Below are 576716 nucleotides of genomic sequence, written 5' to 3' on the forward strand. Positions count from 1 at the left end.
TAAAAGGCTCCTATAATAAAACATAGGAGCTGTAAAGATATAATTTTTAAAAGGTTCCTGTACTAACCATGAGTGTGATAGTTTTAGTGATAATCCAAAGGCAGTAGAATAAGACAAGCACTTTGTGCTTGGAAATAACTCACAAATTAATTGTTAACTACAATTCTGCTCAAGTTATATTTGGCAAATATTATAATGTCTATATAAATCTTACAACTTTTCTCAGTTTAATAAAAAAATAGCTTTTCTCTTGCCTTTAAAAACTACCATATATTTCAGTAAATTATCAAATGGGTTGAGACTAATGCATACAATACATAAACACAAACTTCAATATATATAATACAAAAGATCCATGAAGGATTTAATCTATTCTTCAGCCTCAGTGTTGAAACGTAAGCTGACTTCAGTTTTAAAAAATGAGGTCAAGGGGTTTTAGACAAAGAATGAACCATGCTACTTGTTTGAAAAGTCAGTGAAGTACATAAAGAGGCTAAAATCTTTGCTTCAGGAATGGAAAATCAAACAGAAAGGAGACATGTTCCTTCCTGTATGTATTCTCCATGAAACAAGCTACTAGAAAGGTAAAGCCCATGTACTTTAGCAAATATTCCAGGAAAGAGTATTTGTGTTTTGTGGTAGAGGAGAGCACGAACATAGAAGAGGGCTTTTGACGTTCTTTGAAGGTCACAAAAGGGGCAGAGCAACAAGGAGTTTTAAAGAACAATATCCTGTCACATCAAAATCAAGTATCAAAACAAGTTAGAAAATACAGAGATTAAAGCATTCACACCAAGTTTGCCAGTCGTTTCTCTATGGACCCAAAAATTTCCATATAAATGGAGAATTATCTAAACAACCATATCAGGCCTACTGTGAAAGCCATTCGGTATGAATGAAAATACTAACCCATATCTGTACAAAACTCCTCTGATGATGTTAAAGCTGCTTTCCTTTTGATGTGGTTTACAGAATAAGAAAATACGTGAAGAAGGAAAACAGTCCTTACCTCTGTGAAAATCAAAATTTAATGTACTCAGGAGCAGTAAAATTGCACTTTTATTTCTCACTCTGTCTGGACCTACATGCAGGTAGAAATTAGGGAAATGAAAATTTTAGTGGAAAAATTGAATGGACAGTTATCAGAGTTTCCTATTCTCACTAAGATTCATTGAATGAGTAGAAACACTAATAATCCCATAAAACTTCTGTAGAATATGAATTTTAAGAAATTGAATGGGGTCGGAAGTGTTGGCTCTTTCCCTGTGTTTGCTGTCTTTTCTCCACGGATTTGGCAGTGAAGTTCATTAAGTTCACAATAGAAATTTCTGCTACTTCACAACACATCTCATTATGAAAAGGATTTATAAAACCCATGCTGATTGTAGCAATGGGGGCTGTCTTACGGAAAAAGCAGTAGCAGGACAGGTAAGATTCCTAGAATTTCAGGCAGACTGTAAATGAGAGCAGAATGGGAAAAGACTCGTTAATTTCTCCATAGAAAGCCCCCTTTAGGCACTTTGACCTGTCACTGCTTGAAAAATCACATCAAAGATTATTTCAGGCGGCTTTCTACAATTTTAGCCTCAAAAGAGGTGTTAAAGCTTTCTGAGGCAAGGCACTAGAGTTTATCTGAACTACAAAACACCAGTGAAAGCTGCTTATTCAAGAAAAGAAACTATAATCAAATTTCATTGCTATTAAAACACATGTTTTGGCTACATGGAATCCAAATGAAATCCCATGTGAATTAATGTGTAAAACCAGCCAAGTTTAACAAGTGCAAATGAAATCCCATGTGAATTAATGTGCAAAACCAGCCAAGTTTAACAAGTGATTATGACTTCATTTCTGAAGCAAATGTCATAAAAAAGACATTATCATTGCTTTGATTTCTGTTCCACACAGAAAAATTCCTTAGGATTTTGCAGATTAAGTATGAGAAAAGACATGGAATTTTAGACAGAAATTTAAAATGAAGTGTGCACCTCATTGTATCATAGATATGAATTCTACTTTGAAGAAACATCTTATTAATTTATAAGGAGGAGGGTGTGGATAAAATGCAATCACTTGGCCAAACATCCCAATAACCCACCTTGAAAGAGATGTTAATTTCAAAGACAAGCTAGAATAAGTCAGCACAAAAGGAACAACAGAGAAGAAAATGACACAGAAGAGAGACAGGAAAGAGCTGAAAGTCCTTAAATTAAATACTAAATTCTTCTCTCAGAAAATTGGTTGTTGATTTTACAATATCAAAAATAAAAAAAAAAACTCACATAAAAAATTTAATGTCTCTATTCTGAAAATTGTACTGTTTCTTGAGAACATGTGTATATGTATTGGGAATTCGGGAAGAAGAGGCACAGACTTTTTAAGCAGGAAGAAGGAAGGCTGTGTAAATATTACTTCCCTGACCACTATCTGAAAAGCTCCACTCTGAGCCTTAAATTTTTCCAGAGCTTATGAGGTTAGGTTTCCTGCAAACAGTTCTTTATTCAGTTGTATATAAAGCTATTTGGAAGAAAAGATGAGTTTACTTGCACATTATAAATTAATGTAATAGCCTTTATATTTTTTTAAGTCCCAATTGACTGTCCACCATGCAGTGTTACACAGATGTCTACTGTCTACTGACTTTTAAAGAGATACCTGTTACATAGGTTGGACAGGTAATCTTATAAAATACAGTTTATAGGGAAATATCAAACTGACCACAAGCATTTCAGGAGTCACAGGAATTTTCCAGCCCACGAATCAAAATGAAAAGGAAAAAAGCAGTGGGCTTAAGAGGCTGTTGCCTTGTGGCATTTTACATTGTTTGAATAATTGAATCTTTCACCTCTAAAAATTCTTAGGAGCGCTTATTCTTCCCATCACTCAAAAGAGATGTCTTCCCCAGGATTTTCTGCTAACCTAAAGCTAGCAGAAAGCTGGTTCATGGGGCTCTAATGGGCTGCATCAAAAGACACGTGGCCAGCATGACAAGACAGATGATTCTTTCTGCTTTGGTCCTCTCTTATGAGACCCCAGCACAGGAAAGACATGGACTCACTAGAGCAAGCCCAGAGGAGGGCAACAAAGATGATCAGAGGGCTTAAACCCCTCTCCTGTGGAGACAGACTGAGAGGATCAGAGTTGTTCAGCCTGGAGAAGGCTCTGGGGAGACATTATTGCAGCCTTCCAGCGTGTAAAGGACACCCATAAGAAAGATGGGGACAGACATTTCAGCTGGCCTGCTGAGATAGGACAAGGAGCAGCGGTTTTAAACTAAGAGAGGGTACATTTAGACTAGATAAAAGGAAAACATTTTTTACAAAGAGGGTGGTAACACACTGGAACATGATGCCTGAGGAGGTGGTAGATGCCCCATTGCTGGAACCATTCCAGGTCAGGTTGGATGGGGTTCTGAGCAAGACTACCCATTGAAGATTACCCATTGCTGGAGTGTTGGGCTAGATGACCTTTAAAGGTCCCTTCCAACCCAAAGTATTTTATGATTCTGTATGTTTCTATTGCTTTTGCATATGTCACTAAGCATAGAAATTCCCATCTTCCTTTTAGACATGGGTTTACCCTGGCATTCTATGTATGTTCTTCATAGATACTCAGATACATGATTATGGAGAAAATACAAACAGCAACATGTTTTTTTTTTTAAAGTCACAAGTGCAGAAATGTTAGCGTAAATTTAAAAAATGGAGACTATTGGGTTAGTAAAGATGAAATTAGTATACACAAAATTTGATAAGCAAAGGTACAAATTGTATTAGCAAATGTGATTGCATAAATCAAGGAATTGTATAAAATAAAATATATTCTATTCACTATTTTTTTTTATTCTTGCAGATATACTTCATTCTGATACACATGCAAGACACAAGGCAACCCAAAAAAGTCTCTACTCTACCATATCACTCCATAGTAGTACTACATAGTGGGATCTTATTTCTCTGTCCTGCTACAAATTTTCACCATACTTGAAATAAATTTGATAATCTTAAGGCTTCTACACCTATTGGAAACCTTTAAATTTATCAATGAGTGTAAATGCTCCTTGGAGAAATACAAGAAAAGGGACTTGTGCTTTGGCACAAGAGCTTTGAGTTCTCTTTTTTAAGCAAAGAAATTATCTATTAAAAACACATTATGAAAGTATTATGTGTGTGTAGAATCAAGCACTCAACAATAAGAAACTGCTTGAATTTTCATTGTTTTTGACTGCATACAGCCTTTAACTACATAGCTTTTTCTTCACGCTCATTCTCGTCCCATATCAGACTTCTGAACTTCTGTGCAATGCTAACAAATAAATTAAACTGAGCATTTCACAGGCTGCCATCTAGCATGTTCTAGAGTGAAGGCTTATTACTTTATTGGAAGTCATGTCTAAACATAGGAAATATTTACTGTTGAGTTCAGTGAAGAAATCATACCATGACTCAGTTCATAGAATTCAGTCTTGACTTCCTTTTGCTGGCAAAACTGGCAGCCAGGGTCTGAAGATTGATTGACTTACACCATGAATTGTTATTTTGAACTGAGAACTAAAGCACATGCAGTGCTTTAAATCTGTCTCCCTTTGCTAAACAAGGTAATAATCATTCCTTTTGCAGAGTTGTGGTGAAAACAAGTAATATCTGTACACTTCTGAGATAGTATTGAAAGACGGAATAAAAAGGTGGATGAGGGAATTAATCACTTTCTCTGAAAAGCAGAGTTTTAATATTGCAAAATATGTGTGGTGCTGGACTGTTTTATTCTCAGTTAATGAGAATGATTGTAGATTTTTATCAAGGCCTTTAACAAAATGGGCACTGTTTTACACCATGCTTCACAAGAAGTATTCTGTAAAAACTCTCTTAAAAACCACCTTTGCAATTTACTAAAATGTAAATTACTGTAGTAAATAAACCTTTAGTCATCACTCATTAACACACTTATTCATTTAACAGAATTTAGGATTTGCTTTCTTTCTGATATTACTAAAGTGGAGCTTTAAACTTGTTTCGGAGACTGAAGTCATGGAATGGTGGTTCTGTGAGCATCTGCAAACTTGACTTTGACATAATGGCTATGAACCAATGGCATCTATTAATAGCTCATACCCTTTACACCTTATTTCTATATTACCAAGGTTGACCTGGAAATCCTCAATACGGGAAAAAAAATGAAGCCTGACACCCAGATCTTCTAACATTTAAATTGTCCTATAGATCCTCAAGAACTGTACTTGAAGCAATTGGAAAAACAAGTCTGCTCATATGATAAAGACATGGTAAGAGAAGAAAAAATTATAAATTAAGATTTTTAAATTTCTCTACATTACATAGAATATATAAATTCATTTAACAAGAGAAATGAGAGATATTTGTATATAGACTTTTGCACCAGCTGAGTTCATAAAACATTTCAAAGATTTCAAAAATATAATATGAAAGATGCCAAGCACAAAATCCTAACCTAGTATTGAATAATAACACTGAAAGACCTGTCATTTATTTCACTGTGAACAGTTCTTTATTTCAGCTCCCAGCAGGGCTTTGATGAACAAAACTACTAATTTGCTCTGAGTTTATCCCACAAGTACCTGAAAAGGAGGAAGCATTGGGAAGAATCTTGCATGACTGTAGGTTTCTTTCTCTAAAGAAACTGGAACATTTTCACTATAAGCAGCAGCAGCTAGTTTTGCTTTCAAAGACCTGGAGAGAAAACACCACCTTCTTAAAAACTGCTCTCTTGCATGTAAGTCAATTCATGATTTATTACAATGAAACTATTTACAACCTTAATAAGAATATTTACAAGCTTTGACTCAGAGATCTGCCTCCTCTGTTACACACTAGTGTGTCCTCCCTTCCTGCTGGAGCTGTGGTGATTCCACACAGGAAGGAATATAAAACTCAGAGCATGAGAGGGAGCAGAGGTATGTAACAGAGAGTTCTGGGCCTGAAACACCAGCAAGTGGCTGCATAAATCACATAGTGACACCTGCTTTTTGAGCTTTCCAAACTGCTCTTGCCAATTTGCTGTGATGTAATTTTAAAAAATATATCCGTTCCCCTTTTACTTACAGTTTTATGCTTTATACTTCATGCTTCATTATCTGTAGTGTCTCCTCTACACCAAAAAAGGCAGTGTAGGCATTTCTTTTTATCACTATTAATGATTAGTAATTCAGTGAAAACTGTTACGTACATTCACCTTGATCTTTTAAAATGCTTCATTTATATTCTTAGTTTTTGAGGACTTCCAGGCTTTCTTAGACTGGTTTTCTAATTTCAAGGTACACCAAGAATTGAATATATTAACTGTCATGCTCTTAGCTACCTACTTTTAAAAAGTTCCCTTGTGTAATAGCTGACCCAGGTCTCCAGGCAGCTCTTACATATAGAAATAATTTTGTCTTGATAAAGCAAAGCCAAAAATGCCACTGCTTCATAGACATCAGATGTTTGAATTCCAAGATTAGGTGGAATAGTTTTCTACAGTTTTCTCAGTAGAAGAGATGGTCCATGCAGACTGACACTTTTTCCAGTAACAATGAGAACAGTGACTACTCTGGCTTTCCAAAGTCTGGGATGTGTCTTAAAAGCTTGTTTCCATTCTAACACAGTCTCAGTAACTAAGACATTCACTGCAACTGATGCTGCCACAAAATGGGAGAAGGAACCTGTGAAAGACTTTGTCAGGTTGGATGACTTTATAGATCTTTTTTTTCATATGTCTTACTTCTGCATGTCTTTCTCTATGTCTCTGTCTTTCCATATATTGCATACAACCACACTTTGGGTCCTCGTAAAAAACAATTCCCTAGCACACTAAAAGTAACACCAGAATTTTCTCCTTAAAGACAGATTATTTCCAACATTCAACTTTACAAATTAATAACAAGAACAACCATGCAAACATAAAATAGTCCAAGTTGAAAGGTGGCTGTTGAGATGATCTGATCTAAACTGAGAGCAGGGATCTGGATTAGGTTTCCCAGGGCTCAGTCAAGCCAAGCTCTTAGTAATTCTGTGAGGAAAATTCCACCATTTCTCTGAGCAACTTATACCACAGTTGAGTTGTTCTCATGGTGAAGAAAATCTTTCCTGCATCCAGAGGGATTTTCTTCTGAAGAACTTGTTCCTATTGCCTCTCATCCTGTCCTTGTGCATGCTTGAGATGCATGCACATCCCTCCCTCTCCACTACAGCACTTTCAAGTACTGGAAGACTGAAACTCCATGACCCCAAGCCTTCTTCTCTCCAGGCTGAACAAACTTCATTCCTCTGATTTTCTTCTCAGGGACTTCTTCACATGCTGCTCCACTATCCCACTCTCTTACTTGGAAATCTGACCTACAGGAATATATTGAACAACATTGCTTCTGAATGTGTGCATTTAGAAAGTAAAGGAGAATCACTTCAAAGCCTTCAAAAACAAAACCATGTTATTCTAACACACTTAACTCCCTAAAGCAACTTTAAATTATTCATTTATTTAATCACCCTCTTTGCAGAAAAAAAAAGAATCAAGTTTTCAAAGTAAACTGCTTTGAGTTTTGTCAAATCACAAATGGGTCAGACATGAGCTGCTTAATACACACATGCACAGGAGAGAAGGGAAGAATGAAAGTCTGGACTCAAAGGGAGCTGGCTTCTGGATTATTTTTAAAGATTTACGGTCCATGAAGACACCATGTGGAGTGAGGCAGAATAACAGGCTCAGAGCTAAAGTACAATCAAAACTAGAGTTATAGCAGGCTCTTTTTGACATGTCTGAGGTCACTTGGACCCAGAAATAAACTCTCTATACTCTGAAGGAAGTGACAAACAACTAAAGAGTACAGGTACAGGAGAAGAGAGAGTTATGAGATTGTTTGGGTATGGTACTGCAGTATTGCAGTTAAAATAACATATCCTTGCCTTGTCCTTTCTTTACATGCCTGGGTACACATGTGTAGCCTAATAGCTGCACACTATTTTGGTCACTGTTAGATGTGGACTTTCTCAACCACAGCATTTTAAGTTGTATTTCATATTTTAATTCCACTTCAGTTTTAAAACATCTTATGTAATCTATTTCAATCTGATTTTGAGAATAGCTGTTTTACTTAAGTTATGAAAAATTTTCTCCAAGGAAGTCCAGAGCATCAGGTAGATAACCCTGAAGGGAAACATGCCCCACCTCTTTAACAAAGATTGACAGAAATTATCTGCTTTGAATCTTTGTTTTCAAATGAACCAGAAAAATCAGAAATCGTTTTAGAAGTCTCCACAAAGATTTTTTTTCAATCAGTAGGCACAGCATTTTGTTCAAAAGTATGAAAACTGCAAAATATGATTACAAATATGAACTGAGCTATCATCTGAGATCCCATAACATGACAATCCATTAATTCTGTTGTAATTAAGCCCACTTTAAAATACAATATTAAAATGTGAATGAGGAGCAGGCAACTCTTCCTGTTAAGTGCAGAAAGTTGAGAAGAATTTCACAGCAACAGGCCAAAATAAATAAATGCTCCAAGATGCAGACAATGTCTGGAGGTTCCCACATAGCCCCTTAGAAGCTCAGCAGCTCTCCCACTCCTATTTGCAGGGAGAATCAGGATGACGGATGCATGAAATCAGGTACAAACATTTTAAAAAATGTAATAAAATTTAAAAATACAATAAAAGAGACAGGAAGAAAAATATTTTTTACACATCTTCCAAATCTATATCTCATGGAATTGAAGCATATAAAGATATGTAGCCTATATGTACATATATGTAGCCTATAATGCGAAAGTACTAAATCAGATTCCTGAAAGACTGATTTCTCTTAAAGAAAAAATCTCAGCCTACAAGTTGTATCTATAACTTTTTTAAACTCAGAATGGAAAAACTGTAGCCAAAAAGGAAAATACTGAAATGCAGAAGAATAAACAGACACAGAAAGGATAAAAACAGATCCAGATTTTAAATTATAAAAATAGAACCTATTACCTCCTTACCATTAAGTAAAGTGGCAAAATGCTCATGTCATAGCCTAAACTTGCAGGAAAAAGTAAAGGTTTAAAATTCAGCAAATCCAAACACCCTCAAGAATTACCTGTGGTTCTGGGGGTGTATTTTTTGTCTTGACAGGCTTCCACAAAGATAATAACAAGATGGTATCTAACCAAGATGAAAGAGCTGTGAAGACAGGGCAAGATTAATCTATGAAGATCATGCAAGATTAAGCTGCAGAGTAGACACAGATGATTCTGCACGTTAAGGTAGCTTACATTTAGTGAAAAGAGGAAAATATCACAGAACTTGTTTGCTTAAGGCATTACTCCTCATTAACATCAAGAAGCAAGTCTGAAATGAAGAAACCATGCTGACGCTTTGTTGCTCTAATAATGGTAGACTACTGGTGCTCATTGTACATACTGACTTTATGCTTATTACTAAAAGGCTTCAGGGATTCAATATCGATCATCGTGAACAAGTATGGCTGGTCCTTAAATTGATTTATTTCACTTACAGCTTTTCTTCACAGCTGCAATAATTTCATGCAAACGACAGCAAGCTCAAAGATATTGCAGTCACCATAAATTCTCTTAGAGTCAATCAATGCAGTGTCCAGGCTATTTTCAGCAAATATACAGCATTGTCATCAGCAGTGACAAATGCTAAAGGAAAGAGGAAAATAAGGGATCTGGCAGCAGTATTAAGATGGTATCATTTTTGTCACATTCTTACCAATTAAAATATTTCCCCTTAAATTTTAAGTATTTGCAACATTTTTACTTTCTCTTTTAACCTTCTAACTGTTCTCTTTTACCTTATATCACATCATGCTGTGCTATTTGTCTCAGTAACATCTGCAGAGGTGAACTCAACTGCACAGTTAATCTGAGCTAATACAGACATTTGTTTGTATCATGCACAAAAACGGTGCGTGTCCCAAAATTTTTTCAACAGTGAAAAATTGGTTAAAAAAAACTTCCTTATTATCTCTACCTACACATTTTGACATAGCAGCTGCATTTTAAGTGCTGCTTTATAGTGTCTTTAATCATTTAATTGTACTGAGGGATACAAGAAATGTGTGCTGGGTACTGTGTCTTTCCCAGTGCTCCTCATTAAGGAGTAGTAAGCTTTTGCCATGAGATAGTTCTGCTCTCATTCACTCCACAAATTGTACCATACAAGTCTTTTCAATGTCTCTTCTCCAGAAATTAATTTTCTCTCACATCCTATATCTTACCACATTTGTTCCCCTTCTTGTACCTACAGTTATGTCCTTTTTGGTGTGGGATAGGTAAGTGATTTTAGGAGTCTAGTTATTCTAAATTTTTAAAAATTGTTTTATGAACCAATTTTATTTCCAATAGCTTAGTCTCGGTTACTCAATCTCAGAAGAAAATATTCTCCCAAGAAATCATATTGAGAAAACAGTTCCAGGCACTCTGTTGCTTCCAGCTGAGATTAGTGTGCCTTATAAGAATTCATATTTTCTTAGGCAGAACTTCTTTCAAAGACATGCTGGAAAAAGTGATGCCATAAATGTGCAAGTCTCTGGTGCCTAAAAGTCATCCCAGCACATTTTGATAAATATTTCCATGGTTTGTTTAGGCAGTTTAAAGTAATGTGTGTGTATTAAAAAAAGTCACTCAATGTACTTCTGGTAAATATGCCATGTGTTAACTGTACCTAAAAGGCACAGAGGTGAGGGCCAGAGGCTGTGGTTCAAACATTGGTTAGAAAATTTTGCTCACAGGTCATAAAAACAGTAACAAGGAGAGCCTCCCTCTATTTGAGCTTGCAGGATTCAAGCTATCAACGTACATCCCTTTATAAGCATGTGTACCCCCAACAATGGCTTTGAAACAGCTGAACACAGAATAAAATTGCACATTTCATGATTCCTCTGTTTATCATTATCTCCAGAGAAATGTATCTTTCATACTACATGACATTCAGAACAGTTTAGAACTTTTTGCTAACACATGTGCTTAATGTTGAAAACAGGATTGTGGGGCTTTTTGAGCTAGAATCATAACAATGAATAATAATTTAAAATACATACAAAATGCACAGATACATGTCCATAGTTCCTTTACTCCTTCAGGCTAATTTGTTTCTATTACTCACACTCCAGGTATGTGTTTTCCTGTATTTTCACATGCTTAATTTGGTACTCTCCTTGTCTTGATACCACTCTGGTAACTTTTTGGTCTCTTTCTGCTTTTCTATTCCTTTCTCCACTGCATTTTGGACCTCACTAAAACCCAGTCTCTTATGAAATTATAATTTGCTTTCACCATTGTCAGCAGGGCATTTTCTTTCAGTACTGTAGGTCACTAAAATTTGCAGACTTTTCCTAAATTTTCTACCATGCCTTTCTATCCTTTTCCCTTTAATAATATTATAACATTTTATTTCTTCATTTTCTTTTTAAATATCATTCCTATTAACAAAATCACTTGTTAATTTAGTCAGAGCCTGGTCCACTCACTCCTCTTTTGAAAGTTAAAATAAATAAAGTAAGTAAGGGTATGACTAATTATTTACAAAATGCCTTCCAGGAAAAGTTACAAATACCATAAACAAGCATCCTCATCATAATATTCATAATCTTCTAAGAGAAATTAATATAATGTGTTTATTAAATGTTTAGAAAAATATTCAGGCAAATCAACATAGTGTCATCAAGTGCTGTCATTCTTAGATGCCTGAATTAAACTGGTTATACACCTTACACAGTATGCAAAAAAATCACTTTGAAAAGACACGAAAAATTTGGAAATAGTTACTTGAAATCAAAATTATCAAAATCTAGGCTTTACTGGGATTAACTATTTGGGATTACACTAAAATCAACTATAAATTCTGACTAAAAGAAGCAATTGTTCTAAGAGTGGAAGGCAGCCACGACTATTTTTACAATGCTCATAGTAATATTATGACACTGAGCCCTGCTATAAACGGGAGCCATGGGGCATGAAATTTTCCATGAGTATCCTAGGAAAGAAAATGCAGCAGTAAACATCATTAGTCAAGCAAGACCTACACGTCACAAGAAATAGGCAAGAGTCCAGGAAGGCCACAAGGTTAAAATGCTTTGTTTGAGTAATTATGGGATTTGAAGGATTAGGCTGAACCAAAGGATTTAAGGACATGGAGGGATTAAAGGAAGAAATAAATAAATTAAATTAAAGAGAATGAAGATATAGACAGCAAAAGATATAGACCGAAGACATAGACAGATATAGATAGCAAAAAAAGGTGATATTGCAGTCACTAATTTTTGAAACAAGAAATGCTAAATAAAATAGATGTAATTGAATGCAACATGATTTTGCTTTGTATTTGTTTTCTAGTCATTAACTGAGTTGCAGAGACAAAGATTCTTTCCAAAATAGCTGTATGTTTCTGAGATTTAAGACCTAACAGCAAAAGCACATATTTGAGGTGAGATGTCTCAGCCAACTTCTTTGTATCCCAGAACGTATTCCGTGACTTCTCTGAAAGTGAAATCCCGGAGTACAAACCACAGGTGAGATCACAGCTACTACAGCCTGCTACTGAAGTACAAAAATTCTTCCCAGACACACGCAGAAAGAATTCCAATCTTTATCTTATGCTACCCTGAGTTACAACATTTTACAAAGCCAAGCTTGTTTATTTTAAAAGCCTACTGCCCTTTGCAAGCTGTTAACAGTGAGAATTAATTCAGGGTCTGTTTCTTGAATATTGTGGATGAGAAAAATTATTCAGGGGTTACGACGCCCGAGCCAATCCACAGCTCCTGATGAACAGGATGACAAGAGAAGCACAGCAGCGAACACAAAAAGGCTGGCGTGTTTTATGAGTCGGTCACTCACAGACGCGAGGCAATGGCCGGGCAGCACAGCCGGGCACGGAGAGCGCCCCTTCCACAGCAATCCCGGCCGGCCCGGGCTCGCCCCGCCACGGACGCGGACAGCGCTCCGCGCCCGGCACTACGGGAACCGTCAGCGACACTCCGGGCTTCAAACAACATCAAACAGTGAGAACAACCCACGAAATCAGGCGCTAAGCTCTTCGTGCGTCTCCTTAAACCTCTTTAGCAAGGCCTAGGTGTTGAGTTTCTTTCAAAGCAGTCACACTAGAAGCATAGTTTTGCTTCGGGAACATTAGACAAAGCGCTGAACTGGCTAGCATTGGTTTATTATTTCCATATTTAAATAAGATATCATAGCAACAAATAACAACTTTCAATATAAACACTGTTTTTAATATTAGAGTATGAGGGCTTTTATTCTCTCCTGAGTACTATTTAACTTGTGTTTCTTGATTCAGACAGAATATTGCTTCAGAAAACTATAGAAATTCAGACAGGGGCCCAATTCACAGATCCTATAATTACACCTGACCTTATTTCTAAAATAGGAAATGGACGTAGAGTCTAGAACTGTTATGTTACAAATAATTCCAATGTGGCACACTGATTCATACTTCTTTATTCATTAAATCTTGCTATCTCAGATTGCAAAAACTTTACACATTTGAATAGAGCATCCTTTTCATCCTATTTCAGTATTGACATCATATGCCAACAAGAAATATTATTAGTGGATATTTGCCTTTGAAGTTCAGCTTTTCTGCATCTCAGAAAAAACTCATGTTACTTTTCTTACAAGATGTTGTTATTTTCAGCCAAGAATCATCAGTTTCTTGCTGTCTAAAAAACTAGCTTTATCTAAAGTGACTACTCCCAGTGAAACAGAATCCCTTGACAGCTCATGCTGGCAAATTTTCCCACACTCCCTTCAGTGTGCTGAATCCTGATCATCAAGTTTCTAGAGAGATTTTTAGTCCTCGTGCTCATTTGGAGCTGTTTGTGGTGCAATCATTCTCACGCAGTATGTGTTGGGGTGTGAGGGGGGGTTAATTGTAAAGCTGTTCACCAGTAGCAGGGATGGCTACTGATTTCCCTCATATGGGTCACTGACCAGACACCAGATGGTGGAAATATCCTGTCCTACTAATCTGGCCCAGAGTTGGCAATTCAGAGGTGAAAAGCTTTATCCCATTAGCAATTGCCTGAGCAGTTCTGTCTCCAACCTGCAGGCTAAAGATTAAACAGTTAATAGTCTTGGAGTAACTACTGCCCCTTCAAATATCCCATCCGCTGCACATCCCAGGTGTCTCCTGGGCAGATCTGGGAGAAGATCCATAAATGTCAGTACGTTTTACTGACTTTAAATTCTACCTAAGGAGGAATGAAAAAGAAGCCAGACTGGTAAAATTACACCATCAATTCGGATAGTACTACTTATGCAATGTCCGAAAGGAAAATTTTATTGCAGAAAAAATATCATGAAAAGTAAAAAATCCAAGTAGGCTGTTTGTGAGAAATGTAATCTGGAAATAAATGGAGTAGACATCATAAGAAGAAAATATCATTATGCAATTCCCTTTCGCAGGTTTCAGGAAAAGAATCACATTATTGCTATTAACACTTCACAGAACACCTTAATCAGCTCAGAAGAGAAGAACCAATTTTAGCGAATTTACTCATCCTATCATCCCCGTTTTCTTTGCCCTCTGCACAAGTACTTTGCTCTGCTGCACATTCAAGCTTTTAATTTGTACACAATAGATTTCTGTATTGCGTCCACAGTTGCCATCAAAATTTCTGTTTTACACTATAAATTGCCAGAGAAGCTACTGAAGATGACATAAAACATATAATTTGGTGTTCAAGATAACTGCAAAGGAAACAACTTACAGAATTTCTGAGCTTCTCTATATCCAGATGTAATCACTGGAATTCCTTAAAAATGCAAATGAGTTAAGTACCAGTATAAATTCTGAAAATATGAGAACACAAAGAGGAAGGAGCTAGAAGGTTATTTTTAAATGTAAATATGTGTATGTTTCTGTGTTAGATCTGGATATATTTGGATCTATATTCTTTCACTCCTGCAGAAAAACATGATTCATTTTACATGTCATGATCTTATAAAATCCTATCCCACTATAATAACCATAATTACCAGGACATCTAGTTAGACTCCTTCACCCATCTGGAAACTGGACTGTTCAAATCTGTCAAGCCATGCACAAAGAACTCATTTACAGGGGAGCCATGGAAGTAAATGCAAAATAGCTGCCCTTGAGAGAGGGGAAAGGGTAAGCATAGCTCCTTGCTGCTATCTTAGTGTTCATTCCTCCCTTCAGGTTTTGTACAGCTTCACTTAGGGCACCTGCAGAAATGCGCGCCGTGTGTATATATAAAAGTTCTTGGTCATCTTTACTCATGATAATCTGCTTAATCCATTTATAATCATGATGTTTCTAATGGATAAAATTACTTCTAATGGATAAAATTAATCTTTTGTCTATAGCTGGCCTACTACATCACACTTAGTGCCACAGTAAGTAGTAAAAAGCATTTTTGTAAGGTAGACTACACAAACTGGAATCTCTCATGTGTAATTATTTTCCTTAAAAATATATAATTAGCCAAAAAATTTAAATATTAAAATATTCCTTAACTTTTTAATTGAAAAACAAAACAAAACAAACAAAAAAAACCAAACAAAATAAAACAAAAAAAAACATATGAAAAACATAAAAATTAACATGGAATTGTGTGGAGGCCCATGGGCAGCCACCATAATTTTTTAACAAAAGTTTCAAAAAAGAGTATTTTCAGTACCTTGCACTTAATACAAGAAACTGATTTTTTTTGCTTTAATTTGGAAAAGAGAGGAGAAAAAAGTAAGTCAAAGGTAAAATAGGTTAAGGAATATATTCAAAAAGGGTATAAGAATGTTAAGCTAAAGGAACTGTTTTTCAAGGCCCACATAGTAATTTACAACAACTGAAAGTATGAATACCAAAAACTGAATAAAATGAAAATATGTAAAAGAATTGGGAATTTTAAATGGAAATTACTATAGCTGACCCCTAGGATAACCATAATGAACCTGTCATTATTAGTAGCTAGGTGGTCCATTGTCATTGCTGAGTAGCCAGAGTACAGCTTGTGTGCTTCTGAAAACAGTACTGAGCCCTTGACAGAAATTACATTTTTATTACAAATTTTGACCCCTCTATGGACTTGCAGAACAGCTTATTTTCAGAAGAGGTCTTTAATAATGGGTCCCAGAAATAAAAATATTATTATGCTTGGCACCTTGTCTGCACAAACCAGTTGTGCTGCCCTTTAAAGCTAAACATAAGATCACATCACACAAGGAGCACTGCTGCCATTTCTGTCACTGTCTGGCATCCACATGGAACTCAACTGTATTTAGCTGGCAATAATCTTAAAACCATTTGGTATGTAATTACATGGTCCTGATAGACTTCACCAGGAAGGCCTGTTCTGAAAAGCCAAATATTTCTTTAGTGTGCATTATCTGCCAATTGTCCTGTTCTTTAAAACAGCATCATCTGTTTCCTTTAACAAGTTTCCATCAGCAGGCACAGCTCACAAAAAATATTCTTCAATAAACCCTTAGTGAGCATATGTACCTGGATATCCAAAGCTGCTCAGATGAGTAAAACCATGCATATATTAAACACTATGCACACAGGGTAGAAATTGCAACATCTGCAAAAACATAGGTGAAAGTGACTTTAGGATGATTGAGCAAACAAAACAGCTATCTATCCTGCAATGAGAGACCAAGACTCTTAGGTGAGTGAAATGAAATCGTTGAAAGGATCAAATTACTTTCTTAAGGTATTCTCTTACAGCAAACAGACATCATAAGTAGGTGTTGTTTAAACTATAGGCTGATAATGGTAGTAGAAGAATAAGCAGGATGTGAATAAATTGAAAGTGGAAATAAAAATGCATTACTAGTCAGCAGGGTGTTTTGGATAAAAAGGGGAATGATGATAGTAAAATACTGTTCATAACCTCCACTTGTCAGCCTTTCATCTGCAGGTGAAACTGGGGCTACATGCTTTCCTTCCTGTGGAAAAGTAGCGTCATTCCCTTTCAGGAGCCAATCAATGAAATAAGGATACCACCTCCAGCAAAGAATCTCTCCTATGTTCACTTCCACACAACAGGAGGCAGGACAGAAAGGCCTTACTGGTTATAATTAGCAACGTTTTCAATATTTCCCCTCATAGTATCTTTTTGGATAAAATGTCCAGCACACAGCTAGATAAACACATCATGTGATGGGCGAGCAACTCATGGGTCAGGTGCAAAGGGGGTGACATCAGACTGGTGACCTGCCACTAGTGGGGCTCTGCAAGGCTCCATCCTCATCCCTGTGCCTGTCAACATCTTTGTTAATGAGCTAGGCACAGACTGGAAGGGATAGTAAACAAACTTGCAGACAGTACAGAACTGGGAGGAGCTGTTGACTCCCTCAAAGGCAGGGAGGCCCTGCAGAGACACCATCACATATTAGGGGGCTAGGCAATCACCAGCCATATGAAGTTCATCAAGGGAAAGTGCTGGATTCTGCACGTGAGATGGGGAAACCCTGGATGTGTGGACAGACTGGGGAATGAGAGATTGGAGAGCCGTGCCACAGAAAGGGACCTGGGGGTCCTGGTCTGTGGCAAGTTGAACATGAGCCAGCAGTGCCCTGACAGCCAGGAGGGCCAAGGGTGTGCTGGGGTTCATCAGGAACAGCATCACAGCCGGGCAAGGGAGGGGATTGTCCTGCTCTGCTCTGAGCTGGGGCAGCCTCACCTCCAGTGCTGGGGACAGGTTGGGGTGACAAAGTAGGACAATGAAAATGGTGAAGGGTCGAGGGAGGAAGCCATATGAGGAGTGTCTGATGTCGATGTTCAGCCTATAGAACACTGACTATTGCAGTAACAACTTCCTTGTGAGAATTGGAGGGGTCACTGATCTCTGTTGTGACCAGCGACAGGACCTGAGATAGTAAGTCAGGGAAGACTTAGGTTGGGTATTAGCAACAGGTTTTTCATCTAGAAAAGTGCTTAAGCACTGGAACAGTACCAGCCCACCAGAGCGCAGCGCTCTCGGGCACACGCTGTGACTACTAGGGATGGCGCTATGCAGAAGATGGACTTGGACATCCCTGTGGGGCCTTTCCAACTCAGCTTATTCTGCGGTTCTGTGATAATGCAGCACAGCGTGCAGCTTCCAAGGATTTCTCAGCCAGTTCGAGCGTCGCACACTGGCGGCCGGCAGGCCGGCGGAGATCGCAGGCCCGAGCTCAGGGCCAGGGCAGCTCCCGCCATTCCCAGCCTCCCTCCCGGCCGCGCCGCTCCGCCCCCGAGGCCGCGCGGGCGCGCAGTGACGCAGGCGGCACGCGGCGGGGCGGGGCGGGGCGGGGCGGGGCGCGAGGCCACGGCCTGCAGAGGGCGCCGCGATGCCGCGCGGCGCGCGCGGCGGGGCGTGGTGCGGCGCGCGCGGCCCGGCGTGCACCGCGGCGGCGTTTGAATGGCGCAGGCTCCGGGCGCCGGGCCCCGGCAGTAGCGCTCCCGCCGCTCCGCCCGGCCGGCCCGGCCCGGCCCCGAACATGAGCAGCGGGTGAGTGCCGCGGGGGTGTCCGGAGCCCGGGGCCGCCGCCGGGGGGAGCGCAGCGGCGTCGCGCTCGCTCCGCGGCGTCGCGCCGGGCGTGCGGGCCGGCGGCGGGGGCCGCGGGCAGCGCGGGGGCGCGGATCGCGGATCGCTCCGTCCCGCTCCCCGGCGGCCTCGCCCCGCGCCCCGGCACAGCTGCGTGCGGTGCCTGCCGCCTCCGGAGAGCGGGTTCTGGAGCTTGGGTCCTTTTCTAAAATGGTGCCGGCAGCCTCAGCTCGAAGCAAGCGTGTGCCGTGGCGGATACGTGCCAGGAGAGCAGGGGAGGCTCTGGTGCTGCCGAAAGGGAAGACGAAAAGCTGGGTGTGAGGCCTGCTGACGGATTTAATTTCTTGGGTGTGACAGATTCCAGGGGGAAGGAAGGGGGGGGGAGAACCTTAAGTGCTTGGAGATCAGATCCTGTATTTATTACTTCGTTCAAAAGCCTTCAAAGTATTTTTTCAGTCTTGTGCTGATGATTTGGCATGCAGATTTAAAATAAAGACATTTTGAATAGGGAGATCTTTTAAGCGGAGAGGTTAGGTGATGATCTTGGAAATCTTTTGTTTCTGGTTTTGTAACATGCTCTGCTTTGGAGAAAGGTTAAGCCCGTTTGCTTAAAAGCAGCTTTCATCCATCTCTTCTTGGAACATCATTTTTATTTCCCTGTTCCCCTGTTTTTTTTCTTATTATTACTCTTTGATCGTAGTCAGGGAAATAATTAAAAATATGTATTTCCCTGTGTTTAGTAGAATTAAAAGCGTAACAGAAAGCAAGTTTGTGCCTCTTTAGCCTTGCTGCTTGGAAAGAACTTGCTGTCTAAAGATGTCACCTTAATTTCTTATTAACAGTCCACATAGTTTTGCTTTAAATTTCTCTAATGTCATTTCATGGAACTCAAATTACCATTGATTTGAATTCCTAAACTTTAAACCTCAGGATTTAATTATGATATATTAAAAGTAATATTAAGGTATTTTATATATGTATATTAAAACCCATATGTCAGTATGCTAATGTACATGTAATCTTATAGCTGTGTGCATATATATACACTTGCCCACTTTCAAAATTGCTTTTTAAAACTTATTTTCATGTTTTATGATATTGTTATAGATGATTGTGTGAGATATATATATATATTTCATATATTTTTATCTCATAACTTAAATCAGTTACTTTTAAAAAAGTAACTGTATGTTGGTCCTAGGATGAGAAGCTTGATTATAAATTAAGGTTTTTTAAATATAAACAGACTACAATCAATAATAGAAGCGTATCTGAGCATAAAAAGCCATGTGAAAGTTGTGTGACATGTAATCACAGACTGTTCAGCCTGTTGGGCATGCAGTGAGTACTTCTTTACCCTCCACCAAGTTTGGAGCTTGAGGGGTTTGCCAGTATATTTGTCTCTGGGTTTTAACTCAAAATTCTTGTTGCAGTTTTTTTAAACTCGTTGGATTGAGCAACAAATGGCAAAAGAAATCACTGTCTTTAATTTCATGGGTAGTTTCTAAAAGAGTTGTGTAAAATATTTATGTGGAAGCTCCACAGTGTTGGGGAAATTTATTTATTTTGTAACACTTCTCTGTTCTAAAACTTATCCAAACTTACTCTTCATAAGTGGAAATCAACAGGTAGAAGTATCTTTTTATTAGTGAAAGATGACTTCAGAAAGGACTTAACCACTGACATCTGCTATGACTTTAGGGCAGCTTAACATGTCTGTGAATGGTACCTCCAGATGCAGAAAACTGAGTTCTTGTTTTGTAGAAAATGTAAATAAGGTTCATTTATTAGAATCCTGGGCTGTCTCCACAAGGAGAGCTAATGGACACCTGGGTTCATCCTCACTAAACTTGGATGGACTGTGACTTGTGCTTATTTTTGGAGGTTCATTATGATTGACAGTGGGGCCACATACAAATTCTGTATGTAAGAGGAAAATGATCTTAAATGTTAGGGATAAGCTAGTTTACCTTAACTATTTGTTCAAATACTATTTTTATTTACTGCAAATTTAGTGAACTTCCTGTAGTTTTTATCAGCATAGGAAACTTCAAACTGGAACAAATGGCCTGACAGGTGTATCACATTAAAAAACTCTGTTCTGCCAGCATGTAACACTCTTTATAATGTTGCAGAAAAATTTTGCATTAACATACTCCTTAGAATCTTGAACTCCACTTCCTTTTTAAAGAAAATACACTATTTTACAGCTGGTGAACTGTCAGTACATCAATTACAAAACAAGGAATTTGAAAAAACCAAACTGTTTCATATGCAAAGGATGTGGAAGCCTTCTAAAACAAAGACAGATGGATTTTGTAACATTTATCGGCGCTAAAGTGAAGTTATGCCATGCTTACAAAATCACTTCTACATCATAAGATAGTGGTAATTTATGTTTTTAAGCAGATTACCCTTTTGGAAGTAATTTGAAATAACCATTCTTGGAAGTGTCTTGTGACCACTGTAGATCTAATAATGGCCAGTAAACTGAGCTGACCATTACTTCCTCCCTGATGCATACCTATTTGGAATGCTTTCAGAGCATGTGCTTCCCTCCTTGGGAGTAACAGTTAATTAGCTCTTTCATCTGAATTTAATATTGTCATCCTTGAACTTGCACTTGGGTTACTGTGGGTTGGAGGAGAATCACAAGAACATTTGCCATGGCTGGGGCACATGGAATGCTGCAGAAAAAAGCTGCTGTTAAGAATTTGGACAAGGAATGGAAGAATGTGTTTTAAAAGGTATTGCTGATGGCTTAAGTTCTCTATTTTACATTTTCCTTGCTGCCATGCAAAGTAGTCCAGGCTGTGTTTTGTAAGAAAATAATATTATGTTAATACTCCTGTAGATTACATAACGTGCCAAGAAGGGTTTGTCCCTCTTTGGAGGCTGTGCCCAGAACTTAGGACATGGGAGGGAGTGGCAGAGTTGTTAATACTTGCTTTTGATAGATATGCACTTGAAAGCCTGTTAGTGCTGACTTTCTTTGCCTAATTCTGGTATGACCTAAAGAGTTTTACTGCATCTGGGAGAGATCAGAGATAGAAGATACCAGTGGAGCCATCAAGAAAACTTTGCACAGGTACTTGCTCTTGATTGTGAGGACAAACCAGCTTCTTCTCAGGAGACATGGCTGCTATTAATTTATTCCTTCTGCGTACTGAAGAGAATAAAAGGGGGAGAAGGGAACATTGTCCTCTGCTGTGAGAAATCACCTGTAGTATAGGGGAAATTGGTAGAATTTGATTCTGTCCTCCTACTGAAATCATACATCTCTCTTCAGATTTGCAGTCAACCTTGTTTGGTTGTAAAACAGTTTAGGATTGTACGATGGACCAAGGCAGAGCTGAAGGGATGTGCATTCTATCCTTAGTTTAATATTAAAAGCTTTATAAAGTTAGGGAAATGCATTGGCCTCAATGAGATGGTATAGCAGATTGTCATGATCAAATACAGCTAGCTGTGCTCCCACAAGGGAAAAGTCAGAAATTAAGGTATGGATTGTTTGACTCTACAAATTAGTATCTAATGCCAGTTTAAGAATCCTCTGTATTTATCCCAAAATTACAGGGGTTGTAGTGTCTAATTAGCTGTCCCTAGATAATATCTGACTGCAAATAGGAAATCAAAGTCGTAAAGAGCTGTGTAAAGTGCCTTTCATCCTGTAGCATTCATCTTTTTAATTGCTGGCCAGAAAGCATTTTCCTAGGTGTTACTAAGCCTTTCGAAGCTGGTTTCTTAAGATATTGACTGAGTTTGTTATAGCACTGTTAGGTTTGTATGTACCAGATTCTTCTGCTTGTGTTCTGCTCTGTCTGGACTGTGGTGGGTGTATCTGAATTGAATCACTTTCAGTCAATTTCTCTTTTTTTAATGTATTTGCACAGTCTGTCCTAGAACCCATATGAAACATTTGGGTCCACAACACCCTGTGGCAAGTTCAGGTTGATTATAACTTGCCCTTGTTAGTTTTGATCCAATCTTCAGCTATTGTCTTTTGACCTTTCATTTCTGTATTGGGCAAGAGAGGACACAATCTGTATGCAGCTTCTCCAAGCTGTTCATTTTGTTGGCCTTTGTCTTACTTCCACTGTTGGCTATAAAGTAGCCCCTTCTCCAGCCTGAAGAGGCTGGTCTAATCAGTTGATGGTTATATGAAAGGTATTCCATGTATTTTTAACTTGCCTTTGTCTGAGCTGTTTTCTATTTTACTTAGAATTTTTTTTTTTTACTTTTTGGGTTTGGTTTGTTTTTTTAAAGAAAGTTAACTAACTCTGCTCTCAGTATTTGAAATACAGGCACAAATTAGTTCTGTACACTGTCATAATAGCGTTCTCTTTAGTTTTCTAACTATTTATTGATCCCTATGGAGCACTGAACAGTCCAACTGATCTAAAGTAAACTGTTCTATATCCAGATATTGTTGGTGTCAGTTACTACCTCAGAGACTGTGATTCCTGTAGGAACCCAGAATTTTTTCCTACCTGCAGATGGACTTTGCTTTATATTGATCTATAAGCATTGCTTTTGCTTATTGTACATCACAGTCCTTCTCCAATTTTTCAGTTGGCTCTTATCTTCACTGGTATGACTTCATGTTGAGAACAGTCTTCATCCCCTTCTGTGAGGTAATTTATGATTATTTTGAACAGCATAAACCAATGCAGGTTTTCCCCAGGGATCTGGAGGTGATTTTCTGCAGTGTAGAAACAGCTTATGTTTATGTCTGTTCCTGAGATACTTGTACAAACAAGAGCTTTCCCTTTTGCTTGGTTGCTTAGTTTCTTCAAGATTTAATGAGGGACTTGGAAACTCAGAGTCTATCATTTAGTTGCCCTTTATCCATGTTGTACTACCCCATACTCTTAATAAATTCCACTAATTTTGCAGAGCAGAACTAAAATCATAGAATATTTTGGGTTAGAATGGACCTTAAAGATCTTCTAGTTCCTATTTGCCTGCCATAGGAAGAAAGACACACCTTCTGCTAGACCAGACTGCTCAAAGTCCCATCTCATTTGGCCTTGAGCATTTCCAGGGACAAGGCATCAACCACTTCTCTAGGAAATGTGTTCCAGTGCCTTACTACCCTCTCAGTAAAGAATTTTGCGCTAATATCCGATCTAAACCTAGCTTCTATCAGACTAGAGCTATTACCCTTTGGTGTATGACAAATGCCCTGGTACAAAGTCCCTCTCCAGCTCTCCTGTAGCCCCTTTAGGTACTGGAGGGCCACAGTGAGGTCACCCTGGAGCCTTCTCTTTTCCAGGCTGTGTTACCTTAGTGACAGCCAGGCTGAATCTTTGCCATTATATTATTTGTTTGTGTCCACTAAGTCTATTCTTAATTACATTGTTTACTAATTAATGCAACAGAAATGTCAGTCCGGGTCTTCCTTTAGGCTCTTTAAATATTGACTTGTGTTTTCTTTAGGTACTTTGTCAACTCCAAAGGAGACATTCTACACCTTGGCTAAAAACACAGTTGTTTCATTACTGCTTAAATGTTCACTGCTACTTCTGCATAATCTGAGACCCTCAGCAGGTTAAACTATGGAAACCTCTCTAAACTGTTGGACAGTGAAGTCATACAGAAGGATTTGAATTTGATTCAACAGATGTTCCTTTATATCTGGTCATCTTTTGACCTTTTGAATTTATTTTGCCAGTCTTAAAGGAAAGAATTGATAGTTTGGCTGGGGAACAATATATTCTTATGTCAGATTTCTCAGAGTGTAAAATTCTCTTAATTTTTCTCCTGGACACATGCAACTTTTTGTAAGGAACTTCCATCCAGAGTCCTCTCTCTCCAGCTCAGATAACTCCAGTTCAGGTATTTTGAGATGTTAGAGGCTCTTCAGAGCCCAATATTAAAAACTGATATGCTAACTGAATTTCCTTGGTAAGACATTTCTTTCTAGCCTTCTAATATTTTACACTTACTTTAAGCAAAAAGTATTCTAGTTACATAGTGCTGTCATTTATTTTGGTGATCAGATTCTTGTGTGCTGCTTAATGTGAAGGATGAGGGTAGATTGAGATCATTTATTAAACAAGGAAAAATGAGGAACAATCACTGTTAGGCAGGAAGGATTGTAAGCTGATAGTGTGTTATGGAGCAGTCACAAAAATTATTCTTCAGAAACAGAGATTAGGGATTTTCTTAGCATCTGATGTGGTGACTGTGGATTTTAGATCTGGTAGATGTAGATTGTCCCCCCAATATTTTATTTATTGCTTTCCCATCAGTGTTCTTAAACAGTGGATAGAAGGAAAAAAAAAATAATACTTTTTCCAAGTCTTCTTCATCACTGACCTGAATAAAAGGATTGTGTTATTTGGATTTTAGTATTGTTGGGTTCTTCTTCAAAAGTCCAGTTGTTCAGCATATGCCTTTGTGTTGTGCTCCAACTTCAAATGTTTATATACAGCCCATTTTGGTTCCAAATAATGGTTTTAACCAGACTGATAAGCAGAGGAAAAGGTGTCCGGGTTTGTGAAGTTTGTTCTAAACTTCAGGGGAAAGTTTATTTACAAGCCTGTGTGGAAGAACTAGGAAGTGTGGAGAGCTAGAAAAGTGATAACTTTCCATCACTGTCTCATAGTGTGTGTGTGTTAATGAACCAGTCTTAAGCCAGACTTACATCTGGAAAAATGCTGGCCACCAGCTGTTAAAAATATTGCTAAATATTGATGTCTCTATTGCTGTCTAAATAATGCTGCCATTTGCAGTTGTTGCTGTAGTCTGAGGGCTCCATGTTCCCATCTTACAGGGTAAAAGATTCTGTCAGTAAACTCCACTTTTTGGAGAGGCATCTCAAGTGAAGTTTTTTAGTAGTGTTCCAATTCTAAAGAATGCCAGAACATTTGAAAAAAAATTTTTCTTCCACTGTACCCTACAACACTAATTTTAATGTGCCCGAATACAGCATCTGTCTTGTTTTAGGCCTGTCAGCTGCTTGTTTTATTTGATGGCCTTTAGCTGCTGCATGGATCTTCATGGCTAATAAGCTATTTCCCATCTGGCTTATTCAGTGCTTAGTGTCTTAGTCTTTTAAATGCTGAAGTTCTTAATGTAGGGTAAATCTGTTACAAGAGTAAAAGGGCTGCTGCTAAAGATGGAGGGGAGAGATTGGAGCACTCATGTTGAGACTATAGAGTTTTACCTTTTTAAGGGGAAAAACAATAATATTGGAACAAGTGGTTGTCTTTTAAAAGTAGCATAGGGTGTCTTGCTAAAACACTTCAAGAATAGTGCCTCTATGATAATGTAGTAGTTGAACCTAGTCTCAAGCAATGGATCTTCTGATCAGTTACAAAAGATGCAAAATCATATGTACAACTGTCTCAATCTTGGTGTTGATTTGTATAGAAATACTTGCATACTTCAAGACAAAGGACTTTAGACACAAAATAAAGTTGAGGGTTTTAGTATGAGGAATATCCAAAGTACTGCTTTGACAAAAATGGGGGGAGGGGGGATGTTTAATTTGCCAATAAACTCAGGAGAAGATCATTCACTCCCCCCGCTTCCCTCCCCTTCTTATTTTGATGATGTTTGCTTTCTTCCTGGAAAAAAAGAATCATTTTTTTAGCTGCCTTTTGTATTTGGAAACAGGAAACAATTATTTTTCTCTAGGTGGCAGATGAAATTCATAATGCGAGGGAAGAGTCTCATGAATTGCTCTATTCTTTACTTGAATTCTTGTCTCAGTGCAGGTGTAGAAACTAGAGTGAAAATAAAAATCTCAGCCTCTGTTTCTTGGAGTGATTTTGTTTTTTTTTCCTCTTTTTTTGAAAGCTAAATAGAGATTATGAAATGCTCAATATGTTAATAATAAGGCCTCGAGCCTAATATTTGCAAAAGGATGATGTCTTGGGTTATTTATAGGATGGAAGATCTTGCAAATAGTTGAAGTCTAGTATTGCTAGCTGCATTTGAAGAAAGCTGATGGAATGTTTTAGAAAATACAATTAAATGTCTTTCCCTTGAGAACAGGGATTTGAGAGATTATGGCATCTGAAGCTCACAATGTTAAAAAACAGAAAGTATTGCTTATTGAAGGTCATCCCATTGATCTCCCCAGAAAAAGAATCTCTTCTTCCACTAAAAAGATCATGAAGGAGGTAAGCTGTTTGTGTTGTTTGTTGAGTTGTTTTATGTCCTCTGAGAAAAGTGAAATAAAGATTTAAACAAGTTCATAGTTCTGAGCAGTCTAAATCTAGAAGCACAGCACTACTAAACATTTGATGTTTGGATGTACAATAGAACTTTTAAGTTGAACAGCAGTTCTATGATGAAAACTGTGTTATAATATATACAGACAGCAGCTGCACAGATCAGTGCATCATATGGTCCCTATGAGCAGCAGATACTGCTGCAGTCTTACCCATGGCTGCTTTTCTGCAGTCTAGCCAGACATGTTTCAATGTTTCATTCTGTCATGAAAATGTTTTTTTTCTCACCAAGAGAGCTACATGACACAAGTGAGAGGTGGAGTAGGTGAAATACTTTTATTGAAATTGATCTGTTGTATAATCTTACAGCTTTATCTACCATGTTGGTAACGTGTAGATTTTCACTGGATTCTTGCTACTACCAAAAAGTAGTAAAAAAAAACCTACCAAAAGTAGTTTTTTTAACCTCATACCTGTGTTACTGGCTGAAGAGTATGACAGTGGAGTACACTGGAAGCACTAGAGAGACAAACTTACTGTAAGACCTCTTCAGACAGAGGTGAAGATGTGAATATCCTCTGTTTATTGAAATTTCATATTAAAACTAGCATTTTATGACCAGTGTTAACAAAAAAAAAAATTAACATTTTCTTGCTGATGCACACAATGTAAATGTTACCATTAATGCTAAATAGCATAGGCAGGAGTGTTTGACCCATTTTAGTAATACTGCTTTTTTTTCTCTATTTCCTTTCTCCCAGGGTAAGAAATCTCCAAAACAGCTGGCTTCATACACAAACAGGTAGGAGAGCTGTGCTGTGTGATATCCAAGTTTAAAGTGTGACAGAGGTAGGGAGGAGGGCACAGTTGAAATTGATTACAACATCAGAGCAAACACAAATGGATGAATGGATGATAGGTCTTGATTTTAATGACAGTTATTGGTTCTTGTGTTTTCATCCATGATAATGAGTTTCTGCATTAATGAAAATAGAGATGAATATTGTCGGCTTTACTTCTGATAACCCAAGTGTCATTAAGATATATATATATTGGGGGGAAAATGTTTTCAATAACCTGAAAGCTAACTACTGAATTCATAATTATATCTATCTATCTGTATAATATCTATAAACATAATAATGTAATTGATTTGGTTTTGATCAGCCTTCACTAAAATAGTGCTTTATTATTGCAGAGTAACAGTTGGAAAAACGGTGACCAGTCCCCTCTCTCTTTTCAAAGTGGTATATTGTAAAAGGAAAGTTCATTGTTATACTCCAAAGCCTTGTTACAGAAAGAAACTGTGCCCTAAATCTAGGGGCCGTGACATGGCAAATAAAGAAAATGAACTGGCTTGTGCAGGGAATCTGCCAGCAAAACTTCACAACAGTCGTACACACTTGCTCAATTCTAGTGACTCTGGCTCATCTCAAACAGAAGGCCCCTCATCCAAATACAGCGCGTTTTTTTCAGAGGTGGGTAGAATTTGAAGAAACTTCAGGTTTTTTTAAAAAAGTGTTCCTAGTAATTAGCTGTGAAAGTTTTCTTCAGATTAATTTCCTTCTGCACATATCAGGTCTTGTGATTTACAGTCTGTCTGTTTTATGATGATACAGTTGTCAACAGTAGTAGTCCTGCCACTTTTCTTCATATTTGTGTCAGGTCAGAAGCTCAGATCTGCCAGACTTGACTGGGTTAAAATTGTGCCAGCACCAAAGGAGAACATGGTTTTGACCTGCTTAGGTTTCATGAACTGGCAGGACACATGTCCATATGTGTGTTTACAGAAATGTAAAAATTATAGTGTATCAATGAGAATAAACTGGTGAGGTAGATTAGGGCAATTTTCAGTAGCAGTATCAACTTAGTGTGTGCAAAACTACCTGAAGTGTTTGTATGAGCTTTATTTCTTGTTAGGATTTGTTGAGGAATCGTAGTGGATGCTTGTAGGGCCTCTGAAACTGGCGAAGAGGTCAGATGCTTAAATGAAATGGATTTTGTGACAATGAAGGCAATTTAAGGCCTTTAATGTTGAAGTTTGCCTTTCTGTCACAATAGATTTTTGTTACTTATTGAGCATGTGTTTAACATGAGGCATAGCAGAGACTCTCACCATGCTGTCTTGTCAGGATGCTGTAAATGTGGGCTGTCATGAGGAGAGAGCCCTGAGAGGCCGGTGGGCTGAAGGTGCAAGTCTGCAGCACTTCTGCACTATTTAATTTGATGTTTTCAATAAAAGAGCAGAATAGCTACAATAAAGAGGTTGTAGAAAGATGGGTAAAGAAATGAAGATGGGAAGATTCATTTTCTGAGAAGCTAAAGACCAGATCACTGGCCTCTGGCCACAAATATCTGTTTAACTGGTTTGAGAGATGTGTGGCTCTGCAATGTTCATTCCATTCCAAGGTCTAATTAATTAAAATGCCTGAACTTCATTCAGAGCACAAGCTGTTTCAGAAATGAACCTTTTCTGTCAGTGGTCGGAATAATATATGTAATTACTTGTGTATAAATTGTCTCAAAATTAATAATCATCTAAGTAAAAAGTTCTCAGAGTTGGTGCCAATTATAGGTTGATGCTCGTGAATACTCATTTTTAGATACCTGTCTTAGGTGGTAAAGAGGTACAAACTTTATTGTAGCTTTTTTGTAAAGTAGGTCTAATATTTTTGTGCCCCCTTCTAATGGAAATTTATGGGTTTAGACATATTCTTAAATACATTTCTAAAACAGACTCATCAGCATACAGGTAGAAAAGTATATTATTGTATACCAGGTTGTAAAGTAGCTTATTGTTTTATTGCTGGCTACTTAACTTGCAACAACTTTTTATATTTTTAAAAACATGCAGGTTTCTCAGGACCATGAAACTATGGCTCAAGTTCTTTTCAGCAGGAATCTGAGACTGAACGTAGCTTTAACCTTTTGGAGAAGGAGAAGTATAAGTGAACTGGTAGCCTACTTAGTAAGGTAAAATAAGTCCCTTCTTTTATGACCTTAAAATGATAGCAATCTCAAATATGCCACAGTATTTTAGCAGTTCCATAAAAGTTGTGACTTAGTTACACTTCTCAAATCATTGTGGAAGCATATACTACTAGTAGGAATAGGATCTACTAGTAACATTTCTGATTTTATTCTCAATGTTTCTAGGATACAGGATCTTGGAGTAGTAGTAGACTGCCTTCCTGTGCTTACAAACAGGTACAAACAGAAAAAAGTGGGGGATTAGTATCTGTTTATATTTACATTGAAGTTCAAGCACTTCTGAAACATCTTGTTTTTTAAGTTTACAGGAAGAAAAACCATATGTTTCAGTTGGCTGCTGTGTAGATCTTTTGCCTTTAGTGAAATCCCTGCTTAAAAGCAAATACGAAGAGTAAGTATCAGCTTGGGTTTTAAAAACATTACTTCTGGGCTATGCAGAGCCATGGAAATTAATGGTTTTTAATCCTCTGCCTCTTGTTCCCTCTGCCCCTTCTCCCAACTCTGCCTTTCTCAGGAAATGAGAAAGCTCCACAATGGAAGCGTTCCTCTGAACCCTTATGCTTTAACAAAACAGTGGTGCAGAAATTATTTTCTGCAATGTTGGGGACTTGGAGGGGACTGACTTTGCCCTTATACAGATTTATTTATCCTAAACAGTAAAAGAGGATAGCACTGAGGTTTCAGTATGCTTTATAACATGAAATAAAGGCAGAGTTTTCTTCTACTTTTTCAACAAGAACTTCAGTTTACTACTTAGAAATTGCAACTATAAGCAAGTATTTAAATTTAGCAATTTGCCTAGATTTTTCTTATTACAGAATAGAAAATGTATTGCTTTCTAAATTGCTTACAAAGGAATCTCAATGCACTATCTGGCCTGTAGATAATTTGCAGGGAGGGGGAAATGCATAATGTGTAAAATGTGTTGTTACAGATATGTGATAGTTGGTCTAAACTGGCTTCAGGCTGTCATTAAAAGATGGTGGTCAGATCTATCTGCACATACAGAAAAGGTAGAAGATGGGTGAGTATAGCCTTGGGAAATACTTAAATGTGTTTTTGTAGCCTGTTTCATCTCAATGTTTTGATCAGTAGGAGCACAACTTGCCTACAAAAGGCAAAACTATAATTTTAAAGTTAAAGCTTAAAAGTACTTTAAGGATAGTCAAGTTACTGGTTTTGGTTTTTTTTGCTACTGTTTTAATACATGTAAAACAGTCATATCAGGGATTATACAAATGCTGTAGAAGTTGAATCAAAACTTTTTTGATCTTGTGGCAATATGTATTGTATAGGCTAAGTCCGTATGCAGTATTAGTAATTCATTTTAGTAAAACAGACTATTGAAATACACTACCTGTGTTATAAAGTGATGTTCATTCTCTTTCAGAAACATTCATATTTTAAAACAACAGCTAAGTGTTTTGTGGGAACAGGAGAATCATCTTACTCTGGTTCCAGGATATACTGGTAATATAGCTAAGGTAATCCAGTTCTGGTTCAGTAATAAACATGGTTGTATCACTTACAGTATTCCTCTTGTTTTACTTATGCTAAGCTGTGGTTGGACAGAAATACTTTTACTTTAGTTTCTGCTAATGCTCAAGTGTATTGCATGATTTTTACAGAAATCTGGAGTTGATTCCCTATGATAGTTATGTAATTTAGAATAATATTTTTTTCTTACTTTACAGCGGCAGCATCTCCTTAATATCAAAGTAGCTAATAGTAATAAGCCTTAAAATTTATGTGAAAAAGGGCTCAGTTGAGTAGGTAGACTGTGGAAGGGACAGATGTTTTCTCTTAGATCTGTTGTACCCATTGTTGTAACTGTAATGCAGAATGGAGAATCTTAGCCCAGGAATCATCATTGGCATTTGTACATCAGGTGATGGGGGCAAGTGACAATATACTGAATTCTAAAACCTATTGCTGATCTAATGCTTAGAAAATGAGTTTGTGGAGAGCAGAAGAGCCTGTATATCTGAGATGAATCCCTGCTTGCATTTAGCAGTAGGTTGTGGTATTAGTAACATAAGGAGGGTGTCTGGTAGATGTATGTTTTGCTGTTTGTGCTCATCTCTGTACACGTGACTTTCTGAAATTGGGCACAAAAAGTTACACTAGATAAGAAATCTCTCCGGGTAGAGGGATGTGATGAAGGTAGACAGTGAGAAAGGAGTTACAGCAGATACTTGGTTGTGTGCAGAATTTGACTGAACTTGAAGAGAACTTTAAAATTGCATCTTTTACTTCTTAAGGAGTTTTGAGGAATCTCTTAATTCCATGCCTACAGAACTGATCACTTTGATGCATCAAACAAGTAAATTTTTTTTTTCTGGGACTGCTGTGCACTTGCAACTTGAATTTTGATGTCCTTAGAAGGATAATTGCAAAATTCTTGCAGAGTTTCAGTCAGCAGAGATGCAGAAGAACTGAGTTCTGACTTGAAGCTTGGTAGATGTAGACTGCCTAGTTCTTTTGCTAGATCAGAATAGCAGCTACCCTGTTTCTTCAGGGTTCAGGTTCCCTTTATGTTCATTTGCTGGCTTCTTAATCTATATCAGGATAGATTGTGACCAAACTCACCTGAGCAACTCAGAGCAAAAGTAGTACAAGAATGTTGGAGTGGTTGGCTGAAGGAATATCATACATAACATGTTTTAACTATATATAATCATATGATGATGATTGTTCCTGCTCATGCAGGGAGCAGAGGAATAACAGACTAAATTGATGGCTTTGAAAACTAATCCTACTCTTCTTGCAGGCTTTTTAGTACATAAAGGGATGTCATTGAAAGCATTAATTGAAACTAATAATGAAGTCTTGTTCTGAAATTTGGGCAAATATAATTATTCTTGTGTTTTAGTTCTGATTGGTTGCCCTGCTTCAGACATAGAGTTGATGCTAGAGTTATTGGTAATGTGACAAAACCCTTTCTCTTTTTCCTTCTAGGATGTAAATGCTTATTTATTGCAGCTACACTGACATGATGATGAAACAGTGTGCTTATTTGGTGAACCAGTCCCCTAAAGTATCCCTGAAATATGTGCTGAAAGCCTTTTGAGAAATACTGGCAGAAGAGAACTGAACTGTCAAGCTGTTTAATGAAACCACTAACAAAACCCTAACAATCTACTTCACATTGAAGTGGAAAAATGTCTAGTAGGAGCAGCTTTTACTTCAGTGAGGTGAAAGTGCACTATGAAAACTGTATGCCTTTGCTGCATTTGGGATTTGCTCAGTTACTAGGTATTCCTTTAAATGCTACTGTATTTTACAACATCATTGCGTACAAGAAGATGAACTGTACTGTCATGAAGACAAGGCAGCAGAACCAATTATAAGGAACCAACAAAAACAATCAGCATTAAGAGCTTTTAAGTGTCCCTTTCACAAGAGAACTCTAAAATGCACAACTATCTTCCAATTACATTAAAAATACAAAAGACTTTGGGATATTCAGTTACTTCGATGTTTTAATCAAATTATTAAAGTTTATGTTTGCACTATTGAGAAACTATACAGCAAAGATGCCTTAATTACTAGGGTTTCAAAAAACCAATGTGTGAAGATGCAAATAGCTATTATGTTGAGATCGTGATGAAAAACTACAAAAATCAGGGTTTCACATTGTGTAGTTAGTGAAAAATTGCACATATACAAAGATTCATGTATGAAAAATATTATAAATTCCTGAAGTTAAGCTTGTATAAACAGTTATTGAAAATGTCAGCAGAATGGTGAATTTATGTCTTAACAAATGTTTTTATATTGTATGTGGATTTCTAACACAGTAATCTTGTTCTGTATCATTCAAACTACATGCAAATAAGTAAATATATTAAATATATCTACTGTTTTTTCTTTTCAAGTTCAAAAAACAATTTATGGAATAATCTCTTCCACATTACTTTTTATCATAGATATTTATGTCTCTTGTTTGAAATGTTTACAGCCACCTGAGGCCATGTTACTCAAATCACACCTTTTTTATACTACCTCCTTTAAGAAACTGACAAAGAGCTTTTGCAAAATTGATCAAGTTCTAAACTGATCAATGATGGCAAATTCATACCAACAACAGCATTGAGAATACAGTCATATTGATATGCTGTTCTATTTTAATTTAAGAGCTATATCTTAATAGCTGTGAGGGAGTCTTAATCTTAGGCTTGCTGTTGCCTTTTTAAATTTTGTGATTAGGAAGCATGCTTTTTCAGTGAAAACAAAGTGCCAGGTCTTCACTTAAAAGTATACATGCACAGCATGTATGACCAAATAACTACTTCCTTAAAAATAAGTACTTTCAAGGGTTGTTTTCATACCTAGCATTAAGCATGTGCACTTTTATTGACATGCTGGAGAAAAGTCTTTTGATAGCCACAAGTGGTTTTTGCTTTACAGATTAAATATATGAATTTTAAACTCCTGTAGTGGTCAGTAACTCCAGGTCTCCTATTGCTTAGTTTTGTATTTAGTTTACATATCCTTTTTGCTGACTTCTGCAGGCCAACTAGAAATTTGTCATCAGAACTTGGTGTTATCTGTTATTAACTTTAGTTATTTGACTGTTCTGCAAACCACCAAAGGTTTTGCATTTCCTGGGGCAGACAGTTGCAAAGAGTTTCTGGAGCATCCCAAAACAGCAAACTTCATGGGACAATTTGGAGACATGCACATAGCCAGTCTTTTTGCTAGAGTTGTCATGTATCATTAGAGATACTTCATTCTCAAAAAGTTTTAAGATAGGACTTTTCAAATGGTCTTACTATCAATTAAAAATCTAAAGGAACTATGGTATGACAACATTCTTGTATTACTTACTGTTCTGTTGAACATGTAAAACTAAGAAAGTCTACTATCGTTTGGGTGGCAGTTGCTGAAACTCTTAGATTATTCCCCAAGGAGAATGTCCTTTATGGAAACTCAGATCTTTCTTCTTTTTGTAATGGACAAAATAAAGTAACTTGTGGCCCTTTATTTCTGAAAAAATAAGCAAGCATAGTTGTAATTGATTAAAGGGATACTCTAGTATTTAAAAATCTAGCTTGAATGTAGATTTAGATACATGGGCTTATAATGAATTCTGTATGTGGCCATGGAGTTCCCAAATCCTAACTGTGGACAGTGCTTTTGTTTTAGAGGCAAGGTAAGATTGATGTGAGAATCATTACTGAGGAATATCTAATAAAGTAATGCATTCTTTTTAACTGCCAAAAGTTGTATCTTGACAGCATCAATAAGATAGTGTTAAACATTGTCATTAGTATCTGTGCCTTATTTTAAATGAATTTTTTACTGTTTTCAGGCAGCTACTAGACTGTAAGAACAGGATTCAGGTGTCTGTATTATGAAATTATTTTTTTCCATCATGTTCTTAATTCATTTAAACTATTCGCTCTAATATTTCGGCTCAGCTTCTTGAATTCTCTTTAGTTCTCAAATGGCTAGGAATCAGTGTTATTGTTACAGAATGTACATGTATAGTATCTGGTCAAAGTTGGCATGAGTTAAATGTTGTAACAGCTGTGTAACTCCACTAAATTCATATTGTCGTCTCTTTGAATCTAAGAATTAAGTTTATGAGCTATCCCATGCATAAACACTAATCTTTGTGATACTTTTTAAAAATGCTGGTTTTAGGATGTGTCAGAAGATCCAGGCAGAATTAATCCTTTATCTGTATGCTCTTGAGATGCAGAAGCACGTATGTACTTGAGGATGTCTCCACAAAGCTGTTCTTCACGTTATGCCACTTGATATGAAACTGATGTCTGAAAAACAGTATGTCTTTTGTTTCAGTGTTCCCTGAAAGTACTTGAGGCTCTTCTGCTGAAGGAGTACTTTTAAGTGTAACCCAGGATTTGCCCATCCCCTAAACTAATTAAAGAATCCTTCTAGCAAACTGTCTTTTTCTGCAGGGCTGGGAAAAAAAAAAAAGTACCATATTATGTAAATGGCCAAGTTGAGGTATTGCTGATAGTTTGCTGAAGAGTGGAAGTGGTAAAAGCTATGCCATTAATTAGCTGGGTATGAAGAAGTTAGCATGTCCTAATGATTATGTGTCTGTTTTGAAGGAGCTATGCCTATTTCTCAGGAAAGAGTCTTCTACTCTTTTATCATACAGGTACTGCAGTTGCACACTCCTTAATAGTGCTTACAGATTGTTGCTGGCATTAAATATATATATACCATGAGCCCTTCAAGAGCTTACTCTCTGCAGTGAGATATAAATAAAATGGGTTTTTTTTCCCTCCCGTAGGTTGCTTTATTGGAGGCTGCAGTTTTAACATTTGTGGTGCAGGAGGCATGGGAGAGTAGGAAAGGACAAAGTATGCATGCCCCAATGCTGAGTGACATCAGCCCCACTGCATTATAAAGCAGGCTGTATTTTCATTTTCTGGCATCTGAAAGTAGGCAAGTTCGGAGTTAAATGTCTATGCATTTTGTATTGAAGAGGTAAAGGTTTTGAAGATGGATGCTACAGTGTTAATAAGTGATTTTTGGGGTTTTTTTCTTGGAAGAGTGGACATTCTTGTGTGTGGAAAAGTATCTTGCGTGACGCTTACGTTTTAGACTAGCAAGTGGTTGCTTTTGCCAGTTCATCCTGCCAGATCTTCCAGTTCTACAGAATGTCTTAGTGTGGAGATTGGCAGCTATTTTTTATGCCTACTTTTCTGGTGCAAAGTGAAGCTGGTGGTTCATAGTCAACTATTTCAGAATACAGAGCCATGCAAATTATGGTAGTGGTGTGAAGTTATTCCAGCTTTGCACAATGCAAATGCTAAAGTTTATGAAAGCAGTTGATTCCTTTGAGAGGAACTTTATATTGAGCTGATGTTGTGTTAGTGAAGGTTAAAAAAAAGAAGCAGTTTTTAATAGCCTTGGTAAAAGCCAGGCAGTGTAGTCTAATTTTTGCCTTCAGTCTACTATCCTACACACAGTAATCATTGTAGGCTGCAGGTAACGATTCACAGAGAGAACATTGAGCATGTTTGTGTTATTAATGCTTATGTTATCCTTCTTTAAACAATTTACATTTATTCCAGGAGTTAAATAGCTTGTTTTATGTCTCGTAATGAGACTACATGCAACTATTTTTCTCCCCCTTTCCACATGTATTCTTCAGCACTTGCTCATCTACTTTAAATATACTAAGTGTGTCTTGTTGGAAGTGATGAGGGGAAGATGAGAATTCTAGACAAAACACGGGGCTAGCTATTTAACATGATTCAATTTGAAGCAACTGTGAAAAATTTCCATCTTTGAAACTTTTCACGCAAATTTTGTTAGTACCTACGAATTGAAGTGTGCACTCACAACTCTATGTTTGACTTTGAACTTGGTTGGAAAAAATAAAGTGCTTTCATTCTAAATAACTGTAGCTGCAGTATTGTTTCTATTCTTGTTTTTTGCATTGAGTACTAAGCTGGACTTGGATATTAACCTGCCGTAACGGAGGCAGAAGATGTGGTACGGTCCCTTAAAGGGATGAAATGGAAAATCCACATAAGTCTTCAACTATTGCATGCCTAGAATATTTTTATTTCTGTACTGACCGGAGTAGTGTAGTGTATCTCTATATAGATTGTGGCTGCTGATCATTTCTGTAAAATGAGATCTGCTGCTTTCAGCTTGAATGTGTTCCATAGTGGTTGTGATTCATACGGATCACTGCTTCAGTTCAGGCAGTCATTATTTCTCTGAGTGCTGTAGTGTAGATGAGCAACTAAGTGTTGGTATCTCAAACATCTATTTTTCACTGTAACAAAACACAACACTACATTTATCTTTCCCACCTTTTTATTCTTCCATTTTTCTTTCATTTAAGTGCTTTGAACCATTTGAATCCCCTTTGGAAAGCGATGGATGCCAAAATGTGATAAAATGCTTTTACAAATATGCTTCTGACTTCTTTTAATACAGTTCTGTGAATAACAGTTTCCTGTGGAGGCTATTTTCTGTATGGATAGGCTTGAAATAAACAGAACTAGTGGACTTCACTGATACTGTAATTGTATTCTTGATACTTCCTTTTTTACATGAGCACTATGTATATTGTGAAACAATTAATCCAAATCTAAATATCAAGATAATGTTACATTCCAGAACTGCCTGCTCTTACAGGTGTAAGTGTTCAAATACTTAACGCACCCTAGTATCATACTTTAAAGTGACCTGTAAACAGTTTAAAATAGCTCTTGTAATTTATGATGCCTCTTGGTCAAATTCAATCTATTGAACTTCACTTTCAAAAAGCCCAAATTGTGTTTGGATCTTGCAGTTGCCACTTCTACTCATTTCAGATATTCTGTGGATTTAAGGACTTAGTGCAGTAAGTATTCCATGTTCAGAAAAATATCTGATCTTTTTGTCTTTTGTGATACCAGGGTTTCATTATATCTCTTCTGCATGAGACAAACTTTTCTGCAAGAGCTAAGTAATTTTTAGGAGGGTTTCAGAGGAGGGTTGCAACATACAATCAATCTATGGCGTGTTTGGTTCTAAATGGGGATATTGCACAAATACAGGCAGCTATTAGGACAGTGCACGTTTCATTACTATTGAATTGTCTTTTCTTGTGTAAATCAGTGGTCCTTATGTACTTAGTCTAGATAAAAAAAGGAATGATGGATTGTTGGGGAGTTGAAGTCTTAACACCTCTTGGCTGTAAAAATCTAAAACTGTTCTTTCTATTCTGACAAAATTGCTACAATGAATGCAGAAAGGAGCTTTTTGTTGTGTGTTTGGTTTGGAGAGCAGAAATCTCTTTAATACTCTCTATGTCTTCTAATAGTACTTTGTCTTGAAGCATAAAGGCATAAGCATTTATGTGTGTTTGCTTAAAATTTTAGTTATTAAAATACCAAGTTTCTGACTGAACAGGAAAAAAAGCCAACCTTGCTGTATTAGTTAATTTCTGAATTACTCTGCCACCTTGTATTCCAGCTGCAGTAAACAGTAAATTACAAAAATACAATTAACCATCATGGTACAAGTAGTGATAAAACTTGATTTTCAACATTGTAAGGTTTAGGCTATTACTAGTGAAGCAGTAAAGCAAAGCAGGACTAAAGAAATAGCAGGCAAGTTTTGTTCTCAACATTGTGTTTTGGTAAGTCTTAAAAGCTTGACATTTTAATCAGCCAAAATGAGGATGGGAGTGTTAATTCTGGAGTGATTCTGTGCCAGCAGGTAGCATTGGCATAAGAATAAGCAGAGTAGCTGTTTGTGAGGTTGTGAAGTGAACCCTGCCCACTAGGGCAACTGTCTTTTCACTGTCTTTTCTTAGAGCCTTTTGAGCCTTTCTCTCCCTATTTTTTTTTTTTTTAGGATGTTACAGTTAAAGTGTTTTTGGATAAAGACAGTAAAGACAGCAGACAAGGGAGCTTTTTAAATCTGTTAATTGGATGATGGGGTAGTGCTGCAAGAGGTACCTCTAAAAATACTATCTTCTGAATGGTGGCATCAGTAGTGGTTCTGGGGGTTGAGGGCTTGGAACACAGGCACATTCTAATCAGGACTGTGGCCAATGTGTGCTGTCCTGGATGTCAGTGTAGGGAATTGCATAAAACTGCGGAAGGAGGAGTGTTTATGACATAGGACAAAAATTCCCAATACCTGGAAAGGGTGCCTGTGATTGTTGGGAGATTGGGGTATGATAACTGAAAGTCTTTCCAGTCCTGTGTGCCTAATCCACAGCAGTGAGGCATTTCACAAAGGAAGGCTGGAGACTTGATGCTCACAGAGCAGTCATCTTTCCTCACAGCTGCTGCTTTTCCAAGCCTCTGACATGTTGGGGCACATCTTGTTCTAGCTCTACATCCTTGTCACTTATCCAAGTGAGAATAAAGTGCTTTTGTATTTGGCACACCTAGTTTCCCAAGTGATGTCTTGTCCCTCAGGTCTTCCAGGTTCTCACTATAAAACAATTTAGTGCCATTGAGCTGTGAAAAGTCAGAGGCTTAGGATTATGCCCAACACAGAGAAACTGTGGAGGCCACTATGATATTTAAGATGAAGCTGTTGTAGTAAGAGGGTTTGTATGTGTATTAATGTTTTTTAAACATGAATGCCCTACTAATATTCTACTGGCTATTAATTAAAAATACCCACAGTTCTGAACCTTTGCAAATGGCAGGCTGGTGACTAGTTAGGGAGAAATCCTGTTGCTTAGGGGCGAGTGGTTTGTTTGTCTGGGTTGGGTATTTTTTTTCTATTCACGTATCTTGCCTCTCCCTCTGAGTGCAGTTCTTTAAATTTGTTGGTGCCAATATGAATTTTCATTTTTACATGCTTATGTCTTTCATGGTTTTCTGGCTACACAGAATAATTGGGATGTTGGGTAGAGTGAGGATGTGTTATGTTCACAAAATGCTGTATAAGCACATTTGCATTCATTTCTGTGCAGAAGTATCCTTTTTGCCCTTTCCTCTGCACTCCAATACATTTATGTTTCTAATGGTGGCATGTCCCTTAACATCTCTAAAGGGGTTCTTTCCACCTCACAGTTCTTGATTCAAAAAGCAGATTAGTTGCATTCCAGATGAACTGAGAAGGTTGCTACTAAAGCTAAAAATCAGAAAGGGAGGGAGGACAGAAGGGGATGAGATAGATACAACATGACCCAACAAAAACCACCAAATCACAAACAGCAATTCAAAACTCAACCCAAACCAAAAAACTAGAATTTACTTGTCTCTAGCATAAAGTAGTGCTGCAGCCAAATTACAAGAAATGCTGCTCTCCATTTTTCACTTAAAGGAGCTTGTAAGAATGCCTTTCTGAGCAAGAAATTTCTGAGATTACAATTTGTTTGGGATTTTTTTAGCGTTAGTGCACTGTGATTTAGTTTAAGTGAATATTTGGTTTGTGACCTCAGCCACCTTACTCTGAAGGGCTGTAAATAAGAGGAGAACGCCCTTGGAGCTTTTTTTCTCAACTGGCAGCTTGCTAACTTCAGCTTTTACCTTAGGGACTAGCAAGGCATATTTCAGCATTTCTGTTTGCAGGATTTGGCATACACACTTCTCATGCTGCTTTCTTACTTGATAGTTCTCTCTGAGCTCTGGAAAATGAGTATTTAGCCTCTGGTGGTTCCTTTAAGTTTAGTTTGGTTGAAACAGTTCTGATGTCAAGGATTCTGCTTATGTGAAAGGAACTGTAGGACCTCTCTTCCTTTGTAAACTGACTAAATCTAAATCTTGATTGTAATAGGCTTCTGTATTGAAAAATCACTGATCTACAGATCTTAGTATCTTCATTCATACTTCTTTTCTGACAAAATTGATTTGTCTGTGGTTCCTTTGTGGTATTTACTCACCTTATGATATTTTTCCTACCTTATAGAGCAGTTTCTATCCATTACCCATTATCCATTAGGTAGGTCTCCAAGATATTGCTGTCCATGTGTTTCAGGTTTAGCATAATTGTCTCATTTTTCAGGCATTTATATGAGGTTGTCTTTTGGCCAGGAAATGCATTCACAACTTGAACTGATGTTAATAGTCCAAAATAATATCTTCACTGGTGTTTAGGAGCAGTACAGTTTTTGATGAAAATATCATTTGTGCTGGCTTTGTAGTAATATAATTGAATTTTTTTACCTCAACAATGAGAGACTCAAGTGAGAGGAAGATCTAATTTGAGGCAGATGACTCCAGCAAGGAGAATCTTCTAATTTTAAATGCACAAGCTCAGATTTTCATCTCCTTATGTTTTGTCTGCCACAGAGACTGTCCAGCCAGATACTGGGCTATGTAAAAGCATGTGGTGGGACTTGCTGGTGGTCCACCTGAGTGAGCTCAAGCTCTCTGTGGCCTGGCTGAAGAATGCTCCTCTTCCAGGAGCATTCTTCACTGCAGTCTTTAAGAGGTCCAGTTGCTTTTTCATTGAGCATCACACTATTTTATGGACAAAGGGATAGCGCATAAAATAACATTATCACTTTGAGAGATGAGCAGAGTGGTGGATTTGATTTAGGTTGTTTCTTTTCTAGACAGGTATTACCTGGGACCTCAGTGCAATGTATGTTTTTATTAAGAGTTTATGTACTGTCTCTTCTCCTCTCTGTCCCGCCCACCTGTCCCAACAACTACTGCATGAAAACAAAGCAGTCCTGACAATTATTTGATTTTGTTTCCTCCTCCTAATATTTTGACATGTCAATATCTAAAAACATACCTTCACACTTGCAAGAAGTAATTCTAAATTAGACAACAGAGTCTCTGTCACCTGGAATGAACACCAGCTTTAAGATGCTTTGCTGAATTCTTCAGGCTTGCAGGAGACAGTAAAAGTTGAAAATTAAAACCTGCAACACTCTTTCAATAGATTATAGTTACTTTTATTTGCCTAAAATAAGAATCTAAAAGCAAAGCACAAAGTTGAATTCAGGACTTCTGCTATCTGTAGCAAAGCTACTATTTCCAGTGAGCCCTCAGTTTTACCAGCCATTATACAGAGTTTCCCAGAGGAGTCTCCTGTTAAATATATTTACAGTGCATTTACAAATATATAAAAGCAAGAGGGAAGAAAAGGCATTGCAAGGTCACTATTATTATTATATTTGTATGCTATTATTTTCTTCCAAAAATGTATGACAAATAGAAAAATGAGCCATTCTTATTTAGCTCAAAAAATGGAGGAGAAAATAGTCTTCCAAACCCATGAATCATATGGCAAGTACAAAACCTCATGCTGCAATTGGAAAGACTTTATATGACAATCCTAGTATTATAAATCTCATTTTTTTTTTCATTTAACCCCACAATGCTCATTTGACAATTGGCAAATCCTGCATCAGGCTAAATTATTAAAGTTTTAAAAATAGGTATTAATATAAAGTAGATGGAATGACTGTATGTACTCCCATAGGACTGTTACTTACCTCTAGTCTAAGGCTGACACAGATGTATTTGAGTCAAACAGGAAGTACTACTTATTGCAAAGCTGTTAATCATGTTGCTTTAATGAAACTGTTTAGCACACTGAATAGCAATGTAACAACGCATAGAAAATTAACTTGTTTGCCATTGATTAATGATAGATAATGTGTGCAGTTCCCCACAGTGGGACATTTGAGCAGTTCTCTGTCATGTACAAACTCAGGCTCATTAAGGCATGTCTTCACCTGCACAGTCTGATTCAGCATAAAAACCCACACAAATAGGAATGCACATTATAGATAAAAACAAGATTCATATTTAGCTTACTTAAAGTGTAATGGACGTGTAATGCACCTCCAAATTATTTCATTCAGATAAACAAGACAAAGATTGAAGGACAGAAGAACAAAAGTTGCTTATTTCAACAACAGCTTGAAAAGAGTTACAGGAGAATTGCAGGTCAATACATTGAAAGAGGACAGTAGGAAAAAAGTTACGGAAGTTATTCTTCTAGGTGTTGAATTTCAAAGAAGTAGCAACTTGGTAAACTTGTTTAGGTGTTCTGTGTGTGTAGGGTTATGTATCTCAAATGCCAGCCTTGTACAAGTAAGGCGTGTACAGATCAACTTAAAACCAAGGAGCGTTACAGTTCTCAGCTTCTCAAAAATGGACAGATTGTTTCTAAAAGAAAAAGGTTTCTACAGCTACTGCTGAAGATTCACTTCCATTCAGAGCCACTGTAATTTTCTCTGTAAATTAGAAAAGGAATTTAAGACCCAGCTTTGTTCCTTTTGCTTTGTCAATTATTGCAAGCTGACAGGTTTTACTACTTTTCCTATTTAGTTTGAATCTAGATTGGCTAATAGTACACACTGTAATAGCTTTTGTAACTTTTTTTCATACACCAAAGAAAATGTTTATCATCTAGAAATTGCTACTCTAATTCCACTTGCATTGTTGTACTTTTAAGTTTTGTTATAAATTGTATAAAATAAAGCTCCCCCGCCCTCCCGAGGAAGAAAAAAAAGGGGGGGGGGGGGGGGGGAGGAACAGTAAGCTTTGAAATAGTGTAAATCAATCTGTAGTGGGTTTTAATCATTCACCTCCTTGAAAACCAGCATCAACTTTCTGATAGGCCAGAAATGGTTTAACTTCCAGCCAGAAAGAGGATCTCTGCTACTTTTGGCCTTTCTTTCTTCAGGTCCTCCTAGCATAGACGTAACTGTAGCATAATTTAAACAACTGCTTAATGCTGTCTGAATTATTGCAGCCCTGGTTGCAGGATTTCCCAGACTCTCTGCAGGGCAGACAACTTACAGACCTGCTCTGTGAGCATGTCACACGCTTGGCTCCTGAACAAGCTTCTAGCTGGTAGAACATCCTACAAAAGTGCTTGCAGCTGCTTTGTGTTACTCCGACCTCCTGTCAGATGTGAACTAACTCTACACAGCACGTAAGCCTCTTGAACCTGAAATGCAAAGAAAATAATGCCATTTTGTGGTGCTCTATTGCTAACACTGTAGTAAAGCAAAAGCATGCTTTCATATGTCATTCTGTGAAGGATGTGATGATAATGCTGTATTCTGTGGAGGCCACCTTGTGGCATGGAAGCAAAATCCTGATGTAAAGAAACAATAGCATTTAGCCTGCAAACCAAGAAATAAGGATTCTAAACTGCTTATAGTTTTAGAACCCAAACATCAAACTGATGTGTCATTCTAGCCTCAAGTGAATGATTACAGGTGCTGTCCTTACAAGTAACAACACAGGAATCTGAGCACGTGTGTAGCACCATTCTTTGGGTCATAGCTTCTTACCTAGTCAGCTCAATGAATGCTGCAATTATTAAACTTACTGCTTGAATAGTTAATGCACAGTTTCTGCTTAACAGATATGTAGGGGCAAATTTTTACAGAGAACAGGAGCAGATGAGGAGTGCAGTCAAAGTACTGTAAAACTGACTTCCAAATTACCATCATGTTACATATTTGTTCTGCTTGCATGAGGGAGTCTGAAAATTTTTACAGCAGGAAAATTATGCTCCTTTTCCCTGCACTTGAACTATTTATTAAATTTCCTCCACTGAAGAATAAATTTGAATTTAGTAAAGATGCGTTCAGTTGCAACCAGACAGAACTGGCTGTCATCTTGCAATCTCATTGTCAGTATTTGCTATCTCCTAGGATAAGTGTGCCGAAGTAGAGTATCCTGTTTTGGATATATACTATATGAAGATGAAAACAATTTATTCCCAAAAAGAAAGGAAAGACCTGAAGGAGTTTGTCCGGTCAATTTGAGGTGAAAGCAAACAATGGAGTAGGGTAATGTTATCTCTCTGAGACAGGAAAGTCCTCAATTGTACATGCTGAGTCTATGCTGTGAGGGTGGACGTGTTAGAGATGTAGGAATTATTCTGAACAACTGCAGAGTTTGCAGGGGATTAAGAGATTTTCTGCCCCAACATAGAATCATTTAGATTGCCAAAGACATCTTCGGTCATCGAGTCCAACTAGTAACCTGACACTGCCAAGTCCACCACTAAACTGTATCCCTAAGCATCACATCTCCATGTCATTTAAATATATCCAGTAATGGGGATTTCAGCACTACCCTGAGCAGCCTGTTCCCATGCTTGACAATTCTTGATGAAGAATTTTTTTTTTCCTAATGTCCTATCTAAACCTCCCGTGGTGCAATTTGAGGCCATTTCTTCCTGTCACTTGTTACTTGGTTGAAGAGTTTGATCATCACATTGCTGCAACTTCTTTTCAAACAGTTTTAGAAAACAATAAGGTCCCCCTGAACCTCTGCTTCTCCAGGCTAAAAACCCCCAGCTCCTGAGCTCAGCTGCTTATGAGACCTATGCTCCAGAACTTTCATCAACTTCATTGTTGTTCTTGGAATGGCAATTTGTTTGAAGCAGACTGGGATTCTGGAGCAACTGAAGAAGGCCTGTGCACTTTATGCCCCAAGTTAGAGACCCTCTCAGGGCATTTTATATTCAAAAGAACAAGAAGACTGTTGGTGAACTCGGGCTGCAATCCTGTTCTGTTACCATTTCTAGTGTAGCGCAGTAAATTGCCAGTAGATGGCACACTACAATAATTTATTTTTTAAATGGTCCTGGAAAAACTATGCCGCGCAATTTTTGTTAATTTTGATTTTAATCATAGTAAAGCTCCTCGGGTAGGAGACAGCTCAGTCAATGAGTTACCTGGCTGTGGCCTTTCACAGTACCTTTATGCTGAACTCTTCCATCTATCCTCAGTTTGTGTATTCTCATAAATCTGCTTGCTTGGCTGGGCATTTTGATTTCTTCTCACCTTTAATTATTTTATCAAAAACCAAACAGGATGTAGCTATGAGTATTCTGATACACATGTAGTTCTTATTTATTCTTTGTGTCAGCAAGGATTGTATCTTTGCTTCCACCGAACATTTGTGAACCAGCATTACTCATCTGGTTTGTTGAGTGCTGTTGTCTGTGTACCTAAATCGGGGAACTGACTCAAAGATTATGGTAAGATTAGAGGCAGATGGCTGAAGGTGCTCCCTGCTTGTCTGGTCAAAGTCAACACCTCTGCATATCCAGCCTGAGTCATGCACAACACAGATTTTGGACTGCTGCTGTTTGAGGTTCAGCATCTGTCTGCTGTATTATGGCAAACCAGTATCAATGACAAATCATCTTCATTTTCCAAAGCAAATATTGAAATACTAGCCAAGGTACTATTAGCTTTATGGAAATAGAAGTTTTCAGAGCAATTACACTGAAATTTTCAAAGGTAAATGAAATGGTTTACTAATGGTGACCTGTAAGCAAATGACATGTAGTAAGTTTTGCTGGCATTCTGACTGTGAAAAGGATTCATAAAAATAAGTTCTGCTACATATTTTGCAAACTCCTGTTATCCTCGGGAGATTAAAACTTTTCCCAGTACTTAAGAGTATCCATCAGTACTCCAAACCATTTAATTCTTTGTAAACAGCTGTAATGATTTTGGATTCTGATGTTTCGTTCAGAGGGATTTAAGAGGTTCCTCTCCTTTTTCAGTTTGTATGTGAAACCAAAGGTGACAAGAATTTGGAGACAGAGATTTCAGTGTTACCAGTGTGATGGCATTACATTAATCTAGGCCTTCTCTTTGTTCAACCCACTAGGGACTCTCAGCTCTCATTCATCCAGCTGACAGTTCTGTAGCATTAGCAATAGCAGGTTGAAGGAACTCAGACAAAACTAACAATTTGCCTGTGAGCAGGGTAGAACTTTTAAGAAACTTGCAATTTTTTATGTAGCTGCTACTCAAGGAGTGAATCCATCAATGAAGAGACAACTGCAAATCATGGAGGTCATTCTTGACTGCATTTTCAAGTTCATAGAATTGTTTGGTTGTTTTGATTGAACTAAAACTGTTTCTTGGCAGTTTTATCTGTCTTTTGATGGGAGATTCACTTGAAATCACGCTGCAGAAACAACTTTGCTATTAATAAAATTCCTTCCAGAATAAAAACAGGTACCATCTCCCAGCTGATGTACTAATTATTTTGATAAATATATACCTGGATGTTTTTATGTCTTTGTTTCCATTTGTACTACTGTTGTTCTGGGATTTGTTCTTTTTACCTAGAAGACAAACATCTGTAGCACGATATCAAAACTCTCAAAATATCACTTTGTAATCCACTCAAGCTGCCTTTGTAGCTAGTCTTAACCAGAAAAAGGCAGTCATCAACCAAATTAATATTTTTCTCAGTTGTGTACACTTAAAAATACTGTAACTGATATATCTGTATAAAAGAGAACTTTTAATATGTGAAGAAGTTACACGGTGAGAGGACAAGGGACTGCTAACACTGAAAAGAGTGCATGCCAGTGCAACTATTGGATAAGGCAAGATGCTGTTTAATTAACTTCTCAGTTTGTTAACAGGATGATACATATAGAGAGAAGCTCCTTGGATTAGATTATGAAAGAACAAATAGGGGGGTCTTTTTCTTTGGGCTCTCCAAGGATTTAAACCAAGAAACTTGTTATAAAAAAAACCTATTAGGATGAGGAGATCTTCAAAACTGGAGGGCATGATCATTCATACTGTGGTCTGACAGTATCCTAATACAGTTCCTTGAGGATATTTTTTTTAAAAGAGCATTTTTACACTAGCTGTCACTATGTCACTATGAAGATGATGTCTGTTTGTGGTGTTGTACTGGAAAGAGTATTGTCAGTAGCTTTAACATAAATGCTTCTGCTTAGTGGTTCTATTGGTAAGTACTTTTAATGCTATTCTGTTCTGTGATTCTTAGTTTTCCACCCCCAAAACTGATGGAGTTTTAGGTGTTTGCGAGTTTATATGACAGAAGAACCTCATAACTCATTTGTCCTCCCGATTTTCTCCAAAGTAGAGACAGCTCAAAGCTACTAATAGACAAATAATTCACAACGTCCCACTGACACAGGATGACATATGCTTTGAAAATCAGTTTGTATAAGGCAGTATTTTTATTATCAGCTGATGACCAGGTTCATCTTGTTTAATGAGTGTTTTCCACAGGTTCAGTAATTAACTCTGACATAAATAAGAGAGGTAAAAGGAAGCAAGTGTAGTCACAACGTGACAATGAATACATCTGACATAACAAGACGTGCTTTGTAGAGGGAAAGCAGGGGGTAGGGAAGGTATTACAGCCCTCGCGGTTTCTCCCGTAAGTCTGTGCCTGCCTACTCAGTAACACATTTTCATTCTATTGTAACTAATCAAACAAACTGCTGTGCTATAAATAATTTTAAAAGATGACGCCTTAGGCCAACTGTAATATTTTGTGAGGTTTTTTGGATTTTTTTCCCCCCTAGAAAATGCTTATTAGCCTTTTCATGACAACTATTAAGATTTCAAGCACATCCATTGCCAAGGAAGATACACGTATTTCTCACACATCTACTTTCTTCAGGTTCACATTTCTTTCATCGCACATTTTAAGCGGCAAACCGAAGCAGAGGAGCGATCCCCGCGCCGGGAGCAGCCGCAGGACTTGGGGCACGGCCACGGGCTGGGGGGCGTGGTCTACGGGGGCGGGGCATCGAGGGGCGGGGCCCGCCCCGCGCGCGCGGCGGCGCAGGCGCGGTGCGGGCGGCGATGGCGGCGCGGGCCGGGGGCCTGTGGCTGGCCGTGCTCTGGCTCTCGGCGGCGCCGCTGCCTCGCGGTGCCCGCGGATCGGAGCCCGTCGGGCCGGCGGAGCCGTCGGGCGGCGCGGGCCCCGGGGAGCGGTTTAAGATCGAGGGCCGGGCCGTGGTGCCCGGGGTGAAGCCGCAGGACTGGATCGCGGGGGCCCGGGTGCTGGTGGACGGGGAGGAGCACGTCGGCTTCCTGAAGTGAGCGGCGGGCGGGGCGGGGCGGGGGCTCGGGCCCCGCGGGGCGGAGGGCGGCCCTGCCCGGCGGGGGCCCGGCGTCTGCCGGGGCCGTGGGGCCCGCTCGCAGGCCCGGCCCGGCCCGGCCCGGCCCGAGATGGCGGGGGCGGCTCCTACGCGGAGGGTCCGGCCGTGTCCCGGTGAGCCGCGCACGGCTGCGGGATCGTGGAGTCACAGAATCCCGAGCTGAGCTGCTGGCGGTACTGTGAAAACTGGGCCCTGCCTTGTAATGGGCTGGGCACGGCCAGCCGCGCAGTGCCGTAGGTTTTGGCCTCAGCCTCCAGCAGACGTGACCAAACTGATGACTCAGGTTGCTGGCCAAAAACTTAGGAACAGAGTTTTAATTTTAAAAAAAGAAAAAACAGCCAAAACAAAAACCCCAACCGCGTTTCCCCTGTCTTGGAGGACCGTGTTTCTTCTCAGCTTCTGCTGTAAATTCGTCTGTAGATTCTGCCATTTCTTATTTAAGAACCTCCCCCTGGCTAAGAATTTACCCGCTGTGGAGTTTTGTTTGTTCGTGGCAGAAGTTACAGTTGTAGTTCTCTGTTAAGTGTACTCGTGAATAAGTTTAATCGTACTGATGGAAGCTGATTTAAGGGATATGGCTGTGTTCCTTCACACAACATCGCGTAAAGGTAGCTGGAAGCTGTAAAGAAACATTATCTAATTCAGACTCTGGTGGTACTGGATATATTCAGATAAGCACAATATCTAGAGAATCTAAGACATGGAAAATATCCTCAGAATTAAGAACTGAAATAATGTCATAATTTCAAGAGTAGAAGTAAGTTCTAAATTCTTTGTCATGATTTTCAATACAGTATAAGAAATTGCTTTTAAAATATGTATAAAAATGAGATTACATGGAAGTAAAATATACCCTCATAAATGTTCATAATTTTTAATTAATCCCTCTGCAGTAGGAGTTAACTTTGACTTTGGGTTTTGTCAGTGGATTAGCACAACAGATTCTTCTCTGCGGATCTTGTGGAATCTTGACCAGTGTAGCACCTGCTTAGCCACTGCAAACAAGTTATGACAGCCTGATGTCGTATTTGGGAGCTGATTTAATAATGACTATCAGGTTGGAAAATTTCTAATTGCTTAATTGAAACTCTAAATTTCTCCAATACTCTAAAGAATGAAAAATTCAAAGGAAATCCTCAGGGAAACATTGTTACAGCAGTTGCAATACAAGACAGTGTAAGCATTCGTAGGGATTCAGATCATCACATAAATGTGGATAGGTCCTTAAGTGTTGTACATCTTAGAAAGAGATGTGGTGTGAAGGACATAATAACAAATTGAGAATTCCCTTTTAAGAGGGCTGATTTTTTATTCTGGTGCATATTACTAATTTGTTAAGGTTTATTACATTTTTTGCCCTTTGAACAAATTTTTGTCTTAACTTTGAATCTTTTCTTTAGAAAAGAAATCTTTGATGTTGCTTTTAATAGGGTAGAGAACACTAGGTTTTTCTTACTGGTGGCTTCTGGAAACACATAGGAGGAAAACTTATGTACCTTTAAGGTAACTAGTGCTGAGGCTCACAAGTAACCTTTTACTAATATTTTCATCGAATATTCAAGTTTCATTTTTTAAAATAAAAGCCACCTGTGTAAAAATCCCTTCTGTGTGTATGTTCAGAGCTCTTAGTTTCCTTATTGCTGTGATTGAGCTTTCCAGCGTGGGCTGGTCCTAAAGGGAGCAGTTAGAAGTAAAAACCACTATTTTGCAACAAAGGCACAAATTGCTATTTTTTTGCATTGCAAATCATCCCTTATACCCAACCACACTATGTAGAATGTCAGTCTGGGGGGGTTGCTTTCAGCAGAAGCACTGAAGCAAAGTAAACTTCATTGTATGTATTTCAGAAGGAGGAAGGAAGGTGTAAATTACTTCTGTCATCACTAGAATACATTAAATAAAACTTATTATTTGGGCTGTTAAATTACTCCTCCAGCAAGACAATACCTTGAAGGCACAGCAAAATCTTTAACCTAACAGGGTTAAAGGTTTCTGCTCCTATGGGCATACATTGATGAACTTAAGGGGCTTGATATTTTGAGTGTGACTGATTCAGTTTTTTCCTTTTAGTCATTGTGGTTATATTAAGATTTGTAATATAGAATGATACAGCTTTAAAAGAAAAATACCAACAGAGCACCCTGTCTTATATTCTGGAACATACTGAAATGTTATGGAACTCACTGTTTTTTTTCAGGACAGATGGAAGTTTTGTGGTTCATGATGTACCTTCAGGATCTTACGTAGTTGAAGTTATATCCCCTGCTCATAAATTTGAGCCCGTGCGAGTTGACATAACTTCAAAAGGCAAAATGAGGTGAGCCTTTCCTGATATGCCTCTGTGCTGATGAATTACTTGTGCCTGACAGCACAGTGTAAGAACTCATGGAAGCACTGCTGTAGGTCTGATGTTCCACCTCAGACTCTATATGTCAGCTTCTTTTAACATCACTTCTAGAAGCACGTTTCTCAAATTCCAGAGTCTGATATCTTTCTTCCTTTCATATTTATGGCCTGAAATAAGAGAAAAGAGGCTTTAGAAGTTCATCTGTTTGTTTCCTTTTATTTTTCTATGCAGCTATCTTGAAATAGCATCTAGGCACAAACTAGTTAACTGCTTCATTGTGTCAACGCATTTTTTTCCTTCTTCCCTTTCCCATTTCTTTAATAAATGTACTCTCAGGACTAGGCACAATGAAATTTTTAAATATTTCTGTTGCATCCCCATAGGACACTTGCTACAGTTACTGGTTAATAGTAGCAGTTGCGAGTTTGAATTATTTCTGTAGGATTGTTGGCTTGTTTTTATGTTGTGGCCAAACCACTCTTGACTGAAACTGCAGACTATTCAGTAATACAGGAAAATCTATCTGTTACGGTGATTTTCATTTAGATGAAAGTGCTCGTAGTTAATTTTTCTTCATTCAAGCATGCACATAGCATCTTCTAGGAATACAAACATCAGTGTAAATACTCCTGCAGTATATTTAGGGGAGGTTAAAAATTGAAATCTCGCTGAACCCTAAACAGCATAGGTTTTCTTGCTCGTTTACAAGGTGACAAAAAAATGCTTTTGCTTTTGATTCCATAAAATACGCTGCTGAGAGAAATCAGCTGTTCAAAAGTGAAGCTTTGCTGAGACTGCATAGCAGATGACTTGTTTGGGTTTTAAAAATCTTTATTATTTGCTAAAGATTCTATGTTTATATTTTCAATTATTTAAATTTTGCCTAATAGAGCAAGGTATGTGAATTACATCAAACCCTCTGAAGTTGTCAGGCTGCCATACCCACTCCAGATGAAATCTTCTGGACCACCTTCATACTTTATAAAGAGAGAATCTTGGGGATGGACAGATTTCCTCATGAACCCTATGGTATGTACAGGCAACACATAAATATTGCAAGTATGCTAAGGATAATATAATTGAGAAAAAAATGTGCATTTTTCCTTTGCTCTTCTGAGAGGAATGTTTTCTTGGTTTTACTTGCTTACAAATGGAAAGTTTTTCTGTGACATCTCCTCCCCTATACCGCTGTTAAAGTACGTCCTCTGAAAATAGCCCGTAGTCTCTTCCTTTGACAATGTGATGCTGTTCTAGTAGTGCAGAGATCAGCATGTTGCAAAATTGTAATTACAGCAGGTGTAAGAGGGAACAGCCATTTGCGCTATTGGTCCAACTTTGAAAACTGTTGTTTAAAGCACAGTACTCCCTTATCAGCTTTCATTCCTGACAAGTGTTACTGGCTTACTGATTCAGAGTGCAGTAGTTCTAGAGTTTGGCTGTTCAGTAAAGCTTCATTTTACTTTAGTAGGACTAAAAGTGTTTAGAGCAACAATTAACCTGAAGAGGTATTTCCTTTTTTCTCTGTAGGTGATGATGATGGTTCTTCCATTACTGATATTTGTGCTTTTGCCTAAAGTTGTCAACACCAGTGATCCTGATATGAGGAGGGTAAGTACATTCAGTTGATGCATATGGAGAGACCAAAGATAATGAGATTTCAGGGCTCAGAGATTACAGAAAAGTAAAAAAAACAAAACTGTACTTTAAAGAAAGGCTTAATGGGCATCATTTATTGAGCTAATACTGTATTGCTGTTTCAACAATGAGTCATTTAATAAGTGCCAAGTGTGTTGAGAAGAGTGTGATGAGGGATTCTCTTGCGCTTCAGCCAAAACCACAGTTTACTACACTGTTAAATCCAGATATCACACTAGTGTATATGGTATGGAGTCTTAATGTAACTTAAATCATTAAGTTATCTGATTTATTGTCATTTCATCATGCAAAATGCCAAATAGCAGAAGGTTAGGATAAAATGGAGATTCAAGGTGTTTGCTAAGTCTTTTATTTTTACAAGCATTATTTGTCTGTCATGGGTGGCTGCTTTTTGAAGGCTTGGTTAACTAAACACTCATTTTTCTGTAAGCAGCCACTGTCTTCAGTAGTACTTCATAGTTGTCTGAGTATTTTTTTATTTTTAATAAGTAATACCTTTAAAAAGCATATCAGAGCTGTATAATGCTTTTTTGGCTATAATTTTGATTTGAAAACAGATACAAAGATATGCTAGGTATTCATGGTATGTTCTTCAAACCAAAGTGAACTCTGGAAGTTGAATTTTTAAAAAAGTTAATCACATATTCCTCACTTTTTTCACTGATCTGACACTGCTTATGGACAGGCTGTTCTGATAGTAAATCCATCAAAATTTAGGATGATTTAGTTCTTACCAGATAACTGATACAACTTCTTAAGGAGAAATTTTTATTTTGGAAGAATTTTGCTTATAATTTAACTTATCTTAAAAGAGTAGGAAAAAGTTGTTTTTAAGAACTATATTGTAATGTCATTCTCTAGATGACCATGTATTAAATTGTTAAGTGTGAACTTGTGGAGTATATGGAGGTTGTGATATTTTTCAGATCAGCTTGTTTTTTCTTTCTGGAATCAGCACAGTACTAGTTTGTGTAGAAAGTTTGATTATTTAGTAACTGTGCTGGTAGAGGTATAGTGTAGATGCAATAGTAACAAAGGCCACTAAAATGCCTTGAAAGCATTAAAGATCTATCATTCCTGCATTTTAATATGGAGAAAAGCAGTGCTGAAAATAAATAATTTTTATCTTTTAGATGTTTTTTATCAGATGGTTGCCTTGTAAGACTGTTTAAGACATGATTACCATTTTCCATATGCCTCTGATTACCATTTTCCATATGCCTCTGCTTTTAGTTTTGGGTAGCTGGGTGTTTGGCTGTGGTTGCATAAAACTGTGTAGCAATGTGTGTGGTGGAGGACTACAAAAAGTAAAACAGTATTGGGAAAATTTAGTATCTTTCTCTCACAGTCTTTCAGCTGATGCCTTAGATACAGCCAGATTTGTTACAAGCTATTAAGATTATCTGTTCTTTGCGTGCAGGAAATGGAGCAGTCGATGAACATGCTGAATTCCAACCATGAGCTGCCAGATGTGTCTGAATTCATGACAAGACTTTTCTCTTCAAAATCTTCCAGCAAGTCTGGTGGTAGCAGCAGTAAAGCAGGGAAAAGTAGTTCTGGAAAAAGGAGGTAGTTAGGTGTTCCTCCTAAGTCTGAGTTTGCACAGCTGTTTGCTACTGTGTGTCATGTTTATTTGTCTTGAAAGATCAAAAAGCCATTGCTGTAAACTTGAACCAGGCACAACATATGTTATACTACAAGTGTGGTTTGTAGCTTTTTTTTTAGATTGTGTGAGCTGTTTTGTACTTGACAGTAAGCAAAAGATGACATGGCTTCACTACTGTATATGTATAAAGTTACTAATGATACTGAATTAACTATATTGTTCTGTAGAGAATGAAAATAAATTATACATTGTGCTTCACAGTAATAAATGTCTTAAGACAGTGTATAAAAAATTTGAAGATAATAGAAGTGGAATTCAGTTTTAATATATCTTTAATGTTTTACACTTGTTGAGTTCTGAAATGAAGAAATCATCCTTTCAAAATGGAGTTGTGAGTTTACTGGGTAAGTAATTAGCTGTATCAGCTTGTCACATTACATATAGAATAATTCTTTTTTATGCTGTTTTCTGCCTGTACAATTTACAGAATCACAGAGTGGGTAAGGTTGGAAGGGACCACAGTGTCTCCTCTGGTCTGATCTCTCAATCAGGATCATCCCAGAGCACCTGGCACAGGACTGCATCCAGATGTTTCTTGGATATCTTCAGTGAGGGAGGCTCCACAGCCTCTGCACAGTCTTTAGTTCAAAGATTTTCCACTATGTATTACCCAGTTCTACACTGATCTACTTTCTGCTAAAAACTCTTTGGGAGGAAAGAAAGCAAGGTATCTTGTGTGAGGCAGTCATCAAGATCTTGAGTCTTTTTTTTCTAAATTACGTGTATCAGTTCTGTGATACTGAGGCTTCTTAATGTTTTCATGCATGCTGTGCTTTCCACATACCAGTGGAATGATTTGAGGCCAAATACAGGTTTTTTAATACAAATTTTAAATGAAGTTCAAATTAACTAATTTTAAAATGAAAGAAAAAACTCAAGGTGTAGTAGGAAGCTAAATTCTGCTCATCTTATAAATTTTGTTCCAAAGTATATGGCTCTCAAGGAATGCTGAGTCACTGGCAGAACTTTTTCTTGAGCATGCCTGTGTATCTTTCACGCAGTATCTTTTCAAACTACCCAGAGAAAAGTTGAACTGATTGTGTTTCACTAGTTAAATATTTGCAAATTAAAATGACAGCAATACTTGCCAAACCCTATTAGCAACAGTCCATAATTATTTTTTTCATCATAATCATTGTTTTCATCTTTACAGTTGGTAACTTCTTAGGTGACAGTGTCCATGCAGTGTAGGTAATGTGTATGTGCTTCCAGAAATTATATTTAACATCCACTTACAGTACATCTGAAGCAGTATCAATTATAATGCATGTATTTGTTCTGCCATACCCAGAACAGGCCTATAATTTTATTAGAATACATATTTAGAAGTTGTGCTGGGAAACATAAAAGTTGCAAGAGACTAAATACTCATTCATAAGATTAAATCAATTTTTAAGGTGTTGGAGAAAAAATAACCCAGTGTTTTCTGTGGACAATGAAAGATTTCACTCTGCAAAGTAAGCTGCATATTTTTGCTCTTTTGTTTTGCTCAAATGGTCTTTTTGTTTCACATATTAAGTAAAATATTTTTAGTGGAGACAAGAAGGTACTTGAATATTCTTGCTGGAAGGATCTACTGAAATAAGTGCCAAGTTGCATTGGTAAAAAAAAAAAACCTGTAAAAAAGAAAACCAAACCTCTTTCAGCAGTATCTTGTGAAAAAATATATGAAAAAGAGACAGTAGTACTTTGAAAATTGAGCAATTAATATTGTTGCTGTGCTATCCTGGAAAGTACAAGCCATGAGTTACTTTTGTTTAACAGTAACCAAAAAAACAATTGAATTGCATTAACTTATAGTTAGTCATACTGATGCATTTTTCCATGTTAGGAACATGGAAGAATTCCAAAGGTAGGAACTAATTACTTCTGCCTTCTTTCATGGTATCTGTTCACATTCCTGATTCATCTTCAAGGGAGAATGGAGAATTCTGGCCATGAAAAGGTGAAAGTCTTTGTTAAGAGTTCAGAGTGATAAAGTTTTCAGGAATTGTAAAGATCATAGTAAAATGACCTTTGGAAGGAGCATATGGAATATTCAACATTTCTCTTTTTCTTAGGATTTTGTATATGAAGGTCAAAGCAGTTCCTGTGTGCATCAGGAACATGCAGTATCCTGGTCTCAAACCTGTTAACAGAAAAATCCAAGCCCAAAAATCATGTACATTATTCACCTCATTTTCAGACACCTTTGTGCTAAAGCAATTTGTAGAAGTGTGTTAGTCTGCAGCTGAACTACCACAAGTTACAATTTCTTTTCATTTTAGAGCTGGAATCTGTGTGTCAAGTGAGCAAAGAGGTTTTAACCAGAGTGCACTGGTCACTTACACTCAGCCCCACACAGCTGCTTGCTCACTTCTCCGGGTAGGATGGGGAAGAGGCAGTTTAATAGGGAAACCAAATCTGCACACACAAAGCAAAACCAAGAATTCACAGCTTCCCATGGGCAGGCAGGTGTTCAGTCATCCCCAGGACAACAGGGCTCCAGCGCATTTAATGCATACCTGGGAAGACAAAGCCATCACTCCAAATATCCCACCCTTTGTACCCCTACTCTGTGCAGACCATGATGCCATGTGGTCTGGAATATCCTTTTGGTCATTTTAGGTCAGTTGTCCTGGCTGTGTCACCTCTGAACTCCTTGTGCACCCCCTAGGCCCCTTGCTTGGTGGGGCGGGGTGAGAAACAGAAAAGCCTTGGCACTGGGCGAGCACTGTGTGTCAGTAATGAAAATGTCTCTGGGTTATCAACACTGCTTCCAGCACAAGTCCTAGGCATGGCCCCACACCAGCCACTGTGAAAGTTACTCTACACAGTCAAAATCAGCACAGTCAATTAAAGTTGTAATGTGGCATTTGGCTATCATAAATGCCACTAGGCAAAACTTACTGGATCCTGTAGCAGTTATAATGCAGGGTTGAATTTCTGCAGAAAGTAAATGTTTGCTGTAGTTCAGTTTTATTTTCTTATTTACAGATTTTTAGGAGTCAGTCTTCTGTGTTAGGTCTGGCATTTCCATTTTCTAAAAACACCCAACATATCTGCCTTTCAGCGAGGCTTCTTGAGATAACACAAGGCAGACTGTAAACTGAAGCAACTGATACTTCAGAACAGAAGTTAAAGGTTTACTTGGACTATAGACAAGCTGATTTCCTTATTGCCTGAAGGAGGAAGACTTGCTCCCTCAGCTTGGACTGGACAACCCTGCTGCCTTCTGATTACAAAGTTCTGGTACTTCGCGGGCTTTGTCATGCATTGATTTAACAAGTGAAATTGGTTCATCAGTCTGCTGAAATTCTCTCAACGTTTTAGAAAGTTAAACCAGCTCACAGAAAGATCAAAGAAATCCCAGAGCTGGCAGAAAATAAGCACCAGAAACATTCAGCGGCAGGAATTCTCAGTTCCTGGCAGTGAGTGTGAGTAATACAATGAGCTCGCTGCATCTTGAGGATTTGTAGCTGAAGAGCTCGTTTAACCACGTTCTGAATGAGTGGGCAACTGAGTTTATAACAAACCGTGTAGAAGGGAGAGGAGACATACTTTGCTGAAATATGTTTTAGCTATTAGTCATTTAAGATGGTCTGGAAGGTGTCTGAAAGAGTTTGAAATAATTTTACCAACTGCATCATCAGAGGTGCTCACATTCTACACATATCAGGAAGAAATCTAATATATGGCTACCTCCCCTTTGTTTTAAGCAAAAAAATATTTGTTGGTGCTCTTTATCTTTTTGATGCAGTGGAGGTGATAATGGCTCCATAAATGGGGTGTGTATTGCTTCAGAGAGACAGGCTGGCTTGTGATTAAGACTTGTATTTGTAAGAGAACTTTAGTATCAAGTGCTGTGAGTTCAGATGTAACTCTCAGACTTTACAAAATGTCTTTTGTTTCTGTTTCAAATTCTTGTGTATGAGTTATGAGAAGCTCATCTCATAAAAGTAATTGTGAAGATAAATTTATTAGTGAATATTGGGTACTCAGAAAAAATCCAGTATGTAATCTTGTTAAAGAATAACTTTGTTAAGCATTATTGTGTAGATCTTTATATGTATCAATTAAAGCAATCCTTTTTAAGTAACTGCATGCCATGATTTCAAAAACAATCTGGGCAATTTATGTGCATACCATTTTCCAACAGTGTAAAGTGTATTAAATCACTAAGATCATTTAAACATCTCCACTTGAGTGTTAATGTACCCTTAATTGCATAAAGGTCATGTGTGATCAGTAACTCAAAGAGGGCAAAGTTTCTTTTACAGTTTGATAAAAGGACCCTAGGCTAACAGCGATAGCAGCACTCTACAAGGATTTAATTTTCATGTTGAAGACATCTCTGACCTTAGTCTTGTTGCTATTGGTAGTTAGTAGGTAGTGAATTTGTATTCTTACAATTTTATGTTTCATTTGAAACTTATTTATTTTAGAAAAATAACCAATACAAAATAAATAGTAACAAACCCTTAGTGGTTTTCATTCTGATGTGTCAGAATAAAATATGGATATATATGGCTATATATTGTGCTAATTAAAAAAAGTGAAGGAAAATGGAATTGTTTAAATCCACTGTTGATGGGCTAAGGAATACAGAAAGAACTTAAAATTTTAAACTTCAAATCCGTAAAAAAGCAGATTTACTGAACGATGTTAAAAGGTTGAAAAGATTACATATGTACATTTTGCACATTCTTAGGCAGGAGAAGCACAAGCACCTGTGGTGCATGGGGCATTTGGAAGGTCCCACTTAACAGGCTTAATCATGGTCTATATCTCCAAAGGCTTGTTCCCAAACAGGAAGTGGCACAGAGGCCAGCTTGGTAGGAAGAGCACCTGTGCATGCTGTGCTGTCTAAAACAGAGCTTGGAGACACCGTGGCTCAGGAGTCATTTATTGCCCATGCTAACTTTGCTACCATATCCAGGAATTACTGGGAGGAGAGGGACAGTGTTGTTATTAGGCATAATCCAAGTACTGACAGCTATTGCACAAGCTGGATAATGTGAATCAGCAGATTCCTGTGTCCAGGGAAGTTCTCTGGCAGTGTTCCATTCAGTAAGATACCTGAAGGTGTAATTAATTGTAAGAAGAAAAATTTGAAGAAAACCCCCAAAGGTAAAAGAAAATTTAAATATTGCTGTCATGGCATATTTAACTCGAGTGTTAAGGTTTGCAAAAATATTTAGCTGGAAAATGTTGCCTTGATGTTCTACAGACATTGTTTTCTAGGTAATTTTGTGTTGGCAAGTTACAAGTGAGCGAGGCTGTAGTCACAGCCTTTAGGAGAGCACTGACTTCTTTGCCTATTTATTATTTTCCTATGCCCCATGTGAGTAAAGAAAAAGCAGTTATCCCATATTTCTTTCCATCTGGGAAAGATTGCTATACCATTCAAGAGATTAAGACCATCAGTCTTTCCTTCCATCGCTACATAAAACTGGGCACCCATTTAAGGCTCTTCCCTAAGTGGTACAATCTAGCCTGTTCACTCCCACTCAGTGCAGGGTTCATTCTGTGTAATAGTCTTCAAATAAATGTATTACTTACACTCTGAGTTTCAAAAAGAAATCAGTATCTATAGTGAAAAAAATAGAATTTTAAAGTCTCTTATATCTTTCATAATTTTAGTGGCTTTAAAGACAGGACCTTCGATCTTAATGACTATTTTGAACATTATACTGTGTGTATAATCTGGTGATTCAGGTGGTATATTAGTACAACATTCAGGGAGCTTTTAGTCAGAAATTTGTCTGTAGGAATACTATTGAGTTTTAGTCTATTTTCACATTGAGCGAGTGAAAGCTTCTTCAGCTTTCACTGCCTTTTTGAGGCATTTTAATTTATTTTGTTTCTGTGTTTCAAAAGCCATAAAGGATTATTCATCCTCTTCCATAATAAATATTGATTTTTCAGGACAACCATTTCACTTTTGAAATGACAAGGTTATTCCTTCTAATATGCTGTCAGTAACCTTTATGTAACACCTTGTTTCTAACAAGGCTATAAAGATTTAATGACAGAACATTTTTCTGCAGAAAAACAAGTACAACTTTAGCTAGTTAGCTCATTTATTGATGATGCACAAAAACATCATAGTTAGGATCATTTGTATTATGTTTTTGGTTCTGATGGCTGGCAGGAATAAAATTAATTACAGACTGATTCAGTCAGGAGCAAAAAGTAGTGAATGTGCAACGGAAAGAAATCTTTTTATGGCAGTTTTCAAACAGAACTGAATTTTTGACTGATTCTTTTAATTTGAATGCAAACACTTAAAAAGTAATATAACAGGTGGTGAAACTAATTTACAAACACAGCAAGTAAAAAAGGAAAAAGGTTTTTTAAAGGAACATTTTTTTCTGTATGAAATATTAGAATGTTCTCCTCAGAAGTCTCTGGATTCTTTAAGGGTCGTCTTGCTGTCTGGTACACACGGGTGTGAGTTCTCCATTGTGTTTCAAAATGGAGAATAGGACACACAAGGTCATAGTCTGGTGTGCAGGGCACAGGACTGCTATTTACCATGCAGCTGCATGAAGAATACAGTTAAATACTCGGGAGTAATATTTTCCATTCCTGGGAACAGAACAGAATAAGACTTGACACAAATTTCTGGCAAGAGGGAGTCATCTTTCTTTTCCTACCAGTTTGTTTGTCCAATCATCCATGGATGTGGTTCAGAATGCTTTAGCTTAGCAGGTGAGAAATGCATGAGTTGTATTAGTAGAGCGTCCAAAGAAATTTGAGGTCAAACCTCCTAATGAGCCTGTATTTTTGCTGTGCTAAACACTCTCTCTTAGAAAGAGGAGGAGCTCACATGAGAGGTGGAACAGTTACTAAAAGTTACTGAAAGACAGGCTTATCATGGAGTAAGTACAGTGTCCATCATCGTATTTACCAAAAGTGATGAGAATTGAACTACGGTGTTATTACCAGGTTTGTGATTAAATGTTTGCTCCATAAAAATAATACCCCTACCCACATAAGACATGAGCATCTACAGACAATCAGTAGAGATTTCTAGAGGAACCTTTTCCTGAAATCCTCTCATATTTGGTTTTGAGTTGTAGTGTTGATACTCCCTTTTTTCTTTTGATTTGTTTCTCTGCTACTTCTATTGAGATGGTATTTGCACAGAATTTTTAAACTTCTTTTTGCCCTTTGTTATTATGAAGACTACAAGAGTCTTGTTGAAATTGCAGTAGCAAGCTCTATTGAGCTGGTGCTGGCAGAAATAATTGCATACCTCACTTGTTCTTTCAAGTGTTTCACTGGTAGAAACCAATTATTTCTATCACCAGGTAGCTGACTAATGGTGGAGAGGTCATTTGTCCTGGAAAGATCTGATCAAACTGCTGTGCTTTTTTTGTAATATGTTTTAAAAACTTATTTTATTGTTATGTGGTTTTTTATTTTCCAAAACGTATAAATGTACACTGAGGAGAGTATTAGAAGGATTTTATAGAATCTGACACAGTTCACTGCAAATACAAGAGTTTAACATAATGCATTGTTTACAGATATTTCATTTTGAAAATAAGATGGTTGAATAAAATGTCCAAAGGGTCTGGATAGCTCTTCATAAAAAAAGTCATCTTAAATCCCATTAGCTAACTCCAAAAGTCACCTGCTGCTTTCAACTTCATCAGTACCACATAGTACAGAAACACATTTGTAGTATTCTGCCTCTCAAATCTGTTGATTACAAAAAATCTGCAAGCTCTTGTTCATTACATTGTACTTCTTTATGTGTCTTTTTAATGACAGAATACACCTGCCCTCTGACGCTCATTAAGTGCTGTTACAGCTTTGCATTCCCTCATTAGCCTTTTTTAATCTTGAACATTGTTCAAATTTGATAGCTTTTTTTTAACTAAATAAACTCCCACTTTCTAAATCTGCTTCTTTGAAAAACATGATTACATCTAAAAAGATTTAAATTTCTAACCTGATTTAAGCACTGTTTTTTGGTTTGGGTTTTTTTAATGGTGTTTTATTGTCTATTCTTTCCTAATGTACTTTTAATACTTGATATATACAGTTTATGTCTACATGTTTTTACATCCTTACAATTTCTTTACATTCTGAGTTAAGAGTTTGAATAAGAAAGTGTTTCTTCAATAAGAATATGATGTGGTTTATCAACAGAAGTCTGAACCAGGAATTAGGCTCTACTGTGTTTATTATTGTTAGCAGTCCTTACTGGCTTCAGTTAGGTCCTTTATGAACAAAATACAGACTCAAGTTACCAGTGCAGACAGGTTCCATCCATACCTGTGGAAAAAAAACATGCACACCTCTGAGATCTCACTCTGCAATACAGCATTCCTTTTGAAGGGGACTTCAGTATTCCTTCTCCAGCCAGTGCAGGGGGTGCTGCTCTCAGCAGTGGAGCACAGACAGCATGACTGCAGATACAGATGATGAAAAACTCCCAGCCTACACTGTAGGAATGGACTTTTAGCCTGTGTATGGCCTTGTGCTGCTGTAGCACTTCCGGACACTGTTATCTGAGTGACCATCATCTGCTTCCCAAGTGTGCCATAACCATGAAATACTCCAGTAGCCAGGAAAGGCCATTTAGCCAACCAGACTGAAGCACGGGTTAATAAGAATTTAAACCATAACCCTGAGATCTGTGCATGAACTTCCCTTAATTTCTAATTCTATAGTTTGTTTTTTTTCCAGAACCAATGTGTTAAAGAGGTATTGCAGGTTTTCTAGTCTGTACAAATTCTTAGACTAGAGGTTCATAACACCACAGTTCCTTAAAATCTTTCAGTATTCATTGAGCAATCTGACTAATTCTTATTATATGATCTCAACCTCTCTCCTAGGAGAGCTGTGGGCAGTAAAATGTGTTGTTTTGACAGAAATTTTTTGCTCCCACCCTATCCACCCCCTATGTGTTATTCATGTTGCTATCAATTTTCCTTAAACAGTAGGATCAAGAAAGTAAGTCACGTACTTTGTGTGAGACAGTGAAATCTGTGATAAACATAATTTCTGGGAGAGATTGACTCTACAGTCATTTGCAAAGACACATGTTAGAGTGGTGGGATATATGTGTTTTGTTTTGGTTTGGTTTTTTGATTTGGTTTTCCTTGGGATCATAATCAGACTGAGAATTTACTTTGTTTACTTAAAGCCTGCCTTATGTTTTGAAGCATGCTTTTCATGATTTTTCCAAGCCCCCCTCCCTTTTTTTTTTTTTTTTTTTTTTTAGCCATGCTACTGAGCTGTGAGGTTGCTAAAAAGCAACAGAAGTCACAAAATCTCTCTTTGGAAATGAGATGGTTGCCATAGTAATGCCTCCAGCTGCTTCTTGTCCCAGTTGAGAAAATAATTTTTAGACTCCTATATTACAAGGTTAAGCTATAATGTTTAAAACTCAATTATATATCTAACTGGTTTAAAATTAAGATAAACACACTGCTTTTTAAATATCTTTGGGCTGATAATCATCTGAAATTCTTAACTCAAATATTTGTGCAGGTACTTCTCCAATATTTTTTTCTATTTGTTCAAGTACTTGAGGTTAAACTGGTGCATTCAGATGGAAAACCTACTGATTTTACTAGATGTGTTTACCTAGATAGGTATTTACTCTATGACTCAGAGTTTGACTCATACTTTGCAATATGCCAAATCTGGACCAGATCTGAAATGCTAGTTACTTTTAAAGTTTATTTTCTCTGAAGTCCAGAGGGTTGATGAAGTGTTGGTTGTTTTGGTGGTCTCTAGTCAACCTGACTGAGCAGGATTATCACCAACATCAGTTCAGTCATATTGTGTCTAGCCAGTATTAAAATTCTCCAAGTACAGAAGTTCTACAACCCATGTGGGAAACCTTTTCCCCTGATCCGCTGCTCCTGGTGAACAAGCTTTCCCTGTGTCCAGTCTGTATCTCCAAGTCCCAGGTTTTGGCCATTGGACTGTGTTGTTGCTAGACTATGGGATGAATCATGCTAAAAGCCTGCTGAGACCTGGGTGAATAGTGACATGCAGAGGAGCCCTAGTTAGCATAATCAGTGAAAACGGGAAGGCACAGACCTCCCTGCTCCTAAGGTTATCAAAGGAAAACGATTAGACCGTTGTCCCTACTGTGAGACCCACCCTACATAAAAACTCCCAGAGCTCCTGGCACAGTGAAGTACTGCCTACAGGAGATTTGCTATGGGATGCAGGGAAAGGACACTTTGAAATTGTTCAAAGGTTGTTATGGGATACTTTTAATGGGACTCTGGGAGCATGTAGAACTTTCTATGAAATATTTAGTGAAAGGACCAAAGGTCAGAAAAGGAGGGATCCACGTAGCAAGGAAGAACAAACCTAGTTTGATTTCTTTCTTGATCAGTCTTTGCTGTCTGCTTTTTACCACCTTATCATCCCTTTGTTTTTTTTTTTTTTTTTAGTTCTCCTATTTTCTGTGTTTTGAAAGGTATCTTACCCTTCTTTATTTTGCTTAGCTTTTTCCCCTTTTTAAAAGATAGGCCAAATGAAATCCTCTGGGACCTCCATTACTTTGAAAATGTAATTATAAATGATTAAGAGAGGACTTTTGCTAGATCGTAAGGTACATACAGAATTTTATCTGTCCTTACCACTTTGAAAATTCTTAACTACTTCAGTTTTTTTGAGATGTTTTTCACTTAATCTGGCCTCCAGTCCTACTCTTCCATTAAAATTAATTTCATTAAGTATCTGGTCACTGCTTCTGAAGTCCACAAAAACAAAAGAACAAAAAAATCTGTGCCATTTGCCCTTCTCCCTCATCAAATAATGGGGTTTTATTTAACTTCTTTTTATGTTCAAACCATTTACAGAATATTTGTTGGGTTTTTATGTTCCTTGACAGCAGTAACCTTTTTAATTTTAACCTCTAATTTTATCATGAGCGGCTTTTGTTTTATCCCTGTTAGGATTTGTCTTTTGATTTCACTTGCTTACACAACTTCATTCTGACTTTCAAATTTTTAAAGAGCTTTTTAGCCAGACCTTTTTTACTCTTAGTAAGGTTGCTGTCTTTCTTCATTTGAAATAGTTTGTCATGTCATCTTCACTATAGTACCTTTTATTAATTGCCAGCCTGCTCAAAGAGCCTGTCTCTCTCAGATTCTTAGCAAGAGAGGATAGAAGATGGTTGCCTAAATTTATTGGTCTGCGTTTTAATTTTTTTTTAATATATTGTCTTTACAGTGTTGCACATTTACTCAGAATCATTAATTCTACTATCTTAAGATAGGTGTCACCTAATTGGCATTCCATGCAAGTATTCTTCAACATTTTTCACCATCAGCGTTCGTATCTGGCAATTTTTGTCACCTTTAGAATAAAAAAATTCAATTACTAGATGTTTCCTATCATACTGTTTTTCAAAGCTACCTGAGTAACTTAAGTTCTTCATTATCACCACTCTAACTGTCAGCTAACCAAGTGGTTGTTTTCCAGCATCTTCCCTGATGATGGTTTTGACAGTATTTTTCAAGTTAGGTCAGTGTTTTTGTTGAAAGCAAACCCTCTTCAATACTGTTAAGTTTCTATGCCCTTAGAATTTAGTTTTGGGTTCAGCAGAAAGATACGAAGAATATGTCTTTAGTATTTACTTCAATTCTTAAAATATTTTTATAAGAAATATCAATAAATTTGCTGAACATTTGAAAAGTCAAATGTTTCTAAGGGTATAGCATTTGTTCTGTTTTACATTCAGTCAAAAAAATATACTTTGGTTCATTCCCCAAATAATGGTTCATCTCACAAATACTGAATGTGTAAAAAGAGATTTAAAATTTCCATTGAAAATAGCCTTATGTGCAATGTGTTTCAGCAGTTAATAATTGCTTTCTGTATTGTCAGACAAAGCACACACTTCATATGCCAATGCCAGCTCATAAGTTCAAGAACAAGTGAAAGCTGTTATGAACATTTTTTTTGTTACTGATCTTATGCAAAGATACCAAAGTGCATTTAGTCAAGGCTGCAAAGCAATTCAAAATCACTCAAAGCTGCAGAAGTATATCTATGGCCTGATTTTGTTATTTGGTGGGGCTTTGTTGATTTGTTTTCCCAAAGGAATCACTTGTGCTGTGTGCCCATAAAACTTCTTGCAGGAAAGATACTCAGTGATTCCTTTGTTATGTGTTTTATGTGTTTTGTCATGTCAGAACTTTATCTCTTGTGTTCCTCAATATACTGAACAACTTTTTCACATGTAAGTCGGCATTTTGCATGCTTCTGGCAACCATATAAATCCATAAATCACCCATGTCAAGCCTTTTGCAGATCCTGGGTATGCAAGTTTCCAGCCTGTGTCAAAGCCTTTCCCATAATGACAGAGTATGTCTTGGGCGCAGTGATCGTGAGATGATGGATTTTTAAGTTCCTAGAGAAGTAAGGAGGGGGGGGGGGGGCAGCAGAACTGCCTTGGACTTCCAGAGTTTGGCCCCCATTCTCCAAGAGGGAAAACTTAGATGCAAGAGCAAGCTGTCCCATGTGCCAAAAGGTGGTGAGGAAGAGTGGCTTGGCTGAGCAGAGAACTTCGACATGAACTCAGAAAAGATTTTATGACCTTTGGAAGAAGAAGGGGCAGGAAACTCAGAAAAACTACAAAGATAATGTGAGCTAATGGGGAATACAATCAGAAGGGTCAAAACACAACCAGAATTTAATCTGACCACTGCCCTTAAAGACAGTAAAAATGTTTCTATAAATGCAATACTAGCAAAAGGAGGGCTAAGGATAATCTCCATTGTTTGTTGGATGGAGGAGTAAATAGTGACAAAGGATGAGGAAAAGGCTGAGTGCTTAAAGTGATTAACAGCAAGGCCAGTTGTTCTCAAGATGCTCAGCCCTTTGAGTTGGAAAACAGGAATGGGGCATGGAATGAAGTCACCATAATCCAAGAAGAAATGCTCAGAGACCTGCTATGCCACTTAGACACACTCAGGTCTACGGGGCCAGGTGGGAGCTGGCAGAACAGCTCACTGAGCCACTTTCCATTTATCAGCAGTCCTGGCTAACCAGGAAGGTCAGGGGAGATGCAACACCCGTCTACAAGATGGGAAGGAGGATCTGGGAACTACAGGCCTGTCATCCTGGCCCAGAGAGTGGGGGTGAGTGGTGCTACATCCAGCTGGTGACTGGTCACCTGTGGGGTTCCCCAGGGCTCAGTTTTGGAGCCAGTCCTGTTTAATGTCTTTATCAACGATTTGGATAAGGGGATCAAACACACCATCAGTCAGTTTGCAGACAAGCTGGGTGGAAGTGTTGATCTGCTGGAGGGTAGAAAGGCTCCACAAAGGGATTTGAACAGGCTGGATCGATGTGCCACGTGGACGTAAAGAATGAATAAAAAGTATTTCCACACTGGAGAGCCTGAATTGGAAAAATTCAGATGAATGCTTTTCAGTTAAAGCTCAGCAGAATCAGAAGGATAATTTAAACTTTACCATACTGTAGAGAAGGAATATGTGGTCATTGGGCTAGGAAATTAAGTATCTTAATTAACATGGCTAGCAACAAGTCATTGTAGCGATTTTTTGTTTTGAAATCTGTATATTAAAAAACCATACCTATATAAAGTACTCTGACCTTAAGATCATGCTATTTCTGAAAAATTATTCCCAGAATCAAGAGCAGAGAGGGAGATGCAAAGATTTTAATTGCTTTTCAAAGTTTTCATTTAAAAAAATAGATTATTTTCTGAGCATAAGTGAATGAATGTTGATGCCCTTCTCTCTTCCAATTAAACACTTCCCACTTCATTTCTGCTCTGCCAGCTCAGATGAAAGTTTGGAAATCAACAAAGAAGCAAACAGCAAGAAAGTAAAGAAAAATGGGAAGACAGGAGAGGAGATAAACTGTGATGAAATAAATATACAGGAATCAAAGGCACCAAAGATGCACCCCAATTTATATCAGGGTCAATGAATATCAGGTCATCAATAAATACCACTATGGTCAATGGTGTTTTTCAGAGTATACCTATATGGACAAAGTGGAAAGGTGCCTTCCTCTACCTTTTCTCAGCAAGATCAGGATATGTTCAAAGCAATTTTATATTTCATAAGCTACCATACAGTATTTTCTTGCCTTAGACAAGGCTTGTAATACTTTGTACCAGCCATAAATTAGATATTGTTAAACACAAAAATATCAGAAATTCCCTGACCTTCATAATGCTAAAAGCTGAGAATATGTATTCTTAAATTTTTTCCTGTAGCTCTACTACTGATCAGTGTCATGGAGAAGATAGTGTTCTGACTCCCTGTGGACATCCTCCTGTGTAATAGATTGCTTGTATTTTAATAAGGAAGAGAAAGATCACTGAGTTTTAAATGTTACAAGCAAATATTTCCTAAAACATTTGCTGTGGGTATTGATTTAATGTTACATGAAATAAAAAATCCTCACTGAAGATGAATTATTGAAGAACAGAAATTATGACTTGATATGAATCCTGAAGAAGAGCTTGCACATATCTTAAATGTTCCATCAATTTTAATTTTGATTTGTTTCCAGGATGGAGTCTGATCGAAGTTGGTTGTAAGGTGGATCAGGGAGCTCAAAAGCTTAAGTGTTGTCTAATCTTTGAAAGGGTAAACATGGATTAGACATCATCTAAAGGCTGTGCAGACAGACAATAGAACTTACACAAATATAGCTGCATAGCAATAATTAATTTATTTAGTCCATGACAGTTTTGATCTAGGTTAATGTTAACTGACTCTTGTTAATCCACATAAATTAAAATAGAAACCTGTTGACTAGGCTGTTCTGCTTTTGTTTGCTGTATTTGTAGAGCTCTCAGATATTGTTTCTGATTCATTCACATTAAAACGTGAAGTAACAACACGGTTTTATAGTTGGATTGTTCCTAATACTTAAAAATAAGTCATCTCTGTGCAATTTAAATGTGACTATATTTCAGTAGAGCTTTGAGTTAATTCATCTATGCAAAATGGCATAGTACATTTTAGCATTTGCCTGTGTCTATTTAAGCAACATGAATAATTTACTGGACTAAAATTTCTTCATGGTTCTCCACCACTACTGGTTAATAAAGGAAATATAATTTAATTACTATGTCATTTTAATCATTATGGAAGAATTTTGTATTTTATGATTCATCCATACTTAATTGCAAGTACAGTATGACAGAGCAAAGTCCATCAGATTGAGCACAGTGTGGAATAAGAAATTGCAAAGTGCAATTTTGCTGCATTTGAGATAGCACATTGGATCTGATTTATTCCCCTGGACTTCAGTAGCAGGCAAAGTACAACTGTAGAGAGGGAGCTCATTCGTGTTCTTTGCCAGTCTTCACTTGAAAGAGGTAAGGTGCCTGCCCAGTCCTGTGTTCCTTGGGTCCTTTCTTACTAGTTTTCAATACCTATTTCTATTCTGGAATTAAATTGATCTTTAAATCAATTTTCAATGCTTATACATAAATATAAGTGAAGAAAAAAGGTTTACTCCTTAAAAAATACTAAAAGAAAAGTAAAAAGATTCAAAAAAATAACTCCAGATCCAAGTTCAAATTTCATGAAAATCAGGTTTTGGGCTTGTGGACTACAGTTTGATTTAAAGTAATTTATAATTTAGTACTTCATAATAGCAACAGTAATCAAAGCTTTCAGGAAAAATCATACACGACAGTAGAAAATACAAGTACAGCAGAATTTAAATGCTTAAAGGGAAGCACTATGCCAAATTTTCCCTGAAGATTTATTATGATCCCAATGTCAGATGACCAACTTTACATAAAGGGTAACTTATATTTTAATAGTAAATAATAGTTATTACTGAATAGTTTCAGGTAGAATAGAAAATTCTGTTTTGCTGGCTTTGTATATGGTAGGTACAAAAATTAACTCTCAAACCTTAACATTATTACAATGATTTATCTTAGACTTTTAAAAAAAAAAAAATGTGCTGAATTTTTTCACTCTGGAAAACTTTTTGCTGAATCTACTGCTAAGTCATTAGATTTAAAAGGAATGTGGCTTTGTTGCAACATAAGCCACTGTGGAGAAGGGTACTGGCCTCTGCAGACTTTGTGCTGATGCTGGCAGGAAATAAGCCCTGACCGAAGAGCTTTTTTGCTAGATCTATTTTCTGCCTTCAGCAAAGCCACTGTGGGGAACCCAGTCCTTAAAGAAAAAAAACAACCAAAACAAAACAAAAAACTCAAACCAAACCAAACCAAACCAAACCAAACAAAAAACCAAAAAAACCCCAAACCAAAACAAACAATCCAAAAAACACAACAAAAAACCCCCACAAAAATAAGAACAACAACAAGAAACCAAACCAAACCAAACCAAAAACAACCAAAAAAAAAAAAGAAAAAGTTCCAAAAAACCAAAAAACAAGCATCCAAAGAGTTTGGTTAGAGTCTAAGTAAATGTATACTTTGAGAGTATTGGAAACATTTGTTTACCTGATTCAATCTGAGTTGTTGACAGAAACTCCTCTTCAGAGAATTGGGGATTTGCCTAAGTGAGGAGCACAGAATTTAGTCCAGTAATAGCTTAAGCCTTCTTCTCTACTGAATGAAGTACTAATAGACATGTATCCCAAAAGGTGGATAAAAGGATGCTCAAAGCTGTTTCAATTCAGTATATTGAACCCTTGTGTGTTTTGAAGAGTTGTTCTTTGCTTTGTTTACTGAACTTTTTTATTTTTACAATCTGATTGAAACCTGTGACCTGTTATCACCTGTTATTTCAATTTGTAGGTAGAAATTCCCAAAAAAGCATAGTTCAGGTTGAGTTCTCAAGTGCATGGAAACCTTTCCAGCACTAGGAAAGCCACGTCTCTGAGTACTGATTGAGCTACAGACAGTCAGCAGAGTTAATGTTACTGTTTCTGTCCCGTCGACAATTGGTGTCTCTATTTCACTGCAGTTTGGATTCAGGGAATAAGAAAAATTCAACTCTGATAATTAAGAATTGTGCTTTTACTCTTGTCATTACATTAGTCTTGATGGTTTTTTGCCACACTCAAAATTACATTGTGTTTCATTGCCCAGCCTGGCACAAGGTGACAGGTGACAGATTCTAAGTGTCTCAGCACAGCGCTCTGTGACAGAGAAATGAGTGACTTGTCAGAAACCAGGTCTGAGACAGCAGGAAAGGAGAGGTCCTTCAAAGAAGAGAGAAGCCAACTTTGACAGAGGCTTACTGTATTGAAGCTCGGTATTTCTAAACATTTCTCCTTCAGGACTTTTGTACTAGAAGTCACAAATATTGCCATTTTCACTTCCAGTCTGTGTTACAGTTCTGTATTGCTTCAGGACGACTGAGGCAGAAGGAAGATGCTATTGAGGATCTCAGCAGGGTTCATACTGTTCTTGCTCTCTCAATGCACTGTGACCCTGGGCACCAAAGAGGCAGTGGTCCTGGCTAATGCTCACCTTCTTCCCCAAAGGGACTATGAGAAACTGGGAAACGCCAATGAAAAAGGTACTCATGAAGACAGCGAGTGATTTGGAAGTGTTCTGTGTTTTACTTTATTGCTTTGCTATAACATTTTCAACAAACATATTTGAAAACTAGCCCTGGAAGAATCATTTGCAATATGAACAAGTCCTGCCACGAAGTCCTGTCTGTAGAAGTTGTTCTATAATGTTCACTGAGAAGGGCAACTGTGAGGGGTCACTGTGTATATTGCTGGTTTGGACACCACTATATAAATTACTTAAATAATCCTTCTATAAAATCATGGCATTACATTTGGTGTCAACTGGGCTGTGTCTATCAGGCAAATGTAATTTTTACTGAATTTTTCTCACAGAGATAATAAATTTTTCAAGTTTTTATTAAATACAAATTACAAATATTCCACAGTTTAATGACATAAGGACATGCTTTTCACCTCTATGGAGAAGTGAGTGATTTCAATTCATAAACATATGTCTGAGTAACGGAACAATGAATACATTTCTTCTGTACAAAAGGAATTCTGTCTCTATAACTTCATACATAGGTAAATGTATATTTAAATAAATTATTTTCTGGCTCTTAAGAAACTTCAGAATCAATTGTAAAATTCAGAGCATTGTGCCAAAGTCTCAGAGATGCTTGATATTATACTATAGCAAGAAGTTACTTTATAAGCACGTTACATTTTAAAAAACCCAAAAAATATTTTAGCCCAATAGTGAGTGTCAACCCAAGCCTTATATGCATTTATTATTACTCTCTGAGTCTACTGGATAAGCAATTAAATGGAAAAGTACTCTCACCTATTTTCCTAATATTAGTGTTCAGCACTGAACAAAACTGTAGTTCTACTTGCAAATCCATGAAAAAATTTAGCTTTGAGTTTGAGTGAAAAGAACTCATCCTAAGAAAATCCTCAGATGTTTATAAGATTTATATTAACAATAAAAATGCTTTAATATCTTCCTTCTATTAATGAACACTTGGCATACATTTCAGAATTTAATACAAAGATGTTAGAGATGCCTGAAGTATAAATTGATTCAAGAGAAATTAATTTTTTCATTGAGGAAAAGACTAGATCTAGTTATTAAACACAAGTGTCCTACGCATTTCCCTGTTCCTGCACAGGGAACTGCAAACTTGCTGAGTACTTACACTGGAAGAACACTGGTGGAAAAGGAATGACCTGTACATAGCTTTTGACTTTTCAACCATATCTCTGTCACAAATGCAAAATCATACTTCTGTTGTAAGACAGAGTAACAAATCATTTTTTGAATTTCTGAATATTTCTTGCATGTTCCTGCCAGAAATCTTCCCCCTTTTGCTGAATAAATGCCCATCAGCTGCAATGAAGTCATCCAGCATCCAGTCTGAAGAGAATCATTCAGTCACTCTAAAGGACAGAGTCCGATTTCTGAAATTTATTATTTGAACAGAATTTATTTTAATTTTTTGGGGTTTTTTTGTTTTGTTTTGTTTTTCTCAGACTATCCAAGGGATTGTTTTGAGATTTTACAGCGCTCCAAAGGAAATTCCAGAGATGGCCTTTACGTCATCCAACCAAAAGAGGAACCAGTTGTTGTCTTTTGTAACATGCAGGATGGTGGCTGGACAGTAATCCAGCACATTACAGCCAACAGTACTGTTGACTTTGACAGGACCTGGCAGGACTACAAATATGGATTTGGCTCTGTTCATGAGAACCACTGGTTAGGAAATGAATACATGCACCAGTTAACTGGCGGCTCAGTGCAATATATACTTGGAATTAAACTTGTAAATCTAAATGCTGAAGTCAGATGGGGACAGTATGAGCCATTCCTAATTGAGGCAGAAGAGTCTCAGTACCGAATCAGGGTTGGTCTTTACAAAGGCAACGCCACTGATGCGCTGACCCTGGACACAGAAGCTTATCTCCATGACAACCAGAAGTTCACCACCAAGGACAGAGACAATGACAATTACTTTATGAATTGTGCCAAACTGGAACTGAATGGGATTCCTGGGGGAGGCTGGTGGTACGACGCGTGTGCTGGAGCAAATCTGAACCGCAGGAACATGATATACTGGCAAAAAGACTGCAACAAGCAACGCCCGTGCAAGTTTGCATGGATGATGATCAAACCCATTGAGCACCACCAGTCATACCCTACCAAGGCCTGCCCCTGTCAGAAAATTGAACTGTAGACAAGCCATGCATATTTGACAGGAACATGGATTTTTTTCTCAAGTGACTGAAGTGAACTCACTGACTGAGTAATAACTCTAAGTAACCATGACTGAAAATTTAAACTGGGCCTCTGCAAGGGCTTTATGATGACAAAATGTCCAGGACTGGCACATGTCATAGAAATTTGCCAATCACACAAGTGAGAAACTGTCAGAAACTGAGGCCTTTACCACAAGATTTAAGTAAATGGAAGACTCAAATAATTCATTTTATACTATTTTATCCATAAGACAAGTCCAGTATGAAGTCCAGGATATGAAATCTTGTACAATACATACATGAATAAAGATGCGTTTCAGAAGGTTTTGCTCTGGTGTCAATGCTCAAGACTGACTACACATTTATAACTGCACATCTTCATATATCATGCAAGGAGGATATTTCCAGTCATAAACCTACATTTACAAAATGCATATTGAAGAGTATTGTGTACCATAAGGCTTCAACAGGCCCTTTCTTTCTAACTTTAGTGGATGATATTTTAATATTTAAAATTGGAATTAACCTCATCTCCCATGGTTTCTTTCCCCCTTAATAGACTCTTCTTTTATCTCTACTTTTTAATCATCCTATATACAGTGAGGTATTCAGCACAGGCTTTTCTTTTCTGCCTTCATTTTAGAACACTCAGCACTAATGTGATTGTCAGCTTTCCCATTTAAAGCCACCGATCTGAGGTTTACAACCCCTCTGAATTTTTCCCCCAATAAACTCATTGAATACATTTTTAAAAGAGCAAATTGACATTGCAATTGTTTATTTATCCCTCCATTTCCCCCATGAAGATTATTCCCCTTTATTTACCATTATTTGACTGTTACTTCTCCCTGTTCCATGCTGTTCTTCATCTTTTTCTTTATGTAATACCACTTTGAGAAAAGAAGAGAATGTTTCTTTATTTCACATTTAAAAATTGTTTCAGTACTCAACCTTGACATCAATTAAACAGTGCCTTTTCTCTAATTATAAAATAAAATAAAATTTAATTATAAATTATTCTGTTGTAAAACAATAAACAAAAATATTTCAATTTTTATAACCTTGAAGGGCTTGTTTACTTTTACCACTGTTTGAGTTGCTTCACATAGTTCTATATAATTGGAATAGCTGAATGACAACTGAAGATTTTTTTAATTGTTGCATTTAGAAAATGTCAGAATAATAATTAGATAATCATGTCTGTTTTCTTAAATACTTCAGTTAAAGAAACTCCACCAACAGATACTGTCAAATTCATGCATTTTAATTTAAAATACTATTTTAATACTATTTTATTATAATTTTCATGAAAATTGCTTTAGAAAATAAATTCTATTGTGTTTTGAGAGAACCAAAACTACCATGATTGCTTAAGGTGAGAGACTATTTTGGAAGCCAAAAAGCCAAGAAAGCAACTTTTATTATTCTTGATGTATTACAGTATTTTCAGAAAGAGATACAGCTACATTATGCAGGTGAAGCCAACATAGTACACATGCCAATTTTGCAGTATCTGATTTTTTTCCCCCTGATTTTGTGTTCAAAGACAGAAGTGTGATAGGGGAAGAAATGATTAGTACCAGAACGGAGTTTATATCATTGAGTCAATTTATGTGGGTTCTGCATAATTCTATCAGGTTGCCCCCCAAGCTGTGATGAGGATACAGAAAAATCACCTGAGGGCAGCCAGTCTCATATAGCTTTTGTTAGAATTCCTGGCCATATGGCCAGAAGCTCACACACCTTCCAAAAATGTGTTCTTAATAACCTCGACACGGAAGTGTGGAAGGGAGAGTCCACAGGCTGCATCTGAACAAAAGAGGTAGGTAACCTGCTCTGCAGCACATCTTTAGCTTGTTTTAGAGGATTTTGGAGGTAAGGACTCTGCAAATGAACTTTATTAATAACTTGGGCACCAGCAGACCAAACCCAGCTTCCCAGGTCTGGAGGGACTCTAGTATTAACTGGCGCCTTACAAACCTGTGTACTGAATTCCAGCACAAAAAATAGATTTTAATTATAATAAAAACTCAAAACAAGAACTCTACCAGCAAAAACCTGAGACGTTTAATCGAACTCAGGGACTGAGCTATATTCCACACTTCTAAACTAAGTTTAGATGGAAATGCCTATTTGGGCTGGGTTAGGGATGGAGTGCTGGATGAAAAAAAGTAAGAATATTCTAGAACACACACCAGCATGGAGGCTTTACCTCTGCTACTTTGCATTTCACCTTATACTGTCAACTGCAGGAAATGTAAACACACTCTCACATATAATACCACATGAATCAACTTAGAATTTACTATTTGTCTTTAAAAATAATTAAATTTTCATATGAGAAAGTGCTTGCTTTTCTTTCTGATTTCCCAGACTTCCAGGTGTGTTAATCATAGTTTTAAAAGTATGACAAAATGGTTTTAGGGGCTAGCTGTCTAATGTTGTTAATTTATTGATGCAATACACTGCATCAAAAAATTAACATCTTTAGCTGCATGGCCTCATTTTCTCTTACTAGAATTAACAAACAGTCCTTCAGGCACTCTCATTTCTTTTGCATTTCAGAAGACATCAGGCCACAGTCAGAGTGGGGGGCTACAGAGCTGAATCCAGCTGTGTTCCACAGCTGGAATCTTCCACTGTACCTTCTCTCCACTCTTCCTCCTACAGCTACCTGATGAATTGCCCACTAAAGGAGGCCTTATGGGCAGCACACACCAAAACCAACTATCTGACCTCCTCTACATCTAGGTTGCTGCTGTATGTAAGGATTAAAATATATTTCATCTTCTATCTTGGCATTGTGATCCAGGAATTCAGTAACCCCCCCAATCCCCCAGTGTAAGAGAGCTACAGAAACAGAAGACATCAGCAACCAGGGCCTGGAGGAGAGCCTGTTGAGAAGAAAACTTCTGAAGGATTTGAAATGTTTGGTTTATTTGAGGAGGACTGACTTTGGTACATCAGCAGATACATGACGAAACTAGTGACCAATGGCAAAAATATTGAGTAAAATGCAGTGCTTTTAGTGAGTGTAACAAAAAATGAAGTTCCTTAATCATGAAATAATACATTTACCAAGATGGTAAAAATTTAACACCATTCCTTTCTGAAATCACTGTTAGTCATAGATTATCTCCTGTTTTACAAAATGATGTCATCAATTTTTAATTGTTTTAGCTACTTATGGGGTAACTATTAATAAAATCACAAACAGGAAGCTTATTAAATCTCAAGGTTTTGTGAGACTCACCTATCAAATGTATGTGGAAGAACATTTCTTAGGGAATTCAAAAGGCAGCAATGGAGCTGTCCTTTGCAGAACTCTTCACTCTAAGTAGTCACAGAAAATGCACAGCGGTATCCAGGTGCTCTACATCTGTTTAAAAATTCTGTGAACTTTTCCAAGTATTTATCTACAAACATAAATTATATTTGCAAAAAATTAATGTTAGTTAATAAATTATGGCAATTTGGAATATGTAGAAATGTCAGCATATGTGAAAAGGGAGAGACAAAAGACCTACCCCCAGTTGTGGGAAAATTCAATACTTGAAAATATAAAAGGTGCTGGGTCTCTGAAAAGCTTAGTTAGAAATGTGTATTTATGCATCTATATTGATAATACATACATATCTATATATATGTATGTGTATGAAACTATGCACAATCAAAATGTAGTTTTACAAAAAACTTTTCATTAGTCCATGACAATAATCAATTACAGAATCAGTAAAAAGGACAGATAACAAGATAACAAGATTGTCCTACACTGCAAAAATTCCACAACACTTTTTAAAAGTACAAAATACAATCACGTATTAACTGATACTCTGATGAGGAACACATTTGTCTTTTTGTGGTTTTGATTTTTTTTAAGAATAAGCATCCTACATAACAATAAAGTAACATACAACTCTTTATATAATTCTTGATATTTACAATGTACTCATGTGTGGCCATGTAATCTCTCACATGGTTAGGCAATAGCAGCATTATTTAAGCACATATTTTACAATTACATTGTACCAACATTGTTGCATCCATTACTGTGTATTCTAATACATTTACTGAGCAGAGAGTCCATAAACATTTACAGAACATTCTTGATCAACAGAAGTTAAAAACAACAAAAAATACCCCCTTTAATTTCAATGGGAGCCAATGCTTCATTTCAGAAATAATAGAGCTTCTAGCAGGAACTCTTACTACCTCATAAATTTTGCCTTTAACTACAGCTTTTCGGAGAGACACATTCATCTGCTAAAAATCACAGTTTACTGAACGACTGGTCTGATTTGACTGGTCTGATTTAAAATGAAATAAACTCACTCTAATAACCAATTTGAACACTTACTGTACACAGGAAAAGCTCTGAATAGTGACAGAACCAAGCTGATGAAAGTTTTATAAAGACCTCTGCTTTCCTTTCATAAGTAGTCATATGCTAATGCACAAAAACAATAGGCCCAGTAAGTGCATTACAAAACAATCACATGAAGTTAGAGAACATATTTTTGCATTAGTACACTGCTAATCTTTCACTGACAAAATTTTCCCCTGTGGACACTGGGGCTAAAAAAATATTAATTACTTGTACTGTGATTGTTGACATAGAGGATTTATCTATCTATAGGAAAACATTCTGATGGTATGATAATATGTTATACAAACAATTGCACAGAGAGCAATGGTACAGTCATGACGACTAATACAATCCCTGAAATGTGCAACTGGGTAATGTCACCACTGCAATGTCCCACTAAAGTATATTAGATATAGTATGAAGATTGTCTCAAACTATTATTCCAAAGTATCTCACTCAGAATTTTGATAGAAAGACTAGAAGTGAATTGGAACTCTGTGCACATGAAGATCTTTCTCATTTCTTCATAAACGTTTCTCTTTAGGACTTCCACACCTCATGACTCCTGTTGCCACTAACTTTGTTTTCTCAGGATGTTTTCTGAAGCTTTGTTTGCTCCCACCAAAAGGAGCCAGGTCACCAGCTCCATTCCAAAGGCCTCCTGCTGAAGGTAGCCCCTTGCTTGCCTACTCACTTGGTCAGTGCTGCAGGGCTCCTGCCAATCTAACACAGACATCAGGCAGTCACAGGCAGCTCAGCTCTGGCACCAAAAGACCTCTCAAATCACAGCTAGTGGTCAGTCTCAGCTTGTAACTAGGCCAGTACAACCCAGTCCCAGAAGCAATCAGAGGGGTTGACTCCAGCCACATCTGTAGCAGATGTGGTTTTGCTGGACCAAAGGAGAGTGCCTGAAGATAACTCATGTTTCCAAGCACCTGATGTTGACTAGTACTTGTAAAGCTATTTAAAGACAAAGAATACAAAGTGTTTTAAATAGTTTTGCATAAACATCAAAAAGTTGCTTAAAAAAATCTTTCCTCTTTAAAGGATGCCAGTTCTCTCACTGTTTATATATAGGTAAATGTTATAGAAACTTTTGGAGCAAGGTGTAGCGCAACAAAGGAGATTGCAAAAAATGTGTTGTAGATAGACTACATCCATTATGCTTTACAGCCAGTTCTGATTTGTACCATTGTCACTGTTGAATAAAATTTTAAAATTTCCTTCAGAGGTACTGGGAACTGGAGAAATTCAAAGGTGTCTTCTAACTATCACCATTTTTACAAATGACAGTGACTTGCATGATTGAACAGATATTGGGGCTGGCTTTATCATGTACAAAATACATTATCTATTTCCTCCACTATAAGCCTTTCCACCTCAAGCTCTTCCTAAGTCTCCACAAGTGTCAGCCTTAAAGTGGAAATTTTCTCAGTATCATATTCTCCTATAACGTGTGTGTTCATTTGGAGTATTATGAATCTCTGTAGCCATTTAGTATTGGGGATGACAGCATTTACCCTTTAGAGAGTCCTTGTTTCATCTCAACAGCTGATGGTAAAGCCTCAAAACAGAAGTAGCACAGGCTGCATTGCTTGGTACATTGAAAACTAAATAAACAATAAACTAGCAAAGAACTATAGGAAAAAACAATTCTGCTCTTCAGGGAGACAGACTGAAATGATCTAACCTGATGACTGGGTGATCATCTCAGTGTAATTTCTAGTAGTTTATAGTTTACTCCACCTATTCTCAGGCTGAAAGAAAGGACATAAGACACTAAACACAGTAATTGTAATGCAATTCTACTGCATAGTCAAAAACAACCTGTGTTGCTCACAGCAGCCACTGACTTTTTTTATCTCAAGCACACTTTCATGCAAAACCTAACTTTTCAGCAGATTTTTGTAACCACTAGACACAACAGCAATGGCTTTGAAAAGACAGAATTTGCTAGGTTACATCAATATCTATATTTCCCCTTCTTGTATAAGATACAAGAACAATTATGGCAATCTGGTATTGCCCTGCCAGTATAGTTTCTCTTCCACTTTTTTCTTTCTCCACTGGCAGAAAAGCAGCATCTTAAAAGTTTTCCTGAAAGTTTTATTACAGAGGGCATAACACATGGGGTTAACAGTGCTGTTCACATAGCATAGCCAATATCCAAGGTGCCACAGTGTCAGGGGAATGCAGTCAGAGCAAAATGTGGAGATCAAAACCATGATATTATAGGGTGTCCATGTGATGATAAAAGCCAAAAGGATGGCACTTAAAGTCTGTGCCGCTTTGCGTTCCTTTATAAGAACCATCCGTTTCCTTTTGGTGATTTGGTTATTAATATTTGGATCCATGCTTTTGATGGAAGGGTCCTTTGACAGAGCAGAAGAGCAAGGAGTTATTTTTACTTTTCGGCAACCATTGTTGGCTTCCTGGGTGCCATCAGCCTTAACCACCAAACGAAATTTATAGGCCACACATTTTTTACTTTTTTGTACATGTTCTTTGGTAGGTGACAAAAAGTATTTCTGGTTCTCAAAATCACTTTCTTCAGGTTGGTCTTTGACAACAACATCTGTAGTCTCATTATACTCTTCTGCCTTACTTTTAGATGGGCTTTTGTAAGTTACTTGGAAAACTGAGTCAGTGGCAAGTTTATCCTCATCTTCTGATGATGCATAGCTGCTGCAGGTGGTTAACTGGTCAGCCTTAGCCCAGTCCATACAAGTACTCGCTGCCTGGGAGGCCTTCACTGTAGCTGACGTACTTCGACTAGATGAAGACCAAGAAGCCTGACACCTTTCTCTTTTTACTAAGTTTTGTTGCTTGCAACTGAAGCAAGACTTCAGGAGAGTTTTCTGAGGCTTTACTGTCTCAAACTCTGCCACAGACTCTGAGCCCTGCAGCTCAGCGAGGTCCTTGGTGCGTTTCTCAGTCTCTTTATAAATGCGGCAGTACAGAATGGTCATCACAGACACTGGAATGTAAAAAGCAGCAATTGCAGTGCCAAAGGTAACAATGGGTTCATACAGAAACTGTATCTGGCACTCTTCAGGTGGTACAGTTCGCTCACCCACAAAATACTGCCAGCACAATATTACGGGTGCCCACAACATGAAGGAAATTAGCCAAGCCATACCTATCATGATGCCAGCTCTTTTGGGTGTGCGTTTGGCCCTGTAAGTTAAAGGCCTTGTGATGGAAAAATATCTGTCAAAACTGATGACTAGGAGGTTCATCACTGAGGCATTGCTAGCTACATAGTCCAGTGCTAGCCACAGGTCACAGGCAAGACTTCCAAGAGTCCAATGGCCTATGAGTATATAGGATGTATAAAGGTTCATAGAAAATATCCCAATGATGAGATCTGCACAGGCAAGGCTGAGCAAGTAGTAATTGTTGACAGTTTTGAGCTGACTGTTAACTTTAAAGGATATCATTACAAGAATATTTCCCACTATGGTTATTAGGCTTACAATTGCAGTTACTGTGGCAATAGTAATGACTTCCCAGAGACTATGCCCTTCTAACTGCTTATGGTTGATGGATGAAGTGTTTACAACAGTAGAATTGCTGAATAAATTGACTTCCATACTTGTCCTTGGTGTATTGTCATCAGGATCTTATCACTGTTGCATACTGCTTTCTGTACTCAGAAGTATCCTTTTGGAGATAGCTATAAAGATGAAAGGAAAAAAAAATCAGAAAATTTAGGTAGCTCATTAAATAGCACAGATTTCCATTAGTTACCATGAAAACACTTGTGAAAAAGCCTATCACGCTCTTTTTGCATTTTGATTGTTATTTCTACAATTGTGAACATAACTAAAACACTCAAATGTACATCCTAGGACAACGTGCTCTGGCATTTTATGACATTTCAAAATGCAATATAACTATAATTTCCTAAGACAGTCAACCACCCCAGCTCTTACATTTTGAATACCTTAAGAACCCTCTACAAATTATCAAATACAGACATTTAAAGTTTTGCAGTGCAATAAGACTGTGAGTCACTGTGTTGTTTCCTACAGTATTTAAAATGCATGCCAAGGTTTCAGAAATTATCTTTGAAAAATCTGTAAAAGTTGCCAACAAGAGAAAGAGAGTAAGTGAATACTGGGGATGCATGGAAGTTAGGAACCACACTGGCATGGTGACAACAAGAAACGAATAGGTGTGAGAAGTGCTTGAGGCAATGGAGGGCAATCTTTGAGCAAATGAAGCAGGTAAGGCCAAGAAGATGTTTGTGGAAAAAACTCCACCAAGAGATCTTAGGACAGAGGAGACTGATAAGGTTAAGCACAGAAGTACAATCTGGGTAGTTTGGATGAGTGAACGGTAGGACTGAAGATACAGAAGATAAAACTGAAGATGAAGAAGCAGAAGATAACCACAGTGGCAAAACCCACAAATTTAATAACTAATTTCAAATACCAATTTAATATTTGCATAAGCAGCAAAAGGTGAAAACAGGACTATTTTATTAAGGCATACATGCCACTAACATCCATTGCTTTCTACATTCCTCACTGCTGTTCCTTGTGCCTGTGAACCTGTATTAGGCAAAGTTTCTTTCAAAGATACCTGCTGGGTTTTGAGTAATTCCATCACACCAGATTATGCTAATCACTTATTCAATGCTTAGTCTCACTAAACTGTGTAATTTTGAAACAGTCAAATAGTATTCAGTTTTGAAAGTCAGAAATGCAAGATAAATTATTAACAGACTTTTCTACTGGGCTTTTAGTCTGTGTAAAACTGGTGTGATTTCTTTTTTCAAAGCAGACATAGGTTCAGCTAAAATTATCACATGAATCACCTATTAAAATCCATTTCTAAGTCTTTAAGATTCTCTCTACATCAGATCTCTATTATATGGTCCTCCCTATCCATCCACACCACCTCTCTGTGTTTTTGTCTTTCATCCTAACTCTCAGAAAACTTTTTTCTTTGGTCTTGGCAAGTGTCTTTTATTAACGGCAAGCTTTTACAGCCTATCTCTTTCCCACATCTGTCTTTTATACCAAGTAGTTGTGTCCTGTCTCTCACCAGCTGAATAGAATTTTTTTATAGCCACTACTTGAACTTTCAGAAAAGTATGTAATTTTCTTTCATTGTCCTCTTTGTCCAGGGACGTCACCAACCTTGGAGGTCTGGATCTGGCACTGGTTTAGTGGGTTTAGGGGTTCTGGACATGATTTTACTGGTCTCTTCCAACCTTGATGTTTCCAAACTATAATTCTGTGATTCTTATTTGCTATTACTGTTTCCTTCACTTTTTTTCCCAAGTGTCCTAAATATTCACAGAAGTGTATCATGTTTCTACTTCAAACTCTGCTTAAATGGTGAACTCTTGTTATGATGAAACTGGATAATGGTAAGCTTCCTGATGTACTGAGCCTTTTGCTTATCATACTTCTCAAAATGGTTCTTCTCCATCTGTGTGTGTCTGCCATATCCCATTTTATATTTAAATGTTTGTGCATCTGTATTCTGCTTATATGCTGAGCCTAATTCAACAGGATTCTAGTTCATGCATAGACCTCGTAGACTAGCAACAATCATACATTCATGTTGACCATCTGTACACTTGGCTCTCTCTCTCCAGCTCCAGAGCCAGTCTGGTAGACAGAAATAGCTGAAGTGCCACAGCAGTTCTAATTAGTCATATGCAAAGAAAGACATTTCATCCTGGTTCTGCATTCTGCAAAGACTTCCCACAGGTCAGAGCTGTCTTGATGGCTGGTGCACTGGCTTCACAAATCTTTACAAAAACTTGAAGGGTAGGAATTCATTTAATGTGAAACAAAGTTGTGTGGAGCATGGCTGTGGTAGGTAACTGAACTGTGAGAGAGGAATCGGTGTTTCTACTACCTCATGTGGCTTATGCTTCTTTTTCTGTGGACAGTCAGCAATGTTCTTCTGTGCATTAAAAGTTCCATGTGACTCAATTTTCAAGCATGGCAATGTGGTAGTAGGTTTAGTGTGGCAATGTCAGGAGACAATGAGGGCTGTTCACTCTGGGACAGAAGGTGAGGACAATGCCAAGGCAGGTGGGAGCTGAGGCTTGACCAAGAAGTAGCAGGATATGGAGAAGCATGTTTGGTTCACGAGAAGGCCAGAGACAGTGATAGCCCAGTGCTTGCTCTGATGCCATGAGAGGTCACCTAGAACAGAGGCTAGACAGTGTTAAAGGAACAAAGTAGGTATTTATTAAAAGGCCTTTAAGGGATACATCTTGGGCAGCACAAGAGCCTGGCCATGGCTACACCCAAGATGGACCCAAGATGGACCCAGGATGGACCCAAGATGGATGCCTGGTCCTGAGTTCTCACATTTTTATAAGTTTTGGTCCATTTACATATAGGGCTTAATTGTCCAATTACAGTTTTGGGTTATGCAGTCTCATCTGCTCTGATTGCTCTCCTCAATTTGCCATTGTTTACACTTTTTGGGCCCCAAGCTGCAATGGTGTCCTCGGTTCTCAGGCAGGAAAAGGATTATTTTGTCTAACTAAACTGTGAAGAGAACTTGCTAACACTTTATATGAATAGAAGAGTTACATACTAATACAGTACAGAATCTGAAAAATGTGAGAACTAAAATTTAAGGCATAAGCACAGCAAGTCTGTAGTGATGAGGCAGGTCCCAGACCAATCCAGGAAGCCCAGCCAGCAGGTCTGAGTCAGGATCTGAGCCAGGATTGAGGAGGTAGAAGGCCAGGTGTAGATGTAGCTGCTGCCTGGCTGCAATGTAGCACAGGCAAGGGCCAACGATACAACCTCAGCTTAAAAGCAGTTCCCAAGGAAAAGCAGAGGGAGGCTCTCATTTCTAGCTTTCTTCAAGAGGTCTTACCAGCAGAGCAGCTGGCCTTGGGCTTTTGCAAGATATCAGCTAAGGCTAGAGATGAGGCACAGCTATGAATACATATCAGGCACATGAATAAATCTTTACAAACTACACTTGCCTAACACCTGGGTTTGAGCGGCCACATAGAACAATTACAGATTGTTGCAACTTTCTGCCTTTTTTTGCCAGAAGATGGCACTCCCCTCAGAAGAGGGAAGACTGGAAATTGTATAGATGCTGTGGCCTGTAATGCTTTGTCTTTGCCATAGATAACAAATGTCCCCTCCTCTCAGGTAACTTACATTTGCTAACATTAGTAATTAGGAAGAAAGACTGCTCAAACTACGCCATGTGGATTGCAGACTTCAGAGCAACAGGAGAAGCAGAAATTGTTGTTGTTGTTGTTGTTGTTGTGACACAGATGTCCTTGGTCTAAACCGACATGGGTTGGAGAAATACTGATAATATGTTATGAAAATGCATAATTTCTTAATGAATTTCTTAATAATTTCTTAATAAAAAGCACTGGTTTTTATCACTATGCAAAGCCTTCCCTCCCTAATGGGCTATTTTACTGTCATGTCTACAGAGCAGACAACAGCTGACTTCCTAGTATGCAGAGATCTCTTCTTGGCATGTTGATGATTCTCATCATCTCTATCCTCTTTTGTTTCCTAGGTCTGTGCTAACACTTTGTGGCATTACCTTTCTGTCATCTATTTGTATCTATTTGTGTACCACTCAGGATAAAAGAGCCTATGAGTGGGACTTCTGTGTGCTATGGTAACATAATTTATGTTAATTGTCTGTCATAAGAGATGATAATAATAGGGACATCAAAACTGAATTATAAAATCAAAATGCATATGTACAGTATCATGACTTTCCTATGTCTCATAATTATTAATACATGAATATTAATGCATGCTTGTGAGTTGTAATGGTATTCATTATGTGCTGCCAAGTAGTAATGATATTTTTTTCAATCTATCTATAAGTATTAATTAATGTGAGTTGTTAAATTTGTACATAAATCAGCTTACAGTTATCTGCAGGCAGATTGTTCATGTCACAGATTAATTGCACTACAGATGCAGGCACAGCTTGGGTTCACCAGGTTTTATTAGTTCTATTTCATTCTGGGTCTGTCAGACCTGTGGTGGCTGCATGAGTATTGCTTGGATGTCTTTGCAATGTACTTGCCAATGCTGCTCCTTGTTACTTTATTTATTTGCTTGTGTGCTAAACTAATTTATGGATTAGCTGCCCATTGTGCCCCGGAACTCAGCGGCCCACAACACAGTTGTGCAGCTACAGTACAGCCAGTGATTTCACAAAATGGGAGTTTTGGTCACATTTTGCTGGAATGACTCCTGGGTTTAAAAACCCTTCAAAACCAGACTGATGTTTTAATGTGTTGTCAAATTGCCCTCTTGGGTTCAAGAGAGATCGGGCTAGCTGGTGTCAGGAAACTGGTGAACTTCCCCGAAAACTGCATGAATGGCTGCTCAGTGCAAGAAGAGCAGGACAAACCAGCCTAGCACCATGGCACAAAGCTGGTCCTGTGTCTGCTCTGTGTCCCGAGAGGAGGATGCTCCTCAAGAGGCTGCAGAGTCAACTCATGGGGTTCATGCAGCACAGGCGTCTGTGTAACACCCTGTCAGCCTGGGATCAGTTGCTTTTCCCCTCATTTGCTACAGAAAGCAAAGGTCCTGCACCTGGGTCACAACAATTGCACGCAGCTCTACAGGATGGGGCAAGAGTAGCTGGAAAGCTGCCTAGCGGAAAAGGTGCTGGAACTGCTGGTTGACAGCAGCTGAACATGAACGAGCATGTGCCCAGGTGGCAAAAAGGCCAATGGCACCCTGGCCTGGGTCAGCAATGGCGCGGCAGCGATGATTGCCTGCCCTGTACTCGCCCCGGTGAGGCCACACCTGGAGCGCTGTGTCCAGCCCTGCGCCCCTCCCTGCAGGGACACCGAGGAGCTGGAGCGTGTCCAGAGAAGGGCCATGGAGCTGGGGAAGGGTCTGGAGCACAAGTCCTGTGAGGAGCAGCTGAGGGAGATGCGTTTGGCTATGTGGAGAAAAGGCAGCTCAGGGGAGACCTCATGGCTCCCTACAATAGCCTCAAAGGAAGCCCGAGTGAGGTGAGGATTGTTCCCTTCCCTGGTGGTAAGTGACGAGATGAAACACTGGAGGAAGTTTACACTGGCTGTTAGGTAAATTTCTTCTCCAAGAGGCTGGTTAGGCATTGGAACAGGCTGCCCAGGGAAGCGACAGAATCACCTTTCCTTGAGGTATTTAAAAGATGTGTAGAAGTGGGGCATATGAACACGGTTTAGTGGTGGAAGTGGCAGTGCAGCATTAACAGTTGGACTGAGTTATATCCAAGGTCTTTTCTAACCTAAGCAATTCCATAATTTATCCGGCTGTAGCTAAGAGCTCTATTTTCTGAACACTAGACACATGTTTGTCTGTGTTTATTCATCAGCGTGGATGCGAACCTCGCCCTCCTTGGTACCGGTAGGAGGTTCGCGCCCGGCCCGGCCCTGCCCGCCCGCAGGGGGCGCTGCCGAGGCCGCGCCGCCGCCATTTCCCCGGGCCCGGGCGAGCGGCCCTTTCCGGCAGTGGGCGGGACGGGCGCGGCCCCGGCGCCCCGCGGCAGGCGAGCCCGGCCATGCAGGCGGAGCGGGGCGGCAGCCGGCCCCGCAGGGAAGGGGCCCGGCACGGCCGGCGGCGGCCGGGCGGCGCGCCCGAAGCGGCGACGGAAGGAGGCGGCGGGGACGGCCACGGGCGCGGAGGAGGCGGGGGCCGGGGAAGAGGCGGCGCTTACGGGCCCCGCGGAGGCGGGGGCCGCGGCAGGCGAGAGCCGCGAGGTCGCGGGGCAGCGCCTCGGCCCAGCGCCCTGCAGCAGCGGCGGGTAAGCGGCAGCAGAGCCCGCCCTCCGCGGCAGCCGGGGCAGGCGGTGCCGAGCGTGCGGGGCCCCGGGGCGGCCCTCGGGCTGCGGGCACAACGCTCCCCTCCCCTTCCCCTATCGAGCTCCTCCCTTGCCTTCCCTAGCTCCTCCTCTCCCCGCCCCTGCTCCTCTCCTTCCCGCGGCGCAGCCCGGCTGGCTGCTGTGCCCCCAGCTGTGGGGTGGGCTGGGAATGCCGGCGGTACCGCCCGGGACAGCTCGGCGGCTGCAGGCTCCCAGTGCTCTCTTCCTGCGCTGGGACAGCTCAGGCTGCGCATTCTGGTGCAGCAAGCACAGGGTTTTCTTGCCGAAATACGTGTATAATCTTGCGCTGAAAATATAAAAGTTTTGTCTGAAAGATTAATCTGAAAAAATACATCCTCAATTTGCAAGCAGAGATGAAGAATTGTTGAGCGTTTTTGGCACAGTTGTTTCAATGGTTGGATTTGGACGATTTTTTTTTTTTCCAACCTTAACGATTCTATGATCAGAAGTTGAAATGAGCATATGTTTTGTCCAGCCTGTTCTACTCACAGTGAAGATGTGGTAACAGAGCACACCTTACGTAATGGATATCTGTGATTCACTGTATTTGTCATTAATAGAGGTTGATCTTTATGCCTCGTCCCATTAAAAAGTGTTTTAGCAATTTAAAAGTAGCACAGACATACCATTGTGTACCACGACTATATAGGCAATTTCCTGTGGAGGTATGAAAATGTATTTTCGAACTCACCATAGTATGAGATCAACACTGTGCCTTTAAAAAGAGTTCCCATTAAAAATGCTTTGACTGCTTCATTCAGATTGTTTTGCTTCTGTTAGCATTGTTGCAACATAGAAATCATAGTTGTCCCTGGACTGGCAAAGAGATTACAATGATGACCTAATGCTAATTGGTGTTGGCAGCACTGGGAGTCCTAGTGCAGATGGACCAGCTGCTACCCCAATTCCAGCATCATGTTGATTAGATTCACTTTGACTTTTATGATGCTGTGGCTTTAATTGAACCCAGCCAGTGTTTTATCTGTGTTAGAACTCCCCTGCTTGGTGATGGATTTAAAAAATACAAAATGTTAATTTCATTATTGTATTTCAATACATAGCACTCATGTTTTGGGAGATGAAAGTTACAGCTCATTGGTACAGTTACCTAGAATGCTGGTTAGTGGTTTCACATGTAAGCAGTATATATTGCTGAATTCACACTGTTTGTGGACAGGTTTGGATCCTGGATGTCAAACAACAGTGTTCCCTCATAAACTGCAGAAGCATGTAGGGGAAATTCAGCACCTCTATGTATTAGCTGGGGGAAATTCCTATTCTGGACTGATTTTTTACCAAGTCATTCAACCCTGCAATTAAAAAACTTTCTTTTGGGACACATTACAATATATTTTACCACTGCTCACTTTGTTACTGACTTGGATATGCTCTTCATCTTAGCCTAGCAAGTGACTTTATTTTTGGCCAAGGCTATTATGGTTTGGGACTTTATAAGTGAAGCAATAGCTAAGACTTTCAGAGAACTCTGCTGAAGACTGTTCAAATGTAATGCTCTTCCTGGAGGGTTTTAAGCACACCTGCCACAAATTCCGTGTTTAGCAGCTTGGATGGGACTGGCTTCCAGCAATCCACCCACAGCTTCACCAGCTGCAACAGCCTGCAGCTGCTGAATTTTAGTGCTGCCGCTGAGCCAATCTCATAATTCACCACTTCTGGAGCAGGGAGGGCCTCCTCCTTCCATCCGTGTAGCCAATGTTTATCTGACAGAGAGTTGCCCCCTTTTAATCTCAGCTCCTTAGTGTTCTCTGTGTTCAGCAGAGTGACTTGTATGACAGAAGTGCACCATCTCAATGATAGGGTGCTTGGCCCAGAGTAAGTGTTTTGTGTGAGACAAGACCCTACTGTGTTTCAGCGACAGGGGACAAATCTTCTGAAGTGATGATGTGTGAATTGCAAAACTAGGAAGTCAGGTAATAAGGCAGGGAGTGTGATGGTCTTACCACATTCCCTTTCCTTACTGTGTGCTGAGATGCTGGGGTCTTCTCAGAAGAATATTTCTTTTCTTTTTTGCAGTGAAGTAAAAATTTGCATTAAATCACATCATATTTTGGCAGCGATATTTCTTAGTCAATTGCATTCACGTAAAAGCAGTGTTAGTCTTAAAATGTTGTGTTTTGGTTGTTTTAATTTAATGGCTCCTAAGCTTGCCTTTGAAGCTACAGGAGGACATTATTTCTTGACTTGTACAAGAGGGAGAAAAAAGTATTGTGGTGGCACATTCAGTTTGCAGTTTTGTGGGGGACGTGAAGACTGGACACTGTGCTTTACGCTGCTGCAGGGATCCTGTGTTTCTTTGGTTTTAGTCATGGATGATCAGCTGTGTTGTTTGGAAAGCCTGGGAAGACCCAGAAATTGCTAAGTAAGTTCTGTCCTCCTCAGCAGCCTGCTAAGTGAGAGGGAGATTAGGTGCTGTGTTTGTATTTATGCACTGCATGGTAGATCCAGCTGTGAATCAGAATCTCAGAGAAGAAAGCTGTATGATTTCTGTCAGCTCTTGAGAAAGGGCTCTCTGAGTAAATTCCCAGTTCCACTTTTGAAACAGGGTGCTGCCTCTCTCCAACATGAAATTGATTTAGAAACCATGAGAAAAAGTGTTCTTATTCCTTGTGAAGAGAGAAAAGGTTCTTCCACTTGTTATGTCTTTTTCTAACTAGTGTGCATGTTGATTTAACTGGCTTGATTACTGAAGATTTTGTGTCCTCCCTTCAAAAATGAATGTCTAATTACCAGCTGGTTTACCAAATGGCAGATTTCTTTGTAGATCTGTCATCTTGAATAATTTTCCATTGTTTCAGTCTGCTTTAGCTCATCTATGCTATGTTAAATAAATAAAACACATTTTAAATTACTAATTTTTAGTAAAATGTGGCATCATAATGCTAAAGTAAAAGGTCCAATATTATCTCCCACTCTTAGTCTAACTCAGGATTCATATTTTATGTACTGTCAGAATTTTAAAATTGCTTTCTGTAAGAGATATAGTACATTAAAATAGAAACAGCTTTCTGAAATTGTGGGTATGATGCTGGCTTTTATTTTGGTGGTCCTTGACCAGATTTTTTGGGGATTGGGTGTGGGTTAAGGAGATTTTCTTTGGTCCTTTAGGTTCTTTACATTTGCAATTTATGAAGTATTTTTTTAAAACTTTCTATTCAATGATAGACCGAGTGTGCATGTGATGCATGCTACCCCTTCAGTGCAGTTGGAATTGGCGGGTCTGTTTTAAATGTTCGTTTCCTGGTTTTGGGCAGTGTTGCAGTAACCATTTTATTGTTATTAAATGGAGTTTATCAGATGGATTTTAGTGTAGTCTTTCTCATGTATGGTTAGTTTCAAGATGGCATCACATTTATTTAACATTTATTATATCTTCATTCTTGTGGTCTGTGCACATATAGAAGTGATCTAAGAGAATGTCTAATAATGTCAGCATCAGATAAATTTTCCTAATTATTATGAGCTAACCTTTTGCAATCTAAGCAACTGCAAAAAGTAGTTGAGAGACACAGTAACAAAAGTAACAAATATAGATATATTCGATTTCCTTTAGAATGCTGTAACAGAACTTGTGCAGATAGAATAGATTTCTGGATCTTGGAGACAATAAATATTTTGACATTTTGTGTTAATGTTCTCAAAAGCAACTAGAAAAAGCTTATTTCAATTAATGTACATCAATTTGTAAGCTGTACTTAATTACTAATGAGGTGTGAAGAGCTTCCCTTCTCATGAGTTTCTCTACTGTGATGGTTCAGTGTCAAACTGGTGTTTGTTAAATGGGATTCTGCAAGGCTTCATTCTATATCTGCTCATGTTCAGTTTTCTATTAATAATTCCAGGGAAGGATTAAAATATACACTGTTAAAAATTGCCAGTGCTAAACTGGCAGGAGGGTGGAGTGCAGAACACAGCCTCAACAAACGGAAGAAACAGCCTGCATTTGGGTGTGATTCAAGGTCAAATATAATACAAGCACATCTACATAGGAAAAATCTGTAGCAGTGTGTGACTGATTAAGGTGTAATTTTATAGAAGAGGACTGTCAGCTTGATGGATGAGAAGGTATCAATTAGTGATGCCATTACATTGAAGAACTAGTTCTCTTTTTTGCAAGATTGGGACTAGCTGGGGAAAGTTCAGAGGGAACGAATGAAGAAGGATGTAAAGAGGAAATGACCAAGAAGGAAAGGCTGAGGAACCTGCTTCTTTCCCTTTTTATTTTATTTATGTAATTATTTCAATTTCTTTTTTTTTTTTAATCTGGGGAAGAAGACACTTTGGATAGGCCTGGTTAGCAATGTTCCATAAAGTAGAAAGGCTGCTGCAAAGAGATCCATTTTTTGGCAGGACAAGAAGAAAAACATTATTAAGAAAGAAGAGGTATAACTGGGGCCTCGAGAATAAAATTAATGACTGGAAGATTAGATAGCTTGTATAGGAAGTACATAGGAATCAGGACAGAAAAATATGTATGGTGAAGGTTACTGAGCCTATTCAGTAGACTACTTGTTACAGCCCTATTTATTTTTCTTTTATTTTGTCAAGGCTGTTAGTGCAATGGAGAAGCATAAATGCTTTTTATAGATACCAAGTTAATTTATTCTTTTTGGTTTCTTGACAATAGAGGAACCTGTTTTTTACAGTGCTGTGGACTCCAGAGTTTCTTAATAGGCCCAAATTGTTTAGTGTGGAATGGTTTAGTGATATTTATTGTTACTCATTGAGCATATTTTGCCAACTTTCCTGCTGATATAACTTGAGAGATCTGTATTGAAAGTGTCCCTTTACACAGTGGATATCATTGCTGCAGAGCAACTTCATGTCTGAGTCTTTTTCTGTAACTTCCTTGGAAAGAGCTTGAGGGTTTTTTTTATATTTTAGACGGCTGTGCATTTCTGTCCTCACCTACTTTTTTTCCTTCTTTTTTACTCTCAAGACTCTGGGGTAGTAATTTGGTAGGTTTTTGGTAACAGGTTGTCTCAAATATTTTCTAGCTTTAAGAAGTAACTTTACTGGCTGCGTATTTGGTTAATTGTATGAAGCACAGCTTTCTGTCATAATCTTATTTAGATATTGTTGTCTGGTAAAGTGGTGTGGATTTTATTCAGAGGAAATATAGAATGGTAATTATTTGAATATTGGAAAACTTCCCGTCATGTTTAACGGAAGATTTTGGAATTTCAGGAAGAACTAAAACTCCTCAGGTTAAGAATGCATGCATCCACCCCTCCGGGGCGATGAGCCAGTGCTGTAAGGTACCAGTAGGTGGTGCAGGCAGCCCACCCCTTGGCACTGGCAGCTTCTGTGCTGGGCTGGAATTACTTGGTGAGGAGTCAGGATGTGTGCACATCATGCGGTTGGAATGTTCTCATCTCAGGGTGATGTTTTCTGAACGTACAGCACAGCGTGTCAAAGTCACATGTACATGTGAGTTAGTAGGACTTGCCCCTGGGTCTTTGAAACCCAGCTGTGAAGAAAAGTTATTTGTGGGAAGGGTACACTTTGTAATTCTGAGCTAAAAATCTTGCTGTGCTACTGAAATGAGTGATCCCAGATAGCACAGTACAGGAGTTTGTTTGGGTACATCAAGTGAGAGACAGTAAGTATATCTGCTGAAAAATCAGTAAATTTATAGAAGTGATGAATTTGTTAAAAAAAAATATGTCATGCAGTGCTGCTGCTGTTTTTCCTCACAAAAGTAACTGGGTAGTTTCAGGAGCCCTGTTTTGAGTTTCCAGCCAGTCTAATAGTGCTGCACAGTCTTTTTGTAGCAGTCAGAAGGTTTCACTGTATTAAAAAAAAATAAAAACCAAACAAATGCTGATGATGATTCAGTGGTGATTTACAGATTTTAAAATATGGAGGAATATTTTTACAGGTTTTCACAATCGCAGGATTGAGCCTGTGTGATTCAGTATTCTATGGTAAGGCAAAGAGGAGGGGTCATTTATTTCCCACTGTTCTTTCACGTATGCAGTTCCTCTGTATTGTATGTATGTAGGGGGCCTGGGGGGAGGGTTGGGTTTTTCTCTGTTTGTTTTACTTTTTGAAAATAAGACTTTAGCTCTTCTGCAGGTAGACACTGTAATACAGTGCTGTAAAACCATAAATCTGCTGGAGTGTGTAAGAACCTTGCCTTAAGGTCCAGTTTCTATTCCTGTTTCTCTTTCCCCAGAGGATAATTCTACATTAGAAACTGTACAGTCTCTCTCCTTAACCCTGAAATAACCAGGGGCATTGTCTCGTAGGAACAGTGGGCTACAGTTCTTCCTAGGCTCTTTCACTGACCTGTTGTGAGGCCTTGAGTTTTTTGTGATTGCTTGACAAACTAGGCAACTAGGTTTTGGTGGCTTGGTTGTTTTTTATATTTGTTTTAGTTGTTGGTTTGTTTTTTGTTTTTGTTTTGTTTTCCTTTTTTTTTTTTCTTCAGTGTCATGTTTCAGACTGCATTACCCACATTATGCTGCTTTGCTGATTTCACTGGTGTATTATATTCCTGTTAATTTGTAACAAAAGGTGGCATGCCCATGGAAGCCACAGAAGTGCACAGGATCCCATACTCAGTATATCTTTTTCTTCTACTTCAACCACATTGTTAGCAAGGGTGTTAAAGGATTATTGTCTCAGAGTTTTTGTACAGACAAAATTTAAAAATATAATTGTGCTATTGAAAAAAAAAGTAGTTCCTTCAGTGTTGTTGGTATGGTTCTTAGTTCAAATTGCTGTCAAGGATGAGGTTTTGATGCAAATTTGCCTTGCGGGTTACACTTGCATGTGGTATTAGTGGACTCAGTGTGGTTTCACTCCTGATGGAGTCACAATTGAAGCTGTTCACCAGCTGTCCAGACAGCTGAACATTGTAGTTCACCACTGCAAACTGGATGCAAAGTTCTCCTGCAGTTACTGCTTTGTGTGCACCTAATTTGGCTCACCAGTGCAAATTGTAGCATGTAAGGATATGATGGGCACGTAAAATCATGGCATTGTAGTGCATCCCAGCAGGTAGAGCCCAGTCCTTGTTGGTAATTTAAATATGTTTGCACTCTCAGGAAGTTCTAAATGACTTTTAAAGCTTCTTCACAGCAGAGTTAACTTTGGGAGCATCATTGTGTGGTAACTCTTATTTTTCAGAATTATACTTCAGAGCAATGGCAAAATAAAATTAGATTTTAACATCTTGGGGTTTTAAGTGTGGCAGTGCAGCATTGAGGACCTTGGACAATGATTTCTTCACTACCTTATCTCAAGCTGCGTGTTGGATTTAGGGAAGCATATTCTTTAAGGCTATTTAGAAAAATATCTTTCACAGGATTTCTCCATCCACCCTCTTCCCAAAAAGGTTGGAGGTGAATAAGGAAGGGATGTCAGAGGTTTGAGTGATGGTTTCTAAAATGTCTGCAGTAAGTTGCATTCAAATTTGATATAAAAATAACTAAGAGTGTTTTTAAAGTGAATGCAGAGACAGATATTTGAAAATTATACCACTCTGGTATAGTTATGAAACAGTTTCATAATGATGGTTCAAGTATGAAACAACATTGCAACACTGAGCATCTCAAGAGGCTGATAGTGACAGAATAAACATGGAAATGCAATACATGGAAGTGGAGTTTTCCACACTTGCTATGTTTGGTTATGTTTGTGTAGAATTGTTTGATCCTTGTTTAATGTTAGTCATTTTACAGATGTTATGTCTAGATATGAGTGATGCTCTTTTCTTCAGCTGTAAATAGGTTTGAACATAAGAACTTTTCAGGATCTAGACTTTCTTCTTCTGATGTTTCATATTGGTATTCTGCAACTTCAGAGAGGAACCTTTGTTTATACTCTTTATCTACAATTTACATATTGTAGAGGGTGATGGCTCATACCAGGTCACAGTCACATGACTAATCTGTTTGAATTACCCGTAAGAGATATTATAAATCAAGGAGACAGGAATATTTTTTGCTATTGAAGTTATTTAGACAGTTTCCAGAACTACACTTTGTGACTGTTGAAGCAGTAACAATTTCACGTAGAAACTTCAAGAACAAGTCTCCTCTTGTGTACTTGGTGAGATGTTTTTACCTTTAACTGGAGCAGCATTTCTGTTAGGCAAAACATTGGTTTTGGAATAGGATGTCTCTCTCTTAGCTAATTCTATCTTTAGCTAACTCAGAGTTCTGAGTTCCAGTATCCAGCATTTATGAACCAGTCTTAGTATTTCAACCCTATTTCAAAAATTCTCATCCCGTACAATAAAGACTAGAAGCTTTTTTCTTCATGCTACCTGTTCTCTCAGCTGCCCTTTCTGCTAATTAAGCTTCTCTTCAGCTTTGGTAGATCTCTCTAAAGGTCACCAATAGAGCAAACTAGTGAAGAGGATTACTCTTTGTAGGAATATTTTTTTCTTTTCATGAAAGAACCTTTGAGTCAAGGCTCTTCCTTCCTTAGTCTAAAGGTAGAAAAAAAAAAAGAAGCCTTAGCTTTTTCCTTTTTTGCCTCAAGTTGAAAAAAACGTTTAGAAATTTGAACCTATACTGGAAGAATTCTGATACCTAGGTGAACAATAAGGAAGTAAATAGTTTCTGAGAGGCAACACTGAAATCTCACCGAAGGCTCATTACAGTTTCATCATAGGTCACTGTGTCAATATGAAAAGACTGTGAGCATACAAACATACGTGTCACCTCATCTTCTTTAATAGTTTTGTAGAAATAGTTCTTAGCTTACTCTGTTGTGTGTCACTGTAATGATGGAATTAGGTTGAATGTTTAACAGTACAGTTTAATCTTATTAATACTTCTGACAAATCAAAAAGTGCAATACACAAAATATTAAATGTCAATATTTTTGCTTTGTCTTTACATTTCATTAGGTATAGTCTGGAAAACATAGAGCATAAAAACAAAAGGATTTGAAAATATCTATACTGACTTGTTTAAGCGGGCTGCCAAGAAATGCAATTAAGTGACTGTTACAAATGCTTGTTTTCTGTTGAATAATTGAAAAGGGAAAAAATCTTATTTAAATTATGTGAAACCCTGAAGGAGGAAGTATAATGAAAAGTGGTTTAATTATTTTCAGTGAGACAGCAAAACAGACTCATGACCTTATCAGTATTTGTTTATTTTCTTGCCTTATTGTATTCTTCGTTAGCCCCACAAAATACTGGTTATGATACAGAAAAAAAATCTCTCTTATCAAGGTAATATATTACTTTCAGCTCTCTCAAAATATATAGCAAAATCATCCTTATGTATGACAGTTTACCTTAGAAGCAGCTTGTGGGTAATGTTACAGAGCCATTATCACTGATGTTCTCTGGTAAAAAGGCAGGCAGGGGATATAAAGCCTGTGTTAGATAGTGAGAGTACACGATCAAAAAGTTTCAGTCTGCAATGACTACTGAGGCGAAGGATTTGAGGACGGGGAAGAAAGTTCAAGCTGCAATCTGTTTTCTTCCAAGTTTCCAATACAAAGTGCATTGAAGCTTTTTTTACTTCTTAAATAAGCAACCTGCCAATGAACTTGAAATAATTTTTTATCTGAATTTCCCTCAATTCCTTTTTTCAGTCCCTTTGTACTTTATATACAAACATGGTATGGTGAAAAGAGTAGGAATGAAAGACTGACATTGTGTTACATTATTTTTTAATTTTTTTTTGTGGGGGGTTGTGGTGTGATGATTGTGTATCTGTAGGACACATAGGCTGGCAGCTTCTCGAGTTCTCATGCTGGAGGTGTCCAGGTACTGTACAAAGTACAGAATAGATGGAGCTGAGAAAAGAGGTTAGATCTCCCACTCCAGAGTGTGTAACACCACAGTATTCTCATGGGAAGTGGGAGATGCAACTTAGAATGCATTTGTGCAGAAAAGGGAATTGAATTTATTTTCACTTTCTTGATAAAATGCTGTTGTTGTGCAATAGCTGAAGAAACATGTATTGTATTTATTTAGACATCTCTTTGAGGTACTTTGTTTTGGCACTCCCCTCTCTTTTGCTGCAGTCCCCATCTATTCTCAGTTCATTGCAGGACAAGCAGAACTATTTTTGCTGAAGAAAATGTTGTTTCTGTCTATAACGCACTGTTGTGAAGCCAAGTGCATGCCACATGTTGCTGATAAAAAATTCTGTTTCTGACTTACCTGGGTCAAGACAGCATAATGTTTCTACACCTTTTATCATTGTGATGTATAGATAGAGTTCCCAAACACATTCATCATTAATTCTTAGATTGTAGTATAGGAGTTGGAGAACATGCTCTGGGATACTACTGCCTTTGCCATCTTTGAGCTATCCTACTGGAAGAGCTTGAAAATGGGGTGTAGTGTGTGTAGCTGCCTTTTATTTTGGGGGAGCATTGTAGAGACACATTGTGTATAATACAGCTGTATTTTAAATTACAGTGCGTGTGGATTCAATTCAAGTCTTATCACTTTCAAAGGCAAACCCACCACAAATCAGACATTTGGCTGTAATTCAATGCATTGTGGGATAGCACCTTGCACAGTGCCTGAGAGGACTCCAGATGATTAGTTCTTTTTCAGCTGAGTTTGTTCTAGGAAAGGTGCTACTGATTTGTGTGAAGTAAGTTAAAAACGGAGGGTGTAAATTACTTTTTTTTCACCACTTGGGCATTTTGTCAGGGAGATCCTGCTTTGACTGTGAGGCAGGGGTTACAATCTCTTAAATTGTTATCCTTGATGAATTACTATTTCAACTCATTTCTCATTTCCTTGTATCATTGAGTTGGCTGGTTTGCAGATACCTAAGAAAATGGATGGGCCTATACATTTCTCATGTAATTTAAAACACAAGTAAGAAGAAAGGTTTTGGTGCCTGTCAAGTGGGTAGGTAGTACTCTCTGTCTTTTCTGGTTTTCCACTGTATAAAGAGAAATTAATTGTAGTATGGGTCTCAGAAATGCTATTTAAAACTCTGTGAGTTGAGGATAGCATCTTTTCCGTGTAACATTGCTGTAATACATGGTTATATTTTTTTAGTATGATTCAGTTCTTTTTATCATCAGTGTAATTCAACACATCTATAGTCTACTTGCTTGTTTCTTGATATGGGATTTTGCATTCTGGGTTATAGTTATGTATTTTGCTTGCACGTCAGACAAACTGCTTTTTATCCTTAGTCTCTCTTTAATAACTTACTGTTCATTGATTTACTGTGTGACTCTCTATTGGTCCTAAAAAGTATCCCTTCTTTACTCCCCTTACTGAAATATTGTCAAATCAGGCTATTTGTACCTCAAGTTTTAGTGCTTTAGCATGCCATGCCGTAAATGTAATAATGCAATTCAGTTTACAAAATGCATAATGGCTGGGTCTGCTAGTTTGTTCATAGAGGGGCAATAGAGATGTGAGGTTTTTTGGTAGCATGTGAAATTATGTTTATGAAATGACAATACATTAGTAACGAAAGATGAAAAATGTAGCAGCTGTGCTACTGACAACATTGCAGATATAGTGAAAGGGGTGAAGAAAACAAAATGCTCTCATCTGGAATGTCTTATACAGGACCTTTATAGGGTTTCAAGTTGGTAGAGTGTCTCCTTTTGCAACTTGAATTTTCATTATGTGAATATTTATGTATTTGGAATATGCTATTATTGTGTGATGGTTATTCTGAAAAAGTGGCAGATGTTGGCAGTTTTAATTTAAAGTCAGGATAGAATTTCCCACTGTGAACCAAATACCAGTACTTGTGTATATAACCTCTAAAATGATGCCTTACACATTTGAATTGCTACTTTAAAACCTTAACTGAAAAAAGGGTCTAAAATCAGTCACAAATGGCAAATGTTCTAAAGTTTATATTAAAAATTTTATCAATCAACATAAATATTTTTAGCTAAGTATTTTTAAAAAGCTATATGACTTTGTCAAAGGACACCTCTGTGTCCACATATATTATGTGGGAAGGACTAGTAGTGGAGAATCTTTAAGTCTTTAATGGAAAGAGAAAACAAAATTTGCTTTAGAAAAAAGAGTTTAACATTGCAGGAAATTAAAACCAAGGGTATGGTTTGCAAGTACACTTAGCCTATCCAGCAGATATCTGCTGCCAGGTATGAAGGAAGGACCTGCTTCCCCAGTTCCTATGTTTCATGGGATGCTTCCAGCCTATCTAACCATTATTTGTGCTTGTCTGATTCTGCTGTGAATTGACAAAGGAACTGGAGCTGGCAGAAGGTTAAAAGTAGAAAAGCGAAAAAACCCTATTGATTAAGTTTCCATCAGTGTAGGGATACCATTTCAAACAATCCTGTTCTGTTTGGCGTCTTTCCACATTTTTTCTTTTTTAATGATGTGACTATTGAAAATAGAACAGTGTGGGTGTATATCACTAAGCTATTTCCATGTTTTGAAATATATAGAAAAAGAATGTCTTACTCCTTTGTGCTTTCTTTTTTACGAACTAGGTGTATTTTTAAAACCCCTAAGCATTTAACTTGTTACTATATCTTATCAAATGTTTTTGAATTTGAAGGTAGGTGATAGTTTTGTTGTTGTTGAAATGTGAACTTTGGAGGTTTCCTTTCATGTGTAATATAGCAGAGACTTTGGAGGTTTCCTTTCATGTGTAATATAGCAGAGACTTTGGAGGTTTCCTTTCATGTGTAATATAGCAGGGTGCAAATATTTTGAGAAGTTTTTTTTTTGGGGGGGGTTGTTAGTTTATTTTTTTCTATTTTTTTTGTGCCAAAACATAGATCTGTTGAGAAACTATTGTATACTCCTTGCATGAGAAAGCCTGAAGCTTCTTCTTGTTTTTGATCTTAGTACAGTTGCTTGATTTTTGTTCTAAAGCTGTGTGCATGTAGGGGTTGTTGGATAAACATTACTTGTCAATGTAACTGAAGTCTCTCTCAACCTTGCCCTTTTGAGCAGACTTTGTTCTGAGTTTATGAAATAAACTCTGTGAGTTAGAAGCAGATTTTTCTTTGTTCTGCAGATGGATGCTTTGACTGAACTTATTACGTAATTTTTTTACTTTTACTTCATCATTGATATGGTTGCAGAAGAAGCAAACTTTTCAGTATGTTGAAGCTTTATAACAGATACTTTTATTGAGAAAGTCTGTTTTACCCATTGTCTCATGAAGACTAATAAAATAGCAATATCCTTTAAAACATCTCTTATTTATGTGTTGATGTGAATATTTTCCCTCAATAAATTTTGCTTTCTTTGATGTTACACAACTCCTCATGTATGTTCTTTACAAGTTACTGTTAAAGCTGTTAAAACTTAACTGCTTTTGCAATTTTAGAGGTGCTGGAATAAAACAGCAAAATGAAATACTAAGGATTAAGTGGACTATTGGAGCTTTTCAAGCCTTGAGTAGACAAAGCCCCAACCTACACGGTCTGATTTCAGTTTTGACCTTCTTTTGAGTAGGCAGTTGGACAAGATGACCTCTTGCAGTTCATTTCAGTTTGGATTACTCTGTAATACTGTGACATTAACACATAAGAATTGAAGCTGTTTCAGGATATTGTCAGTCTCTAATGCACCTTAGAAAACTTCTTTTGGAGAAAGATAATTGTTTTTACCAAATCTGCTGTTTCTAAAAAGATTTCCTTAACTGATACATAATACTAAGTGTAACTTGGTTTTGGAATAAGACATGCGGCATTCACATATGCGGATCCATATGTATGCAATATATAAACCTTCTGGTTTTTGCCAAGTACAGCCTATACATAGGAATAATCATCTTACTGAAAATCTTCCTGTAACCTTTGTGGCAATATACTTTGTAAGGTTTTCTTGAAACCTGTTATTTCTGTCAAGAGAGAGGCTCCTATTTTATGTTTGTACTCATATTTTTGACTGATGTTTGTAAGATAAAAAAGCAGCTTTTTAAAGTTACTGACAATTTGAAGGTAGAAGAGCTGCCAGGCTCTGTGCAGGTCCATGTGACAATTTTGTGTAAGTTGCTTGATAAGTTTACATAGCTGCCAGTAACTTTCATAAAATCATTTCCACTGAATTAAAGAAAAAAATACAGTTGATTTTTCTGTTGGTGGAAATGCATTAGCTTGGCAAGTTTAGAAAATCAGAAATCTCGTTATCTACAGAGAGCAGCTGAACAAACTTCCTACAGACTCTGTTTGCAGCTTGGGACAGCCTTGGGGAAGAGAGGCAAAGGGCTATTTCTGCAGTTAATGCAACTTGTTGATACTCTACCATATTTTCCAGTTAGTGCAGAATGAGTACTGAATTTGTAATGACACTGTTGTCACAACAACCCCATCAAGCAAGCATGCATTAGTTTGGAGTTTTAATCTAAATCAGTAGAGTGAAATTTTAGCTAGTGGCTTTGTAGTTTGGAAAATCCTGTATATAATGAGCAGTATTTTCAAATATGCATTTTCTGAAATAAATAATCACTTGGCAGGCTTTACCAAGAACAAAGTCTTGCTAACCTACAGTGCATGGTTATTAAGTTTAATTCATCTACAAGTCAACAGTTTTCAAACTGAAAACTGCAGTGCAAAACTTGAGCAGTGTGTACTAGATTGGTTAATTTTGACCCTGGAAAGCTTTCATTTGGAGGGCCATGCAGCTAATCATGTACTAGCAGGTCACGGAGGTATTTCTGAGAGGGCAGTGAAGAGTGAACATCAGGATTTGTGGATTCTTTTCTACCTCCTTAAAAGAGAAGGTGGCCTGCCATTTAAATCAGTAGTGGCAAAAAATGTAACCATGCTGTTTGCCTGTACCACGTTGTGGGTTTTTTTTGTTTGGTTTTTTTTTGTTTGTTTGTTTTTTTTTTTTTTCCTTCCTGTCTTAGTAAAACTAAGGGAGGAATTTAGCTCCTAATAGAAGTTCTCATTTCAATTTTGTGAGGCATAAGATTTATGCAGAATATGTCTATAGCTTGTGGAAATGTTTGTTAATATTGATTTGTTAGAAAGATGCATTGCAGTAGACCTTGTAGCCCTAGTGCTTGATTGTGTTAAAATTTAAAGAATTGAAGGAATATTTTAGGAGGTGGGATTTTTGTCCAGTTGAACAGCAAGTTCTGCTTCCATTTGCCATAGTTCTTAATGAAGTCTGGTTTTCTTTAATATACCATACAGCTCATTATTTAGAGAGTCCAATAAATTTCCACTACAATAAACCAAATGATGAATTCATTTGCCCAGTAATTGCTTACAAGAAGAGGGATGGATATATATATATATATATATATATATATATATTTATTTATTTATTTGGGTTGTAATTAGTTAAATGTGTAAAATAGAAAACTTTTGAAGATTTTTATGCTATGTATAACTATCGTGAGGTATTAGCCTATCAATCATAGTAATACATAAATTAAGCTATTAGGGAGTTCTCCTCTACCTTTTTGGATTTAAATTTAAATAAACTGCATTTAATGAGCAATGTTGCTAAAAAAAGGAATTCTTTTTGAGATTGTGTTGTATCTGTAATGTACTAAGATAACTCCTGGTGTGGTCTCATTGGTTCTGTTTGGTTACACTACCAATAACTTTGAACCATGAAATTAGAAGGAAGTATGTCTTTCCAAGAGCAATTTAAGTCATTAAAGAGTGTCTAACATTAAAGAGTAACAATCTTTAACATTTCCACTTACGTCTGCCCAGAGGAACCACTACGAAGTCAGTATCAGCCAAGCTGCCTTACTAATTTAGATACGTACAAGCCTCCATATGCATATTCTGTGAAACAATTTAAGGTGTAGAGATTGTGAATGGCTTTGTTGCTTAATTATATATGGGGTTTTGACCCTTTGACTTAGAAGTTCCTTCTGTGAAAATTTGGCCTTAACAGATGCTGCCAAAGTAAGAATGAGGAGCAAAAGATACATTTTCTCTGCACATACATCTTAGTATTTTAAATACAAATGAGAAAAAAGATATGTGCTCATTCATGATGCAGTTGATAGTCTGAATTAGATTCAACCCAGAGAATATTTTCATTTTGTCTTGCTAGCCACTTACCCTGATGAGAAGAGAAAATGGGAATGAGACATCTAGATAAGCTTGACTGTCCTTGCACTTCACCACAGCTGCACAGCAGTTTCCACAGAGGAAGGAGGGAATCAAGACAGAAATTTATTCAAGGAATTAGTGTGTGCTGTTGCTTGTTGTGAGAGCAGCAAATGTAGGGAGTAGACGGTGGCTGTGAGTGTCCATGAACGTGCAGGACTCCCCATGGCAGTGACTTTTACTTGGAGTGGATACATATGATGTCTGTGGTAATGTAGGTGAGTGTCCCTAATAAAGAATGGAAAAGATTAAGGGAATGTGAATATGTTGTATCTGCAATACTCAAAACAGTAATACAGAGATTAAGTATCAAAGGGGAAAAGTAGCACTTGATCTATATAATTTTGAAAAGTTTCTAAAGATAATTTGGGAAGGAAGTGAGAAAATAAATAGCTCTGCTCTTCTTTTTCTAAGAGATTAACAAAAAAGCTCAAATTATGTTTACATACTGTAAAGTGACATACTGGGAAGAGAATTAGGAGGAATGCTACAAAATAAAAAAGAACAGAAGTCTAATAATGCAGGACACCTGTACGATAGGGAACAGCAGTTGGCCCAAAAAAAGGTAAGCTGAACATCTGATGTTTCTGTTACTGTAGGATATTCTAAGTACTGACAAAGATAGAGTCATGAACTTTTTCTACAGTATTACCAGAGTTGAACAAGAAGAAAGCTATAAGCTCTGTAAGTGGAGTTTTAGACAGTTTTAATGGAAGCTGTGACTTTTAATGCACTTTGAGGATTGTTTTGTTAAAGGGCTGTGAGCTCAACAGTTCTTGTTGAGTGCTTGGCCACGTGTGCTTAACATGCTAGGACTGATTGCACTTACAGTGAAGAGTGGTTGAATAATTGAAGTGGAATGCAAGAGGTCACTGTTTCACTTTCTCCATTGTGTACTCCAGCCTGGGTTTGGTCCAACTCAGGTCCATCCCTGAGTTCCAGGGAAGTGCAGAAGGATGATCCCAGGGGAAATTACTTGTTCAGAACAATGTTTACTTCATTTAAACAGTTTAATTCCTGAACCACGTGCATCAATATGTTCTCATCTGTAAGAAAAGTCAATCAAACAGCCCACTTCCCTGTATTTTCTCAGTACCATACTGTCTGCAACCCTGTATGTAAAATTAGTGTACTAAAGTATTTCTTTGCTCTGTTAGACTGCAGATTGTGGTCATTTGTGCTATGCACTTTGCTTTCCTTTATGAGAGTCACAGTCTCTCATAAAAGATAAAAATGTATTGCTTGGCAGAAGACCACAATTTGTGCAAGTTCATCTGCAGGGGACCTTGGCCCTTTGACTGTTGTTTGAGTGCTTTAGTGTTTATGCAGAATATTGCACACTTTTTTTTTTTTTGTTCTTCTGATATGCAAAATAGTCTGAAGGTTTCCTCATTTTTTTTCAGCTGGGGTTTTGCATACTTTCCACACTTTGAAAATTTCAATGAAATGTGCAAATGGCGGTGCATTACTATCTGGAACTGAGGCAGAGCAGATAGATGCTATACCTCCTGTGGTATCATGTTGTGTTAGAACCCTGAGCAATAACATGTAGATACTTTAGTACTATTTAAAGGCCTGAGTTCTTACATGAGATATACTTTTTTAAAGGTCATATCTGACTTGACTTCTATAATTTGTTTCAGCTTTTATATTTTGTTATTTGACAGTGTGGCAAGAGGGTAGTTACTTTATTTCATTACACATAGGACAGATGTTTGCTCTGTACTGAAGACCACTCATTTTCCAGAAGGTGGGGGTGACAATGTTAGTAGCGTATGGTGTAGCTGAATAGGCAGCTTAGAGAAGGGTGGTTAAGGTGTATGTTTCCGAGTTTCTGGGGTTGTTACTTCGTAGCTGTTTCTTGTGAGATGGTAGAAGCAAGCTATTTTCTGAAGTTCCACTGATCAGTTTTTTAATGTATTTGAAAATTTTAACACATGTTTAATTTGATTGAATGTTGAGTATTCAATTGTGGTTATTTGTAGTTTGGTTTTGTCGCTTGGTGGTGCATCGTGTAAGATTTTCCATTAAATATTTATTGGAAACAGAAGCAGGTTTTTATTTGAAGTTTACTTCTTTTAACAGTAAGCCTCAGGACAGTACTTGGGGAATCAGTTTGTACAGCTGCTGTTAATGCTCCTGAGAATTTGTGGTTTATTTCTTGAAGTTAGTTATTTCCGTTCTAAGAAGTGAAATTTCCTTGAGATGCACCATATAGCATAGCTAATAACAGAATGTGAAAAAGAATTTAGTCTGGTTTAAGAGAAAAACATTTATGTCCGTACTAGTTTACTGGAAGCTTGTGGAACTATGGAAGTGGTAGTCCTGGATTTTTTATGTTTACAGCTGAAAAGAGTGAATTCTTCAAACAGGTCTATAATAAATAAATACCTATAATGTCATAGTTGCTTAAGATAATTTTGATACTTTTTAAAAATAAAGTACAAAACTGATGTATTTCTCTGGCACCTTTCTTTGGCTTGTGAATCATATCAGCTTCAGTTATTTTGGGCACTGAATTTCACTAGGTTTATTGGATTATAGTAAATCATTCATTTCATAGGAGAAGAATAGAGAAGTAAGCTTATTTTTGTTTTGGTGTAAGTGGATTTGGCCTTTGTTGTGTGGAAATTATAGTTCTGCCTCAGTTTCCAGTAATGTAATTGTCACTTCATCCAGTTGCTCACATAACTGCTTACTGACAACAACCATTTTAGTGTATTTATCTGATGAATACAAAGAAAAGAGAATTCACCTAAAAATTGCACAGAACCAGTGAGAATGCACAGAATATTTTCTTTTTTGTCATTTGTTTGACACCTGGGAGTGCATTTGTGTAACTGTGACAGATTTAATCTCTTGCCTGTTGAGTGCTCCTCCCTCCAGGAAGAAAGTCTTTCTTTTTGTGAAGCAACAATCATTTCAGCTAAACCCCAAGCTCTGAGAGAGCTGCATTTATAGAGAATCCAAGACAAGGGATAGTTTTCCACAGCTGTTGTGTACTTATGGCAAATGCCTATTTTGCTTGTATCTTAAGCTGACTCTGCAGTGAATTCTCCCTTTGACCATAGCACTTTTTAAGAGGTTAAGATTAGTAGATCTGCTGCTAGCAGTGTATTTATTTATTTATGTCTATTTCCATAAAATGGCTTTCATGAAGGAAATGAAACTTGATTAATTATTCTATATTACTTGATTTAAGACTCTATAGTTGGTTATAATAGAAATTCTTACAGAAATCAACATTTTTGAAGTGTTTTTCTGCAGAATGTATCTTTTCCTATTCCACGCTACAAATGTTGTTTTTTCCAGTTATCATCTGTATCACTGCAATACTTGGGCAGAAACACTTGGTTTCAATTCTTAGTTTCACTCCCTATCTATTGCTCTCAGTTTTAGGAAGAATACTATTCATTATGAATTTTCAGAATAGGAGGGAAAGTAGTAGGACTTGTATGAGTGTCTCTGCTTGATCCCCTGTAAGAGCTGTAGCTTTACTGGGCGCTTTTAGTTACACACTTGATGAATAACATACAGTTCACAAAGATAGTACCACCTAAATGTACATGGGGAATCCAGATGGATTTATCTTTCTGGGGTTTATTTCTGTACCTGCAATTGTTTGTATGAATGATTGTTTAAATACAGAATAGAATGCTATAAAGTTGCAGTGGCTTAACTGTCCATTTAAATGTCACAGGTGGAGGAGGATGATGATGCCGAATCACGACATGAAGAAGAGAAGGAAGAAGTGAAATGCTATTCAAGAAGAAAGGTATTTTCTAACTGGAGCCGCTATGAGGATACAGAAAAAGAGGGACAGAGTGAAGCCGGGGAGTCACAGAGAGGAACAGACTTCAGTGTTTTGCTTAGCTCAGCAGGTAAGCATTTCCCAGTCTGTAGGGTTTTTTAGGTATTTAGTCATGTCTTGAAGCATGACTACTTTTCTGGCTGTTGTCCTTGATGATGAAACTCCAGCCTAGAATACCATTCCTATCTGCCTCAGTAGCAGATTCATTTCTTTGTGCAAGAATCAATTTCTGAAGTTCTGTTTCACATGAACATTGTGAAGTTGGGCCTAAGTTGTCAGGTTTTAATCACAATATCATGAAATGTGTATTGATTGACTTCTCTGAATCTTGTGTTGCATGGCAAACAATGCTGGAGTCAAGGCCCATAGTACGGACCTCTGAAATGAGTATATAACAGAGTCCGGGGAGCAAGTAGATACAGTAATTCAAAACTTTTAAAATCAGGAGACCTGTCCTGAGCTGCCTGTCTCCATGGTTCAGCTTTTTAATAACTTCAATAACTCTGCAGCTCAAAATGTCTTTAAAATTTTCTGAAGCATCGTACCTTTGAACTGAGGATATAACAAAACACTATTTAGCTCTGCTGATTTTTATTTTTCATGAGTTATATTTCAACACGTTTATTACCTTCCCATTTATTTTACTCTTTGAATTCTCTTAATGCCTCAAATGATAATATTGGAAGGTAGCAGTCATATATTAATCCTATTTATTAATTCCAAATCTTTGATTTAGAGCGTGTTTTATTTTAAGATCTCTACAGTGAAATAAATTGATAAGAAACTGCAGTGGAATAAAGTACTTACTTTTCAAGGGAGAAAGAAGTACCTTCTAAACAATAATGTAGATTTCTTGGAGTCACATAAAAAAAGCAGTTTGTGTCAGCAGTGTTCTTTGTTCTTTAGTTTCTTTGGCTGATGTGTGAAAACTGAGAATACAGCCATATTTATTTGTAGTGGTCTGAGAAGAAGCTCACACATCTGCTTTATTTGATAATTGCTGTTGTTAGTATATTGCTGTTCACCATTCTGAAGATGCAAAATGAGTCCAATTTAATTGCAACAAGCAGTTAGGGAGTACAGGAGAGGGAATGGAGTTAAATTTACAATTTTTCATTAGTACAAAACCTTAAAAAATACTTAATCTTGTGATTTGCTATTAATGCACAGCTATGTAATTAATACAGTCAGTTAAGAATTCTTTGGCAAAAGCTCAGATTAAAAACCTGATATCCTATGTAATGGTTAGATTCCATAATATTGAATGCAGGTTCTTAAAGAGAGTGTCATCCTTCAAGATAAAACTTGGCTTATCCCAGAAAATATGCTTTTAATTAAATGAGACAGCATAGAAAAAAATCATTTGGGTTAATGTAATAAAGAGGGGAATTAATGATAGTGACAGAGATAAATGGAGGAAGTGCTGATGTCCAAGGAATTAAAAGTCCTCAGTACTTATTTGTTTAATATAATGTAAAAGTGCATCTATGCATAATTCTTTACTTAAAATCAGCCTAAAAATAGCAAAATGAGATGTTATGTGATATGGGTGTCATGTTGATAATTAGGATTAGAGCTTTTAAATCTAATACATAAATATTACTGTTGCTTGAATTAAGAAAGGAACAGAGTTATGCATTATTACACTAAGTTTTGATCGTTAGCAGAAGAGGGTGAAAAATGGAAGTCTGAGGAGGTGAAAGGAGTTTGCAGATACTTGCAGATAATGTTAAGTCTTTGGGGTATTTCATGTTATGCCTTTCAATAGCTTCTGAAGTCAAACACTGGGATTTTAGGTTTTTGCTTACAGTTCCAGCTTTTTCTGCCTCATGCCAATCCCTAGTGCAGCACTGATTCTGTCTTTTGAATCCAGTATTTAGGCCTGACTAGCCCCAGACCATCCCTTGGCTGCATGTTGTTTCTCTGCTGTCAACCCTTGCCTGTCTACTAATTCTTTTCACTCTTCCTTCCTTCTGCTGTTTTTTTTCTTCTTGTCTGTGTTTCTGATTCCTGTTGGTGGATCTTTTTTCAGTCTTTTGTTGTTATTCAGCTCCCTTCCCTATATATTTACTAAAATCTGATTATTTCAAATTCTTCTGCCAGAGGCAGAATATTTGTCCCTCATTCATTCCAGTCCTGGTGATCCCCAAGTCTTAATTGTTCTGCTTGGCATTGGTCATTTGGTTTAATTCACTACCACATCTTGTTATGTTCCTCTTATTTTCTTTCCTTGTCTAGTCAATCCCAATTTATTCTTTCAAGCTTCCAGTTCTGATCTCCATTATAAACTGTTTTTTCCATCTTCTCTCCACATTCTGTGTCAGTATACCCTAAATCCTACTTAAGTTACCCAACAGTATAAAGTGACAGATGGTTATTTTCAACTGTGTTAGGGATATCACTGTAGGTTAGGCTGCAGAAATACACAAGGTGACACTTTATGCTCAGTATTCTACCTAAAGCCTGTTAAACACTTACTTCTCATACAGAGGAAAATCTGACTCTCACTCAAAACTGAAAGCTAGAGAAAAGTTAATTCAATGGCCTTGCACATTGGAATGACGTGCAGAAGACCACTGAGGAGGTAGATGCTGTGATTGGTTTTTAAGCTTCAGAAGATCTTGTAAAAATTAGGTACAAACTCCGATTTCTAGAAGTTTGTAGCTTGGCTAAGTCAGGTCAGACTTTTCACGAAATGCGCAGAGCATACATCTTTCATATAAAATCATTGTGCAGTCTGACTTCAAGTTACTGATTGGGGCAGGAAAAGGGTTACAGTTTCTCAAGAACTGTTCACACAGAGAAATGTTCAAGTCATTTTCTGTGTTCCTTTACAAGGTGGTGGTAAGGAGAGGATAAGGAAAAGCCACCTGAAGCAGGTAATAGACCATGAAAATTTCATACCGAATAGTTAAAAAGGCAGCTGAAAATAGTCTTAAGAACTGCCAGGTGGCTTTGATAACAGCTGATGTCACTGACCTGACAGATCTTCTTTGTTAGGGCATATTGTATTTCTGTGTAAAATAGGTGTCCTTGGTTCAGCTTGAGTTTCAATATGTTTCTTTTTTCTAGCATTTTATAATTTATTTATTTTTCATTATCTTGAATATAACAATTAACAATTACACATAATATATTAATATATATTACACATAATATATTAATATATATTACATATTAATACATAATTACGTTAGATATAGTTATATAATATATATTATAATTACATAATATAATTATTAACTTAAGAATGGAATATAAACTTTTCATGTTGCTTTTGTCTAGCTGGTATAAAATACAAGTGCATTGTGAAGCCTTCAGGGAACAGGTCTTGAATCAATTTAGTAAAAATGCTGTTGAAGCATAAAGAGCAAGAGAAGTGGAAGTGATAGGATAACCTTACTTTGCAAGCAGAATCTTGCCATGTTTGAAGAGCTGCCCTCATTTTTTGACAGATGAAGGTTAAGTGACCTACAGTAGACTGAAGTTGTTCATTGCCTTTTTGATGTGAGTAGATTATTTAAAAATATATTTCTAAAGTATCATTATAGAGCTGATCAAAATGTATCCAGGCACTTAATTACTTTTCTTTAAATGTGGTAGGCATTAGCAGTATACCAGCCAAAAATTGCCAGCGTACATACCTCAATAACAATACTGGGATTGCAAGATGATGATTATCAAGATGAAAAATATCATTTGGTCATGAATTTTTCCCATTTGGTTTTTTAGGCCATGGCTGAATAATTCTGGTGCATTAAAGGTTAAGATGGAAAAATGCTGTGCAGCGTTTTTATGTATATGTATATATAAATATATATATACATACATGCATATATATGTGTGTATATATATGTATGCATATCTTACATATACATATATGTAAGAATACATATAATTTATAATAATAATAATGCATATAATTTCTGTAGGTACCTAGCAGTTGAATACAATTAAAAATGTAGCATAAAAATCAGAAGAACAGTCACTGGAGCATAATAGTAGTGAACAGTAGGTATAAGAATTATGAGGTAACAATTACAGTCCCTTTCCTAAACACCTGATCTGGTTTTTTAACCTCTTTCTTTTGGGTCTCTGTTTAATTTTGATGTGTCTATTGTGATACATTGCTGCATTTTTGTCATTTGCATGGTCAGTACATGCTTGAGAATTAGAAGTACACAAAAGATCTTTGGCCATCTTGGAAAATCTGAACAGATAAACTTGTGGAGCAAGGTTTGCATTAAAATTAGCTTTTCCTTCAACTTTTCTATCTCAAGTAGAGGCTTTTCCAAGTTTTTTGAGGAAAAAAAGTTGAGTCAAGAGTAAATCAGTTTTCATTGTTTAGGTAATTTTGCTCAAGCAAAAAAGAATGGCAATAGCAGGGCGTAGTTCAAGTACTATAAAAGAATCCTTTAAATTTTAAAATTAAAGAATTGCTGAAAATCAGTTTTCTTTCCAGAAATGCCTAACTCATTGTTGATTTGGATTACTGTATATATCGGGGTCCCATTTTCAGTGGTACTTGCTTGACAACTCAGCTACTTCTTGGCCAGAAATTGGCCAAAAAATTCAGCTGATGCAAAATGTCCGTATTCGTGCTGTTCCCCAGGTGACATGACCTCTGTGTGGAGCATAGCAGCATTGGTTACTTCTTATCAGCTTTAAGATACAGGTGCCAGGTTACTGATCTTGAAAGGTGATTACACTGGTGCACAAAGCAGTAACTGGTCACTTAAATATTGCTAGTTTGTGCACTCCTGACATACCTAGGTATGGGCATGTGCTTTACTTGCATCTTTCTTCATGTTCTCTGTTTTTCACTACCTCATTTCCCTAAACGTTCTCTGGGTTTCTGTGGCATGCTCTCCTATCCTGCTTCTCCTTCTAGCCCCATTTCAGCACATCAGAACTTCCATTTCTTTTTTGATCGTCCTCTGGTAGATAACATTTCCAGTCTGTGGAGGCTTCATATCCAAGTGGTCTCATTTCCACTTGCACATGTTGTATTTGCAACAGGGCAGTCTGCAACTTTGGACTTGTTACCAGACCCAAGAGATACTTCTCGCTCATGTACCTGTAGGTATCTAAATCAACAAAAAACACAGTCTCTCCTGTACTCCTTTTCTTCTCCCAAACAAATAGAAAAAAAACACTTCCACAATAAAGATTTGCATTGAAATCACAGGACTTGGCATCAGTAGAAGCTGGCTCTCCATCTGCTCAGTGCTTCTTCCTGAACTGTTCCTAACATTACAGAAATTAATCTTTTTTTTTCCTTCTAATCAAACAAGCCAAGCTGTCTTTTTTCATTTTTTTTTGTCTGAACTAAAAATAAAACATACCAGATTGTAAGTATTAATTACATTTTCTTGATAAATGTGTTTTCCTGTAATAGGTAGTTTGTGTTCATTATATATGCTTACATATCTGTGCCTTTTTTCTCTACTAAATTTTGTCTAATATATAACCTACACCATGATTGAAGTGTGGAAGTATAAAGTGGCTTCATGATTTGAATATAAATGTAGGATAATATGTCTTCATTTTAACATTCTGATGTCTTAGAACTATGTGGCTTTAAGTATCAGTGGTAGTACTGTATAGTTACTGGTAAGTAATTAAAAAATCTGAAAGGTTTCAGTATTTCAGAGAAATCTGTATGCCTTATGATTTGTAATTGAATAGAGTGAGATTCACAGACTAAATAGGTTAAATTTTATTCCTATTAAAATCAGTCTGATAAGCTTTTCCCCATTATTTTTCCACATCTTGAGTGGAGTCATTTATTTGTGAAGTTCCAGATTTTTGGATTTAAAAGATTTTCTGACCAATATCCTTCTCTTACTGTGCCCTTAATCTTTTTCTGCTACGTTATATTCATGGTAATTCTGCTGAATTATGTTGAAGTATGTTTTGGTTGTGAAATCACAAATCAGTAAGTTTAAATGTGGAGCAATTTGTCTGTATTCCTGTCATGCTGTTGTCATGTCCACTACTTGAATTTGTAGGCTTGAGATCTGGATAAAAATGTCTATTCATCTCATTCAGTGTTTCTCTAGTTTAATAATGTCCTTTGTTTTCATAAGGCCCCTAAAACTGTTCTGCCTGACTAGGCCTCATCTTGGTCATCTGTGTTTCTGCCACATCATCTCTGACATTTCTACCACTGAAATCCCCTAACCAAAACTGAATTACTCTGACTCTTATACTCAGATGGTGCATTTCTTATTCCAGTATTCATTTTCAAAGTTCAGTGGTTTATTGCCATGACACTCTTGTTCTCTTTCTCCTACTTTTTCTGCTTTTTATTTTTGTTCCATTTCCTACTTTGAACCTTTTAAAACTTTTGATTTTCATTATTGCTGCATATTACTTTCGATTGATTTTATTTTTTTCCTTTTGGTTTCCTTTTTACACTTTTGATTCTGTTAAATTCTGACCACTGTTGAATCACCTGAATTAAACTGTAAACTTTTTAGAGCAGAGACATTCTTTGGCTTATTGATAAAATACTGGTTCTTTTCCAAAAAAAACATTAATAGGTATCACTTCTATGGTAATACTAAAAGATGTTGATTGATTTGGAGGAGCTGTATTTGTTTTAATTGTAGTATTTTTGTTCAGTCTCTCAGCAGCTTATACTAGAGAAAGAAACAAAATAGAAACACAAATTGTACAAAGTTTTGTAAAACTAGAAGTTTTTGTTTATTAAACATAAGACTATCAGATGTAGCAGATTGGTTTAATTGTAGAAATGAGACAATATTTGCTGTTCTGTTTCTTGTAAGTGTGCATTTATTCCTAATATCTGGTAACAAACAAAATAACTGTGATAGGAATATTTCCTTGTTCATTGATACATGTTCCAAAGAATGTTGTGATCAGCCTGTTTGTGAACTACCTTCAGAAGAGACAGCAAAAGCTATTCTAGCAATAGTCTCAGAAATTCATTGGCAAGGAACAGTGCTGTTTCTAAGCATCAGTTTTGGAGTGAAAGAAGGGCTGTGAAGTAGACAGTGCTCTAAAGGATATGGAGTGCCTGTTTGTTCCTTAATCTCATTTACAGCTCCTCCTTCCTTCTTATTCCATCTGTGATCCTAAAATTTTTCCTCAAATCTGGTCTTGATGGCTTGGGCTTTCCTTGTCCTGCTCTTTTTAAATGCTTTTGGTTTTACTGTGCTTTAGCCACATCTATTAATTTTGAGGTTGTTTCCTTTTGCTCAAGAATTCCTGGTTCCTACATCCAACTCCTAGTCTAGGCTTTCTCTTCCCTGCCTCATATTTTTGTCCAAATCACTTGTTGGTTCCCCATCTATTCTATGTTCTCTTGCCTATTGTTCATTCTCAGCTCCTCAGAGAAGTTGCATCTTTGGCATTTCTGGGTGTTGTATACGAAGATGACTCTTTTGAGCAGTTAATTTTTTTTTTCTGAAGCAGCTAATTTTTTGTCTAGATTTGAGTAATTTTCCTGAAGGATGTCAAAGGCATGTTGAGCCATGTCAAGCTTGTTGTGAAACTTGTATTAACTGTCTGTTCTTTGTATCCCATTGTTGTCCTTTCTTGCAAACCAAGCCCTTGCATGTGTAAAATTGTGAACTCAAAACTCTTTTAATAAAAGTCATGCTTGAGGGTGAGAATAGGGTGCAAGTGGGGAAGAATTACATTTTCTTTGATTCTGACTAATTTTCAACCTTTACTGAAGTGTGAATCAGATGACCTTCCTTTGACAGTACACACTCATTGTCTGAGGTTATAAAGCATGGTATTTCTGAATATGCTGCAGATAGTTTGGATTGTGAATGTGGTCATACTCTCTCTACTTCTTTTTATACTGTTGACTGGAAGCAGCCTGTGATAATATGTGTTTCGTTGAGTATATGCATGTGCTTCAATATAGAGAAAATGTGTCACTGAAAATTGTGTATCACCTTTCTACAAAATAAAAGGGGACAAGGTGGAAGAGCTATTTCAAGATGGGAATGATTTAAAATCATGATATAGTTCTATTGTTTTTTGTGGCATGAAGGCTAGAGGCCATATTTTTAGGTATTTATAGCAGTGACATTTTCATTCAAGACATTTGATTAACCTTCTGCTGGGAAAATGCTGGCAGAATGGAAGTTTTGGAAAGCCAAGTGTTATAAATTGACAGTTCACTGGTAATAGGAGGTAATCTGAGTTAATTTTTTTAAATAAATAAAGTGCTAGGGGTGTAAGAGTAACAGTACCAAACAGCAAGTCTATACAATTTGTATTATTTAGGAAAAGATACTCTCTTTGCAGTGTTCACTGTAACCTTTCCAATGCCCAAGAAAATATACCAAAATGGTTCTAACAGAAAACAGCACTTTTCCCCTGACTTTCTTACACTGGAACCTTGCTAGTGGTGGTTGCTATGTTTCTTTCTAGGTGTGCTTAATGTTTCAAAAGTCATTTGAAGATAGAATTTGGCATGACAGATTTTGAAATTGCTTTATATTTTGCTTCTGCCCTCAATAATAAACTAAGGTCACCCCTTCTCTTCTGAAGAAAAAAGTTTGAAAGACACTTCACTGATATTATGGATTTGGCCCATCACCAGATATGGATCTCATTGCCTGATTTGACTGCATGAATGGTGCAAAAGAGTTGGCAGGAACATGAAATGGAACAGCTGGTGAGAAGGGAAAGATCTTGCAGAATCAGTAAAATACTAGAATTGCTGTTGATAATAGTAAGGGTGGTAACATGCATGTGTATTGGGTAAAGTAGGATTAAATCCATATGCCTAATTCTGATTCATCTTAATGTACATTTGCAGTTAGAATATAGTCAACAAGTAAATTTTCTAATGCAAATAAGAGTCTACAGCCTCTGTTGCTTTAAATTTTCTTTCGTGTTACTCTACATGGTTCTGTCTGCCCCTTCTTTTACGTTTCTTCTGTTATTCATTTAATAATGCCTTGTTAATTGTTCCCTTACTCTTGCTTTTATATATCCTCTTTCTGTCCCAGAGACAGCTTTATTTCTCTGAATTGTATTTGATTATGAAAAAAGGAGGAGGAGGAGGAAGAGGAAGAGTAAGAAGGAGGAATAGAAATCTCCAGGAAGAATAATCTAGCCTCTTAGAGGAAAATTGCCTACAAATATGAGATGACTAAATTAACTTGAAGAAATGTGATCTGAAAGCATCAGATATCATACCTTTACCTTACAATCGCAGTTTAGCTTGTCAAAGAAAATTGGTCTTTATAAATATCTCTGTGTAAAGTAACATTTAACTGAGACAAAGCATTTTAGTGTCTACAGTGGTTGATTTGGTCATGTTACCTTTTTGTTTAAAAAAACCAGCTCAACAAAAAAAACCCCTTAGTGATTATTTGTATTTGCTGCCTGTACTTCAGAATAGTTTATCTGTATCAGTGCACGTGAACCTTCTTTTGTCTGTTCATTTATTAATAGAAGAGTCTTTTGTTCTTTTGGGGGTTTCTATTTGCAATTTTTTCCACTTTAAAGTGTTTTAACACACTATATTTTCTACTGCTACAGTGACTATACGAACCTGAGGAAGTGAACCATAGAAGCCCTTTGGGAAGCAGAATTGGGAGTATGGATTAAAGACCTGTTTTTACGAACTTTTTCAGTAGTGGGAAAGAATATTTATGGTCGAAATTTTAGCATGAATTAAAAATGAATTTCGTTCTGACTGCTGGGCACAGCTAAACTTAGAAATTATTCCATTTCCTCCTCTCCTTGCAAGATGTTTCTAAAACATATATAATGTAATTGTTAATTAAATTGTAATTTCATTATTTGCTTTTAGATGTTAGAGGTAAAATGCTACCAAGAAACATCAAGTATAGTTCCTTCATTTTTTAACTTGCAAAACGTGAAATAGCAATAGCAAGCATAATAAAAAAAATCAGTTTCAGTAAAGTTTGGGACAAATTTGAGGAAGAGAAACTTGCTCTTTTTTCTTTCCCTAGCTAAATTCCCTATTGACTTGAAAGATAAGGGACAAGGCTCCCTTTAGTCATACGTGAAAGGCTAACCCCAGCATAGCCAGTAAAATTAATAGATTACATAGCTAAGGATACCCTTTGTGATTGGGTGAACTTTTCTGAATAACATGAGCAGTCATCACAGCAGGTTGTGAACTAGTGAGTGTTTGACTTAAGGCACATTTCTTGGTACAGCTACTGTCAAAAGCTCTTGTCAGTCTTGATTTAAACATATCTGCTTTGACTTCAACATGGCTTTTGACATGTGAACTATAGCATCCTCAGAAGTTAAGCTCAGGAAATGAGCTGGATGAGTTAATGGAGAAGTGGATTGAGAACTGGCAGGATGGCAGAGCTTGGAGGGTTGTAATCAGTGCCACAGGGTCTAGTCAGAGGGCTGTAGCTGGCATTGCATCTCAGGGCTCAGTACTGGGTCTTCTTGAACTTACTGATCAATGACCTGCGTGGAGGGACAGAGTACCAAACTGTGAGGTGTGGCCAATATCCCAGAGTGCTGTGCTGCCATCCAGCATCCCTAGACAGGTTTGAGAGTTGGGCAGAGAGGAACCTAATGAAATTCAACAAAGGCAAGTGTAAGACCCTGCAGCAGGGGAAGAATAACCCCGTGGACCAGCACAGCCTGGGGCTGACCTGCTGGGAAGAAGCTCTGTGGAGAAGGACCTGGGGGTGCTGGTGGACAACAAACTGTCCATGAGCCAGCAGTGTGTCCCTGTGGGCAAGAAGGACAATGGGATCCTGGGCTGCATTAGGAGGAGCATGGCCAGCAGGGCAAGGAAGGTGATCCTGCCACACATCTGGAGTGCTGTGTTCAGTTCTGGGCTCTTCAGGACAAGAGGGAGATAGAGCTACTGGAGCAGGTCCAGAGAAGGGTAGCAGGACAGCATCTCTTATGAGAAAAGGCTGAGGGAGTTGGGCCTTTTTAAACTGCAAAAGAGATGATTGAGAAGGGACCTAATCAGTGCATACGAATGTCTGAAGGGCAGGTGACAAGAGAATGGGGCCAGACTCTTTTCAAGTGGTGTCCAGTGTCAAGGGGCTACAGGCATAAACTGAAACATGGGAAGTTTCATCTGAGTATGAGAAAAAAGTATTTCAAGGGTGCCAGAACATTAGAACAGTTGCCTAGAGAGAGACTCCTAGTGGAGTCTGCTTCTCTGGAGATAGTCAAAACATGTCTGGACCAGTTCCTGTGCAACCCATTTTAGGTGAATCTTGTTTAGCAAGGAGGTTGCACTCCTAGTGGTTGCACTAGGTGATCTCCAGAGATCCAGAGTGGATTTCCAACCCCAACCATTCTGTGATTCTATGAATTTCAGTGGTGGAGCTCTAGGTGATTAGAGCTCTTGGATTGATCTGATGTGTTGTTGCCTTCACTTTTAAAAGTGTGTATCTTATTTCTCCTCTAATTCCATATAGCCTGATGATTGCAGAGAGTTGCAGAAAACAACCCACAAAAATGACAGATTAAATTCTCTGCAGATGAAGATTAAGTGGAGTACATGTGTATGTGTGTGTGTGTGCATGTATACAGTCCCTATTCATTTAAAGTCATCTGAGATGATTGTTATTTCTCCCCAGTTGAAAGCAAGTGAACTACAGAAACTGGGAAAAGAATAGAGAAGAAAATAGAAAATGCATCATGGTGTCACCATATAAATCAGTGACACAGGCACATTGTGTAGCTTTTTGCACTTTGGATCCCAGAAGCTCCACAAGGAAACAGTACTGAAAAGATATAGCAAAGTCCAGCAGGACAAGCAACAGTATAGAAGAATTTACATATAAGGTATGGTTAAGGGTGGTATGAACAGAGTAAAATAGAGGTCTTCAACTGCAAAGACACATAAGAACAGTTTGCCATAGCCCTGTGTGAAATCACAGGAGAATTAATATGATAAATAAGAAATTATTATTGTCTCTGCTAGTGGAAGAAGTAGGGAGTATTGAATGATACTATCGGGCAGCAAATTCAAAGCAAAAATACTTTTTGATGATGAGTTATAATCAAATATGGAAATTTGTCGCAGGATGTTGTGGTTCAAAAACAACTGGAAAAACACTTCGAGGGTAATCTTATAAATATAAGACATTATCTCAGGCTCAAAAAAATCCCTGAACTGCAAATAGCTAGAGGCAGACAGAATGCTTCTGAGGAAGTATCCCTATGTGTGTACCATGATTTCAGTCATTCTTAGACTCCTGCTCTTGGTTATTATTGTGCAGAATTTGGGGCTGTATGGAACTTCTAATGGATATGGTGTGACCTTTCCCAAGTGATGTGCTGCTTTTTTCCCTGTTTGTAAGCTGTAGAATCACTAAATTAATATTTAAAGTTTGAGAAGCTGACAGTTCAAAACTGTTGGAAGGTACTGAGGTCCTGTAAAGAATTGAATTTCCTGTAATTTTAAGATTTTTAGCATGCTGGCTGACTTCACCGCTGGTTGATACATAAGTATATAGCAAGTTGAGTTCCTTGTCAAGCATTGGTACTGCTCATTGAGGAAGACTATACAAATGGGTATTTATAATGTCTCATAATTTCAGGAATATTGAAGAAGACTAGGGAATGTCTTTCTAGAAGTGAAAAAAATCCTATCAAATGTAACTGTTTAGGTAACTGTAGATCCATGAATTTGATATCAGTTCTGGGAAAAAAAAATGGAAAAGCTGAGACAGGATTTGGCTGACTGAGATTTAGTGTGGAGGTAGCCCTTGCAGGACTTAAAAGTTAGTCAAGGACCAGGTATCACAAACAAAGAGAGGAATGAGCTGATCAGCTATATGTTCAGGCTGTTAAGTAAGTTCAGGCAAGTTTTGAGTTGCCAGGAACACACAGATGCATCTGCTGTAACAAAGCTTCCTTCTATGCAGATGCTGCTTTGCCATGTCAGACCCTTCCCAAAGCATCTGCCATAAATGTATGCAAGCTCTTGTGCTTGTGTTTTAAGTCAGAGATTGTACTGATAGAGACCTGAATGTCTGCCCTGTGCATTATCACCTGTAGCCATATACTGGTTTTGTGTGAACTGCTTCTGCCTGTTTATTAAAAAAAAAACCACAAACAAAAAACAAAATCAGAACACCTCCCCCAGTAGAAACAAATAAAAAAAAGCTCCAAAAACAACTATAAAATATAAAAAAACTCCAACACAAACACCAACTCTCTATATATTAATATATATTAAAAATATCTATATTAATACAGATTAAAAATGTATATGTATGAATATAAGCATTATCTGTTGGTTGGACTTTTTAAAAGACAGCTCTTTCCACCTGGTTGGCAGTACTGTGTAATATTACCCTCATGCATTTATAGTGCAAATGGTTTGAAGTGTTTTAGTGCCTTTTTTCTCATTACGGTAATTTTTGGAGGCAGGGGATTATTTAATGAAGGGCTTGAGAGAGATGTAAATGGCCATGGTGAATTTTGTGTTCATTTCTAACTCAAGGTGAAGTAGACTTGCTGCATCAGTGATTTAACTGTAGGAGCATAAGTTCTGGATTTCGTTCCTTACTTTTTATTAGCTTATATAAGTTCTTGTAATAAAAGGATGGAAGTGTAAAAGTATTTTATGTTTTACCTGTAACATAGGAGTCATGAATGCAGAAGCAAGGCCAACAGCTCAGCAATACATGGACCCCCAAGTCTGTGTTCCTATTTGTGGATTTCTTTTAGCTGATAACTGCCCAGAATGGGCAGTTGGCACTTTCGGTTTGTGTCTAATCCTCATAATTTTTAAGAGATTTATTAAACCATATCTTACTCCTTTAATATTTGTTACTTGCTGAATTAGTTAGGAAGGGTATCTTGTATGTGTGGACCACATAGCTGTTTTGCTAAGCAGATGCGCTCTCTATGGGCAATTGCCTGTTGTTATTTTGTGATGTGATTTATTCATTTCACATATGCAAACATCTCAATACAGAGTGGAAATGAAAGATATCTTTGTCAGATGCTCAGTGATCCTTAAACAACTGATTATGATAAAGGTAACAAAATAAATATTGACTTACTGCTTTCAGGTGATACGATTTTTTGTAATTGCACATTTTGGAAAACACTTGATGACTCTTGGGCACCTGGTGTGATTCTTGGGGATGGTCCTGTCCAGGGCAAGTTGGACTCGGTGATCCCTGTGGGTTCCTTCCAACTCAGCATATTCTGTGATTCTTTGATATTTATTTCTGATTGCATGGAAGATTAGGTTTTGGAACTAAAAATAAACTGTTCATTTAGTTAGTACATTTGAATTCTTTGAGGATAAATGAGAGAAATAATGCACTTAAAATAAAAATAGCATTTAACTTGATGACTTAAAGTTATTAATGAATACATCTGAAAAAAATGCACATTTTAAAAATATTGTATATTGAATAAAATGTTAGTTGTATCCAGTGTTTCTTCCTACAAGTAAGTTTTCCTTTTGTTCTTAGTCTTCTCATATTTTCAACTGAGCTTAAAAATAGCCTCAACTGCAGTTCTCAGTTCAGAAGTTTCTAAAACACAGGATTTTGAGCAAGTCTTTTGAGATCTTTGAATAATCACCTGATTTTTCTTAAATAAGGATGTTTGTTAGCTGGCATGTTTAGAGTTTTGCGTGGTGGGGGGTTTTTTGGGGAGGGTGTTTATTTTATTTTGTTTTTAAGCCATGATAAGCATATCTTGTACAAAAGAGAAGGCAAAAACTCAGAAAACATTCAAGTTAATGAAACTTCTATTGAGAGAACAGTACTTGGAGAAGCAAAGGTTGAATTCCAATTCTTGTTTTTCTTTTTTAATATCCAGCTCTGAACCACATCTAGCAGATATAAAGCTGTCTTCTGAAATCAGCTGACAAAAGCTATATTGCTTTTGATGCTTGTTGCAAATATTATTGTGTTGTAGTAGGCTTTGATGGTTCAAGTTATGGAAATTGTGAGCTATTGAAACAGACAGCCATTTTAGTTTATATTGTACAGAACATACTTCCTCACTTATGGTTTTTTCCTGGTGTATTGAATGTGAGACAAGGTATCAGTGCTTGTTGTATAGGAGCTGTGAGGAGGCAGGAAGAATTCTTACTGGAGCACAGTGGTATGTCAAGTAAAACATGGGAAAAAATGATTGAGAAAGAAAAGGACAGAAACTGGGGAAATACAGAGAGTGCTGGAACCTGTCAACAACAACAAAATGGCTGAGTTATGGGTGCACTAGCAAAAATTCTATCAAGTTCTCATTAAATACAGAAAATGGGAAAATGGAAAAGGGTTGGAATAATAGAAACGTCTTTGCCTGTATTAAGCAGAAGACTTAAGCGTGTTTAAAGAAATGGGTTTACCCCTGGCCTTGGCAGTGGAAAGTGTGACTAGCAGAACAAGTTGCAGATATATAAAGTATGCCACAGTAATATGCATGAGATGACTCCTTCCTTGCAGAAGTTGTTTCACATATCCTGCCATTATTTTGGGAGTAGGTTGTTGACTCCTTATACTACAATGACTCTTGTCTCATGCCAACTTGAGTTTTTTAGTCTCATACTATTCTACCAGTCTCTGGCAAGTAAGTTTAGTTTTCTAGCACTTGCTAGATATCTTAAGTGTTTTGTGCATAAGTGAAAAGTTCATAACAGGTATTTGTGAATGGCAAATTAGTCTGTCTTTAGCAAGTGTCAGGCAAGAGAGATACTGTTTTAGTAAGTTACCAAAACATAAAAAGAAAAAAACAGAAAGAACTGAAGGTTATATTAAATATGAATATCATATAATCAGATGTCCTAAATAGAAGCAAGGGAAGTGATACAGAGAGAAGTAGAGGAGATACTTAAAACAATGCTAGAAGAAGAAATATTGCATCTTAATAAATAGAAAAAAAATGTGTGAAAACAGTAAGAGACAGTAGCAAAAAAGTAGTTTTCAGAGCTGCTATTGATTACAAAATTTACCAGTGTGAAAATATAAATGGTATGTTAAATGATATAAAATTCTTAATGCTATTTTAATTTCAAGGGTTGTGGGAGGTTTTTGTATCTGAGAAAATGTATCTTTCTCTATGACTTCTAAGTGTAATTTTTTGATTAAAATGTATAATGTTTATTTTTCAAGCCCTAATAGATGCTAGAATCTCCTTCTGAAATGTTTTGCATCCTATTTTCAGTTAGAATTCATGTCTGTGTGACTCATGTGAATGCTGTAAATGAGTGAAACAAATCAGATAACCTGTATCTTCTTTTTTATAGTTTAACTGGTGGACGGATGTCTAGTCTTCTTATTGACACTGTACACAATACCTTGGGGTACATTAACATGGTGCTTTTTCCTTACTGTGCTGTAGTTTACCTTTCATAAATAACTGATCAACACTTCTAGCTTTAATATTCTTTTATACAAACAGAGATTTATTATTCTGTAATAAAAGATAAAAAATAATATCCTCTTACATCTGCTGCTGTGGTGCAAAATGTTGTTTGCTTTGCCGATTAAGTAGATAATGAAGTGCAGCAAATGTTTTGGGGTACTATTAACAGAAGCATGGCTTTTAAGAAATTTTTTCTTAAACAGCCATGCATGGAAATATGTATTAAAATATTTTGAAGGATTAAAATCTTAGGAAATATTTCACTCTGGTATAAGTCAAGAGATAATTTATGAGTTTTTCCATTGAATAACCTTAATATCAAAAGAGAGAAGTTATTTTTACAGTATAGGAGATCTAAGAACATCAAACATCTGTCATTGAAGATTTTAAACTTCACTTTTAGTATAAAGAATTTTAAATTAATTGAGTTATTTTTAAACATTAACATATATGATGTGATAAACAATCAAAGCAGTATATGAAATAAGATCTTACCTAGGAGATACTTGACTGAAGCTTTGTCTGTGCTCTGTCAGAATATACTGAGACTCACTCAGCAGATAGGAAGCTTTTTTTCTATTTGAAATGCATTATGCACTCTCGTCTTGTGATTTCTTTTCCACAGCGTCTACTTGTTCACTGCTGCTTTGCTTTCGTGGTACTGGTTGTTTCCAGTTTATTTCCAGGTATCTTCAGTATCTGAGTTCTTCCACATTCAAGATTTTTGTTAATTCTGCCCTGATCAGGTAACAGAAAGGACCTGTGAACTTTGCATCTTTCCCTCCCCACCAAAAAAAAAAGTATATAAAAAAGGCAAATGCACCGACCCCAGTTAACTCAAACATTCAGCACCCATTTTAAAAAATCATTTGAATATTTGATATCCAGTAAATTCCATCTGTTTTCTGGTGCTATTCCAAAACTGAAAAGTTATTTCCCTACACGTTTTGGTAGCCTCCACATTTTAGATTTTTGCAGGAAATATACAGGATCAGTAGGCATCAGGTCTTAACTTTTAATCCGTGCAACATTATTCTGTGAAGGATGATGAAGGTCTGCCTCTCTCAGCTCCTCATGCTTCTGTCAGACACAGATGTGAAATGCTGCTTTAGAGAGATGGGGGAAAAAAAATCCTAAAGGGTGTAGTGTTTTGTCATCTCTCAGGACAGTGAGCACGCATGGCATCAATGAGTGGCAGATATGAGCTATTCAAACCAGTCACTGAACTGACAGGATGACGCTTTCATACATAATAGAACCATTAATTATTTCTTCTGATGGACAGCAGTGTGTACTAGAAGAAAAAAGCAGCAGATGATAATACTAGGTTTGATAGGTTCCCTGTGTTTTATCAGCTTGTCATTAAGAAACAAACCAGGAAAAAACCTGCTGTTTTGGAATATGATCAGGTAAAACAGATCAGAGTTGTTTTGACAGGGTGGGTGTCATTTATAGGGTCAAAAATTCCAGTCAGGTTCAGGTCTATTCAAAGCTAGCTTTTTATAAAAAGGATGTTCTAAAGGATCTGCTTTAAAAATCATGGTTTGTGTTTTGCTTCATGTAGCCTTTTATTTGGGGAACCTGTTTGTTGTCTTGTAGGTTTTCATTCATAACTTAATTTATAGATTAATCCCAAACATTTCTTTTTTTTCTCCTGCAAAACAAACCTTAATATGTAAAAAAAAATGTTTTTCAGAGGACTCTGTATGAAGATTATGTTCAAATTCATTACACACTTTGTATCATCGACACAAATCCATTTCTAATTAATTTAGAAATTTAAATTGTCTGATTTAATGTTGAGGAACTGCTCTCTTGAGGTTAATATGGAGAAGATAATATATTTTGAAGAACTCACTTTAATGTATCATAAGCCTTCATAAATATCAAATATGATGGATAAAATCTTAATTCACAGTATCAATATTGTTAAGGGCAATGTACGATTATTGTGGGGAAAATAATGTGATGTTTAAAATAGAGTGTTGTTTTTTTATCCTCTCAGAATCTTCTTTAGTGTAACTTTGCTTTTTAAATTTATTGACAAGAAAATGTTTATAATCAATTTCTTTCTTTTTTTTTTTTTTTTTTTTTTTTTTTGTTTTTGTTTTGCCATCTGTATGTTGAAGGTGAATAAGAGATAAGATAATGACTACTTTAAAACCAGGGTGAAACCAAAAGGTGATGGGAGGAAGGGCTACTTCTGCTGGTTTGTACTTGTTTACTCTAAGTATAAGGAACCTCTCTCATCACTGAAGAGGAAAACTTCTCTTCATCTTCCTTGTTATGAAATGATGGAGAACATCTACATAAAGCTTTTTCCAGTTTACCCAGTCAAAAATCATGAGCACTGTTATGCCCTTATATCACATCAAACAACTTTTGGAATATTGTTGTTCTCTAGCTTGCATTCTATCTTGCTCCAGACCAAATCCAAGCCTAGAAGTATATGATGGCTGTAACTTTAAATCTAAGTTGTCAATTCTGTCTCTTTTGATAACAAGTCGAGTTGCCAAGGATACAATGGGTACATGATATAAAGTCCATACTGAAAGTGCTGGAATGAGACATACTTTCTGAAATAATATTAACACTTTCCCTCTCATGATTTCTGTCTTCACATATACAATCCATGCCTGGATTATATATATATATATATATATATATATATATATATATATATCTCCCACTTTTTTCCTCACTTCAGGACAAGGTAAACTGAATATTGTGTGTGTTAGTATCAAAAGTATTCTGCTGTCTCAGACCTAGAGATGAGGATAACTCAGATAAAGCAGCATGTTAAAATCTACAGGATGACAAGAATTCTGTAATCTTGATGTGCAACTTTAGTCTGGGATAAGACATGATTAAGAATTCAAACACTGAAGATGAAGGTGGTTAAAATTTTCAACCTTGAATACAGCACAAAGAATTGTATTTTTAGCATGGTGTTCTGAAAATCTTTTTTGTTTGGTCAATCTGCAACAGGAATAAGTTATATATAAGCTGCATGATTGAAGTGGGTATATAACATCAGTGGTGGAGAATGTAGCTGGTATGACTGAAGTAGCAAAAGCTTCAGGCACGCACCACTGAGCACTCCAAAGGGCCTTGCAGTCCATCTTGTGATATCTGCTGGATATCTGTGTGCACTTGGGGATTGCTTCCTTGCAGAGTTTGGTTACTTGGACTCACAAGGTGGCCTGATGCAGGATTCCATGTCAGTAAATAACATCAATTGACATGAAGTTCTCACACCTCTGAGCCAGCAGTAAGGAATCAGAGGGGACTGGCTACATCTCTTTACTTCTTTCATTTGGATGGCAGGCATGTTGTCTTCTGCATAACTTTGTGACAGCATAAAAGTTAACTTTGTAGTGAGGTAAAAGTCCTGTACTTGGACAGATTTCTGTTTCAGTTCCTACTTTTTTGAGTGGTCTTACGCACAAAAAACTACTATGTAGCTTTGGTTAACAATGGGTTGAAACTCTGCATGTGAAAATTTGACCTGGGGTGAATAATGTTCACCTGCTTTAAGAAGAGTGGATTTAAAAACTGATTAAGAAGTGAGAAGAATGCCTTCTTAAAAGCATTTTAAGTGTGTGAGCATTTGATTTGAAAGCTCGCTGAAATTTCATTGCAATCTCACAGTGATATTTAATATTTACAGTATCCAAGCTGGTAGCTTTGCAAATAATATTAAGCCATGTATTGCCTGTGTTAGTCCATTCATGATTAATAATTATGGATTCTTCAAGTCTTAAAGGCCAAGTATTACCCCCACTGTATGAAAGTAATTTGTCAAATATATTGGAAAAAACATTTTTCTAATAAGAATGAGCAATCAGTAAAGCTGTATCTCAATGAACCATTTCTACAAGTTATAAAATGTGTGACAATCACTAACGTTAGCATTGCAAATGAATTTGGAAAAACCTTAAAAGAAGACATAGTGTTAGAGAACACTTCTAAGCATTTTCCTTTTTGAGAATTTTATGAAGTGTTTACAATTTATCTAATAAATATCTATGCACATGGAAATTCTATTTTTACCTTTTTTCTGAATATTGTCATTCAGCTTTTAGAGCTGTAAGATTCCCTGTTTCAAGTAAGTTGATAACTAGTGATTGCTTTTCAGAGAAAAGCGGTGTATTTATCAGAATTTCTAAATTGCTGAAGAACTAATGTTCTAAAGAAAATGTCATCATTATTTCTGCTTTTGTTGCCAAGAAGTATTTCTTGCCTTTGTGAACAAAATACTGTTTTTTCCTTTTTTTATCCCTTTTTTATGGGAGGGTGTTTTTGTGTATTTGTTGTGATCTCATATCAATAATTATTGATTATTGTAGATTAAATAATTCCCTTTTGTCAGTGGAATATTTTATTATCTTCCAGTTAAATTAATCTGCAAAACTGTTATTTTCAGGGTTTAATATAGAATACATTGGGTCTGAAAATAAAAGCAGTCTTCAGAGTTTTAAAATTTTGAAATCAATTAGATAATTAACACTGAATAATTCTTGACTTAAGAGCATGTCAGCCTGAATCTTAAAATTATTTTGAATTTAATAGCAATATTTGCTAGCTCTCACTGAAAGTAGATACTTAGGCATTTCTTAAAATTGGTTCTCTTCTCATTAAATGGATATTTCCCATAATCTGGAAAATGGTATAGATCCACAAGCTCAAAAGAGAAATGGAATGAGATAGCTTAGAAGAAAAGGTGTTTTTGTTACCTAGGAAATTGCTGAGTAGAAGTACTTAGCACAACTCCTATCATGTCAGACATCTGAGGGCTTTTGTGTTTCCTAGATTTTAGTTATGGCAGTAAAGCTAGACTTGAGACCAAGTAGCTTTAATCTTAAAATCTTTGAAAAGACAGACAAATAGTTTGTTTTCTCGTTTTCTTGTCCAAGTGTTGCTAGTAGATGAATTTGGACAGAATGATGTAATAAAAATGTATACCTACCATTACTCCTGATAATGGTAAGTTAACATTATTTCTAGTGCTGTTGGTTGCTACTAACATTTTGTTGGAAATTCTATGTAGTGAAATTTTGCAAGAATGACACTTGCAATTAAACTTCTTTTTTTGTTGTTGTTTTTTTTGTTTGTTTTGAGAAAGGTAGCTAGTGTGCTGAAACAGATTCCAATGAATTTGTTTTAGAAATCATGCTTTGAGCATTTTTGTGTATTAAAGTTTGACTGCCTTGGTATGTTTTTTCCCCATTATTTCAATATTAGAAACAGCCAAAGATTTCTGCTTTTTTTTAAATACAGTATTAGGGAGGGTAAGGAACGATTGTCTCACAAATATATGAACTTCAGTTATATTTTTCATCACATTTTAATTAATGGATCAGTATTTGTGAATGTGACATCTGTTTGATTCAGGCAAATTACAGCAGGTTGCTGTTACTAAACTATTCAGATTGGTAACAAATTATGGAACTGTTTTGAAGACTGAACAATTTTGCATAATTGTCGTTTGTTAACTTGTGATATTTCATGAATATGTGCTTACCAGATGCTGGCCAGATATCTTTTGCTTGACTCTTATTTTTTAGATGGTTCATGAATAAAATGCATTATGACCTTGTATTGGTTTTGGATTTTGCGCTATGTTGGCAGCCCTACCCCTCACCTGTGTTAAAGGCAAGTTTTATGGGTTTTTGGTGGGGGTTTTTTTTGTTTGCTTGTTTTTGGTTTCTTTTGGTAAAGATAAGGAACAGTAACACTGTGACCACAAATTCTGGAAGAGTTTGTGGAGGGTGGTGTCAAAGATTTTTAAGTTTTCCTTATGCACATTTTTCCTTTCTCTCTCAATTTGATCTCTCTAGTTGCCATAACAACTTCATAATTGCAGCACATTTACTGCTGTAGTTAACGTTGTGTCAGCACTTCCATTATAAACTACTGTTTTCAGGAATTTCTAATATATTCACAGGCTTAAAAATGGCATACAGTAAGTCTATGTAATTGGTTTTAATGTATGTACCAACTATTTGAAAGCTGTTGTTGTCTGAGCTCTGATGGCATGTATAAAATAGCATATTGTTCCAAGTGGCTTTTTTTCTTTTCCTTTTTTTACTGAGAAGCAGCAAAACATTTTTAGTCTAAAATTATTTTTGACTGGTTCCCATCTGCCAGAGGTATGAGAATCAACATGTTCTTTTGCTCTCCCACAATGCCCCATCACGCCTGTATCCAGTTAGACCCATCTGTTCCTGTTAGTTAAAAGGTTAGTGTGAGCATGGCGCTTTTCTGGGAAGCAGGAAAAATATAACCTTTTTAATAACAGAGTTTCATATCTCATTAAGAAATAAGTGTTTGACATCTTCAGTACTTTTATAATTCTTTTTATGTTGAATAAAGACTAGCAATGTTAAGTGGTGGATGATATTTGAAAGGCAAGAAGTAGAGGGCGAGTCTGTTTCTAGTATTGAGAAAAGTCAGTTATTCATTGCAGATGCAGTTCCTCTTATAGAGTTTTAGCAAGGAATTGTGCATAACTATAATACAACTTTCTGATATCTGGAAAGTGTTTAACCTGGGAAACGTGTCAAAGCAGTTACATAATTTGCTGAAGGTGTTCTGTAACTCCTTGAGTGATTCCACTAAGCCTGTGATAAAAGGATTGCTTAAAGACTTTAGTTTGCCCAAATAGATTTTGGGGGTTTTATTTAAACACATTTATTTCAGGCAAATTTACAAGGCAAAGCACAAACTTGCTTCCCTGAATAATTATTAATTATATACTTGTGAAGATTCATGGGGATTTTATTTCCTTTTTTTTTCACCTATCTGATTGCCAGATGTATTGCAAGACGCTTGTCCCTAAAACAAAACTATGTGGTTTTGCTGTAGGAGACAGTATAACAGTAAAAAAAAAAAAAAAAAAGCCCCAAAACTTTCATATTCTTTTTAATCCCAAATTGTTTTTATTTTACTTTGAAGTCTTCACTTACATAAAATTACTTATATTTGAAGTATGTTCTTTTTCACTTTAATTAATCTATGGTACTGCTTCACTGTAATAAAATACAGTGGCAGCTATTTAGACACTTGTCACCTTGGTTGATCTTTATAGAACTTCAACAACAACGTGTAACTTTAAAAGAAAGAGTAATTTGATTTGAATGGTCTGCAGTGATCACAGCTGTTCATTTCAAAGGCAAATTTCTTTGATTTTTACTTTTAAAGGAAAATATATCTAGTTTAATCTTCCTAGTTAGAAAGTATTTGTTTACGTATATCTTGCTCTGAAGGAAGATTGTAGGTGTTTCTCTAATGAGAAATATAAATAGTTTTTTAAAAGCTCACTGATGCCTTCAGTACAGACTCCCTGTTTGATTCTAGACGGGTGAAATAGTCAGCCTGGATATCCTATTCCTGAACACTTCATTGCCCTTAGTGTGTTTTCCACTTTCCTGCCAGAATTGGTTTAATTGTTAATTGTTTTCTGTGGCATGGTTTTGAAATCATATTCAGAAAATTGCTCTGGAGAGTTTTTTTCCCAACTGAGTATAAGACTTAACAGCCAAAACCCTGTAATTGTTGCAAGAAAACCCACTTAAGTGTTTAATAAAGAAATTACTTTGAAAGTTCTACATTATTATGGTATTTGCAAATGGCGTTTACTTTTCTAGGTTTTATAGAAGTCTGCATTTGTACTTCTATCATCTTTTGTTAGTTTCTCCTTGTGCTTCCTCCCCATTCCTTGAATTCATGGAGCTTTGACTTTCTGAGGGTTCTTAGACCTGGAGGATTAATTTTAAATTTAAGCATGAAGGGTTAGTTACTTTCTAGGTTCTGTGTCCTGTTGTAATTCTGCTTGTAAAAGATTTTGTTCTGTCTGTGGTAAGTAAGAATTAATGGAAAACTTTGCATCTTTTTGCATCCTTCATAGCTGTTAGAAGTTACTCCCTCTCATCTCTGCAACTGTCTGCATAGGAGAAAATATCTGAACAGTATCCTAGCTTGGTGCTCTTCTTCAATAGTAAACTTCAGATGAGAGGGATCATGGAAAGGAGTTGTTTAATGTTTCAGACTTTGGGTAAACTTTAGTCTGTCTGCATTTACTTTGAAATCTGTAGGGCAGTTCTCTGGAGCTGTTGAACTTAGTTAAAAGGTTTTGCTTGAAATCCTGTGAAAGATCTCCCTCTTTATCAGTGATGATTGGGGTAAAAGATAAGGTTTGATGTCAGTTGCATCTCAGAAGAGCAGTATAAGACTAACAGTTTTAATATAGTCTGGGTTGTTGGGATAAGTTGTTGCAAAAGCTTTTCTTTTTTCCAAGACACATGCTATGTCAATCTTCAGTGTCTTAGAGATTAGGTAGGGGAATTACATATTTATGAAGGGAAGATTTAAATAGAAGCACAGATCAGAGTTTGCATTTTTTGTAAAGCCCATGGTTTGCAAATTGTATAAGCTATTATCGATAAATGCCTAGGTACAGCTTGTTTCCAGAAAGCAATCAGCAGTAGGTCCCCTTTCTTCTTCCTTCATGTCTTCTATAATTTTGAAAACAGTTCCCTTAAAAATATTACAGGGTTGCAAAATTACTGAAATTGAAAAATCTTTTTGGACATTCACAAATATAAAATTTTGTGTCCTTTCTTTCTAATAGATAGACATTAATTTCACTGAAATTCTATTGTTCATCGTTCAGTTGAGCTAAGGTTCAAATTTTTAAGTTTCAGACTTATCTGAAAGGTTATTAGTTTCCCATAGGTTTTTTCCTAGGTTAACTAATGTTGTTTGTGAGCCATGTGTGTAGATGTCACCCAGCAGATAGTCTTGTGTCTGAAGAACACATGCCCGGAATTCGGGTGGTTTCATAGTGATGTTGTGTGGTTCATTCTCTGTCCTGTGCTGTGACAAATGAGCTTGATGTTTGTATTCTTCAGAAGGGCAGAGCCATCCCACAAGAGACACAAAACTTGCTAGTTTCCCATCCCAGTAAGTGAGGAATCATCTCTGAAGTCTTCCAGAAGAGGTAGAAAAACAGGTCTTGTTCAAAAACCTCAAAAATCTTCCTGCTGTACCTCTGCTTTCATACATATGTTATTCAATAAAAGAAAGTCCTTTCTTCTTGCTTTGAGATTGTATGCAGTTTTTTTCTAAGGACTAATTTTATAAGCCTGGCAATTTGGAAGTGAAATCTGTACACAAAAAATATAATTAGAACTTGCCTAATAATTAGGACACAATTAATGACCACTGCAGGGGTACAGTTTAAAATCTAGCCCAGTAAGAAATTCAAAATATTAAAGATACTTGAATTTTAGTTTAGTCTTCCAAATTCTGTATTTTACTCTCCAGTCTATTAAGTAACCTTTTGGTTTATGCATTTTAATCCTGTAATTTTACCAGTTTAAAAACATCTACTGGAGCCTTTACCAGAACTAAGAATCAATGAAGTAATGAATTCACTTTCATAATCTTCCTAAAAGCCAGTTCTAACAATAGATAAGGAAGTCTGAAGAAGAAAGGAATGCAGCTCTCATTTGGAAGGGAGATATCAATGAATGAGGTGCCACTGAGAGTGCACACTGGAAGGCCAAAAAATCAGGAAAGATGAGAAACTTACAAATAAATGTCTCTGCATCATGAGTGCATTATCTTTCTCTTTTTTGTAGATGTAGGGGCATTCTTTGTTGAGATTCATTCTTTTGCATTTTAGTCAGCACTTCACTATTCAATTAAAAAATCCTGGGAGCTGAAGTTTATCTCTGCCCACTTGTGGAGCAGAGACTGGGATTGTGTTTTATTTTGGTGTTTGGTTGAGGGTTTTTTTCCCTCCTGAGGATTTACTGCTGCAGCATTAGGAACTAGAGAAAAAAACTCAGTAGAGCACCTTTATAATTATTTGTGACAGATTCCACTTAACTGTCTTTCATTTCAAAATTATTTTATAATTTTGAGAAAGACTGTATTTTGATAACTCATTGTTTTTTACAATTTCAAGGATGCTATATTTGCAGGATAAACTAATCTAAATGTAATGCAATACTTACCTGTTTGCATGCTGAGTGTTTTAAATATGCTCAGTTACAATTTCTTAAATTGCATTTTTAAAGGTTTGTCAAGTACAGATGTCCTAGGAGAGAATTAGCCTCTTGCTGAATAGTGCTGGAGTAATGCAGATAGTATCTTGAAACACCTGTTTGGGCATGCAATTCTGGTTTTGTCACTGAAACTACAGATCAAAAAGTGTACTCTTACACGTTAGTGTCCAGTGCTTCCAGATGTGTTTTTACATCTGGAGTAGGAATGTACAGTAGGAAAGACCCAATAACTTTTAATAATGATCTAGTTATTTAAATAGTATTTTAATGCAATTATTTTCCATTTCCATTCAGCTGGGGATTATGAGAATATATACTTTGTTTTTTTCATTATGTACTTTTTGAGTGACTCAATGTATGAATGCATTTGTCAGCTAGATTATGAGTATCGTGCTTTATGCCTTATTTCAGCCTTATTTTTAAGGAATCTCTGTCTTTTCTTCCAATCACACAGACGTCAAGTCTCAGAGGGGAGCACAACAACACTCATGCTTCTGTGATTCATCACATGGTCTCCTGCCACACTGCAGGCTTCCTGCATAATAGCAGCAAGAGACTCCTATCTCAGTACCTGTCTGTCAGCCCACATGTGCAATGTGCTTGGGTGAGGAAAGATGTGCAGACCAAAGAGGTCTGGCCATCAAGAGCTGGGTGAGAGGCGACAGAAGCACAGAGGAAACCTCAGGCCTGTCTTGTAATTGTGAAACCTGCAGGACAGGGACATGTGTCTCACATGAGCAGATACAGATACACATCTGCATTATCAGTGAGCAGGATTTCCCATTCCCATTGTTGTGCTTAATGCATACAGCTTATACATCTGAATCTTGTATACTTCAGAGATCTGCTTTTTGGGAAAGCCTGTCTTGTTGATTGCCACTTTAAAATAGAGACGAACATGAAAATTTAATGCTTGCAAAAGAGTGCATCTATGCAGTTAAAATATCTCTTACAGAGACATGACTGCTTGTGTGATGGGAAGAAACAGGAAGTTAAGCTGTGGTTCTGTTCATCCATAGACTTTGGGTATCTTCAGAAATGTCAGGCTTTGCTTCCTGCTGGGTATTTGAATGGAGCAGTGTTCCATGAAATCTGCCCTCAGATGGAATAGGCTGTGTATGCAGAGGGAAGTTTTGTTGTTCTGTCCTTTGTCTTTCTAGGAGAATTGTTTGACCTGCCTCTTGAGGAACAGCGTATCTTCCCAGTCACTTGTTTTCCACAATTTGAATTCATTTTTTTGGGTAGCCATCAAGGACCATTTTTTTTTTCCCTTACACCTGCAGGGAGTGGGGAGTGGGAAGGGTATTGTCTGCAAAAATCTATGTGCAGCAAGCGAATAATCAATTATCAAAAATTTTTACTATTTGTACATTTTAGCAAACTAAGGAATTAGTGTTCTTTGGCTACAAGTTGCATAGTTCTCTTATTTATCAGTATTCTATCTTCCATTGGTTAATGATTCTCTCATTTCCCATGCTGATTACTCCACATGCTCAAGCTTTCTCTTCTTTTGAGTTGGTTTCTTGTTCCAGTGTTTGCAATCCCCCCCTGCTGGAATTACCTTTGAGGCAGTTGGAGCTGATTGCAGCACAGTTGCTGAGTGGGGTTTATTGATTTCTTCCTTGTCTTGGGAGTTCTGCCAGGTGGTCTATAAATTCTGCATTCTTTGTGTCCACTTTCAGTGGGCATCCTACTTCTCAAGCCTTGTTAACCTCCCCCTAGGTCTGGGATTGCTGAAACATATCCAGCTCTGTACCATAACAAGGCAATTCTACCAACAAGTAATTTGTGTTTCTAACTCATGGACATCACTTGGAGCTTGCCTGTTAGCAGCTCTCTGTTTCACAGTTTAAATCTCCCCTCTTGTTGATTAAGCTTGAAAGCCTAATACAAAGATCAAATATCAAAGAACATCCTTTTTTAAAAAGATTTTTTCATAGTCCACATTTTACAACAATGTTGCTCTATCATATTTAACAGAAAGACAAAAATAAGAAATTAAATCTTAGAATATAGAAGTTAACTGTTAATCTGTGTGCTTCAGCTCTTATTTGACTGGTCCAGGATATGTAAAAAATCAGCTTCTAGAAGCAAATGGCATCTGTGAAACAGCTGCATGCTTTTCAGTAGCTTTAGGAACAATGAGCAAGGAGAGCAATTTCATGCACTTTATCAATCAGTGAGATTCTAGAAATATTTGAGAGTATTTTGTGTATTAGTTGGGACAGTTAACAGACGGCTCAGTGCCCTTTTTTTTTTTAATATCATTCATTGGGTGTATGGATAGATATTCATGCTTCAGAGACTTAATTTTTCATCATCCACTTTCCTGTTATCTCAGTAAAAACTCTTGCAAAAAATGCTTTAAATGTAAAAAATACCTTGAAAATATTACGACTGACAGCATTTTCTGCCTAGGAGAAAAGAAGTGCTGTTTGTGTAATGAATTAAAGATGACATTTACCTCCAACAGCCAAAGAGATACTGCTATCTGTAGAGACACCTTGGTTAACAATCTTGGCTTTGAAACTGGTCCAAATGTGGATGGCTGAGTACAAAATGTACCCTCTATTATAAAACATGGTTTCTTTTGATCAGGTCATCTACTTCTGAAAGTAAAAGAGATGATGAATGTTCTGTTGGTAAAACAGAAAGTAGTGTAATTCTAATGAGGCTCATTATAAAAGTATGTTGAGCATGTTGATTTAGACATTTTGTTTCTTCTGTGTGTGTTCCAAATCACTCTAATCTTCTATGCAGACCAGGCTAGTAGCACAACTTCAAAAATTTTTTGGGCATTTTGAGGTAATCCACAGGGTATGCATTCAAAAATGTTAAATTGTATCTCAGTTAAAGAGTGGAAGCTATATATGCCCATTTGGAAGTCCTTTATTTGATGTTCTTGTAGTAAGCAAGCACCTTCTTTGGTGAGACCACTGTTCAGAAAAATGTCATTGGAGTAATCAAACACAGAAGGTTAGTCTCAGGTAAGCCTTAATTTTGTATTACTTATAGTGACTTTAAGATAATATTTCATGCAAATTTTATAGTTTCTGCTTTTATAATACTATAACCTTGTAGTGGATGTGAGGGCTGCTCCTCTCGTGAATAATGATGAATGATGATATTTATTGATAGTAATGGATATGATTATAATGAATGGTATGTTATGAAAATAATGGAATATAAAAAAGTAATATATTGAAAGTTGAAAGTAAATGTAGAATGAAGAATTTAGAATTTAGTCCTTGTCTTGAAGCTGCTGGATTTATCTATTTTTTAAACAGGTCAAGATTTTAATTAACCTTTGTTTTGTGGCATTCAGTTAGAAAAACTTTAGCAGCAGAGTTTCAGGTGGCTTGCTGCTGGGAATTTTTTGAATGAGATGTTGCCTAGATAGTGATTTATTTATATGTTGATAATGTTCTTAAATAGAAGCAGTGATGCCACTAGTGGAATCTACTAAAGAAACCAGATTTTAAAAAATTGGTTGATTTATACAATTTTTTAATAAAAATAAGAATTAAATTAAAGGAAACTGTAATATTTCTTCTGTAAGTATTTAAGACACAATTATTTTCTGATGTAACTGATTGCATTTTAACAGCAGTAATGCCCATCTGCTTCTCAGGGTTTCTTGGCAACTTCAGTGCACTAGAAATTATAAAGGCTTTAAATGATACTGCAAGTTGTATAATTTTGTTTTACTGAACCCCTTATTGGAACACACTGTTCTAACAAGTGTGACTAGCTATAATATGTATTTATAGTTTTTTTGGTGAGTTTGGCGTGGAATTTTTTCAACATTTATGATTAAATAAATCTCTTAGAAGCTCTGGCATGCAACACAGATAAGTGAGCTGTCATAGAATGCATGTATTAGATTGTAAAATACTGTTTCATTGGGGTTATGTCATTAAATTTTGGATGGATTAATTTCTTTTCCAGGTAGACACTTATTGTAATTCTTTTTATCCTGATGAAAAATCAGATGACAGAGGGTTTTTATTCTGATCTTCCCATTTTTGTTTTACTGGTCCATAACTGTCGTTTTGGCAGAAAACATGGGAAAATAATCTGAGGGAGTTGAGACTGGAAAAAAATAGGAAAAGAAAATGGACATTTCAAACTAAAAAAAAAAAAAAAAAAACCAAAACAAAACCAAACTACAGAAAATCTGAATTTGGCCTGGGAAAGGGATTACCCAGCAATTCGTTAACACTGTATGTTTGTGTTTGATACTTCTGATAGTGGTTGAAGAAATTAAATGATTCTGGTGTCATGCAGGAGCAGAATAAGAGTGTATTGTGGTAATAAAAAAAAAGAAGAGTGGAAGCACGCAAAAGATCTATTATAAGAGTAATTGAAGGTAACATTATTTTCTAATTATCTCTACTATTAGCTTTGTTGTAGGTTTTTGAATAAAAATGAGAAAAGGAATTGCCCAACTGCTGAGCAGAGAGGAAAGTTGCTAACAGGTGAAAGCAGGAAAATGAAAACTTTGAATATCTTCTGTTTTACATAAATTCACACTAACTAGAACCTCTCAGACTGGATAGCTAACATTTTAAACAGCATTTGGAAGTGGGCTCTATTAGAGAATTCTGGAAATGTTACCAGTTTCAAATTTCAGCTTAGTTGAAATAATATTAGGGAGGAAAGAGTATCCTTCCTCTGTTGTTTCGCTTTGCCTTAAGTAACTGCTTGTCACAAGTCATGGAGGTGAGATACTGTGTGATCCACCATCAGTCTGAACAGGGTTGTTAAGCATTGGAGCAGTCTGCCCAGAGGGGTGGTGTTCAGTAAATGACTGGACATGGCACTTAGTGCTGTGGTCTAGTTGATGAGGTGGTGATCAGTCAAAAGTTGGTCTTGATAATCTTGGAGGTCTTTTCCAACCTAAATGATTCTGTGATTCTGTGAAGCTGTATGGATGTTACAGGTTCACACCATAATTCAGGTTGTCAGAGCATTCAGAAGCTGTCTAGTCCAGCCTCTTGAGCAAAGCAAGGTCAGTGGTGGTCAGACAGTGTTGTGCAGGGCTTTATCCCATAGGAGTCTCCGAGGCTGGCATTGACATAATCTGTTCCACTGCCTGACCCATGGTGAAAATGTTTTTCCGTATATCCAGTCTGAACCACTCGTTTCACTTTATTTCAGTTGTTTGTTGTCCTTCTCACCATGCTCACTGGGTACCCTGGCTCAATCATTTTGATAACCTCCCCACAGGTACTGGCAGGCTGCTGTTGTCTCCCTCAAAGCCATCTCCTGTGCTGGATGAAGTCTCATTCCCTCAGCCTTTTCTCACTGGCAAGTGCTCCAGCCCACAGCCATCTCAGTGGCTCTGCTGAACTTGCTGCCATTTACTGGTGTCTGTTCTGGGGACCCCAACCCAGTGCAGGATTCCAGATGTGATCTGAGCAGCTCTGAGGGAGGAGCACTGCTGGCTCCCAAGCCTGGCAAGGCCCCTGCTTGCAGCCTTGGATACGTCTTCATGGTGTCGATGAACAGTGACATAGCGTGTATATTGCAGTGAGATAGGGTTTAGATTAAACATGGAAAAAATAATGCTTATGTGAGAACAGCTAAATATTATGAGTAAACTCACTAAAGACACTGGAGAGTCTCTGTCACTGAAAGTCTTCTACAACAAGCTAGCAAAACAGGAATGATGTAGAAGTAGGTGAGCTTGTTTGTAAAGGAAGAAGGTCTAGATGTTCATGTGAGGTCTGTTCAAGTTCTGTGATTTCACAAGAGTCTGAACAGGAACAAAAGATCCCAACATTTTCCTTCTAAATATTATTAACTGTTTGAATTAACATTGCATGAAATAATTATGTTTATATGAATGAACACAGCCCTACATAGCATAAGATATAGAAGTGGAAACAGAGGAAAGTATTTGAGCATATGTCACTATTTCTGTTCTGTATTCCATTTCAATCTGAATTATTGAAGTTCAGCACTCAAGCAAGGCTCACGTAGAGATAACCATTTATATTTCTCACAGTTAGTGATACTGTTTCCATATTTGACTTTTGTTACATTGTTCTCAAAATAGCATTCTTTACTTGTAGCATATAAAGTGTTACTGTGTCACTGAACGTTGAAACAAGAAATGTCTGAGGCAACTTGCAATCCTAGAAATGACCACTTGTATTTCTTCATTGTTTCTCTTCATGGTCTACTTTTTAGTCTTCTTTCACACTCAGATTGGTTATATATTGTCATTTTATTAAATTTCTTTGAGTTAATAACCTGTAATGCAGCGAGCACGATTTAAAGTACTCCTGATTGTAATAAAGACTGCAAGTATCATGGTGATCAAATAAAATCAAAATATATACTGGGCTTCTAGATGACTCTACGATTACCATATTTTATCTTTTATTACAAATCTATAAATATAATCTATTGAAATTTTAATTAGAAATTAGGAGCAATACCTCTTGTCATTTGTATCCATTTAAATGATTGACTTTGAATTTAGCGCCAATATTTGTATCAAAAATAGAATGTATTCTATGTAAGAATGAAAATTCATGGAGTTTGCCTCTGAAGAAGCAGAAATCCACTCTGGAAAGATTTATTTTCCTCCTCACGACTCCAACCAAAACTCAAATCAAAAGACTTGTGTGTTCTGATGCATTTGGCAGCTATCTTTTAGGTGTAGTGAGGACCAGGGTTGCTACTACTTCCACAGCTTACTTGAAATACATGCATTAATGGTTGTATTTCAATAAATGCTAATATAAGACTAAAAATATATTTAATGCTTCATTATTTACTGTACTCCCTTGAGTTTTTAGAATGCTTTAGTTTGAAAAAACATTGATAGACATTGTTTCTGCTATACTTATGTTCCCAGAGATACTTAAATATGACTATGTATGACATTCCTACTTGACATTTGTATGTTTAAAAGGGACAAATGAATTGACAAAAAATGGAATTTCGCCATTGAGGATTTAATAAATTTCTGCACTTTGGTCTAAGGCTTAAGAACTTCAAGGTTAACGAAAAAACTCTCTAAGCAGGTGTGTGTATGTGAAAAACTGTCTGCATGAATAATCATGCTGAACATATAAATACAAAATATATTTAGCTTGTCTAATAATATATATATTTTCTTTTTTCTGAGTGTTCTGCTGATCATACAGAAAAAGTGAATAATTTACATTAAGTACTAATACAGAATCCTATTAAAATACAAACCCAAAGAAGAAGCAAGTAAGTTCAGGCTCCATTCTCTATTTCTGCATCTATCCATGCAGACTTTAAGCAAGTTGCTTATTGTGGTATGAATTAAGAGAATTAAGGCAGATATTATGATGTGAGATTAATCTGATTAAAACCCAGGCAATGTCTGTAGTAGAGCAAAATGGAAAAATAAAAAAGGTGCAGTGACTGCTTTGTGCAGTCTGATCCTCTGCTCTTGTAACTGGTACCTATAATTGTGTATAAACGAGAGACTGTTAGGACTGTAAATATGCTTTTCCTTTCTAATATGTTTCCTGCCTGTTGCTTGGTTACCAGTACTTTGCCACACATACGTGCAAGGTATTAGCTCATTCTTCTGTCTTCACTCTTTGGGCTTTAGTGAGGAGATATGTGATTAAAATTCATTATTTTTTTCCTCTAGCTGTTAAGGGTTAAATGACTTATCATCCTACAAGATTTAGAAGTAGTTATGCATAATTTATTAATTTCATATGGAAGAATAGGCTGTTCCACTATATATGCATGAGTCTTTCAGGGCAGTTTTGATTTTTATTTTAGATTTTTTTTCTCTCCCTTTTTTAGAAAATAAAGTTCTTTACTTGTTGCTGTGAAACGGCTGAATGACTTATCATAAACTGTCATCATGACCTTGCCCAATGATGGTAGTCTTTGCCATTTCCCCTCTAACTTATCCACGGTATTATGTTAGTGTCAGGATTACTACAGAATGGCACAGCAGTGTTTTAAGTATTTCTGTTGTGTCTGTCACTGTGGTACTTGGTAGCTTTCAACAAAGTGGAAAGAAGAGGTAAAGATTGCAGGTTAGTATATGTTACGTTTGTTTAACTCCCTGATTTCAAAATTTCCACGTGAATGGTCATGGAATTAGGAAACTGAATTAAGATATTGTCATTGTATAGATGAACACAAGAGTAGTCATATTCCCTCTATCTTGTCTCTTTCCCTTCTCCTCCCCAAAAAGAAGGGATTGATACTTGCTTTGTAAATTGCATATGTGAGTCAAACAGGCAAAAGTGGAAACAAGTTGAGAAAATTCTTTAATGTCAGTTGAAGGTATGTTAATAAAATGATTGTAGCTTGAGCAGTTCAGAGTTTCTCAGTGCACTGCATCGGGTTTTCTTAAAATATTTTTTTGTGTACATCTTAATATTGGTAGCCATTTTATAATTTCAACAATGTTAACTGATACTTGTTACAAATGTGCCATTTTACAGTAATTTCCAAAGCAAGTATGTCTTGGGGTATCAGGTGTTGGAAGTGTAATGCCATAGTGGCATTTTCTCAAGCGTGTTCATTAATGGAAAATGTTTTCAGGTAAGACTGCATATTTAACTTTTTAGAGTACAAAAAAAAGATAATGTCATCATGATGTTAGCACTGAAAGCTCTAGTGTAGATTATTGTGTACATTAAAATGCTTCTTTGTGAGGTAGTTGCTTTAATAAAGTTCCTTCTCTTCCTTTCTGGAAGATTATGTGTGTAATACATGTACTGTGTCTGAATCTGATAACTTCTTTAAGAGCTATCTACCATCATTTCTGATTTTTGGCATATCACAAGTGACTGTCTTACTAAAGAGAAAAAACCTCTTACACTTGAATTGCGCAAATATCAATCTTTACTTTTTACATGAAATCCAGTTATCTCTCTGCTTCAGTAAATCTGGTTTAAACTGTACATTTTTAAGGTGACACCAGTAGTCACCTTCCCTGGTGGGCTTCCACTGCTTTTCATCCCCATGGGAGAAGAAGCAAAGGGAATGGAAAGGAATCTCCTTCCCCAGGAGCATGGACTACTTAAAAAATGTGCCTAAAAACCTATGTAACTTTTTATCCCAAAATTTGATTAATCTTTTATTATTCTTTTTGGATCCTTTTCATTCATAAAGTAGTTTGGTATAAAAAGTCAAATAGTGTAAACTTTGTACAAAAAAATGCAAGTATTTCCTCTTGTATCACTTTAACTAGCCATTAGGGAATGAGAGTGTTCTTCATTAATGGAACTGGAAGCAAGTATTGATTTGAGGCTTTATGGCTATCTATGCAAGTATTGACATCTGCTGTTCTTTAATTGCTGTTTATTCAATTACAAAAACAAAAAAATGCCTACTACTAATCCTAAATCAATATACTGTTATCATATTAAATTTTGAGGGGGATTTGCTTAGGAAAATGGTGCATATTTTCTAAAAAAAATAAAATTAACCCTATTTAATAAAGGCAGTAAGATAAAAACCCCTCAGAAATGGTAGCTTGAGATGAAACAAAAGCAAAAAGATAAAAAATCCTCTCAGAATTAGTAGCTTGAGATGAATTTAGCTTTTATTTAGTTCCTTACTGTGTGGTTCTTAGAGATCTCATAATACTGTCTCCAGTGGTTTTCAACAGCAAAAGGCAGAATGTGACTTTAAAAAGTGCCAAGTCAGCAGAGTGAAGAGCAGTTGGCCTGAAGGCAGGGGAGAGGCTGATGTGAATATAAAGGTGTCTTTCTTTCCTTCCAGTTCCTCAGGTTAGTTTCAGTATTCTCATTTGTGTTCAGGTAAACACTTGACTGAAATTTTCATCTTAATGGAATTGGAGAAATAGGAAGTTCATGTTGTAGTTTTGATATTAATTTTTAATGCTAGCTTTATCTTGAGATTTTTGAACACATTTGCATGGCTGATGATATTTATGAGTGACTGTATCCTTAAGACAAAGATAGAACACGCCTTGTCTGTGCTAATACGTTATTTTAAAAATGTTTCCTGGTGAATTTTTATTACCCAAATGTGGTATTTTGTATGTGTCTGAGTATCAGTGCAATTCCCTGATAACTATAGATTTAATTTTTAACTGCTAATGTGGTCTATATATCAGAGGCTCATTTTAAAGACTAAGGTAGAAAGATTTAGGCTTAAACACTCTCTTCTCCAGCCATTAACTTGAATATGAATGATGGTAATAATGGAAAGAATCAGTGCTATTTCCTCCATCCCTTTTACAATCTGAAGAAAAAACCCATGTCACTAATTTGTTTATGTAATACATTTTACAAACTAGTTTACTTGATTCAGTAGTACAAATAATCCTTTATGTATCATTATAGACTAAGGGATAGATTCTGCCACCTTCATTCATATTAAGTTATGCCCTGTTTTGCAAGAATTTATTTGGTTTTTGTAGGAGTAAAATTCCACTGAAGTACAGCCTGTTTATTTCCCTTGATTGACTTGTGTAGTTTTAAATTCATTGTACTGTTTTCTGCTCTCTCATCTAACTACTTGTGTATAATTAATGGAAGCGTGAATTTTTCTGAGGTTGCCTTTCATTTTGTTTCCATTCTCTGTCTTTTTCCCTGATACTCTGTTTCTTCATTTAGATGCGGAGGAATAGATTATGTAGGTCAAAAAGGCTTGGTAGTGAAAGTATCTGAAACAGGTAAAAGAGGGTTATTAACAAGTCAGGTATGAACTGCAAGTCAGTCAGGTAGGGAAATAATAGCAAATTTCTAGCTTGCCTCACTGTATTTTATTCATTATTTGTCTTATAAAAACATCTATATTCTTCACAGTAGTAATTCATTGGAAGGTAAATTCATTTTTCTGAAGACCTTACAAACCAGGCATTCAGAAATGTAATATGCTAAATTTCCTACCAACCTCAGCTCGTAACTAGAAAACACAGTGTATAAAAACTGAAGTAGAAAGTAAATGGGAATTAATGTGTTGTTTCCCTGTGATTTAAATTGAAATTTGGTGAAGGCTATATAGCCTTCTGTCTCTCATATCTTAATGATTTCAATTTGGAAAATTGTTAATGTGAATCACAGATTTTTTTAATAATTACAATAATATTTTTAAAAATAATTCTCTGACATAATACCCTGAAAACAAGCAAAACTTTTCTGAAAGTTATTTTAAAAAATAGATTTTCCTGTGGGCAAGGAAACTACTAAGTTTATTTTCTTTACAGCTTGTTTGTATGTACCCTTCTGTGTTCCTAGCATTTTTTTATCTGGACAGTTGTCACTCTATGTTATTACTGGTTTATACTTACAGATTTGCTAGCTGTTCTGCTGGTTGCTACAATTTTTTTGAGTGAATAAGAAGATGAGTTTTAATTGTCATTCCTTTAATAAATATGTTCAAGGGCCCATCTTTACCTAGTGAGTTTTGGTCACAAAATGTAGACCTTTGTATGTTCAAGAGCTTCACCTGCTGTCATGTTAAATTAGAATTTGTTACATAAATCAAAAATATGGGTAGATAGGCAAATGGTAATCTCATAAACCATATTTCATTAAGAATTAGTCTTGTAGGTCAATAAATGTGTCTCAAATTGTTTTTAAAATGCATTTTCTGCTAGGTTTATTGTTATATTTTTGTGTGATCAGTTATAATTTGTTAACTATCCTTCTGGTTTAGTCATTACATTATTCAGGAAAACAGAAGCACTTAGTTCCTTTTAGTGGTTGTCCAGCTCAAGTTCTGATTATTAGTACAAGAAATATCAAGGCTTTTTCATTTGGATATAGGTAACTGTGGATTTTTTTATTTTAATGTTGATTTATTTTTACATATATTGATGCATGGAGTCTAGGTGTGTGTAAATTACATTTCTTTGGGAGGGGAATGCACCAATGTCAGCGCAGAGGAAACAACAGAATTATTTCTGTGTTTGAAACTGAAGAGTTATTCCAGGAAGAGTACAGTCTTGATAATTTGTGTTTGAAAATGCAGTTAGTAGAACAGGAAGCATCAAGGGAATTACTCAAAAAATTAATGTTGCTGTAGCAAAAGTGAAATGTGTAGGATTTATGAAAGAAGAAAAAACTGAAAAGCTGAAATACAAGGTTTACTTAGAAGTGGGCAGCACATTTTCACTCTTCTTTAGTAATGAAACAAGTTTGTAGTATCTATCCCTTATTGAAGGAAATAAGCCTTGCATCTTTGTTTTGCGTTTTTTTTTTTGACAAATTTGACCTCAGAGATGATTGCTTACCTTTACCCTTTGTTTTGTATGAATTAGAATTTAAAATTAAACTAAACTAGAAATTAAAATTAAACGTGCTGTGTAGCAAGTTGTGATTCATTCCTTTGAAGAGAGAGACTCAATCTCTCTGGAGATTTTGTTTTGGATGTCAGTCAGTGAACACCTGTTCAGCTATTGAAGTGATGTCCTTGAAGTCCTCATTGTGGTCAGTGAGGCCAGTGGACCTTTAGATATGAAACACACTAAAAAGGGATATAATACAGAAAAACAGCTGTCCTTAGCAAGTATTTTATAAAGTGTCTGGCATTTGAAGGGTTAGTAGGCCTTTTAACATGGACTTTGTTAAGGAGGCTTTTTAAGTGTTAGGGCAAGACTGCTGTGTAACAGCACAAGCACTTAACAGGACTTTTGGGTTATAAATAACTTTATCCATGCATAGCCATGTCACTTCTGCAGGAACATGGATGCTATTATGCAATTTCACTTGGCTACTAAAAGGCATAGTATTTTAATAAGGATTTTCCAGATATGGAATGTTTGTACTATGGAAGTGGAATACTTCAGGGTGAAGTGTTTTGAGAATATGTTATCATTTTAGAATAAGTGTTTGTGCCAGCCTAGATATATAGTTAGAGCTGTTTAGTAATTGCTGTCTTCCATGAGCCTCCTTGGCACTAAAAAACCAGTGTGGTTAACCCTCATTAAAATGAATAGATTAATTTCTTATTAAAATGAAAGACCTTTTTTAAATCATTTAGCTTCATGCTATTTAGAAAAATGTTCAATTATTAAAAGGCTGCTGTAATTTAATGGACTAGGAAGACACTGTACTTCACTAAATTACATGAAGTGCCATGGTTTCTCTTGATACAAAAATTATTCACCTTGTATTTCTCAAAGTATCTAAGCTTTCATCATATTTCTGGATATCAGTTTAAATCTTAAATTTAATCCATAAGATTTGAAAATAGAAATACTTTTTCTGTAGAGTGTTCATAAAAATAATGGTGAGTACTTTTATGAGTCTGTCTTGAAACTTCACAAGCAATGCTTCTTGTGAAATACTAGTGCACTGTATTCCCTTATTTATAAAAAGTAGGAAACATAAACTGTAGAGATCTTAATAAAGCAAAAAGAACTAAAGGCAGGTGTTAGAGATGGCTACACCTGGGCATGTGGTGTTGCACGCAGGCATATTCCAAGAGATCCAAGTATGAGCCAGGTGCACTCCATAAGCCATGTGAGCAAATAAAATATGTGGAGACCCTCGTTGAGTCTGTGCTGTTACTGCTTTGTTGTTATCTTTTTGTCAGTGCACTGCTTCACCTTAATTTTGGCTATAGATATTGAAGCTTGGTTGTTTATTTTAATCTAAAGTTTAAGTCAATTGGCTTTAACAAAAGCCAAATTAGATGATAGTTTGGTCATTAATTTTACTTATGTGGTTTCAGTTTACAGGATAAACCTGCTTTTTCATTCTGTGGACAGGGTTTGTGTGATCACACAATGCTTACTGCAGATATGTATAGATAAAGGTCTCTGGGCTGTCTGATTTTCATGCTCTGGATGCATCTTTGCTGGTGTTTTAGTTTGGGTAAAGAAATTAAGTATTGAAGAGACCCTCACAGTCATTCCAAATTACTGTGATCTGGTTCATACTATATTTGCTTAATGCAGACTTTGTTTTAGAAATATTCCCCTATTCATAGAAAGCTCTTCACATAAAACTTGTGATAAAAACTTAGTTGTTTTAAGAGGTACTAAGCTTTTCTTGCCAGCGTGTTTAGTTTAACAGATATAAAGTATGTGTGAGAAAAGGTAGTGTAGGCATGCAGTTCATAAAATTGATGTATTTCATTTTAGGTTTCAGGATGTACTGATTTCAACAGGTTTGATGTGTTTACATATCTCAGGAAATTCGTGCTGTGTTTTAATTTTGTAGGCATGCAACTTCTGTATCTGTAGGCATGCAACTTCTGTTAGTTATTCAACTGTTGTCTTACACAGAGACAGGAAGTTTAGCTTCTTCAGATGCATAATTTTAAAAATAATTTCTGTGCAAGTTTCAGTCATTTTAATATGACCTCTACTGTATTTTGAAGTCAAAAGCTAGGAATGCTGCAACAATGTTGATTTTCGATAGGAGGGTAATATTAATTTTTAGTGTGTTCTAGGCTGTTTCAAAAAAAGAATGGGAGAGGATTTTTTTTAATTAATTGATTTGGTTGGGCCATAGAGCTTCTCAAGTTAGCTGTGGGGCAAGAAAGCTGTTGAGAAACAAGTTTAATTGAAAAGGGAGAAACAGTTTTTGCAGAATGGAGAATTAACAAACAAAACAAATTACAGACATTAGCTTGATTTCTGTATCACGTGTATATGCTGAAAACAAAAGTTTTCTGTGCCTTTGTCTGAAGCTTTCCAGAAAAGCACTTACATGCAAACAACTTTCTCATGGATGAAAAAGATACTTTCTTTAAATTGAAGATTAGCATTGGGAAAACCTAAGAGAGAGGTTTGGGCAATTTATCTTTTAACAGAATAGATCTCTCTAGTACTAGACTGATACCACAGCTCTGTATCTATGGCTTTCTAGGAACCATGACTATGCAATCCCAGTTTGCAAGGAAATTCAATGTCTCTACCCAGGAGGACATTTCCCAAGAGTTCTGTTGGTAAAGACATGCTACATTTTCCTTCTAAAAATCATGAGTGTCCTTTAAACAAAACATATGTCTTCTGCAGAATTCATATCACAACATTTCTGTAACTAGAGCCAGATGAGTTGTTTTGGTTAAAATTACTGGGCTGGAATTTTTTTTAAATTGTATTTAATATGTTTAAAATTAATATGGTCACCCGTCTGATATTTTTGTTCAGATTACATAAGAAAAAAACCACATTATTTATAGTTTGAATGTAGAAAAATGCTTTGCATAATGCTTTGCTAATGGAAATGTTACGTTTCCTTTAAGACTAGTAGCTATCATTGTTAAAGCTTTTTGTAACAGCGCTCTCCTTGCAATGTTTTTCATTCCTTTTTCCTCCCCTTCATCCTTGAACATAGATCAACATTTTCGAATTCCAGTGCATGGCTACTCTGACTCAATTTTGTCAGAAAAATATATTCTGAGATACTTATGTCTATCTCACTGTTGATTAATGAGTTAATGCTTTTCTCTCATGCTGAGGAAAAAGTTTTAGAGAGAATTGATTTCCAGTAGTTCTGCTGTTGTGTTGTGCTGTGCTGACCTCATCACATGCAGGAGACATGCTAGCCGATTTTTCGCTTGTGCTTTGATGTTACAGCTTCAGATTTGTAAATATTCTGCATTCTTTCATAGGAAAAAAATTGCCATCTGAATAATATTCTTCATTTCAAAGAAAGTGGGTTCTTAAATATTAGCAATTAATACTCTTTTCAGACATTCATTTCCCAAGTAATTTAGCTTGTTGCAATTTTGTGTTTTCAGTTTTAGACGCTCAGTTGTAGGACCTCATGTAAGAGTCTGCTCTTGAATAGAGCAAGTGTTCTGCTTTATCCTAGTTTGTCATTTTCTTCTTTGCTTCCAACAGCATTTATTCATTTTTTTTCCTGCTGTGCCAGCTCTCATGCTTCATGGAATCTGCTTGCTAAAATAACAGAAAGCTTAATTGACAAACAAAAAAGCAATGCATTTCTGATGGTTTAACAAAGTGAGTCAGCTCAGTAAGGATTCAGCATGAAGGAGGATTTGCAGCTAAAATCTGGGACCAGAGAAAGAGGAGGCGTGAGTGGGGGAGCCCCCAGAGGCATCCCGAGGAAGGAGGTGGATGGTAACTGAGCTGTGGTGTGAAGAGTGGGACATGACTGAGCTGTAGGTTCTGTGCCAGAAGCTTGGTGCTTGCAAGCACTACCTGTATGCTGGGCACTGCCGTTTAGACACTTATGCTAGGTATTAAGGATGACAGCACAGATTAATGTAAAAAGCCTTTTGCCATAAACTCCACACAGTAAATATTAATTATATGGAAAGTTAACCGGTGGTTTTTAGAAAAGAAGTGTAGGATCACAGCAATAACCATGTACTTGCTAAAATGAAATAGTCTAGTTTTTTGCCAGTAGCCAGAAGTAAAAATTGCCTGAATATTTTGTATTGTCTGATTGCTTCCTTCCTATTTTGCTGAACAAAATGTTTTTTTCCTTTTTTATCTGCCTAAGAATGCTATCTAAAGATAATGGAGCTGAGGGATAGAGATTGGTCCGAGAACAAATGTTTGGGAATTTCTTTAGTTCATGAAATGAAACTTCTGGACTGATTGAACAATGTTTTAGTTGAAATAGAACCTTGTACACTTTTGTGCACTTCCAAATGCAGCTGTCTTGGAGAAACATCTTACTTCTTTTAAAATAAGATTTTCAAATAATGTTTTGATACTGTTTCTTATTGCAATTTCTTAAACCTCTCTGTTTTCACTTTAAACTAGTGCATTTATTCAGAATGTTTTCAGAATTTCTTCTGTGTTTCCGTTTTATGTATGTTAGGCTGTCATGTATTAGTTGGTTTTTAACCTTTATTGAAACTTCCATTATACTACTGCAGCTAAGTAGATGTTCCAAAAGAGACCAAAAAATTATTAATAACAGTTTTCATTTTTATATGAACTTGAATCAAGTATTGCAAAATACACGCTTGCAAAAATAGATGGAACAAGTTACAGAGTTTTAATAAATAATTGGTAGTTTTACTCCTGTCCTTAATTTGTGACTTTCTGCTTTGTCAATACTTCACAGATTTTGGTATTAGCTGTATATTAACTTTTGGTTTTTAATAATATCTTCCAATGAGCATGGTAGGTTACAGCAGAAAATGCACAGAAGAAACATGTTGCCAAGTAGAGTAATGAACCTTTATTGATGGTAGATTTATGTACGAAGTATTTTAAAATAAAAAAACAGTTATAACAGTATTTTTTGTTCTTCAAGCTTGAAAAAGTTTGTATTTACTACTTGTCTTAGATGATTTTCAATATCTTTTAAGAAACAACTAGAATATCGTGTAAAGTTTTTCATAGATAGAAAAGACCTTAATAGCTGCTTAGAGGGTCTGACCTTAGGAACTAAGCTATAATGGCCCACAGGGAGAAGAAATCAAGTGTCATCAACAAGGTTGGCTGTCATAGTCTCAGACTGTGAAGTTCAGATTTCTGTTCTCAAAATTAATTTCTCTTTGACTGTCACTTCAGTGATAAAAGTATGTGAACTAAATTCTCTGATCCCTCATCCATTTTTTATGTTCCTCTCCAAGGACATAGTACCCTGAGATCAAAACTCCCATTTTAACAGATATACTAGTTCTCTATGTTATGCCTAGATTTTAAATGAAAATTATAGCTTATACTTAGTTGTCATATGCTTCATGAATAGAAATAGATGTTGTTAAAACTTTAGATTTCAATGGGTTCTATTTAACAAAGAGAAGTATTTTTTTCAGTAAAAGTCACTACTATTGCTTTTCTCAGTAAAACACTGGGCACTAATACTGCATTCACTGACTGACAGAATGATAAATACATTGAGAGTTTTTACACAACCCACTGTTCTCTCTATTGCTGGGAATGTAAAACATCTATACATGTAGCAGTCTTATTGAGGCTGTACTAGAACAAAGCATTAGCTACTTTTTTAAAGTTTTAATTATTGATTTTGTTGCACAAAACAGTGGTATTTCTTGCTCTCCTGTAACTACAAAGTGTAAAAGTACTTGTCCAGAGAAGCAATTCTAAAATTTATCAGTATACAATTATCTAATGAACCTTTACTACAGGGATATTCATTATCAGATTTTTTGGGCTGCATTCTCTGTGTTTAAAACCTACAAAGAGTTGTAGGAACGTCAGCTGACACCGTGTTCCTCAAGAAGCACATTTTTGGACTGTAGGTTTGATCTTGCCTGTAGCTGCTGTTCATAATCCTTTACTCATGAGAAAAGTGGCTTCTATTACTCATAGAGAACCCCAGTGAAAATCAAAGGAGTAAACAAGCCACAAAATGTACACACTATTTCCAGCTGTTCTTTCACTAATCGCATGAATGTGTCTCATTGAAAAGGTATTCAAAGAGAGAATAAGCCATTATCATTGCAGCAGGCATGGGATTTGTATCTTCTTATCTCAGATGAGGAGACTGCTACTTCCTGCTTTCAAAGAAAGTAGGTGAATTCAACTGAGGGAATTGAATTGTTTCATCTGCTGTGTTGTATTCACATTGGTCACTGTTTTATTTCCATTATCAGATTAAAAGCAATAGCAGAGGTACCTACTTTTGTAAGTACTCATCCAGCCAACAAAAAGCTTTTGAGATCCTCACTTGGACTGTGTTACGATACATTAAGCAGCTGTGCAGGGTGCTGCTTTGACCTTTCAGTAGCAGTGAGAACATTCAGGAAAACTCTGTAGTGGCCCTTGTGTGTTCTGCCAGGCTGTGCAGTTGTTCATATATGAAGATGTTTGGCTTATGAAAGACGCTTCTTACGAGCAAATTCACAGACAGTGATTGCAGTCATTAGTCTGGTATAAGAATCCTGAAGGTAGCAAAGGAAGCCTGAAAATACTATATAGATAAAGAGGACTTATTTTTTTTTTCCTCTGGGTAGCCTCTTACATAGACCTTTCGACTATGTCTGCCCTGTTAAATTTATGGCCATGGTCTGGGCTCACAGAAGCATGAAAAAATGCTCTGTTAATGGATGCCAGACTGCACTGTGAAATCAAGTTGGCAGTTTCCAGTATGAACTTGGCCACCTTTAAGGGCGTGTGACCTCTTACAAACATGTAGCACCTCATGCAATAGCTTTTTCCGTTATTTATTTATAGACATGGAAGAAGCAAAATGAATCTAGAGTCCAGATAAGTGCATTATAGAGAAACTGCATAGAGGGCTTTTTTGAAAGAACAACACTTCACAGAATTTTGGAAGATAAGTTTAGTATGGAGTCATGTTTTTGTGATGAAGTCAGGTGATATGTACTTTTCTACCTTGTGGTATTACTGTCAAGTAAACTAAAATTACTTATAACTTAAAGTTGCCCTAGCAATTTTGTCTTTCCTAGTTATTTGAAACATGTACAATCTATATACTTGATTCTCAGGACATACCTGATGACAGAAGCTTGAGAAAGCAATTTGATATCCTGTAACCAATAAAATCTTACTCAATCTGAATGAGAAACATTTTATTACACCTATTAAATTCAACTTCTCTAATTGTAGAAATACCGTACAAGGAGATGATCATGGTCACATTTCTCTTTTTAATATTATCAAATGCATTGGATTGTTTCCTCTAGGTATTTAGTGAACTAGCATGCATGTATGGTTCTCTCCAGCTGACATTCACATTTTCATGTTCATGTTCATTTACAGCAGTGTTATACAAAGGATATTAACATCTCTTATTACACCAAAGTGATGACAGTGAAGTCATGAAGCTGGCTCTTTCCTCAAGACATCTCATTCATCTGGTGACCATATTCACTTCTACATCGTTTCATCAGAGATACTTCCCTTATATCATTGAAGCAAAAAAGTCTTTCTTAAATACACAATTGCTGAACTTTGTGTTACTGAATTCAATTACTGGTGCTAATTGACCTGTTGAACTGTAATTTTGTTTTCTTCCATACATTCTGTGACAATTAAAAATAGATTTGCCTTTTTATTCAAAACAAAAAATTTGGAGCAAGATCCTTGATTACTTGTTTTGGGTTTTTCTAAGCAACCACCACAGTGAAAAGCTCCTGGGGATTCCTTCTGCTCAGCCCAGAGACCCTGGGGTCTCTCCAGTGCATGTGGCTGTCGCTTTCTCATTTGTAGGTTCAACCAATAATGAGGCTATGTCTGGCTTTACAATATCCTGCTGATCTCTGTCTTATTTTATTTTCCTTCTTAGGAAGTCTCACAGTGAAATGCAGACATGATAGACACAAAGAGTGCTCATGAATTCAGTGGGTGGCATTTTCCAAAGTTTCCTAGTGTGCATTTTGATAGTCATAGAAAGAGAGCTTGTTTTGCAGATGATCAATTGCCTAATGTTTTTTATTCTTCTGAACTTAATAAATTCAAGTGAGGATGATAATATTTTTCAAAAGTATATTTTAAATGAGAGTAAGTTTCAGTCTGTATTGTCTTCATTTTTATAGAACCAGAGAGATACATGGCTTTTCAATATTTAAGGCTGTTTTTTGCTTTTCTTTCCTTTTTTTTTTTTAGGTGCAGTACTGATAAATTACTAAATGTGTCTGTTGTGCTACTATAAAGTGTAATAAGAATATTTCTAAAAGCACAACAATCTATTGATTACTAAGTACAATAGTATGACAATCTATTGTACTGTATTTTCTCCTGACATTAGTCCAGAATATTTCCCCACCACGCCCTTTGAGGGCATAGGAAGAGTTAAGTTTTGGTTTCAAATGTGTCTGGAAATATGTGACCTTTCCAAATTCTTTTTTGTCTTTTTCCTCCAATGGTTGCTAATTCTTAGTTCTGAGTCATCCATCAAAACCAACCTTGCAGTATGTCTAGTTTCTTCAGTGACTCATCATGGATTCGATGTAAGGTAAGGAAGCCACAGCCAGCAGGTTAGAGAAGCTCACCTCTCAAAACCAAAGATGAATAAAATGCAAGTGAACTTTGGCAATTCAAGTATATTTTTAATTGGATTTTCAGAAAACCCTTGATACCCCATACGTAATATAAAATTTATTATTAATTACTGCAGTAGTTAAGCTGACCTGAATGAATTTTAGTTTTTATACCTGCAGATTTTTAGTTCATTTTTTTCCCCCCATTGTGATGTGGAATCTAGTGGTGACACTATCACAGTCTCATGTTGCTTTCATCACCTTCTTCAGGGTCCCACAGAGAGAGTCCATAGGACCCATGGCTGAAAATCTTGGAGGTCTCTGAGTAAAGAAATTAGAAATCCATAAAACTGTTCGGTTAAATTGAAACTCGGCCTTGAAATTTCATTTTTGTTTTCTTAAAACTTAAGTCTCACTTTTTACATGTATAGTTTGATTGATATATTATTCTAGTCTTTGTATTGTTACTTTCTGTTAATGAATTGAACTTCTGCTCTATTATGAATATTTTCAATTCAGTGTGACAAAGTACTCTCCCCTGAGAGGGCTCAGATACTTTTCTGAAGTTTCCTGTTGTATTCTCAAACTGAAGAACCTATAGAAGTTTTTATAGGATATACTTCTTTAGCTGTCAGTTCTGTGTCTTTGAAAACGCATACAAAAATGTATTGTGCAAGGAAAATAGACATCAGGGAACTGGTTTTCTTATAAATCTCTTCATGGTATTACTGGACAGTTATTTGAATAATTTTAATCCTGTCCCTTGAAAATTGAAAGGGACTCAATGAGAATGCAGTACTTCAGAAGACAGTGGTTTGAAGGTATTTGAAGGTATGATGATCAATTTCTTTACTCACTTCTGAAAGAATTAGAAGTCTAGGTTTGCTGTTAAAACTCAATTTTGAAAAATTTAGAACCATTAGTAAAACACCTGCATTTTGTATTTGCACTTAGCAAAGGCAAGATGTGCGATGTGTAAAAGGCAAGCAAAAATTAGTTCCTCCCTTTGAGAACTGTGGATTGTTGCAAAGCAGAGCTGTTTTAAAGTTGAGCTTCATTGGTCAATTTTTTAGACTCTGGTTAATTAACTAGACTATCATTCATTCAAACCTTTTATCTTTCTTTCCTTCTGCAGTAGCCAAAATCTTTAAGTGATTGTGAAATGATAACTGACGTACGCGTTCTTGGTGGTAGCGGGACTGGCAACAAATACAGAGGCTGTACTTGACAAATATGAGAAGTGGCACTGTAGTACCATATATAGTTTTCTTGGTTACAATGGAGAGATGTTTTTTTCCCTTCCATCCTGTCCCAGTGAATTCCTTCACAGTAAAGAAGATTGTTCCCAGTTTTGGGCTGACTTTCAGAAGTACAAACTGGAGCCTGTGGAAAAACTTCCTCTGAACTATAAAGATAGTTGAAGGCTGTATGTGTTAGGCTACAAGTAGACGCCTAAGTGACCTTGATGTCATCCAAAAAATTTGGTTGATTCTGATTCTTTTCTAGGCTCTGAAGCTCAAATGCAAAATGAACAAAGATATTTTACAAATGTTAATTTTAAAAGTGCTGACCAAAAGCAGAAGAGGTATTAAAATCCTGACTGTATGCTTAGAGAAAAGGTCATTTTTTTTCATCTTGGGAAAATACGTGGGTAGGAGCAGTATCTTGGTGGATGCTTTTTCTTATTCTATGAACACGATTATTTTTCCTTTTTACATATGTTTTAATAAGATTTGTAGCTGCTGAATATCTTCTACCTATTCTAAAATGTTTCCATTGTCTGCTAATCCTTGCTCTCAGATTGCTAATGAGCAAAATTAATGTGCCCAATAAGGCAAGGCTGACTGAAAACATTAAAAAAGAAGGGAGAGAAAGGGGGGGGGGAGGCAAAAGAAAACAAAAGGAAGAAGGGAAGCATCTTGAAACTCCTGTAAACAAAAGGAAAAAGGGAAGCATTTTGAAACTCCTATAAACAAAAGAAAAATGCTGTAACCTTTTGTTTTGAAATACATATTCAGAATTAAATCAAACACTGAGAATAATGTGTGATAAATGTCATGCATATTTCTGTGCACAGTGAAAGAGCAATGCAATTTGAAAAGGCAGAGCAGAGAATAAAGACTACTTTCTGCATGATTCACAGATCAATTCCTGCTAAAGTAAAAAATTCATTGATTAGCACCTGCTTATTATGTTTCAAGTAGACTGGAGGGACTTAATATACCACAATCATGATCAGAAATCTGGAAGAATAGATTTAAACAAGGTTAAAAGATAAAAGAAACCCCATAAGCAGGGCTAGAACAGAACAGAGAGTGGTGGATGAATGAATAGGTGGGGGAGGCCTTAGCATGACATTAAAATAAATCATGATGCAATGTCCTTGGGGGCCAAAGTTGTACATGCAATTTTTTTTAAACTCTGTAGAACTAGATCATAGAAAAAACACTAGAAATAAAAACAACAGAAAGGCAATATGTCTAGGGAATAACTGGCATACAGATGATTTTTCAGTTTAGCCAATATTACCAGATATGTCAGTCTTCAGTATCTTAAAACTTGAATTTTGATACTGCTATGATGCTGTTTAATAGTATGTCGGTAGTGTGATGGACAATAGAATCTTCAAATTAATATTTCAAGGTCAGCATTAAAATGCACATTTAAATTTTCTGCTCTTTGCATACAAAAGATCATTAAATAAAAATCAATACTTTTGCATTTTTCAGAGTGGTGAAACACTGTGTGTCAGTGGTAAATACATAGCCCAGATGGTATTTGTCATCCAGAAACCTGTAATTCTCCATTCTGCACCAACAATTCCTGTTTCTTAATTTGTGGGAGAGCTGAAGGTCTTGTCACTTCCATACAAGGAGAACTTGCATAAGAAGGCTACAGGATTTGTTGCTAAGGGGCATTGTAAGCTATAGAATGTAGAATGTTCAAGGCAAAGGCACAAGAGCAGAGGTTACCATGAGAAGTAGTGGTGTTTTCAGTAGAGCTAACCCAGTCTTTATTTACTTATGATAAATTTGTTAGAAAATCCCTTAAGCTACAAAAGACGAGCAGAAGCTTGTATGTGGCTACAATTTTCTTTTAACATGGAACGAAGAATTGTAGATAGTAAGTAATTATTTTTCTTCTTTTCACTTTGAGAAGAACTCTTAATTTCTTTTAATACAGGTTTTGAAACTTTGCATTGACCATTTCTCTGTGGCAATGGGAAACCTCCATTGTAGGTAATCATAACTTCTTAAGAATCACACTTTTGTAAATTTGGGCCAAGAATGTAGTGGCTTTCTAAGCCCTTGATAAGGCAAATCCTTTGGTCCAAATCCAAACAGTATGCTGTTTTGTTTGCTGGTATTTTTCACCACAAGTGAGTATTTATCTGCCGTTAGTTTTCATTTGATGTTCAGAATTCTCTGGTAAGTCAATCCACTGCTATCTTTGAAGGGGTATGAGTAACTTGAGCACACAAAGAAATGCTTTCCAGGCTCTTGCATGCTTATAGAACTGGAGCTTTACGAGATTTACTATTTCCTAACTGTAGTCCTTGTAATTTTATTAACATTTCAGGAGAAAATCCTCCTGTCTTGTTTTCTGAAGCTAGTTTTCTTGTTTAATTATAAAAAAATTTTTGCAAATCTTGCAAGCTATGGTGTCTCATATCTTGCAGAACCCTCATAAGTACAAGGAAGCCAATCCTCATACTCACTGTATCAAACTGCTTGAATATTTTTAGGCCTGCACATTTGTGTATAATTTATGAATACTTTTGAAAGATAGTCCCATAGACAGAGCATAATGTACCACCTACATGAATAGTGAATTGTGCTTTAGGGAAGGATAGTACTAATTTGGATGTGACGATAGTAAAAATAGAACAGTATCATAAAGAATATTTAACAAAGTTATATTCTTTATTGTAAATGTTCTTTCAAAGAATAAGGAATCAAAATGTAGCACTAAGAAAAATCTAGATTTTTTTTTCTGTTTGGAAATTCAAATAATGTAAGGAATGTGAAATAACCTGTGTACTTACGATTCAAAATTAAGGTTGGCCTTAAATGCTTCAAATGGAAGTTTGAATGTTCAACTGTCAAATGCATTGTAAACTTCTATGATTTGTCTTCTATAAAATTGGAGGGAAGAGGGATAGAGAAAGAGAGGTTTTCCTATGTTTGTGTGGCATGTAAGAACTGCAGATATGAGATTTTTTCCTCTGATTGTGTCAATTAGTGGTTATGATTACATTTAAAAACTAGCAGGCTGGTTAAAATAAAGTATTTATTGTTTGCTCTAAGATGGCTGTTGTGGGAGTTTGGGCATTCTTTTTCTAAAAATAAATTTTTGTGGGTGGAGGTATAATGTGGAATAAAGGGGACTTATTTTATATATTCCTGCATTTTCTGGACAAGTAAGATGCGTAACGAATTTTGTGTTTTCAGACCAAATATTCTGACAGCGTACTTACAGAAAACAGTAGTAATCCTATTGTAAATTTGTGCAATGCAACTAATCTTAGCTACCTAAGAGCAGTTTATATCTAACTGTGTGACAGTTAAATATGACATTCTATTAGATGGAAAAGTGCAAGAATTGGTTCTGGTTCAATGATGTTCTCAGCTCCTAGATACAATGCAGCAATACGTTTTTGTGCACTGTTCATGCAGGAGGTATAATGAGCAATGATTCTAATAAAGAATAATTGGGAGGAACTTTTCTTAAATAGGACAAGGTAAAGAACCTAGACCAATGAGTGCCATTCTACAACTCGGCAAAAGCTATTAACATGCATTTTCTGTTCTTTCTTGTAGCTAGCATGACATGTGATATCTAAACAACAGTAGTAGTTTTATTGTGGTTTTGAAACATATTTTACTTAAACTTTGGATTTGGAAACACTGAAAATTGGTCCTCTTTTGTACTTAATAAAAAATTAAAACCTCACTAATGAATGGCAGAAGTTTTGCTATCCATTTTGGGATATATTTTTTAGCTACTCAAAATATCAAACCTTAGCAGGATAGGATGATGAATTATTTGCAAGCTGTACAGTTTAACGTATCTATGAAGGGTGCTGTTTCACTTTTAACCTCACTTCAGTAGAAAACTAAACTGTTCATCCAAGCTGTCATTTTGCTTTTAAAGCGGTCCTGTGAGTTTAGAGGTACCGTCTGCCCCAAGGTCTCAAGGCAGTAATTCTGCTTACTAGAATGCTCAGGAGTGCATCCCTCTCTGCTCTTCCTCATCCTTCACTGCCCATTCTCTGTGGCTGCCACACGGTGGTTCCTGTAAATAGGCAGGGCAAACTGGGGATCTTTTGGGATGACTGTCTTTCATTGTGATTGAATATTGTTCTTGGATTCTTTTCTTTTCATGATGTCTCTCCTCACAAGAGTTGGAATATAAGAGCACCTTGTGCCAGCAAATGCAAATGGATTCCTCTTCTGAGTTCTGCAGTTTGATGTTATGCAAATCTTTCTTTCTGGGTGGGAACCTTGCCATTTCTTCTTTTTTTCCAGTGTTGAATTTCAGCTTTGCTTCCTGATCTGGACATGTGCTGGACTGATGTTAGTTGCTTATATGGTTTTGGAAAAAAAAACAGTGTCTTCACAAAGGGCCAGATCATTAGTTCCCTTAAACTGTCACTCTGTGTGGATCACAAACTCTTCTGTAAAGCTACCTTTTCTTCTGTTGGATCTAGTCTTACAAAAATATATGAGTTCCCTCCCTTTTACCCAAAAGAATTTCTGTTGCTACCCCAGGAAGAATCACAAATTTCATTGGTCTTGTGTATTTATGTAATTAAGCTTCATTTTCATTATTAAGTTATGCAGCAATCTTTTTCCTTTTTTTTTCCCAGCCTACTGCTCAAAAAACAGTATGCTCTGTGGATTTATATACTTTGTCTAATATTGCAAGCTGGCTGAGGTGACATTTAAAAATCACTAAGTATGTTATAAATTAGTGGCCTGAAAAAAATGACACTAGAAAATGTCATAAAGCATCAGGAAAAATGTAAATATTTAAGGTGGCTAGCTTATACTTAATGAAAAGTTTAGGCTTACCTATGGGGAAATCAGTAACTTCAACCTTAAATATGATTTTATTGTGTATCCGTTAAAAAAGTGAATACTGGAGAAGATGGGATTGGTGCTTATGAATAACCACGCTACTGTAGTTGAGAGAAATTTTGAATATACCTTTTTGTCCAATGCATGTTGCATATTTTGCATTTTTGTAGCATTCCAAAAGCTATAGTAATGAAGTAATTAATAAAAAAATTACATATTAAAAAATAGTGATAAATTTAAGAAAATGTGGAAAAAAAACAGAAAACACAAATGTCCATAGGCTTGAAAGAACACAGCTACAGACTAGAAACAAATTTGCAAATTGCCTACTTTTCCTCCTTATTTTTCTTGTAGAAGGATAGCCAATTAAAAGAAGAGTAGAACTCAAAGGTGATAAAACCCTTGCTATTTGATTTAGTTTAGGATTGGTTCTACTGAAGCAGACCCACGGTCCATCTGGAGACAGCTGAGCTAAGGTATCTGAATGTACTATATCATAAGCTACTTTCCCACATTCTTTCATGACCTGCAATAGTTTATGTCTGAGGAACTTCCTGAGCCAGATGTGCAGCCCTTGTGTTGAGAAATAATTATCCTATATCCCTCCTTGCATGTTGTGGTGTCTGCACCATCTGGTGGCATGGAGTCCCACAACTCAGCTTCAAGTTATAAAGATCTGCCACATTTAATCTGTTTTGGGTCTGGTACCTGCTGGGTTCATTTGCTGCCTCTTGTTGAGAAAAGACAATGAGTGGTTAGTCCCCATTTGCCCTTTTTATGCCTTTCCTTTTTAGATCTCTTTTATGTTCCCTTGGTTCCACTCCTTTGGCTTAAGGCACTAAATTGCTTCTGATCCAGAATCTGTTCTATGCCTTTTCTAATGTTACATTTTTTGAGACTGGGCTTGGGAAACCAAGACTGCACAGTATTCAAGGTGGTGCTGGTGATAGCAGTGTAATGATGTTCTGTGTGTTGTTCCCTCCTGCCTTTTTAATAATTCCACGGAGTTTGCTGCTTTGCAAACTTTGTAGCACTGATTTTGATTTGGAATGCTGTTGGTTAGCTCTCAACTTTCTTTGAGAATTGCTGCATTTTGCAGTTTAGGTATTGAGCTTCATTTACCATTTTAAGATCTACTTTCTCAATCTTATGGAGCTCTTTTATGTCATTCTTCACAGCCTACCTTCATCTGCACTAACGCATGGTATCATCAGCAAATTTTGTTACTTCATCTTGTCCTCTTGTTTTTCTCTTCTGTTTTAATGGAGGGAAGAGATTAAATAGCTAGAACTCCAGGTAATTGCACAGGTTTTTTCTTTTAATGTGAAAATTGACAATTCAGTCTTTTCTTCCTACTTTAAGGTAATTATTTATTCATACAAAGCCTCCTTTTTGGTGCTCTGAAGTCTTGGGTGGGAAAGAGAGTGGGATGTCAGTGAGAGCTTTTGGAAGTGCATGTAAATTATATGAACTAGATCCTGCTTATGAGCATGATATTTTGCTTCTTTCAAGAAGTTGTCTTAGATCATGCAGGAGAACTTCACATGACATCTTGACTCTCCCCCAAAATACTGTATTTATCTGCATAGCCATTAAATTTCTGATAGTTTCTACTTTTTCCATCAAACACATTGAGCTGATATTGCACTGTCTTCCCCAGTCTCCCTTTCACTGTTTCCAGTATCCTTGAGCTGGCATTTGGCTCTTTTAAGCTTTTAAGGCTTAAAGGCATTCCTGTTCCTTCTGTCTTAATTCTTAGTCACCTGGTATTCATAAAGAAGAAAGTGTACTACTGTTTGTTTTTCTGAACCTCTTTCAGTATAATTTTGTTTGTTTTTCCTGACTCTTGTTAGCCTCTGTTTTAGTTTATAGTAAGATTTGTTTTGTGGGGGATTTTTTTTTTGTACGTGTTTTTTTTTGTTGTTGTTGTTTGTTTGTTTGTGGGGTTTTTTTGTTTTTTTATTTTGTGTGTGTGTGTGTGTTTGTTTTTTTCTTTTTTTAACCATTGTGTATTTTGGCATTTGTTGGCTTCTCATGTGGAAAAAAATGGTACCTGTCTTTGATTTCAACAGGCTGCCGTTCCTTTATGTGTTGAATTAGTTCTGTTCTTCCTGAACAGACACTCTTTATTCCAGAACCAGCCCTGGTTTCCAAAGATCCTTCCTTCTCCCTTCTTTCTCTGTGATGATGCATTTTAAATTTTGAAGACATCGTTTAGCCTTGGTGAGATAATCCTACTGTTTGGTCGGATGTTTTTATTTTAAAATGTGACTAGTAGTGCTGCGTAGTTGTGTCAGGGAAATAATTTAGAATATTGCTGTTTTTTGAATCTGGTTACAAATATCCTTTTATAGTTTCCACTGCAGACTACAAATATCCTTGCTATCAGTATCCTATGGAGATAAGCTGAAAGAATTGGGGATTTTAGCCTGAGGAAGGGAAGACTCTGGGGAAACCTTATAGTACCTTTCAGTACCCAAAGGGGGCTAAAAGAGAGATTATGATTAAAAAGTGGGTTTAGAGTATTATATTTGCACTTTCAGCACTTCTTTACAGCCATGGCAATCTTAGAAGGATCATGTTAATTCCTTGCTATTCTCGTCCTCCAATTTCATGTCTAAGAATACAGAGTATTTTTCCTCTGTTTTCAGTATTATGTGATTGAGAGAGTTTTAAATTAGCAAAATCATTCCACTGATACATTTTTTTCTGCTGAAAGCTGGATTTCTTCATTTTTTTTCTACTTTTAGACTTTAAATTTAACAAATGAGAAAATATTTATTATAGCTTACAGGTGGGTTGTGTTTTGATTCTGTTATTCGATGAATACTTGTAGAAAAAGATAACTGGGATAATAAAAAATTAAAGATACCTTTTATTTAAATGAATCGATTTAGCTTATGATCTATTTGAGTGGTAGTAAAGTAGGGTTGTGTACTTCTGCCATTTTCATAATAATTTCACATTTTAAACAATAAACAATATTGTTTAAAATCGGCCTATCATGACTGTTACCAAAGACCATGTGTAAGGTTTACTTGAATGCCTTATTTTCAGCTACTCTGTATTTGAAGGCCAAATGGTACTTGTAGGTAACATAAAAATTATTGTAAAGAAGGAAATTTTTTTTTTTTATGTTGAAAGGAACTCAAGAGTTATAGCAAGGGGTTTCATTACTATTCATGGCATAAAAGGAGGTTATTTTCAGGGTAAAGGAACTTGTGAAAGGATAATTGGTTAGACTAACATCCTCATTGACCTAATTTGCATTAAATATGCTACTGTGAATTGTAGTTATGCTTTTCCATTTGAAAGGCATGCTTTGTTAACTTACTTAAAGAGCCTAATTAAACTGCAATTTAAGTCATACTCTTTAATTCAGCGGTACAATATCAAACTGAGGTTCTGTGATTACCAACTTCGTGAGTGTGGACGCTCGTAAACCAGTGGATTGATCCCAGTGGATTTTCTGGATGAAGTAGGTTGATTTAGCTAGTTTACATCTGATCATTCTCAGATACTGAAAGCATTTAATTAATCTTTTAGTTTAATTTTACTCTTTTATAAGAGCATAATCTTCTTGATGCGGCATGAGCAATAACTAGAGCAGTCTTGGAATATTGGAAGAAAGTACCTATGCCTTTGTTCTAGTTGTAGGAAGACTAAGGACCATTTACTTGGTAGGACTGCTTTGCAAATGTAACTAAATAGTCTTTTATATATGAGCTGTTAAAAAACTAATTTCCAGATTTTCATACCCATTTTAAAATCAGGAGACTAATATTTTTATTTCTTTGGTTTTCAGAATTAGTTATGTATTACCAGTACTCTAGATATTTTGAAACAAAGGCATTTATTTCCTCTTGTGCAATGAAGGGGGAGGTGACTGTCAGTAGTGAGACAACTGTGAGTGCTGAAATGTTTGCATCTGCAGATAGATGCATAAAGATATAGGGTCTTATATATCCACAGTGCTGAGCATCCCTAGAAAAAGCATGGAACCTGGTGTTTATATTTATGAATTGAACATTTGTAAAATAAGCCACCTTATTAGATAGCTAATCTAAAGTGCTTCTTTTTAATTATTGGCACTTGTACTATTTGATAATGGCTGTTTTCAAAATAAATATTTCTGAAGACACTGAATGTAAACCAAAACATGTCTGATCAGGCAAGGTTATATATCAGCACAACACTGCTGAGCTGTGTTGGATAAAGCAATTGAAAAAAGAGAAATGCATATTCAGGCTGGACATGGTAATGGGCTTAAATATCTATACAGATACCCAGCTGAGAGGGTCACTTTCTTGCTGTAATAGTTCTGAAAATGGCAATGGTGGATTTGCCAGATACTCAGTGTTACTAGTATATGACTATATTTGCATGTGCAATAACCATACATGAAATGCAATGAATTAGAAATGGACTTTAGATAGTAAAAAATTTTAAAATTCTTGGCCAATAAATTTTAAGTTCCACCTGAAGGATGATTAGATCTCTCGTTTCTCATTATTTGGCAAAGAAATATGCCAATTGTTATGCCATTTTGCTGCTTATTCATTTTGTTTGCAAAACAGAAGCCAGTTGATGCTTGCACTATTGAGTAAAACTGCTGAAAGGTTGCACTGTCCTACATTTTGAGACAGGCAGAAAATGTAAAAGAAGCCATTTTGGGGAAGGCAAATTATACGTTCAGATTTTGTCTGCGGGATTAAGGGCATGATTCAGGAATCATCAAAGGTATGAATGGCAGTTAGGATGTTGAGAGCCAAATGAAAGCTAGATGGTAAGTTGTTAGTAAAGCCACTGAAAACTCCTTTAGGGCATTCATTCTCTTTTAGAGAGAGCTTTTGCTTCTCAACCAACTGCTGAAATAAATCACAGTGACTTACAGGTGACCACAGAATGGTCAGGTTGGAAGGGATCACAGTGGTCATCTGGCCTAACCTCCCTGCTCACGCAGTCATCCCAGAGCACATGGCACAGGATTGTGTCCAGATGGTTCTTGAATATCTCCAGTGAGGGAGACTCCACAGCCTCCCTCGAAAACCCGTTCCAGTGCTCAGAGGAAAGTTTTTCCTCATGTTCAGGTGGAACTTCCCATGCATCAGTTTCTGCCTATTGCCTCTTGACCTATTGCTTGGCCTCACCAAGGAGAGTCTCTTGACCCGCTCCCTTCAGAGACCTACAGACAGTGATGAGGTCCCCTTTCTGTCATCTCTTCTTGAGACTGAACAGGCTCAGCTCGCTCAGCCTTTTGTCAAAAGAGAGACTCTAGACCCTTGACCAACTTAGTAGCTCTCTAATTCTCAGGATCAGATTTCATCTTTTTCAAGTAATAATTGCACATGGCTTTTTCTAATACAACTCCTGAAATAGTTATTGATCCTTAAATTACAGTCTAGTCTAGTCTTAGATTTCTCTTACTCTGTACCTTTGGCCATCATCTTGCAACCCTAATCTTTCATGTTTGTTCTGTCACAGACTTTACTGGGGTTTTTTTGAGTTACTGGAGTTGTTATATTTTTTTTCAGTAACTAAATTTGTAGGTCTGTCTTCTGTAACACATCACGGTGCTGCAGTAAAAATATTGCATTTCAAGCAAAACGATAATCCAGTATCCCTTACAGTAAGAAAAGGTTTCTACTGTCTTGAAGGAATATGATAGGTTAGAATATCCTGTTTAACTTATTTACTCCTACTTAAGGGTTTCTTTTAATTCAGTCCTTTTTGCATATGAATCGGAATTTGGGATTCAGTGCCTTTTTTGATGATGTGCAGGAGGAGGGAGTAGTTCAAAGAAGGGAGAGAATATAGCTACCGGACAACAGGAAGTTTTGGCTTGTACAAAGTGCTAAAAAAATATTTATTATCCAAATTGGACTTCTGAATGAAAATTCTGCATGTTGGCATGGCACCTAACACCACATCATTCAGTTTTGCATATGTTGCCCCTTTTTAGTACTGTTTTGCAGTAAACAATTAAAAGTCCTATAGAAGTTCGGCATAAATAAGTTTAATATTGTGAATACAAGCAGCATTAATATTAACAGAAAATTTTTGAAGAGGTGAGATTTATTTCTTGAATTTACTTTTTTAGGGTTGGGAACTTCAGGGAAAACTTTTTATTCTTTTTGAAAATAATTATATTTTTAATTTCTCTTCCTCAGGAGATTCCTTTACACAGTTTCGATTTGCTGATGAGAAAGAATGGGATAAAGAAAGTGTATGCCATAAGCAGGTAACAGAATTATCATTCTAATGATTTTATATAGATAATCACCTGGGACAGAATATCTAGGCAGTTGTGTCTTCAGCAACAAATTGTTAATACAATAATAGGACTCTTTATTCTGTATATTTTTACCTATTTCTCTTTAGTGCTGCAGGTTCTTGTCCTTGGGCCTTGTCCTTTATTTTTTTTTTCTACTGAAGGCTAATCAAAGCTGCAGGCTTGGTTTTTAAGTAATGCTGGGAGGAAATAACAAGAAAGGCCTCCAGTGAAGAGAAAATAAGGGACTGTCTCTTTGCTTTACTGACATAGGAATTCAGCATTCCTTTTTCAGTTGTATTCAAGAGAAAAGTGTTTAATAGAATGATTATAACAATACCTGTAGGAGTATATTCATATATTGGACTGTGAAGCATTCTGGTTCCTTCAAATTAACAGTTCGTATCCACTGGTTGAAACTTCATGCCTTAAATAATTAGGACACCAACTATATTTTTTGTATATGAATTCTTTATGTTTGAATATAAAGGAGTGCAGCAATAGAATTCTTCTGTTTTCTCCATCAGGATACTTTAAAGTGTTTCAATCTCTGTCTTCCTTGTCCAGGTCATGTAAATTTTTGCAAGATATATGCTTTTGTCTTCCAGACTTTTCATAGAATTGCTGTGAAAATTTGCTAGAGTGTTTCTTGTAATATCCACATGTATTCAAATTTATTTTCTAAGATACTACAATTCTTATTCCTTGGGAAGTGGTATTTAAAGGCACTTTAGAGTTGCAATGTCATTAAAGTGAGGAACTAAATCCAAATACAGCATTTGTCTAAACCACCACCTGTTTCTTCACTGGAACATGGGCTTTCAGTGACTATTTTTTCTTACTAGTTCTTCTGTTCCTAGTGTGCAGGATGGTGTCAGTATCCCAAATATTAATTTAACGTAATACATTAAAATTATGAGGGTTTTTGCTGATGGATGTTTTTGTGTTTGGTTGGTTGTTTTGGTTTTTTTTTCACAAGTGTACTATGTGTTGAATTGTGTTGCAGTTCTCTGTACTTTCTGTTGACTGCCAGTCTTTGGTCCAGGCCCTTCAGGAATTGCCTCTACATCTGAGGCTGAATGTAGCTGCTGAACTTGTGCAGGTAATGCTGTGAAATTTCACAAGAAAATGCAAATATTTTATGAGAGATAATGTATACAAGAATGATTAGTCTTCAAACAGAAGTAGAGTGTATTATATAAGTAAATACATTCATTTAGACTGGTGTGTTAAGTGGCATGTAATGCAGGATACCCTCTATTGACACATTTTGTGTGTTTATTTCGCCTTAAACAAAATGTCTGGATGTGCAGCATATTAGATTTGAAATCAGGTGTCAGAGTGTTTGACATGGGATGATTGCACTATTTTTGTGTTTGCTTCTCTCGTTAGCAGCTGTTAAAAGCTTGCACAAAATTTTCTAAGTGCTTTTACATTCTTCCTGCTAATTATATTAATTGTGATTTAATCTTCTATATAGTTAATATCAACATGCATATTTTCTTTATCCATTAAATAATTCTTATAGGTAAAACTTTCAATTGTACAGGTAAAGAAGATGTCATTTATTCTCCACTGGTGTGATGCAACAGTATTAATAAAGTGTTCAAATGGAGAAAAAGAAAATACTAATATAAGGGAAAAAGAGCCAGTGAGACTTAAATATAAAACCAAAATTTTTTTAAAGGATCCATATGTCCAAGCAAGAAGTATGGCACTTACAGGATTAAGAGTAGCCCTAGGGAGAAGGACTTCAGGGGTGTTTGTGAATGAAACGATCAGCATGACTCAGCAATGCGTGGCATGTTTCAAAGGAAACCTCAGCATCAGGTTGAGGGAGGTGGTTCTCACTGTCTGCTCTGCCCTTGTGAGATCCCCCCTGGAGAGCTGCATCCAGCTCTGGGGTCCTCAGCACAAGAAGGACATGGACCTGTTGGAGTGAGTGCAGAGGAAGGCCACAAAGTTGATCAGAGAGCTGAAGCACCTCTCCTGTGAAGACAGGCTGAGAGTTGGGGTTCTTCAGGCTGGAGACCAGAAGGTGCCAGGGAGACCTTACAGCACCTTTCAGTACCTTAAGCAGGCCTGCAGAGCAGAGCTGGAGAGGGACTTTTCACATGGACATGTATAAATAGGACAAAGGAAATAGCTTTAAGCTAAAGGAAGGTTGGTTCAGATTAGATTTCAAGAAGTTCTTGGCTGTAAGAATGTTGAGGCACTGGAACAGCTTTCCTAGAGAAGCTATGGATCCCTATCCCTAAGCTCCCTATCCCTGGAAGTGTTCAGTGCCAGGCTGGATGAGGCTTTGAGCAGTCTGGATTAGTGGAAAGTTCCCTGCCCATGGCAGGCAGCTTAGAACAGGTAATCTTGAAGGTCCCTTCCAAACCAAACCATTCTATGATTCTGTCAGTATCAATGTTAGCATACAATCTCATATTCTGTACTAAGGGATAAAAGGAGTTTATATTTGCATTTGCTTTTGCAAAGGTATCAAGATAACTTTAGTTTACTTTTATTTCTGAATTTAATTATGCTCAAATTTCCTGTCCCTTCTTAAGAGATCAAATATAGCAAGTATGAATTATAATCCAAATTTGACAGAATAGTAATAATATATAATCATTGTAAGAACTAAAATCCTTTGTTGTACTCCTAGGCATCAACACCTCTAGAGATCCCACAGATGAAATCTAAAATTTTTGATGATGAGAAGAAGAGAGAGCAGCTGTTTCCACAGTCTCTGGCTCAAAGTGAAGCTGGGTTGGTCTGCCGTCCTGTTGGTAATTCTGTTGCTCTATCAGAAGCTGGGAGTAAAAAGGTCTCTAGGGCAAATGCAAGAGATTCATTTCAAAGAGTCAATCCACTAGCAAACCAAGACACTGACCATTTGGATGAAGAACTAGATCTTCTCTTGAATCTAGAGGCTCCCATTAATGCAGAAAATAGACATGCATCAGGTATATTATCCTGCAGCATATCAACTGAGAAAGATTTGAAAATTGATTGTAAGGAAAATGGTAAGTTTTCTCCCCAGCATGACCTTATTTAATTTTCATTGCTCTCTGTTTTGGTGATGTTTTTGAATGTTTGATTAGCCAGTCAACCGTACTGCTGACATCATCTGTGTCACAATGCATTTCATTTATCTGGGGCTGTGTTCTGGCTCATTTGTTCATTTTCAGTTTTAACTCCTCACTAACCTCCTCAAGTGTCCAACTAACCATTTTTAGTTCACTTTAAACATCAAGTGAAATTATTCTGTAAAACAGCATTGAGCTTATGATTTAGCAAAAAATTAGATTTAAAAAAAGTATACTGCTAGGGAATATTGTTGCAGTGAAGATAAAGTATTTTAGTAACTTCATCAGTCTTTAGTTCATTGTGCTAACAGTGTACAGAAGATATGACTATTTCTGATGGCTTCTCCTAGATGTCACTTTGAAACTTTACTAACATTGATTTTACAAAATGAAGTTTAACATGGAAACTATTTTTGGAATATGACTTGCTGTTCTTCAAGAAGGAGAGATTGTGCTTAAATACAGTGAGTTGTGCATTAAAAGGAAAACTATACAGGACAGAGGTAGTATGGAATTGTTTCCAGATTTTCAGTCTTCTTGTTTTCACTTCTCTAGAACCTTTAAAAGTAGATACGCCTGAAGAGAAGACCACATCATCACAGCAGCAGCAAAGTGCATCCAAAGATGTTACTGAAGAAGAGCTTGAAGATTGGCTGGACAGCATGATTGCCTGAAACTCAAATTTCCTCACATGAATAATTGAATATAGCAAACATGTAGAAAGTTGAACCTTTCTTTATCTCATTGTTATTTCCTTTCTCTGTATGCCAAATGCCTGTTTTTATTTGCTGGCACTTCAAATTTTGGGCAACCAAAAACAATTTAGATGAGATTAAAAATTATTGAAGGCCAATGATATTATTAGAAAGGCCTAAAATTTGTGATGAAGTCAGTTTTCTTCGCTAAAGAAGCAGGCTGCAGTGCAGAAAGAGAAGTTATTTCAGCTTGTCCTTGCTCTATATAGTCATTAAAATAAAGCTGTGGATGAACAATGAATGTATGTGTTTTTAGTTACCTTTCTCACAAAACTCCATATTGTAGAAAAATGGGAAAGATGACAGCAACAGTTATATTTGGTTTATAATACTTTATTGCAGTGGGCACTTTTTATTAGAAGAAAAAAAAGCATAATCCTAGCAACTTCTGCTTGCAGGTGACTGTAGAGCATTGTTCTATTTTGACCTAAGATTTAAATTGTGATCAGTTTGATACAGTGTATGTCTTTTAACAGCAGCATCTAATAAGCTGTTACTGAAGGTAGTAGATAAACAAACTTCAAGTGCAATTTGATACAGAAAGACAGAAAAGCAATACAGTTAATGGGTCTGTTCATCTAGAACACTAACAAAAAGTTTGCATAGCTATGTCTACACAGGTTTTAAGGCACTTTAATGTTTCAAGGTTGATAAAGTGTTTGAAAATTATTTCTTTTTAACTGCTTAAAGCTTTTCAAACTGTATCTTAATACATTCACTAGCAAATACTGTGGGGAAAAACTGGACAGCAGTTAGTTGAACTGTTTTTTCTGAGGTATGGTCTCTGATGTTCAAGTTCTTCAATGTCAGATGTGCAATTAAGATGCCTTTTAGCCCTTTCAACTGTACTGCCAAATGCCAGGTTAATGATGTGGTTAAAAAGTTGTTATAATTTTAGGCCATATTTGAACTAGAAGGCTTAAGTTAATCTGGCATGGTTTTTGCTAATTAAAATTCCAACAAAAGACCTGTTTCTTATGTGGTAGGTACAAAAAGCATCAGAAATAGTGTCAAATTTTATGTGTGTCTTGAACTTTGAAAACATTTAAAGCAAATACAAGCTGTGAAATTACGCCATGAAAAGAACAGATTTTTTTTTTTTTTTTTTTTATACTGGATCTTAGCAGTTCATGAATAAATGATTTCTTTTGTGATATTAGCCAAGTTGATCCTCATACTGTTTCCGGAAGCAGTCCCCTGCTGGGAAAAAATCCCAACATCTTTCTTGGTACATCTTCCACACAAATGATTCCTGAAAATGAGAAGGAGTATTTATTTTACTGGTCACTGTGCAGTTAGTGCTGTAGATAAACTTTTAACAATAACCACATATTGTGCCTGCTACCATTGAGTAGAATTGTAAAGACACTGGAACTCTGAAGATTGTAACTCAATAATGTTTATAAAAGTTTTATACTTCTCTTAATTCAGTACTACTGAAATTTAAGCCCTATTAGTAAAATATCTAAGTATAAATTAATCAGTCTATTTATATCAGAGCAAACCTGTTGATAAATTTGTATATAAGCAAATGTGTTTTGCTTTGAATGGAAAACAAAGGTACTTCTGTAATGTTTGCTAAGAGCTTCTTATTAGAGATAAGATGTAATTAAGTTCTAGTTATTTTCTTATTTACTTACCTTTAAGGCCTAACACTGCTAAACATACAGTTACCCAAATACCTATTATCTACACATATATATTTTTTTTTTCCCTATAAATACAATAGCTTTGCTACTTAAGCCTTTTGGGAATAAACTACACCTAGTGCATTTGAGATTTTTTTCAGAGATAAGATGACTACTAAATGACTTCTGATAGAGTTCACTGCTGGGTGAAAAAGCACAGTACAGCATTCCACCCCCCCACCCCCCTTTTGTTTTAACCCTTCTTTTCTTTCACTGGCAGTAGACTCTTGGGGAGCATGGCATCATCCACACATCTTAGTGGTACATCAGTTCCACCTGCTGGTACACAGCTACAAGGCTTGAGAAGAAAAAAATATTGAAAGATAAGCTTAATGTTTTTTCTTAGGTTTTAATTTCAACTTACCTGGCCAGTATGCTCAGTTTCATCCTTGTTAATTAGATACATTAAAAAGAACCTGAAACAAGTACATTAGGTCAGTATTAATGCAGGAAACATAGTATCTCTGCCTGACCTTTTCTAGTCTGGGGTATGTGAGGAACGTTATACCAGCCAGCAAAGCAATGACACTGCTAGGCATCTAAAGTGCTTATTTTAAAGGAAAAAATTCTGTTCTGAATCATGTCTTCTATGAAAGTGCTAACAGATAAAAAAATCTGTAGAAGTAGAAAAATTCAGTTTGGCATTTCCTTCATTTCAATGTGAGGAGCAATACCTGAATTAGGCATATGCCAAATTATGTGCACATATGCTCCAACATCTCACCTTGGACTAAGTTACTATGGGTACTGCATGAGAAGTGTGGTAAATACTGAGCAGCACCAGGAATTCTGAGCACTGCTACTATACAGCTCATAGGCTGAGCCTATCCTTCCCCAACACCTGTGCCCAGTCAAATGTTGAGAGCTTCAACTAATTAGGAAGACTGTACAGAGAGCCAGCTGTGGTCTGTTTAGAGGTAATACTACTCATGGTTGGACAGTTTTGATGCAGTGAGTTTGGAATTAGGCTTAGTATGTGCTTTCATTGTGGAGGAAGGAAAGTATGCTTGTTTTAACAGTTGTCCTATTAAATGGTAACCTAGGTAAAAAGAATGTTCAGTATATGTTCTATTATGAAGAAAAAGGTCATTTTTAATTTATGGTAAATTGCATGTTCCCTTATAACAACTAAGCAATTCAATATAGTAAGAAAAACTTGGATATTGTAGACTGATAAAACTGTGGATATTAATATAATTTGCATCTCATTAAGCAATTTATTTTTTTTTCAAGTTAAATAAGTTCAGATGCAGTCTTCCAAGGTCAGACCACTAAAAGATTTTACTAGTTTCTCCTTTCATTCTGCTGGCACAGTGCTCATATAATTAATTATCTTTGCTGTGCAAGTTACCAATGCAACAAGAATAACTTTTTAATATCCTCTTAGGTCTGCTCTATATTTATAATGAAAGTGAAAGAGCACTCTCTCGGGAGTTTTGAATAGTCTAAACATGTACAGCTCCTGAGTGCTTCAAGGTTTCAAAAAGCTCCACTATTACTAAAGAACTATAGGAGCAGAGTTAATTTTTTTTTCATCTTTCTAAAAATGCTTTTATTTGCTTTGTTTTGGTTTGGGTTTTCTTTGTCAAATTGAAGTCAATTTTCTATGGCTTTATCAGCATTACCAAGCTCCCAGAAGTCAGAATCTAAACTTCCTAACTAAAGCAACTTATTAAACTGTCCCCTATCGTTCCCCATATCTGGCTTTCCTCCCAGCAGAATAAGGAGTTAATGTGCCTTCTGGTCTCACTAAGGTACCTCATGTGTAAGGTGAGTACTTTAAATGTAACCAGCAGTATGGAATAGAGGAGGGGAGAACAGAAAGAAGAGGACAGGACATATTCCTCAGTTTTAAAGAATTCTGCCCTGAGATTTTCAGCAACGCGTGTGCCTAAATTACACTACATCTGAAAGGTCTCTTTATCACAATTCCAATTATAAAACATACTTACAGATAGTTTGCCAAGTTATGTTCTTGCAAAGTATGTGTTTCAAAGCCATGTGGGGTTGTGTCAAAGTAGTCATTGCCGATTCCACAAATAAAGCATTTGGTCTGAAAGCAAAAGTTGTGGTTGCAGATGAATTTTAACTCAAAGAAACTACTTGGTGACAATCTAGTTGAACAAGAGCAATGAAAAATGTAATGTGCTTCCTACCTCCATGTCTTCCCTCACTTGTTCTTGCTGGTCTCTTAATTCACCAAAAGCATCAATAATCAAACCTATTTCAAATAGAAAAGTTGCAACATTTCAGTACTTAGCAATATTTATATTGCAGGCAATGTCAGTCTTCCAGTGTATAGAATTTAGCATATTTATATGTGTAGGCACAGTCTTGAGAGTGGGAAGGGGTTTTTGTGCTTTATTATAGTCCATTTAACCTTATATAAGTTCATCTCTTTTGTTCCCATGAATGAAATTAGTTTTCACTCTCCTCATGAAACTCTTATATCCCAAGTCTTGTTCAACAGACAGCTCTGCTCCCACAGCCCACGTTGGACAGTTTGTGAGTCTGCTTCACATTTGAAACATTACTCCTCCACTTTCAGTGTTTTAAGAAAAGAACTGGATCATTCTGGGGACTGTGACATTTGCAACTTTTTCTCAGTATAGATGTGTTACATTTTTTCTTTACCACCAGGTTGCCATAAAAACAGTGTGTTTATTTCCTTACAGCCTTAGAAGAGTTGATGCATTGAGTATTGAATGCTGTCCATCACTGAGGAGGGGTTTTGTTTGCTGTGAACCACAATTGCAAACCAATTAAATCTGCAAATCAGCCTCTAAAGAAAGGAGGAAATGGCTGTGTGGCCATGCTGACTTTCTCCATGTCATTTACCCTTTCCAGTTGGAAAGTCTCCATTCCCCAGTCAGCTGTGGTGATTACAGGCTAGAATTGGGAAGAGTGCCTTCAGCAAGGCTCTCCGAAGTTTAAATGCTTAGTATAGGAGAACAGTGATCCTGCATAAGGTTCACCATTGCTGGATAGTTAGAGAAGTATTCATAAACACTGCAACACATGTAAGTTACATTCCTTGTGTCTTGACTTTGTGTAGTACTTGGGAAAAGGCATATTATGTATGAATTAATATAAAATCATTACTTTCAGAATTAATGGTTTTATAAACTCAGAAAAGAGTCCAGCAATACTGCTAAATTTACCTCAAACATAAATATGGTTTTCAATTATTAATTAATTTTGAACAATGTCTACTAAGGTAAGTGATGGTACCTTGAATAATGGCCAGTAGGATAACAATGACAAAGAAGAAAAATGTGATGTCAAAGACAATTCGGTACATTTCATAAGGGTCTCCAGCAGGATCCTCAATTTCATCTCCAATGCCACCACCAGCTCTTACACCCACATACATGTGGAACAGGTAACACTAAAAAAGAGAGAGGAAAATTACAGATATATTTACCATGAATTATTTTTTTTCTTTTCTTTTTAGATTATTCTGCTCTGCTAATTCTCTTGACAACTTACAGTAACAAGAACACACAATATCATACCTCATGTATCAAACACACTGCACCAAAAATCTGTTGCTGTCTTAACTAATGTGATTCCACCTTCAGGTACACATACTAAGGAGGAGAGTCAGCATCAGCTGTTACCTGCTCCTCACTCCCTGGGTCTTACTTTCAGACTGAGACTATTTTGGAAGTATTTTTCTTGTATTTACTTTTACTGTATTTGACTATATTCTACTCCTTGTATTAATTCTTAAGGTTGTATCTTGCTCTGAATAAGCAGAGGACATACTTTAAAGTCTTGCAGTGAAGTTCAGAAATGTGGAAAATACTGCCATAAAATAAATAGTGGGATATTCACAACAAGTAGATCTACACTGTGTATAGGTAGTTTCTATATAAATTAGTTTGCAATACTAAATGTCTGATGTATTATATTGTAAATTAGTTGTGCTCTGTGAAATCACAGGGGTTCAGTTCAATGCAGAAGAAATCACTATATAAAAGTATTGTCACATTTTTTGAACATATAAACCTTAATCAAAAAGTCTTTAATAATCTGTATATTTAAGCTCTGTAAGTATTTTGGAATGGAATCTTCTGCAGGAGTTATAAACTGCTGATGTTACTGTATGATTGGCTGCAGAATCTTGTAAACTACCTCAGCCACACAGTGTGGGTTAAAAACAATATCAATCTCTAAGCACAGCCAGTTTTCTGAAGACACATTAGACAGCAGTGGGTGTTATAAATAATGAGTATAAAACCTGGCATTAGCAAACACTAAACAGAATTATACATCCATTTTTATAATGCAATTTTGCTGATGGCAAGCTAGTACTAGTTTAATAATACTTATACATGTGGCTTAGAATTGATTTACCTCACTTGTTAGAGTAGTTTAAAATGTAGTACAGTTTTATTATTGTAATTATTCGTACACCTATTTTTTGACCAGGCCATAGTATTCAGCTCACAAAGTTTGGGCAGGTTTCATAATTTCTGTAATTTGCATGTCTAACCTGCACTGAGTGTTTAAAAGAAAGTTCAAGAATAGGGAGGACCATTCTGCGCATTCTATGATACACTTCTGTTCTGAGGTATTTTATTCTATCTATGGTGTAAAATGCAGGGCAGAGTTTTCTGTTCCATGGGAGATATCAGCTGGCCCCAAACTCAGAATATTACATTTGTAATACCTGAATTTGTGTTTTCTGTATACAGAAAGAAAATCAAATCCTCTTTATACATTAATATATATCCGTAGAGTATATGTTATTTTGACTGAAATCAAAATTCAATCAGTGGCAATGGGTAGAAATCAGATTGTAAATTAGCATCATAAGATTGTCACCCATAATAAGTTGTAATTTCTACTTTCTCACCCTTGTCTTCTTCATGACTAGATTACTAAGTTTAATTATGAGCAGGCTTTTATAACTAGTGCTAATAACTTCACATAATTCATATAACTTAAATTGGGATGGGAAGAGCTTGCACACTTGTGAACTTTGGGGACAAATGGGGTTTCTTTGTTGTGACAGACACAGCTCCTTTTTGAAGTTCTGACCAGTTTGTCAAAAAAATTCCTTTTTTACATGGTGGGTTTGCCATCCTCAGCTGTAAAAGCATTGTGGCACATCATAAACCACGGTATTTAGGATAAAAACTCAGAATACCTACGTCTATTTGCTGTTGAGTTTAGACCACTGGAGAAGGCAGAGGGAATTGCAAGACTACTCGCGTTTCCAAAATTACGTGTATGAAGAAAAACCCAATGGATTTAACAACAAGCACATCCCTCCTTACTTATCATTCTGTCTAAAGTATCCATTTGAAAATTCAGGATGATATTTGAGGCATGCAGGTGATGTTTTAGTTACCGTCATCATGTCATCACACTTCATGTCTGGTTCATCTTCATCTTCACTTTTGTTGTAGAATTTGCGGAAGAAGTTGAAAGCCACCACAGTGTAAAGGTACACCACTACAGCGAGGAGTCCCACAGTAAGCACAAGCTGTGTGTGGAGACATGACATGAAAATAGGTTTCAATATCATTTTTTCAGAAGAGACATGCCTGCTTGGTGCATTGCTTTAAATATTGAAAATGGGTCATATTGTACCTTTTCCAATAAGGAAACTAAAGACAGCAGTTATGTGTATATCACCAAAGCAAGTTTTTACACTTTTTAGTTTAAAAGTTTAAATATAGTAACTTGAAACACTGGATGTACAATAAAAATTAAATAATAAAAATAAAACCCTTTTGACAATTTCAGCTGGGATTTATTAGGACATATAAAGACTTAGTCTGTTTTCTCTTCCAAAGCTGTTTAGCAAAACCATTCCTAAAATGGAGAGAAATTTTTTTAGGTACAAGTAAGTAATTTCCAGGTCCTGCCTGTAAAAAAATAAAAACATTAGGTGAAAAAGTTTAGCAGTTAATGAGACCAGATTATGTTGTTTGTTGAAGCTGGTGATAGAAGATACAGCTCTGGAAAGGAGTTTACTGAAAGCAACAATTGTAAAAATTGCAACAACCAGTATTTACTCCTTTAAAATAAACATAAGGGAATTGAAGGACAAGCTGATCAATTATCACTATCTGCAGATCTGTCAGCATGCTCCCAAAGTGAACATTTTAATTCTGAAATCTGCAGCTGTCTTTCAGTATTCATAGTTACTAGCCAGAAAAGCAAAAGCATTAGAAAAACTATTCATTGCTTGTTAAGAATGTAAAAGCCACAGTCTTGAGTTAAAACAGTTTAGTCAACTATGCTCAGTTTTGACTATTACATTTTAAAAAAATTCATGAGAAAGATACATAAATCATTGCAGTCATTAAAACTAATACAAAATTTTTCCTCCTGAAGTAAAACAAACAGTATAAAAGCAGACATTTCATTTGTTTGTGTGATGATAACATGAAGTCACCTTGTATGGGTGTATTTTTATGCCTCTTCCAAAACATCATGGGGTTTAAAATGTTTTCATAAATCTAGCAGGGCATAGGAGTGAGCTTAGAATATGTTACTGCATTTGAGGAAGAATGGAATGTGTATGTTTGAAATTGCATTTTGGGGGATTTAAATTTCTTAAATGTGAGTTTAAAACTAACCGTAAAGCTTGGTTTTTGTTGCTATGCAAGCTGGGTGCATGGATTCTTTGGAGGTCAGACTGATTTCCTGCAGAAATTTTAACTTTTAGTTTTAGAAGTACATTTTATTAACCTGATTTTTGCATGACAAAGTGCCATAGAAGCATATTCCACAGTGCAGAATGCCCACACCTTTATGCACATTCTTATTAGCCAGGTATTGAAATCTCAGTGCCCAGATCAATATTACTGCTGTAGCTAAGGAGGGATTATGTATTCTTAGTACTTACCACCAATCAGCTCATCATTGAGAATACAGAAGGAGCTGGTAAGGTAATAATTCATATTCTTGTATATTTCTAAAAGTATGTGTATTCTATTGTGTACAACACTTAATCTATCATCACTTGGTGGGATGACAGATCTTGGTACAGATTGTACAACTTCATAGGATTTAACGTGTTAAGTGTGCTGCAGAAGATATTATCAATCCTATCGTGATAAAAATTTATAGCATTCCAGTATTTCCAGTACAACAAATATTTTTTTCCAGTACTTTTACTAAATGCGTTTATTTTCAAACCTTCACACGCAGCACTAACCTGTTTGCCATTGTGAGTGACTGAAGACAAAATAGTCCGTAATGTCTTAAAACCCATTGCAATATCCAGCAGATGAGCAGCAAAGAAGAAGTTGTTGTAGTGCCCAAGGATAGACATAGTTGTGTACCAAGCCAAGTACAAAAATGACTGCAGAGAAAGTGAAAAGTAGCAGAGGGTTAGTAGGTGCTGAAGTAGTTTATTGGACCCAGAATGTAGCGGTTTTAAGTCACTCGAGTTGTTATAGTAGGACACTTTCCCTATGTAAGGATTAAACAGCTCAAACTTCACCCAACTCTTGAAAATTGCCAGTGATGGAGGGGGATGTCACACTCCTTTGGCTCTTGAAAAATGCTGAGACCAGCCTCACTCAGCAACCCCAAAAACAGACATTGCAAGGATGTGAAAAACCTGTGTATCCTGGAACTGGCAGGGATGTGGAAGGCAGGTGTTTCCTGATAAAGCAACCAATAATAATTGGTTAGTACTAATAACTTATTTTAAGATGAATGGTGCTCTGCTGAGCTAGAATGGCTAGCCTGGAAACATTTGAGCTCCAGTCAATCACTTTATGTTGTAAAAGCTCAGTCCCACTTTTCAATGGCATTTCATGGATTTCTAGCACGCCCAGGGGTGTGTGGAGATTCTTTACTTGAGTGGGAAAGCTCCCCAGGGTTACTCCTTGAGGCTGAACCAAAGAGGTTTGCTCACTGTCACTGATACGGGCCGGTAATTATTAAGCTACATTTTAAACAATTAATTTAATAAATAATATACTGTAGTAGCAGTTACAACCATCTCTACAGCACACTGTATAATTCTGATTAAAACATCCTTTAATCACAAGACAGAAAAAAGTATTTTAAAATAGCTCTGTATAGCTCAATATTATTTGTGTATGTTTGTTTAATATAAAAGCAGATGGTGGAGGACATACATGTTTAGAGTAAATCAAAGCATATTCTTCTAGGCTAACTTACTCACATTATCAGTGAAAACAACTCCGAGCTTCCAAATGTGGTACTTTGTATCAATGGAGCTTAGCCTAAGAAATACAAAATTTTTGAAATGCATAAATGTCAGAAATAAATATTGAATTCCGTATTTATGAACAGCAAACTAGTTTTGGCACTTCACATTTTTTTTGCTGAAGGTGGTGATATAAATTAATTGTTCATTTTTTGAGTGATTCGGGTGCTTCATTTTTTAAAGAGTATTCATTAATTCTGAGCACCATAAAGAGTTTCTAACCCAACAAAAACTGGTGTAACCATGTCAGGAAGAATGATACTGCTGTATTCCAGACTTTAAAAATTAAAATCCATTAACCATTGGAAGAAGTGCAAAGGGAAATCTTTCTTGTGCATCTTACGTATTGAGAAAACCAATAATATTTATAAATTATGTTGTAAGACCTCTTAAATACTGCATTATTTATTTTTTTATAATTAAAGAATGACCATCTGTATCAGTCAGCATAAATTCACTGATTTTTTCTTACTTTTATTACACAACTGTGTTTTAGAACAAACAAAACACTATTTTATTTTACTTTCCTCACCAGGAAGACTTATCCATTTGAATTTGCTGTGTTGAGAAAAACATCACAACAGTTTCAAAATGAAATCCATTTTTATCTTTGATGGTGAAGTTATACCAACACATAATTTGTCTGAGAAGTTCAGAAGTCCTACCATGACACAAGAGATGCCTCTTCTGGTTCGCTCTCTTCCACTGGGCTAAAATCGAGGGCACTTTTGTCCAAACCCAAAAGTTCTGCAATGCGCTCTGCTCCATATAAGTCTCCATACTTGTTAATAACCTAGAAAGGGAAGAAGAGAGGTTTTTGCTCACAGAAACTCCTCAGTGACATTCACCTGTTTTAGACAGTAGTTGTCAGGAATTAAAAAATAAGTCCTTCACAATTAGCACTGCTAGAACAGTAAGAATTCCCAGGAAACCAGGGGAGCATAAAAAAGAAAAATAGAAGCATTAAAGGCTATTATCTGAAAACTTATGTATAATTTGCTGCCATTTAAGCTGGTATGTTTTTTCTTTTTTTAGGGCAATGAGGGGGCTTTGTATCCTAAAGATGACAATGATTGTAAATTAGACCTGCTGGCTGATTGACAGCATGAAGTTATTTCAAAAGTCTGAGTCTAGGAAGGAAACCACAGCCTCCTGTCTTCCTCCCTCCTCCCACCTACACCACAGCTGCCTGTTCACCGAGGCATTTAACACGACAGTAACTTCCTTAAAACAAGTTCCAGTTCTCAGTTATTTCTGTATTTATTTGTACAGAAGCATTTTATACAGATATCCAGATTAACCAAACAGTAGATTATTGCTCTGGAAAACATAATAGAAATATCAAAAGCCTACCTTCCGTTTCACAAATTTGTCCCAGTAATTGTTAGGGAAGGACCTACACAGATAAGGCAAAGATATTTCAAGTTATTTAACTTGTTAGGGAAAAGGGGGAAAAAAAATGAAAAAAGAGAAAATACCATGTTCCTGCTCATTGCAAATTTTGTTCACTCAATGCACTTCAAATTAGGAGAATGATTTCTTTTCATGTGGACAACAGCTGTTATTAATCATAATATGCTGTGATATCATCTTCCCTCTCCATACCTCCTTTCTTTTTCCCATCCACAAATATGACTGTTTACAAAAGGACAGCAAGCTAAATAATATCACCTAATAAGTTTAATAATTCCATAATAGCAGGTTAGTCACTGTAATATCACTTATCTCCTAAATAAATACTTTATCAACCCTAGCCATAAAAATCAAACCAGACAATGATTATCAGTGAAAAATAAGAGAATCTTAAAGCATAAATAATTTTAAGTTCATTGGATTACATTTCAAATAGAGGCTGAACATTTGAGAACCAGTTGACTGTTTGCTAACACAAAATTTAAAAATATTAGACTTGCCAAGAAAATTCAAGAATATAATTTGCCAATATATAGCATATATATATATATAGCATATATATATATATATATCTCAGAATCCAGGAACTGCTCATTCTAATGATCTTTCTGTATACTATATCTGTATTGAGGAATTCCAGTTAGAAGGAAACACTACAAAATTTAAGATTTTTCTCTCCTTATTTCTTGGAAATAACACTGAGTTCAGAAAATAAGCAGGAAAATAAGAGAAAAATAACTACTTAAACTAAAGGACAGTATTCGTAAAATCAAGTAAGTGCTTGCACAAGAAAAATGAGATTCCAGAACAATGTTCTGCTAGGATGTGAGGCAAACTTCCCAATGGCTATGCTCCAACTTTTACCTTTCTGAATTGGATTTCTGAATTAAATTAATCCAGATAAAGTCAAATGCCTCTAGTGACTCAAATGGATGGTATATTCTAGTCCAATGCTGTGTATTATTTTTTTCTTTTTGCTTGATTTCGCAGGCTTTTAAGCAAAATATGTCGTAGTCTATCTCTTTTACCAAAAAAATACAATTGTTTGTCAGGATACATATTTTCCACTTTTAATTACTTTTTTTTTTCCACTTACAGAAAGCACATTTCTGTTTATACAGAACACTGGGTATTCTCCAGAACTGGTTATTCTGGTCGTACAGTACTTGCACTAAACCTCAAGATTCAGTGAACATCAGAGGGAAGGAATCGCCTTAATCTTTTGTTTAACTTCAGTAAACTGTGCAACATGCCGAGAACAGACTGTACAGCATGTCGTTAGGAATAAGTTGACAATATATTTCATTAACTCATGCTTCTTTTTGCTGAAGATAAACTTACTGGGTATCTAGATGGGTTGCTATCAATAGTGAAAGAAACTGGTTTGAAAATAATCAAGCTCTTCAGTTTCCTAATTACCTTCTGTTGTAATTTTAATAATACTACTGTAGCACCTAATACAAGGTGCTAAATGCCTTTCTTTTAGATTAACTAAGTGGCAGGCAAACAGGAAAGGTTCCAGATCAGTGGCTTAATGAGCTATAATATTTATAAGCATAGAGTAATTTAATTTTACTTACGGAGTATTTATAACAAGGCGATCCCATTGTCCTTTAATATCATCCTCAGTTGGTTGTTCAGTTATATATAGTCCATCAAATTCCAGCTTTCTAGCTACCTCCTTTTCCCTCTTGAATACCACCAGAGGGACCTGTGAAAATGACAGTGGCCATCTTTGTCGTGTTTTTTGCATTTTTTTTTTTTTTGTTATAACACAAATTGTGTAAGACCAAACATCATGCTCAAATCTCCCATAGCCAGATCAATGCCCAAGGAGCCTCTGAGCCATGGCCACCTTGGCAGTCAAGCCCCAATCCTCCCCCACACACTGCTTTTTATTACTGAGTGTGATGTTATATGCCGTGGAATATCCCTGTGTTTGGTTGGCTGAGCTGTCCTGGCTGTGACCCCTCGCAGCATACCTGCTGAGGGATGCACAGAGTGGATAAAACAAAGAGAGAATCCTTACACTATGCAAAACCTGTCCTGCAATGACCAAACTGTGGCTGTGTTACCTGTACTCTTTTAACCAGAAATCCAAAACACACACACACACACACACACACACACACACACACACACACACACACTGCTAGGAAGAAAGTTAACTCCATTTCTGCTGGTCAGAACACAGAAGGAAAACCTATACCTACTGAGTAGTGAGAATTTGTAAACAGCTAGGTATAAGGTGGTATTCCCGTGTTAGCACCACCAACCAAGCACCTTGGGACACAGACAATGCTTAGCAAACAGATTAGCAGTAAGATTAAGAACTTGCCTTTAAGCAGTAGTATCCAATCACACAGACAAAGGAGATGACAGTATGGATAACTGCCAGTGCTCTGAGAGCAGGTGCCATGTAGCCAGTACTTTCTTCTAAAACAAAAAACACCATGCCCTCCTCCTCTTCCTCTTCAGCAAAGGAGTTCCAGAGATTAGAGTCTTCCTCTGCTTCATCAAGTGGCTCTTCTGTCACCTGAGAAAAATTCAAGCATGTTGAAAACAAAATAAACTTAAAAGCTTTCTCTTTAATGAAACATGATGTTTGCAAAGCTGCTCAAAGGAAGATGATAGATCATTAGATTTAAACATTATTCATTTGCACAGCAGAAGTTTCCACATCATGGCATGCCACAGAAAAGAAAATCTAGAAAAAGCAAATACAGGCAGTTTACAAATCTCGCTAAAAATGCCATAGCAAAACTACAATAAATGAAAAAGTTATGCAAAAATGATTTCTTGGAAGAAATTAAGAATGACAGAGTTATTTATTATGACTGAATTCAGGGGTTTTTTTGTACTCTACATAGTTCCTGAGTCTAAAAAGAAGCAACATTTTCATATAATCCACTTATACACTCCATAACATACACAGTTCATAGCTTTTTATTTCATGATTGAGTTTAGAGCTCACAAATAACATACAATATTTCATCAGCTGACATACTGTCCTAAAATGTTCCAGTGGCTTTAAAAACGTGCCCTTTAAAATAAAATCCCTAGGGCCGCTTTTTTGACAGCTTCATCTGAAAGCTAAAGTATTGTTCTGTCCTGTTTGACTGCCACTGACCCTTTCCCGTGAATGACAGATGGACACTATTGCACTGATAAACACGAACTTTTGTCCTTCTCTGAAGCAGAACAGGTTGCCACCCACCAGACTCAAAGAAAAGCAGAAGAGAATGGGGAGAAAAGGAGACTGGCATAGACAAAGGTAGAATTCTACACATATATTTCAAGTCCACCTTCTCTAACCCTATGGGAAGGAAAGAGACAAGGAGGAAGCCCTAAACATCCATGACATCTTACTCCTGGAACATGCACATACATTCTGCCCAGTTTCCAAGAGCTTTTTACATCTTTACCTCACCTGCCTCTGAGAAAATAATTGTGTTATAGGAGTTGCATTTCAAGGTATTTGAGAACAGGACTCTGTTATTTCTAGACTGAATGTCCAGCCAGCTGCTTTTGTTGTTGAAGTTTTTGGTTGTAACTAGCAGAACATTTAATAGAATATGTATTATTGGAAAACACTACTTTTATCAGCTTATTACTACTTTCATTCTGTATGTAGGAGGGGAAGATCAAAGGTCCAGATTTCAGGATATAGATAAATCAGACCTCTTCTTCCAAACTTCGGATTTGTATGGAAAGGGGAAAAAAAAGAAAAAAAGAGGTTTTTATGGATGAGAGTTCTCTTTATTGAAATCTAAACTGTTTAATGGATAAAGGTTGTGAATATTCAGGAAAAAAATCGGTGGAGGCTGCTAAAGATGTTCTATTTCTTATCATCTGGTGTTATACACCAGAACCTGAAACAACTCTAGATTCAGGTGAACTTCTAAGGTTAAGTTTAAAGTGTGAATGTATAGCCTTCTTCATCAGTGAGCTAAACAAAAAGAAATGTAGCCTACTCTAAAAAAAGAAGTAAATGATAATAACCAGATGAAGTCTTTTAATATCTTGAGCATAAATTAAAGAAAAATTATTCAACAGTTTTGACATTTGAATTATTTTGGTCGATTTCAATTTTCCCAGAACAAGATTAACAGTCAAAATAATTATGCGACTAAATGAAAAAGTGCCTAGAAACTCAACTATAAAGAAGAAATTAAATAAATCTCTTTTCATTCAGCCTGAATGAAATAAAAACTGAATAGTTACAAACATGAAATTATTGTATCGACTGGTACTAACAAAAATATTTAAAGAAAAATTCTTAACCTTACCTTGTAAAATAGAAGAATAAAATTGATGGCAAATGCAACAAATAAAGCAAGAAACCTTAAATTGTAAAAATTTCTTGCCAAGTAGTGCTGAAAGTAAAAAAAAAAAAAAAGTAATTAAAGGTAACCTGTGGATAATATCAAAATAGGCAAAATAGATAGCAAGATTTTTATAACTGTAAATACATGGTTGTGTTGCCTTCATACACCAGTTATAACAAGCAAAGGCATTTCTTGGAAGCCTATTCTCCCATTTCATGCTACATGGAATTTAAAATAATGGTCTTAAAATTATAAATCAGAGAAGACTGAAATACAAAGAAGTGTGGAAAGATATGTTGGAATACTGGGAAAAACTGCTTGAGAGTATTCAGAAAATTCAACATTTCATGGTTTTAAGAACAAAGAAAAACAGAAAATAATGATTCTAGAAGTCTGATTTTGGAAAATAGGAAGGTCCCAAAAAGGAGCTCAAGACGCTAATCTGTCCTGTTAGAAATTACACACAGAAACAATTATATAACTACAAAATATTACAAAATCATGGGAGGCTGACTATAGCTCATCATCTGAACACTCATGTCAGTGTTCCCTTTACAATGACATTTCTCCCTTAAATATCAAAAAAGGGTTCTACAAATAAAAATTCAATGACTAAAGAATTTAAGACAAACTTACAAGCATCTTTGTTTGATAAATTTCCAAAGCTTTGAAGAAGTTAGCCATGACAGCTTCTGGTTTCTCAATTTTTTGTCCATGCCTTCTCTTCTTTTTCTTCATTTTTCCCTCTTCTAGCTGCTCATTTTGTACTTCCTTTGCTTTATCTTGTTTCTCACCATCTTCCATGCTAGAAGAAAGGTTAACTAAACAAAAATATCTAGCAAAATGTAAATGCATTCATTTTGAATGAATTTGAATTTGAAAGTTTGCCTTTGAAATTTAGTTGTTATACTGTAAGTAACAATAGAGGAATTTAGTTTCTAATCAGGAAAAAAAAAAAAAGCTGGATTTGCATATATGTGACATAATTGTCAGGTATCAATATGATGGTCCTAAAGTCCTGAAGACCCCGATGGCACACTTAAAAAATTAATTTTGGTAGATAATAGGAGAAAGAAAAATTACTCTGAAGTAAATATTTTAAACATGAAGCAAAGTAGGAAAAAAAATGAAAATAAAATAATGTATAGCTTTTGAATCTGTAAGAATCCCTTTTGTCTGCCTCTACAAATATTTTAATCTGTTACGACAATGTGGCTGCAGATCCAGGCAGACAGGATGTTTCTTAATAGTAGGATGCTGCTAAAGCAAGGTAGGTATTTTAAATATTGTTTAGGCAATATCTATAGGATGACAGGACAAAGGAATGCATTTGCAGCTACACAACTCAAGAACTGATAAAACAGCGATAAGTAAAATGCTTGGGTTAGTTAAATCTTGTGTTTTAATGATCCAGTATTGCTGCATGAAAATTGTAGTGGGTAGTAGAGAAAGCAGGAAGCGGTAATGATAAATTGCAGAGGCTTTTTTAAGATTGGTACTCATTTTTAAAGGAAGTTATGGAAATTTTTATGGGATTTTTCAAGAAGACAATGGCCACAGGTCTATATGTGTGTAATTTCCAAGGGCCACAAAAATTAGATTGCCATTGTGTTGCCTAGTGAAATGGTCTGCCCTCTTTTAGTATATTTACAGAATACTTAGTATATAGCTCTTAGTATATTTTCAAAATGCTGATGAGACAAAGTGTACAAAAAGCTCTTTGAATACTGAGAATTTCTTGCATTCTTTCTGGCCAAATTATTTAGGTTTTGGAAGCACCAAGGAGTTAAGCTGGAATTTTGTAAAATTTACTTACTCAGCCTTCTCAGCTTCTGTTTTTCTTTGTGTTCCAGCTTCTTTTGCAATTTCAGATATCTGAAAAAATTATTTAACTGTCAAAATGGATCCATTCAAATAAAATTCTGGTAACTTTGGTTACTGTCTTCTGAAACAAAAGAATTAATAATATTTTTATAGCACTATGCATGTTAAAATGTTTGATTTTTAAAAACAGAGAGCTCAGGCTGTATGTTACCAATGAAAATGGCAGGAATTTGTCTGATAGACTTTTTCAGTATAGTGTTATCAAAACTCCAACTAGTCCAGTTGATTGAACAACTTGATTATACACAGTGATCAGGCAAATTATGTGACCAGCTGAGGATGAAGGTAACTACGTCCAGATCATATCCTGGACACTAAAGTCACTCACGAAGATTCAGTGGAGTTACTGATTATGTGCAAAATGAGCTCCAGTTTTTCCCTTTGCAAATATGAAGCAAGAAATAATACATTAATGTTATCATCAAAAATCTGAAAAATATCTATGTAACTATCAGATATTACAAAACCCAATTATTTGGCCTTGATCAAGTAATGCAACTGAAAACAGACAAATACTTTAAACAACTTCTACTTACACAATGTTTTCTTCAAGCTGTTTATCTTAGCTGGGCTCATGGTTCATTAAACCTTTACTGACACTCCACACAACCCTCTTAAGTGTGCGTTTACAGCTTTCCCTTGAGATAAGGAAAAGCCAGTACACAATTTTACAGATTGCTAACTGCAGCAAAGAAGCTGGGGCCTGGGTATCAAACACCTTTAGGCTTGGTGTTACAAGATCTAAGTAAACTTATTGCAGATGCAGTTTGAATATCTAAGCTTCAATTGAAGTCTAAGAGGTGCAGGCCCTGACATCCTAGACTCATGAAGAAATCTAAAGGGCTGACATTTGTCTCCATTCCCTTTTGCAAAACCCTGTCTTAACTCTTAATCCTCTTCTGTATTCTCTTGAAGTGCTTAGACAGCAGTTAACTATTGGTCCTACATTTCTGGTTAATAAATATATGCAGACATCTAAACTTCCTGCCACTACTCATCTGGATGCCTTTCTCTGACAAGTACTTGGGAAAAGGATATAGGAAAGAATTTATTAAGTTGATCTTGCCTTGTGTATCTCACATATTATCTGTGTAACCTCACCTACTAAATGACAGCAGTGTAACTCTCACAGAGAATCTCCCCTAAGATCTCAAACTGGTGGAAGGTAATTGAGAGATCATTTGATGATGCCTGGTTCTTCTACGGGGTGGGGTAGTAGAAAAATTAATAAATCCCTATCCATCTTATCCATATATGCTCTCTCAATTTTCTGTTTTCTGGGCTGAAGAGCCTTAGCCTGCTTAGTTCCATACACAAGATTTGTTCCATATCAGGTTTTGACACCTCATTGATCCTCACTGAATCTTTTCCAGTTTTATTACACTCTTTTTTGAAATGAGGTAACCTGGTCTTCAACACACAGATAAATTAAGGTTCATGGAGCATAATAATATGGGGGTTTCCTCTTTTCCTTTCTTAACAATTCAAAATTTCAGTTTGCTTGACTGACATTATCATTGAACTGTTATTGTTGTGCCACTCAGTTATATTCCCAAGATTTCATACCTGAACATTAGCCATGACATCAAAATGAAGCATTTAACAGGTAAAATTATAACTTTTCCTCCTGTATTCATCACTTCACTGACTTTTAACAGTTACTTTAAGGTAACTTCACAGTTAGCTCTTGATTTTATTGCTACCAGTAATTAGATTTACCAGGAAATTGTTATGTCACTGCTACTTTTCTAATTTGTGAACCCACATAACTCTCATCACAGATTCCTTTAGAACCTTACAGTAAAAGCGAAGTCCTGAAAGTCTCATCATATATGATTCCATTGGTTATTTTGCAGTTTCTCTGGCTATATGACAAATGTCATGCTGACCTTATCAGTTCACTTTTCCAGTACATAGACCTGATTTTCTAATTTTTTCCATGTGTGTGAATTTTATCATTGCAGATGTCTAACAAAGACACAGTGACTCCCTGAAGGGAATTCTTGATTCTTGCACTGCTGTTTCTGCTTTGAGCTCCACTTACTCTTTTTATCCACTCCTCTTACTAGATTATGCAAGGCAGTTATACACACAATGTGAAATGAATAGCAGTTCTTGTAATTGCACTAGACTTAGTGCAAACATTGCTTTGGTAAGTTTCAGTAGATAACATATTAAAGGTAAAAGCTGGATAAATTGCATAACTGACTTCGCATTAAGGGCTTAAACTATCTGCAAAAATTAAAGAGCATTTTCATCGATAGTATCAAACACATCTGTGAAAAATGTATAAATCAAAGTAAAGCAAAGAATACTCTAAAGTGTTTATTCAGATCTGAATTAAAATATTTACTCCAACTATGGCAGAAAATGTTAAAGTGTTTACTTATACCTGCCAAGATTCTTGCATTAAAATACTTATTTTTAAATACCAGCCACTTTATGCTAAATGAGACAGGATTTTAATAGACTGTAATTTTTAAGTCCTCACATAAAAATGATTTAATAAATAAACAAGAAAAACAAATGCAAAAGATTTAGTTCAATTTAGGCAAGAACCAATATCTGGAGAAAAACATACAAATTAAGAGAAAATAATGCACAAAGAAGTTGTATAGTTTAGATTTATCTTGAAAATATCTGAAAAGTGTGTCATAAAGAGATGGGTTACTGATGTGGAAAAAGATATTTTTGAATAACAAGTAGAAACAGACCTGAGGTGTAAAATGAAACATAATGCCTTCCAAATATGATAAATAAATTTGGATTTTGACATTTAGTTCTATCCACTTTTACACAGAAAAATATTCTCTTTAGTCCAGCTGAGTGGAACAAAATCTATCGTTTATAAACCGGAATAAAAGTAAAGAATAATTACATGTTAAACATCAAACTAACAATAAATTCAGACAAATATGTTTCAAATAATAGGAAAAAAAGGTACCATATTGCATGTAAAGCATATAGAAGAAAGATATTAATGATAAGGCATTATTATGGAGATAATAAGTTGTAAATGTACTTGAAGAATACTGTGCAAATATGGGGTATGCAGAATAAACAAGACCATAAATCATTTAAAGCAAAAAACTGTGACTAGAAATTTGCTATCAGTTTGTGTTTTGAATAAAGTCCAAATAACAGTAGCAATTTGCTGCACTGAAACCTAAACACTGGGCTGAATTTTTCTATGACAAAATTTCCTGTTGGTTTTTAAATGAGTAGAGATTATAAAGTGTGTTCTTACTGATAATATATATGAATCAGTTAAATAGAAAATACATCTGTTCTTCACATTCAGTAGTTGTTATTACAAGGATAAATATTAAAATAAATACAAAATCTATTTAATTTACCTGTAATCTTTTTTTCTTATGAACTGTGTTTTCCAAAGGTGCCTGGATCTCGGCATCAAGGATTTCTGCGATATCTCCGAGTCCAGCATCATGACCATGTTTTGATCCTTCTTTCTTTGTAGGAATGCCAAAAATGTCTGCAATTATGTCAGTTTCTCCCTTTTCATTCTTCACAAACTCCCCAAGTTCAGCTCTAATGCCATGCTCAGCACCTTCAGCTTTTTCTGCTTCCATAACATCATCATGGATTCCAAACTGTGTTGGATCAGGCATATCCCCTAGTATTTTTGTAACTTTTATGTTTTTGGCTCCTTCAACCAGGCCACCCCCAAATACAGTGCTCCAAAGAATCTGGAATATCCCCCACACTATAGAAAAGAACATTTGGAATGTCCCTACAAATAGGATCCAGAAAAAGGAGAAAAACACTTTCACCATCTCTTTTACTGTCATCTTTTTAACTTTCCTGTATTGTTTCCTTAGGTTCTTCACCGTGACCATTTTTAAAAAGTTGGCAACATTCTTTTTCACTGCAACACAGGCCACTGCAAAAGCTGAAGCAGGTTCCAGAGACTTTTCTTCTTCCTCATCATCTCCAATATCCACCACATAAGCAGGCTCTGCCTCTTCCTCCTCCTCGGGCCTCTCAGATGAATCTGTTTCAGAGATCTGGGATGCTAACTGCATTTCAAAAATTGTATCCTCACAGAAATTCACAAAGAGTTCCATTTTTTCTTGCTCTCCACCTTCATTTACAACATCAAATATGAACTGCCTTTTAGATTCCTTCACCTGTGGCTTCTCCCACTGCATTCTACTTGATTCACTGATTTCAAAGTAAACTCTTTCTATTTTCTTGGCCCCACCCATTATTTCAATACGGCCAAGATATGGTTCAAAGTAATTAAGAACACTTTCTGCAGGCTCAAGTAAGCTCTGAAGCCGTGGATCATTAGGCATGTGCTCTGAAAGGTTTGTTAGCAATACTACTACATTAAATCCAATGTCTTTGGCTGGTTCGTGGAATCTTTCCACAAAGTCAACATAATTGAACATGTCGTTTTCATCAGCTTCTGTACAGGACAGCAGGAATTCAATCTCTGACTGTATGTATTGCTTTTGAGCCTCCATTGATTTCTGAAATTCCTTCTTGGAAATGATTCCTTTACCATCTGGATCATACTCTTTGAAAGCATCTGAATTAGTCAGATCTTTTAACTTCAGGAACATGTCAAAGAACTTCAAAATCATTTCTACATTGCTAGATGATTCTACAAGTGTGTCCACCATTTGTTTTCCAATAGTTCCATTTACAACGTTACCTAAGTAGTGTGTTATAACAGAAAGTTATTTGACAGCTACATTTTAAATAATATTTCATATTTGTGCTGAAAACAGAACAAAAATGTATTTTTTCTTCCAATGTGCTTTTCTCTAGTAGCCCTCTATTTCATTACTATGTATATTCCAGAATAATTATTAATAAATATGAAGAATGTATTTTTCCCCAAAAATTAGATAAAGGCAATTAAAAAGCAGTTTACAAAGATGAAAATAATAATTGTGCTTTACACTAGGAAGGTGAGATAATCATATTTGATCATAAAGAAAAACAGGTCCAACCTTCAAGCAGTGACAAGAGCATCACTACCATATCCTTTAGTAGATCTAGCAGTTCCTTAAGCAATTCAATCTGAGCAGAGTCCTATTAAAAAAAAAAAAAACAAAAACAAAAAAAGAAAGCACTGTAAGACTGTTTTTAATTTGTATTTATATGGAAAACTAAAGTTTAGAGAAGAATGGTATTAAAGATGATTAGTTAAATTTTATTCACACTATTCAGCAACATTTCATTGTCATTTTATTGTGATTGTTATCAGAAGTGTAATGCAACATGTAACTTACTGCAGTAGAGGTATTAATACCATAAAGTTAAGCTTTAATAAAGCATTAAGGAGTACCAAAGTACAAATAAGGACTGCAGAAACAAAGGGGAAAAAAAAAAGGATTTTTACACAGGTCTGAAAGTATATCTCAGAAAGGATCCATCCTTTTTCACTTTGCTGGCAATATTTAATGGCATAATGCATTACCAGTTAAAGAGGACTAGAACTGTTTAGTTTAATTACAGAATGTAGTACGTCTAATGTAGATTTGTGTTTGACATTAAGGCCCTACATACTATTCTCAAAATTCTTCTGTAGGGTGGGAAGAAATGTTATTAGTCAGGGGGTAGTAGAGACACTGAATAAGAAAGGAAATTACTTTCAGTACTGTTGCCTTCAGTGCAGAGCTTGAGTGTATGGATACATTAAGCAGAAGTCACAGAAGAATACAGAATCCTGACACTGGAGTGGGACTCCAGTGTGCTCTGTACAGTGAAATGAGGACTGCCTGTGCCACCATGCTCAGTTGTCTTTGATTAATTAACTGGATAAGTTGACCAAATGTCACACTCCCTCCCCGTTTGGATCCTTCTCAACTTTTCTCTTGGCCTACTTATATTCAGCATGGGAGGAAAAGCTTCTAATGGTGCTTCTGCTCTAGCAGGTCTGGTTTTGGCAACAAGGAGGAAGGGACCAAACTGCCACATTCATTATCAGAAAGGTATAATTGAGCTGTAAATGTCAAGTTTGGTTTTAGTGAAGGTGAGTGCACAGTGGCAATTAATGTTGAAAATACCTGTGAAAGTTTCATTTGCATATTGGCAAACACATGAAGAAAGCCAACAACTGCATCCCACAGCCTACTATGAGCCAGACTCTGTTGATTACCTATGCAAGGACCCTAAAAAAATTAAGAAAAATACATTTTTTAATTTATGTCAAATAAACCAAAACAAATCAAAAAGAAATTTCAGGAAGCCATGAAGCTACGTGAGAAGGTTTTCCAAGACCTCTGGGTATCTAGTCCATAAACACCAAATTGTATTCTGTTAAATTCATAGCTGTTTGTGTGTTTTAGTTTTCACTTTACACTGGTCCAGTGATTCCATGTTATTTTATCAAAATTTAAAAAAATAAGTGCAAAGCATTTACAAATTTACAGAAGAACATGATCATGCTATGTGAGCATGGAACTTCTCTGTTAGTACTTTGAGAAACCATTTTGTTTACCTGGATATATTCTGTAAGAGAATTGAATATTTGTTTGGTGACAGCCAAAGCTTTAGAAAAGTTACGTTGACCTGATTCATCAATGACATCCTTTCCTGAATAGTACCAATAGAAGTCGCTGATGGATTCCTAAGAAAAAAACAATGTTACAATTTCTAGTTTTGAATTCTCTATGCAGTACTTACTGCCTGCATTTGTATCCCCAAAACTTGAATCAGTAATTCAGGTGAAATTTAGCATATCTTTGTCAATCTATTTCTCAATAGATTAATATTACTATTTCTCAATAAATAATATTTTGCACTCTCCCCAGAAGTGAAGAATGAAATCCATTATGAAACATCTGATTTCACACAGAATTCTGAAACGTCATCTGCTCTCAAAGGAAAAAAGATATTAAATAAATAAAAATTCTTCTTTTAGAGAGAATTTTCACATTTGATTCCAATAAAATATGAATCTACAGAAGTGAAGGAAAGGCAAATATGTTATACTCAGTTATCATCTCTGTTTTCCTCACCTGAAGACGCAAGAGGTAGTCAACAGTACTAATGATAATATTCACTGTTGTGGTGTTGCCCATCTGAGTGCGTAAGTAATTCTGAAAATCTGAAATAAGAAGTGATTTGTGCTTGGTTAGTATATAAAGGAAAAAATACAACATTATTTTTGTATTTTCCTGGGGAATGCCTTCTTTTTCATTATCTTGTTGGATACAGATGCTTATGTGGTAGAAATTGAACTTTAGATCTCGGTGTAAATATAACTGAAGGATTGTTATCCAGATGACTTGGAGCAGGCTTTACTATTAATATGCTAAACACCAAAACTAAATTAAGACTTAAAAAAATCAAATTGAACTCTGCAGTTCAGATTGTCATGCCAGTTTGCCCTCAGCAAACTTAATGCATTAGAGGAAAACATCGGAATTGACCCTACTGCACTCTGTTTAGGAACAGACTCACCACACATTTTTTGCAAAATTCATTCAGTTCTCTTACCATTGTTATGCCCTTCACAGAGAAGTTGCAAAAATCTAAATAGATCTCGAGTAAATTCATCATGCTGCAGGACTTTTTCACCTTCAAAATATATAAATACAATGATTATGTGACAATTGTTATGATTAACTATGCAGAACACATAATGTTACAGTAACCTTTTAAACTGGAATTTTAATAAAAGAACCATTATCTAAAAGCGTTAAAGCAATTTAAAAGAAACAGACTGATAATAATGAAAAGAAAAACTGAGACAGAAAAAGCAGAGCCAAAGTATTTAGCACTCCAATGCATCCATGGTTAAAAAAACAACACTAATTTGAAAAAAAAAAAAAGGCAACAGGATATATATCTAATAAGTAAATTGTTAGTTGTAACTAAAATCATGCCTTAAATATGAGTGACACTTTTAAAATAAGCATCAAACTTTTTATTCAAGCTAAACACACAACCTGCTGCAGACCATAAAGCTAAACCTAAGATATCTGAGAAGATGCAATGAGAGATTTCTCTCTGTATTTGCAACACACTTTTGCAACAATAGTATCAAAAACTGTAAACCCAAACATACCACGCTCACGAACGATGACTGTGGATCAAAGAAAAATAACAAGAATACAAGATAAGAATATTGGAAGTTACAATATTTTTCTTAAAAATTATTGCTAAAGATATTGTAAAAATAAAAACATATTGAGAACCCGGAGCCTAGAATTACTTATTTTAAGTTTAATAACAGAAACCTCAAGCCACAGTAAATGACAGTTCTAGTTAAAGAAGGAAGGACAAACAATGTTTGAAGCACTCCTGGAATCAGTTTCATTCTACTTACGAGTTCCTTCTTCAGTAACCATTCCCAGGCCTTCTGCTTTATTCTGTCTCTCAAACGCATTCAAGTCCAGAACACTTATGTTTAAAGAAAAAAAACAAAACAAAACAGCACAAATAGGAAAAAGAACTGTAGTAACCAATGGAAAATAATTTTCTTCTACAAAATGTCTAGAGGCCTTCAATAACTACTCTTGACCTACTACTACATGCATTGCCTCATATTTTATTTAATACTTCTATTAAATAAATGAGCCTTGGACAAAAATAAAGGTGCAGTGTCCTATTCTGATAAGAAATGAGTCTCAGGTCAGGTCTCACCACTTACCTAACTTCACTCCTCCTAATGTCATTCACAGTTTCATGTACTAATGAGGAGTGGAAAAGGAGCCTGAAATATCACACTTTGTGTTAATTTAAAGCACCAAAAATGTTGATTTGTCCACCAAAAGGACACTACTGCCGTTGTTTCTCTCTCACACTGTTTTCAAGTAAGCTGTTGCTATTACTTTTATTATATTGTTTCTGTATATATTATTCATGACTATCTTATTCAGAAGATTAATGGAATTTCTGATTCTATATGTACAAGACAGAAATGTAATCAGAGGTTCTATATCTTCTAATGTCAAAAGACACTGATACCTGAATTTTATTCTGTTAATTTCGCATAGCTAGCACATGGAACAGCAAATCATGATTGTGCTCACCACCAGTCAGAATATTTTTGTTCAAACCAGACAATATCATTCTATCATTATCTAGTTTTAGTTCGGTTAAACAGCAATGCAGTCACATATTCAATCCAGTGACATCATTAAAACCAAAAGCATTTCTTAAAGCATAGTTTTCATTCTCTTGTCATGCTCAAGTGATTTTATCAATACCTCTTTTAATGAGGTCCTGAATTATAGATATGTACAGTTGGTAATGATATCACAGCAAGGCCTGCTTGAGCCAATCCCTGCTAAAGTGTTCTACAGAAATGAAAAAATTACAAGGCAGATATTTTTGAATTAGGCTGCAACTATTCAGCAATAATTTCTGCAATGCAGGTCACTATTCCTTCCACATTTTACCCACTAGTCATACAGCTGCTCCACTTCTAATTCCCAGTCTACTCCTTCAGAACCCTTCTGGTTCTTTAAAAAGCTGAGAGAAGGAGGTTGTCTACCATGAGAGTAATCAAAAACACCAGCAATTTTCCATCTTCTCTATGGGAGTCCATTACCTTAAATTGAACTGTTTTATCAAGGTAATGGACTACTAGTCTCACTGGTCAAATGCCAACTGTAACAAAGGTGATACGTATGCAGAGGATTCAGAAGAGACAGAGATTAGGCAACTCGCCAGAAATGTGCAGAAACTGAAAGCTCAGTAAAACTCCACTGGCCTGTCTCTCCCTTAGCGGTGACTTTTCTCCGTCCTTGGAACCTACCAGGCAAAAACCTTGAGGGATCAGTAAAGGAGCCATTATATTTTACTTTTCTGCCTCTTCAAACTAAGCCTTCAAAGGCATGTGCAGCCTTTTGCTTTATTTTCTCCTTTGGAAGAATACTCTAAAAGATTAACACAGGCTATTCCTGTGTTTCACAAAACTTCCCTACATGAGTTCTACAACCTGTGACTCCTGTAATTTAAATCTAACACATGCACCTGCACTGAGCAATAAGCCACCAACATGGATAAAATGGAACTATAATAATGCAGTAATTTTAAATTAAAACCATAAATTCATGGTTTTACCTGCAGGACTGCATCAAGCCAGAGAGGCTTTGAAAAAATCCATCATCCTTTTTCTCCTTCAGGTAGTCTAGCATTTTCTAAATGTTGTACATTTTTGAAGGGAAAAAATACAATGTTAACAAAAAAATGCAAAAATAATAATTATCAATTATTAATTAATATTTATAAACAAGAATAAAATAGTAAAAGTAGTAAGTACCCTTATAATTAATGATATTGAAATTATATTAATTCAAAACTTTCTGAATTAATTTCTTGAAATGCAAATCACTAGAAAAGAAATATAATTGCTTTTGCACCAAAAATGCACTGATACGTCTTCACTGTTTGGCTTAAAATTAAGTACACTAATTTAAACAACAGGACACTAAAATTCTCAAGATTACTCATTTATGCAAGCAAGACTCAGAGCAGTTAGAAAATCATTACCTGCTGAACTATGGTGTTTCCACCATTTAGAATAGCAATACCAAGTTTCAGTGTTTCAACAACCATGGGTCCTGTATGACCTGTCAAAACAAAGACACACTCTTTAAAACTTGCAGTTATGAACTCTTCAGTCAGAAGTGCAGTCTGGAACTTTTCCTTAGTGCAGTTGTTACTGACATTTATTTTGCCTCATGAACTGTCATATAGAAGCTGGATATGATATGTACATGACAGGCATAATGACATAACACAACTGTGTCTACTTTAAATATATCACACAGCATTACCTTTGCTTGCACTAATCATCTGAAGGACCATCTCAGCAGCTCCACGATCGTGCAAGCGAGCTTGCTGGTAGAGAGTTCTCTGTTTTTCCATTTCTTTCTCCTGGGTTTGGGAGCAAAAATGAGAGCAGACTACAGATTGGAATGGATCCAGGAAAAATAGGAAGATGAGAAATTTGAAGTTGATGAAGACCATCTGCCTCCAAAATCCATGTGTTGTTTGACTCCAAAGCTTCAAAACCTTTCATCTTTCTTTCATATGGATAACCTAGTAAGCCACCTCACTGTGTTCAACACACAATGTGTTATGCTATTTTTGCATTTATTCTAGTGGACATATTTAAAATATTTCAACATTAGATTATGAGAAAGAAATGTTATTTCAACTCTCACCTCAAATGTCTTTTCTTTTTCTTCATCTCCCTCTTCTTCTTCTTCCTGACAGCTCTTTTTATGTTAAAAACAGAAATCACAAGATCTTGCTTATTAAGAAAAATAATGCCTCCTTTTGCTGTAGTATTTCTACAAAAATGGCCAAATATTTTTTTTTCAAGCAATTAGTAAAGGTATTAAGAAGATTTAAAAAAACTGCAATTGTAAATATTTGTGCTCATCCACACTAAGAAGCTGATATTCCCTAATACCCTGAGAATTACAGGGTATTAATCCAGCTACATATACAACCTGTAATTGCAGGATATATAGTCTTGTGCCATATCTCTGTATCCATGATATTTCTCTTCACAGTCAAGCTCTCATCATGAGTCAGCTGCAATCAATATACTTCAAAAACTGACTTATCTTTGACAAACTTCAAGCATTAATTTAAAAATAATTACCCAAAGAATAAAGATAACTAATGGGTTTAAACTGCTCGTGGGTTTATCATATGCAAAATAAAACAAGTGCCAAGTGAAAGGAACAGGATTGCACCTACTGGAATTTTATAGTATTGTTTTAAAATAGGAAATTTCTCATTATACCCATATGTAAAACTCTGAATAGAATTTGCTTCATTAAAAATACAGACGTTACTAGTATCAAGCAGTCTATGTAAGAAACAGAAAGAAAAGTTTTAAGAAGCATCTAAAATTAATGGGAAGTGCCTAAATGCAGTGAGGGATGGAGCTTGAAATTATATACTTACTTTTGCCATCATGGCAGAATAGGCAATATATAGAGGATCATGTTCTAGATTGCTGTGAAGAGTAAAAATATTTTAAATTATTTTATGATATAGTACTATATATATTTATATTATTTATAGTAATATATATATAAAGATGTCATATGCCTACCTTTTTTATTAAAGAGTATTTTATTAGTTTACTTGGAAAGCTATGAAACTTGAAAATTGTATCATGAATGACTTATCTACATCCAAGTCTCTAAGTTCTTACTCAAATGATTTAAAGGTATATTTTGTGCACTCGATTTAGTCATGTTGAGTCATCATTGACTATTGAAGGTGCAGAAAAGTAATATGGAGATATAAACTAGAATGATTATAACTATCAGATGGCAAGATTATTAGTCATACAGAAAATGTATACAAAGCTCTGGAGTACTCAAAAATCTAATTCTAATCATTCTAATCAACAATCTAATGTCAAAATAGAAACTGGTGATGAGATTGATAAACATAAACAAAACCTTTTCTGACTTACTGAGTGAAATGTACTAAATACCAAAACCAAGAACACATGTCTATTACCAGGAGAGACCTGGGCAAGGTGATCTGATTAAACCTGCAATTCGTGTTGAATTTGTGTTTCTATGAGAAATCATGCTCAATCTTTTCTGCACTAGCTATTTACCAGGCTTTTAAAATGTCAAAAATAGTCAATATCTATCTCAATGTAAAGGTTTCTCAAAGTTTAAATGCATGAAAACTCTAATGAAACTGAGAGGGAAAAAGGTATTCACCATGTACAATAATGTACTACACTTGTGTTAAATCACTTTGGTAATGTTACTAAAAATTCAGTTACTGTGTGCTTCTACACAATGGGCTTTTCTACTCAGCTCTTTTACCTTCTATCTGTAAGAGCACTGCGACTAAAATAGAGGATAATCTGATGAAGTGGATCAGGATGGTTTTTCTCAGCCTCTTCTTCTTCCTCTTCATCTTTTTTTGGAGATGTCTGTCTCAGGATTTAGAATATAAAAGTTAAGCCTCATAAGCAAGAAAAAAAATCAGTAACTAAGCTTAGGAAAGGATTTCAGTAATTTTATGCTATCCAATTTGTATTAACTGTCTGTATTAAACTTATTCAGTAGTTTACAGAATAATCTGAAACATTATGTGCCTGTATGACTTGGAAGAGATAAAAGTGTATGATTTTTATTCATGTTTTTTGTTACTTTTTGTAACTGAAGTTTCTCATTTGCAAGGTACTGAGAGTGAGACTGGGAATATCTTGGGGAAGCTTTATTCAAGAGAAATCATGCATCTCCAGTTGACCTGAATTGAAAGGAAGTACTAGCTCAATTATTTCATAGTAGAATACTGGAATAATTTTTAATAACATCGTCAGATACATTCTATTCAGACTGGTGTCAGCTACAAGATTTTCATGTACTGTTTCTAAATAACCTTGGTGCAATTAATGCTCATTATTGTAAATTCCAAACATTTTTTGCCAGTTAAAAATATAACAAAGTCAGAACTGGCCAAGGACCAGATTATTACCCTTACTTTACTTGTGTTATCACACCTTTGTATTGTTTCTACCTATTGTAGATTTATTGTAAATACAGAAGTTCCATTTACTTCTCTAGGAAATCTGAAAGAATTGTAGACACTGCTTTGATTAATGGCCTCATTCTTTCCTTTAGCAAGAAGCATCAAGTCAAACAGAGTCTGACCATGTAATTTTTGTCCAGAGCATCCATGGCACAGGGGTTGGAACTAGATGATCTCTACGGTCCCTTCCAACCCAAACCATTCTATGACTCTACAATATCAGGCATAATGGGTCTTTAGAAAGCACAACATGACTGTTTTTGTTAACACGGAAGCACTTCCTGAGGCATCTGCCTGTGATCCATGAAGCTGTATTTTAACTTTCATAGTGTTTAGAGACTGTGGAGATAAGATCCTTGGAGGTATTTTTGACAAGCTAACTACATAGAGAGAAGAACAATAGGCATTCTGAATCAATATGCCCTACAAAAATAATGAAATTTACCAATTCTTTTTATCAAGTACACAGGTAAACCACATTTTTGCTGAATATGGCTTCATGTCTTTACTTTTCCTTCTGATGTATCAAAAAGGAAAAGAGCAAAATTAATTTGTATCAAAGCTGAAAATGTTAAAATTAATTATGCATAAAAAATTTTAAAGGGAAAAGGATCAATAGTGTCAAGCTTTAAAAAAACCTGAGTAAATGTACAAACATAGGAATTACCAAAATGACAAAAATAGTCTGACGGTTCATCTAATCAATTTCTGTTCCCAAGAATGAGTATCACATAGATCATCTGAAGGCATAAATCACCTTAATGCACTTCAGTGCGCATCACAGGACAAATGTCTTTTTGACCACAGCAGAAAATGACCTTATGGTCTGAAGCATAAGGATTAATATTTTATAAGTTTATGCAAACAGTACACAAAAATTAAATATCATTTATAATAGATACATAGAATACACACTGAAGTGGGCATTGAAATATATGCCCAATTATGTCAGTACTTACAGCCAAATCCTGAACTAGTTTCTCCTCAAATGAATATTCCTCTGTTTCTATCCAAAAGTTCTGATAGCCATTGAGGAAGAGGTTAATAGAACGGTGCCTGGGGGGGTTGTGAAAGTGAGATCAAGAGGGGTAACGGAACAGAGTATAACAGCTCAGATGGTTAATGGTTAGTAAGGATACATATTTGTACAATTCTGATCCTCTGATTGGTCAGTGAAACCAAATGCAAAATATAACTAACGTTCAGTGACAAATCTGCAGGTACTTTTGAACACTCTCACTGTTTTTATACACATATCTATACATTACTTTTTATTTTGAAGGCTAAGAGAGGCCTAGAATACATTATACATTAAACTGCAGGACTGATACTTTAATGCAAGCATGAGAAAAACATACACTTAAACAGACTGAGAATGAGTGAGTGGGGTTTACATCCACAAGGTGTAAATCTAAATTACTAGATTTAGGACATCAAGACAGCAGACACTGGCCATCAACACCAAAATAATTATCAAGTGCTTTCCATCATAACATCTGCAGACAATCATTGCCTTCTTCCACAGAAATTGGCCTAACCTCAGCTTCTTGTCTTCCAGCTTCAAATCAGGGCACTATTAGCATGTCCTCAAAGAAGTTGCATTAGAAATATACAAAATCTGCTCTATAAAATGACCAATTTTAGAAAGCTGTAAGTCATATTAATTGCTTCTGCACACTATTCATTGATTTAACTTTCCTCAGAAAACACAGCTCACGGCAATAAGACTATACATGATAATGGCAAAATAATTCCATCTTTACATTATTTTGGGGGAAAATTTTTTTCTGAGCTGCACTACATGAGGTTAGAAAGGCCATTCCACGCAGCTTTTTAATTTATATGTTGCCATCAAAAAAGCTGTAAAAATGCACTGCATAAACACCATTAAATACCTTTTAAATACACTGTGCACATGTATTTTGTAATCGAATAGCTGTTGAGTCAACACTTTAGGCTCATTTGCTGACACTGGTGCTGTTTTATTATCAAATTTCAAAAACTGACCAATCAGAATCCCCTCTGAAAATTGTACAAATTCATGTTTTTATGATAATATCAAATCATGGCTGGGAAGGAAGAAGTGGGCGCATAAGCAAGAGGCTCTCCACAAGTTACATTACCGTTAACTTGAGTATAAGCCTGTCATACTGAGTTTTTTCATGTACTTTTTCCAGCCAAACACGTTGAAAGGTGCTCAGGAAGAAATTGCTAATTTTGTGTCTGAAGAAAAGCATATAGGTTTTCATTGAAGAAAGGCACAAGTTAAATTCAATAAAGTAGTCAGAAAGAATGTATTTGTAAACCGTGTTTGAAAAATTGCCATGTACAACTTTGCTGTATCTATGTGCATATACAGATGACAGACAATAAGACATTTTTAAAAAATTAATTTCCTTAAAACATCAAACATAAATAGACACATCTCAGAGGAAACACTTATCACATACAACACTTTTTCAAAGCCATGTACATTCAACAAACACAGAACATGAAGAATTAGTACTTCCTAATTTAAATAATGTTTAATTCTTTGAAAAATATAATTTAAAAAATACAGCTGCTTGTTTTGTGTCTACAGGCACCTTTCATCAAAGGGAATTCTTGGAATATTTGTGGTAGAAGTTAAAGTAACTTTTCTGGGATTTAACAAACACCTTCACATAAATAGACATGTCCATTTCTGAAATATCTTACTGAAATTCCTAAAAACAGATAGACATTAGAGTATGTTTTGCAGAAGATTACCTTAAACTCTGAGACTAAAATTAAACTATACTGAAAGCCACCTAAATATCTGGAAAATTTTCAAAAGAGTAAGCTGAGTATTTTCTGAGGATTTATCTTTTCTAGGATAAATGAAAGGTTACTACCATAATAACTGTTTACTGCCCTTTAAATTAATTGATTCTAGCATCAACGTTAGAACTAACACTCCCATTACAAAGCTGCAACTAAGATGAGGAAATAGACAAGATAGAGAGCTGCATTTTAAACTCTGGATCAAAGAGATTTAAATAGCTCTAAGAATTAATCATACCCCACTTGAAGTAATCTCCCTAGGGTTCAGACATGTCTGAGCAACACTGTCAATTTAGATGATGGAGATTGTTATAATAGTGTGATAGCCTTATTTTCCTGTCAGAATCCTATAATTTATCTAGGGGAAAAAAGGTGTCTATAAACTAGTGAACTTCAAAACTTTGTTTTGCACCTATCAATTGAGAAATATACCTGGAAGTTTGCTCATGGCAGCAAGGTTGGAATAGATGACCTTTACAAGTCCATTCTAACCCAAACTGTCCATGACTTTAGGATCGTAAGTTCAAACTGTGTTTCCACACTTGTCTGTTTTGAAGTGCAGAGAGCACAATTAATTGACAAAAAAAGTTTCATGAGAGTTCATTTTTAGCAACTACAAAATGAAATAGCTGGATAGATTTGCCTCATATTCATATTTAAATTAGGAGTAAACTGCTCCACAAAATCGACCATAAAGTTTGAGAAGTTCAAGAAGTTCAAGAAATGTTTTTAACAGAAAAAGATTTTTTAAAAAATTGCAGATAATGTAACTGTTCCATTTCAATATGGTATTATTCCATATGCCATGAGGAAAAAAAAATCAAGAATTTAAAGATTCATAACCCACTTTGCCTCTTGGCAAGTGTTCCATTAACCTCAAATATAAAAAAATAAAAGTTTGTGCTTTGTAAGGCAAAAAAAGGATGAGCCCTTTTAATATTTGGGTGATCATGCATTTATTCTAAAAACTTCAAGAATTTACAAAGGCAGAATATGGTAGTAAAAAAAGCCAACTTGCTCACAAAAAAGTTGTACTGAAATGGTACTTCTTCATACCACTTCCTCTTGTTTTGCCAAGCACAGCTCTTTAAGATGGAAGGGTTGATACTGGCTGGTTTGTTATGTTGTATGTAGTCCTCTCCATTTCTCTGGTCTTTAAAGACAGCCTGGTGGTAGCATGGGAACTTGGGTTGCTATAGTCTAGAACTATTCATTTTTGTAAAGGAAGGTTTTGTGCTTTTTATGGTAGAAACTGGCTTTTTATTTGCCCTGTGCAAACCTAATATTCCTCCATGTGTGTTAGTGGCACAGCTACAGACCTTTAGCTAAAGACCTTTACACCAAGTGTGTAAATTGGCTTTGATAAAGGCATTAAAAAATCTGACACAACTCTTCATTAAATACTTTGCCAAAAATCTTTGAATAATAGTATTAAACACAAAAAGAATTAAAGAGGTGCTTAATCTCTATCTGAATATAACTCAGATTTTTTGAGAAGAAAAAGACTAAAGCAAGTTACTCCAGTGCCATTTATCTTAATATTCTGCTTAAAGCAGTAGATGGATCCAGGCACAGGATACATTTTATCTTGGACTTTGTGGTGTCTACATCTAACTGGAATAAGAAGCAGAGCAACATAGAAAATTAAAATATAATTTTGCAGTGCTCTCTGCACTGATCAATAGTCACTTTAATTCATACAACATTCTGATGTAGTAGCTTAAGATTGGCCCAGATAAGCTACAGAGCATGAAGTGTTCATGCAAGAGGAGAGGAAGAGCCATACAAAATTAAAAATTTAAAAAAAAAAAAAAGAGACTGAGAAGAAAAAAAAAAGAAAATAATAAAGACACAGGAAAATAAAGACTAAAAAGAGCAACCAATCAGAGGCAAAAAATGGAAAGAAACAGCAACATCTTAACAAGTTTCACAGACAAGTTGAGGAACTATACAGAATAATTGACAAAAATGAAGCATGTAATTCTTATGGTGTTTTTACACTCAGGTTATTTGTCATGAAATTACTATTTTGCTACTGTGAAGAATTAGCTGATGACTAATCAGTTCTTGTCTCTTAAAATTGTATACACTTAACAGTCAATAAATACGTAGGTGAACCACAAGCAGTATTTGCACTCAGTAAACAATGCAAACAAAAGTTCTGAAGAAATAAACCTTTCAGCCTTACCTTGGCAGGTTGTATAGTGGTGCCATTCTGAAGCATGCAACAACAGCCCTCTTGCGTTGCTTTGACAGGAGTTTGTGCCAAACAGCTTTTTTTGATCTCAGTGGTTGTTCAACCTATGAGAAAATATCTTCTAGTATATGCAATGGAAATTTTCAACTTTCACCCAAAATTTTCTATTCAGCGAGTGGTTAGCTAGTTAGCTAAGTAGAAAATGTTGCCAATGCTCTACATCATCTGAAAAAAATGTTCTTTTGGGACTTTATTTTTTTTATTCATAAGGAAAAATACTGGGGACCTTCTATATAGAAATCTCTCCATTAATTCAGGCAAGCTCAAGATGCTAGAATGCCTCACGTGTGGGACTACTTGGTAAATTTCAAAAATTGTTATTTTGTTTGATTCCAACAATGAATATTCTGTTATTCATGTGAATGCATTTCTATGCTATATTATTTATGAATGGAATGGATTTAACTTTATGTAGGTTAAGAAATACAAATGTAAAACTGTAGGAAAAGTACAAGTGCCTTTCTGTATTTAAGTTGCATTTGGATAAACAGGCAAGCAACTCAAAAGTTGCTACAGCATCCTATAATGAAGAAATAGGAGACAGGCTAAACCCAGTATATTAAAAATAAGTGCAAAAGCAAACGCCTCTTCCTGAAACCACGATGTTTTCAGCTACTGCATGGAGATAATTTGTGCACTGTACTTCTTGTGACTATTCGTGAAGTTTTGCAGAAATATATCCAGAGTTTTCCCTGCAGATAAATGGATTCTTCAACAGATTATTTTAAAAACTTCGCATATTTATACACCTGTATGTGCATATGTGCTTGCATGCACACCTGTACAAAACCCTATATTTTATCTGGACACTTTAATGAAGACAGTCACTGTACCTGAAATAATCTCTGTAAGGAAAAATCACAGGTTTTTTAAAATGAACACAGTATAGACATTTGGCTTTTACCTGCTCCAGATGATACAGAGCAGCTGATATCCTCTGCACGCGTTCCACATTTTTCTCAGGGTCAGTAGGTCCATCACTCTTTAAAATATCTTTGTACAGATTTAGCTGCCATTTCACAGCTGGATCATCAGACTGAAACCCAACATATTTCATTTGTAAACTGCTGAATGAAGGCACTGAATTTGACCAACACCACTTCTACTCCCACAGAAGAATAAAGAAGTTTATAAATACTCGCAGTTTCTATCCTCTTTCAGACCAAATTAACATCTGCTAGCTGCTCGAAAAATGACATTGATTCTATACATTATTGGGCAATTGATCTCAATCCTTAACCAAGGTAGTGCATTTTTAATTTATGAAACTAAGTAACCTGCCTTGAAACTTATTTATTCCACTTAGCTCCATTAAAAATAAGGAAGCAGATTCAGTACTGGGATTGATTTTAATTTGCAGAACCTTTATACTGAGAGTGTAAAGCTGTTTTTTGGAGTCTGGAAAAGACAGCTGGAATTTCACTAGGTGAAGAGTTACACCCAAAATTTTGGGTTTTGTTTTTTGTTTTTCTTGCAAGACAGAAAAAGGTAAACAACAATTAAATTACTTCTTGTGTCCATTTTAAATGTATGCAAGTACAAATTTATAGCATATAGGCAGTCAACTTCAATGACAGTTAAGTAACTCATTGTGTTCAAACACTGTAGGAAATGATTTAAATTATTTTTATTTTACAGAATGATGAGGACTCCATATTGTTATTACCTTTGACAGTGTATTTGGCATACGAATTGTAGGAATATAAATGTCTTGTAAAACTCACAAGTGCTAAGATGACGCAAGCTTTTTGTATTTTATTACAGTCACTTTTAAATGTATATATTTTTAGAAATACCTAGTTTAATCATTAGTGAAATCTGAATTCAAGAAGAAAAGCTGAAGTAGTAGAGTTTCAATTTTATTTTCTTCTTCAGTCAAGTTGATTTTAAGTAATTATAGTTTTAAGACTACCAGTATCTAAATTCTTCACACTTGTCCCATTCTACAGATCTTCCAGAAACTTGAATATGCCAAATGGAGCTACAAATAAGCCATTTATTGCAATGAAAAATCATAAAGAATAATGTTAAAATGGAAACCTTTCTAATAGCTTTTTGGATTATCTTTTTTAATGTATCACAATAAAAAAAGAAGTTGCAAATTCTGTGTTTTAAAATGCACATCAGCATCTATAGGACAGATTTTTTTATATTACCTTTTCCTGCAAGTGTAAGTTGTTGCGTAAGTGTTCTTTCACTTCCTCATCTGTATCCCTCTGTAGAAAGGTAAAAGTCTTTTTCAATTCAGATTGTGATTAATTTAATAAGAAGTTTTACAGGATAGAACAGCTTATATTTCAATACTGAAATTTAACCTCTTTTGCTTTCAAAGTATGTAAGATAACAGAAAGGGCAAAGGCTTTCTTTAAGCATAAAACAAGGATTAAACTTTGAAGGGAATTAAAGCTAATTAATGCAGTTCAGTATTTGGTGCAAAAGAACATGAGTATATAAAACTGCACGGGGTACACTAATGGAAAAGTATGGCAGCTCTATATAGACTTATATTTTAAAAAAAGCACAATAATTAGCAGCTATAATTGCTTACAGTACATAAAGATATTTAATAATATTGACTGCTTAGATATCTATGCTTCAAAATTCAAACTTCTACTTATTTTGCATTAAAAACTATTAAAATCACACACTTACGTGGCTATATCTAGTCTTAGCCAGAGATATGAGCTCTTGGTCTCCAGGAGTGCACATATTCAAACCAATAGGAAGCATCTTTTTAAGTGCAGCCACAATCAAGGATGTCTGTATGGAGTACAAATCCCCTCTACGTTTTGATTTCTTCCTCTCTTGATCTTGTCCTCCAGACTATAAGTTAAAAAAAAATAGAAAAAAAAAGAAGAAAAATTACTTTAATTCTCTGATCACACACTTCTCCAACACACTCTTCCCCTAATGGTCCAAGGAAACTCTGTTCCTGATGTAGTGCAAATAATTAAAAATTCTACACTAGAGGAAGGGTGTACAGTCTTGGGCAGGAAGTGTAAAGGAATACTTCTGGTGTGCACCAGTGCAGAAAATGCAGTAACAGCAATGTTGTAATAGGAGTCACACACTTCTGTGTGCATTCATACATATGATTTTGAAAATACTTTCTGGATCTTACCTTTCAAATCAGAAACAACCCTACAATTAAAAGCTTACAGGGGACAGTATAATTTTTCTAGTGCTACAGAGATATATTCAGGACATTTACATTTTTGTAAGAGATATATGTAAGCATAGTTATCCAGGGTCTGAATGAATGAATATTGCCTGACTTGTCCCATCTGAAAAAAGAGTATTATTTAAAAGTCTTTGATTCAATGTAATAAAATGCCAATGAATTAGTGCCTCTGGGAAAGTACTGCCCTTTGGCTTTGCTAATTATCATATTAGCAAATTTGGGACACAAATTTAGAATTTTGTTTCTTTGGCTATCATCAGCAATAGAAAAAGGAAAATAAAAGAGACAGAAGTAAACAGCACAACAGAATAACATCTGCCCTATCTTCTTATGACAGACACTGTACAACATATTTCACACCCTACTTTTCTTTTATGAAACGGAGAACCAAAATCTTTCAAACAGACCCATATATTTAATGAACACACAGTAAACAGCAACAACATCAAACAGCCCAGTTCTGAATTCTGTACCCAGATTAAACTCCTACTATAATCAAGGGGAGTTTTGCTAAAGATAAGATTTCAGGACTAGGCCTCCAGGCTTGTGCAACGCTACAAAATAACAAATGCTTTCATTTAACCCTCCACATCCTTTTCCTTCTGTCAATTAGGATTTACTAACTACTGTTCTTAAAATATATTGTGTAGTTCCAAATAAGGATACAGCAGAATCCATTGCAACTCGTTATTTCCCAGTTAATGCCTCACTAGTATCACAGTAATCTCTGGAAATAAAAAGGCAGCTGTACATATTCTATTTGGTGATAAATTTTGGCAAATTCTGTCTTCTAGAGGATAAATGTCTGTACATAGCTCACGTTAAGTGTTTTATAAGTGTGAGGGAACACGCAATGGATGTGGCTTCCTTTCTTAAGGAACTAACAATTGCAAGAGAGTACTTTGCTTTAAAGCTTTGCTTTTCAAAGTGCCTTAGAAATAGTGATGCAATGGCTTTAATAATGACATTATTTTTACTCTACATTGACAGCAGACAAACAAACCCCACAATGTATCACTGTATTCCAGTGGCGTCACTATGCCTCTTAAATAAGAAATAACAAAATATGTAGCAGATATATATTTTTGAAAGAAAGAAAATGAATAGGAGAGATACTGGCTTCTGCATCTTTTATGTGAGTGGACATTTTGCACATCCAATTTTCTTTATATTCATATGAGAGTAATAAGATTGGTGAACCTTAAAACTGAAGAATTTTCAAAACATGAAAAGATCCATTCTGCCTTTGCCATAAATTCTACTGTCTGTGAATTCACTTCTCCAGCTGGTAAATGTATAAGTAGAGCATCAGACTGAAATCTAAATTTCAATGGAATTTTGTCTATTTCAGTTCTATTATGCATCTGTGCACACAGTACCTTCCTTACATATGTAAAGAGCATTAAATTGGTTATATTTTGCCCAAATAATTAACTGTGCTAAAAGGACTTCAACGAGAATAATGATATCATTTGTTTGCCTAAAAGCATGTAATGATCTTACTTGTCTGAGGACTTTGTCACACAAACACTTTCTGAAAAAAAAAAGAAAAATAATATGCCAAAAAACAATTATAAATTCTTTAGTAGATTAATAATTACTCAAAACACAATGAAAATGCAGAAATAATTTATTGATAATAAAAATCAGGTAAAACTGGTTAAGATTATGGAAATAATATTTTTTTTTTGTATTTCAATTCCTCTTTGAGCTTCAGTTCTTTGTGATTATTATGAGAGCAGTCATTAAATCCTACTCTGTGTACCTGGAGAAGTTTGACAATAGCAAAGCGTGAAATCAGGTTATTAGTTTAACGGAGTTTCTCCCTTTTAACTCATGTCTCCATTTTAATTGATTACAAGCTATTCACAGCATCATGTGTGTTTCCCAGCACACAGGGTGAAGGGAAAGATGAAAGGGTTTATTCTCCATTTTGCTGCTTATTCTGCTTCACCAATGAAGAATGCACCATAGGTCACAAAATACTCATCTATTTTAGAAATTCATATTTTAAGAAAAGAATATGAATGATGCAAAGGAAAGTGACCTAGAGTTCACTGGAGGAAAGGAAATCTTCAAATACTTTAAATACATAAAAGAAATAAGGGTTAGTCAAAGCTTTGTCACACCTCACACCTTTAGTAAAAAACATTTTACTTTTGGAAAAACGTAATATTTGAACTGTATACCTTATTTAAATTTATTGTATTTAATACAATCTTCTATCCATCTACAGATGGGATAGAGGTTATAGCATATTTCTCCCAAATATTCTTATTGACTATCATAAGCCAAATATATATTTCTAATGACTCTACTTAGACATTTCTTTTACAATATCTTCTTCACTATTTTAGGAAAAAATAGAATGCAGAAAGACAGCAGAGGCAGAATGTACATCTAAAATAGTTACAAAAGGTAGCTTCAGCACATGATCACATTAAGTAATATTTAGGAGTGCCAAAGGAGATTTTGTTTGCTCTGGTCAAAGACTGCCACTTTAGCTGGGACAAAATTTATAACAGGTGGAACCTGGTGCTTCACTTTGTGACGCCACTGCTATGATCAATGGAAAGAGTGCTTGGAGCCTGATCATCTCTAAATCTAAAACAAAGACACATCATGCACTTTGACCTGTACCTTTACTTGCATGGCCTGTATGAAAGAAAAATAAAGGGAAAAAGAAACCATAAGTAAAAGAGATGAAAGGATGATAATTTTACAAGTACTTATAAACTTACTCAGCTTTATGAGGACAGTAAAAATATAATAAACTGATAGCTAAGACAATAGACTGTAAATGCATAACCAAATGAGATCTTAGTGAAATCAGCTTAATATTTATTGAAGGATTGAACTTCTGGATTTCTGTTGCTGTTCTACCACACACTTCCATTTGTTGCTTGCATATATAAGGATATCCAGTAAGTTAACCTATTGATACACTGATTACTACATCTTTTCACAGTTCTGTTAGAAGAAGAAAGATGTCTGGAACTCTGGATAATCCAATAGTGAAAAATACTCTCATTTTCACAAAAATAGCTCTACCTCTTTCCCCCAACAAAATATATTTAAGAAAAACCTTTGTTTCAAAGTCAAACTATCACTGGCAAGGTGTAGCACTTAATTTACAGATCTATTTTCCCATCGTATATCTTATTACTCTTTTGAAGATAGCCTGAGAGAAAACTTTAGCTTTTTAGAAATGTCTCAGCAGTACCCATTTTGAGAAGAGTATTATAAACTCACTTGTAACTCTCATATATACAGAGGATTTTTTCCCATTTATTTATTTTAATAAATAATAATAAATAAATAAATGGTTTAATATTATATTTATTATTTAATACATTATTTATTTTATTTATTTTAATACCCTAAATATACTTACATAAATTGTTATTCCATAGTCAACATTATATTATAATTTTATCAGGATATCTTAAGAAAATAACAACAAAGCCATTAATTTATCAAAAATAAAATAAACTATTACTGAAAAGAATCCTCAACCAGGCATAGGAAAATACTATAGAGAACTGCTGGTTAAAAACAAGCAGAAAAATCCACACAGAAGCCCTCACTTCTGTCATTCTGCCCTAACAGTAACTTTGTTTTCTTGTGTTACCTGAAAAAATTTCAAAATGTTGATGTCAAGCTATGATTAAAATCTTTTTATAGCCTACTTGATTTATATCCCACAGTAAGAAAAATGGTACAAGTCAAGAAAAGTGAAAGACTAATATTCAAAATAAGTGTTAGAATCTTAGCATCTTAGAATCTTTAACACCTTAGACAAATAGCAAATTTTAATTTAAAATGCATATGAAATATGTAGATGCTGCACAGGCATGGCTCAGCAGGTATATGCAGGTGTATTTATACACTAAAAATAAGGAAGGACAAGATGTTAATTATATTTAATTTATTGTAGCTGATAAAAAATAATCCATTCCTGATTTACCTTAGTATCTCTAAAGTAACTGTATTCTATGCAATTTAAGTACTCTCAAAGAACAGATCTAAAATTTCTGCAGAAAATGCTAACATGAAACCCTCTAACTATTGGAAATCTGCAAACAGTATGTACTACATGTTACAGATGGACACAAACAATCATAATGCTTCATAATACGAACTGCCTCTAACTTCTATAATGGGTCTACTCAAACATTCTTAAAAATAGATTAAAAAAATTGAGGGCAAGTCAAATAAAATTTCAGTAGGATATGCAAATGTTTAGTGACTGAGGGTGTATATCCAGTCACGTGTTCATTTAGGTTGCCACCCTGATACAGAAAAGTTGCCCACATACATATTACACAGTTATTATGCACATGTGAATGCATACATTTAGTCTTCTATTCCAATTAACTGAAAAACACAATAGGACATCATTTCCTCTTAACCAAAAGGCTATTTTATCAAGAAGCCTATGAAGGGGTCGAAAATAGCAGACTAGTTGAGTTGAATATGTTTGAATTCTCCATTTCAACACTTTCATCATAAATCTGGTATTTTAATGTGATCTAAGTTACCAGTCTCTCTCAGGCTGAAAGTTCTCTAACTTACCGTTCCCCTCCGAGCATTCTGCTGCCATATTTTTAGAAAAGAAAAATTAAATTCTCAGCTGTTAATACATTTATTTGAAAAACTATTAACAAAGTTAATATGGTATTATAAAAATACAATGGCTACTTAATGAATTTCTTGATTGTAATGATGAATCATTTGTTACCACAGCTATTAGCTACCAATAAATAGCATACTGCTACTTCCTCCTCTGTTTTTTTTTTCCTTCCAAATGGCATGTAAGGATGTAGAACCTTCTGTACATGATAAATTATACCTTACACTCTGATAGCATTCCAGTGTTTTGTATCAGGGAAAACCCAGAGTCTCTGTTACCCAAGGCAGTCTGAGATCAGCCTGGGACCTCAATCCTTTAGGAGACCCCAAAATGTTCTGCCTTGGGCCCACTGTCAATAGCCAATGTTCATGTTCAGTTTTCTATACTTTCTTGTGCTTGATAAATATTGGATAATATTGCTTCCACTAGAAATAATGTGGATAAAGAGGAATAACTGATACAGAGGGAAGGGCTAATTTTTCTGTTAACATGCTACTTTTTGAGATAAATATTATTATTAAAGCAAGAAATTATAAAAATAACATTCCCTAATGAAATGTCCCCTACTGATCAATGTCTAAGGATAGAAATAAATATCAAACCTGCAACAAAACCTGAAATTCAGTTACTTAGAGAGCTTCTTGGGTTTTTTAACCCATGCAGTCTTAAAAAAAATCTGATGTAAATCTATAATTTTTTTGATGTGCTGGGTTTAGACCACTTACATTTTATATTATGAAATATTAGCAATTTCCTGCATAGAAATCACATACAGAAAATCAATACAACCCTTCTAAAAGACACTTCATATATTTCATCATGGTATTTAAGTAATGAACAAATATCTAAATTATCAGCTGTTCTCCAATCATGCCTGCTGTTACAGTACCATATTTATAAAATATTCAGTCATGAACAAAACAGTATTTTCTTTCTTCCTTTATTAGCAACAACCATGCACAGTGTCCTGGAATGCCATAAGTTGACATTAATACGCTTACAAAAAATTACATGCCCACAAAAACCCCCAGAATCTCTCTGTACAGTATACCCATCAGAATAAAAATGTATTTACATATGCATCTACATTTCTGTTACAAATATATTCATACATAATATATCTCTATACTTAAATATACACAACAGATACTTGAAAATATAATCTCAAAATCAGATTTGGGTAGTAGAGATTCTTGATGTTAAATTCATGTGATTTTATCAAAATCAGAGCAGTATGAGACCGACCTATTATTTATTTAGTGAAGATTTGTCTTTTATTCCTGCCATGCCAGGCTGACAAAAATATGACACTAACACTTTACTTCATACTATCCTGTTACCAGTATTGCAGTGAGACACAGTTTAGGTTAAATACACTGTTTCTAATCTATGATGTCCAAAAAAAAGAAAGTACACAGATTTTTTTGTCTCCTCAGGCCAGCTGTAATGTATAAATGTTAACATACACATAATGAATATGTGTGCAATGATTGCCATATGATGAAAATACAGAGCTACATATTATACTCTGCTATACTGTGCAATTGATCCTCAAATAGGCTGGTTGTGCCCACTATTTATCTTGTTAGTAGGGATGATGCAAACATTCCAATTCTGTCAAGCAATTTTGATAAACAGGTTAAAAATTTCCTTATCTATGAATAAAGAATTCTTTATAAAGTTGGATTTGTTCTTCAGTACTGGTCATGAGCTATTGAGGAGCAGATAATATCCTATTTTTGATTGTAAAAATTCCAATATCAGGGTTTGGCTTAGTCAGATTTCAAAATTTAAACAATTCACAAGAGAAAAAAAAGAAAAAATCTTGGGTTTTAAACATATTTTAAAACACGTTTTTAAAGATAATTAAGAAATGTAACAGCACATTTTATCTGCTTCTCTACTGTTTGAAATTGGACTTACAGTAGCTAGGTTATAGGTAACCAAAATAAAATGAAATACAAAACTTTAAATGCTACTTCTCTGCTACACCTTCCGAATAGGATTACTCCAAACTCATAAATATGAAAAAAGAAAGGTTTTCTTCACTATATTTACCAACATTAATTTGGAATTAGACTTCATCTAGCTTTAGCTGAGTAAGGCAATTTCCTCAGCTAAGTTCAAAGCAGCCTTTGACAATTTCTCTATTATATGGGTAACATGATGTACTTTAAAGCCATCATAGCATCTTGTCATATTTAAAATTAGCAAAAAATAAATGAACGAGTTAATTGATGAGAAACAAGAAAAATGGTGCACATGTAGTACACTGCATATGTAAATAACGAGGTGTATGCAAAGACTGCTGTGCTCCATCAGAGCTGACAGGACAATGCAGACTGACATTCTCATGAAAAGGATGAGGCAATGTTTCTTCACTTACTTTTATAAAATAATCCACCTTTTTCTTTCCTGAATGTTCAATAACCCATATTTTATAATAAAGCCCATAGTTTCTTATATTTGCAACTTTTTCAAATCAAGACCTTTATTTTAATCTTGTGTTTTTGAGTATTAGCAGACATTTAGTAAGTAACTCTAAGGTACATAGACTATATTTTGCATATTTAGTTTTCACATCTGTCATCAAGAAGCAAAGCTATTTTTCTTTTCTTCTAACAGCAGAGCAGCTGCAATCTGAGTAGATTTTTGGAGCCTTCTTTCAACAAATTAAACATATAGTGTAGATTTATCTGATCCACAATTTTTATTAACTTACTTTAGACATCTTGCTCTTGGTGTCTCCTGTTAAAAATGCCAAATTGTTGATTTCATTCTGAATCACAAAATTTTGTTCTTCTCTTTTAAAATTCTAAAGAAAAAAAAAATCACCAGAAGTTTACTTCATCTGCATGTACCACATTTAAATTTAAAGATAGAATTTAATGAAAGGAAAAATGTGCATTTTATCTTACATGTGATTTACACCACAGGATGAAAACTTCAGCAACCATTCGAAAGAGTTCATCAGAGTCTGCATCTGGTTTTTTTAGCCAATTAGCTCTAATTACAAAAAGAGAAATTCAAAATAAGATACTTCAAAGAAGACAGTTTAACATAATAATCCTTAATTAACAGATCAGGTCATTTTGTTTTAGTTAATCTAGGAATTTGCACCTGAGCAAAAGGTGTGAATTCAAGGTACATCAGTCTTTAAGAGTCTTAAATTATTCAGAATTAAGATTTAAGAATCTTAAAACATGCAGCATCTGATTCTCACCCTAACATTAAGTGAATTGTGCTCCTCCTGATTGTCTGATCATAGATTCCAGTATATTAAGTAATAAATATGAGTTTAATTATTAGGATTTTTTACCTGTTATTATCTACATAACGTATCAACATTGGATAGAAGGCATAAAGGTCTCTACAAAGTACAGCAAACTCATCAAGAATGAGCAGCTCAGCTTCTTGGGTGTCATTTTTATTGTCTGCTTTCAGTTGCTCTTCTTCCATCACTATCTTCATAGCTTTTTTCTTCAATTTATCCAGTGTTGGAATAAAGTGAGATCTGAGAAGATCAGGTCTGGCTTTGCTGATGATGGGTTGAGCATAAACTATACATGAAAATATAGATAATTCCATGATTAATGCATAACTGGTGTTTTTCATTGTACTAACATGAATGCTGAAGCTCTAGAAACATTAAAGTGTACGGGGTTTCATAAATTTCTGCACCATAAAATTATTAATAAAATTATGAATGTAGCTTTCTAAAAACTTCATATTGAGAGATTAAAAGACTGTGGATTGGCTTTATATGCATTTCAGTCTCATATAAATTAAACTAAAATGGTTTTGACAAGTCCCGTGTCTGTAACTAAGAACCTAAGCAAAGTAAGGATTGAGACACAAAGTCCCCACAAAAATATATCTTATTTTGTTTGGTTTTTTTCTTGTGTCTGGGATGGTTTTTTGTATCCAATGTCAGAAAAGCACCAGAAGATAGTGTTCTGGAAGAATTCCTTCACCTATCTTGCCTTGGGCAAGTTAAAATGCAGAGAATGAATGAGTAATTCAAGGTCATAGATCAATTTTGTAAAAGTACTAGTAATAAAATGCAAACTACCTGAGTCAAAAATCCTTGCAAGAACAACATGAGTATATTATCACCTTATGTAGATGAACAACCAGTACAAAACTGCAGGAAACACTCCCTACAATTAAGAATCAAATTTCTTACTAAATTTTAATGGAATCCTTGTTTTATTAAAGACCTTCCAGCATTTAAAATACCAAAAATACAGTACTAATGGGTATTGGTTGTTCAAATTTATCAAGAAATTATTACCTTTATATAGATTTTCTTGAACCATGTTATTGCACATTCTGTTCTTACACTGTATAATTTGAATGATAAAATTTGGATATAGTAAACCTCTTTAGCAGGATAGTTACTGTATCTTACATTATATTATGAAAAATCTTTCAGCTTATTTTATAGCTCACACATTTATTCAGGCAAACCAACTAATTCTGAACTCGGGTTACTCCTGAGGTTTTTCACCATTAGCACTTTATTTCCATTTTGTCCTGATATTTCATGAACAGAATTCACAGCACTTATACCCTCTACTGTAAAACTCAGGTGTCTTGAAAATCAATGGAGTTGACAACTCCAAATTAAATGCTAAGGCTCTTATACAGTGCATAGAGAAGGAGATTTTCAAAATGCTCTTATGGTGAATAGAGAGGTCTCTACTTACAGTGATGCTACAATGCATGCATATAACTAATAAGAAAATATAAACATATTTCTCTTATTGTTATTTATCTTTTATTTGTCTTTAATTTCTAGTTATATTTTTTGTTATTATATCACTGGGCAATAAGGTAAAACACAGCAAAGTAATTAAAAATTGTTAGTACAATTACTGTTCAAAAAATGTTTACTGTACCTGCAATTCTTTTCATCCAAGATGCTTCATCTATTCCCAGATTGTTGTTAATGATTTTTAGAATGTTTCCAAGAACAATGCTCAGATGCTCAGATGTTATCATTGTACAGCAAGGCCCAGCACTTTGAGGAACACTCTCAGACCCTCTTTCCCACCAGTAGGATAGATAGTTGCATAGCATGGGTAAGATCACCTCAATTACATGAGGCATTTCAGTATACCTTGCTCCAGACTCTGCTAAATCATTTATTTCCTTTATTAGTCTATCCAGCTGAGGGATCTCTGGACACATTTCTTCTACTGTATCGGGCATACCTAAAACTGCAAGTAAGGGTACAAAACCAAATTATTAATTAGCAGAATGAAAGAGAATGTCTGTGTTTAACCCTAAATAGAAATGGCTCAGATTTTTTCCTTCACCTTCCTGGACAGGAAGAACTATAAGTAACACTATAGAAAGGGTATCTCCTTACATAAGTTGTGTCTTACAGATGATGTGCATATAAGCAAAAACATAAATTATAGCTGCTATATAGGCTATGGCTTTATCCTAAGGTGTCCTGCAATTATCCGATGAGCTATGTAAAAGTGCAGAACAGAGAGTTACATTACTATTGGGCTTTGTATTCACAATCATTCACAATTTTTATGCTGATTTGCCGAAATTTAATCCACCCCGGGGGAAGAGAAATAAACAATTTGGAATTATGGATGGGGTTAAAATGAAACTGTACTTAGTTCATTAACTATCTCCCAGCAAAAATGCCAGGAAAGAATTCGAGTTATCATATGCTTGTACTGGAAAATGAAGGACGCTTATTCAGCAGTTAACAACACATTGCAATCTAGTGCCAGCTCTCTCAAGCAAAATTCTTCCACTGTTTCTGGATATAATAATGGATATGGTGTTGTTCCTATAAAGCAGACCTGACAGGGAGGAAGGACAAGCAGAAACTTTTCCATAACTGTTTTTATATGGAAAGAACTTTATGAAGCGTATTAAATCGATCTACCTGTATTTCTTTTTCTTGTTTGTTTAAAGCTACAGTGATTTTTGCAGGTAGTGACTCTTTCATGGATCAGTGGGAAAAATGCTGAAATATTTTACGATATGAGTCCATCAAGAGTAAGTTGGGAGAGAAGCAAGCAGAGAAATTCAATGTAGAAGGACTCATGCTCCTTTCAATGGAATCAGAGAATGGGTAAGGCCCACTGAGAGGTTGTGTGTACAGACTGGGGAATGAGATGCTGGAAAGCAGTGTCATGGAAAGGAACCCGAGGACCTTGTTTGGCAGCAAGTTTATGATGAGCCAGCAGTGCCCTGGCAGCCAGGAGGGCCAAGGGTGTGCTGGGGTTCATCAGGAACAGCATCACAGCCGGGCAAGGGAGGGGATTGTCCTGCTCTGCTCTGAGCTGGGGCAGCTTCACCTGGAGGTGAAGCCCTACCTACTGTGCGCAGTTTTGGATATCACAATATTAAAAAGACATTAAGCTTTTAGAAAGTACCTAAAGGAGGGCCACTAAGATGGTGAAGCCTTATGAGGAACTTGGTCTAGTCACTTGGGAAGTGGTCACAGCACCAGCCTGACAGAGCTCAAGAAGCCCTTGAACAACACTCCCAGGCACATGGCATGATTGTTGGGGAGTCCTGTGCAGGGCCAGGAGTTGGACTCAGTAATTCTTGTGAGTCCCTTCCAAATCAGGTTATTCTATGATTCTACGATGCGGTCCTGCGTAAGCAGGGATATTCCAGGAGCCCACAGCACAGGTTTGTGTCCAGACAGTTCTTGAGTGTCTCCTGTGAGGGAGACTCCACAACCCCTCTGAGCAATCTGGTCCAATCAGTCACCCACACAGGAAAGTTCTTTGTCATGTTAGGTGAAACTTCCTGTGCATCAATTTCTGCCTGTTGCCTGTTTCCTTATTGCTAGGCACCACTGAGGAGAACCTGGCTCCCTCCTTCTAGAGGAGACAAATCCCTCTGCAAATCCCTCCCCTGTGAGGCCCCCCTGGCACTTTGAGATAAGAAAAACTACTTGGTTAGAATGACTCATGCTAGAAGAAGTATAAGCTCTTCCTCTTATCTTTTTAGAATATTATTGGTTAAGTTTAATTCTTTATAATTGGTTGTCCCAAACACAGAAAGATAATGTAGTTGGCTAAAATGTGTTAACCCTGTTTTTTATTGGTTTACTTGTGATCCCCCCAAACCCTATAAAAGTACATGTGTGATCCCCCATCTTTGGATTGGTAGCCTGACTCCTTCAGGGATGATAATAAAGCCTGTGGGAAAAGTCTGAGCTGCTCTCCTGCTCTTTTTATGCTGGCTGGAACAAGGTCAAACACCTTGTAACTTTCCCCTGCCCAAGAACAACAGGGGCAGGGGGGACAAGAAAAAGTTAAACTTCCTCTTGATATCCTCTCTTTAAATATTTTGTATACATTGATCAGGTCCTCTCTCACTTCTCTCTTCATGACACTGAACAGGCCCAGCTCCCACAGCCTTTCCTTATAAGAGGGATGCTCCCATCCTCTCATCATCTTTGTTGCCCTTCACCAGATCCACTCCAGGAGCTCCCTGTCTCCTTGGACAGAGGAGCCCAGAACTGGACACACACTCCAGATGTGGCCTCACCAGGGCTGAGCACAGTAGCAGGATCCCCTCCCTTGCCCTGCTGGCCATGCTCCTCCTAATGCAGCCCAGGATCTCATTGTCCTTCTTGCCCACAGGGACACACTGCTGGCTCATGGACAGTTTGTTGTCCACCAGCACCCCCAGGTCCTTCCCCACAGAGCTGCTTCCCAGCAGGTCAGCCCCAGGCTGTGCTGGTCCATGGGGTTATTCCTGCCCAGGTGCAGGACCCTGCACTTGCCTTTGTTGAATTTCAGGCAGTTCTTCTCTGCCCATCTCTCCAACTTGTCAAGGTCCCTTTTTCATCAAGGTTTCATGGAATTAATCATATTCTGCTGGGAATTCCCTATACCAAACTGCTTTGGACCACTGGATTAGACAACAAAACCGTAGAAATTATTTTCCTGTTCACTTAAATCAGATATTATACCTCTTGCATTTTGCTACATGTATTTCACCAAAATTTTTTGTAATGCAGATATGTAGACCTTCAACTAAGCTTTATGCATAATACAGTATGCATCTTTAGAAAAGTATTCAAACATCATGTTCAGAAAAATATAAAAAAATATTAAGAGCAAGAGAACATTGTTGGCACAGTCTTAACAAAGTAGAGCAAGGCTAAAATGGCAAGCAATGAAACATCAGTAGCAAGAGCTCACTGCTGAGGCATACATTCAGGGCTTTTTATTACACAACTTCTATTATTTAGTTGGAGTGGAGTGAATAAGTTTTTTCTTTTTTTTGTGAGGAACAGTACTTACTTGCTCTTTCTCTTGCACTTTTTGTGTTGAAAACAGACAGTGGATTGTAATGGTTGAGGGAAGGTTCAAGGAATGCTACTGGAATGGCTGCCGCAAGAGATGCTAAACACTCACCAAGTGCGGGTCGCTGCCTGCATATGAGAGACACTAAAAGTCATCTGAGAGGAAAAGTGTTTCACCAGGCTTTCAGTGCCTAGCATACATGATAAAAAGAAGTATTAGTATTTATAGTTGATTTTTAAAATATTTTTTAAACATTAGGAACTATATTCTGACAATTTAGAAAATATTAATTTCTCACATGAAAAGATACTGGAGATCACTGTGGTGCAAGAAAAACAGTTTAAAAAACCCCACCTCTGCAATGTTCTGGTTCTGATCAGGACAGGGTTAATGTTTGGCATGGACACGACCTAGAGGTTATTCTATGCCACCTCATGTCATTGCCAGAGACAGTTCCTTAGGGGTCAGACATTGTCAGGGGTCCTGTATGACGGTGAGCAATTGCATGTGAATTGTTTGCCTCTTTCTTGTACACCATGGTTAGTATTGTTGATCTTACTGCTCATTGCCTTATTTTGTTGCTGTTTCCAGTAAATTGCTCTTATCTCAACCCATAATATTTACCTTTAGCAACTCCAATTCTTCTCTCCATCCACCATGGGGACAGGGGAGGAGGGACTGAGCAAGTGGCACAGGGTTTAGAGTGTTTCCGTGGGAACTACTGAGGGAATACCATTTTGAAACCAACACCCTTATTTGGCACTCAACCTAGGGCAGTAAAGGGTCAGATAACAACAGATCTGACCAGAGTGTGTAGGAAGCAAAAGTGATCTAAGAATTTGTTGTATTAGGTCCAGAGCCACTGGTCACAATGTTGCTTGGTAGGTTCACCAGGTGGTGGTACCTGACCCTGGTATACATTCCCATACATGCAATATGTGCTCCTCATGGTGGTATTTTTCAGGGTAGGGAGAGGGACCAGGATTGCTTTGGTGGTGGACTGTGTAATACCAGCTTATGACATAATAACAAGGACAATGAAGGACATTTGGGATGTGTATTCAGTGTTGCTCTTCTGCTCTTACCTTGGGCACTACCTCAGGGAGTCCTTTAATAATTGTTCCAAGTCTGTGGGAAGAACAGGGTGGCTAATTTCCCCCAGATTTTCACCCCCTTACCTTCTTTCAGGCCCATTAAAACTATTTTTGAGGATTTCAAACTTCTCTTGGTTGTTAAGGAAAGCATGCTCTTGCTTGGTCTGTTGGGTTCCCTTGCTTTGCTCTGCACCGCAGATTTACAAAGGAGATTTTTAGAAGAGTGTTTCAGAGATCTGCCCCAAGGGTGGATAGTCACAAGTGGTATGGAAGGTTGAAGAAAATGGGCAGACTTCTGAAGGATGATTCTGCTCCAATGGTTTTTAAGTTCACCCCAGAGCAACTACAATGATTGATAAAGTGGCAGAATATTTGAAAGAAAACTGCTGTGGCAGTTTCAGGGAGATGCAAAGTTATGCAACATGCTGGGCTCTAGCTACTATTTTTGGATACTGCTTGATACTAGACAGCACCCTCAGGGGGAGGAGGAAAGCAATGCATTGTGGCCACTCAAACTGCAGCTGAACCAGAGGAATAACCTGTGCCAGTACCAGTAACCCCTACACAGAAAAAAAATACAAGACAAAGTCAGTTTGCTTAGTGAGGGAGGAAGTATGGCTCCCACAAGGATGAAGACTCAGGGTGTGAGAATCACCTGATTCCTACCCCTGGGTGAGCTGCAAGGAGTGTGAATGGATTTCATCCACCAGCCAGGTGAGCCCCTTGTGACCTGACTGCTCCAATGCTGGGACATCGTGGCCCAAATATGAAATTGGATTGTAATGAAGCTGAGCATCTGGGATCCCTGTCCTGGGATGCGGGCATTGCAAAAGGGATTGGGAAAAGGGCAGAAACTCTCAGCTTCTGGAGGTGACTCCTGGCAAGTGTGAGGGAAAGGTATCTTTACAAGGATCACCTATTAGTGCACCAAGACAAGTGAAACACCATGAATAAAGGCATCCAGTCAGTAGAGCATTAGGGCTCAAAGTAATCAAGAGCTCCAGCATTTTGCTTCCAGTTCTCAACATTATGAACCATGGAGACTTTTAGAGAAGAAATGTTCACAGAAAAATGATAAGCATCTCCAACATTCCAAAGAAGCTAAACAGTCTTTGTACAAATGGTAAAACATTTGACAATTGAAGCTTGTCTTAACAGGGCAGCAGCAGCAATTGAATTAAGAATTAGTCCTAAGCCCCTGTAGCCAGCAGAACTATTTCAGCCATAAAAAGATATATTTATCTATGAAAAGTGAACTGTGACTCATTCTGCAATGAAAGGTAAAACTTCTTAATGTCCCTGCCAGAATTCACTAGGAGAAAAGCCTGCAATTTGATCCTGAAACTGAACATGGCTTAATTTGAATAACTGTTCAAGTCAGCTCAATCACTCACTTCTAAGTTTTGCTGAAACACTGAGCATTGTGTTTGGAATCCTACTTCCCACCTAGACACTGATGTCTGCCTACAACTGTAATTTAGAAGCCTGAGACTAGTGAAAAACAGACAAAATTAAATCCACAGTTGAGAACCTCTCACAAAGACTTAGGAGAATAATTAATTTCTTTGGATATATCTAATCTGATCACTCTTCCATTCTAAGAAGTCAATTGCTGCAGGCAAAGGTGATGCTGCTAGCATCAATACGTTTAAGGAAACTGTCCGTTGCTTACAGATTTTGCCAAACAAGTGGTGGCCTGTGCTGTGAGCTTTTCTTATTGAAAGGCAGCTCAAACACAATCATGTTTCATATCCTGTGAAGAGACCTTGACTGCTAGTTAGATAAGCAGTAAGGCACTTCCTGTTTTTCCTATCAGATCTATGTAAAGGAGTATTTAAAATTTTGAAGCCCAGCAAGAGAAGAAAAAGAGTATAGAGCTTTGTGATTAGAGATGGCTGCATGAATGCCTGAATGAGAACATGGAGGTTGTGCACACATGTGCATGCATGCAGAGTGGGAGGAAAGACCTGTCCACCAGACACCTCGTGCATTCTGTATGAAATAATTGTGAATAAACTCTGGAAGGAAGGAATTGCAGATGAGCATTCCTCACACTAGGCTAAGACTCTCCTAACCAGACTACAGGCCTGAATTTCTTCCAGTTTAGTCTCTCTCTCCCTATGGATCTTAAACTTTTCATCATAAGAAAGGCAGCAAAAATTGCCTAACCTTAGACTTTTACAAGTATAAGGATGGGTTATCCTTATCTTGGTTCTTGTCTTGTGATACACAGGCAAGCAATTAGGGTTCTCTTTTTTGAGCTAATGGATACAGACTTATGCCCCTTCTATTGGAAGAAAGGGCTTGAAACACAGCATAGCATCTAGATGCTTAAGGGAATTGTAGATCTTAGTCTTTTCTAAATACAAGTAAGTAGTTGTTTCCATTGTAGAGTTAATGGTTGTCAGAATACTCTACATATCCTCAAGATTTTATACTCAGAGCAACTCTTTTCAGAGCCCTTTATAGACTTAGGTGTGAAACAGATGCTTCCTACTTAGTACTTGGCCTACTTATCACCTCAATATGTGGTAGAAAAATTTTGAGAACCAAATAGCAGCCCAAAGAAAAATTTAGTTTTTCCTATGGGAAGAACAGACTATGCAGAGACATTGACTGCCACATGCAGGATAAGTTATTTACTTCTATTGAGGGCTTTTCCCCTGTGGAATTGAATGCTAAAGTATAGGCAAGTATTTTCAAGGGAAAGTGTATTTTAAACATCTCTCACTCTTTCAAATTCATCTTTCATCCAAACTACTTTATTACCTAAGCAACAGAATCCTAAAGAGAAAATTTTGCATGCTGAGTTTTACACTTAATACCTTTCAACATAGATGTTCTTTCCAGTCCCAAGAGAATAGAGGCTACAAAGAATTCTGTAACATGAAACTTGTACATCACCCACTAGAGGAAAATAAAAATACATTATCAGTATTTATTCAGCTAAAGTTTACTTTTTCAATATCACACATTTGTTTTGTGCAATCAGTTAAACAGTATCTAAAACTTTTAGCACATGTATCACTGAACATTTTGACTGTCCATATTCCACATGGTATTTACCTTCAATGTCTCTAATTCCTGGTCTATCATCTACATTCATTCCAAAGCCTACCAGATCATCAGACATTCCAAGAGGACAGAAGATACTTGCTAATAAGACATTCCAGGTTATCACACTCGCAGAGTACAATTTTAAGCTAAACAACATCAGTGTGTCTAACCTTTAGGTACATGAACTGAAGGTTCACCATATTTTTACAGAAAGTATTTTCATGGTTATCCATCTTTTAATGGATAACCACCCAAATATAAACAACATTTTTAAACATAATTACAGGCATTATAAACATTAGAACATAAGGCCATTCAGCATATTGCTGAATCTCAAGGAGTCATATTAGTATTTTTAAACTAATGAATGCTAAACATAGGGAAAGTTTAAATTCCAAGACCTACAGTAGTTTTCCTATGTAAGGGAAAAGCCACAGGGAACTTATAGTGACTTGTCTCCTTTAATATAATGAAATACAAATTTTACATAGAAAACTAGTCTCATTCACACATTTGTTAAGAGACCACTTAAAGGGATATATTTTTTTCCCAAGAAAGAAATTTAAGCTTTGAGTATTATTTTTAAGCTTATTCAGTATTATTTTTTAAAGATGTACTAGAAATAAAGTACTATGCTGCTAATTTCAGAATTAATGCTGGAAATGTGCATGTTACTGAAAACGGAATTTCATCCTTTGAATACATGCAGTCATTGTTAAAATACCTTTGTAGTATCAGAACACAATAAAATTAAAAAATAAAATACTTACAAAGTAAATCTATTCCAAAGTGATATTGTGAAATATGTTCAAAAATTGATGTTAATATTGGTAACAATGCTACCGTGGTATAATTGATATTCTGTGAAACACCTTTGATTTGTGTTCGTGAATGAGTAAACTTCCCCAGTTTAAGATTTTCTGAAGTTTTTTCCAAGTCTTCAGCTGCATTTTCAAAAAAGGCACGCAATCCTGCTTTAACAAGCTCAGATCCTGATTTCATAACAGTTCTGAAAAATAATAAGGGGAAAAATATCAATTTTGTCTTGATGCTTAGTGGTTGTATAGAGATACATGTACATGTTATTTACATTCTGTCAGTCTTTGAAGATACCCACATGTATTAGGGAACTTCACATTATGAACAGAAACAGGCTCTCACATCTGCATAGCAGTATAAGCAACAATTATCTTTGAGTATTTGATACAAAATAAATAATAACAGCAAAGATCTTGATTCCATAATCTTGCCTTTTTGTGATTTGCTTTTAAATAAGATAATGCCTTCTCAGTAAATGTTGAAAGTCATGAGACAGCTCCTCTATAAAATATGCTCAAAACCCCCCAACTCTTAAACCCTATAGCTTTATGTGAGCCACAGTAACTAGGTCTGTAAGTCAGGATACTACCAAGCAACCTAAATCTAGAAAATGCAGCTGCAATACCAGAATCACAGTCCCATTCCTTGAGTTTTTGCACACTTCTCTGACACCCTAGTGAAGATTCCAACGCTGTTCACAAGTTCACAGTAAGTTCATTATCAGGCTGCTGTGTAACTCAACCAGGCCAGAAAACAGCTTGAATTCAAAAATTATTCTGGTTTCTGTTTTAATCTACGTAATCATTTAAATAATAAGCAATAAAAGTTAGTATAACTATGCCCATATATTAATATACTCTGCATAGTTCTAATGACAAATTTTGCACTCTGCAGTAAATTTTTCTTAATATCTGCAGGTATCACTACTTTCAGTTCCAATGACTGTGTCATTTATATCTTCCCATAAAGTCTTCAAATGAACTTGGAAAGGTTGACAAGTGTTTTCAGTGTTTGAATGACAGACATTGAACAGAAAAACGTAGAGGAAACACTTCAGACAAAATCTGCTAGTGTGGAGGGTAATATCTGAACTGTTGATGCTGTTAAGATCATTGATTACAAATAAAGAATAAAAAATACAGAAACAATCCAAAGGCTCCTGAGAAGCTCTGAAACCTTCCTAGTCTGCAGTTGGTGCAAAAGTTGCAAACTTACCGTGTGTCAAGAGACTGAGCTAAGATGTGCAGGCAGTTCACCATTGTAGCAGAATCACTACCTGGTTAGAAAGACATACTATGAGAGCACAGTAGCACAGGAAACATAGCATCATCTAATGATCCAAAACGTCCTTGCTGGAGATGCACAGTTTAAACAAAACATTACCCTAAGTCTCCCACCTTAGGTCACATTACATCTGGTTCTCTAACTAACTTTTCATTTTTTAAGTCAATTTCTATATCAGAACTAAACAGAATAACTAGTGTCTACTTGGGACATATTTTCACCACCTAACTTCGCAACATTCTGAACTGTATCTTAGCACTTATTTTTTTTTTACCAATATTTTTGTGGGAGTTGTATTATTTTTCCTTACATCCCCTTTTATCTATTGAGAAATTAGTCTATTGGATTCAACAGTTGGATGACAGAAATCAAAATAATTAGTGTATGATTACTTTTGAAAAGCTAAAAGTAACTGCAAAGCACTGATATTTTTTTCATGGAGTCTGGAGATTTGGCAATGTGCTATTTCTTCCTGCTTTAACACTTTATGTATTTTATTAAGTGTTAGTTTCAGAGCCATGTTCAATGCCCTTACTAACTTCACTAGAAGCTTATGGAGCATTTACCATTTTGCCTATAGCTGTGAAAATCTTCAGGTAAGACAGAAACAATGGCTATGTACTCTTTAAATTTTTATCAAGCTCTTTCTTAACAACTTACCAAAAAGTGAGATCCTATGTCTAACAAGAGCAGCTAGTTTGCAGAACAAGCTAAAGCAGAGAAGAACAGAGAAAGCAAAACAAGATAAATCAAAGATTAAAGATTTATTTAGAATGAGGTAAAGAATAGTAGGAATATGAAAAAGAAAACACAACATAGTTCCTGGAAAGCATACTTTGAGTGATATATGATGATAACAGTTGACTGCATTAAGCAGAGTAACATTCTGAAGTTCCTGAGATCTCTCATTTTCTGTACTTCACCACTTCAGCGGTATCATGAAATCTAAAACTTTCTTTTGACAGTGTTTTCCAAGAATTGCATGCTAAATGGCTGAGTCATTCTTTATGGCTATTATTTCTGAATAAGAATTTTTTTTTATAAGAACAAGAAAAATGAGAAACATTTTAGTGTTTTACTTGACATCTGCAGGAGATGAACGTTAAAAATCTTCATACTATTTAAAATAATTTTCAAGAAAGTCCTTTGTAAATAAATAAATCTCTGTTTTCCCTCTTATGATGATAACTTGAATCCTAAATTTATACGCACTAGAAGAGCTTCTGGTAGGCATATCAGATACTTCATATCTAACCTACCTATCAAAATGGTAGGATAATTAAGAGAATATAGCACCAACACCCTAAAGATTAAAGGGACTGCTTTAACAAAGACAGCTAGACAGACTTGCTTATCATTTGGGCCATACTTTACAAATGGAATTAGGACATAAGAAAATGAACCATATACCTTAGGACTTGGTAGGGTCTCATATTAACCACAGATTTTTATTGTTACCTTCACACTGGTAAGGAGATACTACACTCCCTATAAGATGAAAATGGCAGATATTCACTTCTCTCATTGAAGTATGCACAAAGAATTATGAGATATTTCTGCAGTTATACCAGCAGATACATGTGCTAGATATCTAACTTCTTCATGTGCCTTTGTAAAGCTGCTTTTGTAGCCCTAGAACGCATCCTTCTATCTTCATTACGACTTGACTGACTTTAGGGAAGTAACAGGAGTATTCAGAGAGACAGCATGAAATTGAAATGAAATTAAGTGACACTTCCATCCTCAGGAGCCTGAGCTGTCTTTCCTAGCTCCTGGAGGACTATCTTGCAGGTTTGTAAATGTCTGAGAGCTGAGTAAAGCAGAACCTTGGGGACCTACCACTCTTACGCACAACTGTTCTATAAGGACTGCCACCCACAGATAAGATGGAAACAAGGGGGAATAATAATTTAGAGAAATGCAGAAATGTGTTGAGAGATAAACAGGAGAATGGAATCTAGGACGCTGAGTCCTAGGCCTGATCTTATGTAATAACACATCGTAACCTTTACTTTCAAATTTTATATCTACTTCCCACTGGAAAAAAACAATTAACTGGTCAACACAGTGAAGGAAAGTAAAAGAAATCTGAGAAACTGACAGCAAATCTAAGAAAGCATGAAAGTAAAACATACAGAAATACTAGGATACAAAATTTCCAAAAGAAAGTAAATGGCAGCAAACCTCAAGGGGAAGAAAAAAACTGGCAAATTATTAAGTTACAGTCATAGTTAAAACACAATTAAATATTATTTAATATTATTTTTGAATTTTAATAGCAGAAAAGAGTAATTCATATTTTCATATTGCCAGCACATTCTAAATTAAAAGGTAATTTCTTAAAACAGAATTTTGTAGAATAACTTTGTGTCAAATGGCTGATTCCATCCAAACAGTAAAGACATGCAACAATTATTAAATTCCAGTAATGGTTGTTCAGGGCTAGAAGTAATTTCGTATAGAATACAGATTTCCCCCTAAAAAACTGTGTCATGGTATTTTTAACATTTTTTTGGTAGCTGAAAATTTAAATAAATGTGAGACCATTTAAACAAAACAGCAGTGGAAAAAGCTTCAAACACAAACTGCCACCAACAATGAAATAGAACCTCATCAGAAACTATGTAATTCCACTGCTTACAGAATAGTTTATTAGTATTTTGATGTTATCATCTACAATTACATATTTTTAAATAAATACTTATTATAGATACTTAACACTTTAATTGTATATATATAAAAAGAATGCCAAGATGAAGAATTTTATTCAATTACTGCCATTCTCATAGGGAATAGAATATTAACTTTCTAGGTGAGGAAAGCAAGCTTTTGAACTATCTGTCTTTATAATCTAACAAGACACCTTTAGTTATCTGAACAAAACCTTTCTGTGGATATCTTATGTTGTTTACTTACCTTGCTACCATTTCCTTTTCCTTATTTGATGCATATCCACTGCTACTGAGGGTTTTTGATGGAGAGGACAGGAAGTAGAGGCAGTGATTTGTAAAGTATTGATCAACTAATGGCAAAAGAACCTAAGAAATACAGACAGAAAATGCAATTTTTTAGAGAGCACAATGGTAAATGTAGCAGCATTGCTCTGATTGGTCAAAGTCCATAAAAAGAATTTTAGTTCTGTAAAAACTGTATTTTTGATTTCAGACACAAACTCATGTAAATGAAAACCTGAACTCTTAGAATTTTATTCAAAATTACGTAAATAATAAACAGTCTTCCACCAAGACATCTGTTTTGTATCTAATACTGCATAGGAGTATTTCTTTCTGCTAATTAGATGATACGCACTTACAAGTAATATCTTGTAAAAAAGAAAAAAAAAACAGATTAAATTTACATATTCAGTGAGAGTATTTAATATTGTGTAATGAATTATCTGCCTTTTACTTTTTATGTTCCTTCTTATACAGAAACAGATACGTTGAAGTATTTTGAAATATTTGAATCCAGCAAATATACTGAGATATTTTTGAAGACATTTCCAAATATTTGATAACAGTTTGATTAGTTATCATAAAAACCAGAAAACATATATTAATATTATGTAAAAAACAGCTGAACATTACAAATTTACACATTCTGTATAGTGGAACATAAATGAGCATGAAATGATCACTCACTTTAGCAAAGAATTTTATTTCTTGGTCATGTGGAGATTTTTCAGTTTTTCCACTGGTTACAATGGCTTCTGCAAGGATACAATCAAGCAGACAAATAAGAAGCTGTCTAATAATAACTAACACAACAGATCTTTCAGATAGGCTTGAAAAAATAGTTTTACTCAAATAAAGATAAAAGAGCAGAAACTGCTTAGCTAGTTACAAATGTTCAGTAATTTATTCTGAAAATTAAAATAAATAATTTGTTTCTTAAATGCAATAAAAATAGTGATCACTAAAAACATAAAGCTCTCAATCAAATATTTAATTTTGAACAATTCTAATGATTTTAAAAAATAAAATCTGCAACTTACCCAAATGTGCAATAAACTCTTGAGCAGAATCAACATATTTTAAAATTTTCTTCAGAAACTTAAAGGCAAACCTCTTTTCCATGGATGAAGCATCCAGCTCCATGTCATTCAGGCCCCTGTTTTGAAAAGGATTAAGAGAAGTAGCATTGATGATGGCAGTAATACAAAAGATGACAGTACTATGAAGCATTCCACGCCTTGATTTTTTGTTACGGTAAAATTTCATGAGAAGGAGAAAATGACCATGGTAGCTCTTAATTATCCACTATCTAGGAAGAAAAAGAGAAAAATGAACTGATAAGAGGTGTAATAGATTATGATTAAAGCATCCAAAATACATGTATTTTCGGAAAAGAACTTCATTGCGCTACCTTCTTGCACAGACAACGCCATCATGCATCTGAATCTCACAAAGTAATGCATTGGTCACTCAATTTCTACTGCTGGCACATTTATTTTTATTTTCCAAGTGCTTGGGAAGTCAGTAGTTGCATCTTTACAAAATCAGCCTAAGTACCACCCTTCATTTGATTAATCACTGTTAAACTTCATTTTGTTCTTTAATGTTATAAAGGAATGAAGTCAAAATTACTTCAGCTACTAAATGAAAACTTAAATGCAAGCAACAAACTATTTTATCATTGAAGTATTTGAAAAATTTCAACAGAACACAGTAAGTTCTAAAGAGACATGTATTATTTATTCATTAAAATAAATTCATTACCTAAATCATGGCTGATTGCACAAGATATTAAAGAGGAATAAAAATACATGTGGTTGTCTGGGTCTAGATTTAAAATACTGGATTTGATTTTAAGTACAAATGAAACCAGTGTGACTGAAATCCTGAAACTCTTTAGGATCACACAGTAATTAAGGTTGGAAGAAATCTCTGAAAACTATCTGATCCAAGGCCCATCACAAAGCAAAGCCACAAGGCAAGGTTGCTCAAAACCTTGTATGGTAATGTACTCAGTAAGTTCAAGTCTCATAATCACCCTGGAGACCCTATAATATCTGGCCACGCTCACCATGAAAAAATAATAGGGAAATATTTTCTTATATCAAACTGGAATTTTCCTTGTAACAACTTATTTCTTTTGAGGAGTTAGTGTTTGACCTCATTTTTCTCTATAACATTGCATGAAGTTGTTGAAGACAGATATGAATCCTATTGTAGCCTTCTGTTTTAAAATTGAAAAAATTCCAACCCCTCCTCAGAGCCTCTCCTGGAATGACATTGGCATCCATCCACAGAGCCTCTCAGTGGCTTCCCACTTGGCTGACTTTGTTCTCAATGTCTTCCTTAGCACTGGAGAACCAAAAAATGTGACAAAATACTCCTGATAGAATCTCATGATCCATCAACCTGCAGAACACACTCGCTGATAAAGCCTAGTACGCAGTCAGCTTTTGTCATCACAGAGACATTCCTGATCCATGTTCAATGTGCACAATTCAAAGAGCTTTTCTGTATATATGCTCTCAGGCTCAGCTCCGCTGTTCCTGGGATTATCACATGCCATGTATAGGACTTTGCATTTATCTTTGTTCAACATCCTAAGATTTGTGTCAGCCCATTTCTCCAGACTACCAAAGCTCCTCTAAAGGGTAGCCAAACTCCAATTCATTGCTAATGGTTCATTCCACAAATCTGCAAACAATGCTTGGCATCCAGGACAAGAACAGGGATATTTTTTTTTCATTACCCTTTTAAAGTCACTTAATTCTATACATTTTTTAATCTATTCTGTTTTCAAACATACTTGCTTTCACAAGTCACTAATTCTTTCATCTTCATTTTCTTGAGGTTCTCTTGTACTTTTGTTTAGTTTGCAACTTCTTCATACTCTCTTTATTCCAATATCAGAAGAACTAAATTCTGATTGAGATTTTCTATTGGTAGATGCTGGTTACACCCAGGACACCTAGCTGCTTTATCAAGTGAGGAAGCAAATGAGTGACATTAAGGAAAACCTCTGGTTAATCATAAATGGCTGCCTCATCTGCTTCTATACAGCCTCTTCAAAGAGCAGATAGGAAGACTCAGCCCTTATCAGTTAAGAGAAAATAACTTGGCCGAAGGACATGCAGAGACTACAGAGTAGCTGAACAATGTGTCAGAAGTTGGGAAGAAGGAAGGAACTGGTATTTTGTGGCACTGAGGCAAAAGCAAGAAAGGAACAAGAAAAAAGGGAAGTTCCCAGATTCACTGCTGTGGTATAAGAAAATAATCATTTGTACTGAGAGTCCTTACCCCTGGTATGGGAATCAATTAGGGAGGTAAAATGGAATATTAGACTAGCAGTTTGAAAACAGCTATGAGAGAAATCCAAGCAAAAAATGTAACTCTAGGAGAAGGTTGAGGCAGCAGAAATTTAAACAACAAAAAAAATCTAATAATAAAATATATGTTCTTGACTATGTCAGAACACAGTTAAGAGGAAAGAAGCTATTATAGTTTGGGGGAACACAGCCAGAGAATTGAGGAAGACATTTCAATTCCATTTTAAACACAAACTTAGCAGGACTCTCACCTCTCAGTTTAATTTGTGAAAAAAATGAATAAAAATTCTATTTTAAGAGTTCTAGTTTTTATACTTTTATGACTCCCTCTTAATTTATCACCTGTGCAATCAAATTATTTATATGAATTAACAGCTATGTATGCTTGAGAGGCATCTGCTGCCTCACTCTTACAAAGGAGACTAAGTACTTATCTGTATTTTCAATGAGGTCACTGCAAATATTTTCTCTTTGAGTTTATAAGAAGTCAGAGCTCCTAAGAGATTACACATACTTTCCTAAATATTGAGAGATGTTGATAGGTGTGTGAAGTATAAAAAACAATATCCAAAGACCTTACGGAGATTTAAAGATGCTTAACAAAATACCATGTTCCTTCTAATACATACTTGAGTAGGGCCCGAGAGATTTATCTGTATATCATAAACATACAAAGTGTTTCAAAAATGTTCTCAGCAAAGAGGAAAAAACCCAAAAACAGAGGCAGATGGTACATGTGAAGTACACATGCTGTTCCACCCATACATTTCCAATTATAAACAATTCCTATGTTTTCATGATTAGTCCAACATTTTAAAGAATGACATCTTGAAATGTGATAATTGCAATGAGTACCTCAAAAGATTTTTTATATATATGCATATATTCATCTGAAGAAAACACTAAAAAGAGGATAATCTTGATTCATCCTTATACAGACAATCACTGCAAACTCTTTGATAATATCAATGAAGAGTTTGAACATGCTTTTTCAAATTGATTTTTCCTATAATATACCACTGAAAAAATTGATTTCCTGACCCAAACACATGCAGCTGCAAAATTTGAGCAATTCCACTGGTGCTTCAGAAGATCATTCATTTGCCCTAAGTAGACCAGCTTTTGAGCCTGCTTTGCCTTCTTTCTAATCCTATCTCACAGCAGGAAATGAGTAAATAATTCTAAACCCATCACACTTATTCAATAGCAGAAAAGCAACTATGGTGGTTATAAAAATATTTGGTGGCATACCTACATTGTGGGTTCAGGCTGAGAGCCTACATATGTGGCAGGAGGGAATTTTTCGCTCTAGTAATACAGAATTGTATACTTAGAACTGTTTTCTCATCTCTTAGAAATATTATTAATTCTTGAAGGAAACAAAGTTACATTTTGAAGATCCTAAACATTGATTTTTATCGATTTCTGAGTATACTTTTGACTTGAAAAGTAGAAATAAATGAAAACAGGGAAGATCTGACTTTCTGTGTACAGAAAATTTTGTTCATTAATACAATTCAGTTCACAAAAATGCTTAACGCTGGAAAATTGAGGTTTCCTATGCTTTCAGGTGTTTCACATACAATAAAAAAGAGTTAGAGTATAGTAATTCACAACTCCACCATATAAATCCATGTACTACAGTAAGAAGTCCCTACAGGTCAGCATACTTTGAGACACAGCAATTCAATTACAGTAAAACTAAGGAAGTCTATGCTTTTGCTAGGGTAGAAGTTAGTGCCCACAAAGTAACCACTTTGTCTTATTACTTTACAGAACTCAAATAAAAGTTTTTGTTGTTGTTGTTGTTGTTTTTTTTTTAAAGGAATAAAAGGCTGTTTTACATAGATATGTTTCAGTATCAGACCTCAGATTAATTTTCCCATGATCCTTACTGCCACTGCTGGCTGCTAACTTAGACATTTTAAATTATCCCCTAGTTGAAGTACCCTACTGTTGCATTTTGTATTTACTATGCTCACATACTTATTAAAAATGTTGCCTGAATATGCTGTTTTAGAAGAGTCTTCCTGAACACAAAAATAACTGTGATTCATAGAAGAAATGCCGAATGGTAATTATGTTAATAACTGCCAGTCTGCAGGGAGGGAAGATTAACATGTTGTTTTGTGCACTGAATGCAAGCAAGCACCTGAAAAAACGTGCAACTTACCGAGATATGATTATACCATTGACTTGAAGGAATTTAAACAGCTCTTGTGCCTTTTCACGGTCCCGTGATTTCTCCTTGGCTGTCAAAGTGTCATAAGGTACCAGTAAAGGATGACTACCTCCACCTTTAGTAAATGGAAAGAACTGTAAGTTTTTCTACTCTAAGATTTATTCTGCTTCATGTAGAAAATGAACTATATATTTTTTATTGTCTTACACTGTTATCTTTCAGATTGTTTCTTCTCCCTCATTCTCCTTGTCTTTTTTGGTGTGGTTTGCAGGACTGTGGCTTACCTTTGCTTTCCAACTCCATTTTCTTCTTTTTGGCCCATATATTATGGTAGTTTTCTGCCATTACCTCAACCATTCCCTGCATTAGCATCAGAAAAAAAAAAAGATGCAAGATCAGGTGACAATTAAATGTCCTGTAATGCTACATAATTTTACAGTCTTGAGCAAAGTCTACACTCTTGTGATAAAGAAGCAATAGCTAAGTGGAATTTCTATAGTCAGCTGTTCTTTGAAGTCAGCACAAGCACAGGATACTCATATTATAATATGCTGTTAAGAGGCCCTTCCCTAGCTTTGTGCTTATTTTTTTTCTGGGAACTCAGGAAGCACCAATGGTATGAACATTAGAAAATTCATCTTTCAGTATGTCAATAGCATGCACCCTTTCTACAACAGCATATCATAACTACAGTCACAAATACACTCATAAAACCTAAAAAAATTCAACTCATTAATAATAATGAAACCAAGTATCCATTCCTTTGGCATAATATATGCAAAACACAAATACAAACCTGAAGCTCCCTAGAAAGTGGCACATTAGAGAGATCAAGTGGTGTTGGGCTATACCCATTTCCCTGCAGGGGAAAAGAAAAGTATTCTCAGATAAAATGTTTTCAGATAAAAAAAATACTCAACTACATCTCTGTCATTGACCTGATCAGAGTAACACCATTCCCAATTTTATACTTTCTTGTAGAAAGTGTTCACCTATTTTGCAGTGTACTCAAGGCACTGGATAATTAAGAGAATGGGTTTGTTGGTGTGGAAGTGTTGCTGCAGGTTGCTGCAGATACTTAGTTTTCTCTATTCACAAGAAGTGGCAAGCTGCAAAGAACTAACTTTTTAGCCTATGAGGAGACCAATCATGAGACAAATTATTTTCTTGAGGAATTTACAGACTAAGAAAAACCAGGAATGTAATATATTAACACAATCTTCAACTGGCTTAAGTGAGAAAGCTCCAGTTCAAAAACCTGTTTGAGGTGCAAGTTAAATGTGAATGGTTACATATAAAATCAGTGATTTCAAACGTGTACTCAAGTTTATTATGTGTTGAAAACCTCTACTCTGTCATGTCTTTATCATATATCTTCTTGGGCAAGAAGGCCCAACTGCAGAACAAGTTCAACTGCCCAGAAGCAGAGATTCCAGAGACAGCAAAATTTCCTGTAAAGGAGTGAGGTTTGCTGAAGAAATGCTGAGGTATTGTCTTGCTCAGGGGCCCTTTTTGATAAGCAAATACTGATTTTGGAGGAAACCAACGCAGGCTTTAGGTGCCAGGTACCTTCAGGACATATTGACCAGCAGTCTCTATGGGTGATTACAAAAATCTACACACCAAAAAAGATATATCATCACCTGAAAATTTTGCCTTAAATTTAAAAAAAAAAAAACCTGTATCAAATTTGCAATCTCATTTGTCAGTCATAATTATAATCTTAAGAAAAGCCCATGTTAGGCTCCTCTGTTTGACCAAAAAAAGAAAATTGCTAGATTTATTTTTTATAAAATAAAAGCCTTTATTAAATGGCTTTTCTGTTTTCTTTGAATTAATATATTAAAAAGCTTTTCAGTTCTTCTAAGAAAATTAATATCTTTGCTTTCCTATAGCCTCATTGTCCTAAAAGATTGTTGGAATCCCCTCTTTAGTGTTGCACAGTGTTTATTATAGTAACATAGCTTCCAGACTTAGAACTCTACCATTAAAAGTTTCTTTTCCCTTAAAGAATATAAAACTGACAATTTTTTATATTTTTTTTAGGAAATTAATGAACAGGCCTTTTGTTTTCTAAACTTAAGGCGTTCTACCTTACCTGACTAGACTGAGATATGCTACGAAGCTTTTCATTTTCACGCTGATGTATTGTTGCTTCTCCTCCCTCCTTGGTCCTTTCTAGGCTCCATCCCAGGGCCAACATGGTTTTCAATGATTCTCTGGCAGGCCAGCGATAAATTTCCTTTTCCTTTGAACAAAAGAATACACAATTTTTTCTGTGTTTAGTAAGTAGCACAAACACTATAAAAACATTCTGTCCTTCTCTACTAAGTGCCAAGTACCAAAAAAGTATAGAAAATTTATATATTATATGAGAACACAAAATATAGTTCTTTGTACACGAGAGAAAAGCTTTGAGATAACTACAGTAAAAAAAAAAATATTCTTAGTGGCCTTTATTTCTGGGATACGTGTTAGAAATGAACATTGCTGCAATGAGCCCTGGAGCAATAATGTAGATTGGACCTGGAAGCTTATACATTTGCTCCACCAACACAAAATAATAACAAAACAATGGTACTGTGAGTGCTACAAATTAGTTAAACAACTATGTATCTTTAAATGCATCAAGAGCTCAAGACGTTTTTTTAGTCTTCCTGTATTTATACCCACTCACAGATAAAGAAGGTTACTGAACTATACACCTCTTCATACAAACACAGTTACCAATAAAAAAATAGGCAACTGCCCATATTCCAACACTGCTTTGAAAATTAAAAGTATTAGAAAAATTCTGAAAATTTGTGGCAAAATTCTGAGTATGCCATATCAAAACTTTTCAAATCAATTTAAAAAAAGTATTTCAGGTTGTGTCATAAACCAGGTGCTCAAAATGACAGCTCTTAGGGGTAGACCTGATTTTTATGTTCAAAAGTTATAATTTCAGACAATTTAGAAAATTCTCTTTGAACTGCTTAAATAACAACCAACAATGCTTTGGCTCCTCTCCAACAATTCCAAAGCAATTTACAAACCTTAGGAAACTCAGCCTCTTTAATCCTTCTTGATTCTTGTCATGTCTATTTTCTGAACAGGATAAACATGGTGAAGAGGGACATTTCAATTGACTTGTGTCTCCCAGTGAATCATTACAAAACTAAGTAATAGAATTCAAATTCACCTCACTGTTCTGACAACTAGACGACATGTGTGCCTAGTCAAGAAATTCAAAATACTTTAAATGTTTTTCTGCATTTTCAACTGAATCACGTCCTAGTAAGTTTTTACATTTTTCTACCATCTTTATGGAAGACAAAATTGCCTTCAGATATGTTAAATTACACTTTCATTAAGTTCCAGGAGTTTCTGCCACTCATTTCTCATCCATGGAGGCCTGAAAAAACTGTGCTACTGATACTTTTGAATTCAAATTTGCCCAGGTCTATGAAGAAACAATGAACATTTTGTCTAATGGAAGCAAATTATACAATTCATCTTGTAAGATTAACTGAAAAATCACTTCAGCATGAAGTTGTACCTATTAACTGTAAGAATTCTTGTTTGTGCCTCTGCCTGACATTTAACAGAATATATTTGAAATGGATTTTTAAAAGCACACAAATCAATCTACTTCATGTTGGTGCAGCTGAAATTTCCTCTATTACCTTTTCAGCTAAAGTTTTGAAAGGCCTTATTAATGGGTGAGTTTTCATATTTTCATCCAGTGAAACACCATATTTCCATCCACTATTAGTCTGAAAAAGAAAAAGAACAACCAAAACCCTCACTGAAATACAATGAGAACAACATGCCTGAGTGAGAGCAAATTAGCCAGTTTCTTTTGTCCCATCAAACTCCTAACTCATTCCAAGAGCTGCTCAGTACCATGGGAGAGGAGCATGCATCCACCTGTGGACATGCAGGAACAAAACATGCCTGGGAGAGAATGGATGTCACCTAGGAGTAGTGATACCAGTCCTGAGCCTGACTTGCATTGGCCCCTTTCAAGTGGACTCATGCATTGAGACGGCACTGACTGAGGCCAAAATGTTTGTCCCAATTCCCTGGGAGGCTAAAGTCAGAACATGTAACATTAACAGATCAAGAACTGAAAAACATAACTAATGAATCCTTTACCTTATACAACAGTAATTGAAATTTATGGCTTGAAATTATTCTGTGTATATTTACATATGTATGTGTGCCTTCCTCTATGAATTTGCAAACATAGGACCCCTCGAACAAGAGAAATGTTTTATACAACTCTTCATAAAATTGCTATTCATTTGTTATTAATTGTTATAATAAATTATTTAAGAATTCATTGTCTTTTATTGAAGCTCAGCAGAAATAATGAAAAAGAAGCATGACATAGTGACAGAGCATTTGGAAGCATTTCTTATAGAGAAATTCAATACATAACAGGCTTCTTAAAGCTAAGAAGAAAGAAAAGCTACAACTATTTATCTGAAATAAAAAATATTAGGCTGTACTTTCTTAGATCCTGAAGCTGCTGCAGTAAAACTGAATCTCTGACTCCCAGTCAAAAAGCACCATTACCAGGCAAAGTGATGCCTAAAGGGCTATATATTCTTACTTTAAAAAAGAAAGGAAAAATACACAAACAATAAAAAAAAAAACAAAAAACCCACCAAAGAACAATAAAAACCTACCAACACCTCAAACAAACAAACCCCCACAAACAAAACTCCCCTTTTTCAGTTCCCTCAAGTCTCTCCCAAGAAATTATTTGAAAAAGTAACAAATCGCAATGCATTTTCTTAAGCAAGGGTTTTTTCCACATATCCCAAAATAAATATGGAGACATTCACACACATTGAACAAGTGCTATCAGTTAAACTGTCCAGTTTCAATTTCAGTATTCACCTAGGAATTATTTACTAGTCCTGGACAAGTGCCAGTCTTAAAAGAACTCCTACCTTTTCAAAGGCCCATTTATCATGGGAATGTTCAGCATACTTGCTTACAATATACTCCAACTTCTCAGGAAGGACAAGGCTGTAAGCAAAGAGGGCTATGGTCATTCAATCATAAGTCACTGCAGTCTGATTTATGAAAAAAATGCCAGCTTAATATAGCACTAATCAAATTGCTTCACCTCCAAATGAAGGTAAGGCATTTGGCAAGGCAATTCCCTAGACTTTAAAAGAAATGCCACAAAAATGGCACAACTATTATGGCATTTACAGAGAACCTTTAAGTACAAAACAGTTACACTTTTTAGCAACTTAAATCACAAAGGAACAAAATCCTGCTTCACCATAATCTACAGGTAATTTTTTTGCTAATTCTTAATACATTCTTAATAATAATATTAACATGGAGGTTTCACAATGTAAAATTATGGAAGGATTAGACTTTAATGGCAAGACTGAGCTAGTGATCCTCACTTCTTCAGTATAAAGTCTGTATTTTAAAAGCACAAGATTACTAGGATGGCCAAATCTCTATTTAATCATCATACATGATATGCTTATTTTGCTATATCATGTTTCTAAAGCTCAATTCTCAAAATTAAGTGAAGATTTAATAAAAATTGGGCTATAGACCAATTGAATCACCAATTTTTTTGTGATCTTGTATAAATTGTGATAAGCACACTCAAAATGGTGGTTTCTAATTTATTAATTCAAAACATTTGAACTATTGGCAATAGGGCACATCATAAATATAGACTTTACTATTTTCTCTGCGGACATAAGATGGAAATATTTAACATCTTTTCAGGCCTGAGAAGAATATGGTCTATGGCTGGTAAACAGGACATATTGCAGTGAAGTATTTGGCAGAAGGGAGCAAAAATCCCTGTACTACTTCTGAAAGTCCTAAAACCACTAACATGCCAGTCACCAGCCAACTCTCCCTACAGAAGATTAAAAAAAAGTTAATAAGGAATGGTATAACAATAATTAAGGGAAGGAAACCACTGTGAATTACATGACTCACTTTGATGTGCTGACAGGTTTGGGATCAAAATTTCCTTCTGGGTCAACTGAAGTCTGCTTTTCCAAAGTTGACATAATTCGTGTATCTAAATAATCAGGGGGCAAGGCACCAGCTATAGCACTTAGACAAGGCAAAGCCATTCGAAAGAGCTCTGGATCATACTTCTGCAGGAGAGATAGGAACTGGTTGGAAAATCCAATAGAAAAACATGCAAGATGTTAGTGAAATCCAATCAGCCATAGCCGTGTACAAACATTAGAAGATGCAAACAAACAGTAAGTCACATCTAAAATTCAAACATAGAGCAAAATTATTGTTGCATGACATCTATGTTCCATTATATCAGCATGATATATTTTTAAAACTATTCAAATTGACATGAGAAAGCTGACGCTATGCATGTACATGCAATACAAGTTCAGCTCCATCTTTTTTTGGGCCATGAGGGCCTGTGTAGGGAGGATCAAGCCTTGTTTTCAAGCTACAAGCATGATCATCTGTAAAACAATTAGTTCTAAAATTGCTAATTCCTGCAGGATTAGCAGAAGCTATTTTCATTTTGTCTTTCTTTCACCCTGAACTACTTAATTTTAAAATAAGCTCATTAAAGGAAATTGTGATTTACTGTAGCAAAGTAATTTCATTATTTTTAATAACACAAAACCTATAAATATTTTAGCACAATAAAGAATGGTGGAGAATACTGTAGGTGAGCAGAACAGATTTACACAACTCTTCTGTCACTGGGCTAACAACCATTTACAAAATAAATAAAAAATATTGTTATAGAGAGCCACCAGTATTGGCAGATACATATCATGTTCATTTATGTGTTAAAATCTAAGATGCGCTAATTGAAAACATTCAATTGTGTCAGTCCTCCTGACATTCTTCACACTTGTGAAAGCAGTAAGAGAGGGGAAAATGTTACTAAAATCAAATACTAATGAAGCTTAAAAAGCCATTTCAGAATAATGCAGAGATCATTTTTATTTCTGTATTATAAATCAGGATGCCTGGAGGAGCAATCATCTAAATCTGTTGCTTAGAAAGAGAACATAAATTCAGTGAGACACAATGAATATGATTTTTTATTGTCCTAAAGCAAAATCTGATTTTTGATTGGGCTAAATTTTGATCCCAAGGAAGCACAAAAAGTGTTGACTCAGTAAGATATTTCTCGTATCAGAAATGCAACTTTTTCTTACTGAGAGAAAAACTAAGTTAAAAAGGCCCAATATCTCACTTTGTAACAGAAAAATGGAATAGTGTTTATTTCATAGTATATTGCATCATATCTCTTCAGATAGGCAATAGCTGGAAAACTAAAGAAATACAAATATATATATGAAGAAAGAAAATGTAAATTTATTCTGCATATACCAACAATTTGATAAGCACATACGTATATTTACTAAAATTAATTTTTATGTCAGCAAAAAGTAGCTTAAAATATTTACTAAAGCCAAGATAGGAGAGCAGACAACACTGACATGTTAGTGCAGTGAGAAGTACACATTACATGTGTATATATATATGTATGTATGTATATATTTACACACACACATCTCCTCGTTAGTTGTGTAAAGCTAAAGAGTATATCAAGCAAAGATTTGACATTTCATCAGTTTGGAGAGCATCCTTCAAGATTCAGTATTCAATTTTTCACTTCATTAAAAGCATTCATTGCTGTATGTCCCATGCTATGTGAAACAACTATTAAAATAGGAACTTTCTGATCCTGGCACAGCAAATTATCGCTGTAATGCTTTTATTACCACCCCATAATGTTATGTGAATTCCAGCCATTACCTTATGAGACAAGGAATCAAATATTCCCCAGAAAAGTTTTTCGGTTAAATGTAATTCTTCTTCTGCTGCAATTCCATAACTTCCCATTCCTGAAGGCAGACAGTAATATTTCCAGCACTGCTCATAGTGATTTGTCAGAAGCTAGATTTTCAAGAAACAAAAATGCATGTGAAACATTGCTATTTAACAAAATAAAAAACTGTTACGTTGAACAGTTTCAGGAGTAGTATTGTTTGTGTCTCTTAAATTCCACTGGCTCAGAACAACAGTCTTTTTTATTTTCTTTTCTTTTTGGAAGAGCAGCAGAGCTCATATTGTTAAAGTAGAAAGCCTGCATTATTTCCAGCTCCTGCCTGCTGTGGGATTTTCAATGTTTACAGGGAGTAGAACAAATTCAGAATTGTCACCATTTGAGTACATTCTAGCTCACAGGATGAAAATAGAGACAATGAAATAGGTATAAGGCAGGACATGATAGATTGTAATGAAAAGTTTTACAAATTCAAATAGATTTAACTCTTGTCATTTCTAGTTGATGGCTTTAGTGTTATTCAAAATACTGCAAAAGACACCTGCATGTATGGATGTACCTGCAGTACATCCTCTTGGCTGTGACTGCTCAGCTCTGGAAAAATTGACAGAAAGAACAATCATACAGGAAATCCGTACAGTTAAAGAGCTAGTATATATGATTATTGGTGCATTTTCCACATAATTTAAAATTTCTACCAGTTTATTCTATAGAACTAAAAATTCCTATCTCATGGAAATTTAAAAAATTTCTTTTAACATCAGACTAGAATCTTGACATTTACTTTTTACTGCAATTCTGTGTAAGAAGGGAAAATAATAATTAAAAACCAGACCTAACACTCCCTCTACGCCTCACTTTTAGTCAAAGAAACAATGATGCTCCAGAGTATGTTTGTGAATATGCCAGTTCTGCTTTAAAATATAAAATTTCAATTATTTCACAAAAAGACAGAGACCTAAAATCAGGCTGTTTTATCCCAACATAAAACGTGAAACAAACCTGACAGAATAGTTCTATATAAGATTTATTTATCATATAACAATTGAAATTCTGTTTTTACAGAATGAAAGGATAGATTAAACTTCAGTTACAGATTATTCAAAAATAAAAGGAGAATTTTCGTCTCTAAATCCTGTCTCTTAGATTTGACTCAAAATTCATTCCTAGACCATGCATCCCACCAAGAGTTATTATAGTTCATTGAGCAGAAGAAATCTCAAGATAATGCTGATATTTAAATTTATACAATCAAATACTATTTTGCTGAAGCAACAGGAAAGTCAACAGTTCACTATACAAAATATCATCATCACCTTACTGTTTGCATTAGGCATGATTTCAAAACTTTGACAAACATTACTCTTAACTTAAAATACTGCCAAAGAATAACATAGTTTTCAATTCAGAAGTAATTTTACATTGCTTTACGCTTCCTGATCTGTTTTTAAAAACAAGACAACAACATTTTATTTTGAATGTGCAGAAAATAAAGTCTTTACCTTGAGAGGCATTTTACAGTATTCATTGAGCAGAGGCACATCAAAAACCAGCCTTCTCAACAGCTGTTGTAGCATAGAGGGACGCAAATGGCTGTAATTTAAAAAAATAAATGCTATTTGCAAAATTCATACAGTTCAGTGTAAATTAAATAAAAATTGAAATCAATTCACATATAGGGAGACAAAACACCCCTTAAAAGTACTTTGAGAAAACAATGCTAGGTGCTTAAGGAATCTCACTATATACCTATAGAAAGATATAGCACATTAGATCTTCTGTAAAACATTGTGCTACTTCTGAACCCTCTTAAGTGAACAGACAAATCTACGTTTCAGTTCCTGACATAACACTGGTCACTTATTTCAAGCAAGGATAAAATAGTCTTAGGTCTACACCACAGGCAAAGAAAGAAGTTGTTAAAATACCTATCCTGCACTAAAGAAATTAATTTGTTCATAGGTATCATACGTACTGGCAAATAGCAAGCAGGCATTCCTCAATAGCATCTCTTTGAGCTTTCGTCAGGGAGCGTCCCTTGGATAACCTATATATTGTGTGAAGCATGGAATCAACCAGAGAGGCATGATGCTCTGTTCCAGAAAAGAGGGGAGCACATCTTTTGAGTAATGGAAACACAGCTGAGCAAATATATCTATTTAGTGCGAGAGCTGCCTCTGTGGTACTTAGAGAGACCTGTATGAAGTATTAAATGATTGTTAGTATCACACCAGATAAAGGTCACTATATATGAAGGCTATAAAGCATAATAATGCAATAGTCTTTATGTCTCCTAAGTAGCTGGATGCTAACATGATATTCTCAGTACCTACATGAGGAATAAAGCAATTTCTTTTTCAACTGGAGAAAATTCAAGCCATCCATTTATGTCCTGTCTCTTGTACCCCTGCACTCTGAACCAATAGCAGCAGAAAAGAATATGTAGCTTCTGTCTTGAAACATGTTGGAAAACCCCACTAAGCATTAATAACACTTGTCAGCTCAATTTCCTCATACATGTGGATTTTCAGTGTAATTATCAGAAACAAACATGAAATATAAGCATTCATTAGGCCTATTGTAGTATAGTCAATGTACTTATTGTATTACTGTACAGACTGTATTAAAAAATTTTAAATTACTTTTACACTTCATACAGTGCTGCTGAATGCTTAAATCAGATTTAAGCACTATAAATTAATAGTAATTGAATTACTATTGGTTTTGTTTTATAGTGAGCCTATAATATCCTTTTTTAAAAGCTGTTTTGACTTGAAATTCCAGTATTTTACAGTTACAGAACCACTATATCCAGCCACTGCACCAAAACTCAATAGTGAAATACATACTGTATCCAGTGAGGCAGAAGCTCTTAAATCTGGTAAAAATCCAACTTCCAGCAGGTGAAGGAGGAAGCTTTGGTCCTTAATACCATAGACACGGTCCAAGAAGAGTACCATGGGTGCTTTATGATCAGGACAGAAACTGGCAGACATGTCTGGCTCATTTACTGTGCCATCTACACAAATACACAGTGTGATTTTTAATAGTAGATAACATAAAACAAGAAGCACCAAGGCAATGAAAGACACTATAATTACATTTAATGTGTAAAATCAAATACTCAAAGAATATTACATTCTTGTTCAGCTTTGTTCTTTGCTGGAAAAGAATCATTTAGAATAGTAAGTTTCTATTATTTAAAAAACTGTATTAATTTGCAATTTAATTATCTTTCACTCTTAAATGAAAGCTTAGAAATGAATGGTAAAATATTCTACAAATGACTGGATAATGTGGAAATACAAAGAGATTGAGCCTAAGCTTAAATACTTTACCTAAAGAGGTAGCATCTCTAGAGCCACTGCTGGAGACAAAGTACTGGCCCATTGGTGTGATCCTTTAAAGTATTTCTTACATACTTACATTCTCTGCACTACAGGAGCAAATATCCATGCCACTGGAGTAGCTCTAATTAATGGCGATCTAATTAAAATTTGAAGAACAGTTCTCTGCCTGCATTCATCTCCAACAAAACTGCTCTATTTTTTGTCTGCAGGCTAATGTGGCAAAAGACTTTCATAAAAGATAAATGGTCTAATAAAAGTATTGAAGTTACCTTTGTTAACTGTGGACAGCTTTAGTGGTATACTTATAATCCCCACCAAATCTTCAGTAGGCACTAGGGATCGAAGAATTGACCTGATTCGAATAGCTTCCCCTTTTCCACTTTGAATAAGCTGTTAGAAAAATTTATCAATTAAGAAATTTAGTATTGAATAACATGAGAAAATTTTCCTCAAAACATTTCTATAAATACAATTTTTTTCAAGCACTGGAAGAAAATGCACATAAATTCAATTTATCCAAGAATTAATGAAGCTGCCAAATTCAGCTGATATATCTGTTCTGTTATATATATCTACTTATATATCTGTTCTTATTTTTATATCAATGATTTCACAATATTATAAATTCCTAATAATGCATAAAGCTCCACATTGTTAAGATTCCTAAACCAACCAGATATGGTGATGAAACTAAAATTTATGAAATGTCGAGGTTACCTAGAAAGCCCATGGTGACAAGTTTTTTTAAGCGTAAAAAAGTGGATGCAGACCTGTGTGTGCCCATGTATTTTTCTATTATTTCTATGCTGTGAAATCTTCAAATGACATTTACAACAATGAGGTGAGCAATTCCTTTCAACTTCTAACAGAAATCAGGTATTCCTAACCTTTGTCTGAAAATCTCTACCAGTAGTTTTCATAGCATGAAACTACTGTGTCTGGCAATAGAGAGCTACATATAGCTAATAAACTTAATAGCTTTTGTAGGAGTAAGTAGGGAGGCTGCAAGCCAAACTTCTTATTCTTATTGTCTTGAGATACATAAAGGATTTTAAGCTACTTAAGAATTTTAAGCACCAACAAGGAACAGCCAGTCTAATTAAAAACAATCTTGCAGGTGACTGTTGCAGGCATTACAGTTGAAACAGTTATTTTACATATTTTTCCATGTATTCACATAGTGTGGGCACCATGCTTCATCAATGCACAAAAAAGCAGCCCTCTATCACATTCTTATAAAAATTATTTTTATGGCTTTTGAGTAGTTGGTATTTGATTGGCTTTGATTCCATAATCATGTAAAAATTATCAAAATTTTTAGATAAATAAAATAGCATAAGGGAGTCAAAAGACCTAATACTTTGTAAACAGCTTGCAGGGACTTAATCTACTTAGGTATAGCAAGAAGCCAAAACTGCCTTCTGAAAGGAAAAAGGCTTTAAATAGAGAAAGTTTTAGTTAGACATGTATGGTTATGTTTACAAATCTACATTTTCCGAGCAAGTGGTAAAATGAACTTACATGCATTTCTGGTGCACAGCGTCCAAGTAAATCTATGAGAGCTGAGTAAAATGACATGATTGCATTTCCCATATGCACAGTCTCCTCTTCCTCCTCCTCCTCGTCACTAAAAAGTTAAAAATAACAGTGAGCATTTTTGCTAATCTATGTTTTATAGCTCTTCTCTGAAGCTAAAGACATGATCCAGAGGCTATTCACCAGGCATACTCATCCCTTTGGCTCCAGACTAAAGGGGTTTGTCCCTGGGGTGAGCGTGCAGGCTAACTGCAGACTTCACATGAGCCTTCTACCTTCCTCTTACTTTACCTTAATTTTAGCTTCATTCCACAGCAGTCTTCTCATTTGCTTTGTCCTTTAGGCTTTTTTTTCTGTAACTCTTACTCCACTTTTATCTAGCTAATGCTTTATGAATACCATATGACAATTGCTTGTGGATGTGAATCTAATTTTCTCTGTTTGTGTCATGCCTTAGACAACAGGGTCTATTATGCACATATTGCAAGCATGATTGAACCAGCTATTAAATCCTCATTTGCCAAACAAGCATTCACATTTACTTACCCTTCTCTTTTATATGCCTGGGAAGGAAGGTCACGACTGGGATTCTCTGAGATCCTGATAGCTTCCTGCATAGCAGCCAGCAAGCCATTTCCTCCTTCTCCCCTAAGGTCTGGCCCAAAGCACTCTGGCCTTCGAATAAGGAGCTTGACAACCACACTTGCATTTTCCTCAACACTTTCACCTGAGAACCAAAAAGCATTACATGTTTTCTCCTGAAAGGTACTCTTAAATCAGAAGAGAACTTAATTTTCTCCTAATTGTTACAAAAATATAAAACAAGTCCTCATCCTAAGGTGGCAGAGCTGAGATTCCCCTGTAGCCCATGGTACAGCCTATGGTGAAGCAGCTGTGCCCCTGCAGCCCAGGGAGGTCCACAGGGATGCAGAGATCCACCTGCAGCCCAGGGAGGTTCATGGTGCAGCACAGATCCACCTGCAGCCCAGGGAGGTTCATGGTGCAGCAGAGAGAGATCCACCTGCAGTCCAGGGAGGTTCATGGTGCAGCAGAGATCCACCTGCAGCTCAGGGAGGTTCATGGTGCAGCAGAGAGAGATCCACCTGCAGTCCAGGGAGGTTCATGGTGCAGCAGAGATCCACCTGCAGCTCAGGGAGGTTCATGGTGCAGCACAGATCCACCTGCAGCCCAGGGAGGTTCATGGTGCAGCAGAGAGAGATCCACCTGCAGCCCAGGGAGGTTCATGGTGCAGCACAGATCCACCTGCAGCTCAGGGAGGTTCATGGTGCAGCAGAGAGAGATCCACCTGCAGCCCAGGGAGGTTCATGGTGCAGCACAGATCCACCTGCAGCTCAGGGAGGAGACTCACACTGCAGCAGGGGATGCCTGAGAGGAGGCTGTGATTGAAGCTCTGGGAGGTCTCTGCTGGAGCAGGCTCCTGGCAGAGTGTCGCCTGCAGACTTGAGGAGAGTGGAGCCCACAGTGGAGCAGGTTTCCTGGTAGGATTTGTGGGGAACTCACACTGGAGCACCCCATCTTGGAAGGACTGCACTCCATGGAAAAGTGCCACACATTGCAGCAGTTTGTGGAGAATTTTCTCCTGTTAAATGGACTCACACTGGAGAAGGTTGTGGAGGATTGTCTCCCATGGGAGTGTCCACACACTAGAGCACGGGAAAGACTCTTCTCCCAGGAGTGGCAGGAATATATTGATTTAACCCCCACTCCTGGTCTTCCTGTGCCAAGAAATTCCTAACATGATTTGCTACCATGGCTACAGGTTAATCTACTCAATTATGTGATTTGCAAAAAAACCAACTAACTATGAAGATTCAGAAAAAAAAAATACAATAAGCATACACCAGGAGTCTTGTGTTTGTAATGAGGACAGTATGCATTGGCATCTCTTCAAATTTAATGTATTTTTATGGCTAGGAAAGTAATTTAAAGGAAACCTTATTGATGGAATCTGGATGCCAAGAAATTAGACTTACTGTTAGCAAAAACTGCAAATCGTAGGAATGACAGGTAACGTTCACCCTCTATTGGGTTCCATCCAATGTCTGGATATCCTTTTGCCAGCAGTACTGGACAACTCTGCAGGCCACAACCTGCCAGGTAGGTAACAACCTGCAATACAGAACTTACTCTCACCAAAGGTAATGCATTGCAGCCAATACATTATGATTCTTACAGCTAAAATGACTAATGAATTTGAGAAACACAGTTCTGAGGCACATACAGCCTAATCTTTTTAGCATAAAATACTGCTGATGCTACTGCTGGTATCTGTTACTGTTTGAACATTCAGGATTTGTACAGTGCCAAGTATTTCAGTAAGCAAAGTGACAAGTTTTTCAAGGTAAGCAAACAGTAAATGAGAAATATGGTCAACAGTGGAATTTAGTTCAAGTGACTTCCTCTACAGTAATTTCAAAGAAAATACAAGACAGTCACTGGTAGTGTTCCAGTCACTGGTGTTGTATCCCAAGGATTGATATCAATACCATTAAATTTTTTATTAATGACAGGACAGAGTGCACTCAGCAGTTTTGCAGGTGATAGAGAATTGCTAATTCTTCTCAACAACATATTGCCTAGTAAGTATATTGCTGTGCTGTCTCACACCCTTTCCTTTCATATTCTTGTCTGTCTTCCCCAAGTTATCACTTTAATATGCCCATTTATTTCAATTTCACAGCTTCTCCTCTCCCACACCATATACTGATCACAAACAGTCCCACGAGTTCCCCTGTCATCACAGGATCCTCTCATACTGCACTGACATTTTCCCTGTGCTAAGCTATCATTTCGGTGTTTAACTATTCTCTCCATTTATATTGAACCCTGCTTTCTGTTTTGTGTACCCCAACGCTCTGCTAGCATGTCTAACTTCCTTTATATGCTTTCTTCCTTTTCAATCTATGTATGCACTTCCATCTCTAAATCTGTTTTATTCCCGTGATATACAAATACCTTTCATGTCATTGTTTGCATTTTACCACATTTTCCAGCTCATCCTGCCTCTCCTCACATTCTCCTTTATTCCTAACCATTGCCAATTACTTGAATTCTGGGTTCAGTTTCCCATTGACCCTAGCCTTAAAATCTTGTTTCACCTTTCATCTTGAAACAGCTGCCCTTCCATTCTCTTAGCTCTAACCTCCATCCCCACAAATCTCTATGATTTAAGCCTAAAGACCTATGTCCTTTTTTTAACATTCTCCTCTTAATTCTCATTTTCTTTCCCTCCCCAAACAACACTTCTTGATATTCCTGTTTGATGCCCTTTTTTCTTGTCATCCTTTCTACCCAATAACAATAGTGAATGGATGCAGAATAAATCTCTTTTGCTCTGATTCCTGATAGGCATAAAGCAAAATCAGGGAAAAAACTGCTCAGTCAACTTACCTTGAAACAAAACTTAACTAGAGTGGGTATTTCTGAGGACAGCATTCAAAAACTACTATGACCAAACTTGCCCTTTTAAACCCTTTTAGCCCAAGTACACCATTTAATAAATAGGTAAATATGTCAGAGTGGCCACCTTATCAAGATCTGGCTCCTCCAATGCGAGTGCAAGCTCATTGTTGTCCATTACAGAGGCTGCTGCCACATCGAGTGGGGTCGAGCCCCTCATTGAGGGAAATGCTGCAGAAAAAAGTTAATTATTAAATGGAGTTCGCAGTAATCACATTCATGCAGCAGAGGGCAGCAATCACGCTGGAATCTACAACATAAATCTCATCATATTATATTTTAGGGCAGTTCTTCATCCAAGAACACAGTCAAATGTTTTTAATAAAGTGAAAATGCTGAGGGTTTTCTTCTGACTTCACATCCATATCAGCAAGAAAACTCAATCACACTGATTTTAAATACACATGAAAACAAAATCAGTATTAACAATATAGCAAATCAGAGGAATACTATTTCCTTAGGGGATCAACATGTTAACTACGTAATTCTGCACAGCTTTATCAAGTCAGGATTTTGAAACATGCCTGTGTTTAGCAAAAGGAGACATTTCAAACTTCAATTACCTGTTTTCTTTCTTTAATCTTTTCCAATTTTCTGCATTTATTGTGGCCAAATGCACACATGAACAGCTAAATCACTGTGAAATCACATGCTATCTAGCCACTTATCTAGCCAATAACATTTTCCTTCTGTTACAAAATCTAATGCACATGCATTAAAAAACATACATTCGGTGTTCAAAAGAAAGATATAAAATTTATTTTTGTAGCCTAAACTGTAGAGGCAAGGAAAAGTAAATGAGATTAAACTGGTAAGCACCATAAGGAGTCAATTTAATCTTAGGTTTCAAACCACAACTATTTTGAATGGAAAAATGTCAAACCATATGTTTAATACTAATTTTTTCAAGGTGTTTAAAATCACAGATTCAGACTATTCTGTTTCTGATACAATTCATAGACACATAAGCATGAAACAAAAGTGAAAAAAGAAAATTCAAGGTGAAACCACAAGGTGGTTTAAGGGTGTTTCAGCCTGCTGTACAAATTAGACATCACTCTTGTGATATGACAGTTTCTCCTACTCTTGGTTTTAGGTGTTGCAGCTACACGGCATACCCAGTCCAACACTGCTGTTTTCCAGTAAGTAACTGAGATGCTCAAACATGGCCTTTTGGTTTTGACGACTAATGCGACAGAAGTAGCACAGGAACCGACAACAGCTTGCCACCATCTTAGGAAAAGCGATCTGCTGAAGAGGAAAGTTGACAAAGCAGCGAAATATGTTAATTACCAATCTGTTCCACTTCTTCCTGCACTCCTAACAAGGACAGTGTAGGGAAGTTACCTAGGTGATAAGCAACTGACAGTTGCTTTGGTTCTAACTTAAGAAAGTAACCACATTTCCTTTTAACTTTCACATTCTTTAGGCCATTAGAGTGTTGAAAAATCATTTTTCAGAGAACTATAGGTGACATATTAGTTTGAACTAATAACTAACAAGTTATTACCTTCCCACCATTCCTTCAGAGACAACACATGTCTCAATATACCCTCATGATTAACCATTTATTCTAAGAAGGTGGAGATCTATCTTAAACAATCTGCTGTCGCAACCTAGAAAAATGCCCAATCCCTAAAACACAGACTACATTTCACGATTGCTCATTCCATCTCTTGAAGCTACAACACTGCATAGAAATAAATGTTCATGAGGTACCTACTGGCTACATGCAATTCACAAAGACAGAGACACAAAATAGGTTATTTTGGATGGCCCAGCACATTTAATGGTACAACAGCAGGTTACTAAGCAGTTTTCTAAGTCTGCATTTCCTCTGAAGGATATCATGGTAACCTCTGTAAAGCACTGTTGCAGATCTCGGTCATTAAAATTTTCTAGGAAAACATTTTTAACAAAATTAGAAGGCATTGGGGATTGTCATTGTTATGGGTTTCAGCTATTTTATCACCTTTGGCTCTATATACAAGTTGTAGCAAAACCAGGGTATTGTAATACCTATAAATTAGCAAAGTAATATTAATTTAGCAATTAATTGCAGCTTGCCTTGAAATTCAACAGAAATACTAAAACTGGTATGTGAATACTTTGTAAAACTGCAATGGTACAGGCAGATTCAATGTATAAGCATTTAAGAGAATTATATGAGCAATATGACCAAAGAGGCAAAGGAGGAATGATGCAGCTGCACATAAAAGACAATTAAGTTATGGAAAATGGAAAGACAGAGAAAAGATAAGCAACAGGTAGAATATTGGGTTAAAAATTGTTCCGAATACATAAGAAAAATGAGTGGCCAGGCAAAAGGATATTAGATAAGGAATACTAGGATCAGGGGAGACCCCTCTTTTTGGGGTGGAGGCAACAGGACAAGAACATCAGGCATGAGAAAAGAGAGGAAAGAAAATATGTGTACTTCACTTCCCACTTTCTTTAGGAGTGAAAATTTTCTGTTAGGCTTCTCAAAATTTATGCCACTTTGCTTTTAAAATAACATGTATATATATTCAAGCACAACACAGAGAAAAGGGAGAACACAACACCGCAAAAAAAATTTTGATCAATTCAAGTATATGAATTTAAGCATTAACATTTAAACATTTAAGTGTTGAGTCTCTTCTTATAATTTATTGTAGTAACACTTCATGTAAGATGAAAAGGTAAATTTTCCTACCAGAGCTACACCTCCAATAAATGCAGTTAAAGTATATATTTAATTTAAGAACAAAACATTTTACAATCCTACTCAAAGAAAAATGAAACACCTATAACATCTCAGGTTTTAAGAATAAAGGCTAAGCTACTGGGCTTCTCCCTCTAATAAAATATAAAAGATTCTACTTTTTCCATTAATGAATACCTTAATTTGGACAAGCAAAATCTAGCTTACATGGGATATATTTTTGTTCACTTCTTAAACATCCTAATATATTTTTGGGGAGGTTCAAAATGCAAAGATCATAACAAATTGTGGTGAAATTACCTGAGATTTATCTCCTCCAAGCACATTGACCATCACATCCATAACAGTCTCATGCATGCCCAAGACTCTCATTAAGTTAGGATGCTGATAAAACACCTTATTGTTCATTATATCCCTAAAATGGAAGAAAAGACAATTTGTTTTTCAGAACCCCCAAACCAATATAAGCTGATGCACTGAGATTTCAGAAGTATGCATTCATTATATTAACATAATTTTAAATTTTTAGAATTCAGCATAATACAAAAACACCTGAGAACAAAATGTTTCACATTTCAGTATGCTGTCATTTCTCTAATTCTCATGGATTCTTCATAATAAGAATATTAACCTCCAAATTATTTTGAGATGGTAATTCTTCATCTCTAAATTGCTCCTACCATCTGTTCTGTTTAAATTTTAAAAAAAAACTGTGATGATCTAAGTGGAAAATAATATGTTTTGTTAGGTTTTAAATTGAGAACAGAGATCAAGAAATTGGAGTCTAATCAATCATATTTCTGCAGTAACCTCTTAATTGATTTCCTCACTTCACAAAGTGAAGACAAAAAATAGACAGTATTTAAGGTTATCTGTTACATGTATTTCATTTCATTATCCAGTATGAGGGACTATTTTAGCTTTTTCACTCTGACCACCATTCTCTCAACGTTTTCTAGAATCTGCTGTACTGGTTTTATAATCCAGAAGACAATTTATATGTTTCAAAATAATCCAGGGACTCAATTTTAATAGAATCCAGGGGATTTCTAAAATTTTAGGATAACCTATTAAAAACGCATAGCCCGTAACAGGCATCATGCCTGCTTTAAAGTAATACAGAAAACTGAGAATGGATGTGTCTCAATACAGCACTTCTTTGAAGGTGTTTGTATTTATACCATATTTATGCAAAATTGATCCTTTATCCCTCATATAATTCTCAGGAACTTTATTAACTCAGCATCAAGTACAAATTGGGTAATACTGTTACAAACTGCCTAATTAGTCATTGCCATGACTAGATCAATTCAAATTAAGAGATCAGTCTTTGCAATTTTTACAAAAACAATATAAATTTTACATTGAAATAGTAAGAATAATGGAACTTCCTTGCAATTGTTGTAAAGGAGAGAAATTTTTTTTAATATTCCCTTGAAGAAAGAAAACCAAATATAATTCTCAGGTAACAATACTATAATTTTCTCTCTTTCTAAATGAACCATTTTGATCGAAGTAATTTACTTTCTGTTATCTTTTTCCTTCTGACATTTTATGGCCCAACCAGCATTTAGTAACACAAGAGGAATAACAAACATGCAGGAATGCATCATAATGCCTCTGCTCAACAAAGGTGATTTTATAGAAAATATGCAGAAAATATTGTTACATCATCTGGTGCTATATAAAGGAAATTTCTTCTGAATATCCTATTGAAAAGACACCATCAAATTTACTCACTCACACATGAAATACAAAATGGGCTTTAAGTTTGGGAAAAAATGCAGTATAGATAGACACTGGCAAAAATTTTAGTGACCTTTTTCTCCAGAGCTGCTAAAACATGTACATTGATTAGGATTTAAGCATCAAACTTAATTGTAGTAAAAGGAGTCCATTTTCTTTATATAATACCTTAGTTCACAGAAACTTTGACCCTTTTGATACTGTTAGAGAGATTGGTTGGAGTCACCTTGGAAATAGAAGTGAAAGTGTAAATCCCTGGTACATAGTTATACTTCAGTACAGCATTAGTTTTCATTTAGGAAATGAAAAAAAAAAATTACAGGTTTTACTAATATAACAAAAAGCTTCACACCAACTTAAAAACAAAATTCTGTTAATTCCATACCCTAATCCATTAATCATTAGCAATTCCTCCTCTTTTCCCATCCTCACACTGAGAAGTGAGCGAATCTGGCCCAATGCTGCAAGCAGATTAATGGTATCCTTCACAGAGGCAGCACTAATAGTGTATGCTTTCCTCAGGGCTTGCAGGAGCTCACCAATGCTGTCATATTGCCTACGAAGGAGGCTGTACATAATCCGAACTAATTCAGGATCTTGGATCTGATCTTCCTGGGACCAGCGCACCATTGTCTGTGATATGAGTTCTTTCAGTGTAGCTAAAAGCAAAATACATTAAATGTTACTAGCTCTTCCAACAGAAAATATCAAAAGCATGTATTACACTCAAATATATAAGAGTAGAAAACAAAGAGGTTGTAAAAAACCACAAGCAAACGGAAGAGGATTTTTAAACTGGAAAAGCAACTTTCAAATCTTTCAAAATAAGTGTCATGTTCTTGAGAGATAAAAAGCAATAAACATCTACTTAGGGTTCAAGTCCACACCAGCACTGTTGACAATGAAAACCTTTAAGTTGGCCATGACTCTGAAAATCATCCTTGTAAATTAAAGGTTGCATTTAGACTTCTAATTTATCCCTTATTTCTATATCAAGTCTCTGTCACTTGGGAATGCACTTTCTAAAAACACTGTATTGTTTGGAACTACAGAATAAATATTGCTTGAAGCACTAGACATATGTTCCAGTCCTTGTTCCAACAAATGTTTATGCTTGATATCAAGTAGAACAGAAATAACCACTTTACCTCTTACAACAATGCAAGTTTCATTCTTTTACTGCCAGTAAACATACCCCTTGACTTTCTCAAAGTTCTTCCAGTGGCAAGAACAGCTACCTCCCACTTTCCATCACTGAAGGGTTTATAGGTAGTGTAGATCCACCTGGGTTTGTATCTACACTATTCTTTCATTTGCTAACACTTATTTCTTAGTTTACTTAATATTGTGTTTATGCAAACCCATCATTAATTCTGAGGTTCTGTTCAATAATTAGACTTTCAATCTGTGTGAACAGATCTTGTACTTCACAGAGATAGCTCTACTCTTAATGGCATGTCATGCCTTATCTCATTTTTGACATGACAGTTACAAAAGTCCGATAATCATTATTAACACTAATCCATGGCCTCTGTGTGTTTATTTTCAGAGTTTTAACTTGTTTTTAAATACAAAATGTACCGATTCATCATTAATACTAGGTTGAAATTGCTGGTATTCCTCACTTGGGTAAAAGTTATTTGTGATAAGAAATTAATGTATGCTTAGAGAAATTAAAAGAAATTTAGAGCTAAAAACCCATCTTGATTCAGAAAGGCTAAGAAACTGCAGCAAAAACGTGTCCTAAAGAAAGTCCTGGAGGAATTTGGCTTTTTGCCTTGCTTATTCCTCACCATCCCTAGTCACTACTAAGGATTAAAAACAGCAAAGACTAAGTTTGTGGCACTCATACCACACATCACCCTGACTGGAGTGAATTCTCCTGTGTCATGTGAGCACAGTGGCAGTGAGAATCAGGTGAGTTGTGCAAAGAGGCTCAACAAAAAGCTTATGCAAATAGTTGAGGAACTGCAAGCACAGAAACAATCTCACCTGTATAGACCATAGACACCCCTTGCATGTTATGGAACCGGTATGAGAATGGATATGTACAGTAATACTGCTCAGAATAAGAAGTGTGTGGTTACAAGTATTTTGGGGGGGTTATCTGCTTGTATGTATTTTCATGTATATGTAGCCTAAGAACAGGTAATACAAGGAAAGGGAGATAAGCTCTAAAGAAGAATTTTTACATTGAAAAAAAACAAACCATAAAAATTAGATCTTCCCAAGTTTAGAATGCTCGAGTCTAGATTATTGTGCCATAATTAGCCTTTCACAGTTCTTTATAAATAATATGTAAATTTTCAACCCCAGAGTCAATGTTCTGGATCCAAAATCTTCCACTCATTTTAATTTCTTGTTTTAAAATGCGCCTGAGGTGTTCAGTGTACAGAATAATAGTTCTAAGAGGCAGAAGAAACTTAAACAGGCAGTCTCCTTCAGCCTCCTATAAAATTTTATTAGAAAATACACTCCTGTTGACTGTGTAAAACTTTAACACTTGCATCATGAAAGTATTTTTATGGAAACAAAACTTACTAGGAGCTTTCTCTTCTTCTTCCTTAGGCTCCATTTTTTCTGTTTTTGGTGGACCTTTGATTTTGTACATTAATGAACGGAGTTTGCCTGTCAAGGAGGAATCTTCCTCTTCCTCTTCCTCTTCTTCTAGTGGAATACCTTAAGCATAAAACAAAACAGGTTAAAAACAAGGCAATCTTTGAAGTTTAACTCCCTCAGTATTTAAACTATTAAAATAGCTATAAGAATATTTTTTTAACTACCAAATTTCATGCAGGGTAAAAGAAGGAGTAGTAAAGCCAGCAGTTTTAACACATAGGACCAGAAGCACCACTCAAATTACATTCATTTCAGTACACATACTTCTTACATTCAGATTTATAGTATTCATTTTTCACTATTATGACCAAAGAGGTGGCACTTTTTAAAGAGTCTACTATGGCCATTAAATATGGCTCACAGTCATATTTGATTAAATGTGTGATCCTTTGTTTCATATTGCAGAATGTAGGCTAAAGAAAAAGGTGTACAGCTGTATCTTACAATACAGTAGTTTTTCAGTCAAGATATTTAACAGCCATAAACAAATACATTAACTGAATTTAAAACTGTAAGAAGGCAGATGTGCAGAGATTATGTGGGTAATACATAAAAATGTATACAACAAGATGGGATGTCATTTTACCAGGTAGTTTAAAACAGTTCAGTTCACTACACTGCTTCACAACCATTCAAAGTCTCTCACACCTCTTAGTGATCATCAGACAACACATGTTTTATGTGCAGGAGCAAAGAACAATTAAGCAGAACAATCAGATCAGAGATAATTATGCCAAGATGAAATGTAAGCTTTTGCAGTTTGCTTGACAGAGAGAAATTGAGAAAAGGAAGTTTTTCGGACAGGATACTAGAGCTAGAACCTGAAGCAGAGGGGAAAAGAATAAACTGCAGTGGCTAAAACTGGTACTAAACTATTAACTACGAAAGAAAATAGAAATGACATGTGGTATAAAGTTAGGGAAACTTTGCTGCTGGCAGCTGCTAAGGGAGAGTGGAAATTATGACTAGGAGTGACTAAGTGATAAAATTCAAAGGCACTGGGAGAGAATGAAAGAAGTAAAAATTAAAATTGAACAGTAAATGCAGAATTTAAGACATGGGATATGTGAAGTCTTGGCAAAATGAAGTTAAGAAGAAAGGATACAATCAGTCTGAAAAAAGTAACAGGAAACATCATCAGTAAGGAAAGGAAAAAGAAAGCAGACAAGGATATTAAAGGAAGAAACTATTCAGCATTGAAATAAAATCTAGGCCTTGGACACAAGAGAAAGACACTGGGAGGGGAACTCTTCAGAAACTGAAATGGATAGACAACAAGAAATGCACTGGGGTCATGAGTTGAGGTGGTGTTGGAGTGGTCTAGATGAGGTCTGTGAGTCCTCCAGATGGGGTGTCATTTACTGTTCCATATCATTAATTGTTCATTCTGCCACCTCTTTAGTTGCAAGCCACTCAGAAGCTGACTATCTCATGTTGCTGCTGGCTAATTGCTTCCTTCAAGTGGCAGAGGTCTGTGTACCAGTACAGTTGGTTTCAACCCAGATAACTGCCAGTTTGATAAGATGCTACAAAATATGCTGTAAATTAGTTTGGTTTATTTAGAACCAAGAAATTGCACATAAAACATATTATAGAGGACCATTATTTTGCCAGCAAAATTAACCACTCACAGTTAGGCCGTGCTAGGATTAAGACTGCCTGAGTAACTATTTGCTTATATTCATTATGAAGAAGCCTTTAATTACTTGATTGCATACATACTTTTCCACTTAGATGGCAAAGTATACTTAGCACTAGAAAGCTGATTAAACATTCCAGGCAGTACTCCTATTCATTTAATCTGCAGCTGTGATTGCTTAGTAATGATTTTCAGGACCAAGCAGATAATGAGGAGCACTTATGCACAACGACCACCTCTGATAAATCTGCACAAAGTAAAGAATATGGTTTCGCTTAGAATCCAGAGGATCTTTAAACTATTTTAATCATGAGGCAGTGCTTTATCTTGAACTCTCTTTCAAAATACATGTTTATAGTATAGTAAACAATTAATAAAAGTACATCCCTAAAAAGAAAAATCTAAACACATACAATAACTAGTGTTTCACCTCATGAAATTTGAAGAGTGATCAGGAGCTAAACTAACTCAATGATCATACCAGCCACAAGATTTTAAGCTAAAATTAATTGATTGTGGAGTTTAGACATTTACACGTAATTTGCAGGTCTTCCATAATCTCCATCCTGGAGTCTTAGTGTACTCTGTGCTGCCAAATGGACATTACCCTTGGAAACCAGAGATCAGATCAAGGGCTAAATGACTGAAAAATTGAGGTGGCTGTAATAATTTATTATGATAAATGTAATAAAAACAGATAGAAAGAGGAGTAAATAGAATTGCAACTATTCACTTTAATACTTGGAAGAAAAATGACGGAACGAAAGAGTTTTTGGTAAGCACTTAGAAGCAAGGATGAATAGCAATTAACTGAGGATTGTGAAAACCAAATAATGTTAAACAAATTAAACTTCTGCCTTACAGACACAAATCTTGATTTTAAGGACTTCTAAAACTGTCTTGTACTACACCCTCAGAAGTAAATTGATGGAGCACAACTTAGATTCCAGCAAACCTACTCAGCTTTGGCTGAGGTAATTAAAAAAATTATAACTGGCTTATCATGAAATCAGAGCTTGCTGGTTGCTGGAGATTCTAAGAGGGTACTCAGATATAGCAGTGCAAATAATATCAGAAGCCTTAACAATACAAGCACAGAATGGTTTAGGAGGCACCATGCCTCCAAACAGAAAATGAAAATGTAATCAAAGGTCATTAAAACAGTACAATTTCTGAACCAGGTAATGCTGGTTTTAGGGATAACAAGCAAAGAAAGATTTATAAGACTGTGTTGGCAAACATTTGATAATGACCTCAAGCAAAAAGGTGGACAAGAAAGAACTAACCATTAGGAATATCATGCTCTTCCTGGGGGAGAGATTGAGATTCTGTCAATTCACTGTAAGGATGTTGGTCCCTTCTTTTTGGACAAGATGGATGCCAAAAACCACAGAACTAATCAACACACTGGAAGAGTAACTATGAATATATCTACCAAGTAGGTCAATGGAAAAACCTTGTTTATTTCAGTTTTAACTGCATAATTGCTGGGAATGAACAATAATAATTAGATGACTCAGACTACAAATGTTACTAATTCCATGATTGTCTGAATTAGACTAAGATCTCAAGAAACTCAATAAACTAACGGAAATAGACATCAAAAAACCCACATGAAATTACACAGGAAATGCAAATTAAATTCAAGCTGTAATATGCAGTGCAAGTGTTTTAAAATGACTGAGTCTCACAGTTATGCTTACAACAGGAAACTAAGCTAAAGCAGGCAGAGAAGTCCACATCTGCTTTTTTTAAACTAAATTTCTGATACTCAGCTTTGCAGCTATTGTGTTCCCTCAATACCTTTTGTCTGCTTGTACTCATATATGTGCTTATATAAATCTTTTAAGGTAAGCCAGTCTTCTTTTTTGGATTATTTTCCCCCAGTAAGTCTAAAAATGGTATATAAACAGAATAATATTAGATAATATTTAATAGAGATTTAACAGTGAAACTTAAAACCATACACAGGCCTCCCATAATTCTGTAATATATACCAGAGTTTGTCAGTAAAGTCACTTTGTAGGCAGTAATGCATCTAATAAAAAAACCCTCATGCTACTATATTTTTCAACTGATCTGTCAAGTGCCAAAAAGACAAACAAAACTTGTATCAACTTGACACTCACCACAGTGAATTAGAAGATCATCATGAAATTCATATAGTTCTTCCCGAATCTCCTCTGGACAGGGGCAATCTTCTCCCAGTTGAAAATTCAGCAACATATTAATCTTTAAGGGATTTAAAACATAGTTAAAACACTGAAACGGCCTAAGACATATTCTAGTATATAGCCATACTTTACCTGTTTATAACTTTGATTTACAGCTTAATTTCTAGAACGCAAGTTTCAGGATTCCAACATTCAGCATTTTGTGGCATGGGATAAATTTATTTTCAAATTCATTTTGGTTCTCCAGCAAGTCAGGACTTTATTTTGTCAGCATAAAGAGGTTTTTTTTCATCTTTAATTCAATCTCTTTTTTTCAATATTACCTGCTCTTGAGGAGGAGACCGAAATTCTTTAGTCTTCTTGGCCGTCAAAGCAGCAGACATGTTCAAGGCTTGCATGAGTTCGTTGTACCTGTATTTCTGGTTATACTGCAATTTTGATACATAACGGTCTGCAAATGATACAATTGCTTCCACTCTATGTTGTAGCTCACAGTCACAAAAATAATTGAGTAAATGACACATCTAGGGTAGAGAAAATAAACAATCTCAACAGTTTTACAAACTCTGGGGAAGAACATGAGTAAATACTATACATTGCATCAGACTGTAAAAATGAGAGGCATTTTTCCCATATTTTGTTTTAATACTGTAAAGGTGACAAAATGGTAGTTTCATTATTTGATTGATAATATTATATCACACACATAATCCTTCAATCTATGCATTCAAAATATCTAGAAGTCACACTAGTTTGGCTTGGAAGGGTCCTTTAAGGGTCACCTGGTCTAACCCTTCCGTTTTTATGAAACAAGTATGTTTTCACAGATCTATTTGAGCGGAGATAGGTATAGAGAGAACTGCATCATCATAATTTTTTTAAAATTAATTTAAGCTTTAAAGGCAAAATAGAATTAAAGACCTTCAAATCGTATTAATCAGAGACCAGAAAAAAAGCACAATCCTTTTCTTCATCAAAAGCAGAATATAAGTAACATATTTATAATAAATGGTCACCTGAAGCTTAACAGATTCTGGTAATCTTGTCTGCAACAAACCCTTTGCAGGAGCTTTTGTTTGTTTGATTGCTTTCTCCCCAGCTTCTACAGCTTTTTCTTCAACTTGTGTCACTTCTTCCTTCTCTGTCCTCTCTTCTGATTCTTCCTTGTGATCTCCAAACACATTGGGATCAATGAGGAGTAACACCTGTTTCACATCATCATCATCAAAAACACCCATTATGAGCAGTGTTGCTATAAGTTTAAGAACAGGAACGAACTGGAATGCAACCTGTCCTCCAACAGGGTCTCGTATATGACTGCCACTACACTGAACTGCTTCTGTTAACATACTTATGGCCTTGGACTTTAGAATCTCCAGGGGTATCTCTGGGATGGATGTCTGATGATCTTCATTGGTTGCAATAAAGCATGGAGTAGAAAAATTAAAGGCTGGTTTAAGACAAGTACTAAGCCCTACTCCAGGTAAACCATGTTTCTTTGTTTCATCGGGATATAGTTTAATATTTCGAGTTTCATCTGTAACTGGAATGATAAATTCATTGCTCATCATGAGCTTGGTTTGCTTGGCATGCTCCAAATGAATACTAATGAGCAAGTCATAGAATCCAGAACGCAGAAGTCCAGGTAAGTATTGATTATCTATTGTAAAAAATAGTTGAGATATGTCCACGTGGCTACAAAGTGCATAAGCAACTCTAGTATTACCTAGAGCGCTAACTGAGCTGTAGAGTTTTAAAGTGTGGTAGTGAAACATCATCAAATCTTCTTGTTCACATAGTTCCAAAATATCAACACATCTGTTAAGAAATAAAGAAAGAGAACACCAGTCAATTCCATGAATAAAGACTTTGAAAAATGATGGTTTTATAATCTCTGAACATTTTGGTCAGTTCCTCTTCAAACCACTAATATAAAAGTTGTTACTATCTTAGTATGTGCACCACTAAAACACAGTGAATGGTGGAAATAATTTTTGAGACTGTTTAAAATTAGTACTGTATAGGGAAAAAAAAATCCCAAAATCTAAGATGGAGATGCTTCTTTGGAATGTATTATAAATTAGATTTTTTTTTAAATAGGCGTATAAGGCATACTGAAAACCTGCATTATTACAACTACTAAACAGTGCCTTTTTAGTTTACCCAGGATTACTGGTTGATTTTTTTCCACAATACACAGTGTTTTTCACTCTTTTCTTGAATTCGGTTTTATTAACAATAAACAAAATTGAGTTTTCAATCATGAAAAGAAATTTTAAAATTACTAATAAAAATACAGCTGTTAAATAACCTTTCTGCTATGCTTTTGCCGATAGTTTGATTTTTCACTGGTTATGACATTTGATGTTTGGATACATCTTTATTATCCTCACTGTGAAGATAAAACCTAATGAAAATCAAAGAATGTCATGATCTTGTCAATAAGAACATAAGAACTGAATTCATGTAAATTCAGTGCAGATAAAACAGGAAGAGATTAAAGGTTTCTATTATAGAAAAAAAAATCAGCAAAATTGTACTTGAAAGTTCTTTATGCTTATTTTTCTCAAACTGAGAAAAATTTCTATGTTTAAAGACCTACAGATTTAAGAGACGCTATTTCAATTTCCATTTAAATAAAATCTAATTCTTATGCTTTCTTTTATGCATGCAAAACTTGGTACATGGCATTAAAGTTCGGTCTCTCGTATTTACTTAACTTTCACGAATGCAATAATATCTGATACGATATCAGGTAAGATCAGAAATTCTCAACAACCATAGGGTAAACATTCAGCAAGGCAGGATTAATCAATAGGCTGACATCTTTTTTGAGTGTATGTTGTCCACATCAAGCAATTTTATCTCATTATCAATGTACCTGTTTTCTTCTGGGATATGAAGTGCCATCATCTGCAGAGGTTCCAAACACTGTACAACCCAGCCATGGCGTTCACTGACGCGCTCTGTTTCTACTCTTAGGAAGCTGTTGGGCATCCGGCTCCATAAAACAGGTGTAATTGTTTGGACATCAAGGCGAGGGGGACACTGAGGAATAGGATTTCTTTCTTCACTTTTAAAAATTGCTGCTGATAACGGCATGGTATTCTGAAACAAATTCATGTATTAATTATTTCTGAAATGTGTAATTATTAATAAACCCATAACACCAAAAGGAAGTATAACTTTTAAATAGCAAGGAAATCATATAAATGTAGAAGTTATTGCAACAAAGTTCAATAAAACTCCCCAACATTAATGGCGTGATCCTCAAATACTATTTGTTTGTTTTGACAAATGCAGATATTCAATTAACTGCATAAAATAACATTTACAGAAGTAAATGTAGAAGTCAAATTACAAGTCATGCTTTTGATTCAACATTCCTAAACAAATTTAACTGAGGAGGAATTTGTATGCAAATAAAAAGATTTAAAAGATCAGATTTACATAAAGATTGTCTTTCTATACAATACAAAAATAATTCCTACCTTTAATTTACCAAGTTCAAACTGAATCAAGTTAGTGCTTGTAGGCTGTAAAAAAGTTGCTGGAAAAAGCTTTGTGTTTGGTTCAACCTAGAAGCGGAACGAGATTAATTTTTTTAAAAATTAGAAATGGAAAAAACCCCCATCTCCCTGAATATGATATAAAGTAAATACTGTATACCTTACACTTCATTATCGAATAATTTAGATACTTGACTAAATAAAGTGATGAATAGTGTCTATCTCTAATATAGTAAAGTATTTGCAGTTTGACCACCTGATTTAGAGACAGGTGTTTTGTGGCCTTATGTCCTATCAACACCTATAGGAGGAACTTTGGTAACACAGTGTAGTTTCTTCTCACAAAAATCCAAATTCAACAACTCGCTCTAGAGATTGAGAGCACATCATGGGATCAGGACAGTGCAAATTTCTATTTTCTATCAAAATTAGCATTTTGCTATTCTAAAAATAGAATAATGTAATTTTCTTAAAGAGCCCTTTATTTTTAGGTCCAGCACTGTTCTCCAGTCTTATAAAATCACAGGGAATCACAGTGCTGTAATTTAAATGTTTCTGGTTGTGTTTGGGACTTTTATAACAGGTATGTTATCTTTTTTCCCATTATAGCTGGACTCAAAGTGCATGTCAGTGTAAGACCAGTTTATTCTAAAGAACACTGAACAAGAATACCCACCACCACTGCCAAGAAATAAAGAATCAAAAATACAATTGTAGAATAGTATATTATTTTTAAAAATTCAGTGCTCCAGGGTAGCTGAAGAAAGCACATCTATTCACTTAAGTCAAAGTTTCAGAAGTTCAATTAAATATATTAATCACATCATAGTGGATTTTGTGTATCATGTACAGACATTGTGCCTAATGATCACAACAATATTTGTGCTGTGAAGGAATACAACTCCTAACTTTGAGGCCAATGATCCAATAAAAACTGTTTTCTCAGAACTATGACTATGGGCATAGACAAAATAACATAGGACTTGGTATTAACATTCCAAAATTTTGATAAGTTAAAAAAACCACAACCCCATGTCCAGAAAAAAAAAGAAAAGGCATTCTGTTCTGCTTGCTGTATTGGGTTTTTTTCTGATTATCCATGGAATTCAATAGCTGGATGAAGAACTACAGAAAAAATTAATTTCCTGGCTTAAATATGTTAACCTATAAGCCTTCTAAAATGAAAACAGCATACAAATATTGTCTTTCTTCTTCAGTTAAGAGAACTGAAAAGTGCATGCAAACTGTTATAAGACTAGAATAATCACCTAGTTCAGACAAATATCAATTATTTGTGGTAACTGGAGTGAGAGATTTGATTTCTTGAAATATTTTAAAGGTCTTATTTTATTATAAAAATTTTCAAGACGTGGGAATGAAAACCACATAACGCTATTTTCATTACTTTCAAAAAAAATATTTCAATTACTCAAAATAAGCAGAATTTTTTAAATATTTCACACTTAGTTGTAACAATCTTGTTGGATTATACTATTTTATATGTATAGAAAACATTGGATATTCTCATTTTTCAGCAGACCAGGTGTAACAGGTTTATTGAAAAAATATTTCCTAAAAGAACTTTAGGTATTTTTCCATGAAAAAGAGAAGAAACAGAGGAGAAATAATGTTTTTTTCTGATAGTTTTAAATTTAGTACAGAGAACATGGTTATATTAATTGCAAGTCATATAAGGAAAAACCTGGAAGTGGTATTTACCCTAAATTCAATAACATGCATCTTCCACATCTGTCTTTCCATACATCTCCTAGCAAGATGATAAGAAGAGCTAAAGGCTTTCCATGAAAAAAAAAAAAAAAAACAAAAAAACACAAACACCCACTACAATGAAACACAGCAAAGTTTCATGGGTTTGCTCAGAAGCTTTCACATTGACTTGTGTCTAGTTGGAAAAACAAGAAAGCAGGGCTTAAGCACTTCAATCACCTGTTTTCCTCTCACAGTGTGTTGATGTTCACTATTCTCCCAGTGTGGCACTGAAATTATTGACCGCTATTACCAAATATTCCAAAATTGCAATGACTAGATAACCTCCCACCCCTATTAACAGGCTGTGTGCAACCCTGCCACATTAATTTTCAATGGAGTCAGTATAAAAGTTCCATTAAATTTAGTTAAAAAAAAAATCAGTTTTGTCTGTATTACAGATTTGAGGGGGTGATATGGAAGAAAGCAATGAGTTGTTGCTAACACTGGACAACCTCTACCCCCGTGAGTGTTTTACTACGGACAACTGATCTTACTAAGAGGAAATCTCAATAATCTGCTGCTGAAAACTCCTGTCAACCACAGATCCATTTGCATTATGACACCATGTTTTGAGGATATTAATAGTATTTAGGGCCCATCCCAATTAATTTGGCTTTCTGCATTCATGCGTATTTGATTTTTAGGTTTTGAAACTTATCAAATCACAAGGTCCCCAAATCACAGCTATCTGCAGAAGACACAAACCCTGGTAATAATGAACCAAATGTTTCTTCTTAATTCATATCAAAAATTGCTATATCTATAGTCTACTTTTGACCTTCTGTTAGTTTATTTATTTCCCCTTTATTGTATAACAGATTCAGTTGAAAAAGTAATTTAAAGAATTAACTTTATTAATCAAGATTCTGAACCACACAAACTGAAATGTAAAAAAAAAAAAAAAATTACCTGAACACATTGAAACAACTCAAGAAACATAGCATTTACAAGTGAGAGAAAAAGAGGGATTAACCAGAATGATATAGGAAAATATGTTATCATCACACAAATGGTGTCCAGTTAGATTTCTGAAAAAGAGAAGTAGTGCCAAAACAAGAAACTTACTAGATAGCTTCCTGAAAATCTGATAATACCTGATAACAAGTGCCAAGCTCTCTTCCATTGGCTGAGAATGACACCATTCCAGTAGCCAGGTCAACAAAGCATCCGATTTCTATATCAACATTACTGCGACCTGATCTCTGGGAATTAGCAATTACATCTCCTCCCCAAACCATGTAGCAGTTGCTGCGCTTCACACTGAAAGAACAACAAGAACAAAGAAAGCATAGGTCACACTGAACTTGGTGGAGATAAACTTTACAATGGAATAATACTTAGAGATCCTCAAAGATGCTTGCTATGCTTTTAGTTTGTTTGCTCATTAACAAATCTTTTTTTTTTTTTAATGTATCAGCATCATCGTGCATGAGGAATCAGACGAAATACACTATTTTTTTATAGTTAGGAAAGAATTTCACAGGCTTCTGTGTGCACTTTTAAGTTACAGTAAAACAAACAGGTTCATCCACACAGAGTAAATACAGATATTAAATTAAAGAAGCATCTTTCATTTAAAATTCTTTCCAAAATAAAATTTCTTTCCAACAGAACATTAATGATAAATTCACTATAACATGTCTACGTAAAACATACTCATATATAAATGACCACAGAAAACTCATACTCCATAATAATTTTTTTAGTTTAAATTAATATTTAAAATATCATTAAGCTTATAAACAACAGTATTAAAATAAAAAAAAATAAGCTATAAATTATTCCTTACCTTTCATGAACTCTGCCTCTCTCATCACCTAAAGTAACTGTCACTGTACAGTTTTTATTTAGGTCAAAATTCTCACTATAAAAATGATAGTCTGGTGTTACCCAGCCAACCCAGACACAGGATGGGTCTTGTCCAGCAAATATCCGTAGTGAGTAAAAATACTGAAAGGAGGAAAAGAGCATATTAGTAATAGAAATCTAAAATGTTATATCACGGAATACTCAAATAGTGATTTTTAAAATAATCTTCTCCTATATATCAAACTTTAATAATAGCAATTCACATTCTTCTAATAAATCATTTTAAATACTCTTAGATTAAAAAAAACAGAATAGTGTTTTAAGTTGGTGAGTCTATGTTTACACAAGTTGCAAGCCATGCAACTCTTGGACATCATTATTTATAAACAGTGTTATGTAATAAAAAATTATTAAAAAGGCTTCTTTCAACAGATCAATTTCTAACGAACATGCTGTCACAAATAAATCTACTTCAAAACATAAGAACTAAACATCTCAACATATTTACTTACTGTAGTAGAAGGAGGAGCAATTTCTTGGCTGTGCTTTCTACGGATAAAGGAAAATCAATAAATATTGTTTTTAAAAGTTAAAAAAGTAGTCATTATTAGGCTAAGAACTTAAAAGCTAACTAGTGTAAGTTAGCTAGATAACTAATTTGCTTGGTACTGAGTATGCATTAACAAAGACTGTACAGGATACAAATATACAAGTAAAATAATTGCAGTTAAGGAATAGAGTGGGAGAAGAGGCAGATTTGCAGCAGTTAAATAAAGATAGAGGTAAGTCTGAAAGGTGCAGGAGCCATTAATACCTGGTATCTTTACAAACCTGTCCCACAGTCTTTTTTCTTTTAATGAATTAGGCACTTTTCTAGTATTGATGAGCTACTGAACAATAATTTGGATGAGCAATAATCCAATAGGCAAAAGACTGAGCTAGTTTTCCAGGCTAGCTTTTGCAAATCATAGCAATTCAGATAAAATGGTGCTGCTGAAGCAAAGATCTATAGACCTTGTGATGCATCTCTGTAGAAAAGACTCTCTTGTCTGGACACAGGATTCTACAGTAAAGGTGGCTTATAAAACCATCAAGAACAGAAAAATCTGAGTAACACACATTCTGTGGTAATCTGTGTTTAGTGCAAAGAAATTTTAAGTATACAATAATAAAAAACAATATAACATAATACATTTACACTGAAAGCATGAAATAGGATAACTAAGCCCAAGTCTAACCGTTTTTGGAAAACATCAGAGGAGGCATTTTCCACACCCATGCCGAAGTTGAATGATGAGTGGAACTCAACAGGCATGCTCAAACGACAATATATCATGTCTGAATTGCTGTTCTGTGTGCCAAATGTTTTGTGAGTAACTTTTAACCGAGGTGGACTCTCAATGGTTCCATCAATTCTCCATATCTAAAAATAACAGAAATATTTTTAAATTATACTATCCAAAAAATGCTGAAAACTTCCATTAAGCAACTAGAAGATGAGAAAATTGAAAGTGTCAACCTAAATTTTTCATGATTATTTATCTTCAAAACTGTGCATCTTTGTTCTCTGAAACTGAATTTAACCTGAAGAGCAAGGGAAGCAAAGGATTCAGTATATCCTGACTACAGTAAATATTTTCGAAATGTTCTGTTCAGTAGTAAAAAAAAAAGTATGTAGTTTATTGAACTAATTCACTTTGAGTACACAAATCATTGAAAAACTGCATCACAAGAATCAGTAATTTTCTACCACAATGAGAAGAAATATCAATTAGAATTGTTCAGAGGGTCATTATGGACATTGAGTCTGACATTATTTTCCCTTGTGCTGAAAAAGTGAGTTTTCAAACTCAGTGATAGAAACATTTCAAAAACTTTTAAAGACAGGAATAGTGATGAAATAATCCTTGTACAATGAAAAAAATGCTGAGATAATTTAGTTGGAATTCAGTGAAATTTATTTCATTTAAGAAGGAAATATTCAGATATAAGCATTACAAAACAATTGTCTGCACCTAAATTAAAGTAAATCTAGAGAAATTATAGTAAAAAATCTCCTCAGGAATTCAAATTTATCATTTTGGAATATATTAATATACAACAATTTATAGAAAAGACAGGATATATTATTCTGGTCTAGGATAGATTAGTTAGGGAGTTTTGGAATTCCTATCACTGGTGAATCATAATGAAAGAATTTGCAACACCACTGATACACTTAAATATCTTCAGACTTAAGCTGAACAATTTTCAGATATTTAAGAAAAAAATATAGTAGAGAGGGTTTAAAAAGTGAAAACACATGTATGATAGAATATAAAAAATCCCCATAACTAATATGTTCCCTGTAGCTAAACACAACATAAATTAGTAAGTCATATAACAAACCAGATAGGTATATCCATAGGAATCCATACAACCATAAATGAAACAGAAGACGGACAAGATCATCTGGAATTATCTAAGAGTGACTTAATAGAGTTATATGACAAACTATCTGATGACAGTAAGTATTAGTAAGGGTTTAATGTCTCAGCTTGTTAAACAAACAGTCGTTGAACAGGTGTCTCCCTGTCATGTAATGTTACCTTAATGTGAGGATGATTTTTTGGCACATTGACAAATGTTGGTAAACGTTTACTAAACCACATAGCAACATCTCGGTTCATGTTAACAGCAAAAGGTTCAAAACCTTCTTGGAGGCCACACATTGTATAATACTTGAATGTACTGGCATCCATTCCAAGGTTCATGCGACCAATCTGAGATAGGCCCAGTGCACAAATTGGAACAAAACCTAAAGAAAAAAGAACCAAACAAATAAAACTTAAGAGTAACTTAGTGTAAAACCATTTCATTTAAAACCAGACATTCTTTATTTTAAATCCATCCAATGTGAACTAAACTGTAGCTCCTACAACAATGCACACGAAGTGATGACAGTAGCAAGGATTTAAAGCTACCTTGAATACTAATGTCTAAGTTCAATGTAATTCCTACCAAAACCCCTGAGAACTTAGGCACTGTCCCAATTAATTTGCTATCTTTCTCATTTTTAGACTAATAAACATGGCTTTATACAACAAGATGGACACTGGAAGCCAACCTTGGCTAGATCAAAGTTATTAACAAAAGTTAAATATGGTTTCTGAGGGAACCAAGTTTTCAAAAGGACTTTGAGATAAGTTTCAAGTATCTCAAAACTTTTATTTAAAATTTACTTTATCATCAGTAGGTATATTTTTTTTTTGCCAGCGTTTACTTCTTCATCATTCATAATGGGCAAACACACACTCCCTTAATGCTGGCATTTTTTATGACTCAACTTTTTGAACTCCATATACCTTTAGACAGGGTTGAAACGCTGTTGACTTATTTCACCATTTCCTCCAGAAACAGAATCTAGAACAAGATTAGGGAAAAGCCAACAGTTCAGCCTCTAAAGGAGGGATTTTCTGTCCTAAAATTTAAGACTTCAGTACAGCTTTGTTAAGGCAGTCCCTCATTGTCTACCTTTATAAAAACTATCAATGGTAAGACCAAAGAACAGCGAGCAACTGTAAAGTTTTCTGTCAATTACTAGAAGGTATGAAGCTATTACTGGTTGGAGGAGATACACTTAAAAAGAAAATGTCAATGAAAACATAAAGCAAAACAGTTTGAAAATATTTCCAAACTCTTTTACTCTGGTCATTGTAGATACTACTTTTTGAAAAACCAAAGGCCAAAAACAGAAGAGGAAAAAATATCCCAGGAAAAAGGGAAATTTGGCTTATTAATTATTAAATTATGATTAGGACAGAGGAAAACAATTAGACTCAAGTTATGTTGCAAAGATCTTTCTTTTGATGCAGACTCTCATTGCACAGTACTCATTTTGTCCTTCACAGACAAGAACATAGAATATTTATGCTCCAGAGAGATTATAAGAGACTGCATTTTCAGGTTTTTGGAAATTTTTCAGGATGTTTATTATTACCACTTCTTAGCACTGAAGTCCTGAGAGAAAGCCTAGCAACAGTGAGAAGATTTATCCACTCTGACTGCTGAAACTCCATTAATGTGGTTAAAGGAGAAAAGAAATCCAGTTTGTGCCACCCAAGCACTCTCAAAATAAATTTTTATGAAGTTAATGTATAGCACAGTCTGAAGGCTCACATCAGTGAAATATGATTTCTCAGCTCACTGAGTCGTTATGACAGACTAGTTTTTCTGTTCATTGTATTGTTTTGTCTTCTAATAACCATGTGACTATAAAGGGGAAGTTACCATTTTCTATTCCAAAGTCAGCAAATGCAAGTTCAGAACCTTTACTGGTTATAAGCAGCTCTCCATTCAGAGTAAATATGATTGATTTGTCATCCAAGTTTATCATACAACCAACTACGTCTCCTGGTTGCCAGCTTCGTCCAAAGAATCCGCTGCCTTGATGCCAACACTGACCCTAAATGGAAAACCAAATAAATAAATACAGTGCTAAAATTAAAAATTAAATGCAAAATAAATAAAGAAACCTAGATATTTTCTTTTCCAGTATCTCAAAACAATTTGCAAACAGTACTGATCATGACTTTTGCATTAGAGATAAGAGGGACATAGAGCAGCTAAGGCACCCTAACTTCAGCAATTTGGAACCTGATAATTACTGTTCACTGGATTCAGCTCCTCACACACAGGGTCATTATTATCCTTCCGGTTCTTTAAGAGTCAAACTTGGGGAAAAAAGGACACAGAGAAAACAGATAAGACAGAAAAAGGAAAACAGACTGTGGTTCCCTCAGTTAATGAAGAACCTTTTCTTCATTTTTGTAATAAAATAATAATAAATAAATGTAAGTGAATGCTGTATCTTGTTTGCAATTATGACAGACTTCTGTACATAGCTGTATATAGTCTAGGAAGATATATGTAAACCAAGACTTCTTAGTTAGCATAATCCCATGACCAGACCCAGAATGGGGGTACTATATCCAGTGTGAAAAAGAGCTCAGAGATATCTTTATATGAATCAAAAACATTCCAGTAGTTGATGTGGAGTACACAGAGGAAACCTATCTAGCCTGTTCGTAGGTCAGAAGAGGTGAAGGTGTACTGACTTTGCTTCCTTCAAATACAAATGCTTGGTCATCAGCTCCCAATTCTACGTCAGGTCGACAGCCTGGCCTGGCCCAGCCAACACGCATATCTCCACCTGTCACTGCTTCAAACTCAAAGTACCACTTTCCAGACTTCACTGCATAGGATTGTTCTACTCTGAAAAATCGTATCTTGTCAATGCTGACTTTTTCCACTGTTTGGTCAGCTGTAAAATAAACAGAAAAAAAGCCCCACTTTTACTAATGAAATGAAACTATAATTATCACTAAAAAAGGCCATGATTCTTATTAAAAATACATACCTATCTCTTGGTCAGGTGGCTCAATACTATAACCATAGCCTGCAAATGTTCTAACAGCTTCGCGGAGGCTGTCTCTGTTTGATTTTTTAGTACGTTCATCTAATAATGCATATGGCACTAGCCGAGGATTACGTTTGTTCTTAAGATCCTGAAAGGGATTATAAAAGAGACAAGAAGAAAAGTCTGTTTAGACATCACAAAGACTGAATAATGGGGCAGAGTATACTCTGGCATCATGTAATGATTACAGAAGAGAAACAGCATTAATGAAGAAGAGTGCTATGAAAGCAAGCTCAATTAACTATCTGTTAAAAACACTGAAAACCTAAATATAAGAATGAAAGAGAAGGATGGAAATACAGTCTTATACATCCAGCAGCTGCAACCACACAGGTCTGACAATCAGGATTTTTATAGGCAGGGCTTCTTTTCCTTCTCCCAACCACCTCTGGCTTTTCCAATTATTACAAGACAGTCAGTATATGTTACCTTAACTAACATTTCCTCCCAAATGATGTTCTAGAATAAAGAATCTCACATTCTTTTCTTATTGCAAATGCATGTAAAGAATTTCCTACCTGCTGAATGCCATAGGTCCATCCTTGCTTTATTCTGTCTTTTGCCCAGACATTATGTGCATTTTCTGCTAGTCTGTCAACTAGAAATTCTTGAGAAGGTAACAATTTCACTTCGGAAAGATCAAGAGGGGCAGGTTTATATCCATTAGACATCATGTAACTGTAAGTCAACAAAGCAAACCAGAGAGTCAAGATATCCCAGTTACGGTATTTAAATCTTTCTATGACGCATTCATAGGGTGGAAATCACTTTCTCTTCAGTTTTTAATCTCCTACTCTCCCGTTCCTTTGCAAAAATCTTCCATTGTATTTGGTCATTTACTAGGATATAAATTGGATTCCAGCAGACAGTCTCATTTTCCACCTATTTGCTCAATAGCTAATTAAATGTGACTCAGATCCATATTTACATGCCTAAATGGTTGCTATAAAGCAACAAAATTGTTATTGAATAACTACTTTTTTTACATATTTTTTATATTTGCCATTTAAACATTTCAAGTCATTTCTATTTAAAAGATCTGTATGATGACTTCTTACGAAACTCTTTTACGTATTATTAAGTATGGTATTTTAATTAGCTATTCAGTAAGGACTGCATTACCATTTCTTTTCAAGAGAAGAAAAAAATTTAACTATTGTTCTTATCACTTTTTCACTGAAAAAAAAGGTTTAGTAATTTTTCAGCAGTAGCTATTATCTTCTCCAACCTTTCCATATTGTATAAGGACCACCTGCCCTTCTAGACAAATTCAGATTCTCTTTTGCCCAAATCAGGTCATTTCCATTAATTAGGATGTTTCATATAGGCAATAGGTATTTTAACAGGAGAATAATAGCAAATATTATTATGATATACTTTGTGCAGTATGAACCTTTAGAATAGATATTTTTTCCTTTAATTAATGGACCAAGATTATCACCTCTCATATCATAAAACTGTATTTTACTGCTCACTTTGTTTCTCATGGACAAATTTTATTCAGGAAGAAAAAGACATATGGGAGGTTAAAAAACTGATGTAAAATGGGAAGTATCCAACTTGCTGTTTCTGTGTCCTACAGTAAAGTGGTAAACCTTCTTTCAAGTAAATACATTTACCATCATATGAACAGATTGTTTACTCTGAGACAGAAAAGCACTGCAATGTTGTATTTAACTTTGGAGTCTCTATTCTAGGGTGGTGCAACACTGCCTCAGTTGCCTATGTTTTAAGTATGTGACTGTTCCTGTCTCTGAACAATTTCAGGAGGTGATGTAGCGCAGCAGTATTCACATTCCCACATCATCACAGTCAAAGTAATGGCCTAACCATTATCAGGTATGGAGTTAATATCCAAAATTCTTTAAATGAACTTAAAATATTTTATAATTACCATAAATATTATAATATGTACCCATTACCATAAGGTACGTACTTTTTAGGAAGTTTCACTTTTTTAAGATCTTCCTCAGCTGCTGGATGAGCATGAACAATGTGACACCCAAGGGCCAAAAGGGTTCTGGCATAAAAATGGCATTAGTGAAACACAACATCATAGTTCTCATGCATTGTATAAATATGCAGAAGAAATTATATTAAAACCATGAAAGTAATCCAAAATAATGGTATTTTGAAACCCAAATATTTTAATTTATCAGAAATAGTAAATAAGAACTTCAAAGACTAAAAAGACACAAATCTATGGCTTTAGATTTCTACCACTTTATTAAAACCAACAGGATTTGCTGGTGTTTTTTTTCTTTGTCTCTCCATAGAGACAAAGTTTTTCTACATCAGTCTGACTGGGTTTCTGGGACTTCTAGTAAAATTAGCAGAATATCTTTGAAGGAGATATTTGAAAGGTTTTTATGTCTTATAACAGTATGATGCACTTGAATAAAGAAAAACCAAAAACTTTATTCTATCTTTTATTTAAATCTCACTTGAGGGTTTCAGTTGACATTTGTAGATTATAATTCTTCTCTGTCTCAGGCAGTTTTGAGAATTCCACAAGACAAGGATGATGCCTTTTATTATCATCCCGTATCTGCAAAAGAGTGACAGAAAAGAGTACTTTCCTGATAGAATCAAGAATCACAGTGAAAACCCAGTAAATTCTTTGCAGTACTAATGTCAGTATAAGCAATGTCATTTACCTTTGCAATGACAGCTACTCACAACTATACAAATCTCCTTCTCCCATGATTCATTTATAATGCACACTATAAATACTCCTCCATAATTAATGAAATAACAAAACAAAGGAACGTGAGGAATTTGAATGTTTAAAAAAAGTCACCAAAAAAGTTAATACCACTATCTCCTTCCAGCTTACATGGTCACCTGTTGGTAATGTATAGACCCCCACTGCATACCCTGCTCAAATTCCAAGTCCAGGCTTGGGCTGCTAGGAGATTTAACCTAATACAGGTGACTCTACCTAGACAGGTCATTCAAAACATACCTTGCCATATGTCCAGCCCAGTTCTATTTTATTCATTCCCCACAGTTCATGGATATTTTCAGCTAGCTTGTCCCTGATCTTTTCAAGATGAAAAGGAAGAGCAACCTAAGAAAAGAGCATAAAAATTCCAGAAGTTAGAAGAGGTTCCAGGTACCACACCTTGCATATCCAAGATCATCTTGTTTAGTTACTATATCACAACAAACAATTGAAGAACTGCTAAGAGTTTTAGCAGTTTAAAATTTTATAATATAAAAAATTTTATATTGTGAATTTAAATTTTGAACAGACATATGGTATAGATCCCATTATTGCAAACTTCACATACCTGACTGGTGTCTATTGGACAAGGGATAAAAGAAGCTTGTGAGAGAAATTGTGTTGTACCCAACAAGTCCCTCACTCCTTCAAAATCCCTTTTGTATTCTTTGACTGGTTCCAACTTCATCTTCTCTTTTGGAAGCAATGCTTCGTAACAGGGAGCATAACCAGCAGGAGGCAGAAATTTAAATTCTCCATGACGTCCACCCAACAAGAAACGAACTCTGTGCAATTTTCAATTAAGCAATTAGTTTTAAATGGTCAGCATATACTGTCATTATGAATAAATAATGTAGAAGCCTAAGCATTTATTTTACTATAATTTAAAAAAAAATTCACGTGTGCTTCATGGTTTGGTAAACACCAAAGGGTTACCAAGCATTCATACTAGCAGATATTGTCAGTAAAACCATCACATACCCACTATTTTTTGAAAAATTTGTTCTGGCCAAAGCAAAAGAAATTATTCAATGTAATAATGTATTTAAATATTTCTCACTTAAAATCAAATGGTTTTAAATTATGACTTTTTAAAAGGATTTAAGGGATTTGGAAACACAAATCTAGTTTAAATTGCTAAAATTAGTAGTTTTTTTTACTCTAAAAAATACTATTGGGACTATTGATATATTACTTGAAAGTTTTAAAGTTACTTCTCAGTGAACACATGCAGACAGTTTGGCACATGAGAGAAATAAAGAAAACCAAACAAAACACTAAAACCATAAAACATTAAGAAAGCAAACAATATTATATTGAATATTACAAGAGAGAATGAGTTCCAGAAGCACAACTAATATTACTTGTAAACCCCTAAAATGTTCTTTTTCTCCTCAGATACAGATTTTTCATATAAATTTAAGTGTATACCAGGAAAAACAGCAATTACAAAAACTATCTATCTGCATACTTTGGTCCTCAAGTAGGAAAACTAGAGAGGTTAAAAACCACAGAAGTGTTTAAAACAACAAAAAAACCCCTGTTATCTCTAGGAATTAGCCCCTACATACTGTGATGGGATGACCAGAAACCTATAGGAGTATTAGAATAGATCAACATACTTTGTTTAAATTTTTCAAAAGAAGAGAAAAATTAAGACCCCAGAACACCTTCCTTGACTCATGAACTCAGGATTCCTATATAAAAAATATTTTCTCTGGCAGTAAAAAGACACAGATGATGACATACATCTGCTGTTAACATCAGACATGATTAACTGTAGAGGAAAATGTTCTCACAAAATATAAAAGCAATATCAAACAAGAATGAAAACAAAAAGAAAATTATTACACCAGTTTTGGCAGATTTCTTACAGTATAAAGCAATGAACATTTTCAAAAGCTTTGTATTTATGCATCTATAGTAGGGACACTCATGGGGAATAAATGAAATAGATTTACTAAACCTTTCCCAGCCCTCCTTTATTGTGTTTGATTCTACAGGAGATTTTCTGAATTCATTGAACATAGATAACAGTATAAATTGAATACAGAAAGTTTGAATCTCAGTATTTTAGCTATAGAAGAGGTAAGAAATGGGCAATATTAGTAAGGAGATTCCAAAGCTGCTTCTCATCAGTTCTGCTTCCCACTGTGAAGACAGTATCAGTTTTCATGATGATTTAGGTTTTTTACTCCCTGATGAGAAAGCCAGTGAGAGCCTTAATTAGTGCCAAATATGGTGCTGTGTTTCTAACATGCTTTTTTTCACTGATAATTGGAATGAAACAAAATTAATTTCCCCTAGGTCACCAAATACCCATAAAATAATACTGTCCAGACATTGCAATTTGGTCAAATACTTTATAGGCTCACATTTCATTTTTAAGTGAAATAATCCCTGAACAAATCATTACTCCTCTGCCCTCCTCCCAGCTGCTATTTGGGCAGAACTGAAGCAACAAAACAGAATAAATCATACTAGAATTTGGACAATATTTTGTGTGATAGGACAGCAATGAATGCAATTAAAATTAAGTTGTACTTACTTTACACCTGCTGATAAGCTCACAACAGGGAAGAAAAACCCTTCTGTACTGAAGTTCTCAAACATTCCCTGTACAGGCTGTCCATTAATGCGGAATGAAATGCTGGGTACACCTAAATCCAAGCAGCAGCTAACCACATCATCAGATGCTAATAAATGCTGATTGACAGATGCTACAGCTCTGGGTACCCGACCTAGGATAAAAGTATTTAGGAATCAGAATATTTCGTCAGGCTTAATTTTTAAAAATTATTTATGCAGCCATTTCTAATGGAGTATATTACAATGCCTCCTAGTCTTCTCCAAAAATAGATAATTTCTGACATTAGATAATTGCTCAGTAGTGTTGAAATAAAATATTGAATTATGTGTGTCTGCACACACATATTTTATATACAAAACCCAGTGTTAGAACAATGTTAATGTAATTGATAAAGGAAATTATAAACTCAAATTATTAATTAGTAGAATTAATGTAATAAAATTTACTTCAGTGTATTCATATACGCTCTCATTAAAACACACCTTTCATTTGCATGGCCCCACTGTGTTATTTTCAGAGCAATTAAAGAATAACTAGATGTGTATGGCATTTAAGGGTGCTGAGAAATATGGGGAAACCAAGGATTTTGTCTACATGCCTTGAAAATTGCACATTAAAATATAAGCCACAAATTGAACAAGCTAAAAAATAACCATCATTTACTGTGCATGCAAGAGAAATCTTGAAGAAGCAGTAATGTGCAACTTCATAATTATAAGATTCTACACACAGGGACTATAAAAATGAAGTTTGCATTAGCATAGAAATTATTAATTTTTATTGACAAAACTTTTACAAAACTATTTATCAATTTTAATTCGATTTGTTGGATCTTTCAACAGGTTTGAAAATAACTGTCATATTCCTTCAACTCTATATTCAAAGTAAAATAATATGCAAATGTCAATTTGTATAGAATTAATTTATCTGGATGTATTGATCCATTGATTTTGGACAGACAGAATTAAGTCAGTATTGATCTAGTTACAGAAAATGCCATTCTGTGATCAAAATCATGAAAACAGAAGCAACCTGCTAAAAAGCCTAATTGGTATAATTCAATATTGGCTAATATCTCAGTCAAGAAGTCTGATTTGAACTTCTAAATAACTTCGTGATAACTTGGAGTTCTGAATGCAGCCCACTATAAAACAGCATGTTGTATATACAAAGAAATGGAAGGTAAAGGTAGGTAGATGTTCAATGTAAGAATAAGTGGTAGCTCACAAAGAACTCACCAGACCACAGATGAAGGCCATCAAACCCAAAAGAGTAGAGGTCATCACCAACACCATTGCCTCCCCATCCTTCTCCACCTCCAGGATAGGGGGCATAACCTGAAGTAGAGGCCCATCCAACTCGTAAGTGGGTGGGTTCTGCCGTCAAGAATGGATCAACCTGATCAATTATTAACTCAAAGTACCACTTCTTGTATTGTGCAGAGCCCTCAGCAACACCCAAAAATATGTTTGGTCTTATGCTAAGAAAGAAAATGTAAGCCAGTTAGTGTAAACATAAAGTGTGATATATGAATTATACTGCTGTATAATTGTGAAATTCACTTTACAAGTATGATACAAGTGTAGATACCCACACTGTATTTATAATATTTTAAAATGTGAACCATTTTATATAAATGAATAAATCTGTGGTAGAATCATCTTCTAAGGTAGAGGTTTCATGCTTTGAAAACCTTACAGTCAAAAGAGAAATGACAAGATCATTTCCTAAAATCCAAAAGCCAGGAGTGAAGTTGCCAGGAATGCAATCCCTCTTAAAACACACACAAGTACTTCAGAGTATGTTTACATACTCTGTGCCCTGTTTTGACTCAGAAACAAGCAGCTTTCATGTATCCATTTTAGAACAACTCTGATTATGAATTAGCAATTTCTATTTGATCCCAGGTTCCATACAAACACCATATTGTCAGTAAAAATGTTTTGTTTTTTTTTTTTTCAGAAGGTAATACATAATACATTATCACTTCCAAAAGTGTGTTTCTCAATAGTGAAAGCTTTGGGACATTTCTCAGGTTACAGTCTTTTATGTAATTAATTATTGACAATATGGAAATTCAAATTTTTTCTAATATAACAATAAAACGTGTCACTATACCTTGTCACATCATTAATCAAACGTGTTTGCAGAAGTAAGTCTCTTCTAGGCAGTAAATTGTCACAGATCAAATTTTGATTGGCACGGACTGCAACTCCATTACAGACACAGAGAGAGCAAAGCACATCGAGAACCTTGAAAGAAAAATCAGAAGAAGGAAGATGAGGGCAGATAGGAGCATGCATTATTATTCAGTTGTCAGCTTAATTTACATTCAGAATAGGCCTAAATGAAGGCATATAATATACATTATTGTTTTCTATATACTTTTCACATATTTTGGACTAAGTGTAGTCTGTACTACTGATAGAGGATATCAAACATTTGTGGAACATAAAACCAGAGCACAGGGTTTGAGAATGCATCAAAAACCTTCCTTTAAGATTCCTTACTCTCTTTTTGATCAGAAAAAACAAAGTTAAAACAGCTCCATGTCAATTCTTTAGGACTTTTTAATTAAATCTCATTTTAAAACTGAATATAAAATGAAATTCCTTGATAAATTTTCTGCAGCCCAAAAAACCTCCATTGCAAAATTAGTGGATAATTCTCCATGGCAATGATCTGCCAGCTTATGATTCTCTTCTGGAAAGAATGTTTTCAATTTAAGAAATAATCCATTTACCCACAAAATGAAAAATGCTTTAGCAGTTCACTATAAAGCAAAACAGAATTTCAGAAAGATGTTATTCTGAAACTTCAGATTTCTCTTTTTTTTTTTGTTGTTTTTGCATGAGTCTGAAAATTGAAAGAGATTGTTATCATTCTTCCAGAGTGCTGGAGCAGGAGGTTTTGGAAGAGAGAACACAACAACATAATGTTGCTTAATGCTGAGTAGTAAAGCTGCACACTTCCACAAAAAAACAGAGAAGTGTTCAATGTGTACTTGAACTCTGACAAACAGTCTTTGAGCAATGAGCCCAAGGGCTCTAAATTGCTACACACCACCTCCGCAACCAAAGACACAGCTTCACACCATTGATTATGTTGTGACTATTGTACAGCTCCAGAAACAGCAGAATATAAAATCCATTTTAGCTACTCCTGTTGCCTGTCTAGGGAATTTCACATAAACCCACCATTAACAGCTTACACTGTTTAAGCTAATATTTTTGCTTAAACGCTTTTCTATGTCCCAGCCCATGCGTTTTCCTTTCTACCACCTCTGCTGTAGGGCAGAAACCACCTAGCAGAAGGATGAAGGTAATTATTTAAAGAACCAGCAGTACTCAGTTGTAAAGCATCTTAGTAATATTTATGATTACCAGCAACTCTGACTCTACATGTAAGCTGTTTAATTAATCAGTGAATTTGCTGACTCTATTTCTGACAGAAGGCTTTTAATTTAAAAAGTCCTTCAACTCAATAATTTCCAGGACTATTTTCTCATAATTTTTCTTATTTCCTGAATCTCAACAGAATTTCTAATCTAGCAGGAGAACAAGATATACTGTTTGTGAAATAACAGATAAATTAATTTCTTCACACTCTTCATTGCTTGCTGAGGTATAGTCAAAGACACTACAAATGAAAATAAGCAAATCCATTACTCAGTATAATTCTTCTGGGTACATTTTCTGTTTCTGCTCTAAGTTCTCACACTAAGATCTACCTTGAGATGTTTCAGACAAAAGGCTCTCCCTAGGTGACTGGTGTAACACAGTAATCTTGCTAAGAGATAAAAATAGTAAGCTAAACTTCCTGCTGTAATTTAAACCTTTTTCTTATCCCTACTTATATCAGTACATACTCCTTAACCATGCTTAAAATTTCTTTTCTCCTTTACTGTATCTGTAGTTGGTTAGGTTCTCTGTATTAGTGATTTACAAGAGAAGGTTATTTCAGCTCACTAAAACTCTCTGTTCTTCCTCGAAGTTATCAGTCTTTCAAATAAAATTTTAATTGAGGAAGGAAACTCACATCAGAAAATCACACAAAAACCTATATCTTCGTCTGTGTTGTGATGTCATCCTGGTCGCAGCCAGAAACTCTGTTCACTTTCTTCTATCATAATAAATTGCATATTGATGTCTAAATTAATTTCATCCAGTATATCTTCTGGAAACTCAGGGGTTTTTCTTTCTTCAGAACACCTGTGTTTTCAGATATTTGGATTATTTTTCTGATTTCTCAATTTATTTTTTTCTTTTCTGCTATTATTATTATTATTCAAGTTAGGAATGACTTTGCAGGATATAGTTCTCTATATCTGTGGATGCAAACGTAGTCCACTACTTCTCCAGAGCCCTGATTCACAAAGCAAGCTACTCTGCCCACTTTCTTACAGCCACCAGAATACTTCATTTTCTCATCAAATCTAATGTTCTGACTAGTTACCAATATGTCTTAAATGTTTACTTCTCATACAAATTTTTGGTATTTGAAAATTGCTGAAAAGCAATTATAGATTATACATTCTTTTAATCTTAACAAAGAAAATTTGCAGATCTACTTTATGGTTATTTTATTCCCATAAAGGTACTACAACCATGTAGACATTTCTCATCTTTCCCCCCCCACAAATTATTGTAAGATTACCACTACATCCTTAGTTTTTCCATACCTTGTAATTGCGCCCATGTTTGTCCAACAATGAAATAATGGATTTGATGTGTTCCTCGGATATTAGATTTAAAGCTTCTGGGCTTTCAATCAAGATGCAGTGCAACACTTCCAAAATACCTATATGAAAACAATGCTGTCATTAAATCATCTGCACCACTGAATAGAACCTAAAAGCTCAGTAAATGAGTATCTTATAAGATCCTGTTTTCTCTGGCCTAAAAGGAGAATGAAACCACTTCTAAGGAGTAATGATATGAACATGGTACATTAAGAATAAATACATAATAAAAATGTTAATTTCACTTTTCTTTAGAATGTAACCACAACTCTAAAACTTGAGAAATTTGCAGCTCCTTTTTTGCAATTGAATAGGTAAAGGTTTTAATAGGGAGCACTGTACTGTATATCAATATTTTGTTGAATATTCCACTGTAAAACAAAAAAGCTACATCTATATGGAGTTTATATGCATGCCACAAATATGTGTTATTTCATGTTAAACCACTCTTGGTACTTTGACCCAATCCCTTAATTCATCAGAGTAATGTTCAACACTGGCCAGATGTAGTAAAAAAAAAAAAAAAGAAAGAAAACAAACAAACAAACAAAAAAAAAAACCAAACAAATCAACCAACCAACAAAACAACAGACAAACAAAACAAAACAAACAAAAAACCCAAACCCCAAGAGTGTATTTGTTTTCTAATATGTGTTGGCTTCAAGGAAAACTGTTCTGTCAATAATGTAAAACAGGCATTGACTGATAGTTAATTTACATTGTGAAAGTGAGTCTCACCTGAGGAAGACTCTAATCTGTCCAATTTACTGATTAGCCAATCAAGGTTACAGGAAAATTGAGCACAGTTGTTTCTGTTGCCACGAATGAGAGCAGCTGGAAAAAAACACAAGGTATAATTCTATAACAGGAGATTTCCATTTTAAATCAAGTGTTTATCATAAGTATTTTAACACTAATTTTAGAGTAACTCCATAAAACAATGAACAGACAAGTCCATATATGTTACTGTAATAAAGAATTGAGATTTTCATTACTATAAATATCAGCTACTGACATAATTTCTAAGGAGTACATAGTTTTTTTCAGTTGAAGGGGGTTGACTGGATAAACAAAAATATCAGCAAAAATGTGTTTTGTCTATGTTTTAGTTTGTTGCTAAATTTAAGTACAAGTTATCCAACACCCTTACTTGATGTCAAGCAAGGTCATGATCATGGGCCTGAAACATTTATTTTTCTATTTTTTCCTACCAAGTGTGGGAAGATCACATGCAGAAGTTTGAGTTCAAGTGCAGATTAGGAATACTGGTGTTTAGTTTTACCCTCTGATTACAGTGTTGTAGAATGCATAGCTTTTAGTCTTTCAGTAGTGCAGACTGCACTTTGAAAGTTCATCAACATTCAAGTCTTTCAAGCAATATTGTTGGTTTTCTTCCTTTTAGAAATCATAGATAATAGGGGGGGAAAGTAACAAAAAAACACTTTTTGTATACAACTCTAAATTATTTTTATTATGAAGCACAATAAATATTACATCAGAACCACTGCGTTCAAAATGTACCTGCAGATAAAAATCAAGATAAAAATCTGACAAAAGTCCACATAGTACTAAAGAGAGTTTCTTTTCATCCTATTTTACTTTAGAACCATAAGACTGTAGTAAAATGAAGCCAGTGGTAACTTTCTAGTTTCTAAGGCAATGACATTTCATGAGAAGCACCTGCATGTCTGTTCTATGTGAATAACCTCATGCTTCAAAGAAGTTCCCCTGGTTTCTTATATTCTTGTGGACCCTCAACTTCCTTATTTCCCTATGGATCAGAACTACCTCCCTTTGTAATGAAAATAGAATTTATTTAATCTCCATCAGAAGACAAGGTTCTCCTAAATGAGGAATAATGCAAACTAGGTATCAAATAAGAAATTTTAAGAATACACATATACATACTTTTCCTGCTCTGTAACTTTGGTCATTCTACAACACAGAAGCAGTGTGTTCTTGAATAGCAATGCTAGAAAAATCTGGCATTGATATTGAAGGAAATATTTCTTTTTTATGTAATTATTTTTATTAATATTTAAATCTAAACCTCAAGTGACAAACATGAATTAAGCAGACCTGACTAATGCCTTAAGACTTTTCTTCAGTTTCATATTAAAAGACTGTTTTCTAGTTTTTCTATTTTTTAATTAATACTTCACATTTGTTTGCATATCACAGGTACATTTAAATTTTTAAAAAAGAGGTTTTGGCATACTTCACAGATCATTTTCCTAGCTGAGATCTAATTTTCTGATGTATAGTTGCTCAATAAACATTTTTGTCTGTAATAAATAGCAGTGACTATATGGAAGAAATTCTGCAATTTACGTAATAAACTGAACAATACTTAAAAAAAGTATTCTTTAGTGGTGAAGCAGCAAGTACATATTCTGGGGTTTTTTTGTTTGTTCTTTTTTTTTTTTTTTTTACATTAGTAAATTTTTTGAGTAACTTACCTAACAATTTGTAGAGGAGATTCAAAATCTCTTTCCATGATGTACCACCATGTTCATCTCTTGCAATTCCTGCAAAATGAGCTGCGCTGTTGTAGTCGTTTAAGCGATCAATGCAATTTAGAACTAGTGCCAGCATTCCCTAAACACATATGACAGAGAGGAAAGTACATGAAAAAGCATTGGCCATTGTTTTTTTAGACACCTTTTCCTATAGAAATCGGAAGGTTGTATTATCTCCAATTAGGAAAATCCCAAAAAAGAAAACAATTGTACTTAGAAGATTCAGATATGTATTTTTCTATATAAAAAGAATTAATTTTAGAGAATGATTCCATACTGTTGCTTACACAACTAGGAATTATGCAAAATAAGAATAAAAATCTGGGAAAAAAAAGGCTTTTACAATCTTTCAAGACATTCCTTTTTACATAAAATCTTCCTTGCATAAGGGATAAAAACACTTCAAATTTAGATCTAAAGGAATTTTCGTTGATTAAAAAAGGTGGAAATTTTACTATCCAATAAAATATCTGTAAACCAAAGAATTTTAAATACTGCAAGATATTTATAACTGCACTTTGCACTCTCAAATAGTATTGAAAACCTGCAAGCAATTCAAACATCTAAAAGCATCATAAAATATGTTTAGTATTTCTATAAAAATGTAGTTATTCCATTTTCAGAAAGGAGCATTTCAACAATTATGTAATACATATCCTTCCCTGAAACAGGCATTCTTAGATTTCCAAGAGGTAAAAAGTTACAGGTAGATTCACAGGGAAGAAGAGACATCAGAAATGGCATCCATATGTTGGACACAGGTTTTATTATTCATTTGGAGTATCCAGGTTGTATAACTTCACAGAGAGAAAAAGAAAATTCTTGTATAGAAAGATCCATTTAAAGATGATCAGAGGTATTAAAATCTAATTTTATTACAGAGGATGTGGCTTGTGACAAGTTTTATATATATTTATATATTTATATTTATACTTATATATGTCAGCTAGGAACATTACATTATTGATCATATGCATATATCTAGATGATAATATGCTTACATCTAGATTTTTCTCAGTTCAAGACAATACACTTAAGATAATACAAAAATCCCTTTCTCCGTACCTCTTCTTTGAATAGATTTTGTCTGTTTTTGAGCGAGCGAAGTTTGTTTTGCTTATCTTCGTGTTGCAGGTCTTCTTCGGGAAGCTGGAAGTAAGTGATCAGGTCTTGCAGAGTCTGAGCCATCTCCTCAACAGGCAGGGCACTGGGTGATAGCGCTCTGTTGTTTCCACTATGGAAAACAACAAGACTGGCAGCATTAATCATTTCCTCCCTGTAATTTGCAGTATTATATAGCAGCCTATTCTTTTTTGGTATCTAAATCAAGTCTTGTTACGTGTATGACATGTGAATGTAAGCAACAGATGAGCCATACTGAACATCATTCAAACATCTATTATTTGGGTGTCCAGCACTCAGAGCTTCCTGAACTGGAGTCGTATACCCCTTTCTGTGCTGATATAAACAGAGAGAATGTTGAAAAAAAAAAAAAAAAAGAAAAAAATCAGATGAAGAAACAATGTAATTCAGCAAAAAGAAGTAAAAGAGATGAAAGTCCATTTTCTACAGTAATTGATTTTGTTTAGACACTTTAAATACCATTTAAGTTATAGGTGTGATGTGCAATAACAGTAGCAGTTATTGAAGCTATACACCCACAGTCTTCTGGAAAAAGAGCACAAAAGTAGCAGGTAATCCTAGCATTGAATTTGATCTTCTGTATTTATTCCATATAGTAAGAGTGGGATTTAAGAATATAAAGCATTTCAAGGTATCTCTATTGTTAATAAAAAATGTCTTTTTCTGTTCAAGTATTTTCTTAATCTTGTATGATAACCCAGTTTTCCATAGCTTGACTATTATAAATAGTATCATGTAGCAGGCACTGATTGCTGGCAAAGGTGGCTCTGCCTTACATCCTCAACCCAAGAAATACAAAGGAGTGGTGCAGGTTCTTGAGATACTGAAGTAATAATATTTTAAACACAGGCTCATATGGTGGGCAGGTAATTAATCTCAAACTCCTTTTTCTTCATTTTTTCATCAAATATTAAATCACGTATTCAAGGGTGAACACTTCATCATCATAAATAAAATTCTGCCAAGCACTAAAAAAAAGTTTCTTCAGTATAAAATACATTCTTGCAGATTTAATTACACAAAATTCTAGGTATCATTGAAAATTCACTAACAGAGTTAGACTAAGATCACTTACATTTTCTTCAACCTGAATTATGATCCAGCTTGCTTCTGGCTTCAAGGTATTAGGTTCCATGTAAATAATCTCACATAAACTGTTCTAGCTATTTAATTGCATTATTAATCAAAATTGCAAATTTAAATCAATAAAAATATATTTCTAACAGCTTCTAAATTCAAATATTGAAGCAGGACACAAGGATTCTCTTAGAGAAATTCTTATAATTTCAGAATATTTTAAAAAGAGGGTAACAACTACCTTATAAAGTGGCTGAATAAGCTTGTAGTATTGCGAATGATTCGAGCAGCCTGGGATTCTTCACGCTGACATCTTTGTAATGTGAGACCATCATCCATATGACCTTCTTGGTGTAATATAACCTATTGAGAGTCAGTAATTATCACAATAGTTATGTATAAACCCTTTTTGCTTTTAAATGTTTTTTTAACATATTTCAATACTGCACTGAAAAACATCATTTTCATATATACAGATTCTTTAATAACTTTATCTAGACACCCATTAAATAACTACAAGTTTTGCAGTCTCACATAAGATATTCAGAGAAGACAGTGTAATGCATTTTTATTCTTCCAGAATTCATTATAAAGACACTCTTAAAAAGCATCTTCAAATTGTAACAAAAAGTCATTTTTCTATATTCTAGCTCTCATGGAAAGAGGAACTTCACTTTCTTAAGCATCATTTATGAAAGGATTTGTTATTTAAGACTATTGACAAGAAAAATCAAGCTGAAGTGACAAACAAATATTACAATGCTGCTAAAGGAGCAATAGTGTTTATGAGCAACTTCTGATTCATTTAACTGTTTCTATGCAATATGCTGTATCCTTATCTGAACCAGATATGAACATCATCTGAACTTCAAGCAATAACAGATCTTTTTACGGAATTTTAATCTTTCACTTAGAAAAAACTCACAAAGTCACAGAAAGCTAGTGTCACCTTTAGGTGTCACAATAGCAGGTTTTGGTCATTTTGAGTCATTAGAGTCCTACAGCAATTTTGTAAGAAGTAACTGTGACTTATCTTGCTCCTTTGTCCAGGAGGCATCCTACTGAATTCTCTACTAAAAAAAAAAAATCTATCTTTTTAGCTTTGAGGGAATAAAAATTTGCAACCCACCTTCCCAGTTAGCAGAGTAGTTCTGAGGGCATGAATAGTTAACAAAGAAACAAGTAACATTATACAGGTGGTTGCTGCCACAAATTGGAAAAGTTATTTACCAACAGCTTTTGTACATAGTATAGCATATAGGTGTATCAAAGCACTGGAAAGTGATGTTTTCTGTGCCTGGCAGAATCTACACTACACATGTGCTCTGTTCCTTCAAACATGCTGAGGAAGAGCTTTTAAAAGAGATAAATATCACCTGCTGAGTTTATCTGGACAGCAGAATTTATGGAAATATGGATGGAGAAGATCAGAAGGCACTTTTGAATCATTACATTAATAATATTTTCTTGGAGGAGGCTAGTTTAAAATTTGTTTGTATTTCCTCTTTTTTCAGATACTTCTTTATATAGAATCTCCCTGTGGGTGACTTTGCTAGCTTAAGTATCACTGTTTCCATGGAGAAGGTCTTGAGGTCTCTGAAGAGTAAGTGAAGATCTATTCTCCCCATCACAAAACTAGTAAGAAAACATTTGACAAATAATGTTTCCTCAGGCCATTGTACATAGCACCAGATTTTGGAGCTACAGGAATGAAAACATTTGACATACAGGGTATTAAAGCCATCATGCCTCACAAAATAATTGCATCTTCATTATTGTAGTGCAGATATGTACTCCTCTCCCTAAGTATGCAGTTAGAATGAGGTAAAAGTCTTTTAGAAGGACCTAATCTTTCCTATTTCTCTGACCAAAACAAAACAAAACCAGAAAAGCAACAAACAACCCAAACCTCAACTAATTCACTCAGAAATATCACAATGACAGGAAAGTGCTATTTAGAATTCCAGTAAGTACATCACAGGCAGAAGCATTCAGCACTGGCTACATCAATTCCTCAGATAAAACACTTATCTGCATATAAAAAGGGGCATTTGGCACTGTCTTGCTTATTGAAGTACAGCAAGACACTGACCAACACTCCAGAGGAATCCAAATCATGTAGCATATATTTTTCTGTTCCCTGAGCTTTAGCACTTCAGAGCTCTGCAGGAGTTCATCGTTTGCACAAAAGCAAGCTCTCAAACTGAAAAGATAGACATCCATCACTCAGTGGATGGTGAAGGGACGTTGACAAGAATACTGATGTAATCATCATTACCTGGCAAATCTTGAATCCCTGGCTACCACAATCTCAGAGAGAGAGAACAAATAAAAATTCTGGCAGAAATCATGCAACAAAAGCCTCATAAGTTTGCCAGATTTTCTTCCATATTTATTATATAATAATTAGAGACATGAAATTACACCAAAGCCAAACAGAAATTTTTACTTGGAATTTTTAGTATCTTATAACAGAAAAAAAATCTCATAGTTGTTTTCTCTTCTCTATAGCTTTACAGACACTGAGAGTGATAATAGCTAGGTTATGTCAGAAAAGCATCCTTTGCCTCTCGCAAAAACAAGGCATTTCTCAATCTTCCTAGGGCTAATGGATCATGATGCAATTACTGCAGGCCAGCTTCAGAAGGAACACAGTGAGTGAAAGCAAAAATCACCTGACACAGTGATGGCAGAGGATGAACACCAAGCAATGATTTCAGTTCTAAGGTAGAAAAAATAATTTTATATGAAATTTTAATGGATGTATGTCTCAAATTGCTTACAAGATTATAACCTAGTATTGCAGGGTATGAAAAACTATTTCTTGCCTCCCAGGAATATCAACTGCATGAAGCTAGAAGGTTTGGATTTTCTTCTGTTTGAAGGCACTTAACAAGACAGAATTCTCCAGGTGAGAATGCAACAAAAGATTTGAAGTCTTTGAACATGAAGGAAACAGTTTCAAAGGAGAATAAAAGTGACAGGCAATTATGGAGGTTCTTTTAGTCCCTTGCTGCTGAGGAGAAAACTGGAGAAACAAAATACTAAATGCCTCAGGAAGCTGTTGTAAAATTCTTCATTGAATACAGAGGAAGAATCCACATATTGCCTTTTCAAGAAGTAAAACTGGACCCTCTGAGGTCCAGGACATAGCCAGCTGTGGCATGGGAAAGGAGGAGGCCATCGTTGCGTGGTTTAATTTTTTTACCAAGAAAATAGTGAATGGCTGGCATTTAAAGAATTTCTGTGATCAGCCCACTGATGATGACCATGTGTGCTGTGTATGAATAAATGTGATTGTGCCTAGGGAGTCTGATGAGAACCTCATTGTTCTGTACTGCAGTGCTTGTGTATGGATAGACCCTTCTGAATGGACATGTCTACAAGTAACTAAAGAAGAATTACAGCTTCTTATCAGTAATGGACTTTGTATTTTTTATTTTTAATGTTCTAGTGATGGGTTCAAGTTGTAAAAATCTACAAATAGAGAATAAAGGAATTCTTTGGTATTGGCAAAGTTATGTGACGCCAGTACTAAACCCCTTAACACTGGATGAAATATGCACACAAAATTTGAAGATATAACAGCTTATATGCCACTAATTAAGAATATAATCATACCCTAAAATCAAAAGACTGATAGAAAGACCCTCTTGATGTCACATCACAATTGCATCTAACATTTTGGGAGGAAAATTATTCTCTAATATTCGTTATGAAACTTGATTATTTTCTAAGGCCATTTCTTAAGTGACAAATTTAATTGCCATTTCACATAATATATTTAATTTTAAAAATCTGAAACATCAATGAATGTTAGATGACTTATTAGTTTGCACCTGTTATAACAGTTGAATCTAGATTTTTAAATAATTATCTAAATCAGGATTTCTGTCCTTTACGGTTGTAAAAATAAAAATTGAGGACAAATTAATAATTTCTTCTGATTAAAAAGCATAGTTAAATACATTTCTCAATGACAATTTTTTTTCTTCAATTAGATTGTTACATTAATATCCATCACTGTTTTAATTTTTAGAGTGAAATACTGATTGTCAATATAAGAGCACAAAACAATTAAACCTACAAATGGACTTCACAAGTAATTAAATATTCTGAATATTACCTTTCTTTTCAAAGGACCTAAACGTGCCGATTTAGCATCCTGTGCCTTGTAAGTCAACCATAAGGCAGTGGCCACATGTTGGACAAAACAGATTGAATCTCCATACTTTATTTCTGGGACACCCATTCCATCAATATCACGCTTGAGACTAGATTCCTGCTTTTCTTTCAGCTCCTAAGAAGATAAAATAAAGTTGATATTTAATTTCTGTATTGAAATAAGATAAAACATTGAATTCTGCATGGATACATATTACAATACTAAACAATATTTATGCCACTTAAGCTGTTAAGATGCAGCTCAATTTCAATTCATAAAACTTCAGCTTCTATCCAATGAATCTTTCAGACTGTGATTAAAAATAATTTCAAATCTGAAACATCATTCTCACTGAAGCAAGAAAAATCAAGTCAAATCCATTACAGTGAATTCATACAAAAAAAAAAATCTTCAGATGTTTATCTTAACCTATTCAATAATGGAGTTACTGATGTAAGAAAAGTTCCCATTTAACAGTCTGGAGAACTCTGTGTAGCCAAAAGTTTTGAATTTTAGCTTAGATGTGAAAAAAAAATGAACCTGTTTTGCAGTGTAGCTAAAATAATTTTATGTGGAATGTTATTTTGTTTATAATTTGTATATGAAGGAACACACTTTGCTTAGAATTATGCCTCTGTATTGAAAAACCACCAAAAAAGAAAATCCTAATTATTTTAGAAGTAAATTTGGCTTATATATTTGCTTTATTTTTGTGTTTCTCAAATTTTCACATTTATTTTTATAAATTAAATAAATAAATAAAGTTTTTATTTATCCACTTTTTAAGATTTGGATTCTTTCAAACCTCTTTTAAAGACATTGCTCAGTGCTTGGCTGGAACATTCATTTTTAAAGCCAAATTTATTTCTTAATCCCATTATTCTTCATTTACAACTGGGGGATTTTAAGGCTTCAGCACTTTGAAATAAAGTAGGTATCCTTTGAAAAATGAATTCAGGAATAAGGACAGAATTTTGCTGCAAACTTTGTAATAGCAAGTTATGGATACATGTGATTGTGCTTGTTTTTATGGGTAACAAGGTTTTTTATTTCATTTCAGGATATATAATGTTCAATATCTGTGGAGTAAACAATAATTGTATTATATCTATGCTAGCCTGCTTTTATTTATATGCAATTTAACGTCACATTTCAACAATAGTTTCAGGTAACATTATAATGCCAAGCTGAAATTGAATGAAATTACAAGACGTTCCTTGGAGATACCATTTCAATGTCAGGACTATGGGGAAAACATGTCACATCATATTTGCATGAACTGCACTGTCACATACAGAAAAAGATGAATTATTTCAAAACACATTTGCAGTAAGGGCATTAAATGAAAAATAGAATAAAATAGAACAAATTCGCTAACTGTCAGCAATAAATTGTCTTTACATAGTAACTCGAAGATTAAAACCTTTTCTTCAAATACTGTGTCTCTATCAACAGTCAATGAAAATTTCAGAGAAACAAATGATAGTGTGGTAAGAAGCAGTCCTAATTAAGTTACTTTTTTGAAAAAATTGAGTGATACGGATCCATTTTGACAACACTAAACATAGTGAAACAACCCTTTTTTTCTCATTTCAGATATATATTTTTAGAATCATGTCAGGGGCCTGAAGGCTGTTTTCACTTTGAGAAATACAGCACAAATTCCTCTTCATCGTGCTTTGCTCTTTGCACTCTGTCCAGCTTCTCTAGGATTACAACCAAGTAATTTGATCACCGTGTGCAAAGACACGGTGTATTTTATAACAGGTGAAAAGTCTAGTCAGATAGAGATTACTGGGGGAGAAGGGGAAAAAAAACCTTATCTTATCTAAACATTTGTACATATCTTAACAGTAAAATATCCAAAACTTCAACTTTTACAACCCTCTTTTCACAGCCTAGTCTGAGTTTAACTCCCCCAGGCCGTGAATTAAATCACCGAAAGTTCACATCGTGGGCCTAGAAGTTGGTGAAGGACAAATAACACCAACAACAACAAAAAATACCCAAACCAAACAAAAAAAGATGGAATGAACAAAGGAATTTGAGGGCAAAGCTGTCAAAGATAATATTTTCAAAATATGTTTAATATACTAGAGGAAGGGCAAGAATTAGAAAGTGAGAAAGAATCATAGATTCCTACATGATAAAAGGAATATGAGGAATGGCAATGTGAACAGAACAAATAAACTCAACTTTATTTACAAAGATTTTACAATAGTAAAGAAACAGTAGAGGAAATATTTTTGCCAGCTTAAGGACTTGTTTAGACAGACCTAAGAATGGCAAAACAACCTGTCTGCTGAACTCTTACTAAACCTAACTTTCATGTGCTAATTAAAATTTTATCTTTTGATATTGCACACTGTTATTGCGTTAACAGTGCCACCATAGATACTCCAACAAAAGAAAAAGATAAAAGGTCTACAGATGTAAGAGCTTGCCACTGGTATTGTTGTACACTGTACACTTCGCTTTATACATTTGTACATCCCAGTAGACACAGAAAAAAAAAGTTACTTTCATTTCACCTCCTATTTTCTCCTCCCATAAAAAATAAGTAGAAAAAATAGTTTAACACTGCATTTGAAATGCAGTGTTTACTGGGAAATTATAATTATAAAATATTAACTTAAAAATAAGTATTTGAACTTTTAGAGACTAACGTAGGTAAAGGCCTTTGCAATACTTACGATCTTATTACAAAACCAAATTGAACTTTATGATTACTACCATACTATTACGACATCCTAATGCCATGTTGAGTCCCTAAGACAGCTACATGTTGGCAGTAATATCAAAATGATATCAAATCCTTCTGCATGAGTCATCTGTGACTTTTGAATGTGTCAGAATGTTACTTACCAAGACTATACCAATAACTTCTTCATTTTTTTGTACATACCAGCACAAAAATAAAACATTAAATCTCAAATAGTAATTCCAGGCTACACAAATTAAGATAAACAATTATTTTAAAATATGCTCTTGTTTCCACTGTGTTTAGTCTCAAGGAAATTTGTAAGCAGACCTGATTCTCCTTAGCAGTATATACTGAGCCAAGTACTGTGCTGGAATGAGAACATCCCATTTCAAAACAGCATTTCATCTGGTGTAGAGAAACTGCTGTCTCTGTTGTCACAAGGCATTACAGATCTGTTGCCTTAAAATATGAAGGTTGACATTTTAAAAATTGGTCCAAATAAGCTCTGTATTAAAACCAATAAAAGATGCAATTTGGAGGGGAAGGTGGTCCATCAATTCCTGATGCTTGTAAGATTAGCTTGCAGCAATTAGGAAGCAAAACAAGCATTTATTACACATATTGTTTTCACTGAAATCAGCACCAGAATGTTCTTTAGCACATGCCTTAACTTTTTTAAAAGTTCCCTTCTGTTCTTGTTTATGTAAAAACATATTAAAGAAAACTGTAAATTGAATTTTATAATTTAAAATTAGCGTTTCAATTTCCAGTGTTATCCATCAAAAGGCAAAAAACAGTGAAAGTAAATACACTATGAAGGCAATCACAGGTTTTGACAAAAAAGGAATACACATTTGCTGAAGTGGAATGTAACAATATTGAGGATGAAGGTGCTTTTTCAACAAGAGGAGCTCTGTAACAACAGCTAGAAAATAAGTCTTTATTTAAGTAATGTGTTTCATGCTCTAGGGTAGCCTTGAGGATTTGCATATCCACATAGCTTTCTGGAAAAGATTTTTTTTTCTATAAAACCCTCTTACTAACTTCCAAACTGCAAAGAATACCACAATGAAGAAATGTTTCATTTCCATTTGGATAAGCAGCAGTGCTTATTCTAAGCAACCTAGTCCAAAGTGGTGTTGAGCCCACCTGGAGCAAAGGGCTGGACTAGATGGCTCCCCAGGGTCCTTCTCAATCAGAATTATTCTATTAGTCTAAGGGATAGGAGCGCTGTAAACAGGCAGGTATCCTGCACCATATTTTAAAGAATCTGTACACAAATGTGAAGATACTAGACAGATATCTCTTGAAATTTCCTTGAATTTATGCCATGTTAAAGGTACATGCAAATGAAAAGGTTTCTTCATTGAGAAAATCAACCAAAAAAAAATGTTTACAAGTACCTATATGCAGAAATTAAGATAAAAACACTTGCATATATCTAATCTATCTATTGCATCTATGGTCCTTTCCCCCCCCCCCCAATCTGTGTGCAAGCAGTACTTGGCTTTAAGAGTCCTTTTCTTCTTACAGTCCAGGTTGGTCTTTGGGGGTTCTTCCCTTCCCAAACATCACCTTTCTTTCTTCAGGAAAAATTATCATTGCTTATTCCCCTCAACTTTAGAAACGCTAATGTCTCCATCCATGGGACAGTGCAGCTCTTACATGCCCAGACAATAAATAACAATTCTTGGTACCAAATTCATAACCTATCATGAGGTAAAAACATTATTTTCTGTATAGGGCAGCACAAATGGGACAGGATGATGAGAACTGAGCTTGGATTAAATATAAAAATGTACATAAACAATGATATTATGGATAAACACAGTAGGCATAAATGACATCTGCATAATTAATTACGACTGTAGTTCAGCTTAGCCTTTTTGTGCACTGCACTAAATTTCACTAGAGTGCCTTTGAGGCACACCTCAATAAAAAGAGTTAGAAAATACAGCAAGTTTACTCAATGTAAAAGAAATAATTTTATGACTGTGCGTAAACAGACCCACTAAATTGACATACTCAAAATGTATACATTTATATGCATAGATTAAAATAATGACAAACAGCAGGACAGCTGGTGTCCAATGAGGCAGTGAGTAAATCAGAGGGATTTTAACTCCGTGTTTAACCAGTAGCTGTGGCACTCCTGGGATACTCACCAATGATTTGCCAATAATGGGAAAAAATTCCAGCTGTAATAAATGCCCCCACACAACTTCTTATGTACAATCTATAGTGCATAGCCTTCACACTGAACAAAAATTGAGAAACTATGTGGTAAGTCTTAGGAATCTAAGAAAATTTCCTGATAATTTTTAACTATTTTGATTGGCTAAAATAAAAATTCATGAAATATCATATGCAGTCACACTAATAAAGATCGTTATTTTAAACATGTTAAAAAGAAGTACTTGATTTATTATACTAACAGAAGTCTAGCATTTGTCAAGCCTCTTACTGTTAGATTTTATCTAGTGTATAATTAATTTTAAATATTCTTTTTCAGTTTGGGATTTCTTTTTTTTTTAATGATCATATAGCATTCAGAATTATGTGGAAAATTTAGCTTTTTGTAGTCAACAAAAAATTCCATTGTAGCAGCTATGGCAACTATTTATAAGTAAAAACATGAAAGGACCTAAAAACTATTAATCATCATTGATTATAAAACCTTTCACTTCCTGAGGAGGAAAAAAGTTATTCATCTTGCCTACCTCCATAATCATTCCTCATTTTATCTCCAGTGTAATGTTTTTCCCAGCTGGAAACAATGAAAAAGCTAATAACATGCAATTAGCAGCTCACTAAATAGCATAATTTGAAAACATATGGTTTAGAAATCACTGACTACATTTGCCTTACATTTAGGAAAAATTTGATTGAGTTCAGTTCTTATCAGCACACTGCATAAAGAATAGCAACTGAATGGAATTCAATTGAATTCAATTATGACAGATAGAGCTGGAACATGTAATACTTTAACGAGATTCTCTCCTACTAAAATAAGTTATAATTATTTAAGTATTCATATTAAACCATCATATCTTGCACTCTTTGGTTTTAATCCTGTTTTTTAAAACTTGTAACAGTTAGTTTATTCTAAAGTTTATTAATCACCCTTATTTTTCCTCTATGAAGCCTTTGTTATTCTTTACACAAGTTATGTTTGAATTTAAATGCACAGTCCCTTGCATTAGCTTCAATTTAGAACTTACAGGTAATTTATACAGTCGTTGAAACCATTCAGATTTAGTATTTCAGTGCTCCACATTCAGAACAAATTTGTGTTGTTTTTATTTACCTTCGATGCTCTGAAACAAAAGGCTGTAGATGTTGTGTCTGACTTTTCCCTGTCTAATATTACTACTCCTTCATCTTCATTCAGAGCCAAGTACTTTCCTGTTGTAATATGTCGAAGACGAAAAGGCTGCCCCCATCTGATGTTACTTCCACTCCAGCTAAACATAAGAGACATCACAATAGTTTAAGTAAGTAAAATTAGAAATTTTTTTAGGTTTTAAAGGATGTTCAGTAAATAGAATATGCTATATACATGTTCCTTTTTTTTGTTCCGGTTTCAAAACTTAAATCAGATGCAAAACTGTTGATTCATTTGCAAACAGAGCCCTGGAAAGAAGTATGGCTTCCATTTTGTTTCTACACCCTCTCTCTGTCTTATCAGGGTGTTACATATTCTGTCCATAAATAAACTCTACATGTATAAATTAACGACTGTATTTTAGTTGAGTGACTAAACAAACAAATTAAAACCTAGAGTGGGGAGTCAACCTTCCACAGAACTATCCTACATCTGTGTTAGTTATGAGGGTATTTCGTAACAACAAACACACCAAGGGTAAAACAAACAAACAAACAGTTCAGATGGCCACCAAAGGCCATACTTACTCTTATGATATATATTGAAATTTCACTTGCAGGGAAATAACAGACAGATTATCACATAGGAAGGATATAATCTTTAAAAAACCCAAAACCAGAGAAACACAGAAGGGGTACCATTGCTCTTATTTCCACTCAAACTTGGAGTTTTTAAAACTCCAAGTGAAACCAGGAACGTATTTTACTTTTCTAAACAAGCAATGCTTTAAGTACATCTCAAACGCAATGCTGCTTTTGATATGGGAGACAGAAAAAAAATCTATTTTATGACAGTACCTTTTTATTATTGACAAAGACCCTACTAACACATATCATGAAATGTGGCAAATACATGTTCTGTCTTAAGGGTCTGTGACAGTCAAATTTCTATTAATATAACAAAAGTTGCTAACCAAAAAAGTATAAAAAATATCAATACCTTATTCGAAGTGGTTCTACTCTCCACAAAGACCTTGCTCGAATGCCAGCTCCTCCAGTTTCATAAAATACTTTCCTAGAGAAAAGATTCAGAAGACCATCTTCTTGTGCTTACAAAGTATTTGTAACTTACTTCTCTGGAAACTGTACATGACTCACTACTTTTGTCTCAGTAAACTAATGTCATTGAATGGACAGAAGATTCCTACTCATCAGTGAGACTGTGATAAACAATCCAAATGTCCCAGGTAAATTAGATTATTTCCATTAGCATAGTCTCTCTCAGGAGCTGCTAAAATGCTTAACCTTGACAGTGGAAGGGAAAATTTTCCTGTCATTTAATAAACCATAAAAATATGTAATTCCTACAGTTCCCAAGATATTAATCTACATTAACAATGGTATTAAATATATACCATATTTTAAAATAAAGTTGTACATTTTCAGATGAAAACAATAATAACACGACATCAGAGACTAAATTCCTCAAATCATTTCTATGATTCCTATTAAAGGGCAAAAAAATTGTGGTGATTACAAAATTTCTGTATTATAATCCTCACAAAACAGATAATGCATTCAGAAAAATAAAAAATAGGAAGGGAAAGGATTAAGGCTCTACTATAATTTTGTTTTCTTGAACTATTGGCTGAGGGTTTAGTAATGTGTTCTAGTTCAGAAACCAATTTTCTATTCAATAATCAAATACAAACAAAGAAAACTATGATGGATTAGCCCTGTTCATAGCAAGTTTTTAATGTTTTAATAATCATTCATATCTTCTTATCTAATCACTAGAACTTGTATAAACTTTCTCATTTATAATGAGTATAAGAAATATAATGGATAATAGGAAACGTCTGAATACCTACCAAAAGATGAAAAACTTTCTTACATGTTATTCCTCTGAGAAGGAATAATTCACCCTAACATGCACAGAAGCTGGACCTTCTATTGAACTTAAGTGTCTGAAAAAACGTGCAGCAAGGAAATTTAAAATCTGCCTTCCTACTCTGGTAAATTGACTGGGTACAGCAAATGCATGCATAAAGATGTCACAATCTAGCTGTTATATAGCTGAATTAAAGTAGCATTTTGAAATGCAGAATTTTAACTGGCATCCCAAATGATCAAATTCTTTTCCTATTTTTTGACAACTCGCAGGTAAAAATTTAAAAAGCTGTTTAGTATTGTTCTTATGCAACTATGGGACCTGAAAATTAACTTTTAAAATAGAGGTTTTGTTTTTCATATCTAAGCAAGTATTTCTACACCTTTTCTTGTACTGAGAACACTTAAGGGTCTCTTTCTTGAGCAACACCAATGAAATCCTGGAAGAATCATGAAGCATGCTGGAGCAGGGCTAATCATTTGCACCCAGCAGCTTTAGAAAATGATGGACTTGTATTTACACCTCTACTTTACTTAGGAGTCACATTTAAGGGCACACATGTGCTAGCAAATATTTTGAAATGTTAATTCACCAGAAGAGTAAGAATAAATATTCCTCATCGTAAAGGTAGTAATACTGCCTACACATCCTATCTTGCATGAAAATGTGTTGGTGGTCCAGAATAAAAATAAACCAAAAAGATCCCTAGCTTTCAACTCATCTTCATTTCCAGACTCTATGAATTTGACCTTTCAAGGTCATTTACAACCTGGGCTGTTACATGATTCTCTGAATATACTGAATGCACAATAACTATCTGGAGCTCTCCATTTTCATTCTGTGTCTCTGGTCTCACTGACCTTACTGATTTTACTTCTGGCAGATTCTAAATCCTACCTAAGCTCAAAACTAAATATTCATTTCCACCCTCTCTGACCTCCTTAATTTCTCCTTGGCCCAACTCAACCATTCTGTCTCTAAAAGGCTATCATAGATACAGTTGAGTATCATAGATATAGTTCAGTTCACCTGTTATAGTCGTAGCCTCTGTTCACCTCCTATACTTTTAATTTCTATACTTTTAAAATTTTCAGATATTTTTCCAGCGTTTTCTATATGCAATGCTAGACTAGAATCAGTGATGTGCTTTCTCAGTAACAAAGCTTCATGTAAAAAAGAAGTGCTGCTTTTTCACAACAGCATCCACATAACATTTTTTTCATCTACTTGATTCCTTCTATCCATCCTTTTTTTCTTGCCATGCTAGACTTTTTGATGGCCACCCCAAGTAATTCCATTTGTAAAAAATGGCTTGTAAAAAAAAGACCTTGCAATACTAGTCAGAGAACAGTCTCTTTGTGAATTGTTAAAGAGCATTCTTTACAGAAACATGCAAAAATAAGAATGTTGTTTTATGAAAAGAAAGATCTTCACTATTGTCTAACTTAACTAATTTAACATTCATAATGAAATTAATAGAACTGATTAAATAAAGAGATGGAAACAAACACAACCACTTTCTACATCTCTCTCCCCCATTCTTGTTGCTTTTTGTTTTTTTTTTTTTGTATTTTCATTATATTTTGATAATGTAATCATGACTCCTACAACTGTGACATGGTACAAACTTGCCTTACATCTTACTAAGCTCAAAAATCCAAAAGACAGGACAACTTCTAATCTATCACTATCACACATTTGAAAATGTTCAATATAGCATTCACATTTTTTCCAACTTTTTAGGATTATAAATATACAGATTTAATTCAAACAAATATATATTTTAATTTTACCCTGTTATTTACTTAGCATAAAAAACATGGAAACAGATCTTAAGGTAGCAACAACACATATCAAGCCTACATAAGGAATCACATCATACTGGGGAGTAGGACTCTAAAATTAGTTTTAATATTAGCTATATCTGACTTCTAGGTAAGTAAGAGAAGTAGGAAAGTACAGCGTTTCTGAACACACTAAAACAGCTCAGCATCTATTTTAACCTTACTAAAATGTGTCCTTTATAAAATAAGTCTGAATGCAACACCCTAACATGTGTGCTAGTATTTTTATGCTAGGTGTGTACATTTTCATACACTGTCAAAACTTTTTCTCTTTTTCTTTACATGTGAAGAGAACAGCAATAAAAACTCACAAAGTGAATTTTCTGGTTTTCAGTTTGGGTTCTCTTTAGGATTTGGAGATGTTTTTACTCCACAGAAATGTAAACATATAAAATTCAGAGCTGACAAGTTTACCTGACATAATTGAATGCTACTTCTGGTATCATATTACCTGAAGCATAACTTATTTGCCACAATAGGTAAAAATGTCTCATTTGTTGACTGTGATTTTAAAGCTAGCAGGTTTGTGCAGCAAAATTATTAGCTCACTTTGTTTAACAAATCAAATCTTGTTTGATTAACAAGAAATTAAAAAATTACAAAAAAATTAAAAATAAGTCAGCATAATAGGTGACAACTGTAGACATAAGTTTAATACAAATGTGGTTTATTCTAGCTAAAATGATGTCATTTTCTTAATATGTAATCAAATCTGAGAAGGCTAAAAATTTGCAAAAAAAGTACAAAATATGAAAGTCATTGTAGAGGCCAAACTTACAGTGATTTTTTAGGGATTTTTTTCATATTCCCATCTTCCTGCTAACACTTTCTTACCTCTACTTGTTGTAGTATGAACTAGAGACAAGCAATCTAACACAATGACATCTCAGTGAAAATCAACTATTTGAATCTCAACAATGAAAGAACTCATGACTGCTTTTCTGCTTAGTAAGTCTCAACTTATACAGCATCACTGCCTAGTTAAAGATGGCTGTAAAGTGTTTAATCTACCTAACCACAAATTCAACTGATATCGTGTTTCCTTTTAGAAAGAAGGAAATATTAAAAAATGCACCATCACTTACTTGTGTTGTGAATCATTCTGATCTGTAGATGGAATTGTCAAGCACTCATCATGGCCATGGAAGAAACGTACTACATGCCCACCAAGAAGATATCCTGAAAAAGAAGTTCATTTACTCATTAGCTAAAACATTGACTATGATAGTAACACCCTCATGAAAGTTTCAAAAATCCAAGACCCAGAAAAGATCTATTTTCCAAATTTCCACTCATAACTGAAAATAAAAAAGAACAACTTTAATGTATTAACATACTATTTTTAGTACCTTTTTAATAATACATACTTCTTCTGAAAATAAAGACCATAAAAAAAAAAAGCAAACTTTTAACATTTAAAACTCAAATCAGGATTCTGGGACAGAAAAGGAAATTTGAAAGTTCTTTAAAACAACAAAAACAATTATTGTTTTGAAAATTGAATGCTTTTGGTAAAAGCCAAATCAAATAGATAATACCATAGTTTCCTCCCCCTTAATATAGTTTAAATGGTCTTGATACAAAATAGTTTCATGATTTCATTGGTTTCTTCTGACATTTATAACTTGTGTCAAAATCAAAGGTGTCTAGTAGCAGCAGGAGACAGAGGACAGAAGAGCACTTTGCAGTTCTGAAGATTGAGTTTAATGGAAGCTAACTTTCCAACCCATTTAACACAAAGAGTACAGGTCAAAACCAGGCACTCTGCCTCACATTAAAAATGAAAAGACAAAGAAGGTGCAGGAGAGTGACTCATCAGATCCTACTCCAAACCATGCTGACCTTGTAAGTGAAGTTACTGCCTTTTAAAAGAACACACATGAAGGAGGAAGGGTAGAAGGAAACTTTCATAGTGTCCAGTTGATTCAACATAAATTTGTAAATGAGGAAAACTGTAACTGACAATTACTGTCTTGCTAATTAATATAAAAGTCAAAGCAAAGAAATAATGTGGGAAAATGTACTTTTCTGTTATTTATATTTTCTTCATGGTTTTACAAACAACAAAAAACCAGCATAAATAATAATAATTCCTAATCCAGTTTTAGACTCAGGAAATCCCACTCTCTCCATTCCACATGAGATAGACTGCTATGTCTATGATCTATGACATATGATCATCTCTCACATAAAACATTCTGAGAATGTATTTAAAACCAAAGCCTAAGAACTTGAGAAAAAAATTGGTTGATACATAGAAAATCTATTTCTCTTCTTACTCCACCCTAAGTTTTTTTTTAAAAATGACATTTTTGATCATGCAAATAATTCTGGGCCACACAGTATAAGGATCCCAAATACAGCAAAAAGGCCACTAAGATGATTAAGAAAGTGGTGCATTTCACACATGAGAAAAGGCTGAGACAACTAGGAGAGAGGAGAGAGGAGAAAGGGAGAGGGAGAGAGGAGAGAGGAGAAAGGGAGAGGGAGAGAGGAGAGAGGAGAAAGGGAAAGGGAGAGGGAGAGAGGAGAGAGGAGAAAGGGAGAGGGAGAGAGGAGAGAGGAGAAAGGGAAAGGGAGAGGGAGAGGGAGAGAGGAGAGAGGAGAAAGGGAGAGGGGAGAGGGGAATATAATGACCCCTAAGGGTACACCCCCAGACAGCCATTTTTAAACACCCAGCTCCAGCATACCAAAGCAATCAGAAAATATTACAAGCAAAATCCATATCTCATATGATTTTAAAATGAAAACCTAACACTCTGATACAGGTTTCTTATGGGTCAGTGCACAGAAACACTGTGCTGATTAAAAGATGCTGATTTAAACCATTTGGGATAGTCATCTTCTGTCAAAACTTACTATAACTGATCCCAGGGAAGTGCTATATCTCTCTCAGTTCCCTTAACACTTCATTTTGTCCTATGTAATTAATATTAGTATATCATAAATGATAAGTTTTACGGACAAGTGATAAAAAATATCCTAACTTAAAATACATTTAAATAATTTGTGAATGTTGAGCACTGATACTTTGAATAGAGAGCAGCAAAGGTGAAGTATAATGTTTGCTATGACAGTGTTAATGACAAACTATGGCACTGAAATAAGAGATACTGAGTGGATCAGACTTGTAGTACAGAACAAGACCCTATTCCTCAGAATAAGGTGGTGCTTCTCAAACATGACCATGAAGTGCCATAAAATTGCCTGAACGAAATCCTGACCCTGTGGTGCAGGATTTAGGCTGAATAAGAGAAGACAATAATGATGCATGGATGTGACATCCAGAAAGATTATTGAGGAAATGTCCATAAAAAGCAGAGCTAGGAGACTGAAATAGGAACTCTGAGAAAACTGCTTTCCATTTTGCCTGTACCTTTATCTCCCTTCTGTTTTATCTCTAGTGGGGGAACAGTATTTAGGAAAATTGTATGCAAAAATCTAAGTTTTCTGGCTTTAGTTATTCTGCAGCTCCTATTCCCCCAAATTAAACTAAGACTACATTTCTCATGCAGCTTTTAAAGCTTTGTTATTGTAAAGTTACAGTACTCATTTAGCTTTTCTTCAGTAAATCCAGCTGGTGTATCTGTATTTCCCTGTTTTCCCTTCAAGTATTTTTTTCTCCTAAGCTCCTTTTCTTTATTTTCATTAAATTTTTGATTGATATTCTGAGACAAATTTATTTTTTAATTTTCCCTCTTTATCAAAAACATAAAAATATTATATTTATGTGTAAATAAATAAAAAGGCAAACCTTCTGTCATATTGCTTCCTGAGCATATAGGATGGACATTCCATAGTGTCTGCATAAAGGAGGCATCCACCTGAATATTTCCATTTGACACGGAGAGATGCTGAAACAAGACAATGGTAACAGGAAATAATGAAAATTATGCACTTCAATTATTTATCAACAGAAGATAATGTATCATAAAGCGAATATACAAATTCCTTATAAAACTTGGCAAAAAGGCATGGAAGCGGTCTTGCTCTGGAGGAGAGACTCACACACACGCTTGCTACCCCTTCAGTGGGGAAAAATAAAAATGCATTACAACCAGACGTTACTCCCTAGATTAGAAAAAAATAATTCATAAGAATCCCAACCAATCTCCTCATAACCCCAGAGAATTTTGTGTTTTCCCACCATTTGACCACTATCTAAAGAAACAAACTTACCAGGTATCTTTCAGAGGACACACTGACCAGGATAAGGTCATCACCTATTCGAACTTTTTCTCCTTCTGATCTTTGCTTAGAAGCAGGGTGTATTGTCCACCAGCATGCCTCACCTGAAGGACAGAGGCACTAATCAAGGTTCTACAAAACAGACAACTCACAAGAAATCCAAGGATTTCTTTATACAGCTTTGAAATACCACCATACAAACTGTCTTGTAAGACTCTCACCTTATAAAACCACATCATTTATCTTTTTAATAATTTTCAGTGCTTTTCTTTTTGCTTTAAACTTTTGTCAATTTTTTGTCAAATAATCTTTGCCATATATGATATTTTCCTTTTCAAGTACTTTTAAAGGGTCTGTTTACAAAACACTGCTCAGAACTGCTCTCCCTTGGAGGCTCTCCTTGCCAGGAAATTGCTGACAGCTACCTTGGTCTTATTTAACACCTTTTGTCTCTTCTTGTGTTTAATGGTCATGTTTAATTCACAACCTTCTGTGTCACATAGCATAACAAACCTGGAAGCAGTTCCCCTAGCACTACAGACCATATAATTACCAAATAGCCAAGCCTAAGGGTGACAACCACAGAACAGTCTCCTACACATGAAATGTAAGATTCCAGGTTACTCTGCACACACACACACATTCTGGGAAGATTACCTAATTAATTTCATCATTTCACACTCTTCAGAGTGCAAAAGCTATGACCTTGAGGAAAACAAGTTAAAATAAAACTTTCTCACCACACAACGTAAAGTAGGAAAAAAAATAAAGGCAAATCTGGTAGAATCAAAGTAGAAAAATTTGTTTGATTGATTAGGATATTTAATGTAAAACCCCCTTAAAACAAAATTGGAAGGATATGAAATTAATTATTATGAAGACAATAAATCGAAATTACATCCATGCAAATGTAAAATGCTAAATCTTCAAAGGGAATAATTTTTAGTAGCCTGTGGCTTTTCCCTCTGCTATGTGAAGAATACTTCCTGCAGCAGAAACTGATTCATTAGGACAGTTTCATAGGTGAGGGAGCAGGGCAAGGGGAAATGATATTATGGCACTCAGTTTATGAGTTTTCCAGGCAATCAGTAGTTACCAAAGCCCACTGTACAGAAACACAACTAAGTTTTTTTTAATCTTACCTATGTGTACAAGGGTTTTCTTGTGTATGTATAGTTAAGCAAATACCAATTAAACAACTACAAACACTTGTTATAAAACCTCATAGATAAGAGCACGTATACATACAATAATTCTAAAAAAATCTTTTAAAAAAGCTATAAAAATTACAAAAACATATTTCACTGAAAAAATTTTAATAGAGATTAAACACACATATTCCTTTTATCACATTCATTCCTTTTCTCAACATGCCTAAACAAAATGTTCTCCATCTAAGGCAACAATCAAAGACACCCATGTAACAGGCTGCTAATATCTGTCCAAAACCATCTTCTGTATGGTTATAAACAACTGAAAGACAAACTTTTGTAGAGAGTCACCTGAACATATTCAAGATTATGATTTACAAACATTTTAGCACCTACACTGCTAGTGCCTCTCCATCATTAATTATCCTATTTGATTTTAATTTATTTTCAAAATATTGAAAAAACAATAGAAAGCATGGCTTTATATCAATACAATTGGTATTTCTTTATTTGAGCTTTACATTAATGAAGTATGTATACAGGTACTTAGATTTTCCCTTCAAGATATATGGCTGGGCTTTATTATTACAGAGTCACATACTACTTTCTGAGGAGTACTCATCACTTTCAATAATCATGAGCATTATGCACACAGCAGCAGCTAAATCTATCTGTGGCTCTTTGTGGCTAAGTTACCTTTAAAATCATTTAATATAGCTCCAAGTGGCAACTCAATTTATATGTGGTTTCATGGAAGCACAATTTTTTGTACTGGATTTCTGTTAGCAGTAATGGTAATGGCAGTACTCCCAGAAATACATTAATTAGATTTTAAATGTTCCTCATAATGTCATGTTTGTATTACATCTCTTCTACTTTGTCCCATTATTGGTGTATCCATATTATGCATATATTTCTATCCAGCTCTTTTAGCAATGTGTTCAATGCCTATTTTCTGGTTTCCTGCACTACAAGTTGAAAATTTCTTGTTACTTGGTTACAATGTATATTGTGGATGCACCAGTATATGGCTTTTCCATATTCTAAGTGTCAAGAAAAAAAAGAAACAAAGAAAAAAATCAAATTAATTTTATTCACTAGAAATGTTTACTTTGACCATTATCACACATTTTATTGCAGTTGTGTTAAGTCATTTTAATTGCAAGACTCTCTCACGTTCTTACACAAAGTCATTAATATTAACAGTCATTTCTTTCAGTCATCTTATTTCTGATGAACACATAAGGATCCCATTCATAACATAACAGTTACATTAAACTCAGTGCCTGTTGTAAAACCAGAAATGGGTGACCCATTTTCCTCCAAAAATAACTTGCCATACCTGCTGCATTTTCTCGTAGTCCCACATCAAATGCAAGTTTATCTGTCTGAGATCTTGATGATGTTAAACATGTCAAATACTGCAAAATAGTGAAGTTATTGAAAAAAAACCCCAACAGTATTCATTAACACACATGCCAAATTAATACATTCCCCTTACTTCATCTTACTATCATACTCTATTTTTTTAATGAGTTAAATAATGATGATGTTGTTATTCATACAGAAGCTCTTCCTGAACTTAAAACATCAAAATCCTTTTCTACCACAGCACTTTTCCGTGTCAGCCGTGCAATATGGCTTCTACCTTCTGAAGTTTCATATAGTTCATCAGATAGGAGTAGGCAAACATCTAATTACAGCCCTATCATAATAAGTTTGATTCATGAAAACACTGAAAAACTTACAAAATATGCCTGCAACTCTGGTATATCAAGGCTACTACAATTTTCAAGGTTCATAAACATAAGCAATGTAGTCTGAAGGTCAATGTAGCATTTTCTAGTACAGGAAAAAGGAGGGAAAGTGTTTTCCTGACTTCTTATTTCTTCAGCCTTGTATTAGGTGTATTCACACAGGCCCTCTTATGTCAAAGATTCAAAACAGCTGAAATTTTTCAGTTGCAGAATATAGTATGAAGAAATTTATACAGGGCAGCCTAAGACAACATCTTTGTGGGCATAATCCCTGGGAACTATGGGATGTCAAATGGAACACCTTATCTTATGAAATATGATGGGGAAGAAAAAAAGCATATATCCCAACAGATTCGTTTGCTGTAGAAATACTTTCTAATGGAAATATCATTAAAATGGTTTCCTTAAGGACACAGAAATAATCCATGGCCTAAGGAGCTTTTCAGATACAATTCTGAATTAGATAAAACATCTGAATTAAAAAATTCTATTGTGTTGCGACACCACAAGTTACTAACTTCTTTTTCATCTAGTGCAGAAGATAGCTTGGAAAGAACATTATTCCAATTGCTTATGTTATTTTTTTTTTATTATTTTGGTAAAAAGCCACTTATTATTCATGCTACTGATTCTGTGCAGGTGCTCCCTCACTTACCATTTCACTGAAGGAATGGCGAAGCAGTATCGCGTGGCCATACAGCAGGGTCCGGTGGCCACCCCCTTGGGCTGCCTGCAGAACAGGATGGAGAAGGTGAGAACTCCACTGCTCTGAGTGGACCAAGATCAGAACTATGCAACAACATGAAGAGCTATGGCAGTTCAAGGAATAAGTGCAAATATTCCAACAGATAATTAAATGTACACACTGGGGAAAAATATTAACACGTGTGATACAGCAATAGCCAAATGTATGCCAAAGGAAAAAAATGTTGTTCTTTGAAAAAGGCTTTTATTGTTATCATATAATTTTTATTATGTTTTACTAAAACACGGCATTTGCAAAAAAAATTTAAATTAAATAAGATACTACTTACCTTTTTTATAAGCTTCATGCAGGCATTAAAAAAAACAACAACAGCATAAACATATATATACATACAGATACTGAGATCTGAAAGAGAAAATAACTAACCTATTGCCAGGAATAGTTTAAGCATATAATATCTGCTTGCTAATATCAATCTTTAACATGTTTCAGATTCATTAAAGCAACTGTATACATAGTTTCAACCAAGTGCAGTTATTAGTTTTGAATATGTAAAACTGTGACAAGATCAGGGAGAGGCAAAACTGGATTTTTCATTTGCTTCCTTTAGCAGATTTAACATGCATCTTTTGAGTTCCTTTTGGATGGTATTTAGGTTCCGTTCTCATCCCTGGATTCATTTGGAAGGGACAAAAATAATTGAAAGGATACACCAAGAACTCAAATAATGGTCATATATGTAGGCAAATGGTTTTACACACTGTGAACTACACATAAGTTAAACTATCACCAGCTTCTTCAAAATATGTCATTCATAAAAAATGGTTTTAATACTGTGGGAACTTGTCACCCCTTGGTGAAGAAAACTGGAAAAACATGTAGCAGTGAATATGATACCTCTTTTATATATTAAAACTTTTTTTTTTTTTTAATGAAAAGCAAAACCTTAACAGCAAAGTCAACTGTAATTACAAGCAGGTTGTAAAAAAAATTACATGTATTCAGTTTGCAACAAATATACGAATACTGAAAACAAGAACACTTCCTGCTATTTTCTTACTGAAAGTTTTTTAATGAACCACTTGCAAGTTTAAGGCTGACTTATTAAAAAAAAAAAAAACACCAACAAAAACCAAAAACAAAACAATATAACCAAACCAAAACAACAAAACCTTCAAATTTAATAAGCTACCATCTTCCTCTAGAAAAATCTGAGACTAGCAGCAGAACTCTATTCCAAACTAAATTTAATATGAAAAGCAAATACTTTTTATTTCAGTCTTGCTATTAGTATGAACTCCTGTGTTCTTATTATAGTCTCCTCATGGATTGTACTTAACTTCAAACTAAATGCAGGACAAGATAGTTTCAAAATAAATACAGCACAGCAGATTACTTATTTTTTTTGTCTACTGCTCCTCAAACAAGAGTGTGATCATTTTTACCAAAGAGATTGTATGTCCTCTACTTCCAATCCCAAATAAAATATTCATATCTCATTGTTAATCTCAGATCTTTTGGCTATAGTTTGGGGTGAATATTTTGGAAATACTAAAAAAATTTTAATTTCTTAGGTACCCTAGAAATATTTGAATCAATACTTTTGTTTCCTAAGCCTATGTTTTTATTTTCATCAAGACTTGTTTATAGAATGCAATGTAATTGCAAAAATAAAGAATCACACTTTTTTATGCATTGGAAAACAAAAGGTCAGTATTAATGAAGTTTAAAAACCACGTATACAAAGGTTGACAATGTGAGCTCAAAGGTGATAGAGCTCCATCTTTCTCATCTGTGCAATATGTGCCACTTAAAGATCTGAAGTGTAGAATAAGAGTTTTAAAATTAGGTTTTAAAATAAGTAAAACCATAGAGGTTTATCCTGCTCTGTTTGTAAGAGAATAAAAGTTCAGCTCAGTTTGATTCAGCTGGAATTGGAGAATTAGTATCAAAGCAATCAAATTGACGATGTTTCTGTATTTGTGGATCACAGATATTCAAAACGCAGTTGTACCAGCTCCACACTGCCAAAGAGAAATTAATGTGATTACAGAAGTGAAGCAATAATGTCCCAGGAATACTATGACATCAGGACCCACTTCTAGAAAATCCTGGACAGGGAAAGAAATTAGGACAATCTATATTCAGATTTAATGTTCTTTGAGGTCAATTTACTTACCCCTTCACTAGCATTATCTCCTGTGCTGGCCAGCATTTCTTGAAGGGCTCTGACAGACAGTGACTGTTCAAGGACGAAATTACAGACACAAAGGTCTGGAGGGACATACTGTAAAAATAAATCAAACAGTGCAAGAGCAGATCAGCAGAACAGGTGAAACAGGATGAAAAGTGTGTTAGAACATGTGGTTATTTTAATTTTTGAATTTATACTTAACGTCTAATCATTTGTTTTTGAGGTACATGCTATTCTCCTGAATGACAACAATATAAATCCATTCTTCATAAATTGACAGCACGCCAATCTTACTTTCTTTAAGCTGTATTCCTCACAGTAAAATGAAACTTCTTCAGGTTCAAATGTAAAAAATTTTCCCTATGTATTATTGCTTTTCTGTCTTTTAGAATCATAGAATAGATATTGTATTTGTTCTGTAATGTCACTGACAAAACAGAAAAGAAGGTACGTGATCTTATATCATGCATGAGGTTGATAGAAGATATTTATAGCAGTAACTAGAAAGCTAAGATTCAGAATCTTATGATGTAAAAATATGAACTCTTCTAGGAAAATCTTATTTTTTTAATCAATATGTGTGCTGGTTTTGAAACATGAAACTTCATAGCAGACTTTTATTTCATTCCAATTTCTTGCCACTGATAGATATGTCCAAAGAAAGATATGTCCAAGAGAAAAAAGTCTCAAGGGGAACCATCAATGTACATAAATAAATACATGGCAGAAAAGTACAAAGACAGATCCAGAGACTACACAGTAGTACCCAGGGAAAGGAAAAGAGGAAATTGATACAACATGAAATACAGTAAATACATTTTAAACATGACAAATGCCCCCTGCTTTTACTGTGAGCATGGTAAACAGTAGAACAGGTTGCCCAGAGAGGTGGTAGAGTCTCCACCCGTGGAGGTACTCAAACTCTGATCCAAGTGTCCTAAGCAATCTGTTCTGTCTGAAGCTATTCTAAGTAGAGAGTTTGGACTAGATGACCTTCAGAGATTCTTTCCAACCTTAGCAACTCCATATTCTGTGATTCATGATAAAGACCATGGCTGTGGATGAGCTTTAATGTGGATATGCACTTCTTTTTTAAATCAGAGTGACAAGAGAGAATAAAAGTCTTGATAATGCTGGGTTTTAAGGTGATGAAAAGTAAAGAGAAAATAAAAAAAACAATTAAGGAAAAAAGATGCAGAGAGAGCAAAAGAGAGAGAGGAGGTGCTCCTCTGATTTATTCTTAACATTATGCTTCAGTAGAGCTTTACAGTTTCATCTCTTCTCTCCTTTCTCCTCTCAAGGTCTGCTAATTACCCTGGGGGGTTTCAGGGTTTTTTTCCTTCACATCTCTCTAACTTCTTTTTTCAATTTTCCATTTTTAATCTTCTAAAATTCTCTTTTACTTAATCATTTTTTTCCCTGTATATTTAATTTCCTGATTGATGATGAAGTCAGGAGCAACATTTAACACCAGTAACCGAGAGGGAAAAATGCTTCTAAAATTATCAATCCAGTGTATCAATATATTTGAACCTACAGCAGTTATACAAATATGGGAGTTTAGTGAACTTAAATACTAATAACAGTCAGAAGACTTAATCTTGAAAATGGGAAATATTTCAGTTACAGGAATTTTCTTAGTTAAAGAGTAGCAGTTTTTGACTGTTCACAGGTGTGCCTCAAAATTAATCTCTAGGAAATTTTTACAAACAATTCTAAGATGCACTTGGGAAGAAAAGCATACATAGGGCCCCTCTAACATCACATTTAAGAAACCAGAATTAAATATTCTTGTGAATAAGTAGGTTAACATCCACTGATCAGTTACACCAGTTGAGAGTATCAGCTTCTTACTTTAGCTTCTGATGTTGGCTCCAAAAAGCACAGGCGATTCCCAAGTCCCTCAGCTGCCAAGCAAAACTTCCTTTGTTCTTTGTGAATACTGGCAACACACTGAAGCACTACTTCATCATCCTGTCACAACACAAAGAACAAGAAAAAATTATTTTAAAGTTATATACACACTATAATATTAAGAAATCCTGCAACATCTGTTAAAAATTAATGTGGCATGCTTCTAAATCATATAATGTACATATGCAGAGATTATTTTGATGTATGTCTATAACAGATCTAAAAACATGTAAAGATTTCTATCTAGATTTATATTCAAGACTTTATCAAAGTCACAAGGACTGCACACTCTCTCCAAGGCTTTTACAACTGTTGTCTCCTTTTGTTCCTTTAGCAATTTAAAACAAACTGCAAGCACAGTGTTACTAAGTTTTGCTCTGCAAAATATTTTTAATGTTTTTTATTTTATTATAATTTTATTTTACTGCAATTTTGCAAACAACAGTACTACTTTTAACACAGTAAAATATCAACACTATTCCTCAGAATCCATAATCTTAACTTTTAAGTTTTCATGTAATATAGAAATCTCTGTGTACAACTAAAGATCCAAGAGGTATTTCTCAGCTGAAAGTTCAGATAAGTCATTAGAATTTGATCCTCAAAAACATTTCCCAAGAAGAAGAACACTCGGGAAAAGCGCTTTTACAAATTGTTGCATAATACAATGCCAAACACATAAAGTGCCAGGCACTTTTTCACCTCTTAATATGTGATACTAAAGCTGATATAAGCAAGCCAAAAGAGATTAATTTTAGTGTTTGACTGTGTCAAAGCTACATGCAGAATTTAAAATAATTTTATTTTCCAAATCTTGTCAACTAAGAAAAAATCTCTGAGAGTAGCATGTAGAAGCACTTATTTTTATACAGGCATGTAACTGTTTACCAAAAGACAGTGCCTGACAAGTTTTCAAGGGGGCAGAAACTGATAAACCATGAGTGATATGATATGTCACTGCCCCCTCCAGCTACAAAGCTATACTGGTGTCAATTATTATTATCAAAGCAGACACACAACAGCCGCCTGTGCTGAACTCTGAGATCACTTGAACAATTATGTTCTAAAAGCAGCACTGCTATTTACACTCCCCTTATGCAACTGCAGTACTATGACACTACCACAACTTTGGGCACTTGAAATAAAAGCTGTGAGAGGCAAAGGAACTAAGTGGCATACCCTTTAAAGAGGGAAATCAAAAGCATGTTTTTCACTTGTGTGATTTCACAGGTGTGTGCAAGTTACAGGGCTTTTTATCAGGTGACCCTTCTCTGCCTACTTACTACAACTTAATGAAATGGGCAACTGGTACATTTCAGACTAATCAGCAATTATAGACAGCATTTTTCTTATCTAACTCTGCATGACAATCAGTACTGGTTTCAACATTACAGTAAAAGCATTCAAGACTTTTTTGCAAACAATTCTAAAATTTAGTAGTTAGACAGCATTAATTAATGCCAAAAAGTTTATCTTTCCTCCTGTTGTTTCTGCTTCCATTTCTAAAAAATACTCTGTGAAATTTTCAGCTTTCAAGTTCTTAAATAAAATATTTTTATTTTGAAACTTCAGTGTAATATGTTGCAAAATACTACCAGTACAATTAAACACTCACTACATGCCTCCCTACAAGAATTTTTAAAAATGTACATCGGAATCATATCTATTTGGTGGGGAAAAATTAGAACATATGTAAGATAATAAAGATGCTTAAAACATTTTTCATCATCTGGTTCCTGTATCAATATTTAAAAATACATATTTTAGAGCTAAAAATAATAAAATACTAAAACATTAATTTATAAATCCCACAATTTAGAATAAAATTGAGATTTGCAACTTAGCATGGACTTATCATTACATTATATTACTTCTATATAACTCAAATTGTATTTATTTTCCCTACTACATTGAAGAATTCATCACTCCAGAGAGGTGTATATATATATACAGCCTCTATTGTAATTCATAGTTCCCTAAAAAATAAAATTATACCTTCAAACTTTTTACAAGGGCTTGTCCTATCGTATAGGACAAGGGGTAACAGCTTCAAAGTGAAAGAATGTAGGTTTACATTAGATATACACTGGCACAGGTTGCCCAGAGAAATTGTGTATACCCCATCCCTGGATGTGTTCAAGGCCAGGTTGGATGGGGCTCTGATTAATCTGGTCTAGTGGAAGGTTTCTCCACCCATGGCATTGGGTGAAACTGAATGATCTCAAACATCTCTTCCAAGCCAAACTGCTATATGATTCTATGAGCATATGTAAAACTTACTTAAAATGAGAATTAATCCAATAAATTAACTATTTTTCTTTTTAAATCCACATGCATAAAAGGGGAAGAGTTCCTAATATAAGGAAATTAATATTTTAATATTCTAGAATTTGGAAAAATAAGCACTCAGAATTTACACTGGTATCTGAAAAACTTTATCAATCATTAAGTGCAGTAATACCAAAATACACGCACAGAATGCTTTAAAAAAGGTATGCAACATTCAACACTGATGTTTTATGTTAACTCCCTAAATGTCCAATGTGCCCTTTCCTTTTTGCTACAACACTTAACGAGCTGGGTATTTGCTACACAGGATAAAAAGCTTCAACAGTTTTCTGTAAGTGGCAAGAATATTATGTTATTTGTTATTTCAGAATGTTTTCCAGCAAAGTTTTAAAAATTATTCTTTCACGACTGAGCATAAAGAATTAACAAAGCCTATAGAGTCTGCAAATGACATAATTATTAGTTAAGATGATTCAGTATTAATGTATTCTCACTAAAAAAAAACGTCATTCTGGCTGAGGTTTGTAATTGCTTTTCTGGCCTGAAGATGCCAATAGAAATTATTTTTATGGAGTTGCTAAGCTATCATGAAAATGCAGACCGTGTCTCAGCAGTACCTTGTTTTCAGTATCTAGTTTGTGAACCATGAATTCAACAAATATAAATGGTTTTCATTCAGTAAGTGTTTAAAATGCATTTTTTCTCATCCAGAAGGTCTGACAGTTCCAAGTTCTAGTCCATTTTTTGGGGGGGTGGGATTTGGGGTTCTTGTGGGGGATTTTTGTGGCTGTTTTGTTGTTTGGTTTTGTTCTGTTGTTTGGTTTGTTTGCTTGTTTTGGTGGATTGTTTGTTTTTTAATAAAACAGGCTTAATCACAGGCAGGAAAGGACACCCATAATAAATGGTCCACTACAGATGGGCATTTGCACAAGAAACTGCTTTTGCTAATCTTCCTCAACAAGTGCACACATTCTAAGAATCATTTACTAATAACTGGTTTCCACCATTGGCATCATCAAGTTACCCATGCAATAATTTCTAGATTACCATCATCCTATCGAGTCACAAATACAGATACATAGCAATTCTTAACTTTTTTATTCTGAATTAAGAGGAAGTTCTCCCCTTCTGTCCAGAAATCTCTTATCTGGTTAGGATTCATCTTTCAGCCCTTCAGCAAAAGGACACACACAAAGTAACTCCATCCTAAATCTAAGAAGGTTTATACATTAAAACCTGTTGAAATTGCTAAAATATATTTCAAATGGTCTTAAATATTGCAGAATTTACCTAGTGTAATGTAGCTAATGTGCCATAATACCACCCATCGTCCATTTGTCTATTCACACTGCATAACTTTTGCAAAAAGGAAAAAGACATTATGGGGGATTTGGGATTTTTTTTGATAGCAGGTAACCACATAACTTTGGGTACTGCAAAAGAAAATTTCTTCTTTCTTTGGCTAGAGCTGAAGCTCTATTGCAAATCTGACAATATAGTAATGTCAACATAAACTGAGAAACAGGGGTAATTCCAAAACAGTTACAAACTCAGTATGCTCTATTTTTAAGAATGAACAAGTTACAAAAATAGAAACTGACTCTACAAAAAAGTATGCCTTTTGTGAATACATTAAATTTTACCCTTTTTTAAAAAGAAAACTTATTCCTTCAGCAATGCAGAATTAAGCAGTATATTATATAACTTTAAAAATGAATTTTTGAAGAACTACAGTCCAGTAGTTCAATACCAAACACCATTTTGTCTTGATGTTCAGGCTGTCTTCAACCTCAGGTTTCATAATATAAAGTAATGGTAAACTTAAACTGACCTCCCTTGACAAAATAATAAGTAAAAACTTAAGAAAAATTGATTTTTACTACTCAATTACTTGCTGCAAAGGAATTCAATGATCAAGGTGAGTTAATGTATTGTTGACATGACCTTGCCCCTCTGCAGTTCACTAGTTTTTCAACTCAGAATTTGAGAATAAGGAAATTCCAACAGATAGTGAAACTCCTTCTTCATTTATGTTGCATATATATTCCATATTTTAGAGATGCAGTGATCTATATAGCACACATAAATCTCTATAGCAAAAATATTCAAAAATAGACACGCTTCAATATATTTTATATTATCTAGCACAGAACCATAAACATACAAAATATATACATGCAAATGTTGCTGGAAAATGATACCCTAGATTCAGTTTATTACTTACTGAGTCAACATCTACCTAATCTCGATAATCCTCAGTGCTGAAAATAAGATGATAAAATAAAATTGACACAACGTTGAAAATTAATCAGTTCTAGATAATTAATCAACTTTGTATTGTACTACAAAAAGAAAGACCTTTCTGAAAAAAGTTGCATATTTTGCCTATATTTTACTCACAGTTGCAATAAACATTCAGGTAGGTACTTTTCACAGGAGTGACTTACTTAAATGCAAGGTGATACAGAATTGGTTAAAAGTATATTCTTCTGTAAAACCATGGAAAAGTTTTATTTAATAATACATCATTTCCATCAAGAAATATATATTACTTTTAAAAAAAGCCAACATATATCTTTTAAACAAAAAAACTCAGAATTCCTGGGTTTTTACAGTAAAACAAGCAGGTATATCAAGCTGATGCTCTATACAGGCCTGATTAATGTGAGACACTTGCTGATTATAGATCAGTGCTGCAAAGAGATGAACTAAGTAAAAATCCACGGCCACCTCCACTCTCTGATAGACATTCTACTCACATCTCTTCCTCTATCATAAAGCACAGGATGTAAATAAACATCTTGATAGCATTTAAACATTAACTACAAAATGATTCTTCTATAGGACTGCATTTCTTTAGAGTTTTCTGGAATAATCTTGGGAAACAAATGAAGTTCACCAGAAATTGCAATCTTCAGTGGCTGCATTTTTCTTCACAGACTAAGGAACTACATGCAGAGTTGAAAATCTTCTATCCAAAGATGGATATGGTAAATTTGTTTATACCCACCAGTTCCTTGTTATTGTTGAGCAGGGCTTGCACAGAGCCAAGGCATTTGCTGCTCGTCCTGTGGCCATGATGCTGGTGAGAAAGTTGGGGCTGCATGGGAGGCTGGGATGTGACACAGCCAGGGCAGGTGACCCCAACTGACCAAAGCGACATTCCAGACCATATCACATCATGCTTGGCATATCAATTCATTTCACTTAGATAGGGGAAATTATTGTTTTTTAATTGTATTTTTTATGTCCATAATAATTATAAAAACAGCTCAAGTCTTAGTCTCAAAAAAATAATGCATCATAGCCAACAAAAAATGGAAAATCATATAGGTAATATGCACCTGTATCATGGGTAAAACAGCAGCTTTAATAACAGCTATAGGTTTGTCCATTGAATTTCTAGACAGTGTTTTCGAGGAAGCAAGTCTAAATCCCCAAACAACAGTGAAAATATAGAATTAAGTAGAAAAAGTGCTTTCTCACTTGCTTGCTCTCTCTCTCTATATATTTTTTTTTAATTTTTTTTGCATTGATAAATCTCTGTGGTGTCGTCAAATTTTACACCAGGTAAAAGGTTGATGATGTGTATGAAAAATTTGACACACCTATTCCTTGGTTTGCTGCATTAAAGAAGGTAATTGAAGAAAGGTGACTCAAATTAGCAAGCTGATGAAGTGTACCAACACTTCCTAAATACTAGTATAAAAATAAAGTGAATTAACTGTGTCCTTCTGTTGTATAAATCCATTTAAATGACCCATTTAAAAAGATTCCATGATTCACCTAGTTGCTAACATCTTAGTAGATACAGTCAATTATTCCACTAATTCTATAAGAGAAGCTTCACAGAACACCACTTTAAAGGATTCCACTACTTCCATGTTTGAAAAGAACAGAGTTTTTTAAACCTATGAACTCATACACGATTATTGGGATTTATTGCTTCAATTATTGTTACTGCAACACTTGGCAAATTTGTATTTTTTTCTCCCTTTTACATTGTGAAAAATTAATTTCATAAAAATTATACAGAAAACAGTTCTGGTATGGCTTATTATTTCTGCTACTGTTCTACTTCAGATGAAGGATGTAGAAAAATTCTGGCTGTTGAATTTATTATTTACCAAGGCAACACAGTCTTAACTATTTAGACTTCCTAATTAAGTTCATAAAAATTAAAAGCTTCCTTGATTAAATCTTACTTGGGTTGTTTTGGGTTTGAGGCTATGATCCAGAAAAATAACTTACTGTATTCATTTGCCATCTAGCTAGAACAATTCACTTTGTTTAGGTTCCTGTACTGCAAAAATGGAGTAATTTTCCTGCAATTAAGAGCAATTGTGTACCACATGTCCATGCAGAAGTCAGATTCATAGCAAAATACAAAATAAATAAACCAGAAGTCTTGCTTCATTGTCATATCAATTTTGCTCTGCCAAATAACTGAGATATAACCCTCAACAAAAAAATCCTTGGAGAAAATTTCCAAAAAACGGCACTGTATTAATCTTTATTTATTTGATAAGCTAATTCCATTCTTAATAAAGAAAATAATTGTTCATTGTTACATGATGACTGACACTTGTGTATAGTATGCAGTACAGATTTGACTAATTGAAGTCTTGAATATTTTGCATTTTGTTTTTGTGGGAAGACATTTCTCACTTGAAAAATAATTTTTATTACAGTTACAAAGCTAGTGTATGACATGGGTTTTTCATTTTGCCTACTCTTTGTCAAGATAAATGCAATATTTTTTCTTTTTTTGATGACTAGTCATGAGTAAAAAAGAAATAGGAAACCATGTGAAACCTCAAAAAAACACTTTTAGGTCTCAAAAAGACACAAACCCAAAACACATAGAAACAAAAAAACCAAAAATTATCTACACCCCACTAGGCTTACACACTGTAGTTACTATAAATTGCAATCTAGCCGGTCTTTACCGCTGACTCAACATTGATCAGTCGTTGATCAGTCATTGATCAGTCATTGATCATTGGCAGCGCCAGACGTCTGTGGAACCCTGAGACCCACTGGAGAGTGGGTAGCTGTGAGAAGCAGCTCTGCCTTACCAAGCACGTGGGAAAGGGACACTACGGACATGGCTGTGGGGAGGAGCAGGAACAATCACCCTCGGTCTGTGAGCTTTGAAAGGGAGGACAGCTTGTGAGCCTCCTCTTTGGACATAAACTAAGAATGTACAGAGGAGAAAAAAAATGTATTGTGTCTTCCAGGACAGTTTCCTTGAGTATTCTTTTATTCTCTTTTCTTAAACAATCACAAGTCACCCAGTTCTTCAACAACTCAAATCCCTCTTCTTAAGTTAATTTGATATTAACTTTAATCCTATGCTTCCTTATAAAATTAGAAACTAACAGAACAAAGAGGAAATACACAATGCATAGGATCCATGGTGAAGTTGTGTGAACATTTAAAAAGTTCTGGAATTTAAATAATTATTTTCAAACTTATTTGTCCTGATTCAAATGCTCTTATAGGTAACTTCATACTTCTATTCAACTTAAAAGGCTGTGTAACAGGTTCTCACATTGCCATATTCTATTCAGTATTTCCATGTTTATTCAATCATACTGTGGGACATAAGAAAAATATGTGCCAGCTCATAAAAAAATACATAAAACACAAATTATAATAATGAGAAAAAAATAAAAAAAAAACCTGTAAACTGCTAAGAAAGATAAGTTATCAGGAAAAATTTAATTACTACCTTTTTTTAAAAAAAATACCCAAACTGCATTTCCAGTCATTAAACCATTTTTATTGTTTTTTCTCTTACATACATGCCAGAAGAGCAAATATTTCCTGTTTACAGAACAACCAATTTTGTCTCACAGTAGTTACATTCTGCCATTCTACCAGAGACGTGACTCTTCTGTTTATCTCTTGAAAGCACTTATTTTCCCCACACTATCCACTTATAATAGCGAAGACATTTTTTTTTCAATAAATGCTAATTATTTGCTCCATAAATTAATACTAGAAATATTTTTACTAGAGGATGTATCCAAGGATAACCTAAAACAAAGTTTAATATCAGAGTCAGCTTATTAACAAAAAAAGGTTCATAAAAGAATCAAGTTATATTTTTCATTCCTGTAATCAGAAAAGCTTATACAGATCTGCTGCAATATGATAAAATTCATTAGGAAGGACCTCCACACAGAAGAGCATACAACACTAACATTGTGATCCCAAAGTACAGACAGCACCATCATGCAATTGAATCAGGAAGAGGTCACATGAATATATCATCTATGGCTATCCTTTGCTTTAAATGTCTATAAATAAATCTTCTGGTAAGCAGTATGTGTTAACATCTAAAACATCTAAAACTTCATATTGTAAATCACCACAAAACCCACCAAAAAAATGAAGGAAACCAATATCCAGAGCAGATCTTAAATCAGTGGTGGTCATGGGGAAGTGGATTTTCAGGAGATTTAGCCTTACTTCCAGTACTTACTATTGGTTGTTTTTAATACTTTTTATAAATTAAAAGCCTTTATTTTTTTGTAGTAAAATACCGAGGCAAGGGCTGTCTGGGGGCTGTCTGGGTCCTGTCTTCCTTGCAGTAAGCATACAAATTTCTCCCAGTAACCACAGCCTGTTCACTGAAAATGGATCCTTATGATGACAGCAGAGTTCTTTGATGGAAATTCACACAGCACCCTCTGACAGTTCTCAGAAGATTTTAAAAATAGAGTTGGGGTTTCCATTGTCAGACTATTCCTTCAACAGTGGTTGGACCAAAGCCTAATCATAACTCTGGAACATACTCCCATATCTTATATCAAGCCATCAGCAAGGCAGAAAAAGCAAATATACAGCAATAAAACACCAAAAACAACAACAAAACAACAACAAAACAAAAAAGAAAACCACACACACAAAAAAAAACCACCAAACCAAACAAAAAAAATTCTTTGAATAAAAAAATTGCTTCAGAAAGTCAAGTAGTGTAATACTGGCCATTTTGTTTCTTCTTTTTTTCAATCCAAATCCAGTCAGTATAGTTGCCACTGAAGCATATGGATAGTTTGCTGCCCTTTGCATCACAGCTTTTTCCACGTCTCCCTTATGCATTTTTTTGAGATAGCATGAGAGAGTGACCACAAAGGGACATCCACACAAAATACCAATACCAAGCGTAATATCCAAAATATTTAGCTATCACCTATCATTAAAGCTGAGTACTAAATATTCTTTTAAAATCACTCTTTTGATTTCAAACTGTAATGCATGAGAAAAATAAGACTTATTAATAGAGCCAGTGTAAACTAGCTGTGCAGACCAGGTTGGTGCACTTCAGGCAAATTAAATATGTCCTCTCACAGAATGACAGTCACAGAATCACCAGGTTGGAAGAGAACATCAAGATTATCGAGTCCAGCCCAGCCCAACACCTCAACTAGACCGTGACACCAAGTGCCACGTCCAGTCATTTTTTAAACACATCCAGGGATGCTGACTCCACCACCTCCCCAGGCAGACCATTCCAGTATTTTATCACTCCTTCCATAAAAGAATTTTTCCTCATATCCAACCTGTATCTCCCCTGGCACAGCTTGAGACTCTGGTTCTGTCAGTTGCAGTCTGGAGAAAGAGACCAACCCCACCTGAGTACGAACACCTTTCAGGGAGTTGTAGAGAGGGACACTTATGAGTCTCCTTTTCTCCAGGCTAAACAACCCCAGCTCCCTCAGCCATTCCTCACAGGGTTTGTGTTCCAAGCCCCTCCCCAGCCTTGTTCCCTCCTCTGGACGTGCTCAAGTGTCTCAACATCCTTCCTAAACTGAGGGGACAGAACTGGACACAGCACTCAAGGTGTGGCCTCACCAGTGCTGAGTGCAGGGGAAGAATGACCTCCCTGCTCCTGCTGGCCACACCATTCCTGATCCAGGCCAGGATGCCATTGGCCCTCCTGGCCACCAGGGCACACTGCTGGCTCACGTTCAGTCAGCTGTGGACCAGCACCCCCAGGTCCCTTTCTGCCTGGGCACTGTCCAGCCACACCATCCCCAGCCTATAACATTGCAGGGGGTTATGACCAAAATGCAGGACTGTGCCCTTGGATTTATTAAACTTTATCCCACTGGACTCTGCCCATCCATCCAACCATTCCAGGTCTTTCTGCAGAGCCCTCCTCCCTTCCAACAGATCAACACATGCTCCCAGCTTAGTACTGTCGGCAAATTTACTAATTAAAGACTCAATACCTTCATCCATATCATCAATAAAAATATTGAACAGAACTGGCCCCAGCACAGACCCCTGAGGAACACCACTGGTGACTGATCCCCAGAGGATGCAGCACTGTTCACCACCACTCTCTGGGCCCGGCCATCCAGCCAGTTCTTAACCCAGCACAGAGTGCTCCTGTCCAAGCCGTGGGCTGCCAACTTTTCCTATCAGGCAGAGCCCTGTGTTTCCTTAAGAAAGTGTTCTGGTTTCAGCAGGGGTAGAGTTAATCTTCTTCACAGTGACTAGTACAGGACTGTTTTGGATTTGTGCTGAACAGAGAGTTAATAACATAAAGATGTTTTTGTTATTGCTGAGCAGGGCTTACACAGAACCAAGACCTTCTCAGCTTTTCTCAGCCACACTGGTGAGGAATTTGGGGCTGCATGGGAGGCTGGGAGGTGACACAGCCAGGGCAGGTGACCCCAGCTGACCAGAGGGACATTTCAGACTGTATGACATCATGTTCAGTATATAAAGCTGGGGGAAGAAGGAAGGATGGGAGACATTTGGAGTGATAGTGTTTGTCTTCCCATTCACCATTACAGATGATGAAGGGGCCCTGCTCTCCCGGAGATGGCTGAACACCTGCCTGCCCATGGGAAGCACTGAATTCATTCCTTATTTTGCTTTGCTGGTGTGCACAGCTTCTGCTTTCCCTATTAAACTGTCTTTGTCTCAATCCAGGGGTTTTCTGGCTTTTACCCTTCTGATCCTTTCCCTGATTCCAAAGGTGGGGAACAGCAAGTGGCTGTGTGGGGCTTGGCTGCTGGCTGGGGTTAAACCAGATGAGAAAGGAAGTGACATTAAGTGTACAGGTTAAGTAACAGAATGGCAGATTGACTAAAACCATCAAGATATACACTATGCTAATCAAGGAAGTGGGATTATCCAGGAAAGGCGTGCTCTGCCTGAGTACTTTATCATTACTGACTGAATGGACATGTTAGAGCAGGAGAGAGCCCCTCTCAAGGAGGTCTGTGAAACAGTCAGAGCAGCTGTCTTGTCAAGAAAGCCTGAGAGGGTGAGAACAATTGTCTCATCAAGAAGACTGAGGGAGCTGGAGTTGTTCATCCTGGAGAAGAGAAGGCTTCAGGGAGATCTCAATGCAGCGTTTCAGTACTTAAGGGGGCTTATAAGAAAGATGAAGAAAGACTTTTCACCAGGGCTTATAAGGACAGGACAAGGGACAACAGTTTTAAACTAAAGGAGTGCCGATTCAGATTGGACTCAAGAAAGAACTATTTTAGAATGATGGTGATAAGACACCAGAACACGTTGTCCAGAAAAGCTGGATGTCCCATCATTGGAGCAGGTCTCTGAGCAACCTGATCCACCGAAAAATGTCTCTGCCCATGGTAGGGGCTGGACTAGATGATCTCTAAGTTCCCTTCTGACCCAAACCATTTCTATGATTCTATGAGTTGTGGTGTCAGTACTGGCATGCTTTGCAACCCTCACATTCATAACCTCTGGCAAAGGTTATATAAGCAAATTAAGAAATATACTAGTTATATAAGGAAAGGAAGGTGTTATCATTCATTTTAATGGAGCATCCTTTTGAAGAGAGAAATGTATGTAAGATACATTATTGTGTATATACATAGTTGCATGTATTTTGTTTGTTTTACCTATTGCTTTTACATCTGGTGCAAGTGAAGCAGGTTAACCAGATAGCAACACGAAGATATAACACAGGAAACCCATTATAACAAATTTACAACAAATTTCATTTCTGAAATTAACTCGTAACTGAAGTTCACAAATATAAGAGATTTTGGCATAATAAGCTCACTTTGCAGAGTTTAGCTTAGAATTTTTTACTGTTTGAAAGATAACCATAAATATTAATGGAATAGCTAGTGTCTTGTCTCAATTACAGATGAACCAATTTAAAAAACTTGACACCTGACAGCAAGAAGAAATCCAAAGAGAAGGTGTCAGCCTTTTGGAATCTTAGTGCATGACCACTACCAGATTAGTAAAGATATCAACAGCAACAAACATTTAGATCATATCTATTTCAAAATGAAAATGGGTGTGCACTGTATTTAGAATATTCTTTAAATCATGTATTCTGTATATGACTAGTCTCTCTGAACTATCAACTATAAATATTTTGGATATTTATTTAATACCACACATCGTTAAAGATGTAAGATTTCCCTTTTGGACTGACAGTTTTTACTAGGGAACTTAAACGCTGACTTTAAGGCAAAAATCGTATGGATTTTTTTACAGAATCCAATACCATTCAGGATTTTAAACATGGTCTATATCAACTGTTGACAAAAGGGATACTTAGCGTATGGCTTTGAAAATTAGGGACATACAATGAGACAAAAAAAAATTATCTATCTTAAATTTTAGGAACATAAAACAAATTGGAAAAGGTCCTAGAAAAAGATTAAACAAAGCAGAATTTGCTCAGTCATTATATGAAGTTATAGGCTAGCTGCTTTCTTCATGAAGGTAGAAGAAACCTTTACAAACACACACAAAAAATTAGCATTCTCAGAGGGGATTTTACAATGTCACAGTAACCTGAATTTAAGCCTTATCCTTGTCAGGTGTAGGCAGCAGAAGCACAGATAAATAGACAGCAGCATTTAAACAGATACAGAGTTTGCAGGACCCAGGACTTTATACCAGGTCTCAGAACCAGAGTAAGCCTGTGAATAGCCAATGAATATTTAAATGCTTATTATCAAGATTTTAGGATGAAGGGAAAAAAATATATGAGAGCTGAAATGTTGCTATATAAATAATTTTTTTGCCAATGATCCAAAGATGATATGATATGATATGATATGATATGATTGATATGATATGATGATATGATATGATATCAAAACTGATATGAGATGAGATAGGTCTGAAGCAGAAATGCAAGGTACCACAGGGTTTAGAATTGTTAAATGCCTCTTTGTAACTATTTTATATATTGGGGAAGACAATGACAGGTCTTAAAGAGATTTTAATCAAGAAAGCGTAAGTTTGGACTAAATCTGAGGCTTCCTCCCCAAACCTTCTATAGACAAGACATAAATATGGCTGTGAACATATAGCTGATGAGCTGACAGGCAAACATGGATTGGTAAGAATGGGAGAGCTATGAAACAGGTTCAAATTTATATGTGTTCATGGGGGATGACAACATATACAGAGAAAGAATTCTAAAGGAAGCACAATATCTGTAGTTACCCTGTACTAGCAAATATACAGATATAATAGTGTGTATTTGAGCATCCAGCCAATATTAAGGTATATTAAGGGGTGTAGAAGATTGAAGAGCTTTTACAGATAAGAACTTTTTATGCAGAGAAACAATTCTTCCTCAAACAATTAATTAAACTTCTCTGATAATATCCTTATTGAGAGAATGTCAGAACAGTGTGCCATCACATATGTGGTGGTATGTATTACCTAGACAAAAAGAATTCTGAGTGGAGTTTTTAAAATTTACTGGAAAATTGATACATTTCAATGGCGAATTCCAATCTGTGGATATATATATATGTATAATATATATTATATATTATATGATAATATATGATATATAATCATATATTATATAATTATTAATTAATTAATAATTAATATTACTGTAATAGTAAATAATTTAATTTAATATTAAAATTAAAATTAATATTATATAATATATAATATATAATATATAGAGAATAATATATATATTATATATGATCCAGCATCAGCCACAATTACTTCCCCAATGTTGAACCACAGAATTAAAGAAACTTTGTATTTTATAGAGCTATAGTGCTTGCAAATTATTTTAAAATATGCCTAATATGAGCATATGATGACTTTGAAATCCAGCTTTATCTTCCATTTCTTAGTCCATACTCATTATGCTGATACTGCACTATGCATATGCACACACTTGTTAGTTTGCTGTGTTTTTTACTATCAGTAAAACTTTTCAAAGACGTCTGCTAAGATGAATTACATTCCCATTTCAACAAAAAGTTCTGAAAACCATAAATTACTGTCAAGTATATTTGACCTTAACTATCCATTACAATCCTGAATTATGACTTCTGATATTTTTGGAAATTCTTTTAAACCAAAACCTCACTAATACTCAGTAATCATCCACATCTGTTACAGTTAAAAAGAGAAAAGGCATCAGATGCAGAGAGAATTACAACAGAAATCTTTCAAACAGGATTTGAAAAACACAGCAGATACTTTAACAGCCTTCATACAAAATACATGGGAAAAAAAAAAAGACTGAATAAAGCATAAGAGCAAGATAAGAGCTAGCACAGAAATAAAATGTGAAAATGTAAGTACATTCAACTGCCGTCCATTCCGTGTCAAGCATTCACACATATTTTAAAAGCTGGGCTATAGAAAGTGAAATAATTGAGGTTTAGACAAGAACTGGCAGGGACAGGATATTGAAAGAGCATAAATGAATCATATCCATCAACTATACCCTCCAAAATAAAATATTCAAACCACCAACAAGCAGCTGCATCGCAGTTTTCCCCGCAGAGTGATTTAAGCCTTACACTTATTTCTACTCCAGTAGGAAATACCTACAAATCTACAAGCAGTAGAAATGTAATGAAGAAGTGACAGATCAGTCACTATCCTCTAGCAAACTGATCAGGAATATGTGAGTTAACTACATGTTCAGTCACTGAGGTCATTACATTGGATTTATAATTGAGGGCAGCACAATTACTGGAAGTAGGATGGTTTCTACAAAATTGGGAGAAATATTTCTCAGTGTCTACTAATTAATGTTACAAAGCATAATAAAGATGTATTAGTCTGCTTTTTGCTTTTTTCATAAGTTAGATGGTGACAAAGGAAAGTGCACTTAATTTTGCAATTAAGTTGATTTCTATAGAAAAGTTGGTATCACTGTATTCCCCACTGCTCCTGTCCCAGATAAAATGTTAGCAGTGCTTGATTACTTGCAAATGATTTCATAAGGTTCACTTAAGAATTCTGTAACAGCCAAAAATTAGCCAGCACATTCACTAGCAAATTAGAGAGACAAACCTTGATATGTTTTCAGCAGAGAAGTTCATAAAATTGAAATGTTTAATAATCACTTACTTTGCCCTTTACAAATTCACAGCCAGCCGCATCACAAGAAGCAAAGGATACCCAACTATCTGGTCACCAGGCAGCAGGAGGGGACCTAAGAGATGGGAATGGAGCCAGGTCTCTGCCCAAGGCTAGAGGCAAATCCCCTCCCAGCGTATCTCACTTCCCAAGAGCCCTTATACAATAGGAATGAGGCTCTGGAAGTGAGGATCAGGCACACTGCAACATTGACTAAGGGTCACAGGCTGGGGAATTGTCCAGGGTGAATTAGTGTACCTGACACACCATGACTTCCTCAGTTATGGACAAAAAGTCATCCATGACTCCCTTGTGAGAGAAACAGAGGGATCAATATGCTGACTGGACCAAAACTGCAGAGAAGTCTGCTGCCTCCTTGGGGTCCAGGTTAGAGATGTAACCAAGAAACTCTCCAGTCTGGTACAGCCCTCTGTTTATTGTTCATTACTGGTTTTTCAGGTGAGCAGAGATGAAATCTCAAGAAGCCTGAGGAATATCAAGAGGGTCCTCACTGCTTTGGGATAACTCATTGAAGGATCTGGAGCACAAGTAGTGTTCTCTATTCTGGCAGTTGGAGGGGAAGGTGGGAGTAAGAAAATCACACAGATGAATAGCTGCTCTGAGCCTGGTGTTACCAGCAGGATTTTGCGGTTTTTCATCACAGATCAGTTTACAAACCACCAAGCCTGCTGACAACAGATGGGGCACACCTGTCCCAAAGCAGAAAAATGATCTTCACATAGACTTTGGCAGGGCTCACTGAAAAAGCTTTAAATTGGATTTGAAGGGGGAAAGGCATAAAACCAGGCTTTCTTTTATGGTTTTACCTGGGGGTAACACATCAGGAACTTTAAACTTTCTACAGCTACCTGAAAGGAGATTACAGCCTGGTGGGCGTCACCATCTCACAGATAACAAGGGACAGGATGAAAGGAAATGGTCTGAAGTTGCAACAGAGGTTTAGATTGGATCTTGGGAAAGTCTTCACTGAAAGAGTGGTCAGGCATTGGAATATGCTGCCCAGGGAAGTGATGGAATCACCATCTCTGGTTCATTGTGGCACTTGGAGACATGATTTAGGGGTGAACAGTGTGGTGCTAGGTTAACAGTTGAAGTTGGTGATCTTAGAGGTTTTTCCAACCTCAAAAAATCTGTTTCTATCTTGAGTTCAAAGTGACCTTTAGAAACAGTTTAGTTCCACTCCTATGCCCAAAGTAGAGTCAACATCAATGAGGTGCTCAGAACCATATCCAGTTAGATTTTAAATATGTCATGAGACAGAGACTTCCGAACCTTTCTGGACTACCTGTTCCATTGTTTGATTATCCCCAAGATAGGAAAAATACAATTTGTTTTCAGGACCAGGATTGAAGTTTGTTAGTGAAACAAACCCTCTAGACGCAAAAATTTGTAGTTCCCTCAATTATCAGCCCTGGCCCCCTGCCTAATACTTAAGCATCTGACTTGCCAGCTTGAAGTTTGCTTTGCAAATTACACAATCATGGCCCTCACACTCCAGGTTAGGGGAAAAAATAAATTCCAGTGTCACCCCCAACAGTTGGTGCTTAGGCACATGGGCCCTATGAAACATAGCTCCCACTCCAGCTACTCACACTAAGACCCTCACTTCATTTCACCCAGACCCTTACAGCTTGCACCTAGGACCAATGACCCATGGTCCTTTGGCAGCGGTTAATGCTGAAACTCTTGCTTGCTCTGGATGCTGGGGCAGAAAATGTGTGTCCCTTCACCCAAAGTCTGATTCTACTTCCTGCCTCAAATTCACTCACCCCGGTTCACTCAGTAGCTGTCAATCCTTCTGTGATCCATGGAGCCCAGAGCCACTGATGAAGATGCTCTTACTTGCTCCAGTTGCTGGAACCACATACCCACTGATAACTGCTTCATCTGAGGTCTGACTCCAGTTGCTCCAAATTCACTTCTGGTTTCCCCAATTGCTAATACCACTCCTTACAGCACTCATGCACAGAGAAAATAGAGAGTATTGAATAGGAAGATAAATTGCTGTGATCAGGCACAGTGCTGCCAGGCAAGCACACTGGCTGGGCACTGTTTATGCAAAATCAGCCCTTTTTATAGCTCCACCTGTCAATTCCCCAGCATCACTTTACCCTTCCCCACTCCCCTTCCACTGAACAGCTCTTCCTAAGCTTTGCAGTCATACAGATTACCTTCAAATATTTTTAAAACCTTCATATTTGCTGCCTTATCAGTTACAAAGTCCAGATGGGTCCTCTCCAAATGCTCCCTGTGTGTCCTTAATGGGCCATCAATTAGCAGCTGAAGAGCCCTGGTCTTTGCCATTGTCTCCATTTTCCCCTGTGTTTGTATCTCTGAGTGGTTTTGTTTATCTAGCAAACCCCCCTACTTCATCCTTTCTTCTCCACTTAGACCTTGTTTTAAGAATAAAATGAAAAACATTCAGAAAAGATTTTAGTGCTTCTTGTGCAAGGAAATTATTGGTGAAAAGAACCTATAAAATGTTTGAACTTTGTAACTTCTAAAACAGCAACAAGAAGTGCACTGCTTGCTGAGCACTTTATACAGCAGGAAAAGGTAAAGGCTTCATAGTATGTTAGGTTGGCACATGTCCCAAGATGTACAGAACAATCGTGGGTTTTTTTAATGCTACACCACTATAAACACGTGGTTCAGCTGAATGCCAATGCAAACAATGCACATAGATGTAAGCAAGGAAACAAGAAATTCTTATTTCTGATATCCTGTTTCAAATGCAGACACTCCTGCATAGTAACAAATTTTCTTCCTCAAGTTTACAAGTTACTGTGTGCCTGAAATTTCAAAATTCATGATCATAAGGCTTGCTTCCATGAAACCTTAGCTATCACTAAGAGCTAAATTAGATTTTCTTATCATGAATACTAAGGCTTATTTTATGCTTGCATATATGCTAAGTTGGATTCATCTGTCTCTTGACATATGAAGAAAGAGGAAATTACGAAGTTACAAAATCTATCACCACTTCAAACTGTCTTACAGGGAAACTGTTATATTCCCACTGTGAGCTTCTGCCACAGAAATTACTGCCTGACATCCATTATTTCAAAATGTTCATGTCTACAAAACTCATCTGGGGAAAGAAAATTACTAGAGATATGAATATTCAAGTATTCTTGTACTCTTTTTTTTTCTCCCCTACCCCTCCCGCCAAATCTAGAACCACATTTTTCTTCAAACATAACTTATAGCTTTCTGTTAGCCTAAACCTGAAAAGTATAACCAGCAAAACCTCTCATTCTATTTTTATTACCACTGGGTAGACCAATGATACTTCAATACTTCAATACTTCAAACAGTAGTATCAGTGACATAGGCAGAGATTTAGAGTGCATCTGCTAAACCTCCTCTTCATCATGAGTTACACAAGAAAAACAGAGAGACTTTAAAATAAAATATTGAAAGATAATTAAATATCCAGATTTTCATAGAATAGTTTTAAGAGATCAGATTAAAAATTAATTCTGTGGCAAATCAGGTATCTGAAGTTAGAGAATGGATGAGATTTTGCATAGCTGTGTCCAGACAAGACCAAAAACTTGGAAATAAATGACTGGAGCAATTAGTGCAGGTCTTAAATAATGAAGACACAGTTATGAAACATTAGCATAAAAAAAAATCTCTTCAGACTAATGCACCTTGCTCCACCTCCTGTGAAATCTGGTACCTGCTTCCTTTGTAGTTTATCCTGGATTAATATTCTGTCTCTGCTCCAAACTTCTTAGTGTGTCCACATAAGCATAATCTCAAATTATCACCTTGGATCCATAAAAAAGACAGGATGTTGAAGATTACTATAAATTGTATCACAGAATACAGTAGAAAAGAATACCTGAAATTTCTGGAAAAGTTCAGTAATCATTAGGATGAAGTTCAAAGAACAGATCTTTAAAGTATTCACGTTCTGTTATAATTTCTACTATTCCCATCCTAACCTAAACTTTACCACTACCAAAGTTTTACACTCACTGAGTTTTTAGATGCTCATTCAAGATTAAATACACCATATATGAAAACTTATTTATTAATTTCAAATCCCACACTATCTCAAAATCAAACCAGTATACTACTTTTTTTCTTTGGTAGTAGGGAACAAAAATTTCAGTTCTTAAGTAAGATAATAAAGATATGTTTCAGCAGTTACTACTGACATAACCTCTGACCATGTCATCTTGGTAGCTTTTGTCTAAAATTTACAAGTGGCTTAACCTGGAAGTCATGAGAAACTTTCAGTAAAGTATCACTTATTGAACAGTCATATCCGTCTTTTGAAAATTCAGATATTACATTAAAAAAACTCTTTACTGGACTTGATTTCATTCATTCAAGTGTCAAAAATAAAGGCTTGATATTGCATGTGTCTGATACAAATATTAGGAAGCAAAGACAGATTTTTGCCTGAACTTTCTTGTTTAGGTCCATTTAACTTGGATTCCTTACATAAAGTTCCTGAAAATCTGAACCTGGATCTTAATTTCCTGCTTCTAGCCTATTTGTGGGGAAAATAGGAGCCAAGATACTTTCTACTCCTGATATTTGGGGAATGGGTAGGAAATCTTCTGGACAGAAAACACAGTTTTGTGTAAAGTCCTGTTCACAGAGTGAAATCTGTAAAGTGCTTCTTAATCTGAGGATGATATTGGTTGAACATTTTACTTCAAATTATTTTGGGACCCAGGGGCTTCTGAATTGGCCTTGAACCAGATTCAGAATGTCATGTTAGTCAGTCAACACTGATATTTCATTCTAACATGAATACAAAGTATTCATCATTGGCAGCCAAAACTGAAACCCTGACAAAACAATGAATGTGCATTAAAATGATAAAAAAGAAATCCAAAAACACAAAAAACCCAAACCCTATACACACTCCAAAATTATGCAACAGCATAGTCTTGTCTACAGTTGCAGAAGTTATTACTGTGATAATAATCAGATAGAAATTACTTGATATGTCAGCAAGCCCCAATACCCTTATATTGTCCTTCATTCTTTAGTCAATAATGCACTCCCCCTTACAAAATACTTTTCAACATCTGCAAGAAACTCATAGAGCCACAACAAAAGGATATTATTGAAGCTATTTGTCATCATGCAAATTCTAATAAAATTTTACATGTATATCTGTAGGCATGGTGGTAAAAACTGGCTGTCTATTGGAGTTCTTTTGGAACATCTTTCTCCTCAGACAAGATTTTTAGGCAGAAATAGAGAACAGTAGGATAACTAGCACAGAAAAACTTCCACCCTTACCTGACTGCTTAGCGACTGAATGAGCATGCAAAGCTACGTTCTCTTTAAATTATAACACCAAGACAATTAAATGCACTAAGAAAATTACAGGCGTGCTTGGGGAGGTTTGGCCCTCACATGCACAGCTTTCATCAGGTTGCCTAAGAAAGTATACAAGGCAAGTATACAGTGCTTAAGCACTGAGCACACAGTAACAAAGAGCCTTTTCACTTTCCAGTTTTTTACTAAATGCTGACTTTTCATGCCATCAGCTGGTACATTTCAAATGAGAAAAAGCTCCCAATGAAACTGAAAGTAAGTTACATAGTATCTTTAGTCACCTTCAGCAGTGTGACATCTCTCAAGTGTGATTGTTATGATAAAACCCTAAGGATAAGCCTGAGTTAATTGCTAGGAATAACATTTACTTCACAGAGATAAGACCAAATAATTGAATCATAAGCACAGCAGACAAATATATAATAAATATATCAGGTTGAATGTTATAATCATGATATCCTTTATCAGAATACAGATATTTTTGACAATTAAATGAATGAATCATATTAGAAACATATTTCTGCACTTTTGTTCAAAAGGATGGTGAAGACTCTGATCATTCTTAATGATTACTTCTCTGCAGTTCTATAGGAGAACTCAAAAAAAGGGGACTTAAAGCTTTATCTGATAATCATTATGAAACACTTTCCAAATATTGTTACCTATAGAACCACATTTTACAGTGAGGCAGATTTCATACTTTATGGGCATCTCTGGTTTACTAATGCCATCAGATAATATATTATTTTTACATATACTGTAAACAAATTGCATATTCTTATACTGCAGAAAAGACAATTGCACTGCAAAGTCACCATTCATTATCCTTTTCTAAAATGTTCAGATGAGAATGCTGACATTATTTTAATTATAAGAAGAGATTATTTCAAGTAACATTTTTCCACATACAAATATTTCAGACCTCTTTGCAGATCAATTGTTTTAGTCTCCTAAGGAGCCATATGCTGAGGTTTGAGAAAGGCAAGTATGAGAATAATGATGTTAACTATCAAGTGTTTTGTATTGTCATCAGAGTTAAAAAGGGCTCTCTGCCACATTCAAATGTCTCATGCTCTCACCTTCACCTTTAACAGAGCAGGTATCTTAGTTCAAACTAAAACTCTCTAGAATAATATGAAACTTACAACCTACAACATCCAAAGTTAGCAAAAACCTCAATTCTACAATCTTGCTTCTGTATCTTCTGTATCTAATCTGCATTCATTTGTACAGGGCTCAAGGACATCCAAAGCTCTTACATAACCATTTTCTTGTATTTTGATCCATGTCCACTAAAGGAAAATATGCTTACGTGAACAATAACACTCCTGAAGGATCCTTCTGTTTCTAGGTGAAATTTTCTGCATCTCTACTAACTTCAGTCATTTTTATCTCTTTCTTAAGATTGCATCTCTAGTTGCAAAATTCACAGAATATCAACTTTAAGCCTATACAAATTATTTTCTACTGGTCTTAATTTTAATGGGAATACAAACAGTGTCTCTGAAGATTCACTGGAACTTACCTGACAGAATTTATATACAGAATCAGCAAAATCTTAGTGAATAAAATGTGTTTCTCACAGTTGTACTCAGTCATGAAGGTCCTAATAATACACTTTCAAAAAGTTGAACCTATGTAGCCCAGCTATCAGTTCCTTTTTTTCAGTTTTGCACATCCCTGTTCCTTGCATTATTTCTCACCACAGTCTTTGTCATATATTGATTTTCTTCACTCTTCATTTAGCACATCAATCTTATAACCACTTTTCTGTTTGTGTATTCTATCTTCCTCCTCCATCCCACAACAAATATGTCTATTTCAGTTGAAGGAGAGTTCTGGCTACTTCTGATATGTATGGGCATTCCAAATGCCCGGGTACTATTTTTAAGATATAAACTGTCTTTCTTGATGCAGACACATCTTGCATGAAAGTTTCATACCCAGCTAAAAAAAAAAATACACCACAACTGTAAACAAATTTTTAAAAAGAATACAAGGAAACAGGCCAATCTAAACTTTAAATCAGTGCCAGTTTTGTGGTTTGATAGTTGCCAAATATCCCAGCCGGGCCCAGTGCAACATATAAAAAAATGTGCAAGATTTAATATAAAATAGAGCTACAAACACTTTTTTTAAGTATGACAAAATACTGGTCTGTCACTAAACCGAGTCTCTACTAAAAAAGAAATAACTATGTCCTGTACCAGGTAGGTGCTAACAGGGCTCCATCAATTCAATTAATCTGTTCCTTATTTGTAATCAAAATGTAAGACAAAGATCCCTTTATCCCTACATTAGGTCTCTTCTTCAAGATACACCATCACATATATTCTGTTCAGAATTCATTCCACATACGTTAAAGATACTTGTTTGATCACAGGCTGTCAGCATCTCAAAATGTAGAAATGTAGCAGGTTAGAGACTTGTCTGCCACAGGCTGATATCAGCTTGTCTACAGGAGTCTGAGAGCATCTGTTTAAGAGGCAGACAACAGTAGAAGACCCCCATGGCATACAAACATGTCCAAGCCAAAACAGCCTGTGTCATCGTCACAAAGAATATCAGGAATGATGACTTTTACCACTTCTTCTCTGCCTCCTTCTCCAGCCCAAATGTCAAAAGGCACAAAATGTTCCTGTTTTCTTTATTTCTCTGCCACTCCACCTTTTTCTACCTTATTATGTAGCCCCTTAATGTTTAGGAGGGTCTTTGTTTCCTCCTCTCTCATCTCTTTTATCTCTTATTTTGCATGGAAAACACAAATGGGTAAGTATGATGTATTTACAAAAGAGTAGCACCTTTTTCTTTAAATCTCAAAAGCTACATATCTATCTCCTTCATCAAGTCATTTGTCACACTGTAAATTTCTGCCCTCTCTCCTTCTTTACCAAGATCTCCAGACTGAGGATTCTGCCTCAATTCTGTGATTCTATTTTTTCTTTTCTCATCTAAAGAGAGTTGAAGAAAAATGTGAAATCCCATCTAAATTTATCAGAAATAAGAGAGAAGCAGAAAATCAGGTAACATAACCTGACAGGTAGCAAAGCAGAACGACAAAAATAAAAGTTCTTAAGCGGTTTTTTCTAGCAGTAAACATATAGCACAAGCCACGGGTTCAAATAAATTTGAAAGGCTTGTATCACCAAGCTGTTTCACTCTTTGCATTTCCAGCACACAAATAATTGATAAGAAATACTTCAGAAAATGTAAGCACTCACAGCACTTATACAAGAAGCCACATAGGTTGCTTTATTTTCTTAATATGCGAAATCTTAAGCCTGAGAAGGCTTCTATTTGTGAGACACTGTACATTAATTACAGAAGATAAGTACTATCCCTTCCTAGTATCTTGTCCATTGAGTATAAAATTCTTCCAGAGTACCATGTGCAGTACTTTCCTACCTGAAATAACTACTGATATATGAAAAAAAAAAAAAAAGTTACAAGGGTAGTACCAAAATTCTGACTCAAAAGTATCAGATCAACTTATTGAATAATCTGAATTAAAACCTCAAAATATACATTTTTCCTCAAATCCAATTGGAGAGTGAAGAATAGAGCTTACGTACAGAGCTGAACAATATGTGTATGAAGCTTAACAAGGGAAAAGTGATGGACTCTGAGCTGGAGCAGGGCAACCCTGATTATGTGCATAGACTGGGGAATGAGAGATTGGAGAGCCGTGCCACAGAAAGAGACCTGGGGCTCCTGGTCTGTGGCAAGTTGAACATGAGCCAGCAGTGCCCTGACAGCCAGGAGGGCCAAGGGTGTGCTGGGGTTCATCAGGAACAGCATCACAGCCGGGCAAGGGAGGGGATTGTCCTGCTCTGCTCTGAGCTGGGGCAGCCTCACCTCCAGTGCTGGGGACAGCTCTGAGAGCCACAGTATGAAAAAAATAGGAAGTGCTAGAGAGCATCCAAAGGAGGGCTACGAAGATTGTGAAAGATCTGGAGGGGGAATGGAAGATGTGGAAGCCTTATGGGGGATGGCTGGGGTCTCTTGATCTGCTCAGCCTGGAGGAGACTGAGGGGGACATCATTGCAGTAACAACTTATCCATGAAGGGAAGCAGAGGGGCAGGCACTGATCTCTTTCCTCTGGTGACCAGTGGCAAGACCCAAGGGAATGGACTGAAGTTGTGTCAGGGGAGGTTTAGGTTAGATATTAGGGAAAGGTTCTTCACTCAGAGGGTGTTTGGGCACTGGAACAGGCTCCCCAGGGAAGTGGTCACAGCACCAGCCTGGCAGAGCTCTAGAAATGTTTCATCAACATTCTTAGGTACATGGTGTGATTCTTGGAGTGTCCTGTGCAGGGCCAGGAGTTGGACTTTGGTGATCTTTTTGGGTCCCTTCCAATCAGAATATTCTGTGATTCTCTAAACATCTGACAAGGTATTAGTGTTTTCCGCTTTTTACGAGTAGGCTCATTTAAAAATTAATTTAAATAATAATTGAGGGAGTTTGCTATACATAGTATTATAATACACTTTAGATTATACACAAGTGTACAAATAGCCTGAACTGGCATAATAGTAAACAATAAATAAAAAATTATACATCCAGTTCTCAAAAAAAACCCAGAGTTGATTTGTAGATATCAAACGTTAAGTGGGAATAATTTTAAGAGGCTGTTATATTATAACTTCCTAGTTCTTAATATTTGCTCGACAACTGACTTGAGACACTATGAGACACTATGGTGTGTGATGACATGACATCAAATATCTTCATCATATGATGAAGGGCAGGTTTTGCTGACTCATAGTGATACCAGTCTCAGGCTTGATTATCACATGGTGCAAAACAGCCTTTTCCCTGCCTGTAGTGGAACTCTTGTGCAGCATATAGGTGCAAAAAGCTCTAAGCAATTTTGGTTATACTGCAAGAATACCCAGTGTATCCATTAGCCAATACACTGCTACATTATTTTCATATAAAAGTAATTTTATTAGCAACCGTTTTTATATGAGAAATCAGAACAAAGATGAGAAAGCAGTAGTTTTGTGCATGAAGTTCCAAATTATATAATAATTTCTACGATAAAATATGATTTTTCCTGCAGAAAATGTGTTATCATAAAATTATTGCCAAAGCTTTGCAGCTTTTACTGAGTGAATTAAAAAAGCTGTGTTTTACATAAAGAAAAATTCAAAAGGTTTACATAGTCATACAGGCAATAAATATTTCCCTAAGTTCTAGGAAGGTTGGACATGGATTTATATGTAAAATCAACACAAACAAAGTGGAGCTGTGAATGTTGGAAAAATACAAATTAATCTTGAAATGCAAGCCTGATATATCTCTTGCTAACAGAGACTCAATAACTTTCCAATCCTGTCTCATGGTAGTTGGGACATCAGATTTCTTTTCACATTACTGTTTTGTCACTGGTTGGAAATCAAGTATAAAAAAAGTCTTTGATGGTTCTAATGCATGCTAGAGGAGTTTTAAGAGAAAATTTTCTGAATATAATAATTGGAGAATTATGCAATAACTCCAAACAAAACTAATTTCATGTTAAAAGGAATAACACTCTTCAGTGAAAGAAGACAAAATATTTAAGTAACTACAGATTCATCTGCTACAGCTAGCACTACAATCTTATGGTGATCATATGTCATTTATAGAAACAACTGACTCAAATTTCTGAAATAGCACTTATTTTTAAATGCATTGCATTAACTAGAAGTAATTTAGGACATAATGAAATGTTGGCATTTAGGTTTCTAAGCCTGAAGGTACTTAAAATACCTTACTATATTTTAAGTGAAGCATTCTTCAGGGAGGCTATTATCATTGTAAAAGTACCATCTACAATTCCTGTATTCTACATGTGTGAACATTATATGATTTTTAAGATAAACATTCACTGATAATTTTTTCAGTGATAATAAGCTTATTCTAAACCTCACAGCTGGGGAAAAACTTATATTCCACAAACCTTAACATGTTCAGAGCAGTCATCTGTGACTTCAGCAGCCTTCATGGGACAGCTTTCTTATGAATATTCATTTAAAAATAAAAGTAAAAAACACTTTGTCTCAATATAGATTTCACTCTGCACTGGATAACATGAGAACTTAAAATAAGTCCCAGTTCCTGAAATAAATGCTTCCCCTAAGAGTTTTTATTAAACATTTCAACCTTAGCACCACGGAACTGAACTGGCTGTTCTCAATATGATGAAACAACTTGGCAATGGTAGAGGTCTATACTGCTTTGCATTTGAAGAGATTCCTGCCTCTCTTGTTTCTACAAGCTCTTGTTTCTCTTTGTCTCCCTTGCAGAGATCTAACAATATATCTTACTTAGATTTCTTTTATTTGCCTAAGCACAAATTCAGCAGCTTGATTGGCACTTTTCTGCTTTCTGTATCAAATGTACATGACTTTATGTGTCACCTCATTTTAAGTGTTAATCTCCTATTTCAGTGCCAGTGCTATTGTCTGAGTAAGTATATTACTTCAGACAATGGTTTTTATTAGTAAATCTCTTTTCTGTATTGGAATTGGTCAAGCATGATAATGTTCTCTTTTCTGCTTCCCATCTTCCAGGTAATATATTGAAGACATCAGTCTGCTCTTGGATTTCACATTTTGAATTTAATGGATTTCACCATTTTGAAAAAAACACAGACAAATAAACTGATAATAAATATTCAAGATAGTGAATTTAATAAACAGGATAATGATAGTATTTGCACCATATTAAATTTTACCATATAAAATTTGATTGTCACAAGACCTATTTACCAGATGTTAAAGACTGAATTTTTAAATTAAGACTGTCTGTATTTTGAGATTCAAGCACACCAAACATAATCAAATGTTGTTCTGAGATTATAACTACTTGATGCAATTACATATAAAAACAAAATTCAAACGCCATCACCACTGCCAACAAAAAAAAACTGCAGACACAATACGTATGGTTAAGTGAACTGAATTTTCTGTTCTAAATTAGGAAGTTGGTTAATTGGAGACAGTAAGTGATATGATTTGCAAACCTGTTGTGGATTATGTGCTATATGAGATAGGAGAAATAGAAATGTAGCTGAATTGAATATAAACTTTGTGTTCCAATTATTAAAAAAAAAACATGGAAACAATCTTACTTAGGCAGAATCTCTTAAAAATGTTTTGGGTTTTTTAAAGGCAATTCCAAAATTAATACTCAGAAGACTTGATATTCTACTTCTCTTCCTTGAGGTTCTAATAATCTCAATTTTAAATAAAATTCTTTGCTCAGCAAACTTAAAAAATACAGCAATAAATCACATGTTCAATTACCATTAATTTTTAGTATGCCAGTGTTAGAGATAAAATCTGATATACAAAGAAGTAGTCAACTTGTTAGTACCACAAAAAAAAAGGAGGTAACAAAGCTTCTGGTCCCAATTTATTCCCTGTATGCCTGAAAATGCTTACAAAATATATTTTGTCCCACTGAAGAGTAGAAGTTACCTGTTTTCAAACACATTAAGACATTAATTTCTCACAGTTAAAAGCCTGGATAAAGATTAATCACAGTGGCAGAGAAGCAATTTCTGATTATGTTCCTTTTTTAGCCAATGAGATCTGCTTAGAGAAAGATTATACTAAAAATATAAAGGAAATTTAAAAATCATATTCAAATATGTATACTATTTGTATAGTATACTATGTATACTATACTATATATAATATTCAAATATATATATCATTTCAGAAAGGAAAGAGTATTTTGAGTATTTGTCACAAAAATATTTTAGTTAATTTAACAAAGTAAAATCCTGAAAAAAACAGAAGCATGGCTTGATTCTGTGAAATAAACCTGCACTTTTTTGGTCAGTGATGGCCACAGAGAGTATAGTATACACTGTATTTATATTTCAAGTGTTAAATACATGTATATATATCTGGTCCTGATACTGCAACCATAACTTCCCTCAAATGTGCTCTTTCTGACATACAGAAGAGAGTGGAGACTCCCATTCTGCCCATCAGTTTGCACACCTTGTCTGGTAGGACTTGTTATCAATTTCACCTCACTACCAAGTGGCTGATGCCACAGTTCTAGGGAGCATCTAATCCTATGTTTTCCTACCTTAGGAGGGCAATTCATGCTATCTGAATATTTTTAAAGCAATATGAGGCAAAAACAACCAATAATTCAAATAAATATTTTTGTGCGTGTGTTTAGTAAGACCCTGGTAAACAGAAGTGGGACATATTTTAAAGATGTGATATCCAGAGTACTGCGTGTAGTACCATTAAAGACTGGTGATGCAAGCAAACAACAAAACAACTTCAGCTATAATAAAATGTATGCAGTTTTCAAGCTGTGCCAGTTTTTTATAGCTATGTCTTTGACTAACAAGAAAAAAAATTATTCTGAAAACAAATAAAATAAAAAATATATGCCATTTATTGTGACTTCTATCAGAATAGCAGCATAGAGCTTATTTCAACACAGAAGGATGTGAAGGTCTCAGGCAGGTTGCCAGGATTTCAGTATGGCTTCATTATAATGACTAAGTAATAATAGAGTGAAAGTCAAATGGAAGTGTAACCAGAAGGATTATGAGATTATGATATGAGGTTATCTTAATGTGCTCTTAGACTGCCAACACTTGATTTCTGCTGAAGAGAGAAAAGATAAATAGAGATAAAAACAATGAAATTTACATTCAGTATGCACCAGACATCTGACTTCAACATGAGGCAGAACTTTCTCTCTCTGGTTATACACAGACAGCTGACTGCAAATAACTGAAATCCACAAAAATATATCTCATTAGCTTTTGGGTCAAATTATTTCAGAAGCAGTCAAATCAGTGGTTTAAAATGTCACTGTGGTTTAAAATAAACACCACTACTTTGAGGAAAGTGGCAAGTATTTACAAACAACCCTTCCCCCTCCTTGTACACTCCACAAATTGCCATGCAAATCTATGTCAGTTATTTTAAAACCATTCTGGAAACTTCCTCATAATCTTCAAATGTACAAAGGTTACTCTGTATCTCTTGTACTAGGGTGGAGTGCAGAACTCCTTGAAAAACCCTTGTACATGTCTTATTAGAAAACCTATATTTTCTAGTGCATTTTATTCTTTCTGAACGTGACACTTTTACTTCAATATTAATCATAAAAATTTGTCATCTTTTCCCTTCAAAATTTATCTTATGCTAAGAAAAAGAACGGGCACTCCTATGTAACTTACAGAGCATCTCTGTCACAGCACTGTTTCTGCTCTAAAGGTCCCAATTATTTCATCGTCAATTCATGCATGAATATTTCCATACCCATAATACATTTTTTCCCACGTCCTGAACTTCAAACTTGGCAATGTTACCGTTCCTGAATATTGTGAGACTACAGTCTGACTCATCATCTTAGTATTCATTTGTCCTAACCCTGTCTTTCTCTTTTTGTTCATGAGGAAAACATGAAGAATTATTCTGAAGTGATGTCATCCTACACCAGAGGATGAGTTGCATCCACACTTAACAAAACATTGCTTGAGGGAAATTAGGAAGGAAAGGAAGACAATTAAAAGGAGATTGAAGTAAATTTAACATTAAATAAGATTTCCCTATAGTGACAAGATTCCTAAAGAGTTAAACTGGATATGGTTACCATGGAGCTAAGACTCCCACAGAAAAAAAATTACAGCATTTAGAAACATTTGTTGGAAGCACACAGGCAGACAAATAAATGACACTGCATCACTTTCAGGCTTAATTAGGTCACTTAAATTCTACCTGCAAGTGGAAGCTCAAGGGAGGGATTCTTGTAGGCTTTTACTGACTATTTCAGCTATAGCCTTTCTAATTTAGAAATCTTTGACTGAGAACTGCAGGTAAGTTTCTTGGGCAACGGAAGACTTCACCATATTAATGCACTTTCTTATTATCAACAATGGTTCCAAGTGAACTGAGAGGCTTGGTTTAACTGTGAATGTAAGAAAACCCCAACAACAAAACAGTAAAAAATATAAAAAGGGCGGCATTCAATCTTTCCCCTCCTCTGTAGGAACTGCATTTCTGCTCTTGAATTTGATTATGTAAAAGGCATCCCATGACTGAGAGGATTACCGCTATAAAAATTACCTCTCAGTAGCTGGGCACAACACTGACTTTTGTGAATATGTTTGCATTTTGTCTCAGACCTAATTAATGCATACTCCGAGAAAAGAGGACATTCTAGCTCTAAAGCCATGGTAATAAGGACATAGTCAAGATTTTAAGGAATTTTTAAAATAAGCTATTCTATTATCTGTTAAAGTATAGCAGTTACCTCTAGTTCTACTCTAATGCACACTAATTGCATGTTCTAGCTTGGATACAAGTTTTCACCATAGGCTTCCTGAGCTCAAGTCAATTAACATTACTGCTATCACACTTCATTCTTCATAAATTCAGTGATCAGGAATGCCATTCCTACTCCTCGATGATAGTTCTCTCAGTGAACAGAAATCCAGCTATGACTGTAACCCTGGTTTAGAGAGTTTTGGCTTATAGACAACTACAGTTATATTCCTGAATTTTTCCTTCTGACTCAGCACTAAGAACTCTTTCTCTGGCTGACTCTGTCTCAGAGGGCACACTTCTAATAAAGTCCTGTGCCTTATAAAATATTAAGCTGGGTGAGTAAGTACTGTCAGAAGAACTAAGTCATTCAGTGGTAACACATAATCTGATAACAAACTGCTTGGAGAAGAGTGGCTGGAAAGCTGCCTGTGGAAAAGGACCTGGGGGAGTTGGTCAACAGCTGTCTGAACATGATCTGACTGTGCTCAGAGAGCCAAGACAGTCAATGGCATCCTGACTTGTATCAGAAATAGTGTGGCCAGAAGGATCATCCCCCTGTACTTGGCACTGGTGAGGCTGCACCTTGAATACTGTGTTCACTTTTGAGCTTCTCACTAAAAGAAAGCACTGAGGTGCTGGAGCATGTCCAGAGAAGAGCAAAAAGGTGGTGAAAGGACTAGAGGTGTGGCTGAGGAAGCCAGGGTTGCTTAGCCTGGAGAAAAGGAGTTCCATGGGAGAACATATTACCCTCTGCAGCACCTTGAAAGGAGGCTGGGGTGGAAATCAATCTCTTCTCCCAAACAGCAAGCAATAGGGCAAGAGGAAGTGTCCTCAAGATGCACCAATACAGGTTTAGATCGGATATTAAGAAACATTTATTCACTGAAATGTTCGTCAAGCACTGAAATATGCTGCCTATGGAAGTGGCTGTGACAGCATACCTGGGTGCATTTAAAAGTTTCATAGGTGGAACATGGTTTAGTGGTGAACACAGCTTTTCTAGCTTAACATCTTGACTCAGTCTTAAGGGTCTTTTCCAACCTTGATGATTCTATGGTTCTTTCTGGTGGTGCTATAGGGAAAAAGCATATTTCTGGAACATTTTCTTTCTTAATTAAAATTTTATTTCCTTCAAAACTAAAATGTGATACTGGGGGAAAAACACTTTTATGAGCATGAAAAGCAGTATTACAGTCCTCTCTGACTAGTGCCAGTGTAAATAGACTCATGACTACCTGAGCATCTGACATTTCTCCAGTTTCTCTTGGACAGTACAGAGAGATTGCACTGACGGAAGACCACAATCAGCATGAATCTAGGAAATATACTGCCCTTTATCTACCAGAATCTTGCCAGAAATACCTTGGCAGGCCAGGGACTGTTTCCAATAGGCAGTACAGCTAATATCCTGGGGAATTTGTTTAGCTGTATGCACATAGGCTGTATACCTCCACTTTGTCTCAAGACTAGAATATTAACTGTGGCTGTTTCATTTACTAACATTGTCAGAGATTTTGCAGCCTTCAGAAGAGGTTTAGATACATAGTCTGTCTTCTTTTTTTTCAAGTTGGTGTCTAGGTTGAATTTATATTCTTTAATATATATATGGCCGTGTTATGGAAGGTGAGCAAGTCCTGGCCAAAAAAGAGGAATTTACTATGTCACTGTCCAAGAAGTGGCTGTCGCCAGTGTCTAAAGGACAGTGAGACAGCAGGAGTATAAAAAGGGACAACAAAATTTTAAGGAAACAAAACATCCAGTCACATGAATGTAAGCTAAACAAACTCAGTTTACTTATTCCAGAAAAGACAAACTGGAGATGAAATAGAATTTTTCTTTATACGTATATTCATAAACTACAGTTGGGACACATGAAAAAATTTATAAATACATAAAAATATTTAAGTTGAAAAAATGAAGGAAGATAACTAGATTAGTGGGTTGGTACCTTGGTAAAGGCAGCAGGAGAAAAGTTATAATTAGCTCTAAAACTGAATTCCAGTTTAAAATGGATTCAATGACTCAAAAAGTTCTTCCCAGTCCTCTGTTCTTGTGATGCATAAATAAATGTTTCCACATTAACTGAAAGCAAGTGCAAGACTAATCCGAGAAAAGACCATTCAGATGGATGCTATGTGGTAAAAATGAGATGAGCGAAAAGACTGGGAAGTCTCAGTGATTTAACAAGTCTGAAGAAGAACCTTGAAGATGGTCTTTGAGAAATAATGACAGAAATTTGAGCATTATGAGAAAATTATCTTTACAGTTTATTGTATTCATTCCATATTTAAGAAAATGAAACCTTGCTTATTACTGAATGTAGATTCCACTTTGAAGCTGAAGAAAAAAATACCTAACTATTTGTAATTTTCCATTAAAAGCAAGAAAACTCTTGGCAAGACCCACAATTTTGACAAGTCATGCATATCAAAATTAATAAAAAGCCTGCAATTTCTTATAGTTCCTTGGCAATTCTTTTTATGTCAAACAAGAAGAGACAAAAGGACAGTTGTTCTCACTCTGTTTTTAACACCCTCAGGTAGAGCTAAAGGGGAAAAGTGGGGAAATGAGCTGGTGTGTCAGTCTCTTCTTGATAATTTTCATTACTCATGTGTACTCACAGTGACTGAACATAAAAGTTTTTTGTCTCCCTAGCCAACACTATCCCCATACTTCCTTTTTTTTCCTCACTATGATATTACTAACCTTGTAAAAAAAAAAATCCATATCTGTGAAATAATTGTACCTTAGCTTTATCCTTCTTATCCCATTAAATAATTGTACCTTTTACAACTCAACCTTCTGTTGTCCACAAAAATCAGATTCTTTTTGTGATACACAACAAGCCAATATGTACACAGTTGAGATAGACTTTGATTATTTATTTCAGAGCTGCTCAAGCCTGGGAGTCTAGTGGTATCCCACAAATAAAGCACAGCAACTATCAAAAATGTTTAATATTCATACATTTTAGGTAAGGAATTAGTGTCCATTAGCTACAAGTTGCATAGTTCTCTTATTTATCAGTATTCTATCTTCCATTGGTTAATGATTCTCTCATTTCCCATGCTGATTACTCCACATGCTCAAGCTTTCTCTTCTTTTGAGTTGGTTTCTTGTTCCAGTGTTCGCAATCCCCCCCTGCTGGAATTACCTTTGAGGCAGTTGGAGCTGATTGCAGCACAGTTGCTGAGTGGGGTTTATTGATTTCTTCCTTGTCTTGGGAGTTCTGCCAGGTGGTCTACAAATTCTGCATTCTTTGTGTCCACTTTCAGTGGGCATCCTACTTCTCAAGCCTTGTTAACCTCCCCCTAGGTCTGGGATTGCTGACACATATCCAGCTCTGTACCTTAACAAGGCAATTCTACCAACAAGTAATTTGTGTTTCTAACTCATGGACATCACTTGGAGCTTGCCTGTTAGCAGCTCTCTGTTTCACAGTTTAAATCTCCCCTCTTGTTGATTAAGCTTGAAAGCCTAATACAAAGATCAAATATCAAAGAACATCCTTTCTTAAGGGGATATTACACATTTTGCAACACTTTTTTAGATGCCATCCCTTCAGTCAAGCAATTCAATTTCTCTTAAGTTTGTGGTACTAATCACAAATGCCCATCTACAAAACATTTAGGTTAGGGGCTGGTTTTAGATTTTGGTTGGGGAATCATCTATCTTTTTCCACAGATGGTAATTCCCTGCAGAAGTAACCAACTAGCATTTTCTGATTTATTTGTTTGTTTATTTGTTTGTTTGCTCTTGTGGTTTCACCTGTTTCATTTAACTTTTATTTAACACCTTCATTTTGCAGCTTAAATTTAAAATGTGTGATGACTCCTACTCATACTGACTATTCCTTATGCACCTATCTACAGCCTGTCCATCCACACATCCAATTTGTGTCAGGGAATGAACTATTTTCCTGCATTTGTACACAAGCAGATCCTAGCCTTTATCTGGGTGCAAGAGAATAAAAATCAAAACTAGTCAAATATTAAAAAAAAAAAAGCAAAACAAGGAGTTTCTTGAGTTACTTGCCCAGATAGACTATACATTTGTATTATGTCACAGGTACTATTTTTCTTCCTTAGATTAACACCACCGTTTGAATGACAGTCACAAACATTAAGGAAGTCCTTCAAAGCACATTAACTAGGCTAAGACATAGGTTTTAACAATGGCTCACTTGACATGGCTTAAGGTAATTCTTTCAAATTTGGCCATCATTAGATAACTGGCCTGAAATTACTACTTCTCATTATAACATAAGGAGTGGATGTTCTACTTCTTTAATGCTGAGTCAAACCTTAATATAAAAGGCATAGAAATTAAATATCCAATTGGGGTTTTTTAACTGAACCACAGATGCAGTCGATCTCCCTTTCTGCATCTACAGGCTCTCACATTTAGAACATTTACCTTCCAATTACTATTTAGCAACAGTACACTCTCACCACATATATCTACAAAGGACTGACTCTTACAAGTAGCTATAACATTTCATCAAGTTCTACAGATGAACATTACACTAACTCGGAAATAGCTCAAGACCTTGCAGCCAATGATTTAAGCACAGCTAATAGTCACAAGAGCCATGCAAACTATGTATGCACTAGACAGAAAGTATCCAGAGTGAATATGCATACAGAATATTTTAACAGGAGAAGAAATACTTGGGAAGAAGCAGGTGTTGACATTTTTCAGACCTCTATTTTAGGACAGAAGTACATTGCCCAACATTGTCTAAGACAGCATTTCTGCAAATATTGTAACTCTTCACCTTGCACCTCAAATGCTTACAAATCAATGTGCAATTATCCTTTAATCAAACCACCAACCTTAAAAAACCCGAACAACCATCATGTGTACCAAGAATCCTGACTACATAAATCTCTGCTTGAACAAAAGGAGGTGTTAGTTATTTTTGGAATGCTATCTCAATCAAAGAAAACCACTTGTGAGGTGACATGGTCAGATGGGAGCAAAGTCAGCACTGCTAAAACCTCACTATTGCTGTGTTTATACAATATTACAGGATCACAGAATTAACCAGGTTGAGATCATTGAGTCCAGCGTATGACCAAGCACTACCTTGCCAACTAGACCATGGCACCAAGTGCCACATCCAGTCTTTCCTTAAACACCTCCAGGGATGGTGACTCCACCACCTCCTTGGGCAGCCTGTAACCATGCCTAAACACTTTTTCTGTGAAGAACTTCTTCCTGATGTCCTATTCCTAGTCTCCAGAAAATAATAACTGCGTCTTTGCCTCTGTCCTCCACAGCCGCATTTCAGACCAATAGCTCTGTGACTTCTCTTGTATTCACTGCAAGCAGTTGTTACTGTTGCTGTGAAAACACCTGGCTTAAGAAATGACAGAAAGAGAAAACAGAGTACACAGAAGGTGGTATCTGGTTCCAGTGTTTTGATACAGCTGCATTACACAGCTAGCTGATAGGGCGTTTCCCTACAGCAGTAGTGCTGGAGATTTAAGGGATGCACAGAAATAGAGACTGGGTATTATTAACTGATGTTGCCTGGAAGTAGCCTGAGGTCAGGATAATCTTCTATCACCTCCCATGTTATCATTGGCACTCTGTCTAGTTTGCTTCAGAAAAACAGAGAAAAGAGACACAGATGTGAAAAGATAAAAGTAGTAAAGTAGTCAGGATACAGTCAGTTAAATTGCATGAACACATGATAGAACTATGTAATAATGTGATTAATTTTCTAAATAGCACTAGTAATATTTAACGGATGTCATGGACTATCTGTAGCAGAATATCACCCTTCTCCATCTCTTTTTTTTCCCTTTCAAATTTCTCCTCCTCCTCCACTTTTATGTTGTAGTGAACACATTTCACCCCTTAGAATGCTGTGATTTATGATTCTAAATGATCATCATATTGGCAAAGGTAAGAAAGGTCATATTACCACTCTAATTGGCAAGTTAAGCTTCATAAACAGGCCCTTATTTCGTCAGTGATGTTATTTAAGCCTAAGGTCAACCTTGAGAGAGGCTGGCTTTGGAAGATCCCTGGCAGAAAAAAATGCGTCTTTCTAACAAAAATAAACTTTCGTCATGAAATTCAATTTACATGGTCTGAATGAATCTAGAATCTTAACACGTAACACCAAGGTTCCTGAATGTCAAATAAATCACAGAAAGTCTGCACTTCCTTGTTCGGCTTCTGTCAAAGTTGGTGTTTTTCAATAGCAAGGCATCAGTGGCTACACTATTGCAGCTTATTGCTTGTGACAAGCAAATACTAACTATGACAAGAAATAGCAACTATACTCTGGTTAGCAGTAAAAGGTCATTAACAACAGCTTCTGTAACTTATCTGCAGTTAGGCTAGCAAGGCCATTCACAATGTGTCATCAAATTGTGGCTTTTCAAACCAAAAAATCAACAAAAGCCTTGGTAAGAAAAGCATTTTCCCTTCGATAAAGTTCTCTTCCTTAATAAAGATTTTTTTTAACATTATCACTATATTTTCATATATTCATACCAACATATTTTAAATGCAGGTGATATCCTTTTTTTCCTCTTTGGGAAAACTCTTTACTATCTAACAGCAATCGGTGTGTTTTTTCTACTGGAAGAACAATCTGGGTGTTTAAATAATATTTGCAACATATGGCATATATCATAGCACATTCTTTTGGACCTTAATTGATTATTTAGGGCTAGGTGATTTAGTAGCTCTTAACTTCTCTTAACTTTCAGAAAGATACTAGCATACCACACAGCATTGCTCATTTCATGCATAAAGGAGATCAGATGCAAAATGTGTAATGAAAGAATTCTGAAACTCAGGCTGATTTGTGCAGATAAAGCAAAGTGATTCTTCCCTAGACCAGCTCTGATACACTAAGCTTTTATTATTTCACACAGGAAACCGAAGCAGCAATGGGGAAATGTTCACATCACTGGTGAAGGATATAATCCCACGAATAACACTGTTGTATTCCCTTCTGTGAAACTTTAACCAGTAAACTTGTCTTTGTAGTGCAGCTTAAAATCAGTATTAAAAAACCGTTATTCTTGAAAAATATTCATAATAGTTGCTGACTTTTCCTTCTCTTATAAAGCAAAAATTTATATTAGCATATAACTATTACTGAAGCTTTTTTTTGTAAATTCTATTATAATTCTTTTCGCTATGTATGTACAAAGCAACATTTTTCCATCTTTATAGAAATCAAAACATTAGAAAAAAAGCTTTAAACTATGCAAGAAACACATCAACATCATTATTTTACAAAAAGATATATCAATATCTTTATTAAGAGAAATATGAGAAGAAAATATAATGGGTCTAATTTGATGCAAAATCAAAGATAATAATAGAATCCAAATATTTTACACTTACATTACTTGGCACAATGTGAGATGTAATTTCACTTAGTTTTACAGGTGGAAATATTTTGGACCTGTACAAGATCTAAAATTTTACCTTGTTCCATTTCATGGAAGAAAGTTTTAAAAATTTAGGGATATCTTGAGCAAAACTACAATAGACACAGTAAATAGATCTTGAATAAAACCAAATGCCTAAAACAAATATGGATAATCAGAGTTCACTGCGACAGAAGGAAGAGGTCTCGATTGACAGAACTACTTTAAAGAGTTGTAACAGCAGAAATTTTACTAAAATTGATAGATTTAACAAGGCTTAATTGAAACTTTCAAAATAATAATGAATGATTAGTGATCCAGTGAGAAAATCTACCCTTTATAATCAAGAGTTGCTTGAACAGTTATTATTCAGGTACAATTCAATATTCAAGCATTCAGCTCTTTTATTCACTCACACAACGTTAGAGCTACGTTAAAGATGGGGCCGGTTTGACATTGCCTAAAACAGGATCCCATATAGTACCCAGAGAAAGTTCTTGACATTTTTGAAAGCTTTGAGATACAATTTTTATCATGCCAAAAAAAAATTTAAAAGCAATCAAAATCTTTTTTTTTTTTTTTTTTTAAATCTACTGTCCCAGTTGACACATGGGTGATTCAGCCATCAAAAGTGTTGGTCACCCTCAGCCACTTGAATTTTACCTATACCAGATTACCTGCAACTATTTCCAGACATGGCAATGAAGAAAATAAACAAAGATTTCCAGCAGATCTGCAAAACTTTACTAGGAAAGCTGGTAAGGAGCAACTCACAACTCAGAGAAAAGGTTTAGTGTCTGCAAATTTAAAATTTTAGTATTTTCCTGTGCATTTAAAAAACCCCTCACTTTTTATTAATTCTAGTATATCAAAGTAGTTCATAAAATAAAAGAAAAATGCAAAGATTTTTATGAAGGTTTGACACACAATCATCATTAACTTTCCACAGACAAATAAGAAAATAAGACCTTATAAATCCCTATTAGCATTTTGTCCTGTAATGGTCAATATGAATGCATCAAAGAATCTTTTGTTCTGTGAATATTCTTCACAAATATGTTACCTTGTAACTACAAATGCAAGCATAATATATATTATGAGACTGAGGTATTCTAAATTCTAAACTCTACTTTTCTCAGTTTTGGCCACATAGAAACTATAATGTCTATTGATTTTGATCACTTGGAAAGTGCAACAGAAATGGATATGCACTTGAGAAGACAGCCTGGTAACTTGGAGTTTAATAATGACAGGTGGGGGGTTAATTTTTTTTAGTCTAAATGTTAGCTAAGTGTATCAATATTTCTATACATTCTTTATCAGCTTCCAAATTATACAAACTACTGACATTAAGTATCTTTAATATGTATCAGGTGTGTAGTTCTTCTGAGTATTTTCCGTACACAGAAAAGATGAGGCAGTGAAGTCAATGAACATCAGATGGAGTTTTGGGAAACGGGAGTCATTTAGCCTTGAGTATTCTAGTGAATCATCTGTGACATCAGCACTAGTGTATATTCTGAGCTTGATGATCCTTGTATTCCCATTTGTATGGGGTGCTGCTGATGTACTTCGAAAGCATGTTAAACTTACAGTGCTGTAAATTAATTTTACATCTTCTGTTAAAAAGGTGTTTCAGTTTGCAAGTTGAAGTTCTACTTTTTGTACAAGTAATTTTAAAAGTTATTATTTAAGTTGCAATTCTTCTGTATTATTTTGTTATTGAAGAGTTTTCAAATTGTTGCAATTGTGTCAAGGGAAGTTGGTTTTCTGGCACAAGGTATTATGGTTGAGTGCTGAAGTAGCTGAAATACTCAAGACTGAGAGAGATGTTTGCTGTGGACTAAAAACAGCTCAGGCGTGTGCTGACTACTCAGCTCACTGAGGAACTAGCACTTGCTTCTTTGGATAAAAGCCCAGTAGAAGGAACAAACTTGATGTTACTACTGAATCTTGCACCTTGTGCTGCTGATGTCTCTACTGCTACTTCTGCTGACCGTAGCTGACACTCCTTCCCAAGGATGTGATGTGCCAGAAGAGGGTACTGGAAAAGGGTGGTTACAGACTGGTCATCAGCTCCTGTTTACAGCTGAAGTCTGTCTGTGGAGACTGACACTTGACTGACAGCAGGTGTGCAATGACTGCCAATCAACAGCTCTGTGTGCCTCAGACACAGATGCAACCAAAAGCAGATCAAGCCAATCTCAATTTCCCTATAGGCTTTTGTAATTCCAGTGCACATCCTAATATTGAACTACTTTAGACGCACCCTGAAGTGTCACATATTTACCACCTGCACTTCAGAAAACACGGTAATTTTCAGTGAACATGTTTCCAAAAGTTACCCAAGCACACAAAGTATTTAAGTAGAAAATATCTGCTGACATTAGAACATACATTGTCTTATAGTATTATCTGCTACACAATTTTAGATCTTCCAGCACCAAAACCACTATATCCTACTGAGTTATAGACAGAAGGGATGGTCTGGTGATGTCGACATGACATTAAAAGACAGAATATACATTTAATTTTTTTAAAAAAAGTTTTAGATTTAAATATTGAGAAAATAAACCAAAATTCTCATTGAGGCATTCATGAATACCTCATTTTTTGTTTTTTTTCCTGAGTCTTTTAAAGTGTATTTATGTCACCAATTCTTTCTTCAATCAAGATGATAATTTTACTGTCTACAGACATCTGTGCTTATTATATAGCTAAAATATTATGTGTCATTGGGGAAAATGTACATTTTGTGTATGAAGTCAAAAGACATAGACGTTTTAGATAATGTCCTCTTATTGAGTTCAATATCTTCAAAATCACTGCATGTCAATTTTATTTTTCATCTCCCCCATGCCTGCAACTCTGTTTTAAATTTTTGGAATGTGTAGCTAATGCACCTGGCAGCATTTGGCTGTGTGGTCACAGCACTGCCATGGGAACTGAGGAGAGGCAATATCCACTGCTGGATTTCAATATGAATCATACCCAGTTTGTATGGCATGGAACTAGATATCAGAAAGCCTACTTGCTGCATTTTATAAAAATGCATATCACTAACAAATTCACTATTTATTCCTGAAGATATTAATTCCCATTTAGACACCAAAAAGCAGACCATGAGCAGAAAACAGATCCCTGCAACAACCACCAGTGTGGCTGGAGGAAATAGGGAAATATATGCTTGGGAATTAATTTAGGATTATTGCATGGTCACAATCAAAGGCTTTTCACTCACTAATATTCTAAGGCAACATTGAAGAGTATTGTTTGACTGTAACAAATTTGATGTTATTTCTGGAGAACTGCTTCAAATCAACATCAAATACCTTCAGAAATATAACTGGGAAAAAGAAAGAAAAAAAGGAAAAGAAACTAACAAGGAGTTAGATCTATCCTAGAAGTTTAATCAATCATGAATGTGTTCAATTTCACAGACGTTTCCTAACAACCCACTGGATTTGTAAATTTGTAATATATGTACTGATTTCTTCTTGAAATAACCGTCTTAAAATTTATACTGTACAAAGAAGCAGTAGAAAAGAATGATGGTGAGTTCATGTGATACAATGTTGCTTTGATTTTAACTGATGTAGGCTGGTCTAATATGAAGCGGCTTGTTAAAGTGCAACTTCTTACATATAATTACATAAATTCCATTTATGTGACATTACAATATATACATATGTATGTCATACATGCATGTACTATGATTATCTATTGTTTTACAATGCATCTCTGAACTTTACTGATCTACATCCTTGCAGAAAAAAATAAGATTACTGCTTATTCTATAGATCCATGCTAAATAAAACATAAGGAATGTCACAAAGAAACCACCAAACAACATACCATCTCAAGAACCATGTCAGGACCTTTTGGAAGTTCATTCTTACCTCAACTACCTTCAATTTGATATAAAGAAATCTGCCTTCACCTTTGATTAATCATGATGCAAGTCTTCATTGTTTATTGCTTTGTCTGCAAAAACTACTTGCCTTTTCCTTTTTCTGCTCCCCTTTACCTGATGTAGTCCTCCAATACACCACAACCCAGAAAAAGCATTTTTCCAGATTATTTATTACAGTTGGGTTTTTTATAAACTTCAAATAACTTTCGTTAAATTAAACATACCAAATTACTGAAGTGTTTCCCTTTCCATCTAATCATGGTGCAAAGAACTATTTCATGCCAGGAGCCTAAAATGCTCATTCACTCTTAAAGAGAAATTGCTACAAAGTAATTGAAAGGCTGATATTGATATCCAGCAACTACTCCAATATGTTTGGAAGTTAAAAAAAAAAGATACTACGGTCTGAAGCAAAGACCATTGTCTTTATACTATGGTAGACCATCTTACCTTGAAAAAAGGTTGCAATTAATTGCACAGGATTTATTTTTTATTTTATAAGAAACAAGCACTTACAGCATATCACCGCACCTGATGAACTGGAAAATTTTTCATATTCTAAATCTGTCCTTAATATGATCCTACTTTCAGCAGGGAAATAGTCCTAAGCAAAGAATGACCATGAGTAGTTTTGCCTTCAGTAACAAACTGGGCAAAAATATTCATAAAGTCGAGAACACATGCAGAAAGCAAAAGTGGAAGTTGAATGAGTGTAAATAAACTGAAAAAACATAATTTAAAAAGAAGGACAGTAAAAGTTCTTAAAACCATAACTCAGGATAAATTTTCAAGATTAAGTATGATTTCCATGGTTGAAAATGAAGGAAAATAAGAGTGATTGTGAATAGTTGTACTGGTGATAAACTGAATATTAAGAAGCAAAAAACAAGTCTATTTGAAAGACCCTTTTCAAAGAGAGGAAGAAACATGGTGTAGTTTTTGTTTTGTTTGTCACATAACTTTTGTTGTACACTTAAAAGCCATAGAAGCCATGGACTGCTACAGAGCTGTACAACTGCAACAATAGGTTCAGAAGGGGGAGATTTAATGCACAGAGATAAGCAGATAAACAGATACAGAAATATTTGACTCAAAAATAACTGAACTCTTAACATACACCAGCTCTCAGAAGCAATTAAAATTTTATATAATGTTATTCTTTATGTTTACCCCTCTTTTGAACTGCTGTGTCATGAATTGCAGCACATTTCCGTGACAATAGACAAAATGTTCCAATTAATTTGAAAACAATACAGTGGAATACACACAGCTGTTCAAAAAGCACACAGAATTTGTGCCAGGTCCCTTAAAAAGGGCATCAGGAAGATTCCACTGATTTGATCTCAAGTCATTTCTTGTTCTTTCTATACCTTTCTATAAATTCATGCACAACTCACTGCAGTTAGTTTCCACATTTTCCCAGTTTTAAATTACTAAAGACTTCTCCCTAAAAATATCTTCCATTATTATTTGGTATTTGTACATTTGTCCAATAGATTAATTTACAAGTATTGGTCTGGTAGGTATTTTATAGGCAGTATCTGTATTTTACTGAATCAAGCCACAGAGGTCTGTGCTCCAGAATATCAGCATGCACTTAGTAGCATAACTATTAGATATAAAGTTGGACTATTAAGGAAAAATTATTTTCATATCTCCACTTCATATGCTCTTTGTTATATCACTAGAGGTACACCATGAGGAACATAGATTTGATAAAACAACATGTATTAGAAGCATCTAAATAAAACCTAGTTTTATGCCACACTAATCTCTGATAAACTAAAATTAGTACAACTAATTAGTACAACTCTTAAAACAGTTTTTAAGAAGTTTTATATAATCATTTTTTATATTTATATTTGGCAATAGTATAAATAATTGGGGGAAAAAAACCAAAATATAATTCATGCTATATCTGACAGTTCATATCGTAAAACTGAGATTACCTCCCATCTCATTTGTAACATCTGAACAGTATGACGAAGACGTCATTTTCAAGAAGTATAGATAAGAATTTGTATCCACAAATAAATATGTGCATGAAACCCTTAATTGTCTTGATTCTGAGCAGCAACTCAATGCACAAATGATCCTACAAAAATCTGTAAACTCATTGTGTAAATTTACAGACATGGACTAGATCCTGAAAAAAAAATCTAAATATTCTTTTCTGGGTCTTTGTAACAACAGTAGTTTGCTATTTAAGTATAACAGATAATTACATTCAGTCAGTGGAAGAAAACAGTTTCCCATTCCCATGTGTAAATTCTTAGCGATTGGAGAGGTTTATCAGAACACTTAAAGTCTTTGAGATAAGCTGTTAAAAGAGCAAAAGTTAAAGAAGAATCAATTGGTAAGGTCTTTGTCACTCACAGAAATGAAGGCCTAGTAACCAGCTGGGGAAAGAATCACACAGACACATGCACAAAGGCATATATATCTACACTTACACCCAGACACACCAGCACAAACACTAGATTTACAGAAAATTAGGCATAACTTTGTTGACTAATGAACCGCCTAAAAACAAACAAAATAACAAATAAAAAGGGAGCTTCTATTAAAATAAAGAGAAACTCTTCCCATTAATAGCATGAATTTCAGGAAAAATAGCAAAGCAATATACCTAATGTTACCACCATAATTTGGATTCTAGGATGGCAAATGACTTTGATATGTTTCATTGCATTTAAAGTGCTTTGGGCGGGGGTGGGACATCCCCTCCATCCTCAGCCATGGTCTTGGTTACTGTTAGCAAGTCACTATTTAGGTATTTCCAATGGAAGAAGGCAAAACCTCTTTGCTCCAAGGCAGCAGCCACCTCATACTTGACTAGTTCAGCAGTGGTGGGAACTTGTGCATAATTTCCAGAGAGGAGAGGACTTTTTCAATTTATCATAGCAGCGAATTCCCAGTAGCTAGGAAAAGCTCAAATGAGAATGCCTTACACTCACTCATTCACATTAAGGGCAACAAGGGTTTTCTGTATCTCTCAGTATGTTATTTCACAATAGTATTTTCATTTCAATATATAGTCTCTCCTAATGCTGTCTAATGTCAGCTACACTGATTTCTCATGTATTCACACCTTAGGAGGGGGTAACAAATAAACAATATGGGAAAATAATCTAAACAACAGGGAACTAAAACACATCAGTATTGCATGTTACACACATGCAACAAGTGTTTTGCTTCTCCCTTCCATACCTGACATACTGAATACCCAGAGTCAAAACTAGAAGTAAGTCACCAACTAGGAAAATAGATAAACAATTCCAAGCATTATTACAAGAAAGAAAATGCCAAAGATTTCATAACAAAGACAAATAATGTAGCAGTGTAAGAAAAATATATGTGTGGTTATATATTTATTTATGTTTATACTGAACTTACAAGTCAGGGGAAAATTCAGAACAGAAATTACACTGTATTAATAACACCTTCCTTGAAATGCTGTCATTGCATGTAAAGGCTTTACATACGCATTGGGACATATTTGAAATGAGTACTGAAGACATACTACTACTAGAACAATGATAATGTTGTTACCCTCTCTGGAATTTGTTCTTTAGGTGTTTCTCATTCCCACTGCTGCCAAACTAATCAAACCTAAGGAATGCTTTGGAACAGAAAGTGCCAGCAAAAAGCTTTCCATTAAATCTTATAAACGTGCCCACAGGTTGCTGCTCCAGAGAAAAAAATACAGATTTCATCATCATGCATTAACAAGCTTCTTGACTTCTTATATGAGGAGAGAACATAAAAGTGAGACACAAAACTAAACAATGACTTAGATCTGGACAACAAAAGAGTCAAAACCAACAAAAACTTGAGGACAAAAGGACATTTGTCTTTAAGATAGAAAACAATAATTTAAGCTGATTTTTAAGAGTTGATTCTTCTGCCCTTTCAAAAAATGCTGCATATCTTTGAATCAAAAGACATCTAATCCTATTTTATACCTAAACAAGGAAGAGCTGTCCCCAAGACCCTAAAAAATCCTAGATAACTTCTCTCTAAAGTTTCAAAAATAAAAATATGGATATCAACATTTTCAAAGGAAGATTCAGCTGCATAAGCCTTGGAAACATTCAGTAGCAATCCAAATTTCCAGAAAATATCTTGATTTGGAGAAGATTCTAGTTGATAAACAATTTCACTGGAAGAGTTCTTAAGGACTACTGTACTTTATGTTTGTAAGCATAAACACTGTTTGGGCAGCAATAAAAGCTGTAAGAAATCAGTTCTGAAGGTGGATCTCACTGTAGCACTCAGTATTTAATAAATGTTTTCTTTCTTAGCAAATCAAGAAACAACAATTCATCCCTTCCCCACAGAGATGAAGGAAGTTTTATAATGGAGGCAGCAGCAACTGATGTAATTGTTTAGACCAAGAAGTAGCTAGAACTTCCAAGACAGAAATCTAGCCCCTTCTCACCCCTGTAGAAGATTTCCTTGCACTACACAGAAGGAACACTTCTGCATAGTCTTCCTTTTGCTACTTCCTTTTTTGGCCCACACCTCTATTTAGCACTTTAACCATTGGAAAGAACTGTAATAGAGTTACTCTGGCATGAGAATGTATAGCAGCAGCAGAAATTGCCATCTCATGTAGCACACACAGGCTACCTCTGAAAGGGCAAAGCTTCTCACTCCATCACTGAGGATGGCTGTTCGGTCAAGGCAACATCCTAGTAAGTGAAAGGATGAAGATACACATTTAAAGCTCCAGTCTTCGACTAAAGGCTGGAGTCGTCTGCTGAAATATGTACCTCTAAAAAGTGTAGTGGAGGGGAGGAATGTTGGAAAAGATTTTTCATTGTCATTATCCATTCCCCCCCCTACGAAATTCTCTGAGGCTTAAAAGTGCTAATGACACTTCATCACACCTAAACAACTTACAGCAGCCTCCATCACCTCACTCCAACCTTTATTTTCCATAAATAACTTACTCCAGCCTCTCACAAATCAATCTTGTAATTTCTTACTCTGGGAACTTAGCTTTTTTTATTTTAGTGACTTATCCCTGTAGAGTTGAATGAACTCTAGAGGAGCCTGTTTCTGGTACATTATTTTTTTATAAATGCAAAGTAAAGATAGCATGGAAAGAGGAGGGAATACACATATGTAATAGCAGTTTTCCATGCTAGTTACACAACAACACACTCTTAGTCATGCAGGGTAAAAATAAGGAGACACAAGATGAGACATGAAAAGGATGTTATCCTCTTCCCAAAAATTAATGCATGTACACTACTTGCTTAAACGTCCAAATTAGTTGTCATACTAGATTTGTGTAAAGCTTTAGGAAAGAATGGTGTGAGGGCTCTTTATAGAAAATTACACCAAGTGGAGGATATTTCACTAATTAACACCCCTTCCCAAAGAAATGCTTATGTCCTTTAAATGTAAGCTTATTTTAAGTAGAGAAAAGACCCCAAACATTTGCAGAGCCCTGGCTTTAACATCTGTTGGTATTCCCTACACACAAGTGTGCTTCTGTGTGCATGTTTATCAGAAGAGGTCATCAGGGGCTTGCTTGGTTTATTCATCATTTTAAGGCACTCCTATTTGCAAAGCTTCTGTTAATGTCAGTGAAATCTAACCCAGACAGAAGTTTCAGAGGTCACATATTTGGCATGCTACATTTAGAAACCCAAGTACAAAGTTGACGAGGACACTTCAAACACAGGGGATTACAGCGGAAATAGGTCCCCTTATACCAAACTGGCTATTGAGCAGATTCAGGGAAGAACACACCGAGACTGCATGATGCTATTAAAGCTCTTATTCTTGCTTTATTTTATCCAGTGACTAAATCAATTCTGCCATTTGGCAAAGCCCAGCACAGAAATAACACTTTATTTTTAATACAACAAAAAAGAAATAGACATGAGACACAAAATCATGTAGTACACGACCTATAAAAAACAGATACTTACAGTTCGTAGGAACTGTATTTCATCTTCGCCTCCTTCACCCCCTTCAGCCATGGCTCTTGAGGAGTCAGCTCTGCTGAGGCTGATCGCCTCCACCGTCAGCTCACTGCGCTCTGTACTGCTCCTCTCCTATCAGTATTAGCATATAGCTAATCCACAGCCATATAGGGAGCTCAGCTAACTCCACTGCACTGCAGACTGTCAGTCAACCCCCTCACTGCCAGAGCCAACTGCGCTGCTTTCCCAGCTCATAGCAAGCAATTCTCTCCCTTTTCTCTCTACCTTGGAGGCAAAACCCCCTACTGTTAAGGTATTGCAGGAAGCATTATATGCATCACTAGGTGTTGATTTTTTTTTCCCCCTCCAGATTCTGTCTGGGCAGAACAACAAAAATGGTGAAGTGTTAATAAAAGCAGAGCTTGAGCTTCCATTTTCACAGATCAGGATAGCAAATTTTGCACTGAAATGTATCAAATTCAGCAATTCTGAACCTACTGATTATGCAGCCGAAGGATGTAATCCTGATGATCACAGGACAAGCTGATTTTGACAGCAGGTATTTTCAGCTTGCTTACAATAATTTCCATTTCTTGCTTCTCTGCATAAGCAGCTGCAAATCTGATTTCCAGGATGACTTCATGATCTGAACCAAATATGTGTAGTTATTTGTGCTGTCCCTTTACATGATATCTACACATATGTCCTAAGGACTGCAAGGGTTTTATCTGTACCTTTTTAGAACTACACCTGAATATATATAGAAGATGCTACATATTTACTTCAGAATCCATAAAACACAGTTATAATAAAACTTAACTTTAAATTCTAGTTCAATAATGAAAAAATTTGTAATTAATGAAAATTGCTATTTATTACTTCAATATGAGCAAATAATGAAAAAAATGAAATGATGAAATGAAATAATGAAAAAATTAATCAACAGTAGAACAAAATTTAATTAAGTGAGGGGAGGAAAACAGGAAGGAGACAAGGAAACAGAAGAAAGCACTGAGGAGGCTCTAGCCAGCCAATTCACTGTGTGATCTTGAATCCTGTGATAAGATCGTATCCACAGCTTACCCCTACATTCAACCCCTGAGAAGAATTACCAAAACTTTGTGCAGTCCCTATTTAACTTGATACATTACCTCACAGACTACCATGTGCATAAAGTCTTATTCTCAAAACAAACAAACAAACAAACAAACACATTTATGATTTATAAAGAAAAAACATAGGCACAATAAGGGAATGTTCACATTGGTCACAAGGATGAGTGTAGCACACTGAAAACTGAAACTACATGCTCTGTGCCCACAAGATAAAAAATTATGGATAACAGTCCTCTGGACATAGAACCCAGTGCACACTGCCCTTCCATCCCCCAAATTAACAGTGTTCTGATTTTGCACTAATTAAAATAATCATAGTCACAAGCCAGAAAATGAGATGCCCAAGATTTTCTGTCCTTGATGGGCAGAACTCTGAAAAATGTTTTATTCCACTCTGTCTTATTACCCTGAGAAAATCCATCCAAAAATTAATGCCAATCACATAACTCAGCAACAGGCAATTTCAGGTCAAAAGCAACTCAGAAGTCTTTCGCTGATATTGTCATACAGACTCCCTGCTAGTCCATCCACTCCCTTTTCCTCACCCTGCAGTTTTTGTTGGTTGCTGTGAGGAAGAAAAAGAGCTTTGTGCATGAAAAAGGCAATGTGGCAATAAAATGTTTCTCTGAAGTGCCAGAAAACTGATATGACTGGCATTTAAACATTCATTTTTGTGCTTGAGGCTTTTCTGTGGTGCTTATTTCAACTCCAGCCATCTTTGGATCAATGATCTCATTCCTCATCAATAAAGAGACCATACTGTAACAGATCTTCCTTATGGAATACTATTATTCCAGAAAAAATAATGAGAAGTGGGGGAAATTTGCCCAAATCCAAAGTGTGCCACTAAGTGATTTTACTAAAAAGAGTAGGCAGTGGGTCCTACTATGACACATGCTTATCCATACATTTATATTCTTTTCTAATTTACATTCTAGTGGAAGATTTCCTTGACCAGAGAAGGTGAAGACAGGAGTACTGGAACTAGATGACTTTTAAGGACCCTTCCAACCTAAACCGTTCTATGATTCCATTTTATGCACAATGGATTTGATACAGATACTGCATGGCAAAACCTACAAGTGTAAGGACAGCTTTTCTGTAACATCTTAAATGAAACAACCTTTCAAGCATACTACTTTACTTTGAAAGATTATAAGCAAGAAATAACTAAAAAAAACTGAGAAAATAAGCACACATGCTGAATTTCCTTTACAAATAGAAATTAATGTAATTTAGTATATATGCTGGCCAAATTTTATTTCAGTTACACAATAAGATTTCCAGATAGTAAATTTTGAACATACAAAGCTGAGATTAATCCTTCTAAATCAAATGAAAAGGGGAAAAATATATAACTTTTCAAGTGTTTTCCTCATGTGTTAGAGTATTCCATTAAAATGCTTCCTATGAAATGAAGACAATTTTGAGTAAAAGAATGTATTTGTATCAGTCAATATAGATAGCTATAGATATTTATGTCTGCATCTCCTAATAAGGCAGATAGAAATGTTAATTATTTATTTCCTTTAAGCAGACATCAACATGCTAGGATATTTCTTTGAATTTCTTTAAAAAACAGACAAATTATATGAAAAAAGGAATATTGGGAATACCTTGAGCATTATAACAGAGATTAGGTAAAATTCTGATTAATGTCAAACCAGTAGATTTGGGTTTTTTGTTTGTAAGTTCCTCTATTGTTTGATGTACTCATCTTTACTAAGTATCCCGTACCCTTGTTTTGGGAAACAATATCCTGCCATAATAAATAACATATTTTTGTTAGATTTCCTCTTTTTATAATTGTCAACTGTAATGCAAAAACATTGCATAGCACTTCTGCTCCCGAGATTTTTTTTCCTGCCATATGTTTAAGGAGAAAATCATTCACCTACTACAACACAATGAGATTAACACATCCTCAAGACATATTTTCAATCTAGGACTTTGCCACTGCTACAAGACTGAGATTTGGCTGTAATGATCACATAACGCACACAGGGTTTATAAATATATATATATATATGTGTGCGTGTGTGTGTAGATGTATATGTATATATATACACACATACATAGTCACTCTGCTTTACTGGATATGATTGCAAAGTGCAGCATTCCACCATGAAAACCACACAATAATCTGAATTGTGACTACTTGTGTGTTTTATGATACTCTATTTAACCCAATCAATCCTCACTCTGTATTTTAGCATTTTTGTTCCTAAACACTCTCTGGACAGAGTTCATGGTACTTTAAAGCTATGAGAAGGACTTGCCCACAAATCAAATTTAAAGAAAACTTCCTTTCAGTTTTCATTACGAACATGCAGCCTGGTTATCCTTCAACATAATCCCTCTCACTGAGGGATTCAGGCTGAATGACTCTTCACTTGTTCTTGATTGTAGGATAGAATTTTTATAGTGGTAGTAGCCTGACAATAAAATAATAAGATTGATATTAGAAACAAAATAAACAATCATCACTCTGTAAAACATTAATATCTGAACAAGCTGTAAACAACTTTTGTTGTGTGTATTTTACCTTAGTGAAGATTGACTTAACACGCACAAATAAAGATTAATCAAATACCAAGTAGAAGATATTTACCTGCAATGGTAATACATGTACACTGACATTTGAGAAAGTACAGGTATTACCAGTTACCAGAGAGTCAGTTGGGTGAGGAATCAAAACTATATTCTCCACTGATAATTACAAGCCTTAGTGCTAAAAGTTAGGTGCTTCTTAAAAGACTGTCATATGTCTGCATTCTTTATGTGCCTCTTAAGTACAAAAAAAAAATGCACAAATACAGGTTTTAAATGCCATTAAAAGAAATAAATGTTTTCTTTACGAGAACTCCACAAAAGCATTCAAATTCATTATATTGACTATCTCCAGCAGTGAGCTCCTTGTTCACTTCACAAATGTTAGGCACTTAAGCAAGTGAACATTTCATTCACCAAAGAGAAAACTACTTCTGTGAATATACAATCAAAAAGTTCTTTGTTCATTTCTGGGTTTTTTTATGCTGTCATTGTGTCTTTTTACTTGGGTTTTTCTGGGTGGTGTGTTTTGTTTTGTTTTGTTTTGTTTTGTTTTGTTTTGTTTTGTTTTGTTGCTTGTTTTTGGTATTTTTTTGGCGGGGGAGGCAGGTCCTTTTAATTTATTCTAGAGGAATTGCATTACATTTTTATGTGGAAAATGTAGGATCTTGGTCAAAGTTTTCCTCAATTTTTAAAAACAAAATAAAACTTTTGATGCCATTTGTATATGAAAACATAAAGCATATATGTTTCAGAACTTATAACATAGTATCAGTATTGCTTGTAATGCCTAAGTCAGTGGCTTTCTAAGCAAATTCAGCACTACTTAAAGCAAAATGAGGGAAGAACAGTATTTCAAAACAGATGCTCAAAACCTCATTCACCAATGATCAAACCTTTATGTTAGATTGCCATCTGGTGGTAAAGTTTTAAAAAAGATTCTGTGACTGGGTAAGCATAGCGGTTAATATTATTTTAGCCTGAGATATTGGGAGTCTCATTTCCAGTTTTACTGTAGATTATGCAATACATTTGGACCAACCTCCCAGCTCAAGCAAGGATATCCTAGAGCACAGGGCACAAGATTGTGTCTAGACAGTTCTTGAATCTCCAGTGAGGGAAACTCCACAGCAGTTACCAGTAAAGAAGTCGTTCTTTACTCTGTAGAGAAGCTCTTCCTCACTTTCAGGTGGAACTTCCTGTGCATCCCTTTCTGCCCATTTCCTCTTTTGCTACTGCTTGACACCACCGAGAAAAGTCTGGACCCATCCTCTGACACTCACCCTGTCAGACATACTGTCAGACACTGACAACATCCATCCCCATCTCCCTCAGCCTTTCCTTTCCTCCCAAGAGAGATCCCAGTCCCCTTATCATCTTCACTGGACCAGCTCCAGGAGCTCCCTGTCTCTCTGGTACAGAGGAGCCCAGAGCTGGACACACACTCCAGATGTGGCCTCACCAGGGCTGAGCACAGTGGCAGGATCCCCTCCCTTGCCCTGCTGGCCATGCTCCTCCTAATGCAGCCCAGGATCCCATTGTCCTTCTTGCCCACAGGGACACACTGCTGGCTCATGGACAGTTTGTTGTCCACCAGCACCCCCAGGTCCTTCCCCACAGAGCTGCTTCCCAGCAGGTCAGCCCCAGGCTGTGCTGGTCCATGGGGTTATTCCTGCCCAGGTGCAGGACCCTGCACTTGCCTTTGTTGAATTTCAGACAGTTCTCTGCCCATCTCTCCAGCCTGTTGAGGTCCAGGTCTTTCTGCAGGGCTGCACAGCCCTCTGGGGTATCAGCCACTCCTCCCAGATTGGTGTCACCAGTGAACTTGCTGAGGAGGGATCTGCCCTTCATCCAAGTTATCAATGAATTAAGGTAAAGAATTATGGGCCCAGTACTGAACCTTAGAAGACACCACCAGTGACAGCCTTCAGCTAGACCCTGTGCTACTGATTATAACCCTCTGGGATCTGTTGTTCAGATAGTGCTCAATCTACCTCACTGTTCACTTACCCACTCCACACATCCTGTTTGCTTATGAGGATGCTGTGAGGGACAGTATCAAAAACCTTGCTGAAGTCAAGGTAGACAACATCCACTGCTCTTCCCTCATCCATCCAAGACAGTTGTTTCCTTGTAGAAGGCAGTCAGGCTGGTCAAGCATGAACCTTTAGTGAATCCATGCTGAATACTTCTGATCACCTATTGGTCATCCTTGTGGATAGAGGCAGCCTCCAGAATGAGGTGCTCCATCATCTTCCAGGGACTCATGTGAGGCTGACTGTCCAATAATGCCCTAGGTCCTCTTTCTTGCCTTTCTGAAGACTGGGATGAAATTTGCTTTCTTACAATCCTCAGGAACCTCTAGTAATCAACTCAACCTTCTGAAGATGGTCATGAGCAGTCTAGGTATTGCATCTCCCAGCTTTCTGAGCACTTGTGGATACATCTCATCAGGACTTGTGGATGTCAAGGTGCTCTGTCTAGGTGTGCTCTAACCCAGTCTTTCTTTCTTCCAACCCTTCTCTCTCAAGGGAGTCCTTCTTCCAGCATTCCTTTATCCTGCTCTCCTGGGTGAGAGATTCCTGAGAGTTGGTCTTGTTGGTAAAGACCAATACAAACAAGGTATTCAGTAACTCTGCCTGCTCTGTGTTCTGTTGCCAGCATCCTCCACATTATCCTTAGTTTTCCTTTTGTTACTGAGATATCTAGTGTTCTTCACTGTGTTTCTTCTCCAGGAGCTATAAGAGTAGTTAAAGCCCCCCCAAAAGAATCAGTAGCTGTGACTTTGAGACTGCTTCTGCCTGCCTGCAGAAGGCCTCAACCACTTCCTCATTCTGAGTGAGGTTAAGAATTTTGGTTAAGCAGAATAAGAATTTAACTAATTAGAGTAACTAGAAATGCTGACTTTGTGTCTTGTAACAGTGGCATAATATAGGGAGATTATCCATGGGAAACAAAAATCAGTCCTGGTATCAAAATGATGCCAGTACCAAATTTTATGTTTCTGCTGCATACTATTATATATGATGTGAATAAACTAGTATTTTTAAGCTTGCTTTAATCTTGAAGTATCTGTCATATATTCCCAAGTCTTATCCATCTCTCATAGATGAAGCATGACCGTTTCAGCATAATTGTCTATAAGCATATGAGCATAGATTGTTTTGATGACCAACTAGGAAATTTTAATGAGTGATTTTCAAGGTTTTGAACAAAGTTCACTGAAGCTAAATTATAATTTTATTGAAGTGCCTATGGCAACACATTATGAAGAACCTGGAGTTGGCGCAAAGAAAATTTCAGCCCATCTACCAACAGAGAATTGCATTAATTCAGTTTGAATTTGATAAAAGCCTGACCAGCCCTTTCCAAAGAACTGAGACAGAAAAAATTCTGCACTAGCAATGCCAAGTAGCTGCCTCCCCAAATGTGATACAGAGTATTGACATAAGCCAAGTGAAAAATTCTCCAAGTATATGACAGAATTAAGAGTTACCTTGTATCTAGTGTTTCTCTTGCACCTACTATGTAATTCAAGAATTACCACCAGAAAATGCCATGACCATTTCAGCTAATTATAGAGCTGCAACTATAAAAATGGTCTTAATTTCTGTAAAAATCCCAAGGCTTTCTATATGCTAACCTCCTTCAAGACTGTTGTGATCGCTGTCAATAAAATTACTATAGCTTTTCTAAATCCAAACAGCTAAATATTAGCAGATTGCATATATACAGTGTTTTGTATTCAGCTATGTTGTTCAGTTGTGATTGGTAAAGTAAGTCTCCCAACGCTGTTTTTGGATTGCCTCTGAGTTGTTCAAGCACTTTTCATTAGATTTACTTTGGCTTATGATTTACCTTTCTCTTCTCAGAACTTTTGAACATAAATATTTCATTACTATATATCCACATTTTAAAACTCCATGGACTATTTCAATAATCACTCTTCTTCTAAAGATAATTAAAAGCATGTCAATACACACTCTGCCTTAGAGAAAATTACTTACGGTCATTTATTGTAAATATTGAATTTCTTTAATAATTTCATATTTTCTACTGACATGGCTCTATATAAAGCCAGTTGAACTTGAGATCTTATGGTACCATAGAAAGAAACAGAGTCTAAGAAAGGTGTAGTTTCTATTGCAAGTAATTTCTAGTGTATCACAAATTAATCCCAGCCAAATAAAGTTCCAGAAAAAGTGCTCAGAAGAAAGGACAGTTGTGACAGGGACAGGAAACATAGAAACATACATCCTACTTTTCAACATTAACACTTACGCTGGGGCAGACCCACATTGGAGCAGAGGGATGCCTGAAAAAGGAGGCCATGAGCCCCAGGGATGCCTGGGGTGCTGGAGCAGGGTCCTGGCAGGGACCAGCAGAGCCATGGAGAGAGGAGTCCACACCAGAGCAGGTTCCCTAGTAGGACTTGTCACCCTGTGAGGGAGCCAGGCTGGAGCAGGCTGTGCCTGAAGGACTGCACCCCGTGGAGAAATGACTCCCACTGAAGCAATCTGTGAAGAACTGTTTTCCATGGGAGCAATGCTGGAGAAGTTCATGGAGGATTCTGTCCTGTGAGGGGACCCTGCACTGGAGCAGGGGAAGGACTGACTCCTCTCCCAGAGCTGTGGCAGAAACAACGGGTGATGAACTGACCTTAACCTCCATTCCCTCTCTCCCTGGGTCATTGGGGAGGAGATAGAGCTGGGAACGAGGGAGGGGTGGGGGGAAGGTGTTTTTAAAATGTATTTTTACTTCTCATTGTCCTGCTCTGATTTTGTTAGCAATAAACTCCATATCTCTGACTGCAGCCTGTTTTGACCATGACAGTATTTCTCTCCCTCTCTGTATCTCGTCTCATGAAACTTTTGTTATATTTTCTCACCCCTGAAGAAGGGGGGGATAGAGAGGCTTTGGTGGGTGTCTGGCCACCAGCCAGGGTCAACGCACCAATTACTTTAACACAAGCTATGCTAGATAAATTATTTTCAATTTAGAGAGGTGGCCTCTTAAGTTTATGAGTCAAGACCACCATAACTGCAAACAAACATGCAACAGATACACAAGCCCAAAATAACATTTCTATGTTTACACATATAGATATGTAGATACACTCAGTAAGCACAGCATCTGCTGTAACAAATGACAACCTTGATATCATTAGTAAAATTTAAAATTCAGTAAATGTGACAATAGAATTCTTACTGTTTAGATTATATTTATATCCTGTGAAATTATGGGTTTGGATGGTTATGAGCTAGTACAGACAATCATGACTACTGACCATGGCAAATGATGCATAAAATATTAAAGAGATGATACTAAAAAATGGTCAGTAATTTCAAAAATTGAAAATTAGCATATTTGAGGAAAAAAAACACTTGCAAGAGTGCCTTCTCAGTGTTAATTTACATACAGCAAATACTAAAATCAATATTGAAAGGCAGGCCACAGTGACATACCAAATTCCATTTTTACAGAGTCTGATCAATTCATTTTTCTAGAATCAGCTCCCAAAGTGAATTAGAATCACCCATATGTAATTTTAAAGTGAAAAATATCTGCAACTGACACTAACAGTTTGGCTCAATGGTTCTTTAGGAGCGTCCCAGGAACGGATTAAGAGTCAAAACCAATTCTGACTACACTCTATATTAAACTCCATTCTGAATATTACTACACAATTAAAATTGCCCTATATATCATGCTGATATTACAGTCTTGCAGAGTATAAATGTTCATAAACTTACTCTAGCTTATTACACATGTGGTTTATGTGTGTCACATAAATAGGTATCATTTCTATGGATACCGAGTACACAACCATACCTATTCAAACCGTAGTGATCTTCATCTTACCAGTTCAAGTTAGACCTAAGTTAAATTGAACAGCCATATTAATTCAAAATCTATATAAACACTTATACTAGATTTGCAAATATAATTAGAAAGTTACATGAGGACTGCTAAGTCAAAGTAAAGTGGCATTTCAGCCCATTTCTGGCATTGCCCATTTGTGACTACTTCAGGGAAAAAAAAAGTAATAGAACAGAGCAAATCCACTATAACAGTCTCACAAAATCTTCCACTTCTTGCAAAACAACAAATATAGGATTTTAAAATCCTGCTGTATTTGAACAGTTGAATGTAGCAACTACAAATCAGTTGTAGAAAGCAGCATTTAAAAAAAAATTAATTTGGCATAACTCATAAGATAAAGATGTAAAAAAGTAAAAGTTAAACAGAATTTGTATTTCATTCAATAAAGAATTCCAACTTCTACTTTTTAAGACACTAATTTTTTTTTTTAACATATTTTTTCTCACTTCTCAATGACTTCTCAATGACCAAGAAACCTAAAATTTTCTCCCATAAATGACTTGGGGTGTAATGAGTGCTCCTTGCTGTAGTACAAACTTATTGATATGTATTACTGTGTGCTTTAGAAGAAGTAGCCATTCTCACTTCTACTTTTATGCATAGCCCTATTTATTCACCTCTTTGTTTATTTGGTTTTATTTTCAAGTTTTGTAGTAATTTTATACAGCTTTAGATAGGCCATTTAATATCCAAATGTAAGACTTTTGTCACAACTTGTTAATCAAATGCTTATTCTCAACTGGAGCACAGGCACTGTGAATATATTAATCCTACTTGTGTTGCAGCAAACAAAAATGTGCTGTAGATGCTTTAATTAAATTCTGTAACAAGATTCGGAAAATATCAGATATGATCTCTTGGGGAAATGTAGAAACCAATTATGGGACTAACTCTTCCAAATATTCCCAAGATAAAGGAGTCTAAATCTGAAAAAAAAAAATCAATAAAAATGCAATAAAAAAAATCTGCTTTCATCATCTACTTTGGCATGATTTAGGTTCAAGAGCTCTTCTAGAAATGTGTAGTTTAATTATTTGCATTCATCTACTGCATGTGAGAAAAGGAATATATTTACTTTAATCAATTACAAAGAGATACTGCTCTCTAGATAAAGCACTCTTAGAAGCCCAAGCTCAATTAAGAACAGGTATTAGCCCAGACAGCGATAGAAGATACTGCGAACACTCAGACTATTAGATGGTCTAACCACCTTTTACAAAGAAAACTGTTCAAAAACTGTGTTACGTCGTTTAATAAAGAAGCAGAATTTTAAAATAGGGCGAAGATATGTCATTCAATGCTGTTTCAATGAGTACACTATTCTACCAAGTAAGTTGCTTGGGTTCAGTGTGCCTCAACCTGACCACAGAATGGTTTTTAAGGCCTGTCCCACCTTCAGCGGACCCTGTGCTGAGTCATGAGCCATGCTAAGTGGTTTTGCAGTGACCACACAGGCAGCCCCGTGAACTGAACAGCAAGGAGACTTGGGACATCCTGTCTTTGACACCCTTCCTCCCAGGAGAGAGGAATCCTCTCAGCTCCCGGATGGAGCATGTAGCGTCCGGCTCTGCTCCACCAAGCAGGAAGGTTCGACCGCCGGGCTCGGGGCGGGAGCGCGGCCCTTCCCCGGGCACAGCGGGGAGAGGAGGGGGCCGGGCCCTGCTCCCTCCCGGCTCCCCGGCACCGGCAGGCGCCGGCAGGCACCGACCGCCCCGGCAGCACTCTCGAATAGACCAGGCCTAAACAGATGGGCTTAGGTTTGGCACACAGGCGTGTGTGCTGTTAGAGCTGGTCTCGGCCTGGCTGGTGCTCGCTGCAGGCAGGAATGCTGCCCCTCGCAGGCCCGGCCCTCACACGTCCTGCCTGCCCCGCAGCAGCGCTGCCGCTCTCCGCCGGCCCCGGCTGCTCTGCGGCACCTGACCTGCCACATACAAACTTCTGATAATTGAAACAAAGCAATCAGCTCCTCATTACCTAACTTGTCTAAGCAGTAGCTAAACGCCAGCTGCCCACTGAGTTGCCTCAGCGAATCTGGAGTAGTCGATGCTGTGCTGCCACACTATTCTCAAATTTGCTTCACTCTCCTGAGCCCTGCATAGACAGGTTCAAAAACGCTGCAGGCCGAAATGTGAAATTCATGGGAAATAATATTTAGCCTTCAAAATGACACAAATGTTTACCTAGACTCTAATGAATCAGCTCTGCAGCCAGAGAAAGGTTATGACTTTTGCAGAAGAAATAAAGGCAGCTGCTGCAATTTCTAACATCTGCAAGAGACTGCAAAGGTAAAGCTGATCGGGTACTAGGAGTGCGGGACTTACCCTTAAATCCCCTCAGCAATTAATTGTATATATTCTTTTCTTTTAGCACACTGAGTATAACAATGGAAAGTTATTACTTGTGAAGAAGATCTCTCCAAACAGCTTTAAAAAATGTGAAGAAAACTTTAGCATTATCTTCTCATCCCTCAACTCAAATTACAGTAAGCCTTACCATATTTTCATGGAGTATTAGTGTAACTGAGTGACTTGGATTGAGGAATTAATTTTATAGTGTCATGTTGACCTTTACAGCTCCTCAGTACTTTAACTAGCAGGTACTGAAGTTTCATGTAGTTCTGAAAATCATTATGGAGTTAATTTGGTGGTTTTCATTAATTACATGTGAGTCATTATGCTGTATAATGTGGGCAGAATATTATAAAAAATATACTTTTTGCCCTAGAGAGTGTTTCCAACAAATACTTCTAATAAAAATACACAAAAAAAAGAAGTATCCCAAGTGTAAACTAAATATGAATTCACAAAGGAAGGGAGTTACAACGCAATTCAAGAAACCTTTGATTAATGTTATTAGTGTCTTCTCAAAAATAAAAAAAACCTTTTGTGTCCAACTGTCCTCGCAAATTCATAAAAAATAGAATAGAATAAATTATTTTGTGTTGCCATTTAAAGTATGGTCAGTGTTTAAAAACTTGCTGTGAAAGATCAGTTAGAGTTGAGAAAGGAGAATCGATAGTTTGCTTCGTGAGCAAAAATAAAACTAACAATAAAGAAGGATAACACTTTACATAGATGTTATTCAGCAATTGTTCTTGAGTTAATAAAAGTCATGGCTAAATACTGTAAACTGTCATGTTGACTTTACTTCAACTTGCAGTCAAAGAAAGTGGTCCTGATGTTTTTAATTTGTCCTTTTTCAAAACTGTATGTTAAAAGAGTAGTATTTACAAAAATGCAGGCACTATTTAATTGCTTCTTTACCTGAATATACATTTATCTTTAAATTTACAAACATCTAGGAATTTTTGGCACATTCTTGTAGTTAAATGTGTGAGGTCATGTGTACCTGATCCTGTGAATTTAGGCACTGTAGATCTCTATGACATTTCATCTTTTTCTAATATATAGTATTTGCTGGGGTTTTTGATTATCCTCATACTAGATTTATACCTATTTCAGTCTTAGCATGATCACATTTCTTTAATCGAGGGGCAAAGATTAATTTTTCTTTCATTTCCCCATTTCTAGATCAATATCCCTGTTTCTACATTTATATTTTATGAGAGTTTCAAGCTTATTTTTATAGAAGTTTGAAGGTTTTGGCCCCTTTTGTAGCAGAAATATCCTTCCTCTCAATCTAAAAACAATACAGAAAATCTGCTGTGGCATCATCAAATTACTTTTATAGACTACAATATTTTAGAAATATTATCAGTTACTTTAACATTCTTAGGTTGAAATCCTAAGTTTTTCCAAAAGATACTTGAACAAGTGTTATTTGGAAATACTTCTATTTCAATTACCATATTGTCTTTCAGAATTGTGTTAAAAATACAAGTACATCTCAGTGGCCAGTTACAGTGAAACTTTCATAGCTTAAAGTCATGCTGAGTGATTTTTTCAAAATATTAATATTATTATTTTAACATAGCTTCATCCTACACTTACCTATTAAGAAATTCCATTTTACACAAACAAATTAGGAAAATGTAGATAGTTGTATGAGTCACCATATCTGACTCTATAGATGGTTGTGTTTCTATTTCTCTGTTTTGCTTTCTCTCATACTCTTTACCCACCTTAACTTCTGAAAGTTGTCAACTTTGACCCCAGAGTGTTGATTTGTAGCAGTAATTGACAGAACATTATTCAAGCAGAATTGGTTCTCTTCAGATTCCAGACAGTGCAGAAGCTAAAGTCAGAGACTGCCTGTTATTATTCTGTTCAGACAGAGATAACACCACCATCCTAGTATTGTTTTTGTCACATGTCTAAGTTCTTCCAAGGTCATGAATCATTAGAATATTTGAAAGAATAAGATACCTAATTTCTACCAACAGTAGAAAATCTACTAACAAACCTTTCTGACAATGAATGAAGCAATTCAGTAACATTTACATCTCTCTACTTCTAGTATCATCACATTCCCTGTCCAATAGATCACTTGACTAAGAAACAGGGGTAGAATGCTGTCTTTCTAACAGGTTTATGGGCTGAGTAGCACACCATCTGCACTTGTTTCCTGCTTGGGCTGTGGTTGGGCTTATGCAGTTAGTTTTAATCCTAATAAAATCCTAAATGGCTAAGTCCTAGTGTGGTCACCTCTTGTTTGGTGCTACTAGAATTATATCCATCATATTTTATGGATTAGAAGGCTGTTGGAAAGTTCCTTTCACTTTCTGTAAGTCACCTGTGTAACTTTTAATTATGGGACACATATACAAAAGGTATAAAAACTAGATTGGAATATTCTGCTGCATTAAAAATTATTAAAAGAAATTGTAGATGAAGTTAAACATCTAATTTCAAATTAACAAAATCAAACAATTACATGTGAATTTGAATGATCTTAAACTGATATCTTAAATTACGTAAAGGTTTATATAGTATTGCAGCCATTTAAATAACATTTTTTTTATATCTTGCATTATTTTACTTTGTTCTAATTTACATTTCTTCCTTAAATAATTTGATTACTACATCCTGTCATAAAATACACATTTGGCTTGCATTATTTTCCCTGAGAACCTTGTTTTCTGGACACATTTATCTTTCTTAATATAGGTAAGTATTATCAAAACTGCATTTAAATTGTCTTGATAATGTTTTTCTGGGAAAAATGCTACACTAAAAACATTATTTTCCCTTTACCACCACTCCCAGAAATCTAGACCTACATTATAGATCTTTCAGCAGTTTTCTTTTTTTTTTAAGGTTTTGGTAAAATACCAAGCAGACTGGAAGTAGTTTCTAATAGGAAAACATGAAAAATGTATATTTATTTAACATTTATAATAAATTTGGAAAATGTCAATATTTAATATTAGCATTAATATTAATGAACATAATGAATTAGGATGAATATGAAATTAAAAGGCTGTCAGAAAAAGGGTCAGTATAACATCTGATGTGGAAAAGTGTAAATACATTCTTTGTGGTTTGAAAATAGCTTGGTAATTTTTGAAGTCAAAACCTAATAGTAATTTGTAGTTCAATGAAACTACGTAATAACTTGATCTGAAGCTTCATAACCATGAACAACATAATGTCACGAAGCAACTATAAAGTGCATTTTTCTTTTTTCTTACCTGAATTTACATACCATTGCTTAGCATAATTTCCAGAACTCTGTGTCAATTCAACCTTCAAATGTGCTTCCTTAAGCCCCAGTTCAGCTTCACATATTCAAGCACATCTTTTGCTCCAATTTAATTTGGTCACAAATATTTGTCACTTTTGCATACATCTTGAAGCAGGTGTATTGTTATTTGAGTAGCTCTACTATAGGTCTTCCGCAGTAAATCTGAAGGCAATACAACTCCTTGTTGAGAACTAGTTCTGTTATGATGAAAACTTTCAGTTTGAATTCTTTTACTTCTTACATTGTTTTAGCTGTTCTTCTGATCAAATATATCACACAAACTTGAATTCCCTTACTCTCTCCCGAAAGTGTGTGGGGAAACCACATTTTCACACTCTTTAGATTTACAAAATTGCTAACTCAATTTCAGTGTGTGTTTAAATGTTGAGGTTGTATCTATTCTGTTGTCATTTTTTTTATTGGTACTTCAACCGAAAGGGTGTTTCAACAGTAGCTAGAGCAACTGAGCATCCCAAATCTAAAATCTGTTGTGCTCCTTCTCCTGACACTGTCTTTAGACAAACAGCCAGAGTTTTTTTAAGGTCATTTTTCTGGTCCAAGCAGTAGCTCACTTTCCAGGTGGTTGGTTTACTGCAATGATCAGAGTCTTCAAGATGTAATTAATTTAAAATACTTCATAGCCAAATTGGTAACTGCTTTCTTTAACAGATGCCTAACTATCTTTCAGGGGATGCCTAATTCTCCCTAGAGCATGAAAGCAGTGAATGGCATTTCAGCAATCTTCCTTGCCTGCTCCTCTGCCATGTGCCTTTCTCACAGTAAGGTATAAGGGCCTTATTTATTCAGCCAGGCTGATTCCATGCAGAACTTCCTTATAGAGAAGATCTTTCTCTCAAATACTGTGGTATCTCACATCTATATAATGTGCTTACAGAAATAACCACTTTTGGTATCCCGCTTCTGCTATGAGTATTTGAGTACTTTTGTCCCAGAGGCAAACTTGTAGAATTTTCTAAAGTATCAAATTGCAACTATGCAATTAATATATGAACATATATTGAAAAATGCATGAAGTGGTTTTTTTTGTACATGCAACAGAAGAAGAATAAATTCAAAATTTCAGTGGCTTATTGCTTTCTTCTGAAAGCTTCTTGCACATTTAGGGAGCAGGGGGAATATTTCAATTTGTTTATTAATCCAGGAAGCTTGCACATAGCTAATTATGCATTTCATGTCAAGTAGACTTTACTGAAAAGAAGTTACTGTGTGGCAGCTTTTAATATCAGAAGACATATTTTGTATGTTTGTAACTACTATAGGATCTGGCTTCAAGTGATTTTATGACATTTACAGTTTTGACATTTTTGTGCTTTATGCTGGAACGTGGCTTTGGATAAGAAGTTAGATTGCTGTTATTACACATACTGCTTTTAAATCCTATGTTCAGGGGCCAAGTTGGATGCTAGGACCATTAAGTTGAATGTCTTTGCCCAAAATGTTGCTATTCTGATATTTTAACATGATCAAACTACTGTTCAGTAGATATACCTAATGTCCAGTCCTTCCCTGTCGTCTGCTTTTGAGTACATAAATATTATACCGTGAACTTTGAGGAAATAACTAGCTTATATGAGTAGAATAGGTTATTTTTTTCCCTTTCAGAATGTGCCTTTTATCAGTGTGATCCATTGTGATCTTTTCAAATCCTTAACAAAGAGCAGCTAGCAGGAATGTTTCTGAATGAGAGACCATTTGCCCATGACAATTAATTTCAAGCACTTCCAGTTTATTCATTCATTTTACCCACTCATAGACTACATATACCTTTACTAACCATATACAGTCATAGTTCAATGATTAAATCCTGTTGCAGAGGCTGAATTTTATCCTGACTCTCTTTCCCCAATCATCAAAGCAAGGCTTCTTAGTTTGCTTTTTTACCCGCCATGCAAACACTATGTAAATAAACCTTTTAGCTTTTTAATATTTTTTAATCCGTTGATCACTGATTCTATTTCAATATATGCCAGTATCTTATTTTATACTGTGTGTAGAAACCCATAGATGTGATATTGCTTATAAGCCTATATTTTAAATGCTAAAAATGTAGAAGCTTTTTTTAAAAATAAGAATTTTACTTAAATCACTGGAACCATACATTTTCACACCTTCTACATCCAAAGATTAATGTTACTTCAGAAAGATACAGAATGTATCCAGGTGTATAGAATGGGAAATTCCATGGCATTCAAGTCCATGGAAGTACTATGTTAAAGCTAAACCAAAATTTTTAACAGTCAGACTGATGACTGTCATCTGATTGTCCTATTTAACATTGTAACCACTGTGTTCAAATCAATCAAAGGATTGCAAAACTTCCAACTGCTCAGAATCTGAAGGGAAATTAAGTAGCATTTGAAAGACTAGCACCTCTGCTACATGTGAGTCCTCTTCCTGGAATAATTGGGAGTATAAATTGTGCTGCTCTCTGCTGCCCTAGACTTGGCATGCTCTGCTTTTTTGTAGACAGTGTGCTTGCCAAGTCTGGTCAGCATCAGACATTTACAAAAACTAAAAATTAGAGACACAACTGTAAGAAATGCAGTCATTAAATGTCTTAAGCATTTTAACTTTGGGATTTATTTTGGTAAGATTACATAAGTGATGGTTGCAAATAAAATATTTTTATTAACTTTCAGGGAAAAAAAAGGCCACTTCAATTCTTATAAGAAATGTCAAACTCACATAATCAATTTATGAAGTGGCTTATGTGATTAAACCATGGAAGATAATCTGTTTTTCTCTTTCCAAATATGTGTTGTGCTTGCAGGGCATCTGAATGTGATTTTTTTTTTTTTCTGAATAAATTGAGAAAAAAAACCCCAGACATAAAGAGAAAATTGTTTTTAATAAAGGTTTTTTTTTTCATAAAGACTATATCTATGCTGAGTAGATTATTGTGGTCTTACAGTATTACAAGTATTATATCATGATCTACTCTTGTCACTGTTTGGAAAAACAGATATTTTTCTGCATTATATAGGAAGAAGTAATAGTCCATCTTTGCAAAATATGCAGAGAATTGGGTGTTTTCATCTCGGTTCCTTATTTGTGGTGACCTTAGACATGCAAATTTCCCTTAGAATGTTCTTTGACTCATCAAAGTGTGAAACTGAGATTCTCACAAGGTAATAGTTTAATTAAATTTTGCAAAGCACCTTCACATTTCCAAAAACAGTTGAAGTAAGTTCAGTTACCTTCATAGAGGTTGCAAGAGCCATTGTATGGTTCTGGACTTATTTTGCAAATATTTTCAGACAACGATGCTGAACACTGATATTCTAGAAAAGGTGTGACTCCATTTTGTACATAGATTGCTTTGCTTCTTCTCCTCCATCTTTTCCTTCAGACTACTAAGCCTGATGAATTATAATTTTGAATCTAGTTAATTCCACTGTTGCTTGACTGCATCTGGTTAAAATGTGCATAAAACCTCTGATATAGACAGCAAAACATCGATTTTTTTGCCTACATTTCTATTAATTGTGCAGAATTGCCAGATGGTTTGTATTGAAAACATTGGACCATTGAGTGTTGGTGTGTTTTGTTCTTAAGCAAGCATATTTAAGATATGGTCTCCCAAGATTCTTTTATCCTTAAGATAATTTCTGAGGGCAGTTTGTCTCCACAATCTTTCAACCAGTACAACTGACACATATATCTGGTCATTATAGGCTACCTTCTTTTTCTTTTCTAGGATTTTTAGTGGGTTTTTTTGTTTGTTTGTTTGTTTGTTTGGGGGTTTTTTACACAGAATTTCATTACTGATGTAAATAAATGGCTGTATTTGCAGTCAATGCCAATCTTTCCCAGAAGGTATTTAATACTACACACACACACACACACACACATACACACACTCACACACACAGACACACACTTTTTTCATAATCTTAGTGTTTAGTCTGCATGAGGAGAAGTCCTGCCCATTTTATTGATTTTATAAGGATCTGACGGTGTAATAGCTTCATGTAGATCTTTTGGTATGTAGTACATGCCAAACAGTAAACTTCTCCTTCTTCAAATAACAGACAAGTAATTGGTGTTTATAATCATTAGAGAATTTTTGATATTTCCATGCGTTTGTTTACAGAATACAATATGCAAATAAAGAGAGCTTTTTCTTGGTATAATTTTATTTTGAAATTTTAATTGTCACCAGTTCCCTTAATTTTCTTCTTGTACTTAAGCCTGGCAGAGAATACCTCATTTTCAATGAACTGATAAAATTGATCCTACCACTTCACCTTTAGCAGTATTTCAGCAACTTTACTCATATACAGAGAGATCTTCCAGATCGTTTTCTGAAACAATCTGTCTCTTTCTGTAGCAACCCTGAATATGTTCTTTTCCCATAAAAATAAGTAATTTTTCACCCTGCTCTCAGAATTTTGTATACACATACTTGCATTTGATGTAATATTGGCCTCCTCCCTATCCAACATCAGGTCATTTAATAACAAGAGTTGGAAGCACTTCAAAGTCGTACATCCATGATTTTGAAAGTTACAAAGATTCCCCTCTACTGTCTTTTGAAGTTCCATTTTATTAATCAGAGAAAAAGCCATTTTGGCCAAAGTTACTTAACCATTTGGGTGATTTGGTATAATTTGAGACAGGCAAATCTGTATTTCTCATTAGGATAAAATCTTTGGTATTGATGTTCATAATGGATTACTAATGTAAACTATAATATTTCTGTATTAGATAGTTTTAGGTCAAGAATTTATTAATAGACCAAATTAAAACAATGCAGTATATGTTGCAGAGACAAAAAAAATAAGAAAAGCACTACTCAAAACTCCTCCATTCAGTCAGTTTTAAACATGCATTTCAATATATTTGCATTTATGTTGTTCATAGAAACAGTGTTAGTGCTATTTTTTTCTGTATGAAGATACAAATTAATCAAGGTCCTACAATTCAATTCTATTTATTTTAATAATTTTTAAGAAAACAGATGGTTTCTTACACCTAACTAGATGGGGGGGAGGGGGGGGAAAATAATACCAGAATTGTAATTGATCCTGTTAACTTTTCAATAAAATTTCACCATTTCTTCTCATTATTATTGAGCAGAATCTCTACTGAGTTTTAGATATGAGAATAAAACTGGCAGCCAGGACAGAAGGGATCAGAAACTGAAGTAGTAGTTAGTACATGGTATCCCTTGAATGAAGGCTTATGCTGCTGTTCCAAGGCATGGGATGTTATGGATTGAAGAATATGGGATGATGACACTAGGGAGATTTGAGAAGGTGCAGGAGGAGGAACTGAAGAATAAAAAGTTCTGGGCGTATTTGCTATGCCATAAATATATTCAATTAATATTTCTAAACAAGACAGGAATAGAGTTAAATCTTTTTGGTGCAAAAGTGGCCATGTAAATTTAAGTAGACAATGAATTGTTGCATTATGGAGCCACATTATTGGGAATTCAAAGCATTAATTTTAAGATGAAAATATTAAATCGTATATCCCTGTTATATGGAAGTGTCAGCTCTGATGTGCAATTTTAAGACAAGAAAATAAACATATTAAAAGACTGAAATACCTGTTCAGGGATTAGAATTTACTACAGAATTTACTGTATGGGGAGAAAAAGGGGAAAATAAAGTTGTCTTATGCATGATAGCTCTTTGCTTTTTAGTTCTTCAAGTGCAAATGAACTGGTAACAGTTGTTGTGGCAGCAAGCTGTGATGTATTTCCTACTCCCCTTTTTGAATTATACAGTTCATGTTTTCCTCATGTACCTGCAGATTACCCATACGTCTTCATGAACATGTTTCTGACAATAATATAGAAAAATATTCATCCTGTTAGAGAAGAGCACAAAGAATTATAAATATGTAGTTAGCCAGCCTGTATCCTCATTGTTAGTCCTTAGAACTTAGAGTTAGATTGTCAGACATCAAAGCACATCAGACATTACTTCTGAGAATATTGTTGGTGAAGTGTTTCATTGGTTGTTAGCTATGATTTCTGATGATTTTCCAACCTTTCCAAATAAAGGCACAGCCTGAACAGGAGGCTGTTAATCATTGCTTTGCTCCATTAAGGTCTTACTTGTGTGAGCCTTCCACACTCAAATGAACTGAGACTAAAATGAGTGATACTAGCACTAGTTCCACTCAACAGCTTTGGTTATTCACTGGAATTTAGCAATTTATAAAAGCTCCTGAAAGGTTTAAACAACAGATATTGCTTGTTACCATACACAAAGTCACAGATTAAGAAATGAAATGGTAGCTGAAAGTAAAGGTTGCTTCACCTAAAGCAGGGTCAGTTTGCATACTGGATGTATTGAATAGCTTTCAGTTCTAATTAGTGTATTAACTTAGAGCAAATAGATGACTTCCAACCTTTAATTTCCTTTAAAAATTGAATGGTTTCAAGTTCCTTTCTGAATACATTTCTACACAAGCTCTTACTGGTTGCTTCATACAAACTTATACTAGTGTTCTATATGGGGTAAATGAAGCAGAAGGCAGGTTGCATTTATCCTATGACAAGATGAAAAGCTGATTACGCAGATGAGTGCAGATGAAGTGGAAACCTCTCAGAGATTAGGTTTTGCTCTCACTGTGCCCTACATTGCAGCACAGCCTGACATAATCATTTCATGTTGGTTGCATTCTGTGAACTCTTGTTTCCACATAAATCACGTGTTTGCAAAATGAAGTTACTAAGAAAGTAATTGTTAATCTTTGTTTGAAAGTACTAGACATCAGAAGAGCAAGACTTACTTTCAGACAGGGTTTTTTCCAATCCCTAGTCTGCAGACGTCTCAATATGCAGAGAATGAGCTAGTACTTGTATAGGTCACCAGCTGATGGTAAAAAAAAATCAGGTGAAAAGTAGGAAAACTGATTTTATTAAGTTTTCAAAAGGAAAGGAAGATGTGGGTCTAAAGTGATAAGAATCTGATAATCTCTAGTATTTCAGTTAGAGGTGGATGTTTTCTGTTTAAGTTCAGTAAGATCTTAATTATGTATGAAAGATCTGTACAATGAGGTAATAAATAATTTTACAAACTAATTCGTGAAGCAGAACAAAATGTGACATTTCCAGGAGGCTACAAGTCACAGTGACAAAAGGTATTTTGTTGCAATATTTGACTACACAGACAAGGGTCTTAAATGCATAAGGAAAAATAATTATACAATATAATTTCTTTTTCTTAGTCATGTCTGTTATTAGAAATATTTTAACCCTAACTCTGTTGCTTCTGAATTGTCGGTAATTTTTTTACCTAAATCAGTTATTCCAAAAGCGTTTTTCTTCATTTATGGTGCCTTTCAGAAAGGAGAACTTTCAGGGAAGAGTAGCAGGAAGATTACTTGAAGAAAGTGAGGCTCAAACCCATGAACTAGGTCCTTTCTCCACCTAAAAGTCTGTCCCTTAAAATAGGGAGGTGTTTCGTGAGGTGATTTAGGGCTGCAGCTTGTATTCTGATTTTTCTGTTCTAGCAGTCTTAGGAGTAAAGGAGAGGATTTCTTGTCCTCTAATGTTTCAGTTCAGAGTTATGTCTGACTTGCTTAAGGGCTGCGTTGCAATTACCGTGTGAGCGGGAGCGACATGATTAGCAGCGATGCTCATCCAGGAGAAGAACAGATTTGACGGATTATGCAACGGCAGTTAACGACGAAAATAAGCAGGCTGCCGCCGCGATGCCTTATCTCCCCTCATCCCCACGCTTTTCCGGAGAGTGTGTTTCTGGCTCCCCGAGGGGCAGGAATCCTGGCCCGGGAGCGGCGGCCCCGCCGTCCCGCTGCGCTCCCTCTCGGGGCCGGCCCCGCGGGCGGCAGGGACCCGGGGCCGCCGCCGGACCGCGCGCGGAGCCGGCGCGCGTCAGCCGCGCAGCCCGCCCATTGGTCAGCGCCCAGCCGCGCAGCCCGCCCATTGGCCAGCAGGGCCGTCAGTTCCGCCCCGCGGCGGGGAGCGGTGCGGCGCGCGCCCCGCAACGGGAGCGATCCTGGAGGCGGCGGCGGCGGCAGCCGGGGAAGGAGGCGGGGGCGGCCCGGAATAGCGCGGGGCACGCAGCCCTGCAGCACCCGGCGTCCCGCGTCCTTCCCGGCACCTGAGACAGCCGCACAGCATCGCCACCCGGCTTCTTGCGCTGCTTTTCCCCAGGTAATGTTCTTTCGTTCGCTTGCCCACCGCTCTGCCCATCTGCTCGGTTCCCCGCAGCGGCTCTGTCGCAATCGACTGGATTACAGAATAAAACCACTAACTCAAGACTGCAGGGAAGGAATCTGTTTGGTCGTCATTAGCATCTCGTCTTCTCCCGGGCTGCTTATTTATAAATAGCTTCTGTGGGATCACGAGAGATGGGATCTCTCAATTTCTCTTGCGGTCCGAAGAAAGTCCGTAGATTTCCTCTCTCCTCCATCGTTGACAGCGCTATTAAAGTAAATTTAACCGGATTTCTTCCACCCACCCCAAAATGACTCTTAAAACTATCCTCGTTTCCATCTAGTCTGGTGTGCAGGATAGGCGCAGTGAAGCGGGGGATGCAGGTTGTTATAATTCTGTAGCATTTGATGTGTGCGAATGCCGTCGGGCACTCAGGAGAGCAGATGAGTGGGAAACACGTGATTAATATTTACAGCTCTCAGACAATCTGTTACTCTGTGTTGTGAAGCTTGTAGGGGTCACCATTGCAGATGAGGCTGATGAACTGTTATCCTGAGTTAGAATGCATTTGTATGCTGACATTTGCTAATGTCTTTTACATGTAGGAAAAAGACAAATACTGACGTTCTGGAGAAAGCCTTCTCTTGCTGCTTTGCGCAGTCTCCTTTCTTCAGCTACAATATTAAATCACATCATGATACAACAGACAAAGAGTTAGTCTGGGAACTGTATATATTTAGTCCTTCTGGCTGTCCCACAGTCTTGTCTTGTGATACTTGTTTTCTCAAGTGTGTAGCAGGAACCATAATGAGTTCTTTTCTTGTAGCTTCACAGAAAATCAACCAAATTTTTTAAATTGCAGCGAAATTACAGAGGAAGGAATTTTGAATACGTTTCTAATTTTAGTTACTTTTTTACACCCGTCCTTTGAATCATTCATGATGGCTTAATGATCATTTTACTTGTAGAAGTATCTTGTGTGGATGTTACCATTAAACTATTACGTACACATTTAAAGATATTTTTACAAGTGCATCACCAGTATGCATGTGAAGTTTAGGTAAATCCCTTCCATATAATGTGAAACTTTCACCTTTCATGTAGCTTGGACTGTGCTTGCTGGTGAATTGGCTTGTTGTGGTAAGTGTAAACAGAAGTAGTTCAGCAGCTCTGGGTCAAATGGAGAGAGAAAGAACTGCTATTTTATGTTACTATAAAAAAAGAAACTGTCAACACATAACATCATTAATTTAATCTGAAGGACTGCAGACAGAAAGTTGCAGTTTGGTATGAAATCAGATGTGAATAATAGAAGTAAATTTTCATGTGAATTGAACCTATCTCACTAAAAGTGGCATGGACATGCATGTTCCTGAGTGTTTTTTTTTAATGGATGTGTGTGTAAAGGGGTACAGCTACATGGGCAGAGGTGACTTAATCACATAGTAAGTAGTAAACAACAGGACAATGTTTATGTACTATTTTACATCTTGTGAAGATAAGATTGAAGGAGGGGCATGGGTAAAAGATTATTATTTCTTTAGAGATTTTCTTACATACACAGATATTTCCAGGAAATTGGAACTTTTCCTTTCAGTTTCTGCTTTCAGATTTTCATATCTGTAAAGTGAAAGCTGTAGGCAAACACCAAGTAGAAAACAGGGGAATGGCTGGATTTCAAAATAAATGCCAAGTTGATGAATGTCAATTTTACACTGACATTTGTCAGGATATAAAAAGGTGGTGAAGAGACAGTTCTGCCTGGGATATGAAGAACTGCTTCACAGGGGGTGGTGATTGAGGGTTTTGTAGTTTTGGTGTTTTGTTGGGGGTTTTGGATTTGTTTGTTGGTTTTTGTTGTTGTGTTTGTTTGTTTGTTTGTTTGTTTATATTTACCTGGGAAAATACCTATGGCCTTCACACTATCACTTTACAGAGTCATCCTTTCTGAAGCTTTGATTGTTCTTTAACTTGCACGCATAAAATGTTTGAAAATAGAGCCAAAAGTCAAAAGCAGCCTTTGCAATCAAATCCAAATAATACTTTCAGACAGTGGTCAAGAGTAGGACAGAAAAAAATACAAAACAAGAACAATCACAGAGGTCTTCATTAAGGCTCGAGGTTTGGATGGCTTTTTGCTCCTACAGTATAATATAGTATTTAAAAACTGAATGAGTTCTATTCTTAAAAAAACCCAACTTTTCTATGTGTCTGTGTTGCTGTTTCCAAAAATTAGTTTGCAGCTCTTTCTCCACCCACTCTTCTGGAATCTAAGTCTGTCAGCTTTGAATTTTTCTTTAGCTCTTTTGTCATGAAATAACTTCCTCTTTTAGCTTGGATATCATATGACTTTAAAGGATAAGTAATCAGAATGTCTATTCCATTAGATTTTAAATATCAGGAGGAGTGTCAAAATGCAGGAAAATGGCCATCATGAGGTAATCAAATACATATAACTCAATGGCATCTGAACCTTAACCAAGTGTAAATTGTTTCTACTGTTTCACCATGTTTTATATATTTATACATTATTCCTTGATGACAGCCCCTCTTTTTTTAGTTAATAATCATGCCACTGCTAGAGTTTCTAGTTGTGACAATTAATGTTTATTTCCCCATACTTAGAGACAGCAGGAGCAGAGGCTGCAATAATATTTTAACGACAAAGCTCAAGGTGGTTCTTGATTTATTTTTTTTTAAGTCTGGTTTTATGTCTGGTCTTATGTCTAATGGCCAGAGTATCTCAAACCTCCTCTGTGACAGTGGAGCCTATAGTGTTTAGATCTGCCTGTAATGAGAAACCCAAGGGAAGGGTTCTTTTTGCTATGATCATTTAGTCTTATGCAGTTTCCTTCTACCTTTCCAGATTAATATTTGTGATTTTTCTTGCCTATAAGTGTTGCCAGACTAGAGATACAGTATGTATAGCTAAATAGGCAGTATGTGTATCTCAGCACTTCTGGCTGAGAAGCTGGAAAAAAAGCACACAAAATGCTGTGCATAAGTTCTTACCCAAGTCACTGTCTCCTAGGTAGGTGCCTTGTCAGGCAGGTACTACCATTTCTTCTCTTTCCATGGAAGATTGAACCTCCAGTCGTTACTTTGGACGTTCAGCTTGACTTTAAATCCAGTTCTGCGGGCCCATGATGGAGGGCTGATTATCTGCACAAGACCATATGCATTTTGTTGAGTTGGGCCCTTAGAAAATTACAATAGACTTAAATTCTTAATATTGAATTGCTTCTGTCCTCCATTTAAAGAGTCATCAATTCTTATAGATTACTTTAAATGGCACTACTGAAATCTTGAGGTAAAATGAGCATTTTTTAAGGCAAGATTTAAGTCAACATTTTTCTCAGTCATTCTCTTGATCCTGTGGCATTTTAAGCTTATTATACTGAAATACTGTATTCTTCATGTTTTAATCTTATTGCTTCTTTTCCTGATGAGGGTTATATTGTTGCTTAAGTTAGGGATTTATGTAACCTGTTTAATCTTAGACTAGTTTGAGTTTTATAATTATTTTTATTGGTAAAAATGCTTTTTCTGTTGACAGACTTGCTGAATTTAATAAAAATTCTGTGTTCAATCTTCCATGATAGGGACCAGACCAAGAAAATGACAATGACATATAAGCAATTAACCATTTTTAAGAGTTTTTAAAATGTTAATATTATGCACTTGGGACTGATAAAACAGACTAAAGGTATGTCTAAAATCCAGTGCTCTCTTCTTTAACAAGACTTTTGAAAACCTATAATCTCTTCTAGCAATTTGGTTTGTAATTTTTTGTTAGTTGTACCCACCATATGTTGAAACTATTTACTTGTGTATGAAATGCTACAAGCAAAAAGTTGGAATGAAGAAAACACAAGCGACCACATAAGTTATCTGATCTAATACTTTCTTCTTTGAAGTGTTGGTATTATCATCCAAAGTCACTACCTCCCATTTTATATCCTACAGCCAAGGTTTTCAAAATTTGAATTATTGTTAGAATTTTTGAAACAGCTCAACATTCTTTAAGGCTAAAGTAATTTCAAGGCCACTAAAATTTTTGAAGGTAGAAAGATTAAAAATATTACTGAGTTTGTTCTCAACCATTGCATAATGTTTGAAGAAAATATGCATAATTAAACATAGGTTTGTTAACTTGTCAAATACATTATTTTAGAAAATTGTTCTTGATACTTAATAACTTAATGCAGGACAGAGTCTTTGACCTTTAATTATAGAAAGATATATTCAAAACATGCTGTATTTTGTGAAGGAGTCCTTCTATAGGTATAAAATTTTGTTATGGCAGGGGTTTTATTTGCTATTATTATTCTTTAAATTCAATTTCTCTCTTGTTTTCACTGCTGAAGTTTGCTTACGATTTGCATCTCCTTTTGTGATAAGTCCATACTTTTTGCAGCTATATTTTCTTCCCTTGCTCATGCAATAGCTCAGACATTTGCTGCAATGTAGCCTTTTAGTTTCTTTCTTTGCTTTCCCTAAATACCATATTGGGTTTAAAGTTCAGAATATATGGCCAGATACATCTCTGAAAGTGATGCTTGATGAAAGACCTCTGATCTGAAAGGCTGCATATTAAATATGTCATTTAAATATCGACATGACACTAACAATCATGGGAATTCAATAATTAAATTAAAAAAATAATGTGCTTTCTTGGTTTGGGGAAATTGAAAATATTATTAATACAATACAGAACAAGATGCAGCTCTTGCTGAAGAGTTGGCTACTTGAACAAGCAAAATTAAAGGTTTTTGATAAAAATTAACAAGAAGATGATACTTTTATTTAGAAAATACTTACTAAATTCATGTCGGTTTCCTGTAGAAATATCCTACTTGCTGCCAGAAGTGGAGACAAGTTACTGTGTATCCTGTAAAACTTACCCATTGATAAAGCATTGAGAAAAATGCTTCATTGTAAGGGGTATTATCTTCTGGTTAAAACTGGAAAAAGTAATGTGTGCAGTTTATGACCCAAGTCTGACACGTACAGACATGATATTGCAAGTTTGCATCTTTCTGTTCACCGTAAATGCAAATTTTTTTATCTTACTTTTCCCGATAACGCATTACTTTTGCGCTAAAATATGTAAAGATTATAGTTTAGATAATGTGAATAGTTTGTCTGTAGTAGCTGTTCTGCTCTAGTATGGCTTTTTGTTTGTTTCTTTCTTTGTTGCTTGGCAATCAGCTGACTATTTATAAAAGCAGCTTTTAATTAAGACATCCGTCATGTAAGGCAAAAGATCTTTTCCTCTTGCCTCTAATTACTTTTTACATCACTATATGAATTCAGATGAATATTAGCCACTATCCCCTGTCCACATAGTTTTCCATTTTAAGTTATAAGATTTCATTGTGAGGGTTCATCTTAGGTACAAAGGAAATAGGGGAGGTGTTAGGGATGTAGGGATCTTGTGGGGGAGAGTTATTTGTCTGAATGAGGTATATATATTGTTACATTGATGTAAAATTATTTAAGCACAATATACCATGTGATCGTTGTTGAGGAATGAACCCTGTCTTTATTTTTAAATAGCAAAATAATTGTAACGTTTATTTTAATTTCCAGGTTTGGCAAAATACTCTTTTCACAGAATTTTCTGAACTATAAGAGACCCAAAATGGTCACTGAGACCAACTCTTAAGTGAATGGCACATACAGGAATAGAACCCACAGCTTTGTCATTATTAGCACCATGCTCTAACCAACTAAGCTAATTACAGGTTTTCTAACCATCAAAGAGAGTTTGGGGTAATGTTTATTTGCTTATTTATAAGCATCTTTTGAAACCCTTTGAATCATAAGTTTGAGCTTCTAACATGGTGATAGTATGAGGAATGTTTTTAGTGGTGCTTACCTTTCAGTTTGCCTCTTCAGCTATCAGAAAACTCTGTTCTAGTAAAAAAAAAAACAAACTGGAAGCAAGATGACTGACTCATCTGCTCTCTTGGTTCTTTCCATGCCAAATGCCTAAGAGCAAGGTGGAGAGTGTAAAAACCCAACTGAAGTGCAGAAGAAATTTGTTTGTTTGTTTGTTTGTTTGTTTAAATGCTGTACTTGAAATAGTCAGTTTCAAACAGGCTGTTACTGTGTTATTTCTCTGGGATATGTGTACACATTGCCTTTGCTCATTCTCTGCTTTAATGTCTGCTGGTTTGCTACTTAATGTACTTCCTACATTAAAGACTTTTCATATTTGCAATATCCATTTCAGACTTTTTTATTAGCAACCTCTTAAACAGTCGGATGGGTGAGTTTGTGATGGAAATCTCATTTCGTAACTAATTCTTTCAAATTAGTTGCCTTTGACAAACAAATTTTTTGACATTTTTGTGGTGTGGTTGACTCTAACAAGTTTCATGAGGACATGGGTGGCCAATTTTTTTTCTTTTCCTGATGCTGTTGTGCCAGAAAAAGATAGATACTGCTTTATTAAACTGAAACAGACTACAGAGGCATGAGAACTTTCATGTCAGACTCCTTTCAGGAGCATTTTTTTGAGACCTGGTGACTCAAATAATCCATGTATTATTTTCTATTTGATGAGTCAAACGTAATAATTTTTTTTTGTTTAAATGTTGAGTATTAGTTCTAAACTCCAAAGTATCATTACTGCTTTTTTCCATCTTCAGTAAACTAAGAAGATAAAATGCATATTTGTGGCTTTGTCAAATGAGAGAGTGATCTACAAAGGACAAGAAAAAGTGTGGGACACTTTGTCTACAGAGAATGTATTTGGTCCTAGTGAGGCATCATTATATAATTCAGTCCAGACAGAAACTTTTAAACCCCATTTTAATTAACTTTACATGCCTTGTGTAAATATCTTTTTGCTAAATTTTGGTTCGTGGTTTCCAGAAGTTTAGATTTCCTCATCTTTGGATCACAAGGATGATGTACTCAGATTTTTTTTTCATGGACTTTGCCCTGGATTTCCTGGTTCACAGTGTTGGATTAGATTGAGCAGAACAACACAGCCAAAGGTTGCATTTATGGTTAAAAATTGGTTTTGGTATACAAAGTTCTGCATTGTGGATTAATTTAATGACTTTCCACACTATCATTTTGGTTATGTCTCTGTTTCATCTGAATTTGTTGGCAAGACTCTTATATGCCGTAATACATCCTTTGTGCTGTTGGATGAGATCTGAAATTTAATAAAGCAGCTTCCTGTCTGTCACAGACTCTGTTTTGTATTCCTTAATGCTCTCTTTGCTGGTGTAATTCAGTACTTGTGAAGTTGAGAAAAGCAGTATTTTAAACCACTATTGCTAACAATATGCACTGTTGTTCAAACTATTCTACAAATAATTAAATACTCTAAATTTGGTTGTTATTCTTTTGGGTGGTGTTTGGTTTGGGGTTTTTTGTTTGTTTTGTCATAACCCAATAAACATAATGTAGACTTAGACTTGGAAAGTTCTTTATGGAATTATTTTATTTATGTTAAAACTGCTCGAAGGAGCTGTAATATTTTGTCTTCATGAAGATATTATAACCTTTATCTTTCTAATGACAATATTTGTAAGTCCAATGAAAATTTGAAAGAACCTCAGAGAAACTTGAGAGTTTAGGCAAGAGAATAAAATGATAGTGTTTGTCTCTACTTGTCTCTATCAAAACAGTTGTGCTCAGTAAATAAATATTATGGTAATTTCATTTCATTGTTTTTGAGCTAGTGATGTGAAACCTTGGTCTGTTCACATTTTTACAACCTTTCCTCTACCTTACTTTTTCTCTTGTGATGTGTTAATTAGCTACATAGCTCAGAAAGTTAGTCATAGTGTGCTCAGAAATAGGTTGTCACCCACTAACAAGCAGATATTAGGGAGAGCTGGGAAAGTAAGGAGTGTCAATTCTGGCTTACTTATGTATCAGAGAAAGGAGGAAGACCATCTGTCATGCCTAGAAATGAATAATGTGTCCTGCTAGAGAAAAGGAACTGTAGGAATGGAGTCCTGGATTTTTGAGAGCACGTTTTGAACAGCATAATAAATGGATGTATTTGCATTAGACTTTGAAGACTACTGTGACATTTTTTTGTTGTTAAACTGAAAGAAAATCCATTAGCAGAGCAGGTTTACTTCTCAGCTGCCTATTTAACAATTTCAGCTGTTCTTTGTAGCTATTAGCTTTCTCTAAGTAGATGTTTTCCTTGAAGCATTATTAAGACAATACCATAAAAAAAAGTTCAATAGATTCATTTATTTCTAAATGAAAAATAGGTTTTAATTTTAATCATTTTTGCAATATGATTCCAGGGGAGCTGTAGGTCTTGTTTCAGTAATGTAATAATTCAGAACTCATATTAGATTGGGGGAGCTGCTTGTTTTTTTGGGAGGAGCATAGCTCAGCAAATCTATGCAGCAGAGACAAGGGCTAGCTAGTTCTCTTATTTACACATATCATCTTTTGTCACAAAAAAAACCCCAGACCAAAACAATTCATGTTACCAAGTGTAATTAATATGCTCTACAGAGTAGAGCTGACTTGAACCTGGTGATTGCATAGATGTCATTTGAGGATTCTAAATTCGATTATTTCTGGCTCTATAACTACTGGGTCTATAGTTTTCATGATGCTGTTTCCTAAGGGGTGTTCACTACTGCTTGATTGAAGAATGACCAGGCTTAAGACAGTTCCTAATATTTCTGTATGAAAAACTCTCTTGACTGCATCTGCTGGTGGCACACACACCCTGTCACTACACGATCACTCTCTGCTAGAGAGCAGCTGGTGTGCACAGCTGGAGACAAGGAAGACTGGTGAGGCAAGAGGTGAGGCTGCTCTTTTGGGCAGTCCTCAGCCTTGCCTGTATCTCAACTCCAGACTCACACAAAGAGTTAAATAGGAAACAGAATGGCATATTTTTCTCAGAATCTCTCACAGGTCTATGAAACATCAAGCCAATCTTCAACAAAAGTAGTGACTAAAGGTTTTGCACCTTTCCTGCCACTTCCTATGCTTGAACAGTATTCTGAATCACACCATTCAACTGTTAACTGCTGCTGAACAGAATTAAGAAGCTTGTATGGCTCTAATGGAACGTTGTTCTTGATGTAGTCTCTCTCCTTAGGATATCTCTTCTGTCTTTAAGGATTATGTGTACATTTTAAACATTTTGCTGGCATGAAGAATGATAAATGGAAATGGTAAATGGAAAGTTTGAAACTGTTTAAAGAACATTATAAACAGATGCAATTAAATCACTGGAATAAATGACTGTTTATTGATAAAATGTTTCTGGTAAATGCTGTTTGATTCTTAAAGTTGGGCTTCACTAATTACTTATAATAAGTTATGGGCATCATCATAAAATGTTATCTCATTCTGCATAATAAAAACTGATACAAAACTTGTATATTTTTGGATCTCAGCAAAGCTTTCAATACTGTGTCTCACAATATCCTTCTGGATAAAATGTCCACCACACAGCTGGATAAACACATCATGTGATGGGTAAGCAACTGTCTCACAGCTCAGGTGGAAAAGGGTTTTAGTGAAGGGGGTGACATCAGACTGGTGACCTGTCGCTAGCGGGGTTTCACAGAGCTCCATGCTCGGCTCTGTGCTCTTCAATATCTTCATTAATGACTTGGATGCAGGGCTTGAAGTTTGCTGATGACACTAAATCAGATGATGACACTCCCTCAGAGGCAGAGAGGCCCTGCAGGGAGACCTTGACAAGTCCGAGGGCTGTGCAGTCACCAACCACATGAAATTCAACAAGGAAAAGTGCCAGATGCTGCACCTGGGATGGGCAACCCTGGATGTATGGACAGACTGGGGAATTAGAGGTTGGAGAGCCGTGCCACAGAAAGGGACCTGGGGGTCCTGGTCTGTGGCAAGTTGAACATGAGCCAGCAGTGCCCTGGCAGCCAGGAGGGCCAAGGGTGTGCTGGGGTTCATCAGGAACAGCATCACAGCCGGGCAAGGGAGGGGATTGTCCTGCTCTGCTCTGAGCTGGGGCAGCCTCACCTCCAGTGCTGGGGACAGCTCTAAGAGCCACAGTAAAACAAAAATATGAAGTGCTAGAGAGCATCCAAAGGAGTGCTATGAATATGAGGAAGGGTCTAGAGGGGAAGCCTTAAGAGGAACAGCTGAGGTCACTCAATTTGTCCCACTTGGTGAAGACATCTCATTGCAGTCTTCAACATCCTCATGACGGGTAGGAGAGGGGCAGGTACCAATCTCTTCGCCCTCATGAACAGTGTCAGGACTTGAAGAAATGGCATGAATCTGAGTCAGGAGAGATCCAGGTTGTATATCAAGAAAAGGTTTTTTACCCAGAGGATGGCCAGGCACAGGAACTGGCTCCCCAGGGCAGTGGTCACAGCACCAGCCTGACAGAGTTCAAGAAGCATTTGGACAATGCCCTCAAGTACATGGTGTGACTCTTGGGGTGTCCTCTGCAGAGCCAGGAACTGAACTTTGATGATCTTGATGGGGCCTTTCCAAATCAGCTTATTCTATGAAATAGGTTGCATAGTAATATGACAGCTTCCTTTTAAATACTGTTGCCTAAATTTGACTCTTTTAAAATTAGGAATAAATCTGTTGTATTTATTATTTTTCAGTTGAAAACTGAAATTCCTGCATTCAGTGCAGGAGCAGGTGCTCTCCAGCTTCTTGTGCTCCTGGGCTTTAGGTCTTTCTCTGATGCTTATGCATTTCTTAATGACTTCAGACTTCTCCACTTTAATTGTAGTAGCAGAGTTCCTTCTGGATACAAAACAATTTAGTCCTCAAAAGAAGCAAACAAACTTCCATTATGTATCCAAAGATTGTAAATGTATCCAATATGTAGGAAGAAAATATGCGATGAAAAGAAAAGGAAAGAAAAAAGTTCAATAAATCTGCCTATAAAAGTACAATTATGCTATTGCATGTTGATTCAAAATGGATTTATATAGTACCTGTATGTTAGCCAAGTAAACAGAACCTATGTTTTTGTTTGGGTTTTTTTTGTTGTTCCAAGTAATCTTTGTGTCTTGGTAGTTCCACAAAATTATAGAAAAAGAAAATATTCAGCTTTTTTTATTTTCTAATTATTTTCTTGGTAAATGAAGCAGTGAGACCTAATGACATTGTGATGGTGTTATGCTGGTGGTTGTGCTAAGTAAAAAGGCAACAGACATGCTTGAATGGTTCTTTTTTACTAAATCTTCAACAGCAAGTTAACTTTTAACAGAGAGAGGGCAAGAGATTCCACCATTCAAAAGTGAAGTCTCTTTGAAATGGGTGTTTTAGTGACTATCTTGTGACCTGATGGAACAGCATTGACTGAGAACCCTGGAGTCAGAGGGATGATGTATGAGAGAGAAAGATTATGACTCCCACTATGAGTGTTAGCGATGTCATTTTTTTTTTGTGTCAGATTTTCAAGGTAAAGGATTTGTATCAGACAATACTGAGAGAAGATTGTGCTTCTGCAGGCTTGTTATTTGTCATATTAAATTTGCCATAATCAAGTTTGACAGGCTTCTCTTTATTTTTTCCAGCAGACAATATTATTGTTGAAGATTAGTCAGATGCCTTCTGTCCATTCCCTGCCTCACATGCTATGTCATGCAAGCTTTGGAACACTTAGAATATAATTTAAATGAATGATTAATTTGGCGAGCATAATGGAAGGCACACATACCATCCTTCAATTGCACAAACCCATTATGGAGCTTTGTTACATCAGCTTCTATCATCCAGAGGGGAAAGTCACAGGGTTTACTTACAAGAGCTCTGGAACTCTGGATGGAACTAGTAAGAGTTTCTGTGGCTGCTATCAAGTAAGGGAGAGGTTGGACATGGACCTGAGAGAACAGCCTTATAAAGACTGTGGAGTTGTTATTTTCAAGCAAACTACCACAAAAGACCTTCTCAATGAAATGTACAAACTAACTACTGAAAAGGAAAAACTGCTCTCCAGTGTTTTGAGATCTCATCATGTTCCGGACGTTAAGGCAGGACATCAGGAGGAAAAGCCACAGGATGTTTCTGGAGTCCCGAAACTTAAAGGTGATAATTACTCCAGGCTTACACATCAGCAGGAGTTATTGCTGGATTCTACAAAGAGAGACAATTTGAATCACAAAAAATTGAGGAAATACAGAAGGAAAGAGAGCTTTGAGGAGATCAGACATCGGAAAGAGGGAAAAAAGATACAAGAACATCTCTTTTTACTGAGTACACAAGACATGCAACAGAAGAATAAGAAGATGGTCTCTACAAAACTTTCTGTCAGGAGTTATCCCAGCTCCTTTTCTCCCTCCAGCTGGCTAACAGTAAAAGGTAAGGATAATTTACCAGTAGACAATAGAATACAACCAGAAAGGTGGACAGAAGAGGGGTGTTTTCTTAAGAGCAACGAAGCTGTGAAATTGGATGTTGACTTACCAAGTTCTAGCTCAAAAGACATCAATGATGTTCTTGCAGTTGAACCAGTGGATAATGGAGAACGCAATCCTGAAGTTACCAAGGTACAACAGAGGACCACTTTGGTGAATTCATCTCAGTACAGTCTGTCTAACAAACTCAAGACATTAAGTAAATCTGCAGCTGCTAAAATCTTGAAAAGTAGCAAGTATGCTGAGCCAGTATCCGAGGAGAAACCAGGAATCACAGTTCTTGCTGAAGCCCAGGATTTAGACGCTTGTATTAAAAAAGTTACAAACCCACCTGCAGAGTCTTTACCTGATTCTCACAGAGGTAATGAAACCATTTCTCCTGTTCTCACAACAGCACATAATGAGTTTATATCAAGAACTGATGTATACTCTGTAGATGAAGCTGCTGGAGACTCTAATAACAGTGTGCTGGAGCAGAAGGAGGAAGATGGCTCTGGTTTGCAGTACAAAGCAGAGAGAGTGCACATTACTGATGAGTCATGCAACCCTGTGGGAGCTGTTAATAAAGCTCTTCTGAAAGTTATCCGGAGCGACAGTTTAGATGAAGCTGCAGAATGGAAGAGACTGCCACAAATTACAAGAGTAGACAGAAACCTGCCAGGCTCACTATATGAGAAAAGGACCACGGTATCCCGGGGAAACGGCAAGCATTTAGTTTTGAACTTGCCTGTAAATGAAAGTCCTGATAATCCTCAAACAAGTAATAATCTTAAACTGGAAGAGAAAAGGCTGCATTCACCCCCACTAGCAGCAGTGAGTAATGTTTTTAGTAATTCATATCCGCTATCTAATACACACAAACAAATGTCTCCCATTCCGTCTCCGTTATCTTCGAGACTGCCTAGCCCGCAGCTGCATCACCGGATCCTCCCGTTGCCAACACAGAGCACTGAGAATGAGTCCATCTTCAGTGACTATGGCCATGGAAGACATGGTGCTATAAACTTCTCTTTCAGTGATTTGGAGCCACAGTTTTATCGGAAGTTTTCTGATCCTGGAGAATTGGGATTTGCCACCAGACATCGGGGCCTACATCAGAATGCAACTGCAGGACATTTTGAAAAGCGTGCTGTGCAAGAAAAGTTAACTACTCAGACACAGCAGAATTTCTGTCCAGGTAAGTCCTATTTCATACATATTTAAACTGTTAGAATCAACCAAGCATGAAAGTCTTGGAGTGTTTTCTGGGTTTGTTTGGTTTGGGTTTTTTTAGTACTAGCTATTAATAATAAATATTACATTAAATAAAAAAATATTTTTCACTACTTATGGATTGGGTGAAAAGTTGTTGAAGTTTTTAAACAAAAGTTACAGCTATAAAATGTTTCAAGATATATTTTTATGTCAGCTTATTTTCAGTCCCATTGTTACTGAATGACCTCTTAGCCAAAGTTAAGGAAAAACCTTTCTGTCTAAAATGAAAAAAGCTTGCATGCTTATTTTCTTGCTTTTCCTGTGCTGTGTTCTAGTCTTTCAAAGTGTTATGATAACATTTATTCTCCAAAATGCTCTTTTTGCTTGTTTGGCTTAACTGATAGAATATCTTCCGAACAAGCAAATTTACAGTGCCCTAAGTGTAGGACTGGTGCTTTAACCATTTAGCTACAAAACATCAATGTAAGAAAAGGCTGTAAGAAAAGGCTTATTTTAAAATGATTGTATGCAGGAGTCATGTTACAATGTATTTGAGTACAGTGCAATGGCTTATTTAGAAAGATACACTGTGTAAAAATGCATAATTATATGACATCCTGAAATAGCTCTTTCTGTTAGTTAAATCAACATCTATACCCTTCATTTTTTAACCCAAGAAAGAGGAAAGCTGGAGGACCTAATTCTGCAGTGGTCTAGATATGGATCAGACTGGTCCCTCTGTCTCATGGGGGGGCTAGCAGTGCACAGTGACATGAAAGGGATATTCCAAAAGGAGAGAGGTGTAGGGATGTGAAACCATTACCCTATCTGGAGGGTGTTGAATACTGCCTGTGAGGTTTGCATTTATACCTGCTACCTCTAGAAGTGGTGTTAGTTCCACTCAAGACTAAATCAAATTTAAGGTGTTTGGTGAATTGACGAGGCTGAAAAGATGGGTGCTATGCTCTTCTCTCATTCCTTTCTTGGTTCCTGTTGTGCTGTGCTGTCCTACCCCTCTCATTACATCTTATACTCATCATACCTTTCGGTGAGCTGGTTTAGCTGAGAAAACCAGCAATTTTACCCCTTTATAAGACTAAAGTAGTACAGCAAATATTTTTCTCTCTGTTTCACATTAGTATTTTTTTAATTAATGTGTCATTTAGAATTGTTGGATGTGGAACTGTGCCTATTGTGCTGTACTCTTGTACTGTCTTTGCCTGGGATAGGGTTAATTTTCTTTACAGTAGCTTGTACGGGGCAGTGTTTTGGATTTGTGATGAAAACAGTCTCGATAGCAGAGGGATGTTCTAGCTTGTGCTGAGCACTGTTTGCACAGCATCAATCCCTTCCCTGTTTCTCACTCTGCATCCCCCCAGTGAATAGAGCAGGGGCTGTACAATAGGCTGGGAGGGGACACAACCAGACAGATGATCCAGACTAACTAAAGAGAAATTCCCTGCCACATAACGTCATGCTCAGGAATAAAAGCACAAAGAGGGGGCTTTGGAGGGGTTAGCCATCTTTTGCTTGGGACCTGGCAGGGCATCAGTCTACCCATGGGAGGCGGTGAGTGATTGCTGTTGCATCAATGGTTTCATTTTTTTTCTACCATCTTTTTCCACTTACCTTTCAGTTATTAAACACATTTTTTTGTTTGTTATCTTGACCCCCAGTTGCTGGGGTTTTTCCATATCTCTTCCCCCATGCCACTTAGGAGAAGGAAGGAGGGAGGGAACAAGTCTGTGTGGTGCTTATTTTCCCACTGGGTTTAACCCACAATGGTTTTACAAGAAACAAAACAACACACATACATACTAATGGCATCTGTTGGCTGAAAATCCTGGCTATTAAGCAGAAACATCTTTGTGAAGAGAAGAAAAGCAGACAAGCCTAATTTTAGTTCTTGCTTGCGGTTACCTGGCAACATTAAGAAAGACAGAAAATACCACAAGTTGTTTTGTTTTGTTTTTTTCATTTTCAAGTATGATTGCATGCCAGCATTATTACTGATGCATTAGAAAATCTGTGACTTTAAGGAAAAATTCCCTATTTTGCTAGCATATTTAATACTGTAGATATGTCTCTGGGATCTGGGATAATATGACTTTCCATTTCCATCTGAACCAGGGGTGGAATATTCATATTGACAGAGCATTTGGAATACCACTCTTCAGTAAACATACATGAATAATAACTAGCTGACTGTAGTTCAGTGAGACAAATGATATATCTCCAATTTTAGTCAGTGTAAATTATATTAAGATTTATGATTATAAACTTTCACTCCTGGTTTGATTCTTACCAGATTTCACTCATGTGTGAACAGCAGAGTTCAAGGATATTTTTCAGATTTGTCTTCAGCAGGGAGTTACTGTGAAATGTTTTCTTTCAATTCCAGTCTATTATTAAATTCTGTAAGTATCTACAGTAACTCGAAGAATTATTGAGAATTTTGGTCGACGTTTTATCAGTCAGGTTGACTGAAGGATTTGCTTCCTGGCAAAATGATGGTCTTTTGAATATCTTTTCAAAGTTCTGTTGCTGTCACAGTATGCACTACTTCTTCCTGAAAAACTTTTGGAGTCTTTTGTTACCCATGTAGCTTTGGAAAAATTCATTAATTAGTTAAATATTCTAATAATAATAAACTGATTTATTAGTTTAAATTACAAATTGGACTCATCATATAGCTCTATACATAATTTTAATTCTCTTTTCTTATAATTTGTAAACATGACTCTTCACAATCTTTCTCAATAATTGGAGAATATTCCTTTAGTCAAAATGCAAACAACTAAGGCAGAGTGCCTAACTTCTGTACTTACACTTTTTTTTCAAATTCAGTTTCTTTATAGATATATAGATACATATATGGCACATATATCATAGTTTCATTGCACAAAGCTCTATTAGTAGTTAATTTGAAAGTACAGTTTACTGGATCTTCTTGTTGAAGTGCAACTATTGGCCATGGGAATAGGACACAGCTTTCATCTTAGTAAGTTAATAGTTAGCTGGGAATAATTTATAGTTCAACAATAATTATTTGGCAATTTTCTCTGTAGGTGAGATTGGGAATCAAAATTCCTGTACTAGCATGCAATAGTTATATTTGAATTATCAAAACTCTAAAAAAAAGCTTTAGAATAACTCAGGGCTTTCAAGTGATAAACTGCTCAGTTACAGGCAGAAAAAGCAGTAAAACTTCTCATAGAATGACATTTATTAAATCCTCAGAAACATACTTCCTGCATTTCTGTATGAAATTCTTTCTAGTGTAGTGTGAAGTACATCATGCTTTTGTAGTCATGGTGAAGCCTTTGAAAAGATCTTTAATGTATCTGAATATCAGATATATTGTCTCAGGGAAAGGTTTTCTGAGACCTTTTAGTTCCTGTCACTGCTTCTCTCTCAAGTTGTTCACAGCATAGAAAAAACTGAGAGAAAATTTTCATGGCTGTTGTATTCATTTAGTACTGAATGACACCGATATGCTATTTTACTAAGTATTGCCTGTAAGAGGAAGAAGATTCGGGATATTTTTAGCAGTTATTGGAGTGAATTTGATTCAGAGCAGGAAACTTAAAAATAAAAATCACTGGTTATGACATAGCTTCCAGGACAGTGACTGGTGACTGTGCTTTGAGTCAGGATGAAACTGGCAAGAGTCATTCACCACACTTTCTGTTATATCTTTTACTCGTAGTGTGGAAAAAAAGAATAAAAGTCTTCCAAGGGGGAATGGTGAAAGCAAGAAAGGGAACAAATGAGAAGGATGATGTTACCCTATTCCCTGCCAATGAATAATGTTCCTTTATTCATATCTAGTAGTTGTGAAGGAAGAAGATACCCAGAAAAGACAGAAATACAAAGTTAGTAGGACTGTAGAGAAGCTAAACTAAACTTGGAATAGAACTGAATGATTAATGTTTGTGTCAGGTAAAAAGGCTGAGACTTATGGGACTGAAAAGACAGGCCCATTTCTCTTCCTTCCAGCAAAGACTTCCTCTCCCTACTTTTCCTCCTCTTCTCTGCAATAACTTCAGTGTTTTCCTTGCTTTTTGGTAATTTGAGTCAGACTACTAAGCAAGCTGAAAACTGAGCTGGCAAGGAGAGAGGGGTGTAGCTTTGGCTGGTTTAGTGAGCTGAACAGTTCACAGTGGGCTGAGGAAAACCACAGCTAGGATGAGGGAGGACATGCAAGTGTGGCAGAAAGGACAAGTGAGCAAGACCATCCCTCCTGCAGGGAATTACTTGAACACCAAAAATCTCAGTTGCATCCAAAAACTGGAAGCCAGAAGGCTGGATGGGACTGACTAAAACAGAAGCTGTTAGAAGTGGGAAATTAGATTAGTCAAGTTGGACAAAGATATGGAGAGACTGTGATATTTTGAGTGATATTTTGAGTGGGTGCTATTAATGCTGAAGCAGGAAGAGCAAGAGATGGAGGACAAGTGAAAAAAGGAACTCCAAGACTGACTAGAGGGTGTTACCTAGGCTATGAGAGAGAACCTTTATGGAGTATCACAAAACAACTAGAACATGGCTGATTGGAGGTGAGGTAGTTTTTATTTTTGTTTTGTTGGGAAAGTTTGCAAAAAGAATTGTAACCATTAGAATGCACATCATAGGTATAAATCTATCTGGCTCACTGATGATTCATGAAGTGAGTGTGCAGTATCATGAAATTTTGGAGATGCAGAGAAGGGAAGAAGAAAAAGATAAGTGAGGTAGAGTTCTGGTTTTAAGGTTTTCAAAATTATAATGCTTATTGTGTAGTAGGGAAGGCATCTTAACTGCTTAAAAAGATTGGTGAATTTAAGTGTTTAAGATTATTTCTCAATTTTCTTTAATTGACTACTTAAAGATGTTTACCCAAGAGTTCTTTGCAATATATTCTGGATGTAATTATAGATGCATCTATCCCTGTCCCTGCTGATTATTAGATGGAGAATGTTGTGTTTGCTTGTTTCTGCCAATGAGAATTTTATGGCTCATTTTCCATTAGAAAGAATTGAAAACAAACATTCTGGTAGTTTTTTATGGTTGTCAAAAATTGCACATTGCCATTTGGAAACATGCCAGTTGCTAATGGCTATCTCTGGCAGATCAATTTTGCAGTCTTAAAATATGAAACTACTTTAACCTATAAAGAACTGTTTACTATATAGATAAATACTTAAATAAGTATTATTATTAAATTTGTGTAAGATTGTTATTTTAATCCTCAAAGATCTTGAAGGGTGTGAAAAGCACAAAATGATACTCTCAGTCAGATAGTTCAGTCCTTGGTGGCTGGAGAAACTGTTCATATCTGTGCTCTAAGAGCTGCCCTACTCCTTAAGTCTTCCAACTGCCTGCTAAAACTGGGTTATCCCAGTTTTCCTGCATTCATTTATGTTTGCAGTGTGAGCGTAGCTTACTTCCCTGTGAAGAAGAACACAATGATTCTACAAATATAGCAGTTATATAGATCTACACATCTGTTTAAATTTCCAGCATTACAGTAGCAGGATGTGAGAAGCTTTAATTTTGGCATTGGTTGGATGGATTGTCATTAGTTACAAGACAATGAATGTGTTGCAGTGCCAGTGCCAGAAGACTTGTGATTTAAAAATGGCATACAGGCAACATTTCACCCCAGATATGTAATGAAGGTAGCAAAAAAAAATTAGTATCAAGGTACTATTTGAGAATTATTTTGTCTTTTCCTAATTTAACTCACTCTTTAAGCTGAAAAGGGACAAATAGAGTCAGTTACGAAAAAATCATTAAAAAGACCTTATGATGTGTTCCTGAACTATGGTTTTGGAAAATGAAGTTTCATATAAACAAAACTCTGTTTGAAGGCTCCTATAACAGGAGACAGATTATATTATAGTGTTTTTGATGTTCCTTTTATAGGGAAGGGAAAGGTTTATAAATATTTTCTTTAACTGAAGTGGTTCAGAGAATTGCTAATTAGCATTTTAAAAGCACTATAGCATTCTGTCCACAGTAAGTATGCACTTCATGAAGTAAGTTTGCATATGGATCACATGCAAAGATGATGCATAGTTTCTCACAGGTAATTCACTTGAAAGTAATATACGCAAGTGTGTTGCTTCACAAAACCCATCTTATTCAGAATAAATGTTCTTTGAAGATGCTATAAAGGAGTTAAGAATTAAGACACTGGTGTAAGGAAAAAATTAAAATAAAAAAGAAGAGAGAATTAATCATAGAATCTCAGAATAATTTAGGCTGAAAGGACCATTTGAGATCATCCAGTCCAACCCTCTGCTCAGGCAGGGTCACCTAAAGCAAATTGCCTGGACCTGTGTGCAGTTTTTTAAATTTTTCCAAGAATGATGACTGAACAACCTGTCTACGCAACCTGCTTGGTCACTCTCACAGTAAAAGAGTGTTTTCTTCAGTTCAGGTGGAATTATGCAAATTTTCAATTTACCATCTCAGTGTTACAAATACCAGTAACTTCTACTCTAAACCTGTTTCTTTTAGCGAGTGTGTCTATGGGAATTGTGCTACCTACAGACTCAGTGTGGCTAAAACAGAGTTAATTATTTCTGAAGGTCTTTCCAGCTATTGGCTTTCTGAGTTCTAGTGAGTAACACCACTGTCCTGACTGTCACTTAGGTCTGTAAGATAGATACCCTCTTCAATAAGGATTTCTCTTGCTCCTTCTGGATACAGTTGCAAGCTGTGTCTAAATTTTTTCCCGTTAAGTTTACATGTTTCTAGATATGTAATCTTACAAAGTTTGCTAATTGTATGTCCAACTAAAACTACAGTCACTGCATAGGTGTTTAATGGATCTTTGTTTTCCTGTTATATTCAGTGCAGTTACTCATTGTACACTGTATTGTGACTGCCTTTGAGGACATCATCCTGTGCTCTCACTTGACTCTTATTACACGTGGTAATGATAAAAGATCCTTAGTATTTCATCCCAGTGCAGCTAAAATCTTCTCGTACCCATATCAGCAAAATAAGGCAATGCTGCATTAAAAGGTAGGCTTATGGAAGTTTGAAATGTACGTAGGCAGGACACTAAGTTCAAGACAAGGTCTCTGAGTTAAAAAGACCTTCTGCAGATTGGCCTCGATGGATTCTGCGAACAAATAGCTCCTGTTTTAGTTGAATGACTTCTCAGCATGACACACTTAAGCAACAGTTATATTTTCTTCTCTCTTTGTAACATGTGACTCTTCCGTCAAAGGCAATCGCTGAGGGGAAACGAAGTGAATTAAATTGGAATGGAAAACCAGAGACAGCTTAATGTTTTATGCAGGTCATAGATTAACAATTTTCTGTTTCATGGGGGGGAGAAAAGGCCAAAACATTCCTTCTGGCTTACAGTTTGTGCACTCAGTTTAAGAAACTTACTGTAATGAAATGGACTTCTTTTCTCATCATTATAAAAAGAATTTCTTGAAGTAAAATACTGGGATAATGCAGTGGTTGCTGTTTCTTAAATCTGTATGAATTCTGGGGGCCACTTGAAACAAGCTGGTGGAAATGGCTCAGCTGAAATTTTCTTGATGGATCAGGATGATATATAAACTGAGATCAGATTCATGTATTTATCTCTGTAAGTATGATTTAATAATTTAGGAATTTTTAAAATCTCTAGTAGCTACCCTTCAGTATTTTGTCTCTGAAAAAGTGACATAACACCAAACCCAGATTGTAAAAGTGGTGAAAAATTCTGCATACTCCCTGCTAAAAATATGCTTTAAAATACTGAAAATTAATAAAGATGCAATTTATGTGTTTGTGGTGTCCCATACCAGTAAATAATTTTGAATAGTATTTCATGATTTAGATGCGACATAAATCTATAATAATACATTTAAATAAGTAGTGAATATTACTTATGAGTCACAGCATTAAAATAGTGCACCTAGTGGTTTAATGATTTATTTTAAGTGTGTCAGAGCAATTTTCTTCAGGGTTTGATTATGAGTACCCTTGCATTTAGATTATGTTGACTTCTCAATTGCACTAAGTGTTTATGATTTTCTAGAACATATTCAAAGATCTCGTCAGGCTTGTCTGTTTTGTTGCTGGGATCAGCGAGGTAAAAATGGGACAGAGAAAATAGAGGTGAGATGTTGAGAGCTGTTGGATGTGTTTTATATGTAGAATTTTAATGGGTTTGGGAAATTAATCTTTTTACCAGAACGAAAGGTGAGGAAAGAAAAAAATATAAATAGTTCACAGTCCCTCACCTGTGTGACAGTCTCTGTATACTGCCACTTGTTATGGCCTGTGTGATAAAGATTTCAATGCTTTGTAATTTTCTACTTTTTTTTTTTCACATTTACATTTTGGAAGTGTTAAAATGGAAAGTGCTATTTTTTTTCTTATAAGGTTTGCTTTTACAATGAAGACCCCTATTGGGCATTTTGCATTCTGAATGTTAGCATTTCTTTGCTATGAATACACAATTTAATGATTTTTGTCCTGGATAGTTCAAAACTTTACAATTACCCAAGATTAAGGGTATAACTGATGAATGATTTAGCTAACCTGTTACCATGTTTTCTCTCACTTCTCTTGAATATTGGAAAATTTAGAGGGAAAATGTGTTCTAGAAAAATCTGACTTTATGGGAAAAGGTATTCTGAGTTTCTACTCTGTAACATTTTCAGTAATTTCAGTATTTTTTTGCCTATCTCATGAATAGAACTGTTTATTGTTTGTTAGCCATGCAAATCTGAACTTGTTAAGTCACCAAAACCACCAAATATTTATGACTAGAAAATAATGCTTATTATACATACAAAATGAAGTAAATTGATTCTTATTCTCTAAGCTTCAGTGTTTTTATTACAGAAACATAAGTAGAACCAACAAAACTGTAGTACAGGGGAGTTTGGTGAACAAAAAGCTATTACTTCTATGAGTGCATGAGCTTATTTTTGAGTCATGAATTGTAGTAAAGCTAAAACTGCTTGTTTGCATCCTTTTACCCCCTACCACTTCACATTTTGCAGCAGCTAGGCCAGTAGCCCTGCCAGCTAGAGGGCACACCCTCAGTTCCCAACCTGCTCCAAGCAGCTTCAATTGTTATTATTTGCAAAACACCAGGTGCTCTCTGTGACCTAAGATGTTAATCATGCTTAACTCATATACATAATTTGTGTATGGGATCTGATTCATACTGTCAGTGTATTTAGAACAAATAGGTTGATTTACATGCCCAGAAAAACTGAACACTACAGTTGCTAAGGCAAGCATATTTAAAAGCTGCAGAATTTTCTTAAGCATATTGTGGTAAATTAGGAGCATTAGTCAGCAGTAGTCATTCCAAGATCTTTGGAGCAATTACTCAAAAAATTGTTTATTTTATTTTATGCAGCACTGAAGTCAGTGGTTTTGTAGTCCCTCAACTAACATTTTATTAGCATATGCTTGAGGTTGATAGTTATTGTTGAAGAGGTGAAATCTAAATATTTGTTAAATTTGTTGGAGAAAGTAAACTTTTTGGGGTGTTTTTTACTGTGTTAATTTTATTTAAAACATATATGTATATGACCTCTAAAGCAGCTGGCATTGAGCCATTTCATCTCACAACTAAAATTTAGAGGTTAACGTCTCTAAATTTCTTCTAGAGTATATACTTTTGTCAGTAATGTAGTTATCAATATATTGTAAACTTGACCATATGTTTACTAATTTCTGAATTTTCAAAGTGAAATTTGTTTTGTCTGAAGAAATTAAAGTATTCAAATATGAAAAATATATTGAAAAAGTTATTAAAATAAAAACTACTCAATTTTGGAGAGTAAATGTTTTTAAATAAAGGTATATTATAATATAATTACAGTAATATATAATTTAATAACAATAATGCATATATAATATACATTATATAAATATAATGTATAGTTTATATATATAAACTAATTTAGTTTCTGTACAGTTATATGTACATTTTCCAATAGACTTTACAGTCTAAACTGGAGCATGTATTTGATAGGTATATGAAATCATGCCAGTCAGATATTTTTCTTTTTTTTTTTTAATGCCAGTTTTCATAGAAATAAAATTTAAAACAAAGAAAACCCCAAACAATTTATTTTTTCCAGAAGTAGCACCCTTCTGAAAAATTATTTTCCAGGTTAATAATAAGCTTCAACCAATATACCAAGAACAGAAGATGGCAATACATCTTTTTGCATAGGCAAAAAGAACAGTCTTGTACAAAATCTAAGTACTTACTTATCATGCTTTTGTACCCTAATTTCCTTCCATATGCTTCTTTCATGGGATATGAAGAAGCTAATAATTTTTGTACTAGTTTACTACAACAGATTATTCTTTAAATCTGACACACAGTGTATTTGTATTACACATAAGCAGGACAAATAGCACTATATAAATTCCCAGGAATTATTTACTTTTTTTTTGCCTTGTGATTAATTTGTATTCCACATTTATATTTATTTATGCAAGTTATACTTAGTTAGGCAAAAATGAAAGACGTTTGTCGTCCAAAGATGGGAAACAAAATGTTAGGACATACTTTTTCAGGGTTTTACTTTTTTAAAAAACCTCTTACTTTTTAGCCTTCAGGTTTCTATCTTGCCATCTTATGTTTAGTATGAATGGCAGTGTTACATTTGAATATTTTTCTTATATCATGGGGGGAAAAAAAATCCTAATATCGTTCCTTAGTTTTTCAGTCTTAATCCATGTTGAGAGTTTCCCTCCAATCTGTGGATTAGTAAAAGAGGCCATACCTAATTAGTCCAGAGCCCTATTTCTCGTCTCATCAGGCATTTAATATTTGTCAAGTCCTTTTCATCAAAGTGATTGGATAACATTTAAAGTATTTCACCTTGCAACCAAAACAAAAGGTTTGTTTCCATTCTATTCAGAATCTGGTTTCCGGTAAGAACTTTGAATTTAAAGGCTTTATTTGAAGGCTAGCAGAAAATGAGCTGTAGTTAAAAGCTATTTCAGATTTGTAGGGTGACACTTTGCAAGAGATCTCTCTTTTGTTAAAGAGATAACTTTGAGATAGCTAAGTACAATGAGAAGACTTTCTTTTGTAACTCCTCCAAAGTGAAATGTTCTTTATCAAAACCAGGCAGAAGTCTGGGAGTTTTTATAAAGTAAATTAAATAAGCGAGAATTTTCCCTCCCAATCCTCCATGGTATTTCTAACTGCACAATTTTACTTTCAAGTCCTATTTTTTTCCCCTCTGTGTATTTCACTTATAGTAATGTAGATGCTTTGTATGAGAGGAGTCACAGAGGGTGTGTTTGCATGGCATGCATGGTCCACCCTAGCCACCCACTGCTTTTCCAGTTTGGTCTGTGAGACTCACTGGATGGATACTCACACAGTTCAAAGAGAAGCTTGAGCCTGAACAGTTCTTGCAGAGTTGCAGTTGCTAAAATATGTCTGCACAGACTTCATACATCTATCAAAATCCCTATGGCATGGCTGGTGTCACACAGCTTCTCTCTCACCAGTGACTTGCTGTCATTCCACTCTTGTGGCACAGAGCAAGGACCTGAAGCTTTCCTCATGTGGGTTAGGTGTGACTACAGGCTCAAAAGGGATTCCAGGCTACAAGCAAGGCTGTGACATAGCCTGGGCTTGAGGCATTAATAATGTGGATGGTCAGTGAGACAGAGCATACGAGGAGGTTCAATTAACTTTGTAAAGTAAGTTGCAGCTCTGTCATCAGAAGGTTGAATTCTCTTAGTGTAATTCATTGAAATGGATGTTAAATGTGCAAATGGAGATGACAGCTGGGTGTTCCAGCAGAACAAATGAAAGGTTTCTTGGAATTCAGGTCTGCTTTAGAAGCTTTGGCTGCTAAAAACAACAGCTAATGATACTAATATTTAAATAGTCATGACTTTGAATAATCACAGAAATATTTCCACCCATCCTCTTGTGTAGTAGCACGCTGCTTTTCTTTCTTACTCAGCAGTCATCCTAAAAACACTCCCACAACCCCTTCATCATGTCTTCTTCATTTCCATTACTTTTCTCCTTCATCTGACTTAACACTCCCCTATCTGCACCTTTTGAAACAAGCTCATACTTTGCTTGTTCACACGAAATGATCTCTGCCACCCTCTTCAACATGCTGGGCAATTACCTGTAAGATTTCACAAATGAAAGGAAAGAATGCTGAACGTTACTTCCTTATTGCACAAGATCTTCAGAATGGATGCAAAATTGTGCAGAATGGAAAAAGCACAGTTTTAGGTGCCCTAGGGGTGCCTGAGGCACAGACACAGAGCTGGCAAATATGACCTGGAATGATCCACACCTCTGTGGACTGTGGTAAATTAATTTTGGCATCTAACATTCATTTAGGCAACTGAGTCCAAATAATTGTATTGTAAATGATGTTTCAGCTTTTTATTGCAGCAATTTTTGTTAACTTCATCTAGCCAAGCTATTAAAAATGGACTTATTCCTTCAGAAATTTTTTTTTTTAAATGCATTTGAATTTGGGTCTAGACGCTCATCATACATTTCAGTGCTTTGTAGTCTGTGTTCAGTGCTCTAAAAATTGAACTCTATTTAACTCTGTATTCTTTCTCCTGGGAACTACCTGTATTTTCATATTACATTTCTACTTAAGTATAATTCAGTCATTGTCTCTGCATCAATGCAGTAAGGCACTTCATTTGACTTTTAACCATAAAACTTAGCAGACTGTATTGGGATTTTCTGGAAACTGATTTTATGTTCCTTAGTCCACAGATACAGCATCCCTTTTTTTTTTTAATCCTAACATGAAAATCGATGCAGTGAAACTAATTGTACTTCTTGGTGACACAAGTATAGGGTTCAGGAGGACAAACCTTAGAGGTCTTTGGCCAGTGTGCAGAATTTGCATAACAGGTTTACTGTTACAGCAGAACAATGAGCACAGAAATTAAAAGAAGTTATGCTTTTCATTTGGTTCCTTTTGCATCTATGTGTTGAAGATGAAAGAAGTTTAAAATAGGAAATATATCTTTCATATGAATCAGAAATATGACCAATAGCATTTTGCTGTCACATTCCTGTCGTGGTGTGCTTCAGAATGGCGTGTGTTATCAGAGTGCCTTGAAAGAACGAACCACCCTTTTCAAGAACAGCTCTGAATGCAGGCTTAACTCAAAGCAAGACAGAGAGCATATGCTTATGATTTATTTAAATAGGAATGCTTTCCAAAACAAAATTATATGCTAGATGGCCAACACTTGCAAAGTTGTAATTTTATATTTAAATTAAATGTAATAATACTGGCAGCCTTGAGGTTGCTGGATTGCAGTGGTGACTGGTATTTATAGCTGGTCCTTTAGCAAGCCAGGGAAAAATTTCATGTGACAAAAATCCATTTGGCTAATGAGACACCTTTTAATTAGGCTGTGAACTTTCAAAAGAATACAGCTTATTTTTTTTCCTCAGTAGTGTAATATAACTGTATAAAACACTTGCCGAAGTGAATTGAATGGCAGAAGCATGTTCTAGTGGATTAAACAGACCACTTGTTAGGTACTTAGACATCTAAGGCTTTGTTTTGACAGACCAAACGGCAGCCAATAAAAAGGGCTAAGTTACATAATGAAGAATGTTTTGTTTTGTTTTGTAATAGAACACTTTGAGTTCAAGAAAGCCTTGATAAAGCTGAGATGCTTGTGACTTCTGGTTGTTCATACAGTTATTTTGACATGCGTTATTGAACATGCATGTAGTATCTTGCAGACATTATACAAACAGACATACACTGAAAAAAATGTCTTCCCCCAAAAATACATTAAAGAAAATAAAAAGCTGTCTCCAAATTTGACTAGTTTTAACGTGTAGATGTGTCAGAGTTGAGACTGTGAAATGTTGCTTGTCATTTTGGCAGATAATTGTTAAAATATGAATAAATACAGACTGGATTAAAAAGAAACGTAGGTGGTAACTAGTAAAGTTCTAGCTCCTTTTTTAAATATATATAATTTCTTCTTTGTAATTTTAATATTGCTATAATTATCCAGTCCGATACTGAATCACACTGCAAAATAAAGGAAATGAGCGATGTTGAGAGGTAGCTGTTCTAAAGTAGCACATATCCTTGTGACTTCTGAAACCTCCTCCATTGTGATGCTTGCCTTTCATTCCCCTCTTCATCCCAACTGTTAGTTCAGTCTTCATCACTAGCTGTAAAATCAATGTTTCTGTGCCTGGGGATGCATTTCATAATATCCAACCTGACCTCTCTGCGGGTCAGGAATGCTGCTCTAGCCAATGAATATCATATAATGATATTTGGAAAGAAGTGCTGTGAAGAACTGTAGAAAGCATTTACTAAGTAGAAAAATATGAACTTAAAGGAAAAAAATAGGAAGCCATGCACAAAAACCCCCTACAATTTCACTTCATATGAAAAATGCAGCTGGCCATTTCCTTCCACCAATGAGAGCTTTGAATTGTGACAGGCAGTCCAATGTAAATGTTTGCTGAAAACTAAATAACTTTCAAAAGAAGCAAATTGGGAATTTTTAGAGAAGTAAACGCCAAAAACATAGTTCCACTTTATGAGATCTACTGCTCTCACACTTCAAATATCTTGCAGTCCTCATTCTCTGTCTCAAAAAGTATATGGTAAAACTGGGTCACATTCAGGAAAGGACAACAGTTTTAAAGTACAAAGAATTGTCTTTAGCCTGGGAGAAAAACCCTAAAGATAACTGACAAGATGTATGATAGAGATTGTAAAACTCAGTGGCTGAAGAGATTGGATAGGGCTGGATTTTTCTCTCTCTTTCCTGTATACCAACTGAAGTGCTCCAAAATGTTGACGGTGGAATGAATACGGTAAATGTACACCATCTTCTCTGAATGCAGAATTTTCAGTTGGCAACAGTTTTTAACAGTTGAAGAGAAGTCATTCATATAATTTTATCTTGGGCTCACATGCTATTCATGTAGAGTACATCCCAATACATGTTTACAAAAAAAAAATCAAGATGCCAGGAAAAGCATAAATGTAAAAGATAAATAGTTTGAACCTTTAATTTATTCAAAAAAAGTTTCAAATACTTTAAGCAACCTATTTCCATTTCCACACTCCCATCTTTTCACAAGTAACAGTATCTATATTGGTGGCATAATTTATTTTCAGCAGTACTGTTCACCTCTCACTTCTTGTGAAATTTGTGAAAGTAAGAAATATTCAACAGCATTGAAAATGGCAAAAACTGTCCAGTGGCTGTGGACTAAATCTGACTTAAGATTTCCTAAGTACCAAGGGAAAGGATTAATTTTTTTTTCCAATTAATTAATTAATTAAGAAAAAAACTGATTGATTTTTTTTTAACTGATTTATTGTCCAGTGTCTAATACTGTGAACTTGTGATTAGCTGAGGCAAGTGAAGTTTTGGAACACCATAAATAAAATAAAAGGGTGGATAATATTAAAAAAAAAAAAGAAAGTAAAGTAGCCCATTCAATACTGTCATTTAAGTTTGGAGGTAAGAAGAATATAAGGCAATATCAGTGATGCAGCTCAAATTCTTATACAAGTGCTGACTGGAACTGTGAAAAACACATCTCAGTGCTCCATGAATGTGGTTATGCTTCTTTCCTGAGGTTTTGGATGAATTGAAGCCCATTTTTGAGTCATGATATGCTACAGTAAAGATAAAACCTATTTAATTCAGAGTTCAATGTGAGCATATACCAAAATTGTATCCTACACAGAATCTTTTTCCTGGACAATAGGACTTGGACATTTGTGAAAACTCAGAAAATTTGCCAGATGGGTGATCAACTCCCTTTGCTCAGTCATCCAATTTCCCTAAGACTGTAAAAGTCAGTATATGTCTGTCTATGCCTATAAGACTACTTGGAAGTGCAAACATCACAATGATAGTATTCCATTAACAGAAGCATAGCAGGGCTTTGGAGTTTCTGTAAGCTCATGATGCACTAAAACACATGATACTTGCATTAGTAAACAGCTGAATCTTTTGAAAATGTGTATGATGCTGACTGACTTAGGTTCAACATGACCCTGTCAATAGTGACCTGGGGTGTGCTGATGCCTGACTTAGCAAAGTGTGTTAACTAAGGTAATCTTTTTCTGTTTGCTGCTGTCCTCAAGATGAGATATTACCACTCAGAATCTGACCATGGCAGAAAGGTCTTCACTGCCTGTCTTAGTAAAGCAGAAAAAGAAGGTATTGGTTGCCAAAGCACATGTGAAATAACATAGCTGTAGATCTTTGGGACGTGAATTATCAAATAATTTTAGGTTTCAGACAAAATTATTTATTTTTTTAAGACTGGATGTAAATATTAATGTTTCTGCTTTTGCAGAAGAGGATGGACATTCCTTAATGACTCAGAACTGTGTCATCCTACAGTTGCAAAATTGCATTTTAGTTGTCCTGGATGCAATTTTTCACTTACTAATTTAGAATCACAGAATCGGTTAAGTTGAAAAAAATCCATCCACTAAGGTCATTGAGTCCAACCATTAACCCAGCACTGCCAAGTCCACCACTAAACCATGTCTGTAAGTGCCACATCTATGCATTTTTAAACCTTCCAGGGATGATGACCCAACCACTTTCTTGGGCAGCCTGTTCCAATGCTTAACAACCTTTTCAGTGAAGAACTTTTCCCTAATAACCAGTGTAAATCTTCCCTGGTGTCGCTTGTAGTCATTTCCTCTGGTCCTATTTCTTATTACTTGTGAGAAGAGAACAAGCCACACCCTGCTAGTACTACACTTCAGGAGTTGTAGGGAGCAATAAGGTCTCCCCTGAGCCTCCTTTGTTTCCAAGCTAAACTGCCCCAATTCTCTCAGACACTCCTGACAGGTCTTGTACTCCAGACCCTTCCCCAGCTCTGCTGCCCTTCTCTGGACATGCTCCAGCACCTCAGTGTCCTTCTTGTAGTGAGGGGCCCAGAACTGACCACAGCACTCGAGGTGCAGTGTCAATAACGTGGAGAACACAGGGACGATCCCTGCCCTGATCCTGCTGGCCACACTATTGCTGATGCAGCCCAGGATGCCTTTGGCCTTCTTGGCCACCTGAGCACACGCTGCATCATGTTCAGATGGATTCACCAGCACTCCCAGACCCTTTTCCATCAGGCAGCTTTCCAGCCACTCTTCCCCCAGTCTATAGAGCTGTCTGGGGTTGTTGTGACCCAAATGCAGGACCTGGCACTTGGCCTTGTTGAACCTCATACCATTGGTCTCAGCCCATGGATCCAGCCTGTTCAGATCCCTCTGCAGAGCCCTATTACCCTTCAGCTGATCAACACTCCTGCCCAACTTGGTGCTGCGTGTAATCTGTCCGAGAGTGCACTTGATCCCCCTCGTCCAGGTTGTTGGTAAATATTTTTAACAGGACTGGCCCCAGAACTGAGCCCTGGAGAATACCACTCGTCACTGGATGTAACTTCCTTCATGACCTCTCTGGGCACGGTCATACAGCCTGTTACTTACCCAGTGATGAGTGCACCCATCCAAGCCATGGGCTGCCAGTTTTTCCAGGAGAGTACTGTGGGATACAGTTCCAAAGGTTTTAGTGGAGTACAGGTTGATTCTGCACATTCACAGAATGTTACCATTCTCACTCAAAATAATGCATATGTTAAAGTAGTCTGGACAGCATTGGGAATTAGGTTAGAGGGACAAGGAGACATTAGGTGTCAAATATGACTACATCTCTTACATTCTGCTAGCTTGGTCATAAAACAGGTGATCCTTTTGCTGCAAAGTGTTGGATATTTTGTTTTTCATAAATGTTAAGCAAGGTTGCTGCACATTTTCCTGGTTTCCTGATTTTCAGTATATTTTGGGCTGTTGTGTGTCTTCCTGTTGGATAAAAGGCAGAAGACTGTCACATGAAATGCAATGTTATTCCAAGAAGAGGAGAAGGAAGAGCACAGGCCATGCAGGCCATGTGCATTCTCCTATTATCGCAGTGCAGCCTTGCACTGATGAATCATGATTTAGTTATAAATAACATGCTCAGTGTTAATTAATTTTGTTGCTGTCGAAAATGTCCCTGGTTATCTATACAGGTTGTTCTTTGACTGTTGCTCCTGGCACTTTTGCATATTTTTGTCCATACTTCATTATATCAAATCTTAATATTTGCACTAAAATATTTATATAATTACATTAATGCAATGTAGAAGTGGCTGACCTAAATGACCTCTACAAATAGATGCATTGATGTTGAAGTTTATTGTGGGCAACTTTCAAAATTTTGAAGTGTAAGGTAAAAGATACAAATTATTTAAAATCAATCCTACTGTCATTCATTTTTCACTTACCTAATGCCCAAACCAAATCTTTTCATCAGTGACTTTGCCTTTCTCATGGTTAAGAGTGAAAACCAGCATATAAGGAGAAATGTTATAGAAAAAGCACATGAGAAAAGTAATGTTTTTCTACATAGTTCTTAGTTTTCCTTTTTGCAATAGCTACAGATTTATAATCTTTTCAAAAGCTGTTGCTTGCAAGGTCAAATCTTGCTAAACAAAATGAAGAATAAAAAGTTTAAACATCTGTTTCCTCCTCCACATTCTTTTAGCGAACTGTCTAACACCACAGATGAGACAACTAGTTGTAAAAAGTCACAGTGAAAAACTCCCCATAACAGCAATTACAGGATTAAGAATGCTTCCATTTTTGGTAGTTTGTTGGAGTGTAATCTGTAACAAATATGGTATGTGCTTTGATTGCATAGAAATTACTTCAGGTAATGAAGTTGTAAACAGCTGTAAACAGGTTTTGGAAAATTATCATTATCTATTTTACAGCCCCCCAAGACACTTAGCATATGCTTACTAAGAAAAACATATGTGAATTGTCAGGTATTTCAAAGTTTTCTGTAGTATTTAATTTTTGTATGTCCATGAAAGGCTCACTTGGGAAATGTTGTATAATAATACATGCTGACTGGATATTTAACTAGATTACTTTGGATATTACCCCCATCTGGAAGTTACTGTGAGCACTGAAGTACTTTGGCATTAAAAATGAGCCTTTCACTAAAAGCTCCTGGCACTGCAGCTCAGAACCTTGGCCTAAACATTAATTGTGGTGTTTGACTGTGGACATGTGAAGTTTCTTTGGGAATAGTAAAAGATTAAGAATTTGCACTAAGGTGCCAATTGCTTCCTGTGTTGCATCCTCTTGGGATTTTTAGTATCTTTGCCTCTTTGTTTATTGTGCCAATTTGAACACTTGGAGGGCATCTTGCTTGCATCTGAAAGCAAGAGTGGGCTGGCAAGTGACAAGGCAGGTCTTGCTCCTTATTTGCTGAGTGTAACTAAACTCATTAAATTTGAGTATGTGCTAAAGCAGTAGGCTTGTATGGGGCCAAACTGGCTCAGCACCTTTCAGGTCTGTATCCTAATTCAGAAAATACATTCTGTACTTGTTACTAGAGTTCCTGTTCCTTGGGTTTCTCAAACACATGTTGGATGATACAGCATTGAATCTTGAATATGGTTCTCATCTTTCTGCTGATGAACTTGTCATTTTCTTTGGTTTGGTTTTGTTTGTTGGGTTTTTTTTCCCCCCTAGTCTAAATTGTACTAGCTCTTTTACACTAAGTAACAAGTATTCTTATTTTTTCTATTAGCATTTTCTCTCTTATGAACTAGAGATTTTTGTCTAGAATGAATAGACTGAGGTGAAGGAAAAAAGGCAGTATAAAGTATATAAATTGCTGTAAATTTAAAGCCTTAATAACAAACAGATAAATCAGTGTCAACAGACTAAATGAAAGGTAACTTCAATACAAACCATTCAAATTTATATAAGGACTTTATAGGATTTGATAGATGTTGCTTATTTTATTAGGTTTATAATGATTCTGAAGTATTTTTGAAAAGCACTGAGTTGTATTGCATGCTCTTGCAGTTGACATACTCTGCTTTGAGAAGTTGAACAAACTTGTTTTACTAGAAAATAAATATTTTGGATTTCCCTCATATCCCTAAATTTAGTGGTTGCTCAGTCAAACTTTCTAGGTCAGAGAGTTTATTTTCACTGTTTTTTGCTGGTATTTTCTTTCAATGATAGAGGTTCATGTCAAGCTATGTACAGTTTTTCACCTCCTGCAGGAAGATATCCGCCTTCAATTTCACACTTCAGAATAAAATACTGATTTTTATTTGCTAGCAAAAGAGGGAGGTCTTAATTTTACTTGGCAATAGATTTTTCTGTTAGTAATTGTATGGATTTAAAGCCACTTACACACTTTTTCTCCATTATTTGCTGTACTAAGTTGTATTTACTATTTACAATGAGAATGAGGATGTAGACAAAAGACAGTAAATAGCTGATTGTTTTAGATATTGGTACTTTAGGAGCTTCTAGCTTTCTGAGCATTACAAAGACCTGAACTGCCACTGCAGGTTATTGCTGCTCCAGGGCTTTGTTCCCACACTCACCACTTGGAGAGATTTGATTCAAGGACTGTGCCGTTCAGGCTTCTTTCTTAGAGCAATATAGCAAGTAGCAGGCTTAACAATTGTTTTTAAAATCCACAATTTGTCATCATGCAAAAAGAATTTCTAAATGAACTATGGAAACAGGTAATCTTCAGCAAGGATTTTGCCAAACTGCTTGTACTATGAAATGCCCATGCTACAATACAGGTTAAATAAGACTATATAAATTAAGGGGAAAGATGACATATGTCTTCATTCCCAAAGACAGCATTTTGTACAATTTTCCAATTTCTCTAACCTTGCACTGTGAGTTTTCTTCATGTAAAAAGGATTTATTCATCTACCTAGTGCACAGCATTCACTTTTCTGCAGAGACAACTACATACTTCTTACACTCTATTCTATAAAACAGAAAGAACTGTATTGATGCTGAGATTTCAGTCTTCTCTTGGGTTTCTGCCAAAGCAAACAGATTTCTTCTATTTTCTTCTTTCTCATTAAGGAAATCTGTAAAATTAAAAGGGAGGGTGGGAGGGAGGAAGGCTTCCTCTAGGTTTTTAAATCCCCTTTCTACTTCTCTTATCTTTCTCTCGACTTATTCATATTTCTTCAACTTCATAGTAGACTTCAACTCCAGAAAATCTAATCCTATTGTCCTCTGTGTCAGCTACATACACAGGAACACTGAGTGCATAACTTATATGTTTATACAGAATTAATGCCTTGATATACTAACAGATATCAGATACCACAGATGGCATGTGGATGGAACTGTGCAATATCATCTAACCACAGAATGTGAAACTGCTGAGGCTACTTCCAGTGCTGATTTAATTTGAGATTTAATACACTGGGGTCTGTAATAACAAAAATAAGAGACATTTGAAAGAGGAAAAATCAGAAGGCTTTTACTAGTTAGAAAGGAGGATGTCAGACCAGAGGGATGGATCATGAAATTTGAGATTCTCACTGCAAAACAAAAAAAAATTGGTAGGATCTGCATATTTTGGATTTCCATAATTTAAAAAAATATGTTGACTCAGTTTATCTTCATGTTCCACCAATGCTTTCAAAAGCAATGGTCAAGCCTTATCTATTTGAACAAGGAAGTGTAGCAAATACTCTGTAACATGCTGTGATTTACTGACTTAAGATCTTGCAAGAGCTAAATCCCTACAGTAATAACATTGTCTTAAGTCAGTAATACTGTAAATCCTCTAAATGTAGTTCTGATGTTCAGAGTGTTCATTTCTAGTGTCAAAATGGTGCCTTTAAATAGACAACTTCTGAGTAAGACAGTTTCAGTTTTGCGGCTCACTTGCTGAAAAGCCTACTTAGTTATTTATTTTGTTTGTTAGAGATTTTTTTCCCTAAAGTTTAAGACCCCTAAAACTTTAATGGTCCACAAAATCTGGCATTCTGGGACTCATTCCCAAATGGTGTACAAAGATTTAAATTTTATTTACCTTCTTTGCATTTCTTCCAAGAGGCAAGCAATGAATACAAGTATCTAATTACCACTAGGTGTTCTTCATTCATGCATATGAGAGCTTATAACATTCAATCAACTAGGCAACAGAATCACATTACATAGGAATCAACATACAAAAAGAATAAGCATTATATTTTTATCCTATGTGGTATAGTAATGCAATCTGGCAAGAATGGAGTGTGATGGAAATCTTAACATATAGTGGTCAGGAAACATAGCTAAAAGCAACCAGTGTAAAATTTGGCCTTAGAGTTAAGTGAGTTGTGGTTAAGCAAACCATGTACTGAAGGAAATGGATATCGTGACATCCTAATTCCCTGAACTAGCAAAAAACCAACCAACCAAACAAACAAAAAACTTAAGAAGCTGATTTTTTTCCCCAACTTCATTTTCCCAGACAGCTGAGAAAGCACAAAAAAGAGAGACTGCCCATAGAAACTGTTCCATAGAATTGTGTATTCCACAATGGTGACTTAACAGAAATGTATCACATGGTATCTAATATTCCTGTTTGCTAATTTAAGAATTTGTGTTTAAAAGATTTTGTATGACACAAATGGAAGCTTGTGCAAAAAAAAGTTAGATGCAATTACCATATAATTGTGTACTTTCAGCATAGGACTGGAGGGTTTAGGAAATCCTGCATGTACTATTTATTGTCACAGTCTGATGATGTGACCCTGTCTGTACCCCTGAGGTTTGAGTACCTCATCTGCTTACCTGTGACAACATAAAAAAGTTGTTTCCTTACACTCACAAAGTCTGCACGGTAAAAATTTCCAAAGAAGCATTAAGTATTCAGTCTTCCTTAATTGACATTGCTCTGTCTTCCCTTCCCTTGGGACAATAGATGGCAGCAGATCTGTATTTGGGCAGTGTTTTTTTACATACAGTGCACACAGGAAGCACTCCTAAGTGGTATTAGCTGCAAAACCTGGAAGACAGTTTCAATAGCAATTGAACTTTCTTGAAAGCCTTCTTTTTTTCAGCAGGAAAAAAAATTATGTTGATTCCTTTAAGTTGGTTAATGGATAAACGTATGCATTTTAAAGCTTCCTAAATTTAGCCTATGATTCAATGATACATACATGTGTTTGCATATGCATGCATAAAATATACATTCCCTTTTTTTAAAATGTACAATCAGATTAGGTTGCCAGTTAAAAAAAAAAAATGTTTCCTGGATAAGTGTAAGTAGCAGTAAAATCCATCTGTCAGAGCTGACAGAATGGTGAACTTCAGGGAAAAATATGACCAAACATTTAAGAATTTGCTTAAAATAGAATACTTAGAGAGATGGTTAAAATTCTCCTTTCCTATTCCACTGTCTGCTGGGTTGGATGGGTCCCTTGCCATAGAAGTGGTTCTATGCTAATGGTGGGTGCAGGTGAGAACTGGTTCAGGGAGGAATGCACTCATCAGCTACCAGGATAAATGCATAGACAACAGAACATTAAGTAGTACTTACATAGAGGGTGGAGAATAGAGGCTTGATAACAGACTTGGGAGGAGTCTACCAACAGCAAAAAATACCATTAATATTAATTAATAGTATTAATTAATATAATGGTGCATAAAATTAAATTTGGACAAAAACTGAATCTCTGCAACTGAGGGAGGTATTAATTTTTCTAGAGGCCCAGAAAGCAGCATTTGGCAGGCTGACTGTTCTTAGCTGGGCCACAGTTAATTATGGGAAATACCAGCTGCTGCAAGAAGGAATTCTGTGGCCTCTTGCTACAGCTCTGTAACACTTAACGAATTAATAGAAATGATCAGAGTATTATTATATAATGGGTAAAAATCACTGCTGCAAAGGAATTTGCTCTGTAGCAGCAGCTGCCATAGAACAGACCCCTTGAACAACACAGCTAAAAATAACTTATCAAAAATGATTGCAAACTTTGAAGTATTAGAGGTAATGCTGAGCAGGGTGGGCAACCAGTGAATTGGTAATTACAAAGATAAAATGAATTCCCAAAGAGCATTGAATTAAAAATAGTAGTATTTCCTGGGTTTCACTATGTATATTTGCATTTTAATGCTGTTTTAATTTTTTAATGAAAGCGTATATGGGCTTTTATAGGTTATATGACAGGATTCCAATTTTTTTGTGATGAAAAATCAGTATATACCCACAAAAACTATAGCACTGATCTGTGACAGAAATCAGGAGAAGCACCAAAACATGTCATGACAAGTTTGTTAACTTGATACAAATAATGTCCAATTACCTTAAAAATGCTGATTTTTCCTTTTTCCTCTCCACTCACCTGGAACTTCCTTTGTATTTTCCACATCATAATCATGTAAATGGGGGTGGCTAGAAGTAACTGGGCTAATTCTATGTAACAAAAACGAGGTTAAAATTTAACCAGTAAGTTTTATTCATTTTATTATAGGCATAGTATTTGTATTTAATATTAAAAGCATAATATTTGTATTTCTGGTCTTAAAGCTTTCTAAATATCAAAATTACTTAATGAGTAGGTTTTAGCTGGGGTAGACTTAATTTTCTTCACAGTGGCTGGTACACAACTATGTTTTGGATACATGGTTGCTGCATGGTATTTGGTTGCTGGCTGTGGTTAAGCCACAACACTTCCATAATGACATTAAAGGACAACAAAAGAAATATTTTATCAAATGTGTAAAAATATACAGAAGACCAATGACTCACAAAGTCAGAAAGCAATTCTCTCTGATCTAAAAGATAGTACATCTGGACCTGAGAATGTCTTAAAATGTGCTGTCTTGTATTTAAATATCTTGATACAGTTTAATATTATATGCAGTGCATAATTTCAAAATGTGTAAAGGCATGTGTAATACTCTTTTGCAGAAATGCTGTATTTTGATAGGATCTCACTCAGATTTCTTCTGAATAACATGAAAGATGAGTTTATTCACACAATAATGAATGACTTGTACTTTGGATTATTGATCATTCTATCAAGTATTATACTTTACAATGGTTATTGATACAGTGTGGCACCAAAATTATTTGGCAGTGTAAGCTACCAGAAAGTTTGAAGATCAGCCTGTATTTTAGCAAACATTCTTACAGATTCTGATGCTAGTGCCTCTTTTTTAAATGTCTTTTAAAGTTAGGAAAAAAGAAATAAAAACTTTTAAAAATTACAAAATTGTAAGTGCCATTAATAGAATCAGAGAAGGGCCTGGATTGAACAGGACCATAAACACCATCTAGTTCCAACTCCCATGTCATGGACAGAGATGTCTTTCACTAGACCAGATTCTCAGAGCTCCATCAAATCTGGCCTTAAACTCTTCCAGGATTGCTTTTATAATGCTAAGATATGATATGCATCAGCCAGCAATTTTGCTAATACCTGAAGCAATTCCAGAAAAATGATCCAAGATGGATGTGTCTGTGTATATATATATATATATATAAGAGGGTATATGTATATATCCTATAGAATACAAAATTACAGACATTACACTTCAGTGAACACACTAACTTCATGGAGTTCATTGGTTTTCTCATTGCTAAAGTGGAGGCTATCATGCAGAAACAGACATTTTTTGAGGGATCTGACAAACCAGCAATACTGTGAACAGGAGGGAGAGTGCTGAGTGGTAGCAATGCATGACATACAGGAGTACACCCATGGCTCACAGGTTTTGTTCTTACCTCTCCCATTAAATCCATGGCTGTTTGTACCTGAACCACTCCAAAAGCAGGCTGATTCTATGTTTTAAGCTTACTGGAGAAAGGTAAAATCTTCAGTATCATTTCTGATTGAAAGACTCTACTTTTAATGCACTTGTTGTAAGGGACTAAGCTGGAAGGGCACAGTCCTCACTAAGGCTGTGTTTAGCCAATGTCAAGAAGTTCATCAAATCAGTTTAGGGAGCTTCCTTAGTGTAGTTTTATACTTCACACCCACCTCTGAAATATGTGTGTGTAACAAGCACTTTTAGGATGACCAGTAAGAGTGCCTTGGCAGAGATGAAAACTCAAGCATCTTACAGACAGTCTGTGCCTGTATATAGGAGAAAGACAAGCAGCCCATTGTTTTTTATGCTATATCTAACCCACAGAATTCAAGGACAAAAAGTTTTTTTCAGAATCCAAACAAAGTTGGTACCCCCTTTATACCATTCTGTTATGCTTTAAACAAACAGAACTGAAAATGCAGATGTTGGTAGTGTGTACCAGAGTTTCAAAAGATACAGAACTTTCTGTATTCAGGGATTATGTGCAGATGCATAGAATTATGCAATTTAATTTAATTTAATTTAATTTAATTTGGGCCTCCCAGCAGAGTCTGCTTTAAAGGATGACTTCACTGAACGGCTGACTAGTTTGGATGTGGCAAACAAAGATGAAGATACGTGGGTTCTGGATTGCAGACTCGGGCACTCAAATTCATTTCCTCATTCATATGAGAAAGAGAAGATCAACAGAAGTGTGTTGCATCTGAGCTTGGAACTGAATGTGAGTAGGACTGTATTCGTGCTATATTGGATTTCAACAAGCATTTATTATATACAATTACATTTTTAGTATGCATTTATTTCGGGTCAGTCTAAAAGCATGTTCCAAAATATCTGACAAACTGCAAAGTTTTGGATGGGATACAGTTTTCCAGATGGTCCGTGAGCCCATATGTCTTTGTGCAGCTGAGAGCAGTACATATGGAAAATTTTTGAAATTATATAAATAGATTAAGATACATGATGTGCCATTTCTAAAATCTTGACGGGTGTTTAGTTTAAATTAGTTGCTTCCTGGAAACGCGCTGCAGGAGCAAGCTGTGTGTTTGCACCTATGCTCACATGCATGTGTGCAACCCAAGCACTGGGAACCATGCTGCTGCTTCTCAGTGTTTTGGAGAAGCTGAACTGGCACTGGAGTCAGACTGGCCGTGATTTTGACAGGAAAAGTTTCTAAACTTCCTGGGGTATGAAACAATGAAGCTTCAGAGGGCAACCTGAGTTCATCATGGTGTCTGGCCAGCTTAATGTAGCTGGAAATACTTACAGGCTCCCGGGGTGAGCAGTAAGCAGCCTACAGAGACATGTTTTGGCAGTAGTTTTCAAATTGGAAGGAAAGGGAACAGAATGTAGAAGAGGAAAGAAACATGGGAAGGACTGAATAGTTGAAAGAAATTGCTTTAAAGGTTAGATTGCGTAATGCAGTTTGTGCAAAGAAACACAAGACAAATTTGTGTAAGAGTGACATCTATTGGTGAAAATAAAAGAATTGACTTAGAAGTACGTTTCAAATGTTTTTTAATGCTTATAACCACCGTTGGTATTCACTTGAGTTTGTTATAAAACTGATTTCTTGTCCCAACTTTCTTTTATTATTTAGAATAGTCTTGTGCCAGTGTGAAGGTATGGATTTATCCTTGTAATAAATTATTGACATGAAAACAAATAACTGACCTGAGAGGAACTGTGACAAAGCTGTTATCGCTGCTAGAAATATATGCTACAATAGGAAGTATATAGTCCTTGAGGATTCTTTCTCTGCATTTAAAAGTCCTTGTATGGAGCAGGAGGAGTTACAAATGAAGGCCATTTAGGAACAACATTCTGAGTAAAATAAGAGAAAATTATTTTTTTAAATAAATATTTTATGTCTAAAAATCCTAGAAACAGAACATTTTGAGTAAAATAAGAGATGTCTGAGATTAGTAAACAGTTTGTTTCAGCATGTTAAAAATATTTTATGTCTAAAAATCTAATTAATTGCATTATGAAAAAATGGAATCATTCCAGTTCCTGTAGTGAAAAGGGAAGAGTACTTATTCTATTATTTTTAAAATACTCAGGACAAAAGTCTTAATTTGTAATTTAAAAAGGGTGCTCAGCATGGACTGATGGACTGCTAAGGACCCACCAAGACACTTCATCCTGCAGCTCACTCCCTGTGACTCTCTTTAGGACAGAATTCTGGGTTGAATTACAGAGCCCTTGTATCTCCAAGATTATTTTTCTTCTTCAAGACAAGTCCATGGGATTGAAGGAGTTGCCAAAAGAACAGTAGTAAGAAGGCTGCTGCAGCAGTTGCTGCCATCAGAATCTGTTTGGACTGCAGCCCTGCTAGAAGTAGCCTGTAAGAAAGATAGTGGCCAAAACCAGGCTGCATGAGTTGCTCTGGTGACAACAACCCTTGGGTGTTCCCTTCCTCTTCAGAGTGGGATGTCACACCCAGATATTGTCTTCCCTGAGCAGTCATCAGTCTGGACAGCAAGACAGTTGTGGTAAAAAAGGAACCAGTGTGTGGAGAGCAATTCTGAAGCTAAGATTATGTTCCCAAGAAACAGCATCTAAAATGCACCAATTTATTTATTCACAGTTGCACTACCAAGTCATGTTATCTATGGCCCTTTTCTGCTTTTAGAAGAAACTCTTTAGCCTGACTGATCAAAAGTTTGGCACTATTATTTTAAAATGCACTTATATTCATAATAATAACAATATGAAAAAGCTATTTACTGAAAAGCTCTACTTGCTCTGGATTAGGAGCACGCTAATTGATATATAATATAATTGTGTATATGCATATAAAGATACACTAGTGTTTGCTTATGGAATTATAGAATGGTTTGGGTTGGAATGGACATTATAAATCATCTAATTACAACTCCCCTGCCGTGGGCAAGGACACCTGTCACTAGAGCAGGTTGCACGGGGCCCCATCCAACTTGACCTTGAACACTTCCTGGGATGGGGCATCCCGATCTCTGAGCAGCCTGTTCCAGTTCAGCCTGTTCATCACCATCACAAGCAAAGAATTTCTTCCTAGTATCTAATCTAAACCTACTCACTTTCAGTTTTAAGCCATTATCCCTTGTCCTAGCAATACAGGCCCTTGTAAAAGTCTCTCTCCCAGCTTTCTTGTAGCTCCCTTCTGGTACTGCAAGGTGCTGCAAGATCTCCCCAGACCATTCTCTTCCAGGCTGAACAACCCCAACTCCCTCAGCCTGTCTTCAAAGGAGAGGTTCTCCACCCCTCTGATCATATTCATGGCCCTTCCCTGGAGTCACTGCAGCAGGTCCATGTCGTTCCTGTGCTGGCACCCCAGAGCTGGGGGCAGCACTGCAGGTGGGGTCTCACAGAGCAGAGCAGAGGGACAGAATCCCCTCCCTGGCCCTGCTGCCCACGCTGCTTTGGATGCAGCCCAGGACACCCTTGGCTCTCTGGGCTGGCAGTGCCCATGGCTGGGTCATGTCCAGCCTCTCAGCCAGCAGCACCCCCAGGTCCTTCCCAGCAGGGCTGCTCTCCATCCATTCTCCACCCAGCCTGTGCTGGTACTGGGGGTTGCCCAACCTGGGTGCAGCACCCTGCATTTGGTCACGTTTAACCACATAATATCCCAAATGGCCCACTTCTCCTGCTTGTCCATTATGTTATTGAAAAGTTGTTTCCCTGTTTCTGTTAGTTGGAAGACAGCAGATAATGCAGATGAGAGAGAGGGTGAATGAATTCTATGCTGACAGAACTTTTAAATGCACAATCTACACCAGAAGCATGAAAAAAGATCCTGCATTAGATTTTAAACCCTAAGCAGGGAGAAGATACAGAGATATGAAAGGTAATGAAACAAAATAGAAATGAAACTCCACCCTATTTTTTAGACAACATTACATCTCAGATAAAAAAGCGCATAAATGAGATGTGAAAATGCAGCTAAAATTGCAAACAGTACTTAGTAATTACTTTAATAATTATGTTAAATGAATGTAACTATGTGGATTTTATTTTACAAAGCTTTTTATTTAAGCTTTAAAGTACTATATCATATTGTAGATGGGGAGCAAAAGGCCTGTAGAAATGACAAGAAGATGAAAAGAGAGTAACCTCGAAAAGGATAAGGATTAAAAATTCATCTCTATTCTTTGTACCACTAAGTGCCAGCCTTTGTGCCTTAATGTACAAAGATCTTACTTAGCTTACTTACACAGTTTATAGTGATCTTCTGTTCTCTGTCTTTGTTACTTGTGCATCTGCTCATATTAACCAGATCACTCAATACATCTTTCTAGAATTTCAGTCTCAGATCTACCACTGCTTTTTCATATGATAGGTTTTACAGGTTAATATTCCATATATTTATTTATACCAAAACCAGTATGCATTCTGAGTTTTTAATGTGCTTTCTGATTTAATAACTGTATAGCTATTACAGTGCTTTTTCAAAGTCTCTAAAGTAGTCCATTTGTCAATGTCAATCAGAATTTAGATGAAAATGTTAAAAAAACACTTTGCATTTATACAGATGGATTTACATAGACCCCTACGCCAATGTGTCTACAGAATGTACACATTCTGTTAACATTGTGTACTGCTGAATTCTGATAAGAATTATCAAGTCTATGTTTCTGTTGCTGCATCAAAAATTAATTACTTAAATTTAAAGCAGTTATGTTGGCGATACCCAATTCCCTCAAAACTCAGGAAAGCTGCTCACATAACAGCCCAAGTGAGGTAAGAAGGCTGACAATGATGAAAATCAAGGCCTTACAGATTTTCTTTTATCTTCCCTACCTCTCCTGTTTTAGAGCATTTAATGGGTTAAAATACTAAGTCTAAAATGGGGTAATCAGCAGGAGAGACAAACAGGAGAGCAGGGGAATGTTAAGACCATTATCAATCTGCACAGTAAAGGTTAGGCTGAGGATAGGGCAGAGGGCAGACTGTATCAGCTGAACTTCAGATCAGTTCAAGGCATCTGAGCTACAAGAGCCTGCTGCTTTTTGTAGCTCTTCTGAAGCCTAACACAATTGGTGCATATTGGATTCCATTATTATTTTGTAGAAGTTATGCAAACTTTTCTACATTTGGGGTTCTTTATTTAAAAAAAAACAATAGAATGTTTGTTTTCAGTTTACCAACCTTGATATTTTGTAGAGTATTTTTCTGTTCTGTTCACGTTTATCTAGTTTGTTATTACAGTGATCTGAAAAGGCAATCTGAATAGATACGGGGTCAGGAAGTGTTGAGCCCTGCATATGATAGTGCTAGAAATTAGATTACCTTATTCTGGCTTAATGTGTGCTGTCTTCAAAGCCAATTTTAAAACCTACTTCAAGTGAGCTTTTAGGCACCTCAAGAACAGAACTAGAGTTAGTTGTGGGTGTGACTTCTGTCTGTGATGAAATGTAGGTCAAAAAGGGTGTGGATTGTTAAATGTGCTTTAAACTGTAAGGAATGCTTATCCTTTCATATAATTAGTGCATTGACTGCCTTGAAAGTCGCTATGACAAGTTTTAAGGGCTTTTCTGAGGCACCAGAGAGCTGTAAGTTTTATTAAGTAAAGAGGCTTGTAACATAATCACAACTGATTTTTTCTAAAGGTTTTGAAGTTGTTCCTTTAGATGCAGTGTTACAGCCTGTTCAGAAGACTTTCCTTGTGAGAGAGATCCACCCAGCATTGAAACACTTCTGCCAACAAACTGGCTCCATCTCATTTTACATCACAATTATGATCTCTTTTTTAATATCAAAGTATTAAGGGCACATACTGATGTATGTATTTTACCCAGAAACACTCTATTGAGTAATTAACCAATATGTATTTCATAATCAGCTATTCAGGCCCTCAAAGGACTCTCCACTGGGCTGACCATCACAATGCGGGAAGCAGGTCTCTACAAAAGCCATATTTTAGGCTGGGAGTTTATGGACTGTGGTGAATTTCAGAGGCTGGCTTACTCATTCATGACAATGAGTTTTTGATCATTTCTCTGGGCATGTATGGAGAGATGAATTTCCTTGTTCATCCTAGAGCTCAAAAAGCTTGAAAGTTTCTCCCCACTTCCTAGACTTGACTACCAAAAGAGGTACACGTAAACCAGTGTTTCCTGCAGGCTTGTGAGATAACCTCTGGTTTTATAGGGTATACTTCTGCTTCTGGAGTTTTAATTATTCACTGTTCAACTCTGATTTCTAGCACCTCAATATATTGTATTACTTTAGCTTTAGACTAAAAGTACCATCCTTTTCACTTTTAATTTGATCCTGGTCTCCTATATTTTGTTGGGGTGTTGTTTAGACATAAAGGATGAGATTCCTGTTTCAAGTCCACTTTTAAACTAAACTTTTCAGAACTCCATTAAAATCTTAAATAGTTAAATAGTGGCTGTAATCACTAACCTTCTGTTCATAGAATTGTTACAGCTTGATGACCCTTTTTTATTACAGGGAAGTTTTATTCTAAGTATGGGTTATTGTTAATATAAACAGATTAACAAATATTTTGGCATAATCTGAATCAGTATGTTCAGTTTAAAAGGTATCATGAAGTTGTTCATAGAGGTATATTTTTGTTAGTGACTAACAAAACTATTCTTGAAAATATGATTTAATGTTTATCCATCATAAGTTAATGAAACCCCAAATAAGTAGGCACATAAATAAACAAGACATAACCATACAGTTTATCAGAACAATGAACAAGTAATCATGTAATTGAACATAAAGACATAAAAACAGATGTGCATTTAAATGTAGGAAACTTTGGTTCAGAATTGTCACTTTGCTCCATTTATTTTGCCATAAAATGGAATTAACAATTGCTTTAGATTTGCCTTCAAGAAATTTTATCTTGGGGGAAGTCACCAGTACTGAGGTAGCTTCTGTCCACCTGCTTTACAAATCCTGGTATTTTAAGAATAGGTTGGCAAAGGGAGTGATAAGGATTCTGTCTTTCTTTATGTAGAGCTTTGTTTTGTGATATTAATCTATATTAAGCCTAGAAACCAGGGGAGGCATGACCTGTCAGTTGCTTCTGACCTTGGCACCTGATGATTTAGCATAGCGGAGAAGCAAGTCCAGAGCTTGCTAAGGAAATGCCAGGCAGCAGGGCAGAAGACATTGCTCCATGTTAGATCACAGATAAAGGTGGGAATTTTTCCAATGCCCTTTGTCTACAGGTATGCATACAACCCTGTAATTGAAAAGGTGTCTGTAAGCTTTATCTAAGCCCTTAGTATTACAATGTGATTTTTCTGGAAACTTTGTTCCTGCAGGAGATATCAATAGCTTTTGCTTTTGTTGTTGACAAACAAATGGGTTTTGTACAGTCTACATTTTTAAACAATAAACCAGAAGATAAATGTTTTGGGACACTTTGTTGTTGTTTGTTGGCTGTAGTACTCAGTTTTTTAGTAATTTTTTTTTTTGCAAACACATACAGCAGTGTGATCTGCATTTCACAGCTGATTTCCCTGTGAAGGACAGCTTTCCCCATGTTGCTTGCTTAAGATTACTCATGACAGCTAAATGGCTGACTGTAGAATGACCCCTTAACTTGGGTAAAATAAAATTTAAAAAGTAGCAGAAATGGAGACTTGTGATGGAAACCTCCCCCAAATGTTACTGACTTTCTGAATATCAGTAGTGCTTGAGTATCTTGTACTTTCTCCATCTGTATTGATAAAAAATATATAGTACCCCTGGAAGTTTCTATTAACGTTGAGTTAGACAGTTTTGTAGATTTCAGGTGCTCTTGTTCGTTTCAACTAAACAAACCCCACACATACAGCAGTACTGTCTGTGAGAATCGTCACAGAACATGGCAGCAGAGACTGTTCTGGTTCAGAACCATGCCAGGTGGTGCCGGGCAGATGGACAAGGCTGTCCGATTCCTAAACAGTTAATTTGGCCCTCCTGGGCGCTGGCCGCTCTCCCACCGCCCAGCGCTCCCGGTCGCTGGGCGCGGCCGCAGTCTCTGATAAGTAAGTACCTGCGCGCACCTCTCCGCAGGAGCTGTGCAGGGCAAGGACAGTGGTAATATGAAACCAGTCTCGTTGGTTTTTGTTCATGGCCCTGGAGGCTGAAATCTGCATTCCAGATGAAACCTCCAGCAAATCGGAAGAGAGTCTCTTTTTTTTTCCTACTTTCCTCTGCTTCAAGGGCGCTCACCCGAGTCGTCTCTGCCCGACAGGGCACTGCGGGCTCTGCAAGAGCTTCAGGAGGGGGCACGGGGAAGCTTCGGAGTCGTTAGCTCGGGTTTCCATTTGACGTTTTTTTGGTGATTATGGATTTACAAAAGAAGTTCTTTGTCCTGGTGGAAAGACTATGCAAAGGAATCCGTCAGGAATTTTCTGCTGAAAACCACCCAGCGCTGGCGCACCGGGACAAGGAAGTAGGGAGCGGCGGCGGCGCGCTCGGCCCGGCGGGGCGGCTGCTGTAGCTGCCGGGGCTGCGGGCTCAGGGGGCGCGCAGCCCGTCGGGGTGCGGAGCCCCGGGGGGGAACCATTGGCCGAGGCTTCAGCCGAGGTTAGTGCTGTGACAAACCCATCTTGTCCGGGGAAACAAGTTCCAGACGCTGCCGAGAACTTTTTTTTAACTGCGGGTCGTTCTGCTGCTCCCTTGGCGGAGCGGGGCCCCCGACGGCCGGCGCGGAAGGAGCGGCGGGGCGGCCCGGCCGGGAGCGCGGGAGGCCGGCGGCCTGCACGGGCCGGGCCAAGCCGGGCCGGGCCGGGCCGGGCCGCCTGTTGCAGCGCCGGCAGCCGGCCCCGCCGGCAGCCTGAATGCGGGCAGTAAGGGTTGGCCCAGCGGTCGGCAGCGCTGCTGGAAGCGAACCTGCTCTCTGCTGCGCGCAACATGGAAGAACATAATGGGATAGCTGACTGTAGTGAGCTTGTACACCTGAAGAACACAGTAGAAAGTGACCCTGACCCACTCACTACATTTTCTGTGAAAACACTCTTTGGATTTACAACTAAGCTTGAATCTACAGCTCCCGAAGAAGAAACAGTGCTTAAAGCATTTCAGCCTTTGCACAGCAATACAGATGGTCAGGCTAACACCTGGCATGAGAGGAATGATAATGGATGTAATGAGGACTCAGAAAATCAGCACAGCGTGGATAGTGCCAGTGGCCAAGCTGACCCAATGTGTGGCAGACAAGCAGGCCTGGAGCTGGACTTAGCAGACCAAAAGGAATTACTTCAGCATTTGAGGTTTGTTCAGACTTCTTTGTCTGAATCGGACAATGATGACAAGGATGCTATTCTTGTGCAAGGTACTTTGGTTCATACAACGAGTGACACAGAATCTGACACGGAGAATAGGGACCTCGACAGTGATGAGAACAATGCAAGCAAATATGGGCTAAAAAATGCTGCTTTGTGTGCTGAGGCCTTGGACAACAGCAATCAAAATAAGGAAGAGTCAGAATCAGAAGGGCACAGCAACAGTGATGACCCTGTGGATACAGATGACACTGAGTTACACCCACCATTCTCTAACCAGCTCCCAGAAGAGCTGGATGGTATTCTACAGTATGACTCCGACGGAAAAGACAAAATGTTAATGGATGAGCAATTCACTCATTTGCTTGCTACAGGGGAATGCCCTCAAGAACTTTCAGATGAAGAACAAAGACCTTCCGTTGATAATATATCACTCCAAAAAAGAGCACTGGCTGAAAAGACTTTCCAGCTGCCTGCTTTCTTTAGTGGACTACGTGTGAGGAAAAAGGGACTAACCACAGAAGATGGGGAAACTGTTACAGAAATTAAACCAAGGGAGAATGACTTAGCTCTGCTTAAATTACGACAGCCTGTTAAGAAATCCGGTATTGCATCAGGTTTGACCATTAAAAAAAAATCATCTGAACCTAAAGCAAATCCCACTTTCCTAGAACAACTCTCGCACTTGTTAAACATAGAGGTCTCCAAGAATGAAGATAGAACTGAGGACTCTGGTGAGGGATCTGGGGAGACCGAGGACAGTGATGAAGCTCAAGAGAACAAAGCCTCCAGCAAAAGAGAACCACGATTTCCCTCTGAGGAGATAAAATCAAGCCCTGCTGAATCTGCACTGGATGCCTTTAAAGCCTTATTCACGAGACCTCCCAAGAAAGAAACAACTGCAGATACTTCAGAGCTGGAAGCGCTAAAACGCAAAATGAGAAATGAAAAAGAGTCCTTGAAAGCTGTATTTGAAAGGTCAAAATCAAAACCTGGGGATGGACCATCAGACAAATCTGTAGGTTGAATTGCTTTTTCTTCCTAAGATCTGGAAGTCAAAGGATTAAAAAAATAATTTCTTGTTTAAATATTATTGGTGGGGACTTAAGATCAAAATGTCAGAATTGCTCTTCTTTTGGCAATCTCAAATTTTGGATTCCCAACCGAGGAAATCTTGGGGCTAATTTGTCAGAATCTTTGATTATCTGCAGTTGAAGCAGAATTTGGCCACAACTGATGGTGACAGCAAAAGCCTCTCAATTAAAGTGAGAACTTAAAAATCAGTTTCTGATTATAAATAACAGTTCTCTGTATGTTAATTATGGCTTTAAATCAGTTGGATGCTGCAGATATTTACTGTAATATTATTTAACAGTTTATCAATCTCACTCTGTTTGCTTTCATTATTTTATTTTTAGTAGTAATATTTCATTTTACCTGTAGGAACGATTTTATGATAAGAGTTGGTACAAGAAGTTGTGGGTGATTTTCAGCTCACTTTGCTTAAGACATAGAACAGGAAGTATTTTCTTTTCTTGTTTACATGCATATATCTGGCTTTTCAAATATTGATAAGCATTTAACCTTATCCAGGTATAACTCAGTGGTTTCAATTAGACAACTCGTTTTTGATTAATATAAGTGCTTGCAAGGTTAATGCTCTTAGGCATATGGAGATGTAGTTAGTATATTAAAAAAATATCAATGCAAAGTTTTCATACAATCATAAATTACTTTTAATGTGATTTGAACTCTTTAATTAAATGAGTAACCTTTAGGCTGGCATTCCCCTAACCAAAAATTCTTACAGCCATATCTTTGGCAGATGTAATCAGCCCAGGAGACGACTGTTGGCTGAAGGGGGAATTACCTGAAGGATTCCATTTTCAGGATTGGACCTTAAATCTGAAGCTACTTAAATTAATTTTCTTTGTTGGTTATACTCTCTTTAAAACTTTTATTCTTTCATAATATAAAAAAATATGTAAAAAATCCTGGCCAACACTTGGGTAGACCGATAATAGCAGTTTGTAGTAAATTACCTATGGGGAGGAGAAAACAGGTATTCATTGGCTGTGGAATGTACAGCAAGTGCAGTGCGTGTGTGTGCCCTTCCCATTCCTGGCTTGCTCCTTCCTGCTTACGCAGCGGCTGTGCTGGCGTCAGCATTCGTGTGGCTCCCAGCAAACCTATTTGGGTAGCTGTCAACACAGGCCGGCAAGGAGGAGGCACAGCAGTCAGCAGGGGTGGCTTTTATAAATGTCTGCTTAATGTCCGGTCTAGTGCAAATCTGTATTTTCTCAGGTCGAAGCTGGGGTCCAAGGGTCTAGTCTTTTCTTTCCCTTGCTCCTGTGGGTCATTTATGGGGCCATTTTCGTATAGGGTTTCACTGTTGTTGCAGTTGTGTCTATGCAATTACTTGTAGTAACATGTTGTAAATCAGATTACAGAAATACTGGAGATACAATACAAAAGAACACCCAAAAAATCCCTCTAAAAGAATGCTTGTCTAGTGGGTCATTCCCCCTCCCCTATCCCCATTTAAAGAGTTACTTTAGCGTTCCAGTTGACACTGCAGTCCCATTAACAGCTGCAGCATTACTTTGATGTGGCAGTATTACCTGGTATGTGGACTGAGCAATCTGCTGGGGGTGGGGCAGGAATTTAATAAACTAGCTCTGCTTCCAGAAAATTATATTGTCAAATGATGTCTTAGGTGAATTGCTCTAATGTTTACTTGTCAGAGGAGCATGCTGTAGTATATTTCTCTCTGGAAGAAAGATAGAGGAAAGAAACCCTAGCATTTGTGACCACCTCTGTGGTGCACCAAAGGATAGACAGCTCTCCACAGTGATGTGAACAGTTTCAGCAAATCACTGCGTGTCACATACATTATGCTATTTTGTCCTCAAAAGTATTTTTCTACAATGATTTATTTGTGTCCCTTCCAACCAGCTGAGCATGTTTCAATCAGTAGAATGAGAAGATAGTCTTTCTGGAGCACATGTGTAGAGCTGAGCATGGCAGGTGCTGTTTGGAATCAACTGATACTGCAGACTTTAATTTTTTCTTGCGTAATTTTTAACAGCCTGACCTGAGTCCCTCAGAGCAAGATGACAAGACTCCAGGGAGACTCCAGACTGTCTGGCCGCCACCAAAAGCAAATAATGAAGAAGTAAAAGTAGGATTAAAGTACACAGAAGCAGGTAAAACAAAGAGGTGAAGCATTTGCAGGAATTAGTTTCTGACATTTTTAATCTTGTTTAATATAGATATGGTCATAAGTCACAGTATTTCCTTATCTGGAAAAACAGACCTTATGTTTCAAATATGTGGTTTACTGCTACTTGTTAATTCTGCACCTGATATTTAAATGTAAATGGATGAATATCTGTTGAAATCTACAAACTTGCCTGTACAAATTCACGAGCAAAGAAGTGGGGTTTTTTTGATAAATTAGGTTATCCATTTCTAGTGGGATTTTGTTCAAAAGAGTGAGTGACAGATTGGTGAATGCATGGCAATGGGACTGCCTTTTCTGATGCCTTGGTGCAGGGGGCAGCTCCCTGCTGAGCTCTGGTCTGGCTGCAGATTTTCCTCAGGTACTGTGCAGAATGAAAACACCATTACTGCAACATGTGTACAAAAAGAGAAATGCTCATATCCAGTTGGGCCACTTCTATAGCTAGCCACATATATTGTCCTGTGCAATTGTATGAGAGGTTATATATGTCCTAAGTGCAATGCTTATTATCAGATAAGCTTTTCACAAAAAAAATTTCTAGGGTTTTTTGTTATTTAAGTATTTATATAACGTACTTACAAGGGAGAAAGGGATTATTTTAGCCACCTCAGCTCTGGTTCAAATTTATATTTTAGAATGTAAAACAGGAAGTCCTTGATATTCAGAAATTAATCATAAACTGAGGAATAGTCTGAAATGTTAAAGTGAGAGACAATAGGCCATCTCTTCAGGTACATGAAGATTTTAGAAAATACCACCTAGAATGCATTAAGTGGAACTAAAAAAAAACTTTTATACTACTTTGCTGTGAGAAATTGTTCAGAGTAATGCTGTGTGGTTCTTTCTGATTCCAGTGGATATCCACCTGACCTTGTATTTGAGAAACAGTGCTCCTATGTGTTCTATCTATTGCTTTTTATTGTTTAGTCTTTCTTCCCCTTTTTTCAGTTTTCTCTGCTTTAATCTTTCTATTTTTTGTAGAGTGGGAATAACACTGGAAGTGTAAAAGTTGCTGGAAGATTGAGAAAACTTGGTTTTGACAGAAACAACATGGTTCTAATATATAGAGTTGAATTTAATATATAGAATTTAATTTATGGTGCATCTGATTGATCTGAATTTGGGTGTCTATCACTTAGATGACCAGGACAGGTATTCAACTGTTGGCAAGTTGATATTACTCTTGGATTTTTATTACAGGCTATATGCTTGCTATATTTAATTTTACTCAAACAAATATTTTTCCTTCTAATGACTAATCATCTGTGGCAAAACATATGCTTAAAGAAAGAAAGAAAACTGAATTTAACAAAAGCTCCAGATTCTACTTCTTGTAGAGAAATTAGGTCATGCTTTCTTGAAATTTGAATGGGAAAGACAGACTGGCTTAGAGCCCATGTAAATTGTTACTCTTGTTACTATGATATTTTGGGTGGCAGTGTCATCAACATGTTGATGGTTTGTTTGCTAAGTCAAATTTTTATAGACCAGATTCTGCAGTTCATTAGTTGCTCCAGAGTCTGGCAGAGGGAATTGAATGAAAACAAACCACTGGTGACTCAGCTGGGATGAGATGTAAGCAGTGCTTTTAAAGGAAATAGTCAAAGACTATGTTTGCATGTTAAGACCTCAGTAAAGTTATAGGTGTGCCTCAGAGATTGGCAGGTTTGTTCCTTTCAGCTACTCAGGGATGCCCAGAAAGCATTTGTAAGTTGAACATGATGGATCACTTACATTGGCTGCTCTGAGGACTTGTGTGACAGTTTTAAAGTGTTAGGCAGAGGAATAGAATTTGTAGAGTCTCCTACAAGTGAAGCAAGGTACTGCTCATGGGTTGTGATGATACAGTTACAAGAGTAGGACCAGTGTTAGTCTTATTGCTGGGGTTTGTGGGGTTTTTAGTGAATATGAACGTGGCAATACAGCTAAACTTATAAATTCACCATCTTCTCTCTGACAGTAGTAGTACCTTCAAAGGGCATGTGCATACTGGCATTTCCCCTTCCCATCCAAATTCCCTTCCAGCCACCAATACTTTAGAAGCTTCTTAACCCCCTTTTAAGAAGTGGGCTTCTTAAAAATGAACTATAATGCGGGTTAATCATCTACATTATTTAAATTCACTGGTCTAAACCAAAACCCCTATTTCTTACCTCAGTGTCTTGTCCTGACTACTGAGACCAAATAAAAAATTTGTGATCTCAGAATAGAGGGCAAAAACTGTGTGTAGCAGGGAAGTTTGTGATTCCAGTCTTTCTCCACTGCTACTCCTGAACAGAGGAATATCAATATCATGAAAAATACTAAAGTGGTTAATTTTAACTTTCAGTCAATAATTTATGTTAGTGTTTTAATTTCTGTGATTAAGGGTTTAATCCACCAAAACAATAGGAATTTATATTAAAAAAAGAGGATTAATTATTAGTAAGTATTAATTTAGCACATCTTTATTTTAGGCTTAGACAAAATGTATATTCACATCCAAGGATAAATCTGTCAATATTCATCTTTGTACTTCTAACAGGGTACACGAATATGTACACATATTTTATGAGGTAGCATGGTTTGTTTTTTTCATTTGTCACGATAAAATAAGATTTAAGTAAGACTGAAAACTTGACAGTTGGAATACAGTAATCTTTTTTGTAATTCTACACGGTCTTTGAGTTACTTTCTTCATCACCATGCACTATGACAACTATGGCAGGAAGGTGGGGATATTGGGAGCATATTTCTGTCTTTTTGATCTTTTCTCACCTCCTTGTCGTGTTTTTCCTCATTGTTCTTGTTGCCTAGTGGAAGCAAGAAATTCAGGCTTAATTTGGCCTACGAAGCAGACATCACAATGACTCATAGCAGCTTGGAGGAGTAGCTAACTCCCTCTGAGGCTCATAGTCTGGCTTGATGTGTGGGAAACCAACTGAAAAGCAAATGGACATAACAAGGAACACGTGTGAGAGGCTGACTAGGCCTGTTAGGAATATTAGAAGTGAAAGAAGTTAGGGATAAAACTGAGCACCCGTTGTATTTAATGCATTTGGTAACTGCTTGTGCAGTCATAATATTGTCTTCTGCAGTATCCAAATCTTGAGTTGTTAGTTTTGAATTGAGTGGATGATGTTGCAGTATATTGGTTTAACTTATGTTTTCTTAATTCTTTAATACTTGTGTTTCCATAGAGCAAATGACTGTGTTGTCAACTGACTCTCTGTAATTAGCACAAGCTGCTTGCATGATTCTCTAGAGAAACTGGAACTTCTTTGAAGTGTGTCTAAAATAGCTGAAGTCCAGAAAGTCTGTAGTACATTTATGTCCTGGAAGACCAGAAAAGGGGTACTTCCTGTGCATATGTTTTTGGTCCTAAATTTCTGTTTCTCTGCTTTCATTTAAAGTAGGTTTTTGTTTTCCTCCATTATTCTTGGAGACACTTCTCACATTTTTAACCATTAGCTCTGGCGGAAGAGTAGATATGTAGTGGAAATATCTAGCCAGCTAGATAATTCATGTCTGTACTGAAGAAATTGATCTGTGATACTACATCACATTGAATCCACATATAATGAATATCTCAGCTACTGTGTATGATTAGGTCAGCGCTTGCAGACACATGTCCAGGAAAAGGAGTTTAGGCATGGGTTCTGCAGTTCATAAAACTACTTATGTTTGAAGAACAGTTTCCACATTAGGTGGTATAGATGTACATAGTCTGTTATTCATATTAATAATACCATTTTATCCTTCAGGATCAAACTAATTCTCTTATATACAGCAGAGTTTAGCCATTTGCTCAGCAAAACAAATGTAAAAAGTAATGAGAGAGAGAAGTATTTGACATTCCTGCAGTAGAAAATGCTTTAAAAAGCCACTTGGAAAATTAATTCATTTGGTGAGGTTTTTTTCATTTTTTCATTCAGTGTTTTCTTTTTAATTTAAATGTCTGTACTTAACATTTTTAAACCTCATTTTCTCGCAGTCTTTTTGTTCATCTTTTTTAAATCTGCAGTGAGGTAATGCTGTCTCTATGGCGCCACAATTTCTATAACTTCTATAATTGTAGCAATTCTAACATTCTAACATCTAGTCTTCTAACAATTTCTATGATTTCTATATTTCTAGATAGTCTATGATGATGCAAGAACAATTTACAGGGTAAATAAAAAAATCAGGAGGTGTCTGATAGATGGCTTATTAGACAAAAAACATCTGGGTAAATGGTGAATGAAATACAAAATAATGGCAGAGGTTTATTGCTAACTCTCAAATATGTCAAATGCTCTATTCCCTGTACTCTTAGTTCCCAGCAAGAAAATCACTTTATGGCCATGATGTAAACACAGGGAATAACCAGCTTATGTGATAGAAAGAAAGGCATAATGGTTGGAACAAAAGGATGAGAGATAAGAGCATGATTTCTTATCTTTCTTTAACATAAGCTTCCTTAGTGGCCTTGAACAGTTTGTGTTTGTCTTTAAAAGAAAGACAGTGCTTGATGTTGTGTCCTGAAAGTTGTTCTAGGTGGCTACCAACAGTTGGTTTCATCCTAAGTAAAAAAAAAAAAAAAAAAAACCAAAAAATAAGGAGTTTTAGTAATTTAAGTTTCTTTCATTTCAGTGTGGTGTTTGGGGTATAGTTCTGGGATTCTGTTATGAATTTCACTGTAGTGAATTAGATCAAGCAGCAGTATAACAAACAGAAAATTTTGCATTGCTTTGAGGTAGTACTTTTGTGATTGAATCACTGACCAATTTTATGTGACCTTGGAGTGCATGAAGTTTCTGTAAATTATTTTACTACAGTTTACTGCATTTCTTGTGTAGCATGAGAGGTACTTGTAATTTGCTGTTTCATAATCAGACATACACTGGTGTGTTTTTGAGAAGCTGAGGGTTTTATTGCAAGCCAGATTTTGGTAGCCATACTATAATCTAGAGTAACAATGACATTTTTTCCTCTTATCTAAGCTAAAGCTATGATTTTATGGATTTAGAAGGTATAGTGCTGCTCAGAAGTCTCTACAGCCACAGAGAGGTTGTACATGTGCTGATCACTACAGTAGTCACTTTTCCAAATATCTTGCCGGCACTATGTGCTAAGATTTACTCTGAAAATCCTGAAAAAAAACATGCTCAAAAACAATCAAGCAACAAAAATTTCCTTTGTTTTTTCTTCCCCACCTCAGCTGACACTGTCAGTCATACAGTGCCTGTTGAGATAGGAGCAAAGAGATAGGCACCTGTGGATGATTCATATTTGTTGTTAAGATGTTTGTGTTCCATTTTCAGTGCTTTTGCTACTTTCTGGAATGGCTACTGGAAAGTTTTGGGAACCTTTCCAAGTTTCAGTTTATCCATCCATAAAATTAGGATAAGAATTCTGACCTTATTTTCAAATCAAATTAAATTCCCTTTCTGTTTACAAGCTCTTAGCATTCAACAGAGATGCAGAATAGGAGGACTTTTTAAACTTAAATCTTAAAAAACAATACCCAGACCATCACTACAGTTACAGAAGTAACTGTATCTAAGGCCATGAGATAAAATGTCCATGACTTCATATACAATGAGGATTATAGTTCTACAGGGTGAGAGGGAAGAAGAGTTATGCTCCACTTTTTCAATCAAAATCATGTCTTCATTTTTGTTCTGCATACTCTCTGTAGAAATGTAGTAATTTTAAGAGACCTATTGTTTTTGTGTCTGGGTCCATGTTTTGCAGCAGGTGCCTGACAAGGACAGGTTTTACAGTATCCAAAGCCATGTCTGGATATACGCATGTGTAGCCATGGATACCAGCATGCTTAAGATTCACATACATGGCAGTTTTAGTCCACTCAAAGTAGAAAGCTGATTTCTAACTTTAATATTTTCTTAGTGAGAAGATTAATCTGTTGCCTGAATATAATGAAGGCAAATTGTGTGAATTATTTCTTTTACTGTAGTTTTAATTTTTAAATATAGACTGCACGATGGACCTGAGCAATCCAATTTTGCAGGCCCAAAACAGTCACAGGGTTGTTATGTAATTGAAACACAGTGAAAGAGCAATTACGAACATAAGAAGAATGACTTTGTGTTTTATTTCCATGGTTCTGTTTCATAATATATGAAGCCCCTTCCTTTCTTTAGGTAACTTGGCAGGGCTGACATTGAATTTTGCTCCCTCTGCTGTGGCACAGACATGTACTCTGTAATAAATCTGTTCCTCATGTTTGCTGTTAGAGTTACTTGTTTACCATATTGCATTGGTGAACGTGATCCTGGAATAGATTGGTTTTTTAAATATGGAGTAGGATGTTTATTGGAAACGAATTAGTGTTGAATGTCCCCAGCAGGAGTCCCTCTAGTGTTGCCTTTCAGGGAGGGTGAAATGACAAGACAAACTTTTCATCTGGGCTATCAGGTGAATGAACTGTAACTGTAATCCCTCACTGCTGAGGAATGGTCAGGCAGATAAGTTACTCAGGTGACTGCTTTTGAATAGTGCTTTATACTGCTTTGCAATCAGAAAGAGGAGTAACTGTTTTCCTCATTTCCATAACAGACCGTCGAGGGGGTGCTGGTTTTTGCATAGGAAGCTGGTTCTTTGTGGATATAGTTCTGTTATTCTTGGGGAATTCAATGGCTGCTGTGAAGATACTTCATGTCCTGTAGTAGGTTTACTCTGGTGTCCTCTATATTATTTAAGTAGCTGGACAGTACTTGGGTACTGGACTATTGGCTTGTTTTGGACTCTTTATTTTCCATAAGTCTCTCTTCATTTGTTTGCTTTCTCACATCTGCCATATTTTCACTGTATCAGAATCTTTAAGGTGCTGAGAAATTTTAGGTTTGGAGAGTTCTTCCTTGACTTAAAAATGAAACAAACAAAAACAACCAAACCAAAACAAAAACAAAATTAAGCTGAAGTGAATGATGTCTGCTCATTTCAGTCTGTGGATTTGGCATCCTTACATATAATAAATTCTTGGTCGGTAAAGAGTTCAAGTTCAATGGGAAGTAAAGAAGAGAAGATAGATGGTAGATGGAATGGGGTTGAAGGAGGGAGGATTAGAATCATGTTTTAAAACAGCACACAGTATTTTTTTATCCAATCCTCTATCCCTAAAAAATAGGTAATTTTGTGAATTTCTTTGAGCATAAATAAATTTTAATTCCTAGTTATAAAAAGATGCTTAAATGCAGTTATGCTTTATAAAAAACAATCTAAGACTGAAAACATTAGATTTTGAAAGTTGTTTCTGTGTATTTTTATTGAAAGAAAAGCCTAAAAATCTTCTGCTGTTTTATGACTGTAGCCTGAGAAAGCCTGAAAGATCTCATGTCTGTAAAAATAAAAAGTAATTTAGAAAGTGTAGCTGTGGTGAGAGTTCCCTTCTGACACCCGGTGGTTAACGATGAGAACTACATGGGGAAACAGAGGAGGAAACAAATGCTGTAATAAAGGGGAGTATTGAAAATGGGACCAAGGGTTACCACGCATTAAGAAATCCTCATTATTCTGAAATTTAATGAATCAGCGCAATTATAAGTTAATGATTTTCTTTATACTGCAGGGTGTGGTACATCTCAAGAAAGATAGATTGCACTCCAGTTTTCCACCTTTTGTTCTCTAATTACTTTTAAATTGTGTTAACATTATTTTGCATGTTTCCACACACCGACTTTAATATGGATGTCATTTTACAAAAATGAGTGTACTGACCAGAAGTGGCTATGTAGGTCTTTTAACTTCAAAGCTTCTGCTTTCTACATGAAGTTTTGAGATTATGGCAGAGAATTTTCCTAAATTGCTGTGTAAAGTTTGAGGAGTAACCCATCTATTTGAAATGTGAGTTATGGAGATTTCTGTGGGAAAGGTTTTCATGTAAGATTTTATTTTAAATTATTTAACTAGGTAAGTTGTTTTATTATCAAAGAAGAAAAGGTAATTCTTGCATACCACAGTTGTGAACAAAATAGAGTAATACTGAATAATATTTGAATGTGTATACTTTTTGCAACAGTTTTGAAGAATGGAAATTTCCCTTTGTAACATTGTGACCCACCCTATCCAGTATTTCTGGGGTTGTAGGTTGAATTTTCAGGTCACCAGATTGACCAGTGAATGCTTCTTTTCTTCTAGAAATGTTGATGAAGAGTACAGCACACCCAGTATTATAAGATTTTCATGAGCATGCATTGAGTATATTTCTAAACTTTGTTGCTGCTTTGTGTTCTGCCAAGTTCTGTGTTATGATAAAACTGAACATGCATTAGACATTTTGATTATGTAGGTTGTCCAAAACATCCACATTTTATTTCATGTTCAGTTTTCTATGCATTAGGAAAAGCATGCATGCATTAGTGTGTATTTTCTTCGCAAACAGTGAAGCATGCCTCCTATTTTACTAATAAACAGGAATATTTTTTGGTTTTATGTTTTATTTCTGCCACCTGGAGGCATATTTTTGTCTGTCACATAGGTCAGCAGTATCAGTCAATGCTATTGCACAGTCTAAAACTTTTTTTTTAAATGCATGTTTTGGAAATGCAAAATGAGGAATTCTTGAAAGTGTTCCTACCCCAAACTTCTGTCTTCTAATCAGATTGTATGGAATTAATCTCTCAGAAAAGTCTAAGCTTTCTGATCTGCTTTGGTCTCCTTCCCTTACTGCATAGCATGAAAATTCAATAATGAGTGAGCATGATTGTTATTTTCAATTGTAAGTCTTGAGGAATGAAGAAAATCAGCATGTGATATTCTGTGTGTACATCAAGCTGAGAGCTTTGTAGGTACATTTCCAAGTGTATTCAGTTTGCATGGCCTTTTTTTGGTAGTGGGGGCTACTACAGAGGTGGCTTTGTTTTCATAGGGTTACTGCATGTGGCCCATGGTTAACCAAGGAACATCCATGGGATATTTTTACATGGTAGAAATTTGTTTAAGTATTTGCTGTTTGGTTTTGGTGTGGTTGAGTAGTCAGTGCTAGTGAAATTAGGCAGTTCACAAGCAGTCGATAATTTTTTGAAATACATAATATAAGGGGGAGCTGAAAATGCTGAGTTACATATTTTTAGTAATGAATGAAAGGCAGGGGCTGTGCAAGACTCCCTGCTAGAATGCATAGCTAATGAGTGCCAAATACAAATTCCCTGAGTGAGGCTTAAATACAATCTTACTTATGCTTTTGTCTCTAGCTCACCTAAAGCTTTACAAGGAGGGACCACCAGGTGGGTGGAACAGTGTAATGCTGTCTGTCTGTGTCTAGTCTTTGGTCTCTTTTGTTATCATAAAGGTAGTATTTATCTTTCCTTGATGAAATAGAAGTGGTAAAGGCTGAGTCTGCTGTATCTACCACTGTTTAGAACTAAAAATTTGGTAAGACTGCAGAAGTTCTATAATAGTTTAGGAACTGTTTTCAGAATTCTAGCTTACAGTACTTCGGTTTCAATGGCTTCCATCCCACTAAAAAGCGAGTGGAATTTAGGTTAATTTCTTCTTAATATCACATTAGACATGTTGTAATCTGGCAGTATTTTTTCTCCTAAAGCCTTCGGAGCAAAGACTATAGTGAAAATTAAAGCGATGATGAATCTTAACATTAGTTATGGAAAACTATTTGGATATACACTGATTCTTATTCAAAACAAGAGCATCTTTAAGGCTGACAAATACAGTAAAATTCCACTAACAACCATAAGAGTGTTAATTAAATACTAACTAATAGTGTCATTAGTAATCATAGAATCATGTAATATTAAGGGATTGGAATGGGTCTTAAAGATCATCTAGTTACCAACACCTCTGCCGTGGGCAGGGATACCTCCCAGTAATGAATCAGCAGGGATGTCTTTTGAAGGAAGAGGATGTTTAATTGTCCTTTAAGAAAAAGAATTAACTATATTAACCTGATTTTTGGAAGTTTACTTCACTTATAGCTCCTGCTGTGTCTTCGTTTTCTGCTCAGTTATGTACCCACCAAGAGCAGGACATGCAGAGCACTGGCCATTTTTGGATTTTGAGTGAAGCTTAAGAAAGGCATTTTAGACAAATGCTCATGACTCAGAAGCTCCTTTTAAGCAGCTCTTTTGAATTATCAAATTACAGAATCGTAGAATAGTTTGGGTTGGAAGGGACCTTAAAGATTATCTAGTGTCATCTCCCATGTCAGGGCCAGGGACACTTCCCACTAGACCAGGTAGCTCAATGTCTCATTCAACCTGGCCTTGAATGCTGCCAGGGATGGGCACTTATTGTCAAAATGTGTAATAACTAAATGAAGCTGAGTTGGAACTCACTTTAAAAGAGTAGTTTCTGATAGTATTCCTCTTTTTCCTACAATAACTTTTCACTTCTGCAGTTGTTTGCTGAAGTAACTGACAAGACTGAGTAAGGCATATTTCAAAGCATTCATATTTTTCTCTGTGTGTTTATTCATCAGGTAGTTTTCTGTTGTCATGCTTTTCATAGAATTACAGAATACCAATCTACTGATTTAAAACTTCATAAGGATTAAGATTTGGTTGGTTTTGTCTTGATCCTTTTTTCTGTAATTGAGTTAGGAATACTAGACGTTGGTGAGGATTCAGTGTGATTATCTAAGATTTAAAAACAAACCTTATGACCAGGATAAACTCTTCTTGCATTATGTTACTGAAGAACTACTCCTTGATTCTACCCCAAAACACCATTTAGATGATGATGTGAGTGGACATCATATTAGAAGAAATAAATCCAAAGTACTTTGAAGCCCTCCTGTTCCCTTTGAAGTTTCATGACAGTCCAGTCATGTTTGTCACAGCTTCATGGATACTTCTTAGGAAATAAGACAGTATTGAGACAATTCTGCATTAACTAAAGCAGCTTGTTTTGGAATTTGTTAACATTTCCCTGCACATGCCATTAGTGATCTTGGGTTAGGAAAGTTACATTGTCTGTATAGCCTGCCATTAAGTGGGTTTATGGGGAGTCTCATCTGAGATACCTTTTCCCCTCACAATTCAATTGCAAGCATTTCCTATTTCCCTTATGTCCTCGTTTCATCCAGAACCTTAATGTTATTGGATACCACTGTACATCATTGTTAGGGGTAGGGAGAAAGGGACTCTGGCTTCCAGTCAAAGCAGCATGGCAGGAGAGGGGGGGGAAGCCATGCTCCCATTGCTCATTGTCTCGGGGTACAGGGTGAGCATTTTTGCATGTGGGTCACCCGCTGTCTTGTATAGTTTTGTTATCAATATTGTTGCCATTACTGTTCATTTTCTTATCTCATTGCTGTTTCCAGTAAACTGTTTTCATATCTCAACCTGTGATCTTCATTTTTCACGTCTCCAATTCTCAACTCCATCCTGCTTCAGCAGAAAGTGAGAGGGAAAGGAGGAGCAAGAGAGCAGTGTGTCATTTGGGGGAGTCTTGGTGTGGGGCACTGAACTGAGCAGTACCATTCCTAAATCTCCCTCAAAGTGGGCTGTTCCTCACAGGATCCTGGTGGTGGTGCAGAATTTTGTAGAAATGCTTAGGTACTTACAGCTAGAGGCCATTTGTGTTATTTCCTGCTTGCTGGGAAACCAGACAAGTGGGCAAATGGTATTTGCCTGTCCCATACAAATCTCATGTTTTTTTCCTTTCATCATAATGAAAGAAATAAGTAAACAAAATCTTAGACTTGTTCTCAGAACAGAAAAAGGAAATCTCACCACTCATCTCTTCCTATGCAACTTCTTGAACGCAGTTAACAATACTGATCATACAGAAGAACAGTTCAGATTTTGAAGATCATCTGAATTTGTAACTAAAAGGATTAGAGGCACACTTACTTGGGAATATTCAGTGTGTTTAAAATAAGGCAACTGAAACTAAACTGTGCATTCAGTATCCTTTGCACTTCAATATTTTAACTGGGCTGTCTCTGTAGAAACCATAGACCCAAAAGGGCCCACAGAAATTACGGGTATGTTGCCTGGGAGACCATGTTTATCCTACAAGGTCATTAAAAAATAATAAAGCTGAGCAGTTGCAGCAGTAAATATTGATGGACTTGTTCATATTCAGATAGCAAAAGGCTATGAGTACTAGAGTATTCTGCTATTTTAGATGCTTGGGTTTTATGATTCTTAAGGGTAGATTCAAGCAGTCCTGTGTTACACATTTTATTTGCAAGATTAGCTTTCAGGGCCAAAATTTTAGAAAATACACTGCTTTAAAAATTAGCCCAATATATTGAATATCTCTTCCTTTGTTTCAAATTATTTTGTGTTAAAATTTAAAACTAATGAAGTACAATAAAAAGTACTATTAAAAAGATTGTGCTTTTTGTATAACTTAATCGGGATAAGTAATTTTTCTGTATTGCATTACTCTTTACTGCGTATATAAGCTTTGGTATCTGAACACTTTCTGTGTTCCAGGTACTTTTTAATTTTAAAATTGCTATTCAAGAGAATATGAATAAAAATTTCTGGGGTCATACTTATATACCCCTAATGATCTCTGTGTATATGTACAGTTTTTGCTCCAGCACATGTTGATGTCTGAAGGGTTATAGGCATTTGTCACTGTTTCACAATGTGTGATATTCTGTTGTTTCACACAGTAAATGTTTGTGATTCTATAACCAATTTCACGGCTGCTGCCATACAGCATTTAAAGCCCTTTGTTCATGTTGTGTCCGTCTTCCTTATTCACCCATTTTTAATTGTTTGGGGTTGCTGCTTCAGCTTTTCCATTTTGCTTCAACAATACTTTTATCTGTTTGCATACTATGATGAAATTACAGGACACAGTTACTTCCTCTTTGCACTTGGTAGTTAGTTACAACACAATTTTAATTCCTTCTTGCAGCCCATTACTTGGGTAGATGTTAATTCCAGACTTTAACTGGAGTATTTCAAATGTTGTAGTATACCTAATGATAAAATAATACATTTTCCTGATTGACTGGTATTGTTTTAGTCAGTTATCTTTATATGATCCATATTGACAACATACTTTAAAATCCATTATACCAAACATGATAGTTAAGGAAATAAGGTTATCCTGTTTGCACTGGTTCTGTCTTTGCAATATTCATTGCTAAAGTGATTTTTAAAATTCAGATAAAATGATAATTAGAATTATTTGGTCTGCAGTTGCGTGTAGACAGAACCAAATATAGCATGACTGGAAATTATGATACTTTCTGATGTTGACTGTATCAATGGGTGGCAGAACAGGATCATGACAGTTACGTAGTTTGTCACTTCAAAAATTATGTTTTATTTTTGTCCAAAAACTTATAAGAACATACAGTTAACAAGGAAATGTGAAATATATATGTTACTATCAAAAACCACTTAGCAAGCTATTCATTAGGAAAAAGGTGAGACAAAAAACAGTATTAAAATAAAAATTATATTAAAAACGAATGAGATAACAAGTTAATACATAGAAACAATAGCATTAAACTGGAAAAGCAAGACTTGGGAATTGCAGCTGATACAAAGTTAGTATAAGTAGGGAAGACCTGAACCCAAGCTTAGCAGTCTCTCATCAGAATGTTATCTGCTGGCTATTGCAAAATGTGAGAGTAATAGAAATTTAAGTTTCACAGTAAGTAGATTTTTTTTTTTTACAATGAATAATTGATTTATTTTTTCAACAGCAGCATGGAAAAAGGAAATTTTGCATTGTCATGTCACTGTATATCTTTAGTCTTCACTGAGGCCTCTGTACAGTTTCCTTTGTACTTTGCCAATATTCAGATTACTTTCAAAAAATGTTTTAGTGAAATATTTTACAATGACATGGTTTCATGTTGCTAACTATAAGCAAATGTAACAAATATTTAAGACTTCTTAATGTATTTCTGCTTTATCTCGCTATTTTAGAAAAAATGTTCACTTTTATGAAAGTTTGCTTCAATGGGTTATAATTACTGATTGTAAAAAGCATCAGGTTGCAAAAGTAAAGAATATGTCCAAGTGGGCAACAGCTTACATGATCTATTAAATTTTTCTTGGAATGGCATACTCTCAAAACAAAGGAAAAAGTAGTAAATTAGAAGTAGTAAATGAAAACTGAGACTCCAAGCTGTTTGGAGTGGAATCTGTGCAATGTGATTGTTTACTTTTTTTGTTTGAATACCCTTTGTAAACGAGTGACATGTTATATTATTTTCTCAGTAGTAAAATCCTAATTTGAGTCTGGTCATTTTTCAGGATAGGAGCACTCAGTACTTGCAATCTGATTTTTTTCTAGGTTGTCTCAAAAATCCTTAAGAGTAGTATCTGCTTAAGGGGAAGCTAAATTTATGCCCTACATCCACTGTCTTTTCACGGGCAATTTGGAGACCAGGCAAGTACTACAGGATATTTGTACAATCAGGCTTCTGTTATCCATCATAGCAAGAGAATTTAAAGCTTCACAGAATTGACATTGAGGTGTTTGAGCATGTCCAGGGCAACAAAGCTGATGAAGGATCTGGAATGAAAGTCCCATGAGAAGCAGCCTGTGGAAGTGGGGTGGTTTAGTCTGGGGAAAGGCTCAGGGGAGAACTTATTGCTCATTACCTGAAAGAAGGTAGTGGCTGGGGGTTGGTTTCTTGTCCCAGTCAGCTAGCCATAAGATAAGGTGAAATGGCCTCAGGTTGCCCTAAGGGAGGTTCAGTTTGGGTGTTAGGAGATAGCGGTTAACCACTGAAACAGGTCACCCTCCCTGGAAGTACTCAAAACATCAGGTGTGGCACTTCTTGATAAAGTTCAATGGTCATGGAGATGCTTGGTTGAAGATTGGACTTGATCTTGGAGGTCTTTTCCAACCTTAATGATTCTTTGATTTTATGAAAATACAGCCCCCCTGACACTGCACAAACTGGGTAAAGTCACCTTGTGACACAAAGATTAGCTTGGACCTACAGTGTAGGGTGTAAAAATGTGGGAGCCAGGTGGTGCATGGTTTCAGGATCAGTGTGAGCACGCACTGAAATACAGAAAGATCTGGCTAAACATCAGGAACGATTTCTCACTGTGAAGGTGACTGAGAAACAGTTGCCCAGAGAGGATGTGGAGGATGGAGATTCCTGGAAGAGTTCGAAAGCCATTTGGACATGATCCTGAGTAGTCAGCTCTGCAAGATGCTGGGGGGTTGTGGACCAGATGGCCTCCAGAGGTCCCTTCCAGCCTCAGCCATTCTGTGGTTTATGATTAGATGCTTTTCTTCCTGTCAGTCTGGAAGGTCCTTAAGGTAGGGCAGCACCAGGAAGTGGGAGGTCCTGCATTCTGCTGCAGCCCTGTAGCGGGGCTGGCTCTGAGAGCTGCCCTCAGGTGCTCATGTGTCTGAACTAACAAGGCCAAATGAGTTGCAGTGATTATGTGAGAATCAGGCTGGCTACACAGGGCCTTATCAGATTTCTTAAACTGGCACTGTTAATTTTTAACCTAGACAGATCACTGAGTGATATGTAGGTATTTCTGGATTTTATGTGTAGTCTATGTGAATTTTTTTTTAGTTCAGTGCAATTTAAGAATTCAGTTGTTGATAAAGCCCGACTTAAGATTTTGTTCCCAGTGTAGTTCCTCCTGTCAAAATGTCATTATTATTATTTACTTTGCCATTTTGATTTTTACCACTTCAAGCAGCATCCCAACAGCACTGCGTAATTAACTTTCTTCTGCTACCAGTATATTAAGGAACTGATTTTTGAAATTACATGAATGCAATTATTTTTTCTAGTGAAATTCTTCAGCATTTTAATGATTCTGATTGCCATTTCTGTATGCATCTCTGTTTAGTTTCTTAAAATGTTAACTGTGTGTGTACAATTACACTAAATTAAGGTGACCTCACAAAACAGAGAAAAGGAGTGGCATGAGTTACTTTATATTATGCAAGACAATATAATTGTGATGTGATTTTCATTATATTTTGTACAGAAAAATAAACATTTGCTTGAGAATTAAAGTACCTTGCTGGGTGTCAGCTTCTATCCAATAGTTTCCCCTAGTTAAAAATAATATAATTAGAATCTTATGCTGTTATATATCATTTTATGTCATAGTAGACAATCTTAAATCTGTTACAGTGTATCAGTTTATTATGCACTTGCTTTTATGCAATATTTTAAGAAATTAGTTAGATTATCAATTCTTGTAATTTAGTACAGCAGAGGGTTGGGAATGGGTAGACACAGTGAAAAATCTGCTTCTGGTGCTAGTGCAGGTCTATGTCAGCATATGTGAATTATGACTCTCTTACCCAAATCCCAAAGAATTTTAAGCATTGGGCAATCCTTCATAGAAAGTAGATCTTTTGTTAAGCTAGATCTGTATCCTTCTATTAGCCAAACTAAGAACTGATTGTTAGGAGCATTTTCAAAGCCTGTTGTTTGCCTCAGTTATGATGTGACCTTAAAGAGCTAAGCTTCAAGTCAGGACATTCATAAGGTTCATGCCCTGCAAACTGAGTGCCTAAAGCAGCTGAGGTGCCAGAAGGGTCACAACTTTTTCTGAGGACCTGAGGCAACTGTTTTAAGTCCTACTTAGGTGAAAGGATATGCAGAGCCTATATTCAGAGGGAATATCAACCAGTCAAAGGAGTTAACAGCAGAAAACAAAAAAGTTTGTAGACCTAACATGTGGTGATCCCAGCAGAGCAGTCAGGCAATTTTTCCATGCCAGAAAGCTCTAAGCAGAGACCTGTTAGAGGGCAAGGAGAAGTTCAGATAGGTACTATAACTATCTAGAATCACCAAGGTTTTTATTTTATGCTTTGTGAAATATTGATCCCGTTGGATTTTATGTATCAGTTCTGTGGCTTGCATATAACATCATCTGTGTTTGGAAAAAATAGCTTTACGTTAAAAAGCTTCCATGTTATACAGATTTCAGGGTGATGATCAACTTACCTTTTCTTTCCTCTTTCTTTCATGTACACTGAAAAAGGAAAAACACATAAAAAAGAACAGCTAAGCACTGGCATATTTTAGTGATCTGGTACTTCGGTCCATACTTTGATACTTTAATGCGATTTTGTTAGTTCTTCTGTTGAATGGATCATACAAGTTCTGTGGTCTTAGAGACTATTGACAGTAAAACTTAAATTCTTTGGACTATTTTCAATCCTTGTTTAAATTAGGATTTAGTTGAGGAGACAGAAACCAACCCAGGAAACTAGAAACACACTTTTGGATTAATTTTGATTTGAAAGCAGATAGAAGTAGGACTTTGATCATCTAACAACAAACTCCAGTTGGACTTTGATCATCTAACAACAAACTCCAGTCACTTGTTTAGTAGTGCTGTTGCTTCTGGGCCATTGTCTTACAAAGGACTTGCTTAAAGTCTCTTAAAGCCTTACACCGGTGTTTTGAAGGGGTTTTATTTTGTTCATCTGGCCAAATGCAGTCATGGTACAGATTGAGGGGAACCATAGTATTAGTGTTCCCAGAGGTGTGTATGGTAAATCTATGCCATCACTAAACCTGTGTGATCAATGCGTGGCCTTCTCATTTTTTCACTGCTGATTCTTTGTTTTCTTTCAACCTTTGGATTTTGTTATATTCTCACTAAATGGCAGAGCTGTCCTGTATCTCATTCACAGTAATTAATCTTTGTATGATAGAATTAAGAGAAAGAATTCTTTATATCTCACTGTTTGGTATTTTCTGAGGTCTTCATTTGTGTTTGCGATTGCTGTTTTATTCAGTTGGACTGTGTATGGTGATTGTATGTTTGTAGTTCCATTTAAATCATTGTATTTGATGCATGTTGTTTTAGAATTCAGGTGAGAGGGTGTGTGTGCGTGCATGCACGTGCATGTCATAATATCCCATGAGTTCCACATTTATCTGCAAAATTAGGCAAACCTAAAGTTTCCTTTTATTTCAGTCTGTCATGTCTTTTCCCCCATTTTCCCATCTCAGCATGGAAGACTGCCTCTGTTTCATCCTCTTCTCTCAGAAACACCATGGAAAATCATGTGGTCTTAGCAAAAATGCTAATTGTTTGGTTCAGATTTTCTTTTCCATCACCACTGTGAAAGATCATTTATTTGAGAGCCTACACTTGCATTCTGGACCCAGTGGTGTTGTATGAAATATTCCATGCTGAAGATTGCACATTGTTTTCTGACGTTAAGGGAATGTACTTTTTTTATTTCTACAGAGTACCAAGCTGCAATTCTGCATTTAAAGAGGGAACACAAAGAAGAAATTGAAACATTAAAGGTATAATTTTGTAATTATTTACTTTATTTCCCTGGGTAGTGCATTTTACAGATTTAAGTGCTGCAAACATACACATTCTATCAAATGTTAAGAATTTAATTCTTTCTTTCTAGACATTGTTTTCAGTTGACTGCCAGCTCAGCTAAAATTAATTTCATTAAAATCTGTACCTGCACTCATAAATGATGTCCAAAAGCAGTTTTATTTGTTTCCTCTTTGTACTTCTCCTTATTGTTGTTCTGTAATACTTCCTGCTAATGCAGTGCAGTATTTTTGCATTGGCACTGGTGTTTAACTACTTATTCCTCCTCAGTAAAACGTACTTCTGTAGAAGCAGTTTTCTGTAATTTTAACAGGAAAATAAGCACATATGAGACTTTCTGAAGTTTAGTATTGAGCACTCTGTATTGATGTCTCCTTTTTTAAAGTGTAAAGTTGACCAACTAGTTATCAAAATCAGAAATAACACAGTTTAGTATTAGAGTGCACTTTGCTTTAGCTGTGGTAAGTAAAGTGAAATATGACAAGAAATTGTTTTTATCATAAAAGCAGGAACCTAAAGGGCAGTGTAACTGAATTTTGTGATCAGCCCTAGATAAAATTAACAGCATCTTCCTTTTCTCACCAGTTATGATATATTCTGAAGTATAGCTGCACTGTGTTCTACTATGGGTTCATATGCTGAATTGTTAGTATACAGGTCAGTTACAAAACATTCAATATTTCCTTTGTCATCATTAAGGCATGGAATGGAAAATAAACAGATTTAATAACAGAGGAATTCTGATAATCTGGTACATTGCTACATTAATTGTGTCATTAGGCAGAGCACGTCGTATAATCGAAGTATTGAAATTTGCATTATAAAATTTCAATGGGAATATATAACAGGGGAGTAAAATTGTGTCGTGGTTTAATGTAATATTTTGTTGCATTTTATTCTTTAAGGGTATAACAGAAAAATGTGATGGTATGTATCCCAAGTATTGAAAATTCTTGGATTAAATTTGATTTTGTCCTATGCGCAAAATGAACCTACAGACAGGAATTTCTCTGAACCAGTTCTTTGGTAAACTGATCCAAATCCTGTATCTGGTGTTTATGAAGAAGGTTTGATTATCATATTTCCTCTGAAAAAGGTTAGGAGTGAGACCCTTAGTCTTCTTTACTCCAAAAAGGCCTAGAAAAATGTTAAGTTCTGAAAGTTATATGTGCAGGAAAGTTCTCAGAATATTATTAAATTGTCCTCTGAAGGTGAAAGTAAGCAACATTATCTAGATTTTGTCCCTTGAAGCCTATTTATAGTGGCTTGTAAGCATTAGAAAGTAAGCTATGCTTTTGTACTGTTTCTTTTTGTAGGGGTTTTTTTTTCTTGAGTGTGTGAATAGGAATTCCACATTGGTTTTGATTCTTTAATATTTGTTATCACTGTGTTAATTTCCTATAAACTTCATGCAGAATACCCAAACTGCAGCCAGGGCTTTCCCCATACCTGAGGTTTGTAGGGGCTGGTGCTGAATCTGTGAGACTGAAGTTGCAGTGAATGTATCAGTCTTGAAAGATGCACAACAATCACTGGGTAGGGAGGGTGAATTACTGTACTGTATTTTATTTTGCCATCTTTATGTTACCAACAAAAAAAAGTGAAGCTTTGTTCCTTTTTTGGTGTCACTTGAAATAGGTTTTTGTCATGTAGTGTGTATGCTTATTAAGATTAAAACATTAATTACCACCAAGTCAATTACTGATGAATCTGTGCCATGTCTTATTGCATAACAATCTGCATAACACATAACTCTTGAATTAATGTATGTAATTCAGCGGAATCATCCACATGAAAGTAATGTCTAAAAAGGATAATGCTTTTGCTGCATTCAAAGAATTTATTGAATTATTCACTTAATATTTACGAAATACTAAATAATATATTTTAAAGACATGGAATGATTTCTGTTCAGTATTTTTAAGTGTTTTGCGCTTTTCCTGCTCTTGCCACTAGATGTCAGCTGAGTCTTTCCGAAAAAGTTCCTAAAAAAAGTGTTCCGGTTTCATACTTTCTAAACTGTGTGGTGTCATCCTGCCCGCTGTTTGTGTATCTACTTTAGCTTTAGGTCACAAATTATCTTGCACATTATGAAACTAAAATTGAAGTTGCTCAATCAATAAGTCATAGCTGTCAACGCCTTCATAGTGTTTGTCCAGAAGAACCAAATCTTGACTATCTAATAATCAACTAAGTAGATGACAACAACACAAATCAAAATAGCTTAAATGGACTGCTGACTTCTGAAAGAAAGGAATTTACTTGAAGGAGATATTCTGTTTGCAGTGTTTAGTATTTAACCCAACACATAGCTGCACAGGGGTGCACCATACTTTCTTTTCCTGTAAATTTATTTGATTAAATGAGTAAAAAATTAAGTTTTTCACTAAAGTGTCTTTGTTCCCTTTAGGTACCAAAGGTACCAAATATCCCTTCATCTTTAGTCATGTGGGAGTTTAATACTGCTTTTTGAAGCTGGAAGGAAAGTCCTTCCATCTCTAACCCTGTACCTTATGCATGGGAGTTTTTCTCTGATACAGGTTGTTAGACTTCCACAAGCTCACTAGATCTTTTATGTATTTCCAAACAGAGAATATTAGTATCTTCAGGTTTTTATATTACGTAATAGTACTACATAATGCATTTCATACAATTGAGTGTGGTGTTTGATAAAAAATTAACTATAGCTGGCTTATAAATAATTTAATTCATATTAAATAATAAAATTCTGTTTTTGCAGCTCTTACAGTATCTCATGGCAAATTTTAGAAAGAAATACCTGTATAATTGCATCTATTACAGTTATAAACCTATTATTGAAACTTAAGAAATGGTGAATGGTAATGCAGTTGGTAAAAAGCCGTGACATTATGAAAGAGCAAGCTGGCCTCATTTAGAGAAGAATGTATCATGAGGTGTTCATAGTGACCTTTGTGGCCTCCTTGGTAATGTTTGCATTTTTTCTTTTTTTGTGGAGGTTCCAAGAGCTGAAATGTAGAAGTGGGTAGAAAGTAATTTCCTTTTCACAGGAGAACTTCCTTAACTTTAAAAACTATTTCATATCATAAATTGAGATTAAAGACCAGTGCCTCAAAGTACCCCAGAAAACAGTGAAAACTGTGGAAGAAAAAGGAATGTGAAAGGAAAAGTCATAACACCAGTCAAAATTTTCTGATAATTTAAAGATCATTTATTCTTATTTTGTACTGAGATGATAAAGGCATAAAAACATTTCAGGTTTTGTTAAGTAATAAAGCTCTAACTCTATGATGATCATTTCATTCTTTTACAAATCTGGTTTTTCAGGTCTCATACTTCCTAAGTCCTTCCTTGTCTCTTTGTTGCTTCACCGTCCCATTTGTTTTCGCTCATGGTCAGTGTGCTTCCATTGCTCTTTAATTATAACATGAATATAAAAAAGGGTGCTGCTTCTCTCTGCAATATTTTGGAATTTTTAATTCAGCTGCGGCAGCCAATGGTGAATAGTGTTGAAAGACCTTGTATGCCAGAATACATTTTAAAATACTTCTATATGGAAAGGGGTGATTTCAGTTTTATTTTGGCAATTTAAAATGTCTTTTACTTTGATATAAAAGTAAATTTCATTTCGGCTTCAGAGCGTACATCACAAGTTGCATGTTTTAACACCAAATCAAAACATTTTACAATTTTTTTACAATTTTTTTAATAGATAGACTATTACAACAAACTGGAATACTTTTGAGCAGCTTAAATTGAAAAAAATCTGACCTGGGTGCTCTTAGAGATTTTTGTTATTCTTTTCTGAAGAAGAAGAATTTTTTTCCCCTCAGTTTTGTGTGTGCATATATGAATTCTTGCATGAGATAGAGATATCCTGATTTGTCAGCAGTCACTACGTTTTGAAATCTACTATTAAGATAGGGGGTCCAATGATGAATAGTGTTGAAAGCTTTGATATGCCACAGTACTTACAAAACCCAAAACTTTGGAATATATGTGGATTTAGGATATATGCTGACTTTTTGTAATAAGATTTTGCTTCAGGATGCTGAGATTATTGTTTTTAACTTTTACAAGATGAAATGCATCCATAAGGTGGCTGGCTGCTTTGAGTGTACTCTCTTGTATTTTCGTATTCCAGCATGCACATAATATAGAAGAAAATCTGTATCATATATGCTTCTCTCTCTGGTGGAGTTGCAGCTCAAAGGAGCAGCCAAGGTCAGCAAGGGTTTATTAGTCAGTCTTTTCCTAATGAGCTGTTCAGGCTTTTCAGCATTTCCATGTGGTGAACTGATGAAGGTCTCCCAGCTTGTGGTTAATTATTGATACTAATCTTGCCTAACTTGAAATGTTTCTGTCTTTCAGCTGCTAAATGTATGGTTACACCACTGTGTGTGTAGTGTGTGCCTTTACGAACCAGCTTCTTGGTTGCTTTGTCCTCTTGAAGGAATTCTCCCTATTCACTGTGGAACCTCTCTGTGACGCAAGAGAGGAAAAAATGTAAAGACCGAAAAAAACGTAAAAGTTATGAGAAAAAAGAGACTGAACTCCTATTAAATTGTATTAAAATACTGATTTCAGAACTCCTAAGGCTCCCAGACAATGGCAGCAAGATTATCTTTAAAGTCTGCATTTCATAAAATAGTGAAATTCTAGCAGGAAAAAAATCTTCCTGTGCCAAAAAATTTGCATAGCCAGTGCTAGAGAAGTTAAAGTAGTAGACTAGGGAACAAGGGAGAGGAGCCATAAAACAGTAAATTTTCAGCAAGCAGTACTTAATCTTTTTGGAACCACTTGACAATTTCGTCTTCATTCAGAAAGGAAGCTTGGAATGATTCTTCATGTTGTGTGAAGATATTCCCGAGTTCAGTGCTTGGTTTCAAAAAATCTGTGCATTACGATTTCTATATCCAAATCATACTCTATAATCGCATTTTTGATGATTTAAACATCCCTGCTGTGCTCTGATACTTAAAATAAACAAAATCTCCCCCCTTCTTGTCCTCCATTGACTTCATATGTGTCATATTTTTGATGCAATATATGGTTTTCATCCTTATTTTCCTTTAACAATATGTTTACATTGTTAATATTTTCTAATCAGATAGCTTGAATATCCTGGAAGATTATTTTTATATTGTGTTGTGGGTTTTTTCAATATGGCCACTTGCCATATTGCCATTCTGTTATTTTCAATGAAGTTTGCTGTGAGACTTGGATTGTTTAAACTTCATGTCATCTGCAGAATGCTGTTAATTCCACATGTTGATCCAAGGATTCTCCTGTTTATTTAAGAAGTTACCACAGACCATATTCCCTATATTGAAAACAGTGGAAATCTCTTTAACTCTATTTCAGCACATGGACATGGTGTACAATGTTAAAATGTGCATAGAGCAGGACAATTTATTGCATTTGAACTTCTTCAAGACTGAGTTCCTGCTCAAACTTAGACACATTACAAAACATTCAGCATAATTAGGGCTAAAACAAAACTCATAAAATTCATTATAACCTGCTGCATTTTTCATAGTTTATGAAAGTTAATTTATCCCATCACCTTGCCTTGAATAAATATATTATACACTCAGGAGAGTAAAGCAGAGCACACACTTTGAACAAGAAGACATTTTATTTTCACAGATGTTGAAGATCTCTAACATAGGAAGCAATCCTATACAAGAGAAATTAATTGAAGTGTCATCATGGAATTATAAAAGCCATTAAAAATTAAGTAGTATCAAAGTTACCATTTTGATTTTGAAAACATGTACGCCATGCTTTCCTGCCAAAATTATCTGCACTTTGAAATTTGCACCAGATATTTCTTTAAATCTAGTAGTTGTAAGGTATTTTTTCTGAATTAAATACATAATATTCTGTTGTTGAAATATTCTGGCTCTAATGTTTCTGGTTTTAACAGGCATAGGGATAAATTTATCAAGGATGAACATTTTGCTGGTAAAGGGAAAATCTGCCTGAAATTGGAAGTAAAAATTTTTAAAATAAAACTATTTTTTCTCATATTCAGTAAAGACGTGATTTTAGCAGCTTTTGACTTTGCAAATCAAGGGATCACTGATTACACATTCTGGTGCTGAACAAACTTTAAATTGCCATTTCCACAAAGCCACCAAGGTTGTTATAAAATAACACTGGGTCAAAACATCAAGAGTTGGATGTATGTATGGAGATGTGAAAGGTACAATTTTAGGTGAAAAATAGTGAATACAGATACTAGGACTGGCAGTCCTTATAGCATGCAGTCTTGAGACACTGCACTGGCAAGATGAAGGGCAAAAGGGGTAGCCTGGAAATCAGTACAGAAAACGGTAGGAGATAGATTGCAAAGACTTGGGTCTGGGCATCACAATGCAAGTTTTACTTATATGTGGGTAATATTCTCCAGGATATGTGTCATGGAATGAATACAGTCAGTATTTAATTTTATTTTTGTTGGTCAGTGAGTGATGCCCTCCCTTCCTTTATTAGTCAAGATTTGATCTTATAGGTAGTTTCATTATAGTTTTTTCTGCTGTTGTAAGTTTTAGGTTTAAGATGTTTAACTATAAACTGGACTTTACAATATGTGTTAGGATAGGATGTAATCTTATTATTCATAGACCTAAGGTTTAACAGATTTATTGGGATGTTTACATTTGCATAAATGTTCAATCACAGTTCATTTTTAACTTACTTTGCAACTATACATTGAATCTCACAATCTCAAGATAGTTTTTTGTAAAAGACGGTGTAACATGGGTGACTGCCTGAGGAAAACTGACTAAAATGACTTGTGACTCATCTTGCAGGAGTTTTTCAGTTCAAGCAAGTGTAGAATCTGTTTTTCCAGGTCAGCATTACCATGTCTTTACTATACTGGTGTTGTGTCTCTTTCTGAGGGTCCACGCTTCATTCTTGCATACCTTTCAACTTCAGCACACACAGTGCAGAAGGCTTAAAAGTTGGCTGCTTTTCATTATTCATTTTTTAACTTTTGTCTGCTTCATGGTCCCTGAGTGAGGTACTGGTTCTGTCAAAGAGAGTTTCTGCATAGCTGTAGTACATGGATGCATTGATGGGAAGGGATAAAATTAAGATTCCAATTGCTCCCTCTTGAGTAATTGATCAAGGCTACTTTTTCTGATACATTTTAATCTGCAATATTTTCTTCAAATTCTATAATGGGAATGTCTAGAGTAGTGTAGTGATGCATAATTAGCGTGCAGTATATGTTAGTTTAAGGCAGGTGTGTCTTTTACATAAATAATTTCCGTAACTGATGTTACACTTTTCCTTATCTGTGTAGAATCTATTTTTGTTGTTTTGATTGCACATGAGAACACTATTTTGGTGGAGAGGCTAATCATCTCTAAAAATTCTCAGAACTTCTGGACTAGTTATGTTCATTATGAAGAATGGGAATAGTTTCTGTAAGTGTAGAGTTACTTTTTTTGTTCTTATGGCATTATTTGACTGAATAATTCCTATTGAGAAGTATTCATTGCTGCACATTATGCTTCTATAGATATGTAACTTTATATTTGGTTGCTGTTTTCCATGTGTTTTACTACAAATGCTTTTTGCTTCAGCTTTTACTTAATCCAAATAATTGGTTGCAACTTACAAATATATATCGTTGCACTCCTATATAGTTACAGAGCTTTGTTATCATGGCTGATCTTGTAGCCTGATTGCCAAAGAAATTAGTTCTTTATATGGTGAAGCAATGTTGACAGTAAACTCTCCTTTCCATCCCCTGCCCAAAAGAAAAGGAAGAAAAGAGAAGAAAAACAAGGTTGCATTACAATTCTGGCAACATCAGCCACACTAATAAAATCAAATTCAATGTTGGTTTACGACTTTGAATTTATGTGACTGCACAGGATCAAAGGATTTGTATCCCACTGGATTGCAAGGTCTATAGTTCATGGCAAAAAACCTCATCAAAAAGAACATTTTAGTACTAGGGCTTTTCATTTTAATCAGCCACAGTAATAAAAAAGCTGTTAGGTGTCCAAAAACATTCTCCCAAGATCAGAGACAACTTGCTCTCTACTAAATTCAGTTTTCTTATTGGATCCATACTGCCTCTGTAGTTTTTGTCACTGAAACTTCATCTTCAGCTTGTTTTTGGCCATTTTTTGCATTGATTTCACATTTTACATGCCAAATGTAAAATATGCCACACCATCATGCAATTTCCCTGGCAACTGAGAAATACTGTAGCTTATCTCAAGTAAATTACCATCAAAATTAATAATTCATGTAGAATTTTAATTATCAGTCTGTATTTCTATATATTGTATTTTTAAGTATTTTATTAGCAGTATTCAGGGGTTTTTTTTTCCTTGTATATAATCGGAACACCACCACAGAGAATAGGTATTGGTACTTTGCATCTATACACACATAGTAATGGAGGCTGTCCTGAGACTGTGGTAGCAGCTGCAAGTGAGAAGCAGAGTAAGATGGTAACTACAAAGTTTGTGATAGGAAAGGAATGTTTGTATTTGGCATGTTAACTGTTCATGGTCCTAGTTCAATGAAAGTTTGAAATTAGTTTTTTAGCTTATAGTGTGGTTTCATACTTTGATTAGCTTTGCCTCACAGAAATTGCATACAATATATCATTTACATTTATTAGTGTATTGCATGCTGAATCACCTCATTCTATTCTGCAGAATTGAAATGTTCACCAGAATTTAACAGTATTGACAGATTTTGCCAATTAAATTGTCCACAAAATTGCGTTTTCCTTGAAATTTATAGGTTGGTCTCAATTTAGCTGGATACCGATTTTTTACGTATTACATAGGATTTGTATTTCCTTACATAAGCTAGCTGACATTTAGGAAGAATCAACACATAGTCACTTTCTACAGTGATTGTTCACTTTTGCATGGCATGACAGGTAGCTGCTACTTTTTGGCAAATTCTAGTGGTATTTTGTTCTCTGGGAATTCACTGCTGCCTGAGCTACATGCAAGTTTAAAGTGTTTTTTGTCAGTTGAATATTTTCATGGGTTTATTACTTTTAAAAGCATTCATTCAAATGAGAAACATCAGTGCTAGTGGGAATTTTATAGGTTACCTCCTGAACATTTAAAATCTACATAAAATGTTAAATTATCTATTGCTAATATTTATTTATTAATAACCTGAAATTTACCCCTTTCAGCATACATTGTTAACAGTTGGCTGTATTAAGTATTATTCAATCTAGTTTTTTAGAGTTTTTTGTCCTTTGTGTCAAGGAATAACATTGTTTAGCAAACATGCCTGTGGTAAGAAGTTAGTGAATCCAAGGCATTAACAATTTTTAGTTTGATATAAGTCAGATACAAGAAGAATTTAGATTCCAGTAAGATTTCTCTGTAGGTACAGAGATTCCTACATGTACAGTAGAGTACATCACTTACCAGGTGGTGAAGCAGTCATAAGAGGATCCATAAATGGGGGGTGTGCTATGGAATACAATGGGCATGATTAAAGATATTTTTCCATATATTTAGATTCATAATGTTTGCAGGATCTTGAAAAACTGCCAAGAAATTGCAATGACACATTAAAGGTTCTATCTGATTATTTCATTAGAACTTACGGATAAGTTCTTTACCCCTTTTAAGTGGGTTGATCTGACTAAAATGACATCTGTGTAGGACAGCTGTAGAAAAAGAACTGGAGATGAGCTTTTGTGAGCTATGTATTATGTAACAAAGTTCTCTGAGTGATATAATTTGTTTAATCTTAAATGGCTGGATGGTAGTTCTTAACCATGAAAGGATTGAAGGAAGAATGTGTATATATGCAGGAAACAATACCTAGATTAATGTTACTTGACAGAAACATTTTTGACCAGACACAGGGTAATAAGGATGAGGAACACAAACTTCAAGGCAGCCTGGAGATCACTCTGTGAAGAGCATGGAAAAGAGCACTGAACATTAAAAAATAATGGAAGGTCCACAAAGAGCAGCAAGAGAAGATGCTGCAGCTTAAAAGAATGTAGGACTTTCTGCAGCTCATAATGGAAGGGACAGTTTGTATCTTGTACATAACAGTCTCTTAAAATACATGGTCCTGGTCAGAAAACATCTAGTGTCCTTGTCTCATGTATCTGCTTTGCATGGCTGTCCATGCTCTTCTGATAGTGATAAAAATGGAAGTGTGTTTGTTACCTTATACTTAAGAGGCCACTAGTGAGAATCAGAATCACAGTCATAGAATATGCTGAATTGTGGGGACCAATGGGGTCCAGCTCCTAGCCCTGGCTAAGGCACCTAAGGATCACTCCATGTGCCTGATTCAATTCCTGTTCCCACTGTATTCTACTGTCAGCCTTTGGCCAGTTTATTTGTATGTGTTGAGTCTAGTGGATCTATAGGGATAAAGAATAGGAAATAGCTGGGGGTTTTACTTGTTTGTCTTTTGTCCCGACTACTTTTGCTCCATTTCCTCTATAAAGCTATGTATTTATTATTTTGGACTCTGTATGCATTGGCTACGTGAATATTTAGAGATCTGGGATTGTTTGAGAATGTTCAGTCGTTATTTTTTTATTGTGAGGTGTAGGAACAATTATTACTGTGTGTCCTTGACAGTGATGATATACCATAAGTAGCTGTTATGTTTGTTGAGGTATTTGTTAGAGAGGAATTTTGATTTTTATGTAAACTGGCATGGGTTTAACTTTTTTTCCCTGTGGAGAAATCCTTTGCTAAATCTCTGACTGTTGTTAAAATTTAAAACAAATGTTATGTTTTTTCAAGGACAGAGATTCAACAAAATAGAGCTTCTTTTTTTTTGTCAACACAATAGAAGAATAAAAAAAGTGTGAACTCTTCCAAAAACTGAAGAGTAAATTACTTAAAATGAACAAAACCAAGTTAGAGGCTCTCTGAAAATTTTGTTTTTCTTCTTTTTTTCTGTGCACACTACTTTGATGGCTAAAATCCTATTAAGAAAAAAAAGCTGTAAAGTATATAAGGTATATTTAAAAAGCTTTTCATTAGTAGCACAGTAATTCTTATCTTTTTTTCTTTTTTTTCTTTTTTAGTATCTCCCTTGCTGGAACATATCCACATCTACTAACTATATCCCTAGATACTTTGTGTCTTCTGTGTTCCCACTTTTTTTTATTTTCATGGCTGGGCATAAGTAACTAATTAGACCTAACAATCACTGCATAAAAGTCAGAGAAGGGAATAAAATCCAGCTCACTTTCTCCCTAATATGTTATTTTTCCACTCTAATTAGAGTAAAAACTTGTAAAAGTGTGTGTTTCTCAGTTAAATAAGAGGTCTGTCTCTGATATACCTAGAACAGCTTTGTTCATTAAATATGTGTCATTTTTACACAGTCACTTTTCAGAGTAGAATTACACTGTAAACGCTAGTGAAAAAGTATTGCACATTGACAGTGGAGAATGAAATTGTTAGTTTCAAAGCAAAAGTTCTGCATATTGCTTGTTCTGAACAGTGTTTTAGGGAACTTTTTTTTTTATGTTTCGCTGTTAAAATTCTCAGGATTTTTAAACATTTATGGGGCAAGTAAGTCCTGACTAATAAGTTAGCAACTGTTTTTTGAATGTAAACTGCTGTGGAAATTTATACTTTCCTTGTGCTCATACATACAAATTGTTCTACAGCTTTTCATATCAGAGCAGCTCTGTGTCATGGTTAAAAAGGTTTTGTTCACATAAAATCACATTATATAAAGCAGTGAAACAACAACAAATATACTTCACTTGACTGCATTTAATTGACTGTAATTGACTATATTGACTTAGTTAATGAGACTGTAATCTTTCTTTCACATATCAGAGCACAGAGAAAAGCTGTCACGTTGATACTGAGATTTGTCTGTGTCAATCCACATTATAATTTCAAAGACATTGAGACAGCTTGTTGTTTACATGAATGGGAGGATTTAGTCTTTTGCTTTTGTGATTAATTTATGATTTATCATCTGATACTGTTATGGTTAATGGCAGTATTGTACAGTGATTCAATATTTGGAATTTTTCTTCCTTGAGTATATGCTTCATCATTTCCTGGATCCTGTGGGACCAAGGCTGAAGGTTCACATTGTCAGAGAATATAATTTGCCTTTTTTCTCTGTGTTGTGTCAAGTCACTTAGCAGGTGCTAGAAGGAGGTCACCAGAGGGATGGGTGTAAATGGAGAAAACAGGAAGACACTGGAAAGCCAATCCAAACACTCCTGTTGTTTTCCAGGTTACAGTGTATTAGTGGTTTTGGATATTTGCATAATCCTCTTATATCATGCATTTTAGTAAAGAGAGGTCTATTTTTTTTAGGGGTGGCTTTTATTTTACCCATTAACAGAATGTTTTAGGAAGAGGGTAACACCGGCCTTCTAAGCTTAAATATAAACGTCTGTGTTCAAGGGATCTGAGAGTCAGCTGGGATCACTTGCTTGGTGAATTGATTTTACCCAAAGAAAATGGATCATGTCCATTTCAATGGCAAATACCAGACAAATCTTGACAAATTAAAGACACTGATTTGTAAATGCAACTGCACTAGTGAGGCTTGAAAAACAAAATGGGCAAGAACCTTCTTTAGTCAGAGTCAGAGGTGCAAAAAAAGTGCAAGAGTGCATTCCAAGCAAGAGCAGATTTGGAGGCAAAAGACATTTTTATCAAGAAGGATAGACAGAGCTGCCTGTTTATTGAACCTCTTCAAAGTGGATATTAGGTGGAAGCACAGAGCTGTGGAAGACAGGAAGAAAGAGATATATTAGCCATGAAGGCTAATTTTAGAATTCAAAATAGAAAAGGGCATTTGACAATACTCAAGCCGAATCAAGTCTTGCAAAGGAAATTTAAGGGTTCACTGAAAGTATTTTTTAGCAATGGAAACAGAAAGAAACTAAGGAAACAAGGGGAGCATTATGCAGTAAGGGTGAGGTGGAGACAAAAGGCATTGTTGACTGAACCTAGAAAATTAAGACCAAATGAGCTGCCCCGAATTTCAATAGCAGTGATCATGAACACAGGGACAGAATTTCTCATAAACTAAAAAAACACACAGCTTTTAGTACTGAATAAAACACAAAGATTACTTTTTTGCACATGCCTATTCTTTTTATCCTAATATAGGGTTGATTCAGTCAGTCTGTGATGGGCAGTCCTTTGCAGATCCTTTTCCCTTAGAATTGCCATACCACTGATCAATCCCTTCTGTGGCTATGAACACTGCAGCATTCTTTCTTGAATTGTAGCATGTATTTTCAGACTGTTTTCTTGTCTGATAAAATTATTGTGAATTCTGAATTTTAACAGTGTACTTCAGCTTAACAGCATAGCAGTCTTTGCCTATTTAACATTGCAAGAAATAAATGCAGTATTAATTTGACTATTAATTAATGCAAGACAGATTGTACCAAAGTAAGGCAACTTTTTTCAGTAGCACACTGCTGTATGGATTAGGCTTAAGATACTCAAGAGGTACTTTCAAACTGATGTTTGAAATGTGATTTCAGCACATAAGGGTTTTTTCTTTTAATCTATCAGTATGAAGAGAAAATAATAAGATTTTATTGAAACATTCATGCCTCAAATTCTGTATTTGTAGCAGTAAGCTGGAAAAAAAATGTGTCTCTACTGTCATGGAAATTTAGGCAGCTGTATCAATTTTGTGTGTGTGTGTGTGTACAGGAGAAAGAATAATATGTCAGTGGCTGATTGGCAAGAGTCACTGATACAATGGTAAGACAGAGAACCTCAACAGACCAAGGCTTGAGGGCTTAATTCGATACTCTCTGAAAAAGCAGATTATTGCTGCAAGAAAATGAAATGGTCAGGGGAATAGAAATATGTTCCTTGTAGTAGTTTATTTGGTATTGAATGTAGCTATACAATCCAGATTTCTTAAATGAGTCTTGCTGGGAAGCAAACAAACTTCTATACCAGTCAGCAGAGTTACAAATGCAGTTTTCAATTGAAAAAAAACCTGCTATCCTTTATATAGAAAACTTGCTAATGAACATCTCCCGCATTGTTCTTTGTCGTGTCTTGCTTTCATTTTATACAGCAATTTTTACAAAAATCGATAGGTTTCAAAATCCTCTACTCTTCCAAAATAAATCCTGTTCATTCATGAATAGGGTGGTTTTCACAGCTGTAGTTTCAGCTGCCTTCTAATACCTTCCGCTCCTCCAGCCTTCTTCCCATGTGTTCCCTCCATCAAATATCTTGTTTTCTGCTGAAATATTTTTCCATTTCATCTTGCCTAAAGTAGTTGTGATCAAACTGTTATATTTTGATGATGTTTGTTCTCCGTTTCATTCATCATATGACTTTAGAGCATTTAATCTCATTTTAAGAAATATTTTCCAGGAAGCAGACCTTTGTTATGAATATGTATGTATTATTTATGCATATGTATTAAAAAATAGTGCATATTAATATTCACATTCTTGACACTTTTGTTGAAAGTATTATTGTAGGTATATAAGGTAATCTTTGATGAATGAGACACTTTGGGATGAAAAGTAATTAAAATAAAAGTAGTTTTATTACTAAATAGAAGTATTGCTTATTTTTTGTAATTACTAATGTGTAGTAATTTTAGCTTTAATTCTTGTTTATGGGGATTTTTCAAGTTATGGAAAATAATTCTGAAAATTAGAAAGTTCTATGCTTTTTCTTGCTTTTCATTCTTTCTCCTCAAATATAATTTTGACTTTAAACTACCAATTTTATATTGTAAATTAAAACTGGAGATCTGTATTTGGAAAGGCTTATAATACTGACACAGTTGCTTTTATGCCCATTTAAATGTAATAAATAGTTTTGTTAGATACTGTGCTTGTTTTACAGTGTGTTTTTAAGGTGGCTTCAGATTTACTGCTGGGAAAATCTTTAACGTTCAAAGTGTATTGTTCTGTGAGGGAGTTTTTGATGTCCAATAGGAAAAAAGTACTGTGATAAAAAAAAAAACACCAAAAAAACCCAGTTAAATTCCTTAAGGCAAACTGACTTCATTACCTCATTTTTGGATCAGTATGCCAAGTTTTAAAAGAAAGGCAATTTATTTGGAGCAATTCAAATGGCAGAAAATCTTGTGATAGTTGAATTGAATAATGAAGATGAATGCCAATGGAGTAATAGTAGGAAAAAGGGAAAAAGCTAAGTAAATGTTATACATATTTGTTTTGAGTTGTCTATAAAACTAATAGAAATTGGGTTGTTTCCAATGCAAATTTGTTTGATTTTCTCTGTAAAACTTTAAACTTGATTTCCCACCTTTACACTTGGCAGTGTAAAGGAGCATTTTGTACCCAGTGTTTTCAGATTGTTTTCTTCTGATTTTATCTTACTAAATTGATTAGAATTCAAGCTGATCATACTTCTGTAAGTATAAGTATCTTGTATGCATATCTAGTCAAGATTCATTTTGCAATATAAAATCATGACTATTACATTATATTTGCCACGTTGAGCTACACATGTATGACTTGGTTGCATATTAATTAATGCTAGTACTAATAAACTAGTAGCTCTGAGCTAATATTCAAGTTAGAATGGTAAGTAGGGAGTGCTGTGTTACCACTTCTGACAAGCACTGCATGGGAATTTTAAGTGTCTGTGCCTGTAGGAATTTGGGAAAATCACAGCTCATTAGCTGTTTTCTCTTAAAAAGGTTGGTTTCCCTTTTGTAGAGAGATCCTGAAAGAACCATGAAAAACTCTCTTTCAGGAGTCATTGCCTTGCAAAGAACCATGGTAATATCAGCCAGCTGCCTGATAGTGTCATGGAATAACAGAAAATAACTTGTAGGGATCTAATAACCTGGAATAGCAGCACTGGATTGTATTGGATTGTTTAAAGGAGATACTTCTGTGCCAAATGTTTTGTATCTTTCTGACATATAGTGAGAAAAGTGGTTTTTTTTTTTCCTTAGTTACTTATCCAGTGAAATCCTCTTGATTATTTTGGTTCTAATGTTTATTTTCCTGAGTTGTATCTTAAAATATATCTGGAAGAAATGAAATTTTAATCTAATAGTAGAGATAAAGTTGAAGAAATTAAGTGTACCTCTGTGAATTTTATTGATAATACATAATAGGTTGAGCTATTACTTTATTTAATGTTTTATCCTGAATTAATTTCAACCTGTTGTGTTCGATCTATTTTTACTTCCTAACATGTTACTTATCTCTCTCTCTATATATGTACATATGACATATTTATGAAATTAAATAAGCAATAAACTCATGTCATTAAATAGAATAACATTTGGAAAAGGTACCTTCTTTCCATAATATACCATTAATTATTACATTCAGTTAAAAACTGGTACGTTTGCTTAAAGATAATGTACAGCTTAGACTTTGCCCAAATTGATGTTCTGGGTTTTTTACTTACAAAATATATTTTGTTGAAACACACCTCGCTTATATTTCTTCAAAGATTAGTAATTGTCCAATTATGTAATACCTTGCAATAAAACCATTTAGAACTGGGAAAGGGAATTGTCTCCCACTTTGCTTAATATAAGAACATAGTTGAAATGTGAAGATTTTTAATAGACTACAAAATAAACACTTCAGAAAAATATTTGCACTAAGGGTTTTTTTTCCTTGTTGTTCTGCAGTCTCAGTTTGAACTCAGGGTATTCCATATTCGTGGAGAACATGCTGTCTCAACTGCTCAGCTTGAGGAAACGATTGCACATCTGAAGAATGAACTTGATAATAAATTAAACAGAAGAAATGAAAAAGCAAAGGATATTGGTGTTTCTACTGAAGATGATAACCCACCAAAGGCATACCGAAATGTATGTATACAGACTGACAGAGAAACTTTCATAAAGCCTAGTGAAGAGGAAAACAGAGCTGTGAAAAATAACCAAATAGTACCCAAAAAGCTTAATATTTCTTCTTTGACACATAGTATACCTGCCCAAAGTGAAAGTAAGGACAATTACAATGTACAGTCATCAGAAAGTGTCTTGTCTTGTCAACCAAAACAAATGCCTCCTCCTCCACCACCACCACCTCCTCCCCTTCCTGATTCCTCACTGTCCGCCGTAGTTCCTCCACCACCACCTTTGCCAGTGGGTCCGACTTCACTGACGTCTCAGTTTGGATCTGGTCCACCACTGCCACCTCCACTTTCTGAAGGCTGTAGGAATTTTCAAGCTCTGCCACCACCGCCACCACCACCGCTTCCAGGGCAGGGACCTCCTGTTCCTCCTCCACTGCCTGGATCTGGGTTACCTCCACCCCCTCCACCTCCTGCGCCTGGGTTCTTTTTTAATAGCACTTTATCTTCAAACCAAGGTCCTCGAAAACCTGCCATTGAACCTGGCCGTCCCATGAAGCCTTTGTACTGGACACGAATACAGTTGCAAGATAACAGGTAAAATATATTTACTTGGACTTAGAGTTGCTACTTACAGGTCAGTGTAGAGACATGGAATTTACATAATTCTAGAAGAAAACCTGAATCAGTTCTAGAAGTCTGAAAAAATAAGTTGTTTTAAAATACCATATTTAAATTAAAATTATATGTATTACAAATGAAAACTTTTTGCATCCTAACAAAAAGATGTTTTATTTGGGTTTTTTTCCCCAATAATTCAAGCACTGCATGGATAACCATAGTGGCAAGGTGCTTCCCAGATATAGCACTAAAATGTAAAAGGATAGTCAAGAGATTAGAAAGATGATTTTTTTTTCTTAAAATTATGTTTGCATTAGAATTAGAATTGAAATGTTAAAGTTTGGTCAGGTGAGAATTTAGTTTCATTTTTGCTTTCCAGTCACTTCATGTGATCTTTTCTCCAGAGAACTATGTCAAACTCCATGATTCCAGTTCTAGAAACTGGAGGCAGTTAAACTGGAACCTTATCTCTGTGTATAATTCCATCATAGCAGGAAGAGTGAAGCATGTTTTTATACATAAAGTATGTTTTTATGCATAAAAATATGTATAAAACACTTGCAGGTCAGCAGCCTGTAGCATGAAGTGTCCATTATGGACAGGTCTCAGTATCGATGGAGACCTCTACAGCTTTAAAAAAATAGATATAAAATTAAAAAAAAGATACCTACCTTACTGTGATTTAGTGCAGGGATAGAATCCTAGATGTTCTTGAGGGAGGGATGCATCCAGAGGGACCTTGATATGCTTGAGTAGTGGGACTGCAAACCAGCCCATGTGCAAGGTCCTGCACCTGAGCTGGGGCAGCTCCCAATATCAGTAGGATCTGTGGAATAGAGAAAGTAGATTTAGATGGAATGTAAGGAAGAAATTCTTTACTGTGAGAGTGGTGAGGTACTGAAAAGTTTCCAAGAGGAGCTGCAGATCCCTCTTTCCTGGAAGAGTTCAAGGCCACATTGGATGGGGCCCTGTGCAGCCTATCTAGTGGAGGTTATCCCTGCCCGTGGCAAGGGACTGGAATGAAGTGATCTTCAAGGTTCTTTCAACCCAGGTCATTCTGTAGTTCTCTAACAGTGTTCTAGTAGTGTATGCTGTTGTACCAAATGCAAACATCTATGAAATGTTCTGTTTTGTTGATTAGTTTGTAAGTGGTCATATGGTGAACAGGCGTAAATAATTTTTGGCCAGTTTTTTTGAAATGATCCTACAATCTTTGTTTATGTTACCCATTTATTTAGCTGACAGGAGAAAAGCAGTTCTTTCTGAACCAGCATTAATACCTTACTTCCAGAGCCATTCAGCTGCTCTTTTGGATTTGACTGATTCTGACTCTCCTTCTTGTATTTATTACTGTAATATGGAGCTTACTAGGAGGGATGGATCAAAAATTATTTTTTGGGTAATGCTTAAGTGACACAGACTCTTTTATCTTAATGAAGAGTTGTCCATTAATTCAGGTCCTGCATTAATGCAAGTAACGAAATTACATTATTATTTGGATCTTAAACTTCAAATCATTATTATCTGTGTTGAAAATCATGTTAGCTTAGCAGCAGTTACCAAGAGGCTAAATTGAAACATTTTAATGAGTTAAATTATATTCCTATATATGGCTTACAGTTAAAACACATCATAATATTATATATGCTATACAAAATATACACACAGTATATTAGATACAGTATTATTTAGTGTGATTACATTATACTGTGAATTTTAGAAATTATTTTAGGTTATTTATCCTGTAATAATGATTTTTACAAATGTATTCATTTAAATTACTTAATATTATAATAATTTTATTTTCATATTGAAGCACTTTTGTAGTTAAATATCTGCAGTTAAGTGGATTTAAATATGAGTTTTATTTTACTTTACAGCTCTCAATTTATTTTGATGAGAAAGTGTTATTCTGGTGTAATGAAACATTGTAAGGTGTTAATATTTTATATAAAATTTTTTACAGGAACAAAAAAATTAGTGAAATGTCAGTTGTATATTCTTAGTTTTTGCAAGTAAAAATAATTAAAATTTTCTGAAATTTAAACTTTTTCAGGATTTAAATATTTTGGAACAGGAGGCTTGAACATTTTGGTTTTACTTTACCTCCCGGTATTTCTTCAGCATAATTCTTTCATAGTGAATAATTAGTTAGTCCATAAATAAACTTTATTGTAATTTTTCCTGTTGAATCAATGAAATAGAAGTTTTCTTTCTGAAATAGTGCTGGTTCACCAAGATTTTGCAATATAGGATATAATTCATAGCATTCTGATGAACTACGGGTCACCAGATGTAATGGTCCAGCATTTTCATGGTCTGTATTAGAACTGGAAATTTCTTCAAGGGTTTGTTTGCTGCTCAGATCAGAAGCTGTCCAGGACTTCTTGTTGCAGAGTCAGAAAGAGTTCTTCATTCTTCAGTATTGCTAACACAAGTAATATCAGGAAGAGTGACATGCCTGAGCTCTAAGCTTGTCCTGCGACATGGAATATGCTGCATCAGCTGATTCTACTAGAAAAAAAAATGAAAAGTTCCTTAAAGATTCATAATAATAGACAGTTGAGTATTAAGTAGAAACAAATCCTAAATTTGAAAAAAAAATTGGTTCCTTTTGAATTGGTAGTTATTCCATTTTGTTGCATATTACATTTATGTTTAATGACATCAGCCATTTGTATTTTATAGCGGTTTTTATCACTTTTTAATTGCGAATAATTTCACTGCCTTTTAGTGACATCTACTGGAAGAAGTGGCCCCACCTTCTACTGATAAACAGACAAGAACACTCAGAAGTTCTGTCCCACGTATTTTCCTGAAACACTGAAATTTTGGAACAAAGCCCTTTCAGAACTGATGTACAGTGTTTGTAGCACTACATATTATCTTCCCCTAATCCAGATAAAACTAGAGGATTGTGTAAACAAGCTCCCAACTGATCCAAAGCTACATCTGGTCTTGGAAGGCAAAAAAAGAAGGGAAGATAATCCACATTTAAAATTTGCAGTTGGGTAAATGGAGAAGAATACTGGCCAGTCTCACAAAATATAAGCCACATAATTACTCTAGTTTCTCAGAATTGCAACAAGGATAAATATGAGCATACATCATCTGTGGATATCATGAAGTAAATCAAGTCCCGTATAAATTGCCCCACACACTCTTAAAATATGCTTGAATAAAGTTTGTTCACTATTTGTTGATACTGTTTATTTTTATAGGTCTAAATAGGTTACTGGGAATTTCTCAAAAAAGCTGACATTGGAATACTTCTCATTCTAATTGAAGTGGCAGAAATCTCTTGAAATGTATTTGCACACACTGCCGTTGTTGTGCAAAGAACAGTACAATACAAAGGATGCATTTTGATAGTCTACCAGGCATAGACTAAATATCTGAAACTAATAACTAATAGAAAAACTTTCTGACTCCTTACAAGAGCAAGGTATAGGAAAGGAATGCTCATGGGGTTGCTTTGAGTTTAAATCTACCATGGATTTTCATACATTATGCTTAGGTCTATTATGGTTTTTCATAATGTTTAGAAGATTTACTACCTTTCCCTTTATAGGAAAACTGCTATGCCAACATTATGGGAATCACTGGAAGAACCTGATATACTGGACACTACTGAGTTTGAATATTTATTCTCCAAAGACACCACTCAGGAAAAAAGAAAACCATTATCAGAGACTTATGAAAAAAAAACCAAGGCCAAAAAGGTATTTATTGTTTCTTTCTTTGTCCTTTTTTGTGCATGTACTGTTTAGTCTTTCATTTTGAGAAAACTTCCTTTTAATTTTTGGATTTTTTTGTGAATGAGCAAGAAATAAAACTATGGATTGTTGATTCAGTCTCAATTTTCTTGCTTGAGAATGCACAGCTATTTTATACCATGGAAGATTTTTTGCCTTTGATAATGAAAGTTCCGCATTCCAGTGAGGTATAAAAAATACTGTGTAGGAGAATAGAATTAAAGTTCTAATTCATATCTGAAAGTGCCAGTGTATCAGGCCGTTATTTGCCCTCAAGCTGATTTGTAATTAATGCCTGTCATTAGTTGCTCCAGCAAACCTCTTATCCACTGAGATTAGTTTTATTGGAAAAATAAAATTGAAAGCAACATTTTGAATAAGAAATGCCAATTTTTTTTTTTCCAGTATAGCTAAGAAGTTGTGTCAGGAAGGGACCTGACAATAATTTATGTAATGGTCAAAGCTACATGCAGTAGCTGTGTCATTGGTGTAGTGCAGATACTGTCTGCGTCAGACATGATCCATTACAAGAGACAGCTGGCACTTGCCAGTTGAGTTTGCAGATGGGAAAAAGAAATGCCATTAGTAGTATTTGCTGCCAGAAAAATTCTAGACCGAATAATAATCCATACTGTTTTCCTAAAACAGTGTGATTACCCATCTGAAACTACTGAAACATTTAGTGTGTTTTAAATCTCTTTGAGTTTACCTGCTTGGAGCCACAAGAGGGCACTTTGCATGTGAGCTGTGCTTGCTACTGTCAATTTTATAACACACAGAATATGAAACATATATATTGGTGCTCTCTGATCTTTCAGAACATCTTTGGTCATAAATTCTCTGTATTGTCTTAATGTCTTAATGTAACAGCTAATGTGAAGTATCAATAAGGCTGTAGAACCTATAGAACTCCATGCAGTGCAAAAAGTAAATAATTAAAAATGGGGCCTGGATGGGGACATGCTGGCATTTGTAAACGCACACCAAAGAAATAATAGTTAGAGTCCTTCAAATACTACACAGAAGTTGGGCGTGAACATCTCTTTGAAAAGTAGTTTGAGATACTTTACTTGAAAAATACTTGAAGTTAATGTGATACGTAGTAGCAGCTGTATCCATAAATTCTGTTAGTTCACATATCTTATGCCTTCTTTCTAATACTTATTTTTACATTTCATTAATTTGCCTTTTTCAGAAATAATTATGTAAAAGGAAATACAGGTTTCTAAAGAACTCTGCAGAATTTAATCACTATAAATTTTATGGGGAATTAATAAGTACAAATATTTGCCTTTTTATTTCAAAATCTCAGTAATCAAGGGAGTATATCTATTTCTCCAGGGGGTGACAGCAAACCAAGTACAGAATTAGTCCAGTGTACTGAAAGAAGAAATTGGGTTTTTCTATTTCCTTGCTGCTTTATAAACTAACTTATTTGTTTGAGTAGCCTGATTTTTTAGTGAGCTGTGTTGGCTAATCCAAAATTGAATTGGATAATACTTACAAAGCATATTGGTATAACAATATACATTATTTATTGTGAGCAACCAGTTTATTTTCACACAAAGAAATCTTTTTTATTTCTATCACTGTTTTAATTATTCTGCTTTGTTATTAAAAGTAAACTTACTATTTTAAGACAATGGATCTCTTTCTGAAATTAATGAAATGAAAAAGGTTCCTTTAAAGTACTGTAGGGAAAGACAAAAATAAATTCCCTAAAAAATAAATTTGGAATTATATTGCCATGTCTTTGGTTTGGAAAACTGATGGGGTTGTGATCATGGCACTACAAACCATGGGAACTGTAGGGTTTTCTGTGAGAATTTACAAAAATCATGGTCAGTAGTGTGAAACATTCCATCACTCGGTCCATTTAAAAATTAAAAATAAATCCGCTTTTAAAATTCAAAGAAAATTTTAATTGAGTACAGAAGCTTTTAGTATATCCTGTCTCTTCACCTTTCTCAGTTAAATGACTCATAGGAGCAGCTGAATGTTTTTACAGACAGTTGGCCCTCTTAGAATGTCCTGTGTTTTTCTTTGTCTCTCTGAAAGCCCAGATATCTGCAGGCTGGCTCCTGTGAATCAATCTTGGTGGGCTGCAAATGATACAGCAGTAGAAAGGCTTTTTTTTTTTTTTACTTACAGGAGGGTTTGATAGTAGATAGTAACAGAGAGCTCCTATAGATCAGTATAAAGCTGTCAGTTTGGCTGGTTTCATTTCTGATTTCTGCATGGTTTTCTTGGCTCTCAAACCTTCTTGCCTTTTTTCCAGCAGTTATAGCTACCAGGGCTTTAGCAAGAGTCTTTTTCTTCATTTCAGTACAGAAATTGCTGATTGTCTGGTGTCTTAAAGATCATATCAGTATCACTTTATGGGGCATTGTATAGTTTGGTTAAAGATGCTTTCTGCAGACATTAAAAAACGTATCTTATGAGGCTCATAATATATTACAGATTTAGCTGATGCCATGTCGTTATGTACTTATTTATAAATTCCTTTTTCATGTTCCCTGAAAGAACCTTTCCCAGAGCAAGATACAGGTACAGCGATGAAGTTGTAGTTTGTGTTTGAAATAGTTAGGCTGCTTTATTTAATGATACCTGTTAAGAATGAACCACCCACTGCATTAAACCTCTTTGCACAAATTATGCCCTATTTCATAGTCTTTTTTAGACAATAAATTCAGCCTCTTTGGTATTTAGGGAAATGACAGACCAATAGATGGTGCAGGTCTGCTTATTAAAGCATGATTATTCAATACTTTGCTCCTTGAATGAGAATTACATCAGTACCTCACAGTCCAGTTCCTTTTTCAACTGGAAGTAAGATTTTATCTTTTGAATTAGAGGGTAATGGATTCTGATTTAACTCTTTTGCAGTTCCAAATAAAATAATATTATTCACTTTATTCTCAGAATTATTAGTTTTGTGAAACCAGTTGTAATAATCTGTATGCGTAGGCCGTGAAACGAATGCTTCTGTGGAAAGTCTGTAGAAATTTCAGTTTGTTCTGTCCTTACCCATTTTTCCAGGTAGTAGACACTGTATGGCAACACAGATTAAAAACAATTCACCATATACTGTGGGGTTTTTTTACATACAGCTGATAGACACCTGCCATTTTCAGCCAGAAGTGTCTAAATGTACTACATAAGCTGCACCAGAGGAGGATTAGGTTAGACATTAGGAAGAATTTCTTCACAGAAAGTGTGATTAACCGTTGAAATGGTCTCTCCTGGTCTGTTTTCCAGTACCATTTGGCAAGTTATGCTCAGAAAGTAAACTTCTGAGTATATATTCATATTATATGTATATATTTATACATATATATAATTATAATAAAATATATATTCTATAAAATTAGTATTTATAATGTATCGATAATATTTCAATATATAATCAATAATATTTCTATTCATACATATATATATACTCACTGTCAAAATACACCGAGGACTCTGTGGACTTCTTTGATGGTTGGAGTTACCTTGGTATTTGCCCTTATTTTTTGGGTAGCATAATAACTAACTCTGCAGGCACCACATATTGCAAGAGGCTTCAAATGTACTGAAGTAGATCCTTCAGAAGTCTTTCATTATATCTGCAGTCTGGTCTGCGTGACAAAGATAAGCACAAAACTAATGCAATTAACCACAAGGTTAATATGATTAAGGATATTTAGCTACCTAAAATATAAGATGGGGTACAACTGTCTAACTGACTGGTAATAGTTCAGCAGAAAGTGGCTCACAAGAGGAACATGAGTTTTCAAATCATGGTACTACTAAAAATAAGAACTCTGATCGATCAAGAAGTACTTCTTGCAAGACAGACTACTCAGCCATGTCTCAGTTAAGACTGCACCTAGATTTAGGCGCTACAACCCTTCATTAAAATTTTGCTAACTGTAAAGAGTCAAGGAGAGGAAGAATGATGAAAAGTGAAGTAGTCTCTAAGGAAAGAATCAAATTATTATGATTGTTTAGTCTAGAAAGAAGAAGGTTGATTGGGACAGTTACAAGTGTAATCAAGTGCATGCAGCTGCTGCAAAGAAAAATTATGAAAAGCTTTCTAAGAGGAAGGATACCAAAGGAATGCAGAAAAACTTTGGCCAGGGAAATTATGTTTCTGTATTTGGAGATTTTTAGGAAAGTTTGTTTAGAATGATACACATATAATTGATAGTTATCAGTTATCTTGTCTTGAAGTGCAGAAATGCTGTGAATGACATTTTGGGTGTCTTTTCAACATCTTGACACTGTAAATTAATTAAAAGACACAAAGTCAACTTTCTGTCCATTGTCCTGTGGATTGAAACAGCTGGCCATACTTTTCTCAAGAATGGAAACACTTTCACGAGTCCCAAACTTGTTGCATTCATGCCAGGCAGAAATAGCTTATTGGGTTACTCTGATTTCTAGAGGCTTCTGACAAGTATGTGGGGGAATAAAGGAAGGGAAATTAAGAATCCAAGTGTCTGCAGCAATGGTAATACAAGTTAAGGGACTGCATAGAAGGTGATTTTATTTATTTTTAAAAATACAGTAACTTACTTTTGAAAATTATAGCACATTCACTTGATAGTTATACAGTGTAAAAACAGTATAGGTTAAAGGAAGGTCAGGTGTACCCTTCTAGTACACATACAAATACTTCAAGACTTGAACTTTGTATGGTAATGCGAATCTGGGTTTAGAAGCTCTGAAAACTGTGTGGCTGCTCATGTTTCCTTGATCAGGCAGCCCTTTGGAAAATGTAACACCTTTGGAGGAACTTTTAAGTTTTTTTCCAACTGAACACCCTCTGAAATAATTCAGGAAACTCTTGTTCTCTTCTCTGCATGTATACAATCTTTTATTTAATGTTCTACTGTATTATGCAGGTAATGATAAAAATTAGTATTCTGAGGTTTTGATGTTATGTCGTAAGAATACAATTATTTTTTTCTGGTTGGGAGAATTTACTGGCTAGATGAATATATTAGTTATGTCTCAATATTAGAGCAAAATACTATGCAATATATTTAAATATTAAAAATATAATTATTCTCTCATAAAAATGCTTTTGAATTAAGGCTTAGATGCATTATCATCTTATATGAAGTAATGTAATGCAGTAAATGTTTGGATGTCCGTGAAATGGAGAAGAGATGACTGCTGACTTGCCCAGAGACTCTGGATGGATAAATAATATATACAGTATACAGAAGGAGTATGCTTCATTTCGTAGTTATTTAATAGGTTTGAAATGGTTGAATCTCCAGCAGGAGAAGTTTAAATTACTGGAAGAAAACAAAAGTCCCTTAGCACTTGAATATTAATAAAATAAATAAAAGAAATTATTTGTTATGTATTGAGCTGTCATACTCTGTAATCTTGAAAAGGAGACATTTAAAAAAGAATATTTCTTTGCTGCAATTTTTTCCATTTGCATTTTGTAGCTCCATTGCTAGATTTAACACATATTTTGAAGTTATATTAGTTTTTCCAATAAATTTGAGCACTTGTTAGTAATTTATCCTCAAAAACTCAAGTATTTTCTATACTTTTTCAAGAAACAGAATAGTTGGATATTTGTGATGCCACTCTGTCTTCATCTTACAAAAAAAAAAAAAAAAAAAGAGTAAATGTCAAGTAATTTGTGTCAGGTGTACGCTCTGAATGAAAGTCCATCAATCATTTTTGGCCCTTTAGTGCAATGATTATAATTTCAAAGACACAGGAGGACATTAAAGATAATGACTTTTCTGTTGTCTATTATCTCTAACAGACTTCACATAATTATTAACATGTGTTCTCATTTACGAAGAGTGTCAATATTTTGAGTGAATTGCATTTTTTTAACTGAAAGGGATATGCCTGTCAGCAAGTTTTTTGTCCATCTAACTAAATGAGGAATTACAATTAATAAATTTTGTGTTTCCGCAAGAAGGGCAGATATTGCAGAAAATGTTGGAAGCTTTGCAGGGTTGAAACACAATGACTGTCTTCAGCTGTCTGCATAAGATAATAAACTGTTCAAACTTAAGCAGAAGTAGTAAAACGTTAGTGCGTGCTCTTCAAGGCACTCTCACTTTCTTTTTATGTTTTATGCTATGCTGAGATAAATAACTGGCATTCCTTGTTTATCATAAAGACCTGAAGTCACGTAGAATATAGAAATCATCCACAGGGTGAATATCTGTTTTTTGGTTTGTCTTATTTTTGGAGTTCTGATAGGAGTAAAGGTATTGGAGTAAGTTTCTTACTAGTTCATTTCATGCCTCCTATTAGAACCTGATAAATTGCCATTTGTATGTACTTTAGAAAAAGACTAAAAGTAGTGGTGTTTTCAAGCTAGTAAAATTGTAAGTAGACTTTTAAAAATATAAAGCTATGGATCACCCATGGTAAGGGAATGAAATTAAATGCGGCTGTCCCTTGAGTAGGAATATGAGAGATAATGTCTAGTCTTGAGCTTCTGAAATTTCATTGATAACTCTTGGAGTGTTTATGCAGAATGGCTTGAGGGGCATATTTTGGCTTCTTGTGCAGGATATTCTTCCTGTGTTTGTTTCAGTAATCTACTCGTGGGTCCAGGCTGTTGATTTGCTGTGAAGTTGGTGAGTGGGAATGGAGGGAAATGCTGTAATATGCAGGACAGCTTTTTCACTTATGCTTTTCTCAAGAAATTTAAGTTTTATGGAAGGAATCCATGCACACCAGGAGGAAGGATTTAGCTTTTAATCACTAAAGTGAATCTCTTCAGATTTCAGCACCAGTAAGTGTCCTGGACAGAATGTAGACATTGCAGTTAGGCAAAAGAGTGATGTCTGTTGTATAGTAGTTAATGAAATACATTTCTGGCTAAATTAGAGAAACACCTTCTAATGGGAATGACAGAATAATTTATTAGTGTATTCAAGCTTTGGTATATCTTCACTTTTTAATTAGATTATAAAGATTTGAAAGATGTAAATGACACACTTGTGTACAGCCAACCAGCTAACTTAATGCCATTAAAAAACAGGGGAAAAAAAACCACAAAAAACAAATAATGCTTTGGATCAGTGAAGCAAATGAATTATCACCAGCAGTCACAATTTTGTCACTAAGCCAGAAGATGCTGCATCCATTACAACAATGCATTAATAACTGGAGAAGCAACAGGCAGCTGGCAAACCCCACCAGCTGGCACAGCAGCATCAGTTGGTGTCAGCTGGGTTGTAGCTGCTTACCTGTCACTGCCAGCTACCAGCAAGTCCCAATATGCTGAGAGGTGATCAGTGATTTGTCTTTTAAAAGCATAGACTAAATAGTTCAGCACAGTCTTTACAAACTTTCCTTTTATTTGCCTTATGTTTTTACTGAACTGAAAAAGTGTTGATTTTTATGTCTTCTTTCTATTTGGGACTCGCACACATATATAATCCCCCTTAGTGACTTTGCCAGAGTGACCATCATTTGGGACAAAATTAGTGTCTTTGAGAATTAATTCTGTATTACTGCTGATTGTATATTTTAACTTCAAAGTCTTTCAAGTTCCATTATAATACTTAGCATTGTACCTATTTGTTTGAAGTAGTTTTAGGCTCAGTTTAAGGTATTCTGTTGTCTCAGTCCTCCGTTTTTGCTCCCTAATGAATAAAGTATTAGCCTTCAGTTACTTGGTTTAAGCTGTTTCAGGTAGTCTGCGTCTAGTTTGATGCCTGGTAATTGTGACCATGTGTACATTTGTCTAAAATGCATGTGAACATACAGTCAGTTGCCATTTTAAATCATTAATCTCTGGTTTAACTTCTAAAATTATATAGGGCTGTCTTTAAGGGCTTTTTTCACAACTTGTTTAAGTTGAAGGTCTTGGTTAGTGATGTGAGCTAGTTGGATCATATCTGGAGAAGGTATCAGCACTTACAAATACTCCGGTGGAGTGATTTCAAATGTCATATTGTCTGCAACAGCTATAGTCTGGAAAAGTTTTGCCTCAAACTAGGCATGTCTAATGGGGTTTATGACAACCTATGAATTTGCCCTGAACAAGGTCAACTTGGAGGTCAGTGAATGCTATACAAATTGGTTACTGCTCAAACCTGTAATTATCCCTGTAAGAAGTTAATGTGCTGCGGAGTTCAGCAAATTCATGTAAAGCTTCAGAAATGACCATGATAAACCGAGCAGTTTTATTTGCTCAGAAGAATTAATCAACAGGATGTGATGCTTCCAAAGTATTAATTTAAGGTAACTTGGAGCAAAATCATCTTGTCTGCTTGGGTACGCAAGAGATAAAGAGCCTGAATTCTTTGTCATTTGAACAAAACACTTTCCATAGTATTAATTTCTTAATATCCATCATATGTACTGTACATATAGGCAGAAAAACTCTCAGGATGGATTGTTTTTCAAATTTTGGCAGAAAATATGCAGTATCTACTTTAACATAAGTTTGCTATTGAATACCTACAAGAGGGACCTAAATTACCTATCATATCTTTGTTGAAGAGAGCATGTGTTCCAACTTGTGTGTGTATTTTCCTATTTCAGTACTCTAATTAAGAACTGACTTGGCATTTCAATGTGAAAATGTCAGTATCATTTCTCTTTTTCCTCTATTTGCAAAATACTTAGTTTTGCATAGAAGATGACTAAGTATTTTCATAGTTAAATATTTGTGGGAAACATTTTTATGGGTTAGTATAGATTTTGTCAGTTAACTGTCTCTAATGTGAGCATCAATAAAAGTATTCGAGGAATAAGGGAATAATAATTGCTTTAAGTTTTTACTATTATTAAATATCAAAATATGAGTGCCACCATTAATATTAAAATTAAATTTAGTGGAATATAGATTAAATATTGTTCAAATACTAAGAATATAAATTTAGGGAAAACATAGCTATTGGTTCTATTTTTGCATAGGAGTTCGTATTTTGAATAGTTTTTGTACGTCAACACTATAAAGTAAACTATCTGCTTGGATTTCAACGTTTTGTATTTTTGAAGAACTTGGGTCTGTATTGCATTTTGTGATGTGCTCCTGTCCTGTCTTCCTTAGAAAATAAATCAAAATCACAAATACCGATAGCCTAGACATTGTGGGAAATTTGGTTTTTACATTTCTAACCTCTGAACTATACTGCTCCCCTTCTTTATAACTAATTTCAACCAGCCAAAATATAACATTAAGTTTTCCCTTCCTTCTCTTTCTTCTGCTCCCCCAAACTGACATCAAAAAGTCATATATACTATCAAATATATGTACTCAAATGTGAAGAATATCCTGAAATCCCTGTGGAGTGTCAACAGTGTGGAATGAGCACATTCAGACATGACCAAAAGAAATACTTTGAGTAGTGCCCAGTGTTCTAAAAGTAGTGTTGAGAGTGCATAAAAAGACAATTCTTCAGTTCTTCTTGGTCAGGAATTGATTCTTTGCTGAAAAATAGACATAAGCCTGTTTATACTGAAATGTAAACTACCAGACAAACTAAGGAACTTCTGATGTACTGTGTCTTTAATAGTTCTTAAGTATAATTTAAAGCAAGGGGGAGGGGGGTGGCAGACAGACAGACCATATTCCAGAATAAATATTTGATGTGCCTTTTTCTTTTCCTGTGTAATAGCATCCTACAAGTAAGAGGTGATGTTCTTTAGCAGACCTGGTGAGAATTCAGTCTTACAATTCATCTGTTAAGGTGCAGAGCACAAAGATAAGATGAAGGTCTTACTACAACATTTAGCTAATAAAAGGGTTTGATGTTTGGAGAAATATTGAAGTCAACTCACAAATTCACTTCTGTTGTAAGAGTGACTGAATCCTTTGTAGATGTTGCCATGAATCTCAGATAATTTTGTATCATCTTTCTAGATTATCAAATTACTGGATGGAAAACGGTCTCAAACTGTAGGAATTCTAATATCAAGTTTGCATTTGGAGATGAAGGATATTCAACAAGGTAAGTGTTTCTTACACTTAATGTATTATACTTGCATGGATAAATTATCGTAGCCCTCAGATAATTTCTGACAGTGCAGAATGTGTTTTGAATATAGTCTCCTAAACTACCAGAAAAATCATTCTTCCAATATATTCCAGTATATGTAAAAGTTTCACCTAAAAACTAGAACTAAATTTAGGTAGAACTCCTTCTGTAACTTTACAGTTAGCATAACACTTTCAGTACAGTGTTTTAATATACCTCCCCTGCAGTTCCCTGCTTTTTCTAAAGCAAGTCATCCACCAACAGGAATTAAGTGGAGGGCTTACACATAAATCTTTTGGGCTTCAAATATGCAGTCAGTATTTTTTTAATATTTACATTTTGCTTCATTAACAGTATAAGAAGTACATCCCAAACTGATGTTACCACATAAGAATCAGAAAGAGAACTACTGGATGGCATTTTTCAAAGTGTGGGGCTAGTCAGTTGTAAATTCCATTACTGGCAGAAATTATTTGAGTTTGCCAATACAACTGTAGAGAAATACAGATTTTTCAGAACACTGGGGTAATTGAGAGTCTGCTTATGTTCTGGATTTAAAAAGATATTGTTTAAGGATATTGTTTATTTCTTTTTCACATTAAGAAAAGGAAAATATTCACCATTTAAAACAACTGCTGGAACAACTCAAGCTGATGTCTCCTTTTTTGCTATTGTTTTCCTTCCATCACATGCAAATACTGGGTAGGGTGTTGAGATGCTGCTGGCATTGATTATTATTAATTTCAAAAGAGCCTTTGAGCATCTAGCACTTTAAAAGCACAAGGGTTTACAGATGTCTCTTGGGATGCAGAGGAATAAGGAAAAGAAGGAATAACTTTGTGCCTGCCAGTATTGTGTGAAAGGTATCAGAATGAGATGGAAAAAAACTGCTATTACTAAAGGTCTGAATAATTTGCTGGCAAAAGTGTCAGCATCATAGGGATAGGATAGAATCTTCATTACAAAAACTGGGTAATATTCTTAAGGATATTCAGAGATGGGTTTTCTTTTTATTTTCCATGCCATGATGTTCTACTAAAATAGAGCATACCTATCTCTCTCAGTTGTTTGCTGTACTTGTGTAGCTTTTGAAATCTTCTGGCCAATTTATACCAAATCTAAGAGAGCATAATGACCCAAATACTTGGGTATATATACAATAGCATTTTTAGCTTGAATCAGCAGTGCACTTTTGCATCACATGTACCAGTTGTCCCCTTTGCTGTGTTTGCATTGCAGAGCAATGCGGAGCAGTCTCAGAGTGCAGAAACACTCTTCAGAATCAAATTAAATAGAAGACATGCTTTAGGAGCATGCCATCAGTCCCCATGTATAGTAGTCTCTAAATTCCCCAGGATCAGATCAAAGGTAGTTAAAACTCCCTGAAACATGTATAGTGTGAACTGTTGGTGTCTACAAATCCATTTCTAAAGACTTGCAGTTGTAGACATAGCTAATGTAGTCCTACAAGTTTCATGAAAATTGGAGTGTTGGTAGAAGAAAGACACCAAAACAAGTGCTGTCACTGAAGAAAAGTTTAGAACTCATCGCCCTTTCTTGTCTGAGGTAGCAAATGACTGGCCTTGTCACCACATGTGTTGGTCAAGGCAGCAGTAGGATATGCTGCCTCTTGCTTATGGAAACAGCTAGGAGCTACTATCAAGATTTGGGAATATCATTAGTGGAACTTTTGAAAAAACATACTAACAAAGCAGTCTGACTGATTTTGATCAAAATCTATGTTCAGAGACTATCTAAAGTGACAAAGTAGTTCACAAAACTCAAAAACATTTTTCTGTAGAGTTGATCTTCAGAAATGTATATTACTCTGAAAACAACAGTAGAATTATGCTTGTTTCTCTTTTAATGTCTGTTTATTCCATAGTATTTAGTGTAATTTAAATCTGTGGGCAGTCCTGCTGTCAGCAGACAAATTATTTGAAGACTGCAGTAATCAATGCCCTGGATGGAAAAAATTCGTAATAGGCTAAATGGCGCATGACAGCACCTAACCAAAAAAGCATGTAACCATTGGTTCATGGCAACCTTTTTTTTTTTGTTTCTTTTAAAAAAAGCGAAGTTGCAAAGACCTACCTCTACATACAAATTAATCACTCATCTCTTTTATCATGCCAGTTTTCACAGTATGTGAAAAACGGAAAAGTTAATAGCCTTTGACCACGTAAAACAGAGAATGTTAAGAGAATGTTTTCACCTAAGCAAAGGTGAAAAGAAAAAAAATCTAGTTTTTATTTCAAGCTTCTATGACCATATTTGTTGTAAAGTCATGTACAAATTAGTGTACTGTCTATGTGTGGTATACTGGCTAGTCTACCTTAGGTAGCAGAAATAGAATGCAGGTAGAGAAATTCTCAGATGAGCTGCCCTGTGCATACAGATGCATGCAGAATTGTAGAGAAGACAAAAGAGTAACCACAAGAAAAATTGCATCCTCCTCTAAAACAGTGTGAGATTTCTGCATCCATAGGATTATCCTCTCAAATCAAAGTACATAGCTTCACAGCATATTCTTTAGATAACTCAGCAGTGCAAAACAAGCAAGTGTCCATATCTGGCATCCAGATGTTTGAGTTTGCATTTAATAATGCGCCAGCCGCCACACTTCAGGAGGGGGAATCTCCAACACATGTTCATGTAAGAGAATGAAGTTCATCCTTTGCAGATAAGTTTATATCCATACTGCTTCTGAGTATAGTCTAAGGAGAAGACAATGTAAAACTAAATAATTATTTTGGGTAGTGTTATTGTTATATGATGCACAGGGAAAGTTGACATTGTGATGCTCCACCTGTCCTAGTGTTCAGCTTTTTGTTCAATGGGAAAGAACAAATCCTAGGTACTTCAGTGTTCTCAGAACACTGGTGAATCTGGTACTGATGAGGGCAATAAAGTTTTTTGTTAGACCACTATTAATATTACTCATTTCCTGAGCAGAAGAAGCAGGCAGAAAATCTGTCTGACTCAGTATGCTGTATAGGATCTGTGTATTGAAAAGACAAATAGTAATAATCAAATTGTGCATATGTTTGAGATTATTTTTAAGGCTTCTTCTCTTCATTTTTAAAAAATCTTTATAAAAAGAGAGGAGAAATAACAGGCATCAACTTATTAGGTAAGCTTTAAGTGTCCACACTTATAGAAATAATCTGCATTTCATATCAGTCCATTTCTGCCTTTTCCTGTCATTGTTCTGCGAAATGCTACAACTTGATAGGCATACTTGTGCATCAACACTGTTTGGTTTTGCTGTTGAAATGCTACAAGTTGCTCCATAGTGAGGTGTTTCAGTTTTGTTTGTAATGGGAAATGCTGATCATAGCTGTATGTGAAAATACTGTGTGGGTCCTTGTCCCAGCTTTTTACAGGGCAACATTCCACTCACTGAGGCAGTTCCAAAACAGTAGCTGGCAATAGCAGTGCACTGGAAAACACATAATAATACTCCTTTCTGCAGTGTGTGTCTCTGTGCTGGCTTTCCATGAGCTACTGAGAGTTCAAGAGTTAAGTGGCAAAATTGTGGGGCAGCCCAGATGAAAAGCTTATAGTTACAGAAAACAGGATGTAGACAAAATGTAGATGTCTATATTCAACAGTCATTTTCCCCAGTCCCTCCCAACCTTCAGAGTATCTGCATTTTGCCACTGAAATTGTAGGGCACCAGAAGCTGGGGAAACACTGGGGAAGTATTTCACTGTCAAATATCCCTGATGACTGTCAGGGCACATTAACTAGATGGTCTGCTGGTATACATGCTGGTTTATTTTCCACGGGACTAAATCTTTGGGATATGGTAGATGACATCAGATGCACAGTTATAGCTTATTGTAGTCTTTGTGGTAGTAAAGTGCAGCATGACTTCCTGCGCAACAGCTGCAGGCTTCACTGCTGCACTTACCAAAGCCATAGTAGTTGTGCTGTAGCACTACAATGCTGACAGAATATAGCCTGTATGAAAAACGGGACAACTTTACATTTATCCTTAGTATAGACATTATTTCTAATGCTAAAAGTGAAGTGTCTGACTGGTTTCCTTCAACTTCATGATTTCCCCTTCATTGTCAGCACACAGGAGTAAAAAATTGGAAGAATGCCAGCCAGACTGATTATCAGTCTAATAACCATTCTGATTCAGTATTGTATTTCTAATCATCCTCATATTGCTCTAAAAAGACCCCATAAAAGGTATATAAATAAGTTTGCATTGTCTTAGTGCTAGTTGTGCCTTAGGGCACATCTAAACTGTTGTTCCAAATTCATACGACTTTCCCACCTACCCAAAATATTACATGTATGTATTCTACATATTCTGTATACTCTGCATGAAGTCTAAAGATAGGTGCATACCCATCTCAGAAGTTGGGAAAATATTTTATTTAAAACTGTTTTTCTCTTTTTCGGGAAAATTCACAGCATACATTTTTATGAATCTGTTATGGACATCCGTGGCACATGGGTAGGTTAACGTTAGTGCCAGAATCTTTTGTTCATGACTTTTTGCAGGATGCAAGCTTTCATAGTCTTCTGAACCTCCATTGTGCCCATAGTGCTTCTGTATTGCATATAATTTTTTTGTATTGTATGGTAGTTAATACTGGAGAAAACCTTTAAATAAGTTGATAACATGTCAATTTGTCAGTAGTAAACCAGAGGGATTTGCGTATTCCAGGCAGTTTTGCCAAGTATTTAACGGTCACTGTCTAATTGACTAGCTAAGTCACAATTTTATTTAAATCTCCCAATGATGGGCTGCATATTGCCATGAAATCAAGCCTTACTCAACAGAACTCAGTACATAAAATAGCTAAGTACTTCCAGGTCAAATAAATGTAGCTTTGGCAAGCTCCTTTTATTTAAACAATATGCTTTTGTTTTATCATTTGGGAGCAGTTAAGGTGATTTCCTCATATTTCATAGCCTAATTGTTGCATTAAATGGTTTGATACTGGTAAGTATATGTAAGATCAGTCAGCAGGACTTAAATCCTGATTTAACCAAAACGCATTTAGTAGGAGAGAGGCTGTATATCAGATTCAGCCTTAAGACTGTTGGTATTTAAGCTGATTCAGAGTAGGTAGGTATATTTTTCATATTTAATTGAGCCCTAAGTTCTAAAGATGTATGTAGTATGCTTAAAAATTCTCAGTATGCTTTAAATTCTCAGCTTTTTTTTTAATTTACATTTTTAATTGATCAGAATATGTGAAAAATCTGTGCAGCAGGGAATTTGTTTGATTCATTTTCTAGAAGTTAGTATGTTAAAAACCTTTATTATTAGTTAATATTCAAAGCAATGCTCTTAATATGTGAAATGTAGCTGGCAAGTATTTTTATGTGCGCCTGTTAGTTTGAATGCATGATGCTGATCTGTTTTTTGTCCTAGCTGACGGTTATTATATCCTAATGGGTGCAGCCCTGCACTAATGATCCTTGTGTATATAAATTCTTCTTCTTATGAGCAGACACCATAGGCAACATAAAAATGTTTGCCTCAATTTCCCTGCAAAAAAGGATCTCAGAAACCAGACTTGGCCAAGTAACAGATTTTTTAAAGGTAGAGGAACCCAATAAAATTACCAGCTTTTCACAGCATGAGTCTACTTCCTTTTGACATATTGTGAGGTGTAGGTGAAATATTCTAACTGAACTGACAGTGTAAGGAAGACAGCTAACTAGAAAGCAAGATGAAAGTAAAAGCCACCGATGATGATTGATATTGTAATAGCTATTAATTGTTTTGGAGCCTCTTTTGTAGATTTATGGTATTTCACCTATATTACTTAGATAAGCCGGATATAGTGAGATTTAATGCAGTTAAGTATCACAGTTAAATTCACTGTATCAGGAAAAGCATTTTGGAAAATATACCAAGGTTTGTATCTACTTTGATAAAGTTAAGACATATTAAAAGTGGGTTTTGTTTTTGTAGAAAAAATTTAAAAGCTTTTGTTAATTTAAGTGAAAATTAAAATAATTTATTTGATCTAGTGGAATGGGTTTTTTTAAGCTTCCCCAATTCAAGCTAAGTTACACAAAATACTGTGTATATATTGCACGTGCCATATTTTAAGAATAAGAAGAATATGAAGACACCTATGAATTTGGGGATTTCTTCCAGCTTTTCAAAATTAATGTTTTTTTGTTGTTGTTTTTTCAAAAAAATGGGCCAATCTTCATAAATTTGGATGGTTTCCTTTTTTTGTCTTCTGCTCTAAATGTGCATGGCATTCAGTTCAATCAGTTTGAATTTAAAAAAAAAAGGGTTGAGACATTAAAATGTGTAAAGATGAAATAAAAGAGGTTATGTGGATTTTGCCAGTACTTCTGACTTACTGGGAATGTGTCTCTACATACATTGACATCCTAAGCTGTCTAGCTGTATGGCTTGATTTTTTACTGCAATTGTCTGTCTATGCATTGCCAATAGTAGCAGTGCAGGTTGTATAGCAAGTAAATCAGAAAATAGTTTCTGAGTACTTTTATACAGTCACATGCTCTCTCCAAGAGAGAAAAGAACTCATGTCAATATCTCTTAAAATTGATTATTAATAATTCTACTAAAAATGTGGTTTCGCTGATTGTATTTCCTTAGTTTTATCACAAACACTTTTTGTTTTACCATGTCACTTCAAAACAATGCTGATTTGTTAGATCTGATGTTGAGTACAGAAACATAGTTAACATAGTAGAGCATTAAAAACCACTTTGTGATTATGGGGCCATTTTGGTGACAAATATCTGGTTTAAATATTCAGCTAGGTGTGTAACTCTCAATATTCTTATTAAAAAGTGGGTTATTATCAAACTCCTTCCTGTCATTGTAATAGATCTGTACATAAAAATTTGACTGTCAATTACATGCTTTGCATTTCTAGTACAAGTTTAAATTGCCTCCAATAAGTTGCTTTTTCTAGATAGGTCTGGACAAGTAACTTTCTCTTTGTAAGCAGGTTTCAGAATATGCTAAAATAGGATAAGAGTTAAACCACAAGGGAAAGTTTTGGAACTCAATATTCATGTTGTTAATCTTAACAATTACATACACTGGGTTGTGAAACCAGTTTTCCAAGGCATTTTTCATCTCTTAGGCACTTCTGAAGTTCTGTTGGATGATACGGAAGGTAGTGCAACTCTTGGAACTATTTTGCAGAAGATAATAGATAATCTCATAAATTCAAACCCTAAGGATTTTTCTTTAAACAAAGATTTATGTCAATCTCAGTGGTTCAGGATTTACATCTGGTTACAGTCTTGAGGGTTTTGAATCTTTCCAGTAAGACAAAAATGGTTGGAAATACTGCTTTTTTCATTGATACTGTCTTCTGTGTAATTCTTCACTTCTTACCTGGGTGTAATGTCAACGGATGAAATCATAATTGACAGGCAGAATTTTAAAGCATTCTAAATGTCAGTGGACCTTTTAATAAAATTAATTAGCCTGGCTCAGAGAAAATTTACTAGCCTGCTGGTTAATTTCACAGTGTAAAATCATGGGGTAGGTGGTAGAGCAGGCGAAAGCTTATTACTTTTAAATAATTATTTAAAGATGTGTGCTGTGCCCCTTTCAAACATGGATTGCAAATGCAGCAAGAGCTTTTAAAATCCTCTAAATTCATAAGCAGTCAAGGATCATTTGAGGAAATATAATGCAGTTGAATTAGAAGTTACCAGATAGTAGCTAATGACATCTCACTGGTTATGCGCTTAATTCTTTTGGGATTAAGATTCTCAGCAATATATAAGCATAAGTCATGAGTTCAAAAATTGTGCCTAGTCCCCGTATGAATCTTGAGGAAGAGTTGGTTTCAGAAAATTTGAACATCCAGAGTTACTTGCATTCCATTGTGCATCTCTCAGCTTACTGGAGTTGAACATTTGAGTGTGTTAGAAAACACCATGAAGCAATCCAGTTTAGTTTTCAGATGAGTTCCAATACATTGCTTAAATCGTGATGGGATTTGCAAATGTTGGAAGCACCTATGTCATATATTCCAAACATAGTAATATTTGGAACTAAGATAGGAAACATTTTGAGACTTCTCTTTTTTAGTAATGAAGTGTAATTAATCACTGAAGAGTCTACTTCATGTGTGTCTGTGTGGTGTTGAAAAGTATTTATCTGTAAATTGTCGTGTAGATAGTTTTCTACTGGATAAAGCTAATTCGAATGTGAACTTGTTGAAGATAATTTAAAAACTGTACCACAATATTTTCTGCTTGTAAATTTATAACTTGCAAACTTTAGAAGTTTGTCTACTTGTGTACTTACCAAGATTGCTAGCTCCTAGACAAGCGTATCTCGCTGATTTCCCACGCACACAGGTAGGCTTAAATACCCTCACTCTCAATTCCTTCCTGTCCAGCCTTCTAAGCTAACATGAAGTCTGTGCTCTTCGTTGTCTGGTATCTGTTGTTCTTATGTTCTCCTGCCTGGACAATTACACAATCAGCTGGCCACTTGACTGGTCACATCTTTCACTGCTGATTATATTGAAGAGAAAAAGTAGAACTCTATTCTCCTGAGACAGAGTTTATAGAACATTCTTGCAGGAGTGCTGTGATTTGACATCAGAACAAAAATAAAATGCTGGAAATAAAAAAAATGTTAACTGGATATGTATATGTCCTGTATATGGGTTAGAACCCTTTGGTACATTGCTCAGGAAAAAGAATTGAAATCTTAATTTATGTTTTCTGGTGTCTAATTTGTGCTTGTATTCTATACAGCTATATTGTGTGTTGATGACTCCGTAGTAGATCTGGAGACACTGGAAGCCCTATATGAAAATGTAAGTAAAGGTGGGGTAAAATTGTAGTTGATCACCAAAATATTTCAGACACAGACTTTAGGCTGCTCAGGGAACTAGTGAGTAAGGTCCCCTGAGAAAATGCTTATGAAGGTTCTCAGGTTTATCAGTGCAGATTGTTTTTCAAACACCACCTCATGAAGGGCACAGGAGTAGACAATTCCTAAATGTAGGAATTCAAGCAGATGAATCAGAAGGTTGGCTTGGCTGGGCTGGGATCTTCTTTTAGAGCCAAGGCAAAAAAAGAAGATATATGCCCAATGGAAGCAAGGTCAGCTAATGTGGGAGGAATACAGAGATGCTGCTTGCCACTCCAGGGAGAAAATTTGTGCAGCAAAAGCTCAGTTGGAGTTGAAGCTGGACAGAACTGTGGGGGACAATAAAAAGAGGTTTTTTTAAACCTGTTAATTACAAGAGGCAGTATAAGAATAACATCAGCTGGTTACAAGACGGGGATGATCATTTCACAAACAGGGACATAGACAAAGGGATGTCGAATGCTTTCTTTGCCTCTGTGTTCAACACCGATGATGGGCTGAAGATCTCCCAGTACCCTGAGCTGGATGACCATGACTGTGAGATTGATCAACTCCCAGTCAACTCTCACCTTATGTGGGATGTGCTGCTCCAGCTGGATCCCTGTGTGTCTATGGGGCCTGATGGAATTCATCCAAGAATATTCGAAGAGCTAGTTGATGTCATTATGGAGCCTTTTCTGATGATTTTTGAATGCTCTTGCAAATCTGGAGAGGTCCCAGTCAACTGGAAGTGTTTGGACAATGCTCTCAGGCACATGGTGTGATTCTTGGGGTGTCCTGTGCAGGGTCAGGAGTTGTACTCAATGATCCTGATGGGTCCCTTTCAGCTCAGCATATTTGGTGATTCTATGACCAAAGGAAGCCAGCTGATAGAATCTTTTTAATTGCAGTAAAGACGTTGATGCTGTCTCTCACAGTATCCTGTTGGGTAAAATGTCCAGCACACAGCTGGATAAACACATCATGTGATGGGTGAGCAGCTGACTCACAGGTCAGGTGCAAAGGGTTATGGTGAAGGTGGTGATGTCAGACTGGTGACCCATCACTAGTGAGGCTCTGAAAGGCTCCATTCTAAGCCCTGTGCTCTTCAACATTTTCATTAACAACTTGGACACAGGACTGGAATGTGTATTAGGTAAGTTTGATGATGATCCTAAATTGGGAGGAGCCATTGACTCCCTTGAAGGCAGAGAGGCCTTGACAAATCAGAGGGTTGTGCAGTCACTGACCACTAAATTTAATAAAGCTTAAATAAGACAAGTGACAGGTTCTGCACCTTGGATGTGGTAAGTCTGGGGAATGAAACATGGGAGAGAAGCTCTGTGGAAAAGGACCTGGGGATCCTGGTCTGTGGCAAGTTGAACATGAGCCAGCAGTGCCCTGGCAGCCAGGAGGGCCAAGGGTGTGCTGGGGTTCATCAGGAACAGCATCACAGCCGGGCAAGGGAGGGGATTGTCCTGCTCTGCTCTGAGCTGGGGCAGCCTCACCTCCAGTGCTGGGGACAGCTCTGAGAGCCACAGTATGAAAAAGATAGAAAGTGCTAGAGAGCATCCAAAGGAGGACCGTGAAGGTAGTGAAAGGACTGGAGGGGAAGATGTGCAAGGAGAAGCTGAGGTCACTTGGCCTGTCAGCCTGGAGGAGACTGAGGGAAGACCTTACAGCTGCCTGCAGCTTCTTCGTGAGGGGAAGAGGGGAAGATTTTCTCTTTGTGGTAACAGTGATGAGACCTGAGGGAATGGCCTGAAGTTGTGTCAGGGGACATTTCGGTTAGGTATTAGAGAAAAGTTCTTTACCCAGAAGGTGTTTGGGCCCTGGTACAGGCTCCCCAGAGAAGTCGTCACAGAATCAGCCTGACAGAGTTCAAGAAGTATTTGGACAGTACTCTTGGGCATATGTTATGACTCTTGGGGATGGTCCTGTGTAGTAAATGGCATATAAGGCACTGAAGGAATAGATCTTTAAGCATCTTGCTTTTGTATAGTCTGAATGTTTCTCAGTGAAAAAAAGATAATTGCCGCTTGCAGGCGAACAGGTAAAGTAGTAATTTATTAATTTATTATGAATTGGTAACTAATCAGTTTATATTAATTCACTCAGAGAGCACAAAAGGATGAACTGGAGAAAATCAAGCAATATTACCAGACTTCAAAAGAGGAGGAACTGAAGCTTCTGGATAAACCAGAACAGTAAGATTATTTTGTAATAGTTTTTCATTATATTATATAGTCCTTTGATTATATGTTGCAAGCAGTTTTGATAAATAATTCTTGGCAATGATGAGGTTTCCTAAAATTATAAACTTGGTGTATTTCAAGGCATGATGAAAATTGTTCCCTTATGACAAAACTTTTTTTCAGACATGACGGAGTTTGCTACATCAGCTTTGACCAGCAGAACTGAAAAAAATATGTAGCCTTGAGTCAATAAGAATTTTTGTTCCCATCCTCACACTTGTAAAAGGTTTATCCTCTTAAGGCATTTGTGGCTTAATTAATATTACATAAGGGCCAGAATGATTTTTGTTGATAATTATTTGAAAGAGCTGCATAACAGAGGGTTTGGGTTGATCATTTGGCCAAACACCTTGTACACTCTGGTCGAGTTCACTAAAGACCTATGATGCTACAGTTCCTCTCCTGCAACTGTTGTGGGCAGTGACAACTGTTAGGATGAAAAAATTAAATGTTTTTCTTTCTGTTGCAATATGCCTTAAACCGATGTGAAAAAAATCCTCAAGAATTTATGAACCAAATGGTAATCCAACACTGAATTTTATTTTTGTATATACATTTGATTTCAGATGTTGACCTACAAGTGTGTTTTTGTCTTCTGCTACTTCACTGCTTTTTTCTTTTGTAGTCTTACCCTTTTCAATTCTTCCTTCCCCAGAGGCCTCACTGTCATCTTGTTTCCTTTGCCATCGTTTCCATTCTTGTCTTTTCAGCTGTCTCTGGTGTACAAAAGGATATGGGGAGGAAGAACTGAAATAGAGATAGTATATGATTGGTTAATGTCAGAATTACTGTATTTTCATACCTTTTCTTCCCATTAAAATGTTAGTGCTGAAGAAAAGAGATATTTTTTTTCTTTTCCTCCTTTCATGAGGCAACTAAATACTGATTTGTGACTGCATGCTAAGGAATAGGCTCATATGAGGAGATAAGGCTGTATGATCTTACTCTTGTCGAAGAGAGGCTGTTGTTCTTTAGTAAGTCTTCAGAAAGCTGTAAAGTTTATATGCTGCAAAGTTTATATACTAGCTTACTCTTGCATCCCATATCCATGGCTGTCATTGCCTTGGCTTGGGGCATAAGGATACATTGTGTGACTAGCTGATGTTTTCCAGAGCTTGAATCTTTGGCAGTCTGTTTGCTGTATGTCCAAGTTAAATAAATATGAATGCATTTTGTCTTCTGGAGAATACGAGTCTTACGGAGTTCTAGGGCTGTAGGAGGTTGACTTTTTCATAACTTGCAGTGGAAAGAGGTTAATCTTAATACAAAGTTGGATTTATACTATCATTGTTCCATAACTAAAAACTGTAAATAAAGCATTTATGTCTGGTGCTTCAGAATGAAATAGCAGTATCAAAGACAGAAGTTATTTTTTTATCAATTATTACTTGGTGCTCTTTCTGCAAGTCTTCAGTATCCCATTTTTACCCTACAATTAAACTACACAGGTTAAGAAAACTAGCTTTTTAAAAGGTGGCTTAAGGGGAAAACAATTTGCTTTATGCACTTCTGTAAATTTTGTTGGACCTTCAAAATAATGTGCTTTCTGAAAACTCAGTAGATCATGTGCTCCTGGCTTTGCTGTCTCAGTCAGCCTCTAAGTCAACCTAACTGCACAACTGGAGATTTGTTGGAGCTGTGCTTTAATTACTAGCGCCATAAAAGATTAAAGATGGAAAAGTGCTACATTTGTATGTGTGATTAAAAATATTTGCTGTGGGGCATAAGCCTCATGCATTGTTTTTAATGAGGATCAGAACAAAAGTGTAAATGAAATAATTTATCAAATGGTTGCACATAGTAACAGTAGTCATTCATACAGTGCAACCTTTGATTTGAGTTCACTGAAGTCTAAAGCAAGCCGTGACGTGTTTGGATTACCAGACAAATAAAAAGCTTTAGTGGTATCACTGATGTTCTTCTGCACACATGATTTTTATTTGTGTTGCTTGTATGTTAAGTTTGGCACAAACTCTTTAACTATGACAGCAACATAACAATAGCACCCTAAATTATGCCTCATGATAATAGCTGTTAAAATGCTAATATTAATTGCTGTGATAAAGATTTATATGCAAAATTGGTGACAGTTTGGGGCTCGGCTAGCAGGATACAGATGCTGTAGCTGGTTCCCAAGAGACTGCATTTAGTTGTAGTATATTGTCTGTGTAGGCCTCTCCAAGATGAAATAAGTACTAATAAAGGAAATAATAACAAAATATGGTACTGGTTTGTATGCAGTTTGTTTCAGGAAGTAGGGACTGATTTATAATCGCTGTTCCAGTAATGCCACTTGCTTCTCTTTGAAGACAGCTCTGCTTGGACTTCAGTTTAAATCCCGCTGTTGTACTTAGAAGCTTGCAGGATTAGATACACCTTTTTCCAAAAAACTGTTTCTTAATTTTATATTCTTCAAATGTGGATATATGTGGTCTGAAAATTAGTTTATCTTCTTACAATCAGCCTTTCTTTTCCATCTTCTGCAAGAATGCTCTCTTACACTAGCATCATAACAATATGCCTGGCTTTAAAGTTCTCTCAAGTTCTTAACTACCAGATTCTGGTAGGCTAAAGAGTTTTCAAGTTATGCATTTTTTATTTACAGTTTTTGAAGGAGTATGACGTACCTCATGGAGATGAACAGCATATTTTCTGTGTTTATTTTAGGCCATCAGAATTGTAGTAATGAGAAACCCATCCAAAAGCTGTGTCACAGCCACATCACCATTATTTTAAGTTGAAATTATACCTTTCTCAGAGAATAAAAGTGTTTCTTTCTCTTCTAAAGTTTTGTCCATCTGAACTGGTGGTTTATCTGTGACAGCCATAGTTTCATGCTATGTCTTTTTGTTTAGTAGTTATATTTGTAGACTCTAAGATTCCTTTTTGTGACAGATTTCAGTTATAAGGGTTCTGTCTGGATATTTACTTTGGATAGTCTGAATTCCAGAATCTTATTTTTATGCTGATGCTGTTTTAACTCTCGGCACAATGACATTGTATTCGATAGTCAGCCATGTCAGAAATAGTTCTCTTTTCACAGGAAGGCAAGAGTATGTGTTATTTGACTTTGTAAATTTAAATTTTTTAATTGTATGTATGTTAGAACTTTAATGAAGCAGTTTGGTTTTTCTTTCCTTTGTTTCTCTCACACAAAGTGCAAAATACCCTCTTTTTTTTCCTGGCAATACCATTCATTCCCAATAGGAAGCATTTTTATTAATACCAGCTTGGCATTTCTTTTTTCCCGCTTCTTAAGTCTAAGAGCCAAGCTGGGCCTCCCTGATCCTTCTCTCACAATAGGTTTTTTCATCAGATGAAAAAGAAAAAGAAAGAAAAAGAAACAAAAAAATGGTATTCCAATTAAAACACAGTATTTCACACCAGCCACAGGTGAATTCTGGTGATTTTTTAAAGTCACTATGTACTCAGCAAAGCCTAGCATGCATTAGAAATGTATTGAACAGATTTAAGCATAATGATATTATTTATTGAAATAATTTGGACAAATCAAGTATCTTTGCTTAAATAATTAAGAAGAATTCAAGCTGATAAATTGAATGCTGAATTTCTCATAATTCAGTGAGGTAGAAAAAATATTTATGGCATTGCATTAAGAAGAATCCAAGGATATCTGTGGACAGGAGATTAGAAGAATTATGCTAAAGGGATATTGGAGCGAAAGACAAGCTTGCTTCTGGGTTTCAAGAAAGCTTGTGTATCTCTGAAATCTTGAATTCAAAACCCAAGAGAAAATTATTGTTATTATGAGAAATTATAAAACTTCTTGTATTATTAGCCAAGCTCTTATATTTTAAATTGATGAAAAGGGAGGAATTACTCATGTCTTTGGGATGTTTTCATTTTGTGAGGTCTGAACTATAGTTGTTGAATTTGCCTCTATTTATTTTTATTTACCAAAGAGTTAAAATATTAAAAGCTACAATAGTCATGAGAAGTACATACCTATGAGGACAGATGTAGAGCAGATGAAGGCATAGTAACTTTGCTGAACAGTGACTGAAGGCAGATACACTCTGCAAATATTTTAGAGCTAAATACACAGCTAGGTGTATTCCCCTATGTAAAATGTGATGCTATATAGTTGAAAGTGTGGTGCAAATGGAAAAAGAAAATTGATGCTGACAATCAGAAGAAAGCTGTCAGCAGATATTTTACATTATGAAATAAATTTATAGGAATATATTGAATTCTGTATTTCTGAGCACATTTTTAAGGGAAACAACTGCATAAGTTAGTATGTAGGTAGGTAGCGCTACATAGATTTTCCTTTTTTTTAGTGAATGATTTAGGTTTGAGATTCTTCTGTTTATTACTGTGCAGCTATGATAGTTAATGCCCTGATATGATAATGATTAATGTCTTGCCTTTTTCTTCATATTAGTAAGATTTTTTAAGGTATTCTTAGCATAAAAAATACAACTATTTTAAATTCTGTCAGATTTGATTCAAATAGGAAAGAGTGCATGTATATTTCATGATGCTGCAGGCTTTGATCCATTATGTACCCCACTGAGAAGAATAGAGATTTATTAATAATTAGTCTTTTTTTCCCCACAGATTTCTCTATGAGTTGTCTCAAATCCCCAACTTTGCAGAACGAGCTCAGTGTATTATCTTCCAGTCAGTTTTCTCTGAAGGGATAACATCGGTGCACCGGAAAGTAGATATCGTGACTCGTGTTTCCAAGGTAAGTCCTAATGAAAGCTAAATTAAATATATTTTAGAGTATTTATGCTTCTTTTTTACCATAAGTGAGGAATCTTAATCCTGTTTACTGGCTTTTTAGGAAATAAAACTATAGTAAATTTTTAGCTGCTTAAAAGAACAAAAGGAAGAGGGAAGCAGGAAAGTGAATTGCATGTGATGCCCCATAGAGTACACAGAAATTTATTTGTATTTAAATGGTATATTTTTATTAATTTGCTTGTTAATTAGTGTAATAGATAATCTCTATGCAAACTGCTTTTTATTTGCATACTACTGTTGCTGCCAGTAGATGCTTGTCATGTTCATTAGCTTATTACTTTTCCTTGGCATCAATTAATTTCTGGTAAACCTGATACAGCAGAATTTTTAGTATGGGACAAAGCTCTACCTAATATTTCCACACTATGAAAGACTTAAGGACATGATTTTGAAATCTTAACAAATAAATTTTGAAAAGTAGAACAAGGTGAAAATTAGGAGAGAAATTAAATAGTGGCCTAAAGGTCTAACATCATAACCAGAAAAGTAGTTAATGTTATTTTTTTTCTAATTTGAAGATTAGTTTTTGATCAGCTTTGCTTTGACAGAGTACCCATGCACAACCCCTTTGGATTTCTTTGCAATAGGTATAGTTACTTTTTTTTTTTCCTTTCCAAAAGAGGCGTAAATAATCAGTGTTGTATGAGATGGGGAAAGCCGTATTGCCTTCCATTCACTTATGAGGAGTTCACGCTGAATGTGAATAATCCAGTGTATAAGGCTAAATAGTTAAGAATTATGCCTGTGGCCTCTGATTGTCAACTGACAGATGTAACTGAAAATAATTTACTGGTTCTACTGTTTTCTGTTCTGAGACATGTCATTAGTTAGTCCTTAGCCCTCCTATATCTAGATTAAGTATGGATCCAAGAATGTGAATTTTCAAACGAATGAGAAACAGACTGAGTGACAGGCCGAGTCTAACCTGGTGGCAGCAAAAATAGCACTTCTCCATTTGACTGTTTGACATTATTATGCAAAACTCATGATAAACTATGTCCTTATCCGTAAGATTTTTGAAGTCTTCTGTGAATGTTTAGAAATCTTCCATTAATCTTTTTGTCATTACCCTAGCATTTGATGCCATATGATTTGCATTGTATGGATTACATTAAACATATTATCTTAGGGAGATACAGTCTAAAAAAGTTTCTCTTAAAGTTTTGATTATTGTACCAGCTTCAGCTTCCGTTATCTACCAAGGTGAAAAACAGACAGGAAAGAAACCTTACCAAAATAAAATGAAAAAAATATTTTATATTAGCAATTAGAATTTTTATGCCAACCGAATTTACAGACCAGTATCCATTTTCCAGGCTTTGCTGAACATGAAGAGTGTAAAGGAAATTTTGGGTTTGATTCTGGCTTTTGGAAATTATATGAACGGAGGGAATAGGACCCGAGGTCAAGCTGATGGGTTTGGTTTGGAAATACTCCCCAAACTAAAGGATGTCAAAAGCAGAGTAAGTGGGTTTTTTTATTCTTCCTTCATGTGGCAGAAGTTAATATTTTCTTTCTTACTATTCTTGCTTGAAAAGCAAGGTTCTTTGTACAGTTTTCATTCTTTCTTCTCCTAACTTTTCACCTCCTTCTCCTGCACATGTGTATATTTCCTTAATAACTTATTTCTCCTGTTCAGTACTATTAGGATAATTACCTTATGTGAGAACTTCTGTGTGTCTCTCTTATTAGCAGGGACTTAGTAGGGTAGAGAGAAGTAAGAGCACAGACTGCTCAACTCTTCTCCAGTAAGTGTCCCCATTCTCTTTTCATGCTCTTAAATGAAGGTTGCTCTGTCTGAATAAAAACTCTTTAAAAATCAGGTTTAAAAACAAAATATCAGTAATTGTTGATTATAATGTATACACTAACAAATTATGTATTAGGGATCAAAGAGATGTCACACCCAACAAGATACTTTTAGTCTTTTTTTAAATTGTCAGTTAAATTGATGTAGGACATGAAGTTTGAGTGGCATGCACAAGAAAATGCTCATAGCTGGCAGTAAATTATTTTGTCAAAAATTGAGAGGCACTAGCTGGTTTTTGATTAGTCATGCTAGGATCAAAGTCAGGCTCAAAGGCTAGACACCTTCTGAGATGAGATTACTTTGTTTCTTATTTCAGTAGGGCAGGGGAGGAGGTGTTAGGTAATGTAGGCAATAGGAACACTCCTCAAAGTCATTCTTTGCCAAAACATACCTAGACACCACATGTATATAGAAGCAACAAAAAATAGATAATTTTCTGCTGATGTTGGTATAGACTTGGAGTATGAGGAAAAAAAATCTTTCCTTCTCTTCTTCTTTTCTTATATGAAGTGCTTTCTTGACTACAAGAGATGTAGATTTTAAGCTTTTGTTCTCCATTGTGCTTCATGTACACAGGAATGCATTTGTGAGACAGGCAATGTCAGAAAACGGGGTATCTGTGGAGCATTTTGTTTTACTTGTGTATATCATCATTAAGGAAGTGTAGAAACGCATTTAATGAATGGCTCAGTGATCAGCTGTTTTAATGAAAGCTTTATCCAAAGGATTTGAGTCCTTTGTCTCCTAAAGATACTGACGTGCTGGAGCACGTCCAAAGATCAAGAAAACTGGTAAAGGTCTGGAGCACAAGTCTTAGAAGGAGCAGCTGAGGAAGCTGGGGTAGTTTAGCACGGAGGAAAGGAGGCTCAGGTGAAACCTTGTCACCCTCTACAGCTCTCTGGAAGGAGGCTGCAACGAGGTGGGGGTTGGTGTCTTCTCCCAAGTAACAAACCATAGGATGAGAGGAAGCAGCCTCAAGTTCTTTCAAGGGAAATTCAGCTTGGATATTAGGAAAAATTTCTTCTCTGAAAGGGTTATAAGGCATTGGAACAGGCTGCCCAGAGAGGTGGTGGAGTCAATGACCCTGGAGGTGGCACTTAGGAATACAGTTTGGACTTGGCAGTGCTGGATTTTCAGTTGGACTCAATGATTTTAAAGGTCTTTTCCAACCAAAATGATTCTTTGGTTCTAATTCTTACTTTTGTCATCACTGTGATGGTTCAGCTGTTACATATAACCACTTTTTCCCCAGTCCTACAGCATGGACAAGACACAGTACATACAGCAGCTTAACCAGAACCAGGCCAAGTTTCCCATTACTCTGGTGTTTGTTGGCTGGCTAGCTGCCTTGAAGAAGAATGTAAAACCCAGCTTTGCCTGATTTTTCTCAGTAGAACTGCTACTTCAGGTTTAGTGTCATTATTTATCTACCTATAAGCTTCATGGAACTTAATAATCTCTGGGACTTTCCAGTGTGGCTGAATTTAGCAAGCATGTTCCAAAATTATGCATTATGAAAAGGAGTAACTGATATAAAATATAAACTGTGTAAGCCTTGTTCCTTAGCAAAGCAAGTTTATAAATTACATTATTTACAGTTTCCTGGTAGCCAGAATAAATATATTATTAGTTTAGATTACTCTTCAAAATGCATGAAAACTCAAAGGGTCCAATTGCTACAGGCAGGCATGAAACCTCAGAGATAATTGCTACTCTGTATTTGCAAAGGAGAAGAATGCAGGGTCTTGTACCTTTAAACATTAAGGTATTCTTCCTTTGTCCCATTACTCCTGTCTTGTGAATTGCCAGCAAATACTTCTTAACCGAGCTGAATTCCGTGAGCTAAGGTAAAGAGCCAATGCTAAATACCTCTTATTTCACATAAAAGTCATTTATTGTCATATGAGCTTAGAAAGTTACTTTTTATGGAGGTTTTTTTGACCTGCCAGTAATAGCTTCTAAAACTCTTAAACATGCAGGGTGGCGTTTTCTGCATGACAGCAGTGACTTACTTAGTTAAGAATTTTGCTGGTGTATGATACTAATAAAATATAATGTGCAGCAGACTCTCATATAGACAAGGCAGCTCTGTACAGGAAGTCAGACATTGTTCACATACAAATGTTTGTTCTGATACCTGTCAATATAAAATATGAAAACACATCAAAAAAACTTCAAAGGCATTCCAGATATAATTCTCTATATCATGGTTCTTTTATATTGCTGACTGTAATGTATAACTTTTCCTTAGTTCATCTGGCTCATGCTGACCCAATGACATGCAGCAAAATAAAATACTGTTTACAGTTGTGTGCAGGAGCATGGAAATGGTGGTTCCATAAAATGAGAATTAAAATTCATATTTATATGTTAACAGGGCATGAAATAGACTTCTTAGTTGAATGCTATCTGAGTTCATATTTAGAATAAAATATGTAAAGTATCTATGCCTTTTTCGGATCTTCCTTATAGATGATTGAGACTATAGGAATCAAGAAATTCTGTTCACATTAATGTATCTGAGGTGACTGTAATATTTAGTTGATATTATGTTCAAGAGTAATATTATTGAATTATATTATTAATTTGGGTTAATATTATTACTTTGTAATGCCTTCTATTATTACATAAAATGTGGGGCAGCTTCTCCCATGTATTCTTCTCTGCCTGTATTTTTGCCTGGTATTCAAAACCAAATAAACTCTGTCTACAATGAAGTTGATGTTGAAAAAGATTTTTTCAGCCAGTAATGCTAAGCCAAAAAATATTGTGAATCCCATTTTTCACAGCAATATAAAATCATAATGAATTTAGTTTTAAATTGAGTCCATTTTCACACACTGAATCAGTGTTAATAACACATCTTTAATTTTTCCTAGGATAATGGTATTAATCTTGTGGATTATGTCGTCATATATTACCTACGCCATTGTGATAAGGTAAAGGATTTGCTCTATCAGCCTCTCCAAAACTGGGTTTCTTTAAGAGATGGTCAAAGGATTTGTAACAGCTTTGTAGAAATCTAAACATAGTACCTCTGATGGGAAAATAAAATCCATTTCTTTTGTTTTCTTACCATAGTTGTGTACCTCAATAGACATGAAATTTGCTATAAGTTTCAAGACTGGTGCAGACTGGGCAGGTGGTCACTCCACTCCTGCCTTATTACATCTGGGTGGCAGTAACATTGTGAAATTTCTTCTGACCTCATGGTACTGGAAGGCAGAAATGTGATTTCTCTCTTAGGATAAAAAATGCAAGGGCAGGTTGGTATTTTAAGATAGATGAGTCAGCTGATGGGGGTGAAGTTAGGGGTTGAAATGCTGCTGTGAGTTACATTTTATTGTATGTGATACTCCTCTGTATATGTATTTATATTTACTATATGCATTCATATATTAAATATATATATTTGGTATTGGCAATAGCCAAACTTGATTGAGTGGAAAGTTTGAAATGTTGTATTTTAAATTAAAATGTTGCTATTAATTGATCTCAACATTGATTTTCAGCAATTTTAATTGATTTTCTTTTTTTTTCTTCTTTTTTTTTAATTCTTACATAAGGCTGTTGAATTGATGAGTTAATAGTCTTGATATATGTAGATCTGTGTCAGTATTCTTTCTTTAAGGTTTTTGGGTTTGTTTGTTGCTCTTTCTTTTTTCTTGTGTTTTCTGTTGGTGGTGGTTTTGTTGGTTTAGGGGTTTTTGGGGAATTCCGATTTTTATGCTTTCTAATTAATTTATTAAAATATTTAGTTAATTTATTTAAATATTTCTGCAAACTTCCTACTATACTGTAATTTTAATTCAGGGAATTTTGTGAAACAAAACAGTGTATTTTCCTTGGGAGGAAATAAACACAGTGTAATTATTATCCAGTGCACTTTCTCCACCAAAATGTTCGTATCTTTATAATGAAAGAAAATATTCTTTCCCCATTTCCAAAACAATTAGTACTCCAACCTATGAATTTTGCTTTATTGCAGACTGAAATCCATGCAGGTATATGCATATTTCAAATTCAGTAATATATGCTTATACACAGCAATGTCATATAAATACCATTTATACATACTTCTTAAAATTTCATTGGAGATATTGCTTTGAACCTTGTGGAAGTTCTTTGTTGGCTGGTTGTTGGGTGTATTTTTGTTTTGTTTTGTTTTGTTGTGGAGGGTTTCTGTTGGTTTTTTGGTTTATTGTACTTCTGATTCTTTTTCTCACTGTGCTAAAAATAAGGTATATACTTATAGGGATTCCATACAGACTTTAACCCCTGTTATTTATTTAGCTACATAAGCATTAAACTGTGAATTTTTGTCTGTGTAAACTACTTCGGGAAATATTTGAATAGGGTTTTCAATTTATGCTTATAAAGTGTGTGTGTTTTTAATGAATTGTGAGAGAGTGAAACCACAAACTTTTGGCAGAAGATCCCTTCTTGCATTAAAATGGGCATTCGTTATCTTTTTTTAAGAAACTTCTAACCCCAAATCTAAACCTTTACTGACATAAAATTAACTGAAATGTTGTGCATTTAATGTTGTTTCAGAGTTTAAATTGAGCACAGTTTGCTTTACAGCATCTAAAAGGAAGTTTCAATAATTCAGAATGGTCAGTATTTAAACTTGAATGAGATGTTGTTTTAGCAAGAATGATTTAAAATATTTTAGTTTTGTAATTTTATAGCACTGTTGCATAGATGAGAATTTTTTTCTTAAAAAAGCTATTTATTTCACTGGAAATGCATTCAGTTTTCATAGTGGCCTATTTGTTTGTTTGTTTGTTTAGGAAGCAGGAACAGACAAGAGCATTTTTCCTTTACCAGAACCACAGGATTTTTTCCAGGCCTCCCAAGTTAAATTTGAAGACCTAATAAAAGACTTAAGGAAACTGAAGAGAGATCTAGAAGGTAACTGGGAACTTTCACATTTGTTCTGCTAACAACAAAGTGCCATTTAAAATGTGATCTTTATGAGGTTTTCTTATTGCTAATTGGGTTTATAGTGTTGATTCATTTAGAGTTTTTACACTGTGGCACAAATTACTCACATAAATTAGAAAGAAAAAAAAATTAACTCATGACTTAATAAAAATGAAAGTAGAGGTCCTGAAAAGTAATTTTCCCTTTTACAATCGAAAGGCCTCTGAAGAAAGCTTTCTGAGAACTTCTTTGGTTATGTGCGAATTTTTCTCTGGCTTCTCCAGGACTATGTGTTTAACTGTAGATATCCGTTAGCTCCATAACATAAATACTTTCTTCAGTGCTTGTATAACAACAATTTAAAAGCTACAAGAAAGAGTTGAATACTATTAATGTAGAAATAAAACACAGCTTGCCAAGGCAGAGCAAAGGGAAATGAAAAGCTCCAGTTCAAAATATTTTCACCCTGGGACATAAAATAAACATTTAAAAATGTTTATTATAAAGAGGGGCTCAGAAACCCAACTCATCTATCAATCAATACTGAGTGGAAATAAAGTAGGAAGGGTTGTTCTCTTAAGTATTCCAAGCAGTTTCTTTTTTATTTTGTGCTACATGCAATTTTCTAAAATAAATTCACTGAATATTTTAAGCCTTTTTCTTGTTATAGAAACATTGTACTTTAGTAAGGGATTTCTGTGTAGAAGACGGAGTTTAGGAAGAGAATCTGCATCAAAACATTACAAGTAAAAACTTTTGTATTTAGATTTACATGTTTGTACCGGAATGGAAGAGTCCTTTTATAATCAGAGTTGAACAAGATAATTGTTTTCAATTTTTTTTTCAATGCAAGGCGCTGAAAACCGTTACAAAATAGTTTATCCTTACAGCTAGGAATTGCTGGATTAGGTCACTGCCATCCTTAGGATAATTTCAAAGGTTAATAGTGGTAGGAAAGTATCAGTTGTTGTTTGTTCGACCCGGGCATAAGTGAGTGCTCTATCTCCTCTCATCGCTTGGCCCTGTAAGCCCCTTGGCCTGCCCTCTTTTGGGCTAGTTTTTGCAGAAACATGATCTGTGTTTGATCTTGTACTTTTTCAGCATGTAGTCCTGCTGTCATACATCTTAGTCGTGCAGGATCTGCATTGAGGCTGGGACATTCACATCATATTTGTTCTGCATTGCAAAGGCACAAACAGCGAGTAGGAAAAGCTAAACTCCATTAAGATAAAAATTTCAGCTTTCTTGTAATCACTGATTTCTGTTTTCTAAACCAAATTTTTTTAGATATTTATAGCAAATCAAGAAAAATTGTTATCTTGAAGTTGTTTCCATAATTCATTGTGAAGGTGTATGTTAAAGCTAGACAAAGCAATTAACATACAATGTTAATGACAGCAAAGATGTGAAACCAGAAAGGTTGTGGGAATGTTTTCAGATGTTGGTATTTTATCACTTAAAAATATGCAACAGATTCTAACAAGCATTCCTGTGATTATTTCTCTTATATTTAAACAAAGAAACCATCACTTACATAAGAACTTAGCTTTTTTCAAAGATTCCCTTTCAGATTTTTTTCTTCGGTTAATGCTCCAGTTAATTTTTAAATCAGAATTTTAATTGAAGAGGTTATAATTTTAACACGTACAACAAAGATTTGATGAGTCTCTGTAGTTTATTGTAGCCATTAAAAAGTTGTGGCTGCTGGCAGAATACCAGTGAAAGTCTAAAGCTGAAACAGATGTGAGTAGCAGAAACCAAGTCCAGAGAAGCGTCGGGCCCAGCTATCCAGACAGGCTCAGCCCTTCAGATGTAAATAATTTGAACAATATTAACTGGGGCTGCCTGCATTATAGCGTACGTTGGATTTGTTTCACAGTTTGTTGGCTAAGGTAGTCTCGAGCTGATTATCTTGGAAGTGGGATGAGACAAAGGTAAAAAATGGAAGAGTGGTTTGCATTGTGTCATTAGGGAATGAAGTAATGTTTCTGTTAGGGGCTTCCCTTTTTTCTGAGATTTGTAAGGAATGTTTTAAAAAAAAGCATATCACTTCTTGACACTGAAATGGCAACTTTGATAGTTACTTTTCATATTTGTTGTCATTTAGTATTTAAAAATATATTTGACTAGTTTATCAAGGCATTCATTTATGTTTCTAACATGAATATTAACATAGGAAAGATGGAGTTATGAGTGTCATGCCTTATAAACCTCACGGTATTAAACCTCTGGTTTGAAATACCTAGCCACTGTGGTACCAGAAGTTCAAATCTAGATGGAGTACAAGTCCTTTCATCCTTTTCAGATAAACAGATTCAGTTCTGTACAATTTGCTAATTTTAAATCTTTCAGATTAGACTTTTAAGCATAGGCTAACTTTACTCTGGAGGGATTTGACTGTAGTTAGACTCAAGAATTCAAAAAGATTTTTGAAGAACCTCAGTCCAACAGCTTTTTAAAACATATTCCAGAAGAAACTTTTTAATCATGAATGTTTTAGGTCAAAAATGAGAAACAAAATTATGCATTTAATAGAGGATTTTAAGGGAAAAGAAGTGAATATAAGATAGTAAGATGAAAATTTTAGGGTGAAATCTGTTTCCACTCTAATGTTCAACTAGAAAGAAATTTCTGTGAACTCAGGTTTTCACTCCAGGTCTGTTGTTGTATTACCAAGGTTTTCAAATATTACACAGTGTCATAAGCAGATACATTTATTCATTTAACTATGCTACCTTTCCAGTTAATCTGTAGAGATATGGAAAGAAAAGGTTTTGCTTTGCTTAAGATTGTAAGACATCTTATTTCTTGTCTAGGGCAATGAATGATTCCCACATTTTTCTTTGCCTGTGACCAAACATGATTTACCTTCTATTTTGGACAATGCCACTTGGTATTCTTGAAATTGATATTTTTCAGGAATAAGCATGGAGTGTTTTAAATATGTAATTATAAGAAGATTTTCAGATAGAAAGCCACTTTACCAAAATTTGAATAGACTAGTATAAGTTTTAACATTAATCCTTTTATTAATCTATGTCCAAAGCTGAGCAATTTTAATTAAATTAGTTGCCCTGTAGATTGTTTTCATCTGTCATACTCATTCCTCTTCTTTGCAATACAGTACATAAAATTTTAGAATTTTGTGCTGCTTTGTTCCTCAAAATAAAGCAATATTGGATGCCTCATGTAATATACTGTGATGTTCATTATAACTTTTTTGTATTCTTGACCTTAACAAATGAAACAGCAAAGATATTTATTGAATTGTTAAAAATGGCAACCAAGGTATGTCCATTTTAAGTACTTTCAAGAGTCACTTCTGTTTCTCATAATGGGAGAGATTGTAACATTCTAATTCCATTGAAAATCCACATACCATTTACTTTCCCCTTCTTTCATGGCCACCAGTAGAAATATTGGTTACAATTTTCATACTAATATTTTTTTCAGTATTGTATATAAGTTTTAAATTTTTATCTCTGTGTGTGTGAGTAAATAGGTGTTTGCAAGCGCATGTGTGACAGAAAAGAAATAATCTAAAATAAAAACAAGACTTTAGGGATGTGTTATACAATTGTCAGTTGGAGACAGAAACTTGGTTTAATACTGGGCAGCTCTTAACCTAGTTGTTGACAGATCTGTATCTTGCATAAGTATGTAACCCCTAATTTTTCCCCATCTAAATATGAGAACTTCACCAAAACTTAAGTTTATGACAACTCCATTTTGTAAAATTGCATAATCCTTATGAAAAGATTAAAAGGGAAGTTAGTAAATGTATGCATGAAAAGGTGAGAAATTACAACATCATGTTGGCCATTTTCACACTGATTTTTATACAGAAGCATTACAAATATCTTAAAATGGAGAAGTGCAGTTTGGGAGGTTGGAATGTACATCTGGAGATCCTGTGATCCAGAGCCTTTGAGCAAGAGTAGCTTCATATTTAGATCAGGCTGTAGAGGGCCATAGTCATCTCAGTTCTGAATCTAAGGGTGGAAATCCCAACACCTCACTGGGCACATGTTCCAGTGCTTAATTGCCATCTTGAGTATTTTTCTTTATCCCATGTGAGAATTTCCTGTGCTGCAACCTGTGACTATTGCTCCATTTTCTTTAGATGTGCATTCCTGAAAAAGTCTGGCTCTGTCTTCTCTCTAGTTATCTATTAGATAGTTGATGTGAAAATCTAGATCCTCAGCCAACTTCTCTAAATTGGACTAAATTGGAAGCATTCCTGGCTTCTCCTGCCTCTTCTTCAGGTGCTTAATTTTAATTTTTATTCCTAAATGTCATGACAATATAAATAGTTTTTGTCAGATATGAGCATATATTTATATAGAATAAAATATATTCTTGTTTGTAGAAACAGGTCCAGTGGACTGGATGTGACTTTCAAGCACCATGCCAGTCATGTAACTCTCTTAACACTATCTCTCAGTGGGGCTGATTAGACCAGACTAAGCTGTTGCATCCACACTGCTCTCATTCAGTTATTCTGAAGGTAGTTTTGTATCACATTCTATTGCAAAGCATGGAAGAGAATTTAGAAATAAGAAATGGATGGAAGTTGAAAAGGGTCACTCACTCTCGATGCTTTAAGCAACTGTTACTTTAAATAGAGTCAAGGAGGAAACTGCAAAAAGAAAAAATACCAGTTCACCCAGACTAAAACTCTGATTTTTGATATTGAAACAACTGAAAAAAATCTGGATTTATCAAGGATTAGAAGGGAATATATTAATCAATAGGAAAACATATGAAGGCAGAGAAGTTTAATTGGTATTATTCCAAGAAGTTAATTTGAAATTCCTAAATGTCTTTTCCCATTAGAGTCCTCAAACTCAGTGAAAGAGTTTTAATTAGTTAATTTGATGGGTTGTCATTTTTTCAGGTGGAATTATATATTTAGTTCATACATAACACAGCCTAAGAGTAAATGGTAAAGTCTACTTTGTGGCTTAGAGTTTTAGTAAAATCATGATACAGTAATAATCAATAGTGTAAGGATTACAATGTTGAGGGGGTTTTGTCTTTTGTTTGATTTGCTTGATAGACAGTTTACTGGATCACATAAACAAAATTCTAAGTATTATTTCAATTTTGAGTATTAGCTTTCTAAATAATTTTTAGGATCAATAGCTATGTCGTGATAAAAAATGATTGCCTATTCATTACAGCAGGATAGTATTCCAAAAGTATTAAACATACTCTTCTAAAATATTTTCAGTCAATTGAAGCCTTAGTGAAATTAAATGTTTTAATTCAATTTAAAAGAGGGGATTAAATGTCTGACTAACATACATGTAAAAAAATCTTCCCAAGAGGAGCAGAGAAGTTGTATGATAATTTACAGGACATACTTACTTTAATTTTCTTTGTGTTAGTTATATGTTCTTTAAAATTTTGGAATTGTAAGCAAGTAGAAATTTGAACTGGGTGAAGGAACATGAGGAGCTACATAGGTGCATGTGTTATTTCTCTAGGTAACAGCATAAAAGAAGCATGTTGTTTTGTATATGGTTTCACTGTTTTTGCACAGTCCAATATTTACATTATCTATTTTGATGCAATGCAAAATGGTGTAAGGAAAAGAGCAAAGGATGGCTTTGTACAGAAAAGGGTTGATTTTTTTGCCAGAGTTGGTACTTTTAATTCTCAGAGTTTTCTGACCACTTTCTGAAAGGTCTCTTGCCTCAGCAGGTTAAAATATAATTCAGTTTGTTTAGATTTAGAAAGATCCAACTCAGGCATTTAAAATTCATTTTCTGTATGTGCATTAGATTTTATTTTATGATAAAACCAACTTTTTGACAGTGTTCCAATGGTAATGTTCATATGTGAATACATTTTATATAAATTTTTCTAAGTGAATCATTTCTAAAAGTTTCATTAAATTTTTTAGATTTTGATAAAGGATGGTATGGAATGTTTTAAATGCTTTAAACACTCAGATATATAATAGAGGAGAAAAGCAATTATGTTTTTGAAGAGTTTATTCCCTGAAAGCAGATGTCTTCTTGTGTGCACAAAGGCACAGGGAGAAAGCTTTCAGTTGGTTAAACAATGGCATGCTGTTAATTATTTTTATATATTTTTTTTCCTTTGGCTAAAGAATTCTTGGAAATTTCATGTTAAAAATCATTCTGCAAATGTTAAGATTCTAAAATGGATCTGGGAAATACCACACTTAGGATTTTATGTGGACTTTTTTGTCTGCCCTTTGAAATAAATACATACACATGTGTATGTAACTTAGTTACATAACTATGAAGGATACATCTAGGAGCAGGTAGTGTACATCTGGGAATGGGAGGAGTACTGTCCCTATCAATGTGTATGGTGAATAATGAATTATGTAGTTTGGAGAGTGTTAAATACTGGAATTGGGTAAAACGGTGACTTCGTATTTATGGACCTCATCAGCTTTTCCTCTTTGCAGAAGTATGTAGTAAAAGACAGGACAGATTTCTGCCAGAACTGAAGATAGTCACGTATCAAAGGTTGAAAGTGCATTAGTTCAGACCGTGGGGTACAAATTAGTAATAGTGGGGCTAATTAGCACTTTGAGAAGTGTTCCCACTAGTATTGCAGGTAGTTTGTGAACTTGTATGTTTTTAAATCTAAGCTGAATGCTCCAGCTGAACCAAAATTCTACAAAACTTGGAATAAGAATTAATTAGTCCAACTTTATGATATGTCTTGCACATAAAATCAGAGATCCAGTAATAGAGAGGAAAATAGGGGATCGCTTATCTGACTTCTACAGTTTCAGCTCATAAACTGTTTCAGCCATTGCCCAATTCTCTTATGTCTGATCCCTTCCTTATTCAGTACAATAAGTGATAAAATGTTGAGTGTTTGAAAGGTCCTTTTTTCTTAGCACAGTAAAAATCTCAGCTCATTTGATGAAAATATTATTCTTGCTTCTTAAAAATGTTGTCTCCCAGACAAGACTCTTCAGTTTCAAAATATTTTTTGTACTGTTCAGAGCAAAGGGAAATGTTCCAGTTTCTCAGCAGATTCTGCTAGCGCACAGTTCTACACTCTTGACAGATCTTAATGATGTGTGGAGTTCTGTATGTTTGGATCTTGACACTTAACAAAAATTTTCTACTAATCATGTGTGCTGGCATCACTTAAAGGAATCTTTCAAAGACTTGACTGGAAAATTATGAGGCTTTAGTCACTATAATAATTAATATGTACATTCAGTCACTTGCAGTGTGCTTCTCTGTTGAAGGGTGCCCTGAATGTAAACTACCATTTCAGAAGAAGTGCATTAAGCAGAGACTCAGATATGTTGCTATGGTGTGAAAAATATTTAGTTTTACTAGAGGTCTTTGTTCATTTTGTTAAATGTATTCTTGGGAAACAATTTTAACAGAGAGGTTTTTAAATTATTTGTATAAATTGTTGATGGCCTTTCACCAAACAAGGAGCTGAAAGTTTTTGGTTTAGGTTAGTTGTAACTAACATAGGCCTGAAAGTTCCTCTGTATGGCATCATTAACTCCAAAAGTTAAAAAATGTTGTTGAACTTAGAGTAAACAAACAACGCCCTCTCAAAAGACAAAGGTACAATATCTGAACAAATTTGTGAGAATCGTCAAGATGTCTGACTCCTTCACAAGTCAGCTTTACCGAGTGTTTTGTATGCCACTAATTCAATTATTTCAGTTTCCACATCTTAGGATATATCACTGAAATGTTTTTTCTGTCTCATTTATACATGACAGCTAGAGCACCTAAACAGATACTTGTGTGTCATGAGGAAATGTGTTTCAGACAAAGACTGGACTTTTTACTTATTATCTTCTATCCTCTGAAATGATTTTTTAAGAAAAAGGAATTATTAATGTGTGAAGAAAATAACTGTATATAGAAGCACATTTCTTCTTTTAAATTAGCTGAAAATATCTTCACATAGCAGTAGCTATACAAGCAATTAATATGTTGGAGTAGTGTATTTAGTTTTATGTGCTAACACTTTTTTGCATCAAATTTTTGACCTTTATCTAAGGCAATAAAATCTTGAGAACAGAGTGCTACCACAGTCCGATGCCCTTTTACGTTTTTCTCAGATAGTTTTGTCTCAGAAAACTTTCCATCCCACTTCAAGGCATTTCCATTTCTTCTTTGTTCAAAGGCTTCTGTATTAGTCAGCCGCACTCTGGCTTTGGTGATAGTGCTTGAATATTTGTATGTTCCTATTGTTGATGTGTAGTGATTGTCAATATGTGTCCAAAAGGGCAAATAAAATACTGCCTCTGAAACTTTTTTTCAGTCAGTAGCATCATAGCCTCTTGCAGTTGGAAGTTTGTTAAAATTCTTACCACGCTCCCATGGAATCAAGATGAATCTCTTCCCTTCTGTACATTATTTAAAATTCTGTCTGAAAAGAAAATTTATGTGCAAGTTTATACATAAGTGCAAAAGCTGTAGATAGTACTAAGTGCATTCAATTAATACCATGTGAACAGCTCTGGTAAGTAGGTACCTAAGTACATGTAATAACAGGAGACTGTAACCAGATCCTGCAGCAGTGTCCAATGGGATAAACATGAATCTCCACCATTAACTATTTGTTTAGCTTGCAAAGTTGTTTCCAAGCAAGAAAAATAATATAGCAAAACCAAAGTAACTAAATAGTGAGGGAATTATATAGCACTTGCTGAATAGTATAAATTCATTAATTCTATCGGAGGTTTATTAGGATTTTATTTGGGCATATAGATCCAAGTAGCGTAACAGGTTTCTGCACTGTAAAAGATCATGGATTCTCTCATGCATAAATTTGGGGTTATTTAGCACTGCACTGAATTCATCTGCAGTATGATTTCAAATACCCTTCGAAACATAAGAGTTATAAAAAAGAGTTATCAAATAGTAATCCTTCTGTCAAAGATATTCTTGCATGTAACAAAATAAAAGAGCAAGCTTGGCAGTATAACCTGCCATACTCTGAACAGACAGGAGCAGGGGAGGTTTAGCAGCTTTCACAGAGGCATAACTCATAGGGGATAGTGTCAGTGACAGGTTTATAGGAATTCATGGTGTTGATACTTGGTTTTGCTGTCAGGCTGATTCCTGTAAATGCTACTGGTGGGTTCTGGTGAGTAAATAGTTAGTAATTTACTGTTATCAACTTTAAACTATTTCTGGTTTTGCATTTACTTTAAAAATGGTGCTTAAAAAATTCCAAATCACGTCTGATTGACACAGAAATGCTCTTTACGTGAACATTTGTTTATGGGACATGATTCTTTTGACAGATTTACAAGTGTCTGTGGAGTTTTAAGACTATTGCCCAATAGGCATTAAGTGAGAGACATTCTATTTTGTAAATATTTTCACTTATATTGGGGATTTTTCAAGAACTTTTTGAGCCAAGTACTGCATTAAATCTGAAGACAGTGGCAAACTGATAATCAGCAGTTTCCAGCTTTGTTTTAATGTTTTGTTAATGCTTTCCATTTTTGTGGCCAAGATTTGTAGTGGGTGAAGCATGATGTACATCCAGCAATTTGTAAGGGCTTTCAAATACTTTTGCACACTTGTATTTTCCTTTTTTTTTTTTCCAATAGCTCATTTAGAAATAAACAATTTTCAAAATGGCACATTACAATCAGTTTTACTAACATACAGCTCATACCAAGGAAAAGAAAATTTGCATCTGTTAGAGCTCAGTAATGCTGAAACAGGTTTTTTATTTTACTAAATTACTATTTTGGAATGAGATGGTGAGAGGAGAAGTGTATGTGTGGTGTGATGGCTGTCAGCTTCCTTAAAATTCCCTCAAATTCCTCAGAATTCCAGAAAGACATTTTTTCAGAAAGCAGCTATTCAGTGTGTGTATAAAAGAAGTAATGCATAATAGTATCTTTTATCTCCAAATCATTCTAATAAAAACTTTGCTTAAGTAGTTTTCTTTCAAAGAGGAAAAGTTTTGTACTGTTGTGACTATGACAACGAAATATAAAGAATAGATGTAAGATTCCCTCATGTAGTATTTTTAGCAAGGAAAATCAAAGCAATTTATGAAACGAGGCTTTCCAGTTTTAGGGGTTTTTTTAATATAATGTTTGGCATAATATTTTTAACATTATGTTTCAAGTAAATAAAAAAACAACTAAACAAAAAACCTTATATAACAGGAAATTCAGTGGAACGTTAGTTACTGGAGACTCTTATTATTTTGTGTAGAACTGAGGTAGATCATACAGTTTTATGGTAGACTTCCACCATTATTACAAAAGCAGCTTGACAAAGACCACCTGGCTTTAATATGTATCATTGCAACTGCCATTTTAATAAAAAACTTCACATTAATTGTGCCATTAAATACTTTTTCCTCTTCAAAAATACACCTTTACATGTATCTGATTTATGATTCCTTTGAACACACTTCCATCATTCCTCGCCATATCTATCCCAAGCAAATTTGGTCATGTTCTAAAGTTCTTCAGCCTAAAAGATCTCTTTTTCAGGCTTTATAATAGTGTAACTTATTAGAATTTGTCAGCGTTTACTTGAATTCTTCTGTCTCTTTCAATTTCATTTCAGTTTCAAGATCACTTTAAATATTTGAAGCTGGTATCTCATTTCACTTCATCTCAAACGTTTAGAGTTTCATCTGTCCCATTTTTCTTCATTTCTGTGTTTTCCTATTGTTCCTCTCCCCTCATTCCAAATACTGATCTCCTTGTTAGGGGCGTAAGGATTCTTCTTAAGAATTCACTATCCAAATGATTTTTTTTTTCTATATGCTCTGTGTTGGTATCTCTTATCCAGATGTTCCTGTAGGTTTTGTCATCTCATTAAGGTTAATGTTAGTAATCTCATTAAAAAAAAAAATTACCAAAGGTGGTTTATATGTGCTTTCTTTTTTACTTTAGGAACAGTTCTTCCTAGTCTTGCTCACTTAAATACACAGGACCCACCTGAGTAACCTTTCTGAATCTTGTGTTATTAAAGTTTGTAGGAAGCCTGCAGGAAGTTTTCAATGCTTCAGATGATCCATTAGCAACACAATATGTTTGGGAAAATTCCTTTCTGGAATATATTAGGGTGTGCTTAGATAGTACTGTACCTACAAGCTTATTAGTCTAATACATTTTCATAAAAATTTAATTCCATATAGATTTATATAAATTTATGTGCAAGTATTACAAAAGAAATACTGGTTTGCTTTTGTTGCAACCTTACAAGGCTGTAAGAATCATGGGCTTTTACTGTGTTTCAATTGTCTGAACTTAATGTGTGCACTGTATTACTTCTATAGTTTCATCATTTTATATTTATCCAAAACAATTTCTAAATACTGCCTCATGATTTTCTGTAATTTGTTTAAATGAAAAAAAAATCCACAAACCTATGTGTTAACTTTGTGTTCAAACTTACAGTCAGAAACTTACAATACTGTCTCAATTGTTTTGCTAGATTTTTTCCATTTACAAAATTCTGTCTGTTGTCTTCCAAAGTAGTGTTACAATTTGCTTGATTGAAATATCTTTTTAATTCTGCAGACATAAATACTAAGCATACACACATTTCAGTCAATGTATTGTCACATAAAGTTCAAATTTTTAATGGCAAGCAGCATGTATCATAAGAAAATAATCTTAAGATGCTATATAAATTTCCCTGATTTTGTAATTTTTTGTTTTGCTTAATTTAAATTGTTGAAGACACATAACTGAGCAGCTAATAACAGACTTTATTTCCCAGTCTAGTATTTTTAAATCACCACTCCATTCTGCCTACTATCTGGCATACAAACAAATGCTCATTAACTAACTGAATCATTTGAAAGGTTTGTCATATGCTACCAGTTACAAGACTATAGATTAAATATGAACTTAGACTGTAGCCCAAGCCATTTTACATAACCTGCATGATTCATGGAGGGTTGCTAAATTAAAATACACTTTTCGGTGGGAATGGGTATTTTTCACCATTTTTCTATAAGAATTGTCAAAATGTGTTTGTGCTCTCAATTGATGGAAAAGCTGTGGTTCTTTTCAGTACATCCTGATGGTCCAGGAGTATTATAAGAACAATACTACTTGCACAGTAGAAATGTCTGCATCTATTTTCAATCTTCTGTTGACATTTTACACTACATTACAAATTTAAATAATGTGACAGTTTAACTACACAGGCTCAACTTCTGTTTCCACACTTTTACATTAACTTTTGTTTAGTGGTGGTAGCAATATGGTGTGAATACAGTTCATGCAGCCAAAACTGTAAGTCTTAGGTTTAACTCTAAAATAAGTTTCCATCTAAATTTTGCTTGTTGGGGATGAAAAGCTGTGGAAGAAAAATCTTTTAGTGGTTCATAAATTCTGTTGCTAAATAGAAAGTATTCATTTTTATTTCTGCCTTCCATCATCTTTAATGTGCAACACTGGAATACACTAAGTTTACTAGAAGTTCTAGGCCTGTTAAAATTCATTGGCAAAAAAAAAAAAACTTTTTCAGCAATTGGCATGGCATCGGTTCTTAAAATAGCAGATAGATTAAATAGTAAACAAATTTCACTTAAATGTAAGTTAACTTCCTTATATACTTCAACTGTTTCATATCATGGTCTGGGGATGGAATACTTAAATAATGCTGAATTTCTACATCTGTTTCAAGAAAAATGGTTGAGTGTGGGATGCCTTGCACTGATTGATTAAAGTCAATCCAGATACAAGGCATCCTCCACTCACCCCAGAAACAGACTTTAAAGCTATAAATATACCATCTAGAATTAGTGTGTGAGGCAGGCTGTGTTAGTAGCAAGTCCTAGCACAGTGCAGGAGTTTTAGCACAAATTCCTTACTAAAGACAAGTTCTACTGCTTAAACACATATAGAATTTTCTATATAGTATGCTAGACTAGTATTTGTATTTTTTATTTTAGTGTAATTGCTGGATTCCTTAGTGCTTAATTATTGCCTCTAAAGTAAGTTCAGGTGACTAATTTAGATGTAGGCTCTTAGGGTGCTGAAATCTACTTCTGGTACATTACTTCTGCTTTAAATGTGTCTCATCTTTTTGTAGCCTCTGAAAAGCAAATGAAGTTAGTTTGCAGAGAGTCTTCTGAAGAACATCTCCAGCCCTTCAAGGAGAAATTAGAGGAATTCTTCCAGAAAGGTAACCTTATCTGATAAAAAAACTTATTGCCAGATAGTGTGGTGGTTTATAAAGTTATGCTTAATGTAAGCTGCATTAAGTATCTGTTTCCTCTGAAATTTCCTGTGGATTATGTTCCTAATGGCCCTAATATATGTTCATATATGTTGATATATGTTATACAGATCTTGGACATCACTTGTCAAAGATAATGACTTCCTTGATATCACCCATTTCCCATTGGTTATTTTATGCTTTGTTCTTTATTATTATTTGTAGGCAAAATGAAAAATATATTCATCACAGACCAAATTTATCAGAGGGAATATAAAGCTTCAAAGACTTAAAAAAGACGAGTGTAAGACATTCTTTTAGAGAAAGTCCACATATATGCATGTAATCTTTTCTCCCTAGTGTGAGCTTATGAACTGGCTTCCTCATATTTAAAGATTTTTGTCTTGTGTGGGACAGAAATAAACATTTTAAAAAGTGATTTACTGGGTCAGAGTCTGGACACAGTGGGTGAAAACCAAAGTATCATTTGGGCATCAACAGAAGACAGTGTAAATGCAGATTGCTGTTGAAAACAGCAGTCCTGCTCCTTCCTGTTTCCCATCACCTGCTTCTGCCAGCACCATTGCTTCTGGAGCTGTGGGAAATATATACAGGAACAGACTTCCCTCCTCTCCTTGTAGGAGTACAGTCTTTTTGGGTAAACAAAACAAATTCTGTATTTTTGACATAGATATTAGAATTGTTAAGAATTTAATTGTATTTCTCATAGAAATGGTGGACATTTTGTTTACTATTTGAGAAGTCAGTTGTACTATCTGAATCTGCTCATCCAGACGGAATATTAGTGATCATTCAGATTACTGTAATAATTTATTAATTGGTTTAATTCTTTTTATAAAGATTGTCCTACTGTCTTTTTAATAATTTAGTTTCATAAGGCTGTCTTGTGTAAATAATTTGACAAATGAAAACAGGCTGTTTCAAAAGCAGCAGTTAAATTGTGCTGTTAAGTAAGCTAATATTCTCCTTTACCCTTCTGCCAGGCCATGGAGTTCAATGGATATACTTATTTGATACATTTTTTTTTTTTTTAGGTACAAGTGTATTTGGTCAGTATTTAAGCAGCAAATTCCCTGCCACAGAACTTTTAAAACAAAAAAATGTAATGGAAGTCTTGATGTCACTGCAGGACAGTTTCATTTTCTTCCTAATGTATTTGACTGGAAATTTTCACTTATAGTTTAACCATAACATCAAGACTGAATTAGTACTGTGTGTTTATATATATTTGTATTTCTACAGTACCGTTATGATCTTCAACATGTTTCTTGATCTAGCTTGCCAAAGCATTGTAATAATTAAATTTTGCCCAGGTCTTGCCAGGACCCTAACCAAATGGTGTCTTCCACAATGGTATCACAGCTTCTGTAATTCTTCCTACACCCTGGATCTCATGAGGACTGTTGTGGTTCGTACAATTGGCACCACACAGTTTTTTGTTTGCTACCCCTCCATGGGGGGCCAAGAGGGGTTGGAAGGGTGAATGGTAGAAAAGTAATGAATTGAAATACAGACAATTTAATAGGGAAAGCAAAAGCTGTGTGAACAAACAATGCAGAATACAGAATTCAATCAACTCCTTCCCATCAGTGAGCAGGTGTTCAGGCATTTCTTATAATCATTGAGGCTGGAAAAAACTTCTAAAAAATTATGAAGTCCAGCCATTAACCTAACATTGCCAGTTCTACCACTAAACTATGTCCCTAAGCACAATATCTATAATCCTTTTGAACTCTTCCAGGGATGGTTATTCCACTACTCTCCTGGGTAGCCTGTTTCAATACTTGATAACCCTTTCAGTGAAGAAATTTTTCCCAGCATCCAATCTGAATCTCCCCTGACACATTTGTCCTATCACTTGTTGCCGTGTCGCTATGCACTCGGGGTTGTGGAGAGTGATAAGGCCTCTCCTGAGCCTCCCTTTCCCCAGGCTAAACACCCTCAGCCACTTCTCATCACACTTGTGCTCCAGACCATTCTCCAGCTCCGTTGACCTTCTCTGGACATGTTCCATGACCTCAATGTCTTTTTTCTGTGAAGGGCCTAAAACTGAAAAAAATAAAGATGTGGCCTCACCAGTGCCAAGTACAGTGGGTTTTATCACTTCTCTAGTCTGTTGACCACAGAATTTCTAACTTCCATGTAGAAGTCATATTTCTAAATTTCACGTTACCAGGAAAGCAGGATTTCATCATGCAGAACCACTACTTGAGAAGACAAGTATCAAAACTCCAAACTTGATGTGGTATGAGTTATCCCTTTGATTAATTTGGCTTGGCCCCTTCCAACTTCTTACTCATTCCCAGCCTACTTTCTGAACATCAGCATTAGAAATAGAGAATGCTGTGCAGGAGACTGTTAAGCAATAGGTAAAACATGGATGTGTTACCAAAACTGCTTTGGTCACAAATCCGACCTACAATGCTGTAGGAGTTCCTGTGAAGAAAGTTAGCTCCACTCCAGCTAAAACCAGCAGAAGAAATAGCAAATCATATCAACGTAGTCTTAAAAAAATAGATAACTCAGTACCTGGTTTCTCCTGCAGTGCTGAGCTACCATTTTCATCGTACTCCTCTTTCTTATGTGTGGAATATTATAAAAATACTCAGTTGATCTTGGAAGAAGACTACTTCTGCTTTAGATAAAATTGCAATTTAATTGTGCATTATCATTTCAAATAGAAAAACATATTTTTCTAAATATTTTCCCTGTTTCTGCCTATTGATGTGAAAATTGAGATATATTTATCTTTGTCAGTGTGACAGAAAATTTTATCCTTATGTGTGTGAATAATGTATGTATTTTTGAAAAGAGGGAGAGAGAGGATACATTCCTGCCTGCTGTCCTGGGACAGTAAGTTCTATATATCGTATTTAATGGACACTTTTTAGTGAGGTCTTTTATATGCTAGAAAGAGCAAAACCATTTGGATTACTCTCATGTCCACTTTTTTATGTTCCCTTGTTCTTTTCCTTTATAATGTTATGCTTTATGGTATCTAAGCAGACACACTTAATTTTGTATAATTTAGCTTTTCATTTTTTGCCAACTTATTCTACCTTATTCTGAGTTTTCAGTAGGTTGTCATATTCTATAATGATTAACTCTATTATTCTGTCAGTCACCTGATTGATTTGAGTCTTTATAATTGCGGGTGGAACTTCCTGTGGCATTGGAATGGAAATCCTATAAAATTCCACACTGAGTATAGGGAAAAATAACACAGAAACCCATCGTGATTTATTGTCCAATGCAGTAGAATAGGCATTGGACAAATGTCAAGGTCAGAGGTATCTGCAAACTCAGCTGCTTCTCTGAAATTAGGATTTAGCTGATAATATTGAGCATCCAATAAGCATCTGTTTTCAGTTTTTGTTTGTTTTAAAAAGAGTTGTGGCTGGTTTTAGCAAATGTAAGAAAAAATTGCCTGTTATCTTTCTGCTAGCTCACAGCAAGTATCCAAAACTCAGATGCTTTTCTGAAACTTTTGGCTTGAAAATAGGGCTGGAACTCATAGATATTGAGGTTTTTCCCACACGTGCAATTCCCATCATTTCTAGTCAATGTGAGGTTGGAAATACTAAAAGGGAAAAAAATCCTGATTTATTTATACTGAAGTGTTTACATTTCCTAATTATAATTAATACCAATTAAATCTAATACTTGCTGTGTTGTAACAAAAAACACTGAGAGTGTTATGGAGACTGACATTCTAAAATGCTAGAGGGGATAAACTGTACTTCTGCTGATGTCAGTGCTGGTTTGTATAACTGGATGTAATGTAGACCAGTGCCTTCAGCAGGGAATTAGGTGCCAGAAGCTTTAGGTTCTATTCTCAGTTTATCTGCTTTATATGTGATGCTAGGAGTTGATTAATATCCTTTTCAGAGAGTGCCCTTTTTCTGGTACACAGAATGTTGAATAATGATTCTTTCTGGTTTTTGTAGTGAAAGATAATCTTTGTCAAGTACTTCGTGAATCCCACATGAAAGACATCTTGTGTAAACTGTCTTAATGCTTCACTCATTGTATTTGATATGCCTATGCTTTTTGGAAAAGGCTTAGATTATTCTCAAAGTTGAAATAATCTTTAGTAAATTAATTATATCACGTGCAACAAATTATATTAGTTTTTCTGTAGTATGGAGACCTACTAATTATTGTAAATTAGTATTCACTTACAATTATTTCCATTGAAATTACTGCATGGGGTGGTTAAAAATATATTCATAATTATTTTCCATTTAAATTGCCATGATATGCAAGAAGGCCTTCGAAAGTATGAAATTAATGCATGGTCTGGAATATTCTTTAATTCATTAAATTCTTGCTCAGAATTTCTTAGAAGAAAACTTCTCTTTTGACATGAGGCTATATCCCACAAAAAAAAAAATCAGAATACTTAGATGACTATGAGAAAGATGAAAAATACTCTATTTTGCTAAGGAGAAAAAAAAGATTTTGGTTACTGCAACTGTGCTGCTCACTAGAAGGGCCATTAACCATTGGTGTTTTCCATAGTGATTCTTACTCTTCTTGTGCATCCCCCCAAGAATAGTACAAACCAGAAAGTAAATGACATACAGGAATAGAAGACTAATGTTAGTTAAATTTATTTCCTATTTTCCCACCTATTTCATATTGTTTCTACATTTTAGTAAATATAGAAATTAATAGCACAGATTTATGCAGGATCTTGCAAAATCTGTTTCCAAATTCTTGGTCATTGGATCCAGGTCAGAAAGCATGTAAAAATTTTTATCTGGGCTTAGGTTCCTCCCTCATGAAATGGAATGTGAAATTGAAGAAGTCTTTATACTTCATAGCAGTTAGCGTAGGAAAAGCATAGTTGCTTCTCTTAATTTGTCTATGAATAAAGCATCTTGGTGTTGAAGACTCTGCTATTACAGGAATTATTTAATTTAGAACAGAGTCAGAGAAGTGAGTAGTCTGATGTCAAGACAGAACAGTTTTTGAAATTCATTAGTAGTGGAAAATAAAGCTGTTTGGGAAAGGTGCATGATACACTGAAGTGACCAAGGTAACAAGCAAGATGGAGAGGGAGAGATTTCTCAAATAAAGTAATCTATTGAGATTATTTCCAATGAAAAATAAATTCTCCTGTGTTTAGAATTCTAGCCTAACATTTGGGAAACATTGGTTAGATTAATTACTTTGCTACAACTGCTGTGTGTTGTATACTATATAAAAGGTCAACACTGTGCTATCTATGGGACTATGCAATAGAAAAACAGTCATAGACCAAACTAGTTACCACAGCATTATGTCAGGAGCTAGTGAATTTTTCAGACAAGCTTAGCAACCATATGGAAACAGTCCGCAAATCTCCTTTTAACTGCCGAGTGATTTCTTCTTAATAATTTTAGCTGGGCTGCAGTAGCTACCTGGGCAGGCATCCAGTCCAATGCACTGTCAAGTGGATTTCTGGTTTAGAGCAGGAGTTTTAATCTGCATTTCCTTATCTGCCTGTTGAAGTGCAGAACGGAGGATTGTTGAGGTAGTCCATTGGGAAATGAAATGAAATAAAATAAAATAAAATAAAATAAAATAAAATAAAATAAAATAAAAATAAATTATGTTAGAAAGGCCATGAGGGCTGGAGCTGAGAGTTGGGGCTGTTCAACCTGGAGAAGAGAAAGCTCTGGGGAGACTTTAACAGCAGCCTTCCAGTATCTAAAGTGGGCTACTAGAGCTGGAGAGGGACTTTTCATAACGGTATGTAGTGATAGGACAAGAGACAATGGCTTTAAACTGAGAAAGTGTAGGTTTAGATTAGATAATAAGAAATTCTTTACAGTAAGGTTGGTAAGGCACAGGAACAACTTGCCCAGAGAAACTGTGGTATGCCCCATCCATGGAAGTGTTCAAGGCCAGGTTGGAAGGGGCTCCAAACCACTTGGTTTTCTTGTTCCAACCAGCTCATGGCAGCAGGGTTGGAACTAGATGGTCTTTAGGGTCCCATCCAACCCAAACTGTTCCATTCTATTATAAAAGCTAGTGTCTTAGTTTGAAAGACAGGTATTTGCTAAGAAAGGCGGAAGTCTTCTTTTGAACTGAAAAATGTGATCCCTCCTCTCTACAAATTATTATAATTTTGCAATTAAGGGAGCTCTTAGGCAAAGATGTGGGGATAGGAATAACAGTTCTTTACTAGTACAACTAACAAGACAAACAAGAACAACAACAGCTATGAAATGACCCACAAACAGAACAGTAACTCAGTCCCAGTGTTTTTTGGCTGCAGGCACCTTTTCCCTGAGCTGCAGTTCCCGGTGCTGGGGGCGGGCGGGTCCCGCAGAGCTGCAGGAGGGCTGGGGGTGATGGCAGAGCTGTCCCAGGGGGAGAGAGAGATGGAGAGAGAGAGAGCTCTCCGCTCACGGTGTGGGTTCTGGTGCTCAGCAGAGTGCTGGATGGTGGCAGGTTACAGCGAGAAGGCAGCAGGGCAGGGTCTGACAGCAGTGAGGATGGCTCCCGGCACTGGGATGACAGGGATGGGTCAGAGGCAGTGATCGTCCTTCTTGTCCGAACTCCGCGGGGGAAATGGGCCAAGCCAGAGCCTTCTGTCTGCTCTGCTGGATGTTTGGATATTGAGGGGTTTCCTTCTTCTCTCCCCTCCCGCTTGTCACCAGGGCCCAGTCAACAGGTATCTTAGCATGACAATGGGAAAAATTCCACAGAGGGAAAAGGGAGAGAACCAACCCCCAACAGCTAGCAGCTAGCCAACTTTGAATTTCTTGTTCATAATTTTCTACTTGTTCCTCAGGATGTAAATATTCTCTCCAATATGTTGTTTTTGTTCTATAGGTACTCATGCATGGTCATTTATGCTTCTCATCTAGTAGTACCTATTGTATTAACTCTGGAAAAGCAATCTCTTATTAGTTTATAGCCTCATACATATTTTGAGCGTAGGAGGATAGCATAATTTATTATATTACAGGGATAATAGTATTTCCACTCAAAATTGCTGCTTTTCTCTCAAAGCAGTCTATGAAGTATAAAGCAAAATGTTAATGTCATTTAGTAATAGTGAATCAGAAGTCAAGAACACTCCAACACTGTATTTTCAATATACAAAAATACTTCTTTTTTTCTCTCTTACTGTCAACAGGGCATACCTTTATACATCTTCATACAGTCAAAGATTAGGAAGAAAATTACATTGGCACTTACTTCCTTTCATAGTGTGACAATATTATGCTGTTTTTAAGACAGATGCAGAGATTTTAAGTTGTTACTCAAAGCAGTTAACTGGTAGAGCTTTGCTGTAATGACATCCCAAGATATCAGAAACCTCTGGGAACTATTTAATATTCTTGGCTGTCTGCAAAAAAATTACAGCCTCTCTCCCTAAGAAGAACATTAACAGAATGAAAGATAAATATTTTAAAATTGTATGTGAAATTAAGTTACATACATGTCTTCCCACTTGTGTTGTACTCTTCTGCTTTAACGTACATATCCAATTATAGTACTTGTGTTGCATTTTATTTGTAAAGCTCTTGAATGTTTTAATGCTGAACAAGTGAAGTAAGAAAATCAAGAATATTTTTTAAGAACACTGTTAAATTTCACTAAATGCTGTCTGTTAAAATACCCTGTGTAAACAACAGCAGAAGAGCAATAGTACTTAAAAGGATCTTATAATTTACCAGATTTTTCTAACCTGCAATAATGAGGCTGCTTCTGTCAGCTAAAAAATATATCTCTTAACAGATAATCTTTCCTACAAAGCATGAGACTCTTCCAGATTGTGTGACTATTCACTCTGCATATCAAATACTGATTCTTCCTCTTGTGAATAAAATGTACAGATGTGAAGACTTTTAACTTCAAAGCTTTATTTCTGTTCTACTTATCATAACTTCTTTTTCATTTCACTTGTTTTCACTGAGATGTTTTATTATCTCTGCCACACATATGCAGTTCTCACATTAAACAGTGTGGGAGGATATTTATGTCCAGTGTCAAACATGAAAAATATGTCATACTTCCTTGCAGTGATAATGTTTGCTTAAAACTTCTTATACTTCCCAGCAATGACATTACAGACCAGGCAAAGTTTGTGTTTAGATCTGGAACGCTGTTTTATATGCCAGGAGCAGAATTACTTTAATCTTTCAAACTTTGTGACAGACATAACTGTTTTCATCACTCAAAAGATTGTCATATTTAAACAGATGAAAGAGTGATTTACATAAATTGGCATGAGTCTGCAAAGCACAGAACCTTATTGGTGTGGTACCCTGAGACTGTAGAGTTAGACAATTGCCTCAGTCCATAAGACACCAAATAAGTTGTCCTGGAATGTGATTGCATCCATATGCCTCCTAAGTAATGCAATACTGACAATGAACTGATTCAAAGAACAAAAATTTTCTCTGAAATGAGTATTGTCTCCCACACTACATCCTGAGAATTGGTGTTAATTGCAGCTATGACTTTACAGGAAACTTTCAATTTATTATTTTTGAAACAGATATACATCAAATTACTATAACAAGTTTCACTATTGCATGACTTATTATAGAAATTGGAAGGTTACAAGCTATTACAGTATGTATTATGAATGTAATTTAGAAGAACTGGTAATTTAAAATGCAATGTCATCTCAGAAAATGAGGGAATCTCCTATAGAAAACAGTTCCTTCCAATTTCCTTTCAATTTGATTGTGTATTCGGTATTCTGAATTAACGTGGCTATTACAAAGCCACTGGCAAGTCATGATTGAGAAGGATTTCCTATTAATAGCAGCTAAGTGACATAATGAATGTGTTAATACCCATGATTTACTACAAAATTATTATGCATATGATAGTTATAAAACCTATTCCTAGAATTACTGATGCCTTTACTATAACCACTGTGAGCTATCTGGAGTTCAACATCCTCTTTAAATTCTCATTGTAAACTCTCTTTTCTTTTTAATTCTACTGGATTTCTTCCATTTTCTTTATTATAGACTTAGAGATAAACAGTATATATGTTGGCTTTTCACAGGGATCCTATTAGACTTTTCTTTTTTTCACTATACTGTTAGGAATTTACTGCGTGGTATCGTATTTATCTTTTTTTCTTTTTGTGTCTTCATGTTCTGATATTCAAAGTCAGTGAACTAATAGAATTTAAATTGATGTCAAAGCTTCATTGCAAGAAATAAAGATGCTCACTGATACATCACTTTCGATTATATAACCTATGAGCAGTTATTTACATATATGTGGGTACTACTGCCAGGAAAGAGCAGTCAAGAATTGGGTAGAAGAGACTTCTACACTTAAATAATGAAAGGCCCAAACACACTTGATCCCAAGAGACCCCAGCACCTAACCTCAAACTGGTCACTCTAGCCTTGTGTTTATCCCCTGTGCTATGTAATTCCACACCATTAAGCCTGGAAATACCCTTCAGTGCAGCATATAATAGAAACAGATTATAACAGTAGCATGCTTAATGTGGTATGCAATTACATGGAATTTCTCTGTAGATTTCTGTAGTTTTGGTATGTTAATACTTTTTCACAAATATTTTTTGGACCTGTGCAAGCAAATGAATATCCAATTTCAATGTTTTTGAGTATGATTAATAAAAATACTAGATGCTGAAAATTTCATCAAGAAATCGAAGCTCTCTGGATTAGATTCTTTTATGGTGTGAACTCTGATTTCCTTTTTAAGCAGTTCTTATTTGTTCTTATTTTTAAGCAATAAGAACAGGTAAAACTTGCAGTCTTGTTGAACAGGATGGACCATTGTTTTGAGAACAAAAATAATAATCACAACGTTTATAGGGCAGATATCAGAAATTTCAGGCTAGTTAAAGGACAAAGCACCATATTGCTACTAAGGTCTCAAAATTGAGTAATGACAGAGTAAAACCATATGGATAATACAGTATTGTGAGATTACAGCTGTGATTAAGGACAGACTTCTTTGAAATGTAAAAATAGTGTCTGATTTCAGGTCATCATTCAGTCTTTCCTGTAACCTCTCTGATATTTTTATGCCTAAATACTTCAGATGCCAGGGCAAGATACTTAAAATTTTACCTTTGTCCTCTGAAAGACAGGAGCCTTTACCATGCTTTTGAACACCTTGAGTGAGGTGGAGAAATCAGAAGTTTTATTTCTCTTAAGAGATGCATGTATGAAATTTATTGGAACAATACTTCTTTCATGGCATATAAATCAATTCAAACATTTTAACATCAGAAGTTTTTCAGTTTTTCAGTTGTCCCAGGTCAACCATTTTGAAAGTGTCAAAAAATATTTTTTAAGGACTTCAGCTTCTGACTTCAGGATATAATTGTTTGTACAAAGCATGTGTACAAAGTCTTTCATCTTTGGAATGTCTTACAGCCTGGAAGTTCCCTCCACAAAGTGTTGCCATCTCTGGAATAGAATGCAGAGGTTCAGAGATGCTCTATTTTACACAGGTTCCTGGTGCCCTAGACAGTCAGGGATACCTGACTAGACATGACAGTGTATCTTCTCTGGCCAGGCAGAAATCTTCAAACATTAAAGAGTATGGTACTAAAAGGAAAAACTGCTTGGTTTGATTATCTATGGAGTTATCAGTAAATGTTTAGAGTGTGTTTCCTTGACTTCAATTTTACACAAAGGGCTTGACCCATAGTTGACGTGAAGTGGAATTGAATAGAGTGTGTGTTAAAGATGATTAAGCTTTACACATCAGGAATTCTGTCCTTACGTGTAATTGGGGAGTTCCTAGAATAGACAGTCCCCAGGTTTAATTAGGAGATCTAATTCTGTAATGTCTGTTTGAAATAATGGTAGGGGAACTTTGACTGTTCTTCCTTGACTCTTCTTCCTTTTAAATTCCAGTAATTTTTCATTGTAGTGTAATTTGATACTGGTTTGTTTTTTTTGTGAATGAAATAAATTTTCTCAGGATTTAAAATTTATTTCCAAATTTTAAAAAAATTATTGGCAATACAGTTTTGAAAAAATTTTAAAGCAAGTTGCCCATTAAGTATTTGAAGTAAAGATTATTCTGTGGTTATAGATGCAGATGAACCAAATTCCAAAGCATGTTACTACTTTCACCTGCATATGATTTATTAACTTTTTAAAAAAGTTTTTAAAATTAAGATCCAAGACTTTCTTGTTCTAATAGAGAAAAAACTAAGAGGAATTAAGCTCATTATGACTTTTTTTATTACAGCGTAATGAATTTGAATGCAAATTATGTGTTAAATACCTTTCTCAGAAATAGTTTTTGTGTGGTTCAATACACAATATCAAATCAAAATGGTAGTCAAATAAAATTTTAACTATGAATACAATTATATTTAACTCTTCTACTAATGGGAAAGTTTGGATTGTCTTTTGCACAGACTTATTATTGAGTAAAAGTAATTTCCGAGAGATAGGCATTATCTTATAAACGTGAAGGTAATAATAAAGCCCTAGAGATACAGCAAGCAGAAAGTCTGCAGTGATGTGTTAAACTGGTGCACTCACATTTCCTGCTCTTGTTATCTAATACTTATATCCTCTTCTTTCCTTTTATATGGGGACAAACAAAAGCATTTTAAAATGTTTACATACACTACAGGGAAAAAACTCCAGATGCTCCCAGCCTAGAGTTCAGTAGAAGATAAGCAAGTTATAAAACACCAAAGTAGATCAGGTAGATGTAGTAATTACTCTTGTTATTTTCCCAGTCTTAAATTAGGCTAACATCAGATTTTTTTTTTTTTAATACACTCTCATAAGTCTCATCGTGGTTGTTTTCAAGTACTTTCAAGGAATGAATTAAATGACCTGACTAATGTGTCACACATGCTTTACTTTTCCCAAGTTCTCCCCATGAGCAGAATAGTAGGTTTGCAGGTTTTATTCAGAAATTGAGAGGTACTGTTTTCAAATGTATTCTTCTATATGTTTATCACAAGAAGACAAGCTCAAAAAAAATATCAATGCCTTGAATTTGAATGCAGTTTGGTGTTTCTTATAGGAACATCATTAAAAAGAATCCTAACAAAATACTTTTTAATGTTAGTATCCTGTATTTTATTTGTGGTAAGAAGGAGAAATCCAGGTCCAAGTTTTCCTATTTTTTACATTTTATTTCAAATTACAGGCTTTTCAAACTAGTAGCTGGGTAAATTTTCTGACATAAATTGAAGTTCTAGAAAATATTTCAGTTAAAAACAAGAATTAATGCATTGACAAATATTTGTTATTTAGTAGAGGAAATTACAATATTTTTGTTTGAAAATGTATTGAGCCTATCAGTATTTTTAGCTGTTTTTCATAACTATTTGTTTAGAATTTATGTAGTTCAACAGAAGGGATTTTTCCACTGTTGTTTTCTTTAGTTAGAAGTAGTAAGACACCCATGCCTTTTCATAAAAGCATATGTGATTTTTGAGCAATATATTCTCTTTTTCTTTTTTCTTGTTTGATTCTACCTATTTAAACTTCATTTTTTCTCAAGTTGAATCTTAGGTTTTTACACTAAATATGAATCTTTATAAACAGTGTTGCTGGTGGTTAAAAATTTAGAATTTTATTGAAATATTTTTGCTTTCTTGTTTAATGCACGCACTTTTTTTTCTTCAACAAGATCCTGCTAGGTGTTCTTCAAATTCAGTTTTAATTCAGATGTTAAGAAGACTAAATTGAACTTTAGAGATCAAACTATATCAGATTTAGTAGATATTAATAGATAAACGTGGGGGAGTTTGCTGTATATCTTCTTAAAATTGATCTATAGTTTCATAAGACATTTTCAGAAAAAGGGGTGTTTATTTGACACATTTCACATCATTAAAATGCAGTTACAGATGCTAAAAAATAGGCAAAATCTACCTTAATATTTCACCTTGCTTTTAAATGTGAGTATCCAATATCAATACTTAGAATTAATTTTATTTTAATTTTTATTTTATTTACCCTCAAATACGGGTAGCTGTGTAGTTGAAAATCTATACTGTCTATATGGCTGAACAAAAAGGGAAAGGTGATTGTCATACTTCCAAGCAACACATTTTTAGAAGCTCAGAATGATTGAATTCATTCTCAATAAAGTAGATTTTCTGTTCATGCTTTTTATTGACAGCCTTTGTTTCTTAAAGAAACTTCATTGCTATTTTTCTGTTTAAAGAGAAACAGCAAAGAAACAGATGTGTCCCATATAAAATATGCAATAAATCTTGTCTCACAAATTCCTTGCTCTGAACTTTCTGACAGAAACTGTCAAAAATCCACTTTAATTCTAGTATAAAATGTTCACTTTGTGTCATGGCGCCAACCACCATATGCTGGAATAAAGTCAGTACCCAGCAATAAAAAAAAGCAACATACGCACCTTTGAAACAGTACAAGCAATCAACAGTGAGAAAGGTCTATATAAATCTATAGAGAATTAATCTCAGCTTTGCCACTATCCTGCTGTGCATTTACAATGAGGCTTTGCTCCCGACCACCAGAAGTGGCTGACTTTGCAGGAGGAGTGTATCCTAATGAGGGGAAAATGTAGGGAAAATAAAGCAGCAGCCTTTAACCCCCCAACGTTTGGATCACCTAGGAGAGCATGTCCTAGTGTGCTCAAACATGTGGGGCCACTGCACATCACAGATTTCTGTACTTTAGCTGATCATGTGAAACCAGTCGTGACTGAGCTCAATCAGCAGAAATAACTTGAGCTTCCTAAATCATTGTTATCATTCCACAGGAGAAGGCATTGCTGTGGACTTTCTCTCCTCAAACTTTTCAGGCTGCAAATTTCACAAAGCTTTTCTGAAATCAGTTTAATTATAGTTGTATCATTATTCATTCTTTACCCAACAGATTAGAAGTTGGTTCACCAGCAAATCAGTCTTTTTCTTCAATAAGTACTCTTTTTTTTTTTTTGAGATGATCTGCTTCTTATTGGCTTTCAATAATCATTCAGCTATTTTAAAATACTGTCTTTGGTATAAGAATGGGCCAATCTTCAAAATTTACAGAAAGAGATTGTAGTTGCAGATAATCTGGATAGTTAGTTTTCCCAGACGCAGAATACATTGGATTTAACCTTGTTCTGTTTGAAAGGATTAGAACTAATTTTTCAATTCTGTAAACTGTTTAGAGACATTTAGTCAGAGATTAATCTTGGAATTAAAACACAGTATTATAGGAGTTTATTAAAAAGAAAGTAGAGCTATAATATGTATCTCTCTAGCGTTCAAGTACTAGCATGCTTTAAAAATAGTTATCATCTGGAATACCAAGGGTGGGAGAATGTGGGATTAATATCTTGGTTACATTTTAACAGAATAGAGTTTCAAATAATTTAATTCAGTAAATAAAATTGAAAAATGTGACTCTTGTTTTGTAAGTAATGCCTCCAGAATACAGGAAAATAGGACTAGTGTTAGTCCTAGTCTAAAAGAAAAAGTTACTCTTTTGCATGGAAGTAATGGAAGCTAACTTAATTTTTAGTTTAAAAATCGTCTTTCACAAAATACAATAGAAGCATCACGCTAAGAAACATACATTTTAAGAAATAGAAGAATTTATGAAAATAATTATCACTATTTTTTTCATGGTAAACTGTAATGTTCTGGTAAAATGACCTTCAACACTTTGGTCTGGCACATTTATAGAAAGCATTATCACTTTTAAAAGAAAACATAATTTCCTAGGTTTTTTATTACCTATGATAATAAACACTTTCTTGAATGTGTTGCTTGAGTGTGTTCTGCTGGTATTGTGTGTCTCTGTGTGTGTGCAAGTGTCTGTAATTGCTTATGTTTTCATAACATTAAAAATACTGAATCTAATAATTAACAATTTCTATATGGTAGACATTATTTATTTCTTGACACATACCTAAGATACAGATTGACAATTTATATTCCTGATAATTTGTGGGATACTTGTTTGTTAAGAAACTTTCCAAGATTACACAGAGACTCTTTGTGCTGTAGTAACATTTATACATTCACATCACTGGATGTGGGTTTCTTAGTTAAAAAAAAACTTCTGTTCCACTGCAGAGGAAAATAAACTTGTGAGAACTGTTTCAGGGAAGGGTGATTAAGACCTCATGGCAGCAAGTGTTCTGAAGATTGTTTTGAAAGGATTTAAGATGTCTACACCAGTATTTAAACTGTCTAAAAAAATGGCATAGCTAAATTCTGTGTTAAAAATGTGATATATTTTAATTTAAAGAAGAGATAAAAGAAACAAGGCTCATGTGATCACATTGCTTGTTGATTATTCCCCTGCCAATAATTTTTTGTGCATTGTCGAATTTTGACCAAATGCGTCAAGGTTAGAGATCCTGAGATATTAAGCTCTTAAAATCTCAATAAAAATATGTGCCTAAATAGACAAGAGTGACCCTATTAGCCTTCCAGGGAGAGCAAGGCTGTATCATGAACTCGCCCCTTAATTAAGCATTAATGAATCCATCTGGGAACTAGCTAAAGGACAGACCCAGGCTAGAACCAAGTTTCACTGATTCCATTGTCCCAGACCTTCTTGTTTAACTGACAGAATAGAACAGTCTCTTAATGGGCATGGGACTGTTTTATTTGGGGATTTTTTGCATTGTAATAGAAAACCGTATTAGTCATACAATCAAATATTTACATAGAATTTCAAGGCTGTCTCTTGAATTCCCTGATAAAGCCTACCAATTAGAAGTTAGTAACTGGCTAAAGACAGTTCATCAGGTAATACATATTAGAAAATTATTTGCTAAGCAGCTGTGTATAGAACATATAAGTTGGGGGTTTTTTTCACTATTTATGAAATTCAGCATTTTTATAAGACGAAAGAGCTCCAGCATGAGAATGGTGGACTGTAGCTATGTGAAATAACTTGTGCTTATATTCAAATTTGAAATTTAATACAGTACAACAACAAAAAAACCCAAAATGTTTTACACTGGACATATTCTCTCTTGTTTGCTATGTTTATATATGAAATCAACTACGTAATAAGAATTCTTTTGTTTAGAAGTAATTTAAAAGTAATACTTTTTCTCAAAATATAGGGTTATATTAGAAGTAACTCCATATAGTAATACAGAAGTAGGAGAAAATTCAGGTTTTGTGTGTAGCTGTAGAAAGACAGATGTTTGTTCAGAGTACCTCTTCCTGGATCAGGATACACAACTCCTCTTAAAATTTTTGAAACACCATAATTTGTGAAAAATTTAGGATTATTGAGAAAAATTGCTCAATTTCAAGAATTAAAAGTATAAATACCTGAAACTGCAAAATTCATTTTTACTGTGAGTACCTGATTTCTGAGGACTTTTATACTCTTTGCTGCTAAATTCTTTATTATACAATATGTTTTCAAAAAGTAAAACAGTTCTAAAATTAGATTCAGCCTGTATGCAATGAAAATCTTCATCCTAGTAGCATATGACACTAAATTAGAAAATTATTTTCCATATCTTTAACAATTCCAAGGGCCCAGTTTTCAGCACCAGACTCATTCTTGTTAGTCAAACCATGTTTTTAAAAAACATTATGTTCCAGTACAATAATGAAAAAACAAGGAAAATTATGACAGTAATTTTCTGATTCTCCATTCTTTTGCATTCATATGTAGATTTTTGTTAATACTTGCTTCTTTGCACTTGACATTTTTAAATTTGTTTGAAAGATGGTATTAATTTTATGTCAATTCCTTTAATATTGACATTTCAAGAAAGCGGATTCTGGCAGTGTTAGGTGTAAAAATACAATTTCACATGTTACATAATATAAATTATAACACTATAATGTATTGTATTCATGGCCTTTTATGTAGAGCCTAGACAGTGGGCTCTTTTTCTAGACAGTGAGGTTACACTAAGAATAAAAAGATTAAAAGGGTGTTGATGATACTTATGAACACTTTTATGAATTGTTAGCTACATACTGTTGGCTTTGCTATCATCAGCAAAAACAATAAAGCTTCATACTGCATTGAAAACTACAGATTGTTTAACATATTGGATCAAGTTGTTGGACACATTTACTACAAAAACAAAAGTACCTATAGTCTTGATTATTGGGTATTTAAACTGCCAAACTATCCAAATTGTCTAAATCTTAGGATTCATCTCTGCGGCTCTGATTATTCTGTATGGCTGTGTGCTGTTGTACTGGGTCCAGCTGGGATGGAGTTAGTACTCTTCATATCAACTGGTGTGGGATGTGGTTTGGATTTGTGCCTAAAACAGTGTTGATAGTACAGGAGTGTTTTGGCTGTTGCTGAGCAGCAGTTGCGCATTGTCAGGGCTTTCTCTTTGTCTCACTCTGTCCCCTCAGTGATAGGCCAGGGTGGGCAAGAATTGGAAGGGGTCACAACCTGATTCAAATGCAGCATTTCGTGCATGTTATGTCATGCTCAGCAATGAAAAGGGAGAGGAAAGGATGCTGGGAGAGGTAGTATTGCTCCAAAAATGGCTGTGCATGATTCTGCCTTTGCATCACTTCGAGTTTTTCTTCCCCTTTTCTTCATGTATTGAACTATGTTTGTCTTGACCCATAAGTTTTTCTCACTTTTGCTCTTCCTATTCTCTCCTCTATCTGACTGAGGGGAAAGAGGGCAAAGTAATTTAGTGGTTGTGGGGTACACAGCTACTGGCCACAGTTAACCCACAATGATTTAAAATAGCAACCCTTGGGAAGGGGTTTAGTTTGCTTGTGCTGGTTTTTTGCAGCTCAAAGAAGTGCCATGTGCTAACAAGTGCTTAAAATTTTGTTTTCCATGCTGCTACTTTTGGGCCAATATGGCTTGAGTCAAGAACTTCCTAAATATTAAATCTATTCAAAAATTTTCTGTGCAAACAGATCAATTAAAAAAAAAAAAAACCACCAAAAAAAACCAAAGAAGGCTTATTTCATCCTGCTCTGATCCTGTTGGTCATTGTACTACTGCAGTGTAGTATGCTGGTAGTTTGAACATGTCAAGAAATTTCAGAAACAGAAAAACTGTATAACTATAGAGCTTTAGATGATCTGCTGTAGTCATTTTGCCCACCTAGGACGCCTTTGATGTTTATCTTCCTCTCTCCAAAGCCCATGATTAAACAGGGTTGTTAAACAATTTCTCTTCCATGACCATTGTACTTGAGGGTGGAAATAGATCCACTACACTTCTAGCCTGGGAGCCTTCAGGTATATCAGCAGTGATAACACTTGGTTAATAAGAGATTTGGAACTCTGTTTTCAAATGGTTATAATACTTTCAAAGCATGCTTTACCAAGAGCAAGAAAATAAGGTCAATTTTTGCTTGTCCTCCTAACTTGATAATGTCATAGAATGTGACTTCTCACTTTGGAAAAAGATAACCCAGCCAAAGCTCTCTGGGAGTATATTTTTCTTCCTCAGCCATTAAATCATGGGTTAGTATGTTTCTAGGATGGGGTTCATGTTTTGGCTACATTTCAGCATGCCTACCAAAGAGGTTTTAGTTTTAACTAATGATTAAGGTGGGTTCCTGTGAGACTAGAAATGTCATAATAACCTTTTGTCACTGTTTTAACAGTCTCTGTCCAGGCTTTATAAAGTTCCAAGAGGAACCCCAAAGGGATTTTGTTTTGGTTGGTTGGTTTTGTTTGCTTTTAATGTTGAGTTTTGGTTGGGGTATTTTGGGGGGTTTTTTTGCATGTGTCTTATCATAGATTCTCTCTTTATTTTGCTGTGACTGATTGGAAGACATGAGTACAGAAAAAGACATACTTCCCTCCTCAGAAAAACAAAAACAAACAAAAAACAAAGAAACCCAACTTGTTCTAGGGTGGAGTTTTCCTATGCAGAAAACACTATAATTTACAAAGCAGTCTTGAAGTTCTTGAAGCATATGTTTTTGACTCATGGGAACTCAGCCTTGGCATATAAAATTAAGAGTTCTGATATCTCCATCCTGACAGCTAGTTGTTGCAGTTTTCTTGTAATTTTGAAGATTGTCACTGGTCCAAAGTGCTTAGAAAATTTGTAAAAGCTTTATGCATCAGATTTTTCAATTCTGAAAGTAGTAAAATAATGAAAAATAAAAGAAAAGCTGTAATGTGTCCAACTAGATCAATACATTTCAGTGAATTATCCTTCTTAGGTGCGTTCATATATTTAAGGTCAGAGAAAAATACCAGGGAATTCATCCAGTCAGACTCAATGAGTGTTAAAATTTTCACTAGAGGGGCAGAATTAACTGAGAGATTTTTGTGTAGTTGTGGCTACCCATTTTTCTTTCTTTGTCTGTCTTTCTCTGCACTTTTCTTAGTGCATTCTCTGCTTGCCTCTGTCAGTTACTGACCTTCTCAATTTTCAGTCTGTGCTGATATCCAGTATGTTCTTTCCTTTGTTCTCTAGAGATCTATTTCATAGTAGCCTGATGCAGGAAGAGGTATTGGTTCTGTTGTAACCAGAAGCTGCTGTGCATACACTAGACCTGTTAAAAATAAATGTTTTCTGGTAATTTCTCATTTTCAAAATGGTGTTTCATGTACTCTTTTCTTCTCAAGCAGAGTATGTAGAAAAAATGAATTGAAGTATTTTTTAACCATTTCACTCTAATACTACTTCACTTTTTAAACTGCTAGAGGATGGTGAATCTTCATACTGACTTCTGCATTTCACTAAAAGAAAGTAATCACAAATATCTGATTCATAAGGAAAATTCATAAGATCATCCACCTCTTGTGTTCAAAGATGTCTGAAGGCCCAAATGTTACTTTGTTTCTTTTGTCTCTATTAAATATTGGAGTTATTTGCTGTGGAGCTTCCTGTTTAGTTTCTTCCTAATGGAAATCTGATTACAAGCACCAAAACCTACCTGCAAACCAAATCAATGCTCAGTAAGTGGTGGCAGTAAGTGAATTTGCTTCAAAAGCATCCTAACCAAAAAGCTCATGCCAATAGACACCATATTTCAGTGTTCACTGCAGTCAGGTTTTCTCTGATACAAGGGTGATACCAGTGTCCATTTCAAAACAAACAAAATGTGCTGCATATAGTTGGGCTATAGAACACTTGCCACAATAGGTTGCAGAAGTAAAAAATCTTATAAAAGCTTGAGCAAAGAATGACCAAGTTCTTGAAGGAGAATCTATTGAGAATTACACTACAATGGCATTCAATGCAGGAAACATTTTGTAGGAGCTACAGAATCTGAAGCAGAGAGTACACGTGGGGGTAGTGTGTTTATCCTGGTCCTTAATTCTAACTGAGCACCTGTTTCAGTGCCTGCCAGGGGCAGGATATTAGTCTGGATGAACCCCTGTGCCAGTCTGATATGGCTGTTAATATATTCTTAACTTGATGAAACTAAAATCAAACGCATGGACTGAGGGTGAAAGGATTACATTATTCCACTTCTTTGCAAAAAGCAAATCCTATGCAAGCAAACATGGTGTTGCAAGAGAAATAAAAAGAAATAAGTTCTTTCATTTAAGTAATTCCTTTGAATTGCCTTCAGTAACTCCACAAATTAAGACAAGGATTGATACCTTGACTATGGGGCTTTGAAGATGAGGAAAATACATTGTTTCATGGAAACCTGTGCTGCAAACACTGATCGTGCTAGTCATTGCAGGTTGTGGAGGGGGAGAAAAAGAGCAGGATATTAAATTTTGAGTGGAAAATTAGTTAGAAATTTTATGGAAGATAAGAGAATTGATCTGGTTTCTTGTCTCACACATTACAGAATTTGTTACGTGGAATTGTTGATTTATTTTCTTAACAAGTCTCAACATCTAAATTTCAAATAAATGCTTTTAAATAATTCCTGGGTGGACATGTTTAAAGTTAAAAATACAGAAAATACTGTTTGCAATATAATACTTCTATTTTCTTCCTTCCTGATTTTCCCTTTTATTGGTGCACAAATGCAAGCACTGTTACATTAATGTAAACTGTGCGTGTTTCTTCCTAAAAGTCACCCCTTTTTTCTTTACTTTGTATAAAAAATTAAAACTTCTTTCCACTATCTTTCCTTGTCCCATTCTTGCAAGGTTAAAAAAAGTAAATCTGGTCTTGCCACTTAACTATAAATGTAGAAACATGTTGTCCTTGTTAGTTATTGTGTTTCATGTGTAGGGACCTGAAGATGCTGTTCCTGCTGTAGCTGGGAGTGTAGTTGTATTGGGAAATTTGCCTTACTTTATTTTTCATCTCCTCAAAAATGATAAATAAATTACTAATGTAATAATTGTAAAATTTTATACACAGTTCAGCTTATTTAGCTAATTTTTATCATTATGAATCATTAGAATTCCAACCTATGTTTTCTACTTTTAATGGTATAAAATGAAAATAATGAATTAAGTATATTGGGTTAACTTTAGGCAAATTTTTGGGACCCTGAGATGAATGCAATAAATTAGAGCTGCCCTATATATTTCACTTGCAGTTGTCTTGCCATTAAGATTTGAGGTGGAGAACCTAATCATATAGAATTAATTGTTTTCCTTGCAAAGGCACACAACATTGTTTCTGGCTATTGGACATATTGAAATAATATTGAAATAAATTGGACATATTGAAAAAAATCCCCCAATGAGGGGAAATGTATGAGTTGAAATTAACTTGCTTTGTTAACAGCAAAGTGCTTAGGCAGTCTATTTTTCTTTTCATTTTAAACTATCATAGTACAAGCCTCTTGGTCAGTAGCCTTATAACGTAATGGACTCATTCAACACCAGTTTCTCAGTGGCCTTGTCTTGTGAACTCAAGTTTGTAACTGTATTTCAACCAGGCACTTGTGTAGACTGAGATGCAAAAAGATAAAATTCTTTATCTTTGTGTTTAAAAAGTGTCTATATTCTGTTTATATTAACATTACCACTTATAGGATTATTTTAATGTGGAGTAGGAATAACTTTTCCATTATAATATTACTTTACATCTTTGGTATTCTGATGGAGCTGAAGTTGCTCTTTTGTATTAAGAAGACTTGATCAACAAAACCTAGTGGTTTTGCTTTGAGTATCCAGGTCAGGAAATATTTTCAATAGTAGAGAGCGCCTATCTTTTGAAAATCAAATCCTTTTAAGTAGTTCATGTGAGCATTCTGTGATAGAGGGGCTCAGATTCGCTAACCATATTTCAAATTCTTGGCTGATTTTTCAAAAAAAAATCATGTACATGCCATACATTTAAAATCTAATACATGGGTTTTCACTTTCAAGTTTCCAGAACAAAATGTGATAGCTCTGTGGAGCAGTTGGTGTTAACTGTGTTTGGTACCTGTTCAATTCCAGTTGAACTTTCAGTCATTTATCCTGCAGAAACATGTTTAAATTTGTAAGTTCTGGCCGGCAACAATATAGAAACAAACACAAATTATTTTCGTTTTTAAAAATCAGAAAGTGAAGTTTTAATTATTTACATTTTATTCAGTTAATGCCTAACACTATGTATTATAATAGGGATTTTAAATTACTTTTCCAAACTAATACACATTATTGGTTCAATAGAAGCATTCATTGCATACAAGAAATTTAAAAAATTGAAAATTAGCAAGTGTTTACCACTTTTATTATATTTAGTATACAAATTATGCAGTTTTGGAAATAAGAGATGTTTAATCTGTAGGATCTCTGAAACAGTAAGATAGTAGTTTGCATCTTTAAAATGTTTTTCATTGGCAGCTAAAGAAGAACAGAAAAAAGAAGAGAACAGTTTGGAAAATGCTCAAAAATGGTAAGGTTTTTGCTAGTGTTTTTTAACTGTTTATTTTGATCAAAGATGTTATTGAACATAGGAATTACCTTAAATAGCGGAAAGGATCTGTCTTTCAAAGAAGTAATATGTTTTCTGAAAAACTTATATAATCTTCCAGGAGAAACTTCATTTTTGTCTACACAGTGTACTCTGTTTGAGGTTTCAATTATTATCAGCATTGAACTGAATGGGGCTTTTACAGAATAGATAAATAACTGATTAACTACTTTGTGGTGTAAAAATGTATTTCCTCATCACTGAACATTTTCAGCACTTAGTATACAGCCCTCAGTTGCCTGAGAAGCCATTGAAATCACAATGTTTTCATTGCCTGAATATTTGTGCCTCACTTAGGCCAAAGGAGTCAAATTATGGAAAAAGTGAGATTAATTGATTTGTAGATGTATAGTAAAATATTCACTGAATTAATATTACTAATACATGTTGTTTACCAAATTATAGTTTTGTGAGAGTGGAACATCCATCTTAGCTATGGACCTGCTATAAATAAACTAGGGTAAATTGATCTTTAACTTCCTATCAATATTCTTTCTTCCTGGTCACTGAAGGTGGATCTGTGGTAATTTGGAATTTAATTGTACTTTTTTCAGTCCATACTCCACCTGAGACACCTCGGTTAGTTTTCCTAGGCAGTCTGAAAGAGGGAGATGAAGGGCACTTCCCAAATGCAGTTCAAATCTCAGGTGAACTGTTCCCATCTGCTTGCAGAAGATGCCTAAATATTGGCTGAACAACTGGCTGATGTCAGCTAGGGCTTTACCTCCTCATTTCAAGTGTTTGACTGGCTCTGCTTAGCTACAAACCTGACTTCCTTGGCACAAGGTTCCCTCACATTCTACCTCCTTTGTAGCCTTTCTAGAATAAAATACACTCTTCAGGGTATGGAGCTGCACCCAGTTTGCAGTTGACTTAGGGAATTAGTTGTCCAACACAGAGTTCAGATTTTTTAATTGCTAACTAAATATTCAGTATGTTAAATTACTACTGTTGAAAGGCAGGAAGTAACCCAGGAAGCCAGATTAAGATGGGTGAATGCAAAGGAATGCTACTGGGGCATGGGCTGATGAAGAAAGGAAGAGAGGATGAAAGTGTCAGAATGAAGGCAGAGACTGTGCAGGATTTCAGAATCTTGCCTCTGTATGCTCCAGCTGGGATGGTGAAGGGTTCTGTTAGGTAGCAGAGTGCACAATTTACTGGGGCTGCTGTTAAATGAGCAAACCTGGGAAGAGTCTGTTCTTGCTGCTCTTGGCTCAGCTATCCCAGTCAAAGTTCTATGAACACCTGAGGAGTATTTGGCCCAAGTAAATGTAATGTGAATTACATTGCCCAGTAGACATAAATGGCTTTAACCATATAATTATGACTAAAGTGTTTTAGTATTTTTAGAGTTTGAAAACCAAAACATTTTACACAGGTATTTAAAGCTGTATTTGATTGATTGATTGATTGATTGATTGATTGATTCTTCTCCTCATAGTGTCTCTACAAGAGCCATTAATTCAATGTTATGGCCTTATACACACATGGGTCATTCTGATTCTTTAAATATGGATCATCAGTTAACTTGAAATATAGTTAACTGTTTCGTGCAAAACCTAATAAGAAATGCTAAAGGGTAAGATTATCACATATGAGGATTAAAAAAAACTGTTATTTTAATAGCTTGCTTTGAACAACATGGAATATTGTACAGTATGGTTTCTATCTTTAAAGTATCAAAAAGGAAAACCCAGAGCATATTGGCTCATGTGGCTAAAATCCAAGCTTCTTTGTGAAGCACCTGGAGTATATATTGCTTTATTTTGGAGGGGTAACTTCTGTGGTTTTGGATGGATGCTTTATATTCTTGAAGCCTAGCTAAAGAGCTTTAATTTCAAATTAAGTCGAAAAGCCTTGAGCCTAAACTTGGTATTTCCATATGAAAGCATGCAATATGTACTATACAAATGGAAATATAAATGAAAGATGCTGAAGCTTCATCCGTGGCTCACGTAACAAGTGGTGAATGGCTGGAGACACCTTACAGGTCTTCAAAATTATTTATTTTATTTTCAAGATTTACACTTCCTGTGTTAAGACTTAGAACCTGTTGGCAACTCTAAAGAAGAAAATAGCTTTCTTCTGATTAAATAAAATAATTATTCCAATAAATATTACTTATTATTAAATATGGTGTTACCTTTGCTTTTGAATTATTTTTATTATTTTTAATAAATATCATCAAAAGTTTCAGGATAGTTGCATTTACTTTGCAGAGAAAAGTGATTCAACTGCAACAAAAGGGAGCATACTGTTATTTATATAAGTACCTAGTCATGTGGATTGCTCCATTTTATCTATACAAAGCAATGTCCCAAAGATTAAAAATGCTCTTGGAAGTATTGTCTGTAATAAAAGAATTCTTTGAAAATATCCAGCTGTATAGCAATTCAGTAACAGCCACATTATAAAATCTTTTTAAAAGCATTAAAATACTGGCAGTGTACTTCTGTAAAATTAATTGTTTATTGACATGTGGAAGGAGATTATTTTCAGTAAAACTTTTGCAAAATTATTATTGGCACTGTCTGTGTCTTGGTTGTTGCTACTCCTAATTCTCCCTAACTACTAGGTTTTCAACCAAACCTAGAAATTTTTTTTCTGACTTGGAGCGTGACTCTTCCATAGTCCTTCAGTAAAGATAAATGGGAGAATAAGATCTTCATGGAGTGCATCAGTATAAAATGAATAGATATGTTCCAGCATTTCCTGTAATGCAAGAAGTTAAGTTTTTCTCATTGTAATTGAATGCCCATGATTTGCCAGCGTGACAGATCTCTGTGGTGGCCTGTGCATCTGTAAGTTATCCTTCTGGAAAAGAGGTGGGTGTTGGAAGGTTAGCACTTAGCTGTATATATAGCAGCTGAATTGCTGCTGTAATTTCCAAAGCGAAGGAGAAGTTATAGTAATTACCAGCCTTGACTACTAAATCAGAGAAACTGTTTCCCCAGTGGGCTTATGTGTTGACTGGTTTTTTTTCTTTCCACCTCCCTTGCAGCTTTGAAGAAACAGTGGGATACTTTGGGATAAAGCCAAAGCCTGGCGAAAAGGAGATCACACCAAACTACGTTTTCACGGTGTGGTACGAATTCTGCAGTGACTTCAAGACCATTTGGAAACGAGAGAGCAAAAGCATTTCCAAGGAACGGTAAGGTTCTAATAAAGTCATTAATACCATTTTAGATGTCTGGGAAACTGCTGCTTCTCAAACCCAACAAATTATACTCCTATATTTCACAGGCGTCATTGTTTTCTTTCAGATCTAATGGACATCAAGGAAAGATTATTCCCTCAGGGTGTGTAGGAAAATTCACCAAAGGCATGCTGTCCCCACAAAAAGATAAACACATATAATCTGATAAATTACACTTTTGTAACCCCTTCCAATTACTAGCTAGTAAAATGAAAGGAGAGCTGTGTTAATTTATAACAGATTGCTTCTCTGTGCATTTTCATGTTGAACTAGCCTAAATGAGGCGATATTGCTGTCGCAGACAGTACAGACAAATAAAAGTGAATGCTTTTCCAGTTAATATACTGCACTTGCATCAAAGGGAAGCCCCAGAGATTCAGGCCACACTTAGCATAGTGTTGAAGCCCCACACTGAATTTACAGCACTACTTCTGACTTTTGGTGTCCTGCTGAGGACATCAAACTACTTGCCGCTAGATCTCACAACAGTCTCCTGATTTTATTAGTTAGAGTAAAAGAACCCCAAAACCTAAAACCTTCAATTATTTTCTTGGTTTTCTTAAAGAAACTTAAGATATTTTAACACAAAAATAGCAATTCTACTGCAAGCTCACCATGCTCAGCATATTACAGTTAATTTGAAAAGACCTAGAGTGGTAATGCAGTCATTCTTTGGAAAAGAATGGAGTGATTTCTTTCAGCATGAAATTTAAATCCAGGTGTTTATTCCAAATTAACAGAGTTAGATAAAAATGGCTTTAAAAGAACAAGCAAAAGTAGTACAGTCATTTACACCTATGTTTTCCATTTTGCTTCAAATCACTGGGGCTTTCAGGTTCATATAAAGTAGGATTTTTGAAGGACTGGATATAGAAGTTAGGAATTCTAAATTATCAAGCTTGTCAGCATTGTTTTATAGATCTTACCATTTTAAAACACTTGAAAGTTGTAAATTTTTATATAATTTATTGATGGATTTTGGAAGGGACAACTGCAAACATTTACAATGAATCTTTTATTTCCTTGTATCTAAATCAATACACAAATTTGGTTTACCTGTTAAAAACTGTATAAAATAAGAAGTCCCAAGCACATTTCTATGGTCATGATAAAGATCATCTCAGGGATATATTTTCTGCTGAATCATGATTTATTTTTATTCCAAAAGCAGTTAGGAGGGATGGAAGTTAACTACCCAAGGAAAAAAAATGCAGACAATACATCATTTCCTTTTTGTGTAATTAGCACCTTGCCAATGGTACACAATGATCCCTTCAAGTAAATCGATTTGAAATGCCTTATGTTTTAACAGTACATAGCTTCTTAACTATCTTAATACAATAACCAAGAAATCTTTGTAAGCAAACTGCTGTATTCAGTGCTTTCATACTCAGGTGAGGTGATAATTTCTTGTGGTTTAATAGCTGTATCAATCAAATCTACAAATAAAAACATAGAACAAATATATCATCAGTTCCTCTGACAGATGCTGTTATTCCTGTTCAATGTAAAGCAATACCAGTAGAATGCAGAGCAGCAGTTACTGTAATACTTCTAAGTGCTGACACTTTCAGGACAATATAGACTGTTTTCAAGAGCTCACTTCAAATTATTTTTGCAAAGTTCCTTAGTCTCAAAAAGACAATTCCTTGTCCTTTACATTCAAAAATTGGGTGATTCATCAAGATGATGAGCTCTTAAAATGAGGAGCCTTGGGTAAATAGTAAATTAGAATGACAGAAGAGCTGTTTTCATCATTCTAAATTGTTCTCTATTGTGCTACTGAAAATAAGAACATAATGAAATCAATAGATTAGAATGGTGGAAAAGCTTTTTTCATCACCAGAAAATTCCTTGTAAAGTCTTGATCATTTAAGGGTCCTGTTAACAAAGTATGAAACTAACAGTTGATGAACTCCTGTCCAAAAAAGTTTGAAAGCAAGTGCAGAGTCATTGTGCACATGGGTAACTAAAAACCTTAGAATGACAGGAATGGACAGCTGTCTTCCTTAACTGGCTAATTAATTGGATGCACTATTTGTTGTGCATTTTTAAAGACTGCAATTTAGTTTTAAAAAACTAAAGCATTTCTATCGTGAACCCTTATTTTTTGAAGGAAGTTATAAAAAGGAAGAAACATCAATGTAAGTCAGTAGTTGCAAAATTAGGTTCTGAAACTGAGGCATATAACTGAAACATATAATTATGTGAACATGTTTACATTTGGATTACCTTTCAAATTTCAGGAGCTGAAGAAACCCAATGTAAAATGTGTAGGAATTAGCTAATTCTTTACATTCATATAAGAGTGTTAATAGTGGATTGTAATTTGTCTCTCAAGAAATATGACAAAAAATTTAAAATCTAATTATAATATACAGAATTACCATTAATCAAAGGAATAATAAAAAATGTATAAGGTTAAACTTAATGGTAGTAAAAATAGGTCAAAAGTTATAAAATCTATGCAGTTTGGGATATAAAATTTCATATTGCAAATTAACTACATTGCATTGTATGACAAACAAATCTAAAATCTCTGAATTTCAGGAGAGTGCTGTCTGTAACTAAATTACAGTCTCAACTGCAAAGAGCCTGTTTCATCTAGAGCTCCTTGGCTCCCAAATGTAAAACAACTGCAGAAATCTAATGAGATTTCAATGAGACTTTCTCTTAAACTGAGCTGCACTGCATTTAACCTAACCATGAAAATAAATTAGCTGCCTGCAAAATATAGCTGAGTCATCATCTCTTTCCTGGACAAAATTTGCACATTATTTGGGAATGCTAGACAGAGTTACAGATAAATAAGAAACTACGAGATATGATGATATGATGATATGATATGATATGATATGATATGATATATAAATGACTATAGGGATAAAATGAAAACAAAATTCCAAACCATATGCCTGTTAAAAATATGACAGTTTACTTTCTCTTCAATACCAGAATTTAAGTACAATTAAATAAAATTTGCTTTGGCAATAACATAATCTGTGGCAACAGCTTAATGTAAGTGCACCAAATGTTGGAAACTTTTTTTTTGGTGCTGTTTTGAATCAAAATCCAGTTGTGTAGTTGACAGTTTTGTAATTTACAATATGTATGCATTCAGGTACATCAACTGCTTTTATGCTTTTTGCTGTTGATGAAATTTTGAGATGATAGCTGAATTGAAGACTAAAAATTAGGATTTTTTGGCAATTAAGCACTTTCAGCAAGGTAGATTGCAGATATTTCCACTGTTACTTTTTTTTTTTTATTTGCAGTGGGCAAGTCTGTGAATTCAGAACAAAAACAAATATTTAAGTAACAACTTAAATGTATTATACATATATATGAGTGCCCGTCCATAAATTAAAGAATTCAAGAAGTGTTAAATTATATTTTAAGAGGATGTCCTAGGCAAGTCTGAAATAAGGAAAAAGTATAAATACGGCAGAAATACTAGTAGTTTGAAGTGAGTTTCATGACAAACTGTGATTATGTTTTGCAAAAGAAATGTGACAAAGATTATAATAATGTGTTTATGCCTGTTGCCCTTTAAATATGAAATAATTAAAATAGGAAAGAAATTTGTTGCTCTTAATTTAACTCAGTGCTGACTCTTGCAAAGATGAGATTGCTGTAATGGTTACTGTACTGGATGAAGTAATCTCTTTGAGATTGAATATGCATACAAATAGATCAGAAATCAGAAACGAAACCAAAATTTGTCTCAACGGCTGGAGAAGACACGATCATTATTTAATGAACAGAATTATATATTTCATCTTGAAAACAGAAACACTTTGTCACAAGATGTCACGGATGGCTAAAGTACAAAATTATATTAGAAAAATCTACAGAGGACTTGCACATGAAGAGAGTTTCCAGCTGCAATAGCATTCTGGGGATTATCACTGTAGGCTTTGGCTCTCTTTATATACTCCTGAATATCTGCCAGTGGCCATCTCAGATGGACTGTAGGATATTTTTATTCTGTAGCTTTTTTCTTCGTATTGGTTCTTCTTATGCACCAACTTTCCTAAAATAAAAGACCAAAGTTTTATTCTTTGTGACTACGGAGATACAATTTCTCACTTACTTTGTAGATAACTTCATAGATAAACCACTGTCAGTACATCCAGAAAAAAACCAAACACATCAAACATATCAGCAATTTGAGGTTTGATGACAACATCCACTGACAACATATGTTTTACTGTATGAAATATTTATTCTAAATGCAATCTAAAGATTTGATCAGTAATGACCCAGATCTTTCCAGAAGATTTAGGCCTGAAGGCTTGATAGGCATCATATTGTACAACTCAGAAGCAGTAATGTTCAAACTTCATAGTCTGGTATAAGACTCCTAATTTTAAAGCTAGCTAAGTACTCTGTAAAATCACCTGCCAGGCCAGGTAATACACAAACATCTGTCTTCTAAAATTTTGTTGCTGAACTCTGACCTGTTATATTTCATGGTCTAACAGGAGCTGTGACTTGAGGTTTAGTTTATGAGCTGCATACAGAAATAGGACTGAGAGTAGAAAGGCATTTGACACATGAAAGGAATTTGAGCTCTGGGGATTTTTCAGTCCTAAGGGAAATCACTGTTCAGCTGTGTTAAGGATCTGGACTGGGTATGCAGTTTGGCTCTAGATTGAACAGTTGATGTTGACTGTAGCTACCTCCACTTGTTCATTTCCACCCGTATCTGAAATTTTGTTTGCGCAACATTTCCTTATGCCAAGACATTTTTATGGGAGAAGTTTAAAGTTCTAGTCATGGGAAGATCAGGTGGCACAGAACTGTCATTCCAAGCTATTTCCTAACCCACAGCTATCCACATTACTCACCAGCTGCATGAAAGGAGCCGTAAAAGCGAAAATAATGGATTTTCCAAATTACTGAGGAGCTGAGAGAGAACCAGATAATTTAGTCTCTGTTGTCGCACAATAACAGAGCCAGAACATGAGTATGTGAATTGGTTTGTTTACATGGGATTCTGGTTTTCCTTACTGGGGGACTTCCAAGGGTGGAGAGTGTCAGTTTACGTTGCCTTCTGTCTGACTTGAGTGGAAGGCAGAGGTGACAATGATAATCAATTTATCTAGTTAATCCCTGGCTTGGTAATATCTTTCCCTGTAAGGGAAAAACATATTTTCCTGAGCTTACAAAGGAATTTTTTAATAATAAATAAAGACTTATGTTTAGATTAGGTTTCTGCATCTCTAGTTACAAAATTAAAATAATTTTAAATAAAAATAATGTCTTTATTTTTCACTAATAATTTCTAATTTGGGAGGCTTGGCTTTTATGCAATTTACAGTGGAAGATACCACCTTCCACACAGAGGTAGGAAAAAGCCAGTTACATTCCCACTGATTATTGTAAGGATACATATGCAGTATTGGAGTCGTGGTTCTCATATTTAAAAATACATCATTTTATTAATTTAATTCAATATTTTCCATATTGTGTGCTAATGTGCAGTACTGCTCCATTTGACATCACATCTTCTTTATTAAGATGTATTGACTAATTTTGATCACAGTTGAAGGAGAATAACTTTTGTTTTGAAAAAAACACATCCATGTTGCAGCTCATCAGATTTGAAGGCTTAAGTGACCTGCGTTCCATAATGTTTTGGGCTTGTGATTGCTTGCTAAGTTAGCCCATTGGTCAGGTTGGAAGGGACCACAGTGGCACCTGGTCTAGCTTCCCTGCTCACACAGGGTCATCCTGGAGCACATGGCACAGGATTGCATCCAGACAGTTCTTGAATATTTCCAGTGAGGGAGGCTCCCCAGACTCTCTGGACACCCTGTTCCAGCATGCAGTCACCCTTGTCTCTTGTGTTGTGGTTCAGCTATTCTATCCTCCCTTATGGTCTCTTTGTCTTCTCCAGTGCTATCTCTCTCTCCAAAACTGCCCTTGTCACTGTGAGCTGTAGATTTTGGCCCTCTATCTCAGGGTTTGATTCTGTTTCAGCAGCCTCACTGTAAAAACCTATATACCTAATACCTAATCTAAATTGACCTTTTAGTTTAAAACCATCATACATTTTCCTTTTGCAATAGGCCCTGCTTAAAGTTTGTTCCCATCTTTCATTCTATTTTTAAAAATCCAGGTTTCTTAGAAATAGTGAAAATACACCATAAAATACACAGAGATAGGTCAGTGACAGGCATAATTTTCTTTTTAAGTCTAAAAGTTTGTAATCCCTGTAATTAATCCTTTGCATGAAAGTGCCGACTCCAGACATTTAAAAACTATTTTAAAACACTTCTAGGATCAAAGAGAATGTGATCAAATAGAAAATGTGCTCGAAATACAGAAAAGTTTAGAAGCTGATCACTTGGTGTGATTCTGCTGAGCCTGAAGGCTGTCTTGAAATCCATCATCATCTTTGCATAAATATTGTAGCTGTGAGGAATAGCATGCTCTCCAGTGGGTGCAGTCCTCCACTATTAAGAAGTAAACTGTCCATATTAACAAAAATTAAAAGATGGAATGGTGTGTTTTCATGTATTTGTTTACATGTACAAACAGGGAGCACTAATTAAGTTCTAAAAATGCACCAGCTGTATTTAAAAAGTGTACAAAATAATGATTTTATATGTGTATATTTGAGGGTGTAGTTACAGCTTGAATCAATGCTGTAGCTGTTGAAAATAAGCTTAGTTGAAAGTAGTATAACTGTTTCCTGTTCTTCTTAAGCGCTGGAAAGTGAGACCACCAGCAACTATCCAGTAGTTCCTAAAATACTATTTAGAATACTCCAGTATTCTAAAATACTTAGAGAAGAAACTGTATGTTTCCAGCAGTGATAAAGACAATAATGAACTTATGAATGTATTCCGTATTTTAAAAAGAATCCAGCTTGCTCCTAGTGTTACAGCAAGGAAGTTCAGATCAGTAATTGCAGCTATAATCCACTTTCCTTTTTGCTTTTCTTCCAAAATTCCTCAAAAATTGAGTGTGTCAAAAGTGGTTTGAACTGGACATGGTATTTTAAATACTTTTTGACTGGCCATAGTAATTATTTCTGCCAGTGGAAAAAGTTAAATAGGAGAAGAGTGGAATTTTTCAGTTCAACAGTGCCAAGAAATGTGTTGCATCTAGTAAAAGACTTTCAGTAAAATTACTGAAAATTGGTTTGCTGAATTCTTCTTGCTTGTAAAAATTCACTCCCAACCTCCTTCCTTTTGCATTTTGCATATAAAATTATAAAGTAGCTGTATGTACCATCAGTATTATAGAGGCACTTAGCACTGGGCAGGTCCTCTATTAGGAGGGCCATGAATTTTCTTTCCTTTTATCACTTTTAGCACATAATTTCCTAAGCACTTTCCAGTCCGTACAAGCAGAGTTGAGTCCCTTTATCTTTAATTCTGTTTCTCCTTTTCCTCCTGTTTAAACACCTCATTGGTTTCTACTTGTTAAATCCCCAGAGAAAGAAGGGTCTTGTATGCAAGACCCTGAGAGCAAAAGGCAAGAAGCAGAGGAATCAGATGTGTCCTTCTTTCCCTTATCTCTACAGTACTTTTGGCAGACTAGTCTGTAGCTGGACACAAGACAGCTTTAACTACCCTGAGACAAGAATCTCTTGTACCTCCTATTGCCACATCAGTGAGGCTGGTCAGTCAATTCCATCTAAAGCAACACAGAAAACATTAACAACAAACTGGAAGATGCTTTCATTTTAAAGCTTTCAGAGGAAATATAATGTGTAGCCTGGCAAATGGCTTGATAAAATAACGTAATCTATGTGTACAACAGATTAGGCCAGCTAGCTCTTTTTTTTCAGAGGGGGATCTTTTTGCCCTGATAGCACAGCTTTTTTGGTGGGAAAGATAACTCCAAAAATCCAGATCCCACAAGAATAGAGAAATTATTTTCCCAGTGACGTTTTCAGGGAGCAATACAGACACGCTGTCCTTTTGCTTTTGATTTTCTCCATTTGAAAATCTACGTTGATCTACTTTTCATATTTTATTAAGTGCCTTTAAGTGGAAATAGCAGTTTGTTGGGCTAATGTACCTAAAAGAAAAGTGACTGGTGAGGCTTCTTACAGAGGTGTCCTGGCTCTGCTTGGAATATACTCTGTAAATCTAATTATGCCTTTTCTGTGTTTCAGAATTAAAGTGGCTCAGCAATCAGTGAGCAAGTTAACTGCAGAGAAGAAAGTTGAAACTAAGAAGATCAATCCTACAGCTAGCCTGGTATGATCTGGTTTTCAGTATGACATTCCAAAGGGGTTTTGTGACACAATTCTTGTCATTCAGAATGATGGCTGGTTTCTACTGCAGTTGGAGAGCGTAGTATTTTTAGTTTGAATGCAGCAAAATGATTTTCTTCCCAAGCAGAAATGTTAAAGCTTATGCCGTATAGTAGTCAACAGTTATGTTTAACATTTAGTTCAGTTGTCCCTAAGCATGGCTCTGCTATTTTAGATAACAAAGAGAGCTGCTTTTGTGGTTTCTTCTTCCCTTCCACTGTAGTCTCTTGTATTTTCTTCCATGCTTCAAAGTGAATTGAAGCTCATCATGTATATTTTTCCAATGGCTGGAGCATCTGGTTTTTTCAAAACCTTAAAAATCTTGGTTTCTCTGTGGAACAGTGGTAGAAGGGATTAAATCCCCATTTTATTCCTTGTTGTACACCAGTGTTTTCAGTACAACACAGTAACAGGTCTAGCAGTTTGCATTGTATATAAATCCTTTTTTTGTCTGTGTACAAGGCACGTAGGTTAGACAGGCATTTCTCAAACTCTAGAAGGCAAGAGACCAAGAGAATGAAATGTACATGAAGGAATCAGGGTATTATTTCTATTCCCAGCAGAGTGTATCAGTTGCCAATCAGGCAGCAAAACATGAATGTCTACACTTGCCTGGGAAGAGGTCATTAAACAAGATCATCTAGCTAATGCTAAATTAGAGCCTTTATGTCAGCAGAAACCATTCCAGACATGAGAAGGTATTAGAGTCACCTGAATTTGAAATGTATCTGGTTCTCTCTAGCTGCACTGGTCTTCACAGATGTATATTTTTAAAGGTACACAGTATTTGACAAGTATGTAGTGAAAGCAAACTCAGCTTTTCCACAGTAAGTAATGTGTTTTAAAGTTTTAAACCTTTTTTGAGTGCTCCAAGCATTTTTTAGTTAAAGAAAATGGGGCTGTGACTTACTTCTCCATCTTCTAGACCAAATGCTCATGGGAACTTGAGAGGAGAGGGAAAATTATAGACAAGAATTATAATAAAACTTTTTTTTTCTTTAACAGAAAGAAAGACTACGTCAGAAGGAAGCCAGTGTGACTGCCAACTGAAAGAAGATGAATGAAAATGATGGAGTGGTTTCATACCTTGCCTGATGTTTTACTACACCAATGGCCCAGGAAGCACCTTATGTTAGATACTGAATTCTGCTTTGCTGATCAGTCCCAAGACAATCCATTAAAGACTTTTGAGTTCCTTCAGAGGGGTTTGTATGTTCAGTGGAGGGAATTCTAAGAAGGTTTTTACATTTTTACAGTCATTTTTTTTTTCTGCAGCTCTTCCTTACATTGTTTAAAGTGCATCTTGTTAATGGTTAATTAAAATATTCTGTGCATAAGTATTAATATGGAAGAGCTAAAATGAGCATTTTGGATGGTGAGTTAAGTAATGACTAACAACCTGTAGGTTATTTACAGGGCTTTATGTAGATGAGAGCAAATATGCCATTCAGTTCACAAAGGTTTATTGCATCATACTTTTTTGTTACTTCAGCAGTAACTGAAGTAAAATTTACTGATACTAAATAATTTTACACACTCTAGGTATTGGATGCATCTTTTTAAAACTTAAATTAAATGTAATTATGGATTCATGCTGTATTTTACTGTATTTTTATAGAAGCTTCAGATTATGCCATTCATTGAAATGGGAGTAATATTTTGCACATAAAAAGGAATATTAAAATTCTTTAGTTTTATGATTGATGGCATAACTGATTTATTATTTTTATGGTTTTAATCTAACATTTCCTAAATTTTGAGCTTCAAAACAAAAAAGAATAAAATGTATATTTTTATTTCAGTATATATTGCAAATAGCAATTCCATAAAGTGATGAGTTTATAGGTCATTATTCATTAAGATAAAATAATATCTCTCCATGAAGTTATGCATTTGTCATTAAATATTTGACTCCTAATTCCTATGAAAGCTTTCTTTTTAACAGCACGTCTCACTCTAAAGTACATTATGCAGCCTGCTCTTGTTCCCCTATATTTGTATGAAGAATATGTCCAGCATACTGATGTATTTATATATTTTTAATATATATATATATATAGATGCATAATGTAGTAAGTAAAACTTCAGAAAGAAATAACAGGGTCTTGCTGTCCTCCTGTAACATTATAACCATTCCCATAAAGTGTCAGAGCCTGAAAATAACCCTACTGAATATCCACCATTACTTGAAGATTTTTACTGCATTTTAAGGATTTGGACTGTTAGGAGGAGAAGTCTTGAAGCGGAAGTTAATTTAAGGTAAAACAGAAAAGTGATTCTGCTTGCTGTCCACAAGAGAGAAACTGGCTTTATGATAATGGTATATGAAGTTGGCTACAAAGAGAAATTAGGTGAAGCAAAAAGGTGCAAAAAGCTAGTAGGGGAAAAGCATTAGTCCTTTACTTTGGAAAGAATATTCATGAGACAGACATCAGTAATCATACAGCAAATTAATTCGATAGAGAGACTGAGATGAAACCTAGGTGAAGTCATCCCTAGCAGTGTACATTTATATTAAGGAAAAGAGCAGTTGTGGAGACACATTCATAAATTAACTTAGGATTTCAGTGCAGGTTTCTTAAATTAGTATCTCTCTCATTCCTGCAAAAATAAAAACAAAGGCCTCAAAGTCTCTTGTACGTTTGGGTGTTTCTACCTGCTGCAGATATACTCAAGATGTGTTAAGCATAATTCTTATGAAAGCAGTCAACAATATGCCAGCAAAAGTGATCTGATCTGTAGTTTGACTAGTCCCATTGCAGAGAAAAAAAAAATTTCAAAGATTTAAGTTTTCTATCTTCCACTAAGTAGGTAAAGTACATTTCTTTCCAATACTATTAGTGATAAATAAGAGGAGCAATAATACCTATAAAAGCCAAAGAACAATAGTAAGCAAGGCAATTCTGATGAGTGTTTAAGCAAACAGTGTTTATTTTTATATAGTTTTCTATCTGTCCTGAAGATAGTGTATATTGCCATTTGACCTGATTGAGAGTTTTTCAATGAAATGTATTACTTGAAGTATTATTCAACAGGAGCAGCACTGTTTGTGAAAATGAATAGTTTTGAAAATTCCCATTAGAGGTATATTGTGGAAAAAGGGTTTTAACTTATTGAAATATCCTGTTTCAAAATTTCGTAATGTGAATTTTCAGTTTTTAGTTTTAATTGACTTCATTTTGAAATGTTGAAAAATGTATATAAAAGGGGATTAAAATTAAAATTATTAATTTAAAGCATTCCTTGATCAGATCTATAATTCTTTTATCAGATTAGCAATTTGCCGAGGCTTTGAGAATTAAGGCTATTTCTTAGAAGATTCAGAAACTTATATAGTACAGGCCTTGTTTCTTCCTACTTTTCATTTGTATTGATTTTCCTCTCAAGTCAGAGTTTCTGATTCCAACCTCACCCATAATTTAAATCCTCTACTACTAATTAAACTATTTTTAAATGAAGAGAATAATTCACCTAGATTATTTGATTCATTCTCTTAATCAAGACTTCAAGACTCCTGGATGGAATTCAACAGCTAAATATCACACTTCCCCCCCCTAGTGATACCTTCAAGTGTATTCAGACAGTGATTGAAGACACAGTGGTACACCTGCTGGCTTTAACTAAAGTTGTGTATTGGAGAGGAGATGTTTACAGATACGTCTACATAAGCTCTTTACTTAAGAAATATTTAGACACTTCAGGCTTAACAAATATGCATCAACCAGCATTCATCTTTGGGGTCACCAAGTGTAAACAAACATTATGTTTTAAGCTTTAAGCTTTAGTTTGATGCCTCACTTTACCTTGAGCTTGCTAATTTGGGGAGAATAAAAGGACAGAAGGAGAAAAGAAAGAACTACAAAGATGGAATGGAGCAGAAGTCTCTAGTACATGTTTACATTGCTGTCAAGGAAGTAAAAGAGTGGACTCAATTAAGCCAAGCAGCAATAGCTAGACAGTTACAATTTTCTGGTCTGTTAACATAAAATACCTCAACTCTTCACAGAAGTCACTTCTGTGACTGTGAAGTAGATGTCACTTAAGAGGGGGAATTCTCTGTTGGGTTTTGTTTTCATTTCTTCTGTTACTGCCAAATTTCTCAAAGACTGTAAAGCAAAGCACTATTAAAACATGTTACTCATTAGGTACTTATTACCCACAGTAATAATATACAGTACTGATTTATAAATCGAATTATAAGTAAGAATTCAGTGTAGATGAGTAGAGTAGATGTAGATAATTGAGAAGTGCTCTTTACATGATTTACATTACCACTTGTTGATTTTAAAACGGAAGACCTTTTAGTGTCTTTTGAGCTCTGACAATATAAATTAATTTTCAATTATTTTACTAAACTATGAAAACTACCCAGGTGTTTTGCCATCACTAACCCATGCAATTGTTTTGCCTTGTGTTTTATCATAAGGTTGTAACTGTATAGATTGAATATCTGACTTTTATATTTAATTTAAATTTTTTTTTGTATCAAAACATAAACTATGAGCTTCAGTTTCTGTATATATAGATAATTAAAGTACAAGGGGTGGATTATTCAGTAAGCATAGAGAAAAAACAATTGAGCATCTTAAATGCTTGTAGGAAGGATACATTTTTTTGTAAGATTTCAGTGTTTCTGAATTGCAGAAGATATATCCTCCAACCAGATATAAATAGCCAGGATATCTCTGACCTCTGTATCCCTAAAAGTCTACTTTTACTATGCATGAAACATAAATGAAAAAGATTTTGTTTTCCATATGGTATAGAGGGTTCTTATTGCCCTTATTTTCCAGGAAATTGATAGCAATTCCTGTCTTAGATCTAAACATCTTTCCCAGCTGAACATGGGGCAGTGGAGTACTTTGTAATACTTATTCAGTAATATTATTTCTTCATTGTTTCAAGTTAGTATCTTAAAAATTGATGCCTTAATATGGATGGTGTGGATATGGAATTTCAGAAACATTGTACATTTTAGAAATATTAATCTCCTTAATCTGTGTTTAGGCACCCATCTGAGCTTGCAATTTCAGAAAATCATGTTCACCTAGATTTTGGTGATTCTTGGCCTTGTCATGGTTTTGTTCAGTATTGATATGGATCTCGCTCTTTTTGTCTTTAACATTTTAGAAATTATTAAAGCTAGTTAGAGAATTTCAGGATTTCTGGAGAGTTCTCTTTGGCATTCTTTATTTGAAGGTAAGCCTATGTATTTGTACATAAATATAAAGAAAATTTTAAAAGAAAGTTAACTTGATTATAGTCGCTAAGTTGCTTCAAAGGGAGAAAAATACCAGGAGTTACTATGTGTTTACTTGCACCACCAAGGAGAAATGTAACAAAACAGTATAGAAATCAGATAAAATTAGCAATGAACAATTAGTGATGAGGCTGATAACCACTGGAAGAAGTTAGCAAAGACAGTTGTGGTTTCTCTATTTTCTGATGTTTCCAAATCAGGATGGAACATTTTTCTGAAAGGTCTGTATAGTCAAATACAGCTTATTTGGCTCAGTTCAACTGTAGCTAAGAGGCATCCCCTATCCATTGATTCACCTGTTCCAGTAGTTCCTCTAGACAGAAAAAAGCAATAATAAATATGTAAAAGACTTAATAAAATATTTTTCTTATCAGTAATGAAATACTCTTATCTAAGATGGAAGAGCTCTTTGTTGTGATTTTGAAATTAAAATACTGCAATGTGAGTTAGAACAACATAATGTAGGACACCACTGTCAAATTATAGATATTTACATTTGAAATTATTAATAATCAACATTTGTTGGATACATCTTACGGTATTAAGGTAGCAAATTTCTATGCTCTGAAATTCAACACTTACTGGAGATAAGTGTTATGGAGAGTCCCAAGTTAGGTCTGAGAAAACTGGCATTTTTGGATTGCACAGTGAGAAATGCCAGAATCATAGAAACACTAGTTCCTTAGTAGTCAAAGGTTTGATCATATGTAAGAGACTTTACCTTGGGTACTGCATGGTGCCAGATTTAAATAACTGTCTCTCATTTCAGTGAATTATTAGATACGACCTGATAATACCATTGCCAAACAATTCCACTGCTCAGTAGCATTTAAACCATAAGAAAAACCATAAAATTATTTTAGAGATCTAAAGTTCAGAAGTTGTGTGAGCAAACTTGGTAGATCTCTTCAAAATTACTTGGGTTTGCAAGTTTTTTTTCACAATGACTGAGACTTATGTGGTTTTTTAAACAATTTTCTCAATTTGAAAATATTCCTAACTTCATTACTAAAACTGATTTTTTTTTCCACTTTTTGAAAATGTGGTACACCTAAACAGTACTATCTTAGGAAATTTTGCAAGCTTCAACTGGATTTAAATTTTTATTTGATACCTCTCAGAATTCAAGCTTTTAAATTAGGACTCGTTAGTAAAATTTAAGCACTGGATATAAGAGAATATGTATTTTAAGAAGCAGTGAAGTAAACATGCTGAACTAATAAACAGCTTAGAGAGAGAGTGCTCCACCTTCCTGGGAGGGCATTATCAAGTGACATAAGCTTTTCTCTAATGTAGAAGAGCATTGCAATTCTTGTGATTTCCTTCTGCCAGGTGTCATCTCAGATTAAATTAAAGGCTGCCCTTTTTTTTTTTTACCTGCTATTTCTAGTTAATTTCATTTCATACTTTTTCACCTCAATTTCGCCTTCAATAAGCTAATACTGAGTTAATAAGAAGCCTTTTTATACAGACTGAGAGTGTTTATATATGCATGCAGTTTTTCTTATGTATGTATTCCTCTAGCCTACACAGTAAAAAATACCCATAGAGAACACTATGGGGTGATGGGACTGGATAAAATATTTTATAATCCTGTTATGAAAAACTGTACTGAACTGTCCCAGTGGGACATGATTTCTTTTCTGTGGTAGGATCTACCTGCAAAGGTTTTGGAGTCCTGGGAGCTTTTGAAGGATGGAGAAAGCTGTTGGCATTGTGTCTTTGCTTTAACCATCAGTTTCTAACACTATGTTTCTCAGGAGTTACACTGCAGAATTCCCCAACCATAGCTTAACCCATGGACTCCTGGAAGGGAGACTGGAAAATAATGTCAATGGTTGTTTTTCAAAAGGGAATGAGCTCATATCTGTATTTCCAGATTAAGGTAAAAGCTAGAGGACTCTTCCAAAATAGCAAAAGTTTTGTAGAGTTGTATGTATCCGCTCATTAGGTTCTTCAGATCTCAGAAATGCTGCATTCATGTATATGAACATCATTCTGTGCCTATTACTGATCATATGATTGAGATTAACAGAATCACTTATTTTACTCTTGTATTGTGCAAAAACTGTTGAAAGAGTGATCCATCATCAGAGTCCTGACAGCTGTATTTCAGGTTTCCTAGTGTTGCCCTGGCAGGAACATTCATATTTTCCTAGAGGTAAGGTGAGTTTAGCTGCCATGGCATCTGTCTTCTCAGCCTCTCTTAATCATAAACTAGTACTTGTACCATAGGGCCAAATGATGGAGCCAAATTCTGTCATCTGTGATAACTGTAATCTTCACTGCAATTAGAATTTAACTGTGGCACAAAATAATACTAAGAATGTTAGGATGTTTTTGTGATAGACATTGAACCATAATGTATTTGGTAAGCTCAGAGACCTGAAGAGTACTGAGAGGTTGAGATTTATGCACTATATTGGTACTGACAAATGACATCCTTATAGAAGTTCAAGTGACTGTAGAAAGAGAACCTGTTACATCCGTTCACTGGTTGATAATGTTCCTTTAATTTTCTTTAATCTTCCACAAGATGATTTTTCAATCTCTGAATTATACATTTGAGTACTTTAAACAGTAGACTTTCTCTCTGTCTTCTTCCAGAGGGGCCAAGCTTGTAGTTCAGTACTTTTACTGTCTCATTTGGCATGCTGTAAATATGTTCCATTATTGTTGAGCAAATGCTCATCCTGAGCAACTGTCCACAAACAGTGTGTTATAGAAACTGCAGAAACTAGGTAGCAATCTAAAATGATAGCACTATTTCCTACAGCTTGGAGCATCATTTGTCAGCATATTAACATAAATACTGTATAGCACCTGAAATTTCTTAGTTGTAGTTTTGGGGATGTATTGCCAATAGCAGCTAATCACTATAAACTGGGAAAAAAGCCATGTTCTTCTTGTTATATTTCTTTTTTTTGTAACTATTATGGTAGTTTATTCTGGTGTGGGCATCTTCTAGATTTTACATGGGAGGATACTATTTTGTAACTAGTCAAATCAGAACAGGCTCACAGTTCTATTTTAGACTTCTTTCATATCTGACAGGAGGATGAATAAAGAAAACTGATTTCACTCCACAAAAAATAATACTTTTTTTCTCATTCTATTATTTTTTTTTTTATTTTGTGTTACAGTCCAGTGTATTTTTAGAAGGGCCGTAAAGAATGAAAATGTTGCAGTGCCATTGAAACAACAATATAAACCTCACTATGTCTTCCTTGTGGATTTTCTTTTGAAGTAAAGTGTTTGGTTTGGTTTGTTTGGGCTTTGTTTAATTAAAAGATTATATCGGACAATCAAGCTAGCTTTTCTTGGACAAGTTTCTAAGGGGGCTTGAGTGCTACAGTAGTTAAGTGAAATAATCTGTGTATGCTCATCAGGCATGTAGCCTGAACAACACACTTTCATCTCCATATAACTCAGAAATGGGAGAGACTTGAGAGTGAAATTTAACAGATTTTTAGGGGTCAAGTTCAGAAAAGCTATGTCAAATTAAATGTGCTTGTCGTATTGGTTTTGGAACCAGTGATACCTGTTGCAAAGGAAGACTCATGCTCCCTGTCAGATGGGACTGGATAAGGACTTTGCACAGAGCTGATAAAAGCACTGTTTTGTAGGAGCTTTCTGTGCAAAGCTGTGAATGCCCAGATGGTGACTGAATGAATGTTCCCCAGGAATAACAGAGCTATATATTTTAAGAAATTTATATATATTATGACACTGTTTTTGGTGGGGGGTATATCAGCCTCAAGAACAAAAGCTTCCCCCACCATTGTACTTAGCTATTGCTCTCTGTACTAAAAACTTTGTCACATTTGGAAGTTACAGGAAGTAAAAATGGAGAAATAATATTATGTGAAAAATCAAGACCTGACCACTGGAAAGTTTTTAGTAGGATTGCTGTATGATTTTCAACCTTCCTTTAGCTATTTTGGGGTTTTTTTCCTTTCCAATCATTTTGAGATAAGTATTTGCTCTGTTGAACATTAATAATGTTGGTACGCTTCCCTCTCTTCTCTCCATATGATGAAAAATCATCAAAAGAGAGGCCTCTTTGGGTGCTTAACTTCTCTTTGAAGATGTAACAAAATGCTAAATTCTCTTGCAATGCTATTAATGCTCTATGTGTACCTAGCAAGTTTAACAGACATAACAGCATTTAGGTCTCTAATGTCCATGTGGGATTTGCTTTAATAAAATCATAGCTTTGCTTGAATGTTTGCAAATACACTCAGCAATTATATATTTGGTGTCCTTTGAATTGAAATCAGTTTTGCATTTACCAACCTACAAATGTGAAGCAGAAAAAATGGAATATTAATATGGTTTAGCTTTCTTCTGGTTTTCAGAATTAAACTCCTTTGAATATTTCCTGATTAAATATATTATAAATGTCTTAAAAACAATAAGTTAAATAGATCCAGGTGCTTTTTCCCCTCCATGTTGTAATTATATGTGTGTGTGTGTGTGTGTGTGTGTGGTGTGTGTGTGTGTGAGACTTTCTATTGTGTATCTGATTGTATAATTTCCTCAAAAACCAAGATGTGCTACAAGGAGTATTTATTTTTAAACCAAATTCTTAAGGAGACATTGACTATAAATAAAAGACTATATTTTCCTCCTCAGTATTTTTGATAATTTTTCAATTGTCTTTTTTTGTATGCAAAATATATTATATTTTAGGCAGTTTTGAGCAGGATTTTAGTATCACACATCACATAAATTTAAAACCAGAAGACTGTGATTTGGCTTTAGATGTTTCTGGAAACATTGTTAATGTATTTGTTTGAAAATCCTTAGCCAAGCAGAGGTTGGAGTGATCGTGTTAAGAGAGATTAAGAGCAAATAAATTCTATGAAGTACCTGGAAAATCACAACACATTTAAAGAGGGAGTGGAGAAACTCAACAAATTACAGCAGCATGATCACTGGATTTTGGGTTGAAAAGCTGCATTCGTCATCACAGAAAGACTGGAGAAGACAAGAGTCTAAGCAAGGATTTCAGCTACACAGATGAATTGAAGATATATTGCCCAAAAAAAATCAGCAACGTGCAGACATTAACCAAAGAGCTGTTTGCAATCATTTTTCTGTAGAAGGGGACACATAATAATTGCGACCAACCTGGTCTAGTGCAAGGTGTCCCTGCCCAGGGCAGGGGGCTGGAATGAGATCATCTTTAAGGTCCCTTCCAACCCAAACCATTCTGTGAGTCCATAAAGACATACTATGTGCCACAATGATGAACATGTTAGAAATACCAAGATAAGCACTGAACAGTTAAGCAAGAATGTATTTTGTTACATCATCTTAATTAAAAGTAGCTGAGCAAAGCAATCCAGCTTATAGACTGTTGGTCTTGATTCCTTCTCATATTATTTACTGTCTGCTTTCATGATCCTCTAAGACAAAAAAAAATGGTGTGGTGATGAAAAGATGGACTTCATAGACATTTTTGTTTGGAATCCTGATATGCCCGGATGTCAGATGACAATGGTTTCTTCATGTTAACAACTAATTTAGTTCATTAAGAACCTGAATTTGGTCCTTGGGTCTAAAAAGTGCTGGAGCCTGAAGATCTTGAACTTTCTTTATGCTTCTTTGAATGCAAGATTTTTTTAGCAACACACAAACATCTAGCCAAAGAGCATTATTTGCCATAGAGTTGTGTCTATATTATTCTGAGGGAAAAATACCACATACAGGGAAGAAAATACATCAGATAAAGTGAATTTATTTCCAAGAGTGATAACATGCATGTTCAGTAGAAGTCCAGATATTTAAAACCAATCCTGAAGGTCTAAACTAAATGCTACTCTTCTGAACACAAAGCTCTCATCAGACATAAATCTTATTTTCTATGATACAAACTTATTTATTTTTTGTTAATGTATTTCAGCTCTGGGGCTATTAGAAATGTTACTTCATAAACACAGAATTTGTGATGCATTGATTTAAAATACTATATGGCAAATTTCAGCCTCTAATTAAAAGGTGGATTAGATATATGCAATTAAATAATTTCAAAGATGCATTGTTTCATGTCTGTAAGTATCACAGCTATATGCAGCAGTTAAATCTAGAAATAAAAGCATAAAAATTTTAATTTATATAAATATGGAGATATATATGCATATGTATCTTTTTAATATGTATACATATATATCTAAGAGAAGCTATGCAATTGATATGGCAGAAAAAATTGATCCAGTCATAGGTCTGATATCTGTATTTCAGCAATCTGTAATTAAATTTTCATACGTGCATTGTTCAGGAAAGGACAGCTAGTGCAAAATCAACCGTAAAAGCTGAATAACTGTAGTTGTTAAAATAATTTAAAAGCAAATGAGCATTTGAGACATGTTGGTCAGAAAACTTTAATCAAAGCAGACTGGGGATTTCTATGTGTAACCTCTTTCATAAGACAAATCCCAAGGTCCTTTCCAAAATAATGAAATTAGCAACACAAATATTGATTAATACAGTAGGTCAAACAAAGTGGACCTTGCTCTTGAGAGTGCCACTACTGTAAGTCAACAAACCAAGGGATTCCAGATGCAAAAAAAATTCATGCCTCAAAGCCAGCCAAATGGGAGACCTGTCTTTAAAGGCATGCTAGGTTTTTGGTAAGGATCAAAAAGAAGTGTTGAAAATACTTTGCAAGTCTTGGTTTTGCTTTCTGTATAATTGTTGCATTTCATTGTGTCTATTTGCTTTAGGGCTTTTTGCCTCCTACAGACAGTCTTTGACTCATCCATGAATGTGCCAAATCTTTCTTGTAAGATGGTGGATGAACAGGTGTATGGGATTCAGAAGTTCCTGGGTTGCATATAGGTCATTTACTGTACAGACTGATGCTTAAAAGAAATGCTGTTCTTGTACAGGCAATTCCCACACACTTGGGAAATGTTAGGGTTTTTCAAGTTTGGTCTTACAGTACTGTTTTATCTACCCCTGAAAAGAGAAACTAAAGCTCCACAGATCACAGCTGAAGACAGGCTCAAAAGAAATGAGTGGTGATTTAACTTTTACAACTTATTCTTTCTAAGTGAAACTTGTTTAGGCATGCTGGGCCTTCATGAAAACCCTCTGCAGCTTCTTAAAAAGAATGTGGGGAGTGAGTGAGGAATAATATTTTCAGTCACAGTGTGTTATAAGACTTCTAAGACTTTCTTTTTTTGCATTTTGCATTGTTTCCTCTTTGTAAATTTTTCTTCCTCTTTCTCCTTCCCTGCTTAAGAAACCATTGCTAGATTCATGTGCATTTATCCAGCTCCAATATTTGTTCATTACTAATAATAAGATTTATTCAAACTGTAAATTCCAAGACTGAAATGATTAAGCCATTTGAAATTGCTCCAATAATTGATCTCAAAATTTCTCAGCCATATTTTAGTCATACTTGTAAGTATTCATGTTAATGCTTACAAGTTTTCATTTCAGATTCAATTAGTCACAGAGTCAGGCAGGAAACACCCCCATATGATTCATAACTAATCAAGACAGTGTAAATCAACCATTAAGAATTCTACAAATATATAAGTTGCTGAGCAGTAAAACTTGAAATCAACTTGTTACAAAAATCTTAACCCACAAGCGGCCATACACAATTGAACTCCAAAGGACCATGTGTGAGTGTCAAGGTAAATGTTTTTAAATTTTAAATTTAAAATTTTACATGTTTAAAAAAATTTCAAAGATTGATAATTTTTATCTTTTGCTTCTCTTGTTAACTTCAAAAATGGAAACATCGCAATGTTTTAAAGTTTTCTTTGCCAGTCTCCCTTGCAGCATCTGTAGCAGTATTTTTGGCTGTTGATTGACTGAATCAGACAAGTGTGTTACACCCCTTTTTTTACTTTGAGAATCTTTGATTTCCGTTGAAGTGTTTATGAAGACTGACAGTGCTCATTTTCACAATATCACAAGAGCACTTCTTTCTCCTCATTGCTCTCTCTTTGCTGACACTGCCACAGAAAGCAAGCTATGGGACCATATTCTATGTCTCTGCAACAAAAACACCTTGAGATTTTAAGAGAAATTTCCCATCTCTTTTGGTCTTCTAAATATACTAAGACACTAAATAGTGTCTTCTAAAATATCAAATGAAGTCAAGTTGCAAGCCTGTTGAGAAACAATTACATTAATAAAAAACATGAAGGGAAAACAGTTTCCAAGTTCACATACTTACAAAGAGAACACGTTGTATATGAATCTAAAGATCCTGTTCAAAGCTGGGAAGTTAATTGGGATATTTTCCAAAAGTAAGCTTCAGCGTAAACTTGGATCACATTGAGATGCATGTTCTTTCCTTGAAACGGCATTAAACAGCTGAGAATCAGTCACCTTACTTCAGCAGAGTTTTTGAGAGAATGGGGGTGAAGACAATATTAATTTTTAAGTAATGTGAGCACAAGAAATCTGATACCAATCTACCCTTTTTGCTCCTGGGATTGTTTTGACCTAGTTCCCAAGGCATCTTTCTGAAAATGTATCCTTTGGACTAAAAAAACAAAAAGGCAAAACCCACTCTCTTGGACCCTTCTGTTTTAGTTCCCTGTAGGAATCTTCTGGTTTGATTTAGGAATGTGCTGCTTGGTTCCCATGTGCATTGTTGTTGTAGTATTTACTTTGGAAGGAAAACGGAGTATACGGTTCACGCCTTAACCTTGTCAAGCTTTCCCCTTACCAACCTGAACTGACACCATACAAATTCCAAAAGGAAAGGCCACAGCCAAAATTAATCATAAACATTAACCATAAAATATTACTCTTGACCCTATGAAGGGGCAGACCTCTAGGAATAACATCCTGCTCCTTAAGAAAATAACATCCCTCTCCAACCGAGAGGTGCAGACGATCTCGTCTGTGCATGACAGACATGCTGACCTGTGCCTCGGGGTGTAACATCTGATCTCAGCTCAGAGGGCAATGTGCACTCCAGGCTTTACCTCCTGGAAGTCAAACACAGCCCTACATACAGGCCTTGGCTCTTGTGTCCTCTGCACGAAACCAGTCCTGTCTGAGGTTGTGCTGTAAGGTGAGGGTTTTATGCAAAGACAAACAGACTAAGGCTGAAGCCGGAAAATGTATAGCTGCCACCCCAACTTCCAGGCTGTTTTGACCTAAATGAATACAGTAGGTATACACTTCACATGATTGCACCAACAATGAGCCCTGAGGGAAGGTTACAGTCCTTAGCTCCTTTGTAGCATTTCACTTGAATAGACCCTATGGTTAGTTTATTCCTAGAGGCACAATCCATAGGTTATTGGAGAACCTATTTCCATAGCTATCTGACAGTGTGCTGTTCGTCATCAAATTGAACTATTGAAGCCTCTGAAATCTGAAATCTCCAGAACCAAAACTGATTAGTATTGCCAAATGCAGATGTTATTTGGAAAAGAAATAATAAAGAAAAACTTATTGCAAGTCACTGGAGATGAAACATAGGTGCCTAAATCAAGCAAGACCTGCAACATTGAGTGAAGCTTTCCCTAAATA

The 576716-nt window shown here is 35.7% G+C and overlaps 7 protein-coding genes across 7 annotated transcripts; 5 read left to right on the plus strand and 2 right to left on the minus strand.

Moving 5' to 3' along the window:
• The first annotated feature begins 21153 nt into the window (after positions 1 to 21153).
• On the plus strand, positions 21154 to 34335 carry KATNBL1 (katanin regulatory subunit B1 like 1). Its single transcript, XM_062494688.1, has 10 exons — positions 21154 to 21269; positions 26522 to 26654; positions 27467 to 27507; positions 27904 to 28183; positions 29560 to 29678; positions 29862 to 29912; positions 29998 to 30087; positions 30631 to 30720; positions 31087 to 31180; positions 32655 to 34335. Exons 2-10 carry the CDS (start codon positions 26541 to 26543, stop codon positions 32685 to 32687), a joined length of 912 nt encoding a protein of 303 aa, XP_062350672.1. The 5' UTR covers positions 21154 to 21269; positions 26522 to 26540; the 3' UTR covers positions 32688 to 34335.
• A 14382-nt stretch (positions 34336 to 48717) lies between these two features.
• Positions 48718 to 55019, plus strand: EMC7 (ER membrane protein complex subunit 7). The gene is made up of 5 exons (XM_062494893.1): positions 48718 to 48959; positions 51220 to 51339; positions 52260 to 52398; positions 52897 to 52977; positions 54446 to 55019. The coding sequence occupies exons 1-5, from the start codon at positions 48724 to 48726 to the stop codon at positions 54596 to 54598; spliced, it is 729 nt and encodes a 242-aa protein (XP_062350877.1). The 5' UTR covers positions 48718 to 48723; the 3' UTR covers positions 54599 to 55019.
• A 16983-nt stretch (positions 55020 to 72002) lies between these two features.
• Positions 72003 to 74322, plus strand: LOC134044777 (fibrinogen-like protein 1-like protein). The gene is made up of 2 exons (XM_062494160.1): positions 72003 to 72150; positions 73622 to 74322. The coding sequence occupies exons 1-2, from the start codon at positions 72003 to 72005 to the stop codon at positions 74320 to 74322; spliced, it is 849 nt and encodes a 282-aa protein (XP_062350144.1).
• A 6394-nt stretch (positions 74323 to 80716) lies between these two features.
• CHRM5 (cholinergic receptor muscarinic 5) lies at positions 80717 to 82303 on the minus strand. The gene has a single exon (XM_062494946.1). The coding sequence runs from the start codon at positions 82301 to 82303 to the stop codon at positions 80717 to 80719; it is 1587 nt and encodes a 528-aa protein (XP_062350930.1).
• A 5903-nt stretch (positions 82304 to 88206) lies between these two features.
• Positions 88207 to 172218, plus strand: AVEN (apoptosis and caspase activation inhibitor). The gene is made up of 6 exons (XM_062494682.1): positions 88207 to 88481; positions 108301 to 108481; positions 167911 to 167981; positions 169018 to 169113; positions 170665 to 171025; positions 171644 to 172218. The coding sequence occupies exons 1-6, from the start codon at positions 88239 to 88241 to the stop codon at positions 171760 to 171762; spliced, it is 1071 nt and encodes a 356-aa protein (XP_062350666.1). The 5' UTR covers positions 88207 to 88238; the 3' UTR covers positions 171763 to 172218.
• A 98-nt stretch (positions 172219 to 172316) lies between these two features.
• RYR3 (ryanodine receptor 3) lies at positions 172317 to 319867 on the minus strand. Its single transcript, XM_062495378.1, has 106 exons — positions 319862 to 319867; positions 318932 to 319051; positions 317063 to 317170; positions 315212 to 315223; positions 314833 to 314907; positions 313763 to 313841; positions 311261 to 311373; positions 310836 to 310935; positions 308167 to 308260; positions 304347 to 304421; positions 303330 to 303486; positions 297280 to 297453; positions 293395 to 293516; positions 291999 to 292167; positions 290874 to 291012; positions 289153 to 289248; positions 288355 to 288473; positions 285792 to 285925; positions 284912 to 285153; positions 283632 to 283824; positions 281652 to 281868; positions 281324 to 281428; positions 280803 to 280906; positions 280295 to 280378; positions 278877 to 279036; positions 278299 to 278446; positions 277997 to 278202; positions 277170 to 277344; positions 275489 to 275697; positions 274139 to 274323; positions 273413 to 273449; positions 272881 to 273041; positions 272186 to 272351; positions 269304 to 269390; positions 268694 to 268920; positions 266829 to 267630; positions 266136 to 266336; positions 265768 to 265870; positions 261922 to 262059; positions 259766 to 260039; positions 257935 to 258049; positions 256049 to 256181; positions 254998 to 255101; positions 253445 to 253580; positions 251997 to 252177; positions 251436 to 251541; positions 250184 to 250304; positions 249414 to 249583; positions 248540 to 248760; positions 248067 to 248157; positions 246534 to 246674; positions 244722 to 244903; positions 243695 to 243773; positions 242420 to 242509; positions 240853 to 241002; positions 239551 to 239613; positions 239039 to 239114; positions 238746 to 238869; positions 234287 to 234402; positions 233934 to 234001; positions 233209 to 233330; positions 230953 to 231002; positions 230224 to 230284; positions 228960 to 229198; positions 227958 to 228039; positions 224036 to 224166; positions 220640 to 220960; positions 219058 to 219298; positions 218657 to 218744; positions 218461 to 218553; positions 215681 to 215701; positions 213746 to 213760; positions 210577 to 210747; positions 210081 to 210140; positions 208829 to 208960; positions 207856 to 207968; positions 204989 to 205088; positions 202154 to 202263; positions 201267 to 201318; positions 200513 to 200566; positions 200123 to 200222; positions 199836 to 199915; positions 199407 to 199483; positions 197665 to 197738; positions 197404 to 197421; positions 196833 to 196913; positions 196352 to 196440; positions 195832 to 195960; positions 195398 to 195502; positions 194339 to 194420; positions 192716 to 194037; positions 189292 to 189350; positions 188112 to 188280; positions 187437 to 187523; positions 185486 to 185683; positions 184728 to 184858; positions 183088 to 183130; positions 182400 to 182527; positions 181690 to 181750; positions 180709 to 180855; positions 178891 to 179025; positions 176763 to 176919; positions 175688 to 175752; positions 175484 to 175584; positions 173896 to 173947; positions 172317 to 173095 (listed from the first exon to the last, which is right to left on the minus strand). The coding sequence occupies exons 1-106, from the start codon at positions 319865 to 319867 to the stop codon at positions 173000 to 173002; spliced, it is 14625 nt and encodes a 4874-aa protein (XP_062351362.1). The 3' UTR covers positions 172317 to 172999.
• Positions 319868 to 438955: 119088 nt separating this feature from the next.
• Positions 438956 to 563061, plus strand: FMN1 (formin 1). Its single transcript, XM_062495379.1, has 17 exons — positions 438956 to 440344; positions 442415 to 442532; positions 460687 to 460748; positions 477400 to 478166; positions 481762 to 481912; positions 491796 to 491883; positions 500656 to 500717; positions 502871 to 502959; positions 507589 to 507718; positions 509094 to 509240; positions 512467 to 512526; positions 514381 to 514501; positions 527569 to 527661; positions 550343 to 550394; positions 553474 to 553623; positions 561803 to 561887; positions 562949 to 563061. The coding sequence occupies exons 1-17, from the start codon at positions 438956 to 438958 to the stop codon at positions 562991 to 562993; spliced, it is 3609 nt and encodes a 1202-aa protein (XP_062351363.1). The 3' UTR covers positions 562994 to 563061.
• Positions 563062 to 576716: the final 13655 nt, after the last annotated feature.

The sequence above is a fragment of the Cinclus cinclus genome, chromosome 6 (genome assembly GCF_963662255.1).
Source record: "Cinclus cinclus chromosome 6, bCinCin1.1, whole genome shotgun sequence".
Lineage (NCBI taxonomy): Eukaryota > Metazoa > Chordata > Aves > Passeriformes > Cinclidae > Cinclus > Cinclus cinclus.

Excerpts from the sequence above, each read along its gene's own strand:
- AVEN (XM_062494682.1), top strand. The coding sequence starts at position 88,239 with ATGCAGGCGGAGCGGGGCGGCAGCCGGCCCCGCAGGGAAGGGGCCCGG. Across the intron at positions 88,482-108,300 it reads GCGCCCTGCAGCAGCGGCGG|GTGGAGGAGGATGATGATGC; the intron begins GTAAGCGGCAGC and ends TAAATGTCACAG. Across the intron at positions 169,114-170,664 it reads TAGCTGCTGAACTTGTGCAG|GCATCAACACCTCTAGAGAT; the intron begins GTAATGCTGTGA and ends TTGTACTCCTAG.
- KATNBL1 (XM_062494688.1), top strand. The coding sequence starts at position 26,541 with ATGGCATCTGAAGCTCACAATGTTAAAAAACAGAAAGTATTGCTTATT. Across the intron at positions 28,184-29,559 it reads ACAGCGCGTTTTTTTCAGAG|GTTTCTCAGGACCATGAAAC; the intron begins GTGGGTAGAATT and ends AAAAACATGCAG. Across the intron at positions 30,721-31,086 it reads ACAGAAAAGGTAGAAGATGG|AAACATTCATATTTTAAAAC; the intron begins GTGAGTATAGCC and ends ATTCTCTTTCAG.
- CHRM5 (XM_062494946.1), bottom strand. The coding sequence starts at position 82,303 with ATGGAAGTCAATTTATTCAGCAATTCTACTGTTGTAAACACTTCATCC.
- LOC134044777 (XM_062494160.1), top strand. The coding sequence starts at position 72,003 with ATGCTATTGAGGATCTCAGCAGGGTTCATACTGTTCTTGCTCTCTCAA. Across the intron at positions 72,151-73,621 it reads GGGAAACGCCAATGAAAAAG|ACTATCCAAGGGATTGTTTT; the intron begins GTACTCATGAAG and ends TGTTTTTCTCAG.
- RYR3 (XM_062495378.1), bottom strand. Across the intron at positions 219,299-220,639 it reads TTGGATGAAAAGAATTGCAG|TTTATGCTCAACCCATCATC; the intron begins GTACAGTAAACA and ends TTTCATGTATAG. Across the intron at positions 180,856-181,689 it reads GAGTTGTTTTCACTGATAAT|TCATTTTTGTACTTGGCTTG; the intron begins GTGAGTAAGTTA and ends CTTTCTCTGCAG.
- EMC7 (XM_062494893.1), top strand. The coding sequence starts at position 48,724 with ATGGCGGCGCGGGCCGGGGGCCTGTGGCTGGCCGTGCTCTGGCTCTCG. Across the intron at positions 51,340-52,259 it reads ACTTCAAAAGGCAAAATGAG|AGCAAGGTATGTGAATTACA; the intron begins GTGAGCCTTTCC and ends TTTGCCTAATAG. Across the intron at positions 52,399-52,896 it reads ATTTCCTCATGAACCCTATG|GTGATGATGATGGTTCTTCC; the intron begins GTATGTACAGGC and ends TTTTCTCTGTAG.
- FMN1 (XM_062495379.1), top strand. The coding sequence starts at position 438,956 with ATGGAAGAACATAATGGGATAGCTGACTGTAGTGAGCTTGTACACCTG. Across the intron at positions 481,913-491,795 it reads AAAAAACCAAGGCCAAAAAG|ATTATCAAATTACTGGATGG; the intron begins GTATTTATTGTT and ends TCATCTTTCTAG. Across the intron at positions 514,502-527,568 it reads ACTGAAGAGAGATCTAGAAG|CCTCTGAAAAGCAAATGAAG; the intron begins GTAACTGGGAAC and ends ATCTTTTTGTAG.